Source organism: Pongo abelii, chromosome 18, assembly GCF_028885655.2.
Source record: "Pongo abelii isolate AG06213 chromosome 18, NHGRI_mPonAbe1-v2.0_pri, whole genome shotgun sequence".
NCBI lineage: Eukaryota > Metazoa > Chordata > Mammalia > Primates > Hominidae > Pongo > Pongo abelii.
In genome coordinates this window covers 75,457,592-76,034,307 of record NC_072003.2, presented here as the reverse complement: position 1 = coordinate 76,034,307, position 576,716 = coordinate 75,457,592, and the positions used below count along the sequence as shown (strand labels likewise).

Here is a 576,716-nt window from a genome sequence, read left to right as displayed (position 1 = left end):
AAAGAGTACATTTCATTAAAAATTAAAATATCATGATTGCTTTGAGTTTAACTAGGATTCAGGAGCTACTCAATACCAGAAGTTTTATTGCTGTAACCTAACATATTTATACAGCCAGAAAGAAAAAACATTCATGTCCACAGGACCAGAAAATATACTGGATAAAATTCAACAGCCATCTGTGGTCTAAATAAATACATAATGGAAACCCTCAATAAAATAGGAATTAGTGGATACTTCAAAAGCACAGCTCTTACTCAATAGGAAAACAATAAACACTTGTTCACCAAAATCAGGATCAGTAAAGTGATCCCCAATGTAATTATCACTACTTAACACCGTATACTGAATGGAATTTTAGCCCAAGATATTAGCCAAAATAAGGCAATTAGTGACATAAAAATTGAAAGTAAGGAAGTAAATTATATCTATATGCAATTGATATGGTAATGTATCTGGAAACCCCAGAAGAATAAATAGAAACACTAACATAATTAACGACACAATTTACTAAAAATAGAGTTAATAAAATTAACTTAAAATTATATATACAAACTAAACCCTTTCTATATGCAAACAAGAATAAGTTTAGAAAATATAGTGGAAGAAATGACTAAATTTACAAAAGCCAAAAAACCCAATAAGATCCTTAATTGGAACTTTAACTAAAATGTTCAAAACATAGATGTGGAATATTATTGCTCACTTCCAAAAGACACAAATTAAATATAAAAAATGGAAAACATACTATGTTCTTAGAAAAGATATGAGTTAAAATGGAAATGACAACTCAAATTTACAAAGTTTAAATAACAGTAACAACAAAAACCTCAGGCTTTCTCTGGAAACAGATGAGATAATTAAAAAGTTTATTTGTAAACACAAGTGAGTAAGAATAGCTAGACAAAAATCCTCAGAAAAACAACTTGTAATTCCAATTTCAACAATGATATAATAGCAGAGAAAAAAATATGTCCCCACTGTAAACTATACAAATGTAAAAGAAACAAAACATTTACAGGCATTATATCAAGCCATGAAAGACTGTAATATCTTAACAAAAAGCAACAAATAAGATGAGTTGTGTAATTATATTAAATTTCTGTTGGAAGTCATTTTCCAAGTCAGAACCCAAACAAGGCTGAGTATCCTCCCTTGGATGAAGAGATCAAGACCAGAGCTTGGGAAGGGGTAGGTTGCTGGATATTATGAGGCAGGGACCCAGGAAACAGGGAGTTATGGAGAACAAAAGCTCCAAAAAATATATAAGGTTTTTCTTGAGTCTTGCTAACATCCAGGCCTTGCATGTATAAAGGGAAAGTCCATAATGTTGGGCTCATGGGGAACAGTAAGCAGAATAATTTTGAGAGCCCACATAGTGTGGGAAGATATTAATGTCCAACCACTCAGATTGGAGAGAATGTGGTGACTACCACAGATAATCAGTAAGCCTAATATAAGAGTGAACTATCTCTGGATTCATGTATAAACTAGAACTGCCCTAGCTTGGCATAAGAATAGGCCTCAGGTGGATCACATGATCCAAAAGTAACTTAAATGCTTGTCAATATTCTTCAGATAAAGATAACAAAATTCAGATAACTCAACAAGATAGCCTTCACAATGTATGGCATCCATTAAAAATTATTAAACATAGGAAAAAGCAGGCTACTATGCTCCATATCCAAGAGAAAAATCAGCCAATATAAATAGACACAAAAATGACAGAAACTATGACACTAGCAGATGTATATTTTAAAATGGCTATTATAACAATGTTTAGATATTTAAAGGAAAACATGAAAATAAGGATAAAAAATGAAAGACATTTTTTAAAAACTGGAACCACTAGAGACTGCAGAAGAAAAGATCAGTGAACTTAGGGCTTAACAATGAAATCTATTTAAAGTGAATCACAGAAAGATGAAACATTGAAAACAAACACAGACTGAGAAACTATTTTAAAAAGCTCTATTTCTTAAAATATTGTCTTCCAACTGTCACAAAAATAAAGATGATTTTTTTCCAAATTTAATAAAACTATAAACTCAGAATTCTAAGAATGTCAATGAAAATCAAAGAGGATAACTATAATGAAAACCACACCAAAACACATAATAAATACATTGCTGAAAAATGTCAGAGAACACCTTAAAATTAGAAAGAAAGAATGTATTTCATACAGAAAAACAAAAACATTAGAAAACAGAAGATTTTTCAATGAAACTATTCCCTCTCAGAAAGTTAGAAAAGGAAGCACAAAAAACTAGAACCCAGAGGTAATACACACACACACACAAATATACACATGCACATACATACACAGATGGACAGATATAGAAATTATTGTAGATATGTGTGAATAATGTTTCACATATATATATAAAATATATATATAGCCTACTATCATTTGTTGAGATATATATATAACCTACTATCATTTGTTGAGAGGGCTTAGAATCAATGACATCCCCATAGAAATGAGAACTCTCACCTGCCAAATCTTGGCTTTTAAATACCATTCACTAATAAAAGGAACCAAGGCTCCTTAGAGAAATAGTTGATTCTAGGGCTGGAGCAGGAAATATGTAAGATGGGACTAGAACACCTTGTACTACTAAAATATAGAGATATACTCAAAAAATAAAAGAATGGGCTGTGTCAAAGGGATATAGAAGCCAATATCAAAGAGTTCCCAGTGGCCAAAGCTGAAATTATTTGAGGAACAAAATAAATAGTATAGTATTAGATTATAACCCAAAATATATCCATGAATTTAAATGGACTTAAACAAATGTTTGAATAAATAAATAAATAAATAAATAAATAAGGAAGAGGAGGCAAGTCTTTCTTTTAGAAGAATTCCAAATAATGTACAGAGACTATTTTCTCTATTTTTGCATTTGTTTGAAATTTTCAGAATTAAATGTTAGAAATAAACACAATCTTCTTTTTTAATTCATTCTTTTATGTCCTGCCAAAATATTTGCTCACTGAGAGTTTAGAAACTTTCCGACTAGAAAGGTAGGGCAATACCTACATGAGCGCATCTGGAGAAGTTTGTCTACTTTATTTAGAATTTTTGAGTTGTTTTATCAGCATTATGATCCTTCATTTGTTGCACGGAGGATCCAGAGAAAAATGGAATTCAAATGATTTATATTTTGATAACAATGTAACCTATGGGGAAGACTCCATCTTATGCAATGGAAAAAGGACATTGTTTGAACCCAAATAGATTTGGGTAGCTTTTCTAAGTAACATTGGTCAAGTTATTTAACCTCACGAAAGTTCAGCTTCCTCATATCTAAAACTGTGATAATTATATATGTAGCATAGGGTTGACTTTACATTTAAATTAGACAAATCACACAACAATGTCTAATACATGTTTGGTACTCACTCATAATAATAATATAGAACATTTATCGAATGGTTATTTTGTGCAAGACACAAAAAAGTACCATGTTTACTGAGTCATATATGTTACTTTATTAATTAAATTATCATTCTTAACTTTTAAATTTATATTAAAGATTTTATTGTCTCTAAAATTTTATCACACACCACGATTTGAAAGGAATTTACTTTCCCCAGGAAGATGCATAACATAAATTGTTAGAATTGAATGTTGTTACTTATAAATTTAAAAATATGCTATATTTTAGCTTTATAGCACTTAGATAATTTCCACATCCATAATCATTAAATAGATACCTCTCTATAAGATCATTTAACACTGTATATCATTTAGTGATTTAAAAACATAAAACTGAGTTGTATTCTCTGTTATTTCAATACTGTGAGCACCTACAAGTCTTTTTTGAAGGAGTCATTATACTTACACAAAAGATCACTAGACTGGAATCAGGAGTTCTGGGTTATGGTTCTGTTCAACTTGAAAATGTCAGGATGCCTCTCAGGACTCAGATTCTTCTTCAGTAACAAGAAAAACAAATGATGAATGATTCCACTCATTTGAGGTACCCAAAATAGTCAAGTTCACAGAATCAAAGGGTAGAACAGTGGTTGCCAGGGGTTAGAGGGTGGAGGAAATTGGGAGTTACTGATCAAAGGGCATGAAATTTCAGTTAAGCAAAATGAATAAGCTCTAGAGACCTGCTGTGCAGCACTGTACCTCTAGTCAACAACGTGATGTGTGCTTAAACTAATGTGATGTGCACTTAAAATTTTGTTAAGAGAGTAGAATTCATGTTAAATGTTTTTACTACAATAAAATGAAAAGAAAAACAATAAAATTATAGTATACAATCTTAGCCTGGATTCCCTGGAAACAGACTCCAAAGACAGAGAGTTCCATGCAGGAGGCAAAACTCAGGGTCTTTGTCTCCCCACTTTAACCAGTCATTGTCCACAGGCAGTGCACAAGGATCTGAGGAGACAGATCGAGGGGTGCTGCTGTGAACTGCCAACAATTAATATCTCCAGCAGCTGAGGGATAACTGCCTGGGCCCTGAAGTGAGCATCTGATTGGAGCACTGCAGTATCTATCATAACCATGAAACTATGGGAGTCCTTCCATTTCAGAGACTCTGGAGCATGTTATAAACAAGACCAAGTCAACATACCTCTAGAGGCATTTAGATGTTTTCCTTAGACCACAGAAAATAAACTTTCAGACTCCTGATAAATGAAAACAGGAGTATAAGTGAGATGGTTTGTCTTCATTACAGAACTATGTATCTCTTGCAGGAGGAAACTGTCCCATAAAATCCTGGGCTGGTGGCCATCCTGAAGTTGTCTACCTTGCAGTGACTTGATTTCAGCTTTCATCCACTCCCCTGGCTGGATCTGTCATTTTCAGTATGATAGCCTTAATATTTTTAGCTAAAGCCTCCTCTTTTAGCATCACAGGTGATTTATGAGGATAGACTTTTTTTTATATGGACATATTGAAGAGCTGTCAGATTGTGTTGATTAAGTATTCAGGCTTCGGAGGCACACTGCCAAAGTTGAGAACAAGGCGGTAAAGCATACCACACTGGAGTTTGTTCAACGATTTACCAACTTTTCTGTGCTTCAGTTTAGTTTCCAAAGAATAAAACAGAATGATGATAATGTTGTTGATGATGATAGCAACAATAACAGTACCTATATAAAATTAGTCTGTATAAGATACGTTAACCACTAGAATTCTCCAGGTAGATATTTTTTACATGTATATATATATAAAAAATACATAGGTAGACATTTATATGTATATATAGGTACATATTTTATATATATACACATACATATATATGCATGCGTGTATTGTTTAATTATATTCTAAAATAACTTTATTTGCACAGAATAACCAATAGTCATACTCAATGCGTTTTATAGCACCTCTGAACAAGAAGAGTGATCACAGAGATTCAAAAATTAAAGGTGAAGTCTCAGGCAAGTGCAGATTTCTCCTCTATCTCCTCTCTAACCACTACACAAATCAACACAGGGTAGGGGTGAAGGGCTGAGAGCTCAAAGGAGAGCCCACAAACCAGTCTGGCAGTCTGGGGTATTCAGAGGAACACTGAATGAAGAGGCAATTTCTGGGCTATGTTTTCTAGGTTGGAATTTAGTTTTCTAACACTAACATAACAAATTTCTACAAACTTACTGGCTTAAAACAGTATGAAACTATTGTCTTAGAGCTGTGGAAGTCAGAAATCTGAAATGGTGTCAATGAACTAAAATCGAGATGTCTGCAGGTTGTGTTGCTTCTGTAGACTCTAGGGAATAATGCATTTCCTTGTCTTCCACATTAGATATACCTACAGTTCTTGGCTCACAGCTCCTTCCTCCATCTTCAAAGCCAGCTAGGATAGGTAGATAGAGTTCTGACATCACATTGCATTATTCTGACCGACCTTCAGTCTCTATCTTTCCATTTTATTTTATTCATCTTCCCCTGTTATTACATTGGACTTACCTGAGTAGTCCAAGATAATCTCCATATTATCAAGTCAGTTCATTACCAATATTAATGTTATCTGCAACCTAAATTGCCCTTTGTGATGAAAGGTGGTATATTCACAGGTTCTAGGGAATAACATATGGCCATATTTGGGGCAGTCTTCATTCTGCCTACCACTGAAGGCTAAATGTTAATCCAAAGAACAAAATGGAAGAGAAAGTAAAAAATGCAACACTGAGGATGGAAAATGTGTTTTAATTCACAATACAAAAGAAGAAGATACCACACACACAGAGGAAATTCTACATAACAAGGATTTACCAGGTCAGTTGCTTCAATTTTCCCAAATAAACTGGTATGACCGAAATGCTTTCCTTTTTATTTCTGTGAGAGTCTCAGGGTGTAATAAATTCACCTGATCCTATGATTGTTTGCAAAATAAAAGAGGGAAACTGAGGAATAATGTCATCTTCTTTGCTCTGCGTAGATTTTGTTCACATGCTATTGGCATTCATCTGCAAGCTTCACATCCTTTTTCACTGCCCATTAATTCTTACCAGAAAAAATAAATTGAGCTTTTACATTACCAATCAAGTCAATCTAAACAGGAATAAAGAGAGAGAGAGAACAAGGGGGAGAAGTAGTATTGGTTATATTTATGCTTCTCTACTAATTTCACCTTAATATGGAATTATAAGGTAAAAACAGTACATAATTATTTTTTAAGTCAACCAGGACATAAGGTGTGTTAATTAATAGTTCACAAATCCTCTAAGATTCCCAATTCCAGTTCTAGTTTTTTTAATTTTCTGAATTTTTTATTTTTGTGGGCACGTAATGAGTGTATATATTTATGGGGTATATGAGATTTTTTTTTTTTGAGATGGAGTTTTGTTCCTTTTGCCCAGGCTGGAGTGCAATGGCACAATCTCGGCTTACTACAACTTCCACCTCCTGGGTTCAAGTGATTCTCCTGCCCCAGCCTCCCAAGTAGCTCGGATTACAGGTGTGTGCCACCAAGCCTGATTAATTTTGTATTTTTAGTAGAGACAGGGTTTCACCATGTTGGCCAGGCTGGTCTCGAACTCCTGATCGCAGATGATCCACCCGCAGATGGGATGTTTAGATATAGGTATGCAAAGCTCAATAATCAGGTCATAGAGAATGGGGTATCTATCCCTTCAAGCATTTATCCTTCAAGTTACAAACAATCCAATTATACTATTTCAGTTAATTTTAAATGTACAGTTAAGTTATTATTGACTATAGTGACTCTGTTGTGCTATCAAGTCATAGGTCTTATGTATTCTTTCTAACAATTTTTGGTACCCATAACCATCCCCACCTCCCCCTCAACCCCTCACTTCCCTTCCTAGTCTCTGGGAAAGAGCCTTCTCCTTTCTATGTCCATGAGTTCAATTGTTTTGATTTTTTCCCACAAATAAGTGAGAAAATGTGATGTCTGTCTTTCTGTGCCTGGCTTATTTCACTTCGCAAACTCTTTTAAGGATAATTGTGATCAATCTTTGGTGTGTATCTTTTCAGATGTTTTTATGTACGCACATGCACACATTAAGAAATCAGGAGATATGTGTGTGTATAAGTTTCTGTGTTTATATATATACTTATACATGTGTTTACATAAATATATAATACATATATATACTTATATATATTATTCTGCAGCATGGTATGTGTATTAGCCTTATTGCTAGTTTGATATGACATAGTGTAATTAGGACATGCTTATATCTTTATGATATTTAATATACATATCCAGGAAGAAGAGATGTCTTTCCACTATTTTAGGATGTTTTATATACTTTAGTTAACTCACTAAAGAACTTAGAACTCAGAGCTTTCTACAGAAGAACCAGACTTTTGTTTGTTAGACTTATTCTTAATGCATTGTATTTTTGTTTCCTTTTTTTAAAAAATTAATGATCTCAAAGAAGAGTGAAGCCCCGAACTACAAGTCATGACCTACCACATTCCTCGCTTTGGGAAGTGTTCTGATGTAACATCCTTGAGTAGGTTGTTCCCTGGTTCTGCATTCCGCCTCAGTGACACCCATCATCTACATCTGGTTTCCTTATTATTGTCTTCTACATAGTCTACATAGCTTTTTTTTTTTTTTTCGAGACAGAGTCTTGCTCTGTCCTCCAGGCTGGAGTGCAGTGGTGCAATCTCGGCTCACTGCAAGCTCCGCCTCCTGGGTTCAGGCCATTCTCCTGCCTCAGCCTCCCAAGTAGCTAGGACTACGGGTGCCCACCACCACGCCTGGCTAATTTTTTGTATTTTTAGTAGAGACGGGGTTTCACCGTGTTAGCCAAGATGGTCTCGATCTCCTGACCTCGTGATCCGCCCACCTCGGCCTCCCAAAGTGCTGGGATTACAGGCGTGAGCCACCGTGCCTGGCCGTCTTCTACACAGTTTTCACAACATTGTGATTAAATTTCTCATGCTTTCAGGAAAGTCTATTGATGTTTTATGCTTGGTAATTTGTGTAATTTCTAAGTTTCTTCTCATGTACCACAAGGTCATCCTCAGCAGGGACACCACGGGAATTCTGCTGGCTCAGATATTACCTACTTTTACAACCTTTGATAAATAATTAACCTCTGTGGGTTACTGTTTTCCTTTCTATAAAGAGGACCAGTGGAAAAGACTGGTGGTTCTGAAACCACATAGGATCCCTGACTTACTGTGGGTAGCCCTGGGGTGGAAGCTGGGGTGGCAAAAAGAGACCAGAAGAAGATTGCCTAATTCAGTTTGCTCATATTTTACAGGTGAAAATAACATTTTGTTTTGTTTGTCCTATAATAGAACATTAAACAAAACTTACTGAAAACCACTAGACTAACATCTAGTATGATTTACTCTAATTCTAAACAACTCATCAACATCTTTGAGAAGATACTATAGAAATCTCATGTTTCATTGACTAGACACAAGATATTTGTGGAACTTACCTAAAATTGATTCAGCCAAGTCCGAATTTCTGCTCACTTTGATTACAAAAACATGAAAAAAAATCTATTTGCTTCTCTGCATTTTAGTAGACTCAACTACTTTTAATCTGATATTTGTATTATCAAAAAGCAAATCTTTGTGAAAACATTTTAAAACTGGAACACATTGTCATCATTGTAAAAATCTGTACCTGGTTTGAGAACTCCATGTTCTCTTTCCTATCAGCGATTTTCTAACCCATTCTACTTTCCAAAATAAGATTAATTTCTCCCAGTCATGGAAATCTACTGGCCCCAAACTACCACAGGCAAATTTCTATACTTACTTTATAATTACTTTTAGTTGTGTTAGACTAGGGATGGTGCAGGGAAAAAATTACAGATAGAATAATTACCAAGAGTACAAGTAGCTGGATTCTCTGGCCGTGTGTGTGCGTGTGTGTGTGTGTGTGTCTGTTCCTTGCCCTGCTGCAACTGTGGTGCTTAGGGTAAATGAAGTAATCTCTACATATCACTTTTATTGGAATCTCAAAAAAGGTTTTTATGAGAGTTAAATGTTATCGTTGATATGTTATTCACTTGACACAGTGCCTACTATACAGTACACTGCAATTGGCTGATAATATTGAATTGTGTGGTTGGTTGGTTGGTTGGTTGGTTGGTTCGTTGGTTGGTTGTTTTTGAGATGGAGTTTTGCTCTGTTGCCCAGGCTGGAGTGCAGTGGCACGATCTCACCTCACTGTAACCTCTGCCTCCCAGGTTCAAGCAATTCTCCTGACTCAGCCTCCAAAGTAGCTGAGATTACAGGCACCTGCTATGATGCCTGGCTAATTTTTGCATTTTTAGTAGAGATGGGGTTTCACCATGTTGGCCAGGTTGGTCTCAAACCCCTGATCTCAGGTGATCCACCTGCCTCAGCCTCCCAAAATGCTGGGATCACAAGCGTGAGTCACCATGCCTGGCTGGATAATATTGAATTGTATGCTTTCTGTGTGTCATCTCAAGAAAATAAACACTTACCATACAGTTCAAAATAATATATGTATTTGTGTATATACATATCTTATAAATTTTATTATTGTTATTGAAAAAGGATAACTTGGAATAACTACTTAGGTATTCCTACTTTCTATATTGTTTAATGAAATGTTAAAAATTCATGAAAGTGTATGATTGTTCTCATTGTTTAATCATGGAATATAAAATCCAAACAAAATAACAAAACACAGAAAACACTATGGAGTGTATAATACAGTATTTTTAGAACACTAGAGGAGAGGGAGCAAATACAGGCTAGTATAAGAGCGAACACTTCCCTATTCAGCAGCCATAGTAGACATTGAAAATTAATAACACTCCTCACTTCAAATATGCTAAATGTCCTATTATTCCAGGACACACTCCAGGCAGCCACTACCATACCAACCAGAAATGCATACAGGATGAGTCTTATTTACCACTCTTGCCCTAATATAATATTATGAAGAGATGCTCAAAAATACATAAAGAATGTCAAGAAGTATATTTCCTCTAAGTAAACATAATAAAGCATAAAAGCAACAAGTAACTTGAAAAACTTCATGTGACTAAAACGTCTTTAGTAGAATATTTCTAAAATGAATAGTCAATATAATGAAGGAATAAGGCTATAAATAAGATATACTGAAATTATTTAAATTTGTGTTTCAAAAGAATAATTTTGGCAAAACAGAATAATTATGAAGCAGTGAAGACTCAGTAAAATACATATTGATAATATACAGATTTGAATATGCATATAAATTTATAACCAGTATGGAATAAACATTTAATATTCAAACATATAAATTCCTAAATATCACGGTTGTGTTTAATTGTCTGCAAGTTCTGTAAACAATTCCTCTAAAATACATTCTGATTTAAATAAATTCAGATATGATTTTCTTTAAAGTTGCATTTTAACAGCATATTTATCGAGTTGCTAGATGTTATACTGGAAAAGCAAGAAAACAGAGCCAGTAAACTCAAATAAAATAAATTGTACACCCATATCCAACTACAGAATCTAAGACTATTGGAGGGAACAACATTTTAAAGAACTCGCTTATGCAATCCTCCTCAGCCTTGCCTTTATGTGTTAACTCTCTGTACTATTATTTTCCCTTTATCAATTTAATTTTTTTATTTACAAGAAATACATATTATTTCTCATTATATATTACATAACAGAATATGAATATATATTTCTAGAAAATATCTAAGATTCTTTTTAAAACAGGATAGGATATAAATTAATTTGTCTTCTTTCTCTCTATTGCATGTTAAAATGAAGCTTAGAGAGCTCATCTTGCTTAGCCAAGCATTTTAACCAGACAGTCAGAAATTAGAGGTCCCTGAAGATGGGGCTTTTCGAAGTTTGTCATTTGTTTGTTGGCTATGTCAGTCAATAGGAAACTTCAGCCAATTAACAATGCATAGAAACTTTTCATCTATAAAATAAAGCCACAAATAATACAAAATACTATGTTTTAACACACGATATGTCATGTTATATATGCATAAATCTATATACATAGAAATGATTTGAGAAAATTTCACAGGAAAAATACATAAATGAGTATTATATTGAAGTCCATTTTGATTAAATATAGGAAGAAACATCTTATGTCAGGCTGCTGTAAACTAAGGAAAATCATGTTAGCACCAGAAGTTATATTGATTAAATTTGAATAAGTACTAAGATGAATGTTATAATCCCACTTGAAAACAGGTGGAGCTTTTGCATGATAGCTTGCCTCCAGTTGTGTTCCTGGGACCATTAGTTTTGAAGTAGGTTGATGAGTGTTTCAATGGAAAGGGGTACTTTGTTCAAATACATTTGTAAACTACTTGGTTAGACAACATTATCCAAGTCCCACTGTCATATATGAGTTCAGGTGTGTTAGTGTGCAGATAGGACCAATGCATCTTCCAAAGGGAAGGCAGACAGGTTTTCCCCATTGTTCGACCATGAGACCGTTCTGTAACAGACAATCTCAAAAGAGTTGTGTTCCTTGGAAAATCTGTTCAAAATGCTGTTTTACATTGTATTATCCACACCTATCACTGTCATTTATTACACGTCACATGTGACGTGTACATTTACTTTCATAAGAGGGGTGCCCAAAGAACTTCGAAAGATGTGAAATATGCAATATAGAGAGAATAAAGATATTGATGGATAGATAGCTATAGCTATATATTTAAATACGGTTTTTAGACAGAATCTTTATTTTTCTCCATAGTAACAAATCCCTTGAGTCAAGACTTACCTTCATAGTAAAAGTGTCATTTTGACCTGACCTCTGTACATGATAGACATTTCTTAAGGATGACTCAGATAAAAAAATGGTAGTAAAACATTGCAAGTTATTCCAGGGACTCCTGTGTTATCATTATTCCCTCTACTTACAAGCTGAATATTTATAGGCATGTTAAAGTTAAATCAATTAATTACTTGTACTCAGGTCTTGATTTCACACTTCAAGAAAAAGCAGAATATTATTTTCCAACATTGTTTCTTGTGGGAATGTCTATTTGAAAATTAACAATCACTTTTAAGAATACTGTGTACATCTTTAAACACTGTATAAAATGAGCAAATTTATGAGGAAAAATTATTAACAAACCAACTTTCAGAAACAAGAAACTTCATGAAATTGTGTTCCTTGCAGCAACATGGATGAATCTGGGGGCCATAATCCTAAGTTAATTAACACAGAAATGGCAAACCAAATACCTCATGTTCTCACTTATAAGTGGGAGCTAAACATTGGGTACTCATGGACATCAAGATGAGAGCAATAAACACTGTGGACTAGAAGCAGGTGGGAGGGAGTGGGGCATGGACTGAAAAACCACCTACTGGGTACTATACTCAGTACCTGGGTAACAAGATCTGTACCCCAAACCTCAGCATCATGTAATATACCCATGTAACAAACCTGTCCATGTACCTCCGTATCTAAAATAAATGTTGAAATCACTAAAAAAAGAAAAACTGGCATTAAGCTAAATGAGTGGTGTTCTCCAAATGCAAGTTATATTTTGGTTCTCTGAAAACAATACCATTGTTCTTATTTACTTGCATTGATCACCATTTAAAGTGCATCCAAGTAGTTTTTACTCCTTCACAGAATACACTTGGTAAAATGTATCTTACCAGCTAGTTGTATGTGTGCTGACACATACCAGAGTCAGAAATTAAGCATATACCCATTAGAACAATGTATTTCTGGTAAATACATTTGCATTCTATCCCTACCATTGCATTGTGTCTTCTATAATTCACACTGTATCACAGACTGTTAACTCAAGTTGCACATAAACTTTTGGGGTGCTTATTTTAGGAGTTGACTTTATTTCTGGGTACAGCTGTAAACTCATAGAATAGAAGATTCAGACGCAAGGAACTAAAGTTCTAGACTGTCCAATATATTAGCCACCAGCTTCATATAGCTATTTAAATTTAAACTAATTCAAAGTAAATAATGCTAAATATAATTGTTCAGTTGTAGTGACCACCTTATAAGGGTACAATTGTCACATGTCCCTTGTGGCTACTGTATTGAACAGTGCAGGTACAGAACATTTACATTTTCATAGAAGGTCCTGTTGGACAGCCCTATAGATCTTGCTGTCCCTAAGTGAGATTGCAAGCTATATGGAAATTACATCAATAAAATTATCCTTTTTCAAATTTAAACCTTTGTCCAAAGACATCAAATGACCTATTCAACCTCATATCATGTAAAAAACTCAATTTAAAGAAATCCAGCTCTGTGTGTAACTGTGTGAGTATATATATTGTTGTGATCCTTGCCAATCAAACTTATACAAGGTCCAGCCTCAGGCAACCACAAATGTGCTCTGCCAAGATGGATTAGATTTCTATTTTCTAGAATTCAAGAGTCACATATATTTAATGTACTCTTTCTTGTTTTGTTTAAATCCTATACATTTGTTAAACTCATTTATTTGTTCTGGTAGCTTTTTATTTAGATTTTTTAGGAATTTCTACATAGATGATCATGGCATTTATGATTATAGATAATTTTATATCTTCATTTCCAATCAGTATTCCTTTTATTTCTTTAGTCTTATTTATTTGCCTAGAATTTCTAGGTCAACACTGAATAGAAGTTATAAGAGTGAGCATCTTGTCTTATTCTTGAATTTAGAGGGAAATATCAATCTTTCACCATTAAGCAGGAAGTTAGTTGTAAGTTATCTATCTGTATATCTATCATCTGTCTATCTCAGGTACCTGACCTTATGCAGTTGTGGAAGATGACTAAGCGGTCTCTGTCTTTGTATCTGATGCTCGAAATTGAACTCAAAGGAATAGGCGTGAAAGAGGAAAGGTGAATGGAGTGATCATGGATAAGCTGTAACCCATAAACATGAGCTGGAACCTATGAGGAAGGACAGAAACCTATGTTGGTTTTCATTTTTCTCAATCTTAATGGTGTGGGCGTTTTGCAGGAGAAGCTGATGCCCTTCATTCAATATCTTTCATACAATAGCAAAGCAATAGCAATTGCAAAGCTAAACACACACCTGGCCCAAAAGTCAATGAACTTGAAGGAAGAGTCAGCAGAAGGTACTGCCATTGCTGGTCCTACTTAGATGATGTGAGTCAATAGAGCAATGAGTTGTATCAGCTATGAACGTGCCTGCTCCTACCTTCCTAGCACAAGTGAAAGATAATGACTATTCACCCCGACCTCCAAACTTAATGCCCATTATATCTCTTCTGGGCCCAATGTTACTGGAAACATAGAGGAAAGAGAATGTGGGGAAAAGTTACTGGTCTCTAGTCAAGTTGACATATTACAAAACTACCATACCTTCCATTTCTAATTTGCTCAGACATTTTATTACGTACAGGTGTTGAATTATTTCAAATGAATTTTCTGCATCTGTTGAGATCATGATATGAATCTTTATCTTTGTTCCAGTTATATAATGAATTACATTAAAATATGTTTGGATGTTAAATCAGCTTTGCATTTATGGAATATTCTGCACTTAGTCATTGTGTATTCCCTTTTAATATATGGATGAATTTGTTTTGTTCATAGTTTGTTAAGGACTTTTATTCACCTTCCCCTGAAAGACATGTTCAAGAGTTTTATTTTTCTTTAATGTCTTTATCAGGTATTTCTGGCTTCATAAAATCAGACTGAAATTATTCCTGCTTTCTCTATTTTCTGAAGTAGTTGGAGTAAAGAGTTGCTAGTCTTTCTTCCTTAAATGTTTCTTTCTTAAATGAATTCCCTAATAAAGCCTCCTCATCCAGACTTTTTTTTTTTGTATGTGGAGGCTTTTAATTACAAATTTATTTATTTTTTTTACTTGTTGGAGAACCATTCAGGAATTTTGTTTACTTTTGAAGGGTCTTTATAGGCAGACCCTTTGAAGTGTCTACTTTTTTGCAGGAAATATAAAACAGTCTCTTAAAGCTAATAAATTCATCGAGGTAGCAGTCTACAAGATAAAAATTGCTTTTCCATATCCTAGTAATGAACATGTAGACACCAAAATTAAAAATACAATACTATTTACATTAGCTCAAAAACTGAAATATTTAAGTGCAAATCTAACAAAACATGTATAACACTTGAATGCTGAAAACTAAAAAAATGCTAATGAAATAAATAAAAAATAAAATCAATAAATGGAGAGACATATAAGTCCCTGGATTGGAAGATTCAATATAGTAAATACGTCAATTCTCCCCTAAATGATTCCTAGGTTTAATCCAATTTCTATCAAGATTCTAGCAAGATACTTTTGTAGATATAGGCAAGATTATTCTAAAATGTATATATTAATTCAAAAGAATTAGAATAATGAAAACAATTTTTAAAAGTAAAACTAAGGTAGAAGGAATCAGTCTATCCACAATCAAGGATTATCATACAGCTACAGCAATCAAGACTGTGTGGTATTCGTGGGAGGGTAGATACATGGATCAGTGAGACAGAATCCAGAATCCAGAAATAGACCCACACAAAATTTCAAATGATACTTCACAGAAGTGCAAATGCAGTTTGATAAAGGAAAGACAGCCTTTCAACAAATGGTGCTAGAACAGTTGACTATCATTAGGCAAAAAAATGAACACTGACCTAAGTCTCACACATCATAAGAAAAATGGATCACAGACTCAAATGTAAAATGTGAACTATAATATTTTAGAAATACACAGGATAAAATCTTCAGTATCTATGGCAAGGCAAAGAGTTCTCATATTTGACTCCAAAAGCCCTATTCATGAACAGAAAAAATACCTTGGACTTTATCAAAATTCAAAACTTTGCTCTAAGGAAGTCTCTGTTAAGTAGATTATGAGGCAAACGACAAAGTTGGAGGAAATATTTGTAAACCATATATACAACAGAAGACTATTTTCTAAAATATATAAAGAACCCTCAAAACTCAACAGTGATAAAAAAAAAAAACTCTAATTAGAAAACGAGCAAAAAAAAAAAAAATCCCACAAAGAAACATTTAACCAAAGAGAATATACAAAGGGCAATACCTGAAAAGATGTTCGACACCAATTAAATAACAATGAGGTATCACTAAATACCTTTCATAATATCTAAAATGAAAATAGTGACAATGCTATATATTATGGGGATTTAAAGAAAGCAGCTCACTCATTTATTGTCAGTCGGATGTAAAATGTGACAGCCACTTGGTAAAGCAATTTGGAATTTTTTTCAAAAACTAAATATAGGACTACAATATGACCCAGTGAGTTTACTTCTGGGCATTTAACCCACAGAAATGAAACCTTATGTTCACACAAAACTGTGTACATGAATATTGGCAGTAATTTTATTTGTACTAGCCCAAAAATTGAAACAGCTTACTCAAATATCCTTCAATGGGTGAATGAATGGTTAAACACATGATGATAAATCCATACCATATTGTGATGCCGTAATAAAAACCTAGTAAAAAGCTACAGTAATTCTGATGTAGCATTTAGGCAAGACTAGACAACTGAACACTGAAAGAAATCAAATGTCTATAAGCAAAAGGAGGAGGTTTTCAACAAATACCTCTGGGTTAAGTGGATCACTGTGTTGAAAATAAACAATTTATATTTACCTATATCTTATTGTGTATCTTATACACAAAAATCAACTTCTGGTAGTTTGCAAATCAAAATATGAAACGTAATCAAATAAAGCTTTTACAGGGATACCTGGAAGAATATTTCTATGACCAAGAAGAAGTAAATACTTCTTAACTAAGTCAAAAACAATTTAAGAAAAAAGGTATAAATTGGGCAATGTCTAAATTAAGAGCCATTCATATAAAGACACCATTAAGACAATGAAAAGGCAAGTCAAAGAGTGTGATAAAATATTTACTATAAACCCATCTGAGAAAAGATGTGTTTAGAATTGCTGGAAAATTATTTGGGTGGCCTTGGACTGACCTGGTTCTCCCCATTTTCTCATTTGCAGATCTCAAAATTAACTGTACAGTTTTTGCTGGGAATGCAATATCCTGAGATAAGAGGGAACCGGCTGGAACAACCCAGGCTTTGTTCCAGCTTCCCTCTAGAATAGGATGTTCTTTAACACTTTCGCCCACTGTGCCCTGTTTCTCCTGAGGTGTAAAACCCCGGGCAGGCCGCTTTTCAGGGTCTTTCAGCTGTGGTACAAATGGGGCATGTGCAGTAAGACTCTATCTGCCATGTGCAGCTTTCCAGAGCCTTCAGGGACTGACCTGCAATGAATCCTAGGCTTCTTTTGTCTCTTGCTATCTGTAAATAATAATCACTTTTTATGTAACTTATGTGTGTGGGTGTTCTCTCTCACCAGCTTCCAACAAGTTGTTAACCAGTGCATAACCTGCTTCATAAAAATATACGCAGAATTCCTAAAAACAATAAAAGACAAAAAATAGACAAAATGACATGGCCAGACAGTTTTAAATGGCCAGTAAACATGGAAATCTTCAACTTCATCAGTCATCAGGTAAATGCAAATTAAGATTGCAATATATTACATCTACATGTCTACCAAATTACTTCAGTAAGGAAAAAAACTGTTGGCAAGATTATGAAGAAACTTAAACGCCATACACTGCTCTGAGAGGATAAACTGATGCCATCAATGACTGCTGGTGATATGGACTAATAGTGAACATAAGCAAACCTAAATTACGTATCAAGTCCACTCCTATGTATAATATCACAGAAATGTGTACATTTGTTCACCAGGAGACATGCACTAGAATATTTGTTATCATTTTTCATAGTACTCCTAAATTATGAACTATCTAAATGCCAATGGATTCGTAAAATGTGCCATTTTATAGGTAAAATACCACAAGGCAATAATACATTAACACAGATAAATAAATAGATAAATATCATAAATGTAATGTTCAGCAAAAGAAGGCAGACACAAAACAACATATACTCTATGTTTCCAGTTATATGAAGGACAAAAACTGCCAAAATGAATCTCTGCTCTTAGAAACTAAATAGTGGTTAGTTATCACTGAGGTTTAGTGCCTGTGAGGAGTCATAGTGGGGCCTTCCAGAATGTTGGTAATGTTTTGTTTCTTGATGTGGATGCTGGCAATATAAATGGATTTGGTCTGTGACTGTACATCAACTTGCACCTTCATGAAGTGTGCATTTTTTTCTGTACATGACATGCATCAATAAAAAGTTGTGAAAAGGCAGCTTAAAATTCCTATCATGATTTTAAAAACCATTCATTGAAGATTAAGTGAAAAATAAAATTTTTTAAATATATGAAAATCGAGAGTTTTTGATGTTTCTATTTAACCTTCCTTATGCTGTGTATGTGTGATTTTAGCTCTATGTGGTAGGCTCAGTACACTCTTATAATATAAAGGCTTTTTACCTCTAGATCTCTAATAGCCTAAGATCTAATCTCAATTAGCTGCAAGACAGTCTTATACACCCAGGCTATGGTTAGAGAAACTCATTATCTTCCTAGTTATAGTCTATTTTGTCTTTCATCAAATTATAGTAGAGATTTATCTTTGATTAGATTTTTCCCCAAATTCCTGCAACCACTTTTCTCTCTTTGCACCACCTTGCATCTAACATACACATGGATCCTGTGGCTTATTTCCCAAGCACAATAGACATGAATCCATCTCTTATGAGTTTTCTAACTTTATTGTAAGTTTTTCAAATAATGGAGGGAGTTTAGAACATGGAATGGAAAAAAGCAATCTTAAAGTTATATCAGAAAATGTTTCTTCCTAAAGTGCACTGGTCACAGTTTTGTTCTCTTTTGTTTTTAGAATTCCAGTAAATTTATTCCACAAATTTTTAAAATGTATTATACTTCAAGTTCTGGGATACATACGCAAAACATGCAGGTTTGTTACATAGATATACACGTGCCATGGTGGTTTGCTGCACCCATCAACCCATCATCTATATTGTATATTTCTCCTAATGTTATCCCTCCCCGAGCCCCCTAACCCCTGAAAGGCCCTGGTGTGTGATGTTCCCCTCCCCATGTCCATGTGTTCTCATTGTTCAACTCCCACCTATGAGTGAGAACATGTAGTGTTTGGTTTTCTACTCTTGTATTAGTTTGCTGAGAATGATGGTTTCCAGCTTCATCCATGTCCTTGCAAAGGACATGAACTCATCTTTTTATGGCTGCATAGTATTCCATGGTGTATACGTGCTATATTTTCTTCATCCAGTCTATCATTGGTGAGCATTTGGGTTGGTTCCAAGTCTTTGCTACTGTGAACAATGCTGCAATAAACATACGTGTGCATGTGTCTTTATAGTAGAATAGTAACAGGATTGCTGGGTCAAATGGTATTTCTCGTTCTAGATCCTTGAGGAATCTCCACACTGACTTCCACAATGGTTGAACTAATTTACACTCCCACCAACAATGTAAAAGTGTTCGTATTTCTCCACATCCTCTCCAGCATCTGTTATTTCCTGACATTTTAATGATTGCCATTCTAACTGGCGTGAGATGGTATCTCCTTGCGGTTTTGATCTGCATTTCTCTAATTACCAGTGATGATGAGCTTTTTTTCATTTTGTTGGCTGCATAAATGTCTTCTTTTGAGAAGTGTCTGTTCATGTTCTTCACCCACTTTTTGATGGGGTTGTTTTTTTTCTTGTAAATTTGTTTAAGTTCTTTGTAGATTCTGAATATTAGTCCTTTGTCAGACGGATAGATTGCAAAAATTTTCTCCCATTCTGTAGGTTGCCTGTTCACTCTGATCATAGTTTCTTTTGCTGTGCGGAAGCTCTTTAGTTTAATTAGATCCCATTTGTCAATTTTGGCTTTTGTTGCCATTGCTTTTGGTGTGTTAGTCATGAAGTCTTTGCCCATGCTTGTGTCCTGAATGGTATTGCCTAGGTTTTCTTTTAGGGTTTTTATGGTTTTAGGTCCTTATGTTTAAGTCTTTAAACCATCTTGAGTTAATTTTTGTATAAAGTGTAAGGAAGGGATCCAGTTTCAGTTTTCTGCATATGACTAGCCAGTTTTCCCAACACCATTTATTAAATAGGGAATCCCTTCCCCATTGCTTGTTTTTGACAGGTTTGTCAAAGATCAGATGGTTGTAGATGTGTGGTATTATTTCTGAGGCCTCTAAATGCCTACAACAGAAAGTAGGAAAGATCTAAAACTGACACCCTAACATCACAATGAAAAGAACTAGAGAAGCAAGAGCAAACACATTCAAAAGCTAGCAGAAGGCAAGAAATAACTAAGATCAGAGCAGAACTGAAGGAGACAGAGACACGAAAAACCGTTCAAAAAATCAATGAATCCAGGAGCCGGTTTTTTGAAAAGATCAACAAAATAGATAGACCACTAGCCAGAGTAATAAAGAAGAAAAGAGAAGAATCAAATAGACACAATAAAAAATGATAAAGGGGATCTCCCTACCGATCCCACAGAAATACAAACTCCCATCAGAGAATACTATAAAAACCTCTATGCAAATAAACTAGAAAATCTAGAAGAAATGGATAAACTCCTGGACACATACACCCTCCCAAATCTCAACCAGGAAGAAGTCAAATCCCTGAATAGACCAATAACAAGTTTTGAAATTGAGGCAGTAATGAATAACCTACGAAACAAAAAAAGCCCAGGACCAGATGGATTCACCACCGAATTCTACCAGAGATACAAAGAGGAGCTGGTACCATTCCTTCGGAAACTATTCCAAACAATAGAAAAAGAGGGAATCCTCCCTAACTCATTTTATGGTGCCAGCATCATCCTAATACCAAAACCTGGCAGAGACACAACAAAAAAAGAAAATTTCAAGCCATTATTCCTGATGAACATCAATGCAAAAATCCTCAATAAAATACTGGCAAACCAAATCCAGCAGCACATCAGAAAGCTTATCCACCACAATCAAGTCAGCTTCATCCCTGGGATGCAATGCTGGTTCAACATATGCAAATCAATAAACATAATCTATCACATAAACAGAACCAATGACAAAAACCGCCTGATTATCTCAATAGATGCAGAAAAGGCCTTCGATAAAATTCGACACTGCTTCATGCTAAAAACTCTCAATAAACTAAGTATTGATGGAATGTATCTCAAAATAATAACAGCTATTTATGACAAACCCACAGCCAATATCATACTGAATGGGCAAAAACTGGAAGCGTTCCCTTTGAAAACCGGCATAAGACAAGGATGTCTTCTCTCACCACTCCTATTCAACATGGTATTGGAAGTTCTGGCCAGGGCAATCAGGCAAGAGAAAGAAATAGTATTCAAATAAGCAGAGAGGAAGTGAAATTGCCTCTGTTTGCAGACAACATGATTGTATATTTAGAAAACCCCATTGTCTCAGCCCAAAAACTCCTTATGCTGATAAGCAACTTCAGCAAAGTCTCAGGATACAAAATCAATGTGCCAAAATCACAAGCATTCCTACACACCAATAATAGACAAACAGAGAGCCAAATCATGAGTGAACTCTCATTCACTATTGCTAAAAAGAGAATAAAATACCTAGGAATACAACTTACAAGGGATGTGTAGGACCTCTTCAATTAGAACTACAAACCACTGTTCAAGGAAATAAGAGAGGACACAAACAAATGGAAAAACATTCCATGCTCATGGATAGGAAGAATCAATATATTGAAAATGGCCATACTGCCCAAAGCAATTTATAGATTCAATGCTATACCCATCAAGCTACCACTGACTTTCTTTACAGAATTAGAAAGCACTAAATTTCATATGGAACCAAAAAAGAGCCCATATAGCCAAGACAATCCTAAGCAAAAACAACAAAGCTGGAGGCATCATGCTACCTGACTTCAAACTATACCCAAGGCTACAGTAACCAAAACAGCATGGTACTGGTACCAAAACAGATATATAGACCAATGGCCAATGTTTTAAAAGAGATCTTTTAAGAGAAGTTTTAGATTCACAACAAAATTAAGTGGAAGATACAGAGATTTCTCATGTACTGTCTGTCATCATATATACAGTCTTACACACTGTCAAAATCCTGCACCAAAATGATACATTTGTCACAATCAAATAACCCACACTGACATATTATTATCATCCAAAGTTTATAGTTTTCATTAAGGTTTGCTCTTGGTGATGTACATTCTGTGGGTTTTGGCAAATGCATAATGACATGTGTCCACCATTATAATATCATACAGAGTAATTTCACTGCCTTAAAAATCCTCTGTGCTCTGCCTATTCATCCCTTTCTCCCCCCAAGATTTGGAAACCATTAATATTTTTTCTGTCTCCATAGTTTACCTTTTCCAGAATCTTATATAGTTGGAATCCTAAAGTACATAGCCTTTTCAGATTGGTTTATTTCACTTAGTAATGTGCATTTAGGATTCCTCCGTGTATTTTCATGGCTTGATAGCTAATTTCTTTTTGGTGCTGAATAATATTTCATTGTCTGGATGTACCATACTTTATTAACCTACTGAAGTACATCTTGGTTGCTTTCAAGTTTTGGAAATAATAAATAAACGGTCTATAAACATCCATGTGAAGGTTTTGGTGTGGATATAAGTTTTTAGCTCTTAGCTCTTTTGGGTAAATACTAAAGAGCATGACTACTGGATCACATATTAAGAATATGTTTAGATTTGTAAGACACTAGCAAAATGTCTTCCAAAGTGGCTGTACCATTTTGCATTCCTATCGGCAAAGAATGAGAGTTTCTGTGGCTCAATATCCCCAACAGCATTTGATGTTATTCATGTTTTTTTTTTGAATTTTGTTCATTCTAATTGGTGTTTCATGGTATCTTATTGTGTTTTAATTTGCAATTCTCCAGTGACTTATGATGCTGAGCATCTTTTCAAATGCTTATTTGCCATTTGTATACCTTCCTTTGTGAGATATCTGTTCAGGTCTTTTGCCAATTTTTAATTGGGATGTTCATTTTCTTATTGTTGAGTTTTAATGAGTTCTTTGTAGATTGTTTCTTTTGCTGTGCCAAAGCATTTTAATTTAATATAATTCCACTTGTTTATTTTTTCTTTTGTTGTTTGTGCTTTGGTTTCATATCCAAAAAAATTCATTGCCAAGACCAATGTCAAGGAGTATTTACCTTATATTTTCTTCTAGGAGTTTTGGAGTTTCAGGTCTTACATCTAAATCTCTGACTCATTTTGAGTTGATTTTTGTGTATGGTGTAAGATAAGGGTCCAATTTCATTCTTTTGCAGGTTGACATACAGTTTTTTAAACACCATTTGTTGAAGAGATTACTCTTCCCCCAACTGTATGCTTGGTGTCCTTGCTGAAGATGTTAGTTGACTATATATGTGTGGATTTATTTCTGGGCTCTCTATGCTGTTTAATTGTGTCTGTCTATGTGTCCGTTTTTATGCTTGTACCATACTGCACAGGAAAGGAAAAAGTCAACAAAATGAAATGGCAACCTGCAGAATGGAAATTTATTTGCAAACCATATATCTCATACAGGGTTAATATCCAAAATACATAAGGAAAACATACAACTTAATACTAAAAATACAAATATCCCAATTTAAAAATGGGCAAAGTACCTAAACAGACACTTCTCAAATAAACAAAATTAATATGGCCAACAGGTATATGAAAAGGTGCTCAAGACATCTAATTATCCTACAAATGTAAATTAAAACCATAATGAGCTATCACCTGACATCTGTTAGAATGGTTATTGTCAACAAGACAAAAGATAACAAGTGTTGGCAAGGACATGGAGAAAGGGGACCTTTATACGCTGTTGATAGAAATGTAAATTAGTAACGACATGGGAACCAGTATGGAATTTCTAAAAAAAATTAAAGTGGAAATACTGTATGACCCAGCAATCCCACTTCTGGGTATATATATCCAAAGAAACGGAAATCAGGATCACAAAGAGATATCTTCAATCCAATGTTCACTGCAGCATTATTCACAATAGCCAAGTTATGAAAAACACCTAAATGTCCTTCAGCGGATGGATGAATAAAGAAAGTGTGCCATAGGCCAGGTGCGGTGGCTCATGCCTGTAATCCCAGCACTTTGGGAGGCTGAGGCGCGTGGATCACAAGGTCAGGAGTTCAAGACCAACCTAGTTAATATGGTGAAACCCCATCTCTACTAAAAAATACAAAAATTAGCTGGGTGTGGTGGCATGTGCCTGTAGTCTGAGCTACTCAGGAGGCTGAGGCAGGAGAATCGCTGGAACCTAGGAGGTGGAGGTTGCAGTGAGCTGAGATCACGCCACTGCACTCCAGCCTGGGTGACAGAGCAAGACTCCATCTCAAAAAAAAAAAAAAAAAGAAAGAAAGAAAGAAAATGTGCCATATACATGCAATGGAATATTATTCTGCCTTAACATACTGCCATTTGTGACAACATGGAGGGAACTAGAGGACATTATGCTAAGCTAAATGAGAAAGATACGAGGCCGGGTACAGTGACTAACACCTATTAATTATCCCAGCACTTCAGGAGGCTGAGGTCACTTGAGGCCAGGAGTTTAAGACCAGCCTGGCCAACGTGGTGAAACCCTGCCTCCACTAAAAATACAAAAATAAAAATTACCCAGGCATGGTGGTGCATGCCTGTAGTCCCAGTTACTTGGGAGGCTAGGGCACGAGAATCGTTTGAACCCAGAAGCTGGAAGCTGCGTGAACTGAGATCACACCATTGCACTCTAGCCTGGGCAACAGAGTGAGATCCTGTTTCAAAAAAAAAAAAAAAAAAAAGATACAGAGAAATACTGCATTAGCTCACTTATATGTGGAATCTAAAATAGTCAAATTCACGGAAGCACAGAGTAGAATGATGGTTGCTAGCAGCCAAGGGAAGGGGGAAACCGAGTAATGTTGATTAAAAAATGAAAGTTTCAATTATGCAGGATGAATAACTTCTGGAGATATGATGTACAACATGACAACAATAGTTAGCAACACAGTATTGTATACTTGAAATTTGCTAAGAGAATTGATCGTAAATGTTCTTACCATATACACATAACTATGGAGGTGAGGGATATGTCAATTAGTTTGATTAGAGTGATCATTTCACAATGTATACATATATCAAAACATGACATGCACACCATAAATATATGTATAATTTTTATTTCTCAATTATACCTCAATAAAGCTAGAAAAACAAAACAAAACAAACAATAAAAAAATTGTATCCTTTCTAAAGCTGCACTCACCCTGACTCCAGATATAGGCTGCTCTAAGCTGGAGAAGCTGGCTTCTAGGAAGAGGAAGGAGTGGTCTTCCTAAAGGCAGACCAGGCCGCACCCAGTGGTACCTTGACTTACAAACTGGCCACAGTGACAACTGACTTTTCAGATGCTCTTAAACCTGCAATCAGGAAGCAAATGCTCAGCAAAACACATAAAGTTAGACTTGTGCCATGTTGGTGCGCTGCACCCACTAACTCGTCATCCAGCATGGCACATGTATACATATGTAACTAACCTGCACATTGCGCACATGTACCCTAAAACCTAAAGTATAATAATAATAAATAAGTAAATAAATAAATAAATAAATAAAACAATTGGGAAACTAATGGAAAAGAAAATCATACTGACAACAGTGATAAAAATTCTAAGGTAACTAATAATAAATTTATAAATTCAAAAAAAAAAAGAGTTAGACTTGGTTACAATTCCTAGGTGAGTATCCAAAGATCGGAGTCACTACAGACTGACCTGAAATGCCGAAGGCTTGAGTTTTATTTAGGTTTTTTTTTTTTTTTTTTCCTAAGCTCTGCTCAATTTTTCTGCCTTTGTCTTCTCTGTAACAGCTAAAATTAATGGTTAACAACATAACTCTACACTTTACTGTGTTTCCTTCAGAAAATGACTGAAACTCTCTAAGCCCCAGTTTTCTTATCTTTAAAGAAAACATAAGGTTGCTGTGAGGACTAAATAAATGCACATTAAGCACTACGCATGCCACAAAGAAAGTGCACAATAATTTGGAAGCCTGTTTCTGTTGTGGTGGTGACAGTAGTGGATCTTAAGTTAAATCTTCTCACCACTCATACACGCACACATGTGGTAACTATGTAAGAATGGTGGATGTGTTAATTAGCTTAATTGTGGTGATCATTTCATGATACACATGTATATCAAAACATCCAGTGTTACACCTTCAACACATACAATTTTTATGTCAATGATACCTCAATAAAGTTGTTGAAGTTATTTGTACATTTTGGATAACAGTCATCTATCAGGTATGTGTTTTGCAAATCCTTTCTCCCTCTCTCTGGCTTGTCTTCTCATTCTCTTTAACAGTGTCTTCTGTGGAACAGAAATTTTTAATTTTAAAGAAGCTCAGGTTTAATTCTTTCATGGATCGTATCTTGGTGTTGTGATAGATTACATTCATTGATTTCCAAATGTTGAAACAGGCTTGAATACTTGGGCTAAATCCCACTTGGTCTTGATGTAGAGTTCTTTTATACATGGTTGGATTTGATTTGCTAATATTTTGATGAGAATTTTTGAAGCTATGCTCTTGTGTGATATTGGTCTTTAGTTTTCCTTTATTATAATTCTTTGTCTGGTTGATATCAGGGAAACTCTGGCCTCATAGAATGAATTAGGGAGTATTCCCTCTGCTTCTATCTTCTGAAACATATTGTAGGATTTATTTTAACTTTTATTTTAGGTTCAGGAGTAAATGTGCAGGTTTGTTGTACAAGTAAATTGCATGTTACAGGGGTTTGGTGTACAAATTATTTCATCACCCAGGTAATCAACATAGTACCAAATAGGTAGTTTTTTGATCTTCATTTTCCTCCCACCCTGCATCAACAAGTAGGCCCCAGTGTCTTTTGTTCCCTTTTTTGTTTCAATATGTACTCAGTGTTTAGCCTCCACTTGTAAGTGAGAACATGTGGTATTTGGTTTTCTGTTCCTGCATTAGTTCACTTAGGAAAATGGTCTCCAGCTCCATGTTTCTGCAAAGGATTTGATCTCATTCTTTTTTACGGTTGTGTAGTATTCCAGGGTGTATATGTACCACAGTTTCTTTATCCACTCTACCAGTGAGGGGCATTCAGGTTGATTACATGTCTTTGCTATTATGAATAGTGCTGTGATAAACATACATGTGCATATCCTTATGGTAGAATGATTTGTATTTTTTTGCATGTCCAATAGTGAGATTGCTGGGTTGATGGTAATTCTGTTATAAGTTATTTGAGAAATTGCTAAACTGCTTCCCACAGTGGCTGAACCAATTTAAATTCCCACCAGCAGTATACAAACAAGCATTCCCTTTTCTCCACAGCCTCGCCAGCATCTGTTGGTTTTTCACTTTTTAATAGTAGTCATTCTGACAGGTGTGAAATGTTATCTCACCGTAGTTTTGATTTGCATTTCTCTAATGATTAGTGATGTTGAGCATTTTTTCATATGCTTGTTGGCCATGTGGATGTCTTCTTTTGCAAAATGTCTTGTCCTTTGCCTGCTTTTTACAGGATTGTTTTTTCCTTGTTAATTTGTTTAAACTCATTATAGATTCTGGATGTTAGACTTTTGTTATATGCAGTCGGCAAATATTTTCTCCCATTATGTAGCTTGTCTGTTTACTCTATTCATAGATTCTCTTGCTATACAGAAGCTCTTTAGTTTAAGTCTCCTTTGTCAAATTTTGTTTTTGTTGTGATTGCTTTTGGTGTCTGTCATGAAATCATTGCCAGGTCCTATGTCCAGAACGGTACTTGCTAGGACATCTTTCAGGTCTTTCATTGTTTTACGTTTCACATTTAAGACTTTCACACATCTTGAGTTGCTTTTGTATATGGTGTAAGGAAGGGTTCCAGTTTTAATCTTTTGCAAATGGCTAGCCATTTATCTCTGCACCATTTATTGAATAGGGAGGCCTTTCCTGATTGCTTGTTTTTGTCCATTTTTCCCCATTGCTTCAACTTTGTTGAAGATCAGATGGTTGTAGGTGTGCAGCATTATTTCTGGGCTGGCTATTCTGTTCCAGTGGTCAATGTATCTGTTTTTGTACCAGTGCCATGCTGTTTTGGTTACTGTAGTCTTGTAGTATAGTTTGAAGTCAGATAATGTGATGCCTCCAACTTTGCTCTTCTTGCTCAGGATTGCCTTGGCTATTCGTGCTCCTTTTTTGTTACATATGAATTGATATAAATTATTTCTTAAGTGTTTGATAAAAATCACCAGTGTACAAATTTAGACCTGGTGCTTTCTGTTTTGGAAGTTTATTAATTACTGATTCAATTTCTTTAGTAGATATAGGCCTATTCAGTTTCTCTCTCTTCTTGTGTGAGTTTTGGCAGATTGTGTCTTTCAAAGAATTGATTCATTTCATCTGGGTTATCAAATTTTTGGATACAGAGTTAGTTCTTCATAGTTTCCTTTGATTATCATTTTAATGTTCCTAAGATTTGCAGTGATATCTCCTCTTTTATTTCTAGTGTTAGTAATTTGTGTCCTCTTTTTATCTTAATAAAAGCTTAACAAGACACTAATAAATTACATTAATCTAGGTGTGCACCACCATGCCCAGCTATTTTTTTTCTTTTTTTTTTGTATATTTAGTAGAGATGGGAATTCACCATGCTGGCCAGGCTGGTCTCGAATTCCTTGGCCTCCCAAAGTGTTAGGATTACAGATGTGAGCCACCGTGCCCAGCCTTCCCACCATTTATTTCTAATTTATATGTGTCTGTTTAAATTTCAGTGGGTTTCTGGTAGACAACATACATTTAGGTCTTGTTTTTTTATCTGCTCTGATAATCTCTACTTTTTAATTGGTGTTAAATTTAGACCATTGCTATTTAAAGTGATTATTGATATAGTTGGATTAATATGTATTTGTTACTCTCTTCTATTTTTGCCTTTGTTCTTTGTTCCCATTTTTGTCTTCTACTACCTTACTGCTTTTTGTGGTTTTAATTGAATTTTGTATGATTTGGTTTCTGTCCTCAGCATATCAGTTATATCTCTGGTATTTTAAAAAACTTTTTTTGGTGGTTTCCCTGGAATATACACTTACAATGAATCCATCCCCACATTCAAATAAAACTATAGCACTTCATAGATAGTGCAAGTACCTCACAATAACAAAATAATTCTTTCTTCCAGCCCTTTGTATCACTGCTGTCATTCAATTCATTTATACATAAACATATATATTTTAAAATTTCATACATCTATTATCTAATACATTGATTAAGCATAAAATACATTTTTGCTACTGTAATTTTGAAAAACTTCTTATATGTTACATCAGTTAAGAATAATAATAAATGTTTTTATTTTGCTTTCACTTATTCCTTCTCCCATGATATTCCTTTCTTTATATGGATCTGAGTTTTTGATCTTATATAATTTTCCTTTCTTCTGAAAAATTTCTTTTAATATTACTCACAAGGCAGGTTTGCTGGCAACAATTTTTTTCAATTTTTGATTTTTGGATAAAGTATTTCTCCTTCATTTTTGAAGGATAATTACACAGAGTATAAAATTTTACGTTGTTTTTCTCCCAATACTGTAAATATTTTGCTGTGCTCTCTTTTTGCTTATATGATTTCTGAGGAGAAGTCAGATAGAATTTTTATCTTTGCTCCTCTATAGGTAAGCTATTTTTCTCTCTGATTCCTTTCACAATTTTTCTTTGCCCTTGATTTTCTGAAGTTTCAATATGATACGCCTTAGTATACATGTTTTCACATTTATTCTGTTTGGTCTTCTCTAAGCTTCCTGGGTGTATGGTTTGTTAGATGACATTAATTTGCGAAAATTAACAGTCATCACTGTTTCAAATATGTCTTTCTTTTGCTCATTTTTCTCCTTCCAATATTCCCATTATGCTTAAATTGTACCTTTTGTAGTTGTCCCACACTTCTTGGATAGTCTATTCTGGGTGTTTTCAGTCTTTTTTTCCCCCTTTTTTTTTTAGTTTTAGGAGATTTTATTGAGATGTCTTCAAGTTCAAAGATTATTTTCTCAGCCATGTTCAGTCTACTAATGAGACCCTCAAAGGCATTCCTCCTTTCCTTTATGTTGCCCATCTGTTCTGGCATGCTGTGCACTTCATTTATTAGAACGCTTATCCTATTAATTGTAGTTGTATCAAATTCCTGAGCTAATAATTCCAACATCTCTGTCATATCTGAATTTGGTTCTCATGCTTGTTCTGTCTGTTCAAACTGTGGTTTATACCTTTTAGTATGCCTTGTAATTTTTTTCTTGATAGCCAGATGTGATGAACTAGGTAAAAGGAACCTGATTCTTGTTACAATGGAGGTTTCTGCCTGTAAGCCTCTGCTCTAATAAGTTGTGATTCTTTGTGTTCAACAGTCTTTTTCTGACTTTGAGGCAGAAATTTGCCTTCTGACATCACCTCTCGGACAGATCTGAGATGAGTTGCTAGTTTTTCAGATCACTCAAATTTTACTTGTTGTTAGGATGAAGCGATGACTTTCAAGCTCCTTACATGCCACATTGAACACTGGAACTCCACTGACTACTTTTTTTTACAGGGCATTAAAAAAATCAAAGTCCATTCATACAGAATAAAAATTACAGGACTCCTACTATAACTAGCAGAGACATGTTTTTAACAATCTGTGAGATTAAAAACGAAAACAAAAATAATTTCTTCTCTCCAAAATTCCACTTTATATTAAATTTGGAGAGCAACTTAGTTCTACATTTTCCTCACCTCTCTCATATAAGTCTTTACTTTCATAAACAAAAATCCCATTAAGATGTTGATCCCTACAAGGGCACAGAGTTCTGTTAAGGGAAATATTACTGTTGGTATGAGGAAATCAATATAGGAAGCCTTTTAAAAAGCAAATTTGTCATCTAGCATTAGGTATATCTCCCAATGCATATGTAACTAACCTGCACATTGTGCACATGTACGCTAAAACTTAAAGTATAATAATAATAAACAAACAAAAAGAAAAAAAAAAAAGCAAATTTGTCTTCCCACTCTAACCAGAAAGAAAAAAGAAAAAAAATCCACGCTGGTCCTAACTACAAATATCATAAAAGTCTAACTTTTGAGTAAGTTTTGTTGGGATAAATGTTGTATTTGTCTTCTTGTAAGAGTATTTCTTGACTTGTTATGTTTTTCAATTAAGAAACTATTGAATGAAGTATTTAAAATAGTAAAATTTAAACAATATTTAAGAGTATGTAATGAAATATAGAACCTTCATTTGCATGAGTATATTGGAATGCCTTTTCTTCCTAGCCCTTGAGGATAATAGGAGATAAAACACAACTCTCAAAATTATATGTAACTCATCCATGAGGGAACCATCAAGAACACAACAAAGTTCACTTATGGAAGAACTGAGAAAGAAGGAAATTTGTCCAGCTAGTCAAGAAAGAAATGTCTAAATATGTCTAAATAAAATGGCTAAATTATGCATAAGACTGACTCTCAGAAGTGCAGTAAATTATGTTATCAATATTTGCTGGTTAACCTCCAACTTTAAAGAGCCATAAACTACTTGCACATTTATCAGTTGTGGGTTGTTGGTCAAATCTGCTGTGACCACAAAGTTACACCTCCAAGAGTATTAGATGAGAGTCAAATAGAATTTTTATAAAATGCTCTGACATATATCAAAAGCAATCATTATTTTGTCTCTTTCTAGATGCAGCTCCATAGGTCACCTTGTTTTCCACCTGAGTATGTTTTTTGGGTTCAGAGGAATGAAATGATAACTCCAATCCCCTGCACATCCTCACCGGAGGTTTATTTACAATATGCAATCCAGACACACCAGGTATAGCATACTAAAAGGTTTTCTTAGGTAAGAAATCGGTATATAGCAACCCCAGAAGGCCCTTGTTTATCTTCCAGCTAGTAAATTCCGTCAGTATGTTTAAAAGAGGTCAAAGCTGCCTGAGATGTCCCTAAGGAGGATAAAACAGAGTTGCAAGCCCCCTACTAACCCTATTCTCCCCCTACAAACAGTGCTTCCATAAATATTGCAGCATTTATGATGGTGGTAAATGATATATTCTTTAAAAGTCAAAATCATGAATTCCATACAAATATAAAAATAACACATGCCAAAGGCATATATAACTCATTAATGAATTAACAAACCAACAAAATGTTTGTTTGGTTCAAAGAAGAATTCAAATACACCATATACAGGAAAACGGAAAGGCTGAAACAAATTAATAAGTAAATATTAAACTGGTCAGCATCAGCAGGACAATAGTAAGTTGCATTTCACAAGATTAAATCCATTAACCTTTCTAGGAAAAAATAATAATGTACAGCATAACATTTCCTACACCCTCTAGAGTTATAAAATAGCCCAAAACCAATAAATTAGAAAATCCAGAAGGATGAGCTAGACAGAAAACCCAGTAATCTTTTGTGTGGGTGTATACGCATTTTTAAATGTCATACAGTTTTTCCTGACAGTGGACAATTTTGTCAGGCATTTACCTAGAAGTGGATTTGCTGGATCAAGAATATTCATATACTCTAATTTAATCGATATTAGCAGATATTTCCTCCAAGTGATTGTGCCAATTTACACATTCATAAACCATGTAAAGTTCTTTTTATACTTGTAAAAATTAGGAAATCCTGAGCCTCAATTTAGATCTACCAAGAGTTAATCTTTGTATCATCCCCTTTACAGTTTTCACACATCTTAAGTCTTTGGAGCTATTATCTGTGATGTAATAAAGAATATCTCTGGTCTTTGTCTCCTGTTCCAGGCACAGAGCTTCTAAACCCTTATAATTGATTGAGTGACTGGAGTTTCTTTTTTTATACAAATGAGGTGACTCATGAGAGACCTGTAAATAGCATCAGGATGGGGGCTGGTCTTTGGGCTAGCCTGACCTCCAGGGAGAGGATTAGGGCTAGGGGTTGAGTTCCATCACATGGCCAACGATACAATAAGCAAGCCTCCATAACACAACCCCAGTAAAATCTCTGGACTCAAAGCTCAGTAGAGCTTCCTGATGGGTAAACACACTGATGTGCCAGGAGGGCAGCACACCCTAAATCTATGGGGAAAAAATATGGAAGGTATGTCTTTTTCACTCCCAGCCCATGTTCTGTTCGCAATCTTTATAATAAAACTGTAATCATAATTACAGCATTTTCTATGAGTTCCCTAAGTCATTCTAGCAAGTTACTGAACCTGAGAGGTGGTCATAGGAACCTATAAATTGGTAGTCAGTTGGTCAGAAGAATGGGTTGTCTGAGGACACCACTTGTGGCTGGTATCTGAAGTAAGAGAAGTCTTATGGAAGCCTGGGCCCTTAAACCTGTGGTGTCCGATACTAACTCTAAGTAGTTAGTGTCAGCCTTAAATTTCAGCACACCCTGGTGGTGTTTCACCAGGTGAGATTGAAACAAAACACTAACAACATGAAGAGTAAATTCTACTATTAATCTGGAATTTTAATACACAGAAATATGAAGCTGGAAAGCTAAAGATAAGGAAGAGAGATATAAATTAAATCATCTGGGCTTCCATGCAAAGAAGTCGACGTAATCATGGCAAAAGCATTGGGGAGACCAAAGTCAGGAGGGGCCTCACAGAGTCATAAAGAGGAAGACAAACATCTGTGTGTGCCTTTTTTTTTGTGAATTTATGGCAGATTTAAATAAATTTAACTGTTATTCAGAAAAAAAGATACAAAAATAGCTCTCAACTGACAAGCTGAAGGAGTAATGAATTATTAAAACAAAGAGCAACTAAATTAAGCAAAAAGTGTTACATATAGTACAAGTCAGAAACGACTAAATTCATATTATATTAAATTCTGTTCATTAATCATTGTAGATTACTAGTCTAGAACATTCAATTTTTATCATTTTACAACATAACTATCACCAAAATTAATCTACAGATAATTAATAAAAATAATTACTAAAAGACAAATAATATAAACAGAAACTCATGGGCACACACACACAGAGAAAAGAAAATTAGGCAATTGTGGAATATAACATTGTTCACTGGCTCCCAAAACTTTGTAAAAATTAATGTTAAGATGTTTATTGCTAGGAATTAGAGTAAGAGAATGTATCTTATTTATGCGTGTTCTTCTAAGTCATTGAGAGAAATCTCTGAGGTAAATTAAGTTTTCAACTTAGTGTAAATTTTCTTATAAAATATTGTCTACCTTTTTACTAGCAGTCTCTTATTTTGATATTGGTTTTAATATCAAAATCATATTCAAGTTTCTTATTAGAAAGCGTCTTAGAACCCCCTTGGGTGTAAGTAGACGTAAATAAAAAATGAATGAACAAACAAATTTCAGAATAATGAATAATTTTTATTCATAAGAACACAAAAAGCAAAGTCTTTAAAGGCAGAAACAAATGAAGTACGAAGGAGGCAAAAAAAAATAGCTGAAAAGTTTGCAGCAACGTGTCAAATACACAAAATATGTTTTTAAGATGTGATATGGTCACTGTGTCTTGATTTTTTTCTACAAATTCAGAGCCAAAAGAATGCATCCTGCTCCATGGCAATTTCTCCTCCCCCTTGGCAATTTCTCCTGCCTTTTTTGGACATGACAAGCATTGTCAGATCTGATCATAAGCCAGTGTCATACTGGCCAAGCAGTAAAGTCTTTTTTTTGTTCCCATTGGAAAATACTGCTATCAAATGAAGCCTTATTATATTCCTAACCATGAAATGCTTGACATATCATATCTTCTTGTAAAACATACATATAGAACTTAAAATGCCTGAAATCAAACAAATATTTCACAAAAACTTTGCTTTAAAAAGTACTGTTAGCAAAACATTAATATATAATCCAATGTCTTTTTTCAACTCTTTTAACTTGTTTCAGAGCCGGGAAACTGTCTTCCTGCCTCTCCATCTTCAACACGTAGAACAAAGCTTGCAATTTACCAAGTATATTAAATTTATTTGATGAACAAGTAAATGCACTCGTTCTAATGCACTCCATCTAGCCCTTGAGTAAATCATTCTGGAAGCATAAATTCTATGAGCATGGGCCAATCATGGTGGGGCTTGACATTTTCTGTTCATCTGGACAGATTCTAGAAAGTCCTGACTAAACAGTGGGAATCTTGTTGTGTATAGGAGGGCTATATATTACCATAGAAAATGACATCTGCTAGCACAGTAATTTTCTGTTTTAAACTAAGTCAAGGCAAATTGATCATCCAGCTGGTGGTCCGCACAGTAGACACTGGCTTCTCCAATAGGATTAATTAATAGGAGTAAAAAGGAGGAGAGTAAGTAGAGCAGCAACTTGAAGTGTGATTTGCATTTCATTATTTCACAACATGAGGAGGGTTCCAGTCTGTAATTCATAAGGGTTTACTTAACTTGTGAGGCTTAAATCCAAGAGAAAAATATATAAATATTTCATCTCGGGGGAATTAGATTAACTCAAGAAGAAAAAAAAATCTAAAGAAACTGATATTAGGCATTCACCAGTAAGTATTCACATACAAAGTAGTATCTTGCAATATCAGAATGACACTTTAGCCTTCATTTCCTAGATTTACATAATTTTGGAAAACTAGAATTCAGATAGAACTCTGTTGGACTTCGGATATTTGGCTAAAACATGTGGTTTTAATTCTTGTTCACAGAGGGAGAGTTGAGAAGTTTTGACCAATGAAATGCAGAGGAGAAAGTAGTGCTACAGGGAAACTGATTTAACAATAACCAGATGAATTGAGAAATGTAGAACAAAGAGAGACAACTGACATTCATCACATATAGCTACTAAACTTTCCTAGATCATTCATTGTTTTACTGTAAACTTTTTAACTTCTGGAATTACACTATTTACTTCTTCTGTATACAGTGTGGCTTAACATCGTAATTTTAATAAGCAAATTTAAGTTCATTAGCAGGCAGCTATGTTGTTTCTGAACAATTAAAGAAATTTAAATATTCCACATAAATCTCATTGTTTGAAGATTGTGGCCAAGTTTTAACAACTTCAATATTAAACTCAAAAAAGAGAAGCCTCTTTGTTTTACATTTCCATAGGTTTTTGGGGAACAGATGGTATTTGGTTGCATGAGTAAGTTCTTTAGTGGTGATTTGTGAGATTTTGGTGCACCCATCACCCAAGCAGTGTACACTGAATCCAATTTGTAGTCTTTTATCCCTCACCCGCTTCCCACCCTCTCCCCCACAAAGTCCCCAAAGTCCATTGTATCATTTTTATGCCTTTGCACAAGAGGAGCCTCTTTATATTATAATTTGCATCAGGAAAAGCTGAACAGGGAAGAAAGAATTTTTTCAAGTCTATTGCAATAAAGGAGAGAGGCCAGAATTCGGTCTGAGCTTGACTCCACTGAAACAAAGAGAGAGAAATTTTAAGTTCTGGGATGAGAGAGAAAGCATAGGTTATATGTGTTTTCTAGCTGACTTTCCCCATAGAAACATAAATTTTCCACTCTCTTTGTGACAAAAGGGTAGTTTTACAATAGGAACAAGGCAGCCCCCAAAGTTAGGCTCCTACCCTTCCATAGAAACCAGGAGATAGGGGTGTTATCTCCCTTGATATTTACATTCAAAGAGTTAGGTTGTAAAACTACTAAGAGGTTTTTAAAAAAAAAAATCATATCTCAAAGGGGCAGAGAAAAATTTACAATTATGTTTTCCAAAGTAAATGCTGTACAAAAATGGAGACCAGGGCCTTAGAGTCAGGAAGAAACCTATGTAAAGTGTAGTCAAGCTGAGGGTAATTGTAATATATTTAAGTCTCTTGGCCAATGTATTTAAGTCTCTTAAAACATACCGAAGCAACCATAAAGAAAGAAGAGTTCTTCAGAAAAACATAATCAATAGGATTCTATATCTATATCAATCTTGACATATATCTATATATAGATCTACATATCAATATATGATATCAACATATATAGGTCTAGATATAGATTTATATAGATTTGGGTAAAACTAGAGGGAGAGGGAGATTTATTTAATGGAATTGGTGCATAAATGTGTGTGGGCTGGCAAGTCTGAAATTTGCAAGGAAGGCTGGCAGGCTGGAAACCCAGGGAAGAGTTGACATTGCAGCTGGAATCTGAAGGGAGTCTGCTGGCACAATTCCCTCTTCCTCACAGGTCCTCAGTCTTAAGACCTTCAACTAATTTGATAAGGCCAACCTACATATGGAGAGTACACTGCTTTACTCAAAATTACTGAATTTAGGGTTAATTTTATCTAAAAAATACCTTCCCAGCAACATCTAGACTGCGGTTTCAATAGATAGCTGCATACCATGGCCTACCCAAGTTGACACATGAAATTGACCATGATAGGCAGTGAGCCTCTGAGACAAAAGAATCCTGTAAAGGACTTTTAAGAAATTCCAATAATGTATTTCAGGAGACTGACTATCTCTGAGAAACACTATACCACTGTTATTGAATAAACTAGTTACCTAATGGGGGAAAATCAGAAACTTGACATAAATGTTCTTGTAAATTTTTATAGTTTCAGAGAAATGGAAACAATCATAATTTTTTCTTCTCTGTATAATAAAATTTGTTTTGAAACATGTGAATATCAGAAGAGAACCCTGAGGCAAACAAGATGCTGCTTTTAAAAAAAGGATCCAATTTGGAAGCAGGAAGCTGCTTTCCACGGCCATACAGGTAGGTGGATTCTGACCTTCTGATGATAACTGCATTATTTCTGTAACTGCAGGGGACCCAGAACACAATCTCAGAGGTAAAGAGATTTGCAATTTACATCTGCACTGAGATATAGCAAAAATGAAATGTGAAAATATAGCTTTTCTTAGAGTTAGTCTACGTGGGAAAACTACAACCCATGATAAAAATTAGAGGTAGTTAGCCTTAGAAATGATAACTTTAGATACTGTGTAGTGCTTAGTACTTTGATAGAGTAGGAGATAGGAGAATAAAATAGAAAGATGCATTCAAGCACTAAATAGAGATGTTAAGAAAGCTTGCAGCAGATGAAGTTATTATTCACCTGATGTGTTGCTATCTCTCAGATCATTTGATATACACCTTAAAATGCAAATTGCTTCTTTCTAGATATTGGCTTTTTTCTCTCTCTGTATTCAGTAACTGAAGATACTTTCGGCTGTACACCTAGGGCCCCGTTTGCCAACTTCCTAAGTCCTCTACAGGTAAAATTATTTTAATCCATTCCCACAGGTTCCTCCTTTTTTTGAAGACTTTATTATTCTGTACTATTTAGCTCTAAAGAATCTACTAATATAATGGTAACCTCCAAATTGAGGAAATTAGCTAATGTAGGACACAGATTTATGGAAACATACTTTTTAGCTATTTAATCATTTCTCAAAAATCAACAATCTGCATAATAGCACTGAATAATTACCTTAGTTGTCAGAGCCTAAACCCTAGTTTTCTTTTTCATATTCCACTCCTTCCTATTTTTTAACTTGTATTTAATACTAAATCTTGCTTTCACAAATTCTGCATTCCTTTTTCATTCTCTACTAAGAATACTATTCAGTTTTTTGAGTTTATTATATTATGAAAATAATAACAGAGAGACAAGATTTCCAAAGGGAGAGTTTATTCAGGAATAGCAGACAATTGCAATCTGGGATGTACATGCTATGGTGAACCACAGGCACATCCAAAGTGGCTGGGATACAGGGAAGCTTTTAAAGAAGAAAAGGAGAAATCCATGCAAGCTTCTTTGAAACAAAGACCATTCGTTCTTGCAAGAGTTGACATTAGCTCATTGGCAGAGACAGCCGTTGATAGGCAAGCATCCTTGTGCAAGTGGCTTATCTGGAATACTACATTTTTAAGAAGTTCCTTGCATAATTCCCATCATAGGCATACAGGCAGAAAGCTCTTATAACTCCAATTATAGGCATATGAGCATGAAGTTCCCTTCTTCATGACCTCCCAGCTCCATTTCTTTAGGGCTTCACATAAGTGACTCCATTTTGATATTAATAACTTTTACAAAAAAATGCCTGGTTTTTCATATTGCTAAGATCTTATCAATGGTATGTCACTTCACAGACTTAATGAGAGTCCCGAAAAAATAAGCTATCACATAAAAATAAATTGTAGGTTTAAACCTGATTTTAAAGTCATAAAACCCAGAGAATTTGTTTTGGAATGTATAGCTTACAGTGAAAATCAGGAAATTGCACATTATCATGAGTGGTGCAAGGTCAGGCATAACCAAGTCCATGAACATCTGTTTCTTTCCACAAGGTCAGACCTGTATGAATGCTATTTCAATCATAAAAGCCATGAACTACATGGAATTCCCAAGGAGGCAATTCTTAGTACCACCCATTCCCTTGGTTGCCAGAGCTGTGAGCAAACAGGCTCAAGCCATTGTCCTCTAGCGTGCCTTTCTATAATCGCTTATTGCTCAAGAATCATGTAGCTGGGGAGTCACAGGATTTGCAACTTCCTCAATTGCTCCTATAGACAACATCACTATTGTCAACATCTAAGATTTGTCTTTGAGATATTTTTCAGACTTTTGCATTCTGGTGACCAACCGACTCACTCAGATTCCTAACTCATACCAAGGACCTGGCTCAACCAGTTCTGTGACTCTCACCCAGAAGCTGACTCAGTGCACAAAGACAGATTGGGCATTCCTATAATTTCATCCCCAAATAAGTAGCAGCACCCATTCCCTAGCCCCCTGCCCACCAAATTATCCTTAATAACCCTACCACCCCAGGAGCTTTCAGGGAGGCAGACTTGAGAAATGTCTGCTGTCCTTCCCCTTGACTGGCCCTGTGATAATTAAACTCTTTCTTTGCTGCAATACCTGTTATTCTCAGTACATTGGCCTTTTCTGGGCAGTAGCTTTCTGAGAAGATGAACTCATTGGACTGTTATATTCCTAGGTTTGTGTTATGACCTTTATGCTTTGCAAATATCTTTATTATATATAGGTAATATTATGTTCTGTATATTTACACATATATGTGTATATGCATATGATGTGTATGTATGTATATACACACACGTATACATAATTTGTAAATACATCAATTTGTGATGGCTGATTTATATGTAGCATAAGCTATTATCAACCCCTTGAGATTACTTTCTTTAGCTGTTGTTTATGTAACTCTTGGATTGAACTGCTTTTGAAATACACATTCTCCAACTAAATTTTGTTGGGAATAAACACATTTGACAATATTACATGAGATTACTTCTGCAAGATCAATCTGCTAGAAATCTTTCTTTAAATTATAATTATATAAAAGGAAAATATTCCCTTACAACAGCATTTGCCCAGGATATATTAAATGAAAGCACTATCATTAACATTATTCTAACCAACTAGCTTTGTTAAAGAATCAGGCTTTGAGTGACTTCCTGTAAAACAGTAAGAATATAAATTTAGTCTCTGCCCCCATTTCCTGGCACAAAGGCCCCTTGGAATCTCTGCAGCGATAAGTGTCTTTTTATCTGGAAGTGAGATGACTGAGCCTGCTAGATAGCCTTTGGATGACAGTTGGCTGCCAGGGGAATGTGAATACAGGGTTGTAACTTTCACTGAAGGTTGAATTGATCATCAATGGTCAGTGATGTAATTTATCATGTCTATGCAATGAAGCCTCCATAAAAATCCAAAGGATGGGGTTGCGAGAGCTTCTAGGCTGCTGAACATGACCACTGCCAGGAGGGTGGCCCACCCCAACTTCACGAGGACAGAAGCTCCTGCTCTCAGGATCCTTCTGAACCTCCTCTTATAAACACCTCTTCATCTGGATGTTCATTTATATATTTTCAAATATCCTTTGTAATAAATTGGCAATAGTAAATAAAATGTTTCCCTGAGTTCAGTCTAGCAAATGACTGAACCCAAGAAGGGGGTTACAAGAACCTCCAATTTATAGCTGGTAGGTCAGATGTACTGGAAGCCTGGACTTGCAATTGGCATCTGAAGTAAAGTCTTGTGGGACTAAAACCTCAGCCTATGGGATCTGGCACAAACTCCAGGTAAGCAGTATCACAACTGAATTGAATTATAGGACACCAAGCTAGTGTGGGGGAACTGGTTAGTGCGGAAGAAATGTACACACATACATCCAGTCACAGAAGTGTCCTGTGTTGTGTGTTGAGAATATGGCAGGTGAAAAAACTTGTTCGTCTTCTCCTACTATACACTCCCCCTCCCCAACCATGCACTAGACTGCCATTGAACCTAAATGAAGACTCTTTTCTCATCAAGAAAAAATGTCGTTTGTTTTAACTAATCAAACACAGAACTATGGCTGAGAGCTAGCTTTCAGTCCTGAATCCGAATGCCCATCATGAAATGCCTTTTTTAACGGTTGAAACCCATGACTTTCCCTCTCCTCTAACTACTCAATGAAATTCTTCATGGATATATTCTTAAGGGTGGCATGAAAATGAACCCAGACTGAAGAAAAAAAGTTTTGTTTTATACCAGCTTCAGTTGCTTTTCTGGTATCTTTGAAATCTGTGTTTAGGATACTAATTTAATTCCTTATTCATTTAGACCTGAAAATAAACTAATCAGAATAAAGCTGACATAAACTTAAGCCAAATGTTTTATCAAATATTAACTCCTCTGATTACAAAATTGTTATCGTCATCTTTCTTTTACAATTTCTTAGAATAACTGTCTCATCTTTGATATTTTTATGTCATAACAAATTCAAAAACAGGATTTTTCCCTTTATTTATCTTCCTTTTACTTCTTGTGCTTATGACTATAATATCTGTACTCTTCAGACAAGGCTTGTTTTTGTGTTTTGCTGTTGTTGTTTGAGCTTTTAGAAAATCCTTTGACAAAACCTTTGTTTCATCCTCCACTGCATAGTGTACATATCCTGAATGTATCCAACCGAGCTTGATTACATGAAACATAGCCTCTAGAACTTGGGAAGTACTTTCTTTTCTACCTGCCCCACTCAAAAAAAAAAAAAGAAAGAAAGAAAGAAAAGAAATTGGAATAATTTTTTTATGACTTACTGTGGGCTTGCTGAGGACTGTGTGAGAATGTGGTAAATAAACCAAGGATTTAATTGAAATTTTCTTTGCTGGTAATCCAGCCTCTATCCAAATTGGTTGAACACTACAACCATCATTGTTTCCATTTCATTTACTGCCCATAAAAATGAATTCACTTGAATTCAAAGGCTACAAGCTCAGAATATTTGCAATGTAATTTTGCTGGGCTGTAAGACTGATCTCTCCACATTTTTTATATTCATATTTTATTAGAGAACATTTAAAGAGAAATGAAAAGAAGTAAAGAAAGTTGTTCAGAATTCCATTACAACTTATTTTCACATTTCTTGCCACTCCAACTTCACATGTTAATTTTATACCACTATCATTAATACTTTTTATATGGGCATGTTAGCATAAGCATTTCTGCAATTACCATATACATTTTATAATCATATTTTGTGGATATCCAATATTATATAAACCTGATTTAGTTTTCTTAATCAATCTTTTATTATGGGAAATTAAAATCGTTACTACTTAAATGACTAAAATTAACCTGCAGTTCAATAGTTAGGCAAATAGATTTTTCTCCTTTGTCATTTTTTTAGAACAAATACATTTTATAATATGTAGTGGCATTTCTGGGTCAAATGCTGTATGCTTTTTCAATGACTTTTGTTAATTGTATGTGTATGCATATATATGTGTATATATATTTTTTCTTTACATAATATACAAATATATACTTCTGAATGATTTGAATATAAGTCATAGACATCACATCCCTTTTTCCACAATAAATTCAGTAACTATCTTCTAAGAATTTGTATTTTCTCTTATGTAATTGCAGTATAATTATCAAAATTAGAATACATAACAACACAACAGTATTAGCTATTCTATAGCCTATACTCAAATTTTACCCATTGTCTTAAACAATGTCTATCATAATAATTTTTTTAGTCACAGTCCAAACCAGAATCACATTTAATTGTCATGTATCTTTATTCTCCTTTAATAGAAAACAATTTTCAGACCATTTTTTGTTTTCCATGACCTCAAGACTTTTGAAGGGCACAAGCCAATTATTTTGTAAAATTTCCTTCAACTTATATTTGCCTTGTGTTTCCTCATGGCTACATGCAGGTTATTCATTTTTACTAGGAAAACTGTATACGTGATGCTGTGCTCACTGGACAGCATTATTTTAGGAGACACAAAATGTCAGTTTGTTTCTTTACTAATGATGTGAAGTTGATCTCTTCATTAGGTATTACATACCAGGTTTCTTCCCTATGAAGTTACTATTTTTTTGTGTGTGATTAATAAGTATTTGAAGGATATACTTTGAAATTATGTAAATATTTTGTTCCTCATTAAGATTTTACCCACTATTATAACAGCTATTAATGATCTTTGCCTGAATCAATCATTATATGATGGTTGCAGGAAGGTGATTTTATAAGAAATCATTAGTTCTGCATTTACTAGTTGGTCTTCTGCCACACATAACAGCTATCTCTTTTCCACCATTAATTTATTTATATCAGTACAGATTCATATTTGCATATTTTATTCCATAAATATTGTTACTCTTATTATTCTGATGCTCAGATTGTCACAGATTTTGCCAAAAGGAGCCCCTTCAAGCTGACATCTGACATGCTCTCATAATATTTTAAGTACTACTGTAGTTTTGGGCACAAGACGTTCCAGGCTTAGCTTCCACTTTTCCTACCCCAACATGGAAATCAGCCATTTCTCCAAGAATCTCCGATTCCTTTAATGGGTCATGGTTTATAGAAACCAAGGTCCAGGCACTAGGTATGCTCATCACAGGATGTCGATGCTTCTAGCTCTTATCAGTAGAATCCAAGAACTATAAACATGAATATAAATATAAGTAGCGAATATATTGATCTATCATCCATATATTAAAAGACATGAGTCCATACCAATTTCTCACATTTTAATTTCAACATGACTGGTTATAATGTTTTCTTTCCACTTACTAAGAATTAAACTATAATTTCTATCCATTGTTGGCACACTCTAATTAATTGATTACTTAATCTGTATTTAATTTTCATTATACAAAATCATTACACACCCAGAAAATACCTGTTTCCAAAACTCCAGGGTACCTTCCTGTCACATTTTATTTAATAAGTTTCTTTACAACTTGTTACAATATTTATATCTATTTCTGAGCATGACAAATTCCTCTTTAATATGACAGTATTTAAAAATCACACTTTTTTTAAATATATGCCTTTATATTTTTAATGTGTAAAAAGATTTATATGTTTTACTAGAAACTGAATCACAGATTAATAATAGGAAGTTTGCAGCATAAAGGTGAAATTATTATGAACACAAAACATAATAAAAGAAATTTGCTTTCAGAATGGTAGGGCCCAGCAGACTCTCTAACAAAACAATCATTTAACTGGAGGAAATTATTAAAAACCCCCTAAGGTATCTGGAAATTGTCCTAAAGTTATACAGAGAATGGAGAAAGATCTATTCAAGAAAAATCTACTAAGTAGTAGTAAGAACAGTGAAAACCTATGGCATTTGAGCCACAACCTACTCCGTCCCCTATCCCTAAGCTCAGTGTGATGGAAGTTTTACTCTGTGTCCTGTAGCTGGAAATACAGTCTCTTCTTTCCTCAGCTCACAAGCTAAGACTGCAGTTCAACCCTAAAGAGGTATGTAATTAACACTTCTCATTTCCTTCAGGTCTTTGTTGCCCAAGCTCTACTCTTGAAGGCTTGGTTGACAGGGCAGCCCCCCTTCTCCTGCATAGAATAGGAGCTCTACTCCAAGCACAGGAGACCAAGAATGCTTGGCACTAATTGTCCTAGCCCTGGCTTGCTCTTGAGAGAGACAGAAGTTGTGTGCTGGAGAAGAAAGCCATGAAGCCTAGATGCTGCCAACCTCCCAGCACCTGCTTTCAGAGCAAGGTGTCACACTGGAAGCAGTATTCACACATCCATTCATTCTGTAATCCATGAGGAGCTCCTTCCTGATAGGATGGACTTCGCAGAAGAATATGGAAAAGTCCATGCCTAAGGACGCTGTCAAAACGACAGAGATTCTGGTGGAGAATGATTAAGGGGGAGTGCATAGCTCCATGATAATTGTAATAACAAATAAAAGGGCAGAGCACCTGGATGTTTAGCAGAGAGAACCAAGGAAAGAGAAAGCCAGTAAGAGCCGCGCCATCCTGGGTCCTCAGTCATCCCTGGGGGGATGGGATCAGGAAAGCTGTATACAGTGCTAGGATGCACCCACTTAGGAATAATCATAACACAGGGTGACACAGACTTAAAATCATTCAACAAGTCACGTGCAGATCTAGCCACAAAGGGCAGAAGTCTCACTGTCACTAGGAGATTAACCACAAGTTCTGACCCAAACACTGGGCAAACAATGAGCAACTCTGACTCAGATGAAACTCTAAGGAAGCTGGGCTTTAAAATAAAATCACAACAATCTCTGGCAGTCTGAAATACTGTGTGCACGCCCAAAGCTATATCCCTGTAGGAGGGATTGCAGGGGGAATGCCAAGCTATGAGTCCCTGGCTGAAGATGGGGGCAAGAACCTAAACTTTTTGAACCGTAATCACAGCCTCCAAGCCATGATCTCATCAAATGGTAAAGGCCAAACTCTAGTGAGCTAAGAGGGCTTAAGAACAACATTTGACCAAAATGTGGCTTATGCTGACCCAGGGTAATGTCTACACAGCACTGGACATGGTGCAGAGACATCTGTCTATCCACATACAAAGTAATGAAGTTGGGCCCTTAACTCATACCTTAAACAAAATTAACTCAAGATAAATTATGAAACAAGCCCGCGAGTTGTAAGTGTTAAAAACTCAGAAGAAAACATAGGAGTAAATCTTTGTGACCTTGGGTTACAGTACAGTTCCTCAGATATGACATAAAAACCACAAGTGACAAAAGAAGAGATAGATAAATGACCACATCAAAATTAAAAACGTGTGCTACAAATGATACCATCAAAAAAGTGAAAATATAGTCCATAGAATAGGAAAAAATATTTGCAAATTGTATATATGATAAAGAAGTGTGTATATACACACAAATATGCACAAATACACACACATATGTACTTGTATATATTTAAGTCTTTTATCAGATATATAAATTGCAAATATTTTTAGTACACACATACAAAAGTGTATGAATATAAATCACACTTATAAATGAATAATAAAAAGACAACTCAATTTTAAAAGCAATAAATGATGTACCTAAATAGACGTTTCTCCAAAATAATATACAAATCCTCAATAAGCATATTAAAATTCTCAACACTCAACATCATCAGACATTAGAGAACTGCAAATCAAAACCAAAATATGACTTCATACTCACAGGTATGACTATAATAAAAAAGAAAGACAAAAACAATGTTGGACAGGTCATGTAGAAATTAAAACTCTCATTCATTTTTGGTAGGAATATAAAATGATGCAGCCTCTTTGAAAAATAACTTGACAGTTCCTCAATGCTAAACACAGGAATATCATATGACTCAGCAATTCAACTGCTAGGTATACATTCAAGGGAAATAAAACATACGGCCTCGCAAAAACATACATACAAATGTTCATGTAAGCATTACTTATAATACTTAAAAAGTTGCAACAATCCAAATATCTGTAAACTGATGAGTGTGTAAATAAAAGGTCACAGATCCATGCAAAGAAAATATTTGGTTATAAAATGGTATGAAGTAGTGATACATGTTACAACATGAATGAACCTTTAAAACACCATACTAAGTGAAGGAAGCCAGTCACAATAGTCTACATATTAGAAAATTCTACTTACCTGAGACGTTCAAAATAGATCAATAGAGTCAGAAAGCAGATTATTGTGTGCCCAGGCTGGGGGTGGGATGGGGAAAAGACTGTTAATGGCAAAATGGTTACCTAGGGGTGATTAACATGTTCTAAACGTAGATTTTGGTGATAATAATTCCCTAACTCTGTGAATATACTAATAGTCATTAAATTGAATACTTTAAAGAGGAAAATTGTATTCTATGTTAAGATCAATAAAGAGGTTTAACATTAAAAATAATAAGAAACTATTTTTTATATTGCTTAGCAAAATATCACAAATTTATTGGCTTAAAACAACACACATTTGACGTGATGATATATGTGCACATTCTGGAAAAATTAAGTCGAACTAACATATCCATCACCTCACATACTTATTATTACTTTATGGTCATAACATTTCATAAATATATAAATTATTACTTGTCAGTTTAAAATACAATTAAATTTTTAATAAAACAACATAAGTTTATTATCTCACAGTTTCCATGGGTCAGGAGTCTGGGCACAACCTAGTGGGTCCTCTGCACAGGGTCTCAGAAGATTGTAATCCAGACATAGACTGGGATGAATGACCTGTTTGGTGGCTGAATTCACTTCCCCGTGCTTGGAAGATTGAGGTCTTCCTTTTTTGGCTGTCAGCGAGGGCTGTGCTACTCTCTACAGGCTGGCCACAGTCCTTTGTCACATAGCCCTTTCACAGCATGACCACAAAATTTTGAAGACTGCCAGGAGAATCTCTTTTAAGATTTTCCTCTGATTAAGTCTGGCCCACCCAGTGTCATCTTCCTTTTGTTTGTTTATTTCTTTTATTTATTTTTTGAGATGGAGTCTCACTCTGTCACCCAGGCTGGAGTGCAGTGGCACGATCTCGGCTCACTGCAACCTTTGTCTCCTAGGTTCAAATGATTCTCCTGCCTCAGCCTCCCGAGTAGCTAGGATTACAGGCATGTGCCACCACTCCTGGCTAATTTTTGTATTTTCAGTAGAGACAGGGTTTCACCATGTTAGCCGGGCTGGTCTCAAACTCCTTACCTCAAATGATCTACCTGACTTGGCCCCCAAAGTGTTGGGATTACAGGCATGAGCCACTGTGCCCGGCCTCATCTTCCTTTTGAATAACTCATAATCAACTGATGTGGGGCCTTAATTACATGTGAAAAGTCCCTTTATCTTTGCCATATTCCATTGGCTAGAATCAAATCACAGGTCCTGCCTATGCTGAAGGAGTGGGAATTACATAGGTCATGAACACTAGGCGGCACAAGCTCCTAACTGTCAAGGCCCGACTACTACAGAGAATACAGAAAAACAGAATTGAGTGTCATATCAAATGCACTATTGTTCTTGAGTCTTCCTGCTATGAATTTTTGGGCAAAGAAGGTGATAAAATACATTCACCCAGTGGACTATAGGAAATTGCAATATCCAATATGAGTAGCCCCTAGGCTTAGGATGTAGCAAAATGTTTAAATATGGATTTTGTTATGAAGACGATGCATATGTCTGAAAATCAGTGTCTCCGGTGTGAAAAATTCTGGGTAACTACTGAATGAAATCAATATGTTGCCAGAAGGAATCACAAATATAGAAGAAAAACTAGCAGAATTATTAACAACAATGAACAAAGATGGCTTGTTTAGGAGTAAGGAAACCCAATAAATTAAGCCTGCAAAAAACTGAGGCTTTTTAGAAATCCACTTAATCTGAGAAAATTTGTTAAAGGGATGTGCCATATATACGCTAAATCAGTTTTGGATCTAAAAGAAATAATTCATCAAAAAAACATGACCTAGGCAGGCGTCGTGGCTCATGACTGTAATCTCAACACTGGGAGGTTGACACAGAAGAATCACTTGAGCCAGGAGTTCAAGACCATCCTGGGCAACATACATAGTGAGACCTTATCTTTATTTATTTATTTTTAAATTAGCTGGACTTGCTGCTCACCTGTAGTCCCAGCTACCCAAGAGGCTGAGGTGGGAGGATGCCTTGAGCCCAGGAGGATGTGGCCGCAATGAGATATAATTGCGCCGTTCCACTCCAGCCTGAGTGACAAAGCAAGACTGTCTCTAAAAAAAATAAATAAATAAAAAGCATGGCCTTATTAAAAGAATTTGTCCAAGTATGCACTTAATTGTGCTAATAAACACACACTCACAACCTAGAAAAATTAAAAGCTGGCTTTTTAATCTATTTAGAAGTTGGAACAATGGGTAAAAGTCATACTATTGCAATAAGAGTCCGATTTCCTTCATTGAACAAAAGCCTTCTGAGTTTTGTCTTTCACTAATTGATGACAAACAGCAGTTGCCTCTTATAACCCTATGTGTCCCATACAGCCTTTATGCTCTTTTATTGCTATTTCAGGCCACAGTTTGACCAAACATTTTCATCACAGAATAAAATGAATAACCACTCTTAGAGCCTTCAATATCAGTTTACTTTCCGTCTGACAATTAACTATTACACTGTTACATATATTAGTTTTCACTACAGCAGGCCCTTTTTCTAGGTATCGTTACTTATAATAGTTAGGATAGGCCAGGTGTGGTAATAAATAACCCCAAGTCTCAGTGCTTAGAACGACAGAGTTATACTTTCCCCTAGCACAGGCAGCAGGTGGCTCTGCACTTTACAGTGACCCAGGGATACAGGCTGATGAGACAACCATCATTTAAAAGATTCACAAAGGGGAAAAGATCTCTGGAGGATCTCAAACCAGCAATTAAATGCTCTGACCAAAGAGTCACTGGTCACTTCTGCTTACAGGTCATTATGTCACATGACTTCAATAAACTACGAGCTTCAGGAAATGCAATCATTTTGGTGCCTTGAAAGCAAAAAGCCAGGAATATTTTGTGAACAGTGTTAGTGATTATCACAAAAACAGTCACCAGGATTTCAGAAATGATGACTAAAATGGAAAACGTTTTTTCTATGAAAGCAAAGTGTATTGGGCAAAAATGTATGCAGATGTCCATGGCATGAGAAAAATGCTATACAAAATATGCCGAAAATAGAGTGCAACCTAAGTGACACAGTATGGGGGAACAAATATATTTCTATTTCAATTTCAATGTATTATTTCTGCTAGTCCCTCTGCTGGACAGATCACACTATAACCATACCTTACATCATTTAGCAACATTTTCTTTCAAGTGTCAAGATTAATTTTAACATTTTCCTTTCATGTAACTGAAATGCCTGCTACCTCAAGTTTGCTATGCCTGCCACACAGAGAATTAGCAAATAATATACTTAAAAGGATTTTAGAGCCATTTAGCAGTATAACTCTAAACATAATTGATTTTATTAACTGAGCTGCAGACTGCAGAAGGCAAAAATCAGCAGAATTACAAGTCACTACCAGGTGGTAATGCTGGGGTTAAAAATTAGGCAGTACAGCAGCAACATCAATGCTTCTGGTTATACATTCACTTCCTTTGTACACTACACTCAAAAGCAATGATTAATTACAAAATGTAATTTTAAAAACCACTCTCCTTTATAATAGCAAAAGAAAAATACTGTGAGGTAACTAGAAACAAAAGTTTAAACTGTTACTTACATTTTAATGGAGCATGGTATTAATACGACACAGTCAAAGAGACAAGATGAGAGAATATTGAGCACAGTCACACACTCAGGTGTGCCTGGAAACCTGGCTTGTGAAAAAGGGAGGCATTACAAATCACTGAGAAATGATGGCTTTTTATTAAATGCTAATGGGAAAATTGAACATCCATAGGAAAAATATATCCCATGCTCACATCACTTACCAAAGTCAAGCTCAAATATACTAAACATCCCAATGAGTAAAGCTTATCTAAAATGTCTAGAAAATATATAGGTAATTATTCTTGGGATTTCAGGGTAAAGAAGACTTTCTTAAAGCTGCACAATCATACAGGAAATACTGCTACATCTATGCAATAAAATAAATCATAAACAGATTCAAAACACAAGACACAGGCAAGGAGTATCTTTATAGCTTATTCAGGCAGCCAGCATAAAGAAATCCTAAAAATCAATAATGCACAAAATATGTATGAACAATCACCTGAAAAGCAATAAACACGTGGAAAGAAAATGTTCAACCTCACTGATAATCAGGAAAAATGCAAATTAAAGCCAATATTTCAGTCTTACACAGGAGAAACAGTAGTATATTTTGAGGAAATTGATCTTAAGAAGGGACTAACATACTGTGTTGTTAATGGCTAATATGACAAGAGAGATAAATACATATTCTGCTTTGATATTATTTGCAGGCTCTTTTTTTGGGGCTTCCTTCACGACATCAATTTTTACTATAAATAGTTCAGGGACAGACAGCAAAGGGGATATAATCAAAGCATGCCAAAAAATAATGTGTGCTGCAGTCTTAAAGGAATTTAGAGGCTTGTAGCATCATTGAGTTGACAGCCCAATAGAAAGCACACACCTACACAAGAAATGTAGCCTGAAGTAAAGACACTCTTGGCATATAATTTATCAGGGTGCTAATTAGATGAACAACAACAAGAAACATGCCAAGAAGATACTTTTGGAGGTTATTAAAATGCAGAATGGAGAAGACAAAATGCTAAATGTCCCCATTTGAAGTCAAGATGTTTAGTTATACATTGCATCACGACCTCCCACTCCCAATGTATGGGCTTACACAATAATTTAGTGTTATTAGTCATAGTAACGAGAGTTGGCTGGGCTTAGCTAGGTAGTTTGCGCTTGAGGTCTCTTATACCGTGGCCATTAGATGGTGGCTGGAGCTCGAGACTCACTTGTCAGGTACCTCCACTGGGATGGCTGGAACAGCTAAGGGGTGATCAGGAATCTTCCCTCTCCAGGCAGGCTTTCCATGAGGCTAGCTAGCGTGTATTTCTTCATAGCATGATGGCCTCATGGTTATCAGACTTCTTACATGACCCAGTTTTCCCCCAAGCAAGACTAAGGAAGACATAGGAAGCTGCCACCTTCCTATGACTTGCTTCCAAAATCCCGGAAGATCAATTCCATTGCATTCTACTGATCAAGCCAGTCGTTAAGAGCAGCCCAGATTGAAGAGGTCTGGAAGTGGATTAAACTTCATCTCCTGATGGAAGCAGCTGCGTGGAGGTGCAGGGAAGGAGTAACAGGTCCCTATCTTTGGGTATTATCCACCACACAAGATAATTTCAACATTTCTTCACTTCTTACAGCATGTTACCAAAATGATTATGAAAGATGCCTTCACGTATTAACATTATATGTGAATGGATCAAGCTTGTATCCCTAGGCACAGCATGGACACAGGCCAGAACCAACTTTAGTCTTCATCATGAGTGCCAGCATGAGAAAGAGGCTGTGCTATCTCCATGTTCCTAAAATAACATCCTATAGCAGATCTCATCACCTGGCTGTTTCTGGGAACTATTGGAATCACTGATGCCCATCAAACCAGACCTATGGACTCAGATCAATTGCGTGGAATCAGATTGATTAAATGATCTTCTAAAAATACCATATGCCTGAAGAAGCTTTATCCTTAGTATTATTCCATTCATGTAGTCCTTACTTTCCTTAAAGTCAGATAAAATTGGTTATTTTACAGAAAAGCAATTAATAGGCCAGAATGTGTATTTCATTCTGATACTTAATATTATTTCTTTCTTTTTCACATTGTCTTACAAGTGAATAACTAAGATTTCCAGCTAATACTATGTGGTGTTAGCTTTTGTCATCAATAATTAATTGAACTGATTTTCTTGATCATGGTATTATATAATTTCCTGTTTAAACTTCTCCACACACTACCACAAATTCTTCTTCAAAATCAATTTGAGTTTTTTATTTGAATAAAAACTATCATTTGTCAGTCACTAGATGTATTTACTTTTTAAAAGTATTTTCTAAATTCTATAAGTGACCATTCTTATAAGTATTCATAATTTCAATTCGTTAAAGTCTTTTTGCTCTCACAACCTTTCATTTTCTCATGAAATTCAAGTATTATACTAGAAGTTTAGCCAAACAATTTAATTTTTATACATTCCTATCTTCTGGCTCCGACTTCTGTCACCAGGAAATTCTGAGTTCAAAATGATTTTTATTGCTTGATTTATTTTTTGCTATTAATCAAGGATCTCTTTTCTACATTATAAAAGGCTATGCTGTAATTCTTTCCTGATAATGGTTGCTATCTAGTTCTATCTTCTAATTCTTTCCTCTTCTGCCTAAAGCTTCATATCTCAAATACTAAAATAATATCCAAAGTGTCAAAGTGCCATTTAATACTTTGCTCTATTCCTGGCATGAATAAAACTACAATGATCACATCAGTCTTGTCATGTGTCTATATAATTCAAAGCAATTTCTCAAAGCAAACTAATGAACTAAAGAAATAATAAATCTCATTGCTCAATCTTTTACCTATATTTTAAAGTGTTAGCCAACATTTTTTTCCTAATCTTATGGTGTCCAATTATTTTCTAAAATGGTCATATAAAGTCCCATGAGCAGTGAATAAGAATTCCTGTTACTTCACGTCCTCATAAATATTTAATATTGCCCAATTTAAAAAATCCTATTCTAGTATTAACTCTGAGGAACAGAAATTCTCATGTATTGTAATTTACTAATTATTACCTTTATTATTTTCATTCTTTATATGTTAAAATAAATATGTATTTTAATAAAATTTAGGGAAAAATTGATATCTAAAATATCAAGAATTTTGCACTGTTAGTTTTGCAAGTGTCCTTAAATGCTCACACCATTTTAAAGCAATGTCATTTGCATATTATTACTATATTTGGTTAATAACACTATAAGAAGTTGAATATCTAAGGATCGTTCCAAATAACTCGAATCACTTGATCTACCCATGTCATCCATAGATCAATCAATTTGTAGGACAACTATCTTGAAAGGTGCAAAGGTAATTCTGCATCATGGAAAAAAAATAATTTACCTTTGCATTACATACAAGTGTTTTTGTTTTGGTTTAGTTTGGTTTCTTTCACAAAAAGTATAGTAGTTTACTTTTTAAAATTTGCATTTAGGGAGTATCTTGTTCTCAAAAATGATGGAAGTTGTCATAGAAACACCCATAACTACAAGAAATACATTTATTAGAGAGGAAAATATTTACCCTGATCCACTTTTTCCTTGTTGTGAAAGAAATAGTCATTCCTCAGGAGTGACTTTTCTCTTACAGGAATATGCAGAGGATACTGACCTTCTCGGTTTTCCACTCCCAGGAGCCCTTTTTTTTCAGGCATCATGAGGCTTAATTTGTCAGAGATCTGCATCCTAAACTTGTTTCTGAAGACTAGAATGTTTCCTCACAAGACTTTGAATCACTTGGGGAAAACGTCAGAATGAGATTTTAGAAACTATGTGACTGAATAGAACAGGCTGTTACTTGTATTTGAGGAGGAAAAAAACGACCATGATATTTACCAAGGCAAGTAATTATCTTCAATAATATTTATCCTTGGTGTATTCAGAGTTAACAGAAAAATCACAGGAGTAGAAGCCGAAGAGACATTTGTAAATACCTCATTTATTTTTCCCTGTCTGAAACTGTACCTGTTATTTCTCTAACAAAATAATGCCTCTTCCTTTCCTGGTAATATTTTATGTTGTTAACCTCTTCATAATCCTAACTCTATAACTTTGTCTTCATGATCCCTTTATAAATATCTTAACAGTTGGGTCCAATGCTTATAAAAATAGATATAAATTTTAAAAAATATATTATAATTTGCAATAAATTAATGTATTATAACTCATGCTATAAAGCATTCATATATTCTTTACTATCTATAAAAATAAATATTTTTGTATTTTAAATCCTTTTGTTAGTATTTTATTTTTATTTTTAAATTTCAACTTCTATTATTGATTAAAGGGTACATGTGCAGGTTTGTTACATGGGTTAACTGAGTGACGCTGAGGCTGGGGGTCCTAATGATTCTATCACACAGGCAGTAGGCACAGTGCCCAACAGGCAGCTCTTCAGCCCATGTCCCCCACCCCTCCTTCCCCATCTACTGATACCCAGTGTCTGTTGTTTGCATCTTTATTTTATGTGTATTCAATATTTAGCTCCCATTTATATGTGAGAATATGTGGTATTTGGTTTTCTGCTCTTGTGCTAGGTTACTTAGGATAATGACCTCCAGCTCCATCCATGTTGCTGCAAAGGACATGATTTCATTCATTTTTTAGCTGCACAGTATTCAGTGAGGTATATGTACCACATTTTCTTTAATCAACCCATTGTTGATGGGCATTTAGGTTGAGTCCATGTCTTTGTTATTGTGAACAGCACCGCAATCAACATATGGGTGCATGTGTCTTTTTGACAGAGTAAGTTATTTCCCTTTGGACATATACACCTAGTAGTGGGATGGCTGGGTCGAATGGTAGTTCTATTTTAGGTTATTTGAGAAGTCTCCAGCTACTTTACACAGTGGCTGAACTAGTTTGCATTCCCACCAACAGTGTATAAGTGTTCCCATTTCTCCGCAACCTTGCCAAACATTTGTTGTTTCTTGACATTTTAATAATTGCCATTCTGACTGGTGTAAGATGGCATCTCATTGTCATTTACATTTGCGTTTCTCTAATGACTAGTGTTGTTGAGCCCTTTTTCATATGCTTTTTGGCCACTTGTATGTCTTCTGAGAAGTATCTGTTCATGTTCTTTGCCCTAAATGCAGATATTTTAGAAGTATTGAACATATTTCATATATTTTCCCTGGTATTTAAATATTGAATAATTTGTCCTAGTTTCTTCCAAAAATTATTTCCAGCAACTTTCAAAATATATGGATTAGGGTGACTATAGTTAACAAAAATGTATTGTACTCAGGTAATGGACACACTAAATACCTTAACTTCATCACTACACATTATATACATGTGACGAAATTTTACATTTACTCCATAAGTTTGTATAAATTGAAAAATAAAAAAATCTGCTGTTCTGCAGCCACCGCTGCTGGTACCCAGGCAAACAGCGTCTGGAGTGGACCTCTAGCAAACTCCAACAGACCTGCAGCTGAGGGTCCTGTCTGTTAGAAGGAAAACTAACAAACAGAAAGGACATCCACACCAAAAACCCATCTGTACATCACCATCATCAAAGACCAAAAGTAGATAAAACCACAAAGACGGGGAAAAAACAGAGCAGAAAAACTGGAAACTCTAAAAAGCAGAGCGCCTCTCGTCCTCCAAAGGAACGCAGCTCCTCACCAGCAACGGAACAAAGCTGGACGGAGAATGACTTTGACGAGTTGAGAGAAGAAGGCTTCAGACAATCAAACTACTCCGAGCTACAGGAGGAAATTCAAACCAAAGGCAAAGAAGTTGAAAACTTTGAAAAAAATTTAGACCAATGTATAACTAGAATAACCAGTACAGAGAAGTGCTTAAAGGAGCTGATGGAGCTGAAAGCCAAGGGTCGAGAACTACGTGAAGAATGCAGAAGCCTCAGGAGCCGATGCGATCAAATGGAAGAAAGGGTATCAGTGATGGATGATGAAATGAATGAAATGAAGTGAGAAGGGAAGTTTAGAGAAAAAAGAATAAAAAGAAACGAACAAAGCCTCCAAGAAATATGGGTCTATGTGAAAAGACCAAATCTATGTCCGATTGGTGTACCTGAAAGTGACGGGGAGAATGGAACCAAGTTGGAAAACACTCTGCAGGATATTATCCAGGAGAACTTCCCCAATCTAGCAAGGCAGGCCAACATTCAGATTCAGGAAATACAGAGAACGCCACAAGATACTCCTCGAGAAGAGCAACTCCAAGACACATAACTGTCAGATTCACCAAAGTTGAAATGAAGGAAAAAATGTTAAGGGCAGCCAGAGAGAAAGGTCGGGTTACCCACAAAGGGAAGCCCATCAGACTAACAGCGGATCTCTCAGCAGAAACTCTACAAGCCAGAAGAGAGTGGGGGCCAATATTCAACATTCTTAAAGAAAAGAATTTTCAACCCAGAATTTCATATCCAGCCAAACTAAGCTTCATACGTTAAGGAGAAATAAAATACTTTACAGACAAGCAAATGCTGAGAGATTTTGTCACCACCAGGCCTGACCTAAAAGAGCTCCTGAAGGAAGCACTAAACATGGAAAGGAACAACCGGTACCAGCCCCTGCAAAATCATGCCAAATTGTAAAGACCATCGAGGCTAGGAAGAAACTGCATCAACTAACAAGCAAAATAACCAGCTAACATCATAATGACAGGATCAAATTCACACATAACAATATTAACTTTAAGGGTAAATGGACTAAATGCTCCAATTAAAAGACACAGACTGGCAAATTGGATAAAGAGTTAAGACCCATCAGTGTTCTGTATTCAGGAAACCCATCTCACGTGCAGAGACACACATAGGCTCAAAATAAAAGGATGGAGGAAGATCTACCAAGCAAATGGAAAACAAAAAAAGGCAGGGGTTGCAATCCTAGTCTCTGATAAAACAGACTTTAAACCAACAAAGATCAAAAGAGACAAAGAAGGCTATTACATAATGGTAAAGGGATCAATTCAACAAGAAGAGCTAACTATCCTAAATATATATGCACCCAATACAGGAGCACCCAGATTCATAAGGCAAGTCCTGAGTGACCTACAAAGAGATTTAGACTCCCACACAATAATAATGGGAGACTTTAACACCCCACTGTCAATATTAGACAGATCAACGAGACAGAAAGTTAACAAGGATACCCAGGAATTGAACTCAGCTCTGCACCAAGCAGACCTAATAGACATCTACAGAACTCTCCACCCCAAATCAACAGAATATACATTTTTTTCAGCACCACACCACACCTATTCCAAAATTGACCACATACTTGGAAGTAAAGCTCTCCTCAGCAAATGTAAAAGATCAGATATTATAACAAACTGTCTCTCAGACCACAGTGCAATCAAACTAGAACTCAGGATTAAGAAACTCACTCAAAACCGCTCAACTACATGGAAACTGAACAACCTGCTCCTGAATGACTACTGGGTACATAACGAAATGAAGGCAGAAATAAAGATGTTCTTTGAAACCAACGAGAACCAAGACACAACGTACCAGAATCTCTGGGACACATTCAAAGCAGTGTGTAGAGGGAAACTTATAGCACTAAATGCCCACAAGAGAAAGCAGGAAAGATCCAAAATCGACACCCTAACATCACAATTAAAAGAACTAGAAAATCAAGAGCAAACACATTCAAAAGCTAGCAGAAGGCAAGAAATAATTAAAATCAGAGCAGAACTGAAGGAAATAGAGACACAAAAAACCCTTCAAAAAATTAATGAATCTAGGAGCTGGTTTTTTGAAAGGATCAACAAAATTGACAGACCACTAGCAAGACTAATAAAGAAGAAAAGAGAGAAGAATCAAATAGATGCAATAAAAAATGATAAAGGGGATATCACCACCGATCCCACAGAAATACAAACTACCATCAGAGAATACTACAAACACCTCTACACAAATAAACTAGAAAATCTAGAAGAAATGGATAAATTCCTTGACACATACACCCTCCCAAGACTAAACCAGGAAGAAGTTGAATCTCTGAATAGATCAATAACAGGAGCTGAAATTGTGGCAATAATCAATAGCTTACCAACCAAAAAGAGTCCAGGACCAGATGGATTCACAGCCGAATTCTACCAGAGGTACAAGGAGGAACTGGTACCATTCCTTCTGAAACTATTCCAATCAATAGAAAAAGAGGGAATCCTCCCTAACTCATTTTATGAGGCCAGCATCATCCTGATTCCAAAGCCTGGCAGAGACACAACCAAAAAAGAGAATTTTAGACCAATATCCTTGATGAACATTGATGCAAAAATCCTCAATAAAATACTGGCAAACAGAATCCAGCAGCACATCAAAAAGCTTATCCACCATGATCAAGTGGGCTTCATCCCTGGGATGCAAGGCTGGTTCAATATATGCAAATCAATAAATGTAATCCAGCATATAAACAGAACCAAAGACAAAAACCACATGATTACCTCAACAGATGCAGAAAAGGCCTTTGACAAAATTCAACAACCCTTCATGCTAAAAACTCTCAATAAATTAGGTATTGATGGGACATATCTCAAAATAGTAAGAGCTATCTATGACAAACCCACAGCCAATATCATACTGAATGGGCAAAAACTGGAAGCATTCCCTTTGAAAACTGGCACAAGACAGGGATGCCCTCTCTCACCACTTCTATTCAACATAGTGTTGGAAGTTCTGGCCAGGGCAATTAGGCAGGAGAAGGAAATAAAGGGTATTTAATTAGGAAAAGAGGAAGTCAAATTGTCCCTGTCTGCAGATGACAGGATAGTATATCTAGAAAACCCCATTGTCTCAGCCCAAAATCTCCTTAAGCTGATAAGCAACTTCAGCAAAGTCTCAGGATACAAAATCATTGTACAAAAATCACAAGCATTCTTATACACCAATAACAGACAAACAGAGAGCCAAATCATGAATCAACTCCCATTCACAATTGCTTCAAAGAGAATAAAATACCTAGGAATCCAACTTACAAGGGACGTGAAGGACCTCTTCAAGGAGAACTACAAACCACTGCTCAATGAAATAAAAGAGGATACAAACAAATGGAAGAACATTCCATGCTCATGGGTAGGAAGAATCAATATTGTGAAAATGGCCATACTGCCCAAGGTAATTTATAGATTCAATGCCGTCCCCATCAAGCTACCAATGACTTTCTTCACAGAATTGGAAAAAACTACTTTAAAGTTCATATGGAACCAAAAAAGAGCCCACATCGCCAAGTCAATCCTAAGCTAAAAGAACAAAGCTGGGGGCATCATGCTACCTGACTTCAAACTATACTACAAGGCTACAGTAACCAAAACAGCATGGTCCTGGTACCAAAACAGAGATATAGATCAATGAAACAGAACAGAGCCCTCAGAAATAACGCCACATATCTACAACTATCTGATCTTTGACAAACCTGAGAAAAACAAGAAATGGGGAAAGGATTCCCTATTTAATAAATGGTGCTGGGAAAACTGGCTAGCCATATGTAGAAAGCTGAAACTGGATCCCTTCCTTACACCTTATACAAAAATCAATTCAAGATGGATTAAAGACTTAAATGTTAGACCTAAGACCACAAAAACCCTAGAAGAAAACCTAGGCATTACCATTCAGGACATAGGCATGGGCAAGGACTTCATGTCTAAAACACCAAAAGCAATGGCAACAAAAGCCAAAATTGACAAATGGGATCTAATGAAACTAAACAGCTTCTGCACAGCAAAAGAAACTACCATCAGAGTGAACAGGCAACCTACAAAATGGGAGAAAATTTTCGCAACCTACTCATCTGACAAAGGGCTAATATCCAGAATCTACAATGAACTCAAACAAATTTACAAGAAAAAAACAAACAACCCCATCAAAAAGTGGGCAAAGGACACGAACAGACACTTCTCAAAAGAAGACATTTATGCAGCCAAAAAACACATGAAAAAATGCTCACCATCACTGGCTATCAGAGAAAAGCAAATCAAAACCACAATGAGATACCATCTCACACAAGTTAGAATGGCAATCATTAAAAAGTCAGGAAACAACAGGTGCTGGAGAGGATGTGGAGAAATAGGAACACTTTTACACTGTTGGTGGGACTGTAAACTAGTTCAACCATTGTGGAAGTCAGTGTGGCGATTCCTCAGGGATCTAGAACTAGAAATACCATTTGACCCAGCCATCCCATTACTGGGTATATACCCAAAGGACTATAAATCATGCTGCTATAAAGACACATGCACACGTATGTTTATGGCGGCACTATTCACAATAGCAAAGACTTGGAACCAAGCCAAATGTCTAACAATGATAGACTGGATTAAGAAAATGTGGCACATATACACCATGGAATACTATGCAGCCATAAAAAATGACGAGTTCACGTCCTTTGTAGGGACATGGATGAAACTGGAAATCATCATTCTCAGTAAACTATCGCAAGAACAAAAAACCAAACACTGCATATTCTCACTCATAGATGGGAATTGAACAATGAGAACACATGGACACAGGAAGTGAAACATCACACTCTGGGGACTGTTGTGGGGTGGGGGGAGGGGGGAGGGATAGCTTTAGGAGGTATACCTAATGCTAAATGAGGAGTTAATGGGTGCAGCACACCAACATGGCACATGTATACATATGTAACGAACCTGCACATTGTGCACATGTACCCTAAAACTTAAAGTACAATAATAATAAAATAAAATAAAAGATGTAATAACTTTAGGAAAAACAAAAAAAATACACATTCAAGAAGGAAAGCAAAATTATAGACCATGACTTGGCCCAGCGGTGAATCATATTGACATAGTTAAATAACATTAAATATAAAGTTATATAGAAACATGGAGATAGATACTAGAAGAAACAGATATTTGAAAGTAGTTGCTTGAAAGAGTAGATTTAATGTTCCTGGGGATATGGGGGCAACTGTTCTTTTTTAGTGTAAGCTACTTAGTACTTTTAAAATACTATACCTGTATGGTTTTGATAAAAATAAAAATTAGCCATTTAAAAATGTTAAAAAAAAGAAAAATAATAAAAATATTTTGAGTATGATATTAACTGTATAATAAGAGTATAATGAGTTTAATGAGAATAAGAACTATTACTTATTAAAAGAATAAAACTTAAGTAGTAAAGATCAGCTAAAAATAAAACAAACATACAGAATACAACACAAAACTTGGTCCATCCAGAATTACCAAAAAGGACAGCTGAATTGATTTCATTTTCTCCTTTGGTTTGTGCAGTGAAGGCAGCAGATTCTCCCTCCTGTTTGGTAGTGTCCTAACGATGCTAAGACGATGCTCAGAGGCAACAAAATTATCCTTACATCTGCTCAGAAAACCTTCCCTCCCATGGGCATCATTAAACACATCCCAGGTAAAGCACTTAACTTTTTCAACAATACCTTATACTAAATCACACAGTGTTTATCTTGTTGTATGGTAATACACCTCTCAAAATTGCAGCGACAATGATGGAAAATTGTGTTCTGGAGAAAAGGTTATCCCATATTGTATCAGAATACTGGGTTCATGACTAATTCCTCCTCTGGATTAATAAATGGATAGAATTTAAGGCAACCAGAAAAACAGACAGATTAAATCATTTCAAATGTAATGTACTTTTTCACACCACTAGAATCTGGTAAGTTTCAATGAATTAAATTAAATCCACTGGTAATTACGGGAGTGCAGGTGTTCTATTTTAACATTTGTAAGTAGATTCTACCAACCAGGCATAAGCAGAATTGCATTATTTGTCAGGGGAAAACCCTGAAAAAGCCACAGGCCATGTACAAAGCCTTCCTCCTGCCCATGGAGGACTAGTAGGCAAACCCTCAGTGTTACATACACACACACACACACACATTTAATCTATTTGTTGAGCACCTACAATGTTCCTGGGATATTCCTAAGTGTTTCAAATTTTTTTGATATTTAATGACAAACAGGATTCCAAATGAAATGTTTATTATTTAGCTCAGTTTGCCCTAACCTCCAAGCTATTGATTTCCATTTTTTTCATTAAATATCTTAGATAACCGTCTCCAATGATATCCAACAGAATGACTTGACATGGTTTCATCAAAAAAGGGAGATTTGCTGGATTATCCTTACAATCTTAGTTCAAAATAATACAGTCTCTGCTAAATATAGCAGAAACTCCTCCAAATTATGTCCTTTTATTTTTTATTAGCCCCGAGGTAAGTTTACATATATCCTGAACATATTTTGAATTGTTTTGGTAAATTCCACCAGAATATGGGAAGCAGTAAAAAGTAGAGAGAAAATCAATTTTCCTGCTAACTAGATCGCCTTCAAAAAATTCCACAAAAGTATATAGTTAAAGAAAATCATTCAAACTAAAACATGATAATTTCATATTTTAATATCTTTAAAATGTAAAAGCTCAGTGAACTTCAAAGTTTAAATATAAAAATAATCTAATGTTAGAAGGTGAATTTAGTGATCTGAATGTCTTGCTATCTCTATACTTTGCAATGAGAATAGTAATTTAAATAGCATTCTTTTGCTTCTGAGGGATTTGTTTTTCAAGAGATTGCTATTGCATGATTCCTTATAAAACTGATAAAAGCTAAAATATAGAAACATCCAGTATGCTAAAATATAGTTATATTTTCCCCAGTTATCTTTGTCTATTGGATGTATGTGCATGTGTGTGTATATATACGTATATATACGCATATATATGCACATATATGTGTATCTATATGCACACATATATATATATACACACACACTTTTTTTAAATTTCAACTTTTATTTTAGATACAGGGCATATATAGGCAGTTTTTTTACACGGGCATATTGCACCCAGGTAGCGAGCACAGCACCCAATAAGTAGTTTTTCAACCCATGCTCCCTCCCTCCCTCCCTCCCCACTCTAGCATTCTAATAGTATCTGTAATTCCCATGTTTATGTCCATGTGTGCTCAGTGTTAAGCTCACACTTATAAATGAGAGCATGCAGTATTTGGTTTTCTCTTCTTGCATTAACTCACTTAGGATAATGGCCTCCAGCTCTAATTCATTTTAGGAATGTTTCTTTGCTCGCTCACTGAATTTCTTTTCTTTTTGGGGGGTAGAGGTGCTGAACTGATACCCTCCTGCTCACAATGCAACATCTGGTATTTTTAAATTGCCAAGCCTATGGAATCTCTGCTTTTAATTATAAACCTCAAATCTTTCAAACGAACGTTAAGTTTCCTCCAGGATTCAGCCTAAATTGCACTTATACCCGAAGCCACTCCTTCCCCTCAACCTCCTGGTCTCAAGCAATCCTTCTGCCTTGGACTCCCAAAGTTCTAGGATTACAGGTGTTAACCACTGCATCCAGCCAATGAGACAGTTTCTATGAGTGTTACCTGGGCTCTCTCCTTTAGAATTTCTCATGAGGCTGTAATCAAGTTGTCAGCCAGGGCTGTGTTCTTGTCTGAAGTTTTGACTGGGAAAGGATCAACTGCCAAGCCCACTTATATGATCATTGGCAGGATCCAGTCCCCATGAGCTGTTGGGTTGAGGGTTCGTTTTCTAGCTGGCTGTTGGTCGGAGGTTGCCCTCAGTTCCTTGCCATGTGGACCTTCTTGATAAAACAACTTGCCTCATCAAAGCCAGCAAAGGAATACATTCTATTCGACTATATCATGTAACCTAATCATGGGAGCGACAACTTTCGCCATATTCTGCTGGTTTGAAACAAACTACTCAGCCAGCACCCATTCACAGGGAAGGGACAAAGGCCTGGACGTGGAGGCAGGATTGCTAGGGGCCATCTCAGAAGCTGTCCACTGCATTATCATTATAGGGAAAAAAAAAGTTGAAGACATCTGTGTCCATGACCAGCTTATAAAAAGCTTTGTCCATAGGAAAGTGGCTGTTTTCACACAGGGAAACATCTGTTTCCACAGAGGCAGCAAGCGCGGTCTGGGCCTTATTCAAATCTACAAGCTTTTATCTGCTTGGGCAGCATTACAGAGCTGGCTGCTGCCAGTGCAGTTTTCCTAAATTGACCTGGCTGAGGCAAGAATTAGATTTCAGAGACAATCTTTTCACATAATGGCCTTTTAGATATTATATGAAAGAGTAACCATGGGCCTGTAATTTATTCCTCCCTCTTCAGGGATCTCTGAAGAAGTTTTGACTCTGATCAGAATTCTTTGCAAATATCGACTGATGGAATACACTAACATAGAAGACAAATGAGGGTCCTGAAAGGGTTGGCTACGCGCTGACTACTGATCTAGAAATCATTTCAGCATTACGTCCTGGTCTATTTAGATTGCTCATATTAAATTATCCTGCAAATCATGGGAAGTTGAGCTGAAGCATGCAAGTTATACATATAACCAGAGCAAGACCATGTGCCTAGTGGAACTCCAGAACTCAGCAGCCTCCATGGCTAATGTGTCCCGTGTGCTTGTCATACTCCAACACCAAAATATGTCTAGCATAGAAAAGGAAGCTTAGGAAGCCGTATCTCTGGATTAGGAGCCTCCCAGATGCTGTGTATATTGCTTCTTCTGTCTCTTTTCCATTGATAATTATGCACAAGCTTGGAGGTTCTGAAACAGTAGAAATGATAAAGGTGGAGGCAACTTTAGATTGGTTAAATGGCAATTGGGGTGATACAGCTACCGTTTTTGACAGCTTTAATTGAGATATAATTGACATATAACAAATTGCATATACTTTAAGTTTTGGCATATGTATACATCCCTGAAATCATAAATACAATCAAGACAATGGATACTTATATGATACCGCTGACCCAAACCATGATAGATGCTAGGATTTAGGGGGATCCCTAAATTTGTGCTTTTTAAGTTTCATAGTTTTAGTTAGTAGTCAAGAAGTACTCAAGAGACAGTAACCTCAGTTATTATGTATAGGATTAATTGGTAGCAGAAATGTTCACGCTTCCCAAAAGAAAGGTGAGACTAAAGAGGGAAATTATAAAGAAGAAAACAAAGTAGTGATGCTTGACCTACTCTGCTGGAATTGTTCCACTGCTGTTGAAAAACAGAATGAAAAGGGGGGAATTGAGAGGATTATTGGTAGGGTTTTGGCGGTATAATCTTGAAGCTTGAGAGGTAAAAATCCAACTTCATTGTTGGCTATGACATGCATACCTTAAGAAGCCCCCTCAAAGTCTCCACATATAACTTAGCATGGATAAGTACAAATCCAATCATAAGGATTATGATTTGGAATGGAAAATACTTAAACAGGCTGAATGTAATCCCTTGGTTAAAGCCATATTTCCTTTTTATGTAAATTAAATAAGGATTTGGGATCTGCCCACCCACCCCTCAGTGAGGGAATCCAAAGAACTAGAAGGTGATGTGGATGGAATGGCCTGAGGGCAGTAACCAAAATATGTGGAATTACTAACTCTTGGCAATCAGTCTACCGAAATCCACATAGGGGCTGGGAGGACAGTCTAAGAGGTCTAAAGGTGAAACTTGGAGAACACTGAGATGCTGTGGTAGACAATAACAACATAACAGTTAAACTCTAATTTGGAAAATACGACTGGAGAAAGTATTCTCTCATTTCGTCTCCCTTACCTAAGTGTATACTGGGAATGAGTGTCATGTGAGAATGGAGGACTCTGCCCCTACATTATTACACTGCGTGTGTTCCATGTTCCATAGTAACCCTCCACCTGGTGTCACCTGAAATGATAAATTACAATCTTTGCAATTGCCTAAGACCTCCTCTGTAGAAAATACTAAATAATACAGAGCTCCAGGAGTGAAAGAGAACACTAATGCTTTAATTAGCATTAATGATTGAAAGTGATACTGATCTCCATTAATTATTTTTCTTAATTGATAAATGAAAATTATTTATATTTATGGTATACAATGTGGAATTTTAATGTATGTTTGAATGTAAGTTAGTATAGCCACTATAGAAAACAATGTAGAGGTTCCTCAAAAAACTCTAATTAGAAGTACCATATGGTAGTTTCAGCAATCCAACTTTTTGGTATATATCCAAAGGAAGTAAAGTCAATACGGCAAAGAGATAGCTGCACTCCCATGTTAATTGCAGTATAAGTCACCATAGCCAAGACATGGAATCAACCCAAGTATCCACCAATAAATGAATAAAGAATATGTAGTATGTATACACAACGGAATACTACTCAAGCTTTAAAAAATCAGTAAACCCATTAACTCTCTTTTAATAGCCCTTACACACCAAAAAGGCGAAGCAGATTATCTACACACACTGATAGTGGACCATTGGGAGTTCATCTAGGTAGATCCACCACAGCACTGGATGTGCTGTAGTTATAATTCAGAAAAACAAAAAGCAAAACCAATACAATTGCACCATGGGGCAATGGATGAAAGCAGACCATTCAGTACAGATCTTAGCTCATGCTTTCTTTTGTACACCTATTTCAGAAGTCAATCAAGAACGCTGCCTCCACATATTAACAGGGCTTGCAAAAAGACATTTAAGCTAACCAGTATACTATCACAATCTAGTGTAGCTGCACTTGATCTTGATAACCAGTAGGAGTAAGTTGATAACATCAATGATATCTTAATTGCCTCCTCAGAGGAAAAAGCAAAGTGTAATTTAGAGACTGTGTCACCCATCTGTCAATAAAGCATGGCAGATAAACCCCAGTACAATTCAAGACCTGCCCCAGTCCCTGAAAATTTAGAAAAGAACATGAGCCAGATCACAAGAGGCTTTCCTCCTATCGTCAGAAATAATTTAGAATCTGATCTTGACCTTGTTACTAAACAGCCCAGAGACTGGAGAATCTGTTTGAGTTATGGCATAATCACATCTTCCACTCTGGGATATTGTTAGTCCTTTCCACAAAGTCACTAGAAAGAAATCTGAGATTGAATTGTGCCCTGACAGAAACAAGCAAATAAAAGATTTATAAAGGGCTGTCAATCAGGCAGTGTCTCTTGAGCCTTATGACCCGAATGCACAAATGATTGTAGAAGTGTCAACAACTGGAACACACACAGACTAGAGCTTTTGGCAGAAATCAATATTGCTGCTCAGTGGAGACGGCAGAGATTTTGGACTTGAAAGTGGTCTGATGCAGCTGCTCAATTCAGCCCTTTAGAAACATAATTGTGAGCTTGTTGTTGGGCATTGGCAGAAATTGCTCCTACATCAAGAGACCCGGCAATCCTGAAACCAGAAACACCCATCATGACTTAGGTGATGTCTGTGAAACATTCAAATTGAGGAAACACCCCAATGGAGCACACTGTTAAACGGAAATGGTGCTCAAGAGTACACTTTAGCTGGGGGTTCCAAAGTTCACAGCATTTATGAATAGATCTATCCCTTGCATTTGGAGCCAATAGTAACCCTCCCTATCTTTTCCAGCCCATCCTGATCCACAGCCCAAGGATTTCCCTGCTGTAGCTGCTGAATTGTCTAAGCCTTTAAATTCTCCCCTGGCCATACAAAATAGCTGCTAAATGTACTGATTGGATTTCATGAGGCTGTTTCAGAAATTCAGTGGTTACCTGTCCTGCATATGGTAAATCCTTAGCGGGAGAAGGAAAAAGGCTGAAAGGGCATTTACATCATCCTGAAATCGACTCATTAACTCAAGCAGAGACACTAGAGGGAGCCATCTTTCAGGAGACGGGCTATGGCTGATGAAGCAACCTGAGAACAGATACTACGCATTACTAGACTCATCAAACATCAAGCTTGCCAGCAACTCTGGGAAAGAGCATCTGCCTTTACTCAGGGGACGTTTTAATAATAATGAAATCAGATATATTTAACATACATTGGTGCTACTGACAAGATGTCACTAGAAGTGTGCAGTCCAATAAGGTAGCTGCAAGCTACATATGACTGTTGAGCATTTGAAGTGTGGCAAGTCCAAATGAGAACTGTCATATGCACAAAATGCATATGGGATTTCAAAGACAGTACAAAAAAGTGTAAAATGCCTTGTTAATAATATTATATTGATGACATGCTGAATTAATACTATTTGGATATGTTTAATACTATTTGGATAGCTTAAATTGTACTATTAAAATTGATTAATTAAATTTTATCTACTTCTTTTTCCTTTTTTTAGTATCCTTCCAGAAAACTTAAAATTAATATATGTGGTACACATTATATTTCTCCTGAACAGTATGCTTCTAGATTGCTTATTACAAGTTACCCTATAATTTATGGGCTTTGGCTGGCCTGAATCGTGGAAGGTGAATGTGCAGCCAGAACAGATTTATGACACACACACACACACACACACACACACACACACACCAGAGGGAGAGAGACAGACAGATTGATAATTAGGAAACTTTAGAAAACTAGTTTAAAAAATAAGGAGATGAAACAAGATTTCAAAACCACAAGTGGAAAAAGAGAAATTTGACAAATATCCTATCATGAAAACCAGGTTAATGTTAACTGAAGGCAAACCAGAAGAGCTGTATTTTCTTCACAAAGGAAAACACTTGAATAAGATTGACAGAATCATCAAAAGGGAAGACAAAGGAAAGTAATAATAATATTTTCAATGTTAAACCATAATAGAAAATTAAACAATAATAGAAAATTAAAACAAATTATTAATTGACATATCACTCTGATTTTAACTCACATATTGGTAACAAATCTCCTCTCTATATACATTCATTCATTCTTTTGAATATATTTATGTATTCAATGTATTCACTTATATATTTATGTATTTATTAAATATATTTATAAAATGCCTACTAGTCCAGGCACTGTTCTTGTCACTTAAGATACATAGTGAACAAATCGGACAAAACTTCTGTTTCTAAGTGTTTATTACACTTACAAAAATGAACAAAAATAAGATTTTGTATATGATGAACATATTTAAAAAACTAAATAAAATGGGTAATTTTCTTCCCTAATAAAAAAAATCTAAATTGACAGTTGTACTAGTTTCCAAGGAGTGGTGTTACAGGGTATCACAAACTGGGTGACTTTCTACAATACAATTATATGTAATATATAATTATATTACATATAATTATATGTTATATATGTAATATATAATTATATATTACATATAATTATATATAATGTATATAATTCTATTGCATATATTATAATTATATTACATATAATTATATATAATATATGATATAATTATATGTAATATATAATTATATTACATATAATTATATATAATATATGACATAATTATATGTAACATATAATTATATATTACATATAATTATATATAATATATGATATAATTATATGTAATATATAATTATATATTACATATAATTCTATATAATATAGAATTATATTACATATAATTCTATATAATATGTATTATATGATATATATTAATAATACATTGTATTACTTAACATTATGTTATATTATATATAATTATAGATATAATAAATATATACATATTTATTTATTATATATTTACGTAATAAATATCTCATTATGTAATTATATGTTATATAACATAAATGTTATATGTTATTATATATGTTATATATTATGTTATTATGTTATATATAACATATAATAACATAATATATAACATATGTAACATATAACTATATATAAACTATATGTTATACAACATATAATTATATATAACATATATCATATAGAATTGTTATATAATTCTATATAATTATGTTATATATTATATATTAAGTAATGCAATATATTACATTAACATATATTATATTTATATATTTTTATATTTTTTATGTTATATATAACATATATATGTTATATCACATATATTATATAACATATATGTTATATCACATATATTATATAACATATATGTTATATCACATATATTATATAACATATATGTTATATCACACATATATTATATAACATATATGTTATATCACACATATATTATATAACATATATGTTATATCATATATTATATAACATATATGTTATATAACATATATTATAACATATATGTTATATAACATATATTATATATAACATACATCATATATAATTGGTATATAATTATATAATTGTTATATATTCTATAATATATTAAGTAATGCAATATATATTAATATTATATATTATATAACATGTATTATATATTATATATAAGGGATTACATTCAGCCTTTTTAATATGTAACATAATTATATAGAATTATCTAACATACAATTATAATTATCTACCATATAATGATATATAAATATATAACATATAATTATATATATTAAAAAGCCACCTAGATTATGTATATTCTATAATTATATATTATATATCATATATAATATATAATTATATATTATATATTATATATTATATATAAAATACAATTATATAATTATATATTATATATGATATATAAATATATAATTATATAATTATATATATATATAATTGGGTCTTTTCAGATGTGATCAAGTTAAGATAGGGTCATACTGAATTAAAGTGGTTCTTAATCTAATGTGACTGGAATCCTTATGAGAACAGAGAGAGAGACAGACACAGAGGGAAGAAGCCCATATGAAGATGGAAGCAAAAGTTGGAGATATACTGCCATAAATCAAGAAGCACCTGGGGCAGGTAGAAGCTGGAAGAGGAAAGAAAGAATCCCCTGAGCCCTAGAGGCTGCAGAGGGAGCATGACCCTTTGAAAACCTTGATTTGGGACTTCTAGTCTTCAGAATAGTGACAGAATAAATTATATTCTGTATATTTTATATAATTATATAATATATACTTATATATAATTGTATATTTCATATAATTATATAATAATTACATAAAATATATATATTCTACAATATAATTATGTAAGGGATTACATTCAGCCTGTTTAATATATAAAATATATAATTATGATATATATTATATATAGATATAGATATATAATATATTATATAATATATTATATATTATATACATTAAATATATATAATATATTATATATTATATAATATGTTAATTATATATTATATATATTATATAATGTATTATATTATATATTATATATTATAAATATATAATTATATATTATATATAATATAAATATATAATTATATATTATAAAGAATATAAATATAGATTTATATATTATATATGATATAAATATATATTTATATCATATATAATATATAATATAATACATTATATAATATATAAAATATATAATTAACATATTATATAATATATAATATATAATTAATATATTATATAATATATAATATATTATATAATATAATATATAATATATTATATATTATATTATATTATATATAATATATTTTATATTATATATTATATTATATTATATATTTTATATTATATAATATATTATATAATATAATATATAATATATTATATATCTATATCTATATATAATATATATCATAATTATATATTTTATATATTAAACAGGCTGAATGTAATCCCTTATTATATAATTATATTGTAGAATATATATATTTTATGTAATTATTATATAATTACATAAAATATACAATTATATATAAGTATATATTATATAATTATATAAAATATACAGAATATAATTTATTCTGTCACTATTCTGGAGACTAGAAGTCCCAAATCAAGGTTTTCAAAGGGTCATGCTCCCTCTGCAGCCTCTAGGGCTCAGGGGATTCTTTCTTTCCTCTTCCAGCTTCTACCTGCCCCAGGTGCTTCTTGATTTATGGCAGTATATCTCCAACTTTTGCTTCCATCTTCATATGGGCTTCTTCCCTCTGTGTCTGTCTCTCTCTCTGTTCTCATAAGGATTCCAGTCACATTAGATTAAGAACCACTTTAATTCAGTATGACCCTATCTTAACTTGATCACATCTGAAAAGACCCAATTTCCAAATAAGGTCACAGTCACAGTTACTGGGGGCTAGGACTTAAACACATCTTCTTGGGGAAAGACAATTCAACTCATATCGACACTCTAGTAGGATTCCCAAATAGACTAACTGTGTCAAGGGTCTTCAAGACCAGCACCCAGTTTAATGATCATTAGAAGAACTCACAAGACACATGGCCAAAGTTTATTACATGGAAAGGATACAAAGCATAATCCACAAGGAAAAAAAAAGATTATAGGGAGAAGTCGGTAGGAATCAGGTGCAAGATTCCTGGAGTCCTTTTCCAATAGAGTCATGCAAGGCGTGCATAATTCCTCCAGCAGTAAGTTGTGACAACACGTGTGAAATATTGTCTACTGGGAGTCTTTTTGGAGACTCAGTGCCCAGGGTTTTTATTTGAGGCTGGTCTTGCAGGCACCCACTATTTAGCATACACCAAAATTCCAGACTCCCAGAAGGAAAGCAGATGTTTAACACACATCCCATTATTTGCATAGTTTAGTCACAATGAGTCATTCTTATTATTTAAAGAAAGTTTATGTCAGTGGAGAGAACTCTTGATCACCTACATTCCCAGATGACAGCCAACCTTGTATGCAGGCTTTTCTAAGGATAGTAGTATCAGGTTGGCTCTTTTAGTGTCACACTTTTCTGCACGCTGACAAAAGAGAAAAGTCAAAAGTTATTTTTAAAAAAGTGTTCTCCCTCTCAAAAGCCACCTGGATTATTTAGTTAAATCATACAAGGATCTTATAATGTTCACATCATAACTATTCTATGAAGTAGAATATGTTAGGCAAGAACTGGCTAATTTAAGCAAATAGCCATGATATCAAAATTAATCAACATCAAAGGTGGTCTTTTTTATTATTTGATATTATAGCTATTAAAAACTTCTATTTGGGATTCCTTTTCATAAATCTCTTTCATATTAAGTCATATTCAGAATTGTGAAACACTTACACGTCTTATTGTATAAATTAGAGCTTTAATAACACAATAATCTAAATCACAGGTTCTCTGTAGGGGCAATATCTCACCCAAGGAAGAAAAAATGGTTCTTGGAGAAAAAGAACCTTATTATTTTTATGTATAAAACAAAAGATATGCATCAATACACACACAGATAAATAGATATATGTGGTATTAAAATTCCAGGGTGGGAGACAGTTAGGAATAAAACAAGTTAATAAATTATCTCATATGACTTTTCATTTATTCTATTTATCTATCTTCTAGCACTATATATCTGGAAGGACTCAAGTTGTTACTATTACATCTGACTAGTGGGGTCAGGGTAAATATAAGAAAAGACTAAATTTTTACACTTTGTGCTTCCTTTTACAATGATCATTTGTATATAATAATGTAATAAACATAAAGTCATTTAATCAACTGAAAGAATCAGCAAGATGCACATCCATTTGTCTTAAAGAGACATCCATTTCAGTTATACACATGGTGAAATTTAGAACTTCTTAATCAAATCAATGAATCCATTTGAGGTGAAAAAAAAATCAATATGGAGTTTCCTAGTTGAAGGAAGAGACTGACTAAAGAAAAGCTAAAACCCAAGATAGAGTGCAATCAAGTGAGGTTGTATTTTGAAGAAAAGATCTGTCAAATATTATATATTTCAAAAGTATCATTGGGTCAAGCTTTACAGATGAGACCAGATTTTCTGTTTGATGTACACACACACACACGGACTCAAGAAATTGGCTGGTGGACATACAAAGTAAAGTTTTAAGATAATTGGCATAAAAGTAAAACTTTCTTGGATCATTTTTGAATTAACTTAGTGATGCAGGAGTGCCGGGAAGGAAAGAGCATGGTCCCTTTAAATGATATGGAAGGTGGGGAAGGGAAGTGCTGGGTAGAGAAGGGTGGGTCCTTAGCTAGGGCTCCACCCCCAGGGACCTAGGTGAGGACAGGCATTTCCTGCCCAAATGTTGCATTTCCCAAGACCACCCTGGCCTGCCACACCCCCATCCTGGGCCTATAAAAACCTGAGACCCTCACGGAGAGAAGCGACTGGACATTTTGAGGAACACATGGGAGAAAGAAGACACAACTGGCTGGCTGGGGCAATCAGAGGAGCTCAGCAGCCCGACTCCAAGGGAAAACCATCTCCTTTCTGGCTTCCCCATCTGCTGAAAGCTACTTCTACTCAGTAAAACCTTGCACTCACACTCCAAGCCCATGGATCTGATTCTTCTGGTACATCAAAGCAAGAAACCCCGGGATACAGAAATCCCTTTGTCCTTGTGATAAGAAATGGGGTCTAATTGCTGGCTAACACAAGGTGCCTATAGACGCAAATTAAGAGAGCACCCTGTAACATGAGCATACTGGGGCTTCAGGAGCTGTAAACATTCTCCCCTATACACTGCCGTGGGCCTGGAGCCCCACAGCCTGCCCGTCTGTATGCTACCCTAGAGGTTTGAGTAGCGGGGCACTGAAGAAACGAGCCACACCCCCATCGCATGCCCTCCCAGGGGGACAAGGGAACCTTTCCCGTATCAATAGTAGTATCTATAATTGTCCATCATTTGACTGTGAGATAACATATAAAATCTTCTGGAGTATCCCTAAACATTTTTCGAGATAATAACAAAACTCAAGGAATTATTGAAAAGAGAAGCAACTGGAGTTTTTGGGACTGACTGTTTTCAAGGGATTTAAAATTTGTAATAAGATTCTCATAGCAAAGAGGTTTTGGGTCTCATCACGAGAAAGTAAGAGAGATAATAGAATATGAGACTGCCCACATAGTAAATTACCGACTGAAAACAAACCTGAGTACAAGTAAGTAATTTTCTTCTTTCAAATTCAGGGAAGGGTGTTGGAAACATTACAATTAGGAGAATTATTACCAAGCTTATGTATTCCAAAGCTCATCCAGAGAATTCTGTTTAGAAAGATCTTTCAGATTAATTCACCCTATAATAATTGCATTGGTACTTTCAGCATTATTTACAATTCCTGGTTTAATTAAATGTGTATATTTAATTAAATATATTTATATATATTTATATATGTCTGTATTGAATCTTTAGCTTCTATATGTGTACTATTAAAATACACTTTGTGTTTTTTCTTCTCCCATCTAGAAACTTTCCATATTCAATTTTTTGTACACACTAAACACTAATTGTTCTAGTAACAATCATTTTTGTTGTGTGTTTTTCTCTTCCACTTATCAACACATTTTATAATGTCAGCATTATACCAAAACAAGCCAAAAATACAATATTAATAGAGTACAGGCCAATCCCTCATATACATAGAAATGAAGCATTTTTTCAGAATTTTAAAGGGCACCTGTGAAGAATTTACAGATAACAGCATTCCCAGTAATGAAAGACTCTGGATTTTCCTTAAGATCAGTAACAAGGCAAGAATTTCTCTTTTACAACCTGTATTCAACATTGCACTGGAAGTGTAACCAGTACAATAAGGCAAGAAAAAGAAAAAGAACACAGAGAATGGAAAGAAAAAAATAACTATCTACAGATGGTTGCCTGTCTTCAAATGGCCTTTTCTGAAAGAACTTTTAAGTTCCAATAAAAATTTCATTGCAAAATAGGTTATGGGTTTTATCATTAGAAAGTAAGACAGAAATGAAGACAGAAGACATGATTGTGTATAGAGAAAATGCTAAGGAAGCTATTTTAAAAGCTGCTGCTAGAACTAATACGGGAAGCAAATAATGTAACACAATGAAATACATATATATTCTTATAAGAATTGTAAATTCAAATTTAAAAAGAATGGTTTATTGTTAGCATCCAAAAACTTAAAATAAGAGGAACGGATTTAAAATTGATATAAGAACTGTATTTTGAAAAATGGAAAAAGCATAGTGCATAGAGAAATGAACAAAGATGAAAGTAAATGGAGAGATACGATGTTCTTGAGAATCAGAAGGCTAAGTATTATTAAGACCCCAGTACTCTTTAAACCAATCTTTACATTCAAGGCAATTCCATGCAAAGATCCTACAGACCTTTTAATAGAAATGGATGAGCTAATTCTAAAATTTATATGGCCATTCCAAAGACCCAGAAGAGGCAAAAACACTGTGTACAGTAAGAACAAAGTGGAAGGACTTAACACTACCTAATTTCAAATGTAACTTTATAGCTACATTAATCAAAATGGTGTAGCATTGGTGTAAAAAAAAAGTGTAAAAATAGATCAGTGAAAGAAAATAAAGTGTCTAGGCCAGGCATGGTGGCTCACACCTGTAATCCCAGCACCATGGGAGGCTGAAGAGGGTGGATAACCCGAGGTCAGGAGTTCGAGAACAGCCAGACCAACACGGCGAAACCCCGTCTCTACAAAAATACACAAATGAGCTGGGTGCAGTGACACGCACCTGTAGTTCCAGCTACTCGTAAGGCCGACGCAGGAGAATCGTTTGAACCCGTGATGGAGAGGCTGCAGTGAGCCGAGACTGCATCACTGCACTCCAGACTGGGCGACAGAGCGAGACCCTGTCTCAAAAAAAAACAGAAGAAGAAAAAAGAAAAGAAAATGTCTAGAAATACGCCCATGGGTATAATATAAATATTTTCAACAAAGTTGCCAAGAAAATGCAATAGGGAAAAGGTTTTCTTTTCAACAAATCCAATGAAAACAATTGGATGTCCAAATGAAAAATAGAAGAACTTTGTTTCTTGTCTCATATCACACACAAAATTACATAAAAATAGATGCCGTTGAAACTTTGAAAAGTAAATTATAAAAACAACTTCTAGAAAAAATTATATAATATCCTCGTAACATTCATGAATGCAATGACTTTTAAATAGAACAACACAAATCATTTTTAAAATCTAGTATTTGAAAAGAATAAATAAGTAAATGAATCACAAAATAAAAAATTAGATTTTATCAAAATTTTTAAGTCTAAACTTCAATAAGACAGTAAAAATTACATAATTGGGCATATCAAGAATAGATTATAAATTGCATTATAAAGTAGATTTATATATTATTAGATTTCATATCAAGAATAGATGATGCATTACATAATTGGGCATATCAAGAATAGATTAATAATCCTGACAACTATAACTCAATAACAAAGCAAACTATCCAACTTTAAAATATGCAACTTGTTTGATCAAATAATTTACAAAAGAAGATTTATACATGACCAATAAACATGAATATGATCAATATCTGTAATCATCAAGAAAATGCATATTAGCATAATGAGATTTCTCTAAGATACCTGAAACTTAGAAGTCTGGCAATATCGAGTGTTCAGAAGCATGCAGAACAACTGGAAATCTTCTACATGTTTTATGAGGATGCAAAATTGGAGAACTACTCTGAAAAACAGATTGGCAGTTTCTTATACATATGTTTACTATATGTATAAATGCCTCATCAGTTTTACCTCCAGAAATCTACCCAGGAAAAAATGAAAACTTACGTCCACACAAGGATTTCTACATAATTGTCTACAGCACCTTTATGCATAATAGACCAAAATCAGAAATACTCCAAAAGTTGACCAAATGGTAAATAAATAAATACTAGCATATCAAAACAATAGAACACTTTTTTGCTTAGCAATAAAGAATGGACTATGGATACATAAGAACATGAACCAATCTCAAAAACATTCTTCTGGAAAAAAGAAAGCCTACACTAAAAGTCATTATCTTATAGTTCTATTTATATAAAAATCTAGAATAAGATAAACTAACCTATAGTGACAGCAAGATCAGTGCTTGCCTGGAGTCGATGGGGGTAACTTTTAAAAGGCATAATGGAACATTTGGGGATGAGAGAGATGTTCTACATTTTGATCATGATAATGGCTTCATGGGTGTACGTATTTGTCAAAATTCATCTAACAGTATATTTAAAATTGGTGAATTTCATTTCATGTATATCAGTCAATTGATTTGGTTTAATAACGGCAATATAAAGGATAGTGTACACTGTATCTAAGGCATTGAATGGAGTAAACCATTATTTCTTCCATCCTAGAAACTCCAGGAGTAAAAGAAACCCTGCCTTTAGTGCATGAACTTGTCCACACTTTTCAGTTACTGGAAATATTTCAGAAACAGAATCTGAGGAAAACTTTGACTCTCTGATAGTCAAACAAATGTTTTTGCACTTGGAGATTTGGAAACTTGTTGTAAATCTAATATTAGGTAGAACAGCTTAACAAAATATAAAGAATATGTTGCCTGGGCAAGGTGACTCACGCCTGTAATCCCAACATTTTGGGAGGCTGAGACAGGAGGATCGCTTGAGCCCAGGAGTTTAAAACCAGCCTAGGCAACAGAGTAAGACCCTATCTCTGAAAAGAAACAAACAAAAAAGGTTAACATTAGTTATTTTCTTCACTCTCATTGATTAGTAGTAAGTTCATGTGCAGAAAAAAATTAATTTGTAAACTGGGAAGAAATAATGTTATTATTGCATCTCAAGTTGCACTTGGCAGTTCCCAGGTCAAGTTAAGTGACATTCTCAGGGGAAGCCTCCTGTCTTTGCCTAAATTACACCAAGTTATTTCATGCCTCAGCTACCACCACATGTGTTGCTCTCAGGGCCTGAAAGTTTTTTCCCTTGTCTTTGCTTGGTTGGCTTTCACTCATTCTTCCAGACCCAATTTAAAAATTGATTTTTCATATCACCATTCTGTTTCAATGAGTTGTTCTTTATTAGATTTACTCATTGCACTACATTTTATGCATTCAGAACATCTACAATATTTGGATATCTGTGTATTTATAAATGAATTTTTTGGCTTACTGTCTGTCCTTTTTCTATTCTAAGTTCTATGACCGCATTCCTTTCTAGTGCTTACAAATCCTGTTGTTTATTGGAATTGTTCAGTACTTTTGAATTCCAGAGATGTGTACAGGAGGGTCAAAGTTTTCATACAATCAGAGAGAAGATCTCATTTTTTTTGTGATTTTCCCTAAATAGCTTCAAAATGTGGCTTAATCTGAATATAGGTTGCAGGGGTTTCAAAGGCATGGACTCTAATTCTGTCCAATTTTATATTTCTGATTTCTAAAGTACCAAAATTAATAAAACAACAACATAGTATCAAGCAAACAAATTTAAGAAAAAGAATATTCTTTGGAGGACAATAGGAAACTGAATCATATCATTAAAAAATGGTAAATAAAGGGAAAGCATCAAGCATTTATCCTGCCTCGTCTATAGGAAGTACCACTAGGTAATTAATCAAACAGTAGCCCATAAAAAGTGTCTTCTTATGAAACATCACAGCAAATTAAGAAGAAAAAATCTGACAGAATTTAAATGCTATAATTTTTCAAAAATAACTCATCAATGAATCTAATCATTGAGCATTCTGCTGCTAATATAACAAAGAGTGAGGCAACTAGACATCATGTACCTCCTGATTAAAGAACACAATATCACCTACAGTCTTTCCAATGGAATGGAACATGAGCCTGTTGAAGCCTGAGATCCACCACCAAGTATTTAAAGAAATAGTGAGGACAAAAAAACACGTTAAACCACACCATTAGTACATAACAAGTAAAGTCCATACCATGGAAAACCTTACAGGACAAATGTCCAGGGTTGATGAACAGATAAGTGGCAAGGTAATAAAAAGAAGTGGGGGGAAAGCCTGTCAATGAAAAGATATATCATTTATTTTAAATGGGCAAGAAAAAACTGTAAAAATCACTAGCAGAAGTTCTCTACAAGAAATTCTACAGAGATTCTTTAAGGCTGAAATAAAAGGAGGCTAGAGAATAACTTGAATTCAAAGAGAGAAATTAAAAGCACGGGAAAAGTAACTTTACAGGTAAATAGAAAAGAGAATATAAATGTATTTTGTTATTAACTAATTTTTTTCCTCATAAGGGATTTAAAAGATAACTGTATAAAACAGTATTTATAAGTCTATGTTGATGCACGTACAATATATAAAGGTGCAATTTGTGTGACAAAACAGTACACTGAAAGAGTAGGGAATGAGCTTTATGAGAGCAAAGTTCTTGTATACTATTGAAATTAGGTTGATATTATCTCAACTAGATTTTTATAAGTTAAATGTTAATTGTGATCCTCAGAGCAATCACTAAAAAAACTCAAAACCATGTTAAAGAAATGACAAATGAATTAAATGAATTAAGTACCTAACAAAATAAGACAGTAATTTAATGGAACTAAAAAATATGTAAGAAGTACATAAAAGAAACACAAATATGGCAGATGTGAGTCCTGTCTTATCAGTAATTGCATTACATAATAATGGAGTAAGCCCTCAAATTAAAAGTAGAGACTGGAAGAATGGATAAAAAACATGAGTCAACTATAACCTGTCTACAAAAGACACACTTTGTATTCAAAGACACAAACAGGCTAAAATTAAAAGGATGGAAAAAGACATACTATGCAAACAATAGTAAGAGAACTGGTGTGGCTATACTAACATCAGACAATATAGACTATAAGGCAAAACATTGTTATTAGATAAAAAGGTGATTTTATAACAAGAGGTTAATACATCTAGAAAATATAACTATTAAAAACATATAATAATCAAACAGTAGAGCTCAATATACATAAAGAAAAACTGCAGATTTGAAGAAGAGACATGTCAACCTTAACAGCTGCAAAAATCAACCCCCCTTTAAACAATAAACAACCCCCCTTTAAACAATAAATAAAAAAACTGGAAAGAAATTCAAGAAGGAAAACAACATCTGAACAACACTATAAATGAACTAGAACTAACATCTATAAAATACTCCACCCAACAGAACAGACTCCAGATTAGGCCCTATGGTAGTCCTTAAAACAAAGTCCAATAAATTTAAAAATATTCAAATCATACAAAGTATGTTTTCTGGCTATAATGCAATTAAATTAGAAATCAGTAACAATGAAATACGGAAAACTCACAAAAATGTGGAAATTAACAATACACTATTGAATAGCCAATAGGTCAAGAAGAAATCCCAGGTAAATTAAAAAAGACTGGAAATAAGCAAAGGAAAACACAACATATTAAAATACATGAAATGCACCTAAAACAATACTTATATGCAAATTTATAGCTCTAAACTTCTCTTAAAAAAATAAGACATTTTCAAACTAATAACCTAACTTTGCACCTTCTTAAGTAACTAGAGTAAGAGGAAACTAAAGCCAAAGCAAACAGAAGAAAGGAAAAAATAAAGATTACAGTGGTAATAAATGAAAAAGAGTAGGGAAAATAACCAAAACCAAATGTAGGTTCTTTGAAAAGATCAAACCAAATTGACAACCTATAAGACTGATAAAAAAACAAAGATAGAAGATGCAAGTTACTAAAATCAGAAATAAAAGAGGAGGTATTTTTACTTACATTTTACTTATCTTAGAAATTAAAAGTATTATAAAGGAATACTATAAACAATCATATAGCAACAAATTAGATAACCTAAACGAAATGGTCAAATCCTCAAAATGACAGAAACAATAGACTCAAAAAAAGAAACAGGAAAAAACTTATAAAATTGGAATAGACCTATAACAAGAAAAAAGTCTGAATTAACAGTGAAAAACTTCCTATAAGAAAAAGCACAGGACCAGATCGCTTCACTGGTGAATTCTACCAAATGTTTAAAGAAGAATCAACAACAATCTTCTACAGACTCCTCCAAAAAAATAGAAGAGGAGAGAGAGGAGAGGCACTTCACAACTCATTCTATGAGGACAGTATTATCCTGAAAACAAAATCAAAGACCCCCACCCCCCAACACACACACACACACACACACACACACACACACACACACACCACCAATTTCCCTCATGAACAATGGTGCAAAAATTCTCATCAAAATACTAGTACAGGTATAGTAACATATGAAGGATTATACACAATGAATTAGTGGGATTTCTCTGAGGAATGCATGGTTGGTATATCATATAAAAATCAACAAATACCATAGGATGAAAACCACGTAACCATCCCAGTAGACAGAAAATAAACATATGACAAAATTCAAACCCTTTCATAATTAAAAAGAAAAACCTATTGGCAATAGGAAAGAACCTGACAAAGGACGTCTATGAAAACGTCAATGCTAACTTCATTCTTAGTGATTAGTGACTGAAAGTTTTCCTCCTAATATCAGGAACAAGACAAGAATGTCAGCTTTCATCCATTATATTCAACATGGTACTACAGGATCCAGTTATGGCATTTAGGCAAGAAAAAGAAACAAGGTAATCATATTTGAAAGGAAGAATGAAACTACCTCTATTTGCAGATGACATGATCTTGCACAGAGAAAATCCTAAGGAATCTATAAAAAATTAGAGGCAGTAACTGAGTTATTAGAAACTCAGTTTCTAATGTTTGAAGGATACAAAATCAATACATAAAAATCAGTTGTATTTCTACAGACTAGCAATAAACAATCTGGACATGAATTTAAGAAATCAATTCCATTTTCACTAGCACAACATGAATGGCACATCTAGGAATAAATATAACCAAAAAGTGTAAGATGAGTACACTAAAAACTGCAAAAATTTTTGAAATTAATTTACAAAAATACAAATACATGTAAAGACATCTCACACTTATAGATTGGAAGACAATCTTTTAAAGATGGAAATATTTCCAAAAATGATCTACAGATTCAATGGAATCACTATGAAAATCTCAGTTGCCTTTTATGCAAAATCAGGTGATCTTAAAATTTAAATGGAAATGCAAGGGACCCTGAATAGTCACAATAGTACTGAAAATGAAGAACAAAGTCAGAGGACTCACAGTTTCCAATTTCAAAACTTACTACACAGCTACAGTAATCAAGACTGTTTTGTACCAACATGAGGACAGACATACAGATCCGTGGAATAGAATTGAGAATCCTGAAATAAAGACATACATTTATGATCAGTTAATTTTCAACAAAGATGTCAAAACTTCAAGTAGAGAAGAATAATCTGTTCTATAAATGGGCTGGGATAATTGGATATCAACATGCAAAAAAAAAAAAAAAAAAAGATTGAGGAACTCTACCACATACTGAGGTAAGAGACTGGCACGACTTGTTTTCTGGTCACAACCCTGCTGACCAAAACAGGATCTGGCCCAAACAGGATAAAGTGAAGAAATTAGCAGGAACCAGCAGATGGCGATGAAAGCGATCCCTAGTTGCCCTCATTGCTCATTGGCCTGGGATACTCCCACCAACGCCGTGACAGTTTACAAGTACGATGGCAACTACCCAGAAGTTACCACCCCTTTCCTAGAAAGTTATAAATAAACTGTCCCATCAATTTGCATTGACTCACCCATCCATGTAATTGAAAGCGAATGTAAGGGAGTATAAATACAGCTGCCAAGAGCCCATAAGTTGGTGACTCTGGGCCCACTGCCTATGAGTTAGGCATGCTCTACAAAGAACAGTACCTACCGTTCTGTAAGAGACTGCTAATAGCACTGACTCACCCTTGAATTCTTTCCTGTGCAAAGCCAAGAACCCTTCTGGGCTGAACCCAAAAGTCGGGGCTTGCTTGTGCTGCATCATCATCTATAAAAATTAACTCAAGTGAATCAAAAACCCAAATCCTAAAACTGTAAAATTCTTAAAAACATAATTGTATATTTTGGTGACCTTAGATTAAGCAATGATTTACCTACATTTGACAGCAAAAGCACAAGCAACCAAAGAAAAACAGACAAATTAAACTTCATAAACTTCAAAACTTTTGTATTTTAAAGGATATTATCAAAAAAGTGAAAAGATAACACACAAAATGAGATAACAATTAAAAACGGGCAAAGGACTTTTTCAAGGAGATTTATATCTTCAATGAATCAGGGTTTGACAAGAGAAACTGTAGCAAAGACATGAGTGTCATCAGATCATAGCTCATGCAACTTACATACACATTGTTGGACAATCATGAATCATTTGCTATATATATATTTGTAAAGGCCATACAGATGCTCATCCAGCATGTGCTTAATTTGTTGACTGACAACTCATTTATTCCCAATGCAACTCATTCCATTTAAGAACATTTTAAACCATTCTACAATGTAAATGTATTTCAAAACATCATATGACACACAATAAATACATGTTTTATTTGTCAATTAAAAAATAAAAAGGAACATTCAAAAATGGCACAAAAACAAGGAGAAGCAAAGGATTTCAGTGGACATTTCTTCAAAGAAGACGTATATGTGACTAATGTTTAAAAATCTTCAAAATCAATAGTCGTTAGTGAAATGCAAGTTAAAACCTCAATGACATACCACTTGACATTCTCCTAGATGGCTATAATTTTAAAAGGCAGAAAATAAAAAGTGTTGGCAAGGATGTAGAGAAATCAGATCCCTGATATGTTGCTTGTGAGAATGTAAAATATGCAATTCTCCTTTGGAAAGCAGATATTGCTTTAGAAAGTTAAATATAGAATTGCCATATCACTCAGCAATTTTACTCCTAGGTATGCCCCCAAGAGAACTGAAAATATTTGTCCATGCAAAAGCTCGTACATGAATATTCCTCACAGCACTGTTCATAATCGCCAAAAAGTGAAAAATTCCATGTCTATCAACTGATGAATAAACAAAATTTGTTATATCCATAAATTAAATATTATTCAGCCATAAAAAGGAATGCACTACTGATTCATGTAAGAACATGCACGAACCTTGAAAACATGCTAAGTGAAAGAAGCCAACCACAAAAGGCTACATATTGTGTGATTCAATTTATATGAAATGCCCAGAACATACAATCCCATTGAGACACAAAGTAGATTAGTGGTTGCCAGTAGCTGGAGGAGAGGAGCAAGGAGTGGCTCTTCTAACAGTAGCTGACAGCTTTATAAATATATTAAAAATAAATTGTATACTTTAAAGGGTAATTTTACAGCATGTAAATTATATATTATATGTCAATTAAAATTTAACTAAAACCTGAACCATAATAATATCGACTTAATATTTTAACTTCAAACTCATAAATGTATATATTTATCCCCTAATAGTGTTTGGAAAAATATATAAGGCCTTTCTGTGACTGTGATCCAATACCGTCTTTCTAATTTTCTCAAGATCCAAATAATGCATAACACATTTCCTTAGAGTCCCAGTTCTACATCATTTCAAACCGAGTGAAAAATCAGACATTTTTTGGGTCATTCTGAGGTCTAAATTCATCCAAATATTTTTCTGGTCTTCTACATTTATCTCCTCAACACCTAATTTCGTGAGATTTTAAATCTACTCTTTAGAGTCTCTCTGAAGCTTCTAATTTCATTTTAAATTGAACCACAAACTTCCTCTACTTTAAACTCATTTAATCATATTTTTGGTATTTAATTAAAACATGTAAGCACTACATGTAGCATAAGCAGTTTTCAAGAGAACAGAACCAATTCTTGACAAACATATAATTCAGCTAGTGTAAATGGAAGGACAAAGGCAGGAAAAAGGAAGATCATCTAAGGCACAAGTAAACAGATAACAGAAAAAAACACTGAGACACCAGTTTGTTCAGGACACTTGTATACAGAAGTTAGATTAAATAACTGCTATTATACTTAAACATGATAGTAAGGTATGGATGAGTCTGAATTTGTGAAAAGGTCATTGCACACATATATTAATATGATAGCATGGACCATAGAACAGATTTTGGAGAACATAAAAACAGAGAAATTTGACTAGTGTTTATCCACCCACGTATAAACCTCTGCCCTTAGTTGAGGATAAAATATGCTTCAGTCCAGTTTATAGTACTTTTACTGGAAAAACAAAAAATGGTGATCACTAAACTTTGAAGAATATAAGCATCCCCACCCACATAGAGCCCCACCTCTGTGTCTCTACTTTTCTCATTATGGATTCTAATTATTGCCTTGAAACAGATTATACACCCTGGGTCTAAATAATGTCCTTTTTAGCTTTGGAAATGACTTTTCTCATCTTTTAAATGGCCACAATGATTGCTGTGTTGGTAGATAGTGGGCACCAAAGATGTCCACACCATAATTTTCTGTGAATATACTGCCTTATACCACAAAAGGAACTGTGTAGACAAGAGTAAATCTTCCTGAGATGAGATTATCTTTGATTACTAAAGTAGGTACAATCTAATCACATGGGTTTCTAAAAGTAGAAGAACAAGGCAGATGAATATGTCAGATGCAAGACAAAGACTTGACCAACTCTAGGTGGCTTTAAAGATGGAGAGAGAGGCCATGAATCATAGAATGTAGGTAGCTCCTAGAAGTAAGGAAATGAAGACCTCAGTCCTACAACCACATATAACTGAATTCTGCCAAAAATCTAAATGAGCAAAGAAAGACATTGTCTCCTAGGGCCTCCAGAGAGAAACACAGCCCTGGCAACACCTCAATTTTAGCCCAGTAAAACCTGTGCTAGACCTGGATCTACAGAACTGTAAAATAATAAATTTATACTGCTTTAAGTCACTAAAATTGTGTTAACTTTTAATAGGCACAATAAAAAAAACATAAAATGAACTCATCCTCACAGAATTGGGACTAATTTTAAACTAGATGATTCATGTAAAAAGTATATACCGTTCCTGATACTAAGTTGTTAGTAGTTTTACCATTGCTCTTCTGTTATTGTTAGTCTCACAGCACTTTGAACATGAGGCATTGTTTCATAGATATATTTTTCAAAATAGATTGGATGCCCCTTGATGGCAACAGTCATGCCTAATTTATTTTGGAGCACTCATGCTAGCCATACCATTGTAGGTTTTTTAATTCTTTCGTATATGTGTGATTAAATAAACAATTGGACAGTATTGCAGGATTTTGCATTTCCAGATACTTAGAATTCTGTGCTAAATAATTACAGGAACACTTGAGAGTTGCTGCTCTACCTAACTGATATGAAACTATGGGAAAAGGAGAAAAAATGAAAGTAAACTATCTTTTGTAACTGGTCTTAGATAGGCAAGAACACGGCCAAGTGAATTAAGGAATGAAAAGCATTACAGAAGACTAAATGGGCTGCAACACTGGTAGCTTTGGCATAGTTGCTGTTAGAGACAAATTTTATGAATGACAATATACGTAGTCTATATGCATTGCTTATGTGATGTGTATTAGGAGTTATTTTCTTCTCATTCTGCTCAATAAGACTTAGTAGAAAAGATGAACAAGCAACAGTAAGAATAGCTCTTTCATCTCTTCTATAAGTTTCTTACCAGTCAGTATTAAAACTGTCCCAAATTTAAGCCTCTTTGTGTTACCGTATACACAGAATACTCATCAGGGATTATACCAAAGGATATTAGAATAGAAAGAAGCTTTAAGAATTTGAAGTGAATTACAAGACACCTTGATACTTAGGCACATTTTTTTCTAAGCTTAGTATTATTATTATTTTTTTGCTCAAAGTAGCATCTCCAGAGCTCAAAGCACAATTTTCACTGCTTTGGAAAATAATGTTGTATTTTCTGTGAGTCAATATATCTTGATAATTACTTATTTGAAGTTTACAAACACAACTTTTGATATACTGAAAAGCAAACATGTAAGACAGGTTAAAACAAGAAAGGTATGTTTATAATATACTAATGTTTTGGTTTAGTTATCATTTTATCCTTAAATCTTTGAGCATATATAGAAAAAACACAATCTAGAGACTCACAGGATTTGTGTTCATCTTTCTGCGGCAGACAGACTGTAAGATGGCCCCATGGTTTCCATCTCTTGCTTTTGCTCTTGCATAATCTTCTCCCTTTGTGTGTGGGTCAGACCTGTCACTTTGTTTTAACCTGTAGAATACAGCAAAAGTGACATGCTATATGTAATTATGACGTAAGATTGTAACAGCTGTCTTCCTAGAAGACACTATTTCCCTTGCTGGCTTTTAAGAAACCAGCTGCCATTGGTGTATTTCCAATACGTTTTCTTGCTTTTTGTCAGTTTCAAATAAATAGAATGTGAAAAATAAACAAGTCTGAAACTGACTTCAAGTTTTAAGAGTGATAAAGTATTGTGAAAGTTAAAGAGGCGCACCCCGCCGTCATTTTGTCCCCCGGTCCCGGCAAGACATTCTGACAGCCCGCGCCCCAGCACGGACCAGTCCGGGTCTGCGCGACGCCCCTCGGGGACACTCACCCCTGGCCGCCCTGCGCAGCTGGGGGGTGGCTCAGAGCCTCCCGCCAGGAAAGGAGCTGAGCGAGGCAGTGAGGTCTCCGAGAGGCGGGGCGGCTTCCCGGCGCACCACGTGACTCTCAGCGTGGCCACGCTGCTCCCTGCTGCAAGAGCCCTGTGGCCCGCGCGCAGGCGCACTCCGGTTCGCGCCACTGGGGCGCACAGGCGGGAGGTTGGAGCACCTTGTGAGTTAGAATATGGAGAGGGCCACATGACAACCAACTGAGGGTGGACTCTGTCCAGCAGCTGGTAAAAAAAGTCGTAACCCTCAGTCCGATAACCTGCAAGAAGACTGAATTTTGCCAACAATCACATGAGCTTAAAGGAAGTTCCTTCTCCAATTGAGCCTTAGATGAGACTAGTACTCTGGCTAACATATTGATTGCAGCTTTGTTAAACCCTAAACGGGACCCTAACTAAATTATTCTTCGACTCATGACAGAAAACATGAGATAATAAATTGTATTGTTTTAAGCAATAGCTAATATACTAGGTTTCAAAACCTTTTCTGTGCAGGTTGAAAAAAGTTTCATAATACGAGCTATAGCCTCATATTTCTTATTTAAAGTATTAAATACTAAATCAACACAATAACATGAGTTGACTCATTACGATACTACATATATGAACTGACAAGTGAAAGCTTCCATCTCTAGGATGTTTCAAGACTGTATATAAAAAATTGGTTAAATGTTTAAGTTGGGTGCCCCATTAATTTGCTATAAAGCTTTTTTTAAATCTCTTTTTTCTTTCTTATCTTTGCAATATCTACTAACCAAATTAGGCAAGTTCACATCATAAATATTTCTAAAATGCATCTACTTTCCTTAATTCATAGTCATGAGCCCTGATTTGGGAGCTATCATATCCCACCTTTGACTGTATCAACTTCATTTTTTTTTTTTTCTTTTTGAGACGGAGTCTCGCTCTGTCACCCAGGCTGAAGCGCAGTAGCGCGATCTCGGCTCACTGTAAGCTCCACCTCCCAGGTTCACACCATTCTCCCGCCTCAGCCTCCCGAGTAGCTGGGACTGCAGGCGGCCGCCACCGCGCCCGCCACCATGCCCAACCAATTTTTTTGTATTTTTAATAGAGACAGGGTTTCACTGTGTTAGCCAGGATGGTCTTGATCCCCTGACCTCGTGATCTGCCCACCTCGGCCTCCCAAAGTTCTGGGATTACAGGAGTGAGCCACCACACCCAGCTTGACTGTATCAACTCCATTCTGATCTCCACACTTCACTCTCACTCTTTTTTCCCCTCCCTTCATTTTTACCTAAAACCAGAGTGATATTTCCTATATAAACATGTAATCACATGAACCAGATTCTCTATCTGCTTTCCAGAGTCTTTGGGAAAAGGCTAAACTCTTCAGTATAACTCATCTTATGCCCCATGTTTTATTAATTTCATCTGCCTAGCTAAAAGAAACACATTTTGTTTCCCCAAGGGTAAGGATTACGCATCACTTATCACTTTATTCTCAGCATTCTGCATCTTTGATTCAAGCCTGAAACAAATTTGACAGTTAATATTTGTTGAAGTAATACATGAAGCAATAAATAACATATTTTTAAATGTATGTCATCAGAACATGAATCTCATGTACATTTTCTACATTTATTTTCTGTACCTATTCATCATTAAACTTTTTTTTTTTTTTTTTTTTTTTTGCGACGGAGTCTCTCTCTGTCGCCCAGGCTGGAGTGCAGTGGCGCGATCTCGGCTCACTGTAAGCTCCGCCTCTCGGGTTCACGCCATTCTCCTGCCTCAGCCCCCGGAGTAGCTACGACTACAGTGCCTGCTACCGCGCCCGGCTAATTTTTTGTATTTTTAGTAGAGACGGGGTTTCACCATGGTCTCGATCTCCTGACCTCGTGATCCGCCCACCTCGGCTTCCCAAAGTGCTGGGATTACAGGCGTGAGCCACCGCGCCCGGCCTAAACTTTTAATAAAACATCTGAAAGGTATCTATAGAGGTGATGTCAGCAAGATGGCAGAAAAGGAGTTTTCCACCCCTGAGACAGCATCGCTGAGTGCCGAGAGACACCCTACTGGTTTGCTGTTTCTCCCACAAGGGAAAGTTACAGCATAGTGAGAGAGCATCTGACTCCTTCAGCTATGTGGGGTATTGTTCAAGAGGCCCACATTTTTCTCATCTTACCCAAAATACTGAAGTAATCAACATGTCTGAGTGGTTGAAAGGGGCTGGGAGCACAGAAGTGAAACTCCAGACCCTACTAACCCCTCCACAGACTCCATCGGGAAGCCCACCCATCAGTCACTTAGCAAGCGTCACCTGTGAACTCCTTCTAACTGGCCAGCAGGCTCCTCAAAGGCTCAATGTGCCTCACTCTTTCACCCAGGACAACTCATCAGAAACACCCTTGTGAGTGGCAATTGCAAGCAGCTTGTACAGACAGACATCCCGACTCTGCATGATTGGGAAAAAGTACACAAACTTGAGTATTTTAGGGTGCCACCCCCAAAACAACAGGAGAGTATCAGCACCAGCTTTGACGGTTCAAGAGAAGGCATACAGTATTAAGAATTCTCCCTCATAGAAAACAAGACGTGTAGAACAGGCACATCTATAGAAAAGATCTGAAAGAGCCTTGAAATTCCTGAGATGTTTGGTGAAGGTATTTCTTTCCTGTAGTCAGTCAGTAAAAACTGGAGGAGATGACTTCTTTAAATGTGAATAAAGCAACACAAGACTCAGGGATCAAGAAAATTCAAGAAACAAGACACCACCAAAAGAACACAAAAATATTCCACTAACACCTCCAAAGAAATGGAGTTAGACAAATTGCTGGAGAATTCAAAATAATTGTTCAATGGAAGCTCAGTGAGCTACAAGAGAACACAGATAGGCAAGTCAATAAAAATGGAAAAGCAATATGTAAACAAAATTAGAAGTTCAGTAAAAAGATAGATATCATAAAAAAGAACAAAAGAAAATTCTGTAGCTGAAAAAGACAGTGAATGAAATTTAAAATGCAGTAGAAAACATTAGCAGCAGACTTGATTAAGCAAACAAAAAGAATCTGTGAACTCAAAGGCAGATCATTTGAACATATCCAGTGAAAGGAGAAAAAAAAGAATGAAAATGAATGAAGGAAAACTATGAAATTTATGGACACCATCATTAGAGCTAACTTTTGCCTAATGGGTGTATAATAAAGAGAAGAAAAACAGAAAGGGCTAGAAACCTTATTTAGAAAAATAATGGCTGAAAACTTCCCAAATGTAGGTAGAGGTATGAGCATCTAGGTATATGAAGCTCAAAGATTTTCAATAAGCTTCAGTCCAAAGAAGACTGTACCAAGACATAGAATCAAACTCCAATAAAAGATTACTAACACACACACAAGTCAAAGATAAAGAGAGAATTTTGAAAGCACCAAGAGAAAAGAGGCTAATGATATATAAGGAAATTCCATCAGGCTATCAGTGGATTTATCAGCAGAAACCTTGCAGGCCAAGGAAAAGTAGGATGATATGTGTAAAGTGCTAAAAGAAAAACCAACTGCCAACCAAAAATGCTTTACCCAGCAAAACTGTTGTTCAGAAATGAAAGGGAGATAAAAACTTCTCCAAATGAACACAAGCTGAGGAGGTTTATCATCACTAGAGCTGTTTTACACAAAATGATAAAGAGTTGAAAGAAAATGACACTAACTTGTAACATAAAAACATATGAAAGTATAAAACTCACATGAAATGGTAAGTATATTGTCTTAAAAAACAAATGTACTAAAAATAATTATAGCTATGATAACAATAAGTACACAATCTAAAAAGACATAAATTGTGATCTCAGAAGCATACTATTGGGAGGGAGTGTAGTTTTTATATATGATTAAAGTAAAGTTATTAGCTTAAAATAGCTTGTTATAACTCTAAAATGTTTTATGTAAGCCTTAGGGTAATTACAAAGCAAAAATCTGTAGTAGATACACAAAAGATAAGGAGAAAATAATTAAAGGATAAGATTAAAAAGGAAGAGAGCAAGAGAGGAAGAAAAGAACAAAGAATCTACAAAGCAGCCAGAAAACAATTATCAAAATGGCAGTAATAACTATCAATAATGTAAATAGATTAAAATCTCCAATAAAAACATTGAGTGTCTGAATTGATAAAATAATAAGATCCAATTATATGACGACCTTAAAAAGACTCACTTCCCCTATATGAACCCACATAGGGTGAAAATGAAGTAATGGGAAAAGATTTTCCAAGCAAATGGAAACCAAGAGAGCAGGAGTAGCTGTACTTATATCAGAAAACAAAATAGACTTTAAGTCAAAAAGTAGAAAAAGAGATAAAGAGGGCTGTTATATAATAATAAAGGGGTCTGTTTCTCAAGAGGATATAACAATTGTAAATATAGATGTACCCAAAATAGGAGCAACTGAATAAACGAAGCAAATATTAAGAGACCTGACAGGAAAAATGCAGTAATGCAATAATTGTAAAGGATTTCTATACATCACTTTTAACAATGGATATATCATCCAGACAGAAAAATCAGTAAGAAAACATTGGACTTAAACCATACTTTACACTAAATGGAACCAACAGATATACACAGAACATAACATTCAACAGCAGCAGAATACACATTTATCTCAAGCATACATAAAATATTCTCCAGGATAAATCATAGATTAGGCCACAAAACAACTCTTAACAATTTAAGAAGATTGAAATCACAAAAAGCATCTTTCCCAAACATAATGGTACAAAACCAGAAATCAATAACAAGAGAAAAATTAGAAAATGTATAAATATGTGGAAATTAAGTAACACAATCCTCATCAGTGATGGAGTCAAAAAAGAAATCAAAAGGGAAATTTAAAAATGTTTTGAGATAAATAAAATTCAACACATAAAAGTTATGGGATGCAACAAAAGTATTTCTAAGAGGGAATAGTAACAAATGCCTACATTAAAGAGGAAGAAATATCTCAAATAAATAATATTACACCTCATGGAAAAGGAAAAAGAACACACTCAGCCCAAAGTTAGTAGAAGGAAGAAAATAACAAAGATCAGAGCAGAAATAAATGAAATACAGATTGAAATACACTATAAAAATATAAACAAAACTGAGGTATCATTTAGAAACATAAATGACATTGACAAAACTTCATCAAGATTAAGAAAAAAGAAGACTCAAATACATAGAATTTGAAATGAAAGAGAATATATTACATTTGATACCACAGAAATACAAAGGATCATTAGAAATTACCAGGAATAATTATAAGCCAACAAATTGGATAACCTAGAAAAATAGCTAAATTCCTAGAAACATATTCCCTACTAAAAGTGGATCATAAACAGAAAATCAGAACAGACTAATAATGAGTCAGGAGATTGAATCAGTAATCAAAAGTCTTCTATCAAAGAAAATTCCAGGACTTGATGACTTCACTGGCTAATTCTACCAAACATTTAAATAAAAATTAATACCAATCTTTCTCAAACTCTTCCAAAAAATGAAGGGAATAAAACACTTCCAACATATTTTACAACACCAATATTACCCTGATACCAAAGCGAAACAAGAACACTACAGGAAAAGAAAATAACAGGACAATATTTCTGATTAACATAGATGCAAAAAATCCTCAGCAAAATCCTAGCAAACCAAATTCAACAGCACAGTAAAAGTATCATTATTCATAATCAAGCAGAGTTTATCCCCAAGAAGCAATGACGGTTCAACATATGCATCAATAAATGTGATATACCACATTAACAGAATAAAATATAAAAATTATATGATTGTCTCAATAAGTGCAGAAAGAGCATTTGACAAAATTTAATATCCTTTCAGGATAGAAACTGTCAACAACAAATTAGGTATAGAAAAATGTACCTCAACACAATAAAAGTCATAAGCTCAGAGATAACATCATACTCAACAGTGAAAATTTGAAAGCTTTTTCTCTAAGATTAGGGACAAGGCAAGGATTCCCACTTTTGATACCTCTATTCAACAGGAAGTATAGCCAGATCAGTTAAGCAAGAAAAAGAAATAAAAGACACCCAAATCAGAAAGTCTTAAGTTAAATTGTTTTTGTTTGCAGATGACACATTCTTATACATAGAAATCCTACTCTACCAAAAACAGAACAAATTCACTGAGTTGCAGGATACAAAAATCAAAACACAAAAATTAGTTGCATTTCTATACACTATCCCTCCAAAATTAAGAAATTTATCCCATTTACAAAAGCATCAAAAAGAATAAAATGCACAAGAGTAAATTAACCAAAGGGGTGAAAGATTTGTACACTGAAAAATGTAGACATTGATAAAACAAATTGGAGAAGATAAAAATGAATGAAAAGATATCCCATGTTCATAGACCGGAAGAATCAATATTGTCAAAATGTCTATACCAATCTTTATAATCTACAAAATCAATGCAGTACTTATTAAAATTATGATAGTATTTTTCACAGAAATAGAAAAAATGTATCTTCAAATTAAAATAAAATTATGAAAGATCTCAAAGAGCTAAAATAATCTTGATTAAGAATAACAAAGACAGAGGCATCAGACTTCTTTATTTTAAATTATATTACAAAGGTACAGTAAAACAATATGGCACTGGCACAAAAACAGGCATATGGCACCAAGTATAATTGGTATTAATTTTTATTTAATACACAATTTAAAACAATATTATACACAATGGGAAATGTATAATCTGTTCAGTAAATAGTGTTGAGAAAACTGAATAGCCACACAAAACAAAACAAAATAAAATTGAACTCTTATTTTATACCATACACAAAGATCAACACAAAATGGATAAAAGTCTTATCCATAATACCTGAAACCTTAAAACTCTTAGGAGAAAACATAGAGGAAAAGCTCCATGCATTGGCTTCAGCAGTGAGTTTTTGGATATGATACCAAAAGCACAAGCAATCAAACCAAAAATAAACAAGTAGGACCACATCAAACTGAAAAGTAGTTCCTGAACAGCAAAGAAACAATCAACAAAATGAAAAAGAAACCTACTGAATGGGAGAAAATATTTGTGAACCATTTATCTAATAATGAGTTAATAACAAATATATGTAAGGAACTTATACAACTCAAGAGCAAAAAATAAATAGCCTGATTTAAAAATGGGCGAAGAATCTGAATAAACATTTTTTTAAAGAAGACAGAAATTACCAATATTATATGAAGAAATGCTCAATATCACTCATCAGTAAAATGTAAATCAAAACCACAATGAGATATCACTTCATGCTTGTTATTATGGCTACTATCAAAAGGTCAAAAAACAACAAGTATTGGCTAAGATGCAGAGAAAAGTGAGCCCTTTTTCCTTTGGTGGTAATGAAAATTTGCACAGCTGTTATAGAAATTAGTATAGAGGTTCCTTAAAATTTTAAATATAGAACTATCACATGATCCAGCAATCCCACTTGTTGGTATATACCCAAAAGAAATAATATCACTATCTTGAAGATATATCTGCACTCTCATGTTCTTTACAGTGTTATTTACAATAACCAAGATATGGAAACAACCTAAGAGTCAGTTAACAGATGAATGAATAAAGACACATGGAATGTGTTCTACAATTCCATTTTACATGTGTGTACAATGGAATATTAGTTGGTCTTAAAAGAGAAAGACATCCTGCCATTTGCAACAACAGAGTTGAACATAGAGGACATTATGCTAAATGAAATAATCTAGACACACAAACATAAACACTACATGATCTTACTTATGTGCAGAATCTTAAAAAGTTGAACTCATAGAAACAGGGTAGAAAAGTGGTTACCAGGGGCTGGAGTTGGGAAAATAGTAAAATGTTGGTAAAATTGCACAAATTTTTAGTTATAAGACAAATAAGTTCTGGAGACCTAATGTACAGCATGGTGGTATATTAATAATAATGTATTTTATAGGTGAAATTTGCTAACAGAGTTGATCTTAAGTATTCCTACCATAAATATGTTAGTTTGACTGTGGCCATCCTTCCTCAATGTACACATATATCACAACATCATGTTGTACACTTTAAATATATACAATTTTTATTTATCAATTATACCTCAATAAAGCTAAAAAAACACAAAAATACATAAAAGGCATGTGCCTTCACACATGCTCATACCCACATATTTCCATATATTCACTTAGATCTCATTACATCCATGTGCCAATAGGAAGGATAAGAGAAGAGAGGAAGCAGAGTAGAGATATATCCAGGGTAGTACCTACAATGCAGCAAGAGAATGATGGTGAATGGCTGTGAATATCTGCTCTCTGTAGTACACTCTGTACTCTTAGTTTGAACTAACATTTAGCTCACCAGTGCTCACAGACAATTCAAAAATCACATTTTTATACATACATAACCAAGTAAATACAAAGCTTTAAGAGTTATTCACATCGCTATTTTCTTAACAGAAAGCCAATGTGACAGGGACAGATTGGTGAACCTGCCATTGGATTTCTCTCCAATCATTATTCTACTTGTTTTCATGGTCTGTATTGTCTTTGGAGCTTTAGCCACTGATAATTTATAGACATTGCACACAAACATGAACACACATGTCTCCTTGGCTATTTACATATTGTGAATGGCTAAACTGGACCACAGAATTTTATACAAACATTCTGTTCAGACTTTTCCTCATCTTTCCACCCCTCTGAATGACATACAAAGAAATGAAATGATCAAAAGTCACCGGTTTGCATCATGGTGATAAGAATTTCTAGGAAATGTGAAAATGGAGCCCTTTTGCAGGTCATGGCTGGAACTGAGGCAGAGAGAATGTTGGCAGAGCAGTGAAACCACAGTTCTCATAGCTGTAGGTATTTATTCTAAGTCACAGGCTCTACAACAACTTATTCACTGGTTGTTCAAAGGTATTTAAAAAGCCATTTAGTGATTCTTGGCCAGGCGCGGTGGCTCACGCCTGTAATCCCAGCACTTTGGGAGGCCGAGGTGGGCGGATCACAAGTCAGGAGACTGAGACCATCCTGGCTAACACGGTGAAACTCTGTCTCTACTAAAAACACACAAAAAATTAGCTGGGCGTGGTGGCGGGCACCTGTAGTCCCAGCTACTCTGGAGGCTGAGGCAGGAGAAAGGCGTGAACGCGGGAAGCGGAGCTTGCAGTGAGTCGAGATCGTGCCACTGCACTCCAGCCTGGGCCACAGAGCGAGACTCTGTCTCAAAAAAAAAAAAAAAAAAAAAAAGCCATTTAGTGATTCGCTGTTAGCCAAATATCAGTTTCTTAAAGCAAGAAAGTGAAAAATATCTGAAAGTAGCATTGTTACTTTCCCTGGTGGCACTAGGTCTGCCATCCAGCATGGTAGCCCTTAGCAGCATGTGGCTACAGTGGATATGAAATGTGGCTAGCCGGAATTGAAATGTGCTGTAAAAATAATCATTGAATTTTGAACATTGAATATAATTGTTTTAAGTCATAAAATATTTCATTAATAAAGTTTTACATGTATTACATATTGAAATGATCACATTTTGAATACCTTAGTGTGAATAAATTATTAAGTCCATATTACCTATTTGTTTTTACTTTAAACGTGGCTACTAGAATTTTTTTTGCGTCAGAGTCTTGCTCTGTTGCCCAGGCTGGAATGCAGTGGCATGATCTGGGCTGACTGCAATTTCCACCTCCTGAATTCAAGCCATTCTCCTGCCTTGGCATCCCAAGTAGCTGGGATTACAGACATGAGCCACCATGCTCGGTTAACTTTTATATTTTTAGTAGACACAGGGTTTTTCCATGTTGGCTAGGCTGGTCTCGAACTCCTGGCCTCAAGTGATCAAGTGATCTGCCTGCCTCGGCCTCCCAAAATACTGGGGTTACAGGTGTGAGTGACCAAAGTACAGTGGTTCTAGGCACTGCACCCGGTCAGAAATGTTTTAATTACCTGTGTGTCTCACATTATAGTGCAGTCGGTCAGGGCTGCTCTACATAGTTATATTCTTCAGTAGTAAAAAGGAAAAAGTGAATTGGGACTTCTCCTTTACATCTCATCCCCATGGGCAGACAATTCATCTCCCCTACACTTGGATGAAGCCCAATCACATTAGGGAGGGCAATCTACTCTGCTGGGTCTACTAATTCAGGTGTTAATCTCAGCCAGAAGCACCCTCAAAGACATACCCAGAATAATGTTTGAATGAATGTCTGGGGATTTGTACCACAGTCAACTTGACACATAAAATCAAACATCACAGTGAGCCCTTAAATATTTTCTAATTCCCTTACAAAGCAGTTGTGTTCCTTTAAAAGTCATTTTTAGTCACTGTTTGCTCTGATACCCCTATTACTTGTCCTGCAAAATGCAAGTTGTAGCTAATAATTGTTAAAGTCTCTATATTGATAATTAACTTGCATGCACGTAAGTTCATTTTACTCTAGTATGTCATCATTACATTATTTTATCAGTAATGCTTCTTGGTTGTAAGCAACTGAAAACAACTCTGGATAACTTAAGTAGAAAAAATAAGGCCTAGAAGGGAGATCTGAAAGCCTCCAAAAATGCCTGGAAGGTTGGAGAACTGTCAGGAACTGAAAGAGAGGACAGGCAGGAGAAAAAACAACCAAGACTACTCTTTGGATGTGAACACCTGCATTACTGAATAATTAATGACATTGATGTTTCCATTTCTTCTGGACTTATGTCTCTCCCTCAAATCCTATGTGGGTGCATTCAGTTGAAGAACCCAAATCACACACGGCTGTGCCTTCGCCACCACAAGAGGATTAAGCTGATTTCTTGCATGTTGAAACGCAGGACCCTGCCCACCTGACACAATAAGGCCTGCCACTAATTTGAGAAGGGTGTTCAGATTCTGGGTAACATTTTTAGTGACAAATATCCCACAGATTCCTCCAGAAATATTACTTCTGTGGTATATAATAACAGATTAGCAGTAGGGTTTACACAGAAATTAGAAGCGTATATTTTCAGTAAAATAAAAGATGCTAGTATATTAATCATAGCATAGTTTTAAATTTAAAATAAAGTTTATAAAAATGACCTTTGTGATATCTCAAAAATTTCTTGTGCTTTCCAAAATTTAATTGGCCCTTCCAATGAGTCTCTAATGAGGATTGAATTCTAGTTTCAGAAACTTTCAATTTTTTCAATCTACAGACATTTATTGACCTATTAGTCTTAGTTCTCTTAGAATAAAAGATCAAAGAACAGCAGATAATTACATATGGCCATTTCCATTAAAGTGCACTATGTAGGGATTTTTTGCAATTGTTAATGGTGTATTGACACTATGAGAGTAACTCATTATATTCCTGACTTTATATATAGCTATGTGTATAATTAGCTATTCATAGCTGAGTGCTTATTTAATTGACATTATCAAATTTTAAAATTCCCTTTTTATTTACCTAAAAATATATACCATTGAAGCAGTTGATGCACATGTTAAAAATCAATAGTGCCAAAGGACTTATCATGACAAGTAAAACTCTTCTAACCTATAATTTTATGTCCTCAGTGTCACCTATTTTAACCATTTTTTAGTTTTACTTATCTTGGAGATTACACATAGAAGGCTAAGTGAAGTGTTCTTATTGCAATCTTTACAATCTATTTTCTATACAAAGGCACTATATGACAACATTTCCTGTTTGTATTTCATAGTGTATTGATCCCATATCGTCACAAGCAACTGTAACTGGTGGAGAAAAAAATGAAGGTAATCAGGAGGATAACAATGGAGGAATAAGATGGACTGAATCAGAGATATTCCAGTGACTATATTCTCCTCAGAGTTGGCCTTACCCTGTCTCTTAACACAAGGAAACAATCTGAGGTAAATTGTTGAGATGCCTGGACATTCATTATTTGAGTCTTTATTTGAGAATGGAAAGAAGCACACCCTTCATCCCAGGTATGTGATGATGAGGCCTTGAGCTCATGTGTGTCCTGGGGCTGTTATGCCATCCCTGTGTAACCACCGGAGCAAGAACTACTCTATCTCAAACTTGTTACATAGTTTGTTTTCTGTCTGGTGACAGTTCAGCAGTCAGAATGCAGCTGCTATTTGCAGCTTGGTTTATTTTCCCCTAGAAAACTTGAGCCAAGAGAAAAATGTTAAGGAAGCAGAACATTTATTTTTGGCACTTGTTCATATATTCAGTATTTTGATGTCACAAGTGAGAAGAATCTGAATGACAGTCCCTACCAAGCACCAAGGTCTAGATGTGAAAAATCAAATCAGGGGAAAAGTTATCTGTTCTTTGAAGTGAAAACTAGAACTTCTTCAAGTCTAAATGCTTTTTTATTATTGTTGTGTGTGTGTTTTATTTGCAGTAACGTGTGCATGTACACACACATTATTGGTAGAGATAGTTTTCTACTTAAATAAGTTTTGTATTGATATTTCAAAGCACACATAAATGAATATGACTTCCACATTTTAGACCACCTATTTAATGTTCTAGGCAATACAGCTTGGAAGCTGGTAAGAATTCTACCCTCCGACACAAAACCTGATTTCCTGTAGTTTCTCCCACCTTAGTAAATAATACTGCCATCTTTTCAGCTGCTTTGGCCAAAAACTTGGAATTATCCTGTAGTTCTTTTTGTTTAAATCCATTTTATTTGCCACAAGCCACAACCAATCCACCAATAAAACTACTCAGCTGTCCATTCAAAATATCTTTGGAATCCAACCACTTTTCAGTACTTCCATAATTAACTTCTTGATCCAAAATCATCTCACTGGATTTTTGTAGTAGTCGGCTAACTATTCATTCTCTCTCTGCATTCTTCATCCCCTTATGTTTGTTTTCCATAACGCATCCATTTTTGTATTATAAGTCAGATCATTTCATTAAAGTGAAAGTAAAACAAGAATACTTATTTGTGGCCCATGGGTCCCTGTAATCTAGCCACCTGCTACTTTACAACATCATTTACCAACACATTTATTCATGCCACTTCATCCAGATCATCCTTCTTGAAGACACATTGATCATGCTCTCACCTCTATGCATTTGCACATGCTGTTCCATCTTCCTGGAAGGCCCATTGCTCTGATATCCACATGTTATGTTTCTTCATGTTCTCAGGTGTCAATTCAAATATCACTTTGTGACCATGGCATTTTTCTGATAACTATAAATAAAATAGTAATCTTTTTTTTAAATTTATTATTATTATACTTTAGGTTTTAGGGTACATGTGCGCAATGTGCAGGTTAGTTACATATGTATACATGTGCCATGCTGGTGCACTGCACCCACTAACTCGTCATCTAGCATTAGGTATATCTCCCAATGCCATCCCTCCCCCCTCCCCCCACCCCACAACAGTCCCCAGAGTGTGATGATCCCCTTCCTGTGTCCATGTGTTCTCATTGTTCAATTCTCACCTATGAGTGAGAATATGCAGTGTTTGGTTTTTTGTTCTTGCGATAGTTTACTGAGAATGATGATTTCCAATTTCATCCATGTCCCTACAAAGGACATGAACTCATCATTTTTTATGGCTGCATAGTATTCCATAGTGTATATGTGCCACATTTTCTTAATCCAGTCTATCATTGTTGGACATTTGGGTTGGTTCCAAGTCTTTGCTATTGTGAATAGTGCCCCAATAAACATACATGTGCATGTGTCTTTATAGCAGCATGATTTATAGTCCTTTGGGTATATACCCAGTAATAGGATGGCTGGGTCAAATGGAATTTCTAGTTCAAGATCCCTGAGGAATCGCCACACTGACTTCCACAAGGGTTGAACTAGTTTACAGTCCCACCAACAGTGTAAAAATGTTCCTATTTCTCCACATCCTCTCCAGCACCTGTTGTTTCCTGACTTTTTAATGATTGCCATTCTAACTTGTGTGAGATGGTATCTCATTGTGGTTTTGATTTGCATTTCTCTGATGGCCAGTGATGGTGAGCATTTTAGGTACTGGTACCAAAACAGAGATATAGATCAATGGAACAGAACAGAGCCCTCAGAAATAACGCCGCATATTTACAACTATCTGATCTTTGACAAACCTGAGAAAAACAAGCAATGGGGAAAGGATTCCCTATTTAATAAATGGTGCTGGGAAAACTGGCTAGCCATATGTAGAAAGCTGAAACTGGATCCCTTCCTTACACCTTATACAAAAATCAATTCAAGATGGATTAAAGACTTAAACATTAGACCTAAAACCATAAAAACCCTAGAAGAAAGCCTAGGCACTACTATTCAGGACATAGGCATGGGCAAGGACTTCATGTCTAAAACACCAAAAGCAATGGCAACAAAAGCCAAAATTGACAAATGGGATCTAATTAAACTAAAGAGCTTCTGCACAGCAAAAGAAACTACCATCAGAGTGAATAGGCAACCTACACAATGGGAGAAAATTTTCACAACCTACTCATCTGACAAAGGGCTAATATCCAGAATCTACAATGAACTCAAACAAATTTACAAGAAAAAAACAAACAACCCCATCAAAAAGTGGGCGAAGGACATGAACAGACACTTCTCAAAAGAAGACGTTTATGCAGCCAAAAAAAACACATAAAATAGTAGTCTTGACTCATATCTCTGGCCCTTTATCCCTCTTACCCTTTTTATTTTTCTTTAAGATTTGCATAACTATCTGCCCTTTCATTTATGTGTCTATTTCTCATATCTTCACCTAGCCTCTGACCTCAGAACATAAGATCTCTCCTCATAGAGATTTTATCTTTTGTTTGTTTACTATGATACCTTAGGCATTTGAATATTGGCTGGCTTGGAGTCAGCATCCAAAACTATTTGTCTGAATCAATGGATTGACAAAAAAATAAATAAATGCATAAGAGATGAAAATTTGATGCTCAGAAAAGGGGTATGGCTATTTAGGCTTGAGAGAAACATCAATTAAATTGAAGCCAGAAGTGCAACCATCAAATTTAGCAATCTTGGGCCACTATTAACTTAAGGAGGATAGATTTAATGGAGTTGCAGGCTTGCTATGTACTCCTCTGTAATCCCATCTCAGCCCCATCATATCTGTGTATTTGAGAAGAATGGTTCAGATCAAATGTCTTCTGTAAATGTGAGACTGATACTTGAAAGTCTTCCCCAGTCTAAGGGTAGAACAGAGGAGGGGCAGGGGCAGAGGAAATGCTTCAACCATCATGGATGGTGACTGTGAATACTACTAGGATGTGGAGGTGAAACCACAATCAGGCAGAGGAAAATAATGGCAGGATGGGCAGTGAGTGCAGATGCAACTGTAGTAGTGTGCCTAATGCTAGGCCATCCTCATGAGTCTTGTGCAGGAAAATACTTTTAAATTACATACAATCTCTCTTAGTTGAACTCATCATGTTCTAAAGAACATGTAGCACTAGGCCTTGGTTATAGTTACCGGTCCTGGGTCATTACTTCACCATTCAAACTATTGCTCCTGCTTTGATGCTGGAAGATTTTTATACATTTCTTTATTCATTTAATAAATAAATTACGCTTCTCCTAAAGGTCAGATGCTATTCTAAAATCTGGGTAGAAAACACAAATTGAGCATGGTTTCTGCTTTCAAACCACATACAACTGGAAGCAAAGTTCAGAAAAAAATGTTTCATAGTATAAGTAACACTGACATCCACTGGACTCTCAGCCTTTACAATGGGGAGAGAGGATTGTGTTGTAGTTTTAGTTAAGAAAGAAACAAGCTGATGGTAAATAAAGCATAGCTTCAATATATTTACATGTGTTAAGAAGGAAATGCAAGACTCCAGATATCTACCTTAGGATTTATTTGTCACAAAACATCACCACCCTAATGTCAGAAAATAGAAAATATACTTTCTAGGTGCTTAATTTGATTATTTTCTAGCCATATTGAATAATGTCTATATATTCAACTATAAATAGCTTTTTGAACAATTCTAGTGAGATCTTTAGTTAAGGCAATAAGACAAGGTTTCTTCCTTCTAGCATATGTTTGAGTGAAGCCCTAGTTGGTCACTGTATTTTCTTTTTGAGTGGATACCACACAATTTAGAATTTCATAGATTTATTCTTATATGCCGCTTATGTTGGTATGTCACATGAGCTTAGGGAAAAATTAGTTTGTTGCATAAAATAATGTATTTAAATTGTTTGAAGGATTTCTTAATAAATAAAGATGGCGTTTTAAATATTCATACCATTCCACAATGGATTCAATGTTTTATAAAAGGTGTAATTTTTTGAAAAGTAAGTAAACATATGACAAAACATTGTTCTCAGTACATTAAATATCAAAGTTCAAGAGAATTTTTAAATGTGCTCCAGAGAGATAATTACCACAAAAAAACCCTGATTACTCCTTCTATTAGACTTTATTAATTAATTAATTTATTTATTTATTTTACAAATTTTCTTGTAGCAACTACTGTGGGCTAGGCATTACAAAGTGCCCTAGGAACTTAATTATGTGTTTAATAAATATTTATTGAATCAACATTAGGTAAGTGGGAGAACAAAACACAGTACTTCATGTCTAGGCTTTTCCAGTCCACAGAGAACTTGCCACAATGAATTGTCTTTCATCTGAGATCTGAAGGATGAGCCACGAAACAAAGTTCATCGGTGCTCTGGTTTATGATGGATGACGGGACCCTTCCCTGAGGTAACGGGTGATGCAAAGCACAGGGCAGGGCGTTTATTGCTCTCCTAGCACTGTGACTGCAAATGATTTGCTTGTTGGTTGAGTGGTCTCTGTGCCATGTGCTATCTCAGGTGACCTGAGGGGGTCTGGGAGATTAAGAAGTTACTTGGGAAGCCTTTAAGCCACTCCTTGGGAAAGTTCAACCTCTTAGCTGAATCTGGCAAATGGGAAGTTGGTTCTGGAGCTTCGAATGGAGTTCTCTTCCAGAGAACTCACTGGAGAGAGAGTTCTCTCTGGCTTGGGTTATTTGTCTATCTGTTCAGTATCTTGTACCTCTTTCAATTACGTCATTCTTATCAGCACTCCAATGCAGTTTATCATTTCTAACTTGAAAAACAATCCACACCCCTCCAGGTACCACTGTATACTCCACTTCCCTCTGTTGGTAACTTTTTTTTTTTTTTTTTTTTAGACGGAGTCTCGCTCTGCCACCCAGGCTGGAGTGCAGTGGCGCAATCCCGGCTCACTGCAAGCTCCGCCTCCCGGGTTCACGCCATTCTCCTGCCTCAGCCTACCGAGTAGCTGGGACTACAGGCGCCCACCACCACACCCGGCTAATTTTTTGTGTGTTTTTAGTAGAGACGGGGTTTCACCACGTTAGCCAGGGTGGTCTGGATCTCCTGACCTTGTGATCCACCCACCTCGGCCTCCCAAAGTGCTGGGATTACAGGCTTGAGCCACCGCGCCCGGCCCTCTGTTGGTAACTTTTTAAAGGAGTAGTCTACACATGGTATCTTCAGTTCTTCGTCATTCATGTCTCACTCCAATCTGGCTGCCAAACTCAGATACCCATTTTGTAACACCCAATAGGCATTTTTCAGTCCTTATCTTACCACACACCCAACAGCATTTGATTCAGTTATTACCCGCTTCCTCCTTATACTCTTATCTTTTGACTTTTACATCACCACCCTAACCATTGTTGCTCTTAAAACTGAGATTCTTCTGAGTCTGTCTCTCTTTCAAGGTTCTCTTTTCATATGGTCCCTAAAATATTGAATGTTTGTAAGGCTTAGTCTAGGATCTCCTCTTTTAACTCTCTATTTTCCTCCTAGATGATAGCATTCATTCTCGTGGCTTTAAATACTACCCTTATATCAACAGCTTCAAACCTTACATTTCCAGCACTAATGAGCTTCAGGTCCATTTAGTCAAATGCCTAGTTAACAGATACGAAGATTTCAGGATAGCTCAGACTTCACATGCTCAGGAGGGGAACATTGATATTATTGATATTCTGATAGTAATCTTAATAAAAATAACTTCCACCCACCCAGTTGATAAAGAAATGTCTGTCTGTAGTTTTCCCACTCTCACCTCCCACACACTAGTAATTAGAAAAACCTTGTAGTTAACGTAAAAATATTTTCTAATCTCCCAGTTACCTCTGCCCTAAGGCCACCTTCCAAGCTGTCTCAGTCTCTTATACCCGTTCTTGACAGCCATGCTGTGACCCATTGCAGTCCCTTTTCCACACATCACACAAGTCAAAATTTAATATGTGAACCAGGTGTATCATTTAGTTACTTCAGCTCCATTATGAACATCCTCATCCATCAAGGGCTATATCTTTCCTGTATATTCACACAAAGCAGTACTACAGACGAATGAAGGGTGATCAATTAACGTCAGGTGCAACAACATGGGTATATCTCAGAAATGTAATGTTGAGTGAAACAAGTCAAAAATAAAAGAGCTCTTACCTTATAATTTTATTCATATAATGCTAACGAAAGAAGTCAAACTGATCAATGCTGGTAGAAGTTAGCATTGGAGGCCGGCTGCGGTGGCTCACACCTGTAATCCCAGCACTTTGGGAGGCCAAGGTGGGCGTATCACAAGGTCAGGAGATCAAGACCATCCTGGATAACATGGTGAAACCCCATCCCTACTAAAAAATACAAAAAATTAGCCGGGCGTGGTGGCGGGCACCTGTAGTCCCAGCTACTTGGGAGGCTGAGGCAGGAGAATGGCGTGAACCCAAGAGGCAGAGCTTGCAGTGAGCCGAGATTGTGCCACTGCACTCCAGCCTGGGCCACAGAGCAAGACTCCATCTCAAAAAAAAAAAAAAAGAAAAAAAAAGAAGTTAGCATTGGAGTTACATATGGATAAATAATAACTACAAAGAATTGAACTGATAATGTTCTGCAGCAGCTCCCTGGATATCTTCACTTTGTGAAAATTCATTGAACTGTATAGTTAAGGTTTGTGCCTTTTCCTTTATACAGGTTATGCCTCAATAGGAAAACTCAAAGAGTGTTTGGGTCTTTCACTTCTGTTATTGTTACTAACCACTCTGTGTACATTAAAACTAAGAAATAGAAATGGTAGCATTTTCTGCTGGGTAATTATTGTGTATTTAGAAAAATACCTAATTATATATTCAACTAACACAAAAGAATGATTTCAGAAAGCTTTGGCTACTATGAAAACTATGTGTTCCGAATAAATAATATCCTGTTGTCAGAAAAGTAAATAGCCAGGCCTATGATTAAATAATGTTAATACAACTATGGTAAAGAAAATAAATTAAAAACATAAACAAAGTCTAGAAATACAATATTAAAAGTGCTATTCTGGTTATTACATTGATAGGAACAATAATACTATTCTGTTTCAATGGGAAAAGCAACACAGAGGAGCTCTGAGAATCTATGTTTTACAAATCAAATTTACAATATGAAAGCTGTTCTTGGAACTGTGAGGTTTCTTAGTAATCACTTAAGGTTGAAATTTTTATTTCAGGTATCTAGCTATAAAAGAACTATGACACTGAATTCAGTTTTAGGACATTGGAGTTACTTATATACAAATTTCTTATTTTTCAATTTCATGGTCATTTTTGAAACATACAATAATATGCATTTGTGGGTCAAAATTATCAAAGCCAGTAAACAAGACATATTCTGTTTGTAAAAACATACAATAATAAATTGGCTTTGAATTTGCAAGACAATATTATTATATTAACTTTCAGAACAAATTCTATCCCTTGAAACTTCTCAATCATACAATATGAGGTGAAATATAAAATAGAAATAACCATTCAAACGTGATGTAAATTATAGCATCAATTATTTTTCTTCGGTTTCAGAGTTATGTTTATCTGGACTGAAGAATGAAGACTAATCTGAACTGAACACTAAAGACTATCATTTGGAAGTATGATGTGAAAACTATTAATATGATTAAGCAGTTCAATTAAAACATAAATTATTCACTACCCTTGAAAACTCAGCTTTACTAAATCATTAAAAATTCTATACATTAAAGATAAAATTACAAATATATGTATTATCTGGTTTATGATGGATGACTGGACTTTTCCCTGAGGTAACAGAAAATATATATTTTCTGTTTTATCATCCTTATTATTTGAATGGAAGATGTTAAAGTTATACACTAATGTGTCTTTCCTCTTGTTCCTCTTCTGTTATTTTTTGTGAACTTTTATGACAACTTTAGCAGCAAATCAGAATTTTTACTGATTCTCTACAAACTTAGGCAATCAAGCATATTCCTAAGATATATTTTCATACAATTTTTAGTAGGTAAGTAATGTTTTAATGTTTCCAATGGGGGAAAAGTCTCCAAAACAAATAGGAGTTTCATTACCAGTCTAAAGACAACTTCATTTTCCTATTTTCAAATGATTAAGTCCATTTTACAGCAGCTGATAAACATCAGCCTGAATGAGATCTTCTTTGTGAGCATGGGGGCTTGGGTAGAGAGCTGGGCAGATGGATGTTTCAGTCAGTCATGAGCATGGAGCACGACCCCTTCAAATTCCATTTCACGACTCACTTCATGTTCAGAGCTGAATTTGCATGAAAATCAAATCCATAAATTCAGCCACGGCTTTGATCAGAAATTTTTCGGTTGTTATCACTCTTTTTGAATTGTTGTAAAAGTCATGGCAGATGGTATGTTTCTGAAATGTCTGTTGATGCTCATCTTCCTTCTCTCACCATAGCACAGTACTAGAAAATCGTTAGCACCTTCCTAGGACAAGGCCTTCTTAGAACCTGAATGATCCTTAGACGAAACACCTTCATTTCATAAATGAGGAAAGTAAAGTTACAATCTGAAACAGGACCTGTCTCTCTTCCTCCCAGCCCAGTGACCTTTCAGATACGCCAGTGTGGTCTCCAAGAAAGTGAGCAGTAAAGCCTGGGAAACACTGTGAGTAATTAGAAACTTTGCTGTAGAAATGATCAAGAGAAGATATAGCAATTTACATACACACACATACACACTCACACACACAGACACATATCTATGCAACTTATGCGTTATATATTTATATAGTATATTTATATTTACATCTACATATACTTTATAAAAATTATAAAAGGAAATAAATCAATTTACATACATTTTCAATTGCTTTATATTTCTTTTACGTATGATTAATGCATATTTATATATAGATCTCCCTATAAATTATATTTACAACAATTAGCTAAAATAACATGTTATATGAGAGCATGGAGTTTGGAAAGCGGAAACATTTGAATGCCAGATCTGCCACCTAACACCTCTGTAGCTGTATGACCTTGGACATGGTATTTAAAATTTCAGAGACTCATTGTTTGTTGTTGCTTTTAATATATATGGGGCTGGAGTGTGGACTAGATAAGTTAATGTTTATAAATGCTTACCATTTATCATGCCTGATGCATGGCAGTTAAGATGCTTATTTTCCAAGTTTCAAAATAACTTCCCATGCATGCAAGCAAGTACAATAACCCATACCATTTGCCAGGAAATAGGCCAATTGCTTTTTTTTTTTTTTTGGCATAGGATCACATTTATCATGTAAAGTTGGTATAACTGACATCATGGTTACAGATAAGGACACAAATCCTAGAGGGGTGAAATGGCCTGCCCAACATATACTGAAAGTGACTGGTATAGCTCTTATCTACGTCACCAAACAGATGGAAAAGTAATTTCAATTTAAGCCACACAAAAAGCTCTAATTCAAGGACTGCAAGTGTGTTTGCCTCAGTAATCCATTTTCCAAAATTAACCTCATTCTTACAATTTCCACTTTCCTGAGACATTAAAAGACTTTTAAGTTTCTACTCTGATATTTATTGCTTAAATGAATATAATACAGTCATGAGATTATACAAAGACCTTCAGATCTGTTTTTGCCTGACATAACCTATAGACAGGTTCTTAAAAAATGATAAGCATTACAATAAAAAGAAATTAGATACCTATAAGTTGGAACTTTAACCACACACTATGCTGTGATCTGAAATCTCCATAATCATTAATACATTTCTAGGCCAGGCCCCAAGATTCTATTTAGTACTATAATTTAAAAAGCATCTCTTCTGCATTTAACATATAGGCAACATGCCAAGAAAGGAAACAAAAATGGTCTTGATTTGTTTGCCAGCTGGCACTTTGGGCTGAATGGCCAGCTACCAGAGAACTGCCATTTGTCACATAGGAAAAGAAAATGAATTCCTTGCTAAGTATACATACTTCTTACTGTTGAAAAATTATCCTAAGAATAAACTAATTGCCTCTGTAAAACACAAGTTCATCTCACCCAGCAACCATCTGGAAACTCTGAGAGAGACAAATATAAAATTGCTGGCAGTAGGGATTTTGGATTTAATATAACTATTGATATATGGCTATTAATAACCTTTTTCTGTTGAAATTGTTTCAGTAGAGTTAGTACCCCATTTTTACTGTAAATAATTTTCTTTTATGAATGCTGTTAATTAAATAGGGAAATTATATGGCTGTGTTATATGTATGTATATAACAAAATCGTGTGTGTGTGTATATATATATATAATTTAATTGGCACCTGAAGTACATATATATTGTAAAATTACTTAAAACCCACAACAGTCTCCCCTTCATACAATTATAATAAATAATTCCTGGTCATTTTAATTAAATTATTTACAAGCATCAGAGATATTTAGAAACACATGAGGCTTGCTTTTGAAAATGGGATTTGAGATTGAATTCATGCAGGTAAAACACTAAAATTTAGTCATATCCATAGGCAAAACAAAAAATGTAAAATGTTGAGCAGTTATTTTCTGGCTACCACTAGTTAACCAGTTGTCATTTCAAGTATTTAGCACAGGTTTTTCTCTGGAAGATGGGTCAATTTGGAATTTCTTATCTCTTCCGACTCTCCACATCATTCAACTTGAAGTTTGAAAAGGAGCACTGACATAGAAGATTCCACACAAGTAGATATTTTAAAATGGGTAAAATCTTATGAGACAGCTTTAATAATTGCCTAGTGCATTAGGAACTATACTAGGATATGGTGCAGCAGCATCTATTACATGGAAACCTTGCATCTTAACATTCCCAATTGCCTTCTTTACAATGTTCACTTAACTCTTAAGTAATCACACTTGAGTTGTAAAGAGATCCAGGTCCAAAAATTCCATTTCATGATCATTCTATTCATAAATTATATGGCCAGAGTGAAGAGAGAAGAGCAATTTGGGCAAATTTTTAATTTATAAAAAAAATAGGCTGGGCACAGTGGCTCACACCTGTAATCCCAGGACTTTGGGAGGCCGAGGCGGGTGGATCACCTGAGGTCAGGAGTTCAAGACTAGCCTGGCCAACATTGTGAAACCATGTTTGTACTAAAAATACAAAAATTAGCTGGGTGTGGTGGCACACGCCTGTAGTCCCAGCTACTCGGGAGGCTGAGGCAGGAGAATCACTTGAACCCAGAAGGCAGAGGTTGTGTGAGCCGAGATCGTGCCACTGCACTCCAGCCTGAGCCACAGAGTGAGACTCTATCTCAAAAAAAAGATAGAATTTTGCAATTTCTAATGAAAAATACAAACACTTGTATAGTTAGGAAAATTTTTGTATTTAAATTTCTTTACAGTTGCTTATTACTTAATTATCTTTACATTGTAAGAACCTGTTTGGAATCAGGAATCAATCAGTGGTTCATTAAACTTCTATTTTATTCAAGGAATACTTTCCTACTGTTAAGCTGTGTCATTTGGATAAGCATAATGTTAGTGGATATGTTATTAACACTGATTATAACTAAATCTGACAAGCTATGCTGACCTAGAGAAATAAAATCAGAAAACTCCCATTTGATTCATTCCAAAGGAAATGAAACCCTAATTTGAAGAAATGCTCCATTTGCATCTACATGCAGCTTTATGATTTATGACGTGAGAGTTTTCAGCTAAGATAGAAAGTTGACTCTCTAGGAGCTATTATCTGGTGGAAATGAAATTTCCTAACCTATTTAGATGAACCGGGTTGTGCATTATCTTTCACACTGGTATCTCCTCACTGCCTTCATTTCAATAACTGCTGCTGCTATTCTCTGCCTACTGAGGGGAGAAGATAAAAAAATGTTATTCCATGAGAATGTAAAATATCTCATCTTTATTATATTTAGATGAAAAATCTGCTTGAAGAAGAATAATTTTTATATATAATAATTATATTCCTGAATTATCTTTTATTTGTTGCAATATAGAAAGGTGTGAATAGCACATTTTACTGTGTTCACTTGTATTAGTGACATTCCTATACATGATAATTCAAAGAAACAAAAAAAAATAGGATTTTGAAAGTTCTCTAGTGAGGGCCAAATGTCATAAACGTTTATGAATCTTCACAATAATCACTTTTTGTATTGATGAGCTTCCTCAAGTTGCTAAGTGCTAGTATTTTTGAGAATTCTCATGATTAGCAAACTACTACATTATAATTTTGTGAGTTTTTAAAATGTTTTCTGTCTTGTCATTTTGAGAGATTTTATTTGCCTGTTATATTGGGATTGCAACCAAAGGGATTAGTAAACTAGTGTGTTCAACAAGAAAACTTTGGAAATATCCTTTTAAATTACTCTTTCTAATAAACATTAAAATGTATTGATTAATTTTTTTATTTCTAAGTTCTTGTTAAGATTGGAAAATGAAAAATCACTTACATTGTAAAACTCTCTATCCTAGCTGAAAACTCTCCCTGTCATAAATCATAAAGCTGCTGTAGATGTAAATGGAGCATTTCTTCAAATTAGGATTTCAATTCCCTTCACATTATAGCACTTGCAGATGAATGACCTTCAAAGATAGTTCTTTTCAAGAATTTCCAAATGTGACAGACAGTGCACCATCAAAGAGATGCTATGTGGAGATATTCTATAAGAATGTGTCAGCCAGCTGAGTGCTTATGATCATTGAGTCTCAAGGTTAGAAAGGAACTTAAAACTCACTTAGTTCAACCATGCGTTCTGATGCTTGAAGTATTTCTACAGGGAAGCTCACTCTGGAGCTTGGCTACATGGGTTTTAATCCCAGCTCCTAGCTTTCAGCATGGGGCCAGTGGCTTAACCTGCTAGAGCTTCATTTCCCTCATGTATAAAATGGGAATGACAATAATAGGACCTATTTAAAACATTATTGTAAGGATTCAATGATTTATTACATATAAAAGATTTAGAATCATGCCTGGTTGGGTGAATCACCAGAGGTCAGGAGTTCAAGACCAGCCTGGCCAACATGGTGAAATCCCATCGCTACTAAAAATACAAAAAATTAGCAGGGCATGGTGGCGGATCCCTGTAATCCCAGCTACTCAGGAGGCTGAGGCAGCAGAATCGCTTGAACCTGGGAGGCTGAGGTTGTAGTGAGCCGCGATCACACCACTACACTCCAGCCTGGGCAGCAAGAACGAAACTCCATCTCAAAAAAAAAAAAAAAAATCATGGCTGATACCCACCCATCCCTCCTCCTTTCCCATACTGAGTACCTAGTCTTGTTTGGGTCATCTCAAAGAATTCTATTATATTTGGTCAGCAAATATTATTGATGATGTCTTTCTGCTATTCAGTCCACAGCTATCTGCTCACTGTTCTAGTTCCATCCCTTGGAATCAGGCAGAAGAAAAAGGCTTACTCTCAACATTCCTTGAGTTCTCTTTCAGCATGGGCTTCAAAATTAGACAGATTGGGTAGTGACTTGGTTATTGACTGAGGCTAGTAACCGAAATCATTTAATACCATATTTTCCCATGGGCTAGAAAGAGAGAGAGCGAGAGAAAGGGAGATTTAAAAGAGACAGAGAGAGGTGTTGTAATAGTGCCAACTTCTTAGAGTACAATGTACATATGTGCTTAGAATTTAATTAATGGTAACAATGGGAATGATGATGGCAAAGAAGATACTAATTCCCCTTGTAGGTTAAATGTGCCCCAATCACCTTATACTTGTCAAACTGTTTGCTCAGAGCTTTATTGCATATCCCTGACTACCACAGATTTTACATGACTGCAAAGTTATTCTCATGGCTATACTCCTCAAACAGTTTTGTTGTGGATAAGTTCTGATTCTGTAGTTCTGATAAAAAAAAAATCTTGATAATATGCTTCACCTATTTTATTGACAAAAGATGTCTTTGAGAGTTTGAGTATCTTATCAAGATCAATCATTTCCCCTAATATGGAAACACTGCAGTCAATTACCTGCAAATTTTGGACAGACACCTTGATATTATTTTGTTGCAATTGCTTATTAGTTCTCATGTTATATTCCTGCACTGCACTTAATTTTCATATTGAAAATAGACATCCTCCTGCTCAAACTTCCTTAAATGAAACCATATTGCTCTTCATTACAGGCAATATTTTTTTCATGTTTCAGGTACTGTTTTTCCCTGAATTGTTTGTGTTTTCTAAGCAATACCAGGAATGTTGATAAAACAAAAGATCACATCATCTCTCACTAAAAGAATGATGATGGCCTTATCGCTATGTTTTTGCTTTCACCATTCATCGCTTCTAATCTACAAACAACCGCCAGTCATCTTTCTACAGCATAAATTTGTCTTTCATTGATTAAAATCTTCTATTGCACAACATCACCTACAGAATGAGGTGCCTTTTCAAGGCATACAAAGCCCTCTATTACTGCATTAATTTCTTCACCAAATTCATTTCCTTTATTTAAGTTTCTTGCATTGTGTCTATATCTCATCTATACCACTACATGGAATTTACCAATTGATTCAGGCTGCTTTATAGCTTCCCGATATAGTACCTGATGTTCTGGATGCATAGAAACACTGCCTACCCTCACATTAACCACACAACTTACACACACACACACACACACACATAAACACACACACACACACCCCATGCTTATCTTGAAAATTCTCCCTTGTTTTTTGATTACCATCTCAAATATTTTCTTTGAAGTGTTTCCTAGTTTCCTGTTTTTTGGTATCAGGATGTTAGACTAATTTGTATCATTTTTTGGAGACAGGATGTTAATTTGTATAACTTTTTATGACGTGTATATATGAGTTTACCATAAAATAATTTAATTTAAATTGTAGAATAGACTTTATTATTTGAATGTACTTTTTTCTATCTATCTATTTTGCTTTTTGTACCTGTGTTTTTTAAAGTGAGTAGAATTAGTTCCTCCAAATGTAAATAATTATTCATTTTGGATGGTGAGATTTGGGGAAATGCCTTTTTTCTATGTGTGTACTTTTTTCTTTTTTTTTTTTTAACTTTTAAGTTCAGGGTTACATGTGCAGGTTTGTTACATGGGTAAATTTGCATCATGGGGGTTTATCGTATAGATTATTTCACTCAGGCATGTATTAAATGTATTACCCATTAATTATTTTTCCTGATACTCTCCCTCTTCCTACCCTCCGAAAGGCCCCAGTGTGTATTGTTCCCCTGTATGTGTCCATGTATTCTCAGCATTTAGCTCCCACTTATAAGTGAAAATATGAGGTATTTGGTTTTCTGTCCTTGTGCTAGTTTGCTAAGGATAATGGCCTCCATCCAGCTCCATCCATGTCTCTGCAAAGGATATGATCTTGTTCTTTTTATGGCTGCATAGTATTCCATGATGTATATGTACCACATTTTCTTTATCTAGCTTATCACTGATGGGCATTTAGGTTGATTCCATGTCTTTGCTATTGTGAACAGTGCTGCAATGAACATACATGTACAGGTGTCTTTACATTACATTAATTTATATTCCTCTGGGTATATATTGCTGGGTCGAGTGGTGTTTCTGTCTTTAGATCTTTGAAGAATTGCCACACAGTTTTCCACAATGGCTGAACTAATTTATGCTTCCACCAACAGTGTATGAGAGTTCCTTTTTGTCCACAACTTTGCCAGAATCTCTATTTTTTTTTTTACTTTTTTTCATTGCTTGAATTGTATGCATTTGTCATGAAAATAATAGTGGGAATCTTTTATGTGGAAAGATTTTTTTCAGATTTTTCTCACTGCTTTGAAAATAGATGTTTAAAAATCAACAGTAAGGTGAAATACAATTACTCTAATTACATATCAAATTCTAAAGACTGTAAGATTGAAGTTAAGTAAGCAATTTTATATAATTTTTAGAATCCATATAATCATTTGGCATAGATTATAGAAACCCAGATGGCGTTAAAAAGAAGAGGAATTTTCCACATTTTTTGGTGCCATTATGATCTTTCTACCATAAAATTTTGACTTAAGAAATAAAAATATTTATTATGTAGTGAAAGAATTTATACAATATATAATTGTGAAGATATTATGGAAATTGCTGGGTAGTCAAATGTAAAAGGAATTGCTGTGTTTGCATGTCTGATAAAATAACTGGACCATACAAGTTTTGGCATTCTTTATGCTTTTCCATAGGCAAAAACAATTATGATAATCCTTTTTAGAGGTTCTTACAGTAAAAAATACATTTTTTAAAATAAAATAAATTAACTGAACTCTACAGGCAGAGAATGTTTGAGTGATGCTGACTGGCTCTGCTCTGGCTGTCTTTTAAAACACAGGAAAGAGGTAACATTTCAGCTTTTAATAGCTAGTTAACATTTGGCTCATGTGAGTTTGCAGACAAATAATATCAGCTTTATCTCATCTAACTACATCTGACTTCAGGCAAGGACAAGAGGATCAATTCTCTCTATGATGGTAGAATGCTAAATCAGCTCCTCAAAACTGGTTTTCCAAGATATCAAACCATAAATATCATCTTGCTTGCAGATGAGCTTCCATTTCAAGCCCCTTCAGTAATGCTTTCTTGTCCTTTCTTCACTTCTTTCCTAGAAAACTTCCTAAGTATCTGCTCACCCCACATACCACAGAATTTAAAAACTGGGTTTTACCTTTGCATTCAACAAATAATCAGCCAAACAAAAAGACATAAGTAAAGCCAAAAACAAACAAAGCTTCAAATATTCAACTATTCATTTGAAAACATTTCTATTAGTCTGATTTACCCGGGTAATTCCTTCCTTTTTTTACTTAATCATACATGTGTAAATCCAATTAAGATTCTCTGATAACCACAGGTGATAGATTAAAAGCAAAAATAAAATAGAAACCTAATAAATGTTTAGTTCTCTAAGTAATCTACTTGGAAAATTTAAGTACTTTTCTTAAATGTCTAATATATATATATATTCAGTGCCACAGGTAGTAAACCATTAGTCTCTTAGGAGTCTCAAATCATCGAGTTTAAGTTACTTCCTAACTATAAATCCTTGGGAAAAATATATATTCACTCTATAACTGAGTTTTTCCACATTTAATTTGGGCATAATGGCACCTGTCTCATTGTAATGGTGAGTAGTAAATAAGATGATGAATTTTGATTTCTACGCAAAGCACCTGAAAATAAGAGTGTGATGTAAGTGATAATAATTCTTTCCAAATATGTTATACATAAGCATTCTTTTTTAAAGTGCTAGGTTCTTTCATGTCTAAACCTGAACCCTAGAGAAGGCTGAAAGCTCATTAGGGTATTGAAGCACTAATTCCTACAGCTCAGAGTTCAAGTACCTAAGTCAACCGCTTTGATTGCTGATTGAGCGGAGTCTCTACAGTAAGTTTTAGGTAACTTCCAGAATCCCTAAGTTTAAATAGATTTTATGTAAGCTTAAGAAGGAGCATGATGGTATTTATATGTGGAATGTAAAAAAGCCAAACCCACAGGAATGGAGAAGAGTGGTTACCAGGGGATGGGGAGGGGGTGGCGGGCGGGGGAAAATGGAGAGGTGTTGGTCAAAGGGTACAAACTTTCACTTATAAGATGAGTAAGCTCTGGAGATCTAATGTACAGCATGATGACTACAGTTAATAATGATGTATTTTATACCTGAATGATGTATCTTATACAACTCAAATGTTTTCACTACAAAAACAAAATGGCAACCATGTGAAGGATGGATACGCTCATTAGTGATTGTGGTATTGATTGTGGTAATCATTTCACAAAGTGTATGTACATCAAAGCATCACATTGTGACCAGGCATAGTGGCTCACACCTGTAATCCCAGCACTTTGGGAACCCAAGGCAGGAAGATTGTTTGAGGCCAGGAGCTGGAGGCCAGCGTGGGCAAAAAAGCAAGATCCGATCTCTACAAAACATAAAAAAAAAATTTAGCTGGACATAGTGGTGCGCACCTATAGTCCCAGCTACTCAGGACTGAGGAGGCTGTGGTGGGAGGATCACTTGAGCACAGGAGGTTGAGGCTGCAGGGAGCTGCAATCATACCACTGCACTCCAACCTAGGCAACAAAGCAAGACCTTGTCTCAAAAAAAAATAAAAATAAAAATGTATACCTTAGATACATACAAATTTTAGTTCTCAATCATAGCTCAATATAACTGAAGGGAAAAGTGAAATACTGTGATGAAAGAAAAAAAGCAGCATTTTCCATGTTCCCTTTGGATGTTAAAGAGTAAACAAGAGTTGATGCCTTTTACATGGAGGAAAACATCACGATTGTGGCACAAGATATCTGGGCCATGATGAACTCCCTCCCAAGGATTACCTGTGCCTCCAAAGGTGGCTTATGGTGGTTGCCAAGCTCAGCACCAGCTCTCTGCAATTACTTCAAACTGGCCCCTGGTTCGACAGCTCTCAATGCCTCTAATGGCATAAATTCTCCGGGGAATCCACTGCCCCTTCCATGTTTATCTAAAAAAAGTGTTTGGCTTCTGAAAGAATTGATAATGTTCTTTTAACCTGTCAATACCACCTCTAGAGGACAGCTAACTAGTATCTCTGTGATGGGAGGCACATTTCTATGCTGGAATGTCTTCAAAAAATGCTTCTTAGTGAGTCTGGCTGAGGCTCTTTAGCACCTTCAGGGAACCAACTTGATGCATCAGAGGAGTAAAGCATCTCGGTATCCCCGTTGTCTATTATTCTGTGCCTTGTAGCAGAATACAGGCTCATTGATCAAGCTAAGCAGGCCCAGCCTTTTACCACTGCCTTGATGATAGATGAAAGGGGTGATTTGTATTTGCCTCATCAGAGCTATGTGCTTGTTATTTCAGTATTCACTTGCAGGACCACCCTCATCACCTCTGCTGGCTTCCACACATCAGAAGGTCCTCCCAAAGATGTGTTTAGAATAGGCATTGAGGAAACTTACAACAGAAAAAAAAAAAAAAACCTGTTAAGTGGCTAAATCAGAAAAACACATATAAATGTCAAGGCCTTGGTTTTCTGATGCTCAAAGCACCACCAGGAGGGAAGAGAAATGTCTTTGAAGTCTATCAAGGGGGAAAAAAAATGTTAGATTTAGGAGAAATAACAGTAACATTTATAGGTTAATGAGATGGAGGCTAAGTCACAGCTGAATTGGACCTCTATGCTTGTACTCTTTTAAAATTGGCTTAATGTTGATATTAATAATAAGAGTTGATAGTTATATGCTATGTTTTGCTATTTCTAATAAAATTTTTATGATGGAAAAACCATTATTACCTGCCTAATGTGTTAATCTATTCTCCTGATTTCTCCACACACAGAAGTAGCCTTTGCCAAATGATTAATGGTTTTTATGGTCACAATTAACTGTAATTCAAGCCATGCATGGAACTCAGAAGGAAATGAGAAATCCCTAACGTGCAGGCTTAGAGCCCATAAAGAGTCCATAACACAACATGTGCTGGGCCCACTTAGACTCCTTGCAAGTGGATTAAGACCCACTCTGTGGTCACCATTACAAATACAATGCTACTGGCATTCGTTTTCTTCTTTTGACAAGGTTTAAAAGCAGAGGTATTCTTGAGCCAGCTTGTACCAGCTCACATGAAAGTCAATTCTGGGAATTATTTTTTTTTCAATTCTTCATTCAGTGATCGTCAAGTAGTAGCTTGAAATCGACTATAGTGGGAATGTTTACACCACGGATATGAGCAAAAGTTACAAATCAGGAGTGGGTTGTTGCTTTATTCTCTCCTCCTTCTTCTCTCTCTTTCTCCCTTCTCTCTCTGGAGAGAGAGAGAAACCCAAAACAGGCCTACTTAAAAGAGTAAATTTTAAATGTACTTAAATCAGAGTTTCTCCTAGAAAGATATTTGGGGTTTAAAAGTTGCTTAAATAAATGCAACAGTTATCTGAATAAAACACTGATTTTTGTTCCTTCATTCTTTTCTCACCTTATTTGTTATCCTACCACTTACAAGCTTTACTTCCTGACAATTATATTTTCTCTTATCCCACTTTTTAAATTTTCTATTGTCTACCATTCTTTGTCCAAAAATGATCATCTACTTTTACTGATATCTACTTCTTGCTTTTAATAACCACCCATACTTTATACATCCATTCAATGTAAGGTTCTCCTAGATGTTGGAAACATGTTTCTCACTGACAGCTTGATGTGTAGAAAATTAACACATTGTGAATGAGGAAATTAGTAGTTTGGTGGAAGTAAGAAGAAGAAAGGACTGGCAGTAGCAACAAAGTAATAATCGGTGTCATATGTTGCCTGGTCTACTCTATGCTGGATGTTAATATTGAAACTTTTTACTTTTTAATAGCAATTCTGTTAAGTACCTTGTGAGGTTGTAATAATTCCCCCACTTAAATAGGTTTATGACTTTTGATAATGTTACACAGTGAATGTACGGCAGAACAGAGATTTGAACCCAGTTTTTATTTATGATTACTCTCATGTTTATGATGGCTAGTGATATGATTGAGACAATGTGTTAGTGTCCAAGTTGAATATGGTTGAAGGCCATCTTAGTGAATTGTGGCATTCAAGAAGAAAGGATAGTTAAACATACTTAGGGTGATAGACTGCTTTAAAATTGGGGAGTGACAAAATATACCCTGAACTACCCAGAAGAGAGGAAAACTAACAGAGGGGTGCAGGAACTTATATGAAAAGATATACAGTCTAATCTGAGATCTGGATGATTTTTTACAGAGTTCAGCATGACTTGATTGAACTTTGTAACAAAAATGATTCAATTGCCTGTCTAATTAAAAATTGAGTTTAGCGTTAAGCCCGCTGGCAGTAAAAGGATGCCCTTGAGAGTGAACAGCTAAGGTCTGCCTACTAAAATTTTGATTCCTCATAATAAATAATTTACTTGGAATTTTATTTTACATATCAGATATCTGTGTCCCTGTGATTGCTGGTCAGACCCAAGAGAATGATAAACCTACGGAGCAGTTTTAGAATTGTCTGGGACAAGACGGCTCTAAGCTAGGACCTAGACCAGCCTAGGTTCATTTTCTATTTCAAGTTAGAATCACATCCTCTATGAGGCTGAGACTCCCCCAAGCCTGCATCCTATACTCCAGAGTATATGGACTTCTGAGTCTTACAATTTATCACACTATTGCCTGTCTCACTTAAATTGTAAGACCCGTGAAGTCAAGACAGATATCTGTCTTGCAGACAACTGCATTCCTACTATCTGGTTTCTCAATGAATAAGTGTTGACTAATTGATTGAATGAATAAATGAGAATCCTGAGTGGCCACAGAGGTGCTATCATCCTGCACAAAACCCAATTTGTTTAGTCAGCTAGACCTCTTTATACCTCTAATTACAATACAACCTGTTGCTTTGGTTTGAATGATTGTGCTTCCATCAGATTCATATGTTGGAACCTAATCCTCAATGCAATCTTATTAAGAGGTAAGGCCTTTAGATGGTGACTAAGTCCTGAGGGCTCTGCTCTCATGGCAATCCCTTTTTCAATATCCACAAAATAAAAATCCTAGGCATAAATTTAACCAAAAAGATGACAGGTTTCTACAAGGCAAACTACAAAACACTGATTAAAGAAACTGAAGAGGACACTAACAAATGAAATATATACCCTATGTTCCTGGATCAGAATTAATATTGTTAAAATGACACTACCCAAAGCAATCTACAGATTCAATGAAGTTGCTATCAAAATACCAACATCATTTTTCACATAATTAGAAAAAAATGCTAAAATTTGTATGGAACCAAAAAAGAGCCCCTCCTCCCCTCCCCCGCCAAAAAAAGAGCCAAAGCAATCCTGAGCAAAAGGAACAAAAGTGGAGGTATCACATTACTTGACTTCAAAATATATTATAAGGCTATAGTAACCTAAACAGCAAAGTATTGGTATAAAAACAGACTAATGAAACAAAATGGAGAACCCAGGAATAAAGCAATGCATTTACAGGCAACTGACCTTTGACAGAGCTGCCAAGACCATACACATGCCGGGTCCGACCCGCAGACCCTAGCTGAAGGACGGATGAACAAATGCACTCAGACACAGGTATCCAGTGAAAGAGCGGGCTAGGGAACTGGGCGGTTCACAGACACCGAGGATGGAGCTGTAAAGAGTCAGCAGCAGCAGCCCTCACGAGCTGCCGCTGTGAGCATGTATGCATTATAGATTTAATGACCAAGGCCTTGATTCAACCCACTTGTGGGCAATTCACATGGTGCCTACCCCGTGCTCGCAGATGGTTAAAGGCCAGGTTCAGAGGCCTAAGTAAACTAACTTATCTAGATCAATTCCCTTACACTTCCTTATTATCTACTCTGAGAGAATTCAGCTGCCTTTAGGCAAACCCTCTTCTGAAGCTATGCAAACCTCTGGCCTTCCGAGAAGGTTTGCGTCCTTTTCCTATAATTTCTCTTACCATCCTGACTATCTCCTACATACATGAGTCAAGGACACTCTCTTCAATAAATGGCCCTGGGAAAACTGGATAGCCACATACAGAAGAATGAAATTGCACCTGTATCTCTCACATTATACAAAAATCAACTCAAAATGGAATAAAGACTTTAACATAAGACCCGAAAATATAAAACTACTAGAAGAAAATATAGATAAAACTCTCTAGAACATTGATCTAGGCAAAGATTTTATGACTAAGACCTCCAAAGTACAGTCAACCAAAACAAAAATACACAAGTGGGACTATATTAAACTAAAATGCTTCTGCACAGCAAAAAAAAAACAAAAAAAAAACCAGAATTAAAAAAAAACAACAACCCACTGACTAGGGAAAAACATTTGTAAACTACTCATCTGTCAGGGGACTAACATCCTAAATGAAAATAGGGAGTAAAATAATGAATATCAGAGACTGAGAAAGATGTTTGGGAAAGGGGAGGTGAAAAGAGATTAGTTAATGGGTACAAGCATACAATTACATAAAAGAAAAGGGTTCTAATGTTTGATAGCAGAGTAAGGTGACAACAGTTAACAACAATGTATTGCATTTTCAAACTAACTGGAAGAAAGTACTTGAAATGTACCCAACACATAGAAATGATAAACACTTAGGTGATGATACCCTAAATACCCTGACTTACCATTCAGGCCATAGGCATGGGCAAGGACTTCATGTCTAAAACACCAAAAGCAATGGCAACAAAAGCCAAAATTGACAAATGGGATCTAATTAAACTCAAGAGCTTCTGCACAGCAAAAGAAACTACCATCAGAGTGAACAGGCAACCTACAGAATGGGAGAAAATTTTTGCAACCTACTCATCTGACAAAGGGCTAATATCCAGAATCTACAATGAACTCCAACAAATTTACAAGAAAAAAAACAAACAACCCTGTCAACAAGTGGGCGAAGGATATGAACAGACACTTCTCAAAAGAAGACATTTATGCAGCCAAAAAAACACATGAAAAAATGCTCATCATCACTGGCTATCAGAGAAATGCAAATCAAAACCACAATGAGATACCATCTCACACCAGTTAGAATGGTGATCATTAAAAAGTCAAGAAACAACAGGTGCTGGAGAGGATGTGGAGAAATAGGAACACTTTTACACTGTTGGTGGGACTGTAAACTAGTTCAACCCTTGTGGAAGTCAGTGTGGCGATTCCTCAGGGATCTAGAACTAGAAATACCATTTGACCCAGCCACCCCATTACTGGGTATATACCCAAAGGATTATAAAACATGCTGCTATAAAGATACATGCACATGTATGTTTATTGTGGCACTGTTCACAATGGCAAAGACTTGGAACCAACCCAAATGTCCAACAATGATAGACTGGATTAAGAAAATGTGGCACATATACACCATGGAATACTACGCAGCCACAAAAAATGATGAGTTCATGTCCTTTATAGGGACATGGATGAAGCTGGAAACCATCATTCTCAGCAAACTATCTCAAGGACAAAAAACCAAACACTGCATGTTCTCACTCATAGGTGGGAATTGAACAATGAGAACACATGGACACAGGAAGGGGAACATCACACACCAGGGACTGTTGTGGGGTGGGGGGAGCGGGGAGGGATAGCATCGGGAGATATACCTAATGCTAAATTACGAGTTGATGGGTACAGCACACCAACATGGCACATGTATACATATGTAACAAACCTGCACGTTGTACACATGTACCCTAAAACTTAAAGTGTAATAATAATAATAAAAAGATTATTAAACATTCTATGCATGAAACAAAATTTCACACGTACCCCATAAATATGTACAGATGGAATGTATCAAAAAATACTTAAAAGTTTTTTTAAAAACATTGAAAAATGAGACGCAAGGATGCTTGATCATCCTTTCTACCACATGAGGATATGGCAAGAAGGTGCCATATATGAAAACAGAGAGCAAGCCCTTACCAGACGCAGCTTCTGGCACCTTAATCTGAACTTCGTAGCCTCCTGTACTGTAAGCAGTAAGTGTCTGGTTTTCTTACCCAGTACAGGTATTTTGTTATAGCAGTCCAAATAGATAAGACACCTACTAATGAAAAATATTTTATAAGAGGTAAGTTTAAATAACAAATAGATTGTTTTAAAAATAAGTTAATTTTATCCTGGCCATTTCTAACCTATGTTCCCAGAAATAATGGTATAAATTATTGTTAGATCGTCAGTATAATTTCAGGCAGATTAAAAGCAGATCAAGTGTTAGAAATGAATTTGAAATTTTAGGAAAAGAACATTCTCTATTTTTATTCTCTTCTTTCTGATCCCAAAACTGGCCTCATCATGGTTTCCTGGCCTCTAATCAAAACATTTCAGGCAGCATCATGGGGTCATATGAATCACTTCCACAGAAGGCAGCATAATTATCAGTGTATAAAAATAATCACTGGTATGTTAAAAATCCTACATAACGTAACTGCAAACTTCTACTTGTCCTCAATCAACACATTTGAAAATAAAGGTGGGAACAGATCGTTGGATCCATGATGCATAGGAATATATGATATAGTGGCCACACAAGGTTGGAAATACAGGAAAATAATAGAACTGCAAAATGTGGCACTAGATAATTTGAATTGGATTAAGGCCACCACAAAGAAACTTGCAAAGCAAGTAACCATAATCAATAAAATTGATATAAATAAAAATTTCTCCATTAGGAATCACGTTTGTTATGTAACTACACAAAAAGAATAAGTCTTAATGAAAATACTTTCAGTAAAATATAATTAAATAATGTAAATATTGAAATAATTTCACATTAATGTATAGAATGTCAATCACTGAAATGAGTTGCATTAATCTAAATAAATCTAGAATTATTTTTTACAAATCTGTCAACATTGATACACATTTAATTGTGTGTGTATTTGTAAGTATTGATGCATGATTCAGGAACTAATTGATCACTTCATGCAGAGATGCATATTGACTGTATTTTTTTCTTGGAAACAATAAGAACTTCATTTTTCATTTTAGTGGATGACAGTGATATTCTTAAATATTTTAATCTATAGCTGTATAAAGTAGACATACATACTTGGTTAAGTAAGTACTGGGCTACCTAAAACTACTAGAAAATACTGGTGCTCCGGTGTATTACATAATTTATGGGATAGTTGGTTAAATTCGGAGTAAATCATTTTATTGAAAGATTATGGTGGGAATTGAACAATGAGAACACTTGGACACAGGAAGGGGAACATCACACACTGGGGCCTGTTGTGGCGTGGGGGGAGGCGGGAGGGGTAGCATTAGGAGATATACCTAATGTAAATGATGAGTTAATGGGTGCAGCACACCAACATGGCACATGTATACATATGTAACTAACCTGGATGTTGCGCACATGTGCCCTAGAACTTACAGTATAATAAAATATATATATATATATAAAGATTATTTAAGAGCATATGGTATCTCTTCTACATTAATGGAAGTAGATTTTGATGGCACCTATTTTTAGTAGATTAATGATAGCAAGAAAGGTAACCAGTTGTTCTTGAGAAATAAGTGAGATATGTTAATAAAAGTCCTCAGTGATTCAATCTACAGATCTAGCATTTAAAAACACATTTTAAAAGTTAGTTTTGTAAATTTACTTAGAGAAGTATGTCATCTTAGCCTGTCAGAGGTCTTAGAGACATTTGGTTTTGTGACATGCTCCTTAAAACCTAATTTACTAGTGACTGTTGGTGACATTTTCAACTCACACAAATAATTTCAACATGAATCACAGTTCACAAATGCTGTATAGAACCTATCAAAAAGTTTATTAAATAGTTTAATCATAACTTATTTAGCAAGTGAGCTGAGTAAATCAATTTGCCTCAAATGACTTTAATTTTTTAATGACAGAACCAATACTTGAATTCAGATATAAAGACTCTTAATCATAGAACTCACTTTAAGAAAATCAATTACTTACATATTCTAACTTTATAACTTATTTTTAAATTTTCAATACATTTGCCACTAATTTATTATTAACTTACAGGTCTTGTTGGTCTCAATCTTATTTCTTTCACAGCTCATCTCCATATGATGTCACCATCAAATTCAGAATTATCAACCTTTCAAATGCAAAATAAAAAAGATAAATCAGGCTGGCCGCGGTGACTCATGCCTGTAATCCCAGAACTTTGGGAGGCCAAGGTGGGTGGATCACCTGAGGTCAGGAGTTCAAGACCAGCCTGAACAACATGGAGAAACTCTGTCTCTAAAAATACAAAATTAGCTGGGCATGGTGGTGCACGCTTGTAATCCCAGCTACTCGGGATGCTGAGGCAGGAAAATTGCTTGAATCAGGGAGGCAGAGGTTGTGGTGAGCCGGGATTGCGCCATTGCACTCCAGCCTGGGCAACAACAGCAAAACTCTGCCTCAAACAAACAAACAAACAAACAAAAAAGATAAATCATCAAAAGAGTATTTAATATATCTACTACACCACTATGTGCATTTTGGAGGAAACCGGTTGGTCATATTTTGCTTGTTTTAGTTTTCAAATAATTCAAAAGAAGAGAGCTTCTCGGGTAAAGCAGGTCAGTTATACCAAGTTATGGAGTTTCAGATTGTACATCATAAATGAACCTGCCTGTCTCCGTGACTCTTCCAATTTTTTCTTCCCTTATTATACAAAGCCTGTCAGAGGTCTTAGAGACATTTAGTTTTGTGACATGCTCCTTAAAACCTAATTTACCAGTATTTATTTTCACTTCATTTATTTGGTAGACTATTTGTTTAATCTGCTCCATGGAACCATCAAAGAAAACTATTAGGATCAGTTCCAGGTGTTGTTACTAAAATGTTTACTCTTGAATTATGGCAGAGTGTGCTCATGTCAATGAATCATGCCATATTTGGTTTTATATCTTACACATACACACACACACACAGAGCAGCAGCAGTACAAAACCCTCAAAATTCACCCCTACTCAGGCACCCCTAGTTCTTGTTAATATGTATTTGCAAGGTCCTCAATCCATTTTGCTTTGTTGGCTTTTTTTTTTTTTTTTTTTTCCTGAAAGCAAGGCTGTTGCCTCCTTGTTGAGAACTGACCTTGGTTATTGACTTGGAGGCAATGAAGGCCAGTGGGGGCAGAGCAAGTTTTATCCTGCAAGGGACTTGCTTTTTATTTTTCAGTAAGGGCTTCACATGGTCTCCAAGCAAGCAAGGGAAGCAAATATCCTCTGGCAAGGAGGGATACTTTGAAGGGAACTTTGAAAATCAAGGGGTCTTGTGTTTAGCCAACCATATATCCCCAATTAAGTCTGAAGGACCATTCTCTTTTTTTTTTTTTTTCTTTTTTTCTTGTCAGGACTCTCTATTGACACAGGAGATCTACTGGGGTTGTACATTTAGATTTTCTGGCAACTTTGTCATCTTTATATTCAGAACCTAAGCCTGATTCTCAACACATTGTTCTTTGAGAGTACAGGAAGTTCTCCCTCAAGGCTGTAATTGAGGCCTACTGGCTTTCAAAACATGTCTTAAATTGGCAGTTGACTGTCCTGAAATTGTCATCTATTTTTGTAAGTTCCATCAGAAGCCATCCTATTCCATTATCCTAGTGTACAGCAAGACTTGCTTGGTCTCTGAGGGCACTGCTGTGAGACAGTACTTCCTTCGAAGTAAACCCAGCCACTGCATGCTAGGGATCATTACCACCCTACTCACCAGTCACAGTGACCAACAATGATTACTTTCATTTGAGTGAGCTGTCCGAATCCTAAAACCCGTCTTGAGGATATGCATCTTTAAAATACTTCTATTACAAATTGTCTTAGCCCAGGAACTTTAGAAAACAGGGCATAAGGAAAGGATCTTGTGCTAAAATTTTATTTAGGTGGTACAAGCCTATAGCAGAGAAAGTGAGGGGAAAAGAAAGGGAGGTTAAGGAAGATGCTGTGCAATACGACAGCTATTGCTTCATGCGGTTCCATAAAGTGGCACAGCCGGTCACAGGAATGCTCACTCAGCACTTGAGGATTCTACAAAAATGTTCCAAGAAGGAATCTCATCCCTGAGAGGAGAAAAGTGGAATTTACCTGCCTGGCTCCCTCCCGTCTCCCATTTCGTGTTGGTTAATTTTCACCTGTTGGCCAGCTAATTCCCTCCAAACCACGTGAAAGACACATACAAAACCAAATTTCATACCCTGAAGTGTGAGATTCACCTAGTTCCAAAAGTCTAGCATAGAAGAGATGAGCGCCAAGAAAGAGAGAAAGATGGACATTTGGGGGAATCTGAGAAGGTAGATGAAGACTGTGTACCCAAACAACTCCTGGTTTCCACTCATTCACCAATCTGCTTATGCCCTCCCTCATCAACAGGTCCCATCATAAAACGTAGGGCCTCTATTTGTCCATGAGAAAAACATCAATGCATCGTAAAGACATAGTTCATGTACGTAGGCTTTCTAATTTGATTGAAGAGCACGCATATGAGAATAAGAGAATCAAGAAGGCTTTCAGTTTTAAGTGATACATAAAATAGAGTATGATTATAGAGTAAAGGGGTACTGAGGATTGAGGAATTGGTTAATTGGGGAAAGCTTTCTGAAAGGTTTGACATGTTTGGTCTACTTTTTTTTTAAATTTATTATTATTATACTTTAGGTTTTAGGGTACATGTGCGCAATGTTCAGGTTAGTTACATATGTATACATGTGCCATGCTGGTGCACTACACCCACTAACTTGTCATCTAGCATTAGGTATATCTCCCAATGCCATCCCTCCCCCCTCCCCCCACCCCACAACAGTCCCCAGAGTGTGATGATCCCCTTCCTGTGTCCATGTGCTCTCATTGTTCAATTCCCACCTATGAGATTTTAAAAGCACCGCCATGACAATCTTCATTTTATGCATGAGGAAATTCAGGCACAGAGAGGCTGAATAACCTGACCAAGATTGTTCATCAGGCCAATGTCAAGTCTGGATTTAAGCTCAGAGCAGAAGTCAAGAAAGTGCAGCTGGTGGGCCAAAAACAGCCCATCAGATATTGTACAGAGAGGACTTCTGTAGCCAGCCTTCCCTCCTCAAGGCTGCCTCATCATCACTCCGTTTCTCTGTTACTGATCCTAGTGTTCTGTTTTTATAGCTCTCAGAACCCGATCCTATTTATGCACTGACTTGTGTATCATTGTGTATACATACATACATTGTATATTGTATGACTTGAGTTAAAAATAATTTCTACCTTTTTTCTCTTTTCCCACACTACACTGATGTAAGTTTTTACTTTTTTAAATAAATGTATATTAAATACAAAAAAAAGCAAAACTTTCAAACAGAACTTCTGTCTCTTGCATGTCTTGGTCCACTGTCACCAAACTATATACGGACTAACTCCCTCTCATGCTATATTGACATGAACATCAAGTCTGGTCCGTTAATGCAGCAGAGTCCAGACACTTCAAAATCATCTTCACATATTCAAGCAGCTTGAGGATTGACATAGCTAGATACATCTAACTTTATTTCTTATTATTATGTTTTATTTATTTATTTGAGCCATGGTCTCTCTCTGTCACCCAGGTTGGAGTACAGTGACATGAACACAGCTCACCATAGCCTCAACCTTCTGGGCTCGAGCAATCCTCCCATCTTAGCCTCCTGTGCAGTTGGGACCACAGGTGCATGCCAACATGCCTAGTTTATTATTATTATTATTATTATTTTGTAGAGATGGGGTCTCCCTTTGTTGCTCAGGCTGATCTTGAACTCCTGGGCTCAAGCAATCCACCTGCCTTGGCCTTTCAAAGTGCTGCCATTACAAATGTGAGCCAGGCTTTACTTTATTTTTTAATATAAATAACATATCTATCACAAACTGTTTATCCATCTTAAAAATAGTCAGAGGTGTCAATGAATGCAGCTAATTCTATAGAAAATTTTAATAAGAATAAAAACTTGAAAAAAAAGATGGGTGATGAGGAGAAATGATCGTATCAGGGAGACCATTATCTTTACAATGTTTGTAACTGTGAATGTTTAATTCCCATTCAAATCACATATTTAATCTAGTAGCAATTGACATTGAACACAATTTATATAAATTGAATTATATTAAATTATCATAAGGCCATTAATAGACAAATTGCTTCCCAAATGATTAAGTGCATAAAGATGAATACATTCCAAAAGTAAATGTATAATGGATGATTCAAAGATTCTTTATTACATTGCTTCTTTTAAATTTTCTTTAAAAATGGGCTTTATTAATATTGTGAGTGCACAACATTTGAAACTTACAACAAACCATACCCAGATGAGTACGACACACTAATGGAATATATTTATTTATTATAGATACAATTATAACAATTTTAAATCATTTTGAGTAAAAAGTATAATGTATTTCAATTTTATATGACTACTACACACAGACACACACACACACATCACCTCTCTATAAATATCCTATACATCAAGGATCTTGACTGTGTTTAATTATAATAACTTGATCATAGGACATGTTTTGGGTCAATTAATTGCCTTTGCTTTCTTTTTTTTTTTTTTTTAACACGGAGTCTTGCTCTGTCTTCCAGGCTGTAGTGCAGTGGCGTGATCTCGGCTCACTGCAAGCTCCGCCTCCGGGGTTCACACCATTCTCCTGCCTCAGACTCCCGAGTAGCTGGGACTACAGGCGCCCGCCACCACGCCCGGCTATTTTTTTTGTATTTTTAGTAGAGACAGGGTTTCACCGTGTTAGCCAGGATGGTCTTGATCTCCTGACCTCATGATCTGCCCACCTCGGCCTCCCAAAGTGCTGGGATTACAGGCATGAGCCACCGTGCCCAGCCCATTGCCTTTGTTTTCTTAAAGCCAATTAATATCAGTAGGAAAAAAATACAAAGTAATTTAACACTATATGAGTTAAATAATATATTCTCAAAGATTAGATTTCTATATGCTTTCTACATAGTGACTACATAATTAGGGTAAAATACTTAATCCACATAATGCATGATATTGTTTAAGACTCCACTATGATATTTACACTCTTCCCTTTTATTCAACTAATTTTTAATCAGTTTGTGGTTCAACATTTGCCATACTTCAGTGATGACTTGAATAATGTGGGACAATTTAGTCAATGGAAATACCTTGGTAATTGCCTAAAAGAGGGATGCTTTGAAGCCTTACTGATACTTTAATTCACATACATTTTTATTAGTGTTTTACATGTGCCGGTTAATTATTTTATCTCCATGCATTTCTTCTGTTCTCTGTAGCAAAATTTTTTAATTGTGAAGACTGACACTTCTACATTGGTTTTATAAATATAACTTCTACATTTTTATCAAATTTTGTTGTTGTTTTGTTAAATTAAAAAACAAAGCCTCTGGCAAATTCATCTAGAATGTGTTTACCTAACCATGTTAAGTCAACAGACCCCTTTGACAGCCTGGTGAAGTTCCATTAAACTTCACCAAACTGATCATACTATTTTAGATTAATATTGGTATACAAACATTAAAATATTTTTTAAATTATGTAATATATGTTTATTATATTAAATAACAAGCTCTAGTGGTAGGGTAATAACCACTGTAATATCTAGAGATAGATATTAACTAGATTTTGAAATATCTGCAACAACTATAAGGTGACATAAAAATACTAGATTTTTTTTAATGAAAATAAATCACAAGTTTATTAGCTATTTTTCCAATTAGAATGTAAACTCCAGAAGGTGGGACCCTTGTCAACTGAGCACCTGGTTGGGAGAGTGTAGATGTAGATACTCAAATAGGAATAACATACATCTTCTCTGATGAGGAACCCAAGAATCCTTAAAGTCTCTTGTTTGCCTTTTGAGGAAATGGCCCCTTCAGAAGGCACTTGTCTGTCTCTCCTTTGACTAGAAGGGAACTGACTTGCTGGACCAGTCTACGATATTTCTAGTTACTCTCTCTTCTTTCATACCATGAACAATTTGATATTTGCTTTCTTTCTTTTTTAAAAATATTTCTTTCTGGCAGGGTGCGGTGGCTCACAACTGTAATCCCAGAACTTTGGGAGGCTGAGGCGGGCAGATCACTTGAGACCAGGAGTTCAAGACCAGCCTGGCCAACATGGTGAAACCCCATCTCTATTAAAAATACAAAAATTAGCCAGGCATGGTGGTACACGCCTGTAATCTCAACTACTCGGGAGGATGAGGCAGGAGAATTGCTTGAGCCGGGAAGGCGGAGTTTGCAGCGAGCCGAGATTGCACCATTGCACTCCAGCCTAGGCGACACAGTGAGACTCTGACTCAAAAAATACAAGAATAAATTCCTGTCTACACATCTTCACCCACAAAGCTGACCTTAGCTTTTTCCAAAGTATTCCTAATGCTTGCTATGAACACAAGTTGAACCTCAGCTCTGCTGGTGATAATTTTGTCCATGAGAAGTTCAATTCTTCAAATTAAAACAAAATAAGTCTTTAGGCCTCATTCTCTAGCAGACTTTGCTAGCCTAATTTTTTTTTTTTTTTTGCTTTTAAAAATTACCTAATTTCTACTGGTGGAAATCACAAACACTATTAATATGACTGTGATTAGTTGCTGATAAACATAACTAAATGGAAAGCTATGTTTTAGTTATTAAATCTGGATTTTAAAATAAAGTTGATACCTGATTTACAGTGAGATTAAGTAATTAATTAACACATTTTGTTTAGCTTTATAAATAGCTATGATTTCAATTAACTCATCTATAATCCAGTTTGCTTTTCATCATTTCCATAAATATGTTGTGAGAGTTTAGTAAAAGATATCCTGAAATTAAGTGTCTTTCAACATAGCTTTGAATTGTGATATTGCACTGGAATTTCCAAAGAACCAAAGGCATTCGATTTCATCTCTTAATATTTTGTATGCCTATGTTCTGCAGAGGAGTTGCTACCATTAAAAAGTCTCCACTTTTCAAGTGGTAAAGTCTGTAAGAAGAGTATATGTGACACAATTCTGCTTCGTGCAAATTGTAGTAAACATCGTACTGATAGAACAGGATAACCGCTGTTCATTAAACACTAATATAGATACCACGTTCCTAACACATATTAACATTTTGTGCAAATACAAAATTATAAGTGTATCTAATATTATCATATAAGATTTTAGTAAATGCAATTCACACAGGCAGTGCTATTTGTCTTTTAAAATAAACATTATCTATACAGTCTCAATTTCTTAGTTTTCCTGCTGTTGGTCCCTAAGTAATTTCCTCACATCATAAAAATAATTTAATTTATATTTAGAAATCACCATCCAACCAGCTAGTATACCAGTGTTACCCAGCCTTTGCATCATTGAGACATATTTCATTTGAACATACATCCATCAAATTAGCTCCATATGTCAACTCAAGGAGCATTAACTTTAACTTTCACATGGACAAGAGATTCTATAAAACCAATGCTGACTAGGTAGTTTCACAGCTCTTGTTTTTATGTGAAACTGAAAAGTTAATTTAAATGCATACTGGGGAAGCTTGGTTTTATTGGATACGTGGGATCTATGGAACATACTATTTTAGCGTAACATCTGCTGTGTTTGGATATGTGTATGGGTGAGCATTGTGCACACAGGCGTGCCTTAGCTCAGCAGTGATTATTGAATTCCAACAGATTACAGGCAGGAGAAAGCAGTCCCCAGGATAAATGCAAAGGAGATTTGTGGGAGGGAGGTCCAGATGCAGGATGGATACCAGAGGTTCCAACAGCCTCAAAACTTCACTTAAGCCTGGCAGTTAGCATTAGTTGCCACCTTATTTTCCTTGCTGTATTTTAGCTTCAGCACTAGCAAGCTTTCTTCTGTTTAAAGGATGAAATCTTGAAGGTTCAAAGGATTCTTAAGATAATTTATTTCAAACCCCCATTTTGTCAGCTGGACAGATGATATTCAGAGGAAGTTGAGTTTATTACTTAAACTTTTCTTTTTCCCTTCAGAACATAGCTGATAGTTATGCTCTAACCATGTGGTCGTGGTAAAAGAACACTGACTACTAGGTATTTGGGAATAAAAATAACTGTATCTCAAAGGGGAAAGAAAGAACTCTGGAAAACAACCTACCATAGTAGCAAGTGGAAGAAACAGGAACAGAATAGACTTCAGAGATGAGAGGGTCATATTGGAAGGAAGACATGGCCTCAGGTTGCAGACAAGTAGGACTCTGTGGAATTTTCAAGGTGAAAAATTAAATGAAGCATATCAGCTCCTTGGACTCTAATCCATTTTCCTCCTGCACTGACTTTCCTTTGGAATCTTGACCTTTCACCCTAAATTGTCAGTCTGGATACTCTTTGCATCTGTAAATTTGGAACATAAACCAAATCCTGGCTAATCACAGTATAATTAATGTAAATGCAATTTAAAAAAAATATCATTCCATTTCTTTGAGTATTTTATGTTTTTAAACATTTTTATTTTCAAACACCTCATTTTTTATCAAACAATTTTGCAGCTTAGTCACAAATGTCCTTAAAGAGAAAAACAAAAAAAGTACCCCCAGGCTCAAACTTTCTACTTCTCTCTCTCTTTCTCTCTTTCTCTCTTTCTCTCTCCCTCTCTCTCTGGCCTGCCTTCCTGGGTGATCTTATCATTAATAAGATCAAGTATCATCTCTTGATTCATGACTTCAAATATTATATTCAGTCCAGAGCTCTTTCTGATCTCCAGATTCATGTATCTTCAAATTCACTCTGATATCTGCAACCAGCATCTCAAACTCAGGCTTTACATGTCCAAAAGGCACAGGAGAAACTTGAATAAAAAGTCATTGCTTCTCACTTTTCTACTGTCACACAAGCAACTATTTTATTTTTTGTCCTTCTAGAGATATTACATGTATGCAATCACACACACACACATACACACACACACATCGTGGTAGGCAGCTTCTAAGAGGGTCCCAAATGACTCCATCTTCTGTGTGCAAAGCCCTTGGTAATCCCTTGCAAATCCACACTCTTTGGCTATCTTGCTTCACACAAATAGAAAACATTCACTCTGAGTGGATCCCACCTCTGTGATTAGGTTACCAAAGACTGCAACTTGGGTTTGGCTAGCTGACTCTCCCTATTGCTGGCCTTGGTAAAGCAAAACAAAAGTCAAGTGGTAAGGAACTGAAGGCAGTCTGCAGCCAACAGACAGTGAGGACCTGGGACCCTCAGCCAAACAACCCTTGAGGAGACGAATTCTACCAACAAGCATGGAAGTGATCTTGGAGGCAGATCCTTCTCCAGTTAACCTTAGTTGAATCCCCAGCTCTGGTTGGCACTTAGACTTTAGGCTTGTAAGAGGTCCTGGAGCAGAAAGTCTGTGCCCATATTTCCAACCCACAAAAATTGAGAGATTACAATTCTTTGTTGTTTTAAACTGCTAAGTTTGGGGAAGATTTACTATGCAACAATAAATAATCCACATACATTTGTACTTTTAAAAAATTGATATTCTATACACTTTTCTGTATGCATAGAAATATACACAAAATATTTGTTAACCCTCAGTTTATGTTATCTGTAAGGCTTCCCATCAACAATAGAGAGATAAGAGATAAGAAATTGAGAACGTAGGATGGATTTTCTTAGGTATAAAACTATTTCAAGGATACGCAGATATTTATCTTTTCCTTAACTACTCATTAACAGGCAGTAGATTCAAAAATATCAATTTAAAGCAATTTTTTTACAAACAAATAATTAGGCCTACGGGCAAAACAGTTACAATGAACTTCCTAGCTAAAACTGAAATGAAGTTATGGGATTCCACCATTGATCATAACCTATTTTCAAACAAATCTAGAAGGTTGTAGTTATCCTGAGACTACAAGTTTCAAACAGCACTACTGCCAGTATCGGCAATTGTGGTGATAGATGGCTTCGTGATTCTAAAGAGGTTGAATGCATCAATATTTCTTTTCCCTGAGTCTGCTGTCTTTCAGATAAAGCTTCAAATTACTTCTCAAGATCTTAATTTAGGCATCAACCCTACTGTCTTCAGAGATTTTCATTAACAGGTTCATTATTACAAGGTAATTATTTGCATGTAGATATATCAATAATTCTTGGTGATAGTCTTTCCTTAAGCTTACCTCTTGTTTTGTTTATTTTTAAGTTCCTAAGTCATTCTACAGAAGTAAATATATGTGGCTTTGGTAAATCACAGTCATTTCTCCAAAATAAAAGATTAGCAGAGGAGTAATTTCTTTAAGAGAAAAGGCAACTATCCACAATACCAAAGACATGGAGTCAATCTAGGTGCCCATCAATGGTGGACTGGATAAGGAGAATGTGGTATGTATACACTGTGGAATACTATGTAGCTATAAGATGAATAAAATCATGTCCTTTGCAGCTGCATGGATGCAGCTGGAGGCCATTATCCTAAGAAAATTAACGTAGGAACAGAAAACCAAACACTGCATGTTCCAACTTATAGGTGGGAGCTAAGCATTGACTGCTCATGGACATAAAGATGGCAACACTACAAACTGGTGACTACTGGGGGTAGGAGACAAGGGCTGAAAAACTAAATATTGAGTACTATGTTCATTATATGAGTGAGAGGATCAATTGTACCTCAAACCTCAGCATTACATAATACACACAATAACAATCCTCCACATGTACCCTCTGAATCTAAAATAAAAGTTGAAATTATTTTAAAAAGAGAGAGAGAGAGAACAGGTAACTAAAACTGAGAGGTAGTGATATGCCTAAGGACCCATTTCAAGTGATGGTGCTCTAGCAGCTTTCTAGTTCTTCCTGAGTCACTGCCGTTAGGACACCACATCATCCTTTATCCTTGTGTGTGGCCAGAGGAATGTCAGAAAATACAAGTCCAAATAATTACAGCCATCAAGGACATTTGCAAGTGGCTTGAATTTGATGAGGGGGGCACTAAAATGCAAGTTGCTGAGCAAAAGACTTAAAAAGCTACTGAATAAAATTTCTTGGAATCTCCTTATCTTTCATTTCATTTGTGACCTGAAGGGTAGTACTGAGTTTCATTTAGGGAAAAGAAATGAATATGTTTATTTTCTTATATTTTTACATTTCAAGTCTTGAAGACCCCCCCGTCAGACACACTCATCCTCTTAAATGTGGTTGCCATTTCTTGGTTATTGTACGTGATTTCATCTCCCTTGTTTCCACGATAGTAACTGCTAGCACATTGAAATCCTAGTTACATATTGCATGTAGTAATTACGAGATGCTAGGCTAGAGAGCTTTTAGCTCTACCATTGTTGTCTTGGATTATACCATGAATGCCAGACCATCTGTCAGGAAAGTGCTGCCAAGAGTGGATATTTATCTGGCTTCTCTGTCAATTTAAGAGGACTTAGTAAGTTGGCCACCTGCCAGCAGCTACAGAACCAACCTTCGGAGAGATGACTGCTGAGGAAATGACTGAAATTGTACAATTTTAATCTCCCTTTTCATTTATCCAATTTTTCCACATCTGCACATAATGAAAGGAGAACTGACTCAACCCCCTGTGCACCCCCACGCTGACTTGTGATGATTCTTTCTCTTCCTTTCCATCACTTTCTTTCTGTCAAAATCTCATTCATCCTTCAGGATCCAGCTGAAATTACAGCCACAGGTAGAATCAAAATATTACTTCTACCTTTTGCATTCTTCTTAGCTGTTGGCTTAACACATTTATTAAGAACCCATTACACATTATGCTGTTGTTGCCAGATATGCTCCCTAGCCAGGAATGCAAGTCTGTGTAACTCATTAATCTTCTAGTGAGTGTCTAAGTAATTATTGCAAAAAAAAAAAAAGGAATGAAGAGGCAAATCTCCAAATTCAGGGGTGGTGGAAATGTTCATGAGAAGTATTTATTAAGTTTTCCCATGGGGTCAAACATTGAAGATATAATGACAAGTCAGCAAAAGAGATTAAAACTCAATCAACACAGTAGACAGACAACTCCCATTCCAGTGACAGATATATTTACAATGAGCAATAGAGGAGTGAAACTTCCAAAAAATGATTTGAACTAAGATGCATATATATTTTTTCTTGTTTTTTGAGACACAGTGTCACTCTGTCATCCAGGCTGGAGTGCAATGGCACGATCTTGGATCACTTCAACCTCCGCCTCCCAGGTTCAAACAATTCTCCTGCCTCAGCCTCCCAAGTAGCTGGGATTACAGGTGCATTCTACCACGCCCAGCTAATTTTTATATTTTTAGTAGAGACAAGGTTTCACCATGTTGGCCAGGCTGGTCTTGAACTCCTGGCCTCAAGTGATCCATCCACCTTGGCCTCCCAAAGTGCTGGGATTACAGGTGTGAGCCACTGCGCCCGGACAAAATGCATATATTTAATAACTGAATTACCTAATGTTTGGTCTCTTATGAATACAAATTAAAAAATAAAAAAAATTAAATAGGAGTGTCACAATATGTTCCTATTTTAATTTCTCCTAATGAACAGAGAATGAGTTACAGTTTTTTGTGTGTTTGTTTTTCCATTGGAAAAATCTTTGGTTGCAAAATATGGCTATAAGTTTGGCAGATTGTTTTGGCATAAGAAAAAAGTTTTGAAGAAAAATGAAGACCAGAGATGTAAGATTTGGTTTATTATCTTAGAAGAATGGCTTTCCAAATGTCTCTGAACATAATTATTTCAAATGAAAACCTGAAGCTTCTCTCTGGAATTAGGTTATTGGCTTTGAAGAGCAAGGTAGGAGGTAGATCAATCACTAGAGGTCAGGGGTTGTGAGAAACTGTCATGGCAGTGCTGAGTCAAGTTGACTTGCAGGCCTAGTGCTTAGAGGGATGCTGGTATTATCAGCCTTGCCTGGAGTCTAGAGGGTTCTTCAGAGTATAGTGGATATGACTAGCAAGAACATAGATGCCACGTGCATGTAATGAGGAAAAGTCTCTTAGAACATGGGCTCTGTATTAGTCTGTTCTTGCACTGCTATAAAGAAATACCTGAGACAGGGTAATTTATAAAGAAAAGAGGTGTAATTGGCTCACGGTTCTGCAGACTGTACAGGAAGTATGGTGGCTTCTGTTTCTGGGGAGGGCTCAGGAAACTTACAATCATGGCGGAAGTGCAAGAGGAAGCAGGCATGTGTTACATGGCAGGAACAGGAGAAAGAGAGAGGAAGGGAAGGTGTTACACACTTTTAAACAACCATCTTTCACAAGAACTCAGTATCACGATGACCACACCAAGGGGGCATGGTGTTAAACCGTGAGAAACCACCCCCATGATCCAATCAGCTCCCACCAGGCACCCCCCTCCAGCATTGGGGATTACATTTCAACATGAGATTTGAGTTGGGACACAGATCCAAACCATATTAGGCTCTCGTACTTGACTGATGGTGGGCTCTCCAGGAAGTTCAAAATACCAGGGCATAGGTCCTTCCCCAGGGATTCTAATTTTATTGGTCTAGAGTATAGCCTAGGCTTGGGGATTTTTAAAAGACTTCAAAAAGCTTGAAAACCACTGTTATAGAAGACAAGGTGATTCAGGACATAATATTAGGGTAAGTTGACCCTCCTCACCTTAATCCTGAAAACAGATACAGAATATAGCACAAATCAAGAACCCCAAGATATCAAAGTGCATAGAAAATTAATACACATGAATACACAATTGGTGAAGAGGTATTCCTATGGAAGTGGTAGAGGACTTTTGAAAGACAATGGCAAAATACCATACAGAGTGAAGGGCAAGCATGGAGCAAATGCAGAAGTCATTCAAGACCCTATGTCCAGGGGTTAAGGACCAGAATTGGAGGTACCAAGAAATGTACAAAGAGATGAGAAAGGGCAATTTTGAAGAGGCTTTAGTAGAACAGCACCAGGAGCTCATCCCTTAATCCTCATTGGTAGTAACACAAGGTCACTGTTTTATTAGACTTGAGAATATAAATGATTTCCATAGGTTTGCCAGCAAATATGCCCATCTATCATCTATCACGTATCACTAATGTCATTTAGTATTTCTTAGCTACTTTTTAGCTTGTAAAGTCCTAAGTTAAATAATTATTTTATATACACTAAGCCAGATGTATTTGAATTTATATATGACCAACATTCTGAAGGTCATTGGGTGAGGGGAGAAGGGGTGTATTAGTCCATTTTCACACTGCTATAAAGAACTACCTGAGACTGGGTAATTTATGAAGAAAAGAGGTTTAATTGATTCACAGCTCCCCAGGCTGTATAGGAAGCATGGCTAGGAGGCCTCAGGAAACTTATAATCATGGCACCAGGGGAAGGGGAAGCAGGCATGTCTTACCATGGCAGAGCAGCAGAGAGAGATAGATAAGGGAGAAGTGTGACAGACTTTTTTTACATCAGATCTCAGGAGAACTCGCTTACTATCATAAGAACAGCAAGGGGAACATCCACCCCCATGATCCGATCACCTCCCACCAAGCCCCTCCTCATATTTGACATGAGATTTGGGCACGGACGCGAATCAAAATCGTATCAGGGGAAAAGCCCCATTCAATGACTATCACACTTGCCTACCCAGATGGGAAATGTGACACAAATGCAGGGACTTTACCACAGTTTTGGACCACAGGGACAAAGGTCACTTCATGTTAAGACACTGTTTTATTGGATTCATCCTTGAGAAATAACTCGTTTAGAAATCTGCAATAATGCCTATATAGTTTTCACATACTATAAAAGAAAGTACATTTTTGTAAAGATGCTCAATAATAATCAACATGAACTTATGGCTACAGCTGAGGGAAGTTGGAGCTCTAACACTGAAACCGGGATTTAGTTTTTTTTCTTTTTTTATATATATATATTTATTTATTATTATTATACTTTCCTGGATTTAGTTTTAACAGAAAACGCTTAAACATTTTATTTTTTACAAAAAGTAGATGTTTAAGTCTTGCAAAATAACAAGACTTCTACACCTGCTTAAATTTTAATGTGAAATTTGCTAATGAAACTCACAGTATGTATCTCCGAAGCGGAGGAAATGTATGACAAAAGCAAACAAATACAAATGTGGTAGAAACTTCCCATTATGCAAAATGATGCATGTCCACTCCCAGAGTTTTTGCACCCGGGGATTTCTAAAATCTAAAAATCTCAAAGATTTTTTACTCCTTCAAATATTTTAACACATTTAACTTAAATATTTTCCCTCCCAGATTCTACCTAATCAACTCTTACCTCCAAACATCTGCTTCTCTGCTGAGCAGCATCAGCTGGATTTCAGGACTGCGTGATTTCAAGAACTGGCTGTTAATTAGCAACTGTTCTCCCTCATGCAAAGTCTCGTGGGAGAAAGAGTCGCACGTTAGAATAAAAACTTTAAATTAAATTTAGCAGAGTTCATTTGGGCAAAGAAGGATTCATGAATTAGGCAGTACTAAGAACCAGTAAAAGTTCACAGAGCTCCATGCAGCAAAGTGGGGCAATATTTAGAGACTGAAAAGGGGCATTACATACAAAATTCATTAGTTGGGGCCTGGCATTTCCTTTATATAGGCATGCTCTATCAATTGGCCACCTGTGATTGGCTGAAGCTTGAGAGCTGTGATTGGCTGGCACTCAGTGATTCGTTACTTACTCTTGTTAGGCTGTGGTTTGTTTACATATCAAGTTAGGTTGCCCTTCGTGACAGACAGGGAGCTTTAGATCAAATTTAATTTAACATTCACAAAAGATTTATTTCTATAAAACTCTCTATATATCCAAAAAGTAATGACATAATTCTCTGATTTTCCTTTGTGTTCTCTCCCCAACTGGTTGTTCAAAATATAGTTGCTTACGGACGTGTATGCACTCAATTTAAAATATCACTATTCAAAGTGTGGTCCACCAACCAGCAGCATCTGCATCCTTGGAAGTTTGTTAGAAATGCAGACGCTCAGGGCCAACCCTGGACGGTCTAAATCAGAAACAGCTTCAACAACATCCCCAGTGATTTGTGTGTACATTAAAATGGACAATTACGGCTATCCATAACAACTTGCCCTTCAAATTCCTCGAGACATTTACTATTTCATATATTTAAAGCTTTTGTTTTCATGTTTTAAATCATGATTTCACAAATGGTGATTTTTGGAAAAAGTTCTTAGGAAAAGCAAACAAACAAATGAGTAAATGACTTCCTAACTGTTCTATTTCTATCTTATCATTGAGTTATTTCATACTCCCTGATAACTTTTATAATTCTTTCGCAAATTACTTCCCTTTTTACCTGTCACTCTTACCTCTTTCGATATCCAGATTCAGATTTAAGACATGCTTATTGGATACGTTCATCACGATAGGCCCATAACAAATTTTTAAAAAAAGAAACTGGTCTAAATTTTGTTTTTTTTGGTACCCATTAACCATCCCTGCCTCCACTCCAACCCTCTTTGGCCTTCAGGATGCCTTAGTTTCCCTCTTACAAATGGTTAAATATAATAATAAAATAATAATAATAATAATGACAACAAAAGAGATTTCTAATCATGTGATTCTGATGATTAGACTGGTTTGAAAAATTTAGACCTAAGAGCAAAATAACTATTGCTTCCCTCCTTGAAAGAGGCATCCAACCTTTTGAAATATCATTATCCCAGTCTGTATCTATGTTATATCTCAATATATTCCTTTGTATTCTCAGCATTCTATTTCAAATTCTAAAGTTGGGGTCTGGCCAGGCGCCATGGCTCATGCCAGTAATCCCAGCATTTTGGGAAGCCAAGGAGGGCGGATCACCTGAGATCAGGAGTTTGAAAGCAGCCTGGTCAACATGGTGAAACCCCATCTCTACCAAAAATACAAACATTACCAGGCATGGGGGCGGTCGCCTGTAGTCCCAGCTACCAGGGAGGCTGAAGCAGGAGAATCGCTTGAACCCGGGAGGCAGAGGTTGCAGTAAGCCGAGATCACACCACTGCACTCCAGCCCCAGCGACAGAGCTAGACTCTGTCAAAAACAAAACAAAACAAAAAAAAACAAAAACAAACAAACATTTAGGGGAGAAGGTCTACTTTCTATCAGCAGTAATATAAGTATATAGGTTTATTATTCAATTATAAGTCAGAAGCCCTATACATTCTAACGTATATCCTTGGGAATTCCAATTTTCCAAATTGCTTTTAAATAAAGAACTTGGGTCTTAACTTATTAATTGCAGCAAAAAATAAATATTTTGCTTCTACACAACTTTGAGAGCATGTTCATATCCCTAGGTAAAAAGCTTTGCTTGCATTCATATTATTGCTACTTTTGTTTAATTCCCGGAGACTAGGGAAACCTGATACATTTTCCAGCTCAGAAGATATTCAACTGGAATGAACATCAGGCTACTTGGCACACTAGGCATTCACTCATGAACTTCAAAGGGTTACATTATGCTGGAAGTGAAAGCTGAATGCTACATTATCTCTTGTATTCAAGTATGAAAATAAATAGAAACAGGAGAATGAGAAAATGGTGTGCAAAAAAAAATCATTTTAATCATAAAAAAATATGAACCCATGGTGTCTGTTCATATCACAAACCAGGAATGAAGGAGTTCGGTCAGTTACATTTAGAAACATTAAGTTGAAAATTGCCATTGATTGAAAAAAAAAACAGATGTTGATATTTTAGCTTTTTCTTAGAGGGTGTGATAGTGCTGTGGGGTGTGTGCACATTTTGAAAACACACAGTTAAAATTTATTCGTTTTCCTGAGATCAATACAGAGATGACTTCCTTGTCAATAAATGCAACACTGAATCAGATGAGGTCAAATGTATAGGTTGAGTGGTTTCTGGCTTACTGAGAATGAGAACCCAGACTCTCACCAAGTTTCCCCACAGCAATTCTGCCTCATCACCTCCTGGAAGTCACCTGCTCCCCTAGGTCCGCTACCCCCACAGGCCACTGCTTTTTATAAACATGCCCAGTTCTATTTCCTGCAGCTCTCCCCCCTTGCCTTCCTCTATACAAACAAGCAAAACCTAAGAAGAGCTTCCAAGCCACTGACTCCAGTTATGCCTTCTACCAGCAGGAAGATGTTGGATGAAAAAAATAAAAATAAAAATTCCTGTTACTCACACTTAATCAGAATGTCTTGACATAGGGGCTAAGAATACACACCTGAGATGACTTTTATTTTCATGAAATTTTGAGAACTATTGCATCTACCACAGAGAGAATGTGGATCAAAGTCATAGAAATCCCTAGCATTTGCGAGTGTATCCTATCTTGTGAAGTGATTGATTTGAAGGCTGCTTTGGAAAAAGATAACTTGGGACTTATGCAACAACTACTGTTCTCCCATATACCTTGGAAGCTACTCGTAGTGTTAGAATTTATAGCATGTACTTGCCAGGTGTCTGTGATGAGAGGGCTTTGGAATATGTGTTGTTAACTAGGTAAAGCTAATTTGGAAGACAGAGGCACTTTGAAAATTCAGCAGGCCAAATGAGTCTACAAAACGATGTTTCCTTTAACCATCTCACTTGGAAAATAGTCTAACAACTTTTATAAATGTCCAGCGAAGCAGAATTTTAAAATGTTTTTTGGCCAGTTGCAGTGACTCCCAGCACTTTGGGATGCTGAGGCAGGCGGATCACCTGAGGCCAGGAATTCAAGACCAGCCTGGCCAACATGGTGAAACCCTGTCTCTGCTAAAAATACAAAGAATTAGCTGGGTATGGTGGCACTTACCTGTAATTCCAGCTACTGGGGAGGCTGAGGCACGAGAATTGCTTGAGCCCGGGAGGTGGAGGTTGCAGTGAGCTGAGATTGTGCTATTGCACTCCAGCCTGGGTGACAGAGAGAGACTCAGTCTCAAAAAAAAAAAACAAAAAAAAAAGGCTTTTATGATTCAGACAAATGACTATAAAAGGAAAAGCCAAACATACAGCGGACATAAAACACACCTAAGCATATATGTACACATAGGCACATACACACACAGTACACGTACATACAAACACACACGGTACATAAAATACAAGAATATATATGTGTGTGTATGTGTATGAGTGTATTTGGGGTTTCATATAAATATGTATATAAATGTGTTTTAAAACATCCAAAGGAAAAAATTTGGTCTTTTAAAAAATGTAGATGCACAAAATACATTGTACCATCTGAAATACTCTAAAAATATAAGTGGTCTGCAGGTAACTGTAGCCGCAGCCCAGAAAAGTAGACAGGAGGCGTGGATGCAGAGCTCTCTTTGTATTGGACACATACTTACAGGATGTAGCCAGACTGCATGAGGAAGGGGTAAAAAGCTGTGTGTCAAAACAAGGTGTTCTTAAAAACAGATTCAGAATCTTTAGAGCTCTAGTGTTTCAAGAATAAAATTGTAAGTACATTTCTGTGTCAATTAGAACAAAACGATGAGCACCATGAAAAGGATGAAGAGTCAGAAGGATACGGCAATGTAGACTCTTTTTAAAACCCAAAACAAAAGAGGAGCCATAAGTTACTTCTCTCTTCAAATGGGGAGAGGATGGGAAATCTGGCTTGAACTGAGCTATGTTTAAAACTGTTGAAGCGAAGCGAGAAACGTGTTTCACATAGAGAAGTATAGTTGCTTATTTTTGCTCCATTAGGTACTTTTCTTCTAAAAATGTACCAACGTTAAATATTTGTGGCTAAATACTAGTATCTACACTTCAATTTATTTAACAAAAACCCACCTGACTTGATAATGTGATACACTGTGTCCATCCGAAAGCCACAACTGGATGTCACTAAGGAGGCCAAATGTAGAGCAATTTGGGCAACAAAGTAAATGGGCATCGCACTGAATTACAACTCAGGAATAAAGTAAATATGCACATTTCCTTACTAACACACATAAATAAATTAATTTATAATTAAATGGTGCAGAGGGGCAGCTCTTCCTTATAGAAAATAAAAATTAATAAATTCAGAAAGAGTGAGGAAAATCCAAAATCACTATTAGGGATATACCACCATAATAATTGTTGTTAGCAAGATCCACTGATGGATGTTAAAATGAGTGAAGGAAATTTTGAAGACAAGCTATCAGTGTAGGCTCAAAGCAACTTTACAAAGAAATCTGTCAGATACCACATTGACCAAGAGTTCAAGGTCCATTGCACACGTAATAGGACCTATTGACATAAGCACCCCAGGATATCATATACCGAGAAGGCTACATCACCTCTGTGGTATTCTTGCCAAACAATGCATAAGTTTGATTTAATCATGAGAAAACATCAGGCAAACCAAAATTGTGTGACATTCTACAAAAGAGCTGATCAGTTATTTTAAAAACTTTGAAGTGTCAAGGTCGCAGAAGGTGAGGAAACACGAAGTGTGACAAATTGAAGGATATTAAAAAGACACAAGGACCAAGTACACCCAAACTGGATGTCAGAACAAAACTGGAAGAATTTGCATTAGATTTGTAGGTTAGTAACTCATGTTAACTTTCTGGCTTTGATGTTGAAGTCAGATCATGTCAGCTGTTAACATTATAGAAGCTGGGAGAAGGGTAAATGTGGGCTCTCTGTAACAGTTTTGCAACTTTTTTGTAAATTTGAAATTATTTTAATAAAAATATTTTTTAAAAGACAGAAGTGTAGCATTTTCCTGTGGACCTGTCCTTCCTTGTGCTATTTGCAAAGTAAACCAAACACATTACTGAGGCATTTTTATCTCCCTGCTGGTACACATTTGAGTTTATTCTTCTGAAAGTTGCTAGTGGTATACAAATGGACGCCTCCTCCCATGTAAACTGCCAGGTACATTGATGAGTCAAAGTCCAGCCCAATTACTAATAAAATGCATTCACAATATACGTAGTTATACATTTTTTTAAATTTTTTTTTTTTTGAGACAGCATCTCGCTCTCGTCCAGGCTGGAGTGCAGTGGTGCGATCTCGGCTCACTGCAAGCTCCGCCTCCCAAGTTCACACCATTCTCCTGCCTCAGACGTAGTTATACTCTTTATACATCTCAATAAATAAAAGAAAACTGCTAATGAGTATAGCATGCAAAAATGAACTGTTAATTGCCCGTAAGTGCTATTGTGGGTAAATTGGTATTGCACATGGGCAACATTTTTAGCACTAATATGTATAATGTGACTAATTTAAAACACATCTTAGTACCCCAAAAATAAAATTTAGTAAATTTGGGGCATTGAGTAATTGGCTTTTATTAAGGTTTTCTTAATTAGATACTTGCTAAATAGGTTTACTAGTGATCACAAAATGAATCTATAAAGCAACTTGTAAAAATGTAGAATTTACTGTGTAATGGCCAGTCTATTCATGGTTATGACTATCAAGAGAAGCTGGGCATGTGATAGATTGGCTATATTTTGCTTAATGTTTGTTTTGAGGTATTTTATTGTTCTAAATAGGTACTAAATGTCCATTTAAAAAGAAAAACAATAGTCAGCAAGATGCATAAAAAAATAACTGAAGGGCCACCTATGTTTCTACCAGTTTTATTCAAGTAACTGAAAGCAATCACCCTCAATCCTTCTACAGGCTAAAGTCACTTATAAATGGAGTCATACTGACTCTTACGTAAGCCACAGCATGTGGGTTGCATTCCAGGTCCTCAGAGCTAAATACATTGAAGCAAATTGCAGCATCCAGTCCAATAAGAGTTCATTCTCTCTCTCTCTCATCCATTCAAGTGGATTTCAAATCAAACAATTAAAAACCAAATAGAAATGGTGACAGCTGATGTGATATGTCGGTTCTTGTCTTCTTGGTTTAAAAGAATTTAAACAAGAGACACACAGCAAAAGAAGATCAGCATAGAGTAATTTATTGCAAAAGAGAATATTTTGAAAGTTAAGTACAGAATAAACAGTATGCTGAGAAAGGAAATTTTGGGTGGGCTGCTCATAAGGATGAGACAGCAGAGACTGGCACTTAGGGAGACTCCCTTTATGGTAGCCTTACGTGATTATTCATAAGGAGGTGGAAAGAGGTGTTACTAGTAAGCATGTTCTGTGTGGTATTCCGGATGCCCATGTGCAGTAGCTGTACATGCTTGTTCATACATCACATGTCACATTAGCATCTTAAATCTCCACCCAGGGGTGTGTTTTTACTATTATAATGAGCAAAAGAGTCAGTTCAAAGACAGGTAAAATCAAAATGTGCATGCTCGGCTGGGCGCGGTGGCTCACGCCTGTAATCCCAGCACTTTGGGAGGTGGAGGCGGGTGGATCATGAGGTCAGGAGATCGAGGCCATCCTGGGTAACACGGTGAAACCCTGTCTCTACTAAAAATACAAAAAATTAGCCAGGCATGGTGGCGGGCACCTGTAGTTCCAGCTACTCGGGAGGCTGAGGCAGGAGAATGGCATGAACCCGGGAGGCAGGGCTTGCAGTGAGCGGAGATCGCACCACTGCACTCCAGCCTGGGCCACAGAACAAGACCCCCGTCTCAAAAAAAAAAATGAAATGCGCATGCTCTCTAGAAGGGGAAGTCCCTACTGAAGAGCGCTTTGCTTGTATGAGCACAATTACAATGCGAAGGCTGAGGCTTATTGTGTTGACTGAGTGGTCACCATGGTTGCTGCCTCCCAAGAGAACATGGTCACTTCCTTGACTACCTATCCTTTCTCAGAACTGTATTAGAAAATATGATACACCCAATGACTTATGTAAGACCATTGGCAATATTGAAAACTCCCAACTTTTTTCCAACTCAAATGCACTGCCTAATTTATTATTAGAACTGTATTAGAAAATATGATATACCCATTGACTTATCTAAGGCCACTGAGATATTGAAAACTCCCAATTTTTTCCAATTCAAATGCACTGCCTAATCTATTATCCTCAAACTATACCCTTTTTCTTTTAATGCAAATACTTATAACAGTGTTTGTAATTGTCAACCCACTGTGTGTGTGTGTGTCTGTGTATATATATATATATCATATGTTATATATATGTTCATGTTATATATATGTTCATGTTATATATATATAACATGTTTATATATATATATTATGTGAACTCAAAAGAAGAAAGTTTTGCATCAAATAATTATTGAGCAACCAGCTGTCAGTTCTACATAGTGGCATGATTACTGCTGAACAGGCAAAAATAAATAACTGATTATGACAGTGCTCTTTCTTAAAATGTGAAAAATTGGAATGGAGGCTAGCATATTTTATTAAGAGCAAATAAGACATACAAGGGCTGGACAATATAAGAATTATAACTGAAGAACAAAGTTTCCTGTGCATCATACTTCAGGGTACACCAGAAGTACTTTATGTATATTTCCCATTTTAACACACAGAACACTGAAAAGACTTGCAGTCAAGAGTCAAGCTTTAATTAAATGAATAATTTTTACAATTAAATGAATAATTTTTACAACTTCATTAAAGACATTCCTTTTTTTTTTTTTTTTTTTTTTTTTGAGACGGAGTCTCACTCTGTCGCCCAGGCTGAAGTACAGTGGCGCGATCTCGGCTCACTGCAAGCTCTGCCTCCCGGGTTCAGGCCATTCTCCTGCCTCAGCCTCCCGAGTAGCTGGGACTACAGGCACCCGCCACCGTGCCCGCCAATACGCCTGGCTAATTCTTTTGTGTTTTTAATAGAGACGGGGTTTCACCATGTTAGCCAGGATGGTCTCGCTCTCCTGACCTCGTAATCCGCCCGCCTTGGCTTCCCAAAGTGCTGGGATTACAGGCGTGAGCCACCATGGCCGGCCACATTAAGGACATTCTTAAATGAGTTTGGCTATTTTTTTCTTTCTTTTTTGCTTCTCTGTAAGAGAAGTAAAAGAAGGTTTATTTATTTATTTATTTTATTATACTTTAAGTTTTAGGGTACATGTGCACAATGTGCAGGTTAGTTACATATGTATACATGTGCCATGCTGGTGTGCTGCACCCATTAACTTGTCATTTAGCAATAGGTATATCTCCTAATGCTATCCCTCCCCCCTCCCCCACCCCACAACAGTCCCCAGAGTGTGATGTTCCCCTTCCTGTGTCCATGTGTTCTCATTGTTCAGTTCCCACCTATGAGTGAGAACATGCGGTGTTTGGTTTTTTGTCCTTGTGATAGTTTACCGACAATGATGATTTCCAGTTTCATCCATGTCCCTACAAAGGACATGAACTCATCATTTTTTATGGCTGCATAGTATTCCATGGCGTATATGTGCCACATTTTCTTAATCCAGTCTATCACTGTTGGACATTTGGGTTGGTTCCAAGTCTTTGCTATTGTGAATAGTGCCACAATAAACATACGTGTGCATGTGTCTTTATAGCAGCATGATTTATAGTCCATGGTATCATATTATATATATAAGATACTTTGATTAAAGAAACTTTATTAATATATTTGTTGATAAATGGAGTGGTGTGCGGGAGGGGTAAATCTGTTTTGTTAATAGCAGAAGTTGCATTTGAGCATAACCAGGGGTGCTTCAAGTTCTGGAGGTGAAAGTAATCAATTATTCCTTATTCTTTGCACTGGTACTTCCTTTTTTGTGAGGTAGGACACCAGAAACTGACCCTTCAATTATATGTGTACAGAAAACAACTTATTTTTCATCTTTATTTGATCAATATTTACTCAATTAACCCTGTGCTCAGTGCTGGGGACTGAATGTAAGACACACAAAAAAAAACACATCCACTGATCTCATGGGGTTTAGTTACGGTCGTGTTACAAAATTGTGCCTTCATCCTAAGAACAAGGAGGAAGTGCTAAAGAGAAATAGTGAGTGAGAGATGACATAAAGACAGGCTTGCAGAGTAGAGAATGGCTACCATGTTGATGTATTAGTTCATTCTTGCACTGCTATAAAGAAATATCTGAGACTGCATAATTTATAAAGAAAAGATTTAAATTGCTTCACAGTTCTGCAGGCTATACAGGAAGAATAAAGGCTTCTGCTTCTGTGGAGACCTCAGGAAACTTCCAATCATTGCGGGAGGAAAAGGAGGAGCAAGGCACCTAACATGGTAGAAGCAGCAAGAGAGAGAAAGGTGTTTGTGTGTGTGTGTCGGGGTGGGGGGGGGTGCTACACACTTTCAAACAACTGAATCTAATGAGAACTCAGTCACTGTGGCAAGGACAGTACCAAGACGGATGGTGTTAAACCACTCAGGAGAAACAGCCCGTGATCCAATCACCTACCAGGCCTCACCTCCAACATTAGGGATTACAATTCAACATGAGATTTGGTGAGGACACAGATGCAAACCATATCAGTTGAGAAGTTTACAGTCCTGATATGATAGGCTAATTAGGCAGCCACTTCAGTGAATTATCCAAGAGATAGCAATCTTGAATGGGGATTTTTGGAGAAAGAGATATGGGATAGATTTATAATATATTTAAGAAATAAATAGCCAGATTGTGGAGATGGATCACATAGGGAGTGTGATAAACGTGGACTCCTGGCTTGTTTTTAACTTTTCACAGCTAGGTGTATAGCATTGCTCTTCCATGAAATGTGAAACGCTGGAAGACACCAACAATGGGGAGTCGCAGAAAGATGCATTGCTGGAGTAAGGAGTAGAGCATGAAAAATGAGGTTGATCTTCATGTCAACCCAGTAGTGGGTCTACAGGATGTAAAACAGAGGGTATGTCAGAATCTTCCAGCTGGTACTCTGCAAGGATGAATATTCTATACTCTGGGGAAAAAAACGCACTGTCAAACATCTTGATTTTCCTGTCAATGTCTTGGGAGCTAGACCCTATCCTGCGTCTGAGTAGAGGTTTCCACCAAGAGTATTATTGTCACTGACACTAGGGCAGAAAGAAATCAGGCGTTGACAAGAAACTGCCCTTTCTTTTGGACTGTGGCCTTTATGCTTGGGGGTGAGAATTGTGCCACCTGGGCAGGGGGACAAAAGTACTGAGGACTAAGTAGGAGAACCCTTGGAATGGCATGATTGGTGGATTCTAAGAAATGTGATAATGGATTTCCAACTGAATTCACTTTTTCTGCATATATAGTTAGTCTGTTATTTCAAATCCTCCATAATTTTTATCTTAAAAGCTGTGATGTCATCATCACTGTATCTGGTGAATTAAGGGGAAGACCTGAGCTTCAGCCAGAAGCAGCTGGTCATGAAAAACAGAGGTAAGCTAAACTCTAGTTTGGTCACTAAGTAATCTAATGTGGGCCAATTGGCTGAAGTAACTTATAAGTACAAAAATGAGTTAGTTGAACCTGACACCATTCTTTTAGGATCTCTAGAAAAGCGTAGGGGAGAGAAGATACCTACCTAGAAGATCTAACTTTCTAAAGTCTCAAGACAGGAGCTCAAACTATTTGTATTTGGGTTTTAAAGAAATGGATGGTATTTGAAAACTGTGTGAATTAGGCTGAAGTTTGCCTTGGTTTCACTGAACTGCCTGGAAATCAGCAGGAGATTCTACACTTCTCCATAAACCACTCCTTCAATAGGAATGCATTCGTATACAATAAATCATTGCATGTGTGTAACTATGATTCATTTTGGCAAATTAGTAGCAATTTTTAAAAGAATATTATTAATATCTCAAAAAATATTTCCCTTCAAATCGTGGATTTCAAGAATAAGACTAACTCTAAGTTTATACTGTGTCTTATAGCCTAACTTCTGTACCTAAGCTTCAGTTTCATTATAGAAGTCAACAGAAAAAGCGAAATTGCTACAAAGACACTTTTAGGAACATTTCAACATTCTATCAGTTTCATACATCATGAAATTTCAACAATGGTAAGATCAAATGGGACTGTATTTCCACCAAGAAAGCCATCAGGAAAGACGAGAGATTACTTTATACAAATCATAGGTAGAAAAATGATGTGTGGACAGAAAATGTAACACCATTCAAAAAGTATTACCAACATTATCACCAATAGTTCTTAATATAAAGATTGTGCCTGATTTGAAATTAGTTTGGTCAGTGTTTTCTTTTTTGTGTGTTTTGTAAGTTAAGATAGAGTACTCTTGCTATATGTGTTTTTTTTTCATATAACTACAATCTCATTCCAGAAGATGCCGTTCTCCAATAATTTATTTGTGCTATAAAAAGTTTGTCACGGAACTCCAGCAAACGAGAAAACTTTGTCAGAGATCCCCAGCAAATGAAAAAAATTATTGCAAGAAGTGTTTCAATCCTCATAGTCATTTGTAACCATATTTTTTAATATGTATTTTGAAAGAACAGGTCATTTCACTGCTCAATTAAAAAATTAATTTGCTCCTGTGGAAAATATAGAGGAACATGAATCATTTATAACAGCCTATTTTGAATGAAAACATGAATTCATTCAGCAAGAACATACTTTACCTGAAAGTTTATCAAATGAACAGCTTGGAAGCAGATGTGCTGGTTCAATAGGCATAAATTCATGTCCAGTATCAGCACATGAAATAAGGAAATCATTTATTAAGAGCAAGCCCAAGTTAGTCTGGTATGACACAAAGAATTATGATAAGAACTGTTGTTAGTAGTGCCTGCCTTGATAAAATAGATGTTGATAATGTAATGACGTCTCAAAAATTATTATTACTGCTTCTAATTTTCAGAAACAAGATGAAGGCACTAAGCAACTCGAGTTGTGAGAGTTTTCGGTCCTTTTTTAGGAGAAAGAGGGAAGGCTTAGCTGGCAGCTAGAGCCATAGGAGAAGTCTAAGTTTCATTCCGGTGAGATTCACTATTTGCATTTTCTTCGTATAATAAAAGTCAGATTCATAAAAAGAAATGGACTACACATGATATACCTGACTCAGGAAATATGGGCATAGGCAGTTACTGCTCAAGAATTTTGTACATAGAAAAATAAAGAGACACCTGAACATCAGTTTCTGGAAAAGTTCAAACAAAAAGATTTTGAAGTGAAGGATCTCAGGCCTAGTTGAATGAAGCAAATTACAGGGAATGGGGGTGTGATAAGCAGAATAATGTCCTGCAAAGCTGTCCACATCCTAGTCCCTGCAACCTGTGAATACATGCCAAACATAGCAAAGGGGAACAAGGTTGCAGATGGAATACAGGACACAAATCAATTGGCATTAAATAGGGAGATTATGCGTAATGATTTGATTATCTGGATTGTGGTCTCAATGTAATTAAAAGTGTTCTTAAAAATAGAAGGAGAAGGAAAAAGAAGAGGTCTCAGTGATGCAGTTTGAGAAAGACTTGACCTGCCATTGCTGATTTTGTAAATGAAGAGGCTGGATGTGGTGGCTGATGCTCATAATCCCAGCACTTTGGGAGGCTGAGGTAGATGGATCACCTGAGATCAGGAGTTCGAGACCAGCCTGGCCAGCATGGTGAAACCCCATCTCTACTAAAAATCCAAAAAATTAGCCAGGCTTGGGAACTCTGGCGACATCAGAGAGTCTATGCAAATAATGTGATTTATGGCAAAGAAACTTTTAGAGAATAACTTCAGCCATGCAGGCAATCAACCACGTCTCTGTGACCACGCCCCAGGAAAAAACTGCACACCAAGACTCAAGTAAGCTTCCCCGGTGGGCAATACTTCATGCATATTGCACACATTGTTGCTGGAAGAATTTAGCACTGTTCACAGGTCCACTGGGAGAGGACAACTGAAAGTTCATACTTAGAACTCTACTGGATGCTGTGTCTTTTTCCTATGGTAACTTTAATCTGTAACCTTTTGCTGTAATAAACTATACCACTAGCATGGTATCTTTCTGGGTGTTCTGTGAATCATTCTATCAAATTATTGAAGCTGAAGGTCATCTTGAGGATCCTCAAACTCACAAGTGGTATCAGAATCAAGGGATTTCTTGGGTACTCTTGAACTCTTCAACTGTATGCCTATGACAGGGACTTAAGGAAAACCCAAAACATACAAACTGACAATATTAAATGTTGAGAATGCAGACCCACACAAACTCTCATTCATTGCTGGTGTAAATGCAAACTAAAATAGCAATTTTGGCAATTTCTTATAAAGTCATACATTCCCTTACCATATGATACAGAAATTCCAATTCTAGGCATTTACCTAAGAGAAATAAAAATTTATGTTCACACAAAAAACAAAATGGGAATTTGATAGCACCTTTATTTATAATTGCAAAAACTGCAAACAGCGTTGTTTTCATCAACAGGTGAATGAAAAATCTGTGATACTTTCATATAATAAATATTATTCAGCAAAAAAAAACCATGGAATGGGTCTTTCCTGAAGTGAAAGAAGCAAAACTCAAAAGATGGCGTACTGTATGGTCCCATTTATATGGCATTCTAGAAAATGCAAAAATGTAAGTATGGACAACAGATAAGTGATTACCAGAGTAAGGAAGTGGGGAGAGGGGCTGACCACAAAGAAAAAGCCTGAGGGAATTTTAGGGAGTGATGAAACAGTTCTATATTATGGTTGTATAGGTGCACACATAATACTATGCACTTGTATAAGCTCACAGAGGTATATATCACAAGGGTTAATTTTACAGTATTCAAATGAAGAAAAACATTTAAAAAATAATAAAAAGGAAGAAATCACAAAGAAAGATCAATAGACTTTACAAACGTACAAGTTCTATCATTTAAAAATAAAATTCAGTGGTGCAATGCCATAAAAATTCTGAAAGCAAATTAATTGCAAATTACAATTATGTATTTCATAAATCTGTTGATCTAATGTGAAAATAAATATATTTATGAACATAAACATTCTCAAAATGCTTGCCTCCCACATTTTGTTTCTCTGAAAGGAACTGCAAGATTTATTTCATCAAAATGAGTGAGTCAGTTGAACATGAGAAAGACATAAGGAGGAAGACACTGGGGATTCAACAGATACATCAGGAATGAGATGGAGGGAATTCCCAGCATGAGAAGAAAAGAAGCCTTGGGTTGACAGCTGTGAAGCAGTCTTGAGAGAAGCAAGTACAGAATGCATTGAGACAGTGGCAGGCTCACTAAAGGGGAGCAGAGAAATGTTGAGACCTGCAGTTGGAGGATAGAGGTGAAGGAATCTTAAAGTGGAGAAACCTTACAGACCATGTTTATCAGAGTGATCAGTTATTGTCCATCATCAGTTATTGGACAAATTGAAATTATGCACTGCACCCCCTGCTAGGATGCAATGAGAAAAACGCAGCACCAGTTCAGTGCTATCATTGACTAATACGAATAACCTGAATGCAATCAAGAGGAAACGTCAGCCAAACCCAAACTGAGGGCTGTGATACTAAGTGGTCTATAAGCTTTACAAAGACGTCATGGGTGTGGAAGTCAAGGAAAGTCTAATAAACTCCTTCAACAAAAGCAAACTAAAAATAAATGACAACTGAATGTATTACATGATTCTAAAGTGGAGCCTTTTGTTATAAAATACGTCATTGGGACAGCTAGCGAATCCATAAGGTCTGGAGATTAGATGGTAATAATGTATCATACTTCCAAATTTTCTATAACATGTTTATTTTCTCAAAGTTTGTTAAAGTAACAATCCTTTGTCTTTAAACATGAGTCAGTTTTCAAACCTAGAAGTCACTGTATATAGAAGAGCCTGCAGAAATGTTTGCAGGGAGATCTGCAGGACAAAGTACCCTGCAGCATCCCTGTGAGTGTAGATATTAGTGATTCCCCAGGGTTTTCCAAAGGGAACTGTGACCATTTACAATAATAACTGTACATTATGTGGAGAAAGGAGAATAGACAAACATTTCAAGGACAATTGGACAAAGGATCTGAGTTGACGTTGATAACTAGAGCTTTCTCCTGGTCTATCTCCATCCCTCATAAGGAGTGCAGGTATATTGGCACCAGGAAATGGAGTCTTGGCTCAGGTCGAGCCAATGGACCCAGCAGTAGTCATTTCTCTGCTCTCCAAATATATAATTAGAATGAATTTGCCTAGTGCTGATACCGCCCCCACTTTGGTTCCTCAGACAATGAGGTGACGTAAGAAGAGTAGTAACAGTAAAATAATCCAAGTGGCAGAAACTATTCCCTCCCCACCTGCAATGTCCAAAATGGCAAATCTATGCTGGGGGGGGCGGGGTGGAGGGACAAAAATAATGCTATCCTTAAGGATCGAAAACATGCAAAGTCAGTGGCCCACATAGTACCTCCAGTTAATTTTCTGATCTAGCCCCCGAAGGAACCAGAGGATGTTGAGAACAACAATGGGCTGCCACAAACTTAAACAGGCAGAACTCTCAATTGCAGCTGCTGTATCAGATGTGGTTCTTTAGCTAGGACGTATTAACATGGTCTCCGGTGTATACTAGGTGACTAAACAACCTGAACAATGTATCCTTTTCCAAACTTATTAGAAAAGAAATTTAGAAACAGTTTGCATTTACCTGGAATGGACAAACAATCTTGCCCCAAGGCTACTCCCTCTCTCTGTCCTGATACAGTCTGAAGAGACATGTGTCATGTGGACAATTCTGCAGAACACACTGGTCTGCTATATTGGCTGCCCAATCAGTTCAATTATTAGACGTCCAGTGGTTTAGAGAAGACATCAGAAAACTATGGCTTGTAGGCCAGATCTGACCCACCACCTGTTTAGTGAATAAAGTTACATTGGAACAGAGCAATGGTCAAAATGATGCTATGCAGACGTCACTGGAAGTCACCAGTGGGAACATCACATTGAAAAACTCAGGGTACTATAGCAGTGCCAGGTCACCTGGGGTAGAGAAACACAACTTTCTAAAAAGGTTCCTGGCTTGCTATTGGGCCCTGCTAGAGATGAAGTGCCTTACATCACATTGGCACAGCAAATATGGGCAGAAATGCCTATAATGAGCTGGGTTCTGTCAGGTCCACCAAGTCATAAAGTTACCCGGGCCCAGCATGAAGGCATCATCAACTGGAAATGATACATCTGGGGCCAAGCATGAGCAGGTGCCAGCAAGCTGCATAAGCCAGTAGCCCAGACCCCTGTGATCCACCACTGTCCCAACAGTACCTTTCCCTCAGCTCACACCTAGGGCTGCATGAAGGGTCTCTTACCATCAACTGCTGGAGAAGGGAAATATCTTATCTTGGCATGGATGGGTTGACTTGGAATATGGGTGCAAGATGAACGTGGAAGATGCCACCACTACAGTGCCAAGTGGGGTGGCATCACAAGATGGCAATGAGGGAAAGCCCTCCCAATGGCAGAACATTTGCATGGCACCCATGCTCATTCACTCTGCATGAAAGGAATAGACCAAGGTTATAATTTATATATACATATGAAGTTATATTATATGCTATATGGACTTATGGGCAGTAGGTTGGTCAGTTTGTCAGAGACCTAGAAAGAGATTGGAAGATTGGAAACAAGGAGATCTGAAGTAGAAGCATGTGAATGGACCTATGGGAATGGTCATAAAACATAAAATTCTTTGCCCACCATGGAAAGAATCATGGAAGAATCACTAAACAACAATTAGTAGATAGAATGACCTATGCATGGTTGGCATTAACCAACTTCAATCACTGGCCACCAAAGTGCTGGGGCAATGAGCATATGAACAGAGTAGCCATGGAGGCAGGGGTATGAGCTTCTCATAGACAAGCAGTGAGCATTCCCGCTCATCAGGACTGATCTAGCTACTACCACTCCTGAATGTCCTAATGATCAACAACAGAGACCAGTGTTCATCCCCCAAAACAATTTCTCTCTACCAGCAGATAAATTTTGTGGCAAGTTGAGTACATCAGATCCCTCTACTCTGAAAGGGACAGAGATTCATTGTAGTAAGAATTATGACTTCCTTCAGGTTTGGGTTGTCTTTACTGCCTGCAAGCCATCAGCCACCACCACCTGTTGAGGGTCTACAGAGCCCCTCTGGTGGTGTGGAATGTGACAGGACCAGCATATCTCATGGCAATGTGCCCACTCCCACTTATCCTTTGCTGTAATGTGGATCTTTTGCCGATTCAAGATTTTCTGAGAGGGTATGTGAGGAGTAACTGTCTGTAACCAGCAATAAGTGAGGGAGCTGCCATTATACTCTGAGGAAGGGAGAAAAGTGCTTTGCATGTTGATACTTCTTTGATCAATTTTAACAGTAATTGCAAAAGTACAGCAGATATACCCTGAGAAGGTCATAGGAGACAAGGGTTCAAACTCCTTGTAGTGTTGTCAGCTGGTGTGGATGGTAGAGGAGGAAAAAGATGAGTACAAGCTACAGCTGAGAGACTACCTGCCATGGTAAGGTCTGTGGTTTATTCCATACTACTCCCTCCTGTCTGAGATATGAAGCTCACTAGAATTCTGAAGGAGCTGCTCCCAGAACACATATGAAGCAGGTGTATCCGGTTAGCACAAGGGGGAACCTCAGAGATGCTGTACTGTGCCACTGAGACTCCTATTTCAGGACTCAGCAATTTATTCTTCTCAGCTGCTAGTGATGTTTGTCCTCCCTCTTCAGGAACCACCTAAGCTGAAAACAGCCATTTGTCCAAGTTCATGCCCACCTCATCAAGCAGTTAACATCCAATGCCTGGTCAATGCAGGAGTATAAATTCCCATTTCATCCACCCTAACTCTGTACATCACTAAAGGACCATGTCAGCAGGGTTGGCTGATCCCTTGTTGTGACCATACCACAGCTTTACTTCTCCATCTGCCCCATCCCACATCATCCTTTGTTCAACAGACGTTGATATCTACAGTAGCCCCTAACAGATTCTTCCAGCATAATCTCTGTCTCAAAGTTTGCTTCCCGGGGAACCTAATCTGTAGCTGCAGGTTATTTATAAACATAGAGACAGCGAAAGAGACAGTTAAAAGAGTTGTTAGGTGTTGGGAAGGGGATCTGGCAATGGAAAGCTATTTTTCTAAGCTTTCTTGAGCTATTTGATTTTTTAAGTATGTGCATGTATTTTTAATAAATAAACACAATGTTAAAATAGAAAAACAGATTTTTTAAAGATTGTACTGGAAAAGTCATTATACTTGTAGTCAGATTTATTTTCCATCCCCTTTTATTTTTATTTGCAAATCTTCAAAGCCAAGCTCCAGCTTTCTTAATCACATTGTAAGTACACTATGTTGTTCCCTTATCTTCGTTTCTTATTATTTGTTGCACACACAAATGTGCTCATCCACCCACATCCCCAACACAAAGACATTCAGCTTCTGAACTTTTTCCTCCATGTTACCACTCTCTCCCATCCAGACTTTGGAAAAGCGAAAGACAACCAGGATATATTGAAGGTATCTAGTCAATTTGTCATTTAGTTGATACATGAGTTTGAAAATCAAACAATTCACTTGAACATGCATTGATTTAGAATGTGTCTAATTTATCCTTCTATCAGGAGGAAAATATTTGATGATTTCCTCAGTGACATCTAATTCCTATTGTGGATTTCACAAAGCCTATATAAAAGTGCTCCAGCGATAATAATTGTCGCTCCTGCAGTTAAGGGTCATAAACCTACCGAATATTTTTAAAAGAAAGCCAAACATATCAACAGCAATGACCTATCAAATAAAGGTTGATGTTCATTTAGAAAAGATAGTGGATAAGCTATAGAACTATAGATCATTGTGGACAAAGAAAGTATCAAGATCCTTCAGATTTTTCTACACCACTAAATAATTGTCAAAATTCCAGGTCTTGGAAGATCAATATCATGTGGAGTAAAAAAGGACATTGTAGTCACAACTTCAGCACTTACACACCAATACGTGTCCCCTTAGGAATGTCAGTTGATATATCTGCATCCTGGACTTTTCATCTGTAAAACTGTTCGCACTAAATCATGTCAGTGCTGTCCAACTCTATGAGTGACTCTGTTACTCTGAAGGACAAAAACATCTACTGAAAGATAATTTTGAAATGATTGACTTCTGTTTTGCATTTTAGTTCAAAAATGCATTTTATTAATAATAAAATAAGAGATTACAAATCAGGAAATCAAAGGCATGGCATAGGATGTGTCAATGCATTTTGATGCCATAATGTTGAGTCTCTAGCAGTGCAGACCACAGAGGACTGTGAGGCTTCACCAATAAACCTCCCTAGAGTCCAGCTACCAATGAGGTTAATACCGCTACTAAATAACATGAACATCTGCAAAAGATTCAGAGCTATAATGATGTTTGCATTCAGCTTTGCATCGATTAAATAATGCCATTTCTATGTTAAATCCTTCCCTTGTCACCATAGATCTTCCAATCAAAAAAAGAGTATACCATTTACCAACATAGGTCCTTAGTCCTTCGTAAACTACTATGTTAATTCAGGTTCTTAAGGTTTAGTCAGACATTTGCAGAAACATCAATATGGATATAGTGCTATGAGAAAAGAGAGGCAGGTTTTATAAGAAGAGTTAACAAGGAAAATATAGAAAATAAGACAATAGTAATGCTAAATTTACATATTTCCAGATTCTTCTGGTGTAGACAAACTAAGAAATCCAATATTTACTTGGGAGGCACTTGAAAGTGTCAGTATGGATAATAGAGTGCCTTTATTGTATGATTGGCTTGCAGAATTCAAAGATAGTTCCTTGTATGCATGGTCTCAGGATTAATTAATTGTAACAGTTCCATAAGGTTATTGATCATTCTTTGATCTCCTAGTGTATAATACACCCTAATCAGAATGTACCATTCAGCAAGTTGGATTGATTCTTGGTAATTTTTGAGAAATTCACCCCATTGTTTCAGACGAGAAGTGTCTGGAATGACAAATTCACAGTAGATCATTTAATATGCTATTTCCCCTTAGAGTGTGCATTCTTTAATTATTGATTGTGTAGATCACTGATGGTTGCAGCTCATATTTCAAAAAGTATGTACTGGAAGTCTATGCACAGCAAAATGTACACCTGAAGGGGTATATATTTCAGAATGGGAAATGGGGCTCTATACTCCAATTTGCCTCTTTTTTTGTAATATATAAGATGATTCGTGAAGTATAATCATTGAAGATCAAGGCAAAGTTTGTGATAAACTTCATAAAAACAGAAATGTAAACCAATAAAGAACTGATATAGGTTTGGGGAAAATATTCTCATAAGTATATTTCATTTGAGGTATTACAGTTGTAAATTAAATAATAATTTTTTGCTGTGTTAAGAATTTTTTTAATATATCAACAGTTTAGTTGAAAACATTTTACATTCTTTGGAAAATTGGCATTACTCAGGGTCTTAATTACTGTCACCATCAAACAATGGTAGCAAATTAATTGGAAAACTTTTTTTAAAAGGAAAGACATTACATTCTAACAACCACTGTACTTTCTGAGTCTTGTTAAATACAACTTGTATGTTCAGAGCTGAAGTCCAATGACACTCAAAACCAAATGTATTCAACATTATTAAGAAGAGACAAATAGAATAATGAGCAATACAAACAAAGCAAAGACAACAAAACATTTTTCAAGACTATTGATGTATTGTATTGAATATAATACAGAGAAAGGCAAAGGGGCTTTATTATGCTTGTGGCCACTGAAGATGCAAACACCGGCCAAACAGGATCTGAGAAGCATTTCCAGGTCTATGAAGAACACCACGGGGAGACAAAAGCAAACACAGCAAATGTTCTCAAATAAAGCAAGGTCAGTATAGTCCAAATTTAATTTTTACCTCTAACAAAACTTATGTATTACATGGTTAAGAGACCAAGGCTACAGTTTTCACATATAAAAACTGTAGCCATTAAGCAGGTTAAACTTGTTTTAGATCATACCAGAACAGTTGTAAATTAACAGTAATATCTAATGTCTTGTTCCATAGAATGAATGCTATGAGAAATATATCACTGGACGAGGCTTCCTGGAGCCACCCCAAGCCTGGACATGGCAAGATGGCAGTGCTGCAAGCCCATTGCCTGTACATTCAGTGTAAGAGCATTCATTTGTCCATTGAGAGCCCCTGGCTATTAAAACAAACTATCATAATTTTGTGTTAAATCATAGCTGCCAATCAGAAGAAGTACTCTTTCTGATTTTCATTGACTGCATTTTGAATATTAAGCTCACTTTTCAGAACAGCCTCAGCACTGTCTACATTCTCTGACCTTTTTGCCTCACTTCTTTTATATAACCTTTTCTGCTGATAAATGCGAACAGCTATGGCAGTGATGCAAAGCAAGATAAAAATCACAACAGCTATCAGACCTAGAGAGAGAAAAGAAATATAAAGTCAGAATTTCTGTCTGAATAGAAACTGTGCTGACTTCATTGCTTAATAAGTCATCATAACATTATTTTCCACCTAAGCATCTACTACATATAAATTGGAAATATAAAAACTTCAGGTATTTCTGGCTCAAGCAGTATCATTGCATGTTGAGTTTATTTCTGAGTTCTACCAGCCTTGTGGGTTCACCTACATTTATTCTGAATGCATGTTATATTGGATTTACTTAGTGCATTTATATTTAACACAAGGTATTAAATATAATATATTTATATTAAATATGATATAGTTAATACTATATGTCTCTAGGACCATGTGGCCATGTGACCACTTCATATTAGTTTTAATTATTTTGAAATTATGTAGTAGCAACATCATAAAATGATTAAACTGTTTTGTGATTAAATATGTAAACATTTTAAAGAAATTATTATTCAATTATTTGTTATACTGCTGAACAGCAGAAATGGGTTATGTAAATAAATCATTCTGACCAATAAAACATATATAGATATGCTTAAATTATTTCTATATGAGGAATGTTGTTTTAACACTTCTAGTTGTAAATACAAATGCTAAGTACTGCGATTCTTAACTATGCCAATGGTTACCAACGCCGGCATTGTATTAGGTCAGTAGTCCTCAAAGTGTGATCTGTAGACCTGTAGTGGTCCCTGGGACACTTTGAGAGGACACAGGGGCTCAAAACTATTTTCATGATAATTCTAAGACGTCTTTTTCACTCTGTTGACATTTCCATTTCCATTTTAATACGGAACCAAATTTGGTATAAAACAAGGTTAGGTAAAATTCCTGGTACTTAGCACAAATTAAGGCAAGGACACAAAACAATAATAATAATCATTGAATTCATGAAGTAGAAAACATTACACTGCCAGACAATTGTAGGAAAAGGAATAAAAAGCCAAATTTATTTAAGAATCTCCTTAATGAAGCTGTAAAAACTATTCATTTAATTAAATCTTGACCCTTGACTGCAAGACTTTCTAACATTTTGTGTGTTAAAATGGGAAATAGAAATAAAGTACTTCTGGTGCACTCTGAAGTCTGATCATTGTCTCCAGGAAGAGCACTTACATGAACCTTTGAGTTGTGAACTGAATTAGTTGCTTTTTGCTTCATGTAACACCATTTTTATTTGAAAGAATGATTAACAGACAAACTATGGTTGTTCAGACTTGGGTATTTGGTGGACATTTTCTCTAAAATGAATGAAGTAAATGTGTCACTTTAAGAAAAACAATTATACAGCATATGTTGTGAATGATAACATTCAAGCTTTCAAATGAAAAATTGAATTTGGAAAACTATTTTCTGCCACCAAGAGTGTGAGAGTTGCCTAATACTTAAAGAATTTTCCGATAAGATCAGTGGAGGTACTAACTAATGTCATTTTCTTAGACAAAAATAGGTACTATGAAAATAGCAATGTGAATCAAATCTCATATGGTAAAACTAAGATTCCATTCTAAAGCAAATGTATACAACTGTAACAGAGTGTGAGGAAGTCAAAGATTTGAAGGTTTTTATTAATCACAACAGATTCCTGTGCATATAATCTGCTAGGCCGATTCACCCTGGCCAATTATAGCATGTCCAATAGCCAAGCCAATTTTTGGCTAGGTCAGCCTTACCTGAGAAAGGTAGAAATTCCTTGCTGATTAATATAAATGTGGTAACCAAATTCTGTACATGAAATCTGAAGAATTCATTAATAAATATGATTGTTTTTATTAGTCATATTAATTAATGAATAACTTTAATCAGAATATTTGTTGTTACATATTTTGCTCCTCATTTTAGAAAAAAATAAACAGTTGAATTGCTATAAATATTTCTACAGGCTAGTTACAGGCCTCTGGCTTGAAGAGAAAGATTCTGAACAATTTCAATGTGAAAAATTCTGAAATATGATATAGACAGCAGACAACTGCAATTATAAAATGAATGTTACAATGGTCTAGACAGAATATCCAGACAGTCAAAATCAGGGATGGCCTCTGGAACTTGTTTGTTCCATGTACGTAATTTAGCACTCAATTTGGGGAAGGTGCTATGTCAGGATTTGTTGTGCTCAAGAAAAACTTTGATGACACCTGTTACACCAAAAATATAAAAATAAAAAATAAATTAGTTATTATGAATAAAATGTGGCCAGCCTCTGTGATGCTGCACCTAAAGCACTGTGTGAATCTGTTTTTATGAAGATCTGTATATATAGCTTTCTCTCTGTCTAAATCTGTCTATCTGTATCTGGGTAGCCTGGCCAGAAACCCTCTACCACATCTGGGTCACCACTTTTAAATGTATTATTAAATAAATTATCCCATCTTATACCATTCATTTTGCAAGTAAAAAAAAATCATCTAAGATGTAGAACATAGGGGGATCAGCCAATTTGGAAAATCCTTGGATGGATTAATTATTATTACATAGTGCGTGCAATTTATGAGTGACTAGACAACGAACAAAGGATTCTACCACAATTCTACCAGATTACCAGATTGTGTAACACACTGGAGGACGATACATTATGATTTAGCAGATAAATTGTGTGTGGCCCAGACAAGGCCTTCAGAGGTTACATGGCCATTACCAGATGCTCTGCTTCTGAAGTTCAGTCTCTGCAATGACCAAAACCAGACATCACTAGTTTCAGGGACCCTGGCAAGCCCCTGAACTACAAACCTTCCATATTGTTTCTATCCCGTGAATTTGAGCTAAGTGAGAATTTCACAGATGAACTGTAACTTGTTTCCATTCTAGCATAACTTTAGGATGACTTATCAATGCACTTCTTGTTTAACTCTGTAAATCTTGCCAATGATGTTTGAGCAAAACAACAATAGTCTAAAGATTAAATATTTTGTTCTAGCATTGGCTTGATGACTATACAGAACTCTATATTTCTATCTATCTCTGTATCTATATTTACCTGAATCTATCCTGGTTGAATGTCTGGAAAAAGCAATATTATAAGACTGAGACAACTTGCTTGACCAGGAATTCTAGCTTAAACTCTTAGACACATTGTAAATACTATAGCTTTAAGTGAGTTTTTACTGTATAATGTATTTCTTTTAGACATACAATTATTAACTCTTCTTCAAATAGAGTTTTTTTGTTTGTTTTGGGTTTTTTGTTTTGCATGTTTGGTGATTAAATGGGAATCCTATTTTTTATAACTTTAATTTGTATATCATTAATTTGAGAAACAGAAAAGCAACTGAAAGAGCATGGGGGAGTTAATATCCACACAAATATTTGACTGGTATTATTTGCTGTCCAAATAAAATCCTAACTACTTGAAAGCAATATATGTCTAGATGAATATAAAAAATACATCCAAATGAATCAGGTATAAAGCCACATAAATTGCCCAAACTGAAATGTTAAGTGGTTCACCTTTCTTTACACTCTGAATATGATATGGATATAGAAAGTAAACAATTATCCTGTTGCATTGCCAGGGAGATACAATTTTAAAGTTTTTGTGCCAGTAATACGATTATTCATATATGATATGAATAAATAAGAAGTTGAGCACCTAGAAGAGAAATGGGAAAGAGAACTAAAAGCGAAACAAACAAAACCAACTTTAAGAAGCCATCTTGAGAAGGTAGCCTGAAAGCCACATGAGAAGTTTTCCAAATTCCATGGACAAACTGGGTTTGTGACTGAATAGAGGAAGAACTCTAAGTCACCTGCAAACGAAATATTCATATTTCATATATGAATAATCATATTATTGGCACAAAAACTTTAAAATTGTATCTCCCTAGCAACGCAACAGAATAATTGTTTACTTTCTATATCCATGTCATATTCAGAGTGTAAAGAAAGGTGAACCAGTTAACATTTCAATAATCTGATTAATAACATTCTTAAGAGCATTAATCAAGAAGAAAAAAAGCTTGTTTTTTGAGTTGCTTTTGAAAAAAAAAAATCAGAGAATATGCTGTCACATTTCCAGGGAGATATACTTTAAAAGTTTTTCTGTTAATTCTGCAATTTAAAGTTACTACTAATCACTTTTAGTTCATTAATCTAATAGTTGATAAAAATACAACTGAAAGTGTAATATTTAGTTGATAGGAGCATCTTTAAATAGTTTACTATGCAAATACCCAGCTTTATTAAGCCTTGAGGCAATACAAAATACATGCTTCTAGTGTTAATCTCAGGTTTTTTCTACTTTTTGCATGAACCTTTCCAGAAGCAGTGATATGTCCAAGAAGTGAAGAAAAATGAAATTTACTCAAATATATTCACAATTCTCTAGTGATTACATGCGGCTATGTTCAAGCTTGATAATATTCATTGTTACACATGTTAGCAATTAATCTTTAAGTGCCATGCTTCAGTGAAATTGTCAATTATTTATACTGAAAATCTCCAAGGAAGCAGAGAATTCAGAAAGATTCTAAAGACAATCCAGTACAAATAGTAAATCACCCCAATGACCTCAGGATTCAGTGCCTGGCACTTGGAGTATGTGCAGATTCTTCACAGTTTCTACAATGCTAAATATTCATCATCATTATTAATAAGAACAACCAAAGAAGAGCTCATTCATGCTTCTTATTACCTCCAATTACTGCAGAGTCACTTTTGATTGCATTAGCAAGGGGCTCTCTGTCATCTATTGCTCCAGAATGATCTGCAGTTAAAGCACAACAAAAGGGGAAGGTGATATAGGCAAGCAAAAGAAGAAATTTTGAAAACATCATAAATGTTTTAAACCAGAGAGAATTATGGAGGCGAATGTGGGATCTCTGTTATTTTCAATTTAAGCAATGTCAATGGCACTGACCCGCATAAATAAGAAGTTGAGCGCCTAGAAAAGAAATGGGAAGGAGTACTAAAAGCTAAACAAACAAAACCAACTTTAAGAAGCCATCTTGAGAAGGTAGCCTGAAAGCCACATGAGAAGTTTTCTAAATTCCATGGACAAGCTGCGTCTGTGACTGAGCAGAGGAAGAACTCTAAGTCACCTGCAAACGAGTGTGTCCTTTCCCTTGACGTGGCATCAGTGCCAGGCTGGGCCATACAGCTGGACTCAGTCACATGTCCTGTAACAGTGACAGGGTCTGGGTGGCTGGGGTGCAGAGCTGCCTTCAGAGGGGCCACATGGCTGAGCTGCACTGCAGAGAGGCAGCCTGTGAAGCCCTGTGCACCTGCCAGTGCGGTCTCCTGGTCCACATCACTGTGTTCTAGAAATTCAAAGAAACACCGAAATATTAGCAGTGAAAAGTGAAAATAGGCAATGATGCAGAAATTGAGGATTCTGAGTTAATGCAATAGCAATAAAGTTACTAAATTCCTTTTTAATTTTATCTTTACTAAAAAGATAAAAATCCATTATTCTTTCCACTACTATTGGTAAGATTCCCAATGTTAATGAAGTCAAGTTTTTAAGCATGGATTATTAAAAATGATATGGTAAGCTCTCTGGAAACAAAGCACAAGAATGGGTCAGGTTAAGAAGTGATAAGGGTGTCATGATATTTTTAATTTAAGTATAGATTATTGCAATGTATTTACAATAGGGCTTGTAATCAATATCAAGAGGTACATCCTGGATTTGAAAACAAGTTCAGTACAGGTTTCAAGACTTATGCCATGAAAGTAACAGAAACCAGAGAGAAAATTGAGCCTCTGGACTTCTGTTATCAGATGCCCAACCCGACAATTTGTTCTGGCTGAAAGCTTTCTGATACTTTATGGCCCCACCCAAACATACCAGGAGGATGATACTATCATGCAGTGGAGGCCATACCTCGAAGTTATTAGGGTCTCCCCCTAATTACTCATGTACAGCAATAAGACCCTTTATACCCCTATGTCTTTTCTTCCTGTTTCAATGACAACCTGTCACTGGGGCAGAAATATCTGTGCCCTCTAAAGACAGATAATCTCTTCCTCCTATTAATAAGAATTCAGTTAGTATGAGACTCTTGTGGAACAGAGACTGGTTTTAATGCTGGGATATTAATTATAATTTTACCTTAGGAATATATTATACGTACTCCTTGCTTAGCAAGCATGAAATCTAAACAAGGGAAATTTATCATAGGCTTTGAAGGCTCAAATGTCATCAAAATACAATGCATCCATCCACCCAATGTGATAAAAAAAAAAATAGCACAACTATTGATATGGTTTGGCTCTGTGTCCCCATCCAAATCTCATCTTGAATTGTAATCCCCATAATCCCGACGTGTAAAGGGAGGGACCCTGTGGGAGGTGATTGGATCGTGGGGGCAGTTTCCCCCATGCTGTTATTGTGATAGTGAGTGAGTTCTCATGAGATCTGATAGTTTTATAAGTGTTTGGAAGTTCATCCTTCGTTCTTCTCTCTCCTGCTGCCACGTGAAGAAGGTTTTTGCTTCCCTTTCCCCTTTGCTTTCTGCCATGATTATAAGTTTCCTGAGGCCTCCCAGCCATGTGGAACTGTGTTGATTAAACCTCTTTCCTTTATAAATTACCTAGTCTCAGGAAGCTCTTTATAGCACTGTGAGAAGGGACTAATACAATTATTCTCCCCTGCACTGTATATAGGTAGGGAAAGATGAAATGTGCACTTTAGTCTTTCTTTTGAAAATATAATAATATGGGAGTGTATATTCAGGGCAACTTGAATCTATGTTCCCAGGAAGTTAAGTTAAATTAAAAGTAAAAACAATGCAACAGATACTAAGTATATATGAGTGTATATTATGTGCTAGTCAGTGTTCTAAGAGATTTGCATGCTAATGATAAAACTTTACAGTAGACACTGGAGTATATTATCCAAGTCACACAAATGGAACAGTTAAGTTCAGAATTTTAACTATTCACCTGAGGTTACACAGTTGTTGGCACTACTGGACCTCTGGCCTACTGTATTCCAAATTATGAGCTTCTTTTGTTTATAAACCATCCTCTGGTTGAGATACTCTTTCCTTTAGTCTGCTTTCAGCCTCTGTAGTGGCTTTTATTTATTTATTTTTTTAATCATCTTTGCTTGAGAGCTAGACTTTAACCCTGGGCATCTGAGCTCTAATTTTTTTTTTTTTTTTTTTTTTTTAACAGAAACTCGCTCTGTCACCCAGGCTGGAGTGCTGTGGCACGATCTCAGCTCCCTGCAGCTTTCGCCTCTCAAGTTCAAGTGATTCTCCTGCCTCAGCTTCCCAAGTAGCTGGGATTGATGCCTGGCTAAATTTTTTGTATTTTTAGTAGAGATGGAGTTTTGCCATGTTGGCCAGGCTGGTCTCAAACTCCTGGCCTCAAGTGATCCACTCACTTCGGCCTCCCAAAGTTGTTGAGATTATAGGCATGAACCACCACACCTGGCCAGTTATATCTAAGTTTTTAAAGAATTTTGAGGGGCTCCATTTTCATTCATGTTTTACATAATAATAAAAATCCTGATTCAATGTTTAGTATTTTGAATATCATCCTCTATAAAAAGAAAATGGAAAATTAGAGAGATTATATCACTTTCCTGTTGTGAGGGATCTGGTATTGAGCCATGTTCTGACCCACCTTGCTCTTCTTCATTGCCCAAAGATAGCACTGAGGGAGCATCACTCTGCTGCTTATATACGATACTGTGAGCTCCTCAAACATAAAGATGACTGCCAACATCAAGCATAATGTCATTACGTAGGAGGCAGTTCAACAATGTGTATGGAACCAAAGAAATCATTTAGTCCACCTTAGCAATCATTCATTTGAATATATGTAGATTTAAACATATATATATGAAAAAGACCGCATTCTTGATTTGGAGTGTTTTTTTTTCTTTTTACTTTAATGAGAAATTAAAAAGAAAATGAAAATTAAAAAGAAAAACTCTCATAGGAGCATAATTGGGAGAGTGCTTTTCACATTTCTCCTACAAGGTTAAAATGTTGAATAAAATTTCCATAGGCCTTTAAAAAATCTTCCCTTTTCAGCCCCACCCCGCCAGACAAGATTTACTTCTCTGGTAATAATCTGATATGAGATATATCTTTAAAGCCTCACACTTACAAATTGAAAATATTTTACCTATTTCAAAATTATTGCACAAAAACCATTAACTGCTAAAATTCAAAATGGACACATGGTCAGTTAATATTTATCCTTTTACGAGCTAAAGAAACAGAAAACAAATGCCCTGATGTTTGAGTATTTTACATGTTAGCGGGGGAAGGGAGAGAGACAATAAACATAGAAACAAAAACTAAATGAGAATTCTAAAGACTGATAATGCTATGAAGAAAACAAATTAGATAATGTGATGGTTGTAACTGGAACAGAAAATTACCCTGATGGATTAGGTTATATTTATGTGTTTATTTTAAGGGTGACATTTTTTGCAGCCCTATACCCTTAGTACACTATGGATATTATTCCAGCATCTTCTGGCTGTATTACTTCTTTTTCAAAATTTGTAAGATACCCTGTGATTTTTGAATTTTCATCAGATTGTCCCTAAGTGTGTATCTTATCTCGGTATTCCGCATAGAACATGATAAGCCCTTTCAATCTGCAGACACAAAGTTTTTATTTACCTTGGAATTTTTCATATATTCTGCACACTACTATTGTTTCACCTTCATCCTTTTTATTCTCTTAGAATGCCAATTTTTCACATTAGGTCTCCTCTATGTATTCTCTAAATTCATTTTATTTCCATCCTGATTTCTATTATTTAGGACTTATATCTCTGTGGGTCATATACTTCATTCACTTGATCTTCCAGATGCAAATTCAAGTAGCAAAAAAGATCATTCTTTCCTTTATATTTTTTGTTTGGGGAAAAAAATCATATTTTTTAGATCCTCAAGGTCTTTTTCTTGTTTTATGAGAATCTCCTTAAAGTACTCTTACTAAGCCTCATTCATGTTGTTGTCTGTCTCCTTGAACAGCTTTATTTTAATAGAAAATCATTTTGGTTTAGTTTTTTTCTCCTTTTATTGATGTTGAATGGTTTTAAGTCTGGAGTTGGTTTGTTAGTTTACTTTTTAATGTGCTTGCTGGTGCCCAGCCACTGATCACCTTAGGTGGCTCACGCCCAGGGCACGTAGACAGTGTGGTGGTCTGGGTGGACCAGGAGCAGAGCTGCAGGCCACAGCCCTAAGAGGAAACCTCTCCTCACCCAACCTTGGGACAGAGAGGACATGGCCCAAATTTCAGGTCATCTCAGCATCTTGAGAAGCAGAGAAAATGGGCACATTAATATTTTCTAATGCTTATCTTTCCCCATGGGGCCCAGGGACCTCTGTAAGGCAAGCAATCCCCAAGATCCAAACAATTCAAATCCCCCCCTGAGATTCTTCTAGGCTGGCCCCCAGACTTCCTTCCAACCCAGAAGGTAGGAAGCCCCACAAGAGCCTCCTCACTGGTTCCCTCCAGGATCCCCCTGCCTGTCCGCCTGGACCAACAACTCATTTCAGAAGCGTCAATGGGGTAGAATTCAAATCGGAAGTGGAGGGAAACAAAAAGCAACTCAGCAGCCATCCTCCCAGAATTGAGTCCAAACAAAATTAGCAGCTATATTAAGTTGCTCATAAACAAAGCTGGCCTTAGAAATACATAGCATCAGATATCTGCTTTGACAATTGTGCTAATAAGCCAATGGGCAAAAATATAAGTTTTTCTTGTTATCTGACTCCCAAAAAGCCAATAACACAGTGTAATGAGTTAGAACAGGGTAGGTGGAGGGAGAGACTGATAACAAATGTCTCCTGCTTCACAGAAATCTGGATAAAACAATCATGTTTTAGGTGTTTCTTGTCATAGTAATCCTTAACTGACTCGGATTTCTGGGTGTTTGTGCCTGTTAAAAAGTAACCCTCAAGTGCATTTTCCAACAAAAGGAGTGACTTCTGCTTGTCTAAAGAAGAAACCTTTTAACAAAAGGCCTACAAGAAAAATGGAGTACTGAGAAATTAGAATTTGGTGAAGTGCCCTTCTATTACAGAGAAACGACTGTTTTTTTTTGAAAGATATGACAATACATGTAAGAACAATTACAAGGAGTGCTTTATGAAATTTCCTGTGGCGTAAGCAAAAAAATAAAAACTCAGAAAACGAAGTACTTTATATGTCCTACCTATGAGAAGGAGTCATTTAAAAAGAAAGATCTCAATGTCTGGAATCCATTAAGAAGGCTTGCCAAAAAAAAAAAAAAAAAAAATGGTGCAGTGAATCAAGAGAGCCAGGGCTAGAACTGAATGGCACACTTTTACTATTTTATGCAATTCCACCGGGGACTCAACACAAAAAGAGTTAGTGGGAAAGTAAAATGGCAAAGCAGACAAAAAATACTATGTGAATAAAGAGGCAGTTTATCATAAAAGGTATTTGTTTGCCAACCAAACCTACTGTACTGAGTTATAAACTTGAAAGCCTGATTAATGCACAAGTTATGTACAGGCAGCTATCTTACAGTGGCAGGTATTTCCCTTTTGCTTTCAGCATAACCTGTCCCATTTTGAGCATCATTTTACAAGATGTTTGCAAAAATCACAGTGTACTTAGGTAAGCTAATTAAACTTTCTTTTGTACCCCTTTGGCTTTAAAGCTGGTTTTACTTAAAATATCCTTGAGATGGAAGATTGTCTCTAAAGCTCTTCTGGGGAGATTGAGTAGACATCCTCTTCTCTCAGACCACACATTTTATTTACATCTGGCCTAAATTGCCACTGCAGAAACCTGAGTGTGCTTCCTGAGCTCTGCGGACTCCAAAGAGATAAATGATCCCTATGGGTCATCGCCTCTAAATATACCAAAGCTACTACTCGGAACGAGTGAAAATAATCTCCGGGCTTATAGAAAACTCCTATAACATATAAATGAACAGAACTCAGAACTTAATTTTACAATGAGTTTTGGAGATAAAAAGCAAATGTAGCACACCCTATTAATGATGGATGAATGTCAACCAAGTTAATTTGATGCAATCTGGTTTTTACTGCTACCATCGTGAATTATCAACACATTATTGTTAGTGTTCTTGTGCCATTATGCATTTGACACAAAAAAATAACAAATAGTAATTATAAATTTCATTCAACTTTTGAGTAGTGATTTTTTCAGTCATTTTTACTGTGCGTTAAATTACATCATTATTCAAAATGTGAGCATATTTTCCCATGAGAGGTTTTATACAACTTTAATAAGATTATGTAAATATCTTCATTGAGATCTTTCTTTTTCCCCATGTGGTGGAATTGTGATCCAGTAATAGCTTAATGAATTGGCAAAACAACTTTATATCTGTATATTTCCTTTAATTAATTACATCCTAGAGAGATTTCTTTTTCTATAATTTTCTAGCAAATATTTATCTTAAGGAAGCTGATTGACAAGTCACTCACTTTGGCATTGGAACTTATGTACATTGTGAACAAGGTACTTAAAGACATGACATCAGACTATCTGCCTTTTCACAGGGAAGACCAGAAAGAAAGGAAATGCTTTTTTCCCCATCGTCTAGTACTAATTTCTACAAATGAGGATGAACTATAGTGACAATTTTTCACTCCAATCACCATTAGCAAGCATTACAAGTAGATATCAAGCAAGGGGGATAATTTTTATGTAATAATATTAAATTGTACTATGATGGCATGAGAATCATCTCTAACACCCCCTTACATTTAATAGACAATGCTGGTAGAATTCAAATTTCTCTGCTCTGATTCTGATTAGTCCTTTGGAATATCATCAGCCTCAGTGTTCCCCAATCTTTTTGGCACCAGGGACCAGTTTCAAGGAAGACAGTTTTTCCGCAGATGGGAGTGGGGGGATGGTTTTGGGATGATTCAAGTGCATTACATTTATTGCGTACTTTCTGTCTATTACGCATTGTAATATATAATGAAATAATTATACGATTGGCCATAATGTAGAATCAGTGGGAGCCCTAAGCTTCTCTTCCTGCAACTAGACGGTTCCATCTGGGGGTGATGGGAGTTGGTGACAGGTCATCAGGCATTAGATTCTCATAATGAGCACACAATCCAGATCCCTCACATGTGCAGTTCACAGTAGGGTTCTCGCTCCTATGAGAATCTAATGCTGTGGCTGCTCTGACAGGAGGCAGAGCTCAGGTGGTAATGCAAGCAATGGGGAGTGGCTGTAAATACAGATGAAGCTTCACTTGCTTGCCTGCCTGCCACTCACCTACTGCTGTGCAGAGCAGTACTGGTCCTTGGCCCGTGGTTTAGGAACACCTGATCATACTGATCTTGCAGTGTCTCCTTGTTGTGGCTGCATAGTACCCTCTCTCTGCTTCACAGGTTCCATATTCACACCCCAGCCAATCCCTTCCTTTCTCTTCCTTACATGGATGACTATTCTTTAATAAACTCACTCACATATTAGCATCAGTGCCTAATCGGGGCTTTATTTTTTACTTATTCCTGATGTGGGCACTTTTTTTTTTCTTTTTTTTTCTTTTGAAATGGAGTCTTGCTGTGTCACCAGGCTGGAGTGCAATGGCATGATCTCAGCTCACTGCAACCTCCGCCTCCCGGGTTCAAACGACTCCCCTGCCTCAGCCTCCTGAGTAGCTGAGACTACGGGTGCATGCTACCACGCCCAGCTAATTTTTGTATTTTAGTAGAGATGGGATTTCACCATGTTAGCCAGGATGATCTCAATTTCCTGATGTCGTGATCCACCTGCCTCGGCCTCCCAAAGTGCTAGGATGACAGGCGTGAGCCGCCGTGCCTGGCTGGTGTGGGTACCTTTTAAGGCATGTTAGTAATTAAAGAAATAAACAATCCCTTTCTCCTTTTTATTTTTGAAATTCTTGTTTTATCATTGTATGAAGGTTTCTAGATTTGAGGCACCTGAAAATATATAATTTTGGATTGGTGACTCTTGCTTTTATCATTTGGTATTTTTTTAAGTGTAAGTAGAGCTCTATGTGTTATTATGCTTGGCTGCCAAATAAAAAGCTTTGCAGGTGACATCATTGTCAGAGGAATACACTTGCCCACCCCACAGGGACCATCTGCTTGTGACTATATGTGCTTCTGACAAAATCTCAACTTCCAAGTTATCATTTGTTCTACTATTAAAATCAGGTGATGTGTTTCTTTCACTGTCATGAATACTTTTTGGATTTGGAACATGACACCTCTGATCTATTTTCATGTATTATGATTACGAGAATAAGCTTCTAGGTATGGCCAGCTCAATACAATATGGCTAACCCTCTGGAATCAACTAAAGCCTTCACAAGAAGAAAGTCATGCTACGCACTGAAGACAGTCTATGACATTTTAATTATTAAAAAAATTAAAAATCAATGGACCTGATACATTTTTTAAAAGATTGTAAGATAGATTTTGTTTTTACTTTTCTTGCTCTAACTTGCACTTTCCTTTTAAAACATGCTTTTAAAATAACCAATCCATTGTTTTGAAAGTTATTTCATGATATATTTATAAAATCACAGTTCCCTTAATTTACCTAGGTCACCTTTTGCCTCACCTCTGAGCATTGAAGCAAGTTTTACATAAAGAATTCCTGACACATTGGAGATTTCTCTTAAAGCTCTTCAGAGGAGATCGAGTAGACTTCCTTTTCCTTGCTGCCTACACACTTCATTTACATCTGGCCTAAATCTCCACTGCAGTAATTTGAGAGTACATCTTGGCTCTGCAGCCCCAAAAAAGAGAAATGATTATTATGGACCACCATATCTAATATAGAAAAGCTATATGCTGAGAAAGAGTGAAAACAATCTCTCAGTTTTTACATAAATAAATCATAAAACTAATCTAACATATGAAAGTGTCCAGGAATAGAACTCAAGAGCTTAATTTTAAAGTAAAATTTAATATAAAAAACAAATGCAATGTAGTCTGTTGATTATGGGAGGATCTGAACTCAGCTGTTTAACTAAAACCTTGATCTTCCCACTATAGCTCTAAACTATCAATACATTATTACTGCCAAAGTTATTAAGTACTTCTATATTTTAATTGTAACAGGTAGTTAGAAATGGTTACCATGTCATCATAGTACAGTTTGATATTGTTTCTTAAAATTCACCCACCTTTCTCAATATCTTCTAGTAATGTTTTTTAACAGGGTCAGCTATTCAAAATTACCCCTAGAATCCCTTCTACATTTAAGAAATGAGTACTGGAAAAAGTCAAGAGAGGGAAAATATTTCCTTTATATCTCTTTTTCCACCTGAAAAACCATGGGATAGTTATATACTTAAGTCTTTTGTTGTAATTGTAGACAAATTACAACTCCAAAAAAAATGGTGATGTTTATATTCTACTCCCTTGGAAGAAATATGCAGAAATTATAAAAACAGAAGAATTTTAATATATTTTAATTTGGAGGGTAATTTGGGACTACTTTATCTAAAGCAATATTGGGGCACATTATACTCATGTCGATATAAAGGCACATTTTGTTATCATGATTATCGAAATCCCCACTGCCATAAGCTCTGAAAGGCAGATGTAACGTCTACCTTGTTGAGTGGCATTCTCCATTTATATGGTAGGTGATCACAAGGTATGTATTTAATATGTGAATCAAGGAGTCACCTGGGCTTACAAAAATGCAAAACACATTTGATAAGTGCAGAAACGTGAGAATGTGCCTCAAAGACCACCAACTACAGGGAGATTAATTGACCAAGGGTCCCCACTACTGGGCTCTGAAATTCATCCTCATGCTTGTACCAAAGCCATGATTCCCAAGGACTGCCCCCAGCCAATGGCAGGTCACAGCAGGCATTCCAAGGCAGGCTCATCCCTGGCAAACAAGGGACTCCTCTGGAGGCTGACTTTAACTCAATGGCTCCCTGAACATTTTGCTAAATCTTTCTTAGACTGCACATTGGTCTGAGATACTTCTGTGCTTCTGTCTAATTTTCCCTCTCTCTCTCCATCCCTGTAGACAGTGTCATGGACATCTAACGGTCCTGTCTGCCTTAGCCAGCTCCTTCCCATTTTCTCTTACATGATTGTTCCCTTAATAAAATCCTCACATGCTTAATCCTGTCTTCACAGCTGTTGTTTGGAGGACCTGGACTAACACAATAAGTGACTTCAAGACAGAACAATTCTCTCTGAAATATTAATAATTCTTGTTGATCTATTTCACTATAAATATACTGCATTAAAATATAAAGATATACTATGTAACATTTTGCTGTAAATTCACATACCACACAAAATTTGACCATAAGTTATCAGTTTCCTTTGAATTACAAATGATTAGTCCCTAATCAAGATCCATACCTCAGTCATATGCCAAATAAATTACCACTTATACTTTCAGGAAAGTGAGTTGACTGAGACCATAAAGTTCATTGCTCAGTTTGGACTTTTACTTTTCAGCATATATGATATGCATATTTGGATAATATGCAACTCTTGAGTAAAAACCTTAACATCTTTAATTCTATAGGAATCTCCCTTATTCATTTACAAAAAGGGAAATATAGTGAATGTTATTCTACTGTTTGGTTAATACAATCCTCCTTATAGGATGAAAATCAGCTTCCCAATTGTTTTATAATACATTGAATATATTTCTACTCACAGTGGTATAATATCTTGCACAGAAAACCTACTTAATATTTCTTCTTGACATCTGTGAATGTAGTATCAGCTTATGATTCCACTCATTGATGGCATCTACTGTACTAATGTAGAGTTTGGGGGACAAGGACTCTTCCAAATCACAGTTGCATATATTTTTAATTCTGTAAATAACAATAGTTATGTGCAAAGGTCGGCTTAAGTGAGGACAGAATAAGGAGCTGAGTCTTCTGTGAGCCTGATGTTCAGCAAAGAGGTTTTTAGACAGATTGCCTCATGGCAGAAGTTGGGGCTCCACCCTATGATCCCTACATCTTTGCCTCATCCTGGGTCTCTCTGGGGCTCTCATCCCTTTCCCAGCCACCTGCACGCTTACCTCCCCCAAAGCTGAGAGCCATCTGTAGGGAAGTAGATGGGTCCCACACTTAAAACAGTTGAGGCTTTGTTTTTGTTGCTGCTTGTTTGTTTAGACTTTTACAATTCTCTTTGGCTTCCTATGCTATGCCATAGCTATACATGGAATAAGACCCTCTAATGTTGTTAAAAAATAATGTTCAGAAATACCTTAGTCACATATCCAAAGCTAAATAGGCAGAGCTAGATAGTTACACACCCAGAGCTGAATAGTCTCCTAGACACTAATGTTCTTACCTCCACAGTGGCCTGAAATAGCTATAAATATTTCCCAGTACTAAATATGAAATAACTAAATATATTCTCTTTTGTTTTTAACAAAGGGAGAGCCCAGCCATGTTTTTCTATGCATCTGAAGTTTCGTCTAAAGCTAATACTCATGTGCACAGACTTAAGAGTGCACACTGTCTTATCTGTTAATTATACATCAGGGGACAAGATTTGAATCAACTTTAAAGCTACAGAATAAAGTGGAATCGTCATTTCATGCTAAATATGTTATTGGCTATATACATATTCTTAGAGCAAATGATACACATGTCAGTCTTAAATAGCTGGATTTATATAACAACACTGTGAGACTCCCTTGGAATTTTTCAGTTAAGCTTCCAAACATCTAAGAAGTACTTTGCACATATTTTTTGTGTCCACTATAGATAATGGAAGAACGTTGCAATTCATGGTATTTTCCCTGTTTGTTTGGAGAATAAGAACACATAATCTTGGTGCTCATTATAGTACTTGAAAGCCTATAAATATTTATTTGCTGAACTATTAACCTTCTCAGGAGCCAATATTTTGATCATTCACCTATGGGTTTAATCAAACATTCTCAAGATTCTGAGATTAGGTACAGGCAACATAAGGAATGATTAATTGAGGTACAAATAACTGCAAAGGTCAAAAAATAAAATTCCATTTACTATCTTGGACAAAATATTTCAGATTAGTGTCAAATACCAGAGTAGCAATAAAAATTAGGCTACAAGAACCCCCCTCTCCTCAAATAAGGTGAAATTCCAATACTCTTAATGATTAATGTATAATTAAAAATGAAATAGCTATTAAAATTTACTTTTCAATTTAATCCTGGTTGGCAAGTGTAAAAAAATGCAAACATATTCTGATGTTAAAATGGCAACAGTGCATTTCTACTCCAGTGCTGTAATTAAAGGTAATTGATGGAAACAAATAAGAATTATAAGGCATTTAGATTGCATCTGAGCAAGCGTGGCTGCCAAGGGCAACATTGCAACAAGGCAAATAGGATCCAAGTCATAATCTGAAGCATATTAACTAACTAGAAGAAAAAGTAATTGTATTCTTCTTTCATTTTTTAAATCTAATCTTAGTTTTATCATTAGAGGAAAGTTTGTATATTTGGCACCTAATTAATACATACTTTGCTATTTTTTATTTTCAATTATTTAATATTTTTGAAATGTGAGAATAATATCATATTTCATTAGAGACCAGAGTGACCTTACCATCAAAGGAAGATGCTTGCTCATCACACAGGATGCCGCTACTCATGCCTGAATATGCCTCTATCTTGATTATCACTCACTTCATAATCAAAATAGGCGGGATTTCCTTTGCCATGATGAAGTGTGTGTGTGTAATATGACTTTTCTGATCCACGTTTATGTATCATGGTTAGCATGGTTAGGGGAAAGGTTGTTTCTTTCACTTACCTAAAATCCTGCCCAATACCAGAGATTTCACTGCACTGAATTCTGTGCCTGATGATAGATGAATTTGTCTCTTTGTATTATCGTCAATCTACAAAATTATTACATGAGATAAAAACATCCAAATGGATGACGTTTTGTTGAGAAGACAGGAAGCAAAGGAGGACAAGAGAAAAAGATACATTAAGCAGTTGTTAGCATGGCCCCAAACATTTAGAAAAAAACGAAATTTAAAAGCTTAGCCACTTAGAAAGGTTTTTCTAAGTGTTATTATATAATTATTAATATATAATTATTAATATATAATATAATAATAGTATTATTTCTATACTACCCTCAGATGCCAGTGCACTCTACCTTCTATCACCTTGTATCATTTTATTTTTCTCCACTGGATAAGGAATCCAATTGATGAAGCCAACAAAAAGATACAAAAGGTTATTTTTCACCTAACACTTTTACTTGGTATTTTTATTTGAGGTAGGCAGCTGAGAAATTTTCTTCTAGGCAGGGTACAAAAAATTATTAGTGCTTTTCTTCAAAAACTGGCTCCATGAATAATTCCACTTTCTTTGCTGTGACTCATATCATTAACAAAAATTCTGACATTACAATCATTATTTTCTGATAGATTTATTACTGCATTTATCTAAAGTAAACCGGTTTCATTAGCGTAGTAATGGTCCTACCAGTAGCACACTATGACATCATTTTCCTTCTGAGCAGAAACAATTTAGAAAAGATTGGCATTTAAAGTATCTGATGTTGATAATATAATGAACAAAATCCTATTGCTTAAAAGAATACTGACTACATTTGAGGTCTATTATCTACAGAAGAAGACCACTGAAAGTGTCTCTGCTTATTGTGTTCATTATCAAATTTCTGCTTGAGATCCTTCATGCTGGAGAGTCATTAAAATCATTGCTTCTGCTGAATTTACTACATTACCTCTATAAAGACCACTCCTTCTTCTCTGTTAATCATTATGTGGTGAAGTTGTCCATCAGCTATGTTTTTAAAATCAAAGTTAACAACATCAGGCTCTTGATATTTATTTAACTTGTACCTGATCTGCAAACTTCCTAGAGTAGGGAAAAATTGTGATTCTTTTAGTAAAAATCGTACTTTGAGAAAGGCTTACTTAAAAATCAGAGTCATTTTTTGTTGCTATTTATTCATTTCAAGGGAAAAATTGAAAGATACCTTTTTATAATCCCCAAGAGTCAGTTTCCAAGTGAAATTGCAATACTGTATTTTCAAAATCATGACCAAGTACGTTGCACATAAGCACTCTCTTTCCTGCAAATCTTTAATAACATCAACTCAGATTAAGCATATGCAAATCTCTGCACTTGCTTCTCCTTAAAAAATAATATTAAGTATTTCTGAAATGCAAACCTATTGCTTAATATTGCAATAATATTCTGTTCCTATAATATTTAAAAAATATATCTCACACTGTGGAAATACAACAATTAATGAAATTATTAAAGGCAAATGTAGTTTTACTAAAGATAAGAAATACGTCCAAGTGGTCACAGTCATAGACTTTGAAATGAAATACTGGTAAGATGAATGATTTTAAGCCAAATTTACCATCAGAATTAGTACTACTCATTTAATTGCCTGCAGAGATGTCAATTAATTTATTTCACAGGATATCTTTCAATTTGACAAAGAAAATGCCCTAATACATAAATAAGCTTCAAGCTCAAAATGCACAGTAAGAATAAATACACTTATCGAACAATCTTATTTTTATTTTGGTGTTCAGTACAGTACCCTTGGGATATATCTGAATTAGTTGAAATGATATAGTCACATGTTTGTATGTTTCCTTTTCTTATCCAGAGAAATTATTTCCAAAATTTTTACCTTTAATCCAGATATGGGAAAGAGAAAAACAGCAGTAAATGGTTTTCTGTAGGAAACACATTTCCCAGTCTACATGCCCTTAACACTGCATGGATATACCATTTTTTCCCATGATGATTTTTTTTAACTAAAAGTACAACTAAAAGGTCATCTTGTGGACATATTCTTGTTCAAAATTCTGGTTTATTAACACTCCCTTAATGTTTCTTTGATTTGCAGGAAATACTTATGTACAACCAGACACCTTATTTCAAAATGAACGACAAAACAAATATTGATATTCATATGGAATAGTCAAGGAGCTTCTAACAATAATATAATAAGTGTTTTATATAAATAAAATTATACATTGAATATGTAAAATTATCAAAATTATAAAGAGATAAAGGCATCTTAATCATTTTAAATAATCCTTTTAGATTATACTTATAGGACAGTACTAAAAATATGAATACAAAAAACAGGCACACTCCATTTTTCTGTTTGTAGCTTGAGAAGCCAGAACACAAGAATGATCCATATTATTACAGAGCTAGTGTTCTAATTTAATTTTCTCTCTCTCATCTAAAAAGAACTCACCATTTTTCGCAATGATAACAGAAAGGTATTCTTTGTAAAAGGAGCTCACAAAAAGCAGCAAGCTTGGTGTTCGTGTTGTTCGGAAACTAAATTTGATCATTTCTCTGCTCAGCTTCATATCACCATGAAATGAAGCAGCGTGGGAGCTGGAGTTTTTACTTAAAAGATAATTTTCTTGAAAATTGTATATCACGGATGAGCCAGATCCAAAGTATGCAGAAATCTCTGAAATTATATATATATATATATATATATTTTGTTAAAAATCTTAAGTACAAGGATCTTGTTTTAGTTACAATAATTATATTTTAGTTTCTTTAAATAATGAATTGCATAGATAGAAGAACCAACCCCAAACTAGAATCAAATAATAAAGTAAGTTAATAGAGCTTTCATAATGATCTTTGAAACGGCTTTCTGTTAAAATGACATATAATTAATGCAATAGTATAATTTTACAGTTGAAAGTTAAATGCTTTCTTATCTGAGTTCAAACACAAACCAGGCTTGTCTTCTATCTCCTTGATCATCTACTTTTTTATTTAAATTTTAACTCCCATCTGTTATATTGCAGATAGTACAATCTTAAATGAAGTGTATCTTAAAGGAAGTCTAGGGCATCCTATCCACAAAATAGTTAGGAAGGAAGGATGTTTGAGAGACTCTCTTCTTTCCCAGGATCGAGAGGCAGAAATTTTCCTTTATGTCTAAACATTTTCTCATAGTTATTGTGTATATAAAAAGAAAGCTAAGACTAGTATTAACATGATACAGGGAAATAGGATCAACAAACAGAACAAACCAACCTCTTAAATCATTTTACAAAAGTGTAGTATTTTCCTTGTATGAGATTAATATCCCAAATTCTCTCTATTCTTTCTTCCTCTCTCTCTCTCTCTCACACACACACCAAATATATACGTATGAAAATGAAGACGACGGCACAAGGAATAACTAGTTTTAAATTCCTGAATCTGCTTCTCTCCATTACTAAAAAAGGGCTGGTTATTGAATACAAGTTGTAGATGATACTTACTGGATCATACAGTAATGTTTAGGCTCCCTTGACATTTAAGAGTTTTTTATTGTTTCATTATTTTATTATCTATAACATACATTTTATATTCAATATAATATGTGCATACAGAGTAACATTTATGGTTGCACTTAGCAAGATGAACTGGAAATTACTTATATCCAGAAAACGAAGACATGTTATTTTAATGAAGTGGTCTTAATTATCACTTTAAACATGAAAAGTGTCCTAGAATGGTACCAGCAGTATATGATTATGATCACAAGTTGATTTGTAAATTATAGATTATTTCTGAGAAAAGAAGATGACTTGAAAAGTGCATTTGGCCAACTTTTTATTAACTCATCCCCATGCTTTCTTTGTAAGTCAGGAGTTGTTTTAATTTGGAGCCAAGTTTTGTTAGCCTCCTTCAGGAAAAGGTTCAATAGCCAAGAGACACTTTAAATAAAGTAATTGAATTTAAGTTGGATGTCAGTCTTCTATGAGGAACTATGAAAGAATAATAAATGTTTGTATATTCATAGAAGTCTGTCTAGAACACTTAATCCTACAATTGTTCTTTTCTTCTTCCACGACGTATATCAGATAATGAGAGAAGCTGAAAAGTATTCTGCTATTTTATTTCACCCAGCAGATATTCAAAATATTGTACAATAAAATGTATGATTAATGTATAAGTATGTCTATTTTTGTAATACATCAATATTTAATGGTATATTGTTTATATTTCTGGAAAAAATATATCTAAAAAACTCAAATAAAAATAAAAAACAACGCATCTTAAATATCGTTGCATTGTTGAATATCTTCAACAAATATAATAGTAACAGTGCCAGGCACGGGGGCTCATGTCTGTAATCCCAGCACTTTGGGAGGCTCAGGTGGGCGGATCACTTGAGGTCAGGAATTTGAGACCAGCCTGGGCAATATGGTGAAACACTATCTCTACTTAAAATACAAAAATTAGCTGGGCATAGTGGTGGGCTCCTGTAAGCCCAGCTACTCGGGAGGCTGATGCGGGAGAATCACTTGAACCTGGGAGGTGGAGGTTGCAGTGAGCCGAGGTTGCACCACTGCACTCCAGCCTGGGTGACAGAGTGACAGAGTGAGACTCTGTCACAAATAAAAAAAAGTAATGCTTTAAATGATTTTAAAATAAAGAACTGCCCCATCGGGCAGGTTGTTGACAGCCATATTATTTAAGAGCATCAACACTAGGTGGAAAAAAGCAGATTGAGCAACTAACACTTTAAAATACATAAAGGTGACTATTAATGGATTTATCATCAACAAACACTAGTTTTTCATAAATGAGTCAAATATTTAAGTAATGAAATATGATGGGATCCATCTTTGAATATATGATGCTGTCTTATCACCAGGATTTTGTACCCATTCTTTACATTCAATAGATACTTTGCCAAAGAAATTCAGAAACTGAATTTTTTTTGTTTCAAATAGCTGCAAAGAAAAGAACTGTCAGACATTTAATTCACATTGAATACATTTTCCTCCTACAGTCTTCCATGCCACACTTACCATTTGAGCAGAATGGCCCTGTGTATGCAGAGAAAGTACAGTCACAAAAGAACCCAATGGGTCTTTCTCTGCATTTCCCTCCATTGCGGCATAACTTCCCATAGCTGCTGCAATGTCCTCTACAACCTGGCTGCACTTCTGGAGTCACCTGGGCTCTTTCTTCCAAATCCAGGGTCATCCCATTCAACTGCAGAGACCGAATGCAGCCCAGAAAGCCTCTCTGTCTGGTGGCCGTTCCACCTAAAAGGGAAATACTGCAAATGGAAACATGTTCCTAGGTGTTTTATTCAGGATTTAAAGACCAAACAAAACTGAGGCCTTACAGAGAACGGCAAAAAAAATGGATGAGCAAATATAATTTTGGAAACACAATTCACAGTCAAATATAGACTCCAAGAAAGATACAACTTTAATTCAATTTTTTTAAAAGTTGAATATGTTATGTATTTTTTTAAAAAAATATTTATTGGTCTTTAAATTGAGGAATAAAATAGAGGTCATACACTACTCTCATTTAAAATAACAGTTACATGTATCGCTATTTTAATGTAGAAACTACTTTCTGGGAATTTGAATAAGTATATATTGCTGGGTAAGTGTGGTTTGTCCTTCATATTTAAACCCGATCTTGATTCTGGTACAGTTTTAACTTTGTGAGAATTATGAAGGAGTCCTTGAGATCTTCTGATGGTGCATTGATATGGTCCTTTGGTTGTTATCCATTCATTGAAAAGATGGTAATTGAATGTCAGGTTATTTGTTTTTGGCTGACATATTTCCCAGTGATTGCTTTTCTAAAGGTTAGTCTAGTGTTCAGTGTTTTATGCTTGGAAAGATTCTTAACAAAATTGCAAAGGGGGATCCATACAGAAATAAGTGATGTAACGGTAACGTTTATTGAATACATAACCATATGTACTTATCAAGTCACCCTTGAAGAGGTCTACAATGTTGGGTTGGAATCAGACCCTATTATTCTAAGGTAGAGGTTCTCAAACTTTAAGAAATACGGGTAACACATAATCACATGGAGAGCTTCTAATAAATAGACTCGGTAGTTTGCTCCAAGAGATACTGGTTCTCTGGTCCAAAAACAGGGTTGTGAATCTCAAGAGTTAACAAAGCTTGCAGGAGATTGTAATTCAGATGATCACTAGACCATCATTTTAGAAGCACTACCCTGATAGAAGTGTAAGCCCTGGGTAGATTCATACATAAATTTGTGTTCAGGAATACTCTTAAGTTAATGCTCAGAACTTCAAGCGGGAAAAGAGTACCCTAATCTAAATAACCTGGCAATTCTATTGAGAGGCAATTAGACGGTTGTGAGGCCTCTAAGAAGCAGCTCCATCTTTGGATAAATGATGCTGTCTCATCACCAAGACCTTGTATGTACTCTTTACATATAAATTATCTTTTCCTAAAACATGTTCACTTCATTTCTTCCAAATCATTTAGGTAGCCCCTTAACCTAGCCTTCATTCAACAGGGGCTACTTCAATAGCTACTGTATAGCCAGCACAAAGAACAGTGATAGACAAATAATTTCTGTGTTATAACTATGAAATCCATGCATTCATCTGTTAAACCACAATATACGTAGAAAAGGGAGAAATGGGCATAGTGCTTCCTGGGTAAAGAGGGGACCCCTTTTGCCCCACAGAGATGCTTGGGTCTCTGAGAGTGAGAATGAAGCCCGAATTTAATGAACATTTCTAATAAACTAATTATCTCTTTGCAAATAATGAAAGACTATGAAAAGGAACCTCAAAGAATTCCTGAGAATTCTGGACTTATGGACACTAACACTATTCAGAATTCAGATTCATAGCTATAACTATATCCCAATTGCTGTATTTAAATGTCTATTCAAGATGTTTCCATTTACATACTTTGTTTCTCCTCAGTGAAGGATGCCAAGGTCTTAAGGGTGTTGGCCATTCTATTTATAAATCTATTTATAAATCTAGAGAGTGTCAACATATTGCCATTGTCATAAGTGAGCATGGTAGGCATGGAGTTAATTTCATCACAGAGTTTTGGAATGCCTGGAAATCTTCTTGTTTAATTCCTCCTACATTTACATTTACTTCTTCCATATTTTTTAAGATTTTTAATATGGGTGCCCAATTGAGTTGTTTATTCCTTTTTGTTGTTCTGTTGTAAAAATTAATAGACACACAATAATTGTTCATATTTATGGGGTACATAATGTTGTGATATACATGATATGTAGTGATCAGATCAGAGTAGTTAGCATCTCCATCACCTCAAACATTTATCATTTTTTAGTGTTGGGAACATTCAATATCTTCCTAGTTATTTGAAACTACATATTATTGTAAACTATAGTCATTCTACAGTGGTGTACAACACTAGAACTTTTTCCTCCTACCTAGCTGTAATAGTATATCCTTTAACAAATCTCTGTGCCCCTTCCCTGTACCCTCCCCATCTTCTAGTATCCTCTGTTCTACTTTTTACTTCTGAGATCACCCTTTCCTTAGCTTCCTTATATGAATGATATCATGTTGTGTTTAACTTTCTGTTCCAGGTTTATTTCACGAAACATAATGCCCTTCAGTTCCATCCATGTTGCTGTGAGTGACAGGATTTTATTCTTTTTTATGCCTGAATTGTATTCCATTACATATATACACCACTTTTTTATCAATTCATTGGTTATTGGACACCTGGGTTGATTCCACGTCTTGGCTATTGTCAATAGTGTTGCAATAAACTTAGGGATGCAGCTGTCTTTTCAATACACTGATTTTCTTTTCTTTGGATAAATGCCCACTAGTGAGATTGCTGGATCACATGGTAGTTCTATTTGTAGTTTTTTGAGGACCTGCCATTCTTGAAGTCTCTCTTCTGCCCTTATGCTCAGGATTTTTCTTTTTCTTCCATACCAGAGCTGCTGCTTCTTTATCTTCACACCTCCCTATTCTTCCACTCTGTTGACTCAACTCAGTGAGCTCCCAGGGCCCAAAGTCTTTGGCCAGGATTATTTTGGCGTCCTTGTTGGATATTTCTTCCCTGGGTAAGGTCCAGCTCACATCGTGGTTTTCACTTCCGCACAGGAACTTTTTGCAGGGGGGCCACATTCTGTGAACTCTGAATTAAAGGTGTGTTCTTGGTATATTTAATTTACTTTGTATTATCCCACGTTAAATCATGGTATACAGTCTACAGTATACAGTAACATTAAATCGCATTGTTATACATTTGCTGCTCTGAAACATGCAGTCTCCCTAACTTAGGAGCTTATCTCATTCTGCCAGTAACAACATAACTAAATAACTTGGGGTCTAACAACTGACTAAAGTCCGTTTCCAGCTGTTCTGATTTTTTTGTGTTTGTTTAGTTTGTTTTGGATGATGGGAAACTAGGGGCATAGAGAATTTCAAAGATTGGTCCACAGGTCCATCTGAGGAAATACTAGAATAAACACATTTAGTTAGAGGCAGAGGCAGGATTCAGACCCACAGATAGCCTTCCATTCCAAGGAAGTTTCTTTGCACTTCACACCACTATCTGGCAAAAGAAGACTTATCCATTTTCTTGTATGCATCAGATCATCTTTGGATTGAACAGCACTTCAGCTCTCCAAGCTTTATTTAGCAGCTCTTTCTGGGCACTGAAGGTATGAAACTATATGAAATCAATCTTGCTGACAAAAAGCTCTAGTGATAAATTTAGATGGGGAAACATAAGCTTACCACAAGATAATAAAAATAAATACACAGTAAAGAAGAAAGTCAGAGTGTGGGGTGAGTAGCAGAAGAAAATAAATGTATATACATGTGAAATATATGCTTAGATAATATTTGTAAGAGTGAGAAGAAAATCAGTACACAACTTTAAAAACATGACATCTTAATTCTGTACTTTTGTTATTTACCTAATCAAATAGTTTTAAGCTACACTTTAAATGACCAGAAAACATAATATCTAATTAGACACAAACCGTTGTGTCATACATGTATTTAGAATTTTTCCTTTACTGTTCAGTTTCAAGTTAATAACTTTATTTTCAGATGCAACTTTTCTGAAAAACGTGGCTAATGTAAATAGGATTGGGCTGGAAAGCTTAATTAAAGATTCCAGTGCCTTTTCAGGGTTAGAGTGTGTCCAATTAAAATGAGTTGCAGTTTGGTTAATTGATTCCGGATGTTTCCACTGAGCTATTACGTTTGGAACTGTCTTCCAATTAATTTTCTATCAATTTACCTGCCATGCTATATCAGATATAATGAATTTCGGGACTTCACAAACACTGAGTATCTTGTGAAACAAATGCCCAACCTTTCCATGTTTATTGAGTTTAACTGAACCTGTCCACTTATGTAATGGTATTGAGGTCTTGCATCTAAATAATTTGTCTGGGTGCTGAGTAGAGACCCAGCACCAAACCCTTTCCTCATGTTTATTATTCTCAGGAAATTACTATAAGTGACAGATGTTATTGTCATGGAGTAGAAGCTGGTTCTTTCCTATGCCAATTTTCCACTACTTTTGTGGCAGAAAGACCTTTGAGATTACACTTTAAATTTTTAATGGCAAATTATTCATGTGCTGTGCTTGAATATTATTGAGAATTAATTGGGAACAACTGCATAACTCACCCACTCACCCAGGGGCCTTACAGAAATAAAGAAATCAAGATCCTCAACCTTCTCTTTAAAATTCAAAGCTATAGAAATTTGCCTGGCACAGTACAAGGACACTCCCTGACTTTGACACTATGGCAAAGAAAAACAGGCAAAGCTCCAACCACAAATTAACTTGGGGCAGAAAAGTGACAGGGCATGCAGGCTGGGCCCAGGACCAAGTCAGGAGACTGAAGGGAAAAAGTTGTCTTCTGTATGTCAAGCATTGGACCGTCAACACTGTCCGCTTCCTGGCGGAAAACTTTGCCTTGCAGAAATGGTGGTGTTGGTTAATATAGAAGGCAAGGAATCTGGAGGCCCAGCTCTAAGTTTGTCATGCAATGTTCTTTATTAAGCAAAGTCCTGGAAAGCAGGGGAGGAAGAGGACTATTCTCCCTCGTGTTCAAAGAACTATCGTGGTTCAAAGAGGCAGCTGTTGTAAGCAACAGTGTCATGGGCAGAAAATTCAGTCACTTTTCCCTAAACCAAAGTCAGTGGTGAAAACATGCCCCAGTCATAGTAGCAGCAGAAAGAATGAGTCTATTTAGACTTCTCACACATTGAAGCCAGAGCAACTCTCTAGTTTGACCATACTAAAGCCTATTTTAGAGAAATCAACTGTTGTTCATTGACGAATAATCACATTCTCTTGTCCCCAAACATCCCATCTGAATTCTGACCTCAGTCAATGATCTCTAAGATTTACCTACTGGATACAGAAAAGTACACTCGGGGAGTCTTAGGCTAATCATGAAAAAGATGCCTTAAGGATGGGAGAAGTGCATAATTAAGATAAATGATTTGATTATATTAAAGAGAAATGTGACTTTTATTCTACTGAATTCAAACCTAAGGCTGCTTGACATTCTCTTCCCATAACTATATTTTAGCGTACCAAAAACCTAAATTAAAAAAATAAAAATCTGGAATATATTATAATTAATAACTTGTGTCCATTCAAAGACACCATTAACAATATGAAAGTACAATCAACTCACAGAGAGGTCAAAGATCTTGTAATAAATTTATATGAAAAGGACTCATCTGAAATATATAAAGAATTCTTAGGAAGTTTTTTTTAAAAAATAAGACAATCTCATAGAAAATGGGCAAGAGATCTGAACAGCCACTTTGTAAAGGAAGCTATCCAATGGTGAATAGAGATATGGCACTATTTCCTGTGCTTAGCCTATGCATATGCCGTGACATAGAAATTTCGCTCCCAGGTGAAATCACAGAAATACACACGTTTACACACACACACACACACACACACATACACACAGCTGAGATTGATCACTACAGTCTCAGAGCTTCAATATGTTTAGAGTTCAACATCAACATTTGCATGTGGTTTTTAGAAATCGTTCACTCTAAAATGTCGATAAATATTTATAGATTCGATGCAATTCAAATGCAAAGCAAGTTACTTCTGACTATGTCAGGGGTCCTTACTTCTCCTCCAGATGAGAGTCACAAAGTACTGAAATAAAGTTAGCCCCGTTTAAAAACCTGTCAGTAAAAGAATCGAGACTGGAAACAAAAATTGCAGAGCTGGTTGAATAAAAATCAATTCAAGGCTAATTTAAGAAGCTTCTACAAAAATGCTGAGTTTACAAACCAAAATAGAAAATGACCACTGTCACATTTCAGCTTTAAAAATGATTGATTCTTTTCTCTCCATCATTTCTGTGGCTGGAGAATGTTTGTGAGTCTATGATAACAGCAGTGACTGGATGCTAAGTCCTCAGTGTTAGCAAGTCAAGGGCACGTGTTCAATACACTGATTAGTATTAGGTCCTAAAACATTTTTTAGAAGACAATAAGAGGCAGTTCTGAATAGGACTATTTAAGATAGGCATAAATCACACACACACACACACAAAGGACAAAGTGAAAGAACATGAAAAGGATAGTAAAGACCCAATGTCACAACTAAGAACAAAAATGGAGAAAGACAGGCTACAAACAGAAGGCGAATCCATTTTATTATAAAAAGCAATGTGATGTGATGGCTGGAATTATCTGGAGGAGAGGAGGAGATGTTCATTGCGTTGCTGCTCATTGTGTCTAATCTATCACATTATACTGATGTTAATTCTTATCACTTAGTCATACAAGGGTTTTGTGCATTATTTTATTCTTCCTTTACTTTGCATGACATCCTACAGTTTAGGTTAGTTGAAGCTAATTGTTCTAATATTTGAAACATCAGGGATTGCTCAAAAGCCTTCTCATTTGTATTGCTCGGGTGATGTAGGCTAATGCTAGCTGCATCTCTGAAACTCCATTTATCATTTCCTTATTCCTATTTCAATTGTCATATATAACTGCTGCCCAACTGGATCACATTTTTTTAAGTGCTTTCTATTTATTTTTACTGATTTTTCTCAGAAATTAAAGCATTAATCTTTCCTCAGAGTTTCACTCTGAGATGTGAACATACTTTATGACTGGCTTTTAGCAGAGAGGGTGAAGAAGCAATGGAGAAAATACATTGGATTCCTTCACATGGTCTCATTGCAACAGCCACTTCTGAGAGATTACCAACAATGCTAATCTGCAGGTGAGGCGTGGTGGCTCACACCTGTAATCCCAGCATTTTGGGAGGCCAAGGCGGGTGGATCTTTTGAACCCAGGAGTTCAAGACCAGCCTGGGCACATAGGGAGACTGCGTCTCTACAAAAAATACAAAAAATAGCCTGGTGTGGTGGCATGTGCCTGTGGTCTCAGCTACTCTGGAGGCTGAGGCAGGAGGATCACCTGAGCCTGGGAGGCGTAGGTTGCAGTGAGCCAACATTGCACCACACCACTGCACTCCAGTCTGGGTGACAGAGAGAGAGATCCATCTCAAATTTTTAAAAAATGTTAATCTCAAAAAACTTAATGCTAATAAATATTACCAACATAGACCCAGTTAGTAAGATGGAGAATATAATTTAAATCAAAATTATATATCCAAATATCTACACATTTTATTTTCAGGTAAAGTGTTAAACATAGTATCTCAAATTAATATATTTCCATGTTATTGAAATTTCTAACATTTCCTATTTATATTTTAAAATAACTTTGTTATTTGAAATATTCCACAATAGTGTTCTACTAAATTTGCTTACCAAGAAGAAGGTGCATTTTTAACAAAACTCCTTAATGCTGGAATAATAACATCATCTATCTTAGAATGAGTAACACTAACAGTCTTTCAGTCTTGTCCTATATTATAAAAACAGTGTTTCCAAGTAATTTATTCATTTTTAAGATAAATTTTATTGTGTATATTTGAGGCTTACAACATGATGTTACAGGAAACACAGAGGTAGTAAAAAGGTTACTGTAATAAAGCAAATGAACAAATCTATAATATGACATAGTTACTTTTTTGTGACAAATCTACTATATTTAACAAAAATCTCAAATACCATACAATTTTATTAACTATAGTCCTCCTGTTGTCTGTTTAATCTCTAAACTTGTTTAAACATTATTATTATTACCATCAGTCTCTGTATTTAAAACATTTTTATTAGAAGAATAAAGTCATGCTGAAAACTGTACTTACTTTTCAGAATCACGTTTACCTCATTCATTTGCCCCATATCCAGATACAAAGATAGTCGATATGCACACTGAAAATGCTGATTAGCTATAATTATCTTTAAGATGGACAGATGAACCACAAATTAAATTCTTGAACTTGCAAGTAAGGGAAATTAAATTACCCTTTAAAACTGTAACCAGAAAATCAATTATATTGCATTGAAGTAGAGATTACCAGTCACCCATGGAGTCACCAGCTCTGAGAATAGAGCAAGACTTAACCCCAACATATTTCAGGGTATTAATATGCGAGGGAATGGGAGAGGGGTCCTTCTACATATGACATGTGCTGGAACAAAATCTATAAACAAAGAAGCCCAGTTTACTGGTGAGAATGTGATTACAGAGCAGGTGCGTCTCATTAAAGGAGAGGAAGAAGATGAAATATTTTCTCTGGCCTGTGAAGAAGGACCAGAGACACTTTGCAGCCTGGCAAGCTTATGGCTTGTGGTATATAATTTGGATTGTGGAGCAAGGAAACAGCTTTAATCATTGCTATAAATTAAGATGAAGGGAGAAAACAAGAAAAGCTAACTCCAAGTGAAATTCAAAGCTAGGCTGGTGTGGTGCCTCACACCTGTAATCCCAGCACTTTGGGAGGCTGAGGCGGGTGGAGCACTTGAGCCCAGGAGTTTGAGACCAGCCTAGGCAACATATCAAAACCCTGTTTCTACAAAAAATACAAAAATTAGCCAAGTGTGGTGGCATGTACCTGTAGTGTCAGCTACTTGGGAGGCTGAGGTGGGAGAATCCCTCGAGCCCAGGAGATCAAGGATGCAGTTAGCAGTGAGCACACCTCTGCACTCTAGTTTGAGTGACATAGTGAGACTCTGTCTCAAAAATAAAAACAAAAACAAAAACTGGCAAATAATGTGAGAAAACCAAAGACCTACAAAGAAGCATTTCATCCCCAAGCATATTATCATAGATAAATAGTAAAACACTAACATCAATGACCAATTCATTAGCAAGTTGGGTGCATCTAAATTTCAACATTTCTACTTTAGCCTGTAGCACCATTATCTCTCAGAGGGACCACCGTGATAGTGCCTGTGTGATCCTGCACTGTGGAGGATATGTGATTTCCTCCATCCATATCCTTCTGGGTAGTAAGAGAGAGCTTGAAAAATGTAAATTATGTCACTCCTCTGATTCCTTAGAGTAAAATCCATAGTCCTCGCCATGGCCCTACAAGGTCCGATATATACCTCAATCTTGTTTCCCATCATACTTTCCCTAACTCTGATTCTTTCCAGCCACATTGTTTTTTTCCTTGTTCCTTAAATCCCTAAAGCTTATTCCCACCACTTTGAGCCATGGCCTGGAATTCTCTTCCTTCAGATGTTCACAAGGTTTTCTCTTCTGTTTCATCTGGCCTCTGCTCAAATTAGGAGGACTCTGCTAACGTCGCTAGAGAGGACTCCAGAGAAGACTGCACTGACCACCCTACTTGAAATAGAAGTCCACAACAGAAATCACTGCCTGATTCTATGCTATCCTTTTTACTTTATGGTTTTATCACTGCCTGAAAATGTACATATGTATGTGCACACACATGCATGCATACATGTATGGATACATACATATGATATATAACTTTATATAAACTATATATAAATAAACTATATATTTATATATGTATAAACTATATACAAAAACTATAGTTACATAGTTTATATATAGTTATATAATATATAGTTATATGTGTAATTATTATATATAGTTATATATAAACTATATAGTTTAGCTTAACTATAAACTAGTTTAACTAGTTTATATTGCTTATACTGTTTATATATAATATATACTATATTATATACAATATATAGTTTATATATAGTATATAATAGTTTATATATATTAGTTTATAATATATGTTTACATATAAATTATATAACTATATAGTTTATATATAGTTTATAACTACATATAAACTATAAAACTATACATAGTTATATAAAATTTTTTATATATACAAACAGTTATTTTTTATTGGCTGTCTCTTGTCTCTTCCACTGAAATATGTAACTATGTAACTATAAACTATAAAAACTATATATAGTTATATATATATATTTTCTCTATATTATATATATTTTTTCCCTGTATATATATATATTTTTTCTAGATAGATATACAGATTTTTTTAATTGCTTGTCTCTTCTCTTCCACTGAAATATACTCTCAGGAAGACACAGAACTCTTTGGTCCTAGTAGGTGTTTTATTAAATTAGCTCTAATTACTACTGATTTTTTAAATTAGTTTTTCACTCACCATGCTCTAATTCAGTATAACCTTTTCAATTATAATGTGTCTTTCATTGAGTCTGGCTACAGGGAAAAAAAAAATATCTCCAGCTACAATTTTTCTTAAATTCTGATTTGTGTGATAGTAATGTTGTAAATTGATAAATGAATATTTTGTCTTGCAAGCACTGTTTTTATCAACTTGATTGAAGCCCTTTCCTAACAGACTAGTTCACTCTGGTGGAGTTGAAGATAAAACCAAGCCCCTCATGTGGTGTTTTGACAGCCAATGATTTTCTCTACCCAAGACTACAAGTGTTTTTTTTTCTTTTTTATGAGCCCTTCCCTTAGTATCACCACACTAAATCATGTCAACTTGCTCACAGTTGTCTGTGAGCAGAAAGGAGGAAATTGTATAAAGAGAGTTTTGTTAACAGTATATGTCACCTTTTTTCACAAATCTTTATGTTGCCTCATCTTTTTTATTTTCAGTGACTTGACTTCAATATAATCAACAGTTTATTTTTTATAAAACTTTGGAATAACACCCATCCTCACATTTCAACACATATAGTGAGGTCGAAGGCCAAACCAATTGCCTCCATGAAGACAAAATCTTTCAGATCCTTATTAAAATTATATCACACGACCGACGCTAAGACTCAAGTCTGTTTTAAAGCAGTTTTCTGATGACATAATAGTGCTTCATTACAACTGTCTGAAATCAAGTTAAGGCCAGGATTCCTACATGACACAACATATAGTGACTCCATCTCATGAAGCTGAAATTCATACCAAGAATGAAAGGTCATCCACAGGCAAACTGCAGCATATTTCACTGAAAAATTTGAGGACTATTTCAGCCTCTCAATTTCCAAGAATAGTAAGGCTATTTCCAAGCTACTGACAGATTTTAAATTGCCATACCTTTTGTTGTGGCCACCTCTCATTTTTTGTAATTCAAGAAATAGCTTTGTCAATTTCCTGACCGAGCTTCTAGCATGTTATTAAAAGTTATATATTTCTTCTCATACATTCTTTATTATTTTCATACCCTTAAGTCAGTCAGTCAAGTGGTCACAAGACCATGATTAGATTGTCTATTACAGTGCCTTACTAATAGAAGATATTCATTAAATATTTGAGTAAAGGAAATAATAAATGATCAAAATAGTAAGTACACAAATATACTGGAAATCCCAAATATGTCTTCCTCAAATATGTTGCAAATATGCTTCATCCTTTCCAGTGAGAGAAGGTTAATAAGATCAGACTCTTAAGAAATAAAAGGTGTAATGGGGATCTGATCAGTTTTCTTCAAAAGTGTAACTCTTGAGAATTCTTGAAAAATAATTTATTTGTTGTTGTTGTTGAGACAGGGGCCCCCTCTGTCACCCAGGATGGAGTGCAGTGGCATGATCATAGTTCTCCACAGCCTCCAATTACTGGGTTCAACCATCCTCCCACCTCAGCTTCTCGAATGCTGTGATTACAGGCGAGTGCCACCATGCCTGCCTAATTTTTTTAATTTTTTACTTTTTGTAGAGATGGATCTTGCTGTGTTTCCCAGGCTGGTCTCAAACTCCTGGCCCCAAGCAATCTCCCTACCTTGGTCTCCAAAAGTGCTAGGATTACATCATGCCTGGCCTTGAAGTACAATTTCTAATAACTTATCATTTATTCTGCTTTATAGTGTTTTATGTCTTCATTTATGTTAAAATATATGAGAAGTGATCAAGTAAGAGATCATTCATGGTCCATAATTTCTACAAACTAATTAGCAAAGATTCAAAGTAAAACAAACACATCCAGAAGGACTCCACTATCAAACCTATAAATGCCACATGAATGGATTTAGGAAATAAAGGAACAACATTCTGATATAAATATTAAGAAAGTGACCAGAAAATATCAGAAAAAAAATGGGCAAAATGAGGGAAAATAGCAGAGGAACCGGTGAAACTGTCAAACATGAATTCTATACACACTGGGTATCTGTTTTGTTTTCTTTTCTTTTTGCTATTGGCCGTTTTCAATGTGGTAGTTGGTGGGGCGGGGGGCGGGGGGACCGGGGGAGTGTCCAATGTTTGGCATCGGCTGGATGATTTCCTCATCAAAGAAGGCTTCCTCAACAATTCTGAGAATAGAGATAAACATTCCTGGTATCATAATAAAATACTAATATAATAAATAAATAAGCTGAAACCAATCATGTAACCTGTAATATTAAGAAAGCAGGTAAGGCTGGGTGCAGTGGCTCACACCTGTCTTCCCAGTACTCTGGGAGGCTGAGGCAGGTGGATCACCTGAGGTCAGGAGTTTAAGACCAGCCTGGCCAACATGGCAAAACCCCATTTCTACTAAAAATACAAAAAAATTAGCCAGGCGTACTGGTCGGCACCTGTAATCACAGCTACTCGGGAGGCTGAGGTAGGAGAATTGCTAGAACCCTGGGGGCGGAGGTTGCAGTGAGCCGAGATCGCACCATTGCACTCCAGCCTGGGTGACAGAGCGAGACACTTTCTCGAAAGAAAAGAAAAGAAAGAGAGAGAGAGAGAGAGAAGGAAAGAAGTAAGAAAGGAAGGAAGGAAAGAAGGAAGGAAGGAAGGAAGGGAGGAAGGAAGGAAGGAAGGAAGGAAGGAAGGAAGGAAGGAAGGAAGGCAGCCAGGCAGGCAGGCAGGCAGGCAGACAAATAGGAATTAGCTAAACACAAATCTGAATCTCATTTATGGGATGAATTTCTGTAGGCAAGTCAACCCTGGAAGCTCAGCTATCTCATCTGTAAAATACGGATAATACCCATTTCACAGGCTGGTTATGCAGAAGAAATGAAGCATTTGGACACAGTTTCTGAATCCGTGGTGATCTGTTATTGTTGCTTGTTGTTACTATCCTTGTTCTTATAGTTGATATTATTTTATCTTGGGCCATTTCTGAACATATATCATACAATTAAATGATTGCTTAAAAAGAGAACTTACCCACAAAAAGCTGACTGTTGAGCTGTAACAGGACATGCCCATCAGCGGGGGCGGGCTGTGTCTTCGGTGTCAGCTGATCCACTTGAAGGGAGGCCTCCTTCATATTCCTTTCAACCCTCACATGGTGCCACTGGTTGTCGTTGAAGTGGGTGGGTGACTGCACTGAGATTTCAAAAGGCCCATTCCCCACATCAAATGAAAACGTCACTACTGTCGGAGCTGAAAATATTACACATAAAGATTGTTCTAGTGAGTTCCTGTGGTGGAGTGCCGAGTCTCCAATATACTTAGGAACAGCACTACAGCATAACAATCGCTGAATAGAAAGATAACGAACATAGATGGTTTGAATGCTATTGTTTGAAACTCATGACAGTGACACAGAGCTAGGTCTTCTGATATGAAAAGAGACAGTTAAATACATTCACATTTTTGAAAAAAAAAATGGTATTCTAAGATAGTCCTCCTCAGAGCTAATTTTTCCTATTGATAAAAAGTACAGCTATTTATCCAAGGCAAGGAAACTAAATAGCAACTGGCATTGTATGTAAAAATAATTGTTACAGTGACTCAAAGTTTACATAATTTTTAAGGCATGCTATACACATTTGATATTAAGATAATAACAGCTTAGAAGTATATCAAAATGAGTGGTTGATTAAGTAATTTGTAATTAACTAAAACATTGCATTTTAGTTTTAATTAACTGAAATTAAAACTGCATTTAAATTGGTACAAGTAACTACCAGTTATTTTCCCAAATTATCACATGTTAAGTATCAAATTATTTTCTTACAAACAGGATAAGTTAATATTATTGAGTTTTTCAAAGGGGCGCAATGAAAAGAATCAGATGATAAAGTAGACATATGAGTAGTTTAAAAATCAGTTAAAAGATTTACTACTAAATGATAGAATCTCATACACTTCTCTGGAAAAGGAGACTTACAGCGAAGCTCTATCCGTATAAAATCAGTAATCCCCAAGTTCTCTAAAAATACCCCAGATGAAGCTGTTGTCTTAAAAAAGAAAGACACATCCGCGCTAAGTTCTCCGTGGAAAGTAGGAAAATGAAGATATGAAGCCTCAGTATCAAAGGAAGCTGAATTCCAAAATGATCCTGTTTTGTCCAAAAAAAAAAGAAAAAAATTTCAAAAAGAAAACAAATTCATGAAATAAAATGAATGACAATTACATTTCCTATTTTTAGCATTTTTGCTATTTAAAAAGTTATTTATACAAATCTTTTTTTCTGTCAACTATGTAGTATACAAGATATGAGCATATCATAAAAGATTTTATAGGAATTGAAATCCTGGATTTTTTCCGATAAAGAGTAAGAATGATCATTACAGAAATGGTCTAAAATAAATGTTATATTTTATATGAAACAAATGTCCTCAGCCTCAATAGTATATCCTCCAGCAAAGTGATATTATACGATCTGCCAAACATTGATAAATAGGCAATCTTTTATAACTTCAAAATTAAAACATCTGCTTTAAACAAAAACCCCAGAGAAGCTCACAGTATTTTTTGTTCTAACACTTCTAACACACACACTTCACAGAGTTACATAAACAGTTTTCTTTAATGGGCCTTGTGATTTTCTAAACTGAGACCGGCATTCTAAATAGTCTCATCTAATTACAAACCAATAAACAACTTACTCTGTCCAAGCTGACATTCTCATGAAAATGCTCTTTTTATTCAAAATTATCTCTTACTTTGCCAATAAGAATGAAGTAGATGAACAGCAAATTAAAAGTATTCTCAAAATGTTTACAAATGCTCAAAATAGGCAGAAAATGTTGAAAAGGTTGGGATATAAATTAAGAGATCTGAAAAAAATGTAGACTATAAAGTTAATTATAATTGCTGCCCAAATACCACTTATCTTTACTTTCTCACTCCTTTTTTCATATCTACAACTTTCCTTTTGAAAAAATATTGTGAACAATATACAGCAAAAACTATGGAAAATCAAATATAAATGCAACAGCATGAACTGACAGGAGTGAAATCTGACTGGATACATGTGGTTGATGAGGAGTAAAATCAGAGAAACGAACTCTGTATTGTCTGCTGCCACTAGCAAGTTCTCTGCACATCAAATACAAATACACATCTTTAGTTTTAAGCAACTGCCTCTACACACATTCCCTACACTGGATAAAATTCTATCTAAATTACCTTCCTGGAAGAAAGATGTATTGATCCTCTGATGTTGGAAAACAGCAATTTCAAAACAACAGTTCGTTATGTTAGCAGAGAACAGATACCAAGCTACAGAGTTAAAAATCACAAACTTGACTTTGCTTATACATGTTTCCTAAATTTTAATTTACTTTGTATAAATTCTAGACCAAATAATGCTTATATCTATTTTTGTTTGTTTTTCTTGTGGATCTGATTCAAAAGTCAATTCTCAGCTTGTGTGTGGACAATTTTAGAGCTGAATTTATTCAACTAATAATCTACTTTAAAGTTTTTCCTCCCAGAGTCAAATGAAACCATATATTATCAGAGTTACAACAAGCCTATTCCTTATGTCCCTTTTACAGCTATTCCTATACTAGACCTTCGGATTTCTAGGAAAAAATAAATGCAAGAAAATGTAAAATATCAAGTCAGGGATAACAACACATTTGCATTCTTAGAAGTTCCTAGCTGATCTGTTTTCAGAAGGAATTAGATGCCTTTTTGTTTAAATCTTATATATTAACATAAAAATAAACTTCACATTATGGAATGTTATTAAATCTTATTTTGTCTGATTAGAAAGAGGAACATTCATAATTACTTAAAGGTTTAAATTAGGTAATGTTATGATATAACATTTATTTTTTCATATTATATCATAACTAACTCAATAAAGCATCATATAGAAGGCTTCAAGGAACTGCTTGAACCAGATGAACAATTCTTTGAATTGCTGCTGTCTGTACATGAATGCTTTTATAGCAATGAAACCAATTTATTACTTTAGGCATATTCAGCACTCTCATATACATAATAATGTATATTTCTTTTAGTCAGGAGATCTTATTTTATACATTCACAAAAGGTAGAAAATGAGGTAAGGAAGTTTTATTGGGTTAAGAAATTGCTGCTAATTCAAAACAATTATAAAGAAAGCAAAGGCCAATATTTCCATGATCAAATACTGTTAATGGCATGTGGTATCCCAGCCCTTTACCCACCGTGCTAAGAGACACCCACCAGAATCTGGGCCACCTCAGAGAAAGGAAGGGAAAAGAGAGGGAGGAAACAGAGCTCAGCAGGCAGGCGGCAGCAGAAGCTGCAGGCTTTTGAAGACAGCATTCTATGGATTAGGTGGTTTAAAATTCCCTAATCTCATGGAGGGAGAGAGGAGAATGATAGTAACCAGAGGCAGGAAATGGCGGAGGGGGAAAAGATGAAGAAATACTGGGCAATGAATACAAAATTCCAGTTAGACAGAAGGAATAAGCTTCATGTTCAACAGCAGACTGGGGTGATTACAGTTAAGAACATTGTCGTGTGTATTTCAAAATAGCTAGGAGAAAGCACTCAAATGTTCCCAACTCCCAGAAATGATAAATGCTGAAGGTGATGGATATCCTAAGTCCCCTAACTGGATCATTACACATTCTATGCATGTAACAAAATATCACACGTACCCCATAAATATGCATAAGTATTATGTATCTAGAAAAAATTTAAATAACAATCATAAAAAAGTAAAAATAAAATTCTGTAAACTACATCATTGTCAATTCAATTCAATATAGGGTTCTAGAGATTTTAGAATAATTTTTTAGGCCAGGCATGGTGGCTCATGCCTGTAATCCCAGCATTTTGGGGGACTGAGGTGGGCAGATCACTTGAGATCAGGAGTTCGAGACCAGTCTGACCAACATGGTGAAACCCTGTCTCTACTAAAAATTTTGCTAAAAATGCAAAAATCAGCCAGGCATTGTGGCAGACGCCTGTAACCCCCACTACTTAGGAGGCTGAGGCAGGAGAATCACGTGAGCCTGGGAGGCTGAGGTTGCAGTCAGCCGAGATTACGCATCTGCACACTAGCCTGGATGACAGAATGAGACTCTGCATCAAAAAATAATAAATAAATTAAATAATAATTTTCTAGAAACCCTACCTTTTATCTTACCAGAATAAAGTAAATTATATAAAAGAATAAATCCATATAGTCATTCACGTAAAATAGGAAGAGGTACTAGGTATTGAATTTCATATAGAAAGTTAAAAATGAAGTCAATTTAGGAAAATTATGAGGCTTGGACTTACAGAGGGTGCCTGGCACACTCTCTCCTCCTTCCCTCCATAGAGTGATAGAGAGACTTTGGCTCTGGAATGTCACAAATTTTCTTTAGAGGAGAGAAGGTACAAGTCCTTAGGTTTTTATTACTCTTAGAAAATAAGCAAATGCATCTGGGGGAGATAAGTAAATTATATAAAAGAACAAATCCATATAGTCATTCACGTAAAAGAGGAAGATGTACTAAGTATTGAATTTCATACAGAAAGTTAAAAATGAAGTCAATTTAGGAAAATTAACTTAGTACTATGCTAGGACTATAAGTACTTTTAAAAATAATTATTTTTTTAGCATTCTATTTTATTTTTATTTTATTTTTTATTTTATTTTATTATTATTATACTTTAAGTTTTAGGGTACATGTGCACAATGTGCAGGTTAGTTACCTGCACATTGTGCACATGTACTAAACATTTATAGAATTCCTTTTTGAAAAAAAAACAGACTTACGGAGACAAAGTAGATTTGTGGTTTCCCAGGGTTAGGGAGATGGAGCAATTGAGGGAGAACAGTGGCTCAGAGGGGTAAGGTTTCTTTTCAGGGTAATGACCATGTTCTAAAATTGGTGTGGTCCTTGTTACACAATGTGGATATACTAAAAGCCATTGAATAGCACACTTTATATTACTGAATTGTGTAATATATGAATTTCATATCAATAAAGCTGTTTATAAAAGAACAGTATTTAAAAAAACACTTTTCCAAGGTAATACATTTTATTTTTAAAATCAAAATGCATATAACATGCTAATACTACCTTTCTTAAAAGCAAAATAAAATGAAATATAGAAATGCCAAAGCAAGGAATCATTTGCTATTCAAATTAGTCTTTCTGAATGCTTAATAATCATAAAGAAATAAGCCAGAAATATGGATTTAATTAAAATGTTTATTTCCAAATGTTTGTAGATTCTTACGCAGGCGTAAGAAATAACACAGAAAGATTCCATGTACCCTTTATCTAGTTTCCCCCTAGGATAATACCTTACAAAACAATAGTAGGATGTCAAAACCAGGATAGTGACATTGACACTAAGATGCAGAACAATTCTATCGCCACAGCTAAACCCGCTTTCCTCCCTCCTTACCCCTTCTTTAACCTCCTGGCACAACTAATCAGTTCCTCATTTCTATAATTTTGTCATTTCAAGAATGTTGTCAGATAAAAGCATAAAATATGCAGTCTTTTGAGATTGGCTTGCTTTTAAAAAAAATCAGAATTACTCATTTTTGTTTTTGACAGATTCTTGCTCTGTCACCCAGGCTGGAATGCAATGGTGCAATCTTGGCCACTGCAACCTCTGCCTCCCAGGTTCTAGCGATTCTCCTGCCTCAGCCTCCTGAGTAGCTGGGATTACAGGTGCGCACCACTATGCCTGGCTAATTTTTGTATTTTTAGTAGAGACGGAGTTTCACCATGTTGGCCAGGCTGGTCTCGAACTCCTGACCTCAGGTGATCCACCCAACTTGGCCTCCCAAAGTGCTGAGATTACAGGCGTGAGCCACCACTTCTGGCCCAGAATTACTCTTTGAAGATTTACCCACATTGTTTTCTGTATCAATAGTTCATCTCTTTCTACTGCTGAGTAGTATTCCATGGTATGGATGTATTAAAATTTATTTAACCATCTACCTGCAGAAGGACACCTACATAGCTTTCAGCTATTACCAGTAAAGCTTCTGTCAACATCTGTGTACAAATTCTTATGTGAACATAAGTTGCCAGTTCCCTGGGGAAAATGCCCAAGAGTACAATCACTGGATTGTATGAGAGTTGCAAACCATTGTGGAAGATAGTGTGGCAATTCCTCAAGGATCTAGAACCAGAAATACCATTTGACCCAGCAATGCCATTTCTGGGCATAGACCCAAAGAATTATAAATCATTTGCACATGTATGTTTATTGCAGCACTATTTACAATAGCAAAGACTTGGAACCCACCGAAATGCCCATCAATGATAGACTGGGTGAAGAAAATGTGGTGCATCTACACCATAGAATACTATGCAGCCTTGAAAAAGAATGAGTTAATGTCCTTTGCAGGGACATGGATGAACCTGGAAACCATCAGTCTCAGCACACTAACACAGAAACAGAAAACCAAACACCACATGTTCTCACTTGTAAGTGGGAGTTAAACAATGAGAATACATGGACCCAGAGAGGGGAACATCACACACTGGAGCCTGTCGGGGGGTGGCGGGCAAGGGGAGGGAGAGCATTAAGACAAATACCTAATGGATGCGGGGCTTAAAACCTAGATGACGGGTTGATAGGTGCAGCCTACGACTATGGCACATATACACCTATGTGACAAATCTGCACATTCTGCACATGTATCCCAGAACTTAAAGTAAAATAGAAAATTAACAAAAAGAAACTACTAAACGGTTTTCTAGTGTGCTTTTGTCATTGACATTCCTACCAGCAATGCATGAGTGATCCAATTTCTCAATATACTGGCCAGTATTTTGTGTTGGCACTATTTCTTTTTTTAAATCTTAGTCCTTTTGAGAGGTGTAAAGTGGTGTCTCATTGAGGATGTAATATGCATTTGCCTAGCGGTTGATGATGCTGGGTATCATTTCATGTGCTTTCTTGCCATCTGTATACCTTCTTCGGTTGAACCTCCCTCCACGTCTTTTGCCCATTGTGTTAGTCTGCCCAGGCTGCCATAACAAAATCTTACAGGTCAGGTGGCTTAAGAAACAGACATTTATTTCTCACAGTGCTGGAGGCTAAAAGTCCAAGATCAACGTGCTGGCAGGATTGGTTTCTTGTGAGACCTCTCTTCCTGGCTTGCAGATATGATTGCCTTCCTCCTGTGACCTTACATGGTCTTTCCCCTGAGTAAGCACAGGGAGCGGGGTCTCTGGTGTCTCTTTCTTATAAGGACACTGGTCCTATTGAATTAGGGCACCACCCTTACAACCTCATTTACCTTAGTGATCTCCTTAAAGGCCCTATCTTCAGATATAGTCACCTTGGGGTTAGGGCTTCAACTACCTTTGTTATGGAAAACAATTTAGTCCATAACACCCTATTTTAATCGTTTTTTTAACTGTCAACTTTTGAGGATTCTTCATATATTCTATATACTAGTCCTTTCTCAGATAGGTGGTTTGCAACTGTTTTTTGACCAGTCTGTAGCCTGAGTTTTCTTCCTCTTCATGGAAGCTTTCACAAAGTAAAATTTCATTTTGATAAAGTCTCATTGATCAATTTAGCCTTTTATGGATTGTGCTTTCGATGTCAAGTCTAAAAAATCTTTAGATTTTTAGATTCCTGGCCCTATAGGAAATTTAATGCGCATATAAAATTCCAACAAGCCTTTTCTTAAAAGTAAAAAATGTTTTAAATGTTGAAATGCTGATGTGAAGAATATTTTAGTAATCAATGCATCTTCTAAACACTTATGAATTATCTTAAGCTGAAAAATATAGATTTTAACAGAAATAAAATTCTAAGATTAAATTATATGTTACATTATCAGAACACAATAACCTATGTATTGGTTTCATAATTCACTGGTCCCTCTTTTTAGCAAATCTATTATTGTTTTCAACTATTTATGAACCTCAATAGGAATCAATATAAGCAAAATAAAAATGAAGAAAATAAAATCTGGCTGGAGATAATTATAGCTTGTGGTTTGCAGAGCAATATAAAAGAGAACAAAGCTGTTCATAGATGTTTCCATAAACACCCCCTAACCACCCCCACATATGCACATACAATAAGATAGATGTGGCAAATGGAAAGTGAAAATTCCTCTTATGAAGGCAGAGCAGAACTTGTTTTTATAATCAAAAGATCTTACAAACTATCACTGAAGAAGATATTTCTTGTCATTAGTCTTATACTAGTTTTGTGCAAAACTGTTTTGATATTAATAGCAAAGAAATAGACTTGTGTATTTAATTATTCAAAGACATACACACATATAATTTTATTTTAGAAGAAACTGGAAGAACAGAATTTTGGAGCAACATCCAATTATTTTTAGTCTAGATGTAAGAGAATATATAAAATAGTAAATGAGATGAGTAACACTTATCTAAGTTTGCCACTGCATTATCCCTCAGTCATTCCTATGAAGGTCAGAGTGACAACAAAGAGGTGTGGAGTTGGGCATCAGACGAGAGAGCCTTCCAAGCATGACATCCTTATTCTATTTGAAGTAACCTATTCTGAATTAACAAGTGACAATCATTTAATATAAAAGGAGAACATATTATAAATTCAAGGTAAATCTGGTCAATCCAAGATCGATGTCCTCCATGAACACACATGATCATGCAATAAAATTTGAGTCCAGTTATTCATCAGAGAAGAGGACTAAATTCATTTATTCAAAAAACATGAGATAGAGTGATTCTGATTTCAGCAAAACAAAATAATTAAGTGCCCAATCAGAATTTTGAGCTTCTTATTGGCCATTTACTAACAAAAGTGCGATTCCTTTATTTACATGGTTAAAGTCAAAAGTCACTTGATATTCAGATTATTGTCTTTTAAGAAATTATTTTAACTTGGCAATTAACAGTAAGTAGAAGGATTCTTAATATCTTCCTGCATTTGCACACTGATAGTCTTTACAGCATAAACATTACTGTTTTTAAGTAGGCACATCTATACATTGGTCTGTTACAGCCCATTTGTAATCTGGCATGTTGAATATTTTTCCATGTATAGAAAATACATTTAGATATTAATTAAGTATTTTATTAGACTAAAATAATTGAAAATAAAAACTAGTAAATTATTCGTAATACACTTATTGCCTGATACCTGCATACAGAACTTAGTTACAAATCCTTATGTGGGACTGTGTATAAACATCGGGTTTTAAAGAACACTACAGGTAAGTACACATGTGCTGTAATATGATGCCAAATGTGCACACTCAATGCTCCTCTGCAATCACACTATATTTCCCTCATACCTTCATTGTCCCATGCTCTTAGAGGATTATTTCACACTTCCTTTCCCCAATAATACATCTCATTTTTCATTCTTTAACTTTTCTAGTAATCTCTAAGAAAAGAGCAGAAGACAGAAGTGACCTCCTCTAAGCACCCACCACCACACCTGTTCATCTTCCTGCAACATCACCTGTGTTCTGCATTTTCTCCTGTTAGAATGAATTAACTGTCTACAATGCAAGGATTTATTTACTGGATCTTTCTTACTAACACAGACATGCTATTAATTCTCTCATCTCAGAAACCCCACTCTCGTGATCATACTTTCTCCTCCATTTACCATTACATTTTCCCACATTTTTTTCCTCCCACTATTCCTTGAATCTATCTCAGGCTTTTACCCCCAAACACTTGACAAAACAAACCATCACCAAGGTCGCTATAACATCCACATTGCTAAAGCCATTATCAGTTCTCAGTTTTATCTTACTTAAGCTAACAACATTTAACACAGTTGATTGCTCTCTCCTCCTTGAAACACGTTCTTCACTTGGAGTCCAGGATACCCACACTCTTCTTTTCTCATAGGTGATATATTCTCAGTCTTCTTTCTTGCTTTCTCTTCACCTCATCAATTTATCCATACTTAATTGCCCCAAAGCCCTGTTGTTATTTCTCCGTCCACAATAACTCCTGCTGTTCTGTCTTGTGGCTTTAAATATGCTGAAAACTGACAACTCCACGTCTCTTCCTGAATGTTTAATGACATCTCAACCTTAATATGTCCTAAAACTGGGCTCTTTGTATTTCTCTACAACTCCTTGACCCCAGCAGCAATCTCCCCCATTTCAATTAATGCCAATGCCTTCCCTGTAATTGATTAGATCAAATACCTTGGTGTTATTTTTGACTTGGTGTTGTAGTTTCGCAAACTACAACAATTCATCAGGAAATTTTATTGGTTTTCCTTTAAACTCTACTCATACCACAACTCCCACCATTGCACCCATGACTCAAGCTACCATAATTTCTTAGCTGGGTTGGTGATATGGTCCCCTAAATGGTTTCCTTGCTTTGAGCTTTCCCTATTTAATCTCACTAAAACCTGAGTTAGATCATATCACTCGTCTTCTCAAAATTCTCTAATGTTCTCCAATTTCATTCAGATTGAAAATGGATTTTCAAAATCTTTCATGATCTGACCACCAGGTTTCCCTCTGACTTCTACCACTATCTTTCTTACCCACTCTGCTCCAAACACTTGGACCATCTGGCTGCTCCATGAATATACCATCTACACCCCATTTCTGTGTGGTTTATCTGGCCTTTCCCTCTGTCTAGAGTACTCTTCCAAAGGTAGACACGTGCCTTGCATTCCTGTTTCCTTCAAATCTTTATTCAAATGCCACCTTCTTCCTGAGCTTTAAATGACCATCCTATTTAAAATTAACGCCACTCCTGCCTCAACTTTATTTTCTTCATAGCCCTTACCAGCTTCTACTGTACCATATATTTCACTTCACTCTTGTCTCTCTCTCTCTCTCTCTCTCCAAGAGAATATAAGCTCCAAGAATACAGATATTTTTATCTATTCTGTTCATTGCTCTCTTGCTCTTTCCCACAAGTGGAAAGAGGGAAGAAAAGAGGAAAAACAGAGACAAGAGAAGAGGAAGAAGAAGAAAAAGAGGAAGAGAAGGAGGGCATAAAAAAGTGAAATTAAAAAAGATAAACCCAATAAGATAAAGTAAAATATAAACATTAAAATAAAAATGTTATAATGGAGAAATATCAGGCATACTGGAGCTAACAAAGTTACATTATTTTATTATCTATTGAAATGGAATTGATCCTCACTTTTTTTAATGGTTTATATGTAGTCTGCCAAATGGAAGAGAACTCTGTTAAATGAAAGAGAAATTAACCAAATCACTAGTCAATATCTTTTTCCAGTTGAAGAGTCTCACTTCTGCAAAGTTATTTATTGCCTACTTGCACCTTTGATTATTTAATGCACTCTGGGCAGCTGTGATTTCTCAGACAGCTGTACTAGTCGATGCAGACAAAATGAAGAAACTAACTTCAGTGACTCAAGAATTTTTTGGAACGAGAAACTTACAGCAATCTTTTCTAACTATGAAGGCTTCAGGGTGCTTTGATTAAACATAAAATTTCAATGTAATGAATTACCTGAAAAGAAATACATGTGATAAAATGGGTTGAAAAATTCAAATGCGAAAGAGCTAAAAATACTGCCTTGCTCAGATAGACAGTTGACTGAGAGCAGAAATTCAGACCACATTTGCAAAAATTTTAACAACTTATAAAATGTGCGTATACCTTTTATCACATCACTTCTATTTCCAGAAAAAGTAATACCAAATGAACAACATTCAGGTACATTCTTGTTAAATTAGTGACCTTTAAGGATAATTGTTCCTTCGAGTATTCAGACAGAAAAAGCAAGTCACATACAAGGTGAAAAAATCAGTATGGCCTCAGATTCCTTCACAGTATTCAATGGCATAAAATAAAGGAACTCTGTCCATAGATTTCTGAGAGAAAGAAAATTTATCCAGTCTAGTTTACTTCTGAAGTGTTAAGGCAATAGGCAGACACTTTCAAGTTCGAAAGAATTCTGACAATAAAGTATACAAGAGCCCTTTTGAGAAAATTTTTCAAAAACAAAACCTACATTCATAATGAAATATAGTCAACCAAAAAGACATTTAGAAAAGCTGTAGAAGACAAGACAACTGCATTCCTCAGCACAGACAAGTATGGGATCATATATGCAAACTACTGAAGGTTACACAGCATGACACATAAAAATTACGCCAGTTCCTAAAGAGGTTAAATGTAGGGAAATTCTACTCTTAGGTACGTACCAAAGAGAAATAAAGCCTTTGTCCACACACAAAAAAAGGATACATGGATGTCCACAGAAGCCTTACCATAATATCCAAAAAGTGGATCCAGCCCAAATGTCCATGAACTGATGAGTGATTAAACAAAATGTGGTATATCCACAGAATGGAATATTATTTGGTCATACAAAAGAATGAATTGTTGATGTATTCTACAACACTGATGAACCTCCTTGACAATATGATGCTAAGTAAAAGAAGTCAGTCACAAGAGACCACATATCTTGTATTTTTATCTATATGAAATATTCAGAATATGAAAGTCTGTAGAAAAAAAAAGCAGGTTACTGGTTGCTTAGGGCTGGGATGGGGAGTGTGTGAAATGGACAGTGTCTGGAAAATGGGAGCAGGTCTACTTTGGGGGGTGATAAAAATGTTCTCAAAATGATTATGGTGATGGTTACTCAACTCTGTGTAGTACACTAAAATGATTAAATATATTAAAATTGATTGAATTTTACACTTTTAAAAGGGTGAATTATAGGCTGTGAATTATATCTCAATTAAGCTGTTCCCAATAGACAATATAAAGTTAAAGCATCAGAGTTTGTTTTAGAATCCTAAGGCAACAAATATTCTCAAGCACATACAAAATTAAAAAAATGCAACCGTCAAGAATCTTTCTAAAGACAAAGAAAAGGTAAAATATCAACTACCTGACAAAAAGAAATTAATCAAAATAAAAAGCACTGGATAATAGAACTAGTGGTTAGCCTTTAAAAGTAACAGTATACAAATAATAGCATAACTAGCAAAAACTGGGAAGGGGGAGATAAGGAAAGGGAAGGAAGAAATGAGTGCTAGCTTTTCCATTTCTCACAGTAGATAAATGCTGCTTACAATTTAAAAATACATTTAATATAAAATGTAGTGATCTACAATCTTTTAAAACGCTCATAATCTTTTTTTGTAAGTTTAGCGGGATCACTTACATTGAATATATTTTGTTAGATATATAAATTTCATGAGCCATCTTGGCTTAAATTTGGTGTTTTCTTTCTCAGTTTCAATGAATAAAGTTTTATAAGTTCATTTCTCAATCTCTTTTTAAAATTATTTTGTCTAAAGTGGTGATTCTCCACATAGGGCAATTCTTTACCCAGGGGACATTTGGCAATGTTTGGAGACATTTTTGGTTGTCACATTTGGAAGAAGGATGCTACTGGCATCTCTTGGATAGGAACCAGGGATACTGCTTAGCTCCAACAATGCACAGGACGGTCCTCAACCACCATGAGGAATTATCCAGCCCACATGTCAAGAGTGGTGAGACTGGGAAGCCCTGCACTAGAGATATCTACCAACATTTGGAATGATATTCAATTGATATTAATCATTATTTCTGAGTTATGTGATTCTTGGTGTCTTTTTTACTTGCTTTTTTGGTATTTCTATATAGCTTTAAAAAGTTATGATTTTGGCCGGGCTCAGTGGCTCACACCTGTAATCTCAGCACTTTGGGAGGCCAAGGCGGGTGGATCACAAGGTCAGGAGATCGAGACCATCCTGGCTAATATGGTGAAACCACGTCTCTACTAAAATTAGAAAAATTAGCTGGGCGTGGTGGCGGTCGCCTGTAGTCCCAGCTACTCGGGAGGCTGAGGCAGGAGAATGGCATGAACCCGGGAGGCAGAGCTTGCAGTGAGCCGAGATCGCGCCACTGCACTCCAGCCTGGGCGACAGAGTGAGACTCCATCTCAAAAAAAAAAAAAAAAAAAAAAAAGTTATGATTTTGTATCAAGTCAGTCATTAATATTTAAGACAATTAACTAAAGGTATGCATATGTATAAAATACCCCCAAAAGGATACCATGGTCCTGACAACTATCAGGGTTCCCAGTTCCAAAGTGAAAACCTTTTGAAAGTACTAAAAACAATTTTTGTTCCCTCACATTTATCAAGTTTCTTGCATATAAATTATTGGTTGGTAATAAATGTTTTTCCAAGTGAACAAAAAAACAAAGCAAAATAGACCATAAAATAATCTATTTTCCAAGAAGTGGCAATCATTTCAGTTTAATAAAGGCACTGTATTGAGTGAAAAGTAAAAAAAAAATAATATTAACTAAAATCATATTCTTATTTGAAAGTACTTTCACTGTTACAACTTCAGGCATATTGATGAGAAGTGGCTTAGATGGAACTAGACATTCTTCTACTATGTGATCTTTTATATCAGAATCAATAATTCAATAGAGTCTAAACTCCTTTTAGTAAAAGTATATATTTACTTATTTAATTGCTTATAGAACAAAAAATGTATTCATGTCTCTTACTAATAATTCATAAGCTGTAGGTTTCTTTACATGCATATATTAAATCATTCTCTTTATTTCATGAACTGTTATTCATTGATTATCTTTTGTGCAATAGGTAATACGTCAGTTATCAGGAACACAAGAAGAAATGAGGAATGTACCCTGCTCTTGAGGGGCTCAAAAATAATTAAAAGCCAGTATGAGAAAGATATCTTTGTAATATGCTAAACATGTTTTGAGAACGCAGAATGACTATGTCATCTAGAAATCATGGTGGAAGAGTTTTAACCTGAGTGTGAAAGGGTTTGGTAAAAGAATTAGGGAGATTTTGCAGGTAGGGAGAGTGAGTGACAAGGACTTGGAGCCAGATGCCGTGGTGGTCCAGGAACTCCCTTTGTGTTGCAAGATTCACTGAAGTAGCACAAAGTCTCTGTAGATGTCTTCTTGCTGTGTGTCAAGAAAGCAGGTTTAACCCTGTGTATGAATGCCTGGGCTTCTACTCTGAAGCTCTGTTTCTGGTTCTGAACATACTGCAACTACAGTTAGAACACTTGGGCAGGCTCCATGTCAGCACCATTGGTCCACTTCATACCCAACCTTTGACCTAGAGCTGTGCATCTTAAACTACTTATATAGAAAAATCTACTTTTTTCCCTCTTTTTATTTCAGCCATAAAAAATGAGATTCTGTCATTTGCAACAATATGGATGGAACTGGAGGTCATTATCTCAAGTGAAATAAGCCAGGTTCAGAAAGACAAACATTGCAAGTTTTAATTTATTTGTGGGGTCTAAAAATCAAAACAATTTAACTCATGGAGACAAAGAGTAGAAGGATGATTACCAGAGGCTGGGAAGGAGAGTGGGAGGCCAGTAGGAGGTGGGGATGGTTAATGGGTACAGAAAAATAGTTAGAAAGAACAACACCTTGTATTTGATGGCAAAACATGGTGACTACAGTCAATAAAAATGTAATTGTACATTTTAAAATAACAAAAATGGTATAATTATTTGTAACACATTTGTACAAATTATTTGTACACAAAGGATTATTTGTAACACAAAGGATAAATGCTTAAGGGGGTGAATACCCAATTTTCCATGATGTGATTATTACACATTGCATGCCTGTGACAAAATGTCTCATGTATCCCATAAATATATACATCTATTATGTACCCACGAAAATTTTACATTTTTAAAATTAAAAATTAAAAATGTAAATTGCTAGAAAAGTGAATGGGAAAAGCAAAGGTATACAAAATACTATCTCCAGTCCATTTTTTATTACTATTATGTCCAACAGACATAAATTACTCTGTCCAACTGGCAGAAGTCATTCTGAAATACTCTATATTTTTGTACTCCTCCTCACAGAATGGTAGCGAAGAATTTGCAGACCAGTACCAGCCTGTGAACCACACTGGCTGGGGGCAGCACTACATGGAGTGGTCCATGGACCGGCAGCAGCATGTGGAAGCCTGTTAGCAATTCTCGTACCCAGGCAGCTGGGGTGGCTCATGCCTGTAATCCTAGCACTGTGGGAGGCCGAGGTGGGCAGATCATTTGAGGTCTGGGGTGTGAGACCAGCCTGGCCAACATGATGAAACCCTGTCTCTACTAAAAACACAAAAATTAACTGGTCGTGGTGGCATACGCCTGTAATCCCAGCTACTTGGGAGGCTGAGGCAGGAGAATCACTTGAACCCAGGAGGCGGAGTTTGCAATGAGCCAACTGCACTCCAGCCGGAGCAACACAGGGAGATTCTGTCAAAAAAAAAAAAAAAAAGGAACGGAAGGGAAGTGGAAGGGGAGGGAAGAAGGGAAGGGAAGGAAAGGGAGGAAGGGAGGAAGGGAGGAAGGGAGGAAAGAAGGAAATGAGGAAGGGAAGAAGGGAGGAAGGGAGGGAGGGAGGTAAAGAAAGAAAGATTCTCCTACCCACACCCCCTGAATCACAGTCTCTGGGATAAGGAGCGGAAATCTGTGTGACAACAAGCTCTCCAAGTAATTTTTATACATGCTAAAGTGAAGGAACTGTTGGTCTAAAAGACTTTGGATGGTTCCTCAAAAATAAATATGTTCCCACTGCTCTTGGCAGGCTGATTACATAGGAAATATATAGGTGACTCCTCCTACTAATGACCTTTCTGCTAACTGGTAGACCCAGATGTTTTCCCTTGATTCTTTCCTTTGACTCTTTTTCTAAAGTCTCTAAAGTCAATATAAGTTAGAAACATATTCAGCACGATTCCAGAAATGTGCTGGAGAATTGGAGAATATCCATGTTACTGAAATCTTTACTGTTCCATGAATTTACTTCTAGTGGTTGGTTGTTTCTCTGTTTGTTTTGATGACCCTATTTTGTTTTCTAAGAGACAAGGTCTCACTCTGTTGCTCAGGCTGTAGTGCAGTGGTGCAATCATAGCTCACTGCAGCCTTGAGCTCCCGGTCTCAACCAATCTGCCCATCTTGACCTCCTATAGCCCTGGGATTATAGGTTTGAGCAACTGCGCTCAGCCTCCAATTCTTAAAATTAAGCAACTATAGCTATGCAAACTGTTATTAACTTTTTTGTTTTGTTTTTCAGTCAGATGTGTTGAATAAGACATCATTTATTATTAAAATATATTAATAAATTATAGTAATTTACATAGAGTACAATTCAGCCTTTTTTTCTGTGTAGCTCTAGAAGTTGACAAGGACCTGAAACCATTAAAACACCACCACCCTCAAGATATGGAACATTGTTTTCACCTGACAAAGTTTTCTTGTACCCCTGTGTAAAATTCCTCTCACCTCAAAGTTCTTGCAGCAGAGATCCTTTTTCTGTTCCTATGGTTTTGACTTTTCCAGAATATCTTAGAAATTGAATCATTCAAAGCATGTAGGCTTTTTAGTCTGGCTTCTTTCACTTAGAGTAATGCAGTTGAGATTCATCTATGTTGTTGCATGTTATCAACAGTCTATTTTTTAATTGTTTAGTAGTATTCCACTGTGTATTGTGGGTACACCACAGTAAAATGGAACGTGTAACCTTTCACTAGCTGATAAACATTTGAGTGGTTTCCATTTTTAGGGGACTATGGAATAAAGCCAGTAATAATAACAAAAAACTGACTATATGCATATAGATTTTCCTTTTTTCTTGGATAAAATCCTAAGATGGGGATTGCTGGGTCATATGGTAAATGTGGGTTTAACATTATAAGAAACCAAATTCTTTTCCAAAGCAGTATGTACCATTTTGCATCTGTAGCACAATGTACCAGAGTTCTAGTTGCTCTAAATACTCACTAGCACTTGTTATATTTTTTTTGTTATTATTATTTGTTAAATGTTAACAGTTATATATTGGTATCACATTGTGGTACTAGTTTGCATTCCCCTAATAACTAATGATGCTAAGGATCTTTAATGTGCTTATTTAAATCCATATTTTTTCTGTGATGTGTATGTGCAAATCTTTTGCCCATTTGTAAATTGATTTTTCAAGTATTATTGCACCATGATAGAGTTACTTTTATCTTCTGGGTATTAGCCTCTATAAAACACGTATTTTGCAAATATTTTCACCCAGTCTGTAGCTTTTCTTTTCAATTTCTTGACAGTGTCATTTTAAAGGCAGAAGCTTTTTAGTGAAACCCAATTTATTATTATTTTTATTTTATGAATTGTACTTTTAGTGTTGTATCTAAGAAATCTATGCCCAGCCCGAGGCCACTAAGATTTTCCCTTGTATTTTCTTAGAGCAGTGTTATAGTTTGTGGTTTTAGATTTAAGTTTATGATTAATCTTGAGTTAATTTTTGTATCTGCTTTGAAGTATGAATTGACACTCTTTTTTTTAATTCTGTTTTTCTTTTTCAATTGGATTTGGATTGTTCCAGATCTGTTTCTTGAAAAATTCTATCCTTTCATCGTTGAGTTCCCTTGGCAGCTTTGTAAAAAGTCAAGCAACCATGAATACAAGGGTCTATTTTTGGGCTCTCTATTCTATTCCATTCATGTATTTGTCTATTGTAATGTCAAAAATCACACTTCCTTGAATATCTGTTAGTTTTATAGTAAGTCTTATAATCTGGTAGTGTATCTCAAACTTTGTTTATATTTTTCAAAACATTTTTGCTATTCTACTTTCTTTGCATTTCAGTATACATTTAAAGATAAGCTTTCCAATTTCTACTCCCCCCCAAAAAAAGAGATTGCTGGATTTTAATTGGGATTGTTTTCAGTCTATATATAAATTTGGGAAAAATGGACATCTTATCAAATCTTTTAATTCGTAAATTTTTAAATATAATTTTCTTAATTTTTTCTTAATAATTTGTTATATTTACACCAAAATATTTTATGTTGTTGATGCTAGTATAAAAATGGTACTTTTAAAATCTCATTTATAATTTTTTATCATTAGCATACAGAAATATAATTTACTTTTGGAAACCATCATTCTCAGCAAACTATCACAAAGACAAAAAACCAAACATCACATGTTCTCACTCATAGGTGGGAATTAAACAATCAGAACATTTGGACACAGGAAGGGGGACATCACACACCGGGGCCTGTTGTGGGATGGGGGGAGTGGGGAGGGATAGCATTAGGAGATATACCTAATGTAAATGACGAGTTAATGGGTGCAGCACACCAACATGGCGCATATATACATATGTAACAAACCTGCATGTTGTGCACATGTACCCTAGAACTTAAAGTGTAATAATAAAAAATATATATATAATTTACTTTTGAACATTGACCTTGAATCCTGTGACTTTGCTAAACTCACTTTTTAAAAATATAAATTATTTGAGATTTTCTACCTAGAAAGTCATGTCACCTGTAAATAGACATTTTATTTCATTCATTCTGACCTAAGGTTGGTGCAAAAGTAATTGTAGTTTTTGCCACTTCTTTTAATGGCAACCGGATTTGCCATTAAAATCAGGTTGATTAACTTTTGCTGCAACCTAATAAATGCTTTGAATTCCTCTCCTTGACTTATTACATGTGCTAGGACCATGAGTAATAGATCGAATAGGAGTAGTGATAGCAGACATTCTTGCCTTTATCCTGAACCTAAAGGGAAAGCAGTTATATCCTTGACTATTCAAAGTATGACATTAGCTATCAGATTTTCACAGATGTCCTTTACGCCATGGAGGAAGTTCTCTTATTTCCTAGTTTGTTAGCTGATTTCTGATATCAACAATAATAGCAACAGTAAAATGAAATTCAAAACAAAATGAAAAGAAAGCTTTGAAAAAAGACAACATAAATAAATTAGGGTAACCTCATAACCGGTATTAGTAGGTCTAATAGTCATGTTTTATTTGTCCTGCTTTCCCACAACTTCACCTTCTTTCCTAGAAAAATATGGCTGATCCACATTTTTCAATATCTCTCATTTGTGTGAGAAAATGAAAATATTACTTTTTTCATTCTCACTTTTTTACTTTTCTGTTAAAAAAAAAAAAAAAGTTAATCTCCTGTCTCAATGAATGACAGTAATGGTTTTATTCAAATCAGAAAGCTAGAGATCATCCCCAAGGCTTTAACTCTCAATCTTACACCTAAATCATATCGAATTTACCTCGTAGTTGATCCCCTTTTTAAAGCTCTATGCCAATCATTGCCTAGTTCAAGCTCTCATCTTCTCCTTGTCTTACATCAGAGGTCACTTTACTGATCTTTAGGTTTATAACTGATCGCCAGGCTTTCAATTGAATCACGAGAATTAAGTTATTTCTCAGTCTTAAATTATTCAATGTGTAGTCCTGATGCCTTCAAAGTAATGTCCATGCAGCTTTTCTCTGCTTATAAGGCCTACTGTGCATGATCCTATATCTGTTAGTCCTATATCTGCCCAGTGAGCCTCACTTGGAAATGAAAAAAAAAAAAGTACCTATGGCGTTGTAACTTAAGTGGTACAGATTTCCCATATGGAAAAAAAGGAGTATTCGCTGTTCTGAAGCCACTGCTCATCTAACTGAGAAAATAAAGAACGCTTCATGCAGAAAATAGTCCTTAGTCCTTAGTCCTTCACACAGAAAATAACCTCACGTGAAGATGAACCTCAACGCTAAAAATAGATATAGGAGGCAAGAAGACCAATCACTTGATTACTATTTAATTAATAAGTCAGAGATTAATTAGTGGGTCTCTAAATACTTGAAACTATTTGTAAATTCTTAGTGCTAATGTAGTAGCTCCCCTCTGTATTCCCACGGTCACAGTAGTTCAAAGCTCTAGTTTCTCAACCTCAGTACTATTGACATTTAGGGCCAGATAATTCTTCTCTGTGGAGGGCTGTCTCATGCATTGTAGGATGTTTAGCAGCAACCCTGACCTCTCCCACTACATGCCAGTAGCATCCCGCTCCCCAATGTGATAACCAACAATGTCTCTGAACACTGCCAAATGTCCACTGCAGGGCAAGATTGCCTTGGACGGAGAATCACTGCTCTAAGTGGAACGATGTTGTGTGCTTAAAATGATGACAGGAAGTCTGGGAGAAAGAAAGTCTAAGGGAGACAGTTGGTAGGGACCTCACTTAAAACATACAAATACACAGGGGTTTTGGCTAATGAAATAAGGAAGGCGGAGGAAGCCAGTCTGGGTCCCTGCAGGGTTAAGATCAGAGCAAGCAGTGAAAGGTACACGTGATGTACAAAACAACTTCTCTACAGCCATGAAAAATCGTTACACCCTCCTGGATGCATCTGAAGTTTACAACCTCATCTCTGCACATAATTTTTTTCCCATGAAATATCCTATGTCATCTTCATGGGATTGTGTAAGGCTCACTGACAGAACAGGAAGTAGAGGTGATACATATCAGAGATGGTAAGTATAATGGTAAACAGTATTTACAATGTATATATAATTTTTAAAGGCCAGTATCTTCTTTGCTTTTTAACTAAGCAACTTCTGCTCTGTGTCTCCATAAATCCACTGAATTGTCAGATTCCCTCTTATTCTGTTGTGCCCCTAGCATAAAATTTTATTTTAAGGTGTGGTGTTAATGTAAACAAATATTTCATCTATTTCCATTTTAAGTTCTGGAAATACTAAAAGCAAACATATTTAATGCACTAGTCTCTAACCTAACTCTTTTCAGAGAGGTCAACAATCTATAAATGAATACATATGCTCATTTCATTCTCTGATCAAAGAAAACATATATATATATATAAAACATATATATGTATATATGGAACATAAATATAGTGGAACTATATTTGAACTTTAAAATTCTGGTTTAAAGTGTTAATGCATTGCATATGCAAAACAGCATGTACCACTGGTTTAAAGTCAATGCACACAGATACACAAACTGAAAAAAAAAAGAGATTTACAGTTGAAATATATTTGGGGTTAAAATGACATGATTCCACTGACATTCTAATTTCATCCCAGGCCTAACAGTAGGAAATTCACATGAATTATTAATAACTGTGTTTAGCACTAAGGCTTTCCTATGTGGGTAACAGCAATTAGAAATTCAGGAATGCTGGAATGTACTCATGAACTAATCAAGTTGAGATGCCCAGTGGTTTCTTTCTCTTAGAACCTTAACAAGTTTTGCCATCATAGCTTTGTACTTCATAGGAGTACTTATTTGTTGACTGACTGAAAGAGTATTTCAGACCGTACTTAAAAATGTTCACAATAGAAGTCTGATTAGTTATTATGTGATAGAAACATGATGCTTAAGTGATGGTACTTTAAGTCATGGTTCTTTTCTCAAATACGGTTTCAACACATCGTAACCACTTACTGTCTCCCCTGCAGAGTAGAGGCCCCAGTTTATAAGCTGCTTCTGAATGCAGTCGGCCTGTGTCTGTAATCACGATCTTAGTTACTGGAAGATGTTCTTTATAAGCAAGCAATCCAGTGTCATTTGTCCTAAAAAAAAATAGCAACAACAAAATTCTTAAGAACTTTTAATAGTCCTTATTGCATTGCAAAACCAAGATGCTCTGAACTAAATTTGCACCTACAAAAGAGTAAGGATCCAGTCACTCATCGGAGCACATAAAAACAGAATGACATTTGATTTATTTATTATTATTTTGAGACAGGGTCTCACTCTGTCTCCCAGGCTGGAGTGCAGTGGCACAATTTTGGCTCACTGCAACCTCCTCTTTCTGGGTTAAATCCATTCTTGTGCCTCAGCCTCCCAAGTAGCTGAGATTACAGATGTGTACCACCACACCCAATTAACTTTTGTAATTTTTGGAAGAGTCAGGGTTTTGCCATGTTGGCCAGGCTGGTCTTGAACTCCTGGCCTCAAGTGATCCACCTGCCTCCGCCTCCAGAAGTGTAGGGATTACAAGTGTGAGCCACTGGGCCTGGCCAAAACATAATGACATTTTAATGTCTCTTATAGAAAATATGTAATAGAGAATATAAAATATAGCATATGTTAAAAATAGAACAGTTGGAGATTTTTTAATTCAATGGACAATTTTCTATCTTTTTACTGGAATTGGTTAATACATTAACATTTAGTGTAATGATTGATACTGTAGTTTGAGGTCTACCATTTTGCTATTTCTTTTGTTTCCCCCATAAGATTTCTTTTTATTTTTTGAAATGTTGTAGCATTTTATTTTATTTTATTATACTTTAAGTTCTAGGATACATGTGCAGAACATGCAGGTTTGTTACTCAGGTATACACATGCCATGGTGGTTTGGTGCACCCATCAACCCATCATCTACATTAGGTATGTTTCCTAATGCTATCCCTCCCCTATCCCCCCACTCCCCAACAGGCCCCAGTGTGTGATGTTCCCCCCTGTGTCCATATGTTCTCATTGTTCAGCTCTCACTTATGAGTGAGAACATGCGGTGTTTGGTTTTCTGTTCCTGTGTTATTTTGCTGAGAATGACGGTTTCCAGCTTCATCCATGTCTCCGCAAAGGACATGAACTCATCCCTTTTTATGGCTGCCCCCCGATATGATTTCTTGTATTTCTGTTTTCCTTTGCTGCCTCCTCTTGGTTTATTCCATATTTTTTGTATTTCATTTTATTTTCTTTATTCACATTTTAGCTATATTTATTGTATTTCAACGTTTGCTTTACAGATTACAAAGTAAATTCTTAATTTATCACAGTCTATTTAAACATTATGTTTTTTAACAATGTGAAATGTCAGAAGCTTGCTAAGACATAATTCACTTAACACTGCTCCCCTCCACACACATATTCTTTTATCTATTGTTGTAATATATTGTAAATCCATATGTTATAAACTTTATAATAAAAGTAAACAGTGAATTTAATTTTTTAATTAAGAAAATAATTTAAACACTGGCTTTTATATTTACCAACATATTTGCAATTTCCAGTGCTTTTCACTTCTTCCTGAAGATCTGAGTTTTCATCCATTATTTCTCTTTAGCCTGAAGCATTTCTATTAGAATTTGTTATTTCAGATGCTCTTTTCTATTCTAAAATTCACATTTGGTTCCATATTATAGTTCTCACTTATCGTCTGCTTAAAATACCCTTTGTTTACACATTGTGATTATTTTTACCTTTAAGTCTTCAAATATTTTTATAATAGTTGCTGTAAAGTTTCTTTCTGCCAGTTCAAACATCAGTACCCCAAGGTTGGTTTGTAATAACTGCTCTTAATTTCTTGACTTTAGATGAAAATGTAGTCTTTTTTGAATATTCAGTACATGTTATAACATGCTGGATATCATGGATACATTGTAAAGATTCCAGAATCTTTTGTTATTCTTTAAAGATCTCATTTTTGTTTTCATAGGCAGTTAAATCACAGCCTTATCACAATAAATTGCCATTGCTTGGTTTGATAGTTCATTAGGTGGAGCCTGTGTGAATTTTGCTTAATTTTCAATCCTATCTCTATATCTGGGATATTGTCTTTGCTGTAAACACATGGGCAGTTTCTGCCAACATTTGGTTACTTTCTGCTTATTTCAAGTAGTTGTTTTTATAACATTTTTTCTCTGGATTTACAACAATTATCTGAGAAGGGTTAGCTCTATGCAAGTTACTTCACCATTAGCGGAATTTAATACGAGAAGTTTTATAATCTTATTTTTAAAAGTCATTTTTAATTAGCAATATCTTATGGAAGCATTGGAGAGTTACTGATGATTAGGTAAGTTTTACTGTTGTTAAGCATTACTACTAGCATTTTATTTACATTTTAAAATACACTATTACTGTGTAGGTATTTTTTTTGCGAAGGTAGTGATAAGAAAAGGGTGCCTTCCAAAGGGAGTAGAAATTTGAAAAATGAGAGTTTAAGTACGAGAGACAATGTTCTTCATACCAAACATGTTAACACTAAAAGTGCAATTCTAAAAGAAATACACATACACACACACACACACATATATAACATAATCTTGATGTCTCCCAACTAAATAAATGAAATATTATCTAATTCAAATCATGACCTCAATTAACGGATTTATCACTGTAATCAATGTGCATTCTGTAACAAAATCACTCATATTACATCCAGATTGACTATGAATATTTGTTAAAAATAAGTCTTCTGTACAGTTCTAGTTGCTTAGCAATGTAACATATACATACGTTATGCTGAAATGTAAATATAAACATTTAAAATATTTTCACTTTACAAATAATAAGAGCAGTATACATGTCAACTCTAGTCTCAAATACTATCAATGTCTTTTTTAAACTTTTCAGATAAAGAACACATGCATAAGCTTCTTCTCTGCTTAGAGGAATATTTTAAATTCGATTTTAAAATTCCTAAAATGTTACAGATTTCTTTTTTCAAAATATAATCCACAGAACATTAGTTCTTTGTAGTATGATTTGTCTTTTTAAAAATATAAAACAATTGCATGCTAAAATAATTGTAGTAAATTCTAAGTTGATAATTTTAAAGCTTTTATAGGTAGATTACTGAAGAAATGTGCTTTGGCTGTAAACATATTTTTAAGATAATAGTATATCTGCTTATATATAGTTTTAAAAGGAATAATAATTAATTCCCCATGTAACAGATGTCTCTGTTTGATTATAAAATTAAAATGTGCATGACTTATGGTCCATTACAGAAAATAACTCAAGAAGGCATTGACTTAATACTAAGGATTCTATTGACTATATACCATGTTTCATTAAAACATACCTTTATTTAATTACTTCATTGCACTAACTTGTTCAGTATCTGGCTAGCTATACATACTTTGAGTGATCAATTTTTTTAAATGAACTTTTTCTTGCATAAAGAAATCATATGGAAATCACCATTCATTCCGGTCAGCATCACAATTGCAGTAATACTGAGAATCAATGCAGTTTCCCTCTAATCCACAAGTACATTTTTGAAGATCAGGTGAAGAACCTCCCCAGTAGGTTTGCGTTTCATTGGTTCTTCCTACCCACCAACTCAGAGGGGTTCCATCTGAAAGAAAAACGTGAAAAATGTGACATCTGTTTTATGTTCCACCACCTTCTCTCCCAGTATAATTCCTTTTCTTCCAAAATCGTTAAAAAGAATAAAAGGAGAGAAGGAGAAAGATTGATTTGATTTAAGGACATGCAAAACAGTATAATTGCTGGCATTTTCTTAAGAAAACTTTTTTTATAAAAAAGTTATTATTTAGGCTTAAACGACCAATACATTTGTTCTTGGGTAGAAAAGAAACCAGCAGTTCCTATTTAATTTAGGCATGATAGTAAAAAATGGATTGAGAGCAGCTCACATATGCAATTTCTTTAAAAATAATTTTGAAACAAGTTAGCATCAAAATATAAATCATAGTAATTAACGTACCAAAGCAAAATTGATTTGAAATCATGAAATGCCCATTAAAGCATTATGGAATGTTATGTAAAGTCCCTGATTTATCGCAATAAATTTATTCTCTAAAAATATCCTAGCTGTTAAAAAACGTTAGGCATGATTTGGCACTCCCTTGTCATGATTTAAGATTTATTTGGAAGTATATATTTTATCTTCCATTTAATGGCTTGGCTATTTATTTGAAGACTACAGAAATAACACTGAAAAATCTTCATGCTGGAAGCGAATATTATACTCAACAGAAGTTTCCCTCCCCCAAATGCATCTCTTCCTACGATAAATGTTCAGCTACCAGCTCCTTCTCAGAGTTAAGACTAAACATGATGCCAAGCAACTAGAGCAAGGAACAGACAGAACATCTAGGCAAGGATTTTCAGAGAAGGACGTGAAGCATGTAGCCAATCTATCATGGAAAAAAAAAAGTATGGAGGAAAAATTGTAGTCATCTGAGAATCAGGGCATGAGAAGAATGTAAGCAACATAGAATCAGTCAGTTTCTCAAGGGTGCTTGATCATTTTTCTGTCGACTTTCAAACCTTTAAGTCGTCACCATTAGCCCTACTGAGAATCTGGGATTTTTACTAATTTCTCTCTTGCTTATAAATGCCAATGCTCATTTCAACTTACTGTTAGATAGCCCCTGTGCTAATGCTGACAACCTCTCTCCCAGGGTTACTATACATGCCAGTCTGGCCATGTCAAAACAAAAACAAAAACAAAAAACCAGCAAAGACTTATTAGAAGCTGTGTTATGCATAAATGCATTAATATGAAGAATCTTCATCTTTTTTTAATTACATGATTAGCCCTTCACCAGAAGGTGAAAATTACTTGAAATACTTAATAAATATATTTCAATATGCTGCTTAAAACATTATGTTTTCATAGATTAAAAAGAAAAATAAATTGTTATTCTTAAATACTGAACCATATTCCCACATCTAAATTTCGTGTCTTCCCTATAAAATAGAAATCACTGAATGTTTTTTAAGGTATCAGACTTTGGTTCAATCCAAGACTTTTAAAAAAAGTACTAAGGAATTTAAATTGGTAAAGAAATGCATTTTTAAAATCCTGAGAAATAAAAATTAAAGGTAAAAAATATCCGTGGATACGGTAGAACATTCCACCTCCCGTAATTAATATCCTAAATGACTTGAGCATTCCCACTGATCACCCTTCCTGTGTGCTGAGTCACAGATCCTCAGCAGCAGAAAACATATTTTCATACACATTTCACTTTATTCATTCACATATGGAATCATTATCACTTGACACTAAATCACCAAGATCTGAAACTCTAAATATAGCTTGCCTGAAAACAACTTCCTGTTCTACCCCATTATATTTCTTATTGTGACCTCAGAATTCAATTGTTCTGTTAACTCTCTCCACCTCAAATCTATTCCACACGAATCATGAGGTCACCAACCTGAGAAAAATTTCTGTGTTTAGTCATGTTCCACGCCTTTCTGGATCCCCTTTTCCATGCCTTTCTGGAGTTGACTTCCTAAAACTGGTTATTGAGCCTGAAACACCAGGGAAGCATTAAAAAAAAAAAAAAAGTGTGCAGGCACAACTGGGCTTAAAGGTGGGGATTCCTTCACATTCTGTGTCAACCTCTGTATTAGTTTGTCTTCATGCTGCTAATAAAGACATACCTGAGACTGGGTAATTTATACGGAAAAGAGGTTTGATGGACTCATAGTTCCACATGGCTGGGGAGGCCTCAAAATCATGGCAGAAGGCAAGGAAGGGCAAAGCCACATCTTACACGGCGGCAAGCAAGAGAGCTTGTGCAGAGGAACTCCCATTCATAAAACCATAAGATCTCATGAGACTTATTCACTGCCATGAGAACAGTATGGAGGAAACTGTCCCCATGATTCAATTATCTCCACCTGGCCCCACCCTTGACACATGAGGATTATTACAATTCAAGGTGAGATTTGGGTGGGGACACAGCCAAACCATATCAAGCCCCTTTACTCTGTGTGGTGTTTGCTCAACAGTCTCTCAGGGATTTTGCTTTCTGGTTCTGTTACAGCTTGACTTCTTTGTCAACTTTGATAACCATCCTTCTTTTGTATTTTCTTATGTTTTATTTTTCAGCTTCGCAGTAAAATTGACAAATAAAAATTGTACACATTTAAGGTGTGCAAAGCAATGTTTTGATATACACTGTGAAATGATTACCACAATCACACTAATTAACATAGCCACCACTTCACATAGCTACTTCATATTTTTATGGTGAGAATACCAAAATCAACTCTCTTAGCAGATTTCAAGTATACAATACACTGTTGTTAACTATAGTAATCATTCTGTATACTATGTCTCCAGAATATATTCATCTTACAGCTGCAAATTTGTACCCTTTGACCAACATTTCCACACCAACTCTCTTCCCTAGAAATCACTGTTTTACTCTGTTTCTATATGAGTTCAACTTTTCAAGATTTCATATATCGGTGGGATCATGAAGCATTTGTCTTTCTGTGTCTGGCTTATTTCACTCAGCATAACATCCTGCAGTATCTTGAAGAGACGTTTTCACTCCTATGTTCGTTGTGGCTTTATTCACAATAGCCAAGATATGGAAAAACCTAAGTGTCCATTGATGAATGGATAAAGAAAATGTGATACACACACACACACACACACACACACACACACAATGGCATATCATTCAGCCTTAATAGAAGGAAGTCCTGCCATTTGTGACAACATGGATGAACATGAAAGGCATTATACTAAATAGAATAAGCCAAACACTGAAAGACATATACTGCATGACCTCCTTTTATCTCTCTTTTCCACATAAATGACCTGAGTTCATTTTGTTCCATAGCATTCATTTACTCTTCCATAATTACCATTCTTCTTCTCAGAATACCCTTCCAGATTTGCTTATCTGTTTTTTTATTCTAAGATGAATATTCAGCAACAATGAACAACCTGTTACAAACTAAACTGTGTATGTTCACTATGGCCACAATGCCCTGGAGAGCTGGAAATGAGGGGGGCTCATGCCATGCACTTTGTACGTGCTATGCCACCCAATCATCACTGTACCTCTGTGAGGCTGGTATCATTGGCCCCATTTCAGAGAAAAGAAAACAAAGACTGAGATTCATTAACCATTCGTCCATTTCATGAATCAAGGTTTCATCTATCTATGTTCTAGATGCACCTAGCCAACGAGAAACACACCCACACCTCCAGCTGTAAATCCTATACTGTTTGTACTACAACAGTCTGATCCTCATTTGCACACAGAACTGAGGTTTCAGGAGGAGATAAGTTTTGGGTGGGTTCCAGAAAGATGGGATTGGAGGAGGAGAGACCAAATGAGAACATTCTGAAAAAGGAAAACGAGGAGGAGAAAGAGGAGAGAAGGGCAAGGGGGCAGTCAGTCACAGGGGAGAAAATAATCTGATTTTTAGTGGGTGGAGAATAAATAGAGAGAGACTTAATCGGAAATGCAGGGTTCAAATGTCAGAACAACAGTTCAGCATTTTTGCATGATCTCTATGACATATGCTATTTCTATATGAAACAAATTTCTTTTTAAATTTTTGTCATTCTATCTGGAACTCTAGCCCTTCTTAGGACAAGCAGGAGTGAACGTGAAAGAAGTGGCATTATTGCACAGATGTCTTAGAATTTTATCTAATATGTAAAGAAAAATACACCTCAATGCCACTGCTAGAAAATACATGTTGGAGGGTGGCACGAGGGTTGTATAAGCAGGATGGACACAGAATACGCAATTCCAGGATCCAGCAGAAGAGGCTGTGTCGGACAGACAAACAACAGAAAGGTGGTAGAGCTTCTTAAATAGAACTGTGTTACACTGTTGGTGGGACTGTAAACTAGTTCAACCATTGTGGAAGTCAGTGTGGCGATTCCTCAGGGATCTAGAACTAGAAATACCATTTGACCCAGCCATCCCATTACTGGGTATATACCCAAAGGATTATAAATCATGCTGCTATAAAGACACATGCACATGTATGTTTACTGCGGCACTATTCACAATAGCAAAGACTTGGAACCAACCCAAATGTCCAACAATGATAGACTGGATTAAGAAAATGTGGCACATATACACCATTGAATACTATGCAGCCATAAAAAATGATGAGTTCATGTCCTTTGTAGGGACATGGATGAAGCTGGAAACCATCATTCTCAGTAAACTATCGCAAGGACAAAAAACCAAACACCACATGTTCTCACTCATAGGTGGGAATTGAACAATGAGAACACATGGGCACAGGAAGGGGAACATCACACACCGGGGCCTGTTGTGGGGTGGGGGGAGGGGGGAGGGATAGCATTAGGAGATATACCTGATGCTAAATGACAAGTTAATGGGTGCAGCACACCAACATGGCACATGTATACATATGTAACAAACCTGCACGTTGTGCACATGTACCCTAAAACTTAAAGTATAATAATAATTTAAAAAAAAATAGAAAACTGTGTTTCTTAAAAGTGGGAGCAGCATTTCTTAAAGGTTAATTTTCTTCACAGAGAGTACTATTTTGGATTTTGCATTGGATGGTTAGGAGATGTGAAGAGATGACAAGCTAGGAGGCCAGTTGGAAAGCTCTTGCAGTGACTTCAAGAATTAGCTCATTAAGGCCTACTCTAAGGCAGATGTGGTGGAAACAGAGGCTCTGACATAATGAGATGCCCTAAAGACAGAAAACATAAGACCAAAACCAGAACTTAGGAGCAGACTGGTTGTTCACAGCAGAATCAAATAAAGAGTTAAGATGGTTCTGATTCCTCCTTGAACTAGTGAATCAACTGTGTCTCTGGCAGCCTTTTCTAATTTTCAATTATACCCAGAGGCTGTTAACAATCCATGAGAAAGACGCACATAGAATACTCACTTTCAGAAAACTAAGTCATATTTTTATTAGCTGTTTTCCATGATAAAATAAACCTTATGTGTCACTTGCCCTTTATCAGGGATAAACACTGTGCATTCATTGAGTATCAGAAGGAGGCCTTTGCTGTATAGTTATCCAGTTAAGGCCAGAAAGAGAGTTTAAAAGCAATAAAGGCTTTGAATAAAGCTCAGTGTAAATTGACCTTGTTCTTTTCTTCAGGCAGAAGCATCTTTGTGACTTCCAGACTGTGACATGTTTACTAAGTATGCAAGATCATATACCCTCAGTGGCTAGATGCCACCACTTTGCAGAATTAAAATCCTCAGGAGCTAGTTGAGTAAGTGCATGATGTGATGTGTGCAACAAGACAGACACCATGGTTTACTTACCTTGCTTATTGACCAGCCGTGACTTCTTGCAGTAATAAGTAAACTCCTGTTCACAGTACTCCGCACGGTTAATAGTGGCCTGAAGTTGCTCCATGCTGGCCACATACTCGAAAAACCCAGCATATGGGTTCTCTGGATTAGTATTTCTGACTCTTGTTAAGTCAGAGCCGTTGTGCTGTATGATGGTCCATGCAGTTTCTTGTATGCAGAAATGGGGGGAGAAAGAGAGGAGACCATCACTAGTCTGCAAAAGTTAAAATAAATAAAGAAAATCAAAATCACCTTTTATCTGAGTCAAATTTTTCTAGTCATCAAACTTCTCTGAGAGGTAGAATCAACACAAATGGATTCTCAGAATTTTTAAGTTATGGTAAGTGATGATTTTTCCTGAAAGATATACTATTGCTATGCATTTACAGTAATTTTATTTAATATTTTCATATAATTTAGCCACACAATATATATGATGAAAAATATTAGGAAATCTGATTATTTTTTGTGATGTATTTTATTTCATTGAAATTGATATTCCATCTTTTTAAAGATGCATCATTATTTTATTTCTCTGCAAGAAAGGAAAAAATGCTGCCTATTATAACTACAAAACATTATTCATCAACACGCCCAAAATCCAGTGATATCACAATATGAAAAAAGTGTATATTAGAATTCAAGAAATAATTTACATTACATAATGTAAGCAGCCCCTTTTCTACTCTTAACAACTATTCACGGTATCAGCAAAAATAAAGTCAAAATTTTGTAGCCCTCTATACACCTCTCTTTAATCAACATTTAATTATGAGTGTACATCTTTTTAAAATTAAATTTGAAATACTCATTTTGATATCATGTGATCTGGACAGTTAGGCAGTTCAATAGGAAGTTACTCTTTTGAATTGAATGCATCTGACACAGCATCTCAACTAACACAAAAGTAAAATATCTTTGAGTATCTACTAGAGTTATCACTATTGGTGCCTGAATGTCTGTAAACATTTCCATCATACTGATTACCAAAATTTCTTAGATGAAATAAAAATCTCACAATGTTTGTAACAGATGATAGGCATATGATATCTGCCCTTCAACTTTACCAGCAATAGACTTTACACTATATTTTCTGTGATATATGCAGACACAAGAACAGATAAATCAAAAAGCCTCTGATTTAGTAGACAAAAAACAGAGTGAAAGTTGTCAAAACTCTACTACATATGTGCTGTTAAGTCACATAACTCTTCTGTAATACAGAGGAATATCCCAAACTGGAGAAAAATAGTAATAGTAGGCAAAACTTTCCCCTCTCTTTTTAACTAAGACATTCACATAGATCAACAATCCAAATAAGGAGGTATACTTTGAAAATTTCATTCCCATTCCTTTCCCAGTCATCGGAGTTTGGATTAGAGAGGCAGGCTAAATGAGGCTGGACTAACTTCACAGAATTATTGCCTTCCACATGTGGATTATTATTTTTCTGCGAAACAATAGCTGTTATTTTTGTATTTCCCCCTTGCATTTCAGTTCACCCTTCAACAGTAGAATGCTCTCAAACAGAACTTAATCTACCAGCCAATGAAATTATGGGTGGCCAGCAGTATAATGTCGAAGTCAATTAAGAGATCTGAGTTGCAGATCTGGCATGGATCTTGTGCCCCTAGGAAAGTCAGGTAAAATCTGAGCCTCCATTTCCAAATCTGGAAATTAAATTGGCAGAACGAGGTCTGAAATTCTATAATTTCAGCCAACTCAGCCTTGGCTATTGGAAGTTTAAGGTTATTATTAACTAGACAAATCTGACAGCCTAGCCACTGTTGGACTCTGTTTCTTTTGTTCAAAAAAACTATTCACCTTTTCTTGTGGTAAATCAATGGCATGCAAGAAGAAGCTAGCTACCAAGAGAGGCGGACAATATACCTGCTTGAGGCCTTTGTCTCTTTCCCTTCTGGATCACACTGAGTGAGACTTCCCTGTAGTTTAGCATCCACTGGGTCACAATTAACATCTGATTCTAAAGGTATTTAAAGGTGTTGCAAGAGATTCAAGGCCATAGTGCATGGCAACCATTAAAGAGTAGCTCATAAAAACATTTCCTTTTGAAATTCTAAAATATTTCAATATTATGATAGTCCCTGTAAATGATTTTATTCTCTAATAAAAAGCACTACAAGGTATGATGTTAAACAGATGCCACACTTATCAGGCCATCTAGATTTCCAGGGCAGAACAGACACAATGAAATTGTCACAACAGATTTTGAGCAACGGAGATAGGTGCCTTAAAAGCCAGGTTCCAAACCTCATGTGCTTCATTAATCTGGAAATCTCTGAAAAGTCTCAAATTAGAGCCTCTTTACTGTTCTTTCAGACATCATTGAGTGATCTGAAGTTTCTACAAACACCTATTTAGGAATAAGAGTGGTAAAAGACATGCACTTCATCACAATTTGTAATTCAATACTTTGTGGTTGACTTTATTGGTCTTTCCTACCAGTCTGTAAGCTCTATGAGAATAGCAATAGTTTCTGATCTGGTAACAATCATATCTCCAGCACACAGCACAAGGCTTGATACAAAATGTAGAAGACATTTGTTGAAGAAATGAGGGAATAAACGAATGAATAAAAACAACGCATTGTCTAGATTAGAGCACAACCTCCTAGGTTATCTGATTCAGATGCCGCGGTGGCTCTGACATGTTCGTTGCTTTGAGCTGTTATATAATTCTATAAATTGTAGATAACAATTAGAATTGCTAAATAATGTTAAATCTGAAACTGTGACGGGCCCTGTGATGTTACCCTACTTGCAAGTTAAGGAGTTATCTTGCCAATACACAGATTATATATATCTGTTTATTGATCTATCTACTATGTACCTACCTGTCTAATCTATACTAACAGACACAGAGGACCTCTGAATCAGGGACCATTCGCTCATAAAGAATCTCATCAGCATCAATCCCTCATACCTCAATTTCCCACCTGCAGACGCAGTGAGTGCTAGATAGAGCTGTGCCTGCTAGAGTTGCACCACAAGAGGAGGTTCACAAAATTATGAGGCTTGGACTCACAGAGGATGCCTGGCACACTCTCTCCTCCTTCCCTCCATAGAGTGATAGAGAGACTTTGGCTCTGGAATGTCACAAATTTTCTTTAGAGGAGAGAAGGTACAAGTCCTTAAGTTTTTATTACTCTTAGAAAATAAGCAAATGCATCTGGGGGAGATAAGCCTTTAAATCTCTTCAGAGCAATTCACTACCTCTAACTTCCAAGACGCATTTAATCATCCTTTAACATAGGTTGCCAGACTTTTTTTTTTTTTTTTTGTCTTTGTCTAGAAATAAAGGCACTGTTTCCTTACAACAAATAATTCTTGTCTTGTTTGTAGACAAGCAACTTCCACCTGGTTGAGGTTCTAGTGACTTCCCTCCTCCACCATGGATGAATCCAGTGTTGCCTCCATATGCACATTTGTTTCCGTGTTCCTAATGTGTAGATACGTCTTTTCTTTGGATTCTCCTTTGAACTGGTTGTAATATCTTTCCAATCTCTTCATTAATAATGCATTTCAAAAATCTCTAAAACTTTTTAACTTTTATTTTCATATCTGTATGAGAATCATGATTTTATTTTATTACAAATTATCTTTTACTAAATGCAAAAAGAGTGGTAGGGTAAGGAGACAGGGAAATGAATAAGAGATGGCTGAAACAGGCAGAAAATCTACAATGAATGGTAGTTTGGGTCTACTCACATCTCTCCCTGAAGAGATTTCAATATATGTAAATAAAGCAACTGAGTAATTAAGAACTTGATCTACCTTAGGCTGGCTGCTATTTTTTAGTGTGATAACAGTGCAAAGAGAAAACATGCTGTTTAAGCAATACAGTTGCAAAGCTTGTGTTGCTTCATGCTGAATAGCTGAAGGTGATAGATGTGATAAAGACCCTAAGAGCAGGTAGAAAGTGCTGTCTTAAGGAAAGCAGAGGAGACAGGAGGGGAGACAGCCAGCCTTCTGGAGCAAAGCTCGATGTAAATAAGACCGCATTTGAATAATGGACAGTTATGTATTAACCCTCATAGCTGTTAAGAAGGCCTTTATTATTGAAATCTCTAAAGTAAAAATAATTATGCTATTTTAAGTCTTACGCTCTCCAGCTTTCTCCTGAAATGGTCTCAGGAGCTCCTATCTCAGAATCACCTGGGGTGCTTGTTAGTAATGCAGAGACCCAGGCCTTGTGTTCTAAACTTACTGAGTCAGGGAAACTAAACCCAGGAGTCTCAGTAATGGAGCCATGAGAAGGGGTGAGTTTAACCCATAGCTTTTTCACTTTTAGAAAAACCTGAAAGTCTCTGTTCTGGCACTCATCAATTTCTCCCCTCTGGAACAATCATCCTTACAGTGCAATGTTTGATAACGAGAAACTTCTTGAACATAAAACAATTTCATTATAGAAAAAGCAATGAAGGCTGGGCACAGTGGCTCATGCCCACAATCCCAGCACTTTGGGAGGCTGAGGCAGGCGGATCACCTACGGTCGGGAGTTCGAGACCAGCCTGACCAACATGGAGAAACCCCATCTCTACAAAAAATACAAAATTAGCTGGGCGTGGTGGCGCATGCCTGCAATCCCAGCTACTCGGGAGGCTGAGGCAGGAGAAATGCTTGAACCTGGGAGGCGGAGGTTTAGACGAGCCGAGATCGTGCCATTGCACTCCAGCCTGGGCAACAAGAGTGAAACTTGGTCTCAAAAAAAGAAAAAAAGAAAAGAAAAGAAAAAGCAATAGGGACAGCCCCTGGGATTCACCTTATTCTAACTAATTATTTTTAAACTATGTTTGGAAAACTGTTTACAAAGAAATTTCAGCTTTTAACATCGTTTAAGAAATTATCCATTCAAAATAGAGATTTTTTTTGTATATTTTAGCTTATAATGCTTAGAGGTATTTTAATATATGTGGAATCACTTGACACTAGTTCTAGACTAATAACCGGATTGTTTAATAAGACACATATTTGCATGTTGGTGATTCAGCATTTTGTCTTATTTTCAGCAGTCATTATACCTGATCTATATAACTAGAAGATATGTTATTGGCTGCAAGCAATGAAACATTGTTAGAAGGTAACTCTTCCTAGTGGAAAAACTTTCAGGCTGTGAGAAAAGAGACCAGTGCTTGATCTATTCCTACCAATATTTTCACCCTGCTACACCCTGAGCCTTGGTTTGCAAAACCAGATCAATAAGGAGAGTTTCAAGCTATACCTCCTACACTTAACCTCCCCCATTCTTGGCTTCCTCATTTGCAAAACCAGATCAATAAGGAAAGTTTCAAGTAGTAACATGTATTTCTCACTGGGTTGCAATACTCTGGGGTTGTCACTTTTGTTTGAATATGTTCCAATATTCCAGAGCTACTGGAGACATTTAGCTGTCTCTGGGTATCTGTGTTTCTGAACATCTTGCTATCCACATGGCTTTAAATTTTCTGAATGTCCTCTTTTTCATCAATACTTTTAAATAGTCTTGCTGAATGGAGCACCTTTAATCTCTGCATACTTCCAGTGACTCCAGTCTTTTTTTCTTTCTTTTTTTCATTTCTCTCCTCTTTGGGATCTATGACCCATCTGACCTCATTTCAAAATCTAAGCTCCTAAAACATGGAATTTGTTCTCTCTCTTTCCACACACACACACATACACACTCTTCAGGTCTCTTAGAATTGTTTAGTCTTAACTACAATTTTTTCCCCAAATAATTTGTTTGTCAAAGATATATCTTCTATAATAAGGTACATTAATTTGCTATGTAATATAAAAAAGTAAATGTTGATTTAATTTGAATAATATATTCAATAAAATAAAATTGATAATTTCATTATCATTTAGATAATAAAAAATACATATGGCCTATAAATTACTAAATTATTACCCATAATAAACATAAGATATATAGTCGATATTCATTACACACAGATTCTCATTATTTGTGAATTTGCTAAAATTTATTTGTAACCCCAATGCTTTCACAGTCATTTGTGAACACATACAGAGCTGCAAAAATTTGGCCTGCCTGACATTCACATACCCCGTTAGAGCTGAACAAGGAAACACTGTTTTCCTGTTTCAGCTCTCATACTATAAACAAATATCTCATTTGTAGTCTATTAAGTGCCACATTTTTTTGCATTTTTGTGCTATTGGTTGGTGATTTTGCTGTTTAAAACGCCCCCTACTCCCAGAAATGTTGTCGAGTGTTCCTAAGCACAGAGGGCTGCACGCACTGAGCCCTAGAAAGAAAACACGTGTGTTAGATAAGCTTAGCTCAGGCATGAGCTACAGTGCTCTTGGCCATGAGCTCAATGTTAATGAATCAACAGTATGTATTAAATAAGGTGTCTTTAACCTGAAACACACATAAAACAAGATTATGTATTGATTGGTGGATGAGACTGTTGTGACTAGAGGCTGGCAGAAAACTAATCGTACTGTGCTTCCCCCAGGGGTAATTTGTTCAGTGTTTTCCAATCCAGTGTTCCTGGTTACTTTACGGAACACAACGACTGCAAACAATGAGAATGGATGGTGGGTGTGTGTGTGTGTGTGTGTGTGTGTTTCTTAAAGCTTCAAAGACTAGAGATATTTATCAACATATTGCTGTCTAATTTCAAAATGAAACTTCCTATAACATGTGTATGTGTATAGCTCCGGATGCATTTATGGGAACATAGAATTTACAGGTTTGCAGTGGTGGATTGTTACATAAATCTCACTCACAATCCAACCTATCCAAGCTGGAAAATAATAATAATAAAACATTTTGGCACTGGAATTCATATCTTACACTTGTAAAGTCTTCTTTCTTTTTTTCTCTGTAAATTCCTCTCACATTTGTTATGTTTAATTCTCACATACCAGAGTTGCCAGTGCATACTAAAGTTTGAGAACCATGAAGTCTAAAACAGTGATTCCCAAACCTAAGTACACATAAGAATCATTTGGGAAGATCCATGATGATATTATTTCCATTGGCCCAACTCAGTGGTTGCACTGGATGAGAACCACCTGCAGTGCTGTCTGGGCATTTGTACTGTACAGGCAGGAGAGCTTCATTGAGAAGACACATATGCAGGAAACACCATTTGTTTGGGCTGTTTTGGTGTATGGGGCAATGTCCTCAATGGTTGTGAGACAAATAAAAGCTACCAAGTTGTGTTAAATGAAAAACCTTTGAAGATACAAGTTTATAGCAATTTCTGCCAAAATACGTGTTGGCACAGAGTTTGCCACCACCTGCAGTTTTTAGAACTAAACATTCATTAGTATAAAGAAGCAGTTGCTCCCATATTCAAATGCCTCCTCAGAATCTTGTTTGAATGTAGAAAAACAGACTTCTCAAACTAAAAAAAAAAAAAAAAATGTGTAAAACAGAGCTTATGATCTTTCACCTTAAACCTTTTCTGATCACATCTTAAATAATGACAATTCAAACACTCAATTACCCAGGGCAAAAACTGTGTCGTTATTTTTGGCTTTTTGTTTTCTCACACCTCATAGCTATGCAAAGAGAAAAATCTAACACCTTTCCTCCATCTACAGTGCTATTATCTGGTACAATCAGTCCTGGATTTTGGCATTACTTGAAATGGTCTCCCAACTCTTATAAAGTACAATATGCGTAGTCTCCTCACTCCTTTCCACCCATGCTCCTGAAGAAGCATTCCCTAAGCCAGGAGCAGTTGCAATCCAACTAAAGGAAGTCAGATTGCATCCCACCGTTTCTTAAAACTCCTCAGTGTCTTCTCATCTCATTTCAGAGTAAAAAACCAAAGGTCTTACAACATTGTCATGAAGCCCATACTCTTCCCCTCCTACTCCCCACTTACTCCCCACTCTTCCTACTCCCCACTTACTCACCATACTCCCACTATCCTAGGTTTGTTGCTGTTTTCTGAACACACCTGGTTAAGATCATCTGTCTTAGAACTTGGTACTTTCTGTTTCCTCTGCCTGAAAGATATGTTCTTCAATTTTAAGTACCAAATCTCCCTTTGCAACACCCTCTGCCTCAATGTATAATAATATTGCCCTTTTCCTTTGGTTTTGCTCCATAAAATACTGACTTCTAACACTGCTCATTGTAACTTTCAGCAAATGATAAGGTTCTACATCCACAATGATACACTCCATACTAGCCCCGGGAGGCTATCAAGCAGTTAAAATGCAGCCAGGGAGACTGACAAAGTAAACTTAAAAAAAGAAAAATAGAGATGGGGTCTCACTATGTTGCCCAGCCTGGTCTCGAACTCCTGGGCTCAAATGATGCCCCCGCCTTGGCTTCCCAAAGTGCTGGGATTACAGGTGTGAGCCACTGCACCCAGCTGTAATTTAATCCTATTTTAGTTAAATTTTTAAATTTAAGTTTAAATTTTTAACATGCAGTCATTTTGTTTCGTAATTAATTTTAATTAAATTAGAATTTAAATAGGCACTTGCTAGTGGCTACCACGTTGGACAGCACAGTTCATCTAGAATCTATTTTGTGTGTGTGTGTTTGATGAGGAAGAGATCAATACTCCTTTTACTGACATTTAAGTACAAATTCCATCAGCACTACTGGTTGAAAAGACCATCTTTTCTTCATTACATATCAATGCCACCTTGGCAATAAATCAATTATCCATATATGAGTGAGTCTGTTTATAAATTCTCTCTTTTGTTTTTATTGGTTTATTTGTTTATCTTTGTGACAGCTATATACAGCTTTACATAGCCTATCAGTATAATGCCTATATCTAGCAGAGATGAATCCTTCAAATTTGTTCTTCAAGACTGACTGACTTGGTTCTTCTTGCCTCTTCGTATTTACCCATGAATTTTAGAATATGCTTGTTGATTTTCACCAGAATAATCACACCAACCTACAAGCAAACACCCTGCTTGAGTTTTAATTTTGGTTTGCACTGAATCAATACCTAGTTTGGAAGAACTGATATTATACAATATTGAGTCTTCTAATCAATGAACATTTTTTTCTTCTTTTTTTGAGACAGAGTCTCACTCTGTCACCAGGCTGAAGTGCAGTGGCACAATCTCGGCTCAATGCAACCTCCACCTCCCAGGTTCAAGCAGTTTTCTTGCCTCAGCCTCCCGAGTAGCTGGGACTGCAAGTGCGTGCCACCATGCCCAGCCAATTTTTGCATTTTTAGTAGAGACAAGATTTCACCATGTTGGCCAGGATGGTCTCAATGTCTTAACCTCGTGATCTGCCCACCTCAGCCTCCCAAAGTGCTGGGATTACAGGCATGATCAATGAACATTTTATATTTCTCCACTTATTTAGGATATTAGTTCATCGAAAGGGCATTTTCTAATTATCTGTGTGGAAACCTCGTACATCTTTCATTAGATTTACTACCATGTGTTTGAGGTTTTTTATGCCATTGAAAATATGATCTCCTAAAAGTGTATTTTCTAATTTTTATTGCTGATATACAAAAATAAAATTAATTTTATGTTTGTTGTTCAATGATAATCCTAATAGTTTATCTGTAAATTGTTTAGAGTATTTTAATACATAACCTGACTATCTATGAATAGTGAGAATCTTAGTCTTTTTCCCCCCCAATATTTATATTTTTCATTTCTTTCTCTTGCTTTATTGCACTGTCTAGGACCTCCAATACAATGGTGACGAGAATAGTATTAATGCCGGTAACGGGAAAAGCTTTCAAATTCCACTATAAACTAATATATGCCATAAAGTTTTCTGGTCTTTATCAAAATAAGGAAACTTCCTTCTATTGGTAATTTGTTGAGTGTTTTAAATTAAGGATGAATGTTGAATTTAATCAAACATATTTCCATGTTTATTAATTTCTACGTTAATTTATGTAAGAATACAAGAAGACGTAAACTTTATGTTTACATACATTTAAAAAGTAAATATTCTTCAAAGCTTTTACATGTATCAATCTTCTCCCATAAATAGTCTATCCTTTTTGTTTGGGGACATAATTGGAAACATTTATTATTAGATGTTTTACACAGATGCCACATGCATTAAAAAAGACATTTAAAATCATTACCATTTAATTATTTTTTTAAGATTTATGTTTTTCACAAAATCCCATCTACATTTGACATTTTCTATTTTTCTAACGTAGGTCAGAAAAGATGTATATCAACAATATTATTTACATAAACTAAAATACATTGCACATAAAGCAATGTATGTTTTGCAAGAACGTATGTAATAAAGACAAATTAAACACACTAAGTACTTAGCTATGCAGAAGAAGTTGTAAAATTTGAATTGGGCCAGGAAATAAAGAAAAATAAACACTTAAAAAAAAAAAAAAAAGATTTATGTTGTTTTTCTAAGGAACAATACCACATTTTAATCAAGTTGCAAATTAGGTCAACATTCTGCTTGTTTCATTTTAATTTTGCCTATTTAAAACATGCATGCAAATTTAACTATAAAATAAAAGCTGATTAACTCACCAGTCATATTGCAGTATAGAAGAAATGGTTCCAGGGGACCACTTCCATCTGAATCTATATAGTAAAACCCTGAAGTATTTCCTCTGTGCTTATAGGCTTCACATGACTGCTCATAGATAGCTTTAAGAAAAAAAATCATCATTAATGGAATAGCATGAAATGAATCTCTTAACTTTTAATTTGGACATGAAATACCGCAAATCTTGAAATTTAAAATGTACATTACTGACCAGGAGAAAAGGCAAAACTTACTTTAAAACAAAACTCATTCTTTTTTAAAATTAATATGGATGAAAGTGATTTGATAGCAAAAAAATGAGGTTGATTTTATGACTTTTTTTAATCACTAAAGGAAAATGAAATTACTTGGTCAAAATCAAAATTTAGCTACTTTGACATTATGAAGAACAAGGAAAGAGAAGGTAGGTGTTTAAATGTTGGAGCCTTATAAGTATAATGTCATAACTTATCTTGTGAAACACATTTTGGAAATTCTAGTAGCACCTTGTAATAACCTAAGGTCTGAAGCACAACGGCGTAACTTCCTTAAATAATCTGCTGTTAGCCAATAATTATACAACAGAAACATTTTAAATCATGTTATAACTATACTCTAGTCTCACAGAAAATTAACTATAAAATATTTTTTCATAAAACAAATGGGATTCACAAAGCTCATCAATAATTTTGAGTAATTTACAAAAGAAACTCCCACCAATGCTCTGTAATGAGAACTCAAGATAATTAAAATTCAAAGCAGAAGAAATACTTGTATGAACTATGCCCTCAAGTGGTTTCAATGTGTTTAGATCCATAATCGGATGTTTGGATGTTTTTAATTATATAATCCTAAATTTGCCATGTACAAGGTTTCATATTAATACACTTGTGTATAATGCACACCTCTCATTGAACACTTGGCCAAATATACTGATAACTTCTGTTAAGCATTTTATACTGTGAAATGAGAAATAAATAATCCCCTGAATATTTGTCCTTGAATCTATTTTAGTTTTGAAAATTATGTTAATGAGTGTTTAGACAACGTGAAATACTATGGCTAATTTGTTCAATGTTACCAAAATTTCAAGTAATCATGTAAATTTACTTCCGCACTTCTCCACAGTGTGACAGTTTTATTTTGTTCCTATTATATATCACGCTGATAGAGATATAAGCATGGTTCATTTTCCAGTCACATTTGCATTTTGTGCACTGAAGTGGGTATGTAAAAATGACTAGTTTATACATTTCTATGTACACATGCATATGTTCATAAAGTCCTTGAAAGAGCTTGGCAGGATATCATAACTTTGTGGTGGGACTGGTTGTGGAAAAGGATTGGATGAGAATACTTGGAAAGACTTCTGATTTATGTGTATGGCTTGACTTTTTATAACATGACTGTTGGTTTATGTGTATGGCTTGACTTTTTATAACATGACTGTTTAATGATTATTTCCTAATAAGGCTTTTTAACAAACTCCATCTTCTGCCCTCCACTATAACCAAGACTGTCATTCTGGCTTCATTTCTCAGAATAGTTATGGGCAAAAACCCTTCAGCTCTATTAGAGCTGTCTTCTCAAGAACCTAATAAATTAGACTCAATTATTGGATGAAATTGTGGGTCACAGATGAAAGTAACTTTATTTATTATCTAATTTTTGTCTTCAGAGTTGTTTGGTTTATATTTAGATTCCGTCATTGATAACAATTAAAATGAATAGTCAATGAAAACACTGAATAGCTTTCTGTTTTGAGTTAGTTACTACATGGGATAATGGAGGATGTAAAAAATTAAAATATACTGTCCCTCCACTAGCTGGGTATCCTGGGTCAAATAACGTGGCATGTGGGTACAGGTGACGTGTTGGCTTCCGTGTACAGGTGAGGTGTGGCTTTATTACCAGCCAATATTCTTCATAAAAATCTTATGAGGCACCTCAGTATACACAATTCATGCCCAGGAATGACTCCAGCAACAGTGGTAGAGCTGGGAGATTCTCTTGATAATGTCTTCCCCAGCACCGAATCAGGGCTTCTGAGGGTCCTCTGTGCAGGCCCCCAGAGCTGGGAGCCCAGGATTCCAATCGCAACACTGGCAGGAGCACAATGCAGTGTATAGTGTAATAGACCAAGGGTGGTGAGACTGATGGCTTTGTACCTAATACCCATACCTTAAATGAAGGATATAGGAGGTAATACTAGGAGTTCAGTTGCTCAGTAATGTAGTAATAACTGGAAAAAATGGGGGGAAAATGGGCATTTTGGTCTTCCCATTTGTGCGCCAGAACAACTGGACAATGAAATAACATGGGCCTTACAACACATGCAAGCCATTTCATCAGAAAAAAATAATTCATGGTTTGTAATACAGGAAAAAGGGATATTGGTTGTTATCCCAGGCTCTAGAAGATGATGTCACATGTACACATCCTCACTCTGCCTCAACTATTTTAAGTAGCCTTGAACAAGTAGATTAATACCTATTTCTTTATAAGTAAGTTGCATATAATAGTATTCACCTACTAGGGTGACCATCAGAATTAAACGAGTTAGGACATATAAAATACTAGATCATAGCTGACATTTAGAAAGTATCGAATAAAATTAACTATTTATCTACCACCATAATTTAATCATTATCTACCACCCTTTTCCTTATCACCCTCATTAAACAGGGATGCAAGATAATATAACGATTATCTAGTGCAATAGACTGAAGGTTTGTGTCTCCTCAAAACGCGTATGTTGAAACCTAGTCCCCAATATGGTGGTATTTGGAGGTGGGGACTTAGTGAAGTGATTAGGCCATGAGAGTGAAGCCCTCATGAGTGGGATTTAGTGCCCTTGTAAAAGATTTCCCAGAGAGATCCCTCACCCCTTTCACCGTGTGAGGACACAGTGAGAAGATAGAAGTCTATGAACCAGGAAGCAGACCCTCACCTAATCTGCTGGCATCTTGATCTTGAACTTCTCAGCCTCCAGAACGGTGAGAAATACATTTCTGCAGTTTGTAAGTCACCTAGGCTATGGCATTATGTTACAGCTATCCAAATAGACTATGACATCTAGTCTCTATTGAATATCTGAATCTTCATACCACAAACCACCCCACCCCAATCCAACCAGGGCTGTTTCTGAGAATCTCTTTGTTTAATTGTATGAATAGTAAGAATTTGGTAACTGAGCATGTTTCCACTTGTACTGTGCCTTCTAGAAAGTTTAGTGTTAAAATGCTGGCCCAATTCAAGTAATAGAACAAAATAAGAAAATTCACGTTCTGCATTTTATTAGTTTTCAACCCTTAGCTACCTTTCATCTTCTATATGTATTTTCCCTTTGCCAAGTATCCTACTGTCTTCTCACCTGTTTCATATTATGTACTTCTATAGGCTATCTGGACTACTTTGTGAAATGAGATGTGGATTAACAACTGGATGCTGAGTTTGCACAGAACAGACATATATACACACAGCAGTGAAAAGGGAAATGGGACAAAGAAACCATCACGGGGCAAGAAAAAGCAGATGTGTTCCGCTTACAGTTATGGCAAGTAGCTCCTCTGTAACCAGTGTTGGTACAGTTACAATGAAAGGCGCTCCAGGACTGGGAACACTCCCCACCGTGTTCACAATAGTTGGGCAAACACCTAAAAGAAGGTGCAGATACAATCACCAGTTTCCATTTTTAGATATCTTAAAGTATTGACCATTTATACATGGTCATGAGAAAGACAGATGTCAACTATAACATAATGACTAATGATGCTTCAGTCTGTTGTTAATCACTTTAATCACAGAACTAAACCTTAGATCAATAAATTCATCAGATTTCAGCCAATTCTCAGGTAGTTGTGACTGCTTAATTTTCAACATGTCTCACTATATCAGAGCCCTTCATTTTCCCTAAGTGACATAACACGAATTCAATATGTTGGCAGAAATATCAACAGCATACATGAAATAACATTTTATCACATTGAATTGCTACATTGTTTGAACACTGAAAGAAGGAATATAGATAAAAGAAGAAAAGAAAAAAGGAAGACAGAGGAATATCTTTCTTCACTTGAGGTGTACTTCTAGGAATGTAGGAGAATACACAGTATAGGCTCACAAATTTCAAGCAGTGTGTCAGGGTGCTCTAAGGTGCAAAATAGAACTCATAGGGACTCCCAGGATAATTTAAGTCTTCAAGAGAAATATCTGTCATACTCAACATCCATCAAACACTGAGTGACTAACTAGCTTGAGGTAGTTTAGTTTCAACATTAGATCATTATATATTCCCTTTAATCACATCCTATCTTTGAGGAGCAGGGTTTTAGTAACTGATTTTTTAAAAAGCAAGTACCATGTGAAATCAATATTGAACAAAAATATGAGGCTACTAGAGTCTCTTTTTTTTTTTTTTGAGACAGCTTCTCACTCTGTTGCCCCGGTTGGGGTGCAGTGGCACAATCTCGGCTCACTGCAACCTCTGCCTCCTGGGTTCAAGCAGGGGTTCTGCCTCCTGTGTTCTCCTGCCTTAGCCTATGGAGTAGCTGGGATTACAGGCTTGCGCCACCACGCCCGGCTCTGAAGTCTGATCTAATTTCAAGTCTTGAGAAACGGTGCTGTGTTCAACAGGTACACATGTCCAAATACTAGGTAACTATGTTTAATTAAAAATAATTTTTTCCAAATCATGTATATTACTTTTTTCAAAAGGCTCCTAAGTTGTTATGGCATTGTTAAGTTTTTTGGACCTAAACCACTTTTTAAGGTTAGGGATATATTACTAGTGTTAGGAAAGTCTTTTGGCTTAGGGGCATAGTGAAAATTACTGAGACACATAGGGCACCATAGATGAAAAAGTTTGGAAAGTTTTGTTATTGACTCAAATAGCCCTAATCAGATTTTTGATGCCTTTTAGGATTTATAATGAAAGATACACTGAGATCAAGACTTTAACTACTCTCATTCATTACAGATTAACGAGTAAATAAACTATAAAACCTCCAAGAACATATTCGTGAGGGGTTTCTACTGTCTCCTTTATTAAAACTAAGGATGAGAACTTCTGTTTTGCTTACAGAATTTTTCCAATTTTAACTGAAAAAGATATTATGGATTTTTTTTTTTTTCCTGATTATAAGGACTAAAACGGTACTAACATTCCCCTCTGCTTAACCACAGTTTAGATAGGTTTCTTGCGGACTATAGGCCCTTGACCTGCCTTATCTTAGAGTGTTTACTTTAGAAAACTTTCAGTGATCAATTCTTTCTTTGTCCCTTTCAGATGTAAATCTTCTCCCAGCCATTTGCCACTTTTACAACCCAGGGATGTCTTTCAAGGACCTGGGAGTCACCCCTTTGAAATGTAAGCATTAAGAAAGATACAGCCCCTGTCTCCCAGTCTCTGGGGTGGTAGGAGCCTAACTTCTTTAAGCACCAATAAGCAAACACAGATGGCCACATCTCACTGACACTGTTAGCCAGTTGTAAGGAAATAAGTACTCATTAAGTTATTTGTAGCTAAGCCACTTTTAAAATAAAAGTGTTAGGTCTATCTTTCAGCTTAGAGGTGCTGTAAAAAGTTACTGAGACAGGTAGAGCACCATGCACAAACAGCTTGGGAACTTGATCAAATAGCCCTGATCAAACTATTGATACCTTTTAGGATTCAGAATGAAACATACCAAGAGACAAAGGTTTTAAGTGCCCTCATTCATCTCAGATTAAAAAAAAAAAAAAAACTACAAAACCTGCCAAGAATATATTCATAATAGGGTTTCTGCAATCTCCTTTATTTTTATTTTTTTGAGATGGAGTCTCACTCTGTTGCCCAGGCTGGAGTGCAGTGGCACGATCTTGGCTCATTGCAAGCTCTGCCTCCCAGGTTCATGCCATTCTCCTGCCTCAGCCTCCCTAGTAGCTGGAACTACAGGTGCCTGCCACCATGCCTGGCTAATTTTTTGTATTTTTTAGTAGAGACGGGGTTTCACCATGTTAGCCAGGATGGTCTTGATCTCCTGATCTCGTGATCTGCCCGCCTCAGCCTCCCAAAGTGCTGAGATTACAGGTCTGCCATCTCCTTTATTAAAACAAAGGATGGAAACTTTATATTTTGCTTATAGAATTTTTTCCAATTTTAACTAAAAACAATATTATGTATTTTTCCTGATTATAAAAAAAGAGATGTTCACTGTACAGAAATTAAACAATCCAGGAAAAAAATAAAAAAGAAATGTCACTGGCAATCTCACTGTGTATGAATGACCACTACAAACATATAGATATGTGTGTATATCCATAAATATAATTATAAAGAAATGCTACTTTACAATCTGCTTTTTAAGAAACCAAAAATTAATAATGGGCATCTCTTCATATCCATTAAGTTCATACATATTTAGCATTTTTATAGATTCACAGGAATTCATTAAAAAATGTGTCATGATTTATTTAATTTTAAGCATTTCAAATCAATGACAATGTGTAAAAACAGGGAGATTTTAAAATATTAAAACAATAACAATTCTAGTTGGTAATCAAACCAGAAAGGACATTATTCAGAAATGGCTTCTCCCCCTGCCCGCGGAGTATATTTATATCTTTTTATTTTTTTAACTCTTATTTTAAGTTCAGGGGTAACTTATGAGCAGGTTTGTTACCAGGTAAACTTGTGTCATGAGGGTTTGTTGTACAGATTGTTTCATCACTCAGGTATAAAGCTTAGTACTCATTAGTTATTTTTCTTGATCCTCTCCCTCCTCCCACCCTCCAACCTCCAACAGGTCCTAGTATGTGTCGTTCCCCTTTTTGTGTCTATGAGTTCTCATCATTTAGCTCCCACTTATAAGTAAGAACATGTCGTATTCATTGCATTAGTATTCACAATGGCAAAGAGACGGAATCAACCTAAAATGCCCATCAATGATAAACCAAATACAGAAAATGTGGCACATATACACCATGGAATACTATGCAGCCATAAAAAAGAATGAGATCACGTCCTTTGCAGGAACATAGATGGAGCTGGAGGCCACTATTCTTAGCCAACTAATGCAGGAACAGAAAACCAAAGGCTATTCTATAACAAACCTCAAACCATGTTTTAAAAGGAGTTCAATATAAGTGGCTTTGCCTAAAATCCAAAAGAATGACTCTTATATGGTTGTGATACATATGTTATTTCTATTTGATCAGCTTCAAAAAGACCAACTGAGTCAATTTTTCTTGATTCTTGTTAGACTAGATTTTTCATATTTTTAATTCAAATGTGAAAGATTAAATTGTGAATTTTATTTAAAGTCATTATATTTGCGTAATGCTTACTACTAGTAACCTATGGCAATTTAGGTTCTATAGTACTCATTCTCACCAAATGTTCTAAACCGTTGTATTTTACACTTTTCTCCTCCCTACTCACTCCAATACAAGATAAGACAATTCATTAACCCATTTTCTGTAGCCACTAAAGCTTTTCCTTGGACAGTGCCATCATTTCCATTGCTTGTGAACTTGAACAAACGCTTACATCAACATACCCAAACCTAAAGTGATAGTAAGATTTTGATTTCTCCTGATTCCCTGTCCATTACAATGCAAATTTCAAAAGCTGTCATACAATGTAAAGATTTGCTGGAATTAATATTGAAGTAAACTCTATACAACATTATCACATTTAGGGAAATAAACTTAAGTGCCAATGAGCGCTAGGATAATGGTGACCACCACAATTCAAATCTTACATTCTTCCTCAAAACTTTGATATTGACAAGAACCAACCTCCTCATATCCCTAGCCCTCGCCTCCAAAAGGGCCATGCCTTCAGTATTACAGGAGGCAGAATAACACCACGACCTTCAAATCAACTGGAATAAACCCTGTATGTGAGCATAAGGAACAAAGGGCAGGCTTGGGTCTCCATGGAGAAGAGGGGAGGGAAGGTAGGCAGGTAGAAACTCCACCAGAAAGGAGGAGGAAAACAATGGGCCTGGATGGAGGATGGTACCATGGAGGCTGGAGGCCAGAGCCCGAGGGCTGGGTAGTAGGGGTGGATTGGAAAGACAGGTGATAGAAGTGCAGAGGCTGGAGGCAAGGAAGCCAGGACTTGGGTGCTGGGCTTGCTAAGGTCACAAGGTGGACGTTGTCACTCAACAGCCTCTTAGTTCCTGTCAGGGATCTCTGCAGCCCAGGTGTGCTTTGATACCAAATGATATACTAAACAATTTCCTTTAATAAGTGTTTTACATCCAAGAAACTTTGTAAGAATTGTTGTCTTAGCAGCCATCACTCCTGCCCCAGCCCCACTCACATTTCGGCCCCAGATGTGGGGACTCGGATAGTAGCTGCCTTTTCCGTTCTGTACTCACCCCTCAGCCACCCCTCTCCGAAGTCCCTGGACTGAGGGCCACCCTGCTGCATGTCCACAGAGGATAAAGGGAGGGCTTCTGTGTGTTTGTGTGTGTGTGTGTGTGAGTGTAGGGAGTGACTCAGTGTACGGAAGATGTGAATATAAGAAGTGTGAGAAGGACTTAACGAGCATAGAAGTGTAAAAGGATGGTTGTATGCATGTGTGTGAGTGTGCATGAGTAAGGATTAATATGTGAAGAGTTGTGTAAACGTGTGTAAGTATGGCGTGTGAATGTGTAAGGAGCTTTGGACTATGTGAATGAGCAAACGAGTGTGTCCACGTGAGAGAAACGGTGTGCAAAGGCCACATTGGTGCATGTGTGTAGAGAGTGTGTGTGAATAGCCATGTGGTATGAACGTGAGCACGTGTGTGTATTTGTATTTACACCTTTATCTGTAGGTTTGAGCCAACTTAAAGTATTACAGTTTTTTTTAAAAAACCTGCATTGTTTTAAGTTCCTGTCAGATTGTTAATGTTTTTAATGTTACTGCCTGTTTTTTTGTTCGTTTGTTTGTTTTTGTAGATGGAGTTTCACTCTTGTTGTCCAGGCTGGAGTGCAATGGCACAATATTTGCTCACTGCAACCTTCGTCTCCCGGGTTCAAGCGATTCTCTTGCCTCAGCCTCCCGAGGAGCTGGGATTATAGGTGCGTGCCACCACACCCGAATAATTTTTTTTTTTTGTATTATTAGTAGAGATGGGGTTTCGCCATATTAGCCAGGCTGGTCTTGAACTCCTGACTTCAGGTGATAAACCTGTCTTGGCCTCCCAAAGTGCTGGCATTACAGGTATGAGCCACTGTGTCTGGCTGTGTTACTGCCTGTTTTTAATTATAGTTTATTGAACCATCAAATGATACGTTTATTATGATTGGATTAAATATTAACCACCCCAAATGTTAACTTGCACCCAGAGGGGCTGCATGGCATGGCAGGCAAACATTTCAGGGAGACTTCCCTGGATCCAGAGGCTGGGGCTAGAGGCTGGGCTCTGCCTTTTCTTAGCCATGTCATTTTAGCCAACTTATTCCCTCTGTGCATCTGTTTCCATATTTATAGGAAACAAACACTATGAAGAACAGGTTCTAAGAGATTTTGTGAGGCTTGATTTAAATGCTCACTCATGTTAAGTGCTTAGCATAAGGCCTGGTACACAGATTTTTTTTTTTAAGGCTCCATTTAATTCTTGGGATGCCATCCATCTTGGGACGCCATGTCAGTAGGTATAGCATACAAGACCAAACTAAATATATATCTTCTTCTGAGTATAAGACAACAGGTTTACAGATACACTTGGAAATTTAAAAAGTATGCAAATGTTACTTTGATTTTTGCTGTATTTTTAAGATTGTTAGGATTACTGTTAGCCTAAAGCATCTTTTAAGAAGAAACATGTATAGTCAAGATCTATCCATAATTTGCTAACTGTTTCTGAAAAGCATTTTTAAGGTATGGCACTAAAGTGATGTATTCTCCAAATGCGCTGATGGTCCTCTATTTTACAGAAAGTATGTACCTTCAGAAAGTAGGCAACTGGGAGTCCTTGTGTGAAATGGCGGCTCCAGAACATGTCCACATAGGACAAAGGGTAGATATACTTGTACCAAATGAATGTTCTGCAATCCGAGATAATCAACATGCACTACCACTCAGAGTGTGCGTGACTGAGCCTCTCCCTGCCAGTTTCCCTGATGGCTGCTCCCCTTCAGGGGCTGGGGAGTCCCTGCCTCTGTGAGCAAGCCTCATATTGAGAAGCCAGGCCCAGGAAGCCCTCTGCGTGCCCTCCCCCAAATCAGGTTTTAGGTTCCAGAGCTGTTAAGGTTGTAACTATGGACAAGTTCACAACAAATGGACCCAGAAGTCATTCAATCCCCATATCAAGCCGGTTAAGGTTTAATGTCTAAATTCTCTCTTTTCATATCATCTTTCATTATAGAAAGAATTGTTTTCTCTGCAAATTGTTTTAGATAAAGAAATGAGTATTTGTGGGGAGGAAATTATGTCCTTCTACTCTTATTGCTGAATACAGTTATTATTACTGTTTTCTAGACATAATGAAGTATCTATTAGTGTTCAAAACAGGATTGACAAATATTACTGAGTGGTCTGTTGGATACAAATAGAAGAGTCTTTTTGTTGACAAAATGTCTCATAAAAGTAAAAAGTTACTTTTGATTCTCATAATTTATGTATGTATTCAAAATACATATTGAACATTACTACAGGGTAGAGGCTAATTTGGTCACACTGTTTTAAAAATTGTTTAATCTGTAATGGTTATGGCATTCCATTAAACTCAATAATTAAAATTAACAGCCTTGATATCAAAGCATGACTGGCAAGATGACTTAGCTATAGTTGCTCATGCCTCACCACAGGTTTCAATTATTACTATTAATTATTATTTTTGGCTGGGCACAGTGACTCACGCCTGTAATTCCAGCACTTTGGGAGGCTGAAGTGGGCATACAGCCTGAACATGGCAAAACCCTGTCTCTACAAAAAAATACAAAAATTAGCTAGGCCTAGTGTTGTGTGCCTGCAGTCCCAGCGAATCAGGAGGCTGAGATAGGAGGATGGCTTGAGCTAAGGAGGTGGAGGGTGCAGTGAGCTCAGATCGCACCACTGCACTACAGCCTGGGCAACAGAGCCAGACCTTGTCTCAAAAAAATATTATTTATTTATTTATTTATTTATTTATTTAGAGACAGAGTCTTGCTCTGTCGCCCAGGTTGGAGTGCAATGGTGTGATCTTGGCTCACTGCAACCTCCGCCTCCCTGGTTCAAGTGATTCCCCTGCCTCAGCCTCCTGAGTAGCTGGGATTACAGGCATCCGCCATCAAGCCTAGCTAATTTTTGTATTTTTAGTAGAGATGGGGTTTCACCAGGTTGGCCAGGCTGATCTCGAACTCCTGACCTCAGGTGATGCACCTGCCTTGGCCTCCCAAAGTGCTGAGATTACAGGCATGAGCCACCGTGCCAGCCAAAAATATATATTAATTTTAAGGTTATTTTTCCTCCACAATTAACTCTCAAGTCCTGCCTTGTCATGTCCTGTATGGATGCTCTTGTTGAAACTTTGATCATCCTTATACCTTGATCAATACCACAACCCCAAGCTTCTCTAGAGAAGTTCATTTTCATTTTCCCTCCAGAGAAGATGGTAATGGGTTGTTAAAGAGGCACATTAGGAGAAGTGCAACCAGTTGAATTCCCCTGCCTTGGAAAATATTCCGCTGTCAGGGTAGCAAATGCCAGTTTGATAACTAACTGCATAGTCTCAAATTTACTGGTACCTGATGATCAATTTTACTGTTCAAGTGCCTTAATATATTGAGTTTAATGACATATTTTTAATACATCTATACTTGTCTAAAATTATAGCAGCATCAATATTATCTTTGGCGAACTGGTAGCATGTGTACATATGTGGCCATACATAACATGGCCAAGTCTTCCAAATTTTGTCATTTAAAATATGACGTTTAAACAAAGGGTGCATTTTTTCTTATTTCTAATGTAAATATAATCCATTTCCTGTGGAACAGATAAGAATGGGGAAGAGGAAAGAATAATTGTTCATCTTATACATAAATTTTAATCTGATGCCAAAGTTTGAAAGTAGGTGGAGATGAAGTGAGATTGCCCTTACCTGTCTGAGATGCCACACGAGTCTATCTGAAGGTCACTGAAGTTCCCAAGGGACCCCTGCTGAACTGAAATCAGATCTACCACTTTGCCACTGATAGAAATGAGCCTCATACATCCCTGAAATCCACCAAGTGGACTTTTACATTTGGATCCAAAGCTTTTGTCAGGACAACCTGATAAAAACAAAATAAAACCAGTACGCATCATAACGAATCAGAATTCAGGATCATAGACAACTTCATTTAAAAAATAAAAGAAAGAGGCATATGATTATTTTCTGTATTAAAGGAGGGAATAATGACTTCAGTCATTATTAGTTTGGTCTAAATTATAAACTGAAATTCATACAAAGAATTTTTTATTTACATAGCATTCCCAGGAAGTCACTAGTATTATAATAATGTGCAAGGATATTAGCTTGATCTAGATTTGGAAAAATATAAACATTAGCTCCAGAATCCTAAACATGCCAGCCAGCAATATTAAACTATATATAACTTACAGATGAAAACTTAGTATTTTGAATTGCAAAATTAAGAACATAAAAGATGAAAACATGTACTATGTATAAGAAAAGATACATTAATAATGGTGAAATGTCTTTGTATTTATAAAGCTAACTATTTGGAAAATGGGTTCTCTTGGCTTGGAATAAAATTACGAACTGTTTATCTAATTAATTATTGTATTTTTCTATACATAAAGGAACCACATACACAAGGATTTTAGTAAGTCTTGATGGCTTAATATCAAAAATATTTCACAGTTTGATTTTATTCTTTGCCTCATAAAAGAATGTTTCATCTATATTGATTTTTTTCCTAACATTTATATAAGGCTGGTTTATAATTATTTTAATAATAAATATAATATTAACCTTTATTGTCTGTGGTCTAATGACATTCTAAATGTTTCTCTACTATCCAGGTGGAATAAGTAAGTTTATCGAGTATGAATACATATATTACATTTTTTCAATTTTTAATTTATATGGATACATGGTAGGTGTATATATGGGTACATGAGATATTTTGAAACAGGCATGCAATGTGAAATAATCACATCATGGAGAATGGGATATTCATCTTCTCAAGCATTTATCCTTCATTTTACAAACAATCCAATTAAACTATTTTAGTTATTTTAAAATGTACAATTATTAATGACTATAGTTACCCTATTGTGCTATCAAATAGTAGGTCTTATTCATTCTAACTGTATTTTGTACCCATTAACAATCCCCTACTTCTCCCCAAAGTCTACTACCCTTCCCAGCCTCTTGCAACAACATGGATGGAACTGGAGATCATTATGTTAAGTGAAATAAGCCAGGCACAGAAAGACAAACATTATGTGTTCTCATTTATTTATGGGACCTAAAAATCAAAACAATTGAACCCACGGAACAGAGACTAGATGGGTGGTTATTATTTTTTTAAATTAATCTTTATTTGCCACGATAGTCATCAACCACTATCACAATTTCAAAGAATAAGAAGTGAGTCAGCAACTTCTTAATTCCTGTATAATCCACACTAGTTTTCTACTTGTGAATTTCCACTATAATTAAATTGTTTGACTGATAATACTTTTCCTTAATGCTTTGTTTTGCTGACAAAATACATTTACATGGCAAGTAAAGGACAGCATTCAAATTTAAAACTATTATCAGACACATTGAAACATTTTATTTTAACCTAATGGAGACTTTGAAGTTTCAAATTTAATATATCAAGAAAAATTCATCAAAGCTTTTTGAGTGTTAATTTATTGTACCTGGTACTACACACATTTCCAGCGCTTAAATTTCTTGTGTAGTGTAAGATATGGTTACCATAATCTCAGTATGTATTCTGAATGATTTATTAGCCAATTAAGAATGTTAGGGTAAAAACTGAAAGGATAATAGTTCAATAATATTTTGAAGCAACTATAATATGCCAGGAATATAAATAACTCTGCTAATCTTCTTTTCTCCAGGTGGCATTTCCTGACACATCTCAAACTAATTCAGAATAAAATAAATTGTGCAATATGCCTGTAGGGAACAAAGCTAAGCAAACCCAGAGTCACAAGGAAAGATCATGGAATTTTACAGAAAGCATACTATCCTATCATGAGGCAATTCATATTTCTAGCTACAATGTTCAATAAGCAAGAGATTCTATGAACAAAGAGGGGTTCAACCCAGGTTAGCCTCATTAGTCTATGATAAGAGGCAGCAACAAGTTAATATAATGCAATACCAAAGAGAAGTTCAGCACTGAGCCCAATTTGAGATGAAAGTCCTAAAATAGGAAGATTTCTGAAGAATACTTAACGCTGAATTAATGGATGGATCCATTACTGGAGGCAGTCAGCATGTTAAGCACCTCCGAGGATAACAGATAAATTATCGCTATATGTCACTGCAGCAGAAGTGAGATGTCAGGTTAGACTTCACAGTGCTGTAGTCAGTTCATTGGATGGAGAATGTTTGCTTTACACAAGGGAGGGGGATGTGAGAATTTTGGACAGAGTATCCCCAGATTGTGCTTCATGGTGTGTTAGGCATTGCAAAAGATTCCACAGGAGAATGTACAGAATTTAGACACTCAACCATTCTCAATCTAGAGAATCTAAATTTAAAATGTATAATTTATAAATGATAAAAGCTGAGCAGAACGTACCACCACAATGCAGTCTGACTTTGTGAAAAGCACCTGTTTGAGGGTGGAAAAAAAAGTACAGAGTAAAAAGTGATGGATGGATAATAGAAGTCAGGAGCAGCCCACTCTCCCAATATGACAGCCACTGTCAAGACTGGTAAAGAGTGGAGCTATAACCCGGGCTGTTGGAACAGCCCAGATAAAATAGCTGGAAACTTGCGGTTAAATTTAGAGAGAAGGAGAACTGATGAGACGTGTCTCACAACACGGAATAACTTTTTACTTGAACATAAACTGGCTGAAGAATTATCTAAAAAACACTTTCCACCTAGACAACACAGATCCTAGTGATAGACAGCAGCCTCATCTACACAGAACTTTCCAGGGTGAACGACGGTCACAGTTTGCCCAGGACTGGGGGAAGGAGGTTGTTCCCAGGATGAAGGACTTTCAGCTAAAGTTGGCAAGAGTTGATCACCGCACTGCCTGTACCAGCCAGGTCCCTGTGGTAGTCTTGCATTTTAGGGACCCTACTTTAGCCCTCCTCCAGTCATGTTCTTTCCCATGGTACCAAAAGGCCTCACAGGAAAAGATGATGTGTCCACTTAGAACCCTTTCCCCTCTAGTTCACTCCCAGGATCCAGAATTTTCAGCCCAAAACCCAAGTGGGCTGGGCTTCCTGGAAGGTGGATCATCTTAATTTGGTTCTGGAAGCACAAGGCTGCGAAGTGCAGGGCAGAGTTTGGCAGCAGGTCTTCTGCTGTCATTCGGCTCCTTGCTTCCAGCCCTGGAACTGTTAGGGTGGCCTGGATTTTGCAGGGCTTGTATTTAATGACCAATAGAATTTTATGCCAAGGTCAAGCATATTCTGATGTGAAAGAACATCAATTGAAAAAATGATGGAATAAACAGAGATACCTAAGTAAACTTGAGATTCGTAATTTTTTTAAGAAAGCCCTGAAGTTGGAATTTTATTGTGGAAGTTCTTACAATATATTATTTAGAAACACCTTAATAGATGTAAAATTATAATAAACATGAAGCAAGAATAAAACCCAAATTCAGGAGAGCATTTACATGGGAGATCAAAAGATATGATACAAGGGACAGACATGCATTGATCATCTTTCTTTAGCAGAGGGACACATGGGTAGGTGTATACTTAAGAAAAATTGTTAGTTATCTTTAAAATGTATATATTATGTAAGGTGTGAACAATAGAGGAAACTGGATGTCGGGTGTGCAGGAACTCTATATTTTTGCTTCTTTTCTGTAAATCTAAAACTATTCAAAAATATTTTTTAAAAAGATGATGTATATCATATGTATCATAATAAAAACAAGCAAAACTACAGAGTACATGTGTGATATATTTTACTATAAAATTACATTACAGTATGACTAAAAGCAATCACTAGAGTAAAAATTTATATCAACTAGCTAGGCATTGTTAAACCTGAACATGAAGGACACAAAATATGTGAAGAATGATGATTCTATTTTCATGATTTACAAACAATTTTGTCCAGTCTTTTATTTTGCATCATTTAACAATATGCCTATTTCTTTCCTTATCTCTTTTAGTGCTTCTAAATCTTTTCCTTTGAAGTGAAAGCTCTTGGTTAAGTTGTTCTATATATTTTACTATTTATTAAAAGAATGTATTACTATGGATTGCCATAAAATCAATCATATATTCCAAAAGGTTTTATAAGCAGCACGGTCTAAACATCTCAGTAAAGGAAACAATTACATATTTTCAGATTGTTGGCCCTAAGCAGCCTTTCACAGTAATGGATTATGTAGCAGTTTTTTTGTTTGTTTGTTCTTTTGCTTTTAGAATCCTATAAATTGATTCATGGACTGTGTGCTCACCGTCAATACTTAGAAAATAATTTGTATTTTATTAGTGAATAATAAAGACTCAGCTACCTCTATCAAATTCAAAAATGATTCCAGATACAAGCAATTATTAAAATGTAACGTAACAACGACAAAACAACGCTAATATAAGCAACACCTCAACATGATTAGAAACGAGTCTTACTGCTGGCAGTTTTAAAACATTGCATTTCTAACGGAAAAGAACATTTGTTTTAATTTGCCAGTGATAAAAAATTCATTTCCATTTTTTAGGTTTTCTTTTCCAAGCTTTTAGTTCAAACAGACATCCACTGGGCAGGTGGATGCTTCATTTGCTTTTGTTCTCTAAGGGAGATGAGCTGGTGTCGAAGGCTGATGCCCTGATTTCATCAAATATATCAGTGCCTTATGCTTAACAAGGAGAAGAGGTTGCTGGGGCTGATTAAGTTAAATTATCTGTCCTTTGGTATAATATTGTCCTTCTGTACTGGACAGTAGGGAAGCAATAAGGATGCTCTGAAGGAGCTAAGAGGCATAATCAAGAAAATACTGCAATTAAATCAGCCCATAAAATCAGAAGAAGACATACAAGGATCATTTAACATTAGGAAAATATAACAAAGTTTGAAGGTAAGAACTGAAGAGGATGGCCTACTTAAAATCAGTCTCATTATAGAAACTGTAAACATAAGTAAGTCCACCCTGCACAAATGCATTTCAGGTCAGAATTTTTTGACTTGATCCACCCAAAATGGCCATGATCAAAGACAGTGGAAAATTATTCCTTAGTATTCATATTGGTTAAAACATGATGACTTCACCAAGACACGGGGGTACTAATGCAAATATGGTTCAGTTGCTCATAGAGCCTGGCACCTATTCTTACCTCCAAAATAATAGGTGCCACCTGAATAAATCTGCTCAGGCCCCAGCGGAGGAGCAGCAGAAGCCATCTGGCCGTCCACCGCCACACTCAAGTGATTCTTTTTAGCAGACAAAGAGACAGAATGCCACTGCCCATCATTTAATCCGACACCTAGGGAGATGAAATCAGTTAGAGATCTCTCTCAATAGTGAACACTATAAGGAGTTGGTTAGAAACAGCAATATACACATCACTCAATTGGCTATAGTACTTAACTCTATTAATTAAAAACAATGATATCAACAAGGAAAGAGAGACAAATTGGAAATCAGCATCCTCTATGTGGAAAATGGGGCATTCCAAATTCCCAAACCTGGACAATTCTGGATGGTTACAGTATTTCAATTATTTGTCACAGATTGATCTTAGCTTCCATCTATGTGATTTCCTTCTTAGAGAGAAAGGGTTTAGGAATTCCCAAAATTCCAAGATATACCCAATAAGATGGTTTACCTGCTACTTTGCACTTTTTTATAACCACCTTTTTATGGTAGGATAATAGAGTATTCAGCAAACTATACCATCAATCATTACAACAATATTGGAACAAACTATTAATAAATAGTGAAAGTTTACAGGCATAAAGTTAAAAATAAAGCACCGTGAAAAGCCATGTATATGCAACTGATTCTCGTAATTTGTAGATTTCATATTTGAGAATTTGCTTCCTTACTGGAACTTACTTATAACTCTCAAATCAATATTTGAAGGGGCATTCTCAGTCATTTGAGGACATGTACAGAGCAGTAAAGACCTTGAGCGGCCCTGTCCACATTTCCTGCTGAGGGCAAATAGGGCAATGCTCTCCCTTATTGCTTTAGCTCTCATACTGTAAATAACATTTTCTTTAAATTTTTATAAGTTTGTTCGTGATTTCACTGTTTAAAGTGGCCCCCAAATATCATGCTGAACTGTTGTCTAGCATTCCTAAGAGCAAGAAGGCTGTGATGTGTCTTTTGGAGAAAATACATGTGTTAGATAAGTTTCATTCAGGCATGAGTTAGGGTGCTGTTGGCCATAAGTCCAATGTTAATGAATCAACAACATTATACTAAAGAAGACGTCCTTAAACAGAAACACACATAAAACAAGATTATGTATTGACTGGTTGAGAAAATGTTGTGACAGAGGCTCCCAGGAACCTAACTCTGTATTTCCCCCAGGAGCAAAAATTCAGTATTCCCTAATTCAGTGTTCACAGACTTTTCAGAACATAACTATAGTAAACAATGTGAATAAACTCTCTACATATTTATATACAATTCTAACTATATTCTTTTTTTTTTTTTTTTTTGAGACAGAGTCTCACTCTGTCGCCCAGGCTGGAGTGCAATGGCACGATCTCAGCTCACTGCAAGCTCCGTCTCCCGGGTTCAAGCCATTCTCCTGACTCAGCCTCCCGAGTAGCTGGGACTACAGGTGCTCACCACCAGTCCCGGCTAATTTTTTTTGTATTTTTAGTAGAGACCGGGTTTCACCATGTTAGCCAGGATGGTCTCGATCTCCTGACCTCGTGATCCGCCCGCCTTGGCTTCCCAAAGTGCTGGAACTACAGGCATGAGCCACCGCGCCTGGCCCTAACTATATTCTTATGTAAGTATGGGAAGGGACTGAACACAGAAATGTTCTTACATAGAAATAGTAGTTTTTGGCCAGGTGTGGTGGCTCATGCCTTTAATCCCAGAACTTTGGGAGGCTGAGGCAGGCGGATCACCCGAGGTCGGGAGTTTGAGACCAGCCTGACCAACATGGAGAAATCCTGTCTCTACCAAAAATAGAAAAAATTAGCTGGGCGTGATGGCACATGCCTGTGATCCCAGCTACTGGGGAGGCTGAGGCAGGAGAATTGCTCGAACTTGGGAGGCAAAGGTTGCGGTGAGCCGAGATTGCACCATTGCACTCCAGCCTGGGCAACAAGAGTGAAACTCCATCTCAAAACAAAAATAAAAAATAAAAAAATAAAAAGAATCAAATAAAAAGTTTTTTATAAAGGAAAAATGTGATTGTTTCTATTTACTTACATATTTCCCTGTATTTTCCAAGTTTATATATATGTATATATGTATAAAGTCAAAAGTTGCTAAAATCAAAAATCGAGGTATTCTTATCACCTCTAAAAAGCAATCTCTAGTCCCTCCTAAGGAAGCCCCAGTGTCGTGAATCCACCAGAATGCATAGACTTTTCCTCTTACAGGCAATCGATTCTACAAGGAGCTATGTAGTTAAATGTTGAGCAGAGATGTGAAATCTAAGCGTCTTTGTCGTGAATTTACCAGTCAGGTTTACATCCATTTGAATAGTCAACTCTGTATGATTCTGTAGATCAAATTAATAAACAAAAAATATAAGCAATCTATCAAAACCAAACAGCCTCTTTTCTGATATTGCATGTGATTTCTTTACTGATTTTATGTAAACTTCTTTTCTGATATATGTGATTTCTTTTATTTCCCCGAGCAATTTCTACCACATACATTTGGATCAAAAATGCATCAAAACTCCCTTAGGTGATTACATGTCTTTGCCCTGGACATATTTAGTCTAACACAAATTTTAGCCAGGGCACAGAAGCTCACTTTTACATCATATCCATGAAGCAAAAAAAGATTATTGAAGACCCAACTCTGGTTTGGTTTGTGCAAGATAATAGGAAAGGCCTGAAAACTGGAATGGGAAGAATGTAGGTTAGATACATTTAGACACGTTTTCTAAGAGTGGACTCTGAAATAGACAGCTGAATAGAGTTATGTAATCCTTGATGGTACAGGACTGGATTAAAATAAATCAGATGTCCTAGATTTGTCATCCAGTGCTTCCTTTAAGATACATTTCACTCATTTAGAGAGAAATTTCTTATACACTCTCTGTGTCACATGTACAGTCTACCCACCTGCCCCGGCATTTCTCCTACATCTCAAAGCCCTGTGTGCAAGACGCTACTTCTCTTATTTCATTTTAGACTTTCCACTGGTGTCCAACAGTTCTTCTCAAACTATCTGTGGGGATGAACATTTTATTATCTGATCTATTGCAAATTGATACTTTTATAAAATATGAGGAAAATAAATTACTAAAAAAATAGATTTTGGCAAGGCTGCAGAAAAAAAAGGGAGGGGGGAATGCTTGTACATTGTTGGTGGAACTGTAAATTAGTTCAGCTTCCGTGGAAAGTAGTTTGGAGATTTCTCAAAGAACTAAAAATAGAATTACTATTCGATGCAGCAATCCCATTACTGGGTCTATACCCAAAGGAAAATAAATCATTCTACCAAAAATAGGCGTCCCCAATCCCCAGGGCCATGGACCGATACCAGGTCTGTGGCCTGTTAGGAACTGGATCACACAGCAGAAGGTGAGTGGCTGGCAGGCAAGTGAAGCTTCATCTGTATTTACAGCTGCTCCTATCACTTGCATTACCACCTGAGCTCTGCCTCCTATCAGATCAGTGGCAGCATTAGATTCTCCTAGGAGTTCGAACCCTATTGTGAACTGCACATGTGAGGGATCTAGGTTGCACACTCCTAATGAGAATCTAATGCTTGATGGTCACTGTCTCAAATCACCCCCAGATGGGTCAATCTAGTTGCAGGAAAACAAGCTCAGGGCTCCCACTGATTCCACACTATTATGAGTTGTATAATTATTTCACTATATATTACAATAATAATAGAAACAAAGTACATAATAAATTTAATTTGCTCAAATCATCCTGAAACCAACCCCCAACATTACAGTCCATAGAAAAATTGTCTTTCATGAAAACAGCCCCTGGTGCCAAAAGGGTTGAGGACCACTGACCAAAAAAGATGCCTGCACTCACATATTTATTGTAGTATTATTTACAACAGCAAAGACATGGAATCAACCTAGGTGCCCATCAATGATGGGTTGGATAAAGAAATCGTGGCACATATACATCACAGAATATTATGTAGCGATAAAAAAGAATGAAATAACATTGTTTGCAGCAACACAGATGCAGCTGGAGACTATTATCCTAAGCGAATTCACAGAAAAACAGAAAACCAAATACAGCATGTTCTCACTTGTAAGTGGGAGCTAATCACTGGGTACACATGGTCATACAGATGGGAACAACACACACTGGGAACTTCAAAAGGGGAGAGGGCATGGGGCAAGAATTTAAAAACTACCTATCAGGTACCATGTTCACTATTTGGATAATGGGTTCAGTTGAAGCCCAAATCTCAGCACCATGCAATATACGCATGTAACAACCTGCACTTGTACCCCCAAATCTAAAATTTAAAAAAATAAAATAAAATAACAAATAAATAAGACATAAAATACAAGCCCACTAACCATGAGATTAGATGTTGCAGTGATCTCTTTTTACCAGTTTCTAGGAGTTTAATCTCAATTTTAACATTCATCTCATCATAGATCAGTTGAAAGTATTTCACTGAGCCAGTGCTGGTCCAGGGACCATACTTTGAGTAGCAGGGCTCTGGGCAGTCATTGGTTAGGCATGCAACAGGATTAACTAAAAGGCTTGGAGAGGCCTATTGTCCATATAGAAGCAAAAAATAGATTAAGAACAAAAGACCGCCAGAGCAACCCACTCTGTAATTTGGCACACATTTAAACACATTCATCTAACAAGCTAGCAGGTTACAGGTTGTGAATAGAAGGAAGTTTTGCCGTGTTTGTGGGGGAACCTTTAGAAAGCTTTTCCCAAGCCTCCTTTGTAACAAACATTATTTGCCTATGATAAGGAGACTTAATACCTGTCAACTGGAATTTATTACTCAAATCACAAAATGTCCCTTGAACTCATTTCAACTAACTCTACCTAATTTTAAATTAGATTCTAATTGTTTTGTAAGTATACAAAGGGTCTAGGTCTGATTATAGGTCTAGTTATACTATTATCATATTATTATACCTATTACTAGGGCTGATAATAAGTTGGCCCCTTTCAAGGGCCACACCACTGTGAAACAGGAAAGAGAAGGAGAAATCATAGAATTTGAATTTGTTTTCTTGTTTCTGATATTGTGTAAGTAAATGAAAATTCTGTGCACCCACTCCTACTACTCATAACTTTTAAGTCTGGGGAGGAACATGTTGTCATAATAATAAAATAATAATTTTATTGAGGTATTACTTATAACAAATACTGGGAGTTTTCTATGCATAGTATCATTTAATCTTCACTATAACTTATTATTCTCACCTTAAATAAGGAGAAAATGAGGCTCAGAGAGGAAAAGAAACTACCGAGGTCATATCCAGCTGCTGGATAGCTGAAGGAAAACAGAAAACCAAGACTGACTCCAAAACCTACACTCTTCCCTGTCTGCAAGACAGGTGTGTCCCCTACTTTATTTTATTTTATTTATTTATTGCTCACGTTAAACAATTAACTCTAAGAAAAACAGGCCCCAACAGCTAGAACATGGCCTGGTACCATCAGTGAGACCTTGGTGTTGTAAGAATCTGGCTGGCACTGAGGGCTGGGCTTTGGTGTTCTTCTGTTGAACATCAACAATAACACACAACACCAACATCAGACAAGGCCATTCTATGACTATAATGAAATGAAGGTGGGGAAAAATCATGACTACTTTATAATCTTGTCTAAACACAGACAGAAGCAAAGCTACTGTACAAACCACAAAAACACGAACTTCTTTCTCTCCTAATACTTATGAATGACCAATTGTTTTGTTCTGTACTTACCAATTACAACTTTAGCCTTACTTCATTCTTTCATCCTTCTAGATAAGGTTTACAAAGATATTTAATCATAGAATTACCCTCACTTCCTGACAGCATTTAGTCTACAGCAATTTTTCACTTTCTTGAAACCTCCCACAAATCAGCTAACACAACCCCAAATCCTAGGCCATTCTAACAACTTTGTCTTCAGACAACCGTTGGTTGCCAGGATGTGTTCTCTCTGTTGCAATAAGCAATAAATTCAACTTGTTTAACTCCAGATATGTTAATTGCAGTCTTTGGATGGAAAACATTGACAATGCCAATTGGAATAATGGAAGGATGGAATAGTAAATGGAAGTGTTTGCAATTACACATTGGAGACCATGAGATTATGGCCTAGAACGTTCTCTGTCTCTTTCTCTTTCTGTTGCTCTCTTTGTTCTGTCTTCCAGCCTAAACCACATAAATATACAAAACACAGCAGGAGAAAAAAGATTTACATCTACTCCCTCTCTATAGATCGTCTTCTAGTTCCAGTCCTAAATTGCATCAGAAACATGAAAGCTTAGTTGTCATCACCCTCTCATAAGACTACAACACATACCTGTAGTACACGATGTATAAGAAAAAAATCAGCCTGCCATATAGGGTAGGAGTTCAGCAAAGGTACAAAAGGCAATTATACCTAGGCCATTCCTCAGGGAAAAACCAAAGGGTGTTGCCTCTTTCCAACGCTCTAAAGTGCCAGACATTCTTATATCCACTAACTGTAGTCACTAACCAGAATTAAGGATCCAGATTACTAGATAGCTATTGCCAAAATGAAAATATGGAGGTGGTTGGTACCCATCACTTTGGTGGAGAGCAGGAGTTTAAAGGGTGACAGGTTTACAGCCCGAAAGTTAGGAATATTTCAAGAGCGAAAGAGAGGAAGGGGGATTGACAAAAATGGCTCTCCTGAGTGCAGCAAATCAAGGGGGCTGCTCCATTGTCAGAGGCACAAGAACTGAGAATGCTTAGTAATAGAAAAATTTAGAAACATCTCAAATACTGCAAGCCTGCCTCTGCCAGGCCCTGCCCATGGGGACAAGAGGCATGGTTATAAGCCTGATTTTCACTGTTAGGCAAAAACAGCAGCAGAAATGCTAAAATCATAGCAGAAATCTCAAATTTGATACTAAAAACTTTGTTTTAAATGGGAACATAAAACTGTACTGCTCATTGATTTTTGCTTTGACATTTATAAAGGTGGCAACGACTAAAAATATTTTGTGTCATAAGGGATTTTATAGTGCTGCTAATATGTTTCATGATTTATACTAATATAATGTGTTAAATATTTCAAAAATGATTTAAGCTGACATAATATTTTTGAATAATTCCAAATGACGATTTGCAAAACTGTACATCATATTAAAATTTAGTCTGATAATTCAAGCATTTGCACAATTCAGTTCTTTCTCAATACAATTTAATCTTAATTTCATTATAAAATATATTAAAATGTTGAGTTTTTCAAACATATAAGATTTGTAAAATATATCTCCAGTAGCTAAGAAAAATTAATCCGTCCTTATATAATGAAAAGATTTAGTACAATGTGATAGCAATCCATCAATAAAGACACGGTTCTCTTGAAAGTCATTATAATATACCCTGACAACTGGTTTAATTATCAAGTGTTGCATACGTAAAACATAAATGGAAAGTCTTCCCCTTGGGAGAACAAACTGACCTCCCACCCAACTACCATTTAAATAGTCTATTTTCAAATGCAAAATGTACTTGCTTCACGGGAACTAGCAAAAAATAATATTGTGAAAGAAACTGAAAAAAAAGAGTAGAGAGAGTTTTTAAGTAAAATCCTGCTTGTGTTATCTTCAGGGTACTGACATTCATATTTAGTCTAGTATCCTTATGGTTAGTATGAAAATAATCCAAGTCAGATGATACCAAGTCAGATGATGTCATAACAGATTGTATTATATATGAATTTAAACATTCATCTAGAAATTTTTAAATCCCTCAGGGTATTCTATGAGACTTATACCTAGTAATATATTAACTATACATGCTTGTAAAGTGGTTAGAAATGGACTGGCCTCAGCCTGATCAACATGGAGAAACCCCGTCTCTACTAAAAAATATCAGATTAGCTGGGTGTGGTGACACATGCCTGTAATCCCAGTTACTTGAGAGGCTGAGGCAGGAGAATCACTTGAACCCGGGAGGCGGAGGTTGCGGTGAGATGAGATTGCACCATAACACTCCAGCCTGGGCAACAAGAGCGAAACTCCATCTCGGAAAAAAAAAAAGAAATAGGCTGACTTCATGGAGCTCCCCAAAGTAACATTGCACTGAAGCGGTTTCTTTAAGATGCTGAAAATTAGGGTGTGAATATAACCACTTCAGAAGATGTCAGATACATCACAATAAATGACACATTAATGGCAAGCTTACATTTTTAGACCTTCATTTTCAGGGCCTATTAATTATTAATATAAGACTGATTAATTTATTTCTTTTTGTCTAGCCTGCAAATCTACCACATCTTGAACACTAAATAAAAAGTCACAGCATAGTATCTCTTTAAAAATTATAACTAATATTGAATTCTCAGTTCCATATTTAAACTACAATAGTAGTACAGCAACAAAAAGACATACAAATAATAGGCATTTGTATATCCATTTGTATACTTGTTTTCTCGTATTTAATTTTCAACTGTATTTTAACTTTTCATTTTTTTCTCCTCTCCAAGTTACATTCCACTATTTTTTGGTCTTAGTTAATATTGAGGAGTAGTACAATGGAATCTTTAAGTTGTTTTTAAAGATCATTTATTAAATTAACGTAGTAATTTACCCCAAGGCAACCTCTAGTTGCTTGGCTTAGATGCTATTGTACATATGTAGAAATGTGATGTAGAGCTTTTGTCAAGAACTACGTAATTTTAATGAAAAGACAAAAACACCCCTCACTCAAAGCACTGGCCTAAATTAGACATTGATTTTCCAGACACTCATATAGTCACCTTAAGTATATTACTTCTAATCATTAAAACGAAACCGTATTGCCTAGAAGTAAAGAGAATTTCATTTGGTGCCAAAATGAGGAATCTTGCATGAATCTTTGCATCCCCCCAAAATGTATTCAACTCTTTACATAAGACATCAGCAAATAAAGTTACCGTTCACACTGTACACTCATACAGAGATATAGATATAGATCCCAGAAAGACCTCTCCCTTTTTCTCACAGACCAGATAAGACTAATAGGTGTGTTAGGAAGAGTCTAGTTTTCCATTGAAGGACACTTAGTTAACTTGTTGGCCTATTTCAAGGTCTTCACGTTTTCCCCAAAACACATCACCTTAGGATATGTTCTTTGTCTAGAGTGGGAGGGTCATGAAAGGAAACTTCAGTTCCCCAAAACTATCATTTTGGTTAATAAGAACTGCTAGTGTTGGAACCATATTTAAAAGAAAATTGGAATCGAGTTCCTCTAAGGAAGAGTACTTATAATCTTATTAACCTGAGTATTCATTTCTGAAGCAAATATTACATTTTTGTTTATGCATAAAATTTGGCCACAGAGAGAATGAAATCTTTCAAATCCATATGCTTTGCCCCAGGGAATGCATTTATTACCTGCTGTGATGTCACTGGGTAATTTTCCTGGCTGGTAGAGATTCGACTTAAGTTTTCCATCACTCAGAAAGAGGAGGATACCCCCTGAAATCAGCTGAAGTTCACTGAACAGCAGAAGCCCTGCCTTATTCCAAGTTCGAAATTGAAAAGTGGCAGAAACCTCCTCCTCTCCAGAGAAGTCTGGCAGTGCTAAATAACTCCTGGAGCTCAGAAAAGTCACGGGCATAGATTGTGGTTGTGAACAAGAAAATGACACATTTCCCTGAAAATAAAGTAAAAGAAAAAGCTTTCAGAATGTTATTCACATCACATTAGTAACAGAATTTGAAGGCTGCTTTTCAATCTCACATTATCCGCGATTTAAAATAACCGCCTGCTATCAACATGACAATCCAAATCACTGCCATATTTCTTGAAAGTTCTTCAACCCTTTGCTCTGCTCTTCTCTCCATTTCTCAACTTTAATATAAATTTAAAAGTCAATGAAGTCAAGCTTATTTGGAAGAATACACATTGGAATAAAACATTTGGTCTTGGTCAAATGAAAACATTTGACTCTATTATGAATCTGTGAAAAGTGAATTCACTTTTATTATAAGCAAATACGTTGTTCCAATGAATGAAATAACAAAAGCTGAACAGCAAACTACACTAACCCATATATGTAAAGGCAATTTTAAGACTATCAAACCTAGGGAAAAAAAAAAAGAAACATTTTTACCAGCTGCAGCTTGGTCTTTTTTCTTAGTGATACATAATAGTTGTATATATTGATGAGGCACATGTGGTATTTTGATACACATATATAATGTGTAATGAGCAAATCAGGATAATTGGGATGTCCATCATTTCAAACATTTATCTTTTCTTTGTGTTGAGAACATTACAAAACTTATCTTGTAGCTATTTTGAAATATACTATAAATCCTTATTAACTATAGTTGCCTTACTGTGCTATTGAAAACTAGAATTTATTGCCCCTCTTCTTTCTAATCATATTTTTGTACCCATTAACCTGCAGCTTGATCTTACTCATCATTTGGATAGCTGCCTGATAGCTTACCAGCAGCAAATCCTCTTGCCAATGAAGAGTGAATGGTCCTTGCAGTTTCTAGAAACTCATTTTATGAACAAAATACACACACACACACACACACACACACATCTATCTAAAATATTTTTATTTTTATTTTAAATAATTTCGCTTTCATTAAAAAAACTATTTTAAAATCTTGCTGGCTGTTATGGTCATATAAATACCACCAATTCACATAATTAGAAATAAAATGCTGTTTAAACAATAAATACACTTGTGATGTGCTCTGGGATTTGCTGACACGTGAGCTTAAATTTACACACTTTGGATTTTAAGCAATGAAAGAAATTCATTCAAATCAATATGTGCCTGCATTTTATTATCAAACTGGTAAAGCTAGAAACCATGTTTCCCAGAATCCCCTTACTTGTCTACTTCTGAGTAAAAGCCAAAAAAGAGAGCTTGGGTGATACTTGACAGTTAGAATTAAAACACCAACAACACATTTTGCCCCTAAGGTTTTTTTTGTAATCATGTGCAATGAGGGGTGGTCACACAGCAGCTGGTTTGTTCCAGTCTGTCCTTGCTCTCCTGCACTACGGCCCATCTCTTCTTCCTGACAGCTGGCCTGACCGACCAACAGCAAGCCCAGGCCCATCCCTGGATGCATGGCTGGGGACACACAGGGGTGGTGGCTATCCACAGGCAACAACTGCCAAAGATTTCTTCAACCCTCCTAGGCTGAAAATGTCTGTTAAGTTCCAACATGCCTCCACACACCATTGCTTTGGGCAGAATTAATGACTTCTCTGATCCCCACACTTCCCCTGCCAGGCCATTCACTTTTTAGCTCCTCCGAAAATTGTTAAGGTCCAAGTCCTAATATAGATCCACTGTTCACAATACTTAACATTGGTGCTGCTTCCCTAACTGAAACCTAACCAAGACAGCTATATTTAAATTCTCCCCATTTCCATAGAATTAGAATGTAATGCAGTCTGACCAACATTGCCATTTGGACAGATTGGCCGATGCAATACTGTAACACATCCTGTATTTGCTTGTGGTAGTAAGATCTCTTGGTGCAGATTTCCTACATGTGATGTTTCTTACATGCTGTTGTCTATTCGTCTCTTTTATTTATCATGAATGACTATGGCAAAACACAAGTTTTTCAAATGTCTCCCTAATATACACGGTTGTCATCTGATTCCAGAAACTCCATATGCTCATCTGGTAAGTTTGTCAGGGAATATCTTATTTAAAAAATCACAGAGCAGGCTGGGCATAGTGGCTCATGCCTGTAATACCAGCACTTTGGGAGGCTGAGGCAGGCGGATCACCCGAGGTCAGGAGTTCAAGATCAGCCTGGCTAACACGGCAAAACCTTGTCTCTACAAAATATACAAAAAATTAGCCAGGTGTGTTGGCAGGCGCCTGTAGTCCCAGCTACTCAGGAGGCTGAGGTAGGAGAATCACTTGAACCTGGGAGGCGGAGGTTGCAGTGAGCCGAGATTGTGCCACTGCACCCCAGCCTGGGTGACAGAGTGAGACTTCATCTCAAAAAAGAAAAAAAAAATACAGATCAAAAGAAATTAGGCTTCTGCGAGTAATGACATTCACAATAAAATTAAAATATCACCCATGAAAACACTGCTTTACTTCATATAAAAATAATTATGCCCTCAAAATTATAATTCCTTCAGATAGAACCAATCTTTTATATGCATATTGCCAACCAAAGAAAAATATTTAAATAAGAGTAACCTCTAAAACATCATGTCAAATGGGAACCTAAAATGGAGAAATTTTACTGTGTGGAAAAAGGAAATATAGTTTTACTAATATCTTCGTGTAGAGACTCTTACCATAGCAATGATCTGTGGTTTTTGCTGCTTGGCCAAATCAATGATATCCACTCCATTATAATAGAGATTTTCTAAACATCCATGAAAATTTCTATGTGGGAATGGCACTGATTTTCCAGGTGCTGGAATCCCTCCAAAGCTGATCTTAGAAAGAAAAATGGCATCAATAATATTGTTTAGTGATTTTCTAAAAATCTGCTTAATTATGATTAGCAAGTATAGCTACAATCATCACACACAGATCGATTTTTGATAACCCTACACACACAAAAATTAAGATATAGATTTAAAACAAATTTATGCATTTAGCTTTTATTTACACTAGAACTTTATTTTTACAAATTGCTGATCACATCTGGCTTTGATATTCATTGGTTGATGAAAAATACATCTTTATAACATGGGAAAACTTGATCTGTTTAACACTATAACCAATTATAATATTTTATTCTAGATACGCTTCTGGCACATATTGATATTTGAGCATTTGAATCCATTGCTAATGAATTAATTAATCAGTTTGTTGCTACGTTCTCCTTATAAATCTATACTGCTCACAAATACCCTAGAACACAAAGAAGTCATAGCAAACATCCTATATTTGCTCGTGGTAATAAGATTTTTTGGTGCAGAAGATTTCCTACATATGATGTTCTGTGACTACATATTTTAGGTAAAAAGATCATCTCCCTCTATAACAATGAATTTACATACTGTGAGAAAGATGAAGGTACAAGTACTATACGCCGAAAGCTGCTACTGTGAGTTAGACTGCTTGGGAAATGCTTCACCTGTTCTATGATTTACTGAAAACGGGAGTTCTTTATAAGGTATTTTCCTTTGGGAGATTAAACCACATATACATAATAAACTCAGCATTAATTGAAACATAACCATCACACCTCATAATCAAGATTCACGAGACTGAATTCTCCCTGTGCGTGGAAATGATGCCTGTGTTCGTCCACTGTAAAGTTGACTTGTTTGCCCAAACGCTGGATGAGCACTGAATGCCAATGCTGATCATCTAGCAGGCTGCCCAGGGTGAGATTGACCAGGTTGGAAGTGGAAGGCAGTTTAGCTTCACCTTAGAAGAGGAGAAAAATAACAGCACCATTATTGCCAGTTTAAAGAAAAAAAAAAGTTTCCCTTCTGTGGACCACCATCTTTCATAATAATTGCAATCTCCTTCTATGCATTCCATTTCAAACACTAGGATGGATTTCCCTGAAGTTTGAATATAATAATCTCTCAACCTTGTTGTAATTTCCTCCGCTGTTAATTCTTTTTGTCATTATTACTGATTGCATGCTCATTTTCTATGTAAATTTTATCTTTGCTACAACCTCATTATTTTTACTACCTCAACATTTTTCAATGACCCATCCCTTCCTTCACGATGTTAGAAAATAGCTATACGGTTCTATCAGCACTATGTAAAAAAACACTGAATGAAGATTTTGTGCAATTTGTAAAATATGAAACATTTTTACATGAAAGAACAATATTGACACATGTACAAGCCCTTGAATCTGAAAATAAGGCACTCTGACTGCTAAAAGATAAGCTATAAAAGCATAAGTTACTTAGGTGATATCTAAATGATCAGATTTTTGAGCACTTCACCAAATAGTTTTACCTGAATTAATAAGTAAAAAGAGTCTTCCTCTTCTTAATTGCAGTGTGATGTGATCTCCATTTGGCCCTTCCCTGTGGAGTAGAATCCCATCACTCTGCATGGTTTTGAATTTCAAAGAAATAATATCTTTTATTGGGCTCAGGGATTTTTGATCAAATCTGTAGAGAAGGAAACTTTTTCCGTCAAGATCAACCACTTCTGATCCTAGAAACAAAGATATTAGAAGGCATTCTAAGGCTATCTTTTCCCATTAAAGCATTTTAAATGAATTATATATTGAGAAAAGGCAGTATATGTACTCATACACATGCATATACAGATGCTCCTCAACTAATGATGGAGTTATATCCTGATAAACCCATCTTAAGTTAAAAATATTGTTAGTTGAAAATGCATCTAATACACGTAACCCACCAAACCTCACAGTTTAGCCTAGCCTACCTTAAACATGCTCAGAACACTTACATTAGCCTATTGTTGAACAAAATCATCTAACACAAAAACCATTTTATAATAAAGTGTTGAATATCTCGTGTAATTTATTGAATACTGCACTGAAAGTGAAAGACTGTATGGCTGGATAGGTACTTGAGGCATGGTTTCTACCGAACGCATATTGTCTCTGCACCATTGTAAAGTCAAAAAACCGTAAGTTGAATCTCTGTAAGTCAGGGACTGTGTAGTTCAGCTTCTGACCAGCCAATAGTAAGGGAAAATACGACCACCAAACATCTAATTCCCTGTTGACACATGGGGTTGATTTCATTTTAGTCTTTACTAACCTGTTTACAAAATTCATGATCTAGAAATACATTTTTAAATGTATTCCTAAATTTCTCATATATATATAACTTTATATATATATAATTTCATGTATGTATATAATTTCATATATATAATTTTTGAGGAAGGGTCTTGTCACCCAGGCTGGAGTGCAGTGGTACTGGCACTATCTCAGCTCACTGCAGCCTTGACCTCTGAGGCTCAAGCGACACTCCCACCTCAACCTCCTGAGTAGGTGGAACCACAAGTGTGCACTACCATGCTCGGGTAATTTTGTTTATTTTTTATGGAGATGAAGTCCTCATTATGTTGCCCAGGCTGGTCTCGAACTCCTGGGTTTAGGCCATCTGCCTACCTCAGCGACCCAAAGTGCTGCAATTAAAGGCATGAGCCACTGTGCCTGGCCTTTTTCTCATATTATTAAAGGCTATTTCTTCTTATTCCATTAAACAAACTTATAATTAATATACATTAAATCACTTTGCATATTTCACAAGCAATGCTTTTTAATGGAGTTCTTGGAATTCTAAAGTTAAATGTTTTTTTGGCTCCAGAAAAAGTGGTTTTGATATCTCAAAATTCTTTCATCCATACAGTATGTTAACGAGGTCTATACACAAATGTACACACATAGCATAGACTCATCAAATGCCGCCTTGAGTACATATTAAACTGACCTTTGTGTTTTGTCTTATTTTATGTTTGTGGCTAAGTGGTAGTATTTAAGGGCAATACTATTTTCTGTCTTCTCAAGGACACTGTTGGAAAGACCCTGACTTAATGATATTGTAAGGTCTGTTCTGTGGTATTTGTGGCATAACTGTGACATTGACATGTTTTTTTCAACTTTCTGACCGTGTCTTATCTACTTATTGTCAAAATCACTCTTATTCAGTTCATCTGAAAAAAGATGTCATGTTATACCAGTAACCTAACAATACATCTGTCAAAATCAGTTGCACCTGAACAAGAGACATAAAAAAGAACTCATAACACTTGGAAATCCTGACGGTATTGTCTACATTTCATAAGTCAAAGATTTTTTTAAGGCAATTACCCTTGAGAGTGCACTTATGTAATAAATGAAGAGGCTTAAAAAATACAATAAAATATGAAGCTATTTTTCAACTGGTAAGCTGGCTTCTTCCAGTCAACAAAATGACATTCCAGTTTACTCATTTTGTTTCATTTGACAAAATTATTATAGCTACTTCTAAGCCCAAATATGCATTTGATTCAGATTATTCATCATATTTTATGTGAAATGTCTATACACGCCACCCTGCAAATTTTTTTCAACTATTTTATGCAGCCATCTTTTGAAGACTCAGAGGTTTTATTTTTTCACATTTTGCTAATGTGCTTATAGAGAACTCATTCACCAAGTGCACATGAATAAAGATTGCATTCTGTAGAAAGAATAATGTTAGCCTAACAATCTTTCCTTGGCTGAATGAATGTGCATGGTAAAAATATAACTGTGTCAAATACAAATAATGCATCCTATGATTATTAGATTACAATAAATTAAGAAAAATTCCAGTAAGACAGACTTTAAATGCTGACACATTTGGAGCAATGCAGTTATCTCCGAGTTAATGTATCACTTAAAGGCAACTATGACAGTAATGATTTCATTTTAGATAAAGACTATTTTTGAAATTAGCTACCAAGAGAATTTTTCCCATTAAAGGTTTAGTTTGTGTTACTTTAGCCTACTAGTACTTTTTTTTTCTTTTTCGCTACTGTTATTATTACATTATAATGATATTTATCTTCTGTGGCACCTAAAGCTTTTGTGCCTGGAATATTTCAATCAGCAAAATGGCATAGAGAAAAACATATAAAACCATTAATGCCTAAAGCAATTGCATACTCTTAAACCAAGGCCACTTGTCATTTTCTGTCATTCTTACTGTCTGCTTGCTTCACAGGTACACAACGATGCAATTCTATGAATTCATTCAATAAAACTTTATTTGACCCATTACGTTTGAATCAGTGTGCCAGATTCTGGGATTAAAAAAAAAATTCAACACAAATATGGCCCCTGTCCTCTTGGTGTTTCCATTTAGTGAAGACAGACAATATTTAGCAAGTAAACAACTAAGTTCATAAAAGCATTACAGGTTGTAACAGGCATTCTAATCAAGAGTAACAGAAGGCTGGAGTCACTTAAGGTAGTTGATAAAGGGCTCTCTCAGTTCTCAGGTCTAGAAACAGGAGGCAAAGGGAGATCTTAATCAGTAATCTTGCCGCTCTCTACAGTCTTCAAGTCCTATAACTTGTCCCCATAAACTAGGATTACTCTTGGAACATTTAATTTCAAGAGGCCTAGACATTTTCCCAGCACTGTCCCATTCACTGTCATAAAAGAAAGCTCTGAAGATTGCTGAGAAACTACAGTGACAGGAAATAATTTAGTACTCAGAGTAGGAGTGAGGTTGGCTCACCTTGAAAAAGGGGACCTGAAAGGAACAAAGTACAGAAAGAGGGAAATCAACAAACTGGCTACAGTCGCATCACAGATTTCCCAGGCAGGTAAACAATACCCTTCAGAGAAAAAAAGTTAAGTATAATTCACAATGAGAGTACATTATCAGTACAGGAAAACTTCAAAGGATACACATTTAATATATAGAAACAGACTCTCATGAAATGAAAAAAAAAATTCTGGATGATTTTTAACAGTATTATTTTAGATATAACACTCATTGTAGGTCACTTTTTATAAGCAATTTTTATAAAAAGTTATTTGCACAAACATTTGATATACTTTAAAAAATCATCTTAAACAATTACAAAATACTGAGTTATGTGGCATAAAGTTAATCATATAAAAACCTGAAAAACTTAATCTTTTGAGAGAGAGAGGGAGCATTTCAATTCTATATATTTTGGACAGTACCCAGCTGTCCAAAAACGCCGGTGACAGAGACAGGAATATAGATTCTCTTGAAAGTGATCTTACCACTGTTAAGAAAAATTAGAAAAAAAAAGTGGAAATAAAGCAAAGAAATAACTTCACATCTTCTCAATGTCATAGCAGAACATCTTCTAACAGGTAAAGATTATTTAATTCTAGGTGAATTAATAAATTCTAATTTTACTATTTTTTACTGAATAATAGTTAAGGCCAGATTCTATAAAGTTAAACGTAATCTGTAGATTTTTGCTCAGTAGAGATGCAAATGGCTTCTGTCTGGTAGCAACTATATCTCCAAAGGTTATGGGCTTATTGTACTGTTGAATATTAACTTCTTGCTATTCTACCTAGTAATATTATTCTAACATGCTTTCCTGGATTCCTATATATACACTCAGTCTCTTGAATTTTCTTTGAAACTAGTTTTACCATCCTTCTGATTCCTTCATTAATGAATCAAATACTTCTTTGATATATGTATATTCTGTATTTTAATGAAAGTTATGTTTTTATGTTTTGAAAATTTACTTTAACATTGTGAACTGAAAAAATGCATTTGGACTTCACATCAATGACCAAGAAAGCAAAATATCAAATCTTAGCCATCACCAGAATTTATCTTCACTATTCCACAAAGATTCTCAGATATTTGAGCTCTTAAAAAAGCAACAGCAATGCAAACAGATACAAAAATAAAAAATTTCAGGGTGATTCATAGCAATATGTCTTTGTATTGTACTAATCTATGAAAGATCTAACATGAGTAAATAGAATTACTAAAATTAGTACAAATCAATATTTATTTTAGAAACACTAAATTAAGCATCCAAAATAAAATTAATATTTAAATTAACAGTCAATATCATATTTATTCCTATCTTTTGTAAATACCTTTGGGAAAATATTTTTTTTGGACAGGGTCTCCGTCTGTCACCTAGGCTGGAGTGCAATGGCATAATCTCAGCTCACTGCAGCCCTGACCTCCTAGGCTCAAGTGAACCTCCAACCTCAGCCTTGGTCTTCCAAGTAGTTGAGACTACAGGAGTTTGCCACCATGTCCAGCTAATTTTTTGTATTTTTGGCAGAAATGGGGTTTCTCCATGTTGCCCAGGCTGGGAAAATAATCTTTTGTACACAGTTGAATTGTATAAATAGGAAAAGTACAGGTATTAGAAAATTGACCATAGGAAAAATGTGAAATCTGAAGTTAACAAAATTTGTAACAGTAAAAGGCCTACAGTCTAAAGATGTAAGAGGAGACTTGTTGCTTGATTGAAAGGAAGAATAAGAATTATTTTTCTAACTGTGAATTTGTTCATTAGTATGCGTATTAACTGAGGTTTTATGTATTTACATATATATCATAAATATTTTACATTCTATATTTTAAATGATTGGGTTATTATCGAGATTAATAATGTGACTCTGTCATATACTGGCTCACTATGGGCACGGTATGAACTCTAGTTCTCTGACCACAGTTGCAAATTGTTCTGACAAATTCCCCTCTTTTTAGTCTAGCCCCCTTTTCAGCCATTTCTAATAATATATATTTCATGTTGGCATAGTAGTTAAGGCAACTAGTCTGTGTTGGTTTGAATACTCACTCAAACTTGAGCAAGTATATTATTTTCTGCCATGGTATGGATGTGGATTGTCTCCACCAAAACTCATATTGAAATTTGTTCCCCCGTGTGGCAGTGCTGGGAGTTGAGGCCCAGTGGAAAGGGTTTGAACCATGAGGCAGATCCCTCATGAATGGTTTGTGGCTGTTCTCAGGGTAGTGAGTGAATCCCTTCTCTCATGAGACTGATTAGTTCTCATGAGAATGGATTTGTTCTTGCAAGAGTGTGTTGCTATAAAGCAGGACACCCCTCAGGTTTTGCCTTTTTGCACTTTTCCACATCCCTTTTGACGTTCTCCACTGTTTTGACCCTACAAAAGCCCCCACCAGAAGCCCAGCAGATGTTAGCACCATGCTTCTTGAACTTCCCAGCCTGCAGAACCATGAGCTAAATAAACCTCTATTTTTAATAAATTACCCAGCCTCAGATATTCTGTTATAGCAACATAAAAGGATTAAGACAGCTTCCTATTACTGTTGTAAAACAAATAACCACAAACATAGTCTCTTAATATATCACAAATTTATTATCTTACAATTCTAGAATTCAGAAGTCCTAAAATCAAGCTGTTGGCAGGAGATTTTTCCTCCTAAAGTCTCTAAAAAATAATTCATTTCTTTGTCTTTTCTACCTTTTAGCGACCACTTGGCTCGTGGCCTCTTCCTTCATGTGAACAGTGTCACAGCATCTTCAAATCTTCCTTTCTTTCCGTCTCTCCCTCCCTGCCTCCTACTTCGCTTTTATAAAGACCCTTGTGATTACATCAGGTCCACCTGGATAAACCAAAATAATCTCCCCATTGTAAGATCCCTAAGTTGATGACATCTGCAAAGCGCTTTTGCCATGGTAACACAACATATTTACAGGTTTCAGGGACTAAGATATTAGGGAGGTATTATCCTCTCTATCACAGTGAGTTCCTTAACCTCTTTGTCCCTGTTGTCTCATTTGTAAAATGAGAATAATAGTATATAGTCTTCTTAGGATTGTTGTATGCATGCTTATCTGCCTAGTTTTTAGAAGCTGACACACAATTAGCAATCAATGAATATTAATGACTACTAATGCTAGCACTAGGATTTATTATTAGAATATTGGGCAGGAAAAGGTGCATAGCAAATAATAGTTTAATAAGTACATTTGGTGTATTTGTGACTCTTTAAACAATAATGAACTGCTGAAGTACACAAGAAACCCTTAATTATCAATGTCATTGCCAGGTTATGCAGCAATTGGTGATTTCAATCCATCTGTGGGTTCTGTGGCTTTTTCTCTGTCTGTCAGCTCCTACCCAAGCTGACTTACCACAGCAATTGCTGGTGACCTGATTCCCCCTCAGTGATTACCTCCATCTCAAATCTTCACATTTAGAGCAAGAATCAAAGAAAGAAGAGACTCAAAAAGATTGTACGCCCTACTCTCATATCAATTCTCCCTGTGCCCGTAGGTATAGCTTGCTTTATTTACACAATTCAGAAATACAATCTCCCATGGAATTAAGAGCTTTGCAATAGAAAATATTCAAATATCTTTCAAGGAGTTGTGTCAGATGTAGTATTCTTGAAATATGTCTTCTGCCTTTTTTCCTGCACCATGTATTTATGGAGAGCTTTCTGTGAATACCGTGGAAGACACAGTGATGCATAAAAACAAAGAACACTTTTTGTTTTTTTGAAAGAGCTTACAGTCAATTGGGGAAGACACACAACCCTGAGATGCAATTATTCATGCCTGTCTTCAGAGCTCCACTTTTGTGTCACGGCTGGGTATTGAATGATTTCTAAGATGTGCAAGAGAGGGAGTTGATCCACTGCAGCCTTTAAGAAGGGCGTCAACTAAATTGTAAAAACGCTTTACCTTATTGAGCAGCAAACTTTTTCTACCACTGCAAATTTCACATACACACACAACCCTCATGGCAATATATTCCAGTTTTCCTGGTATCTTCCCACCCCTGCATCCTAGCCCTTCTCCAGAAGTTTGAGGCTTCTCAAATTTTGAGGGGTTGTCACTTGAAAAAGCAATGTCCTCCCCACCCCCAAGTGAATTACTAAGAAAAATATTCAAGACCATGAACTGAGCTCTATGGTCCAGTTATATTGGAACCAGTGGAAAAGAATCCCTTGGGATCTCCATAAACATCCAACATTCCACTTCCTGGGCTTGGCCTAATGTTCACCAAATTAGAATCTCTGGAATTCTAACCTGGAACAGGAATACAGGTCCCTAAGTGATTCTGAGGCAGATGGCAGCATGAGGGTTGTTTGACAGAAAGAACAAGTAGGTTCCATAAACCTATTCTCTGAAAATAAATAACCCCATTGCATATTGAATTGTACCTGGAAATGAATTGTACCATGGAAATGAATGTTTTATTTATTTATACTGTGGGTGGTACTTGCCAATAATTGTGGAGGTGGTAGAGATTTGTCCCTTGAAGATGTTTTCGGGATGAATTGAGTCTGTGAGTTAAACTATGAATCATGGAATTTTTGCTGAGGTCAGATGACTAAAAACTTTAAAGAGAAAAATTGGAATAGAAAATGTGTAAACTAGAAAATCAATTTTTAAATAATAGAAAGTTAACTGTATTTGAAGGTCATGAAACAGTGATTGAAAAAGACACCAGAGTCTTTTATTAATTCTTTAGGAATCTCCCCAAAATATAAATAGAACTAGAATGTTACCTTCAAAGATCAGAGAAAAAAAATAATATAGCTATTTCATCAACTAGAAAGGGGTATAGACCAAACTCTTCTTAGTTAAACATGAAGTCAGCCTTAAACACTGATCATACTGTTTATTTATTTGAAAGTTATTGCCCATGAATTACTAAACAAACAGAGGTCCAATTTTGACTTCTAAGAAACACAAATCAGACTGAGTCGCTGTTTAACTATTATATAGTGAAATATTAAAGTAGCAGCACGATAGATAGGCACTTGAGACCTGCATTACTGAATTGGTTTTTTAAAGCAATGGAGAAGAGAGACCAAGTACTCAAGAAATCAACAGGAAATAGATTGTACTATTTTTGCATGGTAGCATAACAGAACACAGAATAATTTAAGGACTCTTAAGTTTAAAACAACTAAAATTAATACAATAAAAAGGAAGAAGGCACAGAGATCAAGTGCCATATATAACCACAGGGAAAAGGTGACCTTATTATCTTTTTAAATAGACAAAGTTAAAGTCAGTAACAACACACCAGGAGGTTATGGGAACAAACATGATCATTCTCACTTAATTTTTATCAATGTAAATTAATCTTTTAAACAGATTTTAAATTAGTAATATCCACTATGTGAAGGACACTTGAATGCATCATCGGAGGATGTAAGTTGCATTTTTGTCTCTAATATTTATTTGCAAATTTTGCAATGTCACAGAAGTCACCTAAATGTTGATTCTCAGTTTCTTTATTTGGCTATGTACAGAAAAATTCCAGCCTCTCATACTACACAAAGATGCTAGAGGGATCAAATGGAAATATCAAAATGCCTCAACATTGATTATTTTGTATACTGTTATGATTGTAACAATAACAACACTTGAAATCACATGTTTATCCCAAAGTTATCTCTCTTTTGATCAACTGCTGCTGTGTGAATGTAATACATTTGTGATTTTTATGTATTTATGATACCATTTTCATCATGGATAATCAGATTTTTTTAAATTCATCCATTTAACCCATAGTTATTGAATGCTGTGCCAAGTGCTACGGTGGGAGCTGCTGCTGCTACAGTGAACACATCTGTCCTCAGGGATGCTCCATCCCGAAGGAAGAGAGCAGGCAAACCCTCCTGTGTGTACAGACATATTACACATTATAATGTAAATATGTACATTTACAAGTTGGTAAATACGTACAATTACAATTGGTCTATTTAAAAATATAGTAAAGTAGTAAAGATATGTAATTGTACATATTTACAAGTTGTAATTGTACAAATGTACATATGTACAGACAAATGTACAAGTTCCAAAGCATGGAAGGAAAGGACAGGGTTACAGGAGAGTTTTGAACATGGAGATTTAAATTTGGTTGGTGTTCAGAAACAGTATCTCTAAGGAAGTGCTATTCAAGCTGAGTAGATAACCGGGCCGGGAAAGAAGGAGGAAGTGGGAAAAGGGAGAGTGTGGGTAATGGGAGGGATGAGGGCTGTTAGGAGTGTAGGAGAGACAGTGGCGGGCTGGATGGTACTGGCTGGAAGTAAATGGCAGTGGTCCACAGGGAGGTGAATTACTGGCTGATCACCTAGACCCTGTGAAGGCTTAGTTTCAGGTTTTGTTGGATAAGTCTATTTTGGTTTTGTCCTTAGCTCTAGGATATAACAATATGTCCTCAGGTACAGTCTTTACTCCCAAGGCAATACTCTTGTGGGATTTCTTTCTTCCCTTTTTAAAAAAATCTCTATTCCTGTACAGATTACCTTGTGGCATTTCAGTGAAACTCCAAGGCGTTTAACAAATTCCTCTAAATTGGCAGGACTTGAACTCCAAAGGTGGTCCCCTTCCAGCCCTAGTTAGATACTGAAATCTGTAGACTTTTAAACCTCTTTCTCCTGCTTTCTCCAGGGCTGCTTGGCATTTCATCTTGACCATGTGAGTTACAAGAATTGGCCAAGGATCTGAGGGAAATGTGTCTGCAGGAGCATGGACCCTCACTCTCTGATCTTCTTCTGAATATTCTCTACTCAATTTCTAGCCCCTCTGGCAACTTGAACTCTGACCTCTGTCCCCACTTCCTAGGAAAATCTGGCTATTTTCTGCTGATCCTTTGGTAAAAGCAAGATAAATGTGGATTTCCCAAAGTTTACTTCCCTTCTTCCAAGAATCAATTCCGCTCCAGTTTCTTTCATTTTATTAATAACTTAAACTTCAGAACTCTGAAGCAGGCTTTTAAAATATATTTTATTTAACACTTATAATTTTATGGGCAGCAGCTTAGTCCAACAAAAGCTACAATGCCATGACTAATACTGAAAAACAGATCTTCTCCCTTGTTGTGAACTGTCGTAGTTAGCTTGAACCAGTCATTTATTTAGGGCTGCCAAATAGACATTTTTTAATTCTATTATTCTTTTTATTTATTGCCTAAAATATTTAAAGAGATACTCCTCTCTTCTATCTGGTTACCTTGAGTTTCAAGTTATATAGGAAAATTAAGATATGCTTCATGTTTCCTCCCTTCGTTTATTAGTTTTCAAAATAAGGAGTTGGGTCTTTATGTCTCTCATAGGTGATCAATGGGGCTTTTTCAATTATTATTATCATGAACCCATTCACTCAAACATATTTAATTTGTTGCAAAACTTAGCAGTTACTATGCTTATTGATACTAAAACATTTTCACTTTTGGTCAGTGAGAGCCTCTTCAACTGATGAATTTTTTTGCCATGACCCTGATAGGTTTTCATAGTTTCCTTATTTTCTAGTATCTTAATAGCTAATCTTATTTTAATTTTAATATAACTCCATGCAATGATTAATACTGAGTCTCAACTTGATGGGATTGAAGTATGCAAAGTATTGATCCTGGGTGTGTCTGTGAGGGTGTTGCCAAAGGAGATTAACATTTGAGTCAGCGGGCTGGGGAAAGCAGACCCACTCTTAATCTGGGTGGGCACCAACTAATCAGCTGCCAGCGAATATAAAGCAGGCAGAAAAACATGAAAAGGCTAGACTGGCTTAGCCTCCCCGCCTACATCTTCCTCCCATGGTGGATGCTTCCTGCCCTCAAACATTGGCCTCCAAGTCCTTCAGCTTTGAAACGTGGACTAGCTTCCCTGCTCCTCAGCTTGCAGATGGCCTATTGTGGGACCTTGTGATCATGTGAACTAATACTCCTTAATAAACTCCTAGGTAGATAGATAGATAGATAGATATTCTGTATTAGTCAGATTAATACCAACTAATACAGATTTTGGTACCAGTAGTGGTTCCACAGGAATAGAATATTAAGGATGGAGTTCTTTAGTTGTTTGGGGGTTTCTGGAGTTGGCTGCTTAATATGATTAGACCCAAAAATGCTAACGACTCTACTTCTAATAGTATGGAGAACACTGATAGTCCTTGGCATGAACTGTTTAGAGAGTTAGGCAAAATTAATGCACTTGACACTCCTGATTTACCACTTGTGAGAGGTAAGGAGTTTAGTGACTCTATACATAATACCTTTGACCATATGTGGAGAACCAAGGAACATAATGAAGCTGGTTGGTTGCTCCTCAGTTCACTGGACAAAGTGATGAAAGAAAATGATGAACTCAGAGATTCTGTCTCCTGGCTTCAGAAGCAGATACTGGGTCTCAAATCTTCTAAGACTGACCTGAGTCAGAGTCTTATCTTCTTTGGAGAAAGAGCTGAAATTGTGGAAAATCAGACATGAGCTCTTATCATGTGAGTGGCTGACCTGCAAGGAAAAGTGGATGCACAGCCTTGCCAGGTGTCTACTGTTAAAATGAAGGCATTGATTGGAAAAGAATGGAACCTTGCAACTTGGAATGGGGATGTGTGGGAGGACCCTGATGAAGCTGGGGACACTGACCTTGTAAACTCTGATGAAGCTTTCTTGCCAGAAGAAACAGCTTTCCTATCCCCAGTAGTGGCAACATCCCCTCCCCGACCCACGCTGCCCTCAGTCTTTCCACCTTTGTCTGAGGAGATAAACCTTGCACTGCCTGAGACAAAAGTGATGGCCTCCCCTGAGGCAGTTGCCAGGCGAGATAATGTTGATTCTCCTCAGGAACCAACCCCAACACCCCTGATTGCTTCTACACCTATAACTAGACGAAAATCCTGGCAGGCCCCTAGAGGTGAGGTTCAGAGGGTGACCCATGAGGAGGTGCACTACACTTGCAAAGAACTTCTTGAGTTTTCTAATTTATATGAAGAGAAATCTGGAGAACAGGGATGGGAATGGATATTAAGGGTGTGGGATAATGGTGGAAGAAACACAGAATTGGATCAGGCTGAATTTATTGATTTCAGCCCACTAAGTAGGTATTCTGCATTTAATGTTGCAGCTTAGGGAGTTTTAAAAAAGGTTCTAACAGTTTATTTGCTTAGTCAGCTGAAATATGGATTAAAAGATGGCCCACTGTGAGCGAGCTGGAAGCCTGATGTCCCTTGGGTTAATGTAGAGAAAGGAATCCAAAGGCTTAGGGAGATGGGGATGGTGGAGTAGATTAGTCACTTTAGACCTACTCATCCCAGCTCAGAGGGTCCAGAAGATATACCCTTGACCAACGCCTTGCGAAACAGATTTGTGAGGGCAGCATCTGCATCTTTGAAGAGCCCTACAATTGCTTTTCCCTGTATGTCAGATCTAACAGTGGGAACCGCAGTCACTCAACTACAAAATTTAAATAAAATGGGAATAATTGGATTCTGAGGTGGCAGGAGCCAAGTGGTGGCACTCAAACATCGAAGGCAAGGTAGGCGTAGCTACTGTAATGGACAGCAGAGGCAAACCAGCAATCACAATAGTCTGACTTGTATAGAGCTCTGACATTGGCTAATTAATCACAGTGTTCCTAGAAGTGAAACTGATAGGAAGCCTACTGCATTCCTGCTTAATTTATATAAGTAGAAAACTTCTAGGTTGAATTGACAAAAGACTAATTTGAATTATAAAAACAGAGAATCACAGCCCTTCAATCAATTTCCAGACTTGAGCCAGTTTACAGACCCAGAACCCCTTGAATGAAGGGGAGGCCAGGTCCCTTTGAGGAAGGACCCTACTACCCTACTGACAATTTATGCTATTAATCTTTCTCCCATCCTTCCCCAAGGAGACATCCAGTCTTTTACCAGGGTAACTGTGCACTGCGGAAAGGAAAATAATCAGGCACTTCAGGGACTACTGGACACTGTCTCTGGGTTGCTGTTGATTTTAGCGGACCTAAAACATCATTGTGGTGCTCCAGTTAAAGTAGGGGCTTATGGAGGTCAGGTGATTAATGGAGTTTTAGCTCAGGTGTGATTTATAGTAGGTCCAGTGTGTCCTCAGACTCATCCTGTGGTCATTTCCCCAGTGCCAGGATGCATAATTGGCATAGACATACTTAGCAGCTGGCGGAACCACCACATTGGCTTCCTGACTGGTAGGTTGAGGGCTATTACGGTGGGAAAGGCCAAATGGAAGCCATTAGAGCTGCCTCTACCAAGAAAAATAGTAAATCAAAAACAATATTGCATCCCTGGAGGGGCTGCAGAGATCAGTGCCAACATCAAAGACTTGAAAGATGCAGGGGTGGTGATTCCCACCACATCCCCATTCAACTCTCCCATTTGGCCTGTGCAGAAGACAGATGGATCTTGGAAAATGACAGTGGATTATTGTAAGCTTAACCAAGTGGTGATTCCAATTGCAGCTGCTGTACTAGATGTGGTCTCATTGCCTGCTCAAATTAACACATCTCCTGGTACCTGGTGTGCAGCCACTGACTTGGCAAATGCCTTTTTCTCCATTCCTGTCCATAAGGCTCACCAGAAACAATTTGCTTTCAGCTGACAATGCCAGCAGTATACCTTTACTGTCCTACCTCAGGGGTATATCAAACTCTCTGGCTTTGTGTCATAATCTTATTTGGAGAGACCTTAATAACTACTTAATGATAATACTCAGTAAACCACTTAATACTTAATAAACTCCCGTTTATATATATTTGATATTTCAATATTTCTAGTATATATACTTATAAATATATTTTAATATATATAAACATATCTTATTAGATATATATCCCTTTGTATATATAAATTTCTATATATGTGTGTGTATATATGTATATATACAGAACACACACAGATACACAGATATATATATTAGTTCTGTCTTTCTAGAGAACCCTAATACACTCCACTTGTCATCAAACTTAAGATTATAAACTTTGCAAAGAATTAGAGAATTTATACTCTTTGATTTTAGGCCAGAGTCTATCTTCTTTTAAAACTTTGAAATAAAACAGTATTTCTCAGCTACTATATTAGCTGATAGATAATCTGAGTGTAAGAACTATCTAATTCACCTTACTCCAGCTTTTAGCAGTTAGCATGTGGGAGTTGCTCAATAAATAGGTATTGAACTCAATTACAACTATCCTTTTAGTAAATCTAACAAATTTATTGCTTTTCATTCTTCCCCCTAACCAGACTTGTGGTATGAGAGATTAGCATCCTGAATAGACAGAGACTATTATCTAGCTGTCTTTCAATGTTTTGTTTTCCTCACCCAGGTAAATGTCTGTGCTTTTTATAGTACTTTTTAAATTGTCCTCTTTATATGTTTTCTAAACTTAAATCTGCTGATGGTTGTAATTCCAACTTTATAGTTTATTAGGTAAAAAAATTGGAAATTTTTTAAATAATAAAGTGTACATTCCTATTATGTAAAAGTTAGTATGTTTTAAAATGATTGATGTTTTATTTATTAAATATGATCCATAATTTTCTCTTAAACTGTCTGCATTGAAGCAATTAAACACAATGGTTTAACACATCTGTACATTTGCTCATCATGTCCAATCTTCTTCCTCAGTTCTCCTGGTACCCTAACCTTTATTCCTGATCTTTAAGAAGTTGAACACTAGAATGATGGAGAAAGCATTCCTGAGGCTTACTAAGCTTGCCCCCATTCATTCATTCATTCATTTTTGTTATTAGTCTTTATCCAGAAGACTAATAACAAAAAAAGAATGTCTGGTTGCAACCCATTATAACGTGGGCATGTTATGATTGGGAGAAGAAAAGCTGTTCTACAAGTGGGTGGAAACATTCCCAGATTTGAATGTGGGGTATTAGAGAAGTTGTCAGAAGCAGAGATTTCTATGCTGAGAAAAGAAGAATGAGTAACAGAGTTATCCAAATAGAGAAATGAAGGCTGGGTGGGTAGGTGGTGATTGCCCTAGGCATCGTGCAGAAATCCTAAGGCTAGAAAAATCATAAAATCATGGCTGGCCAAAGAAACAAATTAGTTGAGTATGGCTTGACAGTTGGATGTTCTTATTCTGTTGGAGATGAGGAAGAGATGATCATAGGCTGCAAAATGAGGATGTTTATACAGTAACTAGAGAAAAGGAATTTAGAATTTACACTAAGGACAACTGCCTCAGCAATTTATCCACAATTAAAGAACATTATCTCCTGTGGTTTAATTGCTGCTTCCTAAGGACATTGCAGATATATTCACTATCACCCATTTATTTTCCTTTGTTCACTATTGTTTACTTCTCTTTGAGACATGTAGTATTGTTTCTGTAGCATCAAACATTTTCTTTTTCTTTCTTTCTCCCACCAGTAATTTATTTCTATACATTTCTTCTCTAGATCTATAAACATGATCACTACTGCTATGGCCAAGATATTTGAAATTTATAGTTTCTCTTTGATCCCACAAAATTTAGCCTCTACTTCTCTCATTACTCAGGAAACAACTTCAAGTTTACTGACATAAAAGTAGAACATGCTCTTTGATATGGATTTTCCATTCACTTCATGTTCCTTCATAACAAGTTACTGCCCTAACTTGTTGGGGTAAAGGGCAATTTATGTGTGGTTTTCACAATAGCCATTTTCCTGTAATAATCACAGGACAGGCTTGCATCTATGACTTCAGCAAACATGTATTAGGCACAAGGGGAGCCTGGTATCAAAATATTTATTCCACCTGAAAAATAGTACAGAGGAGCTGCTTTTATTATGGCAGAAATGCATTCCCATTTTTCAAGACATGAGTAGTCATTCAAACATAGCACTTCACACGTTTGTTATTAACAGTAGTACAATAAGTAGAATACTTAATAATTTACTAACAATAATGATATTTATATAGGTTTCAATTCTACATCTTCAACTCAGAGGGCTTGGAGTTCCAATCTTCCATGTATCATAGGCACTTGAACTCAATGTGTCAACAACAGGATTAATTATCTCTTGTTTCCTTCCACAATCTATTGTCTCATTTCCCATCTTAGTAAATGACACCTCCTTCCAGACAGTTGTTCAAATTTGAAGGAAAAAAAAAAGGATCAAGGGAGGAAAGAAAAAAAGCAAATTTGATAACTCAGTGTTCCCTCACATACAATGACCAAGATCTCTTGATTCAATATCCTCAGAATATTTTGAATCTGCTTACCTCCTCCTTTACTTTTGAGACAGAGTCTTACTCTGTTGCCCAGGCTGAAGTGCAGTGGCATGATTTTGGCTCACTGCAACCTCCACTTCCTGGGTTCAAGTGATTCTCCTGTCTCAGCCTCCCAAGTAGCTGGGATTACAGGCGTGCACCGCCATGCCTGGCTAATTTTTTTTTGTTGTTGTTGTTCATTTTTTTTATTTATTATTATTATACTTTAGGTTTTAGGGTACATGTGCGCAATGTGCAGGTTAGTTACATATGTATACATGTGCCATGCTGGTGCGCTGCACCCACTAACTCGTCATCTAGCATTAGGTATATCTCCCAATGCTATCCCTCCCCCCTTCCCCCACCCCACAACAGGCCCCAGAGTATGATGTTCCCCTTCTTGTGTCCATGTGTTCTCATTGTTCAATTCCCACCTATGAGTGAGAATATGCGGTGTTTGGTTTTCTGTTCTTGCGATAGTTTACTGAGAATGATGATTTCCAATTTCATCCATGTCCCTACAAAGGACATGAACTCATCATTTTTTATGGCTGCATAGTATTCCATGACGTATATGTGCCACATTTTCTTAATCCAGTCTATCATTGTTGGACATTTGGGTTGGTTCCAAGTCTTTGCTATTGTGAATAATGCCACAATAAACATACGTGTGCATGTGTCTTTATAGCAGCATGATTTATAGTCCTTTGGGTATATACCCAGTAATGGGATGGCTGGGTCAAATGGAATTTCTAGTTCTAGATCCCTGAGGAATCGCCACACTGACTTCCACAAGGATTGAACTAGTTTACAGTCCCACCAACAGTGTAAAAGTGTTCCTATTTCTCCACATCCTCTCCAGCACCTGTTGTTTCCTGACTTTTTAATGATTGCCATTCTAACTGGTGTGAGATGGTATCTCATTGTGGTTTTGATTTGCATTTCTCTGATGGCCGGTGATGGTGAGCATTTTTTCATGTGTTTTTTGGCTGCATAAATGTCTTCTTTTGAGAAGTGTCTGTTCATGTCCTTCGCCCACTTTTTGATGGGGTTATTTGTTTTTTTCTTGTAAATTTGTTGGAGTTCATTGTAGATTCTGCATATTAGCCCTTTGTCAGATGAGTAGGTTGCGAAAATTTTCTCCCATTTTGTAGGTTGCCTGTTCACTCTGATGGTAGTTTCTTTTGCTGTGCAGAAGCTCTTTAGTTTAATTAGATCCCATTTGTCAATTTTGGCTTTTGTTGCCATTGCTTTTGGTGTTTTAGACATGAAGTCCTTGCCCATGCCTACGTCCTGAATGGTAATGCCTAGGTTTTCTTCTAGGGTTTTTATGGTTTTAGGTCTAACGTGTAAGTCTTTAATCCATCTTGAATTGATTTTTGTATAAGGTGTAAGGAAGGGATCCAGTTTCAGCTTTCTACATATGGCTAGCCAGTTTTCTTAGCACCATTTATTAAATAGGGAATCCTTTCCCCATTGCTTGTTTTTGTCAGGTTTGTCAAAGATCAGATAGTTGTAGATATGTGGTGTTATTTCTGAGGGCTCTGTTCTGTTCCATTGATCTATATCTCTGTTTTGGTACCAGTACCATGCTGTTTTGGTTACTGTAGCCTTGTAGTATAGTTTGAAGTCAGGTAACGTGATGCCTCCAGCTTTGTTCTTTTGGCTTAGGATTGACTTGGCAATGCGGGCTCTTTTTTGGTTCCATATGAACTTTAAAGTAGTTTTTTCCAATTCTGTGAAGAAAGTCATTGGTAGCTTGATAGGGATGGCATTGAATCTGTAAATTACCTTGGGCAGTATGGCCAATTTCACGATATTGATTCTTCCTACCCATGAGCATGGAATGTTCTTCCATTTGTTTTTGTCCTATTTTATTTCATTGAGCAGTGGTTTGTAGTTCTCCTTGAAGAGGTCCTTCACATCCCTTGTAAGTTGGATTTCTAGGTATTTTATTCTCTTTGAAGCAATTGCGAATGGGAGTTCACTCATGATTTGGCTCTCTGTTTGTCTGTTATCGGTGTATAAGAATGCTTGTGATTTTTGTACATTGATTTTGTATCCTGAGACTTTGCTGAAATTGCTTATCAGCTTAAGGAGATTTTGGGTTGAGATGATGGGGTTTTCTAGATATACAATCATGTCGTATGCAAACAGGGACAATTTGACTTCCTCTTTTCCTAATTGAATACCCATTATTTCCTTCTCCTGCCTAATTGCTCTGGCCAGAACTTCCAACACTCTGTTGAATAGGAGTGGTGAGAGAGGGCATCCCTGTCTTGTGCCAGTTTTCAAAGGGAATGCTTCCAGTTTTTGCCCATCAGTATGATATTGGCTGTGGGTTTGTCATAGATAGCTCTTATTATTTTGAGATACGTCCCATCAATACCTAATTTATTGAGAGTTTTTAGCATGAAGGGTTGTTGAATTTTGTCAAGGCCTTTTCTGCATCTCTTGAGATAATCATGTGGTTTTTGTCTTTGGTTCTGTTTATATGCTGGATTACATTTATTGATTTGCATATATTGAACCAGCCTTGCATCCCAGGGATGAAGCCCACTTGATCATGGTGGACAAGCTTTTTGATGTGCTGCTGGATTCGGTTTGCCAGTATTTTATTGAGGATTTTCGCATCAATGTTCATCAAGGAGATTGGTCTAAAATTCTCTTTTTTGGTTGTGTCTCTGCCAGGCTTTGGTATCAGGATGATGCTGGCCTCATAAAATGAGTTAGGGAGGATTGCCTCTTTTTCTATTGATTGGAATAGTTTCAGAAGGAATGGTACCAGTTCCTCCTTGTACCTCTGGTAGAATTTGGCTGTGAATCCATCTGGTCCTGGACTTTTTTTGGTTGGTAAGCTATTGATTATTGCCACAATTTCAGCTTCTGTTATTGGTCTATTCAGAGATTCAACTTCTTCCTGGTTTAGTCTTGGGAAAGTGTATGTGTTGAGGAATCTATCCATTTCTTCTAGATTTTCTAGTTTATTTGTGTAGAGGTGTTTGTAGTATTCTCTGATGGTAGTTTGTATTTCTGTGGGATCGGTGGTGATATCCCCTTTATCATTTTTTATTGCATCTATTTGATTCTTCTCTCTTTTTTTCTTTATTACTCTTGGTAGCGGTCTATCAATTTTGTTGATCCTTTCAAAAAAACCAGCTCCTGGATTCATTAATTATTTGAAGGGTTTTTTGTGTCTCTATTTCCTTCAGTTCTGCTCTGATTTTAGTTATTTCTTGCCTTCTGCTAGCTTTTGAATGTGTTTGCTCTTGCTTTTCTAGTTCTTTTAATTGTGATGTTAGGGTGTCAATTTTGGATCTTTCCTGCTTTCTCTTGTGGGCATTTAGTGCTATAAATTTCCCTCTACACACTGCTTTGAATGCATCCCAGAGATTCTGGTACGTTGTGTCTTGGTTCTCGTTGGTTTCAAAGAACATCTTTATTTCTGCCTTCATTTCGTTATGTACCCAGTAGTCATTCAGGAGCAGGTTGTTCAGTTTCCATGTAGTTGAGTGGTTTTGAGTGAGATTCTTAATCCTGAGTTCTAGCTTGATTGCACTATGATCTGAGAGATAGTTTGTTATAATTTGTGTTCTTTTACATTTACTGAGGAGAGCTTTACTTCCAAGTATGTGGTCAATTTTGGAATAGGTGTGGTGTGGTGCTGAAAAAAATGTATATTCTGTTGATTTGGGGTGGAGAGTTCTGTAGATGTCTATTAGGTCTGCTTGGTGCAGAGCTGAGTTCAATTCCTGGGTATCCTTGTTGACTTTCTGTCTCGTTGATCTGTCTCATGTTGACAATGGGGTGTTAAAGTCTCCCATTATTAATGTGTGGGAGTCTAAGTCTCTTTGTAGGTCACTCAGGACTTGCTTTATGAATCTGGGTGCTCCTGTATTGGGTGCATATATATTTAGGATAGTTAGCTCTTCTTGTTGAATTGATCCCTTTACCATTATGTAATGGCCTTCTTTGTCTCTTTTGATCTTTGTTGGTTTAAAGTCTGTTTTATTAGAGACTAGGATTGCAACCCCTGCCTTTTTTTGCTTTCCATTTGCTTGGTAGATCTTCCTCCATCCTTTTATTTTGAGCCTATGTGTGTCTCTGCACATGAGATGGGTTTCCTGAATACAGCACACTGATGGGTGTTGACTCTTTATCCAATTTGCCAGTGTGTGTCTTTTAATTGGAGCATTTAGCTCATTTACATTTAAAGTTAATATTGTTATGTGTGAATTTGATCCTGTCTTTATGATGTTAGCTGGTTATTTTGCTTGTTAGTTGATGCAGTCTCTTCCTAGTCTCGATGGTCTTTACATTTTGGCATGATTTTGCAGTGGCTGGTACCGGTTGTGCCTTTCCATGTTTAGCGCTTCCTTCAGGAGCTCTTTTAGGGCAGGCCTGGTGGTGACAAAATCTCTCAGCATTTGCTTGTCTGTAAAGTATTTTATTTCTCCTTAACTTATGAAGCTTAGTTTGGCAGGATATGAAATTCTGGGTTGAAAATTCTTTTCTTTAAGAATGTTGAATATTGGCCCCCACTCTCTTCTGGCTTGTAGAGTTTCTGCCGAGAGATCTGCTGTTAGTCTGATGGGCTTCCCTTTGAGGGTAACCCGACCTTTCTCTCTGGCTGCCCTTAACATTTTTTCCTTCATTTCAACTTTGGTGAATCTGACAATTATGTGTCTTGGAGTTGCTCTTCTCGAGGAGTATCTTTGTGGCGTTCTCTGTATTTCCTGAATCTGAATGTTGGCCTGCCTTGCTAGATTGGGGAAGTTCTCCTGGATAATATCCTGCAGAGTGTTTTCCAACTTGGTTCCATTCTCCCCGTCACTTTCAGGTACACCAATCAGACGTAGATTTGGTCTTTTCACATAGTCCCATATTTCTTGGAGGCTTTGTTCATTTCTTTTTATTCTTTTTTCTCTAAACTTCCCTTCTCGCTTCATTTCATTCATTTCATCTTCCATTGCTGATACCCTTTCTTCCATTTGATCGCATCGGCTCCTGAGGCTTCTGCATTCTTCACGTAGTTCTCGAGCCTTGGTTTTCAGCTCCATCAGCTCCTTTAAGCACTTCTCTGTATTGGTTATTCTAGTTATACATTCTTCTAAATTTTTTTCAAAGTTTTCAACTTCTTTGCCTTCGGTTTGAATATCCTCCCATAGCTTGGAGTAATTTGATCGTCTGAAGCCTTCTTCTCTCAACTCGTCAAAGTCATTCTCCGTCCAGCTTTGTTCCGTTGCTGGTGAGGAACTGCGTTCCTTTGGAGGAGGAGAGGTGCTCTGCTTTTTAGAGTTTCCAGTTTTTCTGCTCTGTTTTTTCCCCATCTTTGTGGCTTTCTCTACTTTTGGTCTTTGATGATGGTGATGTACAGATGGGTTTTTGGTGTGGATGTCCTTTCTGTTTGTTAGTTTTCCTTCTAACAGACAGGACCCTCAGCTGCAGGTCTGTTGGAGTACCTGGCCGACCGTGTGAGGTGTCAGTCTGCCCCTGCTGGGGGGTGCCTCCCAGTTAGGCTGCTCGGGGGTCAGGGGTCAGTGACCCACTTGAGGAGGCAGTCTGCCTGTTCTCAGATCTCCAGCTGCATGCTGGGAGAACCACTGATCTCTTCAAAGCTGTCAGACAGGGACATTTAAGTCTGCAGAGGTTACTGCTGTCTTTTTGTTTGTCTGTGCCCTGCCCCCAGAGGTGGAGCCTACAGAGGTAGGCAGGCCTCCTTGAGCTGTGGTGGGCTCCACCCAGTTCAAGCTTCCTGGCTGCTTTGTTTACCTAAGCAAGCCTGGGCAATGGCGGCGCCCCTCCCCCAGCCTCGCTGCCGCCTTGCAGTTTGATCTCAGACTGCTGTGCTAGCAATCAGCGAGACTCCGTGGGCGTAGGACCCTCTGAGCCAGGTGCGGGATATTAATCTCCTGGTGCACCGTTTTTTAAGCCTGTCAGAAAAGCGCAGTATTTGGGTGGGAGTGACCCAATTTTCCAGGTGCCCTCTGTCACCCCTTTCTTTGACTAGGAAAGGGAACTCCCTCACCCCTTGCACTTCCCGAGTGAGGCAATGCCTCGCCCTTCTTCGGCTCGCACACAGTGTGCGCACCCACTGACCTGCGCCCACTGTCTGGCACTCCCTAGTGAGATGAACCCGGTACCTCAGATGGAAATGCAGAAATCACCCGTCTTCTGCGTCGCTCACGCTGGGAGCTGTAGACCCCAGCTGTTCCTATTCGGCCATCTTGGCTCCTCCCCCACCTGGCTAATTTTTGTATTTTAAATAGGGACAGGGTTTCACCATGTTGGCCAGGCTGATCTCGAACTCCTGACCTCAGGTGATCCACCCACCTCGACCTTCCAAAGTCCTGGAATTACAGGCATGAGCCACCGCGCCTCACCCTTCCTCCCCCTTTACTGATTGCTGTTCCTCTAGCTTGGGGTTCTACCATCACTTAGCCAAACAAGAGCGAAAGCCTTCTAATGAGTTGCTGCCTCCAGATTTCACCCTCTAACCCGTAGCCCTAATTTCAGTCTGAATGACTGTACTCAAATAATCATTCCAGCAATCCTCTTTCCTGTGCTTGACTAGGGTACAGCACTTTTCCTATTTGGACCATCCTCTCAGTCTCCCATGTGAAAATATCTGCAACTTTGTTTCAAAATCTACTGTTATAAACTTTCTTATACTAACCACAATTTATCAATCACTTTATCCCTCACACCCTATACTCATGCTACAATATTTTATACTTGGTTCATATAATTTTTCTAACATTGCACATGCCTATCTTTATTAAGAAAATATTTATGACTTTAGAATATCTACCTATACCCAATACCTAGTAGAGTTCTTTTTAGCAAGTACCAATAAATAGTTAAAGGCTCAATACATGTATGATTCATATAGTTGTCAGGGGCACTGGCTTAGGAAAATGAGACAACTGATTTTAAATCCTAGATCTGACATGGGTTGTGTAGTTCTGCAGAAGTTACCAATTTCTCTTAAGTTCGCCTTCTTCTATGTCAGGAGAGATGAAGCAGTCTGCGAGGTGTGCTACACTTGAGTGAATGGCTTAGGCAAAGCGCACCTGAGTCACGTTAATTTGGTGCAGATGAGGAGGCACAGATAGGGGAGCATGGCCGGTTGCATGCAATCCTTCAGGCCTTCCTCAAGCTCAGGGGAAACCTACTCTGTTGGGCATGGATGAATGTCCTGTGGCTGTGATTCAGTAAAGAAATCCTACCCACTCCCCAACACCATTTTTCCTTTTAATAGGGATTTCAGGAGAATGGTCTTTTGTGTCTGGGGAAAATCCAATCTGATCTTGGGTCTGTGCTACTTAAGGGAGTTGCAGACAAACTCTTGCAACAGGATGCTTGTGATGATAGCAACTACAGCCCTTCCTTCTGAGGGTAGGGAAAGCCAGTAGTCCTAGCTATTTCTTTGCCATGCCACCCAGAGCAAGCTGTATGTCTTATTCAGTAGATAATTCTGCTTGTCTCCTCTGACTCCTACATGAAATGGCAATATTCGTGTGACTGCTTCCCTACATTGCTAGGAACAAATCAGAAGATGCGTATTCTTTACAGTCTCTGGCACATATTAACTTTAATAAATGATGGCTACATAATATCATGTTTTAATAAATATATTGCAATGCCAATGCTATGAATAGGTGGAAAATGTGAGCATGACTATGGTGTAATTGAGGTATAAAAGTCAATTTGATCAAATACATTCCCATAAGGTACTCATGCCCAACCCATTCTTTGGTTATTTTCTGATTATCTAGAAGAATGTTTATCCATTAAGTTTATTACTTTTTCTCCTTTAATAATGGTTTAAAATTACACAACCATCATTTGTCATTAACTCCTGCCATACTATCTCACTATATGTGTTTAAGTTTGGGTTTAAAATCCAGTACTACTACTTCAACCATGGGTCAATGTGAAAAGAATATTGACCAAATACGTGGACAGTATGCTCGCCCCAAAGATAGCAAATGAAGTCGCAACAAAAAGAACATTCCAGAGAGCTGCAGATCAAGACAGGTGAGGGGGAGGTTTGAGTTATCGTTAGCCACAGAGCAGCAGATAACTCAAAAGAACCTGTACCTTAGCTATCACCACATGTGGACATTATATCTGGTGCTTTATAGCCAGCAAAACAGCATAAACAGTCCCACTAAACTGTTGCTCTTAATGTTAAATTTGTTAATATTGAGTTTATATCCTAGGTTTAATGCATACTAAGGGTGTGGTATTGAACAAATTGCTTAATGTTTCTAAGACCCAGTTCTCTCTCTAATAAATGGGTGGTTTTGAGTATTAAATTATTAGTAGAATGTCTACAAAAAATACATGCACAATAACTGTTAGCTATTTTTATACTGTGATAGACAAGTATTTTGCAAGGTGGATGCTCTGAATAAGTGGAGAATATAACTGTAAATAGGAAGCACCTTGAAATTTGTTTTACTAGTTGTCCATCATGTGGCATGAGCTTTGCTAAGCTCTATGATCCAAAGACAAATAAGACTACTGTCCAAGTTCTAGTTTGCAGGATCATAATTGGGGGTGGGATTTTTTTAATGCATGATTTTATTCAGGTATACTAATTGTGACAGGAGGAACTAACATGGTGTAGCTAAGCTGGATTGTTGAAGCCATGAAAGCCTGCAATTAAGGTGGACCGATAGTGAGAGGTTAGTTGGCCACCGACTCATCTCTGTTATTCAACAACTAGAGGAAATGTCAATATAAGCTTGCTTTCTGGAGTTTGGCAAACTTGGGTGCAAACCCAGCTCTGCCACTTCCTCTCTGTGTGGCTTGAGCAAGTCAACCTCTCTAAGTTTCAGCTTTCTCATTTTCAAAAGAGGTAAATGGAGTAGTTACCCAGTAATATTTATCTGGGCTATTTTGAGGAATCGTAAACTGCTTAGAATAGTGCATATAATAAGCACTAAGGAAACGGTGCTATTTCTAGAGTTATAGAAAGGAATGCTATTAATATTACTATTAGTGTTACTGCTATTATTGCTGTTAATATTATATTAATACTTTTGTTAGTATTATTCTGTAGGCCCTGGAGGAATCAGGTCTGTCAAATATGTTCGATGGTAGAGATGGACACTGAGAACATCACGAAATACAGGAGAGTACCCACGCAAACGACGCAATGTGGTCTCTCTGTCGGATAGAGTTTAGACAACTTCAACAAGTCACTTGATCTCTTTATCACCTGCTTTTCTTTTATGTAAAGAAAGTGAATCAGAACTTGGCTTACATCACAAAGTGACAGCGTATGTATGAAAGAAGCTTCAGTAGCTAAAAATAAATGTTTACTAGAGATTAAAAAACGATGTCATGAAGTTGAACAGTACTGGGTTCTCTTCCAAATTATTTCATATGTGAGGCTCTGAGCAAATTACTGAATCTCTTCAAACCTCACACTGTTAGTCTGCTAATTGTAAATCATATTAACTAACCCACTGTTCTATAATAAAAGTGTATCTGACAGGATAATGTGGCTTGAGGTGCACTATCAATAACTCTTAGGTCCCTTCCTCACAAAAAATATATATAATAAAATGCTTCATTAAGAGGAGACTAAGTGAAATCTGTGGTTTCTCTCTTTTTTATGTGAAAGTATTTTAAACACATATTATATTCAGGCAGAAGTCTTTTCTTTTTCTGTTAATTTATACTGAGAGCATAGCATATTTAAAGGTGAATTGCATGATATTGTTTTTAGGCTAAAGAAAAAAATATTTTTTGGTTTCATAACATGACTGGTTAAACTAAATGGTACACTGTCCCTTTTTTTAGACTCAGGATACCTAAATGAAATATCATCAAATATAACTCATGAAGGAAACTTCTAATATTTGAAAGTTACAACCCAGTCAATAATATTCTATTTGAAGAAATGTATTCACATGTATCAATATGTATCTATCCATCTATCTATCAAGTGCTTCCATCTCTGAATTAATATGTTAAACTTGAACATGAACGTCAATATTGCCATGTACAGGCTCACACAAAAAAGCTTTCCACAAAAATTATTCCTATTTTTTATATCTCTTTACATAGCTAAAAAGTCCATTTCAGTTTGCAGTTTGGCTTTTAAAACATCTCTTTTGATATCTATGTCAGTGTATTGGATAAACAAACACTTACTGTATGCACATCCAAACACTTCGATTCGCATTCCAATTCTGCCCTTGGGGTTCCATTCCAAAGGGATGAAGCGCAGAAATCTGGCTTTGATAGAAGGCTGGAGTCTGTAGTACACAACACTGTCTGCATTTGCATTTCCTGAAAAACCCTAAAAGAAAAGGGAAAGAAGGAAATCAATGTATCTGGAGAACATCCATTTCAGCTTGTCACCTATAATGTCTATGAGCAATGTGTGATCTGCATTTTACTATGAATGGTGTTACCTTCTATAAGAAAATCACATTAACAGTTATGTCATGATGTCTCTCCATCCAGAGAAATTACTGTTGCTTCAACTTTTTTTCTTAAGAGAGTTTAAATTCTACCACCCCATCAAACCAGTTTTCAACCATGATACCTGTAATAAAAATTGCTTCTGTAAAGTGTAGATTAAACGTAAAAATGTGCCATGTCTGTAGCACTTAACATTGTGAATAGCACCAAAAAAATTGAGAAAATATTCTCCAAGGGTTGAAAAACTATCATCCGAGTCAACAAAGAAGTTGCTTACATCATTGATGAATGAATTAAGCTATGATGTGTTTTGGTTCTTTCACTTTCTCATCTTACTCATTAACATAAAGAAAAGTACCACTCAACATTCAAGTTGGAGCTACACTCAGATAACAGGTTGTTAAACCTCAGCAGCACAATGCCAGATACACACATTCAAATTGTTAAGGGAAATTGGAAGCAATAATAATTTGGAAAGACCTGTAATTAAACTTACGGACTTTAGAATTTGAAAGCTAGAGAAATCTTGGGAACTGATGCTAAGCTAGCACAGTCAAATTGCAGACAAAGAAATTAAAGGTCAGAAAGGAAAGAAAAAAGAATCCCTCCAGTGTTTGCAACCATTGCAACCATTATATGGTAGGACCAGGAGCTATGTTTCTTCCATAAAATCAGGATGCATCGACATGATAGGTAGCTCACCTGTAAAACCCACATACTGCAGCATCTAAGCAACTTTTGTTTTCTTCCACACAACACATTGTTAAGACTACAGGTGGAGAAGCCAGCATGAAGCAGAAGTTGTTCTCAATAATTTACATTTCATTTTTATTTCTCACCTTCCTTGTCATGGTCCTCCTTCTTTCTCCTCCATCTCTTTCTTTCATAATAAGGGGACATGCAACTACATTTGCACGTTCATGATAAGTCCCTTGCCCATGACTGGGTCAACAAATAAGATCAATCTCATGTAGACTGCACAGGACAAAGATAAATACACTAGAAACACCAATACCCAGAGTATCTGATCATTTGCCTGTTTTTCTTTCTAATTCACAAATATCCCTTTACTATCATTTACCAAAACATTTTCTAATACATTTTTAAGAGATTGGGTGTTTTATAGTTAAATTAATTTGATTCTCCTTGCCAATCAATCCCCTACCTCCTGCCCCTACTCCACCAGTACCCCGTATACTAAATGTTCAAGCTCACATAACACAGGCACAGCTGTGATGGCATCTCCAAATTATATCCAAAATTGGGGCACCTCTTTATCTCAATATGACCACTCAGTTCAACAAAGCATCACTTCACCAGAACTACCCTGATAGCCTCTTCCTGGTCTTTATTATTATTTTGTTCTTTGCCATCACCCCCAGTATCTTCCCCTCTGAGCACATAGTAACACTTGTAGAGTTAAATTAAACTATGCCATCCCCAACACTTTCTTTGCCACTGAGAACAAAATCTAAACTCCTTATCCAAACACAGTCTTTAGCAATCACTTCCATTATGCTCTAACCACACTGGACCTCCTTGAACAAGCCAAGTTCAGTTCTCTCAGGGATTTGCACCAGCAGTGCATTCTGCTCTGAAAGTTCTTTCCCCAGATCTTTGCATGCCCAGCTTCTCTTGTCATTTTAAGCTTTGAGTAAAATATTACCCCCGAGACAGGCCCTTTTTGATCACAGTCTCTAAAGTACCTGCGTACCTGACACCCCCCATAAATATCTTGCTATTTTCTCTATATTTCTCATTATTTTAAGAGGGATTTCTCTTATTTGATCATTATCTGCCTGTTTATCTTATCCTAGAAAACAAACTCTACTAAAGCAGGGAGGTTTATTGTGTTCCATCCATAATACCTAGAACATTGCTCAGCTCAAAGTGGTTTTCAATAAAATATTTGTTGAATGTGTATGTTTGAGAAAGACTGAGCTTAAAAACAAAACAAAAGTTCAACGGATGTCTCAATTACAGGGCTTCTCAGAGCATGTCACGTGCTAATGTGCAAAGTGCAATGTATCAACCCATGGCAGGGACACTTACCTAGCGCATCTCAAAGATATAAGGCCAGAGAACTGCTCCCCTCTGTTTTTACTGTTGCTGCTGCTGTTGTTTTGCAGAGCAAATTTCTAGACTAGTGTTTCCCAGAACATAAATAGGAGAACATTGTTTAATTCCATGGATATTTGGACTCTGATAACCAGACCCTTGAGAAGGTTCCATTCTGTTCCACTGGTCAAAATTTTTTACTGAGTTTTGGTAAGAAAGGTTAGCTGTTTTCTACATTGCACTAACCAAATCTTATTCCTACCCAACCTCTAGAGCACTACAGTCTCAATTTCTATGGAAATCCCAATGATTCACCCCAAAATTCGATTATTTCAATTTCCTTTAGGATGGCTGATATAGGGTAATGTTTCCCGAACTTAGACTGCACATTTAAACTCTCAGCACTCAGAGCCTGAGCATTGTTTTTGTTCTCTCCTTCTCTTTGTGTGTGTGTGTATGTGTAAGCTTATGTCTCTTTTTTTTGTTGTTGTTTTTATTTTTGTTTTTTGAGACAGAGTGTCACTCTGTCACCCAGGATGGAGTGCAGTGGTGCAATCTCAGCTCACTGCAACCTCCACCTCCCGGGCTCAAGCAATTCTCCCTGCCTCAGCCTCCCAAGTAGCTGGGATTACGGGCCCCAGACACCATGGCTGGCTAATTTTTTTTTTGCATTTTTCTAGAGACGGGGTTTCGCCATGTTGGCCAGGCTGGTCTCAAACTCCTGACCTCAAATGATCTTCCCGCCTCAGCCTCCCAAGGTGTTAGGATTACAGGCGTGAGCCACCACACCCAGCCTGTATGCTTATGTCTTTACAAGCTTTCCAAATTAGAGTAATGTGCAGCTTTGGTTGAGGACCTTAGATCTTCTTATACTTTTGAGTCTATTTCCTAGGCGCCACTGGCAGACTAACACAATACCTAATTATAATTTCTTGCAGAGTGAACAGCTGGATGATTAATTAAATTACCCTCCAAAAGATCTCACATTTGTTTCAAAATTAATGTAAGTTCAATGATTTTGGCGTCTTAAGGGACTGGGAGAAAAGATGCACAGTGGCAGCAACAGCTGACAGGTAAATGGAATAAGACATCTGCAAATGACAGTCTTTCACTTTTCACTTGATCAATTTATGAGCTATTTAAATTTTGAAAACATTAAGAATAAATATAAGATACAGTTTATATTAATAATAAAAATATCATTGTCATATTCAAAACTTTTAGCAATTATCTCATATGGAGGGTAAGGAAAATTGTGAGGTTGGGGATATGGGACTTACAGCACATTCCAGTCAAATCTAGATTTTTTAATGGACATGTATTAATTTTATAATAATAAAATAATGGAGACACACATAGGAAGACTGTATAGCAATACAGCAGGCAAAAGCATTACTTAGTAGCACTCTGGATACCTTAAATAACTTTCTAATGCCAGCGTCACTTGGAAAAATATGCAGTTACTATTTATTATATTTATTAACTGATCAATAAATTTGCAATTTTTGCTCCACTTGTTGAAATTTTTTCATACATAACCAAGATTCTGCTTTGGATTTTAATATTTAATGGAAATTTTCAGAATGTTTGTGAATGATGCATAGGATTGATGCTACATTACTTTATAAATGAAAAGTCCAGTGCATGCTATTGAGTTTCAAATGTATTCCTTTGCCTAGGAAACTTTCCTCAATTTGTTGTGAAGAATTGTTACCATAACAATTGATAAAGAAATGCATGGATTTAAATATCTCTTTATCCTTTTTAAAAAATAATAATTTTATTACAGGGACATTTATGTCTTCCTTTAAAGATTCAGAACTTTAGTATATGTCAGGATTACTCGAGGTGTATTTTTAGAAACGAATCTTGCACCTGTGTACTAAATTTGTGAGGAGGGTTCTGAAATTTGCATTTCGAATGCATGCCAAGCTAATTTTGTGCTTTGGATCTTTGTCTCACTCTTAAAGTACTCTTCTGGTTTGTGTATAAATCCTGTTCTTTTATGTTCCCTATATTATCTCAAAACTTTTCAGAGGGAAAAAAAATTTCAGAAGATCTCACCTCAAAAGTCATAAACTGAGTATCTTATAAACAACAAAAATTTATTTTTCACAGTTCTGGAGGCCGGAAAGTCCAAAATGAAGGCACCAGCAGATTTGGTGTCTGGTGAAGGCCTACTTCATGTTTCATAGAATGCCCCTTTCTAGCTGTAGTCTCACATCGTGGAAGGGTGAATGAGCTCCTTTGGGTCTCTTTTATAAGGAAATTAATTGCATTTCCATAACAGGCCTCTTGACCTAATCACCTCCCAAAAGGCCCCACCTAATACCATCTTGTTGAGGGTTAAGATTTCAATATATGAAGTTTGGGGAGACACAAATATTTGGACCATAACAACTAGTGATTGTGTTCGATGTTATCAATTTAAATGTTTTCAACATGAAATTTAGGGGCTCAGCATCAGACCTAGCAGAAATGTATTAGGTAGCTTTAATATTTGCATCAACTCTGTGAAGTAGTTATTTTTGTAACCACTTTACAACTGAGGAAAATGAAAATTATAGAGGTTATGTGCCTAAAGTCACACAGCTAGAAAGTGGCAGAGCAAGGATTTAATTCCAGGCTTTTCTGACTCCAAAGCCCCTAATTTAGCTAAGCCATCAAAAGGCATCACTTCAACAGAACATGAAAGCAAACAACTTACCCTAGAGGAAATTTAATATTTTAGCTGAAGCTTTTTTCGTTTTTCCTCATAATTTATATTTAAAACCTTTTACACATTTTAGAATAACGCAACTTAGGTTATTGTTGAACTGGGACTCTGCTCTACCAGTTGACTTTTATGGACAAAGAGATTTTCTATTAAACTTTATATCTTCCCAAAATTATTGGAGTCAAATAAAAATAAAATGATAAACATTCAATAATTATTAAGACTCTTGCATATAAATAGTAACCTCCTAATAGACACAGAATATATGTTATATTATTAAGTACATAAAATATCTAGAAGTAAAATGAACTTTATATGTCTTACGTGATAAAAACCAAAAAGCCTTCATTGTATTTTTCTTTTCTTTTAGACTTGGTGATTTCCAAACTCAATGAGGTGTTCATAGATGGTTTAGGAATGTATTTTAACCAAGAAAATTTATGGAGTTAATGAATTAAAGTTTCTCACAGGATTTTAAGTATTTCCAAAGTGATCCTAAAGTTTATGAAGGGGCATAATAGCACTAATTTCTTTTTCAAATATTAATTGAGCAACTCATGTATAAAAGCCAAGAAGTATAAAGGGAGATGTCCATATGGCAATTTGTAAGAAGCTCTAAAACGTCACTGTTATAAATCAGACACATGGGACCCGTTACACATAGTTGCATAGCAGACTCTGCAATTATATAGAAATCAGTCCAGCTCCATCCAAATAAACAGCAGCACCGTAGAAGTTCAACAAAGAAACAGGGAAACATGAAAATCTCCTTGTCATTAATAACCTCCCTTATTGTGAGAATTCTTGCAACCTACACGTGCCCTACACATGACCTATTTTCAAGTACAATTCATTTTGACATAGTCAGCTGACATTCAGATGCTAAATAAATCATAGCAACATGCTGTCAAATAGAAATCACTTTTTAATTTTATGATATCAGGTATAAATCTTTACTAAATGTGCCTCCAAAAAGGTTATCTAGTCTAGAAAAGTATATAATAAAAAGCAAAGAGAAATAAGAACTACTGAAAAGTGGAAAATTTGCTAACATGAACCCAGATAAGAGTAACTTTTAAACATATGTTGAACAAGATATCAGGACTGTATCTTACAAAGTTGATTCAGTCTTGCTTATGAATGTATAATTCATTTATTATAATAAAGAAATAGCAATGAGAATCCACTAATCAAATTAGAATGTTAAGTTTTGAGCTGCACGTATAATAAATCTCAATTTTCAAAATTAAAGGGAATGGAATTTTATTTAATAAACGCAGTCTCTACCACCTTCCAAAAATACTGAATATTATTAAAATATTTATTTGAAGGAACACAAAATTATTAACGATAACTTGATGAGATCCCTCACGCAAATCATTACATTAGAATCTATGGAGATACAAGTTATAAAATATACTGCTTAGTACCTTTTGCATAAAAGGGTTTGAATTCCCAAGACAGATCAAATAGCCAGAAGAGAAAAAGTACATGAAAGATGCAAACTTGGCTGTAATCTGTAACTATTGTTGAAACACAGCAATAAATTGTTTTATGAGAGATATGTGGGCAAGTCATAAAGCTTACATTTATATTAGGGTATTACATGTACAACTTTGTGGAAGACTAAATTTTTATTGAGATGGAAAATAACTATAAAAATTCACATTATGGTACTGCTAGACTGGAAACTCTGAACCCTCCTTTTGGAATAAAAAAAAAAGGAGTTGAAGAGATAAAAATATAATAAAATATTAAATGTCCAAGATCTAGAAGAAGAAAACCCAAAGAGGTGAGCCCGGCATTTGAGGCTTTCTCTTTAGGGATAACTAAAGGATTTCTGACGAGGAGAAACAGAAGCTGGGTAGTTTTGCTGTTGTTGTTGTTGTTGCTGTTTTTGGTCATTGTTTTATAAGCAGCTTTCATGGGGTTAGGGACAAAATTTTAGTTCCAGAGCCTCAAAGAAAAGAATATTTTACAGGCTTCCATAGGCTTTTTGTAAGAATTTAGAGGATCTACTTTTTAGGATAAAGGGAAAGCCAGGGATGGACAGCCCCACACGGAGATTAAAGGTAAACTTCCCATCTTTCCAATCTGTGGGGAATTATAGTGAGGTTGTCAGAGAGGTTCAGTGCTTCTGGTTGCCTGTAAAAGTGAATGAAATTACACTTTGCAGAAAGATAGCCTTCTAGGCCTAAAATCGTCTATTCATTTTTTTCTTATGTAGTGTCCTATGTACATTAAAAAATAATAAAATAGCAGCAAAAACTGTTCTTAAAGGGAAATTAATATTTATCTCCTATAGAATATACATTATTCTAATACATATTCTACAGAATATACATATTATTCTAATATATATTCTACAGAATATACATATTATTCTGTTAGTATATATTAGAGTATTTATACACACACACACAGTACTCATCTCAGAGTGAAATATTGCTCTACACTGCACCACAAGAAAAAAGAAAAAAAAATTAGAAATCAATGACTTTTCTTAGACTCAACAGAGAACTGAGCTTTCGTGGTGCTATAGAATAAATTGCACCCTCTCAAAATTCATATGTTGAAGCCCTAACCCACAATGTGACTGTATTTGGAAATGAGGTGTTTGGGAGGTATTCAAATTTTGATAAGGTATGAGGTGGGGCCTTCATGAGGAAATTAGTGCCCTTATAAGAATAGGAAGAGAGCTCAGACTTCTTTTTCTTCACCAGGTGCAGACACAGCAGAGAGATAGCCATCTGCAAACCACAAATAGGACCCTAACCAAGAAGTGAATTGGGTAGGACCTTGTTCTTGGACTTTTCAACCTCAAGAACTATAAGTAATAAATGTCTGTTGTTTAAGTTACCCAGTCTATGGTATTGGTTATAGCAGCACAAGCTAGTACACATGACACACCATCATGCTGAACTCTAGAGGGACGGGACCATCCAAAGAGTCAGAGCTGAGATCCATCCACCTGGAACAAAAGCCACTGGCACCAGAAACTGACAGGAAAACTTCTATGATAATTTTGATGAATCTCTGGAAACTGAGTGTAGACTAGCATGAGAGTGAGAAGTTCCTGACCACAGTCTTAGAGGGCTCCACATTTCTGTGGGCTTTACCTCCAAGAACCCATCCATGCATTCTATGCAGATTAGAAAAAGATTCCCTTCTGGCTCTGTCAGGAAGTGGGAAAGGGAATGACTGTGAAGTATGCTCAGGGTTTTCTTCATAACAAAGGGCTATTCTCCTGAAGAAAAGACTTTGCCAGAACCTCTCCCAATTGGGGGGCAGTACTTCTCCCATTCCAGCCTCCGTACCTTTCCTGTCTTACCTAAGGAAAAAAAAGCAACAGGAGTCAGAGCTTCACAGAAATAGATTGGAAACCTAGTAGCCAGGAAAGAAAGTAGCTGGCAGGAGGGAAAAAAGCTATACCACCAGAGATATGCTTGTGAAGGCCACAGTTCTGAGACAACAACCCACTGAAACACTTAAATTGAGTTGGAATATTATAGAACATTGCTCCTCTTACACTTTGAACCACCACACAACAGGAGTCCAGTGCAGTAATACTGGATAACAGTTGAAAGACTTAAAATACAAAGACTGCCTCTGAAGAGAATTTAAGTCAAAAGGAGGAATAGAAACAAGTGCATTAGATGAACCGGAAGCATCTGGTACCTATAGTACCTATAGCAAACCTAAACTGTAACCCATTTCTTAGCCAGAGTAATGTAAATCTTCATACTAACAACCCATTTGTCTTAGTTTCTATTGTCATCAGATATAGTACATTTTGGTTTCAACAAAAAATTACAAGGAATGCCAAAAAGTAAGAAAAAAAAAAAAACACACTCTGCAGAGACAAAACAATTACCAGAACAAGACTCATATATGCCACAGATGTTGAAAATCAGACAAGGACTTAAAACAACTATGATTAATATGCTAACGGGTCTAATGGAAAAAGCGCACAACATGCAAAAACAGATAGGTAATGTAATCAGAGAGATGAAAACTCTGCAAAAGAATCAAAGAGAAATGGTACAAATTAAAAATGCTGGAATAGAAGTGAACAATGCCTTTGATGGGCCCAACAGCAGATTCAATACAACCAACAAAAGATCAGAAGATTCTGCACATGTACCCTAGAACTTAAAGTACAATAAAAAATATATATATATATAAAAGAAAAGAAGATACAAATTTCTCAAGCTGTAATAGAAAAAGAAAAAAAAAGCTGTAATAGAAAAAGAAAAAGAAAAGCATAAGATAGTATCAAGAATTGTGGGCAATTATAAACTTTGTAACATATGCGTTAAGTGGAATACCAGAAGGAAAGGATAATAGATCAAATAAATATTTGAAGTAATAATGGCCAATAACTTTTCAATATTAATGACAGACACTGAACTGTAGATCCAGGAAGCTCAGAGAATAAACATGAAGATTAAAAACCAAAATAAAAACTATTCTGAGTCATATCAGATTCAAATTATAGTAAACCAAAGACAAAAACAAAATTTTGGAAGCAGAGGGCATCGAAAGGTAGCTATATTACTGATAGAGAAAGAAAGATAAAAATTACATTGGACTTTTCATCAGAAAACAAGCAAGCAAGCAAAGAGAGGAGTAAAACATGTTAAGCATTTAAAGAAGTAAAGATAAAACTACAATTTTATATCCAGAGAAATTATCCTTCCAACGTGAAGGAGAAATACTCTCAGGCAAACAAAAACTGAGGGAATGCATTGAGAGCATTCCTTCCCTATAAGAAATGTTTGAAGAAGTTATTCAGACAAAAGGAAAGTTATATAGCTCAGAAATCTGGATCTACATTGAGAAAAGAAGAACACTAAAGAAGAAATAAAAGAAGTAAGATCATTTATTTTTCTTATTCTTAGTTAATTAAATCATTAGTTAAAAGATAAACATTTAAAATAATAATCATGTATTGGGTGCTTATAGCACATGGATAAATTAAATGAATTTATTTTTTATTGCAAATTAATATTACATTCACCTAAATTACAAATGAATGTTGTCAGATACGTAAGGGAGAAGTTGGGAATACTCTGTTATAAGGGACCTGCACTATATAATAAGTAGAATAGTATTATTAATATTTGAAAATGGACTTTGGTTTAGTTTAAGGCAGCCACTGACAATTTTTAAAGTATAATTGATACAGTAAAAGAGGAGATAAAATAGAATCATAGAAAATTTTCAATTAAAATCAGATAAGGAACTTAAAATGGGGCAAAAAATTAAAAACAATTGCAACAAATAGAAAACAGTTAAAAGCATGACAGATATTAATTCAAATATATCAATGATCACTTGAAAAGTGAGCAATCTAAATATACCAATTAAAGAGATTGTCAGAGTATATAAAAAGAGTAGGCCCAGCTATGTTGTCTACAGGAAATCCACATTAAATATAGACTAACATACATTAAAAGTAAATGGATGAAGAAAGATATATCACACGTTAACACTAATAAAAAATAAAAGCTGGAGGAGCTACATTAATTTCAGACAAAGAAACCTGCAGAACAAGGAAGATTATTCGGGATAGCAAGAAACATTTCCTAAAGACAAAGTGATCAATTTTCCAAGATGGTAAAATAATCCTAACTGTATAGGCAACTAACAACAGAGTTGTTAGATGAGGCAAATACTGATAGAATGGCAAGTTAAAAATGGAGAAGTCCATTATTATAGTTGGAATAATTGATGTATCAAGGAAGCAGGAAAACAGTAAGAATATAGAAGACCTGAACATCACTATTATTCAACTAGATTTAATTAACATTTTGAGAACATTTCACCCAACAACAGCAGACACATTCATCTTAAGCTCACATGGAATATTCACCATGTATTATGGGTCATAAAACATACTCTTGCAAATTTATAAAAATAGAAATCATACAATGTATGCTCTCAGGTCATAAAGGAATTTAAACTATAAATCAATAACAGAAAAATAACTAGAAAATTCCTAAACATCTGAAAAAAATTCAAGTTAAAAATAGAAGTTTCATGTGAAATTATCTAGGATGTTTAAATCTATATGAAAATGAAAATATAACATCAAAATACGCAGGATACAGCAAAAGCAGTGTTTGAGGAAAATTTGTAGCATTAAATGCATATATTAGAAAGCAAACAAAGATCTAAATAAATAAAGCAAGTTTTCATCTTAGGTTATTAGAGAATTTAGAATTGAAGTCTAAAGAATGCAGAAGGAAAGAAATTTTAAAAATTAGAGCACAAATGAATAAAATTGGAAACAGGAAAGTATTCGAGAAAATCAACAAACTAAAAGGTGGTTCTTTCAAAAATTTGCTAAGATTGATAAACCTCTAGTTTGCTATCTATGGGGGAAAAAGGGAAAGAAAAGACCCAAATTATCAATATCACAAATGAAAGTGAAGTCACCAATATTGAGCCCATGGATATCAAAAGAAGAAAGGCAGAAGATAAATGAGTTAAGGATAGAAGTTAAGATATTAGGGGGAAAAATACAGCAAATTAAAGCCAAAAATTAAGAAGAATTTTAGAAAAGAATGAATAATTGACAAAAATAAGGGAGAGTTAAAAGAAAAACAAACAGTATATCTATACAATGGGAAGTTAATAATAAAAGACATAAACTGATGATGTACTCAACAACATAAAACAATTTAAAAAATATTTTGTAGAATGAAAAATGCCAGAAATAAAAGTGAACACAAGATGATTTCATTTATATAAAATTCTAGACTAGTAAAAATACTCTATAGTGACAGAAAGCTGATTATTTCCAGGGTCAGGGTGTGATGAGGATTGTCTACAAAGGAGCATGAAGGAACTGTTGGGTGATGGATACATTCTGATTCCTCTTTGTGGGATTAATTAAACAGGTGTTTACATTTATCGTAACTCATCAATTTCTGCACTTTATTTGGGTGCATTTTATGGCAACTAAATACTTTCTCAATAAAAATTATTTTAAAGGTAATAAACAGTATTATACTATAAAACATGTATTAATTCAATGTTATTATTAGACTTTGAATTCTAATTCAAATAATAAATTCTAAAAAGATATTTTTACACTACAAGCAAAAGTCAAATAGCCTATGATTATTTTATGATATTGCAGAACTTATAAATTATGTTAGATATGCTCATTTTAAGTTCTATTTAAAAACAAACTCCTTATTGATTATAAATATATTTTGTAGAATCTTTGAAGAAGGTCATGCAATATTAAATATGTTTTAAAATAATCTAAGCAGGGAAGTAGTAAGAAGATGTACAAATGAGGAAACAGTGGTCATATGTATCAAATAGCATTCAGTATAATTCTATATTTCATCTGTGTGTGTTTAGAAAACATACTTCATAAATACATTTGTGTTATAAATCTGAAAGAATATACACAAAATTTGGGGGAATTGTGTTTATCCCGAATTTTGGAAATTCAGACTATTGTAATTATTTTTCATTTTGATTTCTGTATATTCTTCTTTCTACAAGAGGTATTATTCCTCATGATTAAAATACATATGAATAATTACCAAAATTGGGGGAAAAAACCATAAGTTGGTTTTTGAAAAGAACGTTTAAGTTAACAAAACCCTAGTTAGGATTGATCCGGGAAAGAAAAAAATAGGAGACATGAATAAACAATATCAGTAATGCAAAAGAGCATCTTCCGATGATCCTATACACATTAGAGTGATAATGATATTTCGAATTATGTCACTAATTTTACAAATTTAAATGAAATAAATTCCAAACCAATTGCCACTTACCAAAACAGATGAGAACAGGAAAACCTGAACTGCCTACATCTGTTAGATTAAATGCATAATTGTAAACATATTCACACAGAAAATTGCAGGCCTCGATGTCTTTCCTAGTGAATTCTTCTAAATATTTAAGCACAAATTCAGACAAATATTAAACAAGTACCTTCAAAGAGCAGAAAAACAGAGAATGCTTCCCAGCTTGTTTTGTGAGGCCAGCATAACCCTGATATTAAAATCTGACGAGGAACTTGCAAGAAGGAAAATAAAAGTCAATCTTACTCATGAATGCAAATCCAAAACTCCTTAAAAATAGTTTAAAAATGATTCTACAATATAAAAATATAGAAAAAATAATAAATCATATCTCAATCGAGTTAATTCCAGGAATGCAAGAGTTTCTTAATATTTAAAAGTCATTCAATGTAATTTATCACATTAAATAACATATGGTTTTCTCAACAAATACAGAAAAAGCATTTAATAAAATGTAATATTCACACATGATTAAAATTCTTAGCCCAGCAGGCAATTTCTAACTCTGCAAAGAGTATCTGTAAAAATCATACAGCAAGTAACATACATTACAGGAAGTGCTGACGGCTGCTCTGTGTTTGAGAATGTGACAAGTATGTTCTGTATAGACCCTTTCATTAAACATGTAATGAACTTCTAGTTAGTGTAACAAGGCAAGAAAAATATTTAACAGGTTGTGGGATTGGAAAGGAAGAAATAAAACTGCCTTTATTTATAGGTGTATGAGTGCGTATATGGGAAATTTGAAAAATCTATAGAGTTAGTTTAGCAAGTCTGTTAGATGAAAGTCTATATATAAAAATGAATTAAACATTTATACAAAAGCAACAGAAAGTGAAATTTTTGAATGACATTTACATTAGTATCAAACTATATTATTTAACTGTAAAAAACTAATAAAATATATTTAATGCTTTTACATGAAAATTTAAAATATTGAGAAAAATTTTAAAAGCTTATAGAAAATACAATATTGAAAAGATGTCAATACTCCTAAATTAATATATAGATTCTATCAAATTCAAACCAATGTTTGTGTGTGTGTGCACAAATTACAAGATAGTTACAAATTTTATGTGGAAATGTAACAAAATGGAAATCACCAAGATACTCCCGAAGAAAAACAAAGTTGGAGGGTTTTTTTTTTTTACTAGATATTAAGTCTTATAATGTTATAAAAAATAAGAGACTGTCATATTGGCAGGTTCTCCAAACAGATCATTGGAACAGAACAGATAATCCAGAAACAGGTTCAGCATCTATGGAGAGTGGATTACTAACAATGTTTGCCATGCAGAGCAGTGGGGAAAAAAATAATTCTTTTAAATACATGGTGCTCTATAAATTGGATATCCACATTGGAAAACAATTTAAAAAGAAAAATCTAAAAATAAAAAAAGTTGAGTTCATGGACATAGAGAGTAGACAGATGGTTACTAGAGGCTGAGAAGTGTAGTGGGGGGCTTGCGGGGAGGTGGGGATGGTTAACGGGTACAAACAAATAGAAAGAATGACTAAGACCTATTATTTGATAGCACAACAGGGTGACTATAGTCAATAATAACTGTACCTTTTAAAGTAACTTAAAAAGTATAATTGGATTGTTTGTAACTCTAAGGATAAACACTTGAGGGAATGGATACCCCCATTCCCCATGATGTGCTTAGTTCACACTGCATGCCTGTATCAAAACATTTCACGTACCCATAAAAAATTAAAAAGAAAGAAATTTTTAAAGAAGGATTGATCACTACCTCAAACCATATGCAGAAGTGAATTCCAGGAAGACTGTAGACATAAATGTGAAACGCAAAACAGTAACGTTATAGGAAGATAACATAGCTGAATATTTTCATGATTTTAAGGAGTTCAACAATTTTCTTAACCATGAAAGGAAACTGATGTCAGAATACATTAAAAACTTTGTTCATCTAAAAATGTTGTAATAGAAAGAAACCACGGAATGGTAGAACCTATTTTTCAGTATATTAGTATCCAGAATACATAGCGAACTACAAAGCAATGAGAGAAAAAAAGAGAAAAAAATATTTAAATGCCTAACAAATCTACGAAAGAGTTGCTAATCTTATTAGACATTGGACAATGCCAATTAGAACCAAAGCGTGAGAGTTATGCACACCAACTAGAATGGCTAAAAACGAGGGTAACAATAAAAATCTAAAACAAAAGAAAATTAATACCAAGTGTTTTCAAGAATGTGGAACAAATGGAATTTTAATACACTGCTGTTGAGAATATAAATTGGTATAATTTCCATTAAAATTACTTTGCATTTGCTACTAAAATTAAATATATACATTTTTTATGAGTTGGCAATTCCACTCTGAAGAATGATGTACCCAACGCAAAATCAGGCAGTTTTCCAGCTAGCAAAAGACATGTATGTATGTGAATATTTTTGAAGCATTATTCATAATTGCCCCAAAGTATAATTCACATGTCCAATTATAGAATGGATTTTTAAATACTGGTATATTTTTAAATTATATTTTTTAATTTTATTGTTTATACCTTTATTTATTTTCATTACTGTAGGACATTTCATTATATAAAAATAAATCAGTTATACTTATGTAGACACAACATGGGTGTTTTTCATAAGCATGATGTTAACCCAAGGAGCCACATATTTAAAAGTTCATATAGTATGATTCCTTCTGTATATAATTCAAAATAAGCAAAACTAATCTATGGCAATAGAATTCATGATCATGATTATTTGGTGGGAAGAGGGAGGTAAGAATCAACAGTAAGGGCATGAAAGTTACAATAATATGCTTGGCCTATGTAATATTTACATAGCATTTTCACTTTTTGACAGTCCAATGAGTTGTATATACATTTATGCTTTTTGTCTTTTTCTGAATGTGTATTGTCTTTCATTATAAAAAGTTACATGAAAATAAGCATGCTAACTATGAAAAAGAAATAGCTCCTTGGCACTTTAAAAATAGTTCAGCGAAGACAATCAAGATTTAAATTTTGCATGTATTTATCCAAAAGCAAAAATAGAAGATTTTTTTAAGAATACCTCATTAAAATTATATTTTTCACTTTTGTGCTTTTTTATAGATCATTAAGAACACTATGAGAAATACCTTTCAACTTCAGATTTTAGATATCACATAATTTATCATGCATTATACCATAAAGAGCTCGATTAGCATCTCTCATTTTACCATTAATATTACTCAGAATAATGGCATTCTCATGACCATTACCATCAAAATCACTATTGTTCAGTGCTGAAAGGAAACTACTGAATTCCCCACTAGAGACATTATAAAATTTAAAGTAAATTATTCCTCATTTACCTGTATATTCTATTAATGTTTTTATACAGTCATTCTAATACATTGATTAGCCTTCACACTACTTCAAAATGTCATTTATTTATTAAATAAATTGCTAATTGTTTTCCCAAATGGAAACTTAAATATGTGCTTTAGAAAGAGACTCGCAATCAACCAACATTTCTAAGCAGATTAAAATAAATATCCAGTTTATTATATTTAATGTGAAAAATTAGAATGTTTAAAAAGTTTGAATAGAGTTCAATCATCCCTTACTCTTTCTTAGAGTTCAGAGCTGACGACCCTCATTAAGGCCTCTGAAGCCATATATTATTTAATGTATATTAATAATGATATTAGTGTATGGATGGATGTACATTAATGTATACTTCATATCGTAATGTATATTGTGATGTACATTAGACACTATATACCTTATTTAGCTGAGTACCACTGTATCTTTATGTAGATCTTAACCTATACTTTCATAGAAGCTAGACACCGGGAGAAACTCGGTAAACTCTGAGACATGCCCAATTGTAATATTAAGATTTAGCGAATACAAAAATTAATGATCTCTATAGTATTATTTTTTAAGTTGCCGCCAACTTTAAATTTTACCAAATGTTTTTAGGACACACAGAGAAATGTACGATGGTGTGTTATTTTGGGTTGTTTGACCTTCAGATTCTGTACAATTTAGTCACATAATTAAAGTTTCATTATACAGAAAGTCAAAAGAGAGAGTATTTTATTTAGTAATAATGTAATCAGGGCTTAACCTATTCTTCACAAAGACAAACTCATCTGTCATTTGGGAGCAGAGGGTGAATAAATGCATGCAGCGGACACTGTTTTAGACTGGTGTAAACTGTTTATTTCAATCAATAATAACACCTGCCCACTTGCATTACCTTTTGAAACACTGTCAGATGTAACAAAACTACAAAACAAACCAGTAAATGGCTCACGTACCCATGGGTATCTTGATATAGATAAATGGAACAAGAAAAGAGAAAGCTTGAAGGCTTTCATACATGTTCTCCATTTTTAATGCTAGGATGTCTGAAATTTGGGAAATATTTCTTCTACTCAACACAGATGACAAAATCTCACTTATTTCATGTTCACAAAAAATCTTCTTAATCTTTGTAGACAACATTTTTTTCAAGCATCAACAATCATTATTCCAGCAACAAGTGAAATATTAATACTGCCTTCAAGCCCTTTCCATAAAGAGAAATTAAGTATGCTCATCCAAACTTTTGTACTGGAGACCTTAATATGACCTGGAAAAAAAAAAAAAACAAATAAACAAGACAATCCTGGCTCTTAAAAGATGGGGATCCATCACTTAACAGCTGGAAAGTCTTGAATCAGATTCCTAAACCTCAGTTTCTTTATCTATAAATTGGAGATAAGAATACTTACTTCCAAAGTCTGATATCCAAATTAAGTAAGATGAAGAGATTAACATCTGCCTCCTTCATAACAAGCCTCAATAACACGCAGTTGTGATTGTTGTGTTGTATAGTGATTAAGTCTTCACAGATGGCACAGTGTTACAGACAGTTTATTAGTCTCTGAATCTCATTACTTGAGTTTAACATCCAAGTCACCCCACTAGAGAGTAAAAGGAGAAATAGCAATGCCTCTCTATATACTTTGATCAAAGTGACAATTCCATTTGGGAAATAAAGCCAAATAATTATTTAAATGCAGTAGACAATATTTTTAACCTCAAGACAAAAGATACCAAGAGAATACTTTGTAGGAAAGTTACTTGAACAAAAATAGTTTTAATTTCTTTAATGTAGAGTTTTATTTTCTTTTTAACTAGTTTGCCTTTGCATATAATTTTTGGAAATTATACTTCAGCCAGTGTAATTATAGCACCATGAAGCAACCAGAAGTTCCTAAATATCCATATTGTTTCTATTTCAATGCAGTTGAGATTGGTTGATTAACATTTTCAAATTATTTTAAAGGTGCATACATAACTTTTATAGATATTTGTATGCATTCTCTGAAGTCACTTTATAAAACATATTGCATGTGATTTTAATGATGCCGTATAAGTACTTTAAACTCTGCTTATTTTAATTTTAAGAAACTACATTATTCATAATATATAAAATAACCATAAGTGTTTCTGTAAGGAACCAGATAAAATGCCTCGCTGCTCCCTAAAGATTAAAAAAATTAAAATAAATGTATCTGAGGGGGAATTCTTTAGTAGTCCAATGACACAGTATTAGGGCTTATTTTACACTTAAATGATATTTATCTTAATGCCACATGTAGTGTAAAGCCTATTGTGCCATACATTCAAATTATCCTTTGAATTCTTCCAGGACAGTCACAAAATCTTAGGCCACAAATGTATAGTAATGAAAAAAAGAATAACAGACATAATGACTCATTCTGGCTTTGTTCCCGCAGGTTTGAAAACCATGGCTCTGTAAGAATAGGAATAAGCATCCTCTCTGAATATATGTACCTTCAGCAATTCCTCAGGGACTCAAATCTTGATTGAGTGGCAGATAATGGATGAGGTAAAACTACACAGAGAACATGTTCAGAGAATGGACTCTGAAATCAACAGTCCTTACTATGAAATTCTCTTTTGTATCATATTGAGGTCTTTGGAAAGTTGTTGTCTTAAAAAAAATAGTAATAATAAAATGCCATTTTCCAGTTAACTATTGAAAATTTGAAAAACAACTGAGTACTTGATGGTGCAAATAAATTATTGTTCATTTCTTTAGATTCTATTTTAAGAAAAGCTCTTACCTTTCAGGAATTTGCACACAAATATTTAAGGATATGAAGCTAGGAAGTTTGAAATTTGCTTCAAAATAATACAGAGCATGGGCAACGTATGAAAGAGTTGCACTGGGGAGAAATGGCCATGGGGTTGATGCTTGGGACCTCAGAATGGGTACAAAAGGGTTGGTTTTGCTACTCTGTTTACTTGTGTATCTAGTGAATGTGGGTGGTAGTTGTTAATTCTTAAGTAATAGATTAACAATTCTTAATTGTTCAGTAATAGATTAACAACTGTTAGTTGTTAATTAACAGCTTAATTAAATTAGGTATATGTAAGAAGCTTAGTAATTTACAAGCTAATATATTCCTTTACAACATTTCTTTACTTATCATAGGTACAGACACCTCAGAGGTCCTGTGGGTTCGGTTCCAGACTACCACAATAATGTGAATATTTTGCAATAAATTTCATCACATCAAGTTTTTTGTTTCCTAGTGCATATAAATAGTATCTTTATATTTTAGTAAGTGTATAATAGCTATATGCCTTAAAAATGTATATGCCTTAATTTTAAAATACTTGATTGCTAAAAAAATACTAATGATAATCTGAGTCTTCAGTAAATTATAATCTTTTCCTGGTGGAGGTTCTTGCCTCGATATTGATGACTGCTGACTGATCAGGGTGGTGGTTGCTGAAGGTTGGGGTGACTGTGGGGTGAATTTTTAAAAATAAGATAACAATGAAGTTTACCACATTAACTCTTCCTTTCATGAAAGATTTCTCTGTAGCATGTGATGCCATTAGATATTTCGCCCATAGCCAAACTTGAAAATTAAAGTCAATCCTCTCAAACCCTGCCACTGCTTTATCAACTAAGTTCATGTAATATTCTAAATCCTTTGTTGTCATTTCAACTATGTTCATAGCATCTTCACCAGGAGTAGATTCCATCTCAAGAAACCACTTTCTTCTCTCATTCATAAGAAGTAACTCCTCACCATTAATGTTTTATTATAAGATTGCAGCAATTCAGTCACATCTTCAGGCTCCAATTCAAATTCTAGTTCTCTTGCTATTTTCACCACATCTGCAGTTCCTTCCTCCACTGAAGTTTTGAACCCCTCAAAGTCATCCCTAAGGGTTGGAATCAACTTCTTCCAAATGCCCATTAATGCTGATATTTTTAGCTTCTCTTATGAGTCATAAATGTTCTTAATAGCATCTAGGATGGTGACTGCTTTCCAGTAGGTTTTAAATTTGCTTTGCCCAGATTAATTGGAGGAATCAGTATCAATAAGAGCTACAGCCTTACAAAATGTATTTCTTAAAAAACAAGGGCTAGACACAGTGGCTCTTGCCTGTAATCCCAGCACTTTGGGAGGCCAAGGCAGGCAGACTATTTGAGCCCAGTAGGCTTCAGTAGTGGGTTTCAAATATTCAGTAAACCATGCTGCAAACAGATGTGCTGTCATCTGCCTGTGCTTTACAGAGAAGAATTTAGCATAATTCGTACGTGTCCTAGGATTTTCAGAATGGTAAATGAGCACTGTCTTCAACTTAAAGTCACCAACTGCATTAGTCTCTGACAACAGAGTCAGCCTGTCCTTTGAAGTCACACATTGACTTCTCCTCTCTAGCTATGAAAGTTCTAGATGGCATCTTCCAATAGAAGGCTGTTTCATCTATGTTGAAAATCTGTTGTTTAGTGTAGCCACCTTCACCTATGATCTTAGCTACATCTTCTGGATAACTTACTGCAGCTTCTTCCTAAGGATTTGCTGCTTCACCTTGTACTTCTATGTTATGGAGACAGCCTCTTTTCTTGAACCTCATGAACCAACCTCTGCTAGCTTCCAGCTTTCTGCTACAGCTTCCTCACCTCTCTCAGCCTTCATAGAATTGAAGAGAGCTTAGGGCCTTGATCAGGCTTTGGCTTAAGGGAATGTAGTGGCTGATTTGATCTTCTATCCAGACCACTAAAACTGTCTTTGTAACAGCAATAGGGTTACTTCATTTTCCTATCATTCATGTGTTCACTGAAGTAGCACTTTTTATTCTCTTCACAAACTTTTTCTTTGCATTCACAACTTGGCTAAATGTTTGCTGCAAGAAGCCTAGCTTTCTGCTTATCTTGGTGGACAATGTCTTCCTAAGCTTAGTCATTTCTAGTTTTTTACTTAAAATGAAAGACACATGACTCTTCCTTTCACTTGAATACTTAGAGGCCATTGTAAAGTTATTAATTGGTCTAATTTCAATATTGTTGTCTCTCAAGAAATAGGGATGTCCAAGGAGAGAGAGAGAGATGCGGGAACAGCCAGTTGGTGGAAGAGTCAGAACACACACATTTATCCATTAAGTTTGCTGCTGAATATGAACATGGTTTGTGGCGTGATATTACAATAGTAACATCAAACATCACTGATCACAGATCACCATAACATATAACAATAATTTAAAAGCTTGAAATATTGCAAGAATTACCAAAATGTGACACAGAGACACAAAGTGAGCACATGCTGTTGTAAAATAGCACTAACAGTAGCTAGGACTACAGGCGTAAGCCACCACACTCAGCTAATTCTTTTTTTCTTTGTATTTTTTGTAGAGACAGAGTTTCACCATGTTTCTCAGGATGGTCTCAAACTCCTGAACTCAAGCGATCTGCCTGCTTCTGCCTCCCAAAGTGGTGGATTATAGGCGTAAGCCACTGCACCGGCCCAACTTAATGGCTCCTAATGCAGTACAAAAACATATTTCATTTAGTAATTGAGATTGATTATGTTTCATAAAATTACCAGTTTCTATAAGTCATATTCTTTAGCTATGTAAAAAAAAAAAGGAGACAATTTACGTGCTATGCATATGTTTCCAAAGTACAGTTGACCCTTGAACCTCATGGTTTTGAACTCTGAGGGTCCACTTACATGCAGGTTTTCTTCTGCCTCTGCCACCTGTGAATAGCAAGACCAACCCCTCCTCTCCCTCCTCCTCCTCAGACTACTCAACACGAAGATAATGAGGATGAAGATTCTATGATGATTCACTTCTAGTTAATGAAGAGTAAATATCTTTTCTCTTCGTTATGATTTTCTTACAATTTTCTTTTCTCTAGCTTACTTTGTTGTAAGAATACAGTATATAACTCATATAATATACAAAATACAAAATAGCTTCCAGTCAACAGTAAGCTATTAGCAGTTACCTTTTTGGGGTGTCAAAGGTTATACATGAATTTTCCATTGCATGGGTTTCCCCTCCTCCCTGTGTTATCCAAGAGTCAACTAAAATTTATTTAGAAATTGATGATTGGGAAAGTTGCAATTCCCTGTTTTATTTTATTTAGCAATTATAGCGATCAGATCTAAATAGCTACTGGGAAAGAACAATTACAATACTTGCATGGTTTTAAGATGGTCTCTAGAATAATGTAACCTAATGTTATGTTTCATAGCAAGGGTTAAGTGTTTATAGCATCATAGTGAAAACAAGTCTATCAATGAGAAACTCTTTAACAACTACATTACAGCAATCTTAATTCTGTGTCATTTTCTATTCAGAGTTCAAGAAATTAAATTATTTTCCTCATTTGAAATACATGCATTTATCGTACATTTGTCATAAGTTCTTTTTTGAATTTATGTATTTTAAGTTTACAACAAATAATTGTGCATATTTATGGAGTACAATGTGATGTTTTGATTTTTGCATATATTGTAGGAAGAGTTGATCAAGCTAATGAATATATCCATCACCTCATTAGTTACCAATTTTATGTTATGAAAATATTAAAAATATATTATTTTAGCAATTTTGAAATATATAGTATATTAATATTAACTGTGGTCACTATTAAATTTATTAGCAGAAAGCCATTATCATAAATTATGGAGATCTCAAAATGTGAGTGCTTACATAAGTAATTCACAATTTTTGTATTAAATATTTACTTTCTATGTCTATTAATTTTACAAGCAATTTCATGTATTATTCATTGCATGCTCACAAAGTTGTTTACAGAATCTTATATAAACACTATATGTATTAAGAAACTTAAGAGCAATTTATCAAATTTTCAAAACACTCACATATGCTGAGAGATTCTAATTCAGACCCTTGGTTAGCCCTACTTTAAGTTGTTTAACTTAAGAAGTAGAATGATGTTGTATTAAGAAAGTTCAGAAGAGAAAGAAGTCCCAGTATTGACCTCTTTGTGTGTGTGTGTGTCTGCGTGTGTGTGATAGCATTGCTTTATTGTTCTCTTTAAGAGGTCACCAAACTAGAGTAGACTGGGATTTCTTATTTATATTTATCTTCAGGGAAGTGTATATTCTGAAACTACTCTTGGTGATCCTGATATGCTTTTTTGTTATTGTTATGTCTTTCGTTTTATTTTTTAATTTTTTTGACTTTAGTTTTTTTCTTTGTGCATTTACATTTACCTTTTTAATTTCATGTCAAATTATTATACAACATTTACTTTAATGAAATTAAAGTAAATAATGAAATTTTTTTAACTTTTAAGTTCAAGGGTGCATGTGTAGTTTTGTTACATAAACTCATGTTGTACAGATTATTTTGTCACCCACGTATTAAGCCTGGAACCCAATAGTTAATTTTTCTGCTCCTCTCCGTCTTCCCACCCTCCACTCTCAAGTAAGCCCCAGTGTCTGTTGTTCCTTTCCTTGTATTTATGAGTTCTCATCATTTAGCTTCCACTTATAAGAACATACGGTATTTGGTTTTCTGTTCCTACATTAGTTTGCTAATGATAATGGCCTCCAGCTCTATCCATGTTCCCAAAAAAGACATGATCTTATTCTTTTCTTATGGCTGCATAGTGTTCTGTGATGTATACGTACCATATTTTCTTTATCCAGTCTGTCATTGATGGTCATTTATGTTGATTCCACGTCTTTGTTATTGTGACTAGTGCTGCAATAAACATTTGCGTGCATGTGTCTTTGTGGTAGAATGATTTATATTCTTCTGGGTGTATACCCAGTAATGGGATTGCTGGGCCAAATGGTGGTTCTGTTCTTAGCTCTTTGAGGAATTGCCATACTGTTTTCCAAAACGGTTGAATTAATTTAGACTCCTACCAACAGTGTATATAAGTGTTCCCTTTTCTCTGCAACCTCATCAGCATCTGTTATTTTTTAACTTTTTAATAATAGCCATTCTGACTTGTGTGAGATGATATCTCATTTTGGTTTTGATTTGTATTTCTCTAATGATCAGTGATATTGGGATTTTCTTCATATGCTTGTTAGCCATATATACGACTTCTTTAGAAAAGTGTTCATGGCTGGGCACAGTGGCTTATGCCTATAATCCCAGCACTTTGGGAGGCCAAGGTGGGCAGATCACGAGGTCAGGAGGTCGAGACCATCCTGGCTAACACAGTGAAACCCCGTCTCTACTAAAAATACAAAAAAATTAGCCAGGTGTGGTGGCAGGTGCCTGTAGTCCCAGCTACTCAGGAGGCTGAGGCAGGAGAATGGCGTGAACTCAGGAGGTGGAGCTTGCAGTGAGCCGAGATTGCGCCATTGCACTCCAGCCTGGGTGACAGAGCGAGACTTTGTCTCAAAAAAAAAAAAAGTGTTCATGTTCTTTTCCCGCTTTTTAATGGAGTTGTTTTTTTCTTCATCCAAAAACAACAGAATATATGTTGTTATCATTGCTACATGGTACTTACTCTAAAATTGATTAATTGCACATAAAACAATCTTCAGCAAATGGAAAAGAACCTAACTTATACAAAACACACTCTCAGACCACGCACAATAAAAATAGAAGACTGACAAAAATCGCTCAAAACCATGCAATTACATGGAAATTAAACAGGATTCTCTTGAATGATTTTTGCATAAATAATGAAATTAAGGCTGAAATCAAGAAGTTCTTTGAAACTAATGAGAACAAAGATACAACCTACCAGAATCTCTGGGACACAGCTAAGGCAAAAATTCATGGCACTCAATGCCCCATCAAGAAGTTAGAAAGATCTCAAATTAACAACCTAACATCACAACTGAAATAATTAGAGAAGCAAGAGTAAATCAACCCCAAAGCTAACGGAAGACAAGAAATAACCAAAATCAGAGCTAAACTGAAGGAAATCAAGACATGTAAAGCCATTCAAAAGTTCAACAAATTCAGGAGTTTGTTTTTTAATTAGTAAGATAATAAAAATTGATAAGATAGGCTGCTAGCTAGATTAATAAAGAAGAAAAAAGAGAAGATCCAAATAAACACAATTAGAGATGACAAAGGAGATATTTCCACTGACCTCACAGAAAAAAAAAAATAACCATCAGAAACTACTATGAACACTTCTACACACACAAACTAGAAAACCTGAGATGGCTAAATTCCTGGACATATACAGCCTCACAAGACTAAACCCGGAAGAAATTGATTCCCTGAACAGACCAATAATGAGCTCCAAAATTGAATCAGTAATAAATAGCCTACCAACCAAAAAGGGCCAGACGGATTCACAGCTGAATTCTACCAGATGTACAAAGAAGAGCTGGTACCATTCCCACTGATATGATTTCCAAAAAACTGAGGAGGAAAGACTTCTCTCCAACCCATTCTATGAGGTCAATATAATCCTGATACCAAAACCTGGCAGAGATACAACAAAAATAGAAAACTTCAGGACAATATTTTTGATGAACATTGATACAAAAATCCTCAACAAAATACTTCCAAGCTGAATCCAGAAGCACTTCAAAAAGTGAATCCATTACAATGAAGTAGGCTTCATCTCTGGAATGCAAGTTTGGTTCAACATACACAAATCAATAAATGTGATTCATCGCATAAACAGAACTAAAGACAAAAATCACATGATTATCTCAATAGATGTGGAAAAGGCTTTTAATAAAATTCAACATCCTTTCAAGTTAAAAAATCCTCAATAAACTAGGTATTGAAGGAACATACTTCAAAATAAAAGCCATCTATGGCAAACCCACAGACAACATTACAGTGAATGGGCCAAAGCTGGAAGCATTCCCCTTGAAAACCAGCACAAGACAAGGATGCCCTCTCTCACCACTCTTGTTCAACATAGTATCAGAAGTTTGCCAGAGGAATCAGGCAAGAGAAAGAAATAAAAGGCATCCAAATAGGAAGAGAGGAAGTCAAACTATCCCTGTTTGCCGATGACATGATTCTATATTTAGAAACCCCCATCATCTCAGCCCAAAATCTCCTTCAGCTGGTAAACAACTTCAGCAAAGGTCTTAGGATACAAAATCAATATCCAAAAATCACTAGCATTCCTATACACCAATAACAGCCAAGAACCAAGCCAAGAGCCAAATCAGAAACGCAATCCCATTTGCAATTACCTCAAAAAGAATAAAATACCTAGGAATACAGCTAACCAGGGAGGCAAAAGATCTCTACAATGAGAGTAAAAAAACACTGCTCAAAGAAATCAGAAATGACATGCACAAATGGAAAAACATTCCATGATCATAGATAGGAAGACTCACTATCATTAAAATGGCCATACTGCCCAAAGCAATGTACAGATTCAATACTATTGTTATCAAACTACCAATGACATTCTTCACAGAAGTAGAAAAAACTATTTTAAGATTCATATGGAACCAAAAAAGAGCCCAAATAGCCGAGGCAATCCTAATCCAAAGGAGCTGGAGACATCATGTTACCCGACTTCAAACTGTACTACAGTGCTACAGTAACCAAAACAGCATGGTACTGGTATCAAACAAACACATAGACCAGTGGAACAGAACAGAGCACCCAGAAAGAAGGCTGCATACCTACAACCACCTGATCTTTGACAAAGCTTACAAAAACAAGCAATATGGAAGGACTCCTTATTCAATAAATGGTGCTGAGATAGCCAGCTAGCCATAAGTAGAAAACCGAAACTGGACCCCTTCCTTACACCATATACAAAATTTAACTCAATATGCGTTAAATATTTAAATGTAAAATCCAAAACTATAAAAGCACTTGAAGACAACCTAAGTAACACCATCCTGGACATAGAATGGGCAAAGATTTAATGACAAAGACAGTGAAAGCAATCATGACAAAATCAAATATTGATACATGGGATCTAGTTAAACTTAAGAGCTTTTGCACAGCAAAAGAAATCATCAATAGAGTAAACAGACAACTTACAGAATGGAAGAAAATATGTGCAAACTATGCATCAGACAGAAGTCTAATATCCAGCATCTGTAAGGAATTTAAATTTACAAGAATTTTTATTTTTGACAAATAATTATATATATTTATGGAATGCAATGTATTATATATTTCAAATTTGCTAAATGAGTGGATTTTAAATGTTCTCACCACAAAAAATATGTGAGGTGATGGATATGTTTGATCAATCCACAACGTATATAAGTATCAAAACATCACATTGCACCCCAGTATTGGCTCTTGCAAAGGTCACATCTAAAGGCAAATTCTTAAACACATAGCCTTGATTGGTTCCTTCATCTGTAACATAACAGTAATACCCAGATGGTCCAGATCACATGGCTGCTTGAAAGTGTTTACTTTCTATGGGGCTGTACAAATATAAGGTATTATTAAGCACATTGGTATACACTAAGATATGTTAACCAGTCTAAACCCATTTGATTAAAATAATTTGTATTAATAATCAATCTTTTACATTTCTATAGATACTGAATTACTTTCTAGTCCAGAGCACTAAAATATAATTACCCTAGCAACATGTACTTGATGGAATATTATGAAGCAATTAAAATGACTTATGCAGAGACTACTGAAAAATTAGCATGCTCTCTTCATTAGTTAAGTGTGATACATGACTAATGTGATCAGCATACTTATAAATTATTCAAAGTTAAGCATAACAAAAGATGCATCAAAGTTTTAATACAGCAGTGCTTTTAAGTGATAAGATTATAGATTTCTTTTTAACTTCCATTACCAGTTTTTAATGATATAATACATATACACAAAATACTGTAAACGAAAAAGGAAATGCAAAAGATACTCTTTTTTAATCTACTATTAGTCTCTTTCCTTTACCAAAATTCCCTTAACCTGGACATCATCAACTGTGTAGGTATTCTTGATCTCTCCCTGTGGGTTCCAAAAATCTCATAAGAATATCCCCAAACTGAATTCTGATAATTGACAATTTTCTTATAATTCAGTTCCCTAAGTACTTTAGAAAAATTTGCCTTTTGAGAAATAGTATTTTTCATCAAATCCCAGAATAAAAACAAATAAGTAACTATTTTGGTAGCTTATTGCTCTGCAGAGCTCATGTGAATTACTTTTCACACATCATGTCATTTCACGGCTTTTCTATCAGAGGTATTTAATTTGTCCTCATTTTACTGATGAGAGAACTGAAACTCAGAAAGGAGAAGTGAACTATCCAAGGCTACACACTTAGCAAAGTGTATTAGTCTATTTTCATGCTGCTAATAGAGCCATACTAGAGAATGGGTAATTTATAAAGGAAAGCAGTTTAAAGAACTCACAGTTCCACATGGCTGGGGAGGCCTCACAATCATGGCAGCAGGCAAAGGAGAAGCAAAGGCATATCTTACATGGTGGCAGGCAAGAGAGCTTGTGCAGGGGAATTCCAATTTATAAAACTATCAGATCTGGTGAGACTTATTCACTACCACAAGAACAGTATGGGGGAAACTGCCCCATGATTCAATTATCTCCACCTGGCCCTGCCCTTGACACAGGGGGATTATTACAATTCAAGGTGAGATTTGGGTGAGGACACAGCCAAACCATATCACAAGGTGAGATAAATATATAAGTATATATATGTACAAATATATGTGTGTATGTATATATACAAGTATATATGCACCCAATATTATTTAAAAAGATAAAAAATGTGACTTTGTGCTTAAAAAGCTAGCAAAATCAGAAACTTGGATAGTGTCATGTGTTGGCATGGATGTGGGGATATAGGAACTCATGTATTGCTGGTGGGAGTGTACACTGTTATAACTCTTTGACAGCACCCCTTGTGTAATGTAGTAAAATTTTTAGTATTTGTATACCCTACTACCTAGTGAACGTGTCTCCAGTTACCTATCTCAAAGTAGTTCTGACACAGGTGTATAAGGGATGTGCATGTAACTGCTCTTTGCAGTGCAGTGGCTGAGAATTGAAAGCAACCTGAGTGTCTATGGCTGGAAAAGTGGGTAGGGAAGACAAGGTAGGTGCACAGAATGCAGTATCATGCAACACTTAACAAGCCTTTGGATGATTCTGATGTATTGTGATGGTTAATATCGAGTGTCAACTTGACTGATTGAAGGATGCAAAGTATTGCCTCTGGATGTGTCTGAGAGGGTGTTGCCAAAGGAGATTAACATTTGAGTCAGTGGACTGGGAAAGACAGAACCATCCTCAACCAGGGTGGGCACCATCTAATCAGCTGCCAGCATGGCCAGAATAAAAGCAGGCAGAAGAACATGGAAAGACTAGACTGGTTTAGTCTCTGGCCTATCTCTTTCTCCCACACTGGATGCTTCCTACTCTCAAACATTGGACTCCAGGTTCTTCAGCTTTGGGACTCGGTCTGGCTTCCTTGCTCCTCAGCTTGCAGACCTCACCTTGTGATTGTGTGAGTCAATACTCCTTAATAAACTCCATATATATATATATATATATATATATATATCTTCTATTAGTTCTGTCCCTCTAGAGAACCCTAATATATGTATGCTAAACAAAGTTAGAGAACCTAGGCAGTCCATGAACTCTAAGGTTTCCTTTAGCATGAAATCTCTTTCCTTTGCTCTGCACACACACACACACACACACACACACACACACACACATAAAGCTTATAATGCTGCAATTACAACCATGAAATTTTATTCATGAAATGACAGATTTATGAATTGACTGTAACACCAGTACTTTATGGCCCAGGCCTTATTATTTCTAGCATACAGAGGTTCTCTAACTTTGTTTAGTATGCATCAGAATCATCCAGAGGCTTGTTAAATGTTAATTGTTAAATTTTTACTGCTACCATTAGGTATGTAACAGTTGCTATATATTCTGTTCCTAGAAATGCATAATAAAGAAAACAAACCCACACACTCCATATCTGATGTGTGCTGTATCCACACTCCAAAGCTTCTTTCCCCTCTGTTGCATGCCTTCAGCCCTCTAACTCCTTGAAAAGGGGAAAATGGTTACTGTTTCTGCTTGTCCCATTCTCATTGAAATTTAACCCTTTATGATTTAATCCCTTTCCTCATAATTCTCCTGACACTGGTAGCTCAGGGATCACTAGCATTCTTCTGACTGTCATACCCAACAACTTTTCTCAGTTCTTATTGTTCGTTTTTTATCTTCTACCAGCTAACCCCCACCCCAACATAATCCATGGATTCTTTGCTTGGAAACTGTTCTCTGCTCTTTGGACTCTTGGCTCAGCTATCATCTATGACATAAAGCCTTCCCTTATGTCCGTGAAAGGTTTGTTGTTCTTTCTCTTGTAGGCCCCTGGGTCTTTGTTCATGTTTACCCAAATAGAAGCTGGAATGCTTCCCTGATGCCACCCACCCATGAGACCTCTTTATGAATTCCTCCCCATTGCTTAAGTCCCAAGTGATCGAGTTCCATAAGTCTCTCTGGTTCCCCTCAACCATTTATGTCTCTGCTTCCTTTAAAGCTTCTTGTTGTTTCTTGTGTATTTACTTATTTACCTAATTATTCATGTGATAAGTAGCTTTAGTTCTTTTCTGTGTGGCCATAGGCAAGCTACCAGACTTCTGAGAGACGTGGATGTTTTATGTGCACATTGGGAAGAAGGATGCCTCCTATCTTTGCAGGGAAGTGTTGAACAGTCAGCGATGTGTGTGCAGGCCTGGTAGCACTGGCTGATACACAGTAGGCATGAGGTGAAGGATGGTGACAAAGATGGGAGCAGCTCCTGACCACTGTCAGCTGTGAGCCAGGATGATGTTTTACTATTGAATATAAGAAATTTCACAGGACACCAGCATCACACAAGGTCATTCTTCCACTGTAATGGAACAAGACAAAAACAAAACCACTCTGTAATCACGTCTGAGTGAAGATCAAAACTAAAGTAACGTCTAAACCAGCAAAGTGACTGGATATCCACCTCTTTGATTAGCATGAGTAACAGCTCTCTCTTCACCAGTTACAGCTTTAGTTTTGCCCCATTCTTCCTACCTCCTTGATAAAAATTAGGATACTCACATAGGGTGCATCCTGTCCCTTGCACCGGGTAGTATGGCCAACTTAGTGTGCCTATAGGTGTGTTTCTGGTGGTGTCTGGCTTGTGAGCAGCAGCAGTAACTGTTATTGCAATCAATACATTTGCTGTTCTTTATTGAATTAAATGGCAAATGAATATGCATAATTCAAGTGAAGTCATCCCCTTGACTTTTTTAGCTATATAAATACCTAAGGTTTAACAAAGCAAAATTTGGAAATGAATGCCACATCCCAAAGTCATTTATAAATATCTGTGTTTTAGTTAATGTTGAGATCTTTCCTTATTTATGGTCAAGATTATTTTATTTTTCACCATTGTTCAGGTTAATAAAAACCATACAGGCTAGACACAGTGGCTCATGCCTGTAATCCTCGCATTTTGGGAGGCTGAGGCCAGCAGATCACCTGAGGTCAGGAGTTTGAGACCAGCCTGCCAAACATGGTGAAACCCTATCTCTACTAAAAATACAAAAATTAGCCGGGCATGGTGGGACACACCTGTAGTCCTAGCTACTAGGGAGGCGGAGGCAAGAGGATCACTTGAACTCGGGAAGTGGAGGTTACAGTGAGCTGAGATCATGCCACCGCACTCCAGCCTGAGCGACAGAGCAAGACCTTGTCAGAAAAAAAAAAAAAAAAAACCATCCAGAGATCTTTTCAGGGGACACAGTGATGCTGGTGACTGTTACCGATTTGTGTGACCAAAATAGAACTGCCTAATGGTGTTTATATACATTGGTTTTTACTGAAGATACTTATAAAATATTATTTTTTCCAATAAAATAATTTATTACACCCTATTTTAAGAATCTCTGGCCAGGCATGGTGGCTCACACCTGTAATACCAGCACTTTGGGAGGCTGAGGCAGGTGGATCACAAGGTCAGGAGTTCAAGACCAGCCTGCCAACATGGTGAAACCCCATCTCTACTAAAATTACAAAAATTAGCCCAGTGTGGTGGCACGTGCCTGTAATCCCAGCTACTCAGGAGGCTGAGGCAGGAGAATTGCTTGAACCCTGGAGGCAGAGGTTGCAGTGAGCCGAGATGGCGCCATTGCATTCCAGCCTGGGCAACAGACAGAGACTGCATCTCAAAAAAAAAAAAGAATCTTTGGCCTGATAAGTGGTAAAGTTAAAAAAAATTAATAATATCAAATCCGCTGATGCCCTCTAAGCAGCTTCAAGTCTGATTTAAGCAGCTTCAAAAGGTCGTGATCTCTCTGAAGCCTGGCTGCAGTTCCTCCCAATTGGCTTCCATTGATTGTCATGATGGTCATTCATTGGGAGAGTCATGTTTTGCCATCGGAAGTAAACCGTTTCAAACATACAACTTTCTTTGAAAAAGAGGAATGTTTAAGGGCTCTGGTCCCACTGAATTGCCTAGTTGTTCTATTAATTCTCCATCAGGAGAAAGGTATTCATCCTAGTATCACGTTGGTAAAAGAGGAGTCACATAGCCCTAAGTAAACAGGACCTATGACCTGTTAGTTTAGACTGGGGGAGAAGACATAAAAGGATGATTTCAACTTGAGCACTTTTCAAGAAAGGAAGATGGGAATGATGTATCACTCGTCACAGAAATCAGAGTCCTTCTAAGTTCTACACGTTCATCTATTGACATTGCCTAGGGCTTCTTTGGTAATGATTAACATTTTAATTGAATTAAATAAACATTTAAGTAGGTATCAAAATATTTAAGTTGAATTTCAATAAAACTATTTTCTTTCAAATTGTAATTTGTGTTTAAATAAGTGAAAACTTTCATCATAAACCTCACTTAAATACGTTATAGAATTTTGGGGGAAAGAAGAAGGGGGAAAAAGCCTACTCATAATCCCGTCCCTCTAGGAATTAGTGAAAATTAGGAAATTATTTTCTTTGTCACGTATTTAAAGTTATATTTCCATCTATTAAATCATTTTGTAATTATAATTCAATACCAGTAAATGCAAGATTTTCCATTTTTATCACAGTTAATTAGCATTTAGAGGACATATTTGCTTTTTTAGACTTTTCACACTATGAAGTGTGTATGTGTGAGTGTACTTCCAAATCCAACCTTTCCAATATCAATCAAAGTAAAGGACAGAGCATCTGTGATTTACAGAATCAACCCCATTTAAACACACTATTTAAGTAACTTGCTCCAGGTCAACTTGCAAAATAAATAAACATTCCTGACCAACTCTATACTACCACCCAGATCAGAGTCTCTCGTGATGAATGTCAAATGATAAGTTGAATTTTTAAAGATACACATTTCCTCATGAATTTTCAGATGTTGTAGAAGCCAGAGCTTGCCATAAGTAGGCATAACTTTTCTCCCTGTTCTATTTGATTTTCTTTGGCATGCTTGTTCATCCCCATGAAGACACATATCCAAAGGAAAAACCAGCAGGGAAAATATTAGACACACAAAAGTGTTCACAGTCTAATAGAGTTTGTTTCTGTTGGCGAAAATGAAATACAGTGATTGTGTTGACTACATTTTTCTCTGAATTCACTGAAGCCCCTAATGTTTAAGCTATTTTATAGCTACTTGGTAGATCCAACAGTTCTCTGAAGAGGCATCAAGGACCTCTGGATTTTAGTGCATGTTCTCATAGCACTGCAGGCTGAAGTCTCTTCCTAGGAAAGTGGGGAACACAGTCCAGGATGCCCTCTGCCCCACAACGGGAGTCTTTCAACTTTTTTTTTTTTTCTGCCAGGAATGTCTTCACCCTCCTCCTCTCACCCACCCCCCATGAAGTCCTTACTGAAGCCTGCTTCATCCCAGAGGCAGTTAGGGCACTCTCTGTGCTGGGTCACAAGGATCTCCATTCATTTGCAGGCCTCTAAGCCCCAAGAGGCTGTGAGCACTTTGGGGCCCAGGACTGTGTCTCATTCATCTCTGTACACTCAGCAACACATCATAAATGCCCAGTGTTTAGTACAGACTGACCGAATTAATATATAAATTCCAAAATGATAGTCTTAAGCAATGTGGGTTGCTATCATTGTCACTGGGGTAAATACAAGTGTAAAGTAAATGACAGCATATAAAGTAGGGAGGATTTGTTGACCCCCACCATTCCCATTTTGGGATATGATTAATGCCACATCTGAATTTCATTAATCAACTCATCACATTTCCTATAAAGGACATAGGCTGGAGGTTTTCAGTGGATATTAAAATCATCATCAATGGCTGAGAATAACCATACCAACCATAAGGTAAGGCTGAATAGGGGTTTTGTTGGTTTCCTAATGGAAAAAGTTGTAATGTAGTTGGTGAATTTGGTGGAGAATCTATAAGAGTCATGTTCAGAAAAATAGAGGAAAGAATATCTCGATGTCAGAATACAATTTAGACAATTGTGCTTGTTGAAGTCATTAAAATATTTATGATAAAAATGATAAGCCCATTATGCTAAGAAACTACCTCTCAGGTGAGGCAAGATGCAAAGGCTTCAAGCATGGCAAGATACAAAGCAGGGACTTTGGTGTAAGCAATTTGACTTCCCTCCTGTCAGACCTGCACCTGCAGCAACCTTTCCTTCTTTGACAGACATCTTCAAGCTGTGAGACTAGGGACTTCTTTGCACAAGAAATGAATCTGTGCCCAGGTAATGAGGACATGTGCAAGCTTTAAAAATCCAAATTCCATGTCCCTTTGTTATTTCAAAAAAGAGCTCCTCCCTAAAGACTCAACACTCCAAGAAAAAATTATGTTTTCTTTGTGTTTGACTGAGGCACATTTCCCGAATGACAATATGTACTTGAGCAGACCTGCTAGTGTTCACTAGAAAATAAATCTCTGCACTACGTGTGGTGAGGGGACATATTTCCCCCCATTTCCTCAAGGACGTGTTTCAATCATTCGGAGTAGTCTTACATTGTCTTCTTGAAAAAAATATGTATAATGAAGTAAGAATTAGATTTCCAGAAAGTAGATTTCTGTATCCTTATTTCTCCAGTAGCTTTTTTCTTTCTTAGGACTAATGCTAGATACTTAATATCCAGGTTTGTGGCTTTCCAGTGATTTGGGAGTTCATGTTGGTTTTTCTTTTGGGTGAGTTATGTTTAGGAATATTTTCCTAACATAACTCTCCATTTAAAACACATTAGGAAGACCCAGGCACAGTGGCTCACACCTGTAATCCCAGCATTTTGGGAGGCCAAGGCAGGCAGATCACTTGAGGTCAGGAGTTCAAGACAAGCCTGGCCAACAAGGTGAAACCACATCTCTACTAAAAATACAAAAATTAGCTGGGTGTGGTGGCACGAGCCTGTAATCCCAGCTACTTGGGTGGCTGAGGCAGGAGAATCCCTTGAACACGGGAGGCAGAACTCGTTGCAGTGAGCCGAGATTGTGCCACTTCACTCCAGCCTGGGCAACAGAGGGAGACTCTGTCTCAAAAACAAACGAACGAGCAAACACATTAGGATACTTGTCTAATGCTAATTATATTGAATAATTTGATACATCTTATTATTTAATGACACTGAAAATACAAGCTAAGTCCTGTGGAACAGAGCAATTCAAACTTGGGTGTGCACGTGAATTACCCAGGGATCTTGTTAAAATGCAGATTCTGACTCAAGACGTCTGAAGCAGTGACTGAGATCCTGAATTTCTAACAAGTTTTGTCTCTCTGATGATGCTGATGCTAGAACCACACATTGAGTAGCAAAGCTATAGAATTGTGTCACTCAAGCTTCATGTGAACATCAAACATCACATGGAGGGCTCCTTACAACACTGTTCCTGGACCCCATACCCAGAGGTTCTGATTGGGTAGATCCGAGGTGGGATCTCAGAGTCTGCACTTCAAACAAGCCTTAAGTGAGTCTGATACAGCATGTGAGTAGATTAGATGTTGAACAGCATACAAGACAACCTGATTGAGCATAAAATGCCAGCCAGATCTTCATTTACTAGGCCAAGCACACAGTTTTGCATAACAGGACATTTTAGATAAATAAATGTTAGCATGCTTTGGAACATTCGAAAAAAAGAAACGTTAGCAATTTCTACAAGTGAGTTACAAATTGGAAAGACTGTGGCTGGTGGGAAAGAACATTGGAGGTGGGTTGACTTTTCCAGCAGAAAATAATAAGATGTGAAATGTCAAATGTGAACATTTGAGTTCATATGGAGGAAGTGTTTACCACATAGGCTCCTCATCATATGCAAAGGAGAGGGAGAAATCTTTACACTTTGGCCAACAGTCAGTGTGATTTGCTGTCGACATCAATAGATAAAAGATTGGGAAGGGTAGTGGGGGGGCTAGGTAGGAAGAGTTAACGGGTACAAAACCATAGTTAGAAAGAATAAGACCTACTATTTGATAGCACAATAGGGTGACTATAGTCAATAATAACTGTATATATTAAAGTAACTTAAAGATTGTAATTGGCTGGTTTGTCACTCAAAGGATAAGTGCTTGAGCGAATGGATACCCCATTCTCTATGATGTGCTTATTTCCCATTGCATGCCTATATCAAAACATCTCATGTACCCCATAAATATATACACCAATTATGTACCCACAAAAAATTATTAAAAAAGAAAAAAACAACAGTTAATGAGAATTAAAAGAAATTCAAGACTTCAGGAGGGTAAAGTCCTATAGTGCAAACCCAGAAGTGCTTGAAAGATTCAAGTTAGCTAAGAAAGCCAAAGAGGACTAAGGATGAAATAAAAATCCTAGAATTGTTTCATAATAATAAGGGCAGGGAGAACCTTGGTGAATAAGCTACCTGTGAAGCCACATTCCAGGCTTTCGATTTGAATCAGTAATGCAATGATGAGAAGGAATAATGCCTGCTTAAAACAAGAAGGGCTTTTTTTTTTTTTTTACCTGTTATTTATGGGGCCAGAAGAGAAAGCATTAAGTTACAGTTCATGAACAGATTCCTTGGCTGTGAACGCCTGATGAGACAAGAAACACCAGCTTTTCTCAGAGGAAACAATTACATGTGGGGTTTTTAGGAGGAGACAAGTGTCCTGGCAAAAGGATATAGTCCAGACCCCAATCTTCAATGTATAGCCCGGCTCACACAGGCCTCTAAGGCAACGATAAAGAAAAGAACTGAAGACTTCACCAGATTAGCTACAATAGATAAGTTACAATTAGTTACAATAGATAAGTTACTGTAGTAAGAGATGCCCACTCTTCACCATATACCTGAAGGTTTTGCCATTTTCAGAAACATCTTGCTAAAGTCCAGCATCCAGTAGTGCACAAGTTTACCTGAGGGCTTTGTCCATCTCCCAGGGAGGAAGGCTAAGTCCTCATCCAATGACTGCCTGGAGATGGTGGATAAATACCCCAGCTCCCTTGCTCTTCTGATGGATAAATTGAGACATGGTGAAGTACACTGGCTCCCAGAATTCCCCAGTGGGGCTCAGCTCTAATTCCTCAAATTGCAAACCTTATTAGCTACTTTCCCTTCTCTGTCTCACTTCCCTCCCCTCCTACTGTTATTTCTTGAAATTGCCTTCCAAATAAATAACTTGCACTCAAATTTTTGTCTCAGGTTCTGCTTCTAGAGGAACCCAAACTAAAACATGTGGGTTTTGGTAGTATATTAGAAAGAAGAATTAGAATATCTGAGGACAGAATAGGCCACTATTCTGAGATCATCGGGTTCCCATAAACAGCACTGTTGGCTGGATGTGGTGGCTCCCGCCTGTAATCCCAGCACTTTGGGAGGCTGAGTCAGGCAGATGAGGAATTCAGGACCGGGAGTTCAAGACCAGCCTGGACAACATGGAGAAACCCTGTTCCTACTAAAAAGAAAAAAGAAAAAAAATAGTTGGGCTTGGTGACACATTCCTGTAATCCCGGCTACTCCAGGGGCCGAGGCATGAGAATTGCTTGAGCTCGGGATGAGGATGTTGCAGTGAGCTGAGATCACGTCACTGCACTCCAGCCTAGGCAAAAGAGGGAGACCCTGTCCCAAACAAAAACAAAACAAAAAACGCAAAAACAAAAAAAGCTAAACAGCACTGTCAAAGCACTGAGTGGAAGAGCCACAAGCAACGCTGCCAGAAATGCTGCCAGAAAGAATTCCATGATATTGATTTGACATTAGTTTCAGAGGCAGATACAAACCCAAAACAGACTAAGATGCCTTAGTTGATACGTGTATACATGCATGTGTATGAGTCAGGACACGTACTTAACATCTATATGAGACAAATGGAACCATTTGCATTGCCTGAGCACACATACAGAAAGCTTGTTCTGCTCTTCATGCTGGGGACTAATTTCCTAACATTTGAGTTTCTCTAACATACAGCAATATCCATTTTCCTTATTTCCTACAGTGACAATATATTTACACATACTTATACTCTATTATACACTAGACAGTGTTCTTTATATTATAATGATGTAATGTTTTGGTTTATATAGTCATATATAACGTTAATTATAAATGTACATGTAAGTTTTTCTCCTTTTTTAAAGAATTACTTTCCTTCTCTCTAGAATTACTATAACGACATAGAACTCCTTGTTAAATATTATAATTTGAAGCACACAATGAACAATTCTACAATGGAAGCAGAGCATGTTGGGACAGACTTGTACTTTGGAGTCAGGTACTGCCTTAATTATATGACCTAGAAAAGTCTCTGATTTCCATTTCCTTGTACGTAAAATATCAATAAATAACATTTCCATCATTTAGATTTACATAAGAAATATCTAGACGCATCTAAAATGTCTAGAACATTTCCTAGCATAGACAGGCAATAAATCAATAGATGTATATGTGTTTATAACAGGAAGTACTATTATATATGAGACATTATGCATAAAATATTATTACAAATCACAGTATTACACGAGATGACTTTTAGATAGCTTAAGTTTTGTTTATTTTGTGTTCATTTTACCTTGTGTGAATTGACTGATACATTAATGAAAACACTAGAAATCCATATCAATGTTTCCTTCATTTGTTTCAAATCCATTTACTCAATATTCTACACAATGCTCATTTTCAAAGGTTTCAAAACCACTTCATTACTGCCTCAAGTAAGAAAGAATGGTATTTTGCTGTGTGGAGAAAAGTTGTTTTTTGTTTGTTTGTTTTTCATTTTGATTATGGTACCAATGTTTGAAAAACATTGACTTCCTCTGAGAGTGAATTCCTGGCACTCCGCGATGCTGCTGCCTTTCTGAGGATGGATGAAATGAACAGCAGTGCTGTAATGAACTCTTTGGGTAAATGTCCCAGTAATGTCTCTGACACAACAAGATGCTGATCTGGCTAAATCCACAAAGTAGGAACTTGTAAAGTAATCGCAACCCACCCACACTTAAGGGTGATTTTCATGTATTCTCTCAAGTCAGTGACTGATGGTAAAATACAAAACCCTTGAGTATGGGGCAAAATAGACTGGCAAGCACCTGTTAATGACAAATATTTATATAGTATTGGATTTCAGCAGACATTAATACTTTTTAAAAAATAAAATATTTTCACCAGTCTAGAAAACAAAAGAGGGGAATAGATCCCTTCTGTGTTTGCATTATAATAACAATGGCATCCTCAAAAATAACAGCAATCATCACTTTACATTTATTGAGCACAGCCTATATACTAGGAAGTAAAATAAGTATTCTATATCATCTTATTTCTTATGACAACATAACCACCCTTATCTAAACCACTATTAAATCATGTTGACTGACAACATGCAATTAATATTTTGTCCATGTTCAATGATTTTTAAAACAACATTAATTTTCATTTCTTCTTTGCTGATTATTTCATGAGCATTAATTCTGAAGTTTCAGAGGGCAATTGCTTTTTTGGAGTACTGTAATATTGATCTTACCATATTTTATCACAAAGCTGATTATAAACATTTTATAAATACCAAGCTATTACTTAGTACGATTTAAAATATATAAAGCACTAATTTATCTTGCACTAAAAAATGACAAAATAGTGAGAGAAAATCAATTATTTTAGCCCTAAAGCAAGAGAGACTACTGGTTGCAAAGGATTTACAAAGTCAATCAATCAATTTTACGAATAGCTGCCAAATTATATAATGAGATTTGAGAACTGAGAATGAGCTTCTCTCAAAATATCAGCTCCAGTCCTCACCATAATATTTGACATTAACATATAAATATTCATTGCTGTGTGTCCTAATGGATTTTCAAATTTGTGATATCACTTATCGGACTATAAGTGTCATGTGGTAGGTGTATCAATTTTCTCAGGCATGGAAGTGTACCAAATTGCCAAAAATTTGTGGGTAAAAACAACACAAACGTATTATCTTACAGTTCTGTGGTCCAAAAATCTGACACAGGTCTCACTGGGCTGAAATCAAGATGTCAGCAGGATGCATGCTTTTTTGGAGGCTTTATGAGACAATTCATTTCCTTGTCCTTTCCAGCTTGCAGAGGCTGCACAAATTCCTTGGCTTATGGCTCCCTTCCTCTATCTTCAAAGCCAACAAAAGCAGGTTGAGTCATTCACAGATTGCATAACTCTATTCTCCTTCCACAGCCTCCTCTCCCTCTGAATCTCCTTTTAAGTCTCCTTTGACTTTTAAGGCCCTTGGTGATTACACTGGGCCCACCTGTATCATCCAGGGTACTCTTACTATGATCATCTGATTAACAACCTAAAATCCATCTACAATCCCAATTCGCCTTTATTATAGAGATACCACACCGATAGGTCCCAAGGTTAAGGTTGTGAACATCTTTGGAAGGCCATTCTATTCACCACAGTGGGATATATATTACTGATGACATGAATTCACTTATTGTGCCTAAATATCTCCTGAGCACCTACTACGTTTCTAGCACCAGGTTAGGCTCTGGAAAATTAATGTAAATAAGACAGTAATCAGCTGTACTTATCACGTAGCTCTCACTGCTCTAAATAAATCTGGGAAAGTCTGGAGTAAGCATCAAGGCAAATTAACAAAATGCATGATTCTTATCTTTGGAAGCTTGCATTTTAAATTTTGGTCTTATTAACCCCAAACTGAGAGCAAGCAAATCAAATTTTTTAAAAAAATGTGTACCACTGAGAAGGCAGAGGGCAGTTTCCAATTTTAAAAAATTGCTTATTTTACTATTTTGCCTGAGGCTAGTTTTTATAAACAGATTATAAAAGTCGTGGCAAGAATATAATAGAGCTATACTATACCCATATGGTATTTTTTAGGAAAATAGTAAATTACAGTTCATTCTCATTATTCATAGATACTGTATTGTGAATTTGCCTACTAGCTAAGATTTATTTTTAATCCCAAATCAAAGCTTTTTGTGCTTTGGTGGTCATTTGTGAATGTGCCCACAGCAGTGAAGACTCTGGGCTGCCCAAGATACCTGCTTCCAACTGAGTTCAAACAAGGTGGCACTCTGCCTTCCTGTTTCAGCTACAATACTGTAAACAAGTGTTTTTTTCATTATCTATTCATTTTTCACATTTTTGTGCATTTTTTGGTGATTTCCCTGTTTAAAATGGGCCGCAAATGTAGAGCTGAAATACTGCCTCATGTTCTTAAGTACAAGAAAGCTGCCATGCACCTTACGGAGAAAATATGTGTTAGGGAAGCTTCATTCAGTCATGAGTTATAGTGCTGTTGGCCATGAGCTCAATATTAATAAATCAGCACTACAGACTATATAAGGTGTCTTTAAACAGAAACATACGTAAAACAAGGTTACGTATTGATTGGTGGACAAAAATATTGTAGTCAGAGGCTCACGGGACTCCAATTGTATATTTACCCGTTACTCTCTAATTCAGTGTTCACAGGAACTTTATAGAACATAATTTCCATGCATAATGAGAATCAACTCACTCTCTCTACACACACACACACACACACACACACACTTCTAATTAAAGTCTTAATTTTTGTATAAATATGAGAAAAGACTGAAACATTCCTATATATAAATAATTTTTGCATCAAGAAAAATTACAGTTGTTTCTATTTTTATATTTTCTCTGTATTTTTCAAGTTTGAATTTATAATCAAAATTGCTAAAATAAAAAAACAAGGTATTTTAATCTATCTTAAAAATAATCTCTAGTCCCTCCTAAAGCAGTCCCTGTGAGATGACATAGCATAGCAATGGTTCAGTATTTGATAATTCATTGTTCACGGAAACTTTATAAAACATAACTATCAGGGAAAGTGAGAATCAGCTGTACTTATCACATAGCTCTTGCTGCTCTAAATGAATCTGGAAAAATCTGGAGTAAGCATCAAGGCAAATCAACAAAATGCGTTATATTGTTAAAAAAAGGATCTTTAAATATTTATAATTATGCTCCTGTCATGTAAACTGTTTCATACTTTATAAGTTGCACCTGTCAGGTGTCAGAATAATTCATATGTATATCTTCACTATATTTATACCTCAGGCTATTTTCCTTCAAAAAGTACTGTAACTGGTTGAATGCTGACTGTAAATTAACTCACTGATTTTTAAAAAATTTTAAATACTTCACATTTGCCTCATGTATTGGAAAATATGATTTCCCTGTTGTTCTTACTTTCTAATTTTACCTTATGTTAGGTATTTTGGGGGAATAAAACAACAGAGCTATAAATATAGATAATTAACTGTAGTAAAATAAAAGCTTATTTGAAAATGTGTTATGTATGCTTGTAAAATTAATTCTTAAAGCCTGGCTATATGACAACTGGTGATTTCAAGGTCATGATGAAGCACGACTAATAACGAGGCCACTTCCAATTGCCTGCCATGACTGTTCCTGTGAGAGGAGTGCGGAATCTCCTAAGTTAGGTACCAAGGAGATTAATCAACTCATCAGTGCCTCCCCATGCCACACTCTCCAAGTGCGGGAGAATGAAAAGCAAGTCAGTCACAACCAAAGCTACATGGCACTTTATCAGAGCTGGCTGAATCCTCGCTTGGGTGTGCGTGGCTTCCTTTCATCCCTTACTGAGGCAACCAACTTCGCATTCTTCTTGATCCTTTATTCAGCTTGGTCCTTATGGTGCTCATTACTGCCAGCCTTAACTTATTGCAAGTAAAGTTGTATTGTATAAGACTGGGAACTTGGCTGGGTGCAGTGGCTCATGCCTGCAATCCCAGCACTTTGGGAGGCTGAGGTGGGTGGATCACAAGGTCAGGAGTTCAAGACCAACCTAACCCACATGGTGAAACCTCATCTCCACCAAAAATACAAAAATTAGCCAGGCGTGGTGGCGCATGCCTGTAATCCCAGCTACTCAGGAGGCTGAGGCAGGAGAATCTCTTGAACCTGGGAGGCGGAGGTTGCAGCAAGCCAAAATAGCGCCACTGCACTCCAGCCTGGGCAACAGGGCGAGACTCTGCCTCAAAATAAATAAATAAATAAAAAACAAAAAACAAAACAAACAAAAACAAAACAAAACAAAAAAAAACTGGGAACTTTACTAAAATTTTAAAAAGGAGAAAACATGTATCTGCCATTAACATTTTTATTATGGACATTTTCAAACATAGACCCAAGTAGAGAGAACAGAATTTAAAACTCACACACATCCACCTTCAGAGACGAACTCAGGACCAATTTTATTTCACCTACACCCAGGTCCCCTCCAAGTTTATCACCTTTACAACTCAATTATTTTAAATTCAGTCCCAGACATCATATTATTTCATGCATAAATATCTCAAAATGTATCTTTAAAGAATGAGAATTCCTTATAAAACAAAAACACAATTATCACATCTAAAATTTCACAATAGTTCTGTAATATCAGCATCCTGTGTGGACTGCTTATCTCTTAAAAGTATATGTGCATATGTGCATACAAGTGTATGCAATATTGTTTAAATCAGGATATCAAAATTTTACATGTGTTGCATTCGATTGTTGTTTCTCTTAAATCTCTCTTTATTTATGGATCACTCTTCCTTTTTCTTTCAATTATCTATTGAAAAAAAAAATGGCCATTTGTTCTATAATGTTTCCCAGCTTGCTCAATGTTCCCCTCTGTTATTACATGAATGTTTTTTTTTTTTTTCTGTTCCTATATTTATTATAAACTGGTAGTTAGCACTTTGGCTTGACTCTTTGGCAAGAATCCTTCGAAGCACACATTGTGTACTTCCAGGTACCTCCTACCTGGTTGTCTCTGTTTCAATGTGAGCCATCACTGATGTTCTCTAGGTACATTATTTCATTAGAGTTTACAAAATGGAGTTATTCTAACATTCTTAAATTGTGTGTGCTGACCTGGAGTGCTTCCAAAATGGGAAAGTTTCTTTCATTAAATATTTGGTTACCCTGAGATGCAGTTTAGTAATAAAAAAAAAAAGTAGGATAAATGCTGATTTTTCCTTTTACAAACGAATGTTCAGACTAATGAGGTGATTCTCTGGCATCTTCCCATAAAGATGGATAAGAAATGTTTTGTTCTATAATGCATTCATTAGTGTTTAACTTGATGTTTCAGTCCATTTCTGGTATTATTGATGTTTCAATTACTTCATGTGGCCAGTGAAATTCTTTTCAAGTTAACCACTGAATCCTTTTGACATCACTCCAGTAGTCTTTGACAGCATACTTGTTTTCTAGTATAAAGTAATCCCAATTTATTTGTATATTTGATGCCTCAGTTTGGATCCAGTCTTTTACTGCAAGGAATTCTAGATCCTTTTAGAGGAAAGTGGTATTTGGTGCCCTCAGTCTAGGTGCTAGGAGATATCATTTTTCCTTGATAATTTCTTGATAAACATAGTCACGGTTTTTTGATAAACCAAACTAGGAAATAGTTCTATTTTTCTTAAGAGAAAATATATTCAGAGTTCATACTGTTGTATCTAATTCAAACACAGGGTTATATGATATCTACTTAATCTTTCTGATTTTAGATTTGCTTTTTTCTCTTAAATTGAAAATTATTATTTCCAATAATATCAATATAATCACATAACTGCTTTATCAGGATAAGTTTCAGAGTCACAACACAATATTTTAAGTAAAAAATGGCTGTCATTAGCAAAATGTGATCATTGAAAGGAGCTTAAGATTTTTTGGCAATGGGATCTAAAACAGTAAAATACACAGATTACTGTTTTAAAGTCACTTTAAATAATTCCTTTCTATGTATTTATGCCTTCAACTTAATAGTTGAAATAAACAACAAATAGTTTATTTGTTCCATTTTACTTTTGCTTTTTAGAAATGGCTTTATTATATTTAATTTTGTATACAATTATTAAATTGTGTATATTACTCTATAGTAAAATCTGAAAAACAACGTATGTTCAAAAAAGTCTAGCTTCTCTGTTCTATCCCTCCCCTATAGTTTATCATAAAGGTAACTTTCTTTTTTTTTTTTTTTTGAGACGGAGTCTCGCTCTGTACCCCAGGCTAGAGTGCAGTGGCGCGATCTCGGCTCACAGCAAGCTCTGCCTCCTGGGTTCACACGCCATTCTCCTGCCTCAGCCTCCTGAGTAGCTGGGACTACAGGCACCCGCCACCACGCCTGGATAATTTTTGTATTTTTAGTAGAGACAGGGTTTCACCGTGTTAGCCAGGATGGTCTCGATCTCCTGATCTCGTGATCCACCCACCTTGGCCTCCCAAAGTGCTGGGATTACAGGCGTGAGCCACCGCGCCCGGCAGGTAACTTTCTTTTAAAAAATTATTATCCTCCCATTTATTTAAAAAGTATAAGAAAATATGTAAATATATGTGCATATCTCCATTCCCTTTATTTAAATAAATAACATATCCTACCCAGTTTCTTCACTTTGTCTTTGTGAAGGTGATTAAACAAATGTGAGGGGTAGAGGTAAACCACATGTTAATTCTCTTAAATAGATTTTACCCTTGAAGGGTTATCTAGATGAAATTGACGATCACCTGAAGGAAGTAGAAGCTCAGTCCTAGACATCCTACAGTAAATTTCAGAGGCCTTTCCAACTTAATTCCTCAAGAATTCATGGTCATCTGCATTCTCCTTTCACTAGCACAGTATCAGAATGATCATTGTGACTTCTCCTAGAAAGAGCCATGCATCTCTCAGAGTCTCTTCTGGGAAAACACTTGGGTGGGATGGGGCACTGGGAGGCTACTGTGTGACGGTTCAATGTCAGGTTTGGGGACTCACTCCAAAGACATGTCAATAACCTCTGTGTTAATGTCTCCAAGGGTTGCAAGAGCTCTTGAAGTTTGGAGAATGGCAACTCACACACACACACACAGAAAGATTCTCATCTTTAAAGTTACTAGATTCTAAAATTCAGTCCATCTGATTCAATCTATCTAGAGGAAGATAGTGTGAAAGCATTAATAACTTCCTAAGAAAGTTTTATGCAAAAGTAATTGTGTGTAAATGGTAATGGGAAATAGAGGAAAGAGTTTCAAAGGTATGGAGAAAAAACTTAGGAAAGTTGCAGAGCCTGGCGACAAAGGAGAATACTGAAGACTAAGATCCAGGGAAGTTCAATAATCCTAAGATGATAGACAACTAACTTAAAAGAAAGTAAATGAGTTCACGATAGGTCATAATTTTTTCTTGGCATTCTAAGGTACACATATTGATGCTTGTGGTGTGGAAGAGGCATCCTATATATATGACTTCCTGAGCACGCAGTGGTTCCACCCCCGTTAACTGCTGACCTAATCACAACCTTTAAATATTTATGGATGGTTCAAGTACGTGGCGTTCTGTTCCAAGCACTGTCTAATGGTAAGAACACAGCCCTTCAGCTATATAAAGGTAGTATCGCTACTTACAAATAAAAAAATTGGTGAATGTTTTCAAGAAAAAGAAAACCACTCCCCTGATCACATTTAGTTTCAAACCATGTCTTAGTCATCTTATTGTTACACTTTACTTGAATCTATTCAAGTAATCATAAGCATTTTTAAAATGCGGAAAAATACAGAATACAAAAATGCTCTAATAATTTCCCTTTAAAGTATAGCAATATTGATTTCAAAGTAATCTTGGAATCTGAAGGAAAGCATTGGGAACTTAATCCCCAATTTATTTTTATCAATGAGACTGAGAGACTGATTATATGATACGGAGAGACCTGGAGTTTACAAGCACATACAAATCCTGGTCCTATATGCCTATGCCAGAAACAGTATACTTCCCTTGACAATCACAGATGTCTGTCACCTTCTTCAACTCCACCTGATTTCCATATTAGCTACTACAAAGCTTCTAGTTATTATGTCTTATTCAAAATGAAATAACTTTAGTGTATACCACTAATTCTAAATGCATAGGGCCTTTATGAACACATTTTCCAGCATAATATAATTGAACTCTAATATCTTGAAATACTGCAATAGACTTGCATTTTATCTGAAAAATTAATTTCTCAAAAAATATTCCGAACATTCACCACATAATTCTGACATCCTATATCAAGATTTGTGCAAATGTCATTAAAGTAGATAGACAAAAATACTCTTAGTCAAGGACTTCACACCCTGAGGTCATGAAGATCCACACAATTATCTAGAAGTTAAGCATCTTTTAAAATCTGAACTTAAGAGTAGAGAAATCCTTCACATACCATTAACCCAAGAACAGAACAGGAAGCAAGAATATTACGGATACATGAATCAATTTAAAGAAAAGATAAGGACCATTGTCCTGGTCAGAACCAGCTAAGATCAGTCAGTAGTGATTGAAACTGATGCATACACCAACTACTAAATCAGAAGCAGAATATAGAAAGTCACTCAAAAGATAGTGTCACAGCTTGGTTAATCACCAGTTTCAACGGGAGGAACAACTTGATTAATTGGTGCTTCTCAGATTAATGATAAAATGGCATTTGATTAATTAGGATGTGACCTCCAGCTGCAATGTGCAAAGTAGAATGATAATATTAAGACAAAATCAGTTAGAGAAAGAGTAGCATATTTTGGAATTGACTCAGTTAAACGAGGAAAAAGAACATAAAACTAACATCAACTCTAAACCCCAAAGTTTAAACGAGAAAATATATTTTACAAATTACAATTGTAATGAAATGAAAAATTATAAATAGAATGAGAATTAGTAGAGGAAATCTACCCAACCTCTAGATTGTAGGGAGGTGGGGTAAGATTTATAAGAGTTCCTGTGAATCTCATTCTCTTTCAGGATGAACTTCCCTGACATGCTTCTATAGCCACAGCCAACAACCATGATTCTCTCGCATTCTTTCCTCCCATTTCCCATGTAGCACTGTGAATTGGAGTCATTTTTAAGTACCAGAAAGTAGGACTCGGATTCAATTAGACCCTATGACACCCAAGGAATGGTGCGGAACAAAAGGCATCCCATGAGCATGGATCTTTGAGTCCAGGGTAACCCTAAAGGTCACATAAACCCAGAGGCCCTAAGTTTACAGATGAGGAAACTGAGGCTCAATCACATTTTGAGTTTGAAGTCACAAACTTTGGGTCAAAGTCACAAATCGAGTGAGTTGTAGAATTGGGCATAGAACTGAAGCCCTCTCTCTGATACATAAAGCTTCTTCATCACACAAAGATGGCTCAGGTTCCTCCTGTTCCGCAAACCTGAACTTGATACACAGGCCTCCTCTTGGCCAACCCTAGGTGAGAACAGCTGGGCCTGGTTGTCTCCCTCACTCTGACATGGAGGACAGACTTTGCAGGAGCACAACATCCCTCAAAAGCTGTGTTCTATATGGAATCTTAAGGAAAGTATGTGAGATGTACCTAGAAAGTTGGAGCGTGGTCAGGGCTGAGACTGCAAGAACACACTGGACACAGACCATTCACAACAGTGAGGCCAGGGATACCCCAAGCCTTACACCAAGGTCTACTCAGAAAGGTCCCCTTGTCTGTCCTTTTCTAAACCCAGAACTTCCATGTCATGACCTGTGATACGGAGAGACCTGGAGTTTACTGGCACATACAAATCCTGGTCCTATATGCCTATGCCAGAAACAGTATACTTCCCTTGACAACCACAGATGTCTGTCACCTTCTTCAACTCCACCTGACTTCCATATTAGCTACTACAAAGGCTGCTACAAAGAACATGCAGAGGCCTGGTTTTCCACTGCTGTCTTCTCTTTCTGCCAATGATCTTTTTTGTGCCATCCAGGGTCCTCATTATATTTTTTTAATTTGATAGATTTAGGGAGTATAATTAAAATTTGTTACATGGATATATTGTGTAATAGTGAGTTCTGGGCTTTTAGTGTACCTGTCACCTGAGTAGTGTACATGGTATCCCATAGGTAATTTTTCATCCCTCACCCTCTCCCACCCTCCCTCTTTTTGGAATCTCCAACAAACAAAAGAAACTCTCTTAATATTGTTATAAAATGAGAATTGAGAGTGATCTCTGGATTCGAGCAGCCTGGGTTTCTAATCCAGACTCCAGCAGGTACTAGTTGGTAGTTGTGAGAGGTGTGTAACTCCTGAAAACTTTAATTTCTTCTAGAAAAATGAAATGTGGGACAATGCACAGACAAAGCTTTGCATAATGCCACTAGCATGGTGAATTCATCCCACCTGAAATCCAAATGAACATTCTGGGACCTCAGGTGCAGTGTGTTAACTTTTCCCACATGCTATATTTCCATGGAGTCAGTAAGCATTTTTATATAAAGTTCTTCTGTCAATTACAGATAATCTTTATTTCTTCCTTGTAAAAATGAGGTGCCAAAAGAAAAAAATGAGGGAGAGAAAACACATTTATTCTCCTTTTTTATGAGTGTCAGCTGGTGATAGCAAACTTTGCCCCTCCAGGCTGGGGTCCTCTCCCAAACCACAGGTCATTTCTTCACATCCCTTGCAACTCTCTGCTTCAAAAGCCTTGTGGTTGACCCAAAAAACACCCTAAATGACTTTCACAGACTCCTCTTCAACACTTCCCTGCCCACACCTTCATTCTTAATCATTTCCTAGCATTGCACCATCTTTGAAATTATAAACATGTATATTCTACTCTTCCGTCATAGACCACTGAATCTTTCCAACTCTCTTCCATCATTCCATTTTTATTTGCTTTTCAGCCTCAGTAACTCCATGCTTCCTTTAACACTTTCCATCTTTGTGATGGTTAATGTTATGTGTCACCTTGACTAGGCTACCATACCCACATATTTGGCCAAACATTATTCTAGATGTTTCTGTAAAGGTATTTTTAAATGAGATTAATATTTAAATCCATAGACACTGAATAAAGCAAATTATCTTCACAGTGTGGACAGGCCTCATCTAATCAGTTGAAGGTCTCAATATATGAAAAAAAAGACTGACTTCCCTGGAATAAGAGGGAATTCTGCCAGCACACTGCCTTTGGATTTAAACTGCAACTCTGCCCTGAGTCCTAATCCTGCCAGCCTACCCTGCAGATTTTGGACTTGCCAAGCCTGTCAATTGCATGAGCCAATTCCTTAAAATAAATCTCCCATCTCCCATAACCTCCATATGTATATGTACATGTGTACACACACACACACACACACACACACACACACACACAAACCTTGTTAGTTTTGTTTCTCTGGAGAATCCTAAGTAATACAATCTCCTATCAGCCTCACCCTCCCTGACTTCACTTCCTTTTCTACATGGTTCTGACTCCATGGTACTTCCCTTCCTCCATGCTCTTTCCAGCCCCTATGTGTCCTTGTCCTAGCGTCCTACCATCACAGTATCCCTGTGGATTCCAACCCTGGGTCCTAAATGTCTATGCCCTCAGCTCCTGTGTGTGCAGTTGCACACAGCTGCAGAAGGCCATATCACAATCTGCACAGGTGACCTCTTCATGCCCTTTGGCCAACGCTGGGCTCTCTGCACTGTGTGGGGATTCTTTTCCAAGGAGGTACCATTCTCACTTTTCTCCCTCTTTGCTCTCAGTAATATGATCTCTTTGCACATGAAAGGTCCTTTCTATATCCTGAAGTCTAAACTTGTCTTTACTTTTTTTCTTCCTCTATAATAAGAAGACATGTCTCTTCCAAGCCAACTGTGATTTGGATCCTCTCACTCCATCACGTACACTGTTGAATGACCTTTATGTTAGGCAGTCCTTTCCCTTTCTCTTGGGGTAGTATTTGCTGTTTTCTCTTTTCCACTGCACATCAAATTTCCTTTCCGAAAACCACTGCACTCAGTGAGACATCTACTCTCACCTTTTAGCTGAATTGCTGATAACCTCAGATCTATTGTTAATTTTGCATGAGTTGTATTTTTTTTTGCATTTAATTGTGTAAAGGTTTTCTTCCTTGCCTGCTTTTCTTTCTCTATTTCCCTCTTTTTTTCCCTTCCCCCCTTATCCCTCCCTCACCCCTCACTCTTTCTCTCCCTCCCCCTCTCTCCTCCTCCAACTCCTCCTCTTTCTCCTGCTCCTTCTTGTCTCCTTTTGTATTTAACTTTCACACAAACTCTTTCATGTGTATAGTATTGCTATGCTTATTTTACAGAGGAGGTAAAAGCAACTTGCCTGAGATCACACAGCTTGTATGAGATGGAGCCTGCATCTGAATGCATGCAATCTGAGAACAGAGATGACATCCTTAACTGCTATTCGTCGCCTTCCATCTCATCTTTCTTTTTGGTGCTGTGGCTCCAGCACTGACCTTGAACTGACAATCCGACTATTCAAGTCACTCTTGGCTCACACAACAGAAGGAGGCTCACTATTTCCCTATAGCCAATGTAAACTTCCCTACAGAAAATGAGACAATGTGCTGATGGTGTTTGCTACCCTTGCCCCAGATTATTAGATCTACTCACATTTACTACACTTCTGATGCAGAAGCCTGGGAGTGGGGAGTTCAATAGAGGAGAGAAGAGAACAATCCACAAGGACTTTTCCTGGAGCAAAGGCAAGAGCTAACCTTTACCTGGAGCAAAGGTAGAACGTGAAAAGTTGCACAGCTTTCCTACATGACAAAAGACCCCAGTGCAAAGCCCTATGCAATGTTCAAAGTAGGATGAGATAGAATAAATATATTTCATAAATTTATGCCTTTCTCTTTTTTGAAACAGTCTTGCTCTGTCACCTAGGCTGGAGTGCAGTGGTGTGATCTCGGCTCACTGCAACCTCCCCCTCCCAAGTTCAAGTGATTCTCTTGCCTCAGCCTTCCCGGTAACTGGGACTACAGGCACATGCCACCACGCGTGGCTGATTTTTGTAATTTTCGTGGAGACAGGGTTTCACCATGTTGGCCAGGCTGGTCTCGAACTTCTGATGTCAAGTGATCCACCCACCTCAACCTCCAAAGGTGCTGGGATTACAGGCATGAGCCACTGTGCCTAGTAAATACATGCCTTTAAATCACACAAATAGTAGTTTCTTCTTGGTGAAAATTTATCTTAAAAAAGTTGTGCTGGCAGGGCGTGATGGCTGACGCCTGTAATCCCCGCATTTTGAGAGGCCAAGACGGGCAGATCACCTGAGGTCAGGAGTTCGATACCAGCCTGGCCAAGATGGTGATACCCCATCTCTACTAAAAAAGACAAAAATTAGCCAGGCATGGTGGCAGGCACCTTAATCCCAGCTACTTGAGAGGCAAAGGCAGGAGAATCATTTGAACCCGGGAGGCGGAGGTTGCCGTGAGCCGAGATCGAGCCATTGCACTCAAGCCTGGGGGACAAGAGCGAGACTTCTCTCAAAATAATAATAATAATAAGAAGAAGAAGAAGAATAAATAATAATAATAATAATAATAATTGTGTCATAGTCAAGTATATACTTTATTCAACCTAGATGGATTAAATGTTCAAAGACTAAAAATTTTGAAAAATGCAAACTAAGAATGTGAGAGTAATGTACATGGAAAGTCAATGTTTGTGTGTACATAAATACAAAGAATCTGATTTTATGAGAACAAGAAGGCTGGACAGACCAATTTATTTCCAGTCTAGATAAATTTCATTATTTACCTATCATTGTACACATAAAGAGTTTTAAGGTGAGCACAGTTCCCTGTGAGTTTAATTAATTCATGTATTTATTCTGATTTAAGGATCAGAAATCTATTTTCAAAGTGATATATTAATTTTTTTACATTTTATTATTTCAGGGTAGAGTACCAAGATGGAATTAGTACCATAATCGCTTTGTAGCTCTTGGGATAATTTTCTGCAACTTTCCACAAACTCGCTAAAATAAATAGAAGATTTTTTTCTCTGAAACTGATATTCTCTAGCCCGCCCCAAATTCATAATGACTCTGAACATAATGTAATAAAGCGATTGCCCCCTGAGGATGTCTTTTCACTGCTCCAGCAATTTTTCTCTCCTCTCTCACTTATTGAAAAAGAATCCTATTATTAGGTACTTAAAATGCTCATGGCTTCAAAAGGGAGACAACATTTCAGTATGAGAAATTAACATGAAGAAACACAAAATGAAAGATCGGTATTCAAAGCCAATTACAAATTTTATTTGTTAGACACAATTCAAATGATTCATTTTGGACTGTATCTCTTATCTCTCTGATTCATAGACACAATTTTATAGGCTATGTCTTAGTATTTTGGCTTCCTGTTTCCTTTTCTTTTTTTTTTTTTTTTTTTTTTTTGAGATGGAGTTTCACTCTTGTTACCCAGGCTCGAGTGCAATGGCATGATCTTGGCTCATTGCAACCTCCACCTCCCGAGTTCAAGTGACTCTCCCACCTCAGCCTCCGAAGTAGCTGGGATTACAGGAGCCCGCCACCATGCCTGGCTAATTTTTGTATTTTTAGTAGAGATAGGGTTTCACCATGTTGGCCAGGCTGGTCTTGACCTCCTGATCTCAGGTAATCCACCCGCCTTGGCCTCCCAAAGTGCTGGTATTACAGGCGTGAGATGAGCCACTGTGCCTGTCCAGTTTCCTCCTTTCATACTCATAGCTACTTCTGGACAAATGTCCTAACATTTGAATCTTTTCCTAAAACCATGGCTCTTCTAAGTCACCCAAAGTATTATTTTTTGTGAACATTTCTGAAAGGAGTAAATTTAGTGCAGATAATAATAAAAAGAGAAAATCTTAGACAAGTCCAATTTAGAGGTATGACTTATAAAGGCAATTGAGAATATGGATAGACAAAGCTATGTAGTTCAAGTCCTGGTTTTTATGACTAAGAATTTTCTTTTACATATTTATGTGAAATATCTTCACGTATTTATGTGAAATATCAGGTGTACACCCTCATAGTCTCAGATTGTACACTGATCCCTGTGCTGTAAACCAGCAGACACATCAGATTATTGTATTTCAGATTTGAAGTCATCACGAAAAGTGTTTCTTTATACTAAAAGAATATTATCAATATCTCTTCGAAACCACATTAGCGACAAGCATGGAGTTTCTATCTTCTAGGAATTCATAGCCTTAAGAAATAGGTATACTTTTCAATAAAGATAATATACATAGTATGCATTTTAGCCAGTAGCACTTGGGTATTTATTTATGTCAAAGGTATAATTCGAAACCAGGCCAATATATTAGTCCGTTTCCATGCTGCTGATAAAGACATACCCAAGAATGGGTAACTTATAAAGAAAAAGAGGTTTAGTGGACTTAGCTCCATGTGGCTGGGGAGGCCTCACAATCATGGCAGAAGGCATGTCTTACATGGTGGCAGACGAGACAGAATGAGAGCCAGGCGAAAGGGGAAACCCTTTACAAAACCATCTGATCTCGTGAGACTTACTCACTACCACGAGAACAGTATGGGGGAAACTGCCCCCGTGATTCAATTATCTCCCGTTGGGTCCCTCCCACAACATGTGGAAATTATGGGAGCTACAACTCAAGATAAGATTTGGGTGGGAATGGCAGGGCGCGGTGGCTCACACCTGTAATCCCAGCACTTTGGGAGGCCGAGGTGGGCAGATCACGAGGTCAGGAGATCGAGACCATCCTGGCTAACACGGTGAAACCCCGTCTCTACTAAAAATACAAAAAAAAAAAAAAAAAAAAAAAAATTAGCTGGGCGTGGTGGTGGGCGCCTGTAGTCCCAGCTACTCAGGAGGCTGAGGCAGGAGAATGGCGTGGACCCGGGAGGCGGAGCTTGCAGTGAGCCGAGATCGCGCCACTACACTCAAGCCTGGGCAACAGAGCGAGACTCCGTCTCAAAAAAAAAAAAAAAATATCTGGGTGGGAACATACAAGTAGAATGAAATAGAATGAAAAATAGATGGGTGAATTGGAAATTCGGTTGATTACAGTTACACAAACCCTGCAAAGCAATGCAGAGACTCCCTGGAAATAATGCCATCACAGATGTCATTGGAAGTAAGAACTTATAGATGATTAAGTGAATATTGGAAGAGTGAGGGGCAAAAGTGGACCTGAGAGGTAAGTGACTTGACTGTGTTTGGAAAGCCCTAATTGAAAGGGATGAACTGAAGCTTGTTTGACAGACATGCCTTAGATAACTGAAGAGTATGACCCAGAAGAGAAAAAGGAAAGTACAAGAAAATTTGGAGAATGTCTTAAGAGCAACAATTAAACACCTGAGCTTGGAGCTGTGTTGCACAAGGAAACCATCAGCGAAATATGCCAAGGTTAGGGCTGGACGGAGCCATAAGATCTTCCAGCTAAACAAAACGTTTCAATAAAATTTAGTAATGTGCTTTCCTTTGTATACCAAGTGTGTGTTGCAACCTTGTCCCAGAAGTGACAACAGGCCAGGTGTGGTGGCTCACGCCTGTAATCCCAGCATTTTGGGAGGCTGATGTGGGTGGATCACTTGAGGTCAGGAGTTCGAGACCATGGTGAAACCCTGTTTCTACTAAAATTACAAAAATTAGCCAGGCTAGAGGCACATGCCTGTAATCCCAGCTACTCGGGAGGCTGAGGCAGGAGAGTCACTTGAATCCGGGAGGTGGAGGTTGCAGTGAACCAAGATCACGCCACTGCACTCCAGCCCAGGCAACACAGCAAGATCCACTTCAAAACAAAACAAAACAAAATGAAAACAGATGTGTATTAAAGCACATATATACCCTGGTCCTCTTCAGTGAACCTTGGAGCTCGTCTGTAAGATGTTTGATGAAAAACAGAATACTGCTATTTTTTCCCACATGGAAAGCAAATCTATGCTTTGAACTCTAACACATATTTTGATAAATAAAGAATTGAATCAATAATTGATTAAGGAGAGCATCACTCTACTTACTCAGTGTAGATTATGTGGCAAAAATGCCCCTAAACCAATGGTTCAGCATTTTTCATGGATTCCCTTCTTTCAGGACATTGAAAGACTGTTCTTGCTAGCTTTGCGTACTCATAAATATTACCAGGAAAGAAGAGAGCTAAATGTAACATTTTATACATGTGGCACTAGTTAACATAAATTTAGGGGGAAACTTATCTTAAATCTCAATTTCCTCAGTATCAAAATATTGATCTACTTTCTTTATGGGTTGATAGGGAAGCATGCAATTTCAAAACTGAAAGGGAATGAGGAATCACTCAGTAAGTACTTGGATTCTACCTGCATCCTCTTCTATAAGCAAAGAAAAAGTAGCTCATAGAGGCAATTTGTCTTTAGTAACATACATTCTTCAGGCTGTCCTCCTCATTCTGTTTCACTTAAAACCACGTATCACCCTTTCCCTGCTCTGATCTAAAACATTAGAGGGCTGAGTGACGTGGACTGTGTCCTGGGCTCCTGTATTAAGGAGCTTCCAGCTGGGAAATTGAAGAAGATCTGCAAGTGAAAGGAAGGGAGAAACCAGGGTATTTCTTCCCACTTTTGCTCCGCCTGAGGCTGCTACTTGGTAGTGGCTGAGCCTTTTATGAGGCTGCAGCCCCGAAAAGATACCCACTGCTTCCATAATTCTATAGGGCAGTCCTTGCAGAAGTTCTAGCATTCTGAGGTAACTTGTTTTTCTGATGAGGCACTGGCGCAGAGGACAATTTAGGACCAGAACTAAGGATTTTTTTTTTCTGTCAGAATACACTCAAAGATTAGATGACATGCTGCACATATGAAACCCACATATGAAACCCACACAGCTATATATATGGATTTAAACTGCTACTAAAATATTGAACAATAATCTGTTGTGATGCTTTGTATTGACAACCAAGGTATGCTTTATTCTATCAGTAAATGTTACCAGATATTATCGTATAACAAGTAGGAGATAGCTATTATTTATGTGAGGGCTCCTTTGATATTTCCACATGACTGGGTAAAGGTGTGCCCAGATAGCTGGCAAAATATTATTTCTGAGTATGTCTGTGAGGGTGTTTCCAAAAGAGATTAGCGTTTGAATTGGTAGACTGAGTAAGGAGACCTGCCCTCACCATTGTAGGCAGATATAATCCAATCCATTGAAGGCTAAAATAGAACAAAAAGGAGGAGAAAGGGCAAATTCTCTCTCTCTGTCTGTCTGCCTGTCTCTCTCTCTCTCTCTGTCTCTCTCCCTCTCTTTGAAACAGGGTCTCACTGTGTTGCCCAGACTGGAGTACAGTGGCACAATCTCGGCTCACTGCAACATCTGCCTCCCAGGCTGAAGCGATTCTCCTGCCTCAGCCTCCTGAGTAGCTGGGACTACAGGCGTGCACCACCACACCCGGTTAATTTTTGTATTTTCTGTAGAGATGGGGTTTCATTGTGTTGCTCAGGTTGCTCTTGAACTTCTGGGCTCAAGTAATCCTCCCACCTTGGTTTCCCAAAGGGCAGGGATTACAGGCATGAGCCACTGTGCCTGGCTCTCTCTTCTTGAGCTGAAGCATTCATGTTTTTCTGCCTTTGGACATCTGAGCTTCTGGTTCTTGGGTATTCAGACTTAGACTAAATTAGACCACCAGCTTTCCTGGTTATCCTGCTAACGGACAGCAGATGGTAGAACTTCTTGGTCTCCATAATTGCATAAGCCAGTTCCCATTTCATGTATATGCTTGGTTCCATTTCTCTGGAAAACCTTGTCTATCTTGTGTTAAACAGCAGTAACCGTAATACCATGGGTGTGATGCAGTAGCTTAAAAATTTTAAAGAAAAATTATATGAAATGAATAACTTAAAATGAAAGAATGTATTATTTTGTTATATTGCACACTTTGGAAAATAATGTCTAAAATATTGCAGTTTCAAATGTTTTCATTCCAATCTTTTAGGATGTGTTCTACGTTGAATGAGGTTGAAGATACTTTTATATATTTATATAACATTTTTTCCTTTCTATGAACTGCCTGTTCATATAACGGCTTTTTTTTTTTTTTACCAAAAAAACCAAAAAAACTAAGGCTTTATTTTTACTGTTTTTTAAAACGTTTCATACTTATACTATGTTGAGAATTTTTGTGATGATGGAAGTGTTCCATAACTGCTCTGTCTAATCCAGTAACTACTGGTCTAACGTAGCCATTGAGCTCTTCAAATGGGGCGAGTGTAAACTGAGGAGCTTTATTTTTAATTTAATTAATGTAATTTTATTTATTATACTTAAGTTCTGGGATACATGTGCAGGACGTGCAGTTTTGTTACATAGGTATACATGTGCCATGGTGGTTTGCTGCACCCATCAACCCATCATCTACATTAGGTATTTCTCCTAATGCTATCCCTCCCCTTGCCCCGTACCCCACAACAGGCCCCGGTATGTGATGTTCCCCTCCCTGTGCCCGTATGTTCTCATTGTTCAACTCCCACTATGAGTGAGAACATTCCGTATTTGGTATTCTGTTCCTGTGTTAGTTTGCTGAGAATGATGGTTTCCAGCTTCATCCATGTCCCTGCAAAGGACATGAACTCATTCTTTTTTATGGCTGCATAGTATTCCACAGTGTATATGTGCCACATTTTCTTTATCCAGTCTATGATTGATGAGCATTTGGGTTGGTTCCAAGTCTTTGCTATTGTGAATAGTGCTGCAATAAACATATGTGTGCATGTATCTTTATAGTAGAATAACTTATCATCCTTTTCAGTGACCCTGTGTGGCTAGTAGCTACCATATGTAAAAGCAGAGATTTGGATATTAAGAAAATTGTGCCATCATTATTGGGAATATAGTTAATCTCTAATCTGTAGCTTTTTTTCCTACTCTTTATCTTTAGCCAAACCCTTCTTGCAACATTAACTCAAAGAATGTGCAGGAGAATCTAAGATGAATGGATATCCTGCTGGTATGTTTTGTACTGAACTAAAAACCTGTACCTGGTTGTCAAGATTACTGAGCAACCCAATGTTTCTCATACTTTGCAGCTAATTGAAATCACTTGGGAATATTTTTAAAATTCTTATTTAAAAATCTGGGCTCCCACCTCTAGACAGTCTCCCTAGGTACCAGAATTAAAATGCGCAGTGAAATTTAGTTATCACAGACATAACCTGAAATCAGTGAATAGCCTAGGATTGATAAGATACAGCTACATTGGAGAAGAGTTGGCAAGTATCCCTGAGAAGTTACATCACTATTGTAATGTAAGAGCTGAAGGACCCCTGGAGCTATTGGCTTTCCTGATGCGTGGTGGCCACACCCACTAAGCCAGTGACAGTTATTGAGATATTTAAAAGTTGTTCAATATAGCTGAACATCTATTATGCTGTTGCTGTGCATGCTGTGTGGTTGCCTGCCCTTTATTTTTTTATTTTTTTTATTATTATTTTTTTTATTTTTGCATTATTTTATTGATGCTCAACGTTTGAAAAGTTTTTAAAATATATATACTCTTTAGGATACATTTTCTTTTTTTTTTCTTTTTATTATTATTATTATTATACTTTAGGCTCTATGGTACATGTGCGCAACATGCAGGTAAGTTACATGTGTATACATGTGCCATGCTGGTGCGCTGCACCCACCAACTTATCATCTAGCATTAGGTATATCTCCCAATGCTATCCCTCCCCCATCCCCCAACCCCACAACAGTCCCCGAAGTGTGATGTTCCCCTTCCTGTGTCCATGTGTTCTCATTGTTCAATTCCCACCTATGAGTGAGAATATGCGGTGTTTGGTTTTTTTTGTTCTTGCGATAGTTTACTGAGAATGATGATTTCCAATTTCATCCATGTCCCTACAAAGGACATGAACTCATCATTTTTTATGGCTGCATAGTATTCCATGGTGTATATGTGCCACATTTTCTTAATCCAGTTTATCATTGTTGGACATTTGGGTTGGTTCCAAGTCTTTGCTATTGTGAATAATGCCGCAATAAACATATGTGTGCATGTGTCTTTATAGCAGCATGATTTATAGTCCTTTGGGTATATACCCAGTAATGGGATGGCTGGGTCAAATGGAATTTCTAGTTCTAGATCCCTGAGGAATCGCCACACTGACTTCCACAAGGATTGAACTAGTTTACAGTCCCACCAACAGTGTAAAAGTGTTCCTATTTCTCCACATCCTCTCCAGCACCTGTTGTTTCCTGACTTTTTAATGATTGCCATTCTAACTGGTGTGAGATGGTATCTCATTGTGGTTTTGATTTGCATTTCTCTGATGGCCAGTGATGGTGAGCATTTTTTCATGTGTTTTTTGGCTGCATAAATGTCTTCTTTTGAGAAGTGTCTGTTCATGTCCTTCGCCCACTTTTTGATGGGGTTGTTTGTTTTTTTCTTGTAAATTTGTTTGAGTTCATTGTAGATTCTGGATATTAGCCCTTTGTCAGATGAGTAGGTTGCGAAAATTTTCTCCCATTTTGTAGGTTGCCTGTTCACTCTGATGGTAGTTTCCTTTGCTGTGCAGAAGCTCTTTAGTTTAATTAGATCCCATTTGTCAATTTTGGCTTTTGTTGCCATTGCTTTTGGTGTTTTAGACATGAAGTCCTTGCCCATGCCTATGTCCTGAATGGTAATGCCTAGGTTTTCTTCTAGGGTTTTTATGGTTTTAGGTCTAACATTTAAGTCTTTAATCCATCTTGAATTGATTTTTGTATAAGGTGTAAGGAAGGGATCCAGTTTCAGCTTTCTCCATATGGCTAGCCAGTTTTCCCAGCACCATTTATTAAATAGGGAATCCTTTCCCCATTTCTTGTTTTTCTCAGGTTTGTCAAAGATCAAGGCTGGTTCAATATACGCAAATCAATAAATGTAATCCAGCATATAAACAGAACCAAAGACAAAAACCACATGATTATCTCAATAGATGCAGAAAAGGCCTTTGACAAAATTCAACAGCCCTTCATGCTAAAAACTCTCAATAAATTAGGTATTGATGGGATGTATCTCAAAATAATAAGAGCTATTTATGACAAACCCACAGCCAATATCATACCGAATGGGCAAAAACTGGAAGCATTCCCTTTGAAAACTGGCACAAGACAGGGATGCCCTCTCTCACCACTCCTATTCAACATAGTGTTGGAAGTTCTGGCCAGGGCAATCAGGCAGGAGAAGGAAATAAAGGGCATTCAATTAGGAAAAGAGGAAGTCAAATTGTCCCTGTTTGCAGATGACATGATTGTATATCTAGAAAACCTCATTGTCTCAGCCCAAAATCTCCTTAAGCTGATAAGCAACTTCAGCAAAGTCTCAGGATACAAAATCAATGTACAAAAATCACAAGCATTCTTATACATCAATAACAGACAAACAGAGAGCCAAATCATGAGTGAACTCCCATTCACAATTTCTTCAAAGAGAATAAAATACCTAGGAATCCAACTTACAAGGGATGTGAAGGACCTCTTCAAGGAGAACTACAAACCACTGCTCAAGGAAATAAAAGAGGATACAAACAAATGGAAGAACATTCCATGCTCATGGGTAGGAAGAATCAATATCATGAAAATGGCCATCCTTCCCAAGGTAATTTACAGATTCAATGCCATCCCCATCAAGTTACCAATGACTTTCTTCACAGAATTGGAAAAAACTACTTTAAAGTTCCTATGGAACCAAAAAAGAGCCCGCATCGCCAAGTCAATCCTAAGCCAAAAGAACAAAGCTGGAGGCATCACACTACCTGACTTCAAACTATACTACAAGGCTACAGTAACCAAAACAGCATGGTACTGGTACCAAAACAGAGATATAGATCAATGGAACAGAACAGAGCCATCAGAAATATTATTTTTAAATCTAAGTAAATATGTAGCTGAATGAAGCCTATTCAATCAGTCGGAATGTCAGTCTTAACCAAAGACCACTGCTGCTGCTGAATAAATGTGGGCATTGCTATCATATGGGCTAAAAATATTTCCCAATGTATACGCTTTCTTTTAAATATATATGTTATATTTTTATGCAGCCTTCCATATATTATCTAATTTTTCATCTTTTCCTCTATGGCATTTGGTTTGCTTTTCTTTGCCTAGAAAGACAGGCCCCTTCCAATATTATATGTTTATCTTTACATTGTTCTGTATTTTCTTTTAATACTTTTTTCTGCATCTGCATTATTTTTAAATATTTAATTTATCTTAAATCTATTTTGATATAAACAAGTTATCTACTTTTCTAGAAAGCTATGGTTTCCATACTGACTAATACATATTTCCTTAAATATATATTAAGGTTTTCAATGCTATATCTATTGTACGCAAATCCCTAAATGTATCTGGACATAGTAACAGATGTTCCATGTGTTCTTATACTATATTTTAATGTGCCAGTATCAATAAGTTTTAATTAATATATATTTATAAATTTTTTGTAACATGTTACAAAAAAGAATAAAAAATTAATTATTCTTTTTGCTAATTAACTTAGTTATTTCTCATATACATTTTTCTCTATGACATTCAGAATGATCTCATTTATATGGATGATTTTAGGGAGAACAAATAGCTTTATAATATTATCTTTTACTTAGAAGCAGATACATCCTTGCATTTAATCAAGTGTTCTTCTATGTCCTTTAGTAATATTCTAAATAGTTCTTTTTTGTTTCTTGTACATTTTCTATTACATTTTTTTCGTTGATATCTATTCATTTTTTGGATTACTTATACACTGTTGGTGGGAGTCTAAATTGGTTCAACCATTGTGGAAAGCAGTATGGGAATTCCTCAAAGAGCTAAGAACCATTTGACCCAGCAATCCCACTACTGAGTACATACCCAGAATAGTAGAAATCATTCTACCACAAAGACACATGGGTGCAAATGTTTATTGCAGCACTAGTCACAATAGCAAAGACATGGAATCAACATAAATGCCCATTAATGACAGACTGGATAAAGAAAATGTGATACATATACATCACGTAATACTATGCAGCCGTAAGAAAAGAATGAGATCATGTCTTTTTTGGGAACATGGATGGAACTGGAGGCCATTATCATTAGCAAACTAATGCAGGAACAGAAAACCAAATGCTGTATGTTCCTACTTATAAGTGGGAGCTAAACGATGAGAACTCATAAACACAAGGAAGGGAACAGACACTGGGACTTACTTGAGAGTGAAGGGTGGGAAGACAGAGAGGAGCAAAAAAATTAACTATTGGGTACCAGGCTTAGTACCTGGCTGACAAAATAATCTGTACAACATGAGTTTAACTATACAACAAACCTGCACGTGTATCCCTGAACCTAAAAGTTTAAAAAAATTTCAGCAAAGTAAATTTTTTATAATTTGACATGAAATTAAAAAGGTAAATGTAAATGCACAAAGAAAAAAACTTAAAGTCAAAAAATTAAAAAATAAAAGACAACAACAAAAAAGCATATGAGGATCTACAAGAGTAGCTTCAGAATATATATTTCCCTGAAGATAAATTATGCAAATCAATAAATAATAAACCCAACTTCCAATCTAATCTAGTTTGGATTCTATTATAAATGGGGTTTGTATTTCTTTTACATTGTCCATCTAGTTATTTATATCTAGGAAGAGAACTTAAGAATTTAAAAATTAATTTTGTTGTTAGAAGCATTACTGAATTACCTTTATAAAAAGTAATTATCCAGATGATTCTCTTAGATTTTTTTTTTTTTTTTTTTGAGATGCAGTCTCGCTCTGCCCTCCAGGCAGGAGTACAGTTGCATGATCTCGGCTCACTGCAACCTCAGTCTCCCAGATTCAAGCAATTCTCTTGCCTCAGCCTCCCGAGTAGCTGGCATTACAGGTGTCCACCACCATACCCGGCTAACTTTTTGTATTTTTAGTAGAGACAGGATTTCACCATGTTGGTCAGGCTAGTTTTGAACTCCTGATCTCAGGTGATCCACCCACCTCGGCCTCCCAAAGTGCTGGGACTACAGGTGCGAGCCACCACGCCTGGCCAGAGTTTTTAAGAAATATAATTGTATCCACTTCAAATCTTAGTTTCTCCGTTGACTTTCTTCACAGAATTAGAAAAAACTATTTTAAATTTCATATGGAACCAAAAAAGAGCCCACATAGCCAAGACAATCCTAAGCAAAAAGAACAAAGCTGGAACCATCACGCTACCTGACTTCAAACTATACTACAAGGCTACAGTAACAAAAACAGCATGGTACTGATATCAAAACAGATATATAGACCAAAGGAACAGAACAGAGGCCTCAGAAATAACGCCACACATCTACAACCATCTGATCTTTGACCAACCTGACAAAAACAAGCAATGGGGAAAGGATTCCCTATTTAATAAATGGTGTTGGGAAAACTGGCTAGCCATATGCAGAAAGCTGAAACTGGATCCCTTCCTCACACCTTATACAAAAATTAACTCAAGATGGATTAAAGATTTAAACGTAAGACCTATAACCATAAAAACCCTAGAAGAAAATCTAGTCAATACCATTCAGGACATAGGCATGGGCAAAGACTTCATGACTAAAACACCAAAAGCAATGACAACAAAAACCAAAATAGACAAATGGGATCTAATTAAACTAGAGAGCTTCTGCACAGCAAAAGAAACTATCATCAGACTGACCAGGAAACCTACAGAATAGTTGTAAATATTTTTTAATCTCATCTCTATTTAAAATATACTTAATAAAGTATATAAATTAAAGATGGAAAATTAGCAAAGTGAATGGGAAGTATTCGTTTTGTCTAGGTCTTAAGGAACAATGAAGAAACACTTCAAAAGGACAGAATTGCTTCCAAGATTGAAAAATGCAAAATGTAGCCTCCTGGGGAATGAAGCAGCCAAAAAAGCAGATGTCTAAGACACAATATCACAGCCGTGATAAGAGGGAATAGAGAAAAGGGAGTGATGTTGTCATTGAATTGTCACATGGTAGAATGTGAGATACAAGTTGTCAAGTGTTTTAAAAATATGTTGTTCTCAGGTTGATTATTTGAAAATGAACTGGAATGGGGGTGTGCACTCTGAAGAGGCACCAAATTAAATTCCCTGCTAACTCTAGTCCCTCTCTTCTAATAAATTTTTTGCTTGCTTACAAACAGATCCATTTAAAGACTGTGAAGCAATATCACAATTTATCTCACATTGCTATGTGTATCTACAGCTCATAAGAGTTCATGTATTTTTTCTTTTCTGGTTTTTTATTTTTATTTTTTGAGATGGAATCTTGCTCTGTCACCCAGGCTGGAATGCAGTGGCATGATATCAGCTCACTGCAATCTCCACCTCCCAAGTTCAAGTGATTCTTATGCCTCAGCCTCCAGAGTAGCTGGGATTACAGGTGTGCACCACCATGCCCAGCTAATTTTTGTATTCTTAATATATACAGGATTTTACCATACTGGCCAGGCTGGTCTCAAACTCCTGGGCTCAAGTGATGCACCCACCCCAGCCTCCCAAAGTGCTGGGATTACAGGCCATATGTATTTTCTTGTATATTATATATTGAGGTAAAGCTCCAATATACATGCACCTCACAGAAGTTTATGAGAAGGGATTGAAGTAACATGCCATAGAATGTGCACAGATGCAAAGAGATGAAACAGACCCACCGACACTACTTAATGAAGAAGATGCCTAGCAAACTAACTGTGTTGACTTGTGACTGAGGTCATATTTAAAACCCAAATGCTTTTTTAATATTAACTCCCTATCAGATATATGGTTTCCAAATATTTCTCTCATTCTTTAGGACGCCTGTTCATTTTGTTATCTGCTATACAGAAGGTTTTTGTTGACGTAGTTCCACTTGTTTATTTTTCATTTTGTTGTCTGTGCTTTTGATATCGTATCTAAAAATATTATGCATTACCAAGACCAATGTCGTGAAGCTGTTTCTATATTTTTTTTCTAGCAGTTTTACAGTTTCAGGTTTTCCATTTAAGTCTTTAATCCATTTTGAGTTAATTTTTGTATATGGTATAAGGGTCCAGGCTGAGTCAGTGGCTCACGCCTGTAATCTCAGCACTTTGGGAGGCCAAGGTGGGTGGATTGCCTAAGGTAGGGAGTTCGAGATCAGCCCAGCTAACAGTGAAACCCAGTCTCTACTAAAAATAAAAAATTAGCTGGGTGTGGTGGCACACACCTGTAATCCTTGCCACTCAGGAGGCTGAGGCAGGAGAATCACTTGAACCCAGGAGGCAGAGGTTGCAGTGAGCCGGGATCCACTGCCACTGCACTCCAGCCTGGGTGCAAGAGTGAGACTCCATCTCCAAAAAAAAAAAAAAAGAAAAAGATAAGAGTTTAATTTCATTGTTTTGCATGTGGATATCCAGTTTTCCCAGTAGCATTTGTTGAAGAGACTATACATTCCCCATTGTCTATTATTTTTTTTTTTAATAGAGCATGGGTCTTGCTATATTACCCAGGCTGGTCTTGAACTCCTGGCCTCAAATGATACTTCCTCCTCCTCCCAAAATGCTGGGATGGAGGCCATGCCTGGCCCCCATTGTGTATTCTTTTTTCCTTATTTTATTAACTTCTATTTTAGGTTCAGGCATGTATGTGCAGGTTTGTTATACAGGTAAATTGTGTGTCACAGTGGTTTTATGTACAGGTTATTTTGTGACCCAGGTAATAAGCATAGTACCTCATAGGTAGTTTTTTGATCCTCACCCTCCTCCCACCCTCCACCCTCAATTAGGTTCTGGTGTGTGCTGTTCCCTTTTTTATCTCCATATGCACTCTATGTTCCCACTTATAAGTGAGAACATGCGGCATTTGGTTTTCTGTTCCACTGTTTGTTTTTGACACCCTTGTGGAAGATCAGTTGACCATAGATGTATGGGTTTATTTCTGGACTTTATGCTGTTTTATTGGTCTATATGTCTGTCTTTATGCCAGCACCATACTGTAGCTTTGTAATATATTTTGAAATCAGATGTGTGATGTCTCTAGCTTTGTTCTTTCTCAAGATTGTTTTGGATATTCAAAACAATGTTTGTGGTTCTACCTAAATTTCTGGTTGTATATAAATTTTAGGATATTTTTTCCATTTCTGTAACAAAATGCCATTGGGATTTTGATAGGGATTGCATTGAATCTATAGATTGCTTTGAGTAGTATAGACATTTCAACAATATTAAGTCTTCTAATCCATGAACACAGAAATTTTTTCATTTGGCTCTTCTTTCACTTCTTTCAGCAATGTTTTGTAGTTTTCAGTGTACAGCTCTTTTGTTCCAATGGTAAAGTTTATTCCTAAGTATGTTATTCTTTTTGATACTACTGTAAGTGAGACTATGTTTTAAATTTCCTTCTTGGATCATTTATCATTAGTATGTATAAACTAAATATATAATAATAGTATAGTAAAAATATATCAGCAACTTCCCCAACTCAATAGCATAAAAAGGGGAAAAACCTGATTTTAATATGAGCAAAAGCATTAAGCAGACAGTTCTCCAAAGAAGATATACACATAACCAGCAGGTAGGTAAAAAGATACTCAACATTGCCAGTCATCAGGGAAATGCAAATCAAAACCACAGTGAGATATCACCTCACACCTGTTAGGATATCTATCATTTAAACAATGAAAACAAAAGACAACAAGCATTGACAAGAAATTAGAGAAATTGGAATCCTAGTACATAGTTGGTAGAAATGTAAAATGGTACAACTACCATGGAAAACAGTATGCAGTATGGAACTTCCTCAAAAATTAAAAATAGAAATTTCATGTGATTCAGCAATGCTGATCCCAGGTATTTATCCAAAAGAACTTAAATCAGGATCTCAAAGAGACATCTGCACCCTCATACTCATTGCATCATTATTTACAATAGCGAAGAAGTGGCAACAACCTAAATGTCCATAGGCAAACGAATAGATTTTAAAATTGTGGTATTTACATGAAATGGAATCTTCCTCAGCCTTAAAAAAAAGAAAGCACATTCTGCCTCAAAGTTCTTTCAGCACAAACAAACTTTGAGGACATTATGCTAAGTGAAATAAGCCAGTCACAGAAGGACTAATAATGCATGTTGCCACTTTCATATGAGGTACATGTATCTAAAATAGTCAAATCTATAGAAGCAGAAAGTTGAATGATGGTTGCCAGGGGATAGGAAAAGGGTGAAATGAGGAGGTGTCATTCAACAGATGAAATGTTCCAGTTAAGCAACATGATTGAGCCCTGGAGATCTGCTTTACAACACTGTGCTTATAGTGAACAATATTGTACTGTGCACTTAAAAATTTGTCAAGAGGTTAAAGTTTTTTTTACCACAATTTAAAAAAATGGGCTGGACGTGGTGGCTGACGTCTGTAATCCCAGTGATTTGGGAGGCCTAGGCGGGCGGACCACGAGGTCAGCAGATCAAGTCCATCCTGGCAAACATGGTGAAACCCCGTCTCTACTAAAAACACACAAAAAAATTAGCCGGGCGTGGTGGCGGGTGCCTGTAGTCCCAGCTACTCGGGAGGCTGAGGCAGGAGAATGGCGTGAACTCGGGAGGCGGAGCTTGCAGTGAGCTGAGATCGCGCCACTGCACTCCAGCCTGGGCAACAAAGCCAGACTCCCTCTCAAAAAAAAAAAAATGCCGCCACGTTTTAACCATGCATTAGCGGGTTAATCATTTTCAAAAGCTGGAGAATGTGGAGCTAAATAGAAATATAAACAGGAAGCTTCCTGAAAATTTAGACTAATAAAGTAGACTTTCATTAAAATATGTTTTGGATCAGTGTCTTGAAAGATAAAAGCAGCTTCAGGCACTCTCTAGGCATTTGCCAAGTACTAAGCAAGTATTGCAGTGCATTAAGTTTGACAGTTTGACATGTTGACACACGTGGCATTAGTATTGCTACAACTTCTATCACCACAAATGCTGCTTGTAGGCTTAGGTCAAAAGAATAAGGGCTCAACATAAGGAAGGAAAAATGCCACTCACAAGGAGGAGAGTCACCTACCCTACAGAGTATATCTCTTTTGCACTTCTGCCTTCTCAGATTTTCTATTAAACTATCCCTAGGCCCTTATTTGACTTAAAACAAATGCATGTGGAAATCTTTGCAGGTAGTGTTTCTACCCTGTCTGGATTACAGACTTGACAACTCAATCATTCACAGTGATAATATTGGCCTGAATATTTTGTGACAGGTAGTACTTCTGCCTAACTGACTATACCATGCCACAGGGTCTCTGTGTCTTTCACCAGCCAAACCCAGAACCATGACACTAGACACTTCTAGTTAAAAAACAAAAACAAAGAGATACTAACTTCATATAGGCAATAAAGGTTTTTGTTTGAAAAATCAAGTACAACTGAAGTCTATTTTAAAATAAAGCAAACTATTATTGTGTTTACCAATCATATTTACTCAGTTTATAAGATTGGTACCAACCCATTTATTGCCCTTGTAGTCTGCAGTGTAAAAGAATCTTAGGCATTTACCATAAAGGATTTGGAGAATTTGCCTGTAATGTTCCTGCACATGTTATCTACTTAAAATAATTTCTAAGATGCTCATTTCATGATATCTCAGCAATTGTTCTTAAGTGAGTGAAAATTATACCTTATGTTTACTTTTTCAATCATGTACAATAAACTGAAGAGAATCTTTTTATTATAGATGTTGAGGAATTTTGTGTTCAATCTGAGAGGAGAAAGTTCAGCTTGCATTTTCTGAATTTTCATAAAATATTTGTTTGCCATTCAGCAGAATACTTTGTATAAATTATATTTTATGAACATTGCACTATAAATTTTTCACTGAAGAAATATTCCAATGTGTAATATTTTAAAATATCGCATATCTATCAAGTTTGCATTTCTATTAAATGATCTGTATAGACTGTAAAATATTCTGTCTTTCCTCTTAGGGATTATTTGTAAGAAGTGGCAGAGCATTTTATTAATTATTTCAGGTATGTAGAAGTCATTGTACTGCCTGGCATTTGAAGTGAGATCAAATGAGGAGAGAATGAAGAATTTTCCCTGCAGCATTTCAATCCATGTTGATTGTTTTTATTGCGTTTGTTCCTAAACCAATAACACTTGTCTTTTCTTTTTCTATCACATACTTGTATAATGCCTTATGTGTTTCCTAACTCTCTTTCACAGACTTATTTGTATCATCTGGAGCAGATTGTGAAGCTCTTAATGGAAATTGGCATATTTTGTATAATTGGTATACATCCTATAATATCTACAAAAACTGGGCCAGAAAACAAAAAGTTGGGAAATATATATTTGTAAAATATAACAAAGGGTTAAGTTCTTTTATGATGTACATCAGTTTGAAATTGTTCTTCCGCTTAAAAAATGCAAATTGAAGTGGTCTGTGTTCTTCCAGGCAGAAAAGTCAAGAGACAGGGCACAATTCACCATATTTCAATTTTCCTGCTTCAGCAATTAGCGATTCACAGAGAGCTTCCTTTAGAGTGGGACCAGAGTAACTATGGAGTAGAATAAAACTTTGAAGCCACCTAGGATTAACAGGAAATACATACACATATATACATATATATACGCACACATACATATACACATACATACATATATACACATACATACATACACATATATATATATACACACACATACATATACTTTCAGAGACTTGGGGTTGTTTTATCTACACTACAACTTAGCTATGTTATGTGTGGTAATGGTGTCTATTGTACTGTCTTAACGTTGATCTTGACATTTAAAATTATCTGTCAACTTTCTTTGCCATATCCAAAATTATCTTCCAGTCTTTCCAAAACTTGATAGTCCAATGTGACCAGTAATCTCACTAGTTATTACACAGGAAACCATAACTCTGTATATCCCCAACGTCCATGCTTTTTTCATACCTTTCCAGCTTCATAAAATAGCCTCCTTAATCCTTCCATAATCTAAACTATAATGCTTTCTTCAAGACCTATGTAAGCCTTACTTCTTTGACAAATTCAGCTTACAATGATCTCCATATTCTGTCCATTTCCAAATGCTTAGGAGTCTGTACCTAACATTTGCATGTTCCACTTAATCTTTCTTTGGTTTGCTCTGATATGCCTTATCTCTTCAGTGATTTTGTTGTTGCTGTTTGTTTTGTTTTTGAAATGGAGTCTTGCTCTGTCACCCAGGCTGGAGTGCAGTGGCACAATCTCAGCTCACTGCAACCTCTGCCTCCCAGGTTCCAGTAATCCTCCCATCTCAGCCTCCCAAGTAGCTGGGATTACAGGCACACGTCACCATGCCCAGCTAACTTTTTTGTATTTTTAGTAGTGACAGGGTTTCACCATGTTGGCCAGGCTGGTCTCAAACTCCTGGCCTCAAGTGATCCTCCCACCTTGGCCTCCCAAAGTGCTGGGATTATAGGCGTGAGCCAAAACGCCCAGCCTTCTTCAGTGAGTTAACATAAACTTTTGATACCTCCCAGAAATTTGGACAAAGATAGGCACAGATTAGCAGATTGACAAACTCAAATCTCAAATCCATTCATTTATTGGTCCTTTCACCTATTTACTCAACAAAAGTCATGTGCCACACTGGATGTTGGATACCAGAAATGCTAAGATCAGAAAAAGAAAATCTCGCCTATAAAAAAGTTCAATATCTACAGGGAAAAGAAAAATGTGCCATTCTAACTGGTATATTAAATTAGTACAGCATAAATGTACTAAAGAGAAGAGCTGATGGGGGTAAGAGAGAGTCACTTTTAGAGTGATGAGAAGAGTATTCTACAAGAAAGTGCATTTTATTCACTCATTCCTTCAATAAACATTTAATATTTGACTGTGACATGCCAGGTGCTCTTACACTTTGGGGATATTGAGATGAAAGATCACAAGGTACAGTATTTACAGAGCTCACACTCAAGAGGGGAAGACACTGAGTAAATCAATAAATTACAGCAGAGTCTAGAAAGCAATGTTACCTTAACAGGATTATGATAGATGCCATGTTTTTACTTTTACTGGTTTGGATTAGTAAGGATATCATTCATGCCACCATTTCACCATGAGTGCCTCAACTTTAATAAGAGTAAGCAAGTAAGGTAAATGGCAGTGCCTGGGTTTGGTTTTCCCCAAGCTTGCTTAACAGAAGTACAACAATTTTCCTGATTGATCACTTTTTAAAAAAATACATTTTAATTAACTTACCTAAATATTAGCATGCATTAGCCACTACTTATCTAGGTTAAATTCCAATGCTTAATTCAAAAAAGAGCAGAAGATAATCCAAACATCTAGTTAAATAAATACCTCATTAAGTTTTTATTGTTATTGGTTCATAATTACTGTTTATTTTATCTCTAGTTTGAATGGCTTTCATGGAATTAGTTGAACGTAATACCCAGTGTTTGGAGTTTTGTGGGGGGGGGGTGTGTGTGTGTGTGTTTTGTTTTGTTGTTTTGTTTGTTTGTTTGTTTTTCCTCTTACAGCTTCAACTTGCTTTGGATTTTAAACAGCTTTTCTTAAAACTGCTTATAGGCAACTTCTTCTAGTCCCACTGTTGTTCCCTCTAGAGAAAGAGCAAGGCTGCTTCTCTCAGTTCAATTTACATCAATAAGCATGGATTGAATGGCCACCAAGAGCTTTAAAGATACAAAGGTGAGTAAATCACAGTCTATTTCTTCAATGAGTTTATAATGTATAACAGAGTTCTATGAAGTTTCAAAAAAGAGGCAATTGACTTGTCAAAGAAAATTATCATTATGTGCCCAAATAGGCTTCCAAATTATCTGTGTGCTAAGAATGACGCTTCATTAAGTAACCCATTTTCTCTGGTTCCAGCAGCTCAACCAGAGGGGGGAGAATAGTTCTTTGATTGCAGTACATTGTTCTTAGCCCACGTAAGATCCAAACAAATACTTTTCTGCACTAAGAAAGAAGTCTTTTCTTTGTTATCAGACAAACTTCCTTTAGGTTCTTCTTCCATCAGGTGTTTATATGCCATATCCAGGTTTATTTATCAATCAACTACAAATATCACCCACTTAATCACAAAATGCCTCTTTCCCAGTCTCCTTCTTACAGGAGCTGCACCACTGTTTACAACACACAGCAATTTACACATTTATACACTTTACAGAGACTAGAGAAGGGTTTATAGATAAATCATATATATGCATACATGTGTATGCATATACATACAACTCCACATATTATATATATAAATCCCCATATACCAGAGAAAGAAACAGGGTTTCAAAAATCTCAGTTATCAGAAGAAATAAAAGGAACAAATTATTTTGACTAATTTTAAATAAAGACAATGCAGGCTGGGCTCAGTTGCTCATGCCTATAATCCCAGCACTTTGGGTCACCGAGACAGGTAGACTGCTTGAGGCCAGGAGTTCGAGTCCAGCCTGGCCAACATGGTGAAACCCTGTCTCTACTAAAAACACAAAAATTAGCCGGGTGTGGTGGTTGGCACCTGTAATCCAAGCTATTCGGGAGGCTGAGGTAGGAGAATCGCTTGAACCCAGGAGGCAGAGGTTGCAGTGAGCCAAGATTGTGCCACTGCACTCCAGCCTGGGTGACAGAGTGAGACTCTGTCTCAAAAATAAATAAATAAATAAGTAAATAAAACACAATGCAAGACTATTATGTTTTTGGACAAAAAATTTTTTATACAAGTCATATTTATTTCTTAGACTCCCACACTATTTAATGGACTAATAGGGGTTTTTTTTTTTTCAATTTTTGAGAACCCTGTAAAATAAATTTACCCTTACTATTTTCATAAATTTACCATAAAATGTATTGGAAAATGAATATTTCCCATATTTTCTCTTGGAAAATGTTTTCAATATAAGTCTGAAGAGTCTGTATTTCTACTTAATTTAAGAGATTGGTAAACAAGATGCAGTACTGACTATACTTCTTTCCCCGAGAGACTATGTCTTTTGTTAAAGAACATACCCAGATGCTGTCCTCTTGGCGATATTGTTTCCAGTTCCAGCCACTATCACTGAACATCAGGAGGTAGCTGGTCACCCAGTTGGAGCTACCATATCCCCCTTGAGTGGCCACAGCGGTAACCTCCATTCTCTCTCCAAGGTCAATCTGCAACCACTGGTATTTGTTAGACACAAGTGGAGACCAGCCACCAGCTCCTTTTATTAAAAATAGAAACAGGAGAAAATTGAGAAAGGAAAGTTAGTTAAAAATCTATGTTTGTAAAGCAGAAATGCCAGTAAGACTGTATTCCTCTATGGAACTTAAATTTCCAAAATATGAAACTTCTTATAATTGTAGAAAAATATAGAGGTAAGAATTTAGTATAATTGTATGATGTCTGTTAATTAATAGTGTTCATTTCTAGGTTTTATAGCCTTCTAAAACTGGGAGAACCAGGGGTCTTGCTGAATATTTAAAATGTTTAATATGATCAGTGAACATTCCTGCCAACACTGGGAACTTACTAGCATGTCTACTGCACACATGCATGACTGGGTAATGGTCTGTTCTCCTACTCCTTTGCCCAGGATTGGATGTAACGAAGTAACTTCAAGCTATGAAGGAACTAAAGCCATGGTGGAACTAAAAATCTACTTTTGATCATGTTTAGACTTAGAGAAGGGAGTACATCGTTAAGTCTGGGAAAACAAAAGTCAAGAAATAGTTCCTGCCCTCAAGATGTTTACAGTCTTTTGGGAGGGTCAGATGTTGAAAACCACGTTTGAAACACACATTAATGACGGGGTGTGTGCAGGAGAAAATAACACAGCTCTACCCAGTGGTGGGTTGGAGCTCGTTCCCAACAGTTTGTGAGAGACAATCATTAAATTTTCAATTTTGCAAGCTAGTTATTAAACATAACCATCTTTGCCACTGGCCATGATGAGAGTATTTAAACCACGGAAATTGCAAACTTTGCAGATAAGCACCTGCCCCCACCCCAGCCAGTTTACCAACACACCACTGATTCTATCCTGTATGGGAGGAGGGTGGTGGGTAAGAGGATGGGGGGAAACAGAACCAAGGAAATCATAGAGCAAGCTGTGCTTGATCACTCAGAAGTAAAGAATACAAGTTGTGATGTATGTTCAAGGAAGTAATGTGTGGAGCATAATTTATTGTGTTATATTTTATCCAACACACACCAAAATACTGTAGATGTGACTCTTATATATCTTGTTAAGATGCTTCATTCTTCCAGTTTAAGATAATAATTTGGGGAATTATTTTGAGAATTATTTAACATTGCTGATTATGTAAGTAACATATAATCATTGTAAAACTTATGAAATAGGGTTTGACCCATTCTTGAATCCATATTTATCTAACATTTAATCTTTATTAAAATGCCACATCAATTATATAGCACCCCAAATAAGAATGTTAACACATTTTCTTCCCCCATTCTTTTGCTGCTCACCTTGAGGCTCCGATAATAAGGTCTGGATTTTTAGATACAGATTACCATTAATTTATATAGTTTTGATTCAAGCATTATTCTTGGCATACATGACCCATTTTATGAAACCTCGAGTACAAGACCTAATTCGAAGAAATGCTCAATAAATGTTTGCTCTTATGGTAGGGCGTATGCCATTGTAGGACCTGAAGGCACACACCAGTGTTGACAACTGCTTTATAAGACTTCAAGATTATTTTGATGGTGGAACACAGCATAATGTCACTCTGATAGATGAAGGGCAGAACTCTGCTACTTACAACTACAAACAAGAGAAGATGCCAGGCAGGACCACACATGGGGATGTACCAGAGGACAGGATAAGGGCAAACTGGAGCTGTAGGAGGCAGCTTCTGTATGACAAGCAGGGTAGGGCTAGCTAGCTAGGCTTGGTGGGCTTCCTGTGAATTGGCTAATTTGAACAATTTATCTAGGAGGCACTAGGACACCCCTAGTTGTCTGGTACCTGTCCCAGCAATGATGCTTAGCGACCCCAAAGGGTGAGAACCTAATAAAGGAAGTGGTTGGAGTATGGACATAATCAACTGCTGAGAAAGTAAAGTGACCAGTCCTGGCCGGGGTCAAAACTGTGGCAAAGCAGCATTTTAAAAAATTGTATTATAACAAACTGCACATGTACTCCTTAATCTAAAATAAATACGTTGAAATTCTTTTTAAACATTATATTACAAGAAGGTCCTCTCTTGATGGCATCACACTAATGACTGCTTGCATTCAGGTATAATCCCTGTTTCTTACTACACTGTCTTTAGAATTAGATCCGTCATTAAATTTCCATCTTTCTTAAGGTGAATCATTGTTCAAAAGTGTATTCCACTCCATGTGTCAAAAGCACAATGCTCTTCCTCTTTTGTGGATCCAGAAATTTTTTACATGCAATTTTTGTTTATGCGTTTTGACTTTTAATTTTCTCTGTATTTGTTCTTAAAGAACCTGTGATTTTGGGTGCAGTTTCGTTATACACCAATATGATCCACCTTTATGCTTATAAAGCAGAATATGCTCATCTTTTAAGCAAGAGGGCTGTTGCATAGACCTGGTCCCTGGGTGTCTTGGGGTCATTTGTTTAGCATGGCCCTGCTGTCCGTGAAGGGTACTTCCTACCCTTGCAGACTGTTATTTATACGGAATGTGTTCTTGAATGATCTGAAGCACACTTTAAATAGCACCCTGCCACAAATAGCTTGGGGAGTTCTTGAACTCTGCGGGAACTGCTCCTGGGGCGTTATTTTAAAATCTGAATCAATGCTTCCTCCATCCTTCATTTTTCAGGATCTGATGAAACACCATCCAGCCTCCTCTACTTATTCTAATACTGTATTACCTCACATTTGCTAAGAAAGAGAGTCCTTTGTGTCAGGCACTTTGTGAAGGCCTTGTCAATTAATTCTCAGTGCAATCTACATAGTAGATGGTGCATCAGATACAAAGAGTTTGAACACTTTGCCCTCATCCATGGAGCAGGCAAGAGGCACCATGCCCCTAACTAGGACACCACAGTGCCTCTGATAGGTCAGGATGCAAAGGTGGGAATCAGTGGTTCCCAGTGGATGTAGAAAAGACTCACTGATGCTCATGGAGATCAGGGAACCTCAGGATTAAGCTACCAGGCAGTAGGGTCAACTTCCCTCCCTGTAGTTAACAATGGACCGTGTATTTGACGTATAGGCACATGATGGACATGGCATGTGGATGAATATTTGTCTCCACTGTCCTATCTAATTTTATTATTTCCCTCCAGGCCCTGTCAAAACTTTAGAAATTGAAAGTCTTCTAGGGTCTGGGGCTAATCAAGCATCTTTAATTCTCTTATTGCTACAACTGCATATCTCTCTGTATTTTTGTCATTTTTTTTGTTTACAAGGAAAAGTTAGGAAAGGGTGAATGAAATGCCCCTAGAATGTCACCATCTCAGCCTGGAAATTCCACACTTGGAATTGCATATGTATCAGCTAATACCTCTGAGAAAACACTGATCAGTTTGCTTCTTGCCCTTTCTAGTTAATTGTAATGGTCTAAATTCAGAATTGAGAATATGTTTTCCTAAAATCCAGAATTGCATAGTATTTCTCTTGCATTTCCATGCCTCTACAGGCCAGTATTTTAAAAAGTGAACACATGACAGAAATGCAGCAAGGAAAAAAGAATCAGTGTGATTCTAGTGAGTTAAAATCAGATCATCAATTCTCATCAGGAGAAAGAGGAACCCCTCACTGACCGCTCTCTCTTCCCAGCGCTGCTCACAGTTACAGCTGCACCAGCCAACTTGAAACATTCACAGTTAATTGACCTTAAACATTTCAATTCCTTACCTGTGGTGAAAAGGTACTACTGGTATGCAAATTAAGCTATATAATTAATGAGGTACACTGATAAAGTAATGGAAATTCAGAGGCTTCTAGGCTATACCAAGTAATTTCAGCCATATAAGTTGGCCACAGGAAATCCAAATATCCCTACCAGGTTTTAAGCTGTGCAGCTCTGCAGATGCACATGGTATTAGCGTGTGATAGAGTGTTAGGCTTGTTCTAATTTTAAGACAAATGCTAAATAGTAAAATGGAAGACATAAGCTAGACAGACTGAGCGATGGAGATAAATTGATTATTCTTTGCAGACTTTTTTTTTTTTTTGCCAGCCTATGATGACAGCTAGTGACATGAAATGCAAATGTAACTGCAGCCGAGGTTAGACCACCAGCCGTATGGCCACTGCCAAACCGCATAGCCCTCGGAAACACACTACTGTCATATTACTTTTTTAATGGAGAAAGTGATGACTAACTCCAGCAAATTATAAACTCTGTATTACTATCAAATAAAATGTATTTATTTTGTTTATTAACAAAACCTTTTAGCTGCCAGTTAAGTGTTATTTGACCTTGTGATTTTAGTATGCCAATATATTCAATATCCTAAGAAACCAATTCTTATGAAACTAAAGACCATCTTTTCTCAGCCCCATCTCTTCCATGGTTAATGATAATTTAAGCACAAAACAAAAACAAGAGTCTTGCCCCCACCAGTTCCTATTTGTCCCCATACTGCAGGTTTCCTTTCCCTGTTCCACCGTCCTCTTTCTCCTACCTTAACTTTGTTACTGAGACTTGGCATAATAGTGTCATGAATCTATTCAAATGGAAAAATGTCTTGACTTGTCATATGACAGCCTCACATTTAAACTCACATTTAAACTCACATTTAAAAATAAAAGTTCTCCCCATTCACAAGACTCTTAAATGCTGTAGTATTGTTATGAGAATTAAATTTTAAAAGCATATTAAGTGCCTATTGATCTCTCCCACATTCAGCAAACATCAGAGTATATGGCAGTTAGTGCTTTTTGAATTACAAAAATTATTATTGCTATTAGCTCCAAAGAGAGTTATGATCACAGCAAAGTTGAGCTTTGAAAAAATTTAGTAACTGATTGACCACAAAACACAGCATCTCTTTTATTTGTTGCCTATCACTTTTCAACATCAGATTTCTGAGGGACTTGCTTCTGTAACATGTGTTGCTATGAATTGTAAGAAAAGCAAACTAAAAATTATCCAGTACCTATTGTATGTGAAGCACACTACTAGAAATTGTATACATTGTATTAACTTAATTATTAAAATTATCTAGTGAGATGAAGTATGCTTTAACATCTCTTTTAAAAAGAAAAAAACAAAAATATTTACAGAGGCTAAGTAAATTTTCCCAATACTATGCAAATATTTTAGTGTAGGTAAGAAATTACTTATTTTAATACTATCTTAATCTGTGGGAGGATGTCACTTTACAAATCACCCCATTTTTCATTCTTTACCCCTGGAGTAATTACAACTATCTTTGCCTCATAGTAGTATATTTTATCCCAAGAATATGTTCAAATAATTTATTCTGTGTGATTTAATTATAAATTACCTGGCTGGCTGAATTATGTTTAAGACTCATATATCCCATCTACTAAATATCACCAATATTTAGTACTGGTCAGGGAGACACATCTTAAAATTTCAGGAACGTAAAAGGAAAAAGTGAAGAAAAAATACTCCTACTTGGAGCTTTAAAATATAGATAAGAATCACCTTTATCCCATAGTAATATTAAAAATGGCATGACAGACATTCCTGGTGGTCATCAGTAAAGGTGATGTGTCAACTTTATTCAAGTAGAGATTGCACAGACAGAAGGAATTACATTTCTTCCTCGAGATTTTAAAGTGTAAAAGGACACAGATGTCCAAGGACACAAAACACAAGTGAACATAATTGAATGACAGTTCTAGCCACCATTAGGACATCTAAATTCCTAGAAAATAATTGGCTTAATTAAAATTGTCATAGGAAAGTTTCCCTCCAAGATAATTACTTTTTTTTCAAATGTGATTTCATCTAGATTTCCCCAAGAGTCCAAGTTTTCCCAGATCATTTTCATCTTGACATAAAATTATAATAATGTAAGGAAATGGAAAGAACGTGGTACCAATACTTGTTTGGCTCCCTTAAATGGTGTGCCGTGTCCCCTGGCCACCATTTAGAGCCTTTTAATAGCTTTGTATTTTTACCAGTGTCTTTTGTTTCAGCTGGAAGAGAACGTGACTCTACTGATGCTGTGTATGTTGCTGCTGGTCTGTTCTCATGTTCACTTCTCAATCTTGACCTTGCCTACTTTGATCACAGTGATTGTTTCAGGGATGGGCAGGTGACCTTGAGCCATGAGCACCGAGCAATTTCACGATTTTGTGAGGACTATTGGAGAAGAGACTCTTTTCTGCTATTAATGCTGAGAAGATAAGATACAGGCATCAAGCTGTAGGAGGTATTGTTGTGGAAAGCCTGTCTGAGTGAGGCCAAAAGAGAGAGAAGGAGAGTTGAGAAATGAAGTGAGACCAAGTTCTGAAAACAAGATCAGGACTGCTAGGTCCTGCTGTGCCTGCAGAGTGTTTGCCATGCTTTGTAGTTACAGCCATTCGTTGGGCCCCTTACTTGTGCTGATCCTTCTGACAGTCACCGCTTTAGCAATTCTCCTCTCTCTCCTGCTTCATTATTTTTATTTTCTCTTTAATGGATAATTCCCATCAATACACTGTTACATCAGCATGCTCTTATTTTTCTCATTTTAAAAGGAAAAATAAACTTATCTTGACCCCATTCTATTTTTTTTTTTTTGGCTTCTTTTAACGTTAACCATCTTCAAATAATATAGGTCCACCTCACTCTCCAATTTTTCTCACCCCATTCTTTCTTGGGCCAACTCCAATCAGATTTTCACTCTCTGCCATTCAACTGCAACTGCTCTTGTCAAAGTCACCAAGAACTCCATGTTGCTAAATCCAGTGGTCAGGCTTCAGTCTCCTGTTCACATGGACAATCTGTGGCGTTTGATACCAGTGATCACTCTGGATACCCAAGTAGACTTTGCTCACTTAGCTTCCACAAAAGCACCTTCTCTTAATTTTCTTGCTACCTAATTGTTTGCTCCTTCTTGCTCTCATTGCTGGTTTCTTCTTTTATCTCACATGATCTTTTAAAGTTGAGACTCTCCAGGTCTCAGACATTTGCTCTGCTTCTTTTCTCTCTGCATTCACTCCTTGTTGATCTCTCTTAGACTGATGAATTTAAGCATTACCCACATGTCAAAAATTCCCTCATTCATAAATCTGCCTACACCCCTTCCCTGAACCCAAGACTGGAGAATTCTATTCTACTTGATCTCTTTAACATTTCCAAAACTGATTTTCCATTCTCCCTCTGAATCCTACTCTATTCACATCCTTTCCCAACCCCATATAATGGTAATCTTATCCTTCCAGTTTCTCAGTACAAAAAAAAAAAAAAAAAAAAAAAAAAAAAAATGGAGTCACGCTTGACCCCTGTCTTTCTCTCATACCATACTATCAAACCACCAGAAGATGCTGTTGGTGCTACTTTATTATTAAGAATCCTGCTGTTTTTCTGCCTTCATGGATGCTCCTTTGATTCAGGCCACATTATTCAAGCCTGGATTCTTGCAACAGTCACCTAGTAAGTCTCTCTTTCTTCATGTGCCCACTGAGACTCTATTCTCTACACAACAGGTGTGAAATATTATACCTGTGCACAAAATACTGCAATACTGCAAGAACTCTCAACTCTACAGAGTGAAAGACAAAGTTCTCACTATGCCACCTGCAATGTCCTCAATGATCTGCCCCCTTTAACCACCCCCATATCATTTCTACCTTCTCTCTTTTTCTTCTTCCCAGTTCACTGCCCTCCATTTACAACAGCCTCCTGGCTGTTCTTTGAATAAACTGAACATCAGTCATTTTCCATCTCAGGAGCTTTATTAAGCTCTTGTTTCTGCCAGGAATGCTCTTCTCTGAGACACTTTGGGCTAATACCTTTGCTGCCTGTAAGTCTTTTGCTCAAATATTATCCTCTCTTAGAGGCTTGTATCTCCTGACCTCCCCTATTTAAAATTCCTTCTGCTCCACATTCCTACTCCCATTTGTCTTCCCCTGAACCACTTTTTCACTTTTGACAGAAATCTCCATCTTTTAATATAGCGTATTATTTTTATGTAGTATATTTAGTGTTTATGTATTATATTTATTACAATATAAGCTCTACGAGACCAGGGATCTTCACCTGTTTTATTCATTGATAGACCCCAAGCGTCTAGCACATTGCTGGACACATAGTAGGTGCTTTAAAAAGTATTTACTGCATATAAGATTGAAATAAATTTGTAGTCACATAGGTATAACGTGGTCTAAATTTATACAACCTACTGAAAAAGCTGGTACTGTACCCAAACTGAAGGCACAGAATACTTTTCTTTGATGCACAGTATTTTTTATGAAGTTTTCAAACAGAAGTTTAAGCACTCAACTGAGATACACACACACACACACACACACAACCAATTGCCTCACACCTACACAGCTTAATCACTTGTAAACTACATTTCAAAGATGTATGTATTGCTTTGTTTCGGAATTTTTGATACGATGAAAAAGAGATGCTTTTTCACTTCAACTCCCCAGCAAGGTTCTTAATTAATAATACCTCACTAAACTGTCTTCTGTTTTAGTTCTTTGCTATCAATCAATTTTCCCTCATGGCAAACTGGCAAACTGACTTTCAGTCTTACTTCTTGTATTGCCAGACTGGACATTTCTGAAATCTTTAATAATGCAGTGCTTTGAAAAGTAAATATTTACAAGCTTTCTCTATGCAGGCATTTTGATTTGTACATTTGATTTGCAAATTTTATGACAGCCAAATTTCCCCTGGAAGGCTAGAATAAAGTTACAAATATGCCAAATTCTGTGCCTTAATTTTGTTTTTACCACAGAAAGGTTTATTTCATTCAAACTAGTAGTTTTGAAAAAATGATTTTTAGCATATAATGTCTGGAAATTCAGATGATAATCAGGATCTGCCCATGTGTTGCTTTCTAAGCCCATTATAACACCTTTCTGAAAGTTTTGATTTAGATCTTTTACAGGGAGGCAGGTCATTTCAGTAAATGACATCATGCATCGGAGAGAGTCTACTGGTAATATCCCAGAGATTTAAAAACCATTTTTCACTTCTCTACCTTTTTTTTTTTTTTTTATCTTCCCTAGCCAGACTGAGATGATAAGCTGTCATGAGCCAAATATTCTCATATCACTCCTGGGTCAACAAACTGAAGTCACTCTCCTGTACCCAACAGACATCATTTCCACTTAATGGTAGAAAAGCTGGCATTACTAGGGCATAGTATATCAAAAAGGTAAAGTGCAAAACCAATTTCAGACATTCGACTGATTAAATTATTTAATATTTTCCCAATTAGTAAAATGCTAAAACATATTAATATAGCCTTATGTTCCCAATTCATGAGATTTGCTTACCTCAGGGCTTAAGTATTTGTTGAATTCAGTCCTGAATACACATACCTTATAGAATTACATGCTTTATTTATTTATTTTAAACAACAGACATTTATTTTTCACAGTTCTAGAGGCTGAGAAGTCCAAGATCAAGGGGCTGGCAGATTCAGTTCCTGGTAAGGGCTTGCTCCCTGGCTTGTAGACAACTGTAATAATTTTTATTTCACAGGCAAGAAGGGACATTATTAGTGATGTATGTGATCAAGACAGCCTTAACATTGCCCTCAACTCAACTATAGACAAGTTTCTTTCTGACTTTAAGCTCCTGACCTCCCTTTTCATACAGCATTTACTTTATAAAACTTATGATTGTAAATTCTGTCTCTGCCCCTTGAGGTGTAAATCTTCATCCAGCCTCTTGCCAGGTTTACAATCCAGGGATATCTCTCTCAAGGACCTGGGAGCCACCCCTTTGAAATGTAATCATCAAGAAAGATACGACTTCCATCTTCCAGGCTCTGTGGGAGGGTAGGAGCCTAACTTACATAAGATCCAATTAGCAAACACAGATGGCCTTATCACATTGGCCAAATCCCCCCCCTTCCCGATGTCCTCCAGTGTATTTCCACTAGCTCAGCCCAGCACTTCAACGGAATTGTTTCAATGGAATTGAGTTCAATCTCTCTCCCAATACTCTTGACCTCTGTTGCAATACTTTTGAATAGTCTTCTTTGACTGCTTCACTCAATCCAGTGCAATTTTTCTTTGACAGGAAATCACTGTTTTGTTTTTATTAAAACAATGTGTTTTCCATGATTCTGCCTAATGAATCATATTCCCCAGTAACCTAACCATTCAACAGTCAGAGCCTAAGAGAAGAAGCTGAAGAGCACTGCCTAGAAGTGAATGTGGGTCTGGCTGGGAGCTAGCCAGAGGAATTCTTCCCAATAAGTGGCAATACTCAAAGGCTACGACACAATTGCTGCATCCATTAGCCAAAAGAAAGTCACAGCCAGCTTCAGGAACTCTGAATAGCCAACAAGAAGTATTATGGGGCCCAGCCAGTAAAAGGTGTCTTTGCCAAGAGACCATTCAAAGGAATAGATGGGTCACTAAATGTTATAGTGTATTATCAATAAATATCCAGTGTTAGGATCAACTCAATCAGACTCAGCAAATGTCACTGTCCTAGGCACAGAGATCCAACCAACAATCTTGTGGTAGTCACCAGCAAAATAACCAACATTAGCCAGGGGAGCCCCTATCTAATTGTGCCATGACATCATGTGAGTTCATTATATACCCACTGCCATTTTGGAAAACAGTAGAAGCTTAGGAAATCAGAAAATCTGAGTATTTACCTAGCAGGAACTGACAAAACCAAAAGAGGTGACTTTATCTAGCAGAGGCTAGGGATTTTGAGATGATCTCATATATGGTCATACATGGAAAATAGTCTCTGGACTAAACAACAAATAGAATCTCTCTCATCTTGACAATATTCATAACTGCTAAAGTTTTGACAACACTGAAAAATATGGGGTATTTTGTGTTATTCCTCAACTATTAATCTAATCTTCAGACTCAGTGGTTTAGAACTGGCCTGAGAAAATAGTATCAACCAATATTTCAGATCTGAATGATTAGTACACTGTAGTAGTTCTATAAGATATCTCACTGTATGTGCATGAGTATTTTGTTTGGGTGCTTAACATCCCCAAATCTGCTGATACATTTACATATTATGACTTTATAAAACGGTATGTGGATTATCAAGAATAATGCTGTTTGCCTGTATAGATAGGTGGTCAGAAGAATTAATGCATATCTCCAATTCAAAAAGCATTTTGCCATATGTATAGCATTGGTACAGTCTCATTCACATTCTGGGGCACAATCACTCCACATTCATTGGGCATCACAATGATTTTTACTACAAAGTAGACAGACACAAGCAAATATATATATATGTATGTATGTATTTTCACAGTTCCCAGTGTACATATACATACATACATGCTGGCTTTAACAGATATGTTCTACGATAGACTGATAGGGTGGTATGCAAAGAGAATTCAGAGTTTGAAGCTAGCAGGTACAATATTCCCCTATGCATGCATTCAATTCTAGAAATGCTTTCAATTGCAGACCCTTTTACTACACAATGAATTGCTTCCTGTAACATCCGTGCACCCTGGCTAGTTCCATCTGGCTCCTGGCCTACAAACAAATGAGAGGAATGCACAAGGGTCATGATTTTATGAAAAATGTAGAGAAAAGATTTGCTATTATGAGGTTTATGTCAAAATCATGATACATTACCATTACTTTTGCCAGGGACTAACACATTTAGATTTGTTTGCCTTATTCTTGATTATTACATGTGTTTTAAATGATTTCTTTACCTCGTCAGACAAAAAAAAAATGAAGTTTCAACATATTTGATTTTTTAGTATTACATTGTGTTAAAATGGGGAATAGAGCAAATGTAAGCAAATGTAACAAACCATTGGTGGGTGATTTTTCCAATCTAGGCACTTTTATTTATTAATCTGATTTTAACCTGTGGTTATAAACTTGTAATTGTCCTTGTTGTTGTATCTCCTAACCCGAGATTTAAAACTCTTCTCAGATTACATGCTACTAGTTATTCTGTATTAGAAAAAGCAGGCGAATGTTTCCCTGGATTTGCCAAGAAAGAGATCAGCCAGGGTTTTGAGGGAGCATGATGAAGTCTGTCAGGATGTGAAAGATGCACAAGTGCAGGCAGAAGAGGGAAAAAACACATCATTTTGCTCTGTTTATCTCCATCTTATTTCTATTTGTAATGTATAATGGAAAGTTCTAAATTGTCCTTTTTGATAAAAAGAAAGTCTCACAATGCAACCTCATTTCCACTCAAACCAATGAGGCCTTTCATTGGATTGTCAGGCCACCTATCATAGTTCATGTTTCCCAGTGTATATTGATCCATTGAGTCATAATAAAGTAGTGCTTCCAGCTGGGAATAAGAGTTAATGCCAATATTTTCTGGATCAGAAAAGGTGGACCAAAAAAAAAAAAAAAGTTGTTCTTTTGCCTAGCCAATTTCAAATTGCTTCTGGCAATACTATGAATCTTATCCACACCCTTGCATTTTCCTGCACACTGTTACCACAGAGAATGTGGCAGCTGAAACACAGCATCCCAGCAGAAGCAGCTCAATGCACGTTCATGATGAGAGCTACAATAATTGTGAAAAGCAAATACTTTTGATAAGCAAAATGGAGAATCTATTACTAGCATGAATTTTGTTGCAGTTGTTACTGCTTTTATTATATCTGTTTTCTGAAAATTCGTAACCCACAGATACTTAAGAACATAAAACAGGTCAGTTTGTCATTGTTTGAAATACATGTTCAGAGTTCAGAATTTTACTTAAGAAATTAGCAATTTATGCCGAGGTGGGCAGATCACGAGGTCAGGAGATCTAGACCATCCTGGCTAACACGGTGAAACCCCGCCAGTACTACAAATACAAAAAATTAGCCAGGCACGGTGGTGGGTGCCTCTAGTCCCAGCTACTCAGGAGGCTGAGACAGGAGAATGGTGTGAACCCGGGAGGTGGAGCTTGCAGTGAGCCGAGATTGTGCCACTGCACTCCAACCTGGGCGACAGAGCGAGACTCCATCTCAAAAAAAAAAAAAAAGAAAGAAAGAAAAAAAAAGAAATTAGCAATTTATAGTTTTAGGAAATACAATATTTGTAGAGTCAGCTAAACTCAATAGACAACCATAAATGTCAAAAACTTTATGTTTTCATTTAATGATGCCAGTTTTTCCTTCAACAGATGCATAACTGAGAAGAAGAATATTGTGTTGTATAATTGCCCTTTGTGAAATTTTTTAAAATCCATCACTTTTGCAAAATTACATGCAAGCCTGGATGCAGTATTTCTAGCATTTTATGCTCCTTTATATAAAAATGGGAGGGACAATATGACAGCCAGGGGCATTATATTTAGGGGAACTCCCAGATGATCTACATGTACAGTTTCCATAATGAATTTCTGATTTGCATGATTCTTGAGGGATGATGCTTTCAAAACAAAGGAACAGCAGCTTTTTGCTCCTGCTGTGCTGACATACTGCATCTGTAGTATCCTTCTATGTCAATAAATGAACTGAGAGAAAGCCTATCAGGAAAAACATCTAGATCAGAAGTCATGACCAAAATTCTGTCACTTAGGGCAAGCTCCTCCTTCTGTGACTTGATAGGACATGGCAACTTCTTGGATCTTTTTCTAAATTTTCCTGACCAGGCTTTTTCAGCATCCTTCATGGAGCTATTTTTCTTTACTTTCTCTAAAAAGCTAACACAAGTCTCATTTCCTCTTGCTTTACATTTTCAGTGAACTACATATCTCACGCTTGTGGCTACAATGATGTTTTTTTGGATGCTGAAGACTAAATCTATTTTTCTAGCTCTGATCTTTCCTTTGAAAGCCATATCCCAAATCCTGAATGCCTCCCATATATCTATTCATGGATGCCCTATAGATTTTTTAAACTTAACATTTCAAAAATGGATGCTTTACCTCCTGTCAAAACCAGATGGCCACATAATTCTAGCCTTCCATTCATTCGGACTGAAAATGCTAAAAATCATTTCTAATTACTCCCTTTCAGTAATACTGTATAGAAGTTGCCAAATCTGGTCAGTTTTACCTTCAAAGTCATTTCCATTATAGCCCTTTCCTTGGCTTTGCCCCTACCTTAGTTTGAGTCCTTATTGGTTCAACAACTCAATTAAAAAATAATTTCACTGTTTATCAGCTTGTCACTGGGTGGGGGGCAGAATTTGTACATTTCAATGGAACACCATCGAGACATAAAATATATTGTATTTGTCTGAGAAAAATGCATTTGTGCTAGGTGGAAGGACAGGTTTAAGATCCTAAGTTAAGAGGCACAGAAAAGAGGTAAAGACTCTCAATGAAAAAGTTGAGGAAGATGTCAGGGAGAGCGGGCATCTACACTTAGTACTGAAGGACTAACAGGAATGACCTAGGAGGTGAAGAAGGAATAATGGCTTTCCCATAAAAAGAGCAGAGGCAAACTCCGGAAATGTGAGAGGCTGTAGCACATTAAGGAGCTTCAATGTGTCCGAAGTAGTTGGAGCAAAAAATACAAAGTGTCAGAAATTGGACTGACTGTGGAAAGATGGGACTGAAATGGTGAGCAGGAGCCAATCTTAAGGGCCATAAAGGACATACTAAACAGTGGAGAAGTGAAAATTAGCACCACTGGAGGATTCTAAGGAGTACATTGCTGATTGGCAGTGTAGACATATCTCCTTGATCAAATTTTAGCAGAGAGAAAAAGAGTAATCTTGGGGTTGTTGTATTAATCAGAGTTAGGAGTTCTCAGGCTTGAATAAATATAATGTTCTATTAGCAGGCAAACGCCACGAAAGTGAGCAAAACAGAAGTAAGTCTCTGTCTTCCTGATGTTTGCATGCTAGAATAGGTCTTGGCACATAGGAAACTCCCTATAAATACGTATTGAATGAAGACATGAAAGCATCAGAGAAAGTTTAGTGAGGTAGAATTGGCAGGACTTGGTGATGTGGGTAACTCATAAATAGTAGGCATTGGGAGCGCAATCAGATGTAGGAGAGGGATAGGGCAAAGTCCAGGGTGGTCATTTGAAAACATTCTCGGTGGTGGTGCTGAGAGTCAAGAGTCATTAGTACAAGGGAAATTTGAAAAACGTAAATTGAAGCAACAGGAAACCTGAGCCACTACAAAAGATTTAGGATAACCTGGAGTGATTTAATTTAGAATACAGGGACAGCTCTCCTTGGGTGATGAGAATGAAGGAAGCAAGGCCTGCGGGATTTGGGTAAGCATATAGGATTTGGAGGGGAACTTGGGCAACTACGTTCCTGCTTGATGGCCTTCCCTTCCTAGAGATCTTTAATACATGCCTCTTAAATAACCAGTCTCTTCTCACTGTTGTTTCCAGAGTTGTTTTGGTAAAAGCAGGTTGGATAGTATTTTTCCTGGTAGCAAAAGGTATCCTTTTGATGCAGCACGTAACGCAAGCCCAATCTGACAGTGGAGCCTAAGAAAACCGTGCATTTTTCTATGAAACCTTTTCTCGTTCTCCACAATTTTATTTGAATTATACATGTTCCTATGCCTCTCACTCAGCCAGGACTTCCTTCCCTCCACTTCCCAGCTGCATTTAAAATATCAACTTTCCCATGATTTAGCTTGTTATATAAGGGCTTTGTAATATAAAAGAATACAGTTTGCTTTTGTTAAATTAATAGCTAAGAATCAAATCTCGTATTAGAAAGCCATGGCCATATTTGAATGGAACTTTTACCAAAACTTGTCAACTGTTCAAACATAAAAGTGAGGCTTCTCATTAGCTGAGCTGTTATTGTTCTAATATGGTCAAATTCAGAGAAATGGAAATAAATTAGACAGATTCTGAGATAACTTCAGAAGGTCAAAGGGCTGTAAGAGCTTTGTCTTTCCCATAACAAAAGTAAAATGACAGACCTTTGTAATGAGCAAAGGCGACATTTCAAAGGATCTTAAATTCTCTTTGTGTCATTTCTTTTCTAAGAAATAGTTTTGATTAATTCCCATCAATCTTTCCTGTAGTGTCTGAAACGTGTTTTGAATTCCAATGAATACATGAGTATTTGCTGAATATTAATGTAATCTAGTATCTTAACATAAATATCTTAAAATTTAAATTAATGTGGTGTTTAGATTAAGTGTTTAAAGTTTATATTTTTCAACAATCTAAACACTATGTATAACCTATCCTAGTAGCTTTTTAAGCTAGGAAGGAGGCAGAAATGAGATGTTATATGTTGAATGGGGAGGGGGTGACTATGCACTTTAAGACATTTCCAATTGTTAATAAACATTATAGAAGCTCAATGATCTCTGGCAGCACAAGACATTAGACAGTTATAAAAGACCACCCTTTTAAAAATCTCTAAATGCCACCATTCATAGCAAAGCATATAGAATGTATCTCCCTAATTGCATATTCTGATTACAGCTTTTAGGACTAGATCACACAAAAAATTTCAAACAAAGGAACTACTGTGTCCAAGGGCTTATTAATATCATTCTAATCACTACTACTACCCTCAATTTTCATCCTAGAAGCCAAACCAAAATGTGATCAATGTATTTATCAGCACATAATCAAAACAAATGCTGGGAATGACTCTGGATCTTCTGGCTATAAAGAGAGATCACTTCTGTATTCTACAGTGTACTAAAGGCTTCACTGTCCTAATTTGTTTGATTTTCACAATAGTCTTACACAATGGAAATTTTTTTCCCCACCTTAAACATGAAGAGACTGAGCCAAAGGGTTGTAAAGTCACTTATAAGAGGTTACAAAGATCTGGTAAAGTCAGGCAAACCCTGAAAACAGTCTGTCTCCAGAATCTGTTCTTCATCTCAGATGATGTCATTTCCTCCTGGAGTTCATCTTGTATGAAAGAATAAGACAGCACATCAGCAGGTGATGCAGATTACAAAAGGAACTGAAATGGAGTGAGCACTTGAGAAATTCAGGGTGTGGAGAGCACCACTGGCTGAATGGTTAGGGAAGCAGAAACATTTCACTTGGGTTCCAGGGTGGGACACTGGAAGGCCACAGTGAAGGGCTGGAGCCTTCCAAGCAAAGGAATGACATGAGGGCAAACCAATATGAGGCACATCTTTCAGCATGGCAGTAATTGGACTGAAGGGAGTGAAGGGAGTAAAGGAAATAGAGGTGGCAGGAGGACGACAGCAGTCATCAAGACAAGAAAGAATGGAGCCAGATTGTTACGGGAAGTCACGGACCCCAAACGGAGGGACCAGCTGAAGCCGCAGCAGAAGAACATAAATTGTGAAGATTTCATGGACATCTATCAGTTCCCAAAATTAATACTTTTATAATTTCTTATTCCTGTCCTTACTGCAATCTCTGAACATAAATTGTGAAGATTTCATGGACATTTATCGCTTCCCCATCAATACTCTTATAATTTCCCATGCCTGTCTTTACTTTAATCTCTTAATCCCGTCATCTTTGTAAGCTGAGGATGTATGTCACCTCAGGATCCTGTGATGATTGTGTTAACTGTACAAATTGTTTGTAAAACATGTGTGTTTGAACAATATGAAATCAGGGCATGCTGAAAAAGAATAGAACAACAGCGATCTTCAGTGAACAAAGGAAGATAACCTTAAGGTCTGACTGCCTGCAGGGTCGGGCAGAATAGAGCCATATTTTTCTTCTTGCAGAAAGCAAGTATGAGAAATATCACTGAATTCTTTTCCCAGCAAGGAAGAACACTGGGGAAGGAATGCATTCCCAGGGGTAGGTCCATGGATGGCCACTCTGGAAGTGTCTGTATTTTGCAGTTGAAAGTAAGGGATGAAATACACCCTGGTCTCCTGCAGTACCCTCAGGCTTACCAGGATTGGGAAATTCCAGCCTGGTGAATTCTAGTCAGATCAGTTGTCTGCTCTCAAACCCTGTTTCCTGTTAAGATGTTTATCAATACAATGCATGCCCAGTGGGACATGGAACCTCATCAATAATTCTAATTTCACCCTCTGCCTTGTGACCTTCTATTGCCCTCTGAAGCATGTGATCCCTGTGACCTACTCGCTATTCGTACACCCCTCCCCTTTTGAAATCCCTGATAAAAACTTGCTGGTTTTGCGGCTCAGGTGAGCATCACAGAACCTGTCGATATGTGGTCACCCCCGGAGGTCTAGCTGTAAAATTTCTCTATTTGTACTCTTTCTGTTTATTTCTCAGACTGGCCAACATTTAGGGAAAATAGAAAAGAACCTACACTGAAATACTGGGGGCTGGTTCCCCCAATACCAGATGGTAGAAAGTCTTTCATTCAAGGCTAAGGAAACCTAACTCTCAGACTTTCAGCATCCAAAAACCACTTAGTGTGTGTTTGGTACACATGTTGATCACCAACTTTAGATAAATAAAAAGAATCCATCTAACATTTAAAGTGTACAGAATAAATAATATTTTAAGATCACTACTAATATTCATGAATATTTCAGGTTGTTTTATGAGAAGATGGTATAGTATTTGCAATCTCGTACCAAGCTATACCTAGCTTGATAGTGGTTAGTTTGATCTGCATGGGTGGTTTCCAAAGCAAGTTGATTTAACTTCTTATTCTTGATATTAATTAAATAAAAAAATTTAATTCATGTGTACAGGTCACTGAGAAAAACAGAAGATTCTATGGCCCTAACAGAGATTTCTGGATATTTTGATCAAAGATAGACATTGAATGAAGAAATGTCCACCTTTAAGCAAAAAAGCAAACAACAAATCAACCAACATGTCAACTCAAAAGCTGGAGGTTTAAATGTGTTAACTTGGAATATATATTCTTACCACACCTAGCTGCTGTGCATCATCTGGAAACAAGTTATTTAAGCTATGCTAAAGAACTTATATGTGCATTGTGAATATACACAGTAACAAATTCCTAAGTTTACTTTTTAAAGCAACAAATAATGAAGTCCTGGGAACCTGGTTCAGGTCTTTTACATCACAGTTCAATTTTTAAAATAAAGCCTAATATCTTTTATCCAACATCATTATATTTTGGCTCATGAGTGATAAGTTCCGATCAGTGGTATGCTGGTAAGTGTTTAATAAGTTTTTCTTTTGGGGGAAAAGTCTTGCTTTGTAGTATTTGTCAATTCCCGTGGTGTAAATGCTCCTTCCATGGAAGATTTCAAGCTAACAACTTAATAATGCTGAGCTGGGAAGAGATGTTCATAGTAGGCTCCCACAAGCCAGCAGATTACTGTACATATCTCTGAGATAAGCTACTTAAGCAAAGCAGTTAGAATAATATTGTAGTTATGAATTTCTCAGTTACAGCCTCAAGTGTGAAAATCTGCATATTTTTCCCAACCCAATCTAATTTTCTATTTTTAGTTCCTATTCTTTCTCATGTAGAAAATCAACCTAATCATCCCAGAGGAAGTCAGTCCAGTTCACAGATTACTCAGTCAATTCAGGATTATATTTACGCCACCTTCAAATTTAACATGCCTACAGGGATTTGTCTACCTTTCCATCAACCCTGGAGTTAGTCCTAGGAGCAGTTGTGGTGGGGGAAGGGTCACACTTCTTGGTCTTCTGCCTGGACAGTGAACAATCCTGTGATAATCAAGCAGCTTCCATTCTGCTCTGTGTTGGTCTGTTTCAGGTTAAGGATGTACTTGGTCATGACATTCTGATATCTCACAACCATCCCAGGTGTGAGACCTTGCCAACAGCACTGCCTCCACCTCCTGTGCTTCTTGGCACCCCCAGCAGCTTTTAGTTCTCCTCACATGCCCTCTGGGGCTGATAAGGGGTTCCTGTCACATGGCAATCTCTACATGGCAGCAACAGAATGACTTCGTGACTTCTCTTTGTTCAGGCAGTCTTTTCTCCAAGCTCCTACTCTAAGCACATCTTTCACATTCAGAAAACTGAATGTGAAGGCAGGATTCCATACATCCTCTCACTCTGGACTTAGTTTGAGGACAGGGCTTCAGAGAAAGTGATTCTTTATACTTGCTTGCTCATGTCTTACCCTCATCCTTCCTTTCCAAACTCTCCTTCCTGTCAGTAGGAAAGGGATAAAAGGGATGCCTTCTGCCTGCTCATCTTCCCTTTCAAATCCTTTATGTTTTAAGCCTTAAGGGTATGCAATGAGCTTTGTTCCCAAGCTGTGCAGTGATCTGGTTTCTCTTAAGCATTGAGTGACTCATGCCTGTCTGAGCTAGGTGGGAGATGAAGGGTTTGCAGGGATATCGTGTCTATTTCTACATCATCTAACACATAGAGATAGCCTCTGAGGGAATTATTATTGTCTCTTAAGATGTTTTTATCTCATCCTTCCTTGCGAAATGTATGTGCTCACCTTTCACAAGATCAACCAGCATACTGTCATGCAGAAAAGCAGAATCTACTGATCACTTCACACATTACAATGAAAATAACCCACCTCACCCCGCCCCATTCCCCTGTGACCTCAGTTTGATAACCGTCTCCCAACTCTCCTCTGTGAATAAAGCTTCTGGTGTCTATCGAGTGCTTGCCTCATTCTGATCCACAGCATTTTCCAATCTACAACACAATACACCAAATGATCACGAATACTAGAAAAATTCAACCTTTCCATCTGGTTAGCCTTGATGGCTCCTACAGTACGAGCTATCAAGGTTAACCAGATTGAAAGGTTGAGTGTTTTGCTCTTATCTAGGCAGGAGCAGAATTAAAACTCAGAAAATAAGTAGCTCTCATATTGAATAAAGCAGGAGTCGACGAACATTTACTCAGAATATTGTTTCCTGCACGTCCAAAGCCACTAAAAAATATATGGGTTTTGACAGTGTCTTTTGATAGACGGATTTTGCGAATAGTATACTGTACTTTTTCCCAAAGGATAACATTAATAATGAGATGTGTTTTCGCTATTAGAAGTACAACTTTGTACATATGTAGTTCTACTCCCATTATAGAAAAAAATGTATAAAATCCTTATTAAAAAGCACTATTTTGTGTTTTATCTAGAAAAGTTTAACTGTAGTATTAGAGTTTTGTTTGAAGGATAATTAAAAGTCTTGTAAGGTTCATTCTACTTTTTCATCAGAGACATAGTTTGGGGATTAAGAGTGAACGTAATTTACAGGATTATGTCTGTGAGCAGCAAGTCAAAGATAAGGCAGAGTTTTATATCGCCTGGCTAAGTGGTGCCCCAACACAGAGCCAATCTGCAAAAACTGGGAAGGGCTTTTGTTTCATTTTGGCTTTTTTTCCACTAGTTTCTGAGAAAATCTTTGTCAAAATGTTACCTGCCCACAAGCTGAAAAAAAAAAATAAACCTCAAAGACTATACATGACAAAGAATAGGCTTTTTATTATTATTATTATTATTATACTTTAAGTTTTAGGGTACATGTGCACAACGTGCAGGTTTGTTACACATGTATACATGTGCCATGTTGGTGTGCTGCACCCATTAACTCGTCATTTAGCGTTAGGTATATCTCCTAATGCTATCCCTCCCCCCTCCCCCACCTCACAACAGTCCCTGGTGTGTGATGTTCCCCTTCCTGTGTCCACGTGTTCTCATTGTTCAATTCCCACCTATGAGTGAGAACACGCAGTGTTTGGTTTTCTGTCCTTGCGATAGTTTGCTGAGAATGATGGTTTCCAGCTTCATCCATGTCCCTACAAAGGACATGAACTCATCATTTTTTATGGCTGCATGAAAAAATGCTCATCATCACTGGCCATTAGAGAAATGCAAATCAAAACCACAATGAGATACCATCTCACACCAGTTAGAATGGCAATCATTCAAAAATCAGGAAACAACAGGTGCTGGAGAGGATGTGAAGAAATAGGAACACTTTTACACTGTTGGTGGGACTGTAAACTAGTTCAACCATTGTGGAAAAATAGGCTTTTTTAAAGTAGTAGAAAAGTCACCAAAAAAAAAAGAAACAAAAAAAACCTATAACCCACACAAGCAACAAAAACAAACCCTTTATGGAGAAAGAGATCATCTGATTTTTGACTTAGTACATTGTAATATTCAAAATATCTAGTTTTCAACAACAACCAAAACATATGATGCATGCAAAAAAAGGAATGTATAGCCCATTCACAGGATAAATTAATAGAAACTGCCCCTGAGGAAGCAATGATATTGGATCTACTAAACATGGATTTTAAATCAGCTATCTTTAATATGCTCAAAGAGCTAAAGGAATCAATGTACAAACAGTTAATGAAAAATAGGAGAATGATGTCTCAACAAATAGAGATCATCAATAAAGAGGTACAAATTATGAAAAGGAATGAAATAAACATTCTGGAGTTGCAAAGTACAACTGAAATGAATTCACTAGAGGACTTCAACAGCAGATTTGAGCAGAGAGAAGAAATAATCAGTGAATGTAGAGATAGATTGAGAATATTTATTCAAGAAACAGAAAGCATAGTACATACAAGAGACATATCATGGCCATAAAATTAATGTTAGCTCTAAGGTCCACTCAAACATCTCATGGGGCCTACATCATGTGTCACTTAGTGGTATGACATGACCTCACCTGGGGACTTCTAACCCTAGCCCAGAGATTTCTAGGTGACAAGACCACCTCAGCACAGATGTAACCCTCAGAAACCTTAAAACAAACCTTATCCTTACAAGAATAGTTGAACTTCCTTTATGAAAGAAACATCTGTTAATGAGTGTAAAGTGAATACAGGTGTAAGAAAGGGGAGTAATTCCCAAAACTCTGGGAATGGTCTCTAGACACAGACCTTCCTGGTCAGTCCATCACCTGACCCCTTGACTGTATCTGGCCCATGCCACCAACCTGCTCCCACTTTCCATCATGTACAAGTGCTGCCAGAATAAACTGCTTGAACATCAGACAGTATCTAAGACTCACCTTTGGCCCAAATTGAACTGAAGTGGAAAATTCATCCCTGGGAAAGCTGGTTGGCTAGGATCACCCAAGATCCCTAAATATGATAAAAAGGAAAAAATATGATAAAAAGAAAAAAGTGAACAGAATCTAAGAGACCTATGGAAAACCATCAAGTTTATCAATGTATGCATAATGGGAATCTCAGAAGGATAGGAGAGAGAGAATGGCTGAAAGAATATTTAAATAAATAATATTACATCCATCTACTATGTATCAATAAAAATAGTTTAAAAAGTGAATTATAAAAAAAAATAATAATGGCACTTTGGGAGGCAGAGGTGGCCAGATTGCTTGAGCCCAGGAGTTCAAGACCAGCCTAGGCAACATGGCAAAATCCCATCTCTACAAAAAAAGACAAAAATTAGCCTGGCGTGGTGGTGTGTGCCTGTGTGGTCCCAGCTACTCAGGAGGCTAAGGCAGGAGGATCACTTGAGCCTAGGAGGTGGAGGCTGCAGTGAGTTGTAACTGCACCACTGCACTCCAACCTGGGCAACAGAATGACATCCTGTCTCACAAAATAATAATATTGGCCCCAAACTTTCCAAATTTGATAAAAGACATGAATCACCGCATCCAATAAGGTTAAACACAAAGCCAGATAAACCCAAAGAGTTCTACACTGAGACACATTACAATCAAACTGTTGAAAGTCAAAGACAAAGAAAAAATCTTAAAAGCATCAAGTCAGAAGATGTCACCTATAAAGGGTCCTCAACAGCAGATTTCTCGGCAGAAACCAGGGTGGCCAAAAGGCAGTGGGATGATATATTTAAAGTGCTGAAAGAAAAATAAAACTATTTGCCAAACATTCTAAATCTAGTAAAACTACCTTTTTTAAATGAAGAAGTGACATTCCCAAATAAGCAAAGCTGAAGGAGTTTATTGCTTGTAGGCCTGTCCAACAGGAAATGCCAAAGGGAGTCCTTTGGACAGAAAGAAAAGGGCACTAGACAGTATGCAAAGCCACATAAAGAACACTGTATGGAAACTACATAAACACAAAAGAAAGTTTTATTTTATTGGAGGTTTGTAATTCCCCTTTTCTTCCTATATGATTTAAAAGACAAATGCATAAAACAATAATTATAACTATGTTTCTATGTTAGGGCATACAATGCATAAGGATATAATTTGTGAAAATCATACAAAAGAGGAGAGACAAAGCGATATAAAAGCAGAGGTTTTTGTATACCATTAAAGCTAAGGAATATTAATTCAAAATAGATCATTACAAAGTTGAGAGATTATTTCTAATTCCCAGAGTAATCACTAAGAAAAAAAACTAAAAAGAAAAAACAGGCCAGGCATGGTAGCTCACGCCTGTAATCTCAGCACGTTCGGAGGCTGAGGCGGGTGGATCACGAGGTCAGGAAATCGAGACCATCCTGGCTAACACTGTGAAACCCTGCCTCTACTAAAAAATACAAAAAATTAGCCAAGCATGGTGGCGGGCGCCCGTAGTCCCAGCTACTCGGGAGGCTGAGGCAGGAGAATGGTGTGAACCTGGGAGGCAGAGCTTACAGTGAGCCGAGATTGTGCCACTGCACTCCAGCCTGGGCAACAGAGTGAGACTCCGTCTAAAAAAAAAAAAAACAGAAAAAAGAAAAAAACAGAAAAATAAATGAGAATGGAATCAAAATGGTAGACCACAAAAAAAAAAAAAATCAACTAAACCTATTTTGAACATATTTTGGAACCTGGTGAATATAGTGATTTCACAAAATTGTGAAATGCCACCAAATTTTATACTTTACAATGGTTAATTGTATGTTATGTGAATTTCACAATTTTTAAAAACTTGAGTAAAATAATCACTCATCAAATAAAGTCCAATTTTTACAGATCCATCCAGCACTATTTAGATGCTTTTAAAAATTGCCACATTCAAATATTCAAATATCCCGGTTCATATATGTTTTATTTGCCCTAAAATTATGGTCATTCCTTATATTTATGACATTTTTCTGAATTTCTATTTCTTACTGTTTTTCACTTATGCTTTTCTGCATCAGTAAGCTCTTTATGTATTTTTACTAATCATAGAATTGATGTCATGTAGTGCTAAGAGCAAAAGAGCAAATCTAATAAGAAATAGCACACAAATTAAGCAAAGACGGGCTAGCTAAGAGAAACTATACTGTTAGTGAATGGTAGCCAATTCATAAATTATCTTCCAGTTTAATTTGTAGAATGTTTATGAATTTTTATACCTTTTTCTTTGAAACTACCAAATTATCTGTTCAACCACTGCAGAATATTAGTTGGATATTGGCAAGTGCATTCATAAACACCAGTATAGGCAATGGAGATGGGGTTGAAAGTCATAAGCAGGCACACAACAAGGCCACAATGATGTTTTAAATTTTATTTATTGATGAAAGCCTCAAAACTGCATGGCCCATTATGGTCCTAAATAACCTTGCATAGAAATCAAAGAACCGCATTACAGTAGTAGCAATGGAAATATAAAAGGAGTTTAAGAGAGAGAGATTACAAGCCATGGATACATAGAATTTATCACCTTTTTCAGAAGGAGGGATCAAGGGAGAAATAAAAGGTGATTCTAAGAATTTGAAACTACGGTGATTTAATAAACCACCAGGAACCAGAAAGAAAAATAATTACAAGAAGCAACTGGTTTGGAGGTGATGTATTTAACTTAAGTTGATAAAGTGAGAAAAAACACCTTGCAGGCAGCTGGAAAATTCTAGCAGGCAATTAAAAATTCCAGAAAGAAGATTGTTAAGATGTGTTTTTCCTTTAGCACAAGTGTGGGAAATGTCTGCACAGGACTTCTCCCAAGGCTCTGGAGAAGGACAGGCACATTTAAGGAGGACATGTACAAAGTCAAAGTCAATGGTGAGACTTTGGAAAAACCCACATAAACATTCTCTTTCTGGCACACAGTCTCTGACCTTATTTTTCATTTTAATACAGTCAGATATTTTTATAGCCTATTATAAAAGTCAGTTATATTTTATACAGCCAATTATATAATCTATTTTATATGTGTCCCTTTTATTTTATATTGTTACTATTAATTATACATCAATCTTTTTAAAAAGAGATCAAAGAAAAAAGCAGAAAATAACAAATAATCCTTACATCACTTAAATGTGGTTTTAAGCTAGCTTTCTATTTAAATTATTACATATTTAAAGCTAATAACTCAATTCCCACTGAGGAAGAAAATCTTTGATAAAATGTCTTACTTGAGAATCAAAAGAAAGACTTTATAAAAATCACACAATTTTTTCTATGCCTTTTCTCATGGAACTACATCTATAGAGTAGCCTTTGTAAGGGCTGCAGTTAAAAATCAAAGGAGATAGTGCACGGGAACAGATTTTAAATTATAAAACTATAAATAGTAAAGTTATAAACAAATAGAAAGTATCACTACTGCCAGAGCAAACAACTCTTTCCAATGTCATCATACTGAGAATCTAATTAATTGGGAGAACCAGAGAGACAAAGCAAGCTCCACTGAGGCTTTGATGTTTATTTCACAAGCCTCCTGACATTTTGGATAATTATGGATGTCTAAACACCCATCACACTAACTGTTAAGTGACATTCAGTCCATATTAATTTTTGCATTGCATTTTTACATTCCTTTCCCTCCTTCTCAAATGAGTTTTTACCATGTTTTATTATACAGGCACACACAGATATTCTTTTCATATTGCTATTTTGCATTTTGTATTAACAAAGCTGAAGTATTTACATGTGTTTTTAACAAACTTTTTATTTTAAAATACTTTTAGAGTTACAGAAAAGTTGCAAGAATATTACAGAGAGTTCCCAAAACACCCTTTGCCCAGTCCCCTGTCCTATTAATACCTTACAGGTGCCAGGCAGAGTGGCTCATGCCCAGCACTTTGGGCGGCTGAGGCAGGTGGATCACCTGAGGTCAGGAGTTCGAGACCAGCCTGACCAAAATGGAGAAACCCTGTCTCTACTAAAAATACAAAATTAGCCAGGTGCGGTGGCAGGCGCCTGTAGTCCCAGCTACTCGGGAGCTGAGGCAGGAGAATCATTTGAACCTGGGAGGCAGAGGTTGCAGTGAGCCGAGATTGCGCTAATGCACTCCAGCATGGGAAACAAGAGCGAACATCCATCTCAAAAAAAAAAAAAAAAAAAAAAATCTTACAGGCATATGGTACATTTGTCACAACTAATGCATCACTATTGATACATTATTATTATTAACTAAGGTCCATGCTTTATTTGGATCTCCTTAGTTTTTACTAAATGTCTTTTCTGTGTTCCACGATCCCATAAAGGTTACATCATGTTTATTTCATGTTGTTGCGTTTATTCATGTAAATCATGTCACATTTAGTCATCATGTCTCAGACTCCTTTTGGTTATGACCATTTCAGGCTTTCCTTGTTTTTTGACAACCCTAAAATTTCTGAGAATGGCTGGTCAGGTATTGTGTAGAAGGTTCTATACTTCAGGTAGGTCTAATGTTTTCCACAGAGGTTTTTGAGAGCAGGACCACAGAGGTAAAATGCCATTTTCATTACATCAAATCAAGGGTACATACTATCAATATAATTTATCACTGATTAGCTTTGATCACCTAGACGAGGTGGTGTTTGTCAGATTTCTCCACTGTAAAGTCCAATAATGTACACTGTTGAAGTTGTTATACACATCTTACACTTCAGAGGTAGAGAATTATGATCTACTTCCTTGAATGGAGAAAATCTACATAAATTATTTGGAATTCTTCTGAACAGGAATCAGTGAGCATTTCATTCCACTTCACTGGGTGATGAGAAGCATGACTTTGAGGCAAAAGTTTGAGCGCTCACATTGAAGAAGTGACCCCACAGGACAGATGTGCCATGCAGGAAAGGGTGAAACAATAATGAGGGAATGCCAAAGCAAATGTGTTATTGACTTGGACAAAACTACAAGCTACTGGTATCCAACGCCACACACACTTCTGAGAAGCCTTATCAGATGCATCTCAGAACTTTCCATTCTGAGAACAAAAGCAGAAAGCTTCTATCCATCAGTTCTCATCCTCTTTGGCACGGTTAGCCTCACAGGCAGGCACTGCTCCTCATCCGTCACCACTAGAATGAGTCCAGTGGACTCCCAGGGGAAGACCATCCATCAACATCAGGGGAGCCACAGGGCAAGAAGCTACAGGGAAATGATACAGCCCTAGATGAGACCCTATCACACCTGTAGAAAGCTGGACTTGGTCACTGTAATTCTGGCTAAGAGAGAGACAGGGTTTAGAGGATGTAAGTTTCATACAAAAATTGTCCATATCACAGCGCTGGTCACAACAGCAAAGACATGGTATCAACCCAGGTACCCGTCAATGATGGATTGAATAAAGAAAATGTGGTATATACACACCATGGAATACTACACAGACAAGAAAAAACAACAAAACCATTTCCTTTGCAGCAACATGGGTACAGCTAGAAACCGTTATCCTAAGAGAATTAATACAGAAATAGGAAACCTAATACCACATGTTATCTTGTAAGTGGGAGCTAAAATATTGGGAGCATATGGACTTAAAGTTGGGAACAAAAGACACTGAGGAATACAAGACGGGGGAGGCAGTGATGGGGCAGAGGTTGAAAACTACCTATGGATACTATGCTCACTACCCGGGTGACGAATTCAGTCATACCCAAAACCTCAGCATTATGCAATATACCTTTGTAACAAACCTGCACATGTACCTCTGATTTTAAGATAAAAGTTGGAAAAGAAGACATGTCCAATCCACAATAACACATCTTAATTTTAACCATCTCTCATACGGGTGAATAAGCTTTTTTGGTTTTCTTTTTTATTTTATTTTTTTAATTTTATTACTATTATACTTTAAGTTTTAGGGTACATGTGCACAACGTGCAGGTTTGTTACACATGTATACATGTGCCATGTTGGTGTGCTGCACCCATTAACTCGTCATTTAGCATTAGGCATATCTCCTAATGCTTTCCCTCCCACCTCCCCACATCCCACAACAGGCCCCGGTGTGTGATGTTCCCATTCCTGTGTCCAAGTGTTCTCATTGTTCAATTCCCACCTATGAGTGAGAACATGCGGTGTTTGGTTTTTTTGTCCTTGTGATAGTTTGCTGAGAATGATGGTTTCCAGCTTTATCCATGTCCCTACAAAGGACATGAACTCATCATTTTTTATGGCTGCATAGTATTCCATGGTGTATATGTGCCACATTTTCTTAATCCAGTCTATCATTGTTGGACATTTGGGTTGGTTCCAAGTCTTTGCTATTGTGAATAGTGCCGCAATAAACATACGTGTGCATGTGTCTTTATAGCAGCATGATTTATAATCCTTTTGCTAGCTTTTCCCATCTCTTAGCAAGATCCTTCCATCCCCTGCTGGGCAAGATGCTCAGGACACACATGAACTGGCATCAGGCAAGAAAGCTAGGAGTCCTGACTTTTGATATTTCTGTGGTTGTGCCACCCACCACACTTTCAGAGCACATGTACATTCCAGCTGAGGGGAAGCATTCTTATTCTGAAGCAGAGTCTGAGGCCCTTCACACATGTATGCTAATATTTTGTTTAGAGCATTTTGCATTTATATTCATGCGACAGAGTGGCTTTTAATTTTCCTTTCTTTTTTGTCCTTGACACTGTTTGGTATCAAGGTTATGCTGGCCTCCTTGAATGAGTTGGAGTATTTTGACTTTCTTTCTGTTCTCTGGGAGAGAATGTGTAAGCTTACAGTCATATCTTCCTTAAATGTGTTTGCAAGAAGTCATATTTGAAGGCATGTTAACTTGTAGTTTTCTTTGTTGAAACATTTTTAATTATAAATTTCTCTCTTATAGGTAGATAAATATTTTAATTTTTTTATTTCTTGAGTGCAGTTTTGTAGGTTTGTTTTTGAAATATTTTTTCAATTCATTTAAATACTCAAAATTAGCAGAAAGTTTGTTAAAGTATCCTTATATTTTTGTCTTATTGATTGTATTACATGCTTTTTTTCCATTTTATTAATTAATGCACTTCGGGTTTTTTCCTTCCTTCTGCTTATTTTTGGCTTAATTTGTTGTTCTTTTTGTAGTTTTTTGGGATGAACGCATGGATAAATCATTCATATTTAACCTTTTTTCTTTTGTAATATTTGCAATTAAGGCCATCAATTATGGTCTAATCTGTATCTCACAATTCTGATTTGCAGTATTTTCTTATCATTGAGTTAAAATGTTTTCTAATTTCCATTGAGATTTCTTTTGGAGGAATGTATTAAATTCCATGCATTTCTGACTTTTTAAGTATTTTCTAATTAATGATTTCTAGCTGAATTCCACTATAGCTAGGGCCCTTACTCTGTATGATTTCAGTCCTTTGAGATGTATTGAAACAATTTATGGTCCAGCATAAATTTAGGTAAATATTCTAAGTATACTTAATAAGAAAGTATATTCTGCAGTTAGAGATATACTACACAGGGTATATAAATAACTACACAGAGTATATAAATATACATTACACACAGTATATAAATATATATTACATATTTTAATTTTTTGTTCAAATCTTTTTTATTTTCATTTTTTTGCCTACTTGTTCAATAAGCTACAGAATGATATACATTAACAATTTTGTATTTTTGTATGTACTGTCTACCTCTATTATTTCTGTCCATTTTCCTTTATATATTTTTCAAACTCTGTTATTTGGTGCAGAAAATGTCAGGCTCACTACACGATATTTCCTTTTTAGGGGGATCTTTGTCCCCGAGGGCTGGCTGTCTTGGTTTCTCTCAGGTATGTCAAGTAGTTAGTTTACTAGTTTCTGGAAATGTAGCTAACTACTATGGGCTGAATGTTTGTGTCCCAACAAAATTCATAGGCTGAAGCCTAATCCCCCGTGTGATGGCATTTGGAGAGGGGGCCTTTGGGAGGTAATTAGGTTTACATTGTCACAAGGGTGGGACACTCATGATATGATTAATGCTCTTATAAGAAGAGGAAACAGAGAGATCTCTTTCCATGAGTATGTACCAGGAAAGGTCACTTAAGCATAAATTGAGGAGACAGCTGTCAGTAAGGCAGCAAAAGGGCCCTAACAAGACATCAAATCTGCTGCCAGTTGTATGACATAGCAGCTAACATTTCTAAATTAATTATTCATATAGCCAGACACCATGCTAGACTCTACCTTCACCTTGAGGTAAGGCAAAGTCCAAGGTAAAATTTATCCCTCAGAGTTTCCTGAGAGATTATGCTCTGCCCGAGATTTCTGAAATTATTTGGTTTCTTCTTCCTTAACCACTTCCCCCATGCTCTGTTTTCTCCTGGCAGCTATGCCCTCATAAATCACTTGTACCTCAGACATTGCTCCAGGTATGCTTCTAGGAGAACCCAACCAAAGACACCCTTGATTACTTAACTCATTGTTTATTCATTGCACCTGCATGTAAAATCGTCCTACTCAGCACTCTGAAAATATCAGATGGATACTAAAAGAAATGTTTATGTATTAGTGATAATGTTTAATTTTGTGAATATATTTTAATTGACCAAATTTGAGCCACTGTATCAATTTCAGTTGGGCCACATTTATATTTTGAATTCCTGTATCTTATGAAAGCTGAAGACATCTCCTAAGGAGGGAGCATCATGTGTCATCTTGTTTGAGGAAAACTTAGAAGGATAATCTGCCTTAAGGTACTCAGCTCACCTTCTTATTGAGGGGCTACCAATTTCTCTTACTCACATGCTTTAAAGATTTCTAAGAATTACAAAGAGAAGATAGCTACATTGCCAATAGAATATTACACATAAGAAGAGTACACTGTCATAGAATTTAGAGATCCTCAAATTCAATCCTCTACCCAGGGGGGAAAAAAGAGAGGTAATGTCATTTCCTTAAGGCCATTCACAATTTAGTATTATAATCTAATTTTCCTGATTTCAGAACTACACATTACTTAGGATTAGCTACTTGGCACATTCCCACGGATGACACCATCAGATTGATTTAGAGCTGAAGACTGTGGGCCATAGAGCAGACAAGGACGATAAAGGGTAACATGGAAAAAGCACCAAGACGCTGGCAGGGAGATCAGAGAAGCTGGAGCATGTTCTAAGGAAGGGGCCAAGGAGGGAGGGCAATATCTAAAGCCAAGAGGGAACCAGCCAGGCAGGTGGACAGTCATCTATGGTGTTAAATCAAATAAATCGACACAAAAATAGAAGTAATTCTATATTAACTTCAGAAGTGGCAGCAAACTCTCCACTGCTTTAACAAATAGAAGATATCAGCATATTTAGAAATAAATGTGTAACCCTTCACTTATTTTTATTTCACCTTCTCAAGGCTGGTATACAAAATATAATTTATTAGTGCAAGTGATACATCACTGATCATAAAACTAATCTGGAACTTTATTTTCCAACCTTTATCAAAATGTTAATGTTTTAGTAAGTTTTTTTTTAAACTTCACAAACTAAATCCAGACTGTTAAGGGAAAAAAAAAAGGTAAAAATATTTTAAATAAAACCATCATATCACCCTAATTCACAGATTTTGACTAAGGATATATCAGACTGTTTTAGCTTTACTTCAATCTAATAACAAACATAAAAAAACTAATTATTTGACTCTGTTTTGCTTTGTAATTAATCAGGAATATTGCCAGATATAGTGGCTCAGGCGTGTAACCCCAGCACTTAGGGAGGCCAAGGCAGGCAGATAACATGAGGTCAGGAGTTCGAAACCAGCCTTGCCAACATGGTGAAACCCCATCTCTACTAATAATACAAAAAAAAATTAGCTGGGTGTGGTGGCACATGCCTGTACACCCAGATACTCAGGAGACCAAGGCGCGAGACTCGCTTGAACCCACAAGGTAGAAGTTGCAGTGAGCTGGGATTGTGCCACTGCACTCTAGCCTAGGTGACAAACTGAGACTGTCTCAAAAAAAACCAAAAAATAAAAAATAAAATAAAAAGAAATAAATTGATTCTTTCCATCATAGTTCTGTGGAGGTCAGAATTCCCTGAGATTACCTTTATATAAATGAGTATATATATTTAGTTTGCTAAAACGGGGTTAACTGGCAGGACACACTTTGAAACTGGTTAAAATTTGTACAGCACTGTGTTTTTGTAATTCATGTGGCCCCATCAGAGTGCCACAATCATTTTCAGAAGGACAATACCATCTCACTGTTATCCCTGCTCTTTCCATAGGAAATTAAAGTTTGGTGGCGACATATCTTGCCAATCCTTAAGGGAGTAAAATGTAGTAGTGATTAAGACCCAAGAACAGTGAATTAATTCCAGATATGTCTAACACCAAAGAAGTCTCTCTTCAACTAAAATTTTATGATCTGCAGGAAAGAAAACAAAAGAGAAGGAGAGTGGACAAGCTGAAGTTCAAGTGTGTCTGGGAAGCTTAAGTTCTGTGACTGTTAAGGATGACTATTCAGAGTTTCAGTCATATTAGTACCCCCATCTCAATGTTAAGAGCTGTACACCTGTGAATTTAAGACAAGGCCCAAACCCAGAAAAAATTAGGGCACAAGACAGAAATATCGGGCAGTGCTGATAAATCACATGCCACAGCCTGGATCAGCAGAAAGGCAGGGGACTCTTGCAATTCACGTAATTCTTCAGTTGCCAAAGGCATACTTTCAGCACATCGGATTCTAGATATCATGAGTTGGTCTAGAAGCAAATAAATTGCTGGCATGTTCTGTTCTCCAACAAACTCCACAAGTACAGGGCATCTCCAGTGCAACAAACTCAGTCAGTGAAGTTCACCTGCCCCAGCCTGGTCATGGGACCTCTCAGGCAAATTTCAGACTCACACCAACTGTGCCAGCCAGGTTCCCCTTTCTCTAGGCTTGAGATTTTTCAATCCTGTACAAAAGTTATATCTTACTCTTTTTTCATACAGAAAGTATTGGTTATTAAATAGATTAATACTCCCAATGCTATCCCTCCCCTCTCCCCCCACCCCACAACAGTACCCAGAGTGCGATGTTCCCCTTCCTGTGTCCATGTGTTCTCATTGTTCAATTCCCACCTATGAGTGAGAATATGTGGTGTTTGGTTTTTTGTTCTTGCGATAGTTTACTCAGAATGATAATTTCCAATTTCATCCATGTCCCTACAAAGGACATGAACTCATCATTTTTTATGGCTGCATAGTATTCCATGGTGTATATGTGCCACATTTTCTTAATCCAGTCTATCATTGTTGGACATTTGGGTTGGTTCCAAGTCTTTGCTATTGTGAATAATGCCGCAATAAACATACGTGTGCATGTGTCTTTATAGCAGCATGATTTATAGTCCTTTGGGTATATACCCAGTAATGGGATGGCTGGGTCAAATGCTATTTCTAGTTCTAGATCCCTGAGGAATCACCACACTGACTTCCACAATGGTTGAACTAGTTTACAGTCCCACCAACAGTGTAAAAGTGTTCCTATTTCTCCACATCCTCTCCAGCACCTGTTGTTTCCTGACTTTTTAATGCTAGATGAAAAGTTAGTGGGTGCAGCGCACCAGCATGGCACATGTATACAAATGTAATTAACCTGCACATTGTGCACATGTACCCTAAAACCTAAAGTATAATAATAATAATAAATAAAAAAGAGAAAAACACTAAAGTGTCACAAAAATATTCAATAAATAAATAAATAAATAAATATATTAGTACTATCATTTTAAAAATTTTATCAGGTTGAAGTCAAGATGACAGATAAGGTGAGAGTAATGACTACTCCTAAGATGGCTTCACTGAAGAAAAGGCATTTTAAGATTTTTTTTAATTCTTGTCAGAAAATCCCAGAAAAGTACTAATTTTCATTAGCAATTAATAAAGCTATACATGCAGAAATGAATACAACAACAAAAAAAATTTAATTATTATAAAGGTTTTTTTTTTTATTTTTGAGACTGAGTCTCGCTCTGTCACCAGGTTGGAGTGCAGTGGCGCAATCTCAGCTCACTACAACCTCCACCTCCCGGGTTCATGCCATTTTCCTGCCTCAGCCTCCCGAGTAGCTGGGGTTACAGGGACCCGCCACCACGCCCAGCTAATTTTTTATATTTTTAGTAGAGATGGGGTTTCACCATGTTAGCCAGGATGGTCTCAATCTCCTGACCTCGTGATCCACCCGCTTTGGCCTTCCAAAGTGCTGGGATTACAGGCGTGAGCCACCACACCCGGCCTATACAGGTTTTTTTTAATATAATACATTTAACAACAGGAAATATCCACCTCAAAAAAAAGCAACTACTATTTTTTATCTTTAGGGATCTATCCTCTTAAGCAATGACATGCAACATGCATATCTTGGAAGATTTATTGAAGAATAATAGTTGTTTGCAAAGAAGCACAACAATTTAGGGCAGCCAAAATTGCCAAACAATGCTATATAGATTGTTATAATTATTCTTATAGAGATCCATCCAAGAATGGGAGTTATCTCTGTCAATTAACCAAGTAAGCTAATTCCTCTACATATAAGTGCTTGATTGTAATATCAAATTATGTAGGTATTGGGAAAAATTGCTTAACAAGCATTTAGAATAGAAGGGTGCAGTTGTGGTTTTAAAAAGAGAAAATGGAAAAATATAGACAAATATCCAATTTTTAACATCAGGAAATATTATGATAGACAAATATCCAATTTTTTAACAACAGAAAACATTCTTATCTTACAGAAGATGTCAGTGGAAACTCACAGTATTTGTCAGCTATGGAAACCATCTTTTATATACTTAAAGGGGTGTACATATGTATGTTTCTACTCACACATATAAATATATTATTTTTGCTTTGGACAATCATTTTATTTACTATTGTATTATTTTTCCTGTACACAAACATATCAATTTGCAATCACTGATTTCCAAGGTTGTCCAAGTACATTAAAATAAAGACTTACATTCAGATTATAACACTACTAAAAGATGTGGTTTCTCCATATTCTGGATTCTAAATGTACTAAGGACACATTTAGACTATCAAATGGGACACTAGAACGTGTTTGAACTCTACACTGACAATACTAAGAGTCAATGTACACTTAACTTTAAATTGCCCATTAAAATTTAAGCTATACTGAAACTCCAATAATTAAAATACTATGCAGCTATCTTTTCTGGATAACCTTATCTCTATTCCTGGATTCCTGTTGGATGGTTGATTGGATTCAAGAGCCACATACCTAATCTCTTTAGCAAAATCTGTCTAACCCATCCTTGATGTTCTCTTCAGAGCATGCAAAATTGCCCATCTTCTGCAATATGAATAGGCCAAGCATGTTCCAAACCATCAAGTCTGATTGCATTTTTTGCTTATCAGTTTCTTTCTCAATGTATTTCTTCCCTCACACATTTTGCTATAAGCTTCAAGGAGAAACAAAGGTATACCTTTTCTATTTTGCTTGGAAAGCTCCTCAGGTAATTATCTAAGTTCATTGTTTACAAGTTCTAATCTCTACCCAGCATTAGAACACAATTTGACCAAATTTTCCACCACTTTTTAACAAGGATTGCTTTCCCTCCTGTGTCCGATAACATGACCCTCTTTTCTTTCTGAACCCTTGCCAGATACACTTTAAACCGTTGTATTTACACCAACAGTCTTTTCAAGGCAATCTAAATTTTTTCTATCAAGTGCCTCAAAATTCTTCCAACCTTTGCTCATTACTCAATTCCAAAGCCACTTCCATATTTTAAGGTATTTATTCCAGTAGCACTAAACTTCTAGTACCAAAATCTGTATTTGTTTTCAAGGGCTGCAATAACAAAGTACTACAAACAGGGCATCTTAAAAGAATGCAAGTTTATTCTCTCACAGTTCTGGAAACTAGAAGTCTGAAATCAAGATGTCCACAGGCAGGGCCATACTCCTCTGTGGGCTTAGAGAAGAACCCCTCTTTGCCTCTTTCTAACTTCTGATGGTTGCTGGCAATCCTTCGCATTTCTTGGTTTGCAGCTGTATCACTCCAATCTCTGCTTCCATCTTCATCTGGTCTACTCTGTCTTTCCTGTCTCTGTATGTCTCCAAATCTCACACTCCTTATAAGGACACCAGTCATTGGATTTAGCCCCCCACCCCTTAATCCAGTATGGCCTCATCTTAACTTGATGATATCTGATAAGACCCTATGTCCAAATAAGGTCACCTTCATCGGTATTTGGGTCAGGATTTCAATCTTTTAGGAGGACACAATTCAACCCATAACAGCACATATGTGGCAAAATTAAATTAGCATACTTCAAATGGAAAGTATGTTTAATGGTAATCCTCCCCTCTCCTCCTCTCCCTCTCTCTCTTTTGAGACAGAGTCTCACTCTGTCATCCTGGAGTGCAATAGCACAATCTCGGCTCACGTTTTCTCCACTCCCTGGGTTCAAGCGATTCTCATGCCTCAGCCTCTTGGATAGCTAGGACCGCGGGTGTACACCACCATGCCTGGCTAACTTTTTTGTATCTGTAGTAGAGACAGAGTTTTGCCATGTTGCCCAGGCTGATCTCAAACTCCTGAGCTCAAGTAATCCTCCTGCCTCAGACTTTCAAAGTGCTAGGATTACAGGTGTGAGCCACTTTTAGTAGCAATGGTAGCCTTTTTTTGATCCCCTTCCCTCATTACTAGGGCCCTACTCATTTTCACAGTATTACCCTTGACACTTCTTATCCCACAGATGGAAAATAAGTGGGTAACTTTCTCATTTTTTTTGCTCTATTCTTTGGCTCTAAGTTTTCATAATTCTGTAGGAAAGAGGTCATTCTGTGTATCTAAGATACTAGGACCTTTATTTGCTGGTTTAGTTTATTTACATATGACTGCAGACTTGGCTGAACACTTTTTCCTAGCCTGACTGAAATATTATGAGAAATGTTTCAATACCAGAAATAAAATATAGCCTTTAATAAATCACTGAAAATCTGATGTTCCTTTGTGAAAACTTCATGTAATTAATAGGGGAAAAAAAGAAAACCTAAATCAGAAAGAAAAATGTAATCAAGTAGGTTTACAACCAGCAAAAGATAATTAAAATGATCCTGTTTTGTGTCTCGGTTTCATTAACATGTAAATGAGATTCATGAAGTTTGATATTGTGTTTTACCAAGAGCCATAGAAATGAATTAAGAATGAAAATGAGTCCCACTGATGGAGACTCCTGATGAGTATATAAATTAATGAAAAATATGATTTGATCTAATGAATAACATATTTTTGTGATGTATTGAACCTCAACAAAGGAAATCAAGATAAATAGGTAAATTAAAATGTTGTGTTCCTTTCACTAGCCCACATTCTGCGAAAGCTTTTATGACTCAAATGAAGTGGTGGTAAATGTCAAACTCTGCTTTTCTTTATAAAGAAGCACAGAATGGAGACCTTATTCTAGGATTAGCATTGCAATAACAGCATTCCTGCTGGTGGGTCCATAGGTACAGGGTCTGGAATGGCCATCAGAGAGGCTAGGAAAGTCCCGTGATGGGTCAGGGACTCAGAATTGCAAAGAGGAAGAAACAGTCCTGTGTGACCAGTAACTCTCACTGCAAGTCACTCAAAAAGAAAAGGCTAGCATTATCTACACAAATATATTCAAGCACCCCCCAATTTCCCATTTGATAGAAGGATCTCAGTTCTCACTCTCCATTGATACCTTCACATTCAAAAGCACACAAAAGTAGGTATCTCCAATAATATGAAATGAAATTTTAAAATAAACTTAAGCTTAAAATCATGTTAAAGTGTTATATCTATATTGTAATTAGAACTATGTGTGATATATATTATGTATACCAGATGGCAAAATACACACACACACACACACACACACACACACACACACACTTACCCATTCGTCATGTCCAATGTTCAGTGTGCTCAGGCATTAAGCACATATTAAGGATAACATCAAAGAGTAAAATTAGAAGTGAATGACTGATGTTGCCATGAGAGGAGGACAATAAATGGGAGAACCAACAATATCATGCATTAAAACTTTTTATGACTGTTAAAACGTTTTATGTATTAGTATTGCCAAGCGTGTGTTCCTCCAATGCATGTGCAGATGAATTTTACCTTAGTATGTTATGAAAAGAGATCACAGTGATACTGTCTCTAAGCATACAGTGTTTTTGAAATTCTGTCTTATTTCTACAGCAAGGTGCCATGTAATTATCTTCAGTTTCCTTTTAACATATTCAAGTGATCAAACACAAACTAAGATGGGCTGAGTTTTTTTTGTTTTGTTTTGTTTTGTTTTTTGAGACAGGGTCTCTCTCACTTTGTCGCCCAGGCTCTAGTTCAGTGGCACAATCATAGCTCACTGTCTCCAACTTCTGAGTTCAGTGATACTCCTGCTTCAGCCATAGCTGGGACTACAGGCACGCAGCACAGGTGAATTTATTTTTTATTATTTTGTAGAGACAAGGTCTTGCTGTGTTGCCCAGGCTGGTCTCGAACTCCTCACCTCAAGTGATCTTCCCACCTCAGCCTCTTAAAGTGTTGGCATTATAGGCATGAACCACCATACCTGGCTGAGTACTCCTAAAGGACCATGAAAATCTTATTATGTTCCTATTCTTCAGCTGATAAGAAAACCATGTCAACCACATTGAGAATCCAAAACACTGAGGGATTGTTATTTTTAAATAATTACCATTTTTGAAAATTACTTCTTTAACTTGAAACTGAAGGCCAATTAAGGTTTCATCACTAATGTGTCCGTAAGGACTGTGTATTATTGTAGAAAATATTTTGTAAGATATATAAAAAGCTTGTCAGATGGAAGGAACTCAATTCTTTGTAATATATGATGTATCCCTTTCACATTCCAGAACAGAAGCTAGATGTCATATACATCTCACGAGTTTTAACCATTTGCTTATTTAGAAATTTACTTTCTTTTATAATGTATCATTCATAATGATTGTATGCAAAGATAATGAAAAACTAGTGAGATTTTCTATGGACCAGTCAGAGGAGAAAAGCAGACTTACCATCTCTTCTATTCAGCCTTGCAAATCCAGGACCATGACTGCTGGAGAGCTCAGAAGAACTGCTGAAGGATGCCTGAGGCAAGGCAGACACAAGAGGATCATCACAGTCATCTGCCAAGAGGAACAATGCCACGTTAGGGTTAGTTAGTGCTGATGGCTTTTGTGGAATCAATAAACAAGACAACAAACAAGTAAAACAACAACATCAAAAACTAGGATCTAAGATCTCTAAAAATATGCCTACTACTTACAGGGGCTTTTCTACTAGAAGTCTAGTAAGTTCAATGAGAAAAGAAAAAACTTAAAGACAGGAGAATATGAAAATACTTTAAAAATCATAAAATTATATAATAAAACAAAATCTTAAGGTAGAAAAGATTATACCTCATTATAAAAGATTCACAAATTTAACTGTATGAAAATTAAATACTTAAGGTTTCCAAAAGAGACTGTAAAGAAATTAAAAAGAAAAATCACAAAATGGAGAAAGTACTTGCCAAACCTATAACCCAGTATACAATTAGTATTCCAAATAAAGGAAAATAAAATACAAAATAAAGTAAAACAAAAACCACCTTTAAATCATGACACACGTTAACAAAAATAACACAAGGCATGATCAGACTTCACAGCACAGCCTGGCGTGGTGGCTCACACCTGTGGTCCCAGCACTTTGGGAGGCTGAGGCAGGCAGATTACTTGACGTCAGGAGTTCAAGACAAGCCTGGCCAACATGGTGAAACCCCATCTCTACCAGAAATAAAAAAATTAGCAGGGTGTGGTGGCATATGTCTGTAGTCTCAGCTGCTAGGGAGGCTGAGGCAGGAGAATCGCTTCAATCCGAGAGGCAGAGGTTGCAGTGAGCCGAGATCATACCACTGCACTCCAGCCTGGGTGATGGAGTAAGACGTTGTCTCAAAAAACAGACTTCACAGCACAGACTCTATATAAATTGGTCCTCAAACTTATCAGCAAAAAGAGATGTAAACTGGGACTACAAAATGATACTAGTTTACGGACATTAGACTAGCAAAATGTAGGCCAAGAGAAGCTCTGACCCATTGCTCGTGGGAGTATAAACTTGAGCAACTACTTTTATAAAAACAACTTGTCATTAGATGTATATTTGAACTTTCCCATACCCTATGTTCCACCAGTCCCTTTGATATACGTAGGTCCTCCTATGATGAACCCCCAGTCTCAAGGAGTTTTGTCTTTTTACCCAAAGGTGATATAGAAATACTAGTAATTTTGTGTCCCATGGAAATAAAAAAGTACTCAGAGGAGCTTGCATTTGGGCACCAGGAGATATGTATGATTTCTAGCAATGTTGCTCATAATAGCAAAAAAAAAAAAAAAAATTAACAACCAGATATCCAATGGCCAAAGAACAAATAAAACATAGTGCTTTTCACAATAGAATAATACACACCAGTAAAAGAAACAACAACAACACAAAACAAAATAGTTGAATCTTAGAAGCGACATTTTTGAGGAAAACAAAATCAAGTTATAAAATAATATATAATATGTTGATCGTTTTGAGAATCTTAAAAAGCAAAGCTAAGTAATACTATATTTTGTTTAGGGACCTATATGAGTTTTAAAAACTACTTTTGCAAAAAGAAATGAAAATTATAAAATTCAAGATCTTGCTTACCTTGAGAGAAAAGCAGAATCAACACAAATGTATACAGTTTTAATGTGATGGAATGCTCTAATTTGGGGATAGGTGGTGTCAAACGTGTTAGAACCAGAATGACTCCATCTTGAGTGAGGGCTAGGAAAATGAGGCTGAGACTTGCTGGGCTGCATTCCCAGAAAGTTAGGTATTCCTAGCCTCTAGATGCTTATGGTTAAGGGAATAGATTGATAATGTTTACTTAACAGACCCAGACTTGGGCGTGTCCTGATATCCCAATAACTTCAGAACTAAAGCATTCCTAATTTTGCTTTAAAGATATTAATTGATTCTTGCAAAATATAGTAATTAAGAAAATTAATCCTTTATCACAAACCCTTGTAGCAGAGCTCATCTCCCCATGATCTTTTCTACTCCTATATATATGTGTGTATATATATATACACATCTCCCCATGATCTTTTCTAATCCTATATATATATGTGTATTTGTACCAAGGGTGGACGCATTATTCCTCTTACTTTCATGAATACCCTACTCTGTCTATGGAGTCGCTGAACTTGCACCACTTTACTTTCTTAATAAACTTGCTTTTGCTTTGCACTGCGGACTCGCCCTGAATGCTTTCTTGCGCAAGATCCAAGAACCCTTTCTTGGGCTCTGGGTTGGGACCCCTTTGTGGTAATAGTGGCATAGTCACAGGCTTACAATTATGATGTTTCATATAAAATATGCCACACATGCACATATATTTACATATGTATCAATATGTATATATACATAGTAATGCACATACATATTTATCGTCTATCTACCCTTTTATGTATATCATATATATTGCTTCTAATATTAAAAGATAAAGCACAAAGAGCGAGGGAAGGTATAAGAATAATCTCATGTGTATCATGAAATCCATACATGTTTAATTTATTCAGCCAATTCTTCATTCGATGTCATCTTTAAAGCATTTGCCTTTTATTTTATACTCTTAAGTTGTTCCCATTTTTGCACTAATCAGAAAAATATTTCTCTATTTAGTTTTTAACATATACACTCCGTAATTTAAAATTATACAGGGTTATTGTCCCAAATGTTTTCATTAATGGTAAGCAATTATTTAAATAAATCTAAGAATTATCTAGATTCACCTGAAATTTTATTACGTTTATTATACCTGAACCTAATTTGTTCTTGAATGCCTTTCCCAAGAGTTTACCTGAGTTAGCATTTTACTTTTCAAGATTGTCTCATTTTCATTCAAAGCCTACTTTTTCTTAGTCTTACCTTAAATTCTTTCACCATTAGGACAGACAGTTCCTGCATGTCTATTGACTAGCTTAAGTACTAACGTCAGCCAATCCAGTTGTAATTCAAGAATAAGGAGTGTAGACATAAAAAGATATACAACCCATGGAGTGGTGAAAGAAATTCTGATTATTGCCAATTACAGGCAACAACAAAAATGTTTTAGTATGCTCTGGAAACTGTGGTGTGTATGTTTACACACACAAGAGTGCATTACATATATGGAAGGAGGGTGCATATATGGGTGTGTGTTTACTAGAACTAGGAATTTTTAAAATCATTTTCAGCATGCAGGTGTAAGTGTGGTGAAAAGGGTGTTTAATTGCAATTCACAATCAATTATGTAGATTCAGATCGATGTTTTGGATGTAATGCCTCTCTGGTACAACCACTCTAGGGAACATATATTTATTGTTCATTTGTTTTTGCCAACTATAAATTAAGAATCAATATTGTTCTACCTCTAGCTTTAAAAGAGTGGAATTAAAACAAAAGAAGGGGTACTTTTTCCATTTGTGGGGAGAAAGACGTAATATGGAAAACGGAAGGGCACACAGGAGGCTTGTGATATTTGGTCAAGTTTTGGTTGTTGGCCTTGGTGGTTACATGGCATTATTATTCTTTACCATGGGCATATACCTGCCCCTACAATCTGTTGTATGTTTAACAATGATATATTGTAGTTATTCTTACAGAACTAATAATAACTAAGACACATTTAGAGAGCACTCTGTGCTAGGAAGTTATAATCCTGCCACACATAGTAACTAATCTTTACCCCTCCTTGTTGATATATTAATGTTACTCTCTTACAGATGAGCTCATTGAACACAGTTCGATTAATTTGCTCTTCTCATTGTGGTAGAACCATATCTATAACGCGAGTTGTGGTCCAGAATCCACTATGTAAGAATACCATGACTATAATTATTATTTCTTGAGGTTTGAAGTGTAGGAGTTCCATCAGACACCATAATAGCATGAATAAATTCTCTCAAGGAGTGTTTACTCCAGTTCCAGGTTTGCCATGCTATTTTTTTATTTCCCATTTGATCTTCAATAGTCTTGACAACAGAGGAAGAGAACCTCAAACAGTAATAATCAGTCTGGAGTGAACATGATATTTTTCTCTACATAATAAATTAAATTGGAATTCTGGATTAAGCATAAGTCTCCTGAGTTTAATTCCAGAAAACCAGTTTTCTCTGACCGCACCAATAAAACACAGGATCTAGACTTGCAAAGCTAAGGACCACATTCCAATTAAGAGGTTCTCAACCAGAGGTAATTTCGCCCTTCTGCTCCCCACTTCCAAGAAATATGAGCAATATCTGAAGACACTTTTGTCGTCACAACTAAGAGAGGATACTTCTGACATCTACTGGGTTGAATCCAGGGGTGCTGTTAAACATTTGACAAAACACTGGGTAGCCTTCCACCACAAAGAGTGGTCTGGTCTCAAATGGCAATAGTGCCAAGGTTGAGAAACAATATTCTAGAATCTGGTAAAGCAACTCAGCAAACTAGTCTTCTCCTGGAGTAATCTCTCAGCTAGACCTTTCAATGATCATTAGCTCTAATTTACAGCTAATTTTCAGATGCAAATAAAGATTATTCAGTGCATGTGAGTATACAGGCATTTAAGTAGGGGGCTTTTCAAATTGGAAATAACATTTTAGCTATTTCAGCCTAAAACATAATTGCATTTTTAAAAAATGAAGTGCTATATCGGATTGGCATATCACCCCGGTCCATTTACTGCTCAGCCACAGGCAAGATTCTTGGTAAAAAGAGGCACAGGAGACCATGGAAGTCTCCATTCCCTAGTGAAATTTAGTAATCGAGTAACCCAACATTTCACGGAAGTTTGTACAATTAAAAATGCAGCTGGGTATGTTGAGTTCATCATTGTTTCCTTCAATTAGAGAAGAAATGAACATCACTCTCATTACTCCATGCTTATCCAAAATTGTATTACATTTTATTTGACTTTTCTCAGTCATATTAGAATTTCCACATTAACCTTGATATCAGCTGGAAATAGTAAAACTATAGCTTTAGTCTTTTCATTAAAAAATGTATGTATGCTAGTTACATCTACAATATGTTTTAATGAATTCTGTTAGAATATCCACATTAGAAAAAAATATGCTGAGTCATTTTCATACACATACACCATATACATACAAATCTATGGCTTTCCGTTCAATATCCCAGAAAAGTCACCATTTACTCTTTACATGACAGAAAAACTTACCGTTGTCATTAAAAAGTAAATGGTAAATTAGATCTCTGGCAGATTGTATATACAGAAAAACTCAATAGCCTCCTTCACTATAGCTTGCATCTTTATTGATGCAAGGTATACTGAAAATATTTTAATATAGCTCAATTAATGAAAATTTTATTTTACCAATAGCTTTAATGCATAATTCTCATAAGCAAATTAAAATTGTTCAGTTTTTAATAAAAGTAATTCAATTTTCTTAATCTGTGTGTAATACTACCTGTAGTAAGATAATAGGTATATATTATTAGGTGCTACGTTCTCAGTGCTTTACATGCATTAACTCATTTGATCCTGATAAACACCCAATATATTTGATATTATTAACTCTAGGGACACTTGAGGAAAAAAGAGCACAAGAATTAAATAATTATTAATTAAATTAGGAAAATTAAACAATTTACCTAAGGACCCATGACTAATAGGTGGTAGAAAGTGTATTTAAACTCAGGCAATATGGTGCCAGGTCTTCTATTCTGAGCCAGCACTTTGTTGAAACAAGTACTGGTGACCTAAAACATACTTGTCAAAAAAAAAAAAAAATAAGGCTGATTTTCAGCAGTATTCAGCTTAGTTGCCACTGAGTAGCAACTAACTACTGAGAAGATGTTCTCAGTTATTTGGAAGACATGCCAAAATTAGTTGCATGCCTGCTAATGAATCTTATGTCCCATAAAAATATGCATTGGAGAATAGACTAGAATAGATAGAATAGATAGCAAACATAGTTTAAATCATCAAAAATCCTCATACACCAGAGGCAGGGTGAGACCTTTGACAGAAGGCTTTGGAAAGATCGGAGTCTCGTTCTTACCAGAAAACAGTTTATTTAGACCTACTCCAAATAGTCCATTGACAGATTCAGGATTAAGGAATGGCCTTCCCTTCAAGAAATCTATTTTCTTGAACAAAACATTTTATTCCAATCTATATCACAATTTCCATCCAGTTAAAACTGGAAATCATCAACATATTTAAGAAAGTATGGAATTATGTTTGCATATATCAAAAATTATTATTTGTAAGTCAAGATTTCATTCGGAAATTTTGACAATGACATTGTTCTCTAACCATAAAACCCAGTCTGGGCTACTGCTACAAATTTCAGGTTCATTTCAGGATCCCAGTTGGAGCCTTGTCTCCTCGCCCTAGCATGACACACAACCCAGTACCTGATGTACCTCTGTTTCCTGTCCAGTGAGAGACTGAATACACAAATGGGAAATGGCCAGTCTACACGCAAAAAACAGAACCTGTAGCAACTAGCCCAGGAAGCCAACCTACTATCTACAGGAGCCAGTCCAGGAAGCTAGACTTCTGTCTGAAGCAACCAGTGCAAGAAGCCAAATAATAACTCCAGTAGCAACTGGCCCCTGTATTAGTCCGTTTCCATGCTGCTGATAAAGACTGGGAAGAAAAAGAGATTTAATTGGACTCACAGTTCCACATGGCTGGGGAGGTCTCAGAATCATGGCGGCTGCAAGAGAAAATGAGGAAGCAGCAAAAGCAGAAACCCCTGATCAGCCCGTCAGATCTCATGACACTTATTCACTATCACGAGAATATCACAGGAAAGCCTGGACCCCTAATTCAATTACCTCCACCTGGGTCCCTCCCACAACACGTGGGAATTCTGGGAGATACAATTCAAGTTGAGATTTGAATGGGGACACAGCCAAATCATATCAGCCCCAAATAGCCAGGACTTAATAACTTACAGCTTCCCTCATTTTTGCCCATGTTTCCAATTTAGAACCAGCTGAATATGTTTAGGAGATATTTAGAAATTTTACTAAGTATAGAGAAAGCCAAATGTATACCTCTAACTAATCCCACAGGATGCCCCACTTCTGGTCAGCCTGCCTACAGCCTCCCCTAGCCAAGGCCTCCAACCAGGGCATACCTGAGCCTGCCCCTTTACTCCAATGTAAAGTTTCCTCTCCTCTGCCTGCCTTTGAGTCTCTGCCAAACTCAAATGGTGGTGGCCAATCACCTTGCCGCAGCAAACTCTAAATAAACAGCCTCTGCTTGATTTCCTTTGGGTGGGCATCATTTATCTCCATACCATGGAGCTTTCCCCCAGCTCTGCCATCTCATCCTCACTGCTGCAGCTGTACAATCTACACTCAGCACCAAAAAAGCGCCACCAAAGTCCATTTTAAGCACCCAGAAGACACAAGTATGTTTAAAAAGCAGCATCAGCCACCTGGTAAAAAGTATTATAGGCCAGGTGTGCTCACTCATGCTTGTAATCCCAGCACTTTCAAGGCCAAGATGAGAAGATCTCTTGAGGCCAGGAGTTCAAGATCAGCCTAGGCAAGATGTCAAGTCCCATCTCTTAAAAAAAAAAAAAAAAAAAAAAAAATTAGCCTGGAATCCTAGCTACTCGGGCGGCTGAGGCAGGAGGATCTCTTGAGCCCAGGAGTTTGAGGATGCCCTGAGCTATGGTCACATCACTGCACGCCAGCCTGGACAACAGAGCAAGACCCCATCTCTAAAATAAAATTAAAAATAAAAATAAAATTCTATGGATCAGCTCCAGGTTGCAGGGTTGTCACATCTCTGTAGTGTGCATCTTCAGTGATTCATCCTAACTGCCTGGTAGCATCACCTCAGGGAGATGTAAAACTTCCCATGATTGTGTTCCATAGCCAGAACCATGCTAGTCTGGAAACCACTAAGATAGAGCTGCAAATTAATTTCTGTCCAGTGATGAGCGTTGTTCCTTTCATAATGTCCTTATGCTTTCCATACTGTTTCACGGGACTGTGAAGGAACACAGCCTGAAGGACTGAAGGAACTTTTGTTGTGTCACACCCCACTCCTCTCTCCCTATGTAGTAGCCATGGCGCCTGACGGTGCGTGGAGGAAACTGCTGCACTGTCACATTCTGAAGAGAAAAAGAATAAGTTTAGGGAAAACTGACAATACACCTAAGATGAATAAAATATAATTTTTCTAAGCATAGGTGATGAAATATGAGCCAATCCTGGCATCATCTCTCATCCTATCATCATTACCTAAAATGATATTTCAACTCGATTAAATGCCATGAGTGTAGACTACTATGCAATTCTTTAGCTTCTTTAAGTATTAATTTGACATTGACATGAAAATTAACATTTACTGGAGAATTCTGGTTTTAGATATTTGAAATAACACAAACTTGAGCTTCTAATTCTGTCAGTCATTGGCTTAAATCTAAAAAAAATGTTCCTGCAATTTAAAACAAGTAACTATTTATCAGTATGTTTTCCTAGAGCTAAACTGAAGACAGGGATAATTTTCTAGTTGTCAAGTAATTCATTTAGACAGCAGCCTATAAATTTCTATGCATTTTCTCCTATAGGAGCCATGAGTAGATTATATATATAATTGTTAATTCTCTGTGATGTTATTGAGCTAAGCTTTCATTTGGAGGCAAACACTGGCTTACATGCTCCAAGTTATAGCCTGAGTTTGAATAGCTTTTCCAATTAATCTTCACAATTAATGGATTAATGGGAAGGCAGTTAACTTCTAATGACAGAACAGCCAGGGGCTGATTGATTTTAGAGGTTTAATAGCAACTATTTAAAGTCCAGATATTAGGACAAAGAGACCAATCAAAGGTGAAGGGGTAGAAGAAATAATAATTTTTTAGAAAGTAAAGAGAGCATCAGAGATCTAGAAATCTGCACACATTACAGACTTTTATTGACAGATAATTTGGCCATATGTGACACCATGTCACCTAATTTGACATCAGGAATAGTGAAAAGAATATCTTTATGGGGTAAGCATTTCTGGAGTTTGGTATTTTTTATATATATATATATGCATTTAAAATAGATACCTAAGAGAATTAGAGGATCAAAAGTTAATTTTAAAAAATATATCCAAAGATGCTGAAACATATTTCCATTTTTTCCACAATGATAATATCAATTTAGTCTCCATTTCATCACACACACCTCAGCTAGGTTTGCTGATTTACTAAGTGAACAAATTGTAGTAGTTGTGTATTTATATCATTGCTTTGATTAATGCAGTCAAACAATGTTTTCCATATGTTGTTATCCATTCTCAATACCTGCAAATTGTCTGTCATTATCCTCTGTTTTTCCACTTAGAAACATAATTTAAATTAATTACAATATTATATACATTGTTGGCCAAACATATTCGTTTCAGTTGCTTTTTCTGTTTTTATGTTCATCTTTAATTTTGCTCATGTTTTTTGTGTTATTCAATGAAGTACTTTTGTTATTGTTAGGCTATGGCTGTGTGCTTAACCATCTATTGTAATCAAACATTTGTCTCTTTGTTAGTGATCTATTTAAGCATTGTGAAAACATGGCCTCTGGATTCAGAGAGGCCAGTCTCAAATTCTTGCTCTGGTACCTCCTGAGGTCTGATACATACTGCTTCAATCTGATGTACCTCTGCCTATAAAGTGCAGATAAAAATATCCCCTTCACAACAGAACTGCAAGAACTTCATGTTATACTGTACATAACATTTAAAAAGTACAGAGTAGGTACTCAAAATAATCCATCCCTTTCTTCTTTTACTTCCCAAAACCATTAAGCAAAGAAAAGCGTGTTCTCATCAAGGATTTTTCACATGCCTGTCTTTAATGCACCACCTCGAAAATTAGTCAGTGTGATAAATTGATTTGGAATTGTGGAAACAAAATCTTCGTATCAAGTACTGTACCTGTCACTGGAGGTATGCAAATCATCTTGACTCCTGTCTGTGACATCTCACATTCAAATCCTCTGACTTGTGCACCACTTAGATTTTTCACTTCATGCTTTCAACATTTTGCTTTCTATAACCAGTCCAACTAAATATTCACAGTTTCAGAGTGTAGGAGCCCATCATGTTTTATTGCATTCACTTGGGATTTTGTTTGTTTTTGTAGAGATTGGGGAGTCAGGAAAGGGCATATTTGCCACTGGACGTTAAGGGCCCACTGTTGATACACAGTGGAAAACAATGAGAAAAGACAGATCTTCAGAAAAATATCAAAACCAACTAACTGCTTCAAAATGAAAGTCTATAACCTTATTAAGAAGGATGGGTTCAGCCATTGTAGAAAGCAGTTTAGATATTTCTCAGAGAACTTAAAATGGAGCTATTTGATCCAGCAACCTCATTACTGGGTATACATGCAAAGGACAATTAGACCTTTATACCAAAAAGACACATACATTCATATATTCATCACCATACTGTTCAGAATAGCAAAGACGTGGAATCAATCGAGGTGCCCACCAAGGGTGGACTGGATAAAGCAACTGTGATACATACATACCATGGAATACTATGCAGCCAAAAAAAAGAATAAAATCATCTCCTTCACAGCAACACAGATGAAGCTGGAAGCCATAACCTTAAGTAAATTAATGCAGGAAGAGAAAACCAGTTATCACATATTCTCACTTATAAGTGGGAGCTAAACATTGAGCACACATGGACATAAACATGGGAACAGTTGACACTGCAGACTACTTGAGTGGGGAGAAAGGGAGGGGACTATGTGTTGAAAAACTACCTGTTGGGTGCTAGTCTCACTACCTGGGTGCAATATACCCATGTAGCAAATCTACACATGTACCCCCTGTATCTAAATAAGAGCTGAATGAAAACAACAACAAAAAAGAATGGTGGGTCTTGCCAGACTGCCAGGCTCTGGACACCCTCAGTTCCTTCCCCACTGCTAAGCCAAGTAAACCCACTTCCCATGGTCAGGTCGGCCCCAGTTCTCAGTAATAGCTAAATTAAGGATGGGGAATTTAGAGCCTTAAATTCAAAAGCCTTAGATAATTTCTTTATTAAAAATGGGCAATGAAAATAAATTACGTAGCACTCAACTTAGAAAAAACAAAGTAATAAACATCAGGAAAGCACAAGGAAGGAATTGGTAAAAAAAAAAAAAAAAAAAAAAATGCCAGCTAATCAGTTAGAAAATGCAACAACAACAAAATCAATGAATCTACGATCTAGTTCTTCAAAACAAAAAAGACAATGAATTATAACCAAAAAATCCCGCTAACTATTCTTATGGAGAAAGTATAAGTATACAAAATGAGAATTAAACCAGGAAATTGTCACAGACATAGAGAAAATTGAAATAACTATATGATCACTTTTCTCAAATACATGAAAATCAATTCACAAATTTAGAGGAAAGCAATTTAGCAATTTCTTGTAAAACTAAATGTGCAATTTTCATATGTCCCAGCAATTTCATTTAGGCATTTATTCCAGAAAACTAAAAACTTATGTTCACACAAAAACCTGTACACAAATGTTCGTAGCGGTCCATCCTCACTTCAACAGGTGAGCAATGAAACAAACTGTGCTACATACATATCACTAAATACTACTCTGCAATAAAAATGAACAGACTACTGATATACAATTTGGATGAATTCCCAAGAAATGAGATTGAGTAGAAAAGTCTGTCTTAAAGGTTACAAACTGAATGATTTTAGGGATTAAGATATGGACATCCTCGGGGGACCACATTTCTGCCTACCACTGTTGCCAAACTGTAACTGCAGAACCAAACAATTAATTTTTTCAGATTTTGTGCCTCAAAATATTGCCCACTGATTGGTCAAAAGCAGTTTTGAAGGCGGATGTAGCGACACCCATATATTGCTTTAGTGATGAGACCTCATATTCTGACAGATCCATTTAACAATGGAGTCCATATGTATAATTTTGAGTTAGACAAAACTGGATCCCTCCCAAAGTCACTTGGAAGATTATCCCAATCCTCCCTTCAATGCACAAAGCTGAGAAATGTTCTTCCCTCCTTTCTGAGCCCTTGGGGATGCTCCAGGCTCAGCCATAGTGCCCCCTTTTCTCTGACACCTCTTGAGAGCCCTCAACCCTCCCATCCTACCTGGAAATTCTTCCTTAACTTGAACAGGCTTCTATTACGGCACTTCTGTGGTGGTCTGGGTCTCTGCTTGCTGAGATGAAAGTGACTGAAAGATCAATATCAGGTCACCTGTCGCCTTGCACTGAAGCCAGAATATTGTGTAGCATAATGATTACAAGTGTAGCTCTTGAAACCTCCTCTGTGGGTTCAAGTTCTGCCTCTGCTAAGTACTACATGATCTTAGGCATTTTATTTAAATTGCCTTTCCTATCTCGAAATGGGGATAATGATGGTACATACTAAACAAAACAGGGATTTCTGAGAATTAAATGAGTCAGCAGATAGAGTACTTGGTACCTAGTGTATAAAAAGTACTATGTAAGTGTTTATGATTGCTGCTTTAAGTGTTTATTATAAATTCCAAAGTTGGAACTGAATAAAAGTTAACTAGATATGTCTTACAAAATCTTATAAGAATTACTCCTCAAGGAGAAAGAGAGAAATCAGCATTCAACATTCCGAACCACATGGCTATCCTTCCTTCTAAAAAAAGGGGATTTTACTGAATTACTTAAAAAGAAAGTAAAACTGTCCTTATGATGCATTGTTTTCTCATTATGAAATAATTTTTGATGTTCCAAAAGACCATAATTTTCTTCACATCTCTCGAGCTTCAGAGCTGTTTGTTTCATTTTCTCCAGAAAAGCAGAATTTTAAACTGCACATGATGCAGAAATCAAACAGCCACAATTTATTAAGAAAGAGCAAAAGGAATTCAGAGAACATGAGCATCTCTTTATTTGGACACCTTTGATGATATAGTTAGAAATTCACACTGTGCCAACTAAACCACATGTCCATGAAGTCACAGCAACAATGTCCTCCTAAGTATGTGCTACTTCCATTACTGATATTTTCAACCTGAAATTGCCATGGTTTCGACTTTGATTCCTGGAGGGAAAATTGAGTAAGCCTCAATTCAATTCTTATTCTACTCATATTAGATGATATTTCAACATCACTGAACAAATGCTCCATTTTATTACTAAATTATTTTAAGAGTTGTTATTTGCATCTCAAAGTATCACACTTAAAGATGAAGGCTGAAATGTTTCCTAGTGATAAGGAATTTTTCTGCAGATAAATGCATTTTAATAGGGGAGTCCATAAAGCTAGTTTAATAAATAGCTATTTCTCACTAAGGGAAAAAAAAATCAAGCCAACTAGAAACAATAAGCTTCTCTGAGCAATAACATGAGATTAGATGGAAAATATTTCCATTTCATTAGCTAAGATTATTGTATTTGATTTCATAATCAAGCAAAGAACAAGCTTGGCTGGTCTCAAAGGTTCATTTCCACTGTTTTAGAAGCTTGGCTTAAAGCTGGCAGAGTAGGTGTGCATTAGCTCAATGCAGAAGAACTGATATCTGTTCTGAGCTCTGGACTCTTTCCAACAAGACTACACCCCCTACCAGGGACCCACCACTATTACAAGGACACTCAAATGTTTCTCTCCTGATCTCCCTAAACAACATGCAGCATCGTGGCATAGAGCCCTCTCCTCTAGAGAGATAGTCAGGTGTATGAGCCCCTCAGTGGACAGAATTCTAAGATGGTCTTCAAGATTTCAGCCCCTTGTATAGGCCTAGTATGATCCCCTCCCCTCGAGTGCAGGCAGAATTTGTGAATATGATGCGGTATCAGTCCTGTACTTATGTTATGTTATACAGCAAAACTAATCTTGCAGATGTAATTAATTAATTGAGGTCCTTAATTTAGTTACCTAAAAAGGGTATTATTCTGAGTGGGTTGACCTAATCAGGGGAGACCTTCAAAAGGTCTAAAGGTCAGAGACACAAAAAGTCAAAGAGATAAGAAGCATGGGTGAAATTTATCTTACAGGCCTGGAAGGAGAAAATCACCGTGTTATAGAAAGGGTCACCTGTCAAGAAACGGTGGACAGCCTCTAGGACCCGAAAATGGCCCTGGATTGACAGCAATCCCATAAATGGAGGTTCAGCTCCAAGGAAATTCTGCTAATTAATGTGAGCTTGGAGAGAATCCCAAGCCTGAGATGAGATCATAGGATTGATCCTTCATATTTCTAGGTCCTTCAGCTCTTTTCAAAACTATTGTGAAGTGAAGGGTTAATTTTATCAGATCTGCTTGCCCTGCTTGCTTTTTGTCACTTTCTGTTTTTTGTTTTTTATTTTTCCTTTTTCTATGAAGCTGAAGGCCATGGTAGCTGAAGGCCTCGCCACTGAAGCTGAAATTGTACCTTCCCTGGCTACTTTGTAGATGGATGTCATTCCTAAGTCACCATGGTAATGGTCGCTTCGGTTGTTTCTCAGAAACTTGGGCCAGCTGCTGTTCAGTTCAAACCAGTAGAGACCACTGGCCTTTCAACTGGGCCTGTGCAAGTGCCCGAGAGGTGGCTTTTTGATGTCAGAGAGCCAAAACTCCACCCTCAGATCATGCTAACGCCACCGTTTTCTGTACATATGTCCTATGAAATGCCATGAACTCTGACTATTCCTGCACAAAACCAACCTGTCATTTCATTTTTCCCCACTGCCAATCACCTTCCCCATGCCTTAGATCATGCCACTTCCTTAACCCATAAACATCCCTAAGCCTCATCTTCAGGGAGGCGGATTTGAGAGCTGCTCTCCCGCCTTCTCACTTGGAGACCTTGCCAATAAATCTTTTCTCTTTTGCAAAACCTTTGTCACAGTGATTGATGTACCCTGTGTAAGCAGAACAGACCTGGACCAGGCCAGTAACAATTGTAAACCTCCCAAAGTCCTGATAACATTTCTTCATTACTAAACCAAGTACTGGTAACTCATGTACTTCCAGGTCTTTCAGTATACATGAGTTCACATACTGTTTGCAAATAACACTGTATTGTTAATATTATCTTAGATGTTATGTACCATGCTTTGAATTAGATCATAAATTATTTTAAAATAGAAAACACCTGTTTCAATTCAATTCGTTTGCTTATCCCATCGTGAACCACTTTTGGCCTCAAACACAATTTTTTAAAAGATTATGTTTGAATTTTTGTTTTTGGATTTTAGAACTTAAAATCATCAGCTGAAAATAACCCTTGGAGCTATTAATATGATGATGGTATTACAAGTAGCCACCATTTGTCATGTTGTTTTTCAAGACACCTGTTTAAAAATTGATCATTCCCATAGTAAAAGACAAAGATCAACAGTCTCATTCAAAAATGCTCTTTTTGTGTGTGTTAATTTTTTATACACTACTCTTACCCACAATTTCCTGGAATCATGAAGACTATGGTATAGTTTTTCTTTGTTTTCATGTCTGTAAGTTATAATTTCCATGTTAGTTCCTATAAAATACTGTTGAACTGACCGAGTATGTACTTGCTCATCACCTAGGCACTCTTTTATAAAAGATACCCCTTCCTTGACATCCAGGTACTTCCCTGACATATGTCATAGTGTCTAACGTACTGCAAATTGATTTCATGTTTATCAATGAAGACATGAATAAAATAAATTGATGCTTGCCAATCTGCCAATGTTTTAACTGGAGCCCTCTAGAGAAAAATGTTAATAATAGTTACGTGTATTGCATGCTATATCTCAACCACGTTAAATCTTTAATACAACCTTGTGAGAAAGATATTATATTTATTTTCTACATGAAAAATTGAAGGTCAGAGAATTTTCATTTCTTGCTGATGACTTTGGTCTCATTTATTTGCCATTCAACATCTTTGTTTTTAATTTATAATTTTTTATTATACTTTAACTTCTGGGATACATGTGCAAAACGTGCAGGTTTGTTGCATAGGTATACACGTGCCATGGTGGTTTGCTGCACCTATCAACCCGTCATCTACATTAGGTATTTCTCCTAATGCTATCCCTCCCCTAGACCCCCAACCCCCGACAGGCCCTGGTGTGTGATGTTCCCCTCCCTGTGTCCAACAGCAGAGCTCTCCCATTTTATTGCTTGAACTAGCTATTTCAGCAAGTATTTGAGGACATTGTCCTATGTGGACGTGATGTCGGATAGGCAAGATACCTGCTTATAAGCAACAATGGAACATGTTCTCTTTAAAAGTGAGATTCCTTTAAAAGTGCATCAGTGATATTCCACATGTCACCTGCAAAAAGTTGCCTTAACTTCTTTTTTTTTATTATTATTATACTTTAAGTTTTAGGGTACATGTGCACAACGTGCAGGTTTGTTACATATGTATACATGTGCCATGTTGGTGTGCTACACCCATTGACTCGTCATTTAACATTAGGCATATCTCCTAATGCTATCCCTCCCCCCTCCCCCCACCCCACAACAGGCCCCAGTGTGTGATGTTCCCCTTCCTGTGTCCATGTGTTCTTGTTGTTCAATTCCCACCTGTGAGTGAGAACATGAGGTGTTTGGTTTTTTGTCCTTGCGATAGTTTGCTGAGAATGATGGTTTCCAGCTTCATCCATGTCGCTACAAAGGACATGAACTCATCATTTTTTATAGCTGCGTAGTATTCCGTGGTGTATATGTGCCACATTTTCTTAATCCAGTCTATCATTGTTGGACATTTGGGTTGATTCCAAGTCTTTGCTATTGTGAATAGTGCCACAATAAACATACGTGTGCATGTGTCTTTATAGCAGCATAATTTATAGTCCTTTGGATATACACCCAGTAATGGGATGGCTGGGTCAAATGGAATTTCTAGTTCTAGATCCCTGAGGAATTGTCACACTGACTTCCACAATGGTTGAACTAGTTTACAGTCCCACCAACAGTGTAAAAGTGTTCCTATTTCTCCACATCCTCTCCAGCACCTGTTGTTTCCTGACTTTTTAATGATCGCCATTCTAACTGGTGTGAGATGGTATCTCATTGTGGTTTTGATTTGCATTTCTCTGATGGCCAGTGATGATGAGCATTTTTTCATGTGTCTTTTGGCTGCATAAATGTCTTCTTTTGAGAAGTGTCTGTTCATATCCTTCACCCACTTGTTGATGGGGTTGTTTTTCTCTTGTAAATTTGTTTGAGTTCCTTATAGATTCTGGATATTAGCCCTTTGTCAGATGAGTAGGTTGCAAAAATTTTCTCCCATTCTCTAGGTTGCCTGTTCACTCTGATGGTAGTTTCTTTTGCTGTGCAGAAGCTCTTTAGTTTAATTAGATCCCATTTGTCAATTTTGGCTTTTGTTGCCATTGCTTTTGGTGTTTTAGACATGAAGTCCTTGCCCATGCCTATGTCCTGAATGGTACTGCCTAGGTTTTCTTCTAGGGTTTCTATGGTTTTAGATCTAACATTTAAGTCTTTAATCCATCTTGAATTAATAAGACGTTGTAACTAATGAAGTTAGAAGTCCCTACCAGGTTCTACAGAACATCAAGTCACAATCATTAAAGAGGAACTGATTTAATACAAACCACACTTGAATCATTTCTGCCCTACTTGCCCCCACCCAACTCACTATTGTTTTGCTCCACATATTGTTTTGCTCCACTCCATGGCTTAAAAAGAAAGCGACTGAATGAATGTCTCAGGAAATGTGCCCGTTGATAAGAATGTGGTCTGGGAGAGGATCAGCAGTCCAGTTGGCCAGCATCCCTGCAGGCAACTGAGCCGTTGGAGAGCTTTATATGGCTGCAGCCACCCCATTACTTTAAGGGTGTGTTTACTCCACTTGTTGGCTTTCTGCTTTCATTTCAGATTCTAATGAATTCTTCCACCTGGGCGGACCCTAGAACTGAGACTCTGGCTGCTTCTCAGCACAGCCCCCTTACTACACACACACACACACACACACACACACACACACGTAGACACATGTGCACACACAATGAATAGGGTAATCCAAAGAATCTAATTGCCATTCATAAAACCTAGACTGTTAATTCTAAACTCATTTTCAATTCTACTTTCTCCCACCCAATCAACCCTTCATATGGCTGCTCCAGGAAAATTACATTTTGCTTATTGCATTTTAGTTAAACTTGACTGTTACATTTTGATTAAACACACAGTTCTATTCGGTTCACTGAGATTATCAGCTTGGAATGGCCTCCAGATGAAGACCTACTGGCTAACCTCCTTGGGCTTAAGTGTCCTCTTTGTCTTTATGGCACCCTGTGTAAGACTCTTGCACAGTAATTAATAAAACATTAAAAATGTGTGCTCAGCTGTGTAGTTTGAAAGACTGTGGCAGTAAAACAAAAGGGATGGGGAAGATGTAGGGACACTAAAGAGGCAGCCATAGTAATTTGTGAGCATGTGAAGAGATGGGTAAAGACAGCAGAAAAACAGAAGTGTCTCTTTGGGTTTCTGATTACAGGTGATCAGAAAAAAAAATAATATGTTTGACATAAAAAGTAGATGAGGAAAAGGAGAAGCAGAGACTATTTCTGATTCTAATTTAGTATCTGGTTTATCAGGTCTTCTTTTATGAATAATGAAAAAATAAAAGTTTTTACCAGACATTTTTTAATGTTGCGGATGCCAAACAAAATTAAAGAGAACAAGTTATCTGAAGTTCTTGGATAAAGTATTCTGAAACAGCATGCTGAAGGATTTGCATATAACCAGTAGCCAAGTGAAAGATTGTGTATCTATCTATCATAAACTTCTGAGCTTCTTTTTGTATAGTAAATGTTGATAAATTTAAAAGATAACAGATTATGTCATAGCCTGAGAACATATATTTCAATGACCCCAGGGGACATTTCAGCGATAGATTATAATCAAGTAAAGTCAAGTAAATCAAATAAAATTATCTTCTTCCTCAGTACTAAGAATTTAATTTTTCACTGTAACACAACTCAGAGTATGCACATTTGAAAAGACAGCTCCTTTTAATTCTTTAGGGCTGCAACATAATAAATACATTATTATGATTGAACAAAAATAAATATAAATAGTTATCTTTTATTTTAGTTCATTCAGCACCTCAAGTACTTTGTGATGTGGGGAATTTATATTGCTAGGATCCAAATTCCCAGCCAATATGATTTCGAATATATGTTTATTGGTTTTAAGCAAAATTAAATTGAATAATAGTGTTTTATAAATGATGAAATCTAAATGCCCAAGAAGATTTAGCTAAACAGTGTCATCAATTAAAATAGCTTTCTAAAGAGCAGTTGTTTTGTTGTACTTGCAATTCTGATGTCCAAAATGCTAAAACACTTTTTGGAAAAGAGATTTCCCTCTTATGTTTAAGTCTTTTGAGTTCACTTATAAATTACTAAAGGTTACTTCTTTGCAGCTTTGTTGAGTGAAAACCTTCTGGGTTCTTCTTCATGGCTGGATATGTCCAGGGGCATATTTTAAAAATGTAACAGTTGCCAACGGAGAGCAACTGGAAGCCTCAAATGTTTCCAGCCATGGATTTTTAAATCTCATAAGATTTAACGCTATAGAACACACTGGAGAATTAAAGCTCTCTGGAGGGGCAATTATTTCAGCTCTTCTCAATGCTTGGGGTATCAAATATGGTCAATAATTCAATAGCATTCATCTTTGGCTGCTGAATCCTTAAATACAGCAAAAAAAATGGATTCAAATTGATGTGGAATTTCCAAAAGTAGTACCATTTGTACCATCATGATTAGCTATACCATTTCTCTTTCTTCGGTCTCTCTCTGTCTCTCTGCCTCTCTCTTTCGTCCATTTTGAGATCAGCATCTATATATCTTTATATGCCTGTTTTCTAGAACATACTTCAATATGGCAGGCGCTTGGTAAATGTTTGCTTAATTAAATTGAATATAACTTGAAGAACACGTTATAAAATTTTAAACTTGCTTTTCCATTTTATCATTTTACCAAATTCTCTTTTTACACATCCAATGATAAATACATAAGCCCTAAATGTATCTTTCCCAAAGCACTGAAATAAGTCAGCTATAGGAATTCAGTCTTCTGTCATAAGGCAGATGTATTTAATCTTTACTATTTAAGTCAGATAGGTGGGGTGGAGGTAGATATTTGAATGGAGGGTAGGAAAACATTATAATGCTCTGTGTTGCGGAAGAATCACCTATGAAACCTCCAATTCAGGATAAATTCTTATTCTTGCCAAAAGCAAAATATTTCATTAAAATGCAACAATACATAATGTTAGAAAACATTTTGTATCAGCCTTATTTCAGAAAGATTTTACTCATTACCATGGCATATTCCTCAAACATTGCATTGTAGAAATCACACACAATCTCAAAAAAGTTTTTAAATATGATCCTTTGTAGAGAAGTTTAGGAAGAGAGTTTCAAAAAATGAACACACTTAAAATTTCTTATTCAATAGCTGGGCATGGTGGCACATGTCTGTAATCTCAGCTAGTCTACTTGGGAGGCTGAGGCAGGAGAATAGCTGGAACCCGGGAGGCAGAGGCTGCAGTGAGCTGAAATTGCGCCACTGCACTCCAGCCTGGGGGAAAGAACAAGACTCTGTCTCAAAAAATAAATAAATAAATTCTTATTCAGAAGAAAGGCAGCTACGTACAAAAAGCATAGTACATCCTTTGGAAGATATAAGCACATTTATTGTAATACAATAAAAAGCAAAAGCCACCAACTTGAATTGGCCACTCCTTGCTCTCACGTGTCACTACTTTCCGACAGCCATGACGTGCTGTCAGTCCTACACGCTCATGTGGAACAAGTCTGTTGTTGCCTGTTCTTTATTAGCATTGTCACTGTCTCTGTTCTTCTGTAACTCTTATTACTTTTTACAGGAGTTAATTCACCAGCTTAATATCTAATCTCTGTGGACTCAAGTTAGACTCCATTTCCCGTTTTTTATCATTCCCATCCTTCACCCTCCTGAGAGTTTTAAGTTTATAAAAAGCAAATCTAGTCAGTGTCACACACATGTGCATGCATAACACTTATAGTAATAAAGTGACCCCTCAAGATTCTGGATCAGATCCTTAGTCCTTAGCTTTACCTATAGGATTCCTCACGACCTGGCCACTTCTGATCATTTTTGTCCTTCTGCACTACTGCGGTGCATTCAAAGGCTCCATGCTTTTGTGGACCTCGCTATCATGGGCATGTGTTTCCGCCTTCTTTCCTCATCTGGCTGTCCTATCCATCCTTCAGTAAACACCTTTCACTGACTCCCACTGCTCACACCTGGTGTTCTGCCTGTGACCAGTCCAAATATTGTGTATGCCTCTCACTCACTGCACTTACCACACTGTGCTGTTTTTCTACAGGACCAGGAAGTGGCAAAGCTGAGCTTTAAGCCAGGGTGAGCTGTAAGAGTACAGCCTCTGAGCACACTGCCTGTAATAACACCAGCCCCCCTATAAGCACCTTAAACAATAAATACACTTTGTCTTAAGGAAAAAGCAAAACCTTCAGCATAAAATGTGGTCACAAAAGCATTGTGTGTCTGAGAGTCGAAACTTCTGTTCTCAATCGCGAGCAAGAATTTACTGATTCAGACCATAATGACATTTCAAGACGACTGATGCTGAAGACATGTGTAATGACAGGTACCACACTGTGGAGGCTTACTAAATATTTGTTGAGTGAATAAATGAATGAAATTAGCAGAGTAAAGTGAAACCCCAAGAAGTCACAGAAATTACTATGGTTCGGAACACTTTAATAGACTGAATGAACAATAGCCCAACCCAGAGAAAAGTGAGTGTATGAAACCTAAACTATCCAGGGAATGTAAAAAATATTTTACTAAGAAATTTTTTAACATATTTAGTTTCTTTCTTTCTTAGATATAATTCACTGAATCATCAGTGTCAATGGAAAAATAACCAGAGTCCCAAAGTGTGCTATTACAGAGTACATTTAGCATGAAACATATTCAGCCAGTGTAATTCTTGGGGATAAATTTTTAAACTATCACTTCATAGGTAGGTGAAAAATATAAAACCCATCTGATGTCAACTCTAATGATATTACTGGTTATTTATTGATTTTTAAGAGAAATGAGAGGAAACACACAGGTTACCAAATAAGTCAGAATTGTATTAGCTCAGGAATCCATATTGAAATGTAGAATGGATCACAGTCTGCCTTTTATTAGAGTTACTTTTTATCTTCTCCATTTGCTTGTGGGTCCCTGAATAGCAGGGATTGTGACACATTTATCATCATATCCCACCACCCTGACTAGAAGAAGAAACTCACATGTAGCTGTTCCAGAAGTTGAATGAGTGGATGGTTTCTTACTCACTCTCCAAAATCTCTGACAATTTATTTTCTGTATATCACACTGGGAGTCCACTTAGAAATAAGAAGCGCCCCTGAAATGGCAACTAGATAGACAGACAGGGACTTCCTCTGTTTGCATCCCTTGCTCTGAGAAGAATGGATGGCTTAGGAAATGACTGTACAACATAAAGAGAAAGGCTAAATACAATTCTCAGTTCAAACCACACTACTAAAAATGCTACATTCAGTCATGAGCATCAATTATATCCTTTATTATTTTTTTAAAAAAGCAGTTTGTTCTTAGATGCAGTGGTTTGCAACTCTAAGATCAGCCATTTGCTTGTACTATTTCACCTGATATTTTGCCTAGCATATGAAATGTGATTAAATTCTTTTATTTTCAACAATATCCAGTAAGTTCCAAGCAAAGAGCTATAAAACTATGAAGAGATGCTTTGTCAAGTGATCCCTTAAGTGCAGTCACTCAAATCCACCTAAAAATTGATTACACAAATTAAGAAGAAATTCATTTCAGAACAAATTAATTAATTCCCTCTGAAATCATTTTCCCTTAATATGTTGTTACTTGTGTAAAACATACACAAGTAAAGAGACACGTAGCTAGGAAGAAAACTAGAAAACAGCTCATAAATATTGTTATATCAAAGAACACATTACTAAAATTGCGATCACATTGCTTTGTTTGATAGCGTAAATGCTTAAAGGTGCTTGTGAGTAGTGAAAAAGCAGATCATGAGGTCATCAAGACCATCCTGGCCGACATGGTGAAAGCCCGTCTCTACTAAACATACAAAAATTAGCTGGGCATGGTGGCGCATGCCTGTAGTCCCAGCTACTCAGGAGGCTGAGGCAGGAGAATCGCTCGAACCCGAGAGGTGGAGATTGCAGTTAGCCGAGATTGCACCACTGCACTCCAGCCTGGCAACAGAGTGAGGCTCCGGAAAAAAAAAAAAAAAAAAAAAAGAAATAAATATTAAGAGCTTCAGGTATAACTATAAAGAGAGCTGGGCTATACAGGTGTGTAGGGGTTAACAGTCTAAGAAAGAGTGAGGTAAAACGTGGCCTGAAAGTCTCTGATATTTTTCTTTTTTGAAAGTGGCTGGAATTAATAAGTAGCACTACTCAAAAGCATATTTGATATTATACAGAATCATATTGACTCTCCAGGAGACTGGCTTAAGTAGTATTGGTTCTGGTTTAGCAATGGAAACAGACCTCTCATTCAAAATTCTAAATCTGAAGTGTTTTCTTTTTCATTTTGATGTTCATTAAATATAGGTTGCTGTCCCTGATAAGAAGAAAGTAGAAGTATTGAGAAACACTAGTCTGTTTTCTTAAGATGCCTTTTTTTTCCTCAAAAAGACAGAAAAAAAATATTTTTGATAAGGAAGACAGAAAACTCCATGATGCCAGAAGGAAATCAAAATCAGTACCAAGAGAGGAATGATACAGCGGTTAGGAGATCCTACCCATAAATACTAAATCATGGCTCTGGAGAAGACACTAGGCTGATGGTTACAACTGAAAACCTGCATTTGCAGCAGCCCATCAGAGGCCACAGGCACTGAGCTCCAGAGGGGAACACATGTAGGGAAAATTGGTAATGCCGCTGAGGGCTGGAGAGACAGCTGTGCCTATAACTGACAAGACCAATTGATGAGTGAAGGGGTTTCCTGGAGGGTGACAGATGCACTTCTGAGATCCATCATACGTGACAGTCTGTACCCACCACCGCAGGTTCATGTTAGAACAAATGATAGTGCTCGAAGAGACACAGAATTATCTTTAAGTGCCATAAATTCTTGAGCAGGAAGGGGAGGGGTGCAAGGAGACAGTGGTAACCTTAAATTTCTCCTTCCAAAAGAAATGTGGACTTTTGCGAGACAAAGTGGGATGACATTGAACAGTTCATGACACTGACATTTGCAAATGGCTTAAGATACCGTTATATTAGAGAAATACAAGAACCCTAAGGGAGCCATGTACTACTACACGCAGATGCTGATAGACTGAGAATTCAAAAAATAAGTCAATGGACAACCAGTGAGTTCAAAATAGAGGAATGTTTAAATAAAAGTATATCCACTTGATGGGCTACTATGAAATCTTTGAAAGATAAATCCAAAGGCTACTTAGCCACAAGAGAAATGCACTGGAAAGGATGAGAAAGCATGCGTATAAGAAAACATTGGGCATGAACAGATGCTGTGCTAAGATAGACTGAAATAATGTATGGCAAGCATCTGTCCCAGTTCCCAATATGTGGAGGGCATTCTACAAATTTAAAATTAGATGATAAATTTTAAACTGACTTTTCAAAACTTACTAGAAAGATTATTGTTTGTTTGTTTTATTTATGTTTTATTTGTTTGTTTTTGACTAAGCATAGAATGTATCACAGGAAGAAGGAGGAGGAGCTGTGTGTACTGAGATTTACTGATTAGGAAGTGGGAAAGTGCCAGATAAAACAAACTGCACAATCAACTTTTGAGGAGGAGATATGAGAAACACACAGAGCAAATCACAGCACAACTGGAGCTGGGTAACATACAGAAGAAAGTACTTTGGAAGGGGATAAAATAATACTTGTGATAACAGCTATGGAAATGTTGGGATATCAGAAACTCTTGGGTACTAGAGGCACCTAGAAAGCACCAGGTGCAGATAAAAGCAAAGAGAAAAAGAAGGGATAGATAGTGGTATCCCCATGGCCACCAGGCAGTGGTGGCTGATGGATGAGCATGCCAAGCCATTGATCTCAGCAATGCACTGAACCAGGATTCAACTTCAGGATGACTCCACCAGCTGTTAAGTTTTAATCTGTAAAAGCAATGTATCTACTGTTGAACTTTCAAAAATTGTTTCCCAATACTGAAAAAAGGAATGTAATTTAGACCGTTGCAACAGTGAGAGCACCTGTTATGGACTGAATTATGTCCCCCCCTCCACAATTAATATGTCAAAGCCCTAATCCCCAATGTGACTTTATTTAGAGAGAGGGCCATAACTGGAGGCAATTATGTTTGAGTGAGGATATAAGGGTGAGGCCCTAATCCAATAAGACTGGCCCCTTATAAGAAGAGGAATAGACACCAGAGATATCGCTCTCTCTCTCCCATGTGCACAAAGGAAAGGCCACATAAGACACAGCAAGGAGGTGGCCATCTGCAAGTCAGGAGGAGAGGCCACACCAAAAACCAACCTAGATGGCACTTTGATGGACTTTTGGCCTCCAGAACTGTGACAAAATTAATGTACACTGTTTAAGCCACTCATTCTGTGGTATTTGGTTATGGCAGCCATAGAAGACTAATATGGCACCAAAGGGAATATGTCTCTGAACATGGGGAAGGAGTGAGGCTTTTATGGAGGAAAGGAACAAAACTGGTAGAATGCCTTGGTCAGACAGTGCTGCAATCTTGCAGAAACGAGTTGGATTTTCTTTGTGATTTAGGCTGTTTCAACCACTTACCCTGTTCTTGAAATTGTTGACTCAAAGAAGGAATTCAGAGGAAGCGAATAGGTCTTTGGGTACCAAGAAGCAAGCAGGACAGTGTACGCTCAGAGGAGAAAACATTAGTTATCTACATGAGCGAGTGCCTGCCACTTCACTCTGACTAATCAAAAGGGGCTTGTTGTTAAGATCAAAGTGACAGATTCTTGGAAAAAAGAGGAAGGAATGAGCATATGTGGGTTCTTAGAATTTACTATCATGTCAGAGCGAGAACCTTGAGAATGAGCATGTATGGTTTTGATATTCAGGGGAGGAGATTTCACAGATGCAGGGAGAAGATGGGCACATTCCATTTCAAAGAACAATGGATTTTGGAATCATTGGGTCTAAGCCTCATCTTTATTTTTCCTTACTCAGTCGCTTTGGAAGCACCTTCTAGATTTGTTTCCTAGTTTGTGAAATAATCATAGTAACACTTGTCTCACAGGCCTGTGTGAGAATAAAATAAGAAAGGACACACTTCACCACGTTGGAGTCCACAGAGCCCACTGCAAAAGGAATATTTGTCATTATTAATGATAACATATGTCAACATGCATGAAAAGTTATGACTATAAACTTCTGGCAATAAAAATCACAAATGTGTACCATGAGGAGGATGAAACGTGAGCAGAATCTAAAAACAAGTGATGGGTTTTACCAGAAAATAATAAAAGGAACTTATGTGCAATTAAGAGAGGAAAATAAGGACAAGCGCGGTGGTTCATGCCTGTAATCCCAGCACTTTGGGAGGCCAAGGCGGGTGGATCACTTGAGTCCAGGAGTTCAAGACCAGCCTGGCCAACACAGCAAAACCCCGTCTCTACTAAATGTACACAAATTAGCCAGGCATGGTGGCAGGTGCCTGTAGTCACTACATGGGAGACTAAGGCAAGGAGAATTGCTTAAACCCGGGAAGCAGAGGTCGCAGTGAGCCGAGATTGTGCCACTGCACTCCAGCCTGGGAGACAGAGCAAGACTCTTGTCTCAAAAAAAAAAAAGGCAGAAAATAAAAGTTTGGAACTCATTAATGCTGGTAGAAAAAAAAAATTGCTAAAGGCAATGAAAAGAAACATCTTGCATATGTTTGTAGGCAAAAGAAGGGCAAGAAGGCTGTGGTCACACTCCTTTGTAAAAGTTAATAATGAAAAGAAAAAATAGAGAATGAATTTTATTTTTCTTCTACCCTAAGTGAATGAGAAAAGTCTTTAAAGAGAAAATGGAAAATAAAAACCAATACAAAAGACTTGAAGTCCAAACAGGATGGAGTTGAAAATTTCTTCTCATAATGTGGAGAGTAATTTTCAGTACTCCTTTCAAATTGCTAGAGATGATCGGGCACGTGCTACAGGCATAGGCAGACATGAGGATGGACTGGAAGTAGCTGATACTGTTCCAATTTTATTTTATACTCATGATGTATTTTTTGTTTGCCTGTCTATTAAGAGTCCTCAATCCAAAATAACTTGATGTAGTGGCCTATAAAATTACATTTGCTATAAATGTTTTTTAAAAAGGTGAAAGGGAAAGGAAAAGAGAGATAGTGAGAAATAATAAGAATAGGTTGACCAGGAGAATATGCACCATAATGGATTCTGACAGACTAGAATAAGTACTCAACCTAATGAAATGAAATGGAATAGAGTTAAATATAAAGTCAAAGTTTTTAAATGATAGCAAAAATGAATGGGATCCTAAATAAAAAGGACTTTTTAAATCATCAAAATCACACAATTTTCCAATTTGTCTAGCCTGATTCTGTTCATCTTCTCTGTTTTTGGTGTTTCAACTGAAAAAAAAATACAAATTATCATCCATCAACGTATTGTTTTCCCATTTACTAAATGCTCTTTATTCCAGGCACTGTGCTAGATGTTGCAGATACTGAAGTGATTAACATAATACTTCTGTCTTTCAAAAATTTCAGTTTTGCAAAGGAAACTTTTAAAAAATCCATTTTGATAGTCTATGATCAGGGCAGGAATAAGCAAACATTCGAAGTGCTATGAAATTTCTGCTAGAGAATGATTAAAGTTGAGGTGGTGAGACTCCATGGACAAAGGAGATGAGGCTTGTTTTGGGTAGACATTTTCCAAGAGGCTTTAGAGTGAAGTATTTGAGGGTAATTTACACACAGGGAACAACAGATGCAAAGGCCAAGAAATGAAGAGTAGAGGACACAGGGGACACCAGGATTGAAGAAGAAAAAGCAGTGTATTAGTTTGCTCTCATGCTGCTGTGAAGACATACCTGAGACTGAGTAATTTACAAAGAAAAGAGGTTTAATTGACTCACTGTTCTGCATGGCTAGAGAGCCCTCAGGAAACTTATAATCACGGCAAAAGGCAAAACAGGCACGTCTTACATGGCGGCAGGCAAGAGAAGAATGAGAGCCAAGTGAAGTGGAAAGCCTCTTATAAAACCATCATATCTCATGAGAACTCATTCACTGTAACAAGAACAGTATGGTGGCAACCGCCCCCATGGTTCAATTATCTCCACCTGGTCCTGTCCTTGACACATGGGAGTTATTACAATTCAAGGTGAGATTTGGGTGGGGGACACAGAGCCAAGCTATATCAAGCAGTAAAGACAGACAAAAGTGGAAAGATCAGCAAATACTGAGTAGGAAGACATTTGTTTGCCATGTTCATAAGCCTCAACTTAATGTTGGATGCGCCTAACAAAGAAATATAGCTGCAAGGCAAAACTTGCTTTTTCTTAAAATCTGTACCTTTGGTGAAATATAACAGTACATTATGTCAAGCTTACCTAAAACTACAATAATACGTGTAGTAGGTAAAATATTGTATGATATAAAATGGAGTGAATCAGGGTCACAGGGAGCAGTGAGGAAGGAAGAGGGAACAGCTGCCTTAGAAGCCATCTCAGCCAAATCAACCCTGGCCATCACTAACATGACAGATGTCACAGCCAGATCATCCTCATATCCAGGAAAATGAAAGAGGAAAATGATCACAGGAGGCTCGATTTTGCTAACTCAGAAAAACGGAGAACTTCCTGGCATCTTCTCTAGAGAATGTTTCAGTGATTAATGGTACTACCTACATACTTTCATGCTAATGTGGTTCATGTTGCAATTATACATAAATATAAAGAAACTATTCCATAGGCAAGCACATAGCAAAGCTTCCAAGAAACCAACGTGATCATTTACAAAGAGAACAGGTTAAAAAAATGAATCAGGCTGTTTTGCGTGTTAATCATAGCAAATTATGGTGATCACAATTTTATTTTTAGCAGCTAAAATTCTACATTAGCCTTCTTTTTCCATTCCTCTAGTATGTATTTGACCATGAAATGTTTTGTTTCATCATGTTTTATTTTGTGATAAAGGATGCTAGGAGTTTAAGGAACTAAATGTTATCTACAGTGTTTGCTCTTTGCTTTCTCAAATGTACTCTAGTTCTTTCCCCAAATTATTGCTATTTTTTGTATATTTGTACAAAAGTTCAAATAAGCACAGAAATCATACACACTATGAAACAAAAGAACCTAATTGAGCAGCTTTATAACCTTGCGTAGAATTCCCTCATCACCAATTTAGATAGAACTGCTTTTATTTTAGCAATGTTCTTTTAATTAAGTCCTAAACATCTAAAACATGGCAAATGTAAATATGCATTATAAATCCTTAATTATGAGGATCACTAAGCATTCTTGCAGCTTTCTGCCTTGGACATAAATTCTTTTTGTTTAAAATCAGCCAAAATTGAGAGATAAAAGTGAATGATGTGAAAAAATGTTCAACTTTGTTTATCATGCCCTTCTCTTGCCACCCGTATCACTTTACCGCATTGTCTTCGGGAGGTAAATTATGCTTCAATTTATCTAGTGGTTTTTAAGCCAAAATCTCTCCCAACATATTCTGCTTCATTGCTAGATTCAGAAAGACTAGCACTCAGGGTGGGAGGAGAAGTTGAGTTAACTACTGGGGATCCTGAGGTCTTTACACCAAGTCCTAGAAAATAAAGATCTTTGAGATCACAAAAGGGTAATATCACTTCTCTGTTTGGGTGAATTTAAACTAGACCAAGAAGACCTCTTGCTAATTTTTAATCCCACATACTGGTTTAAAAGCATACTGGAGACTACTCTGGTATGGATAGCAAATCAGAAGCAATCTTACTCTACATCCCATCACTATTTAATTCAAAATGTGCCACCTAGGGGCAATGCTTTCTATTTCCTCTACCAAAATGGTCTGTTTTCCAATTCCCACCCACAGTTATCTTCACACACACACACACACACACATACATACTGATAATTCTATCTCAGCAACTCATTTCCCTTAAAGACCATTTTCAATCTAGTTCCTTTTTTGTCCTTGGTCAGTCATCTGCTGACCAGCAGATTTTAAAATACAAATACATAGTGTCTTTGAAAACTGAAGACAAGTCTTATAGATATAAATCTACATGCACTCTTTTAGAGCAAAGCTATTAGCCTAGAAATTTGACTTTCTCAGATTTTCCAAGAAATCCCTCTATTGGGCCTGGTATAGCAAAGGCAATTGCTTTATATTGCTGAGAAAATGTGGGGGTCTCCGTGGTGGGCCAAGGGAATCAAATGTCTGTTCAAGGTCATCCAAGCAACTATCAACCCTAAGGCTTACAACCAATTGCTAGGAGAGTTTATCCGTGTCCTCATTCAAAGGACATTGAAAAAAATACTTCCATAGGTCATAATTGCAGAGTAAGTCCTTTAAAGAAATCACAGGTTATAATTTTTCTAAAAAGTATACAATAAACGTAATTTAGGAAGGCAGGTGAATTTATATATTTACATGGTGCTTTTAAAGTAATATCAACCTATGGCCCCATTTATAAGTATCATAATTGCCAGTGGGAACAAAATGGTTACAGAAACAAATATGTCTTTTACGATTTAGAAGCCCATAATATCTTATTCTAGAGCACTGCCAAGTAATGAGAGGTACTTAATAAAAAAAGCAATTAGAGCTATAGGCCAACAGATAATATCACACCATGGTTTTCCTTTGTGATTTAAAAACCTTGGAGATAAATTTCATCATTGCTCTATTAAATACTTATGGCATTAAAAAATTTTATAGTTACTAATTCTGAACTACTTAAAATGTCAAATGTTTTCAGGCTTCACTCACTTTTCCAATTATTACATTGGAATGACTCATTAACTGTAACATAAACAGGCTCATTTTTACCTCCTGTTATGCTATTTTCCCAATTTTATTACTAAAGTACCACTTTTCCATGAACCATAATGAAAATTCACTGGAAGGAGGGGAAAAAAAAACCCAAGCATATCCACTTCCTCTTCCAAATACCAATGTTCCATGGGCAAACTGAAGCAATAATGATAACTTGTAATGCGTTTGGCATGTACGTTCTTTATCATTACACAGTTCTGTAGTTTTTCACTAACTACAGAACTATGTAACTACAGTTAGTAACTATGAACTAACTATGAAGACCCTAACAAAAGACATTTTGGAAAAAAACTTTGTCCTCCAAAAGTCAATTAAGAAACAAAAGTATCTTTGCTTGTGCAATTATACGTCAGGTTGGTCTTTACGAACACAGAGCCATCAGCCCCCTGAAGTAATCAGCACTTTGGAGAGCCTAAAAATCATAGATTAAAAACAAGGAAAGCCAGTTTCAAAAGTCAAATAAATGCATACATACACATACAGGCATGCATATCTAATTGAAATACACAGACAATCACAGCTTAAGAGCTCATGGAAGAAATTTAAATGTTAAACTCTTAGACATCAAAATTTTCCCCAAAAATATCAGAAGACAATTGAACAGTCAATGACATTTTTGTTATTTAAAGATACAATTTGTTGTAACTTAAAATTATGGGTAAACTATTATTTCTTAAGTTTTTAAACCCTGTTTTTAAAACCCTGAATCCTTCCAATTCCAATGGTAATCTTCTGAGTAAATTACTTCATTTCAGTGTTTTCAGTTAATCACAGGGTCTCCAAAACTCTGTAACTTTTGTCTGCATGAGGTTTGGGGCATTTCTTTCACTTTCTGAGATTTTTCTTTTTAAAGTGATCAAAATCAAACTGATATTAGCATTTGATGCTACAACTCAAGACCTGTTCTTGAAAATCTGTTAAAGAGTATTCCTAAATATTCCTAACTGAAATACCCATGAAAACAATCATCCATACATTTTATAAGAATTTGCATGCCACCACCACCCACAACATAGGAACATCGTGCAACAATATAGGAAACATCTCCTATTTAAGCACATACACTGTGATGGGTCAACCCTTCCCTATCATACTAGTTAATTTGAAAAATACAATTTCAATGATTATAGATAAATACTAAAGTTGAGGTCAAAATTATTGAATCAATAAAAATGAAAAATAAGCTATAAATAATAATTGAAACACTAGAGCATGGAAGACAATCAGGTCAAAGTCTGCATGATTTAATATTTCATCAGAAATATTCAACTAACAATCTGAACATGCACGTAACAATGTTGGATACATTTTTCTTACTCTTCCTACTGTTTTCAGGAGCTAGATCATTCTGTAAACTTTCAGTCGGTGAAAACAAAATGAAAATATTTTTTAAAGGATAGTGAAGGACTTCTTTTGTTTGTTTAACTTTTATTTTTTAAGTTCAGGGGTACAAGTGCAGGTTTGTTACATAAGTAAACTTGTGTCATGGGGGTTAGTTGTACAGACTATTTCAACACTCAGGTATTAAGCCTAGTACCCATTAGTTATTGTTCCTGATTCTCTCTCTCCTCCCACTCTCCATCCTCCAAAAGGCCCCAGTGTGTGTTGTTCCCCTCTATGTGTCCGTGTGTTCTCATCATTTAGCTCCCACTTATAAGTGAGAACATGCGGTATTTGGTTTTCTGTTCCCTTGTTAGTTTGCTAAGAATAATGGTCTCCAGCACCATCCATGGCACTACAAAGGATGTGATCTCATTCTGTTTTATGACTACATAGTATTCCATGGTGTATATGTACCAGTTTTCTTTATCCAGTCTATCACTAATGGGCATTTAGGTTGATTCCATGTCTTTGCTATTGTAAAGAGTGCTGCAATGAACATACATGTGCATGTGTCTTTATAACAGAATGATTTCTTCAACAACCTGGGACTAACTGGCAACCTAAAGGTCATATGATTCGTTAGTGAACAATATTAAGGCCTCAATATTGATTAATCTGAAGTAGAAGAGATTTAAATTTTAAACATAGTATTTAATCAAGAAAAATGGGTATTTGTAGAGCAGAGCTGATACTCTATTTTTAAAAACTCAAAGCCATGTAATGCCAATGTCATTATCCCTAATTGTTGTCTACTTACAGTGGATGATCACAAATCTCATCACAATTCCTTTGACATTCAGAGAAAGTCATATTTCAGTTAAGCTCTTTGAGACTATCCTAGTTTTGGGGGGGGGTTATTTTCTTTTTGGAAATCGGCCTTTTGATGAGACTTAGAAATCTTCATTTAAAGCTGAACCACTAAAAGCAATATAATGAAAAAATAAACTATTTTAACAAGTGACCATTTGTTTTGAAAAAAAAACTGCTACATAGGAATAGGAATGTCAATGAAAATGGGTTTTTAAATGATATTACATCATATTTTTAACTTAATTTTTCAAAAAACTGTAGGAAAAAGTATAGCATAAATAAAATGGGGCCAAAGATCAGTTCCTGCAATTCTAAAGTAAATACAATTTCAAATACACAAGTCATTTACCCAGAAATTTATTATTGACATGGGTAAGTGAAAATCACTTGCTTAAATATCATGAGCTCTTAGTGGGCAGTGCTTAAATGAAAATCTATTTTTCAGTTTATTCTAGAAAGTTGGCGAATTTCAGAATTTTTAGAAAGCTGCTGCTTTAAAAGTCACAGGAGCAAAAATACTATTCTATCAAAAACATTTTCCTCATATGATCTTTGATTCCAAATGTAAGTTTCTGATTAAGGTAGAGTGGAATATTTTATACTCATGAAAATGTAAAATAACAGCAGAATTTTTGTTCAAAATATCTAAGTTGCAATTACTTGCACAGTTAATTGAACTTATACTACTTATATACTTCATTGAACTTATATTACTTATATATTTCATCAAATATCTTATCCTAACAAGATTACTTGAGATTAAAATTGTGGGAATTTTACAAATAGTTTATACCCACTGAAATATCAAGATTTTTGAACAATAAAGACTTTAAGAAAAAACATATAAGGAAGACATTAACTTGAAGATATCCTCTGTTATAGTTTCTGGCAATAATAGCATTGCGTTCAGTACCACAACTCTGCAAGTATATATTTGTGTGCTAAATAATTAAGACTAAATTTTATCATAGAAGTATAATTTGTACACTTTTCACTTCTTATCATTTTATTGTATGTTATGTAAATCAGAGTCAATTAACCTTTTATATAAAGTGCCAGAGAATAAAGAATCTTATGTAAGTAGTTACATAGTAAGAGGGTAAACAATCTTAATAAAATTTAATTGATAAAATTCAAAATATAATACTAATATTTGAGTAGAAATTTTTGTCATGCAGGTTTACTAATAAGTGGAAGAATAAAATTTGAATTTCATATAATTATTTTTTACCATGAGGAATTCTTCTTTTAATTTTTTTCAGCTAAAAATGGAAGAACCATTCTTAGCCCATGGATCATACAAAACAGTCACTACTAGCAGGTCAGATTCGGCCCATGGGCCACAGTTTACCAACCTGAGTTAAATATTGTATTACCTTACAATAGATGTTATACAATTCTATTAATCTATTTTCTTTAACAAAAGTCAATTTAATCTTGATATACTCATTAGCTCCAATACAGAAATTGCTTATATATGATATAAATTCCAAAATTAATTTTAGAAGACAATAATCTTTATAGCCTAGAGTAAGCACCAGATAGTATGTGAAAGTTATGTTTGATCCCCATGTTGGCACAAAAGTCACGTTATCTCCAGAGCTAGAGGCTGCCTTTATCAGAGATTATTGAGATGCATGTAATAAGAAGTGGAGAAAATGGATTGAATAGATGAAAATGAATCACCATTGCTATTAGAAAAGTGAGTCAAAGTACATGCTGATCTTTATAGGGGCTAGCCATTTATGCATTGCCTCATAGAATTATATTTTATCAGTACTTTACTATTGCGTTCTAGTTATTTTCTGCTATAGGAATAAATATGGCAGGGGGAGGAAAAGAAAGTAGCTTCTAGAAAGAATTACAAGGTTGAGTTTTAACAATGTGAGAATCTGTCCAGCTGTCTCCCAGGGCCCACAAGAGTGATAATCTACTCAGGCAATTTGCCTTCATCTATCCTTCAGTGCTTCTTTTAGGGTAGGTATCAGATATGGCCTTTATTTCCATCAGAGAAAAGAAAGAACACAGTGAGATGTTAACTTCTAATTAAGTCATTGGTGAGCATTAATTATTCTCAAGAGTAGGGCTCAGTATACCAGTGACTAGAGAGCCTCCCTCACATGATCTGCGAGAGTAAAAATAAAAGCAAACTCTTATCAGCCTTACCACTGTACCCATTCCTTCTTTCGGGGTAAGTTGACCCCATTTTCAACCATGTCTTAATGTTCAAAAACTGGATTTATAAGAGCAATTAAAAAATAGAGAAATGTCTCTGTTCTTAATGCATGTCTCTTAGTAGCAAGCAAAGAAACCAAGAACAGCCAGTGCAGCTTCTCAAAGAGCACGCCCTTCTACAAGGATCCGTCTCTAAACTTTGATGAAAGGGACACTTCAATATAATTGTAAAAGCTCATCTTGATGAGAACAAAGAGAAAAAAATTATGGCGAGTCTACTGCTTTTGAAGCGTCAGACAGGATACTAGTAGGCAGAGAACATGGTTCATTAAACGTATTTCATCTTTAGACAGATAAGTACTTAACAGGGCCACCAAAAATACGCAAGCACATGAGTCTAGTAGTTTACAGATATCTATATACACATATATGTATATACAAATGAGCACGAGTCTAGTAGTTTACAGATATCTACATACACATATACCTATATACAAATGAGCACATATACAAATATGTGAACATATGTATATGTGAACATATATGTTTGTCTTTGAACAGAATCCTTCTAATGTAAAGTTTCCTTGCTGTTTAATTGGATCAATTAACATTCAAATTAAAGTGCACCTAATTCCTGAGCTGTACTGGTTTTGCAGAGTTCTGTCCCATGAAAGCTTTCAAACTGGCAACCTTGGGCTGACTCCATAGATGACAGATTTGCTCCTGGCTCATCAGTTGTAAATAAAGGGGAAAAGTCTTTCTAGTCCTTTAATTTTATTTATTTTTATTCAGTTATTTCCAATATTACTATTGATAATCAAGACTGACTCACTTTTTCTTAATATAAAGTCTTGTCCAGAAGAATTATTGGAGTCATTATAATACTTTAGAAATGCATAGGCTGGTTGATAGTTGCTTGTCCTTACACTGAATTCCAATCTTGCTGGGAAACATATATATACTTGTTCTTCCAAAAAGGATGAAACATATGAAGTACTTTCCACCATGGCTTGGTACAAGTAGACCTTACTTCTTCCAAGAAGAAAATACTTCTTAAATATTGAAAAATGAAATAGAAATTGATAAATGAAATATTTTCTTTTACACATACTGCTGCAAATCATATTGTCAAAATATTCACAATAAATTACTAAGTGCAACTTTAATTATATAAGATCATTTCATTTTATTTTTGACACTTGAATAACAGTCAACTCCACATGCATGGTAAGCAAGAACTCCAACTTTAAATGTTTTTTATAACGAAAAATCGTATAGGTTTTGCAAGTTCATCAGATGTTTAAAAGAGCATTAGATTATTTCCTTAACAAACCAAGGCTGAAAGAATATAGAACCAGCACTGAAATTTTAAGTGTCAGTGAGGGATCCAACCAGAGCCAAGCAGACATAAATATTACACTCTCCTCAGATCTTTTTCAGCACCTTTTCTTTTCTAAGAAGATATATTGCAAAAGAAAGCTATTTAATGTTGATGTACACCCTACACTTTTTATTGAGCTTCAAGAAAACAAACATAAACAACTAGCAGCCCGATTAATTAGATTAATGTATTTTAAACCCAACTACAGGCAGTCTAGTGGAAAGACTGAACTGAGTACAGGCCAGATGTAAGCTCTGCTTTTCTTGAGGGAAGGATGCTTGGGGTGATGTGCTTTACATTGTAAGAGTGACCTCTAGTGCTTTTCCTTTTGGTTGAACTTTAGTGGTTGGAAGATGAATTACTTATGCCTTTTCTACAGAACTTCCATTTGTGTGTGGGTGTTGTTGTTATTGTTTGCTTGTATGATGCAATGTTTGTCAAATGCTACCATTATAAGATTCCAAGGTTTTGACTAGGTGAAATTACACATTTTATTGACTTATGAGATTATCACAACACTCAAACTTAAGTTGAATCTGATGTGCAGCACCTGGAGTGAGGTTCCTTCTTTCAGAGTGATGGATACCCTGCGACATTAAATGAGCCCATTCTGAACTGAAACACGAAATCACGGGAGCCAGGCACTGTGAGTGGGTATTTGACTTGTGTCCATGAGTTTTTCATGTTTTTCCCACATCAGAACTCTTTAGCATAGTCAAGTGCTATGCCATAGCAAATGCCTGATTACTGCTTCTGTTCCCCAAATCTAAGCCTGATGATACAGCAGCAACATAAATTCCTGGACAGGCCTCATAGCCATTTCTTGGAAAGCAAATGAGCTTTTCCTTTAAAATCCGAGAAAAAAATAAAAAGTTGTATTTGCCAAGCTTGTTTGTCATTAATCAGGAGGGGAAAATTCTCCCATTTAGAGAATTTAAGCCAAAGATAACTTTTAAAACTTTTTCTATCTCTAATAAAGAGTAGATGAAGGGAGTCTGCCAAATTATTATGGATGATATCTAAATTATAAATAAGATTTCAATCATCCCTAAATAGGTTCTATTTCATCAGAACATTCAATTACAAATTTATGCAGTTAAGCATTCAACCACAAAGGAATCCTACTTTTGAAAGATCACCTGACTGGTTTTCCTTTAAGCAAAATGTAGGAAGAGGCTCCTCTTTGAGGAGAGCACTAAGTCTCATTCTCTTAGCAGCGAGGGCACAGCTCTTAATACTGAGACTCGCCTCAGCCAGTGCTGGTGCTCCTGAAGTCTGCAGTACATTTCAGTTATTAGCCTGCATCATTTTAAAGATGCAGGCAGCTACTGGTCTGCCCAGTTGCAAACTTCAGAAATCTAAGCCAATGCAGCATAATGTAAAGTCTGCCAGTTGTTTTCCTCTTAGACATAATTCCAGTAAAATTCAGTAGTTCTTTAAAAAAGAAGAAATGAAGATATTCACAGGCTATTCCCCAGATAAGATGCTAATTTCATGTTTTACTAGAACTTGGGCATTCTCAATGAATGTTCAAAGACCAGAGGGTAAGATTCTGCGAGTAGACAAAAAGAGAAATGACACTTTGCCTATTTTGACCAGACCAAGAGGAGAGACAAGTGTTAACAGGTCACATTGGCAAGATTTTTAAGTGATGCTTCGTTTACAGCAATACGCTTCGCAGCAACCCCAGCTGCAAATAATCATCATCAAAACAACAGAATCAAAGTTTTGCAGAGAGCCCCCCAGCAAGTTTTAAATCATTTGCTGTATACTTACAGGAATTCCCAGCTTCGACTCTGTTCCAATTTTGAGTAGATAACAGAAGTAGCGTCTTGAGGACAGCTCCCGTGACAGATCCCATGTTCACATTTATTGGGCTCCCCTAAAAGATCTTGAAAGGCTCTCGGAGCGCTCCAGTCCTGTTCTCAGTAGCTCTGCCAGCTCTGTCTGGGTCTTCAGCCCCTCGATGTCTCTGTCTCTCCCCCTCCCTTCCTCCTCACCTCCCTCCGTCTTTTCTCCTTCCCTCCTCCCTCTCTTCTCTCTCCCTCTCTCTCCCCGTCTCTCTCTCTCTTTCCTCTCTCTCTCTCTCACACACACCGCCCTGACTCCTCACTGAAAAGCACTCAGCATCTTTCCTAACAAGCATCCACACCGCCAAGGCCACGCCCACTCCTCGCAGCAGCGGTCCCACAAATTGGCAGCAGCATCCTTCCTTCCAAACACACAACAGCGCTCGGAGCTCCGCTGCACCCAGAGGCGAGGCCTCCCGTTCGTGGGCCTCCTTGGGGCTCCCTCCCTTCTCTTCTATTTTCCAATAATCCTTAACCCTTTTCTCCCAGCTGGAGGTGTGGGTGGGGGAAGGGACAAGGCGGTGGAGCCTTGTGATTTTCTGGAGGTCTTGCATTTGGCAGAGCCAGAAAATACACTGAGCCATTTCTGATTATCCGGGAGTGCATCCAGGTAAAACTGCATTATGTTTCAGAACAAAAGCATAAAATAAGACAGAAATAACTAAGCAGCATTGGGAAACTGTAGCTAAAACCGTCCTCAGGGAAAATACTTGCTGTTGTTTTTCTCTGTTTCTATAAAACTATACTCTTCAGCGAGGGTGCCAGGATTTTATTATGGAAATTCCCCACATGGGAACAGACATTCCTGCTTTGCAGATACTTAGAATCTTAGTCTGCAAGAAATTAACATTTCTTATTTTAATGCTTCAGGTGTACAAATCCACAAATGAAATGCTTTGGCTAGATTTATTTTGATGAATGCATTATGCTGTGAATATGCAGTACCATTCCATAATCAAAATTTTTAATAACATTTCCAAAAAGGCCCAAAGTAGGAAATGAGGGAATACTGAAGAAAGGGACCTCCACCACCACATACACACACGCATACACATTCCCACCAACACTGAACAATGTGACGATGTAATTGAAGTGACTTAAAGGAGAGAGGAGTAAAGTTGAATTTGGTAGATCAATGATTAAAGAAAAATTACTCTTTGAATGGCTGGTCCATGGATACAACTATTTCTTGAATGGAATTTTAAAATGTCTAAATAATGGAGTTACTATCACATAACAAGAAGCATGTCATGTGGTTCATAGCAGATAAATAATCTATTTAAAATAAATGTCAAGATGTTTTACTGATAATGTGCTAGATTTTATAGAAATGGAAATCCTGGAGTTCTCAAGTGCCTCTTGGTAATCACAAATTGGAAGAAACGTAAGTCTTTAACACCACTTTCTTATGGATTAATGAAAGAGTGGGTTTGTCAAAGATCAGATAGGTTTGTCAAAGAGTGGGAAAATGACAGAAATACCCGTAAGAACTAAACATACTTGTTTAGCTCACGCCTGCAAACAAAGCAGAATGGATCTTTTTTCTTTTCCTCTTTTACAAGAGAAAACAAGAACAGGGAATTTCAATGATTCAAAGAGGTCATAGCGTTAGTAATAAATGCTGAGGACTGGACTTGGCTTTTCTGACTCCAGTTTTACTGCTCTCACTCTAGGACTTATTGCCCCTAAATCAGAGTATATCTCCTTCCTGACTCTTATCAGTGGCAGCAAAAAACTTAGGCCCTAGGAAAACACAGCAAACACTTTGGGAGGCCAAGGTGGGCGAATCACTTGAGGTCAGGAGTTCGAGACCAGCCTGGTCAACATGGTGAGCTCCCATCTCTACTAAAAATTTAAAAAAATTAGCAGGGTGTGGTCACAGGCACCTGTAATCCCAACTACTTGGGAGGCTGAGGCAGGAATTCACTTGAACCTGGGAGGCAGAGGTTGCAGTGAACCAAGATTGCACCACTGCACTCCAGCCTGGGCAACAGAGCGAGACTCTCTCTCAAAAAAAAAAAAAAAAAAAAAAAAAAGAATAAATACAATAAAATAAAGAAAGGTCATGGGTTGAGTGTTTATTCTGTGTTCCTAGACTTGCATTCCTGATTTTATTTTTTCAATCATATGCTAAGTAAAAGCAGATATAAATTGACAGTTTATGTTAACTAATTATTGAAGGGGATTAAATTTTATTGAACACAAACTATATGCCATTTGTTATCTAATTGAATAATTATATCAGTCCTTTGAAGAAAATATCATTGTGTCTGTGGGACAGTTGTGGGCTCTCCAGAAGAAAAAAGTTGTCTCGTTGTTAAAATATTGTATTTAATTGTTCTCATAAAACAAATTAAAGAATGCATCTTAAATGGATAAGTACACATAGCAAAAATGAAAAATAAACATTTTATAACAATAATAACTTCTTTGGGACAATGTATAAATTATTATAGTGACCAATACTGGCGGATTTTTCCATATCAATGGGCTACAGCAATAGAAGGAATTGGGGGCTGGCCCTCAATAGAAGACCTGAGCATTTCAAGTCACTGCAAAACCTGTCTCTGCCTGATGCCTGCAGAGGGTTAGAGAGTTGCATAGACAAATGAAACAGTGAGTGCTTGAGATCCGGTAAACAGAGAGGCCTCAGCCGGGCGCGGTGGCTCATGCCTGTTACCCAGCACTTTCGGAGGCCGAGGCGGGCGGATCACGAGGTCAGGAGACCCAGACCATCCTGGCTAACACGGTGAAACCCCGTCTCTACTAAAAATACAAAAAATTAGCCGGGCATGGTGGCAGGTGCCTGTAGTCCCAGCTACTCGGGAGGCTGAGGCAGGAGAATGGCATGAACCCGGGAGGCGGAGCTTGCAGTGAGCTGAGATCATGCCACTGCACTCCAGCCTGGGCGACTGAGCAAGACTCTGTCTAAAAAAAAAAAAAAAAAAAAAAAAACCCAGAGCGGCCTCAATACAAATTCAGCTCCCACTGTTGTTTTGATTAAATGACTCAATGACGCTGACCTTTGGTTTACTTATTTTATAACCAAATAGGAGAACCATAACCAAAGAGTTCTTGTGATATAACATATGACAACTATTGAATGCCTTGTGCTTAGTGGGCCCTCACTTACTTCTCAGCTTTAGATCTCTGCATTAAAACTGTACAGAGAATTGGTCTAAGCAGGCAATGTCAGAGCTTGGCCGCCCAGGTTCAGTGTCTGTACAGGTTCCACCACGCACCAGCTGCATGGCCTTGGGCAAGCTGTATCAGGATAATAATCTTGATCCTTAATTTCCTCATCTGCGCACCAACGATGAGTACAGTATCAACCTCGTGGTTAAGACAATGTCCTCTGAAATGAGCATGCCTAGGAGGCGCATGATCAATGTTCCTTTTGTAATCATTATATTAGTACAACTCACACGGCACAGATAAGAAATCTGATGAGCAGAGGGATTACAGCTTGTGGGATATGACCCACTGGTGGCAGAAAAGGGTTGGTCTCCACGACTTACTAACTTATGCATCATTTCTCCATTCCCACCAGGATGGTGTTTAACATCAGAAAATCGAAGGTAAAGTCAGAAAGTGTGGAGATCTAATTTTGCACACCTGTACTGCTGATTCAGATTCCTTTAATCACTTCTCCCTGTATCTGTATTTTGGTTATGTTTTCCACCAATTAAGAAAAGACCCTGGTGTTTAAGGTCTCCCACGTCCATACTATAGGTCACACCCTGCCTGGCAAAAGCCATGTAAATCAGATCAAAATGTTGAAATTCATAAAATCAGGCTTTGAATTATTTTCTTGTTACAACTTGCCAGAGAACTGTATGTGCCACCACAGTGGTCCATGGAGGATCCTAAACTATAGTTTAGACTAGAAAAGGACCAGAAGGCAATAGTGGAAATATATTACATTGAAAGACTAGAAAGAAATTAACATACAATATTTTTGTTTGATTTACTCATCTAACAGTTATTTTACCCTACATTTCTATTATAGGAATCTTTTCATTTCAAATCTGGGTAATCATTTCATTTCTTTTACATTGTTTGGTCTGTCTTTATATCTTCAAAATGAAATGGATACTTTTTAGACATTGTGCTTTTACCTTCATTTTTACTGTAGTTAAAAAAACATACAACATTAAATTTACCATCATAATCATTTTTAAGTATAGTTCAGTAGTGATAAGTATATTCACATTGTGGTCCAACAAATCTCTAGAACTGAAACTCTATACCCATTAAACATTAATTCCCTCTCTTCCCTCGCCTCCTGCAGCCATTGGCAACCACCTTTCTACTTTATGTTTCTGATTTTGACTACTTCAGATCTTCATATGAGTGGAATTATATGGTATTTGTCATTTTGTGACTGACTGACTTTGCTTAGCATAGTGTCCTCAATGTTCTTCCATATTGTAGGACATGACCGGGTTTCCCTCTTTTTAAGGCTGCACAGTATTCCATTGTATGTATATACTGTATTTTCTTTATTCATTCATCTGTCAGTGGACATTTGGAATTCTTCCACCTTTTGATCATAGTGAGTAATGCTACAAAGAACATGAGTGTGCAAGTATTCCTTTAAGATAATGCTTTGAATTATTTTGGATACATATCCAGAAGTGGGATTGCTGGATCATAAAATCATTCATTTTTAATGTTTGAGGAACCTTTATACTATTTTTTATAACAGCTGAATCATTTTACATTTTTACCAACAGTGCACAGGGCTTTAATTTCTCTGTATCCTTATTCAAACTTGTTTTCTATTCTTTTGATAGTGGCCACACCAATGGGTATAAGATGATATCTCATTGAGGTTTTGGTTTGCTTTTATCTTGATTAGTGATGTTGAGCCTCTTTTCACATGCTTGTTGTCCATCCTTATGTCTTCTTTTGAGAACTGTCTATTAAGTTATTTGCTCATCTTTAAATCAGGTTGTTTTTGGTATTGTGGAATTGTGGAAGTTTCTTATATAGTCTAGATATTAACCCCTTGTAAGATACATAACTTGCAAATGTCTTTTTCTATTTTGTAGGTTGATTTTTCACCTTTTGTTTCCTTTTGTGAACAGAAGTTTGATGTAGCCCCATTTGCCTGTTTTTGTTTAGTTACCTGTGCTTTTGATGTCATATCCAATGAATCATTGCCAAATTCAATGTCGTTTATGCTTTCTTCCAGGGGTTTTATAGTTTTAGGTCTTATGTCTACATCTTTATTCATTTTGAGTTAATTTTTGTCTGTGAGGTAAGATAAAGTTCAAACTTCATTCTTTTGCATAGGACTATCCACTTTTCCTGCATCCTTTGTTGAAGAGACTGTCCTTTCCTCCATTGTGTGGATTGGCATCCTTGTGGAAGATCATTTGGTAGTATACACCAGAGTTCATTTCTGGGCTCTGCATTCTGTTCCATTTTTTTATATATCTGTTTTTATGCCAGTACCACAGTAAACTTGACTATTGCTGCTTCATCATATGTTTTGAAAGGAGGATTGAGGCCTCCAATTTAGTTTATTTGTTTTCAAGATTGTTTTGATTATTCAGAGTCCCTTGAGATTCCACATGAATTTCAAGTTTTTTTTAATTTCTGAAAAAAAATGTCACTTGCATTTTGATAAAAATTGCATTTAATCTGTAGATCACTTTGGGTAGTATGGATATTCTAACATTAAGTTTCCAATCCACAAACACAGGATGTCTTTCTCTTTATTTGTGTATTCTTTTATTTCTTTTAGCAATGTTTGATGGCTTTTTAGTGTATAACTCTTTCACTTCCTTGATTAATTTTGTTGCTAGTTGTTTTATCTTCTTTGATGTTATAGTAACATCTTAATTTCTTTTTTGAACTGGTTATTGTTAATGTATAGAAATGTTGCTTATTTTGTGTGTTGATTTTATATTCTGCAACTTTGTTAAAATCATTTATTTTGGGTGCACTTTATTTCTTTTTCTTGTCTAATTGCTCTGGCTAGGACTTCCAGTACTATGGTGCATAGTAGTGGTGAAAGCAGACCTCTATGTCTCAGAAGAAAAACTTTCAGTCTTTCTCCATTGATTATGATGTTAGCTGTGAACTTTTCATATATGTATTTTATTATGTTGAGGTAGTTTCCTTCAATTTCTAGTTTTAAGTATATTTATCATGAGAGGGTATTGAATTTTGTCAAGTAGTTTTGCTGCATCAGTTGAGATAATCATGTGTTTTTCCCCTTCATTCTGTTACTATGATGTAGTACAGTAATTGATTTTCATATTTTGAAACATCCTTTCATTCCAGGCATAAATCCCACTTGGTTATAGTGTATAATCTTTTAATGTGCTATTCAATCAGTTTACTAGTATTTTGCTGAGGATTTTTGCATCAGTATTCATCAGAGATATTAGTCTGCAGTTTTCTTGGTGTGTCTTCGTCTGGTTTGGATATCAGGATAATGCTGGCCCCATAAAATGAATTTGGAAGTTTTCTTCCTCTTCAATTCTTTGGAAGAGCTTGAGGAAGATTGCTGTTAACTCTTCTTTAAATGTCTGATAGAGTTCTCCAGTGAAGCCATCTGGTCCTGGGCCTTTCTAGGTTGGGAGGTGTTTGCTTACTGCTTCAATCTCCTTACTAGGTAAAGGTCTGTTCAGATATTTTGTTTCTCCATGATTCAATCTTGACAGGTTGTATGTTTAGAAAAATTTACCCATTTCTTCTTGGTTTTCCAATTTGTTGGCACGTAATTGTTCAAGTAGTTCTCATAAAACCTTTCCCTTCTCACTTTAGTTGTAATACCTCTTCTTTCATTTCTAATTTTAGTTGTTTGAGTCTTCTCTCTTTTTTCATTGTTAGTCTAGGTAAGGGTTTGTCAATTTTGATGAAATAAACTCGGTTTTATTGATTTATTTCCATTCTTTTATTCACAATTTCATTTTTCTCTTTTCTAATTTTTATAATTTTCTTTCTTCTGCTAACTTTTGGTTTAGTTTGTTCTTCTTTTTCTAGTTCCTTCAGGTGTAAAGCTGTTTATTTGAGATTTTTCCTTTTTTTAATTTTTTAATTTTTATGGGTATATTTAGGTGTATATATTTATGACACACATGAAATATGTTGATACAGATATACAATGTGTAATAATCACATCAGGGTAAATGGGGTATCCATCATCTCAAGCACTTATCCTTTCTTTGTGTTATAAAAAATCCAGTTATACTATTTTAGTTATTTTTAAATGTACAATAAATTATTTTTTACGATAGTCCCTCTGTTGTGCTATCAAATACTAGAATTTATTCATTCTTTATAACTATATTTTTGTACCCATTAACCATCCCCACTTTCCCCTGCCCCTCCCCCACCCTTTCCAGCCTCTGGTAATCATCATTCCATTTTTTTATCTCCATGTGTTCAATTGTTTTAATTTTTAGCTCTGACAAATCAGAGAGGGCATGTTAAGAGTGTCATTGGGTGCCTGGCTTATTTCACTTATCATAGTGACCTCCAGTTTCATCTATGTTGTTGCAAATGACAGGATCTTGTTCCTTTTTATAGCTGAATAATACTTCATTGTGTATAAGTACCACGTTTTCTTTATCTATTCATCTGTTAATAGACACTTGGATTAAATCCAAATCTTGGCTATTGTGAATAGTACTGCAATAAACAGATATCTCTTTGATATGCTGATTTTCTTTCTTTGGGGTATACACCTAGCAATGGGATTGCTGGATCATATGGTAGTTGTATTTTCAGGTTTTTAGAAACCTCCATACTGTTATCCATAATGGCTGTACTAATTTACATTCCTACCAACAGCATATGAGGGTTCCCCTTTCTCCATATTCTTGCCAGTATTCATTATTACCTATCTTTTGGATAAAAGCCATATTAACTGGGGTGAAATGATATTTCATTGCAGTTTTGATTTGCATTTCTCTGACAATCAGTGATGTTGAGCACCTTTTCACAAATCTGTTTGCCATTTGTACATCTTCTTTTGCGAAATGTCTATTCAGATATTTTGCCCATTTTTAATTAGATTATTAGATTTTTCCTATACAGTTGTTTAAGCTTCTTATATATTCTCTTTATTAATCCCCTATCAGATGGATACTTTGCAAATATTTTCTCCTATTCTGTGCGTTGTCTCCTCACTTTGTTAGTTGTTTCCTTTGCCATACAGAAGTTTTTTAGCTTGATGTGATCCCATTTGTCCATTTTGGCTTTGGTAGCCGGTGCTTAAGGGATATTACTCAAGAAATCTTTGCCCAGACCAATGTCCTGGAGTGTTTCCCCAATGTTTTCTTTTAGTGGTTTCATATAATTTTTCCTATTTTTTTAATGTAAGTGTTTGCCACTGTAAACTTTCTTAGTACTTATTTCACTGTATCCCACAAGTTTTGGTATGTTGTGTTTTCATTTTCATTTGTCTCCAGATATTTTCCAAATTCCCTTGTGATTTCTTCTTTAACCCATTGGTTGTTTAAAAATGAGTTGTTTAATTTTTACATATTTGTGGATTTTGTTTTCTTTCTGTTATTTACTTCTAGTTTTATTCCATAGTGGTCAGAAACTTACTTTGCATGATTTAAGTCTCCTTAAATTTGTTAAGACTTGCTTTGTGGCCTAACATGTGGTCTGTCTTGGAGAATGTTCCATGTGCAGTTGAGAAAAACATGTATTCCACCGCTATTGGGTGGAGTGTTCTGTATATGTGTATTAGGTCTAATTGGTATATAGTGTTATTCAAGTCCTCTGGGTTTTTTTTTATTTTTACTTGACAGATGAAATTATATACATATATATTTATCATGTACAACATAGTGTTTTGAAATATGTACATTGTGAAATGGCTAGATCAAACTCATTAACATGTATATATCTTAACTTAGCCCATTTTTTGCTGCTGTGACAGAATACCTGAGACTGGGTAATTTATAAGGAACAGAAATTTACTTGGCTCACAGTTCTGGGGGCTAGAAAGTCCAAGAGCGTATTTCTGCACTCTGGTGAGGGCCTTCTTGCTGCATCATCCCATGGCAGAAACAGGAAGACTAAGACAGCAAGAGAGGGCCTAACTCACCTTTATAACAAGCCCACTCTCATGATAACTAATCACTTTTGTGATAAAAAATATTAACCCATTCATGAAGGCAGAGTCCTCTTGACCTAAACACATCTTAATAGGCCCTACTTTCCAACACTGTTGCATTGAACAGTAAGTTTCCAACATACGAACTTTGGGGGACACATTCAAACCATAGCATGCATTACTTCATATAGTTGTCATTTTGTGGTGAGAACCCTTAAAATCTACTTTCTTAGCACTTTTCAAGAATATAGTACACTGTTGTTAACTACAGTCCTCATGATGTATATAATACAGATCTTGAACTTACTCATCTTATCTAATTGAAATTTTATAACCTTTGACCAACATTTTCCCAACCCTCTTCCCCATTGCTTCCCTATCTTCTGATAAGCACCATTTTACTCTCTATTTATATGAGATCAACTTTTTTAGATTCCATATAGGAGTGAGATCATGCAGTATTTATCTTTTGGTGCCTGGCTTATTTCACTTAACATCATGCCCTTCAGGTTCATCCATGTTGTTGGAAATGGCAGGATTGCCTTCTTTTTTAAGGCTGAATAGTATTCCAATGTGTATACATATACCATATTTTCTTTATCTACTCCTCTGTTGATGTGCACTTAGGTTGATTTTATATCCTCACTATTCTGAATAATGCTGCAATAAATATGAGTGCAGATATCACTTTGACACAGTAATTTACTTTTTTTCTTTTAGATATATATCCAATAGTGCTAGATACAAATTATATTTTTAACTTTTTAAGAAACTTCATACATTTTCAATTAATGGCTGTACTAATTTGCATTCCCTCTGTTTTTTAATTGTGCTTTTATTTGGTTGTTTTATCCATATCTGAAAGTAGAGTATTGAAACCTTCTACTACTATTAACTCGCTTTCTGTTTTTCCCTGTATTTCTATCAATGTTTGCTTCATATACTTGGGAGCTCTAATGTTAATTGCATGCATATTGCTAAGTGTTCTATCTTTCTGGTGAATTTGGTTTTTTATAATTACATAATGTACTCCTTCATCTCTTGAGACAGTTTTTGTCTTAAAGTTTACTTTGCATGAGTTAACTATGGCCACCCCTGCTCTCTTTAGGTTTTTATGCATGGAATACCATTTTCTATCCTTTCACTTTTAACCTATGTGCATCCTTAGATTGAAAGTGAGTTTCTTGTAAACAGCATATGGTTGAATCTTGTTTTATATCAATTTACCCAATCTATGTCTTCAAATTTGGGGGCTTAATTTATTTACATTTAAAGTAATTACTGTTAGGAAAGGATTTACTATTTCCATCCTGTTAATTGTTTTCAGTATATAATATAGCTTTTTGTCTCTCCTTTTCTCTCTTGCTGCCTCTTTCTGTGTTTTATTAATTTTTATAATGACATGTTTTGATATGCTTCTCATTTCTCTTTGTGTATATTCTACAGACATTTTATTTGTAGTTACCATTATAATTACATAAAACATTTTAAAATTGTAACAATATATTTTAAACTGATTATAACTTAATTACATATAAAAACTCTACTCCTTTACATCTCTGTTACTCCTGCACTACATTAATGACACAAATTAGCTTTTTATATCGTGGATCTATTAATATGAAGTTATAATTACTATTTACGCTTTTGTTTTCTTAATTCTACAACACATCAAAAATTATTTATGCACCTGCATTATAATACTATAGGATTCTATATTTTTCTATATATTTACCCTTACCAGACAGTTTTACATTTTCATATGGTTTCCTGTTGCTATTTATTATTCTTTCACTTCAACTTGAAAGACTACCTTTAGTGTTTCTTGTAAAGTATCTCTAGTTGTAATTAACTCCTTCCATTTTTATCTGGGGAAGTCTTCATTTATTCTTTAGTTCTGAAATGCAGTTTTGCTGGATATAGTTTCTTAGTTGGTAGTTTTTCTTCCAGCACTTTGAATATATCATCCCACTTCAATCTAGCCTGCAAAGTTTCTGCGACAAATCTGCTGATAATCTAATAGAAGGTCCCTTGTATATGGTGAGTCACTTTTCTCCTGCTGCCTTCAAAATTCTCTTTGTGACTTTTGATGGTTTGATTATGATGTGTTTTGGTGATATCTCTTTAGAGTTATCCTAGTCAGAGCTCTTTCATTTGTGTGTCCATTTCTCACTTCAGATTTGGGAAGTTTTTGGTCAATATTTCTTCAAGTAAGCTCTCTGTCCCTTTCTCTCTTTCTTCTCCTCAGATTTAATAAATGCTTTTGTTGTTTCACTTGATGGTGTCTCATAAGTCCCTTAGTCTGTTCTTTTCTTTATTTTTTTTTCTTTTTGGACTTCTGCTTCAGTAATTTTGAATTTTCTATTTTTGAGTTCACTGATTCTTTTTTCATCTGGTCAAGTCTGCTGTTGAGTCTTTCTAGTGAATTTTTCAACTCAGTTGTCATGTTCTTTAGCTGCAGAATCTCTGTTCAGTTCTTCACAGTTTCTGTCTGTATTGATATTCTCATTTGGTTTATGTCTTGTTTTCCTTATTTTATTGTTTATACTCTCTTCTAATTCATTGAGCATCTTTTTGAAGATTGTTTTGAAATCTTTGGCTAGTAATCCATATATCTGTTTTTTTAGGGGTGATTTCTGGAGAATTAGTATGGGTCTTTGATTGGGCCTTATGTCTACTGTTTCCTTATATGCCTCCTTATCTTCTGTTGGGACTTGGGCATTTGAAAATCAGCCACCTCTCTCAGTCTTTGTGATCCAGTTTTGTGCAGGGAAGACTTTCAACAACCAGATGGGCTATAGATTCTGGAGACCTCTCAAGACTTTTCTGAGGCTATGTCATCGTGGGTTTGCGTGTAATCTAATTACAGAGGTTTGCCAGTTCCTACTCAGGAGCTCCCCTGGTGACTTTCTGTGGTACTGCAGACTGGCACTAAACCAAGCTGTGTTAATTGCCTTTGTTCTCAGCAGCCCCAACCAGGCTCCCTACTCCTGTCAGTACTTAGAAAAGATAGAAACCAGTTCCTCAGGAAGCCCTATAAAAATTCAAGATAGTTAACATACCTTTTATTCTAACATATTTTTTCCTCTCCTATTTATCTTCCCAGAGAGAAGTTGGACATTTTCTCCTCATTGCATTGCACTGTACTAGGAGAAGGGCTCTGAGAAGTGAGTATCATAAATTTTCCTACGAGAATTCAATTCAGTCGGCATTGTGCTTGCCTGGGGTGCACAAATCTCCTACCTGGTTTTTTGATTTTGCACAAAGGCAATTGGATATATACTGTTGTTAAACTGACGTCTCTGGGGGAGCAGGAAAATCTGAGTCTTCCTATTCTGCCATTTTGCTGATGTCATTGCTCAAAATTGATGTTTTTTAAACTAAAATATAGTAGAAGTAATAAAAATTTTGCCAAAACCCTGTTTCAAATATATTCTGAATAATATGAACAATGCTTCCTATATTACCGGTAAATATACAAAGTAGTCATTGTTGGGTTTGAACCTTTATGCATTAATATATTATCAATGATATTTACTTTATTTTATGTTGCACATTTAGTTGAGACTTGACTTTCAATAGCACAAATGCATTTTATTAGCAATTTTTATATTTCCCTAAGCACTAGTATTTTGTTTTCTCTTTTAATCTGTATATTACAGATAGTGTAAGTGATGACTTTGATAATAACACATACACTAAGCTTTGCAATTTTACAAACACCCAAAATTCTAGCAGCACACTTTTTCTACTAACATCTCACCTGACACAACCCTTCCATTATAAAGATTTACTTAGTAAATTAAGATAAAAAATTACAGCCAACACTGGATGTCCTCTTCAAAAATATAGTAATAATAAAAGATATTTATGTTTCTTATGTTGAATGGCAACTTTACTTCCTTTTCTTTAACATTGTTAAAGAAACTTTGGAATTTTTGCTAACCCAAACAAATTATACACATATATGTATATATGTATAATATAAAAATATGTATATATATTACACACAAGTTCAGTAATCTCTTAGTCTGCCATATTTAATATGCTATTACATTCAGAGAATTTTTTATATCAGGTATTGTATCTTTTAGTTCTAAAACTTCAACTCACATCCTTTTTATTTCTTCCATGGTACTACTTAACCTTTTGAGCATATAAAAAATAATTAGGTCTCTCAACATCCTTATCTGCTCATTCTACATCTTTGTTAGATTATAATAATAATATTAGATTATTATTGATTATTTTCCTCATTATAGGTTGTATTTCTTGCTTTTTTGCATGCCTGGCAATCTATAATTAGATGCCAGATGTTGTGTAAAATTTACATTATTGGTTGCTAGATTTTTGTATCCCTACAAATACTCTTGAGTTTTGTTCTAGGCTGCAGTTAAGTTACTTAAAAATAATTTGATTCATTTAAGTCTTGCTTTTATAATTTTTTCAGGTGAGTATGAACTAGTTCTTAACCTACAGCCACTGAGACAAGACTTTCCTGAGTATTCTATCCAATGCCCTGTGAATTATGAGTTTTTCTTGTCTGGCTAACAGAAATAAGCACTATTCTCAGCCCTATGAGAGTAATAAAACCTCTTCCTTCTAATTGTTTGTTTGTTTGTTCGTTCATTTGTTTTGAAACAGTGTCTTGCTCTATCACTCAGGCTAGAGTGCAGTGATGCAATCATCCCTCTAATAGTTCTTAATGTTTGTTCCTGGTCTCAGATAGTTTCTTCACACACATGTGCTGATTAGTATTGGGCTGAGTACTCAAGAGGAAGCTTCCACAGATGTATAAGTTTCTCTCTCTATGCATTTCTCTTCTCTCTTGTACTCTCTCCTATGAATTACAGCAGCCTTCATCTTCCAAACTCACAGAACCATCTCCTCAACTCAGGGAACCCATCAGACTCAATCTAGGTTTCCCCTCCCTATACAATGGCCTGGAAACTTTCTACAGGCAGCAAGCTAAGGCAATTAGAGAGATCACGTTGTTCCTCATCTTTCAGAGATGATTGTACTTTGTCACTTGAAACCTAATATCTTAAAAGTCATTATTTTATACATTTTTGTCTCTTTATTTTGGTTATTTCAATTAAAAGAATTAATCTGATCCCTGTTCTTCTATATTGGGCAGAAGTATTTTTTAAATGATGGTTTTATATACTTCTATTTTCCATGAGATGAAAAAGGTGTGACATGAAGAGTATTCTATCTAAATTATTTCCCTCCAACAAAAGTTAGTTAACCATCTCTGGGAAGTTGAAAGAGGAGAACACAGAGTTTAAAATTTTTTCTAAAATAATTAGAAAATAATTTTTCTTTTTAAAAACAATTTGCTTTAATATTTCTGTAAAATAAGTACTACATGAATGCTGTCATCTCTAATTTAATATCATGAGGCATCCTAACACCAATATTCACTGGCAACTATGTTTCTCTATATGATTATTCTTGATTTAGGTGTCCTCTTTGGTATAGAAAAATAAGTCTGACACTAAATCAAGGTTTAACTTAACACATAAAAAGAATGCATACATAAAATTGGAGTAAGATTTCAGGAATGAGAAAATAAATCATTGATTTCACCAAAAGGTTTTAAATACATTTAGCATAAGACAAAACACTTACCCCCTTAAACAGAGATAACAATATGCTTAAAATTCAAAAATACTGAAAAGGGGAAATTAGATCACCCATATCTGAACCTCAAGATTTTCAGCCATTTTTCCAGGAACCAGCCATGATTTATGGGAGGGCAAAGATTATCCGATGCAAGAAGGTTGAACAGAAAAGAACATTTAAAAAAGCAGAATGGATAGAGTATGGTGACGGGAATGGGACTATGAAGAAAGGGATAATTAAGGTATCAAAGATGGGTTTGCCTCCAGTACAGTTTTGTCTCCATGAAACCCGGTGACTACAGCATTCAGAATTTCACCTCCCTGATAGAAAAAGCTTATCCCAGCAGGAATGAATAGTGTTAGAAAATATCATGCTTAGATTTGTGATGTCTTTATAGTGAAGTGATTTAAGCTTAAGGGAACACAGTTACTATACAAAACAAAGAATTCAGTAGATGAGAACTTTGAAAATTTTATATATCTACCAGCATTTATGTTTTAGAACTTTAGACTGCCTCATGGAATGTTTCCATTTCTCAGAATAACGAAGCAGAAACAATTTTGAACTCAGGCAAGTCCAAGGAAATCAAATTCACCTACCACCTAGATCTTCAGATCCACAACACACAGCAAGTTTCATGCCTGTCAACTGATGTGCCTTAAGGGAGCAATTCTCCAACTCTCAGGTAGAAAACTACTGTTATAGAAGAGTGAGGATAGCTGGGATTAATCTCCTACAAGTAAAATTGGTTGTTACTTTTGCAAACATGGCAGTGGTGCCATCTTTACAGTAGCAGGAAAAGGAAGAAAGCAGTTACAGAGTTCACTTGTCTTTTGAAGAGGCTAGCTCACTTCATGTGTACTATCTGAGCACTTCCCAGTTAGAGACTAGGGAGTAAGCCCTATAAGGTAGATACATGCGTGAAATCTTTTCATCTTGACCTACTTTTCAATGTATTAGATACTAGCCATTTTAGAACTAGAGCAAATTGCTCACTCACACTGGCCATATTTCAAGGGCTTAGTAATAATACATGTGGCCAGCAGCTACCATATTAAATAAAGCAGATATAGAACATTTTCATCAAAGCAGAAAGTGGTACACTAGATGCCTTTAAAGCTGGGTAACATTATTACAAATTGCCAATGTTTCAGTAACTAATTTCTCCGTGAAAAACATTTAACAGCAACTTTCCTTCCAATCTCACTGAAATCATGTACATTAAATTTTTAGTTCGTACAGTCTCAAAAGAGAAAAAATGTATTTTGCTCTTTGTGGATAAATATTAAACTCAGTGAAATAAACCACCTAGATTGCTCACAGATAATATTTTCCTGGTGTATGTTGATACATCATGGTGGTAAATAAAAGTGAAAGATTACATGCAGGGTAACTTACTAAGAGTATACATTCAATAGTCCTCTGAAACAAATTAGTGTGCATGCTTCCATGTTCATTGCAGCATAATTCACAGTAGCCAAGATATGGAATCAAAGTGGTCAGTCACCAAAGTGACCATCAACAAATGAATGGATTTTTAAAATGTGATCTATATACACAATAGAATACTATTTAGCCTTTTAAAAGAAGGAAATAGTGGCTCATGCCTGTAATTCCAGCACTTCAGGAGGCCGAGGTGGGTGGATCACAAGGTCAGGAGCTCGAGACCAGTCTGGCCAAGATGGTGAAACCCCGTCTCTACTAAAAATACAAAAGTTAGCTGGGCGTGGTGGTGGGCGCCTGTAATCCCAGCCACCTGGGAGGCTGAGGCAGAGAATTGCTTGAACCTGGGAGGCAGAGGTTGCAGTGAGCTGAGATCACACCACTGCACTCCAGCCCAGGCAACAGAACAAGACTCCAAAAAAAAAAAGAAAGAAGGAAATCCTATCATTTGTAACAACCCGAATAAATCTGAAGGACATTATGTTAAGTGAAATAAGTCAAACACAAAAAGGCAAATACTACATGATTTCACCTATTTACAGACTAAAAAAGTTGAACTCAAAAGCAGACAGTAGAATGATGGTTACCAGAGGCTGGAGAAAGGAGGGTTGAGGACACGTTGTTCAAAGGACACACAATTGTAGTTAGACAGGAGAAATAAGTTCAAGAGATCAATTATACAACATGGTGACTAGAGTTAAAAAAAAAAATGTTTTTTTTTTTTCTTAAAAAATGCTCAGAGAGTAGGTTCTAAATGTTCTCACCACAAAAACATGGTACATATGTGAGGTCAGGCATCTGTTAATTAGCTTGATTTACCTATTCCAAAAACATATACAAATTTTAGAACATCATGTTGTACATAAGTATATACACCTTTTATTTGTCCATTTAAAGTAAAAATAAATAGATGAAAAAAATAATGTGCATACTCTGGTCAAAATTTCAAATAATGTGGCACGGATATGAAAAATAAAAGAAAAAAAATTCTAGCAAAATAAGGCCTAAATGTGGAACAAAAATGATTACAGTAAAGATTTAGAGAGCACAGTGGCCTAGGTGGATAAAATTGTGAAAAGAATGAGACTGAGAGCAGAAGCTTTGAATTTCAGCTCCTCTCACCCACTAGAGTAAATCATCAAATCTTTATAAACCTTGGTATTTGCACTTCCCTTCCAGGTTGGTTGTGAATATTATGTGAGAATAATTAATACTGAGTGTCTCACCCAATTTCTGTAACACAGTGAGGGTGTAATAAATGAGTGTCATTATTATTAATATAAAAATAAACTCAAGAAACTTTTTAAAAACTTTCAAATACATTACATACATAATTACCATTATAAATGTATTTGATGTCACTAAGCATTTATCCCAAACCAAAGGTTTAATATACTCAGCCTTAGATTTTTAAAACATATATCATAGGTGTGATATTTGCCAGAGAGCAGTGTGGTAGAATATTTTATTTGGTCCTTCCAAATTTCTATAGTATATTGCTATATTTTTGGATGATGTTACCCCAGATCAATTTTTACACTAAAAAATTATATTATTGAAATCCATTATATTCATGCTGTCTTTATTAAAAAGCTACCCACGAAGGTTACTGGGAGGGTGGGGAGGAGGTGGGGATAGTCAAAGAATAGTTTGAAAGCATGTACAAAAAATAGTTCAAAAGAATGAATAAGACCTAGTATTTGATGTGAACCTTTTTCAACTACAAAGTCCTTGCAAAATTATTTACGCCATTGAATGTCCAGGTTAAATTAAGAAAGTTGAAATTTTCCTGCAGGAGAACTTCATTTAAATACCATTGAATATAGATCCTCTATCAGATTAAGATTATTACTTATTCTATTTCATGCAATTGTGCTTTTTCTTAACTTCTTGTTTCTTATAAGTCATGAGACTTTATTTATGACATATGTGTGAGACATTATTTATGATATATGTGTTATAGATAGATAGATACAGAATATGTATATCTGTATGGTTAGATATAGTTATAATTTAGCAATTTTTTAAGGATCTTGAGTATATAGTTTTATAGGTACCTTCTCTTCAGTTGACTCCTTTTCAAGAAAATCAGTGACGTGGAGCCTCCCCAAAAGGATGCATATGTAAATCATAAAGCTTCACATTCTTGAACAAATTGCACTTTTACACAATGATTCTGTTCATTTTATTTAATACATAAAGGAAAATTTTATAAAACTCATGGATTATCTTGAAAATAACTCATGACATTATATGTTGTCAAGATTATTGGCCTCCTTATTAAATAAGCTATTTTTCTTGCCAATATGAATCTATATTAGGGTTCACAAAAAACTCATAAAAACTTGCACATTTCTCTTGCCTTTCAGAAAGTGAGATTTATGACCATGGCAAAGATTTGTTCATTTATAGAATATTGTCCAAAGGAAATATAAAATTGGTTATAAAATTATTTGGGATGGGTAAAATATCTCATTGTTAATCATTTTATAAGGCAAAGAGCATCATCTTTAAAAAAAAAAACAAAAGTAATGATTACAAAAATGTTGCAACTCTTTGCTAGTTATTAAAATAATCTAAAACTGAAGCGAATATTGTATTTCGATCAAACTTTGTTGTATAAAAACGACCCCAAAACTTAGCACCTGAAGACAATAGTTTATTATTTCTGATATTTTGATGATTAGTAGGGTTAGAAAATCCAAGATGGCCTCTCTCATATGTTGTTAGGGACCAGATGTAGCACTTTAGTTCTCCTTCACATGATTAGACTGTCTTCTTGACATGGAGGTCTTTGAGCAGTGGTCAAAAAGGATTAAAGGTGTCAGCTACAAGATCTCTTGAGGCCTAATCTCTAATGGCCACACCATGTCACTCCCACCACATTCTATTCAACAAAGCAAATCACAAGTCCAGCACAAATGGAAATGAACAGAGAAATAGATTTTACTTCAGTATGAGAAAAGTGGCAATGTCACATTGCAACAAGAGGTATATACTGGAATGGGAAGAATTTGTAGCCATTAAACAATCGATCTCATGCCAAGTTTTTTTTTTTTCATCTTTGCATTATTTTTCTGACAAATTCGTATGACAGCAGAAGACACTGTTTGCATCTGTCTGACTTTAACAACATAAATACAAAAGGTAAATTTCTCAAAAATACGTTTGGTCTTCATCAATTTTTCCAAAGGCTTTTCTTAATCTCTTGATATTCAAATCATTATCTTTTGAGGTTTGAAATAAATTTGCATTTAATTTGCTGTATACAGATAATGTTGACAGCATCTTATACTCAACAATGAACTAACCTAGAAATGACCTAACACAGGAGTGAGGGGGGTCTATGCTAGTGTAAGCAAGAATGACAGTTGAGAAGGGCCTGATTTTATAAATAATCAATTAATTAATAGCTGTTTTGCTATAAGAATTTTGTGACTACAGAGTCTTAAAATTGCAGACCTGGGATTATATTTAGTTAGTAAGGACCTTCTCTCATCCAAATTATTTTTAACTCCTTATTTTGTATTCAACATTGCACTATTGCCCTAGTTTCAACTATGAATAAACGGAACCATTCTATGAATTTCAAATACAAGGAGGTTAATATGGAATTTTCTTAGATGGGTATTGAAAGGGCCATGGGAACAGAAGGCAAGATTATCCAAAGATTAATAACTGCAGGAAAGCATTACCATGTTTGGATTGGAGAAGCAAAGGAGCCAATAATGTTACCCGGAGCACACAGCACAGTGCTCCTGGGGATCCACAGTTTGAGCTGAGCTGCCTGAGCAGACACCCAGAATACTGCCCTCCCAGCAATTTCACAGTTGCTCCAGCCTCCATCATTCCTGGCAATGTCCCATGTGGCTCTTACCAAAAAGTCCAAGAAAGGAGTAGTGTCTCCCCTCTTTCTATCCGCATTAGCTGAACCCAGCAGAAGCTACAAGTTACGGGACTCAAAGGAATGTAATTCACAGGTCCGTAGACTCCCAGAACACAGGGCAGAACACAGAGAGGCAAGAATGGGGCTCAGACCAAATTGGCCAACCATCTTCACAGTGAATAAGACAGAGTACCTGCCTTCCTGAGGGCCACAAAGCCATGGTAAACATGCATATTAGCAACCCTCAAGCAAGTTCTATTGTCATGAGTACTGTGATAAGGTAATAATGTGGTGGACTAATTCCAGGAAAGAAGCATAATGAGTTGGGAGATCAGAGAAAGTAAAATATTAACTGCAATTTAAATGTTAGGCAGGAGTCTGAAAAGTTGCTATCTGGGCAGGAGAAGGGATGCCCAAAGAGAAGAAATGACGTTGTTTTGTTTACAGGCAAGTCTACAACATAAATTTGAAAGCCTGATGTTTCTTGGATTGGATAGCATTCAAAGGGCTTACTCTTTATTAATAAAAATAAGACATTTTTTACAAGTTGGAGTTAGATTTAACTTGGGTTTCCTAAAAAGCGATATCTCCTTTCAAATATATCAACGAAGCATTTTAAACCTTTCCCTACTTAAAAATAGGCAAGAACTAAGCATATTCCCAATTACATCCCTTTATACTTTAAGTGGTTGCTAATTTACTTCCCTTCCCTCCTTAACTTTATGAAAGTCTACCTGAAGAATTAGGGGGATTGGCTCCATGGGGTAGCTGCTAAATTCCACTGAGATTACACTTTGCAGAAGCATAGCAATTTGTGATAGAGCTATCTCCCCTGTGAGGAATACAGTAGAATATCTGGCATTCACTTTCTCTTTCTCAAATTGCTTCTAAAAGCATTATTCTGTGTGGAATGACGAAAATCCCTCAGGTCACTGGGTCAGGACTAGAAACCACCATGGGATTTAGATACCAGGAGAAGTGACCTTGAGTCTTGGCTTGGCTTTGAACACTGTCACCTTGGGAACTTTATCTGTAAAATAAGATTTGAATAGATGATCTCGAATGCTCCTTTCATCTCTGATAAAGTAAAAATATTATGAAAAAGGTTGAAAAGATGCTTGAGTCAAAGTGAATAGTAGAATGCACTACAAAATTTGCTTTCAGTTTATTCTAAATATGTAAAGTGTCAGTTCTTTTCTCTGCATTTTGGTATATCTGTTTTCTTATTTCATTATTTTCAAGCAGATGCTATAAAACTATGAGGAGACATAATATTTTATAAATTAGACATAAGGGTCTTAGAGAACCATGTTACTAAGGAATAAACACCTGTAATTTTGTCAGGAATAAACAACTTCTCTAATTTTAGAACCTGTGTGCAGAGTGATCTTAAGGACCTACTCTGTTCCATTCTGCTGTTCTTTGTGGTACAATGATATGATGAAGGGATATTGGACTTAAACCTCACTGACTAACTTCAGGCTTTATGCCTTTGTATTTACATGATGTTAGACACAGAAACTGACTTTCTGATCTTTAATTTCTTTTTTCTTATCCAATACATAAAATGATATTAGTCATTACTTTGGTTCACAATTCTCTATCACCAAGAGTTTGCATATGACTCTATTTTTATTTTCAGTCTATTTCATAATTTTGAAAAAAGTAATGAGTATAAGATAGTGAATACAAGGAATACCCATATATGTTTTTTTATTTTTTATTTTTTTTGCTTATTTTCAAAGTTGTATAACAAGCCATATTGAATAAAGTCTGGCTTTCTTTTTCACTCCACAAGATATTACTAAGAATAATCTATGTTGTTCTGTTGCCCTTGGTAGTTGTATTAGGCCATTCTTGAACTGCTATAAAGAAATACCTGAGCCTGTGTAATTTATAAAGAAAAGAGGCTTAATTGGCTCATGGTTCTGAAGGCTGTACAGGAAGCATAGCGGCTTCTGCTTCTGGGGAATCCTCAGGAAGCTTACAATCATGGCAGAAGGCAAAGAGAGAGCAGGTGCTACATGTGGCAAAAGCTGGAACGACAGAGAGAGAGCTGGGTGGTGGGGAGGTGCCACACTTTTAAATGAACAGCTCAAGGGGCGGTTCTAAGATGGCGGAATAGGAACAGCTCCAGTTTACGATCCCCAGTGTGAGCAACGCAGAAGACGGGTGATTTCTGCATTCCCAACTGAGGTACCAGGTTTATCTCACTGGGGCTTGTCAGACAGTGGGTGCAGCCCACCGAGCATGAGCCAAAGCAGGGCGAGGCATCGCCTCACCCGGGAAGCACAAGGGTTCAGGGAATTCCCTTTCCTAGCCAAGGGAAGCTGTGATAGATGGCACCTGGAAAATCAGGTCACTTCCACCCTAATACTGTGCTTTTCCAATGGTCTTAGCAAATGGCACACCAGGAGATTATATCCTGCGCCTGGCTCAGAGGGTCCCACGCCCACGGAGCCTGGCTTATTGCTAGCACAGCAGTCTGAGATCAAACTGCAAGGCAGCAGCGAGGCTGGGGGAGGAGTGTCTGCCATTGCCGAGGCTTGAGTAGGTAAACAAAGCGGCCGGGAAGCTCAAACTGGGTGGAGACCACCGCAGCTCAAGGAGGCCAGCCTGCCTCTGTAGACTCCACCTCTGGGGGCAGGGCATAGCCAAACAAAAGGCAGCAGAAACCTCTGCAAACTTAAATGTCCCTGTCTGACAGCTTTGAAAAGAGTAGTGGTTCTCCCAGCACAGAGTTTGAGATCTAAGAATGGACAGACTGCCTCCTCAAGTGGGCCCTGACCCCCGAGTAGCCTAACTGGGAGGCACCCCCATGTAGGGGCAGACTGACACCCCACACGGCCGGGTACCCCTCTGAGACAAAGCTTCCAGAGGAATGATCAGGCAGCAACATTTGCTGTTCAGCAATATTCGCTGTTCTGCAACCTCCACTGCTGATACCCAGGCAAACAGGGTCTGGAATAGACCTCCAGCAAACTCCAACAGACCTGCAGCTGAGGGTCCTGACTGTTAGAAGGAAAACTACCAGACAGAAAGGACATCCACTCCAAAACTCCATCTGTACGTCACCATCATCAAAGACCAAAGCTATATAAAACCACAAAGATGGGGAAAAAACAGAGCAGAAAAGCTGAAAATTCTAAAAATCAGAGCGCCTCTCCCCCTCCAAAGGAACGCAGCTCCTCAGCAGCAATGGAACAAAGCTGGATGGAGAATGACTTTGACGAGTTGAGATAAGAAGGCTTCAGATGATCAAACTACTCCGAGCTAAAGGAGGAAGTTCGAACCCATCACAAAGAAGCTAAAAACCTTGAAAAAAGATTAGACGAATGGCTAACTAGAATAACCAGTGTAGAGAAGTCCTTAAATGACCTGATGGAGCTGAAAACCATGGCACAAGAACTACATGATGAATGCACAAGCTTCAGTAGCCAATTCGATCAACTGGAAGAAAGTGTATCAGTAATTGAAGATCAAATGAATGAAATGAAGCGAGAAGAGAAGTTTAGAGAAAAAAGAGTAAAAAGAAATGAACAAAGCCTTCAAGAAATATGGGACTATGTGAAAAAACCAAATCTACGTCTGATTGGTGTACCTGAAAGTGTTGGGGAGAATGGAACCAAGTTGGAAAACATGCTGCAGGATATTATCCATGAGAATTTCCCCAACCTAGCAAGGCAGGCCAACATTCAAATTCAGGAAATACAGAGAACACCACAAAGATATTCCTCGAGAACAGCAACTCCAAGACACATAATTTTCAGACTCACCAAAGTTGAAATGAAGGAAAAAAGGTTAAGGGCAGCCAGAGAAAAAGGTCGGGTTACCCACAAAGGGAAGCCCATCAGACTAACAGTGGATCTCTCGGCAGAAATTCTACAAGCCAGAAGACAGTGGGGGCCAATATTTAACATTCTTAAAGAAAATAATTTTCAACTCAGAATTTCATATCCAGCCAAACTAAGCTTCATAAGTGAAGGAGAAATAAGATCCCTTACAGACAAGCAAATGCTGAGAGATTTTGTCACCACCAAGCCTGACCTAAAAGAGCTCCTGAAGGAAGCACTAAACATGGAAAGGAACAACTGGTACCAGCCACTGCAAAAACATGCCAAATTGTAAAGACCATCAAGGCTAGGAAGAAACTGCATCAACTAACGAGCAAAATAAACAGCTAACATCATAATGCCAGGATCAAATTCACACATAACAATATTAACCTTAAATGTAAATGGGCTAAATGCTGCAATTAAAAGACACACACTGGCAAATTGGATAAAGAGTCAAGATCCATCAGTGTGCTACATTCAGGAGACCCATCTCACGTGCAGAGACACACATAGGCTCAAAATAAAGGGATGCAGGAAGATCTACCAAGCAAACGGAAAACAAAAAAAGGCAGAGGTTGCAATCCTCATCTCTGATAAAAACAGATTTTAAACCAACAAAGATCAAAAGAGACAAAGAAGGCCATTATATAATGGTAAAGGGATCAATTCAACAAGAAGAGCTAACTATCCTAAATATATATTTACCCAATACAGGAGCACCCAGATTCATAAGGCAAGTCCTGAGTGACCTACAAAGAGACTTAGACTCCCACACAATAATAATGGGAGACTTTAACACCCCACTGTCAACATTAGACAGATCCACGAGACAGAAAGTTAACAAGGATATCCAGGAATTGAACTCAGCTCTGCACCAAGCAAACCTAATAGACATCTACAGAACTCTCCACCCCAAATCAACAGAATATACATTCTTCTCAGCACCATATCACACTTATTCCAAAATTGACCACACAGTTGGAAGTAAAGCACTCCTCAGTAAATGTAAAAGAACAGAAATAACAACACACTGTCTCTCAGACCACAGTGCAATCAAACTAGAACTCGGGATTAAGAAACTCACTCAAAACTGCTCAACTGCATGGAAACTGAATAACCTGCTCCTGAATGACTACTGGGTACAAAACGAAATGAAGGCAAAAATAAAGATTTTGTTTGAAACCAAGGAGAACAAAGACACAACAAACCATAATCTCTGGGAAACATTTAAAGCAGTGTGTAGAGGGAAATTTATAGCACTAAATGCCACAAGAGAAAACAGGAAAGATAGAAAATTGACACCCTAACATCACAATTAAAAGAACTAGAGAAGCAAGAGCAAACACATTCAAAACCTAGCAGAAGGCAAGAAATAACTAAGATCAGAGCAGAACTGAAGGAGATAGAGACACAAAAAAAAACCCTTCAAAAAATCAATGAATCCAGGAGCTGGTTTTTTGAAAAGATCAACAAAATTGATAGACTGCTAGCAAGACTAATAAAGAAGAAAAGAGAGAAGAATCAAATAGACGCAATAAAAAATGATAAAGGGGATATCACCACCAATCCCACAGAAATACAAGCTACCAACAGAGAATACTATAAACACCTCTATGCAAATAAACTAGAAAATCTAGACGAAATGGATAAATTCCTGGACACATACACCCTCCCAAGACTAAATCAGGAAGAAGCTGAATCCCGGAATAGACCGATAACAGGCTCTGAAATTGAGGCAATAATTAATAGCCTACCCACCGAAAAAAGTCCAGGACCAGATGGATTCACAGCCAAATTCTACCAGAGGTACAAGGAGGAACTGGTACCATTCCTTCTGAAACTATTCCAATCAATAGAAAAAGAGGGAATCCTCCCTAACTCATTTTATGAGGCCAGCATCATCCTGATACCAAAGCCTGGCAGAGACACAACAAACAAAGAGAATTTTAGGCCAATATCCCTGATGAACGTCGATGCGAAAATCCTCAATAAAATACTGGCAAACTGAATCCAGCAGCACATCAAAAAGCTTATCCACCATGATCAAGTGGGCTTCATCCCTGGGATGCAAGGCTGGTTCAACATATGCAAATCAATAAACGTAATCCAGCATATAAACAGAACCAAAGACAAAAACCACACCACATGATTATCTCAATAGATGCAGAAAAGGCCTTTGACAAAATTCAACAGCCCTTCATGCTAAAAACTCTCAATAAATTAGGTATTGATGGGATGTATCTCAAAATAATAAGAGCTATTTATGACAAATCCACAGCCAATATCATACTGAAAAGGCAAAAACTGGAAGCATTCCCTTTGAAAATTGGCACAAGACAGGGATGCCCTCTCTCACCACTCCTATTCAACATAGTGTTGGAAGTTCTGGCCAGAGCAATCAGGCAGGATAAAGAAATAAAGGGTATTCAATTAGGAAAAGAGGTACTCAAACTGTCCCTGTTTGCAGATTACATAATTGTATATTTAGAAAACCTCATCGTCTCAGCCCAAAATCTCCTTAAGCTGATAAGCAACTTCAGCAAACTCTCAGCATACAAAAATCAATGTGCAAAAATCACAAGCATTGTTATACACCAATAACAGAGAGCCAAATCATGAGTGAACTCCCATTCACAATTGCTTCAAAGAGAATAAAATACCTAGGAATCCAACTTACAAGGGATGTGAAGGACCTCTTCAAGGAGAACTACAAACCACTGCTCAATGAAATAAAAGAGGACACAAACAAATGGAAGAACATTCCATGCTCACGGATAGGAAGAATCAATATCGTGAAAATGGCCACACTGCCCAAGGTAATTTATAGATTCAATGCCATCCCCATCAAGCTACCAATGACTTTCTGCACAGAATTGGAAAAACTACTTTAAAGTTCATATGGAACCAAAAAAGAACCCGCATTGCCATGTCAATCCTAAGCCAAAAGAACAAAGCTGGAGGCATCACGCTACCTGACTTCAAACTATACTACAAAGCTACAGTAACCAAAAGAGCATGATACTGGTACCAAAACAGAGATATAGACCAATGGAACAGATCAGAGCCCTCAGAAATAATACCACACATCTACAACCATCTGATCTTTGACAAACCTGACAAAAACAAGAAATGGATAAAGGATTCCCTATTTAATAAATGGTGCTGGGAAAACTGGCTAGCCATATGTAGAAAGCTGAAACTGGATCCCTTCCTTATACCTTATACAAAAATTAATTCAAGATGGATTAAAGACTTAAATGGTAGACCTAAAACCATAAAAACCCTAGAAGAAAACCTAGGTAATACCATTCAGGACATAGGCATAGGCAAGGACTTCATGTCTAAAACACCAAAAGCAATGGCAACAAAAACCAAAATTGACAAATGGGATCTAATTAAACTAAAGAGCTTCTGCACAGCAAAAGAAACTACCATTAGAGTGAACAGGCAACATACAGAATGGGAGAAAATTTTTGCAATCTATCCACCTGACAAACTGCTAATATCCAGAATCTATAAAGAACTCAAACAAACTTACAAGAAAAAAACAACCCCATCAAAAAGTGGGCAAAGGATATGAACTGACACTTCTCAAAAGAAGACATTTATGCAGCCAACAGACACATGAAAAAATGCTCATCATCACCGGTCATCAGAGAAATGCAAATCAAAACCACAATGAGATACCATCTCACACCAGTTAGAATGGCAATCATTAAAAAGTCAGGAAACATCCGATGCTGGAGAGGATATGGAGAAACAGGAACACTTTTACACTGTTGGTGGGGCTGTAAACTAGTTCAACCATTGTGGAAGACAGTGTGGCAATTCCTCAGGGATCTAGAACTAGAAATACCATTTGACTCAGCCATCCCATTACTGGGTATATACCCAAAGGATTATAAATCATGCTGCTATAAAGACACATGCACACATATGTTTATTGTGGCACTATTCACAATAGCAAAGACTTGGAACCAAACCAAATGCCCATCAATGATAGACTGGATTAAGAAAATATGGCACATATACACCATGGAATACTATGCAGCCATAAAAAAGGATGAGTTCATGTCCTTTGTAGGGACATGGATGAAGCTGGAAACCATCATTCTCAGCAAACTATTGCAAGGACAAAAAACCAAACACCGCATGTTCTCACTCATAGGTGGGAACTGAACAATGAGAACACTTGGACACAGGAAGGGGGGCATCACACACCGGGGCCTGTCATGGGATGGGGTTGTGGGGGGATAGCATTAGGAGCTATACTAATGTAAATGACGAGTTAATGGGTGCAGCACACCAACATGGCACATGTATACATATGTAACAAACCTGCACGTTGTGCATATGTACCCTAGAACTTAAAGTATAAAAAAAAAAAAAAAGAACAGCTCTTGCAAGAATTCACTATCACAACAACAGCACCAAGCCATGAAGGATCCACCCCCCTGATCCAAACACCTCCCATCAGGCCCCACCTCCAGCACTGGGGATTACAATTCAACATGAGATTTGGTTGAGGACAAATATCCAAACCATATCAGTAGTGTAGTTCATTCATTTTCACGGCCATCTATTTTGTGAACATACTACAATTTGTTTAAAGTTAATTAGGCCATCTCTGGATTTTTTATAATTACAAACATTGCTGCTACAAATTGCCTTCTTTTTTCATTGACATATAATAATGCCTTCATTTTTAAATTGACATATAATAATGGCATACATTTATGAGGTACATAGTGATGTTTTGATGTGTATACTATATACAGATCAGATCAGTATAATTAGCATACCTATCATCTCAAATATTTATCATGTCTTTGTGTTGAATACATTCAATATCCTCCTTCCAGCTATTTGAAACTATATACTACTATTAACTATCGTCATCCTACAGTGGTATAGAACACTATAACTTATTCCTCCTATTCAGCTGTAATTTTATATCCTTTAACAAATCCCTTCTTTCCTAGTGTACCCTTCCTCCTCATACCCTTCCCAGCCTCTAGTGTCCTCTGTTCTACCTTTTACTTTTATGAGATCAACTTTTTTTAGCTTCCACATATGACTGGCAAGATGTGGTGCTTAACTTTCTGTTCTTGGCTTATTTCACTTAACATAACACTCTCCAGTTCCATCCATTTTGCTATGGCAGGATTTCATTCATTTTTATGACTGAATTGTACTCCATTGTTCATATATGCCACATTTCTATTATCTATTCATCTTCTGTTGGACAGTATCATAGTCCATTTGTGTTGCTATAAAGGGTTACTTGAATTCAGGTAATTTATTAAGAAAAGAGGCTTATTTGGTTCATGATTCTGCTGGCTATACAAGAAGCATGCTGCCAGCAACTGCTTCTTGCGAGGGCTTCAGGCTGCTGCCACTCACGGCAGAAGGGGAAGGAGACCTTGCATATGCAGAGATCACATGGCAAGAGAAGAAGCAAGACAGGGAGGGGGAAGGCACCAGGCTCTTTTTAACAACCAGCTCTTGCAGGACCTACTAGAGTGAGAACTTGAGAACTCACTCATTACCATGAGGATGGCACCAAAGTAATTTATGAGGAATCCACACCCATGACCCAAATACCTCCCATTAGGCTCTATCTCCAATATTGAGGATCAAATTTCAACACGAGGTTTGGGGGAATAAATATCTAAACTATAGCAGACACCTCGGTTGATTACATATCTTGGTATTATAAGCAGTGGTGCAATAAACACGGGTTACAGATGTCTGTTCAATACACTGATTTCCTTTCCTTTGGATAAATGCCCAGTGGTGGAATTGCTGGATCACATGTTAGTTCTATTCGCAGTTTTTTGAAGAACCTCCATACTATTCTCTATAGTTTACATTCCTACCAACAGCATATAAGAGTTCTCTTTTCTCCACATCCTCACCAGCATATGAATTATTTTTTTGGTTTGGTTTTTTTTGTTTGTTTTTGAGACAGAGTCTCACTCTGTTGACCAGGCTGGAGTGCAGTGGCGTGATCTCAGCTCACTGAAACCTCCGCCTCCCTAGTTCAAATGATTCTCCTGCCTCAGCCTCCTGAGTAGCTGGGATTACAGGTGCCTGCCACCACACCTGGCTAATGTTTTGTATTTTTAGTAGAGAAGGGGTTTCACCATGTTGGTCAGGCTGGCCTTGAACTCCTGACCTCAGGTGATCCACCCGCCTTGGCTTCCCAAACTGCTGGGATTACAGGCATGAGCCACCCTGCCTGGCCTGGTCTTTTTTATAATAGCCATCCTAACTAGGGTGAGATGATACCTCATTGTGGTTTTGATTTGCATTTCCCTGATGATTAGTGATGTTGAGCTTTATTAATTAATTTATTTATTGTCATTTGTATGTCTTCTTTTGAGAAATGTCTGTCCAGATCATTTGCTCATTTTTTATCAGATTGTTTTTTGCTGTTGAGGTGTTTGAGTTCCTTGTATATTCTGAGTATTAATCCCCTTTCAAATGAATAGTTTGCAAGTATTTACTCCCATTCAAGAGATTGTATCTTTACCCTGTTGAATGTTTTCTTTTTTTTTCTTTTTATTATTATTATTATTATTATTATACTTTAGGTTTTATAGTACATGTGCGCAATGTGCAGGTAGGTTACATATGTATACATGTGCCATGCTGGTGCGCTGCACCCACTAACTCGTCATCTAGCATTAGGTATATCTCCCATTGCTATCCCTCCCTGCTCCCCCCACCCCACAACAGTCCCCGAAGTGTGATGTTCCCCTTCCTGTGTCCATGTGTTCTCATTGTTCAATTCCCACCTATGAGTGAGAATATGCAGTGTTTGGTTTTTTGCTCTTGTGATAGTTTACTGAGAATGATGATTTCCAATTTCATCCATGTCCCTAAAAAGGACATGAACTCATCATTTTTTATGGCTGCATATTATTCCATGGTGTATATGTGCCACATTTTCTTAATCCAGTCTATCATTGTTGGACATTTGGGTTGGTTCCAAGTCTTTGCTATTGTGAATAATGCCGCAGTAAACATACGTGTGCATGTGTCTTTATAGCAGCATGATTTATAGTCCTTTGGGTATATACCCAGTAATGGGATAGCTGGGTCGAATGGAATTTCTAGTTCTAGATCCCTGAGGAATCGCCACACTGACTTCCACAAGGGTTGAACTAGTTTACAGTCCCACCAACAGTGTAAAAGTGTTCCTATTTCTCCACATCCTCTCCAGCACCTGATGTTTCTTGACTTTTTAATGATTGCCATTCTAACTGGTGTGAGATGGTATCTCATTGTGGTTTTGATTTGCATTTCTCTGATGGCCACTGATGGTGAGCATTTTTTCATGTGTTTCTCGGCTGCATAAATGTCTTCTTTTGAGAAGTGTCTGTTCATGTCCTTCGCCCACTTTTTGATGGGGTTGTTTGTTTTTTTCTTGTAAATTTGTTGGAGTTCATTGTAGATTCTGGATATTAGACCTTTGTCAGATGAGTAGGTTGCGAAAATTTTCTCCCATTTTGTAGGTTGCCTGTTCACTCTGATGGTAGTTTCCTTTGCTGTACAGAAGCTCTTTAGTTTAATTAGATCCCATTTGTCAATTTTGGCTTTTGTTGCCATTGCTTTTGGTGTTTAAGACATGAAGTCCTTGCCCATGCCTGTGTCCTGAATGGTAATGCCTAGGTTTTCTTCTAGGGTTTTTATGGTTTTAGGTCCAACATTTAAGTCTTTAATCCATCTTGAATTGATTTTTGTATAAGGTGTAAGGAAGGGATCCAGTTTCAGCTTTCTACATATGGCTAGCCAGTTTTCCCAGCACCATTTATTAAATAGGGAATCCTTTCCCCATTTCTTGTTTTTGTCAGGTTTGTCAAAGATCAGATAGTTGTAGATATGTGGCATTATTTCTGACGGCTCTGTTCTGTTCCATTGATCTATATCTCTGTTTTGGTACCAGTACCATGCTGTTTTGGTTACTGTAGCCTTGTAGTATAGTTTGAAGTCAGGTAGTGTGATGCCTCCAGCTTTGTTCTTTTGGCTTAGGATTGACTTGGCAATGCGGGCTCTTTTTTGGTTCCATATGAACTTTAAAGTAGTTTTTTCCAATTCTGTGAAGAAAGTCATTGGTAGCTTGATGGGGATGACATTGAATCTGTAAATTACCTTGGGAAGGATGGCCATTTTCACGATATTGATTCTTCCTACCCATGAGCATGGAATGTTCTTCCATTTGTTTGTATCCTCTTTTATTTCCTTGAGCAGTGGTTTGTAGTTCTCCTTGAAGAGGTCCTTCACATCCCTTGTAAGTTGGATTCCTAGGTATTTTATTCTCTTTGAAGCAATTGTGAATGGGAGTTCACTCATGATTTGGCTCTCTGTTTGTCTGTTATTGATGTATAAGAATGCTTGTGATTTTTGTACATTGATTTTGTATCCTGAGACTTTGCTGAAGTTGCTTATCAGCTTAAGGAGATTTTGGGCTGAGACAATGGGGTTTTCTAGATATACTATCATGTCATCTGCAAACAGGGACAATTTGACTTCCTCTTTTCCTAATTGAATAACCTTGATTTCCTTCTCCTGCCTAATTGCCCTGGCCAGAACTTCCAACACTATGTTGAATAGAAGTGGTGAGAGAGGGCATCCCTGTCTTGTGCCAGTTTTCAAAGGGAATGCTTCCAGTTTTTGCCCATTCAGTATGATATTGGCTGTGGGTTTGTCATAGATAGCTCCTATTATTTTGAGATACGTCCCATCAATACCTAATTTATTGAGAGTTTTTAGCATGAAGGGTTGTTGAATTTTGTCAAAGGCCTTTTCTGCATCTCTTGAGATAATCATGTGGTTTTTGTCTTTGGTTCTGTTTATATGCTGGATTACATTTATTGATTTGCATATATTGAACCAGCCTTGCATCCCAGGGATGAAGCCCACTTGATCATGGTGGATAAGCTTTTCGATGTGCTGCTGGATTCTGTTTGCCAGTATTTTATTGAGGATTTTGGCATCAATGTTCATCAAGGTTATTGGTCTAAAATTCTCTTTTTTGGTTGTGTCTCTGCCAGGCTTTGGTATCAGGATGATGCTGGCCTCATAAAATGAGTTAGGGAGGATTCCCTCTTTTTCTATTGATTGGAATAGTTTCAGAAGGAATGGTACCAGCTCCTCCTTGTACCTCTGGTAGAATTCGGCTGTGAATCCATCTGGTCCTGGACTTTTTTTGGTTGGTAAGCTATTGATTATTGCCACAATTTCAGCTCCTGTTATTGGTCTATTCAGAGATTCAACTTCTTCCTGGTTTAGTCTTGGAAGGGTGTATGTGTTGAGGAATTTATCCATTTCTTCTAGGGAAAACTCCTGTCAGATTTGTACTGGAGAAGTCTTGAGTCTATAAATCAATTTAGAGAGAATAGACATCCTCAGAAAATAAGTGTCTCCATTTACTAAAATTGTGTTTAATATGTCTCAGCAAAGTTTTTAAAATTTTCATGTACAGGGCTTGAACATTTTTGCAAGATCTATTTTTAGGTCCATTATGATTTTAATTGTAAATGATATATTTAAAAGATGCATATACACATATACATCTTTCTGTCTTCTAATTGTTTGTGATGGCACATAGAAAAACGATTCACTTTTGCATACTGATCATGTATCTACTCTCATTGCTTAAGGGCCTTATATGAACCATTGTTTCTCTATTTATAAAATTCCTATCACACATAGTTACTATAGAAATAAAATGAGGAAAAACTACTGACAACCCACACCATTTTACACACATGTACTATTACTTCCTATTGCCTTACTTTGTTAGGAAGACAGTAAATAAAAGAAAGGGATACAGAGAGAAAGAAGGTGATAGGGAATGAACTCTACCGCTATTTTAGCTTACGAGTACTTTATTTTTTTGTTATATTTTTGTATATTTGGTTGCATAATAATTGTACTCTACTGGGTTAGTAAAATGCCAAGTAGATAACTGCATAACATTATTTTAAAGCCGGGGAAAACAGATGAGCTATTCAACATGAGCTATTCAAGCCACAGTCACAATGGAATGGCTTAAACATTGTTAAACAGGTTATATATAAATATAAAACATACTAAGATTCTTTAGGTTTACTTCTTTTAAAAAAAAAAAAAACATAATAGGCCAGGCGTGGTGGCTCACGCCTGTAATCCCAACACTTTGGGAGGCCAAGGTGGGTAGATCACCTGAGGTCAGGAGTTTGAGACCAGACTGACCAATATGGTGAAACCCCATCTCTACTAAAAATACAAAAATTAACCAAGCATGGTGGCATGCGCCTGTAGACCCAGCTACTTGGGAGGCTGAGAAAGGAGAATTGCTTGAAACCAGGAGGTGGAGGTTGCAGTGAGCCGAGATTGTGCCACTGCACTCCAGTCTGGGTGACAGAGCGAGACTCCATTACAAAAACAAAAATCAAAAACAAAAAAAGATATATTATTTTATATTTTTGACTATACCTCTATTATATGTAGTAAAAACTAAATTTTTGATACATGTTGGGCTGATATGATTTTTTTCCTGCCTTTCTGCCTTCTTTTCTTATTTCTCTCCCTCCCACTTCCTTCTGTTTTTTTCCTTCTTCCTTTCTTATTTTCTTTGCTTCAATAGCTTGGAATGACTCCTTTTTTTGAAACTGTTGATACATATGCATGAAAAGTAAATCTCCACTCCAGAGTAGCTAAAGATTTTTGCTTACTTTATCTTTTATAAAGTTATAAATAGTCAAACGAGGTAACTTAAAGGTGAACCAGTGAAAATTCTAACGAACTGTGTTTTTTACATATTGATTCATTTTTATCATTATCCATTTTAGTCTCTGTCCTCAAATAAGAGCTACTTCTGGAAGAAAATAAACGTAATTCTTGTTAAATAAAGCCCCACATGCACATATATTTGTATGTACCGAGTCATTTAACAAGAGTTATATACAATACATATAACAAGAGTTATATATATTATTTACAGTAGTAAAATGCTATTGGAATACATTTGACAAGAATAATTCTACTGCTAAATAAATGTGAATCTAAAAAATCTTTTTTATAGTCAATGTTGTCTTTCCTTCTACTCTTAAATTTTCATTCCAACTATCAGACATAATGATTTTTAAAAATCTATATTCATGTAAAATGGACGACTCTTTTCTGTGCAAAAATATCTCTTTTGAGAAGTCTAATATATGGTTTTTGTACTATGTATAACTTTTAAAATTCATCTCCTCTCCCTTGTTTTGCCTTCTCTTGGATTGGCAAAATGTAAAGTAAATAATCACATTGCATATACTCAGGGAAAGCAAAGAACATATTCAAGAATGAAAGTCATAACATGATAGCTTCATCATTTTAAAAAATATTTTATATTTTTTAAAAACTTACCACGAATTATGCAGTACATTACACAGGAAGTAGGGGTAAAAAGTGCTCTTGAGTTGGAAGATACTGATAGTTATAGAGGATGCTTACTCATCAAAATTTTCAAATGGTTGAAGGTGAAGTTTGTCACCACAGACAAAACAAATTATGGAGATTTAGATTCCCATAATAGCAGAATTAAATTACATATTTTATTTTCCTAATAACAGAAACAAAAGTAGAGTATTCGGTGCCCTTTCCCCATCTCCCCAAGAGAGAAGCTTTTTGTGTGTAACTAACTGTACAAAGAAGCCACTTTGATTTATGATAAACTCTAATGTGAAAGAGCAAAGCCATGTTGCTTTTCATATAATTATATATTAGCTCAATAAATATTTGTCATTTCAAACTCTATTAATCAAGATTCTTAATTCTCAAAGGTAATTCCAATATAAGTAAGAGTCTCTAACACATAATTGGATAGCCTGCAAATGACCTCAGAGGTTTGATTTCTTTATTATTAGATATAACAGGTATTTTTTATTTATTTGGGGGAAGTTTGTAGAGATATTTGTTGACCTCATCTAACTTACACTACACAATCCTTAAGGCCTCATTCAAATCCAAGGTTCTATGAGATGAATAAAAGCTTATGAGTGTATAATGTTTTTGATTACTTTTGAAGAAAATTATGAAAAATGATCTTTAGGAAATAACATTAGTTTCTCTGGGGTAAAAGTTAAAATGAAGTTAATTTATTTTACATTGTTCCCAGTTTTATCTGATCGGACTTTAATTTAAAATTAATTCAGTCTATTTGGATAGGTGGTGCACAATTAAATAGAAACAATTACCTAAGTCATGTGTAAATGCAAGATTTGCCAAAACCCCCACCTATGTTTCTTTTTCAAGGTGCCTGACATTTCTGGATAACGTTTACAAAAAGGAGTTCTGGCCAAGACAAAGTCCACTTCCAGAAATGTTACCTGGTATCACAAGTCAACTTCAAGCATTATTAATCTCTTCAGATTCAACGTTCTCACTATTAAATTTCAAGAACATAATATTGCAACATAACAATTCAGGGATATTAATTCAAGAACACTTAATTTCTTCAAAAAATAAAAGTTAATAAATCTTTAGTAGCTGGAACATTTTACATAATTTTAATATTCATTACATTAATAAAGGTACTTATTTTAAAAGTGAAATTTCACTGAAAAGTTTACAATGCACAATAGCACTCTCCCACATCCCCCATCCCTCTATTTATTAATTGGATAACTGAGGTCAAGTCATTTGATATATTTTTGTTCCATTTTCTTCATCTCTAAAGTAGAAATAACTACTTTCTTCATCTGTAGGTTGGAGATAACCCTACCTTAGGGTTGTTATGAAAATCAAATTAACAAATATGTATAAAATAATGTGCACAATGCCTGGAATATGGTAAGTGCAAAATAAATGTTAGCTATTCTTATTATCGCCCCTACCTCTCCTGCTTTGATTCTCTCAGCTGTCACTCTCAATCTTTCCCCTGGCATTTACCTCTATACTTTTTTAAATGATGTATCACTTTTATACATTATTTATTTGCTTTTGACTCTGACAGACATTAACTTTGTGTGCGCACACCATTCCCCAGTGTCTCTCAAACTACCCATATAAAGTTGCTATTTCATAGTTCTGATTAAGTCAAGAATCGTCAGTGTTTACATTTTCTTTACATTAATTAGAAATTTCACAGACACGTAGTAATAAAGCCAACAACAGTGATTTAGACAAGCAGAGGCTCTATTTTTATCTCACAAGGATTCTGGAGGTAGATGGTTACTGTTCTTCCCTGCTGTCCTCAGTATTTTGCCTTTTATTCTTACAGTTGTCAAATAGCATCGCCTGATGGCTAACTCGGCTCCAGGCAACAGGACCGCCTTCAAAAGCACGAAGCAGGGGCTGGCCAGGGTGGCAAAATCCTTTCATCTCCTCTGGACTGTTCTTATTAGGAAGAAAAATAACTTTCTAAGAAGTTATCCAATACAATTTCTCCTGCATCTCATTGACTAACACTGAATCCTGCAGTGGCTCCCAACTCCAAGGCAGGCCGTGGCAGTGAGGATATTACACAAAAGAACGGCATCACCTTAATTGCCTTAGACGAGAGAGTCTCAAACTTTCTCAGTTCACAGCTCCATTGGTATCCGTGTGATTATTTTCATTGTGCCCCAGGCAAAAGAAATATCAAACAATCCCTTTTTATAAGTTAGTTGGCACCAAAGAATGTAATATGTGTTTATATCCCCAACAACTTAGTGGCCATTTGAGTAAACACCAAACATAATTGTAAAAACAAAAACAAAAACAAACAAAACAACCAAGTTCACTTTTAAATGACTACAATTACTTACTAAAGGGAAATGTGTGCCTTCTGGGCACTGCACAACTTCTCACATTTTAAAATCAGATTAGACACCAACACCCTCATTTCCTATTCCACATTGATTTCCATTTAGCACTTTTTTTTTTCCATTTAAATCACATCAACCACTGAAAATCCTGCTTCACAAAGATAGGACATCCTGGAAAACAAGGTAGATGGAACTAAGAGTGGAGTCAGGAAGTGCCTTTAGCTAGCTCCATAGACTAAACCTCCCATCCCTTGCATACCTGTACGTGTGTAATGGAGGAGAATTTCCTTTGGTATCAGTGGTCTGTCAACAGAATTTCAGCCAATTTTTCTCTTTTCAGCTCAATGTTTGACCCCTACCTCCAGGAGTACTGGAAATCCCTAAGGACTGACATTCTCAGGGTTCCTCTGAGACTAATGATTTGACTACTCACCCACATAAGGTTCTGGGTTTAGTTACTCTGGTTTTTTTGTTTGTTTTTGGTTTTGTTTTTTTTTTTGTTTTTTTGTCTTGTTTTGTTTTGTTTGTTTGTTTTGTTTTTTGTTTTTTTGAGAAGGAGTTTCGCTCTTGTTGCCCCAGGCTGGAGTGCAACGGCACGATCTTGGCTTACTGCAACCTCTGCCTCCCGGGTTCAAGCGATTCTCCTGCCTCAGGCTCCCAAGTAGCTGGGATTACAGGCACGCACCACCATGCCTGGCTAATTTTTTGTATTTTTAGTAGAGACTGGGTTTCACCACGGCCAGGCTGGTCTTGAACTCCTGACCTCAGGTGATCCGCCCACCTCGGCCTCCCAGAGTGCTAGGATTATAGGCGTGAGCCACTGCACCTGGCCTAGTTACTCTGTTTTTAAATTAGTCACCATTCCTCAGTCACCTTCTGATTCCCAGTAAAGCTGTCAATATCTTTATTCAGTGGTGGACTCTCAGAACTCTTTTCTTTTTCCATGTTAGTTGATGGTTTGATTTGGTTGTGTTTTTATTTTAAATTAGTAGACTTTATTTCTTAGAGAGGTTTTCAGTTTACACAAAAATTGAACGGGAAGTACCGAGTTCCCATACACTCTCTATCCCCAATACCCCTCCCCAACACTAGTTTCCACTATTTTTTTTCCACTGTATTTCTTTTTTTAATTTAACTTATTTTAAGTTCAGGGGTACATGTGAAAGTTTGTTACACAGGTAAACTTTGTCATGGGGGTTTGTTGTACAGATTATTTCATCACCCAGGTATTAAGCCTACTACCCAATAGTTGTTTTTCCTGATCCTCTCCCTCCTCCCACCCTCCACCCTCCCAAAGGCCCCAATGTGTGTTGTTCTCTGTATGTGTCCATGAGTTCTCATCATTTAGCTCCCACTTGTAAGTGAGAACATGCAGTATTTGGTTTTCTTTTCCTATGTTAGCTTGCTAAGGATAATGGCCTCCAGCTCCATCCATATCCATACAAAGGACATGATCTCATTCTTGTTTTATGGCTGCATAGTATTCCATGGTGTATATGTACCACGTTTTCTTTATCCAGTCTATCACTGATGGGCATTTAGGTTGACTCCATGCTTTTGCTACTGTGAATAGTGTTGCAGGGAACATACATGCTCATGTGTCTTTATAATGATAAAATTCCATTTCTATTATTGCAGTGGGGTTTTGAAAAGAGATAAATCAGGTTGATCAATGCAACATTTTTAACTGGAAATTCAGACTGGATTCTGAAAATGACTCAATCGTAGCAAGGTTAGGGATAAAAGTAGAGAATCTCTGGTATTGTCCATATGAAGGATATGGATATGCTGTTATTAGACAATTCATGGTCATCCATTGTCTATACCAAATACTGAGAGATTGTGTATTTTGGACCTCACAAAACTTCCTTTGCTGCCCAGGTACCTAATATTTCAGGATGTTCTAAGGTTCACCTCAGTGCCACTTCTTTCCACAGCAAGGCTGCCCTAATCAATGGAGAGATATTTTTTTTTAAGTCGCCCATCTCCTATTCAAAATATCCATTCGTTTCTTCACAGTGACTTAGTCTCTACACTGATGGGGAATGCAAACAAGTTTTACCCAGGTAGTAATTCTAGGTGATTTGCAGTGGCCAATAGTTTTGCATTTGAGTTTTATCAACCTCCAATTCTGCAACTTTTTACATTATGAAAAAATAGTACTTTTAAAATACCTGAACACTTCTGTATCCACTTTATCTATTCCTAGATATCATTTTCAAAATCAAAAATGTTTTCTCATTCCTATTAAGGAATAAGATATAATATGTTATTTTGGAGAAGACATGAATAGTTCCAAATTTAGTTATAGATTAAACATTACCAAATCCAAAAAGTTCCTATATTACTCCTTCTACTCAGCTGCCTAAAAGACTATGAAATTATTGTTTCTTTGAAAGTTTTAAATGCCAGAAATCTTAATATTTGTGAGCATGTAACCATGTTTCACTATTGAACCTGGATTCAGAGTTGGCAGTTAAAACTTCTACTTCAGATGAAATTTGCAGAAACAAACAATTGTTTTTATTTTATATTCACACAGGGTATGTGTTAAGTTCAGATTTTATAAAGGAAAAAAATGCCTTAAAAATACCTGTTTCATTGTATTAAATAGAAAGTAATGCTTCTGCCAGCAGGAACATATATTATGTAAACTAATCTTTGCAATTGCTCATCAGCACATTTGGAAAATTAACTTTCCAGTCTTTTAGAAGCTTGAAAAGACTGAATAGTTAGTATTTAAAATGAAAAATTGTTACCAGATATTAAAATGCAGGAGAAAAAATGGATGGATTTCATTTTTATTGCAGAAATTAGTCATTGAATCCTAATCTTAAAGCTTCTTTTCAAATTATATTTGTTACCTGGAGACAGCAGTTCATGTTTTTTTAAAAAAAAAATTCTGGATTGGGTAGCTTCAAGAAAGTTATATATATGATTATTTAAAAAAAAATTTACACACAAATGCACACACACCATTGTTTTGCAAGCTTTCCCAGTAAGAGCAAGGCCACCATATGTGAAAAAACTGTTTGGTACTTTGTTGAGATGCCCTGAAATTCTGTATTACCTTTTGGTTTCTTAATATGCATATTGGCCGGGCGCGGTGGCTCACGCCTGTAATCCTAGCACTTTGGGAGGCCCAGGCGGGCAGATCACGATGTCAGGAGATTGAGACCACCCTGGCTAACAGGGTGAAACCCCGTCTCTACCAAAAATATAAAAAATTAGCCGGGCATGGTGGCAGGTGCATGTAGTCCCAGCTACTCAGGAGGCTAAGGCAGGAGAATGGCGTGAACCCAGGAGGCGGAGCTTGCAGTGAGCTGAGATGGCGCCACTGCACTCCAACCTGGGTGATAGAGCGGCGAGACTCCGTCTCAAAAAAAAAAAAAAATGCATATTAACACTCATTATTTTATTATGATATATGTAGCACTTTCCATACTGATTCACCTCCGTCTGGAGACTGTAAATTTTTGGAGGCATAAGCCATGATTTTTCTTAGTAAATAAAATGGCAACATCTGCACATTACTAAAACTATAGTAAACCCTTAAGAAACATGTGCAAAATATTTTTCAAAATAAGAGGTCTTGGTTACAAGCAAAAGAAACTGATGCTGGCGACCATGAGCAATATGGAAATATAGTAGAAAGATAATGTCAACTCCAAGGGATTTCCAAGGACTTAGGTTAGAAAATGCACAGAATTTAAGGCAGCTCTGAGGAGACAAGAATGTGGACCTAGGTATCCCCTTGTCTTTGCTCAGTAGCACCAGGCCTGAGAGTGGAGTAAGTAGTCAGCCAAATATTAGATGCATGTCCACATGCTGATTGCCAGAGTCAAGGAGGGAGGTGTGGCCCTCTGGCAGCCATATTGGTAGGCAGCCCTCTGCTTCTTACCAGTTAACTCACTGGGGAATGCCCCAAAGCCACGATTGGGGTAAATTTTGAGTAGGCAAAAATTTCCCTTAACTTCACATTTAGAAATGTCATGCCTTATCTCACATGACATTTCTAAAAATTTCATTTTATAAATAATACTTCTCTGAATGTAATGGAATATATTCCTTATGAATAAAATTGTGCATATTGATTCTGCAAGGAAGTCAGGTCTCATCAGTCTAGAATCATGGGATCATGTCCATTTACTCTGTGGAATAATTATGTTCTATCTCCTTTTTTGTCATTAGGGTGCTACTACATACACAAATTGATGAAATTGCCCATAAAAGATGATATCATATGTCTTAGGTTTTCTCTCTATTCTGTAACAGTTTATAGAAACCTTGATGTCTTAGTTTATTTGTGTTCAAACCATCTCAATTTTTTAATTCCAAAAAGTCCAGTTTGGGTGGGAAGTATCATCTCTCATTTGTTTTTACTAAATGTGTATTTATACTAAAGATCCCATGTAGTTACTTTTTTGCAAATGAGAAAATGAGTGATTTCCATTTTTTTTTAACATTGCTTTTTGAATAGTTGGGACTCTACAGCAAAAGTCAATATAGTTCCTTATACTTCTAAAAGAGCAGTTCAGGACAGGTGCAGTGGTTCACACCTGTAATTCCAGTACTTTGGGAGCCTGAGGCAAGTGGACAACTTGAACCTAGGAGGCAGAAGTTGCAGTGAGCTGAGATTCCGCCACTGCACTCAGCCTGGGTGACAGAGTAAGACTATATCTCAAAAAAGAAAAAAAAAAAAAGTAGTTCCTAAAGTAACACTTAAGCAGGCAGTATGTTCTTGCATGATTCTTGAATTCTGATCACCTTTAATAGAACCACAGTGAATTAATTTTGGGGAGAATGGGCTTCATTTTCTTATTTATTGTACTTTAAGTATGATACCATTCTTTGAAGCCATGAATTTATAATCCCCTCAACATTTAAAAATGATGAGTTGGACTGGATGCAGTAAAAAGAGAGAACTTTTATGAGTTGTCGAAAAACTCCCTAGCCTAGAAGATGCCCAAATTCACAACACCATAGTTATGATTTTTTAGGACATAAATTACCTTTCCAAATAATTATTGAAATAGAAAAAAAATCTTGTTAAAACCTTTTAAAATAAAAATCCTATTAAAAAAATTTTATATAGTACAATGTTAGATTACATGGGTATTTTATAAAATTGAAATATGAAAATTGTTTAATAATATTTTACTTCACTAGAAGCATTTAGGTTTATCTAATGTCTATTTGGAATCCCTTGTGATGAGTAGAATTTAATTAAATAGTTAACAATTTAATAAATTTTAAATTTGAGTGGTTTTTTTTCAGTCCTATTTTGTAGTATATATTTCAGCAGACTTATGAATATTTCAGCAAAGCAAAATAACAGTGGGTCCTACCTCATAGAATTATGAGAATTGAATGAGATAAGGCATATGAAGATATTAACATAAACAATTTTAATCATAATAGTAATAGTGCTCTTATTCCTCTTACTGCGTTTAGGAACAAATATGCTTTACTTTAAGATTTTAACCTAAAAATCTTGATATATACTGTAACTACCACAATGACATGTAGTGTGCAAGATTTTAGAATTTAATAAAGCATGTTCAAAAATCGGTGCTAATGTAGGACCACAAAAGTATTCCTAAAATTATGCCAAATTGAGTAATATGTTTCTTGTTTGTATTATAGCAATCAGAAAAAGTACTTTATGAGTTTGAACATATGGGGAGAATTTAGCAAATGAACTTTTTATCTTAAAAGTTAATAGATTCTCCACATGTAGCAATGCATTAGTGAAGCTATTATCTCGGAAAGACTAAAAAATAAACACACAAATGGATGGAATTTCTGCAAGAGAGAGGGGGAAAGAAAGGGAGAGAGAGGGAGAGGAAGAAGTCTTAATAGAAAATGTGCACATTTGCCGTTCTCTCTTTCCGTACGTGGCCGAGCAGGAGACGCCATGGTGGGAGTTGACATCCGCCACAACAAGGATCGAAAGGTTCAGCGCAAGGAGCCCAAGAGCCAGGATGTCTACCTGAGGCTATTGGTCAAGCTGTACAGGTTTCTGGCCAGACGAACCAACTCCACATTCAACCAGGTTGTGCTGAAGAGGTTTATGAGTCGTACCAACCGGCCACCTCTGTCCCTTTCCCGGATGATCCGTAAGATGAAGCTTCCTGGCCGGGAAAACAAAACGGCCGTGATTGTGGGGACCATAACAGATGACGTGCGGGTTCAGGAGGTGCCCAAACTGAAGGTGTGTGTGCTGAGTGTGAACAACTTGGCCCGCAGCCGCGTCCTCAGGGCAGGGGGCAAGATCCTCACTTTCGACCAGCTGGCCTTGGACTCCCCCAAGGGCTGCGGCACCTTGCTGCCCTCCGGTCCTCGCAAGGGCCAAAAGGTGAACCGGCATTTCGCGAAGGCCCAGGGAACCCCGCACAGCCACACCAAACACTACGTCCACTCCAAGGGCCGGAAGTTCGAGCGCGCCAGAGGCCGACAGGCCAGCTGAGGCTACAAAAACTAACCCTGGATCCTACTCTCTTATTAAAACGATTTTGGATGCAAAAAAAGAAAAGAAAAGAAAATGTGCACATTGACATTACAGTCGGGGGGTGAGAAAAAGTCTCTTAAGTAGCATTTCACATGAAGTTCCTCATTGTTGGTTTACTCCAAATGTCAAACTTCACGGTACATCAGAATTGGCTGGGGGGCTTAATAAAACACAGATTTATGGGTCTCACCCCCAGATTCTGATTTGTAGTTGGGTAGGACCCCAGAATTCAAATTTTAAGTTCCCAGCTGATCTCATCCTGCTGGTCTGGCAAACCTCACTTGGAGAACCAGTGGTCTAGTTTGTAACAGATTGACAGACTGCTGCTTCATTCTACATCTCGGTAAGGAAATCTAAAAATGTTTTCATGAATAATACACAGGAATGATACAATTCGTTTTCTCAGATTTTACCGATTATTGTTAAGAATAGGCTGTTAAAGTTTGTTACACATATAAACAATTATCCCATATCCTGAGGGTTGCATGCAAATATAGCTATCCCACAAACATACTTAAAAGCACGAATAAGACACAATAAGCATTTTTAGCCATGGCCAATAAATAAGAATAGAGAACATCAATTAAATTGATAGAAATTAAGGCCAGGCGCAGTGGCTCACGCCTGTAATCCCAGCAATTTGGGAGGCCGAGGTGGGAAGATGGCCTGTGCCCAGGAGTTCTAGACCAGCCTGGGCAACAAAGTGAGACCCCGTCTCTACAAAAAATTAACCCGCATGGTGGCATGTGCCTGCAGTCTCAGATGCTTAGGAGGCTGAGCTGGAAGGATCACTTGAACCCTGGGAGGTTGAGGCTGCAGTGAGTCATGATCACCTCACTGTACTCCAGCCTGGGTGACAGAGTGAGACTCTGACCCCTCCACCAAGAAAAATTGTACAAATTGAAACAACAATGAAACACCACTTTTCCCATTTCAGAAAGGGCTTCTGAAAATGTTTTATAATATCCTTTACCTTGTTGGTGGAAGTCTAAGGTCATGCCACCTAGAAAAAGGATGATTTCTGAGTTTATCTAGGTGGTGAGATTCGGAGTCATTATTTATACTTATTATGGTTTCTTATATTAAAATAAAACTATAAAATATAAGTAATGAAAAATGCATTATAATGTTTCAAAAACCAGTCTTGCTTCACTATGAATCATGAATATGAGTAAAACATATTTTAAAATAAAATTGTTTGTCTTCTTCATAAACATCCTGTATTCTATAGTTACATTTGGTCACTTTGTAAACAATATATTTAGTAAGTCGATGGTGGATGGTAGTGAATTGGCACAGGAGGAGAAAAGGTAGATGCAGACAGGCAGCAAGGTAACACAGAGAAAGGGATTTTAGTTCTGGAGTGGAGGAGTCATGATGCTGACCACTTGTGTTCTACAACTCATATGTCCTCATTAGATAGTTTCTCTCTACAGAAATATCCATTAGTTGATTAACTGCTCCCAGGTCTGCAACTGCTCTGACCATTCAGGTTAATAGCATTGCTCCTGGACTAGCTGATGTTGCTATATTCTCATATTCTTAAAGAACCATATACCAAGAAAGCACAGCCCAAATAAAGCATGCATATTGCTTAACAGGATACTCCAACTGAACACCCCTGCCACATTTGTAGTGTTTTTTATTTCCTTAAACAAATATCCTTTATTCACAGGAGAAACTCTTCCGTAGCAACATGAAATAATCTTTCCTACATGTCATCAGCAATTATACAAATATGTACATGTATATATACCTATATATGTATGTGTGTTTATATATTTGTGTATATATATGTGTGTATACATATATACACACATATCAAAGTAGATTTGTAGGTAAAAGAACAAAAAATGCCCAATGTCAATATCAAAACCTCTATTGCTGTAGCTCCTAAAATATATGAAATGCATTAGCATTTTCTGAAAGTTAATTTTCTTGATATTTAAATCATGTAAGAATATTAGGTGAACTAATCATGTTATACACTAAAAAGGCTAAATGAGGCTGGGAAACATAAAGAAATTAATCCACATTCAGGACTAAGTTAACCCGTTTTGTAAGCCTCTGGGAACCACTTAACAGAAATTGCATAATGTTGTATAATAGCAAATCGACAGAATACTCTAGAAGTTTGCTGATCTAGCATTTAATTCTTGCAGAGCAATTATTGGGAAAGGATGTTCTGTCTGATAATAAAATTAACATTGCTACAGTATTTAGATTTTTTAAATCCAGTGGAAAGATGAATTTGATGGAGATGTGATCTCTGTCACACACACGTGCACGTGCACACACAAACACACACACATCCTCCAGTGGTATAAGAAAGCCTCATACTTTAACTATACTAATTTCTTTTCATGATACCAGTTGACCCAACTATGCAGTTCGATGTTGACTAATGGATGAAATGCATGGCTCTTCCTTACACACCAACCCAAGTTTGTACAGATTGTTTTTCTATTTTTCTGTTTTGTAACATCGCAAACAGGTATCCTTTGGTAAAATCTAGATACATGAGAGATACACCTTCCCAATCTGGGTAGCTTATCTAAGTCGATAATTTTTAAATTTTTGTTTTAGTAATTAAAAACAACCAACCTATAACAACAGGACATAGGAAATAACAATCTCCCTTTTTTAGAAACCAGCTTTTCTTACTCTTATATTTTAATGACTTCAACACTGGACTTGCCCTTCCTAAATACTGATTTTTGAATCATCTTTCTGAATGTCAACTGATTAGAATTTACAGCTGTTCAGAAACAACAGATGCAACTTTGGTTGCAAAATGAAATTCGAACTCTTTACTTAAGGACACAGCCTGATCAGAACTTTTCAGTGCAGCCTCTTTCTCACCATATAATTCCAAATATCCTTTTAAAAATCCCTTTTGGCTGAGCACGGAATCTCACGCCTGTAATTCCAACACTTTGGGAGGCTGAGGCGGGTGGATCACCTGAGGTCAGGAGTTCGAGACCAGCCTGGCCAACGTGGTAAAATCCTGTCTCTACTGAAAATACAAAAACTAGCTGGGCGTGGTGGTGGGTGCCTGTAATCCTAGCTGCTCGGGAGGCTGAGACAGGAGAATCACTTGAACCCAGAAGGCAGAGGTTGCAGTGAGCTGAGATTGTGCCATTGCACTCCAGCCTGAGCAACAAGAGCAAAACTGTCTCAAAAAAAGAAAAAAAAATGGCCGGGCACGGTGTCTCATGCCTGTAATCCCAGCACTTTGGGAGGCTGAGGCAGGTGGATCCACCTGAGGTCGGGAGTTCAAGACCAGCCTGACCAACATGGAGAAACCCCGTGTCTACTACGAATGCCAAAAATTATCCGGGTGTGGTGATGCATGCCTGTAATCCCAGCTACTCGGGAGGCTGAGGCAGGAGAATCTCTTGAACCCAGGAGGCAGAGGTTGCAGTGAGCTGAGATCGCACCACTGCACTCTGGCCTGGGCAACAAGAGCAAAACTCCATCTCAAAAATAAATAAATTAATTAATTAATTAAAATAAAATCCCACTCATTCCTGTAAATCTGGGTGCCACCTGTTAACTAACTTTCTCTTGTCATCCCCAAAGATTAACCTCTATCATCTCCACCATCTCCACCATCATCAGGACTCAGGTCATCTATTTACAACTTTCTCTGTATCTGATAACTTTGACCCATGTTAGCCTGGAGCTCCAGGATCAGGGATCTTTCTGAGGTCAGCACAGTGCCATCACTTTACAGCCTTGTTCCCAGTTCCTCAGTCCACCACTGGGAGAAAGACTGATTATGAGAGATAGACTATTGGTGGTTAAGGGAAATCTAAAAGAAATTACAGTAACAATGAAACTTAAAACCCTATCTTAATGTAATTGTTTACAGAGTTCAGGAGAAGAAAAAAGACCAAGTTCTTCCCATGATGTCTTCAAAAATGGCCCCCATTGCTATTTCTCATTATCTTTGTTATTTACTAGTCACATACCCCTTGATAAAAACCATGATTTTGAAGCCCAGCAGTCTACACCCTCATTCCTCTTTAGAAAAATTCAACTCCTACTGTCAGAGGTTAAGGTAATCCTACTATCTTTCTCCATCTTCTCCCCGAACCAGGACAGCTTAGTGGACACAATAGTTCAGTAGCAGCATGTTTTCCAGAGTCGGAGATATTATTTCAAAAATTGCACCACAGCTGGACTTGGGCAAGTGCTTCAGGATGGTTCAGAACAGGCCCCAACAGACTACATCATTATCTTTGAGTTCTTTGCACATGAGAAGGGAAGACATGACTCCTTCTTCTTCCTATAGTAGTCCCGCCTTTTTTTGTAGGTTACTCTGGAGGGGATGCATCCGAGTGCACGCGTGTGCACACACAGAGGTGCATTGTCCTACATTCATTCTTTCAACGGCTATCTTTTGAGACCTCCCACATTTCAGCCACTGTGATAAGAAATGTGTTTATAATAATAAGCAAAGCAGACTTGGAGCTTACAGTCATGTGAGAAAGGCAAGTCATGTCAAACACAAATCTTAACTAGTCAGTGTGATAAGCACAGCAAAGGAAAATTGTAAAGCATGCTGAAATTGCTCAGTCAAGGGTCCTGACCCAGTGTTGGGGTCAGAGAAGGTGTTACTGACGAAGTGACTCTGAATTTCTATCTAAAGTCTAAGTATTGATTAAGTGAAAAAGGAAAACTTGTGACCAGAGGAAGTATGTCTTAAGGCTTAGAATTGCTCCAAATTGTACCAGACAGTGTAAGACTAACTCAAGACAAACCCATCACTCCTACAAAACATAATTCCAATAATATACTCCTGTGATGGTGCATCAATAAAATTCTATTTAAACATGAAGGGTTATATTTTTTAGGTCCTGATGTGGCTAGATTTAAAAGTAAAAATATACATTTATATCTGAAAAGCTCATTCTTTCAACATTTTAATATCAGCCAGTGGCAAAGTTATCTTTGGAACCATTTTCCTTTGATCACAGAAGCCTCAATGGCACTTTATCTTCTGGCAAATAATAGAATGATTACATACATTTACTTTAACTTTCTGAAATTGCTGGGAAAGAGCATATCTGTAAATATACAGTGATAATTGATGGTCAAAATGCCAGTCTGGGTTTGAGCTCATTGAACAATTTTAGGCTCAAGAAAGAGAACAAGTTAAAATTTCTCTGAGCTTGTATTGTTTCTAAAGATTCTTTCCTTTATGCACTATGATTTCTTAATGGGCTCTAGTGACACTGTTACACATTTATAATGTCTCTCTTCTGAGTAGGCAAAATGCAACCATTATGTTTTCTTAACCTATTAATGCAGTAATACTTGATTAAATGCATAGAGAAAATGAAAAATTCAAAAAGTAAGTACTCCAAACAGTACAGAAGGCTATTAAGTAAAAGTAAAATAAAGTCTACCTTTCACCCTCAATCCTTAATCTCACTAGCAGAGTTTTCATACTATAAACTATAGTATATCTTATTTTTTTGTCCTTAACAATACTTCTTTTAACTCTTTCTATATAGCACACAAAAGTCTTCCCCGTAGTATTCCATCCTCTGATTGCATTTAACCTGTTCATACTGGTGATCATTTGGGTCTTTGTCTTTTGTTACTGTGACAGATCCTGCAGTACTAGATACAAACACTGCCATAAACAATACAAACACTTCTGCAAATATATGTGTATAATTGCATAGTCCATTTTCACACGGCTGATGAAAACATATCTGAGACTGGGTAAGTTATAAAGAAAAAAGGTTTAATGGACTCACAGTTCCACATGGTTGAGGAGGCCTCACAATCATGGCAGAAGGTGAAAGGCACATCTTACATGGTGACAGACAAGAGAGAATGAGAGCCAAGGGAAAGGGGTTTCCTCTTATAAAACCATCAGATCTTGTGAGACTTATTGACTACCAGGAGAACAGTATGGGGGAAACCACCCCCCCAACTAAATTATCTCCTACCATGTTCCTCCCACAACACATGGGAATTATGGGAGCTACAATTCAAGATGAGATTTGAGTGGGGACACAGCCAAACCATATCAATAATATTCTATTAATATTATTTTAATTAGATAATTAACTTAGATATTAAATTAGATAAAGAGTATTAATTGCCCAATATTCTCCAGATATTTAATTTTCTCCCCTACACGGCTAGGCAGAACCATGCGACCTTTCTGTCCAGTGACATGGCCAGTGAAGATCTACAGTTTGATCTTCCTTGCTTTTCCTGCTCTGTCAAGATGACTCAGGAGTCTCAGTATTCCAGAATGTTCAGCTACAAGATTATGGAGTTTCCATTGGACTGGTTCTGTGAACCAGGACCTTCCCCCAACTACTTAATTCAAACCTGCACTGGACCTCCAGCAGGAGTGAGAAATAACTTACCAGCTATCAAGAAAAGTTTTAATCTTTGTCATGATATTTTTTCCACTCAGCCTCCATGGGGTTTAAGCACTCACTCTGAATAGACAGCCTATACTGTAAATATAATTCTGCCCCTATAGCTCATGCTTATGTATGTAAACTGTTTCTCCTTATCTGGAAGACCAGGAAAATTTATGCTCAGGCTTAAAAGTCTCTCAAGTAAAATAAAATTGGTATTTAAAATCTTGTATAAATCTTGTATGTGTATGTATAATATGCATTTCAACCATAGTTTTTATTATAAGGCATTAGGTTTTGTGTGTGTGTGTGGTTTGTTTGTTTGTTTGTTTGTCTAGATGGAGTTTTGCTGTTGTCACCCAGGCTGGAGTGCAATGGCATGATCTCGGCTCACCACAACCTCTGCCTGCCAGGTTCAAGCGATTCTCCTGTCTTAGCCTCCTGAGTAGCTGGGATTACAGGGATGTACCACCATGCCCGGGTAATTTTATATTTTTAGTAGAGATGAGATTTCTCCATGTTGGTAAGTCTGGTCTCGAACTCCCTACCTCAGGTGATCCGCCGGCCTTGGCCTCCCAAAGTGCTGGGATTACAGGCGCGAGCGACCACGCCTGGCTGTTTTGTTTTGTTTTTTGCTGTATTCACCTTGTTTGTGATAGCCTGTGGATTGATATCTTAACCTGACCCCCAGTCTTTCCCTCTTGGCATCTTACCTGAAGCCAAGAGATTGTCTGCTTCCATGCATAACTGAGATACCTGTCCCTTGATTCCAACTACCTATTCCAATACTCTGTTGAAATTTCATGAACACTCCTTTGATTTATATGATAATATGAGCATCATTGACATAAGATACATGTGTGGTTATACTAGCATACATATTAGAACCTGCTTCCTTGGTGGGGGTGTCTCTACCATAAAACTTGTCTTCAGAGGCTGGGTGCGGTGGCTCATACCTGTAATCCCAACACTTTGGGAGGTTGAAGCAGGCAAATCACGATGTCAGGAGATCGAGACCATCCTGGCTAACACAGTGAAACCCCATCATTAGTAAAACTACAAAAAATTAGCCGGACATGGTGGCAAGCGCCTGTAGTCCCAGCTGCTGAGGAGGCTGAGGCAGGAGAATGGTGTGAACTCAGGAGGCGGAGCTGGCAGTGAGCCAAGATCACGCCACTGCACTCCAGCCTGGGTGACAGAGTGAGATCCCATCTCAAAAAAAAAAAAAAAAAAAAAAAAAAAAACTTGTCTTCAGAACCCATGTCACAGTGGTTAATTTCATATATGTTTGCATGATTACATAAGTATTCTATGACTCCCCTCTACTTCATAAGGGGCAGGGATCCATTTGTTTCATTTCTCTGCCCCCAGCCCAAACCCATGGAATAGCATCTGGCTCATTTTAGTTGTTCAACAAACATTTTTAGAATACTGTTTTTTGTTTAATTATAATGAGTGCTTTTATATTAACATAGTAATATGTGAAGCAATTTCTCTTCAAAAAAAGGAAACTTGGAGCATGAATACATTATTTGAGAAGATTATTATTGTCCCTCTTAACTTTCCCTGATAGGGATTGCACCAAAATTTTGTTTCATATATTTAGTATTTAAATATGTTATGTTTTGTAAGTGATTATATGTGCCTGTATACCCTGATAAAGATTGAATATACAGATGTGTAAACATACATACACACAAGCACGAATGTGTAAGTGAACTTTGTAAATTATTAAGTCAATGGTTCTCACCAGGGACAATTTTGCCCCCTCCCCAGAAGACATTTTGGCAATTTCTGGAGACATTTTTGGCTGTCACAACCCATGGGGGGATAGCTACTAGTTTCTAGTGAGTAAAGATCAAGAATGCTCCAAACATTCTACCACACATAGGACAGCACCCCTCCCACCCACTTCAAAAGAATTATTCATCCCAAAGTGTTACTAGTGCCAAATTGAGAAATCCTGACTTAAACGATGACCTTAAAATTTTAAATACAGAAATTGTGTAATGCATGTTTTTTCTGAGTTGACATGGGCGATATATGCCATTATTCAGGGCACATTATGTACTGATTTCTTTCGTTGGAACTGAAATGTTTAGCTTCATCAAACTGTTGCAATCCTCACAGGCTAGATGTCATCCTTGAAGTTGGAGGAAAGTGAAGTCAACCTGTCTTGATCACGTATCTCTCTGGGCAAGGCCTCTCACGCTGCCGCCTTGCTATGATCTACGCAGCTCTACATGATGCGCCAAATGTGGAGGACCCAGTCTCCAGATCTGTAGGGTCCGCTGTTGGAAGACAGCGAATATGAGCTAATGTCTAATCCCAAAACCCACCATAAACTCTGCCTTTATAAATCCTCGTTCACAGTGTGTTTATGTAAGGGCTTACTCATCTCCAGTATTAGCAGCAAGCCTAATTCCCTTGTGTGCCCAGAATGGATAATGTGAAAGGTTAAACAGTATTTTCTATTCCCCACGGGAGGTGATCATCTTTATGATGCCCTAAGCTCCTCCATTAGCCTTTTACAAGGGAACAAAGTAAGCTGTTCTACGTGTGCCTCAAGCAGCAACTCTTTCAAAACAGATTTACCCAAAACACTTTGAAAACAGTTTTACCATTCCTTCACAACCTTGGAGAATTTAATAATTTAGAGGTCTGAACATTGACCATTGAAATATTTTGTCATTGATGTTTCCATTAAATTATAGTTGCTTGAAGTCAGCATGGGGTTGAAATTCTTTCCAGTGAATACTCTGATTTCTTTCACTCATTTATCAAGGATGTTTATTGACAGTTTGCATGAATAGAATCCTGCCTTTGGACATCATTTTTACAAGAAAGGAACAATCATAACATTGACTAAGATTCTTTGCGAAGGAAAAAGAAAGTTGCACATCAATAAAAAAAATGTATTTCTCATCAGCATTTCTTTTATGCACTAGAAAATTTTCTACTCAACTTATCTGTGAATTCAATGGAAGCACTATTAGAGAAGCGAGATTTCAGATCCCATTGGTTAACTTGCTCCTGCCCTTTGATTGAGGCCTAATGACCAGGTTAGGAGGTTAGGGGAATGGGAAGGCTGGGTTTTCTCAAACTCAGAACAGCACCTCACTTAAAGGTCTTATTTACCTCTTCCTCCCTCGAGTGGAACAATAGAAATGCGATGATAAATTGGAGACTGTGGGTTTTCAGCTAGATGTTTGATCAGAATTTAGAACATTTAATAGATATTGATTGAGCTTTACTATGTGTTTAATAATAAACTCCCTGTTATGTGGCTACAAGAAGAAACATGTTTTTAGTGTGAAGAATAAAATGCTACATATTATAATTATAAATCTAAATGATTATATTATTATTACCATTGTAAATGATAAATTCGTGTTAAGTAACCCTATGCTGTAGGGAGGAGTTGGCATTTCAGCTGATAGTAGAACAAGAGAGGCAGGAAGAAATGGAAGAGAAGAAAGAGACCAACAGAGACCAAAATGCAGAAGAGCAATAGCCCAGGCACTGGGAATAGGGGAAATTTGGGCCTCTAGAGCCTTGCCAACCAACAGAAATATAACACGTACCATATGCAATTTTAAAATTTCTAGTAGCCATATTATGAAAAATAAAGCAGATGAAATAATTTTAATATTTAACCCAATATATTCAAAATACTATCCCTTTTTAAAATTATTTTATTGTTTGTTTGTTTTTTAAGTTCTGGGGTACATGTGCAGGATACGCAGGTTTGTTACATAGGTAAACATGTGCCATGGTGGTTTGCCGTACCTATCAACACATCACCTAGGTATTAAGCCCAGCATACATTAGCTCTTTTCACTAATGCTCTCCACACATCCCCCCACCCTCCGCTGACAGGTCCCAGTGTGTGTTGTTCCCCATCCTGTGTCCATGTGTTCTCATTGTTCAGTGACCACTTATAAGTGAGAACATGGAGTATTTGGTTTTCTGTTCCTGAGTTAATTTGCTGAGGATAATGGCTTCCAGCTTCATCCATGTCCCTGCAAAGGACATGTTCTTGTTCCTCTTAATACTATCATTTTAAAAAACAGTAAAAAACAATCAATATAAAAATTATTGGAGATATCTTTACATTATTTTTATCACATTAAGCTTCTGAAATTTAATGTGTATTTTGCAATTACAGCACTTCTCATTTTGGACTGGTCACATTTCAACAATCAATAGTCACATGTGTCTACTACTATATTGAACAGTGCAGCTCTAGAGTTTTGAACAAAAATGCCCAGGCTGTGAAAAACTGGAAACAAGCTGAACAATATGAACATGCGTATTTCCATTCTGGACTCTGTCTGCAATGGAATATATCCAATAGGCAATAGGATGTGTGACTGCATTTTGTATTCTTTGGACTATTTGTGCACCTGTCTGACTTGCAGTAAGGTTGCTGAATAATACGTTGCACCACTCCTGTCTTCTGTGGGTGGTGTGGGGGCCAAAGCTCTTGGTTCCCTAAAGGTTCACTAAAAATCACTGACATGAGGCAGATTGATTCACAGGAGAAAAGACATCCAAATTTACTTAATGCGTATACTTGGGAGCCTTTAGAATGAAGACCCAACTTCCCAATAAGTTACAGAAATTTATATACCATCCTGAGGCCACAGTAAAGAATGCAGATTCGGACCATGACCAGAAACAGGTAAAGACAGGTTAAGAGAGTGAAGAAAGGAAGAAGCTTGGCTAGCAAACGTGTCCTTGATAAGTAGATGATGCCTCCCTCAGAGATGATCCATGGTAAATGTTTCTTTTCAGACTTTAAAAGGTGTCAAACTCTTAATCTCTCCTGGCTCCTGGGAAAAGCATAGAAAGGGGAAGGACTCTGGCTAAATTAATGCAAATTCTCAACAGATGCAAATTTTCCCCACCAAAGACAGCTTTACAAGGCCAAGTGTCAGGATGGCCAAGTGGTAGCATTTCAAAATATGTCAAAGAAATATATTTTGGAGTAAAATATTTCAATTTCCTTCACTGGAGTTACCTTTAGGAGATAAATGCCTAAACACCTTTAGAGCCTGGGGAGAGAGGCCCTGGGAGGAGGGATTGTGTCTTAGCTATTTCAGTGTTTGTTGTAAGGGGCGGGCTAATGAATTTTGGTTCAGTAAATGATGATGGAATTCTACAAGCAGAAAAGAAATTAAGAACACAGAAGATTACAGACTGGTGTGAAATATTTACATTCACTCATGTTTGTATGCTGCAGAATTTATATTCAAATATAAAATATGCAATGAATACATAATAGATGTAAACATTAATATGTGAAAATTAATACACAGTTAACCAAGATAGCCTTAGAGTTCCCCCCCGCGCCCCCCCCCACCTGCCAGCTTGACTTAACTTTAGACAGACTTCTTCTTGACCACAGACCTCCCTATTCTTAGAGCAGTTACTTTAGAAAATGTCTAATTGTAAATTCTTTTTCTGCCCCTTTGAAATGTATGTAAATCTTCTCCCAGCCTCCTGACAGTTTTGCAATCTAGACAATGTCTTTCTCAAGGACCTGGGAACCATCACTCTGAAATGTAAACACCGAAGGAGATAGCACTCCTATCTCCCAATCTCTGCGGGAGGGTAGGAGCCTAACTTTGATGGGCGCCAATTAGCAAACACAGGTGGTCTAATCACAGAGAAAAACATTTGCAAACTCAGGAATAATTTGTGTGCTCAACACATCCCATTGATCAATTTCTCCCTTAACATCCCTGGGTACTTTTCTACTAGCTCACCTTAGCCTTTAAAAACCCTCTCACCTTTGTTTCAGTGGAGTCAGGGTCAGTCTGTCTCCCCTACTTCAATAGACTGAATAAAGTCTTCCTTCCTTTCCTGTTTTGCTTTGTTTGGCACACTTGGTTACAGTATAATTTTCCTTGTTCCAAAAATAATGCAGGAAATAAAGTAGAGCTAAGTAATATACATGAAGTATAGGATTTAAAGAAAAAAGAGAAAAATAAAGATTAAGACATATAATGGTGCCAGCCAAACTGCCTTGGAAAGTCTGAAAGAGGTGACGAAGAAAAAAAAAAAAAGTCAGCTAAAACATGAGTTAGGATGTTATGAGCTAATCTAAGGCAACAGTATTTTTGTGGGAAAAATGAGTTAACAAATATTCCCCTGAAGTGTATAACCTTATCTATAAATTGAGAAGGTCCAGGCATCTCACTCCTTTTTAATCGGCCTAGGATGTCTTTCAATTTCTCAGGAATGTCCTAATTATATAAATACCCTGTCATCTTGTGACTTCCTCACTATGTCCCTTTCACTCCGATTGTACCATGTGCTATTTGCTTTCCTGGCTGACTGTGAGCATTCTGACCCGGACTTCGGGGGTTGACCTCTAGCCTTCTATTAAGTGCTGATTCATAGGTCAGCGTTCTTCATCATCTTTATCCTCTACAGTGTCCTAACTGTTCAGGGAAGTTATTCTTTTTCTGGATATTTCCTCATACATGAAGATATAAAAGCTATCTCTAAGAGATCTAAAATGTGTTACATTGATAGGAGTCGGAATACTATTTCAGATGGATAGATCATTAGCCTGTGGAGTGTGGCATTTAGAAATGTTTTATAGTCAAACATCTGATCAGAACATTTATGAGTAGTGCTCACATAAATCCTTTAGCAAATTATATCTATAAATGCAAATAAAAACATCTTTGAAGAATATTTTCCATCATTAATCATAAATATGTTGCTTCTGATAGTTATGAATTCAGCAAAGCAAGCAAAGTTTTATATAACAACAGATCTTAAAACACTGTTAGGTAAAATACAAGATATGTAAATTAAGATATTTAGCCTAGCCAAACAATAAAATCATTGGAAATAGCAACAGTATAAACAGACATCGTTAGAGACTAATAATCTTTTCCAAGTCACCAGAGAAGAAACATAAGATTATTTATGTGAACCAACAATCACGAGATTTATATCTCAAAAAAAATCAGCATACATAAGGAAATATATGTATAATTGGGTGTCCATTTTAGTTTCTGAAAAGTTAGCTTATTACCTGTCATACATACTATAATATTAAAATAGACACTGAAGTTTATAAAGAATACTCACATCAGTAGTTATTGGATTCTAACAATTATAGATGGTTTGGAATTTTTAAAACTTTTCACAGTGCTTTTTTGCCTCCTTCCTCAAGTAAGCTCAGAACTTCTCAGTTTGGGCAAATATACTTTAGAAATCTGTGAGTCACAAGAATAATGGATACAATCTGGCATTTTATGAAAAAAGAGATGCATTCTCTAGTTTTTCAAAAATATAAATGCTGCTTCTCTGGAACTTATCATTAGATTTTTATTTAGAAAACACAAAGAGAGACAAATGAGAAAAGATCATGGGTTTTTTTCCTTTAATATGCACCTGCTTCAACTCTGAGAGTACACATATATTTTAAATAAACATTATGTATTATTAAAATAAATTTCATATCTGTATTTTACTGCCCGTATGAAATATTTTCCATGCGTCTGTGATCAACTGTTCCTATTCCAAATAGGTCTTATTTCAATTAAACTATTGGATTTAAATGTAAATGTATTACACAGTTAAGAGTATTCACTAAGTGAACTATTATACTCTTAACAAATTATTATTTCTAAAATACACCATCAAATTACGCAAACTAATCAAAAAATGATAGAAAGATAAGTGCTTGCCAGTAGTTACAAGTGCAAAACAACTTAAAGGATAAGTTTCTTTGAGTTTTAAGTCACACCATTTTAAATGCAGAGAATGAATCTATTCAAAAAAAATCAATTATGAAGAGAAGCATAAATCAGAGTGGAAAAAAACACTTCAACATGAGAGGAAATCGTACTGGTGCTCTGAGACAAACACATTTCCTGAATTGACCTCGTGTTCCAAGTGGAGTGTTTTGTTTGTTTTTGCTTAGTTTTGTCCTTTTATTTCTCCAAATATTTAATATCTCAGTGCTTCAGCATCTTTGCAAAGTGAGAATTACCTGAAGAGAGGTGAGAGCATGCGGCAGGGTACATCGATTCTTCATTATCTGTTCATTTGCTGGTGTACTGTATTGGTGTGTAGAAAAAAATTAGTTAAATTATTGCAAAGCAGAGATTTGTTTATGAAAAGCTGGAGACCCAAACAAATGCTCAGAGCCATTGTGTTATTGACTTAATGGTCTGTCTTAATGAGCTGTATAACCACCCTCTGTTAGGAATGTTGCTGGTTTACCTAATATCACATTGTTTTCTCCTTTAAATGTTTCAAACATTGAAGTCATGGAGTAATTTGAATCCTTATTGACTGCAATCTCCTTGAGCTCTCTCCCAAGGTTTGCCTTGAAGCTGGTTTAAAACCTTTTTATTTTTTTATGTTTAAGTAACAAAATAAAGGTGGCCACTAAAGGTGAGATGTGCTTTATTCTTCCTGGGGTCAAAAAAAAAAATCAAAGTATTTGTTTCACAAAAATGTCAGATGCATTTTTCATTTCCAACCAAGAATTAAAAACACAACATGTTGTATTTGTTAAAGCTCTGCTTGAGACCCATACTTTGCCCTAGTTTCCCCATGATCAGAGTGTTTTTCACAGAGATGAACTCTAACCAGACCCAGCATTCAGCGCTCTTTTTGAAAAGTTTGAATCACTCTTCTCAATGTTAGTCATGCCTGTCTTCTTTTAAAGAATTATAATCCAGTGTGCCTTCGAAGTAAAACTTCTAAAATCTGTCTAGAATAAAATGCTGGATGATACTCTGGATTTATAAACGATAAAGACAACCTAGATTGATTATAACTCAAATATCCACTCAAAGCCAATTTTCAGCAATTTTAGTTCATCCTGCAATATGTTGGTTCCAGTTCTCTTCTGGGCTTGGGACAGGGCTAACATGTCTGCCCTCATGAGTGTCTATTATATCACACAACAATTTTAAATACACATGCTTTCTAGACTTGTTTAAGTGTGGGTGCAGTGAAGCTATTGTATGAAAGTGTTAAATATATAGATGTTGCCACTGTGTGCTTGAACTCTAGACTACTTCATCAACTACTAGGTGAAATGTTTTGTTTTCACAGGATGAGGCATGATAATATATTTACAATCATTGACACATAGTAAATATTTAACATATGGCAGCTATTATTACTTTTGCTAAATTTTTTAATTAAGAAATTTCAATTGAAATTTTCATTTCAATTAAAATGAAAAAGATTTGCTAAATTTTTCGTTAAAAATGTTAAATTTTGCATAAATCATACTCTATATACAGAAAAGTTCACATATAAATACTTTACAGCTCAATGAATTTTTGAGGCTAAAATTTGAACACCACAGCTCAACACCTGAATAAAACTCTTTTATTTTACATTACATTAATTTTGTTTTCTTCTGTTTTTATTTGTTTGTATACATTCAGAGGATACAGGTGCAATTTTGTATCCTCATGTAATCTAAAATCTGAGAAATGTTGTCAATACCATAGAATTCACACATATAACAATATGAGCTTAAGGGTATAGTTTAATTACCTATACATTGACCTGAGCCTTTGTTCACAAAGCAATATAAATATAATCATTTTTCTTAACTGGACATTACCTATCAAACAGATTTTTTTCCTTATGTGTGTGTATAAGAGGTGCATAGGATATAAAGATAAAATTAAGGCCAGGCCAGGCATAGTGGTTCACATCTATAATCCCAGCATTTTGCAGGACTGAAGCAGGATCACTTAGGGCCAGGCATTTGAGACCAGCCTGGGTAACATAGCAAGATCCTGTCTCTACAAAAAAAAAAAAAAGTTAGCCAGGTGTGATGGTACATGCCTGTTCTCCAGAGGCTGAGGCAGAAGGATCACTGGAGCCCAGGAGTTTGAGGCTGCAGTGAGCTATGAGCATGTCACTGCACTACAGACTGGGCAATAGAGCAACACCCTGTCTCAAAAAAAAAAAAAAATGAAATTAACTTGTATTGAGCATCTGTAAATTACAGGCACTGTGATAGACATTGTAATTTTGTTTTTCCACACGGCAGGAATACTGGATCCTCACAACATGGCTATCAACAGAAATGTTTTAAGTTTATTTTAATCTCAAATTTGTTGCATTGAAAAATTTTAAATATATCTATTTATGGTGCACAACATGATGTTTTGATATAGGTATACAGTGTGGATTGGACAAAATTTCAGTTAGGAGGAATAACTTCAAGAGATCTACCGTACATCATCAATGACTCCAGTTATTGAGATATTATATATTTGAAAATTGTGAAGACAGTAGATTTTAAGTCTTCTCACCACAAAAAGAATATCATTTATTTTTATAGGTAAGGAAAATAAGATACAGAGGGATTGAGCATCTTGCCCAATACCACACCTGATAAATGAATTACTGGGATTCCAATGCAACCCATGATCTTTCCACCATCCCAATTTAGAGATGGAAATGGGGTGGCCCTCTTCCTGCCCATCATAAAGGGTCACAGCCAACACATCTATAACAAAAGACAGGTGGACAAAAGGAAAGCATAGCAAATTTATTAATAGAAGCACTTCATACAAAAAAATATGGAAACTCAAAGAACGGTCAGATGGTTGAAACTTAAATAGCCTCTTCATTGGAAAGAAGGAAGTGGAGAACCATAGACAATTTAGAGGGGTAGTCAATGACTATAGGAGCAATGAATGGATCCAAGAAACAGAAATTAGCTTGTCAATTATTCTCTTTGTAAATTGAACGGGATCGGAGAACAAACATGTCTGGGCTCTAGGTATGGTGATTAATTTTCAGGATCTTCCTCTGTGATATGAGTTTCAATCTTCTCTGGTTGATGGAATTTTAGGAAAGGGACCAAAAGCAATCGTGTTCCTCTTTGGAAGGTCCAGTTTCTAGGTAGATGAGGAACTCTCAGAGAATGACCTCATCCGGTGTTTTAGGAGAGGCAGAGGGTTGAGAGACAGGAGTGGGGGTGGGGGTAGTAGGTCAGTGAGAACTTCAGGCTTCTTCCTTAGTTCAGTAAGTCTCAGTGCACATTTTGGGGTATCATTTTCTGTGCCCCAACACCAGGTTGCCACTGACATTGAAATTGCATCTCCATGATCAAATCATTTGAATGCAGTAGTCCCTCAGTTCATTTTCAGACACTACTACTAATGAGTTTTACCTTTACAAACATTATTCTTCACATCAATCACAGACTTTTCAAAAAAAATTTCAGGCTCTACTTGATAGAATTTTATCTTATCCATAGGCTAATAGAACACTTCATTAAAACCACATACTGTCTGTTTTTAGTGCTTAGTCTTGTATGTCCATCTCTCGCACTACTAGTCAGTTTCAGAGAAAGTGAGCCAGAGAGGAATTCAAACACATCAGCTAAAGCAAATCAGAACATAAAATTGATCGACGCCCTTCGGTGCATTTCTGTCGGGAAAATCTGAATTCTACCTTCTTATTTTATTCCATTTCTGCATGATTAATCTCGCACTGAATATTTCTCTTTGGAAATTCACATTGATTATTTATTTTTTACCCTACCACATCTCACATTCATAATTGTTCTTTCTCATCTGTGTTTCTCCCCACCCATCACCTACTTTTAAAATCCTAGATAAACATTTGACTTATCTTTCTTCATTTCCCCTTTGTCCAAAAGATTAATAAATTCTGCGGATTCTGTAATTGAACTGTCCTGACTCTCTCTCTCTTTCTGTCCCTCTCAGTGTTTCTCACTGGACAAAACAGTCTGAGTGCTTATAGACCAATTCTTCATTAACCTTACATCTTCTGGTCTACTATTTCTATTTATCCTCTGCCTTAAGCTATTTCAGTTAATGATCCTGTTGCCATGGTCTTCCTCTGCTTAACTTCTAAAGATTCCTTCTAAAAAAATAAATAAGTAAAAACAAAGTTCCTTCTGTTTTCCAACTATTAAAGTCTCACTTTGGTCATCCAAGCTCTCCCTAATCTGGTTCATCTGGTCTTTAAGGCACAGGGATTCTAATTCTTACCTTTGTTGATCATGCATCTCCCCACAAATACCTTACATCCTCTTTCCCCTTTGTATGTAAAGAGAGGCCACGACGTGATACTCAAAGCAACTTTATTCACTATTTCAGCATTGTGCTGAACTAAGAACAACATAATAGGTATGCAAAAATTAGAAAGACTAGTGAGCTATATTAATATTTATTTAATAGCATTCAAGATATTTCCTTAAAGCCCCAAAATTATATAATTAACTAATATAAGTTATTTGTATACCCTCTTTCAAAACAACTATACTTTTATGAAAATCTATTTATTCTCCACCCCCTAGAGGTTATTAAGTTTTCAATCTGTCTTTTTTTCTTTTTCCTTTTTCTGGAGAACAGGGTCTCGCTATATTGCCCAGGCAGGTCTCGAACTCCTGGGCTCAAGCTATCCTCCCGCCTCTTCCCTGCCTGAGAGCTGGGATTACAGTCGTGAGCCACCACACCCAGCTAAGTTTTCAATCTGAATGACAAGGCAGTTGCTTTAATTTTAGGCCTGATTCCTCACTTTAAAAAACTTCCCAACTACATCTTGTTATATGCATGAATTTCATCACTCTATTATCAAAAGCTTGTTTTTTCCTTTTTTTTAGTATTTTTTATTCTCATTATTATTTTTCTTTCTTTTAGTATTTTTTATTCTCATTATTAATTTCTTATTTCAAGCACCATGTACTACTTTTATTTGTACTTAATTCTATCTGGCATTGTATTAGTTCCCTGTGGCTGCTATAACAAATTACAGAATGATTTTTTCTTTTTTTCTTCTTTTTCTTTTTTTGTGTGGTACCCCAGTGTCTTCAAGAACTGCCTAGCACATTGCAGATGCTCAATTAATATTTGTGAAATAAATGAATAGGTGTTGTCTCTATTTTTACCATGATGTATGCAATTTTTTCAAGGAATTATGGCTGGTCAACCACTCCATGTACTGCCTTAGAGACAGTGAGCTCACTGCCTGTAAAAGGACTCAGGTCCTTGATGATCAGTTAAAAGGGAGGTTATTGTACTGGAAGGGTTCCTATAGTAGGAATGGAAGTGAACAAATGAGTTTTTAACCCACCTCCAAACCTGATTCCACACTTCTATATATAATAGGGAATTGGCCTCATTCACATTCCCACACGAACCAATTAATGGAGTATTCATTTTGTTGTCTTTATTCCCCTCTGTTTCTTAAGATATGTTTCCATGCCATGTGGTAAATTTATACTAGTTTCCTGCAGTTACTGTATCAAATTACCACACATTTGGGACTTAACAGAAATTTGTATCTCATTGTTCTGGAGGGCTGAAATCTGAAATCAGTATCACTGGACCAAAATCAGATGTCAACAAGGGCTGGGTGTGATGTCTCACACCCGTAATCCCAACACTTTTAGAGGCTGAAGCAGGAGGATGGCTTGAGCCCAGGAGTTTGAGATCAGCCTGCACAACATGATGAAACCCTGTCTCTACAAAAAAATACAAAAATATTAGCCAGACGTGGTGACACATGCCTGTGGTCCCAGCTACTCATGAGGCTGAGGTGGGAGAATCACCTGAGCCATGGAGTTCAAGGCTGCAGTGAGCTGTGATCATATGAGATCCTGTCTCAAAAAAAAAAAAAAAAAAAAAAAAAAAGGTCAATAGGGCCACATTCCTTACAGGGGCTCTAAAAGAGAACCTGTTCTTTCAGCTTTTGGTGGCTGCTGGCATTCCTTAGCTTGTGGTGGCATCATTCCACCCTGCCTCCAGGGTCACATTGCCTTCTCCTTGTGTGCATGTGTCTTTTCCTCTTCTGTCTGTATCACATCTCCCTCTATCTTATAAGAACAAGTCTGATTGCACACTGATAATACAGGGTAATCTCAAGATCCTTAACTTAATCCCATCTGCAAAAACCCTTTTTCCTTATAGGTTCCAGGGATTAAACTTGCTATCTTTGGGTAGCCATTAATCATCCTACTATGGGCACATATAAAATTACTGTAAGCCGCTATATCTTAACTGTTACTCCACATATGTACATTTTAGTACACAAATTTTTATATAGCTGCAATTAAATGATAACCAATAGGTTTTATTAAAAGTCAGAGTCTCTCAAGGAAGAAGAGTTTAGAAAATATGTTGCTTACAGATAAGTACAGATGAAACTGGGGATTAAAATTATTTTAGAAATTATTTAAAATTTTAGAAGTACAAACGTTGGAAGCAACCTCTATATAGGGCATTTCGCTGATAAATAATTTTAGTTAATGCCCTTATAAAGGAAAAAATATAAAAAGTAAACACTACTCATAGGTAAAAAGCCACAATTATTTTTTAAGTTAAAAAAGTTAAAAAATAATGTGGGAGAAAAGGTACATTACAGGAATCTGAAAAGTGGAGGAGAAAAAAGCCCTTCAATTCTAGAATGTAATGTCATGGAAATATGTTAGGTTAATGAGTTTTCCTATTTAACCATGAGCAGGCATAGGGAATTCTCATTGCATTTTTAGTTAACCATTTTTAGAAAAATGTGCTATTATTTAAAAAGTTAAGTGCCAGTGATTTCCAATTACAGAGTTTGAGGTCCAGGATTCTCAGATTTCTGATGGCTTTTTAACATGATTTTTCTACCATGAGATTTCCAGGCTTTTCTGTTTGGGGAGTTTTTCCTATGAAACTTGGAAGTATTTTAAGAACAGCTTTTGGTAGTAATTCAATGCTTTCCTGGCTGATATTGATTGAAATAATACACTTCAAAAAGGCATGAAAATTTAAAGAACTATTTTAAACTGCAAAACTCTTTCCATTTGATTTCAGGTTGACGGTTTAAAGTAGATCTCTCTTTTTGTCTTTTTTTTCTTTTTTTCAACTTTTATTTTAGATACAGGAGGTACATGGGCAGGTTTGTTACATGGGTATATTCTACCCAGGTAGTGAGCTTAGGACACACTAGGTAGTTTTTTGACCCACACCTCCCTCCCTTTCTCTCCCCTTATATATTATGTAGTGTCTATTGTTCCTATGCTTATGTCCATGTGTGTTCAATGTTTAGCTGACACTTACAAGTGAGAACATGCAGTATTTGGTTTTCTGTTTCTGTGTTAATTCACTTAGGATTATGACTTCCAACTCCATCCATCCATGTTGCTGCAAAGGAGATGTTTTCATTTTTTATGGCTGTGTAGTATTACGTGGTGTATATGTACCACATTTTCTTTGACCAGTTCACCATTGACGGGCACCTAGGTTGATTCCATGTTTTTATTACTGTGAATAGCACAGTGATGAACATACAAGTATGTGTGTGTTTTTTATATGGTGATCTATTTTCCTTTGTGTATATACCCAGTAATGGGATTGCTGGGTCAAATGGTAGCTCTGTTTTAAGTTCTTTGAGAACTCTCTAAATTGCTTTCCACAGTAGCTGAACTAATTTACAATCCCACCAGCAGTATATAAGCATTCCTTTTTCTCTGCAGCCTTGCCAGGTTCTGTTGTTTTTGACTTTTTAATAATAGCCATGCTGACTGGCATGAAATGGTATCTCACTGTGGTTTTATTTTGCATTTCTCTGATGTTTAGTGATGTTGAGCATTTTTTCATGTTTGTTGGTCGCTTGTATGCCTTCTTTTGAGAAGTGTCTGTTCATGTCTTTTGCCCATTTTTTTAATGGGGTTGTTTTTTTCTTGTTGACTTAAGTTTCTTATAGGTTCTGGATATTAGGCCTCTGTTGGATGCATAGTTTGCAAATGTTTTCTCCATTCTGTAGGTTGTCTGTTTATTGATAGTTGCTTTTGCTGTGCAGAAACTCTTTTGTTTAATTAGGTCCCACTGGTCAATTTTTGTTTTTGTGACAATTGCTTTTGGGGACTTAAGACAAAAATTATTTGTCAATGCCAATATCAAGAGAGTATTTCCTAGTTTTTCTTCTAGGATTTTTTATAGTTTGAGGTCTTGTGTTTAAATCTTTAATCCATCTTGAGTTAATTTTTATATATGATAAATGGTAAGGGTCTGATTTCATTCTTCTGCATATGGCTAGCCAGTAATCCCGCCACCATTTATTGAATAGGGATTCCTTTTCCCCATTGTTTGTTTTTGTTGGCCTTGTCAAAAATCAGATGGCTTTAAGAGTACAGGCTTGCTTCTGAGTTTTCTATTCTGTTCCATTGTCCTATGTGTCTGTTTTTGTACTATTACCATGCTATTTTGATTACTATAGCCTTATAGTATAGTTTGAAGTCATGTAGAGTGATGCCTCTGTCTTTGCTCTTTTTGCTTATGATTGCTTTGGTTATTCAGGCTCTTTTTTTGTTCCATATGAATTTTAGAATAGTTTTTTTTAAATTCTGTGAAAAAATGACATTGGTAGTTTGATAGGAATAATGTTGAATCTGTAAATTGCTTTGAACAGTATAGCCATTTTAATGATATTCATTCTTCCAATCCATGAGCATGGAATGTTTTTCCATTTATTTGTGTCATCTCTGATTTCTTTCAGCAGTGTCTTCTTATAGTTCTCCTTATAGGGAGATCTTTCATCTCCTTGGTTAGTTGTCTTCCTAGGTTTCATTTCCTTTGTGGCTACTGTGAATGGCATTGTGTTCTTGATTTTACTCTCAGCCTGGACATTATTTGTGTATAGAAATGCTACTGATTTTTGCACATTTATTTTGTATCTTGAAATTTACTAAAATTGTGTATCAGGGCTAGTAGCCTTTTGGTGGAGTCTTTAGAGTTTTCTAGATATATAATCATATCATCAGCAAAGAGAGACAGTTTGGCTTTTGCCTACTTAAAGTAGATCTTATTTTATAAAAATATTTTGCCTACCACAAACTAATATCATAAGAAGGAAGTATTTGCTTACATAGAATTTTATACCTGGAATAAAGAGGGGGAAAGACTGAGACAGCACATCTTAAATAATCAATAAGGTAACTTCAGATTATAAAATGTAACAAAATAATGTAGGATTCATATTTAGACAATTTACATGAATTCTAATTTCAATACAAAAAAATTGTTTACTGAAACGATGCACATCATTAATCTTGACTGACTGCAATAAGAAACATCATGCAAACATTTTCATCATGTATTAAAAGGTTTTGTTTTGTTTTATAAAAGACAGCATCTCACTCTGTTGCCCAGGCTGGAGTGCAGTGTCACCATCATAGCTTACTCAGTCTCCTGAGTAGCTGGGACTACAGGCATGTCCCAACACATCTGGCTAATTTTTAAAGTTTTTTTTTTGTTTTTGTTTTTTTTTCTGTAGAGATGAGGTCTTCTACATTTCCTAGGTTGGTCTTAAACTCCTGGCCTCAAGTGATTCTCCTGCTTCAGCCTCCCAAAGTGTTAGTATTATAGGCATGAGCCACCATACCCAGTTTAAGAACTGTTGAAAAGGCCACTGTCGATATGGGACTCTGATATTTTCTCTTAATTTTCCTTTTTTGTTTTTAGCACTTTAATCCCAAATTCCTGTGATTTCTCTGTCCCCTATCCCCATTCCCTTCACCATTTCCCATCCAACTCAAAAATTTTATCTCCCCATCGGGAAGCACTGCAATTGGTATAAGTGCAGTCCTTGTCTTTATTATTGAACAAATGCTGTCTAATTATTTATATAATCATGCATACTTTACTCCTTTCCTACTTTTATTTATTCAGAAAAATATCAATTCAGCATGTTTCTAGCTTTGGACTTGATGCTGAAGACATAAAGGCAAATAAGACAGAGCCTCTGGACAATGGAAGCTCATAACCTAATAGTTGAGGCCAACTCATCTGCATGAGATTTTCTAGCCCCAGCACTACTGATATGTGAAACCAGATAATTCTTTGTTTGCAAAGGCTCTGTGTATTATAGTATGGTTAGCAGCACCCCTGGCCTATATCCCCTACGAAGCCAGTAGCATCACCTCGATTATTAACAACCAAAATGTTTCCAGACATTTTGTCTCCTTTGGAGTAAAATCACCCCTGGATGAAAACCACTGTTATAAGCCAATGTGCCAGATTCAATAATAACACACAGCCTAGGGTCAGAAGATGAGAAAAAAGTCCGAGAAGCTGATCTAGAAAAGGTGGGATTTACACTGACTCTTAAAGGACCATGCGGCTATTAGCCAGTTTTAAGTTGTTTCTGGAGAATTTCAAATAGGGAAATTCACACACAAAGGCACAGAGATGAGATTCTGCATCATTCATTTGCAGGTAGAACAAGGGACTTATAAGGCATGGGTGCTTTGAAAGCTAAAATGTGAAAGCAACACATAGGGATATGTGAGGCTGAAGTTGTAGGGAAATGTCAGATCACAGAAGACCTTGAGTGACACGTCAGAGCAATTGGACTGTATCCTGTGAAAAATGAGCAGCTGCCACAGCATGACGGGGAGAATTGGATTTGGAATAGATGGTTTTTGTAACCCTGTTAGAGTACTGTGTAAGATCTATACAGACAGAAATCATGCGTGTGCGTTTTATGTTTTCCTCCTTTTAAAATATAACACACAGCAGGGTGATCATAGGTGTTCAACATATACTTGTTGAATGATGAATAATACTAATAATGAAAAAATTAATAGCAAGTATTTATTACATTTTCACTGTATGTGTGGTACTTTTCCAAATGTTTACATGAATGACAGAGCTGGAGAGGATTAGTGTGATGGCAAGAATCCTGGAGTCGAAGAAATGGTTAGGGAGAATTGAATTATTACAAATTTTAGAAGTAATTGGCAGGTAACAGCAACATTAGCAAATGCTAAGGTCTAAGGATACCAAGTGACATTATCTTTCTAGTTAGTGTCAAAAAACATACAAGATCTCATCCAAGTTTATTACCTAGAGCTCTTTTATATAATATCCTGTCTGTCTCATAAGCTTAACCATTTACCTCCGTTAAGCTACAAATTTATTTTTAAGTGAATATCAAAATTTACCTTGTCTTCCTTACTTAAGTTCTATAGAAAGCAAATGAGATAATGTCTCATTTGCTTATTTTCCTAGGCAACATAAATAATCATTAAGACCCATGCTTATAATGTACATGGAAATTTATGTTCTGCCCTAACATGGCATATATTTATATTCTATCAATTCCTTCTTAAGAACATTCCCACTCTTCCTGCATAAATTAATTTATTGACTGAGTTTCAATATAAATCAATGGAATTGGGATATTATCAAAGTACAAAGAATGCACTGAATTTAGTACATGAAAAAGCAGGTGTTTCTTATCAAATAAATACTTTAGACATTTAGATTATCTTTTCTTTTGCTCTCCAAAATGAAAGCACAGATCTAAAAGTAAGAAATGCTAACTGCTTTAAATCCTTTGTAAAGTTGTTGAAAATACGGTGATCCGTATCCTCAACAAAAATTAGATAGTTAAAACTTTATGGAGTTTTAAAAGAATTTGATACACATGGCACTTAGAAGTGAATTGAGCATGTATAGATTTTATATCAACAATTTCCATGCTACTAGTAACTATGTTGTGGGCAGAGGTTTTGTCCTTTGTTTACAGAGACCTTATGTCTGTTTCTTAGATGAGAAACTAATGGTGGAAATGCACAAGGAGCCAATAGTGTCCTTCTTCGATTTCACTCTACTTTGATGGTTCATTTCATCTCTCCAATTTATAAAGGAAATTTTGAATCTTACTTCTGTGTTGCAGACTGTATGCCCTCACACCCAACATGGTGCCATTTGTGATTTTAATGACAAACATTTCCAATGCCTTCCTTTAAGTCACAGATATCTAGTTTAAAATAATACTGGCTTCCTGCAGAACAATAACAGAGAATTTTTTTTAACTCTGTTGACAAGTACTGAATGAGATAATTTAGCCTATCAAATAGTTATCTCATAGTTATATGGTCTACACAGTGCTATAAACTGACCAATCATTTCTGCAAAATAAATTAGTTTTGCTCCTTATCCCTTCTTTACCACCTCATATGATCAGTTCCAAGATTCTCAATATCAAAGGCATTTATTTTAACAAATAAAAAAGTCTATTGTAAGTTTAATTGTTTACGTTACTGAGTCAGAAGGGAAAGTTCTCACACTGACTTAATAAATATTCCTTCCCTTTGTCTTCCACCTTTTTGCCTGAAATCCTAAAGTCCTTTTCATCCCTCAGGCTGGGAGCCAGATTTTTGCACATCCCAGGTTCCAATTACATGCAAATTCTTATGAGCCTAGAGTCTCTGTGGGCATGTGCATGAAAATATATCCATCTATGCATTTCTTTCAGTACTTTTTGTTATTAAAATTTATTAGTTTTACTTTTTGTTCAGGTATTAATTTACATAAAGTGAGATACAAATTTTCAGAGTAGGCATTGTGGACGTTCTGCCTTGAAAAGGTAAAAATTTTCAACGGAGCATTCATAGAATACCAAATTTGAAGAAAAAACAACTTTTTTTGAACACTATGGCATGAAATTATCAAAAGTATATTCCCCTGTAACTCATGACTGATATACAGTATAATTATAGCAGGCTTTAATTATATAAATATTACATGCTGTGCATAATAAATAACAACATTGACAGTATGGCAAAATTTTTGTTTGTTTTATTTTTTAATTTTTGAAAACTATTTCTAAATATTTTTGTGGGTACATAATAGGTATATATAATTATGGGGTACATGAATGTTTTGCTACAGGCACACAATGTGAAATAAGCACATCATGGAGAATGGAGTTTCCATCCCCTCAAGTATTTATTGAGTTACAGACAATCCAATTATACTCTTTAAGTTACTTAAAACTATGCAATTATATTATTATTGGCCATAGTCACCGTATTGTGCTATCAAAAATTTTTTTGGTTGCAATAAGTACTTTATTAAGAGCCCTCCTACTACATACTGTATTAATCTTGGGGTTTTTTTAGTTTCTTAAGTTTTGATGCTTTGACTTCTATATGCTCGCACATCCGGTAGACACTGCCCCTTTTAGGGTTAGCTGATTCCTAGAGATAGCAAACATCTCATCTGGCAATGTGTCTATAATATGCAAACCAACCAGTCCAAAACTCATACCCCACCACCTCCTTTATCAAGCTCTCAAAGGGCTCTCACATTCAGGCCAGTATTCCCTAGGACCAGGTCCCAGACAACCAGGGGCAGCTCCTACACTCAGAGCAGAAACTATTCAAACTAGCCAGTCCAAAGCCTGCTTACCCTGTCTTAGCTGTTCTTTCTCACAGAAGCCACAATGAGGGCTCTTGCTCACATTTTTCCCCTCACTCCCTCTGCCACCTGATTGGCCCTGTGCCACATGCTTCTCCATGTGGCTGGACATGGAATTCCATGTGACCCTACATAGAATAGCATGCCCCCTCTTCTCAGGAACTATAGGAAACAAACTATTCAAAAGTAGTTATCTCCTATCAGTTGGCTTCAGCCTATCTGGCTAATAATGAAATCTACCTTTTAAAATGATACCAATAAAATTTGACATTAACTTTTTTTTGTAGGCCAAAATGTACCTTTTCACAGTACAAACTCAAGACAAGACATGCCTTTTTACAGCACAAATTCAAGCTCTGTTTCTGGGGGAGAAATGATGCTCAATGTTATGTTTGAGAATTATTTTGAGAGACAGAAAGATTGAATTCATCTCCACAACATATTAATTGTTTCCTCAATGCACTTTCTTGTTTGTCACATAGCCTTTTCTTAAAATGCTTTGGTCTCTTCTTTAAAGAATTTATCTGGGGAGATTTTGTTTATGTAAATTATTTTGATGACCTGTCCCTCTCCTTCACTGAGCAATATTTTTATGGTGCACATTATTTTTCTTCCTATATTTTAATTCCTCATCTCTTTTGGCTGGTGAGGGTGGGGTAACTGTGCTCAACCATGCTAGTTCTTTTCTGATTGGTTTTCACCGGATCATTTCTCATCCATATTCTCATAGAGGCATCCATAACAAATTTGGATATGCTCTGTTACCATGTCAAATGCACTCTCATCAAAACTGTTATGTATTCTGTCTCTGGGGTATGTCTCCCTTCAGTTTTAGCATCCATGACACCAGTGTTCTCAGAGCAAATTTCTGTATATTAACTTTGTCCTGGCAACTGTTACCTACCTTCCCACTCTCCTAGGGCAAGCAGCCCCAGCCTCTTAGATTATAAAATAAGTTGTAGATTATAAAATGTGCTGTGGTGCAGTTTTCCTTCATCAGCATCTCTTCTTCCATTCTGAGGTGTTGATCTCTACAGAGACATTTCCCATCTCATCTATAGCCTAGTCACATTCCTGTATCCCATTTCTCTGAAAGAAACAAAAAATAGTCATTCTGAATTCAGTCACAGGATGTCAAGGGAATCTTAAGCTTCCTGATATCTGAAAGAGACTGTTTTGGCTCCCCACATACTCACTTCTCTCTAAGCAAATTTCACCATATTCAACACATCTTCCTCATTTATAGTGTTGGGATGTGTTCATTTTCCTACTTCCATGAAAATGTTTTTTCCTCTATTTTCTCTTGTTTAGCTTTTTCCCCCATTGGATTTTGAGGCAGAGGAAAGGAGGCAATTGCTTATTCTCTATTTTCTTTAACCTGAGGACACTGGCATATCTTTTTTCTTTAATTAGGCAAAGGAAATGTGTAAAAGCAATTATAGCAAGATCCATGTTCAAAAGCTGCAGTTAATATTAGTGTGTGTTTCAAAATATACTACAAAGCTATAGAAACCAAAACAGCATGGTACTGGCATAAAAACAGACACGTAGACCAATGGAACAGAATAGAAAGCCCAGAAATAAATCCGTGCATTTACAGCCACCTGAATTTTTTTTTTTTTTTTTTTTTTTTTTTGAGACAGAGTGTCCCTCTGTCATCCCGGCTGGAGTGCAGTGGCTCAATCTCTGCTCACTGCAACTTCCACCTCCCCAGTTCAAGCAATTCTCCTGCCTCAGCCTCCTGAGTAGCTGGGATAACAGGCACATGCCACCACGCCCAGCTAATTTTTTTTTTTTTTGTATTTTTAGTAGAGACAGAGTTTCAGCATGTTGGTCAGGCTGGTCTCAAACTCCTGACCTTGTGATCCACCCACCTCAGCCTCCCAAAGTGCTGGGTTTATAGGCATGAACCATCGCACCCGGCCTACAGCCACCTGATTTTTCAACAAAGACATTAATAACATACAACAGGGAAAGACAGTCTCTTCAATAAATGGTGTTTGGAAAATTGGATTTCCAAATGCAGAAGAACCCTTATCACATACCGTATACAAAAATCAACTCAAAGTGGATTAACGACTTAAATGTAACACCCAAAGCTATGAAACTACAATAAATCATAGGGGGAAAGCTACATGACATTGGTCTGGAGAGTGACTTTTTGGATGACTCCAAAAGTATAGGTAACAAAATGAAAAACAGATATATGGGATTACATCAAATCAGAAAGCTTCTGTACAACAAAGGAGACAACCAACAAAGTGAAGAGACAACCTATAAAATAGAAGAAAATATTTGCAAACTTTATGTACATGTGATAAGGGGTTAATATCAAAAATCCATAAAGAACTCAAAGAACTTAATAATAAGAAAACAAATAACCCAGTTAAAAAATAGACAAAGGAACTGAATGGACTTTTTTCCAAAAGAAGGCATACAAATGGTCAATAGGTACTTACATGCAAATATACTCAACATCAGTAGCGATCAAAGAAATGCAAATTAAAACCACAATGAGACTTCACCTCACACCTGTTAGAATGGCTATTACCAAATACATAAATGATAAGTGTTGACAAAAATATGGAGAAAAGAGAATACTTGTACACTGCTGGTGAGAATGTATTCATCAATTAGTACTGCCATTATGGAAAGCAATATGGAAGTTCTTCAAAAAAATTAAAAATAGAATTGCCATATTATTCAACAATCTCACTACTGGGTATACAGGTTATATCTAAAGGAAATAAAATCAGTATGTCAAAGAGACATCTGCACTCCCATGTTCATTGCAGCATTATTCACAAGAGCCAAGATACAGAATAAACCTAAGTGTCTCCCAGCGGATGAATGGATAAAGAAAATATGGAATATATGTGCATAATGGAATACTATTCAGCCATAAACAATGAAATCCTGTTATTTGTGACAACATGGCTGAATCTGTAAGCCATTATGTAAAATGAAATAAGCCAGGCACAGAAAGACAAATATCACACAATGTCACACATATGTGAAACCTAAAAAAGTTGATCTCATAGAAGTTGAGGGCAGGATGTGGTTACCAGGGGCTGAGGATAGAGAGGTGAGTTGGGGACATGTGGGTCAAGGTTACAAAATTTCAGTTAAATAGGAGGAATAGGTTCAAGAAATCTATTATACACCAAGGCGACTTTAGTTGATAATATATTCTTCAAAAATGCTAAGATAGTGGGTGTAAATTATTTTCACCACAAAAATGACAATTATGTGAGGTAATGCACATGCTAATTAGCAAGATTTAGTCATTCCACCATGTATATACATTTCAAAACATCATGTTGTACACAGCAAATACATATAATTTATCTCTGATTTAAAAAAAATATTAGTCAGTGAATGAGTAGTTATTCTAAAAGATGACACCTACGTGAGAAATAATAAAATTTTTTATGCATGCAGTATGAATTTAGTGTTTTTTATTTTATTCGATTTTCACAATCATCTTGTAAATCAGGCAAAGCAGGAGTTGCTATCTGCATATCATAAATGAGTGAACCAAGCCTGAAAGAAAATATATGTCTTGCTCTAGTGAGGATTAAAATACAAATAATTCACATTCCACTGTCATTTCTTCTCAATATCTCTGCTTCCTAAAATTTACACTATGCACTGAGTGCAGGAGGGGATATATTACTAATAGTTATTTGACCTCTAAGGGAAATTAAAAAGCAGAATCATTGTATCTCAGTCAGGATTCTCCTGGATAAAACTGACAAAATCCCACTTCAGACCAGCTGAAGACAGATGTGGAAGGCTGAACAATGCTCCCCTAAGTAAGTCCTTGTTCTTCAAATCTCTGGAACCTGTCATGGCAAAAGGGACTTTGAAACCATGATTAAGTTAAGGATCTTGATGAAATTATTCTGGATTAAATGAGTGAACCCAAGATAATCAAAATGGTCATATCATAAGAAGAATGAAGGAGGGTCAGAGTCAGGGAGGGTAATATAACATTGGAAGCAAAGAGAGACAGAAATTTGAAGATGTTAAATGACTAATTTTGAAGGTGGAGGAAGGGTCCATGAGCCCGAATCTCCAGAAACTAGAAAAGACAAGGAAATGGATTTTCCCTTAGACCCTCCAAAATGAACACAGTTCTGCTGGCACTTTGACTTTAGCCATGTAACACCAATTTCAGATTTCCTACCTCCAGAACTATAAGATAAATTTATGTTGTATTAAGCCACTAAGTTTGTGACAATGGGTTACAGCAACAATAGGGAAATAATATGGCAGGTAATTTACTGGTGCATACGGCTGGAAAGCTGAAGGCCTAGATAAGGCATGGGATAGGGCTAAATTTCTTGAATCTTTAAACCTCTCTTTCACTCTCAAGGCCATCTCTCTGCAGCTGGGAGATGTTCCTGGCACCTTCCTGCTCCCATCTTCCCATGTCAGTCTCCTTAAGTTCTGCAGATGGCTCTTCTTGTGCCCATCCACATATTGATCAATGTGCTCAGGGGTGGCATGCCATGATTTGCACAGTTGACATCAGGGGCCCATGGGGCCAGCCCATGTGATGGACAGTCCCACAAATATTACATAAGGGTTCCCAAAGGGAAAAAATGTTCAGCAGACAAAACTGTAACTACATTTTATCCTTGCCTTCTTAGCATCTACATACACACACCACACAAAGACACACCATTCCCCTATATATAACATTAAAAATAATCCTGAATCCTGAAGTTGAATCCTGAATCCTGAAGTCGAATCATGCAACTTCCCCACATGCATCTCAAAGCTACTAATCCTGCTGAGGTCTGGCCCATGCACTGTCCCAGGTCTCTGTCCAAGACCTTGGGTGACACACATTTCTTTCTATGAGATCCACCAGTGGCTCCTCATTGTTTAGTTACCTATAGCCAAATGATTACCTTATTGATACCCCCACCCAACACATCTAATATATAATGACAATGGGACAACTGATAAACCATGATGAACTCTCCCATTTTTAATGGGAAGAAAGGAAAGACGGTGGAGTGTGTTCACTGTTTTATTGCTTAAGACACATTCTGGGGACAGTGAGTACCTGAGTACTCAGAGTCCAGCCCACTCTGGCCCTTTTCCTGGGGAAGATGGCTCTTGGCCGCTGTTCCATCTGATCTTATATAAGAGGAACTGAGCTGCGTCATTTTTGCCTTTCACATCTTGTTAAAATGGCATAATAGGCGAGGGGAGGGCATTAGAACAACATGAATCCCAGACTGCCATTTTTCCAAAATGTTTTTTTTTTAAATAATAAAACTTCCTTTGTTAATTTGCAGTGCTTCACATTCAAAGCCTATAAGCCAAACCCTAGAATTTCCATCCAGATTTTTCTACCTCTCAGCTCTGCCTGTTCTCTGGAATCTCAGAATGAGCTGCTTTGATGCCGTGTGCTCTTTTGTTTCCAAGCTGCATCTAGTAGTCAGCCTTTGCCAAATGGGTAACTGTTGCTTTTGTTGTATAGTAAGTCCGCATAGGGAGCTACAGCAGAGGAGCCCAGGGAATCAGGCCTTGATAAAATGTTGCCTTAAGAGCTTGTGTATAATCTTCTTCCTTTTGTTAAGCTAATGATCTCTCCCTTTGCATTTTTCTCATGAATAGGCATTTAACTTGAAGAAAAATAAAATTACTGAATTCTACCTGTGCTCTTTCAATTAAAGATTGAACCATTTCCAAAGCTGTATTATCTTACCTTAGTAATTTATATACTATGGTTATCTATAACTTGTTATTTCTTAGGTTGAGAAAGTATCAAATTTTACTGAACATTGCTTTGCTTTGCTGTAATATAGATTTTCCTTTCTTGCACTTGTGATAAAGCAAAGCCAGCAAGGATGGGTGGGCAAGTTTATAACCACACACACTAACATCTCCTCAGCAGCCAACATCATAGCAACCAGCTGTGCCTGTTTTTATCAATTGTCTTTAAAGATGAGTCCGTTAAGAGAATTTTCAAGAATGGCGTAATGGAGCATAACAAAAGTAGTTTATTTAAAGGAAACTTCGGTTGAATTCACACAGGGGCTCCTTTAAGCAGCGCTAGTGACCCAATTCCTTAGCAAATGTCTAGAAATAATGAGAAACATGCATTGGCAGATGACTGTAGCTTCAGAAGACAACAAACTCTAACATATCTGAAGCATTTTGACACTGTTTTTTATCTATCAATACATATTGTTAAATACCTATTCATGTACCTCAATAATGTGTATGTTCAAATTTTATGCAAATGACCCTTATAAAATTTCATGGTGATGTGTATGTTTCATATTAGAAAGATGCATTATTTATATTGAATATATTAGGCTCATTTTTTGAAACTCCATTAAAACTTTATTAAAACAGGTATTTTTAGAGTTATTGTACCTTTGGTTGTCCTATTTTTAGGTCTGCCCCACTCTTTTTCTTGCATTGTGTATGGGGATCAATTTCAGATTCTAGAAGGAATAAAGATAGAACTATTCTGCGGTTGTTAGGAATCTGTGCTAATGATATCCATACTTACTTTTTGTATTTATCACAATGCTTCTAATAGGAACACTTACTTGTCCTTCATATTTTTGAATGGAAGACAGTAAAATTAAAACAAAGGAGCAGCCAGGCATGGTGGCTCATGCCTGTAATCCCAGCACTTTGGGAGGCTAAAGCGTGTGGATCACCTGAGGTTAGGAATTCAAGACCAGCCTGGCCAACATGTTGAAGCCTCCTCTCTACAAAAAATACAAAAATTAGCCGGTGCAGTGACACGTGCCTGTAATCCCAGCTACTCAGGAGGCTGAGGCAGGAGAATTGCTTGAACCTGGGAGGTGCAGTTTGCGGTGAGCCACTGCACTCTAGCCTGGGCAACAAGAGCAAAACTCCCTCTCAAAAAATAAAGAAAAAAAAGGAGCAATTCAATAAAATGATAGAAAAAGAATTGGTGTGTGTGGGTTCTCACATGCATGCATACACACACTGGACAATCAAAACACATTTTTTTTTAGTTCCATGTATGTCTTCTTTAAGTGTTCACATTGTTTACCGAAGTGTTTAATAATGGAGATTATATTGCAATGAGACTATTCCCAGAGAATGGAATTGTCAGATGCTGTTTTTATTCCATTAATCTATTTCATGCACTGTATGTTGTGGATCCAGGGCACTCAGGCCCATTTTATGATCTGTGACAAAATGTAATAGAAGTTCTGGCCACCAACCAGGTAAAATGCCTCCAACCAGTATCAGCAAGGACAGATTCTCAGATTTCAAGCTGTTAATCATTTGAGTTCTATCCGAAGATACAAACCTATTAATTGTTCCTTGAGTTTGGGATGCTAACATAAATTAATTCAGAAAATTTAGAAAGGTTATGAAAATGTGATTCTATTATGCCCTGTGTTAGAGAAACAGTGTTTCCATTTTCATGCCCCTGATGCCCTCAGGGCCTCAACACTTGCCCAGAAAATGTATTTTGGACCACAAAGTTACTTGTGACAGCCATATAGGATATATCCCTCATCTTCAGGATCTTTTCCTATTACCATCATCAACATGTGATTTTGAGAAAAAGATACTTTATTCCTTTTAAGCCATTACCACATGAGAAAAAAAAAATATTTGGCTCAGAATATATTTTGTATGTCAGCCTGGCATACAAAAACCATTCATTTGTAGGATTTAGGCCTTGGGGATTTTACTATTTGCCCCGTGAAGGACCCTAGTGAGTCCCCACTGCTTCTGTCATGAGACACAGACCTCCCCTAGCTCAGGAACAAAGAGAGCAAATTGAGAATGTAGCCACAAAAGTCACAATAGCACACAATTGAGTTTTCTTCCCTGGTGTAATAAAATAGAGCATTGAAAGTGGGAGATGTTTACAGGAAAGAACAGACTGAAGCATTTTGCATCCAGGCAAATTATGTTTTCTTTTCACCGGAGTCTCCAGAGTCTATCCCTACAAATGAAGAAGGCAACATTTACTTGAAATAGTGCATTGTTTCTGAGTCTCTGCAGCTGAATTATATTATAAAATGCTCTGACCACTTCCATAGGCCATAAATTCTTAGTAAGCACTCCTAGTGTTTAAGATGGTGAGGCTGTCTGCAAGAAAAGAGCACAGAAGGCAGGCTAGGTCCTCTTTGCATATGGGGCCCCATTCTCTACTCAGAAAGTAAAACTATTTACAGGGGCCTTTTTTTTTTTTTTTTTTTTTTTAATTCGAGACAGTGTCTCGCTCTGTCACCCAGACTGCAGTGCAGTGGCACAATCATAGTTCACCGCAGCCTCGACCTCCCAGGCTCAAATGATCCTCCCACCTCAGCCTTCTGAGTAACTAGGACTATAGGTAGGCACACAATCATGCCTGGCTAACATTTTTAATTTTTTGTAGAGACAGGGCTTTGGCTATGTTGCCCAGGTTGGTCTTGAACTCCTGGCCTCAAGCAAACCTCTCACTTTGGCCTCCCAAAGTGCTGGGAGTACAGGCGTGAGCCACTGCCCCCAGCCCTATCAGCTTTTATACAAGGAAGATGTGCTCTGTTTGCTGTTAATTACCAAAGAAAGAGCTGATAGAGATGAACGATTAAAAAGTACTCACCCACAGCCATGGAGATAGAACTGATTTTTCCAAGTAGTACACTGATAAAAAGGAGGAAATCCAAGAATGGAAGTGGAAGCTGGGGGCCCCTGTGAGGGAATAGGGGAGGGAAAAATCACAGCATGCTTTTGTGGAGTGCTAATTCTATGCACCAACCATAGCCTTGTATGTGTGAAATCATGAAAGCCTCATAACAACATAGATGTTTTTTTTTTGAGACGGAGTCTTGCTCTGTTGCCTGGCTGGAGTGCAGTGGCATGATCTTGGCTCACTGCAACCTCTGCCTCCTGGGTTCAAGCGATTCCCCTACCTCAGCCTCCCAAGTATCTGGGGCTACAGGTGCATGTCACCACGCCCAGCTAATTTTTTGTATTTTAGTAGAGACACGGTTTCACCATGTTGGTCAGGATGGCCTCCCTCTCCTGACCACGTGATCCGCCCACCTCAGCCTCCCAAAGTGCTCGGATTACAGGCGTGAGCCACCGCGCCCAGCCAGAACAGTGTTAAGTAATTTACTTAAGGCTACAAAGAGTGAGTGGTGGAGACTGTATCTGAATTTGGGTAACCTGATGCTGAAGCACCAAATTCTAACATCCACACTATCCTCTCTCTGCTTCTATAATAGGAGAGATGGTGCGAGGCTCTGCTATCTTGGCTTAGGAAATAGGGAGTTTCTTTTTATCTACAAACAATTTAGATGAGGGCTAGGAGGAAAGGTTTTCCCAGGACTGTGTCCCAGTTAAATGTGCCATGACCCAGCAGCAGATAAAACGAGGACCAGAAGCATGCCTGAGGAATTATTTGATGCCATTTCTGATTAGCAATTAACAGTGGCAAATATTAAAAAGGGAACATTGGCTTCACTCCCTGGGATCTGGGCACAGTTTCTTGTAGCATATGTTTTTCACATTTGCAGCCCTAAAACAGTTCCTTAAAAACATTGCACTATAGTCAAATCTAGGTATCCTATAAATGAAACGATATTTAATGATTTATTCATTTGGGAAATAATTTCTGAGACTCTACAATGAACAAGACATTTTTTAGGTCTTGAAATAGGTTGACTTCAAGGGAAGACACATCAAATGAATACAGGAAAAAGTGAATTTAGAAAGGAAAATTTTGATTTTTTTTTTTAATTTGTGACTGATTTTGTATGGTGGTTTAAAAAACTGTTGCTGAAAAATTTCAATAGTATTAAAATTGAAATCTAAGACATATATTTTCTCTTGGAGTTTTTAAAAAGGGAAATCAATTCAATCTACATGAAAACAACTACCATGTCAAATATCTTTTGAAAAATATCACCCTTCTCAGCCTCTAAACATATCTATTTAAACACTCTCCAAAATGACATCAAGTTTTCATATTTCTCATATACTTCTGTAAAAGTTAACTTAGATTTGATTTCTCTAGTGATATAGTATTATTCTTAAGGGTAGTGGCTGTCCCCTTCACATTTATATTTTTAGATCCAGAGAAAGCAGGCATTCAATAAATGTGTAATAAATAAGGTAGACTGATTAATGGAAACCAACACTGTGGATAATGTTATACCACAAATGCTCTGTGTAAACTTGCAAACTTTTGCTAAGGATGTACAAGCTACTGTGAAGGATAGCACTTTCAGATTCCTCATGGGATGAAATGAAATTGAATTGATTTTGGTACCATCTGAATATGTCCATTCTAGAGAATCCTTCAGTAAAGGAAGGAGAGTAGTATTTCTCCATTGCTAGTCACCTCATAGCTACAGGGCAAATATTAGCTAAAATTTTTGCAGAAATATTATTAAACATACTGACAATAATGTTTGTATTTTAAAGGTAGTTCATGGTGACTGTGGGTAGCAAACACATGCATACTATATCGGTTCTCTATCCCCAAACATAATAGTTTTAAGTAAGAATTATTTGCATTATATTAATAGCTTATATGTTTGTGGATTGACTGGGTGGTAGAGGTATCATCTCATCTAGACTGGGCTGGGCTATGCAGATCTTGGCCAGCTTGCCAGTGTGTGGCTCAGGTGGAGGAGTGGGGATGAACAGCTTTGCTCCTTGGGTTTTTCATCTTTTTCCTGGAGCCAGTGGCCTCACCTGGACACATTCTCCTCGAGGCAGTGTCAGAGGCATAAGAAGGAAAGCAGAAATATATTCAGACCTATTGTATGTGCTTTCCCAGGTTTGGACAGGCACAGTGACCCCAGCTATTTCTCTTGGTTCCATGGTAGAACCCAGAGTCAAAGGGTGGGAAAATAGATTCTACTCCTTATATGGGAGAAACTTCAATGTCCCTCAACTAAATGATGTAGATACTGGGACAAGTGAGGAAGTGGACCCATGAATACTCATTCTGGGTGCTCATGTTTCATCAAAATGCATGCTCATTTCCACTCTTTTATTTCTAAAACAACAATTAAGAAAAACAAGAAAATAATCTTCCTATAAACTGGATAGGTGAATTCTGCAGATTTTATGGACAATTAAGTCTTAGAAATGAAGATTCAGGAGTACAAAATTATTTGTTTGCTTTTTGTTTCCATTTCTGCTACTGGATAAAGAAAGACATTCATCTTAAACTTTATTCAAAGATGGTTTCAAAATCCTTTTATCTCTAAAAATATGGGATGTATTTTGCAAAAGAAAATGTTAAAAGAGCACAAAAGATCTAACTAAAAGGAGTTATTATCAGACTTGAAAGAAATCAGTTGCTTGAATTTTACTAGAAAGAGATACAAATCATTTGGTTGTAATTTAATCAAGAATGTGAATTAATATTTCTATAGCAATATGGATTTATGTTTTAAATATCTAATAGCTAAGTATTTCCTAAGATTCAGTCTATGCATAATTCACTTCCCTGTCAAACAAAAAACAATAAATAGTCAGCAGGAAAAAGTGTAATAAAGAAAGCCAAATAAACTTGGCCCAATGTAATATTGCTTTTACTTACTTAATTGATTTTTTTTTAACATTCTGTTTGTCTACAGTAGCTTAGGGTTCTTAGTGAACCATTTTAGATAAGAGTCCCTAAGGCAGCTGAATACGAAAAAGCACAGGTGGCTATTCTCTGAGCTATCTACTGAAAGTGGCTTCAAGCCCATATTAGATAACATCACTCCATGTCTAGGACTTTGGGCTTAAACAGGCCAGACAAGTCAGATAAAAATGGACACATAGTCTCCAGCAATTTCTGAGTTGAAATGACAATTAGGAGCAGACTTCTTAAATGACCCCAGCATGTCAAAGACTAAACCTAATACTTTGACTTATCATGCGATAGCAACTAGTGCCATAAAATATATCAGTTATTCTTTTAATGACTAAATTTGTAAGTTTTAGTGGTTCTAAAATGTAATTCATGCATAAACAGTCATTATTATTCAAAGTTGTGTTGAGCATTTGTTTTGTGGCAAACTTTATGTTTCATATTGAGAATGCGGAATGAAACATGTATGCTCTCTGTTTTCTACTTGCTCAAACAGGATTGAATTAGCAATCTCTTACAACCTAAGTACATAGTCCCAAGACCATGTTTCCAAGACTATTTTAAGTTCTCAATTGCAGAGACAAGTTTCACTTGTGCTTCTGCACAGACTGACAATTTATAGGAGGCAATTGCAATGTGCGTTGGACACATCTTGGGCAGCTCTTCAGATCCTCTAGGCTTCAACTGTCTTCTATTCCAGCTGCTGCAGTGACAACCAGCTCTGCATGAACTCTGGCTGGCTTCTTGCAGACATTCTCTGACAGCACCCCTACTTCAGCACAGGCCTTCCTTGCTGACTTCCCCAGGAGAACCAATGGGATGCATATGTCCATATGTGCATCACTAGAAGGGCAAATCTCCATGGTATGGGTGACCTTTGAACAATCAGAGATTGGACCCAGTGAATGAATTCTCCCCCTTTACTCAAGTTGGCTGCAAGGCACTTTCTTCAGCTTCTTGGGGGCTTATTTCCACGGTTCTAGCAACCAGTCACACTCAACAAACAGCAGTGTCGAATGCACCTTCACCTTAAGTCTTCCTCCTTTCCTACATCCCTCCCTTCTTGCTCACTCATGCATCCTTTGGTAATAGCACATATTCCCTCTGCCTCAGGCTTTGCTTTCTGGGAAACTCAGAATCGGACACAGTCAAAGCAGAATTTGTCATGGGGTCATGTAAGAACATGGAATGAGTCAGAAGTGAAAGAGAAGAAAATAAGCAAGAAATGAAATTTCGGCTATGGAAAGTCAAAGGAAATACTGGAAAAAGGCAACTTAAAGTCCAGCTAAAGAACTAGAGAGGATATATTTTAATCACTCTGGGTAAGGATAACACTCTGAAGAGCCAGTCATCTTACTTCGAGGTTTCTCCCATTGTAAATCTCTTTTACTGAAAAGCTCTTGAAAAACAAAACTCATTAGAGAGCCAAGGTAATCGTTCTCTTCCAAAACGTCTGCTGTTCACTTTTATTACAGTGTTACTGCCAGCAATACAGAGCACACTGCGTCACTCCAATAGCAAATGGGTGGGTCCGTGTCTTTCCTTGGAGATAAATGAAGCAACAATGTGGTAAAAAGTGCTTGGTTTCAAGAGGTGAACAGTTGGATCTTTAATTACAAAGGACTGAAATCCATTACAACACGACGGGGAGTGTGTTTAATTTGCAGAGGGAGAGAGAAATTGCTGTTTTTTGTGACTTAAATGACCTTAACACAAAAACCCAACAGTCCCCACTTCTGAAGGGCAATAATGTACAGCCTCTACCCTAAACATGTAGACAGAACCAGAGACTAGGAATTGCTTTATCTTTAAAACGGAAGCAAGAATGACACAGAGTTAAGCTTATGATTGTCTGCCTGATTTACTCTCATGAGCTCTGCTTTATAGTTTAGTGAAGTATTCAAACCTTTGACTCGTTTGTAGGAATAGAGCGATATTAGAAAGCAAGTGAGTATTGTGTGGAATTTGTGGTTTTAAACTTTACTTTCCTTTGGAGATACACCACATCTCTGAATTTTTTCGAGGACAGTGATACTCTTTTATCTTATTCAAGTAGTTTTCAGAATCCCCTACCCTACTAACAACACAAAGAATGCCCTGAAAACATTGAACTCTCTTTGCTGCAAGTTCTGAATATGTCACTTTCACTGAAGTCTCTGATAAATGGTATTAAAGCTTTTGCCTCAGCAAGGTCTTGTTCCTCAGCTGAACAAATAGGAATACACTCTTCTTCATGAGCTCCCGAGTATTCAAAAACACCATTAACTAATTCTAAAGGATCCAAAATGGCACTCATTTTGCATTGTAATGTTTGGTTTTATGATATCATTGAAGTGTAGGAACGATCATTTCTAACTCTTAATGTGTCCTCCCACATGGAAAGTGGAGGGACCTCAGTTACTTCAACACTCATTCCAGTGTCAATTCCTCATTCTCTTTCCCCCAAGAAAAGAGAAATGACAAGGCTGATCAGGAGAAGGTGCCGAGAGAAATGGTCTTGCAGGGCTCAACTCCCCTTGCCTTCGTTCACCTGGGTGCAGAACACTCAGGGAGAGTACCCATCTTACACTAGTAGAACTCAATGGAAATCTAATGTTAAGGAAGGCATGGGTTCTCCTTGAATTCATTGAAAATGAAGTTTTAAATTCTCCATCTGCTGAGGGTTTTCCCTAGAATGATCTCTCTTTTCTTTCAAGGAAAATTTGATCTAAAAACTACTTTTAATTAGGGGACTATAAAGCAGATTTTTGTTAAACACCTTCAATGACATTACTGATATCTACGTACCTTTTTTAACTTACAGTTTTAAGGACAATAAAGTTAGCATAGCAAAAGTCCGTAGAAATTTACATTTGTATTCCAAAACAGAGACAAAGACCATACACACACAAAACCATAGATAAGTGTTTATAGCAGCTTTATTTACAATACCAGAAGACTGGAAACAAACCAGATGGTTTTCAACAGGTGAATGGTTTTAAGAAAACTATGGTACATTCATACCATGGAATACTACCCAGCAATAAAAGGGAATGAATTACTAATTTGCAGAATGACGTGGATAAATTCTAAGGGAAATGTGCCAATCTCAAGGTTACATATTATATGATTCTGTCTATTTAACCTTCTTCTTGATATAACAAAATCACAGAGATGGCTAATATATTAGGACTTGCCAGGGGTTCAAAATGGGAGTGCAGGGTGGAATCAGGTGGATGTAGTTATAAAAGGCTAACATGAGGGACTCTTGGTAATGCAACTGTTCTGTATCTTGACCTACACATGTAGATACACCAAACCACACATGTGATAAAAACTTAATACCCATACAAGTATATGTAAAAATGGGGAATTCTAAATAAAATTGGTAGATTGCATCAATGACATTTTCCCGATTGTGATATTGCACTATGGTTTTGCAACATGGTAACCACTGGCAAAACTGAGTAAAGCATACATGGGGCATTATTTTTTTACAACTGCATATAAGTTTAGTTAAACTTATATATATATATATATATATATAAAAACATACATATATATAAACTATATATATATGTTTAGTTAAACATATATATATAAACTTATAAATATAAGTTTAGTTAAAAAAACACATAAAGTATGTTTTATTTTCTCATCAGACTGATTCATATCATGAACAGAAATCAATTTTGTAACCATAGAAGAAGAGGTTTGTAAAAGTGAAGGAAAGACAGTATATTCAGTTCCACAGATAAAGCTCTATGTTGTGCAGTATAATACTTCACATATATCCAATTCTGTTTTTTTTAATAAATCCCGAGAGACAGTAGCTGAGCTTTTTAAAAACCTTTCACTGAGCAGTTTATAACTCTGATTCTCAGGCCATTTCTTTGTTTTTATTTTATTTGAAATCAGTTAAAGAAAGTCACTTACATGATTTTACTATGGGAGTGATGATAGCTTTTTTTTTTTCATCAATTACCTTTGTTTGAAGTCAAAGATGGCAAAAGGAAAGGTAGGATTCTTTCTTTACCCTATTAAATTGATCTTTAATTCAAATTATTAAGGAAGAATTAAGTGTACCCTTCATGACACTGTCAAGACACATGCACTTTCTTTTATTTCAGAAAATGTTAGAAAGAGAGAAACCAGTCATTCTAAGCCCATTATTTAGCTCATGTACCTACCTTGAGCCTTGAGACTAGAGACCCAAGTTATTTTAATTACAAGAATGTGAGTTGATTTTAAGAAGATTTATTTTAACTTTTAGTGCCCAAAATCCTGTTTCTGAAACTCAAGTAAACACAGACTTTTATCTCAAAGAGCCAATCATGATTATGTGTTATATACTGAGTCTCTAATATTCAAAATTATCATTCAATTAGTGCATCCTACTTCTTTTATCTAGCCGTGATAACTATATGACTATATCTCTAATTAACTAGAAGAAGGAACAATAGTAAGCCCAGGTCAATTATCACGGTTTATGTACTTTGATTAGTGAATGGGAATAGAAACTCTGCTAACAACATTCTCTATGATCTCATTTCATATAATAACAGAGCCAAGCAAGAGATAATCTAGACAACATTCTAAGCGAAAAATAAACCTATTAGAAATTTAGGAATAAGACTCAACATTCTAATCTCAGTAGGCAATGTAAGTGAACAACATGTTAAAAAGACCATTTAATTTTACTTTCTATTTAACTATAATTAAAATTACCTTTTTTCTGGAAATAAGATATTATTGAAAACAGAAAATTGAGGGGAAAAATGTCATACACATATCATTTTGGGGACGTGGAAAGAGGAGATACACTATTTGCTTGCCAACACTGATATTATCCTCATCGTTGTGGTAAAACTCTACCTACACTCTTTGCCCAGAAGTTCTTTTGTTTTTCAGTTGCTAAATTCTTTTTGTGTTTCATATTCCTGTCTTCCTGAAATTGATATGGCTCCAGCCTGCTGCCTTGGCCATTTCCAGTGTTGTTCTTGGAATTTCTATCTTATTTATCTTTGCCGATTTCCTTTGGGTTGTTGCTTGTTTTACCTACCAGTCAATCCAGATGGAATATCAACCTGTAGGACCTCCTCCCTCTTTATCAGCTAGCAGATTAATCTGCAAACTCATTTCAAAAGCAATGATTTACACAATCTGAGAGATGTCTGAGATAGACACAAAGATAAATAGTTCAAAACCATAAACTAATTTGTCTCATTCCATCTTTAATTTTGGCAAAAGTATTTCCACCTTGGTTGCTTTTAACAAGTTTAACTGAGGTTGCTATAGATACAGGTGTGCATCCAATATGGTAGTCACACGGCTATTAAGAACTTAAAATGTGACTAGTCCAAATTAACATGTGCTTTAAGTGTAAAACACATGCTAGATTTCAAAGACTTCATATGAGAAAGTTTCTAGCATATCTCATTAACATTAATAATTTCTTATATTCCTGGTAATCTGAAATAATAAATATCTATATAAAATCTCCATTACTTGATATTTGGACATAGCTCTAATTCATCTTTTTGCTAGCAACATTCCTCTTCCCACTAAGAAACATGTTGCAGGGTTGCCCATTAGAGTTAGTGCCAAAATTCTTCACCGTTTACCTGTATTTCTTTATTTCTGGCTCTGTTAAAATAAGCAGCCAACAGTGCTAGCCTCACTTAAAATCAAAATTACCGAATATTTACAGGTAAAAAACATTTCTGAGAGCACAGAATATATATTTCTTCCAGTAATAATTTTCTTAGCATAAAAACCAGCTGTTTCAGCAATACAGCTATCCAGCCCAACCAAGAAAACATATTTCTTTTTATTACCAAATATAACATTAAAAGGTTTTAAATTGATATTGAACTTAGAAACAGGTTGAAATAGTAGGCAAATTTATATTTTACTTCTCTTTATCAGTTTTAAAATGAGTTTAATTGTAGAATTTCTATTATTTACACAAATTTCTTTTTCCTTAAATTTTAAGAGCTATTATATGATATTTGATACATATGAAAATACAAGCCACAATATGGAAGTTATCAAGTATAATAATAACCAACCACTTATGACCCCAACACACACTCCAACAAGTAGGCTATTGACAATATCATTGCATCAACTGTGTGCTTCATTTTCCTATCCCCTGATTCCCCAAAGAGGTAACCTGTGTTTATAATCATTCTCGATTCTTTTCTTAACACACGTTTCATACAGGTGCTTGTACTTAAATAGTATCTTGTTCAATTATGTGTGTATTTGATATTTAATAGCCTTATGTGATTTTTTAAAACTTCAAATAATTTTTAATGTCAGAACAATCTTGTATGCCTTCAAATGTACCTCTCTTGGTCATGAAACAGGTTTTTTTTTTAATGCATTTCTGGATTGATATACCTCTGATTTGGTCCACGGCGTCAAAGGGGTAAAGAGGCTTATTGAAAGAAGGATTAAAAAAAAAAGAACAAAATAAGTTTTAAGAACAATCATTTAGTCTTTTTTTTAATCTTTGTAAATGGCAGAATTGTATGTTGCTTCTATAGCAAGTGAGTGGGTATGGATTTTTGTGTCTCAATTTCATTCAGTTCTTCTCTTAGTTATTTATTTTCTTCTGCTAGTTTTGGGATTAGTTCATTCTTTTTCTTCTAGTTCCTTTAGGAACAAAGACAGATTGTTAATTTGAGAACTGTCTCACTTCTTGATGAAGTTGTTTAGCAGTATAAACTTTCCTCTTAACACTGCTTTAGCTGCATTCCAGAGATTTTGGTAAGTTGTGTCCCTATTTTCATTAATTTAAAAGAATTTTTTGAAATGTGCATTAATTTTGATGTTTTCCTAGTAGTTACAGAGGAGTAATTTGTTTAATTCCCATGTATTTGTGTAGCTTTGAAAGACCTTCTTTATATCAATTTCTGTTTTTATTGCATTGTGGTCCAAGAGTGTGCTTGATATGATTTTGATTTTTTTAATTTATTGAGACTTATTTTATGACCCAACCTGTAGTCAGTCTTAGAATATGCTCTGCGTGGAGATGAGAATGTATATGGTTGTTGGGTGAAGTGTTCTGTAGATGTCTCTTATGTCACAATGGTCAAGTGTCGAGTTTAAGTCTAGAGTTTCTGTGTTAGTTTGTTGTTGTTGTTGTTGTTGTTGTTGTTTTGAGGCTGGAGTGCAGTGGCATGATCTCGGCTCACTGCAACCTCCGCCTCCCGGGTTCAAATGATTCTCCTGTCTCAGCCTCCTGAGTAGCTGGGACTACAGGTGCATGCCACCATGCCTGATTTTTTTTTTTTTTGTATTTTTAGTAGAGACAGGGTTTCACCGTGTTAGCCAGGATGGTCTTGATCTCCTGACCTCCTGATCCACCCACCTCGGCCTCCCAAAGTGCTAGGATTACAGAAGTGAGCCACCATGCCCAGCTGTTTGTTAGTTTTCTGCCTCAATGATCTGTCTAACACTATCAGTGGGGTGTTGAAGTCTCCCACTAATACTGTGTGGCTAAGTCTCTTTGTAAGTCACAAAGAACTTGTTTTATGAATCTGGGTGCTCCAATGCTGGATGTGTTTATGCTTAGGATAGTTAAGCCTTCTTGTTGAATTGAACCCTTTATCATTACATAATGCCCTCCTTTTTCCTTCTTAGTTTTTAAAGGTTTAAAGCCCATTTAATTGACATAAGAATAGTGACTCTTACTCTTTTTTTTTTTTTCCATTTGCATAGTAGATCTTTCTTCAATCTTTATTTTGAGCCTGTTGGTGTTGCTACATGTGAAATGGTTCTCTTGAAGACAGTAGATGGCTGGGTCTTGGCTTTTTATGCAACTTGTCACTCTGTGTTTTTTAAATGGGGTGTTCATTTACATTCAGCACTAGTATTGATATGTAAGAGTTTGCCTGTGCTATCATGTTATAATCTATTTTGTAGACTTGGTTGTGTAGTTGCTTTATACTACAGGCTTTGCACTTAAGTATTTACAGTAGCAGGTGCCATTCTTTTAATTCCATGTTTAGCTCTCCCATAAAGACCTCTTGTAAGGCTGGTCTAGTTGAAACAAATTCCCTCATCATTTGCTTGTCTGAGAAGGATTTTATTTCTCTTTTACTTAAGAAACTGAGTTTGGCAAGGGTATAAAATTTTTTATTAGAATTTATTTTCTTTGAGGATGCTAAAAATAGATCCCCAATCTCTTCTAGCTGGTAAGATTTCTGCTGAGAAATTTGCTGCTGGTCTGATAGGGTTCCCTGTGTACATCCTGACCCTTCTCTCTAGCTGCCTTTAACATTTTTTCTTTTGTGTTGACCTTGGCGAATCTGATTTGTATGGACTTTGGGGATAGTCATCCTGTATAATATCTAGCTGGGGTTCTCTGTATTTCTTGAATTTGCATGTCAACCTCTCTAGCAAAATTAGAAAAATTTTCATGGACTCTTTCCTCAAATATATTTTCCAAGTTGTGTATTCTCTCTCCTTCTCTCAGGGATGCCAGTGAGTTATGATTTGGTCTCTTTACATAACCCCATATTTCTCAGAGGTTTGTTCATCTTTCTTAATTCTTTTTTCTTTATCTTTGTCTGGATGAGTTGATTTGAACAACTGGTCTTCACGTTCTGAAATTCTTTCCTCAACTTTGTCTATTCTGCTGTCAGTCCTTTGGATTGTATTATGAAATTCTTGTAGTAAATTTTTCAGCTCAAGAAGTTCAGTTTAGGTCTTCTTTAAATGGCTATTTTGTCTCTCTGCTCTTGAATTATTTCACTGGATTGCTTGGCTTCGTTGGATTAGGTTTCAACTTTCTCCTGGATCTCAATGAGCTTCCTTGCCATCCAGATGTTGGATTCCATGTCTGTAATTTCAGTCATTTCAGACCAGTTAGGAACCATTGCTGGGGAGTGATTGGGCTAGTTTGGAAGTAAGAAGATATTCTGGCTTTTTGAGTTGCCAGAGTACTTGCACTGATTTTTTTCTTATCTAGGAGGGTTGGTATTCATCTAACTGTGGTGTAAATCAAGTAGTCAGTTGGTGGCTTCATTTCTGGGAGTTTTCAGAGGGCTAAGTTTCTATACAGGGTCTTTGTTGTTAGATTCTTGCCCTTGGTTTCACAGGGTAGAGAATTAGCAGTTTTTTGGTGTGCCTGGCACTATGCCTGCTGAAGACCCATCCCTAGGGAGATACTACAAGCTCACATGTCCATGGGGGGTGTGGATTTCCCTGCAGCTAGGATCCCAGAGGTCCACAGTGAGAGTGGGAAGCCTACCCTAGTCTCTTCACTCATCTCTTCTGCAGGCACTGTTAAGGGCTAGGAACCAGCTGTAGTGTTCAAGCACCTCAGTTCCCTCCCTCTTCAGCCTCAGTTTTGCTTCTTTTCTTCATCCACATTTGGCATTTTCTCTCCAAAGATATGTTCAAATTATGTTGGTTTAGCCAAAATCCTGGTCTCTCACAGTGGGACTGGCACTTCCTAGATGCATCTAGTCAGCCATCTTGAAACTTTCTTCTCATATGGTAGATCTTAAATGTTCTTACCACAAAAAAATAAGTGTATGAGGTGACGGATATGTTAATTAGCATGATGTAATCATTGTACAAAGTACACATATAGCAAAACATCATGTTGTACAACTTAAATACATACAATTTTTATGTCCGTTAAACCTTAATAAATTGAAAGAAAAAAAGGCTGAATAATACAAACTGAAAGAAAAACTATAAATGCCAGTGAATATACCACTTTTTTAAAGATATAATAAAAGAGATTTGATAACTAAATTATCTTATTTTCCTTTCATTTTAGTATGTCACTTAAAATTATATAAGTAAACATACATTTACTGTAATACAGTTTTAGAAATTATATATTAAAGAGAGTTATTTTGGAAAATTCTATGTACCTAAAATATTTCTGACAGATTTTTTTTTCTATTCAGAACGCTTTCTCCTAAAAGAAGATTCTGTATATTCTATTACTACAATTGCTTTATATTTTCTTTTTTGAGACCGGCTTCTCACTCTGTTGCTCAGGTTGGAGTGCAATAGCATAAACTTGACTCACTGTAACCCCTACCTCCTGGGCTCAAGTGATCCTCCCACCTCAGCCTCCTGAGTATCTGGGACTACAAGCATGTGCCACCACACCCAGATAGTTTTTGTATTTTTTGTAGAGACAGGGTCTTACTACATTGCCCAGGCTGGTCTTGAACTCCTAGGCTTAAGCAATCCATCAACCTCGGCCTTCCAAAGTGCTGGGATTACAGGTATGAGCCACTGTGTCAGCCTACAATTGTTTTCTTTATGGAAAACAACTGATATATATATAAAAAAATACATAAATATATAAATTATATTTAATAATATATAAGTAATATATAATTTATATATAATGTATAAATATATATTACATATATTATTTTCAGATATTGATGGCCTTATGCATATTCATACATTCTGAATCTGAAAAACAAACTAAAATCCTGCCAGTAACCATATACTAATTTTTTTTTTTTTTTTGAGATGGAGTTTCGCTCCTGTTGCCCAGGCTGGAGTGCAATGGTGTGATCTCACCTCACTGCAACCTCTGCCTCCCAGGTTCAAGTGATTCTCCTGCCTCAGCCTCCCAAGTAGCTAGGATTACAGGCACCCACCACCACACCCAGCCAATTTTTGTACTTTTAGTACAGATGGGGTTTCACCATGTTGGCCAGGCTGGTCTTGAACTCCTGACCTCAGGGAATTCACCCACCTTGGCCTCCCAAAGTGCTAGGATTACAGGCGTGAGCCAATGCACCCGGCCCACTAATTGTTTTTATATAGTTTCTGCCTTTCAGTGTTTATGCCATGGTCTCTATTTCAGTTGGAATAATAATTTCATTAATAGCTCACTATTTAATTATTTTCTTACACATTCCTACAATATATAGTACAACTAAGTTTTCTTCATTACATTCATTTTTATTTTATCTATAAAAGATAAGGGTAATCAAGAAAGGAAAACAGCACTAACATAATATGTATTAAGCTCCTATTGTCCTCTAGGTACCATATATAGTACTTTTATATAGTGACTCAAGATTCCATTAAAATTATTAGTTTTACTTTTTTGCTAATGACTCAAGATTCCATTAAAATTATTAGTTTTACTTTTTTGCTAATGAAGAGACTAAGACTCAGATGTTAGAGGACTTGCTTAAGGTTATACAGATAATAAATAGAGAGCTGGAAATAATTTTTAATATTATTTTACTACTATAGAGAGCTTGTTGTTCTAATCTTTATAAAAACTCTTACTTCTTAAAATACTTTGTTTTGTGTATCATTACCAACTAAGACAAATTAGAGTGATTTTTGTTTTTAATTTCTCAACAAAGACTGTGGTTCATTAAATGTGTTATTCTTAAAATATCAATAATCCAAACCCATCACTCTAGACCTTAATATGCTTTTTCTTTCTTTCTTTTTCCTTTTTTTTTTTTTTTTTTTTTTTTTGAGACAAGGTCTCACTCTGTCACCCAGGCTGGAGTGCAGTGGTGCGATCTCGGCTCACTGCAACCTCCGCCTCCCGAGTTCGAGTGATTCTCCTGTCTCAGCCACCAGAGTAGCTGGGATTACAGGTGCATGCCACCACACCTGGCTGATTTTTGTATTTTTAGTAGGATGAGGTTTCACCATGTTGTCCAGGCTCGTCTCAAACTCCTGGCTTCAAGCAATACACCCTCCTTGCCCTCCCAAAATGCTGGGACTACAGGCATGAGCTACTGCACCAACCCACTTTTAATATCTTATACTCTCTTCCCTCCAATTACTCTTTCTCTAACATGCATCTTAAGAATTTATGCTATTGAAATTCTAAAACTTAAGTGTAGTTCGTCTTAAGTGTAGCTCATCTTTGTCACATTCTCCTATTTGTCTTTTAGTCTGCTCTACCAGAAGAGTCTCCTCCCCAATTCAGGGATTCAAAGATCAGTGGGAATCAATAAGGAACCTACAATAGGACCTGCCAGCCAAACCAAACATTCTGCTTCTTCCCCCATCAACATCCCCCTACATCCACCCCCAACCCATCCACCATTTACCACAGGCTGTGAAAGAAGTGCTTCCCATCTGGCTAGACAAGTAGCTGTGGGAATGGGAAATGACTCCAGTATAAATACATGCAAACATATGTACACATAAAGATATGTAGATACATTTTTTTAAATGGAAAAAGAGTAAATGTACACAACAAGTCACACAAATAGAAAAACCAGAACAGATGTTAAGGCATAGTAATACTACTTAAAATATAAGTACTTTTTACTGGGTTCTAATCACTTTATATGTGTATTTAATTTCATAATAAACGTGATAGATTATTAATGTTACCCTTATTTATAAAAAGTGAAGAAACTGAGGAACAAAGACATTTTCAGTCACTCCAGGATTTAAGTGCCCTACCAATTTTATACAGATTAAAAAATGGCAGCTGGGTGTGGTGGCACACGCCTGTAATCACAGCACTTTGGGAAGCCGAGGCGAGCAGATCACCTGAGGTCAGGAGTTCAAGACCAGCCCAGCCAATATGGCGAAACCCCATCTCTACTAAAAACACAAAAATTAGCCAGGTGTGGTGGCTACTACAGTAGCCTGTAGTCCCAGCTACTCGGGAGGCTGAGGCAAGAGAATCATTTGAACCCGGGAGGCAGAGGTTGCGGTGAGCTGAGATCATGTCACTACAATCCAGCCTGGGTGACAGAGTGAGACTCCATCTAAAAATGGCAAAGACAGGCCTTTCCAGTCAAAATGTTCATCACATACTGTGTGGCAGCAATACATTGCTTAACTTCTGTGCAAATAAGCTTGAAAATGTTGATGAAATGGATTGTTATGTAGGAAAATATAATTATAGTATATAATATTTAATAATAGAACACAATAATTGACAGCATCAAAAAAGCTACCAAATCAATCTGTACTTTAAGAAAAAGGCAAGCCAACAGATAATTTCTGTTGGAGCCTGTGACTTGTATAGGTCACTTAAAATATCTGTTCCTTCCAAATATTGAAACCACAGAAAACTCTGATGATGATAGAGGGAAGAAAATTTAAAGTAAGTTTGAAATAACACTGCACATAAAAAAGTGATAAATACCATTAGACTAAATAATGATAATAAACTACATGGGAATTGATAAATTTTACCTCTTGTTTATTTCTTCATAGTACAACTATTTTTTCAATTACCTGAATTAGTCAAGGTAATCCCCTCCAACTCACATTGCAATAGGATGTGCATTGGCTGGCTATCCCCTCCTATACGATTTCTCAGTTATCCAGGCTTCTTCCACCTGTGCCCACCTTAAAGGATATGGACAACAGAAACAGGAGAAAGGAAGTGCTTGCATAGGCTCACACAAAATATTTCAGGGCCAATGCCTAGAAATGATACGTATTACCTCTTGCTACATTCCACTGTCCAGAACTAGTCCCATGGCTACACATCTTGCATAGGAGATTGCAACATGCTGCTCTTCTCATATTTTTAGAAACAAGAATGTGACTGGGGATTATCTTGCCAGTTTCTGCCACAGTCCACATTTTTCACATTCAAATACCCACTTGGCTCTTCCTCACAAACATTAAAAAAAACCTCATTCTTCCCAAAGGGGTCAACATAAAGGTCACTCAGCCCCTAGATTCAGCTCCTATCCATGTAATGTAGTCTTTTCCTGCATGGGAAACAGCCAGTCCTTCCCTGAGCTCATATTTTCCTTGTAATACTTAGCCAACATGCATTACTGAGGTTCTTTTTGCCAATACATTCCCTTATAGTACATTAGAAACACGGTCTGCCTTCCAAGTGTTCCCTAAAACCAATTATTTTACCTAACAACTTTTTGGTAGTATGCCATCTCCTGACTGAGTGATGTTATAAGAAATAAAAATAAAAGAAAGTCAGGATGCTCTCAGTATTCATAGATAAGAATGCTATTGATGATGTTATTCACTACGTAACACAATGGTTTCTTCATGATGAATTTCTTTCCAGTGGCAATATCAGATATTGTGTTTTTTCTATCATCTGATTGTTTTTGTCACAAAGACACTATGAATCATTTCTATCCTTGCCTTTGCTGCTGTAAAATCATGTCAGTTTATGGTAAACTTTCTAAAATATAATTTGAAAACAGAAAATATACAGAACTTTGATTAATAAATGTAGCAACTATCCTCCTTGGTTTCATCCTTTTTTTCTACCTATATGTTTCCATTTTTCCTAAAATATATATTTAAAACAGAATATGTACTGCCATCATCCCTAAAATATGTATTTGTTTAGTTATATTTTTAATCGGTTTCTTATGTTCTTAGGATCAAGGCTGAAATACAAAAGTAAGCAAACCAATATAGGAAAATAAAGAATAAAGGTCTATGATGACTTGTAGAATCTCCTATGTTTAAGCCCTGCTTTCCCTAAAATTCTTCAGTTACAGAATATGAGAAAATATGGAGGGCAAAAGCTCTAAAACTTGATTGGTTTTAAAGATAATGCACATGTATTATCTAAGCTAATCTTCCCTAAAAAAAAGATCTGTAATACATAAATACAGAATATGACAGTTAAGTTGTTTGTAATTTGCTGGTGATTGACAAGGTAGGCCAAGAGGTCTCTCACTTTCTTTCTGGAAGGGACATTACAACAGATGCTCACATACAGATTAATGGTCCATATATTCCGGTCTCTTGTTGCTGACCAGCTGATAAGGCATATAATTGCCCTTAGCAATCGGGCATAATTTATTCCCACCTTAGGTGGCTGTTACCTTCAGCAATTAAAGCATAGTGACTGATGGGCCCTGTTATATTATCCTAGCAAGAATTTAGCTGAATCTGCTATTCTTACTCATTGTATACAGCATATCTACACATAATAGAAAATTGCCAGAAAACTGCATACAAAATAGTTTCAGCTCAGGAAAATGTTCTTCTATTCTTATGGAATTCTAACAAACTTCATGAAATAGATGTACTACCCAATTTTGATAATGTGCCCTTTTACTATAAAGTTAAGGTATATTTAACTATCAATTTTTTAACGAATATGTATTGTTGATGTTAGAAAGTCACCAAAGCACACACATTTGACTTGAAAGTTCATCAACTTAAGAAAAGGATGTTAGGGGAAGCAGTGATATGTGGAGGCATAGACTGTACCACGTGGAATACTCAATGCCAGAAGCATTTCAATAGACCATACATTTCTAGGGTATTTCTGGGTTGCCATTATAACAAGAAAACAATGGGACTTTTCTCCCAAGGGGAATAATGAAAGGTTCCTGATAAGATGGATTATTTTCACTTTTTGAAAAATTAGATAAGCAGAGATAGAGTGGTGGTTGCAAAGGGAAGGCATAGTTTATGAGAGGTGTCAAATTACATTCTGATATGATTTGGCTGTGTCCCCACCCAAATCTCATCTTGAATTGTAGTTCCCATAATCCCCACATGTCATGGAAGGGACCAGGTGGAGATAATTGAATCATGGGGGCAGTTTCCCCCATCCTGTTCTCATGATAGTGAGTTAGTTCTCATGAGATCTAACGGTTTCATAAGGAGCTTCCCCCTTCACTGGGCACTCATTCTTCTCCTTCCTGTCACCATGTGAAGAAGGACATGTTTGCTCCCCCTTCCATAGTGATTGCAAGTTTCCTGAGGGCTCCCCAGCCCTGTGGAAGTGTGACTCAACTAAACCTCTTTCCTTTATAAATTACCCTGTCTCGGGTGTGTTCTTATAGCAGTGGGAGAACTAATACACATGCCTCCTCCATAGCCTTCTGACACACAAGCACAGGCACTGTAGGTATGAGTTCTCCACATGGCTCAAGATGGGGCTCTCAGCATCAGATCCTTTCTCCTCACCTTGAGAATGACCTCTAAAGCCTTCCAAAGCAGTCTCTTGGGTCTCAGAAAATCACCAAGATTACATTTTTGTTACACATGTCAACTCTTAGCTATTCTTGACATCTCACAGGAATTAATTTCAGAAGTAAAATACAACTCAAGGAAGAAGAATACTTAATTATTAACACAATATCTTTCAAATTTTTATCCTTCTTACCATTAACAATAAAGAATAAAAGAAAAATGAGCAATCTCATTTTGATAAACAGGTATTTATTATTTTTTAATTTTTTTCTATTTTATTTTGGGGGGTACGTAGTTGGTGTATATAGATACTTTTTTAAAAAAATAATAGAAATTACTTAACCCTTAACCCTGAAAAGATGTTCAGGAGGATGCTTAATTGATCATTCTACCAACCCAATCCTTATATGGGAAGGATGGTAAGTGGTCAATACTGTGATACAAGATCTTCTGAATTCATTACTTTAAAAATAACCCACTCTAGTTTGTAATTATTCTTAAGAGGTTTCCGTTATTTAACTAGCAGTACTACTGTAGAAATGTATGAGTAATAGCATATTAGCATAAAACTATTAATCATACACACACATACACACATACAGAGAGAGATTTTTGAATTATAGTGAAGTTTTCTTCTAAATACCTACAAAATTATATGATGAATACTATTCCTGGTAAATGTTCTAAATAATTCTTCCAGTTTATTTTTATTTCCTTTTTTATTTTTGAAAACATGTCTATTGAAGTGTCGTTTACATGCTGTTAAATTTCACATATTTTGAATGCACAATTTAATTATTTTTCATCAATTTCCAGAGACATACAACCATCCCACTATCCAGTTTTAGAACATTTCTGTCACCCGAAAATGTCACTCATTTGCATTCAATCTCTATTTCCACCCAAGCCCAGGCAGTCACGAATCGGATTTTGTCTGTATAAATTTGACTTTTCTAGGTATTTTATGTATGGAATTACACAACACATACTCTTTTGGGGCCTGGTTTTATTTTTACTTACCATAATGTTTTGAGGTTCATTCATGTTTTAGTATGCCTTAGTATTTAGTTTCCATTATTTTGTGTATCCATTCATCAGTTAATGGAAATTTTTATTGTTCTCACCTTTTGTCTATTAGGAAAAATGCTGCTATGGACATTCAAATACAAGTCTTTAGTGAACACTTTTTAATTTCTCTTGGGCAGATACCTAGGATGGAATCACTGGGTTGTATAATATGTTCATATTTAACTTTTTTTTTTTTTTTTGAGACAGGGACTTGCTCTGTCACCCAGACTAGAGTACAGTGCCACGATCACAGCTCACTGCAATCTTGACCTCCTGGCTGAAGCAATCCCCATGCCTTAGCCTCCCAAGTAGCTGGGACTACAGATGCCAGGCTAATTTTTGCATTTTTTGTAGAGTCGGGGTTTCACCATTTTGCCCAGGCTGGTCCCAAATTCCTGGGCTCAAGTGATCGATCCACTTCTGCCTCCCAAAGTGTTGGAATTACAGGCATGAGCCACTGCACTCAACCTCATATTTAACTTTTTAAAAGATGTTAAACTATTTTACTAAATAGTTGTACCATTTTACATTTTCAAAAGTAATGTTTCAAAGTTCCATTTTCTCCACATGCTTGTCAATGCTTGTTATAATGAATATAAAGTGTTATTTCATTGCAGTTTTAATTTGCAATTTTCTAATGACTAATTTGTTGAATATCTTTTCATATTTATTTGTCATTCATGTATCTTTTTGAAGAAATGTCTATTCAAATGTTTTGCCCATTTCTAACAGTTTATTGAAATGCTATTTACATAAGACAAAGTTCATCCATTAAGTATGCAACTCATTTACATACTAGTGCAACCATCGCCATAATCTATTTTCAGAACATGTTATCATCTCCCCAGAAAACCATGTACCTATTAACAGTCACTCTCCATTTCCTTTCTCCCCCAATTTTTAAATGGAATATTTTGGTTTTTTGATTGTTGAGTTATGACAGTTCTTTAGATATTCTTGATACAAATCATTTATCAGATAAACAATTTACAAATAGTTTATTCCTATCTGTTACTTGTCTTACTCCTTAAAGTCTGAAGTCAGATTTAGTCATTTTTCTTCTATGGATTGTGTTTTTAGTGTCATATCTGAGAACTCTTTGCCTAATATAGCCCTCTGAACAAACTATTAGGCTATTCTTGTGCAAAAAAAATTGAATCTCATAGAGTTAACTACCTTGTGGTTTACCAATTAGTAACTGAGCGGATACATTTTATCCCCCATTTACAGAAAGACATTAAAAGGGAATTTCTTACCTTAAAATTGCTTCAATAAATATTTATTGAACACTGAATATTTCAACTGAAGCCTAAGGGTCTAAAATCGATATCCACGTAGCTGCTTCAGATGGAGGGCAAGAAGTACATATAATTAATGCATCACCTTCAACATGAAGGAATGTTTTTCTATGGGCCTTTTCAGAACTGTGTGACTGACTTATTAACCATATACCTAATAATAAGGAAGAAAAAAAACACTTGACTTTGTTTAAATGAATAAAAAGAGATCAACTAAGAAGTTTATGGACTGGGTAATATTAGTGCTTTTCGTTTCTTTTGAATTAACATTTTTGTATTGTGTGATAATTTTGCAATGGTTTATAAGAAAAAGTTTTAACAACAATGCAATAATCTACAGAAATCATATAAAACTGGCATGTTGCACATGGAAAAAAGAGAAGAAAATCTGTCACACATTTTTCTTTCTAGCCTCTAAAGCAGGTGGTAATAGTAGTTTCTTCTCTTTGTAATTGTAGAAAAATAAAGTAAAAACATAGCAAAAGAAAGCATAGTCAAAATGCTTTAATGGGCTCTTTTATAACCCAAAAGAAATTTGCTATTATATTAGGGATGTTTTATTGTGTCACTGTGCTTTTACATTAATAATATTTTTCTATATGTATTCTATAACACTGGAATCTATTGAGATTTTATGGTAAGTCAGATGCCAGGAGTATTTTATGGTAATATGATAGTAAAACAATAACATCAAGGGGGTGTCATGCATTCATATATTCATCATAAGTTTCTAATGTTTAAGAATAGCCAGAACCGGCACACTCGGTGTATGATTCTCCATAATCCCTGGCACCTTGATTTTATAATTTTCAGCAGCCATCTGTGCCCTTACCGATACTCACACATTGCTTCCATCACTCTTCACAGCTCAGCATCTTTACCTGTCAAACTCAGGAATTACTATCTGAATGAATGAGATCAACAAAGCAATCTACATTGTGCTGCCAAGCTGTCCTGGGAGAATGCAATATCCAGGTAATATTATCCCATAGAAGCCTTGACTTCATTATTAGTAAACAGGAATTTAAACCCCATCAACACTAGTTATTCTGGGTCAGACCTTGGGGGGAAAAATCACTCCCAGATTCAGTTTTCTCAACTGTAAAATGAAAATGAAAATGAAAACGATAGGGATTCCTTCCCAGAAATGGCATATGCCTAAATAAAATTATACATATCAGGCCTCCAAGTTAGAGGCTGAATGGAAATCACTCCTGATATTCAGGTATATCCGTGCAAGAGGTGTATGGATTTCAGAGTTTACTGTGAACACAGTAGCAGGCACAATGGAATACAACTCTAGAACCGATGGCTTTTAAGTGGCCAGACAAGACAGGAAACATCAGTGAGGTAGACCAAGAGGACAAAGAGGGAAGTGAGAGAGCAGTTCCTGCAGAGACAGCCTCAGGATATACAGGGTGCTGGGTACATGACATCATCTATATGATTTTGAGTTTTTGCATAGTCCTTTTCAACATTCTTCTTCATGAATTTTAGCAGATATTTTTGTGATAAGTATCACTTCATTATTTTATATGGTTGTTACTTACCACAAAAAAAATCACTTGTTAAATTGGTCTATATAAGTTGCTTATAAAGCATCCCATCAACATCTACAGCTTAGTTACTGAGTTTTGATAATGTATAATCAAGTCTTTCTTAATTCACGTTGGTCCTCTGCCTTGTGGTCTAGTGATGATAGAACTGGTTACATGAACTATTTCTGTTATGTTTAATCCTAATTTTTACATGGTAAATGAGTAAACAATATGTTACTGTGGCTACGAGTAGGGGCCTTACAGTCAAGGGGTTTACTTTCTGGGTACGTGACCCTTGGCAATATTAATATACCTAACCCATAAGGCTTGTGATAAAAATTAAATGAGATAATTGTAGAGTACTTGGCAAAGTGTCTGGTACATGGTGATATGATTTGGCTGTGTCCCTGCCCAAATCTCATCTTTAATTGTAGCCACCATAATCCTCACATATCATAGGAGACACCCAATGGCACATAATTGAATCATGGGGTCAGGTTTTGCCTGTACTCTTCCCATGATAGTAAATAAGCCTCACGAGATCGAATGGTGTTATAAAGGGCAGTTCCCCTGCACACACTCTTTTGCCTGCCTCCATGTAAAGACACGCCTTTGTTCCTCCTTCATATTATGCCATGATTGTAAGGCCTCCCTAGCCAGGTGTAATTGTGAGTCCATTAACCTCTTTGTCTTTATAAATTACCCAGTCTCAGGTATGTTTTTATTAGCAGCATGACAACAGACTAATACACATGGCACACATTAAAAAATTGCCTGCTATTATTTTACATTTTCTAAGTGAACATAAAGTCTAGTTCAACTGATTTCTCTGAGCAAATGCCTCAAAACATAATGTGTTTTGCTTAAAAATGAATATATTTGTATGTGTTTGTTTTACAGTTTACACAAACCATACTTATATGAGCTTGGCTGGAACATATGCATGATTAAACCACTGGATGCTCTGTATTGTTGCATTATGTTGATTTGCCTTGAACACATATTCTGGGTGGACACCTCAGGGTTGCCACTGTACTTCCTAGGGAGAGAGTGTTGTCCTCATGCCTGATGCTAATTCTTTCATCTATGCTCCCAATTTTATCTTTTCCAACTCTTCAGCAAATTTTGCATCATCAATTGTGCCTTCTCCAATGTATATCCAAATGTATTTTGTTTCTTTTTTTTTTTCTTTGAGATAAGGTCTCACTCTGTCACCCAGGCTGGAGTGCAGTGGTACAGTCATGGCTCACTGCAGCCTCAAACTCCTGGGCTCCTGCAATTCTCCCACCTCAGCCTCCCAGCTAGCTGGGACTGCAGGCACACACCACCATGCCCAGGTAATGTCTTAAAATTATTATTTGTAGAAATAAGGGCTTATTATGTTCCCTAGGTTGGTCCTGAATTTCTGGCCTCAAGTGATCCTCCTGCTTCTGCCTCCCCAAGTACCAGGATTACAGGCATGAAGCACTATGCCTGGCCAAAGTGTTTTATGTTTACGAATTGCATTTCTTCAACATTTGGATATTCTTGAGCATTCTCCCAATATAAAACAGAATAACACCTTGCACTTCCTCCCCACCAAATCCCTCAGTCCTGACTTTTCAACTCACTTTCAATCCATCTTCTTCCCCTCCTTTAAAGTCTAGTTCCCTGAAGTGGGTCTCTATGGGTGCTGGACCACCGCATACATACTGAGCACTGAGTCCCATGACATCAGCAAAGCAAAGGCACAAAAATATCAAAACCAGTCACAATGTACTCATGCATAATTGTGCCATTAGATTATGTACAAGAGAGCTATTCTAACTCCAGAAAACATGTACATTTTATGTCATTTTGAAAAATAAAATTTTATTCACAATAACCTTTAAGAGAGTGAGCTCTATAGGCTTTCAAATGCTTACAGGTGCTAAAGTTCTTAATCTGATTCTGGCTCAGTTCTCCATTTATTTCCTCTCCTTCTATTTAACTGCCCCAACTTCTGTAACACAGCTTCGCACCCAAAGTAAGTCCAATGAAATTGCTTTTTCCAATGCCACCAATGTCTGCCTCATCACTAACACAATGGCCATGCTCCCTTAATTTACCTTAATATGTCTTCAGAACACGGCAGTGTTGACCTGACTCTTCTTGAAACTTTCTATTGCCTTGACCGAACACTATATTTCAGCTGTGCTACAACTCCCTCAAGTCGCTGAGAGATTCAAATACTTAGTCTTACCTCCTGTCCTTGGAATTTTTACCATTGTGTTTTGAATGCACATCACCCTACCTGTCACATAGCAGTAGACAGCAGGTACCCAGGGAAGACGAACGAACTCATTGTTGAAGGCCTTAATCTGATTATCCATGACATTACAGCTTATACGACCTGTTAGACTCCCACATCTGTACTGATTTGGTGCTGAAACTAATCTTCCTCTATATCTCCCACCTAATCTTTGCAATTTCTGATTTTCTTCTCTTAATTCTATGCCTCAAAACATTTTTAAGGTCAAAAATTGTATAGATGTATGAAAATTATTGTGTTTCTATTCACTAACACTGAATAGTCTGAAAAGAAAATTATGAAAACAATCTCAAAGGCAAATTAAAACTACAGTAAGATACAATCTTACACCAGCCAGAATGGCCACTATTAAAAGTCAAAAAACAATAGATGTTGGCATAGATGTGGTGAAAAGGAAAACTTATACATGCTGGTGGGAATGTAAATTAGTACATGCTCTATGGAAAACAGTATGGAGAAACTTTTAGTAAGAACTAAAAGTAATCTACCATTCAATCCAGCAAACCCACTACTGGGTAGATACCCAAAGGAAAAGAAGTCAGTATATCAAAAAGACACCTGCACACATATGTTTACTGCAGCACAATTCACAATTGCAAAGATATGGAATCAATCTAAGTACATATCAATCTATGAATGGGTAAAGAAAATGTAATTTTTATATATATCTATATATACACACACACACATACATATATATATACACACACCATAGAATACTACTCAGCCATAAAAAGGATGAAATAATGTCTTTTGCAGCAACTTGGATGGAACTAGAGGCCATTATTCTAAGTGAAGTAATTCAGGAATGAAAAACCAAATACCACATACACTCATTTATAAGTAGGAGCTAAGCTATGAGTACGCACAGACATACAAACTGGTATAATAAACACTGGAGTCTCAGAAAGGGAAAGAGTGGAAGAGGATGAAGGATAAAAAACTACCTATTGAGTACAATGTACACTACTTGGGGGACAGGTACGCTAAAATCATAGACTTCACCAGTATACAATTCACCCGTGTAACCAAAAACCACTTGAATTACTACAGCTATTGAAATAAAAAAAATTAAAAAGAAAGAAGACAACACCATTTACAATAACATTAAAAGAAATAAAATATTTAGGAATAAACTTAACCAAGAGGTGAAAGATTTATATACTGAAAACCAAAAAAACATTGCTGAAAGAAATTTAAAAAGACATAAATAAACATCACGACATGCCATGTTCATGAATGAGAATACTTAATATTGTTAAAATGTCCATACTACCTAAAGCAATTTACAGATTCAATGCAATCCCTATCAAAATATCGATGGTGTTTTTTACAGAAATATAAAAAAAATTAAAATTCATATGGAACCACAAAGAACCCCAAATAGCCAAAACAATTTCCTTATTTTAAAACATATTACAAAAATACAACAATCAAAACAGTATGGCACTGGAACAAAGACAGATATGAAGACCAATGAAACAGAATAAAGAGCCCAAAAGTAAACCCACATGTATATGGTTAAATGATGTTTGACAAAGGTGTCAAGACTACGCAATGGGAAAAGGATATTCTCTTCAATAAACGGTGTTGGGAAAACTACATATTCACATGCAAAAGAATGAATTGGACCCTTATCTTACACCATACACAAAATCAACTGAAAATGGATTAAATATTTAAACCTGAAACTAAAATTGCTAGAGGAAAAGCTTTATAACATTGGTCTTGCAATGATTTCTTGGCTATAACACCAAATGCACAAGTAATAAAAGGAAAAATAGACAAATGAGACTACATCAAACTAAAAATTTTCTACACAGCAAAGGAAATAATCAACAGAATGAAAAGGCACCCTACAGAATGGGAGAAAATATTTGCAAACCATATATTTGATAAAGGGTTAATATCCAAAATATATAAGGAACTCTTACAACTCAACAGCAAAACAATTTATTGTAAAATAGACAAAGGACTTCAATAGACATTTCTTCAAAAAAGACATACAAATAATCAACATGTATATGAAGATATACTCAACTTGACTAATCATTCCTGGAAATGCCAATCAAAACCACAGTGAAGCATCACCTCACACCCATTAGGATGGCCATTATGAAAAACAAACATCGAAAAGCAGAAATTAGAAAATAACAAGCACTGGCAAGGATGTGGAGAAATTGGAACCTTTGTTCACTGTTGTTGGGAATGTAAAATGGTGCAGCTGCTATGGAAAACAGTATGGAGATCACTCAAAAAATTAAAAACAGAATTACAATATAATTCAGCAATCTCACATCTCAGTATTATTCAAAAGTATTCAAAGCAGGATTTCAAAGAGATATTTACACCCTCAGGTTTATTGTATCACTATTCACTATCACCAAGAGATAGAAGCATCTCAAATATCCATTGACAAATGAATGGATTTTTTAAAAATGTGTAGATATGGTTATCCCTCAGTATTCAAAGATACCAAAATCTGAGAATGTTCAAGTCCCTGTTGTAAAATGGTGCAGTATTTGCATATAACATATGCACATCCTCCCATGTGCTTTAAATCATCTCTAGATTATGAAACCTACTAATGCAATGTAAATGCTATGTAAATAGTTGTTCTACTGAATTATTTAGGGAATAATGACAAGAAAGAAAGTCACTATACACAACTTTTTCCTGAATATTTTTGATCCAAGTTTGATTAAATCCATGAATGTGGAAACCACGGATACAGAGAACCAGCTGTAACACAATGAAACATTATTCAGGCATAAATAAAGAAGGTAATATTGTCATATGCTACAACATGGATGAATCTGGCGGATATTGGGCTAAGTGAAATAAATCAGTGACGGGAAGATAAAAACCGCATGATTCCACTTACATGAGGTATCTAAAACAGTCAAGCTCATAGAAAAAGTAAGTAGAATAGTGGTTCCAGGGAGTGAGGGAAAGGAGAAATATGCTTGCAGTCATGATGAAGAAGTTGTAGAAATCTGCTATGTAACATTCTGCTTCTCATTAACAATACAGTACTTAGCTCAAAAACTTAAAATTTAAGTGGGTAGATCTCATATTATATGTCTTTTATCGTAATAAAAAAATTATAGAGAATGGTATTGTTACAAATATAAGCTCTAACTTTCCTGAAACTTTGTTTCTCTTGTAACTCTTTATTAGCATATTTTATATTCTTTAGTGTACCGTAAAGTAACTACTTCATATCCTTTTTTGTATGTTAGTCTATAACCTGAAGCCCTGAAGAAGGCTTCATTCTTTTATTTGAAAAGGCAGAGCCATAAACTATGATCTTTTCTCTCCCTGTATCAACCTTCACTTTTTCAATAACCTTTCTTTCCTTCCTACCCACATCACTGAACCCATACCACCTTCAATCATTCCATGAGATTTTTCTATAATAATTACATCTCTGTCTACATGCTTTGAGGATACCTTCCTGGCCATTTCCCTCATCTTCATAGGTCGACAAATCTCCCTTTCTTGGAAAGTCAACTAGATGTTCAGTTGATCCAATGTCTACTACATTTATTCCCCCATTTCATGCCTTATTTAACTGCCAGTCACTAAGAAAGGGTGGGCTTCATTAGTCATTCTCACTTCCTCAACATATAGTCATTCCTGAATTCCTTAACGATTGGTTTTTTGGCTTTTTTGTTTGTTTGTTTGTTTTTTGAGACGGAGTCTCGCTCTGTCACCCAGGCTGGAGTGCAGTGGCTCCATCTCGGCTCACTGCAAGCTCCACCTCCCGGGTTCACGCCATTCTCCTGCGTCAGCCTCCCGAGTAGCTGGGACTACAGTCGCCCGCTACCACGCCTGGCTAATTTTTTGTATTTTTAGTAGAGACGGGGTTTCACCATGTTGGCCAGGATGGTCTTCATCTCTTGACCTCGTGATCCACCTGCCTCAGCCTCCCAAAGTGTTGGGATTACAGGCGTGAGCCACGGCGCCCAGCCAATGATTGGTTTTTAATCCCTATATTTACACATATATTATTCCCTTGAAGGACATTAATAACGTCTTAGTTAACTGATTTCTCACCATTGGCTTGTTTGTATTCCTCTGGTTGGTTTATAACTGATCATCTTGGTATGTAACTACTTGATCTTAGAAATATTAAGCAATGACATTTGTCTTTAGTAGAAACAGATAAACAGTAATTTGGATCATAGTCTACAATCAGTTTCTAGAAATATATCTCTGAAGTCTCAAAGGGATTTAAAAGCAGAAGCAAATCACTGTTGCATGTAAATAGAAGCTCATTTAATGTACAGCCTAATAATTTGAATGATAAAAGTGGATAATTCAAGACAGATGCTGACACCTAAATTATGGCAGTGAGTAAATACATCAGAGAAACATAAAAAGCACCAGATGGATTTAAACACATTGGAGAATTGAGCTGCCCATTAGTAGATGATATCTGACTTGGAAGACTGTAAGCAAAATGTATATGTTTATATATTTCTAGTATTTGCCTGATGATACAATCCCCACAGGATATTCAGGAGGAAGTAAAATAAGCCAGCCAGAAGAAATCCAGGGTCCATTAATACCAAATTTTGCTGTAATTTTTTACAGCAAGCATAACTTTTCAACTTTTTTAAAAAAAGGGAAAAGACAGTGTGCCAGATTAAAATGTTTCAGTTCCATTTTTAAATAGGAGACATAAAAAATGACTCATTTTTATAATAAAAATTAAGGTTTTTGTAATAATTGCTATAAAGTAAGGAGAATAATATAAAAAAGAAGGAAGAACAATTAGGTGTCACATAGCTCACTCCTACTTTATCAGATCTGTAATTGAAACAAGAATTAGTCTTTTTTAAAAAAATAAGTAAAGCAGGTCAGGCACAGTGGCTCACGCCTGTAATCTCAGCACTTTGGGAGGCCAAGGCGGGTGGATCACCTGAGGTCAGGAGTTCGAGACCAGCTTGGCCAACATGGTGAAACCCCGTCTCTATTAAAAATACAAAAATTAGCCGAGTGTGGTGGCGGGTGCCTGTAATCCCAGCTACTTCGGAGGCTGAGGCAGAAGAATCACTTGAACTTGGGAGGCGGAGGTTGCAGTAAGCTGGGATCATACCACTGCACTCCAGCCTGGGTGACAGAGTGAGACTCTGTCTCAAAAAAATAAAATAAAATAAGTAAAGCATTGATAATAAAGTATTGCTCAGTGGAATATGAGGCTCCTCATTCCTCATTAGTTTCAACATTTAGTCACCTATTTGAGAAAACATGTGATTTCTCAAAATTTAACATGTAGTTATTAATCCGTTACAAAACTACCAAGAACTTTTGTTGGTTTTGTTACAATAAGAAATGGGATATCTTTTATCATCATTCTTTAGAAATGTTGTTTTCCCATATGATTGAAAGAGCTAGGAATCAAAGTCTTGCAAAATACACTCCAATCTTCTTTTTCCATTTCAATAACTTCTCCTTTTCACACCAACACTCTTCTTTGCTCCTACTTCTCTGTTGCCCACTTTATTTCTAATTCTGCCTTGCCTAGCATTGTTCCTATTTTCTTGTAAGTTATTTAATTTACTGAGTGCAAGGAAGAATTAAAATAAGATATGTGGCACATATCTTACTGTGGAGTGCAAGTAATTTCTTGCACTTCAATTCTGATTCATCCAAATTCCCCCCAAATCTCCTTAAGCTAATAAGGAACTTCAGCAAAGTCTCAGGATACAAAATCAATGTGCAAAAATCACAAGCATTCCTATACACCAATAACAGACAGAGCCAAATCATGAGTGAACTCCCATTCACAATTGCTTCAAAGAGAATAAAATACCGAGGAATCCAGCTTACAAGGGATGTGAAGGACCTCTTCACGGAGAGCTACAAACCACTGTTCAATTAAATAAAACAGGACACAAACAAATGGAAGAACATTCCATGCTCATGGATAGGAAGAATCAATATTGTGAAAATGGCCATACCACCCAAGGTAATTTATAGATTCAATGCCATCCCCATCAAGCTACCAATGACTTTCTTCACAGACTTGGAAAAAACTACTTTAAAGTTCATATGGAACCAAAAAAGAGCTCACATTACCAAGACAATCCTAAGCCAAAAGAACAAAGCTGGAGGCCTCACATTACCTGACATCAAACTATACTACAAGGCTACATTCTTCAATATTTACATCAATTTTCTGTCTTCTATCAATCTTTTCCATTAGCTTATGGGAAACTCTTCCAAAATTTGCCTCATCCTTAAAAAAACAAAAAACTATTTACCTCTATTTTCTGTCCTTGTTAGATGTTTCATCAAACCTTGGAGTGTCTACATTCCTTGGGCATTCTTTAAAAGCAGGTATTTGCCACATATCTTATTTTAATTCTTGCTTGCACTCAGTAAGTTATATATATATATTTATATACGCATATATTTATATTTATATATATTTGTATATTTATATATTTTTTATATATTTACATATATTTAACTATTTTATATATATTTACATATTTTTATATATTTTATATTTTATATATATTTATATATTTATATTTATATATTTTTATATATATTTATATATATTTATATTTACATTTATATTTATTTATATATAATGTGTATATATATTTATATATTTATATATGTATACATGTATATATTTATATATATTTATATATGTATATATATTTATATATAGATATTTATAGATATTTAGATATATATTTATAGATATTTATATAGATATTTATATTTATATACATTTATATATTTCTATATATTTATATATATTTATTTAATTTATATACAGTAATATATATTTATATATTTTTATATATTATATATATTTATATTTAAATATATTTATATATATTTAAATATAAATATATTCATATATATTTATATATTATATGTATTTATATATATTTATATATTATATATATTATATATTAAATATATTTTTATATATTCATATATTTATATATATTTATATATTTATATATATTTATATATATTTATATATTTATATATATTTATATATATTTATATATTTATATATATTTATATATACTTATATATGTATATATTTATATATTTATATATTTATATATATTTATATATTTACATATTTATATATATTTATACATTTACATATTTATATATATTTATATATTTGTATATATTTGTATATATTTTACATATATTTATATATTTGTATATATTTTTATATATATTTATATATATTTATATATATTTATATATCTATATGTTTATATATTTATATATTCATATATTTTCATATATTTTATATATATTTATATATTTGTATATATTTATATATATTTATATATGTTTATATATATTTTTATATATATTTATATATTCATATATATTTTTATATGTATATATATATTTTTATAGATATATATTTTTAAATATATTCATATATATTTATATATATTTTTATATATATTTATATATATTTATATTTTTTTATATATTTTTATATATATTTATATATATTTTTGTATATATTTATATATATTTATATATATTTTGATATATTTTTATATATATTTATATATTTTTATTTTTTTATATATTTCATATATATTGATATATATTTATATATATTTTATATATATTTATATACATTTATATATTTTCTATATATTTATATATATTTATATATATTTATATATATTTATATATTTATATATATTTATATATTTATATATATTTATATATTTATATATATTTTATATATTTATATATATTTATATATTTTTATATATATTATATATATTTATATATAATATATATTTATATATTTTTTATATATATTTATATATATAATATATATTTATATATTTTTTATATATATTTATATATATAAGATATATTTATATATTTTTTATATATATTTATATATATAATATATATTTATATATTTTTTATATATATTTATATATATAATATATATTTATATATTTTTTATATATATTTATATATATAATATATATTTATATATTTTTTATATATATTTATATATATTTATATATATTTTATATATATTCATATATATTTTATATATATTCATATGTATTTATATATATTTTTATATATATTCATATGTATTTCTATGTATTTATATATTTATATATTTATATAGATTTATATTTTTATATATTTATATATTTTTATATATTTATATATTCATATATATTTTTATATATTTATATATGTTTATATATTTTTATATTTATATATTTTTATATATTTATATATATGCAAGAAGGATTCAATATTTATTGAACAATGAAAACGTGAATATGTGAATGAGTGAACATAAGCTGAGGTGGATATGTTGATTTTTATTTGAAGATAAAAAAATAATATTTACTTTTATTTCTATATAGTTACCTATGAAAAGAAGAATTATTGAGGAATGTTAGTAGAGCAATTATAGCAGAAAAGGGGCAGAATAAATACAGACCACACTTTTGCACAAATTTTAGGAATTAATTACAAAGGAAAATGCCACCTACAGATTAAATAGAAATAACGTATCAATATAAATAAGTAAGAGGTCCAGGAAAACCACATTTCCAATTATATACCTTTCCTTTCTATGATATGAAATGCAGGTACTCTTTGAAGTGCATATATTTAAGCATTTTTTCACATCAACCAGGGCAGTGAATTTAGTGTCCCATCCATAGCAAGTGGTCAGTACGTAATTGCAAATGCCATTCAACTTAGGTAGTTTCACAATCCCTCTGTTGCCAAGCAGTAAAGCAAAAAGGACTCTCAGCCTCCATTCAAAATATACCTTAAGATTGCCATTAAATTGAATATAATTAGAATTACAATTAAATGTTATATCATTTTTGGAAGAAAATGATTTCTCCATCAAGTTTTACAATGGCCTTTGGCACAGCACAGCAAAATTTGGCCTTAAAATAAAATCTCAGTTAAATGAAAAGCTCAGATTCACAATTTTCGTATTTCAGAATTTCTCTATGTATATTTCTCTGGTGACCTTTCTAATGACAAAGCTTGAGATGATAGGCAATTAAATTTACATCCCAAGGCACACTATAAATTTGTCAGGCCCAAAATAAATGCGCTGTGAAGTTCATAAAATCAGCTCCTGATACCAGGAAGTAGGTAAAGAAGAGGTACCAGTTCAGTCCTCGGTCCTTCAGTGGACTTTGGATTAACAATGCTCAGCTCTGCACAAGGGTGAAGGACCAAGAAAGGCCCTCAATGCTCCCTAATATCAGTCATTTAATCACCCCAAATTATTTTAGTATCAGCACCCACAAGCAGAATATGGCCCCATTTCTAGTCATAAAGTTCACAAATTCACACGCACGTATCCTCTTCTTGGTAAGCCAGGTGAGGCACAGGCACTGATGATAATGATAAATAGCTAATGCATGCGGGGCTTAACGCCTAGGTGACGGGTTGACAGGTGCAGCAAACCACCATGGTGTACGTTTACTTATGTAACAAACCTGCGTGTCCTGCACATGTATCCTGGAACTTAAAATCAAATTGAATTGAATTAAATTAAATTGAAAGAAAATGCTCATGACTTTTTTGATGCCGGCAGATCCAATGCAGGATTGAGGAATCTCAGTGCTTATTTTCTCTCTGATTCTGACACTATGTTTTGCTCTTGGCCAGCTCAAACTATCATTTCAAGTGGACTTTTTTCCTCCCCAAAATAGTGAAATGATGAATAACAAACAAAAAATTCCCAGGTTATTTCTATTCTTGTACCTTGAGCGGTGTCTGATAATGTCCTCTGTTACGTAAACCTGCTACTATTAATTTTAAGCCTTTTTTTTTTTTGAGGCAGAGTCTTGCTCTTGTTGCCCAGGCTGGAGTGCAATGGGGCGATCTCGGCTCACAGCAACCTCTACCTCACGGGTTCAAGCGATTCTCCTGCGTCAGCCTCCCAAGTAGCTAGGATTGCAGGCATGCGCCACCAGGCCCAGCTAATTTTGTATTTTTAGTAGAGACAGGGTTTCTCCATGTTGGTCCCGCTGGTCTCTAACTCCTGACCTCAGGTGATCTGCCCACCTTGGCTTCCCAAAGTGCTGGGATTACAGGCGTGAGCCACCTTGCCCGGCCTAATTTTAAGCTTTTATTACTCTGAAGAAGTACAACTATAGAATAAAGTCAATAACTAAGTGTACTTAAAGCCTAGTAAGGTCTAGGCTCTCTCATCATTTTTCGGTTACAAAAGACCCATCAGATTCTGTTCTTCAGAGAACAGATGTGTGTCCAGTCTTGTGGGGAACTCCTGCCAGGGGAAAGTTTGATATCATAAGAGTCCTTAGCTTTTAATATATTTAAGTAACTATCCAATGGACAGCCCATGTCTTCTATGTTGGCTAAAACTCTGTACAGTAGGGAAATTCCACATGGGAATTTTCAAGGTAGCAGATCAGCTCTAGACCCAAGGGAACTGAAAGCTGTTCTCTAAAACTGAAAAGGTGTTTACCAAAGTAGGTGCTTATTCTAGTTCTCACTTCCTGTGCTAAACACATATCCATTAGTAATTTTGTATGGTAAAGAGTTTTAAAAGCAGATTCATTGGCAATAGGAAAGCATTTTGAGAAATAAAATACTTTTAGAAACTTAAATTTTTTCCTTTCCCTAGTTTTTAAAGATTTCTCCCACATTTATGTTCAAAATAAATGTCTATTTTCCATTAACATTAAATATTTATCATTAAGTGAAAACATGATGGTGTATTAGAATGTCTAAGTTAAACTTTAAAACCATTAGAAAAAGCAAAAACGTTGTGGTTACTCTTTTTATGCAAGTGGAAATAGAAGAAAGCTCTTTAAAAATTACTAAAGTGCTTAAAACATAATATTTTCAAATACAGCAATAGACAGAGAATTTAGATGCAGCGTGTTTCCATTATATTTCCTGGAGAAAATAATTGAGACTTGGGTAAACTTTTATCTCAATAATATCTTGACCCATTTATAGAAACACATCTGCCAGCAATAGTGTAAATCTCTCTGCAAACCACTATCATAGTCCAGCAAAATATAACAAACCAATCAGAATCATCAAATAAACATAAAAGGTAATCTCTGAGATTTAATCTGAAGTGAATACAAAAATATTTGTTCAAGTAGGAGCTAATTCAAGCCTGTCTCTTTTGTTCTCAAAGAAGGTATTTATTTGACATCCCATTATTAAGCATCCACTATTTGCGAAGTCCTACTAAGAAAACAGAGAAGACTCAGCCATGGTCTACTGTTTTCTTGGAGTTCTCTTGGAGAGATAAAGACAGTGCTATTTCTACTGCAGTGTAAACTGTCATATTATCATAACAAAGGCAGTAATTACTATAGAAATAGGGAAGAGAGAAATTGATTAGAACAGGATGGGAAAGCGCAATAAAGAAATAGGTGTTACCTTGGGAGTGTTTAATTAGTGTTGATAGATGGCTATGGAGAAACAGGCAAGAAAAAGGGCTTTTCAAGTAGAGAGAACCGTATTATAAAAAGTAAGAAAGAATAAAGTGCAGGAGACTTTGGTTCATGGGATGTGTTTAAAATTTCTGAGCAGGAGAATGGCACCATTGATATCTCTTTTGGAAAGATAACACTGACAGCTGTTTAGTTTTAGTTTCCTAAATGAAATATGTACACCCTGGACAGAGGTGGTTAGTTAGAGTGTAAGAAAATCAACTAGAGTTGATTTATTTTTACTTTATAATTTCAAATGTATTGTTATTTTATAATAGGCACAATATTTAGGTCAATAGTATTTGTGCATAATTTATAATGAAACAGGTAGGTAGGTAGGTAGGTAGGTAGGTAGGTAGGTAGGTAGATGGTACACGCACCTTCCTTTGACTGTTCAATTTTTTCCAAATACCTCAAACCTGATGCTAAGAATAATATCACCACCAGCATCCACTGTCCTATCTTTGTCTTAGTTGAGATTAGAGATAACTGATGTAGAGAATGTCTTGGAAAGGAATAGATTGAATAAGGTTGAGTTAAAGAAATGCTACTATTAATTTTAAGCTTTTATTACTCTGAAGTACAACTCTAGAATATAGCCAATAACTAAGTATACTTAGGTGGAGAAGGTGGAGATTCTGAAATGATTTTAAGTCTTGGATATGAATCAAGTTGGTATGACGTGAATCAGTAAATGGAATTCAAAAAAAAAGAGAGAAGGAAGTCAAGGGAGAAAATATGAATCACTAAGCTAAGACTCTCAAAAAATAAATAGTCTATATATTCTCTCTAGTCTCTTCATCATGGTGATTGGCAGGACAAAGTACATTTAATTAGCTATGATAATAGTATTATGTTTCAATCCAAGGTCCAGGCTTTTCTGATCAAGTGGCATAGATGGATGAACACTGATAACTCTGAGTACAATATATATACTTCCAATGGTTTTAACTTTTTCTCATTCCAATTAACGCATATAGCTGACAAACAGTAGTTTTCTATCAGTAAACGGGGATAGTACCAGAACTTATCTCAGTTTCCTGTGAGAATTAAATAAGTTAATACACATATAACATTTAGGTGAATCGACAATATATTAAGACCCAGGCCGGGCGTGGTAGCTCATGCCTGTAATTCCAGCACTTTGGGACACCAAGGCAGGTGAATCAATTGAGGCCAGGAGTTCGAGACTAGCTTAGCCAACATGGGGAAATCCCGTCTCTACCAAAATTAGCTGGGCATGGGGGTGGATACCTGTAGTGCCAGCTATTCAGGAGGCTGAGGCAGGAGAATTGCTTGAATGTGGACCAAGATCAGACCACTGCATGCAGCCTGGGCAACAGTGAGACTCTGAGAAAGAAATAAAAGAAAGAAAAGAAAGAAAAGAAAGAAAGAAAGAAAAGAAAGAAAGAAAGAAAGAAAGAAAGAAAGAAAGAAAGAGAAAGAAAGAAAGAGAGAGAGAGAGAGAAAAGAAAGAAAGAAAGAAAGAAAGAAAGAAAGAAAGAAAGAAAGAAAGAAAGAAAGAAAGAAAGAAAAAGAGAAGGAAAGAGAGAGAGAGAGGGAGGGAGGGAGGGAGGAAGGAAGGAAGGAAGGAAGGAAAAAGGAAAGAAAGATCCAATACATGGCAGCAGCAACTACTATTAATAATGACTGACATTCAAGTTCCCCTATATTGAAATCCTGGAACCACCATTTATAAACCATTTTACCTAAAATAAGTTGCATATCTTTTCTAAAGGTCAGTTTTCTCAATGCATAGTGAACATGATAATACTATTATTTAAAACTTAGAAATAAGGCAAAAAGATGACTTTGTGTCATTTTATTGTCATACTGAAACAATAACAGGTCACAAAGCAACAATTATGAATTATAAAGGAGACTGTACTCCTGTTTTACATTTTATTTATTATTTATTTGGGTCCAGACTCCATGGAATTTCATGTTAACTTGTAGATTTTTATCTGTTAGAACTTCCAGTGATTTCTGTTTAGTAGCCCCCAAAACAAAAGATTGTATTGTGTTATGGGACACTGACCAGTTTTGTCCTACTATTTAGCGATCTGTGACAGCGCTCTTTATTTCTGTTTGTGTATATGCTCCATCTCTTGAATTCTTTTTAGCGAGCTTTAACATTTTGCTTTCTCCCTCATTAATAGAATAAATAAATCTTTGGCATGTGCTTACTCTATATTTGTGTAAGAGTTATTTTTAAACATTTTTGGAAATTATTTTTTAAATAACTAATATTTATTGAGTACTAACTAAATGTTATGTATAATTATTGACTCACTGGTTTCTAGAAATAACAATATGAGAGGAGAAATAGTATAAGCCATTATTTTACAAATAAGGAAACACTGTTGGGTGACTATCAGTCATTGATTAAGTAAATATCAAAATATGGTAAGTGTACCAGGCCCTAAGAATTACAATTATTCAACTACCTCCATCTCTTGATTAAAGGAACTTAGGATGCAATACCACAGAGCTAAATTATCCTTTTATGATCCAAAACTCTATGGTTAGCAGATTAAGGAGAATATATAGCACATTTACTCTTTGAGATCCTTACTTTATGATTCATTATTTTCTGCTTTGATTTCTTTTTATTCCGTATTGTGTGTTTTAATTCAACTTATACCATCATTCATTAAGGTCTCAAGATTCCACATCCCCCGGACACACAGTCCAAAGAATAACATATAATTATTCACAGAATTCTGTAGCTTTTACATGTATAAAGTTGTACAAGATATAAAATAATCAGATTTCTAATTTCTGTTACAGTTTCTAATTGAAACTTTCTCCCCAGTCTGAGGCATATCCTGAACTAGCCATGCCTAACCTCAAAGGGCAATGCATTGCTATTGTTATTGTTCAGGTGAAGGCATTTAGACATAAGGTGAAGTTAAAAAAAATACATGTACTGTGTATGTATATTATTATGTATAATGTTTATATATAAATATGTATAATATAATATGTATAAATATGTTATTCATGTTTTTCTATACTTGAAATTTTGCACCTTATAAAGCAAACATGATTTTAAATTGAAATGAACATAACAATGAATAAAAGTAAAAATTAAAATTTTTCTTTTTTCAATCCCAGTTGATTGTGTGTCATCTCCTATGCCCCATCAAGATGAGTACATATCACCTAACTGTATTACTGCCAACGTTATCTTCACAAAAGAGGGATCTGATGAACTCAATCTCCTGTTCAACATCTTCACAAACACACTGTGTCTTAGACATGACCTGAATCTTTCGTCTCCTTGCTTTGGGTAGTATAGTTCGAGGGAAGTATAATGAAGGCATTAGTGATGTCTGTTGTCTACAGATTTCTCTTCATATGCCCCTAGCAAGCCCTAAACATTCAAAGAATGCTAAATGTTCCAGGGTACCACCTCTCTCAGCTCTAGCTTCTCTCATCCCTCTGTTCCAATCCATCTTCCATCTTCAGATATTTCTATATCTATTTCTGTCTGTGCTCTAGCACTGTTGGACAGCTTATCTCATGTCCTAGGCGGAATACTCCTTCCCCCACCAAAAGTATTCCATGTGTTACATTACTCGCATGGCAAAAGGGACTTTCCAGATGTGATTAAGTTAAAGATGGTGAGATGAGGGGATTATACTGGCTGATCTGGATGGGCCCAGTGTAATCACAAGGGTCAGTAGAAGAGGGAGGCAGGAGGGTAAGAGTCAGGGAATGAGACGTGACAACAGAAACAGAGATAAAAGATGGTATGCTGCTGATTTTGAAGACAGAGAAAGAGACCATGAGCCAAGGAATGGAGGTAAACTGTAGAAGCTAGAAATGGCAAGGAAATGAATAGTTCCTTAGAGCCTCCAGAAGGAACACAGACCTGCCAATCCATTTATATTTCTGATTTCCAAAACTTTAAGACAATAAACTTGTGCTGCTTTAAGCCATTAAGTTTGTGGTAGTTTGTTACAACATCAGCAGGAAATGAACATATCTTGTATTGACATACTCGAGTTCTCCCTCTTTACATGAAAAGTTCTAAGATAATAAACTGTGGCTTAGTCTACTTTGTTTTCCACAGACTTCTTTAAAATAGAAGCTCAATTAATATTTATAGAAGGGATGGCTGTGAGAGCAAAATACACAGAGTTTAATTAGTCTTCCCCACTCGAACAGAATATTTATCCTCAATTTGGTTAGTCCAAAGGGACACTATTTATGATACTAATGATCTGGAATATCTTCATATATTTTTGTTATACTGAGAGGGCAATTGCAAAATTCATCTGTATACTGGGTGGTGGGTAAGTTTATTTATGGGCCAAGGCATTTAGACAGCAAATGCAAAAACATAACTCCATATGCCTTCCTGTATTCCCTTTTTTTGCAGGAAATAAAGTCGAGATATATTTCCACAGTAAATCTAAATGTCTTCTATATTACCAGGTTTTAAAAGGTTATGTACATTAGATATTACATCATTGTTTGAAGTACATTAGTGCTTTTGAAAACAGCTGCCTTCAATCTCCATTCTCATAAAAAGAGGAACCACACAGTCTGCGCTTTTTCTAATGGCTTTAAAATGTATATTAACTTAGAAATTCTGATCCACACTAATGTTTGTGTACCATAATATAGAATATTAATGGAAAACATTAAGGAGGAAAAGTCTTTACAAAATAGGGCAGAAGGAGAAACTTATGTTTCTCAAAGTGTTTTTGGTCTCGAAATGGTTTTTCTTTGGCAATGAATATGTTTTTTATAAAAGCTTCATGAGGCAAAATTACTAATAAATGTGCGTATTTAGAACATTATGTTAGAAGAGAGTAGAGCCATTGATTTTGAGAAACTTTTCTAGATGGAGGAAGTTTTGACCTTTGTTTTTATATGGAGCTGATCTTCCCTCTATGACATCACATTAAAGACTGTTCGTCTATACACAGAAAGTTGGTGGACATAGGTGGTGCAGGGTAAATGTCAGGCTGTTACCTAAATATACCAAACATAAGGATTCCTGGGTCTTCAAAACCAGCTTTATTCCAGGACCAGTTTCCTAAAATATCGGGTGCACATTTTTCCCTCTCTGAATAACATGTTCTCCATCGTCTTGGTTCTAACAGGGAACTCTTCTCTGCTGTACAGAGCAGGGGAAATGGAAAATCCATTTTCATCGCAAAGCGCATCTTTAATATCACTCAAGATCCAAGCATGGAAATGTACAGAAAGCTATTACTATTGCTATTAGTAGTAGTAGTTATTCATCTTTTGCTCACTTTGGCAGGGTAAATACAAAAGGAACTCCAATTCACTGAAATGAAAGGACAAACTGCTTAAGAGCATCAAGAAGCTCCTCCCGATTTATAATCCTTTGGGTATATACCCAGTAATGGGATGGCTGGGTCAAATGGTATTTCTAGTTCTAGATCCCTGAGGAATCGCCACACTGACTTCCACAATGGTTGAACTAGTTTACAGTCCCACCAACAGTGTAAAATTGTTCCTATTTCTCCACATCCTCTCCAGCACCTGTTGTTTCCTGACTCTTTAATGATCACCATTCTATCTGGTGTGAGATGGTATCTCATTGTGGTTATAAATCATGCTGCTATAAAGACACATGCACATGTATGTTTATTGCGGCACTACTCACAACAGCAGACTTGGAACCAACCCAAATGTCCAACAATGATAGACTGGATTAAGAAAATGTGGCACATATACACCATGGAATACTATGCAGCCATAAAAAAGGATGAGTTCATGTCCTTTGCAGGGAAATGGATGAAGCTGGAAACCATCATTCTCAGCAAACTATCGCAAGGACAAAAAACCAAACACCGCATATTCTCACTCATAGGTGGGAATTGAACAATGAGAACACATGGACACAGGAAGGGGAACATCGCACACTGGGGCCTGTTGTGGGGTGAGGGGAGGGGGAGGGATAGCATTAGGAGATATACCTA

General features: G+C 36.2%; 2 protein-coding genes across 2 annotated transcripts; one reads left to right on the top strand and one right to left on the bottom strand.

The window, feature by feature from the left end:
• Nucleotides 1–162,393: 162,393 nt before the first annotated feature.
• Nucleotides 162,394–454,181, bottom strand: CNTNAP4 (contactin associated protein family member 4). The gene is made up of 24 exons (XM_024233533.2): nucleotides 453,721–454,181; nucleotides 415,173–415,283; nucleotides 375,241–375,434; nucleotides 300,955–301,102; nucleotides 274,317–274,520; nucleotides 273,580–273,764; nucleotides 272,678–272,821; nucleotides 269,774–270,035; nucleotides 260,400–260,549; nucleotides 255,004–255,175; nucleotides 246,495–246,601; nucleotides 242,948–243,067; nucleotides 232,437–232,634; nucleotides 226,579–226,735; nucleotides 223,087–223,214; nucleotides 201,828–201,998; nucleotides 200,879–201,097; nucleotides 187,399–187,638; nucleotides 184,824–185,048; nucleotides 183,318–183,451; nucleotides 182,370–182,457; nucleotides 169,702–169,920; nucleotides 169,296–169,367; nucleotides 162,394–164,664 (listed from the first exon to the last, which is right to left on the bottom strand). The coding sequence occupies exons 1-24, from the start codon at nucleotides 453,803–453,805 to the stop codon at nucleotides 164,471–164,473; spliced, it is 3,927 nt and encodes a 1,308-aa protein (XP_024089301.2). The 5' UTR covers nucleotides 453,806–454,181; the 3' UTR covers nucleotides 162,394–164,470.
• A 43,161-nt stretch (nucleotides 454,182–497,342) lies between these two features.
• Nucleotides 497,343–499,213, top strand: LOC100441984 (large ribosomal subunit protein eL18). Its single transcript, XM_054535068.2, has one exon. The coding sequence runs from the start codon at nucleotides 497,371–497,373 to the stop codon at nucleotides 497,920–497,922; it is 552 nt and encodes a 183-aa protein (XP_054391043.1). The 5' UTR covers nucleotides 497,343–497,370; the 3' UTR covers nucleotides 497,923–499,213.
• Nucleotides 499,214–576,716: the final 77,503 nt, after the last annotated feature.

What these genes read in the sequence shown, in the direction of transcription:
- CNTNAP4 (XM_024233533.2), bottom strand. Translation starts at nt 453,805, where the DNA reads ATGGGATCTGTCACGGGAGCTGTCCTCAAGACGCTACTTCTGTTATCT. An exon ending in TGGCACCTATTATTTTGGAG is followed by an intron (nt 255,176 to 260,399) that starts GTAAGAATAGGT and finishes TGTTTTTATCAG; the next exon opens with GTTGTCCTGACAAAAGCTTT. An exon ending in AAGGAGTGGTCTTTATAGAG is followed by an intron (nt 182,458 to 183,317) that starts GTAATGTAGTAA and finishes ATAATTTTGTAG; the next exon opens with ATTGACGATAATACAAAGAG.
- LOC100441984 (XM_054535068.2), top strand. Translation starts at nt 497,371, where the DNA reads ATGGTGGGAGTTGACATCCGCCACAACAAGGATCGAAAGGTTCAGCGC.